General features: G+C 38.0%; 2 protein-coding genes and 1 non-coding gene across 3 annotated transcripts; 1 reads left to right on the forward strand and 2 right to left on the reverse strand.

Moving 5' to 3' along the window:
- The first annotated feature begins 33,367 nt into the window (after positions 1–33,367).
- LOC101289675 (60S ribosomal protein L19-like) lies at positions 33,368–33,985 on the forward strand. The gene is given in 2 exon segments (XM_049705564.1): positions 33,368–33,689; positions 33,691–33,985. Coding segments are annotated over 2 exon segments (561 nt in total). The 5' UTR covers positions 33,368–33,408; the 3' UTR covers positions 33,971–33,985.
- Positions 33,986–73,003: 39,018 nt separating this feature from the next.
- Positions 73,004–487,160, reverse strand: PLXDC2 (plexin domain containing 2). The gene is made up of 14 exons (XM_004285697.4): positions 486,221–487,160; positions 320,346–320,557; positions 289,430–289,576; positions 271,262–271,331; positions 218,984–219,106; positions 205,734–205,852; positions 191,063–191,162; positions 181,315–181,410; positions 181,029–181,110; positions 148,235–148,295; positions 139,944–140,091; positions 138,473–138,511; positions 115,576–115,736; positions 73,004–82,827 (listed from the first exon to the last, which is right to left on the reverse strand). The coding sequence occupies exons 1-14, from the start codon at positions 486,330–486,332 to the stop codon at positions 82,711–82,713; spliced, it is 1,587 nt and encodes a 528-aa protein (XP_004285745.1). The 5' UTR covers positions 486,333–487,160; the 3' UTR covers positions 73,004–82,710.
- Positions 406,571–406,643, reverse strand: TRNAG-UCC (transfer RNA glycine (anticodon UCC)). The gene has a single exon. It is a non-coding gene; the product is annotated as a tRNA-Gly (tRNA).
- Positions 487,161–487,587: the final 427 nt, after the last annotated feature.

The following is a 487,587-nucleotide window of genomic DNA, read 5'->3' on the forward strand; positions in this document are numbered from 1 at the left end:
GAGGATATGAGGGGGGTATAGCTTTACTCAGAAATGTATCCCACAGATCAGGAAGGCCTGGTTTATGGGCAAATGGAGAGGAAGGTGCCCAAAGCCACACGTGCTCCAGTGGTAACTTTGGTTCTGACCAAAGCTTGTGGCTCTCTCTGATCCATCTGGAAGGGTGTTTCTGCTTGCTTAAGACAACAGTGTTCAACCTTCCAACAACACCTCCCTACCTGGGCACTCCAGGGCATCTTGGAGAGCCTACAGATAAGGGCTAGATGGATGTGGAGTCCTCGGAAGCCCTGGCAAATTTTCTTCTTCAATTCGTCCTCCAGGGCTCTGCCCCTTCAACCAATATGAGTACCCTGGTTGGGGGGAATTTGCCTTGTGTGGATTAAGAATTGTTTAGAACGATCACATCTTCACAGCCTCCTTTCTCAGAGGAATTTTCCTTGGGAGCATTTATGTCTGATGAGCTCTGCTGTCAGCAGTACCACCAATAGTGCCCAAGGCACTTTGTTTCTCTATCCATGAAATGATGACATACAGCTCGATGTTCAACAGGAGACTCTCAGTTCTAACGTTCTTTGCTTTGAGACAATACACACGGGGGCTGGAAAAACGGCTCTTGGGAATGTCAAAATCGAGTGAGGCCTCACTGCTGGAGACAGGGGTGAAGACTCCACCACAAGATGCTCATCAAAGGCCAGGGACACATGTCCAGTGCTGGGGGCGGGGGTGGGTGTGTTGGGGGGGCTGTGTTGCCCTGGAAACCCTCAATTCTTTAGAAAAGACACTCATTTTCTGAGATTGTTAAAGACAATGGACTAAACAAGAATTTTGAGAAACCTTCAGTAATAGAGATGGGCAATTTCATTAACCCATTGAGCTGTAAGTTTATATGTCCCCAGAACCTAGGCCAAAAGAATCTCTGCTGGTTGTGGGTGCTATCAATATATATTCAGTTTCTTATCCATGAGGATGTATATTTGTACACTATGCTGAAACCATCACACATTTGTCCCTTTTTTGTTGTTAAATCAAACTAACATAATATACCTAAATTCTCATTAAAAACCTGTGAGCTAGGTGTTTTGTGGTGGTAAAATGGCCTTGAGGTCTCTCTTAAAAGTATGGCAGCAGATTTCTCAAAAGTTCTACGCTCATGTATTTGAAAATAAGTTACAGAATATAAATAAGAGAGTATGTGTGCATTTATGTGTATGTGATGAAATATTACGAAATTATTCACATGCAGGTTAGTCTTATCTAAATGTTCATTATCTAAGTTCTTGCCAGTTTGAAGTTATGTAGAGAAACAAAGGTCATCAGAATATTATTAACTAATGAGTTTAAACAATTATAAAATTAGGGACTTCCCTGATGGCGCAGTGGATAAGACTTCGTGCTCCCAATGCAGGGGACCCGGGTTCCATCTCTGGTCAGGGAACTGGATCCCACATGCATGCCGCAACTAAGAGTTCACATGCCACAACTAAGGAGCCCGTGTGCAGCAACTAAGGAGCCTACATTCCACAACTAAGGTGCCTGCGAGCCGCAACTAAGAAGCCCTGTAGCCACAACTAAGGAGCCCACCTGCCTCAACTAAGACCCCACACAACCAAATAAATAAATATTTTTTAAAAAATTATAAAATTAGCACTCACTCAGATTTTCCTCCATGCCTAACTCTTAAACACCTAATTATCCAATGCAAAATGAAATTGAAAATCTTGTTTAAAAGTATGGGAGTAATGAATTTGATGAAAAGAAATGTTGGTGAACTCTTCCAACTATAGGGCACATCGTTGACAAATGAGGATCTGGTACAATTTACCAATTAAACCGAGGGAGAGACTGAGGGAGAGAAAAAAATGCACAAAGATGAACACAGAATAGTTGTTTCAAAAGGGAATAATTTGATTATAGAAGGATTAGGGAAAACTAATGAAGCCTTCAAATATTTTTGCAAACATGACCCTCTGTTTAGTTATGCCACAGTTATTAGACATGAAGTGAAAGATCTTCCAAGTAATCATATAAATTTGTCCAAGAAAGAAAGAAAAAACAAAATTAGCACTACTTTTATTTTCAAGAATCTATACTCTCTAAGAACACAGTTCTAACAATATAGTTTTATTTGCAGCATAAAATTAATAATAACAACATATAAGATGAAGTAAATTTATTTTATAATTCTTGTCCTACTTTTAAAGATAAAGACTCAACTCAAACTGGAATTGAAGTACAGTTGATGTACAATATTATATGTTACAGGTGTACAGTATAGTGATTCACAATTTTTAAAGGCTATACTCCATTTATAGTTACTATAAAATATTGGCTGTATTCCCCGTGTTGTACAATATATCCTTGTATCTGATCATTTTATACAAACTGAATTTTAAAAATGTATTTATTATACAATTTTGTCCCCATCTAGGTACCAACTATTGTCATATAGTAAAAACCTCCTCTAATATAAAACCTCCTTTTCTTGTAGGAAAGTCATAAGAAACAAACAGCAACAAAACAGAAAGAGAACGACCACCCAGAGAACCTACTATTAACATGTTGGCCTAAAAACTTTCAAATATTTTCTTCCATCAAGAATGTACATAGAGGCATTCTTCCATGTCAGTGCTTTTCAGGTTTCTGTTTCACGTAAGCTATTTTGTTTCCCTCCACCTTTTCCCTGAAGAATATTTTCTTAGTTCTTCATATATAGGAATAACTCTATTTGTGCTAATTTTCTGATCTTCTCCAGAGAAAGCAACAGATCCTGGTGCTATAAAATTTATTCATCCAAACCTTGATTATGTCCCCTGTTATGAAATACAAGCAGAAGAGCCTGCTTTCCACCTCCCAGGGCAATGTTTCTCAAAAGTTTTTCATTATTGCCCTTATTTAGACATTTTCCCTAATTGCCCACTGATGGCTTTCAGTACTGTAGACACACTATACATCTGTTTATATACTATGGCCCGTGGGCGGGGTGGGTGGTCTATTAGTTTTCTGTTGCTGCTGTAACAAATGACCACAAATTTAGCAGCTTAAACACACAAACGTTTTATCATACATCTGAAGGAATAGAAGTGTGACTCACTGTGTTAAAATGATGAGGCTGCAGGGGCTGCATTCCTTTACGGAAACCAAGGGGAGAATCTGTTTCCAGCTTTTAAAGGCCACCCACATGCCTCTGCTGGGGTCCCCTTCCTCCACCTTCAAAGCTAATGTTGAACCTGTGACTTCTCTTCATTGTCTTATCTGCCTCTTCCACTCTTAAGGGCCCATGTGATTACAGGGGGCCCACCGAGATAATCCAACATAACCTCCCCATTTTGAAGTCAGCGAATTAGCAAACTTAATTCCATCTACTACTTTAATTCCCATTTGCCACAGAGCATAACATGTGCACAGTTTCCAGGGATTAGGGCATGGACTTCTTTGATGGGATGGGGCCAGGATTGGGGGAGGGTGTTGTTATTCCGCCTGCCACAGAAAGCCACCAACCGTCGTAATGCCTAATATTTTCTGGCCCCTTGAGAACCAATTTTCACCCCATTGGGGACAGTATCACCCCTGCTGTGAACACATGCTCTGGATACCAGCTCTCCCATCACCTCCTTCTCTCTTGTCTTTGGGCTTTCCAGCTGGGGGTCGATATCCTTCTAGACAAGAAATTCTTAGTATATTATAACAACTTTTCTAGATACACATGTGCATCTCAATGTACATTTTCCAAAATGAAATTAACAACACCCACATTTTTTTCAATCTAGAAAAACCCACCCTTGACCTAATACATCATTGCCCACAAGAAGAGCCTTTTAATTATCCAGTCAACCTACAAGGCACATAATGCTGTCAAATAAAGCTTTCTCTATGTCATCATTAGAAATAATAGAAATCAAAATTTAGATTGGGGGGAAAAAAGTGAAACATACTTAAAAGTTTTTTTCTAGATTGTTCAGTGTTTGTGTCTCTTAAATGTACTTTTGCTATAAATAAACTATCTCTGGGATTTCTTCTGAAATATGGAATATAGAAACTGCAGTTAAAAACATGCAGCCTCTAGGGAAATGATCCAGCATGTTTCTTTTCTTTACTGCAGGTATTGCTGTGGAAGCAGCAAGAAGGCTGGTATTTTAGGCCTGGAGGCTTTCCCCGCTGAAGTCTTTTTCTTTAAAAAAAAAAAAGCCTTGAGCCAAATCATCAGATTTCTGTTCTCTCTGTTACATCAATTAAGGGTACCCGAAAATCCAATTCAATTTAATTTTCTTGAAGTGGAAACCTAGGGGAAAACTCCTCTTTTTCAAAGGAAACCCACCTGAAAAACAGTCCTAGCTATCAAAAATGATCGCACTCTGGGCTTCAGGATGGCAGAACCAAAGTCACAGTAATGGTGTCTGGAAAGTGAGACAATTCCAAAGCACATTTATATCTACTTAGATAAGTGCGTGGGAAGGGAGGCACTGATTCTATGCATTAAAAATAAAATCACTTATGAGAGTCGGAGAGTTCTCTTCATAGAGATGAAGCGTCTCCATTTTCGTCTCAGCCATTTTAAAGTTAAAGTACCTGGTGATTCCACGCTACCCCTCCCTGCCCGCCTTTAAGATGATATTATGGAAAAGCCATGAGTCCATCAAGTAAGAATCCAATTCTTAATTAAATTGTGCAATAGGTCAAGTAGGTTTTCAATAAGCTTGGCCGGCCAACGCCCTTAAGCTCGACCTCATATCTATTTAATGAGGAGCCTTAGCTTGGCTGTACTGATGCTGTGGGTGCCGGGAAATTCCTTTTTCTAGTCTAAGTATACCCACAGACCACCCCAAAATTAAACCAGCTTTTCCTCATCTTCTGAAGGGTGATCTCTGCTTTCTGAACTAATAAGTAGCCAAAATGACCCATGAAACCCTTTTACTGGCTCAAATAGAAATAGTCCCCAAATCCAAAACATCAGACCACTTCTCGCCACCTCCGTCAGCAGCCCCGCCTCCTTGTCAAAGCTGCTGCTTCTCCAGACTCTCTCCGAAGACTCCCAGCTCCAATCCCAGCTCTCCCCACTCCTGCCCTTCACAGTGCTCCATGATCCAGAGGGATCTTTTTGAAGTGTAATTGTGTCACTCTTGTCAATTTCTCATCTCACTAGGGGTAAAATCCAAAATTATCACCTCCCCTACCGTGTTCCCCCTGGCCTGCCAGCCAACCTTCTCTCTGACCTCATCTCCAGCCACTCCTGGCTCCCTCCTCGTGTTCCAACCACACAGGTGCCCTCACTTTCTCTCAATCATAGCAGGTACAGCCCTGCCTCTGGGCCTTTGCACGGGCTGTTTCCTCTGCTTGGGATGTTCTTCCCCCAGATTTCTTTCTTTCTTTTTTTTTTAAGTTAATTTTTATTGGAGTATGGTTGCTTTACCCCCAGATTTCTGAATGGCTCATTCCTCCACTTCTCTCAGACCTCTGCCTACTGCTACTGTTTTGGAGAACCTTTCTCTGCTCACCTCATTTACAATAGTACGTCTCTATCCCTCTCTCCCTTGGTCCAGTTTTATTTTTCTTCCAGATTCTTGTCACCCTCTGATATGTAAGGATTTGTTCCTAAATCTTCATGCCTCCCCTCTCTATATATATAATATGAATCCCACGAGATTCGGGTTTTGCTTTGTTCACTGCTATATGTCATGTAACGGGACGTGTGCCTAATACATGTAGCTCAGTATATAATCTTTATTGGACAAACGTTTAATGAGCAACTCCTGTGTGGACAGTACAAGGATGGCTCAGCTATGAGGGAGCCACTACAAATAGCGATACTGCAAAGGAGTGAATGAATGGCATGTGGAGACGATGGGAGAATTCTGACTGAACCAGAAATCAGGTAACCTGTGTTCCAGCCCAGTTATGCAGCTTATTAGTTTTGGAACTTTATGTTCAAAACTCTTGTATGCTCCTGTAAAAATGGAATTGATAATGTTTGCCACATCAAATCACTGCAAATATTAAGTGAAATAATGTAGATGAAAGTACTTAGTGAGACATGGCATCATCTGGACTTGGACCCATGGTTTCTGACTTTAAATCTAATGCTATTTCAGCCCCTGCAGGTGCTTGGGAGAATCAGACAGCTAAGTCTGTTGAGAAATGGTTGAGTTCAGAGTACATTTGTACTCAAAATGGTGATCTCTGCTGTTGAGACTGGAAGCAGTTGGGTTCTCATCCTCTTAAAGTAGTTGCTGTTTTTCCTTTGCATTAATAGAAGAACAGATGTAAACCACTAATAGCATTTTACGCCCTAGCGAATGGCCCTCTGCAATCACGACTGTCATGACATATTTTTTTTTTAAGTAGGTATTTACTGGTTACCGATGAGGTATATTCCAGTGCATTTGTCATCCCAACCATTTCATGCTCTGCAACATGAAGCCTACTTCCCAAATCCTTTGGTATCTGCTCCTTCTGCTACCTTTTGCAGCACATAACCTAAGGTTTTCAAAGTTCATGTCTTTGATGTGAATTTAACAATTAGCATCTGAGGTACTTGTTGTTGCATAGTCTCTTTTTTAGTAGGAACTTCTTTTGGAAGATACAAATGCCAGTAAGTGTTGTTTCAAAATGTCTAGTTGTCTGATCGTGATTGGAAATGGAGGGTCCTGTGTTAGGTAGATATTTTCTTTTTTTAGTGGAAGTAATTTGACAGTCGTCTTAGAGAGCCCTTTACGTAAACTGAATTGTGTCATCTGAGAAAAGATGACACAAACATTTATTTTCTATCTTCATTCACACAGCTGAGCAATACCCTGTGTGTAAAGGCATGTACTGTGGGTTGAGATAATGATTTGTGCTAAGAATATATTTCTTACTTCATTGTTTCATGACATTGTCAATCAGGAAAGACTTACAGAATTTGCACTTTATATATATATATATATTCATACATATAACTTATCTTGATGAAAATTTAATTTTGAATTTTATTACATTCATATGGAAGTTATACAATTAGGGTTTTAAAGTTACTTTACTTCCTGAAATGTTCTCTGGCTTTTATGTTACATTATAGTAACAAATAATAGCTAGATTTGCATTTGAAAATGTACCAATTAAACTATCATGCTACAAATGGATTTTTCTGAGTAGATTGATATAAAATACATGGTGTCTAATTTTTATACGGGCTGTGAGAACTATCTAAACGTGTTACTATGAACAAATGGATATTTTCTTTTTTAAAAAAACAAGTAAAACGTAATAGGAAAAATCAAGAATGTCAGTTACACTTAATGGCCTCATAAAAGCAGAAGCTCTGCTTTGAGCTGTAAAAGCTACCAAAAAAGAAAAATGACTGTCTTTCTCAAAGAACAAACAGCTATTATTTATAATTTATTACTTCAATTAATCCTGTTAATTATAAATGCATAAAATAATGAATTGTTCCTTTCAACAACAATGGGAAGAGAGGTCATGTAAAATTATTTTAGAAATTTTCAAAGTACATAAATACTTGGAATAAAGAAAATACTACATGGCTCTAAAGTAATAAACTGCTCTCATTTTACATTTATGTCTTTGTGGTTATAAGAGGCCAAGGATTCCTACATTTTTTTCTCTCTTGCTCTTTTCTTTCAGAAGAGTCCAGTCATTTAAAAATTTGTCATACTTTCATCAAACATGAATATTAAACTCTCACAGATTGGTACTAAATATATATGCTTTGAGCAGTATTCTAATCTCAGTTGTCTGGGTCTGGCTTCCTACGCGGGCCTCTCACTGTTGTGGCCTCTCCCGTTGCGGAGCACAGGCTCCGGACGCGCAGGCTCAGCGGCCATGGCTCACGGGCCCAGCCGCTCCGCGGCATGTGGGATCTTCCCGGACCGGGGTACGAACCCGTGTCCCCTGCATCAGCAGGCAGACTCTCAACCACTGCGCTACCAGGGAAGCCCTCAATATGTACTTTTAATTTAAAATATTTTTGCTACCAAGAAGGAAAGAAATAGCTTGTTTTGCTTAAATTTTTAAGACTGGCTTTCCATATTAATCAAGGTAGATTAATCCATTAATCTATATTAATCCAGGTGGAGGTAGTTCATTACTTTAACTTATTAGCTTTATTACTTTCAATTTCATCCCATGACAGAACAGTCAAATAGAGCTATATTAGTTCAAGTCACTGAATTTGAATATTTATAAAGGGTTTCTCTTTGAGCACTTTCAATTAAACAAAATAGTTTGGGGAGTATGAGATCTGATTTTTGCTAATGGACAGGTAATTTAGGGTGCTTTAGATTCAAATTACATGCCTGCTACAATGTAGTTTAAATGTGTATCTTCTGAAGTAGTGTTTTACTTTTTAACTGCCTAGGGGAAAACTGAGAAATAAGGAAAGAAAATGGGGAAATATTGTTTGAAAAGACCCCACTTAAAGTAATCTGCTTGTTTTATCGTTCAGCTCAAATTTTGCATTCTGATGCAATATCCCAGAAACACTTGAGCTATATATTATAGCTCGAAGAACAGGCACAGCAATTCCAAAGCTCAGTAGAACCATCTTCCTGGTCATAAACTAGACTGGTTGGGATTTTTCACATTATAAATCACCTACCACACAAAATAAGTAGCCCATAAATTGGTAAGTAGGTTTTTAAAAAGTGCTTATGGGAAACTGAAAACTTTTGCAATGCTCAGAACAAGTAAGATGAGAATGACTTGGAGCCTACAATCTCCAGGTTACCACAGGGAGGGGATGAGGACTCCAGTGAAAGGAACATAACTTTTGTCTCCCTGTGTTTCCACAAAGTGCATTCTTTGGGCTCTCAAGTCACTCAACAACTTCCCTTACCTTGGCAGGAAAATCTGGGAGGTTCACCCAAAATTCTTCTGTTTCTTTATTACACCCTTGTGGTGGCTGATGTAGCCCCCTCTTGGTTTCCATGGCAGCGTCCATCCTGATGGCCAGACTGGGGGCTTTGAGTGGCTTGGACCCAGTGGTTATCATCACTCACAGGCTTACTGTGTGGTCACCAGTATTCGTCCCTGGTGTCGTTACTCCTTTCTTAGCCTATAGCTAACATGGCCTCCCTCTACTAGGCTCTTTCTTTTCCCTTTCAATGTTGCTGTAGTTCTTATTGTTTTATTGTTTTGCCAACTCTTCAGGTATGGCTTTTATTTATTTTACTCCCTGTCTTGAAGAAATCCATGCTAGATCTCATGGTCAGGGTCATAGGACACTTGAGATGCAGAATTGGCAGTTCCTTCCTGCTCATAATGAACTTGCACCCTAGGAGAGGCTCAAATGTTTAGCCCCTTCCATCCCCAGAATGAGTCATTTTCCCACCCCAGATTTTCAAAAGTTTTATTCTTGGGACTCAATAATTATTTCCCTTATTCTTTTGTTTCTCTGAAGAGGCTTACCGGGAACTCTATGAACAAAGAACTCCAGGAAGTCTAATAGTTGCATTTATGAAAGGGATAACCTTTTCAGAACTCTCATGAGCCATCTAGTAGAATTGCTACAATAATTGTTCTTTTAAAAGGACAGAACTCTCAGGTATATATAAAGAAATGGACTTAACAAGGTGAATGTTCTTAAGACATAAGAAAATGTCCTTTTGTTGGGGATGCTGTCGGCAATGAACTAGAAGTTAAACTTGGTTGCTTAGTTTCTTTTCCTGTAGCTTTAGGAAAATATGTAAATTTGTACACCTTCATGATTTTTTTTTCCTTTCCCTCGTTAATTTTGGGGTGGATGTCATGCTGATGGTGAAGATTCTGTCACATAGGAGCTCAGTTTTCCCTAAGAGGAATGAATTGGCTATTGGAATAAAAATTATCTTGAATAATTAGAATTTTAAGAACATTGATAACCATTAAATTATAATAGAACTAAACATGAAACTTCAGTGGTAATGTGGCCAGCCTGTTTAATCTCTATATAACAAATAAAATCATGACTATGGAGAATCAAGTTTTGTAGCCATTTTTACTCCTTTTAGAGGACAAGAGATCCCCCTTCCCCCAGTGCTGTCTCAGTCTGATCTCAGAAAAACACTTTAAATATACTTTATCCATAAACATGAACAAAGTAAAAGAAGGCTGAACGTACTCATCTTCATGTTCATGTCTTTTGCCTGTTTTCTGTTTCTTACTGATTTATAAGCATTCATATATTCTAGATCTGTGTTGTTTACTCTAGTGGTTACGTGCTGTTGAGCACTTGAAATGGGACTTGTCTAAACTGAGATGTTTTGTGTTAACATAAAAATTGAATTTGAAGCCAGTATTAAAAAAATGTAAGCTACCTTATTACCAAGTTTTATACTAATTACTTGTTGAAATGATTACATTTTTAATATATTAAATAAAACATATCATTAAGTAGTTTTTGTCTGTTGCTTTTGATGTTTTTGAACGTGACTATTCGAAAATTTAAAATTGCATATGTGGTTCACATTATATTTCTATTGGATACCACTGGTCTAGCCTTATACCAGTCTTTGGTAAGTAGCATATCTTTGTGTACGTGTATGTGTGGTTTTTCTTTCTCTTCTTGGTATGTGTTGATGAGGAGAAGACATGGCTCCGGTTGCAGAGTAGAGACTGTAGGGGGCCAAGGAGAGAAGTGAATGAATTCCAGAAAATTTGTGGGAAAACTGCTGATGGGTGAGATGTGGTGAACAGGGACATGGAATGGTCAAGGGTGACTTGGGTTTTTAGCTAAACAATGGTACCATTTACTGTGATGGGAAGACTAAAAGGGGAATACATTAAGTGGGGAAAACAAAGTGATTTTTGAGCTGTTAAGTTTGATGCAGCCACGTGGAGTTATAAATTGGGTAAGTAAATCTGGAATGCTCATAGTCTAAATTCCCCATGAGCAAGAGAATGAGGCTGTCTCTGATAGCTCTTTCGGTGTGTATGATAACCACAAAAATCTCCATGGCATATAACCAAAAGCATTCATTTCTCATGCATTTGTGGAACAGGTGGGATTCAGCTGATCTGGGTTGGACTGGGTTTCTCAGTGCAGGCTGGGCTCTGGTCTGGTCCAAATGAGTTTACTGTGGGGTTCAGGCTTAAGATGCAGCAGCTACAAAAGAACCTCTTCATATCACTATCATGATGCTCACGACAGAACGACATTCCCATGTGGACACACCCATTACCTTGTCAGCCTCAGCTGGAATTGGCATATAATCATATTTGCTCTTACTCCATTGTTCAAATAAAGTCAATGGCCAAACCCAATGTCAATGGGATTGGGCACTAAACTCTGCCCACTTTAGCCATTAATAGTGAAAAAGCATGTGGCAAAGTTTGTAGATATATAAGGCATCAGGGTTGGGGAGGGTGTGAGTAAAGAATTTTTTTTTAATTTTTTTTTTTTTTTGGCCACACCGCGGGGCTTGTGGGACCCTGGTTCCCCGACCAGGGATCGAACCCGGGCCCTATGCAGTGGAAGCGTGGAGTCCTAACCACTGGACCACAGGGGAATTCCTGTGAGTAAAGAATTTTGATCAATGATTCAATTTACCACCAAGATTATCATTTTCAGATCAAAATAAGGGCTCCAAAATGCTTTGTTTGAAAAAGATTCTCCAGAGTTAGTAGATCTTCCTGATAACTTTTGTAGTCTGACAGTGAAGCAGGGTGAGTCTAGATGTGAAGAAGAGTGATCTTGAGAATATAATAATAATTAATAGATACAGGTGGACAGATGAGCTGGCAGAATGTCTGATGCTTCCAGGTCTGTTCATTGCTGACCTCTGTGTGATCAGCCTGACTGAAGGGATAAGCAGAATGAGTCTTTGAGAAGCTACTTCACAAACTGGAAAAAAAAAACGGGAGGACTTGGTTTTGACCTTTCGAAAGTTCCTTAACTTTCTTGATCCCTATATCTCTTGTTTGTGAAGTGGAAATGAAAAATCTGACTTTTAGGGTTATTGTGTGTATTAAAATGAAATAACTATGTAAAACACCTAAATACTTGCTAGTACTGTCTTTTGTTCTTATCTCTGTGTCCTGCAGATAACTGTTTCTGCCAGTAACACTTCATTGTATTTATTTGTTTACATCTTTCTCCTCAGCCTTCCCGAACTACCACCTTTTGAGGATAAGATCACATTTGTAATTGTAATATCTAGTACAATACGTGGCACACAGTAGGCACTCAGCAAAATTTTCTTTGACACATTGAATGACTTCTTCATTTTTACGTTATAGGGACAAGGGAACCAAAGGCGTGTCATAATTTGTGGCTGCCAACCTTCTCTTGAATGACTCTATTATGAATTATTTTACCATGTGGTAAAAGGCCTTATAAAGTATCTGACACTTATTATGAGCTTAGTGAATCTTATCTTTCTTTCTTTTCTATCTGCAGATTTTTAGAAGGAACAAGAATGCATGAGCCCCGTCCCTTGGAACATCACAACACCATAACTTCTTTAATTAACACATATTTTAACCAACCTGAAAGTTCCCTTTTGTGAAGCTAATTCTACTACAGCTGATTCTACTAAAGCTAATTGTACTAAACAAATGCGGTAAGTGCTTTAGTATTATAATGGCCAGAGAAGCTTTATTGCTCTGGTGAATTCTCAGAAGGGTAGCTGAAATATGACTATATCAGATAGTTACATAAGAGTTGTTCCCCCAAGTTTTTCTATAGTGAATTTATCCTGGAAAAAAAATGTTCACTGTTTATCAAAATCATCATCCTAAGTAAACTCATCTAGGTAGTGTTCATTATATGACACAGATTTAATGTCCTCTAGGATGCTATATGCCCATCTTACTGATAAAGATAAATTCTTGTAATAAAAATCAGTATGAACATCACCAAAATTAAGGAATGTTGTGCTGCAAACTACACCATCAAGAACATGAACAGACAATCAACAGAAAAGGAGAAGATATTTGCAAGTCATGTATCTGATAAGGAACTTGCATTTTGAATATATAAAAAGTTATACAACTCAATAATTAAAAGGACAAATAACCCAGGTAAGAAAAGCAAAGGAGGGCTTCCCTGGTGGCGCAGTGGTTGAGAGTCCGCCTGCCGATGCAGGGGACGTGGGTTCGTGCCCCGGTCCGGGAAGATCCCACATGCCGTGGAGCGGCTGGGCCCGTGAGCCATGGCCGCTGAGCCTGCGCGTCCGGAGCCTGTGCTCAGCAACGGGAGAGGCCACAACAGTGAGAGGCCCGCGTACCACAAAAAAAAAAAGCAAAGTATCTGAACAGACATTGCTCCAAGATGAAAAAATGGTTAACAGACACATGGAAAGATATTCAATATCATTAGTCACTAAGAAAATGCAAATCAAAACCACGATAAGCTACCACTACACACAGACTAGTATGGCTATAATCAAAAAGACAGACAATAGCAAGTGTCGGTGAGGATGTGGAGAAATTGAAACTCTCGTACATGGCAGGTGAGGGTGTAAAAGGGTGAAGGATCTTTAGAAATCCAGTTTGGCCATTCTTCAAAATGTAAAGCATAGAGTTACCATTACGACCCAACAATCCCACTTTTAGGTATATATACCCAAGAGAAATGAAAACATATGTCCACACAAAAACCTGTAAATAAATATAGCAGTATTATTCATAATAACCAAAATAAATAATTAGATTAAAAATAACTCAAAATAATAATATTAAAATAATATTCAAAATAGTAATAATAATTCATAACAATTCAAAATAACCAAAATTGGAAACAACCCAAATGTCCATAAACTGATGAATGGATAAACAAAATATGGTACATGCATATAATAGAGTATTATTCAACAATGAAAAGAAATAAAGTGCTGATACATGCTATGATACAGATGAACTTTGAAGACAGTCTGTTAAGTGAAAGAAAACAGTCAAAAAAAAATACATGTATGAATCTGTTTGTATGAAATGTCCAAAATAGATAAATCAATAGAGACAGAGAGGAGATTAGTGGTTGCCTAGGGGAAGGGGATAAGAATGAGGAGTGCTTGCTAATAGATATAGGGTTTCTTTTGTGTGTGATGAAAATATTCTTTGGGGTGATGGGTGCACAACTCTAAATATACTGAAAAACACTGAATTATACACTTTAAATGCGTCAGTTGTATAATGTGTAAATTGCATCTCGGTAACGTTGAAACACCAAGTATTAGAATAAATGCACGCAAGGTTCGGTCGAGAAAACCTTTCTATGGAATTAGCTACAGAAAAGGTCAGGCTAGTCTTAAACTTTTATTCCATTAATAACAGAGCAATATTGCTTCCGTAGTGCATTGAGTGTCTATCCGGTTGTGCTCTAAGTTTTGGTAGACAGTGGTTAATAAAAGAAAGAAGGCATATGTGTTTATCAAACTTGCATTCTTGCAGTAGCAGGAGAAGCAACACAATGAAAAGCTGAAAATAAGAAATAATTTCAGATAGTTATAAATAACATGAAGAAAAGGAAAGAGGAACATTGAACATAGTAAGACTGGGAGTGGGGAAAGGAAGGATGGGGCTGTCCTCATTGACATTTGGGCTGAGACACAGATGCTCAGAAGTCCTGGGAAGACCTGGGGAATAGGGCTCCATGCAGAGGAAAGGGTCCCGTAAAGGCTCTGTGGTGAGGAAGACTCTGGCTGTGTGTCTGGAGCGGTGAGTGAGGGGCAGAAATAGGATAGGAGTTGGGGTTGCATAGGACATTACTGGAAGTTTGGATTTTATTTTCAGGGCAATGGGAAAACATCGAAGGATTTGAGGGAGAGGAGTGATATGAGAAACCTGTTACTTTTTTTGACCTGTCTACACCTAAAAGCAGCATCTGCTTCTAGATATGATTTAAATGATAATTTTCTGAACTTGATACTGAGTCTGAAACTCTAATGGGATGAAACTTTTGAGAGAGACGGTGAGTTTGCATGTGGGAAAAATGTAATTGTGACCAGAGGACAAAATACGATTGAAAAACATGGCAATGATATTTGGCAGCTCCTTCCCTTAAGAGGAGCTATTCCCCTTATGTGGTGGAAGTGACATTGTTTGAGTTCTGGGCACTAGACCTTAAGTGGCCTTAATCCAGTTGGAACACTGCCTTTATCTTGGATTATCTGGGTTGGCCCTTAATCTGATGACTGTGTCCTTATAAGAAACAGAAGAGGAGAGGACACAGATAAAAAGGAGAAGATGGTGTGAAAATAGAGGCAGAGATTGGAGTGATGCTGCCACAAGCCAAGGGATGTTTGGAGCCCCAGAAGCTGGAAGAGGCAAGGAAGGATTCTCCCCTCCACCCCAGACTCTTCACCCAGATCATTGCTCTACCAACACCTTGATTTTGGACTTCTGGATTCCAGAACCGTAAAAGAAAACAATTCTGTTATTTTTAAACCACAAAGTTTATGGTAATTTGTTATGGAAGCCCTATAAAACTAATATAGGCAGATATTTAAGAATATTGCAGGGTCATATGGTAAGTGATCATGTACCTGTAAAAAAAAAACCTCCTAAACTGTTTTCCAGAGTGACTGTACCATTTTAGATATCCCCACAGCGATGTAAGAGAGTTGCAGTTTCTCCACATCATTGTCAACACTTGGTATTGTCAGTCTTTTTTATTTTAGGCATTCTGTTGGTAAAGATGATGTTAGGAACTGAATGACTGAGTCCTTCCCGAATTCATGTTAAAATCTAATCTCCAATGTGATGGTATTTGGAGGTGGGGCCTTTGGGAGGTAATTAGATCATGACGGTGGAGCCCTCAGAACGGGATTATTGCCCTTATAAAAGAGACCAGAGAGTTTAATAGCTCTCCTTCTGCACTGTAATGAGCAGGTGGAGACGTTCACAGCAAATTGCATTGATTACTCAGTGAAACTATGACAGAATGTCTGTGTCCTATAGGCTCAGGAACATGGTGACATTTTATTTTGTCTATTGCATGGTAGAAAGAAAGCTTCTCAGATATGTGAAATCCAGGAAAAATGGTTGCTGTCACATACTCCACATACTCCAGTTTGCTGCCACTGCTGTCTTTTGAAGTACAAAGTATTTGTGTTTGGTCCCAAAGATGGAGGACAAATTTGATGCTACAGTTTTACTTGAGAGTCAATTTACACCATCCACAGTCTAACTTAGAAAAAAATCCATCTTAACAGACAGAAAAGACATCATCATAAATAATAATCAAGTAACAATCAAGCCTTTAAAAAGAGAGTATTTAATTGCCAAAAGCAAATACCACTCTAAATCATAGCGACAAATGCCCAAGGAACCCTCCAAAACCAAAACAGTAACTATAGTACTTCTTGGCTTTCAGGGCCAACCCAATTTTCCTCTTTGGCATTATACTCACTCACAGGGCGGGTATATTTGGCTGCTTAAATCCTGTGCCATTTGCCAATATCTATAAATAGCTGTTTATTATTGAGTCTTCAGACAATAACCTGCAATTCTACATCATTTCCCCTTTTCATTTACCAATATACCATGTAGTGGGAAAATAACTTTTTTAAAAATTTCACGAAGATGTCAGGAATCGTTACAACATGGAAGTATGATTCTGTTATTTTACTTTTGCAGCATGTAATACATTAAATATTAATGTATGATGATGATTCCCTGAGAAAATTTAATTAAATTAGGTTGGCCCATCTCCTAGACTGTTAATTACTATAATATCAACAAGAGTTGAATATGAATATTGCATATGTCAAAACAAATGAATTTTTGGGATACTGAGAATAGCCATGTAATTTTGAGGTCCTGATGGGATTTGGCTATGAAAGCAATGTGAGATTGAATCCCCCTGATATTTTTATCTTGGGTTTGCTGTTTCTGTTTCTACATTTAAAAATCATAGACCCATTGAAAAACATTTAAATTCTACTGGCAGTTTTACTTCACTTTTAGTGTCTTGTCCTATGATTTCTTCTAAAGGGTAGGCTTTTGCTTCTGTTTTTCTTTTTACTTTTTTGGTATTTTTATGTGACTTTTGTTTCAGGAATATCTCTTTAAAACAAATTTATACACTATATATTTTAGAGTAGTTTTAGGTTTGCAGAAAAATTTAGTAGAAGTTAGAGAATTGTGTAGAAATTAGAGGATACCCCTCCCTCCTGCTAGATTGTCTTCCAAACAGGCTGTACCATTTTGTATTCCCACCAGCAATGAATGTGCGTTCCTGTTGCTTAATGTTCTTACAAGTATTTGACATTGTCATTGTTTTGGATTTTGACCATTCTAATAGGTTTGTGGTGGTCTCTCAATGTTGTTTTAATTCACAGTGCCCTTATGAATATGATGTTCAGCATCTTTTCATATGCTTATTTCCATCTGTATATCTTCTTTAGTAAGGTTCTATTGTGGACTTGAGAGAGTTCTTTGTATATTATGGATACAAGCCCTTATTGGATATGTGTATTTCAAATATTTTCTCCAACTCTATGGCTTGTCTTCCCATTCTCTTAACAGTGTCTTTCCCAGGGTAGGAGTGTTTAATTCTAATGAAGTCCTACTTAATCAATTTTTTTGTTTGGTGCTGTATCTAAAAAGTCATCACTAAAGCCAAGACCACCTAGATTCTCCCATATGTTTTCTTCCAGTTTTATAGTTTTGCATTTTACATTTATGTCTATGATTCATTTTGAGTTAACTTTTGTGAAAGGTATAAAGTCTGTGTCTAGTTTTTTTTTGTTTTGTTTTCTTTTTTGCTTTTTTTTTTTGGCATGTGGATGCCCAGTTGTTCCAGCACCATTTGTTGAAAAGACTATTCTTTCTCCATTGAATTGCCTTTGTTCCATTGTGAAAGCTCAGTTGACTATATTTGTGTCAGTCTATTTCTGGGCTCTCTATCTGTTGCATTGATCTATTTGTCTATTCTTTTGTCAATTCTGCACTGCCTTGATTACTCTAGCTTTATAGTAAGTCTTGAAATTGGGTAGTGTCAGTCCTCTGATTTTGTTCCTCTTCTTAAGTATTGTGTTGGCTATTCTGTCTTTGGCCTTCCGTATAAACTGTAGAATCAGTTTGTTGCTTTCCACAAAGTAACTTGCTGGAATTTTGACTGGGTACTCTCTTTTTATTTTCTAGTCCCTGTGATTCAAATTTCTTCTTCTTTTCACTCCTATTATCTTGATAAGATTTTTTTTTCTCTTCCTTTTGTTACTCCATTGAAACAGGAAATTAGCATACACACCCTTTTCTAAGATATTTGCAACTCATTTTCAAAAGGGTTGAGCTTTTCCTAGTTCTACAAGTGAGTTTTGAAGGCTCCTTCTTACCTTGTTCAAGGAGAACATGAACTCTTTCCAGGCTTATTTTTTATTCCCTATCAATGATTCACTTATTCCAAACAGCTAAGAAATCTGTAAATTTGACAGGAGTCAAAAGTAGCTATTTATCGGGACTTCCCTTGTGGGCACTGGTTAAGAATCTGCCTGCCAATGCAGGGGACACGTGTTCGAGCCCTGGTCCGGGAAGATCCCACATGCTGTGGAGCAACTAAGCCCGTGTGCCACAACTACTGAGCCTGCGCTGTAGAGCCCGCGAGCCACAACTACTGAAGCCCCTGTGACACAACTACTGAGGCCCGTGCACCTAGAGCCTGTGCTCTGCAACAAGAGAAGCCACCGCAATGAGAAGCCCGCGCACCGTAACGAAGAGTAACCCCCGCTCGCCACAACTAGAGAAAGTCTGTGCACAGCAGTGAAGACCCAACACAGCCAAAAATAAATACAAAATTTTTAAAAAAGTAATTAAAAATAGTAGCTGCTTATCAATGTGAGAAAATATTGACACATTTTCTTTACCATGTTAGCTCATCAAGCCATTTCTGTTGACAACTCCACACACAGAGATTTCTTTTTGCCTATATTGTGCCTACATCCCTATACAAAACATGATCATGGGTTTCCATAAACATAGCTAAATGCCAAGTTTTGGTGTCCCGTCGGGCATAGCTGACACTGCAGGACACTTTTTCCAAAGAGTATCCTGCCTGCCTGGATGATCAGCTGCAGGTAGAGCTGTAGTCAGTGAAATACTCACCAGGAAAGTATTTTAAATTGGAAATACAGAGCCTACATTGAGCTTGATGTCAGGAACACAGTCACAACAGAGCGTGGAGCAGCGTTCACAGATCTTATCTACTGCATGTGCAATGGCAAAATCAAACATGACCTTTAAAAATAAAACTCAAGTCAGTATCTGTATAGGTTCTGTGCCTGTGTGTATGTGTGCACACGCATGTGCATTCACAGCCATGCAGGCACATGTGGGCAGTCTTTTTCAGCTCCCAGCTCCCAAGGACAGAGACCTTATTTTTCCTATTCACTATATATGAATAAATGAATGAATGAATGAACATCTCATATATGAATGGACAATTTCACAAATGAAGAATTCTATCCCTTTGCCATTTTAATACTAGTCATCAGGTACTTGTTGGGAAAATATTGGTCTTCTCTATCATTCTGTGAGTCTCTTGAGGGCAAGGGCTGGGTGGTCCCAATGTCTATGCCTACGGCTCCTGGTACTGTGCCAGGAACACAGCACTCATTAAATCCTTTCAAGAGTAATAAATAATTATTGTAAATCAACTATACTCCAATTAAAAAAGTAATAAATAATTAACTGGAGGGTGGCCTCAATGAGAAATTCATTTGTGTGTGACCACTTAAAACTTTTTAGAAGCTAAAAATTGAAAGAAAGGAGAACAGGAATAAAAATATGTTCCTAAAGTGTCACGCGCATGCTTCTGTAGGCGCCTGTCTTGCTTCACATACCCTCAGTGTAGATAAAATGTGGGGAAAGCTTCTCATTAAATTGTATCAATTTTATGATACTGAAATAAAAGAAGCAGAGGCAGAAAGATATTTGGGGTATAGAAGAGGCCGACGAAGGAATAAAGGAGAGGATATGAGTTAGACAAGCAAGGGGAATCAACAAGAAGTTGCCTTTATTAACTTAGGAATATTGAAATCGTGCCACGGTAAAGTCATTTTAATGTGGTTTCTTTAAAACAGATGTGATCCTGGAAGAGGACCAAAGAATAGGAAGCCCTCCAGAGGAGTCAGGAGTAGTTGCCCTGTTAACCTAAGCAACCCTACATCAGGTTAGAGATGGTTGCCAGGGTCAGCAGCCCTGAGGAGAAGAGCGGCCATAGTTGATAACGCCACCTGGTTGAAAAGAATAAAAAAAATATTTCAAGGTGATTGTTTAATGCAGAGTCCCCTGCAAATATTTCCCATGTCTTGCTGAATTTCACGGTTGAGCTTTGAAAACTTTTTAATGTTAGCAAAATCATTATCAAACAAATTCTCTTCTTCCCAGTAGCCACAGCATTAAGAATAATCCTAAATTTCCACTAAATGGAATCTTGGCATAGCAAAGGAAATCTTTTCCTGAGTTAAACCATCAGCCAAGGCCAAAACAACCAAAAATAAGTTCTGTGAACATTTGGAGAAACACATCTTAAAGTATGAAGCACAACATTGCCCATAACCTGTTACGTAATAGAGCTACCGCTTCAGTTTTTATGGTGGGAGGGACCCTTTTAAGGATGCATTGTGTTAAGGGCGTTTCCTTTGTACACTTGTTGCCAAATCTAAATAGAAAGAAGTATTTCCTTGGGTTATGAAACCCAAGGTGTTGTGTGTGTGCTTGTAATGAGTTAGTACTCTCTTCGGGATTATCTCCATCCTGTCTGTTACCATCTTTAATCTTTTCTTTCTATTATTGTCCAAATTATAACTTTTCTCTTATTATTCCTCTACCTGTTATACAATTAGCAGTATCATTACGTTCAGAGAGCAGATTCTCTAGCCATATTTATTTTAACTTTAAAATCTAGTTCTTAAGTTGTTGTGGAGAATGTTGGTATATATTTTCCATTACTTTAAAATCTCTGTACTACTGAATATTATTTGCCAGCATCACTCATTGAATCCATTCACCTATATTGATTGGTATGAACAAAACAAATACATCACGTTATTTGCCTTCCAAATTGATAAACCAATTCAATAAAATAAAAATAACTATGCTATTAAATGGTACAAATTAATGCTTTTCTACTTATAGAAGTACTTTATCCTAAATAAAATCAGATAGTTTAATATCTACATTTAATACATTGGTTTTCAAATTTGAATAGAGCCTATGAAATCAGTATAACATGTATTTAATTGCTTCCACTATTTTCACTTTGTCTGTTTATCAATTTCTGTCTTTCTGTAGTCTGTACACTAAGAATTTTGGAATTTTAATGTAAGAGAAATCATAACCATAAAATTTGGGGATTTGAGTATGAGAGAAGATTGGAGATTTCAATATTTAATCCACTTGAATCTCTGCAGAGATTGATGCCCACCTATGTTTCTTCAATCCTCCTTTATTTCCTACATGTTTTTCTACTTAAAATTTGTTATTTGATTAGAATTTCAACTAATATGTATTAATATCTTTTCATGAGTAATCTACAATTTACTTTAGTGTAGCAACTTGTTTAATTTATTAAATTATTTATGTTTTCAACCTACTTTGTTAATACATTCTATTATGTATTATGTTTTACATCATTATTTATGATTCTAAAGGGTTTGCCTGAATCCTTCCACAGCCTGTGGCAATGTCCCGAACCAGCTAGGCAGCATTTCACAAACCTTTCCAGCTAGAAACTTACCTGTGAACAACTGAAATACTTGAGATCAATTTTTGCAACAGTAGATATTTCATTTCAAAGTCCAGGCAGCTCAACACTCCACTGATAAAGTAATGAAACCCTTCATCTGTAGAAACCCAAGGTAAATCTTTTCACCTTTCCAAAGGTTCACTCTCGCTCCATTTGATAAGAAGTTTTTGAAAGTAGAAAACAACTTTCACTCTTTATACGCAAAGTTTCTTGAAAGAAAAAGTGATTTGTGTTAACTCAAAGGCACTTCTCTATATTTGGGTGACCTTATTTGGTTTATACATGGTCCTTAGAAAGTGTGGTCTGATTTTGTGAATTCAAGATAGGAAATCCATGCCGAAGGATCCAGGCAGACTTAGAATCAGTTCCTGAGTGAAAATGTGGCAATTTTCAGAACATAAAAATGTAGAATTTCAATGGCACTGTCAGAGTATCTTCAGAATACACCCAAGTGTTATCACTGATGGGTTAAATAATAATAATTGCTTAACTCCGCTATCCTAAGTATGATCTCAGACCACCAGCATCAGCCTGTTTGGGGAGCTTGTTAGAAATTCAGACCTTCAAGGCCCACACCAGACCCACTGAATCAGAATTTAATTTTGAGAAGCACTGGCTTAATCAACTTCCCAATTCAGAAGGTGAAAATTCAGGCCCATCAAATGGTGGGTTTTGTGTAGAGTTAAAAACAGGCAGTTAAAACAACTTAACGAAAGCCACAATTTGTTGGTGAAGTCAAGCCAGTTTACATAGTTAAATCATTTGTAGGAGAAAATAGGAAAGTTTAACTTTACATAAGGAGTGTTCTCAGGAGCAGGTGCAATTTAAGACACATGTTGGTCCCTCCACTGCCAGGCCATCCAGATGAAAAAGGAAAGAATCTCACAAGTCATACAGAGACACTCAATTCTAGACATCTGGTCCACCTTCCAGAAATTTGGTGATTTGACTTTAATAAATTTTCATCGAGATTTTTTTTCTTTTTTTTCATCAAGATTTTTGTCCTCCTATTACGCAGCCTAAACTCGGTCCCGAGCTCCCTTACAGAATTCTCCAGGTGACATAACATTTATGTATCGACTACTGTATTTCCGTGGGGAAAAAAAGGAGCTCTTTTCCTATGTCATTGTAGATTTCTTGAAGCTTCCAGCAATTGGCCAGTGAGCAGGCGGTGCTCCCACATGATCCGGGTGTTAAACTGTTGAATAATGGATCTTGAGGTGGTGCTCTCTGATACAGCACTTCAACTGAAGCAGATTTAGCATTTTTCACCAATGCATTATTTCCAGAAAAAGTACCTAGAGATATCTGCACCTAGAGAAGAGACACACTGATTTTACTTTTAAATTTTCTTACTAGAGGGAGAGCGAATTCTGATCCTAGTTTCATAATTGGAAGCACCTAGTGCCTCTGTTCCTAAGCAGATAAAGGGCAATAGTTTCTGAATTGAATTAAGTCAACCATTATTTTATCACTAAATGACTGGAGTCGTCTGTTTATCCTTCTAGCTCCAGCTGGAATATTTTAGGATTAGAGGTGACCCTGATAAAGTAAATAATTGTCCTCATTTTACTGATCTAATTTGTTTATTGTCCTGATAAAATCCTGGCTTATTTCCCCTGTTTTTTAGATGTAGTTATTGGAACTTTCATGAAACCAGGTGACTCCTGATCCAGATTATGTATGAGCTAGTATCTGTTTTGCCAAAGACAAAGACACATTAGCCTATTTTGACTGAGACCTCATCTCTTCAACTTGGATTTGCTTTAATTTTGAAAAAAAGAAGAGCTGAGAAAAGGCTAGATTTACAGCCCAACTCATTTCACGTGCAAGCAAAGTTGTGAAATATTAGATAAATATTATGACTGTAACAATAATACTTGAACAATAAATGTAAATTGTAAGATTCATTAATAGTTTTCCAGAAAAAAAAAACTCTTGAAAATATTACTTTCTTTTCTAGCAACTTTGAGTGTGCTGATGTCACATATATATTTATATTTTCAGAATCTGTGTGGTTTCAGATCTTCTCCCCATTGTTTCTCTAAAATGTGTAGATTTCTTGACCTCTTGGAGTGAATGAATAAGGAGAATGTCGTGTATTAGCTTTCTGCACAGTAGCTCAAAATCTACTGTCAGGCATGGAGCTAGGCTCTCGGGGTGAAAGTCCCTACCCTTTTAGAATATAGATTCTGCTTAATTTCTCATTAAAGCACACTCTGATCTCATCTCTAAAGCTTGTCTTAAATGTAAGAGTTTAAGAATCAAAACAGTAGGGTTTCCCTGGTGGCGCAGTGGTTGGGAGTCCGCCTGCCAATGCAGGGGACACGGGTTCGTGCCCCAGTCCGGGAGGATCCCACATGCCGCGGAGCAACTGGGTCCGTGAGCCATGGCCGCTGAGCCTGCGCGTCCAGAGCCTGTGCTCTGCAACGGGAGAGGCCACAACAGTGAGAGGCCCGCGTATCGAAAAAAAAAAAAAAAAATCAGGAGTAGATTATGTTATTGTTTATATCCTGCTCAGCAGAGATGTGTTTCTGGAAGATGGATATGTTTGACCACACAGTCATCTGCTATAAAGGTTAGGAAAATCCTACCATCTACTAATTGTCCTCTTACATTAGAACTTGTTAATTTTTGAGTTGACTTAAATCATTTTCTTTTCTCTTCACAGTTAGACTCTGTAACACTAGCTCACATTGCACTGTGAAGGGTTATAACCCTGATATTAACCTTAAACTTTCCTCCCTAAAGACTGAAGAGCTTTCCTTCTTGCTGTAATATCCCAGGATCTGATGAACTAGCTGATGTCCTCCCCTATCTTCACCTTTTGCAATTTTTAACATCAAAAATAGTCTCACTTAGTCTTTACCTTTCCAACTGCAATTCTAAACTTTTTCATTTGTCTTCCCTGACATCGCTCACCACAACTCTGATCATTTTACTTGTCATCTCTGGATCTTTTCCAGGTCAATTATATTCTACCCATTACAAATAGATCTATTAAATTTGTGTTTGTGAGCAGAAAAAAAAAGGGAGAGCTTGGCGTGTAACAAGCCCCATGGTTAATTTAGATCACTGACTATTATGCAGCATAAACTTTTAAAGTTTAGCATTTGTTGAGTATTCTGACACGTCTTAAACTCTTTTAGTTTAACGGTGCTTTTATATTATTTTATACTATTTCTATAATTAGGTAACTCAAACTTTACCACCTGGAAATACATTGGAAACCACTGACAGTGAAAATAACATTTACTAAAAGCTGAACAGCTGTTTCTGATCATTCTGTTAATTTTGATGTGTTTTTTCTGAGTTTTCAAATCCATTTTTTAAACATAATTTTAACCAAAATATTTTAATATTTCATACCACAGTATTGTTCATGTCTTGCATAAAATGTGAATCGAGGGGTTGCTTTTCCATAAAAAACACGTTTCTGGTGCTTTTAGTAGTGAGATTTGTATTATCTTATAAAGTTGATGTTTTCAATGAAATGGACCTTTTGAAACTGCGGGATTATATACATTCTATAATTTGATAATTTTGAACATCTAATTCCAGGACTAGGTATGACTGTTCCAAGACTATGATTAGGTTAGGAGATGTTTTCTGGCTTGTTCCTGAATAACCTTCCTATTATTGCCTTATGCCATTTTTTAAAATCATGTGGGTTCAATATAATAATTTTGGTGTGGGGAAAACATTTAGTCACTTCTTCTGGGTCACATTTGATGGAACATCGTTGATAAGTTAAAATCCATTTTTTTAGGATGGATTTGTATTATATTATTATTATTCAGTGCTCAGTTGGACCGTATTAGTCATTTTTTTCTTGTTATTGTTCATTAACGAAGCATGAATTCATCTGTGGCTTTCCTTCCTGGAAGAATTTATTGGCGTATGTAAACCCGGGGATTTCCTCATATATGGTCTCCACCACTTTATGTAAAATATGTTTAAAATAGGACTGATCTTAGATCTGATTCTCTAAGGAATTCCATTGTTTACATTTTTTTATACAAGTGTGACCCTTTATGCCACACACATTTTATTTTATTCTTTTTACTTCCTTTCCTGCTGGGTTGTGGATTTGGCAGAGTATGTCTTATTTTGTGTTTTCCATAGTTCCTAACTAAGCCTGTAATAAATATTCATCAAATTAAATGTCAGTTTTCTATAACAGTTGAACAGTTGGCTCCTATTTCTAATTCTATGGTGATTTCCTTAAAACCTAATAGCCTTGCTGTAAAACTTTCTCCAAGACAATTTGAAAGTTTAAACAGACCATATCCTCTGTGTCTGTTTTCCGACATAAATACGTATCACCTCCAAGAAGTCTATTTGATTAAATCAGACATGATTTATGCTTAAGGGAACCACATTACCTTTTTCCAAATAGATTATATTAAGAAAAATGTTCAGCGATCTTCCCTTTATTTTATATAGATGCAATTCATTCCAACCAATCTTCATCGGTGCTGGACACTGGAAGGCCCATCAGGGGATGCCTGTCTTTAGAGCATTTATACTTGAAAGATATTTGAAATGTGTGTGCTACTGATTCTTAAGTGCACCTGGGACACATAATCCCCATTGAAATGTCATTCAATTGACAAAAGTCAGTTGAATACAATAGCCAAAAAGTTGAAAGACCCCAAGTGTCCATCACCAGATGAATGGATAAACAAATGTGATAGATACATGCAATGAAATATTACTTAGCCATGAAAAGGAATGAAGTCTTGGCACATGCTACAATATGTATGAGTCAGAAGAACATTATGCTAAGTGAAATAAGCCATAAAGAAAGGGAAAAATATTGCATAATTCCATTTATATTAAATATCTAGAATAGTCAAATTCATAAATATAGAAAGTAGATTAGAGGTTACCAGAGGCTTGTGTGTACGGGGGCACCGATGGGGAGGTTTTGCTTGCTGGTTACAGAGTTTCCATTCAGGGTGATGAAAATGTTTTGGAAATAGATAATGATGATGTTTGTACAACACTGTGAATGTAATTAATGGCACTGAATTGTGCATTTATAAAGAGTCAAAATGGCAAATTATGTTACATATATCTTACTACAGTTTAACTAAATTAATAATTTAATATAGTAAAAACCATGATTGTACATTTTAAATGGGTGAGTTATATGGCATATGAGTTATCTCTCAATACAGCTGTTTTTCTTAAAAAAAAGTTAAAGATTGGAGGGTGGAAGCATGTAACCCTCTGGTGCCCTTGTTATCCTTTCCTTAAAATATGGAACTAATAATAATTACAAAATCACAAGTGTGTACCCTCACTATGAAATGCCTGGAGTCTGAGCTGATTCTGGGAAATGTATGGAAATCAATACACAGATGGCATTCTGTAATGCCCAGTCATAATTTATGCATTAAAAACTTTCAAAATAAGGCTTCTATTGGAAAGGTTTGTTAAATACAGTCTTTCTCTCTCTCAATTTTGGCATAGCTGGTCATATTTCCAGAATGTCTTTAGGTGCGTGAGATAGATGATTTCTTTTTTTTTTTTTTCCCCCTTTCATCTAGGAACTTTGCAAACTGCAAGAATTGCTTTGTAGTCTGAAGGGCCCCTGAGTCTGTGAGCTACATGGCGTTGCCAAGATTGCCAGCCTGCCAAATTCCCAGCTGCCAAAAGACTAGCCAGGGCTTCCTCATATAATGAAAGGACAAAAAAGGCCATGTGCCTGGCAGACTTGCCCAATTCCCTCAGCTTCATAGAAAAAAATAAATCTTGGAAGAAGTCCAAGAAAGAGCTACCATCTGGTCACACTCTTGGCTTTCTCAATATGGCTCCCAACACCTACCATCAAGTGTCAGGAGGGCTTCCTGTGTTGGATGAAGGTAGGCTGCAGAGAATATGCAAAAGTCTGATGGGAGCCTCATGAGGTAGGACTTGACAGACCGGTTTTGACCTGCAGTCTCATCATTGCTTCTGGCATATTCACTGAAGGGTCAACTTTTCAGCAATAAAAATTGGTGTAATTTAATAGCTGGCCCTGTAGTTGCTGACTATCTGTTAATTTCTTGAAGAATCCGTAACCTATCCAAGTACAAACCCACCCAACAACTACAACACTGCATCCCAGATGACTCGAAGGCAACACCTTTGGGAAAAGCTGCAGAACTGTTTTTACAGTCCTGACACTGCAGTTATTCTGGCGTACTTTCTGCACACTTAGATCTTCAGTTCTAGAAACCAAAGCCAGTGTTTCTTTCATGCAGAGTAGTTCATGCTACAAACGTTCCCTCCTTATAAGTAACCCATCCTTTACAGTAAATGATGGCATGGAACTTGTGTGTGTATTCTGTCATTACACTGGCCTTGGTGATCTTGGTTTAAACATTCATCATGTTTATCATTGGATTTTTGCCTTTAACATCTGAAGTTGGCAGTAATGAATAAGGTCAAAGTATTAAGCTATATTCATATTTCTGATTTTTTATGAAGATTAGAAGTCACTGATGGTGTATGCAAATTTTGAACCAGAAAGATCAGTATCACTTTTTGGGTCTCCACGAGAGAACTATTTTCATTATTGTCTTTTAGATTGACAAGCAAAGCCAGTACATTAATATTTTTCTTCTCCAATTAAAGACTCTAAGTTCTCCAGGCTGGCAAATCATCTCTATGCTGTTGTCCTCCAGCCAAACAGAGCTTCAAGATCACATGGTATGCACGCTGTTTCTCCTAGCTGGGCTGTGCTGCTGACTTCAAACAAAGTATCCAACCTTCCCCACCAACCCCCCGCCACCCCCATTCCCTGCTATTCTTCACATCTCTTCAAATTCTGGGCGTCCTCTAAGACACTTCCCTCTCTTTGCCTTCTCCATCTAATCCGGCATCAGGTCCTCATGGTCTTGTCCTCGTTTCTTCCTTCCCATCGAAGGGGTTCAGAATATGCCACACCAAAACGCTTTGGTATATTGATTATTTTGAGCCAAAGGCAATTGAGAAACGGCAGATGCAGGAAGGGCTCTCTGCCCTCCTCCTTTCTCCCTAAAAACAGGTCATAAGATTTCCCGTGAGAAATGGGCCCTCCGGTACCAGGAAGAGAAGAACTTTCTTATCACTAGAGATTGGGAGTCATCCCCAAACAAACCAACCTAAACAACCCTGATCTTCCATTAGTTTCCCTCATATATTTCCTGGTCAGTATCCCACAATCCACTGCCCAGCTCAAGCCTCTTTGTCTTGTCACTTTACAAATGTATTCTTTCTTTGTTTAAAATGTGTATAAGCTCTTAGTCCTACCTGCTTCTTCAGATCTTCATTGTCCTCATGAAGACTCAGTATGCACATAAAAATACAGCTGACCCTTGAACAACACAGGGGTTAGGGGTGCTGCCCTCCATACAGTTCCAAGTCCTCTGATAACTTACAGTCCACCTGAATTCCCTGGTGGGCCAGTGGTTAGGACTCCTTGCTCCCATTTCAGGGGGCATGGGTTCGATCCCTGGTCAGGGAACTAAGAGCCCACATGCCTCAGATTGTGCGGCTCAGCCAAAAAACAAAAAAAACAATGAACTAAAAACACCAAAAAACAAAAAAAACTTACAGTCCACCCTCCACATCAGCAGTTCCACATCTGCAGATCCAACCACTGGCAGGACCTGTAGTCATATCTACTATTGAAAAAACTCCCCAAGGAGCTTCAAGATGGTGGACGAGTAAGACGCGGATATCACCTTCCTCCCCACAAATATATCAGAAATACATCTACACGTGGAAAAGCTCCTACAGAACACCTACTGAATGCTGGCAGAAGACCTCCCAAAAGGCAAGAAACCCCCCACGTACCTGGGTAGGGAAAAGAAAAAAGAAAAAACAGAGACAAAAGGATAGGGACGGTACCTGCACCAGCAGGAGGGAGCTGTGAAGGAGGAAAGTTTCCACACACTAGGAAGCTCCTTCGCGGGCAGAGACTGCAGGTGGCGCGGGGTGGGGGGGGGGGGGGGAAGCTTCGGAGCTGCGGAGGAGAGAACAGCAACAGGGGTGTGGAGGGCAAAGCGGAGAGATTCCCGCACAGAGCATGGGTGCCGACCGGCACTCACCAGCCCGAGAGGCTTGTTTGCTCGCCCGCCGGGGCGGGCGGGGCTGCGAGCTGAGGCTCGGGCTTCGGAGCCATATGATCATCTCAATAGATGCAGAGAAAGCTTTTGACAAAATTCAGCACCCATTTATGATAAAAACCCTCCAGAAAGTAGGCATAGAGGGAACTTTCCTCAACATAATAAAGGCCATATATGACAAACCCACAGCCAACATCGTCCTCAGTGGTGAAAAACTGAATCCATTTCCACTAACATCAGGAACAAGACAGGGTTGCCCACTCTCACCAGTATTATTCAACATAGTTTTGGAAGTTTTAGCCACAGCAATCAGAGAAGAAAAGGAAGTAAAAGGAATCCAAATTGGAAAAGAAGAAGTAAAGCTGTCACTGTTTGTAGATGACATGATACTATACATAGAGAATCCTAAAGATGCTACCCGAAAACTACTAGAGCTAATCAATGAATTTGGTAAAGTTGCAGGATACAAGATTAATGCACAGAAATCTCTGGCATTCGTATATGCTACTGATGAAAAATCTGAAAGAGAAATTAAGGAAACACTCCCATTTACCATTGAAAAAAAAGAATAAAATACCTAGGAATAAACCTACCTAATGAGACAAAAGACCTGTATGCAAAAAATTATAAGACACTGATGAAAGAAATTAAAGATAATACAAATAGATGGAGAGATATACCATGTTCTTGGATTGGAAGAATCAACATTGTGAAAATGGCTCTACTACCCAAAGCAATCTATAGATTCAATGCAATCCCTATCAAACAACCACTGTCATTTTTCACAGAACTAGAACAAAAAATTTCACAATTTGTATGGAAACACAAAAGACCCCAAATAGCCAAATCAATCTTGAGATAGAAAAATGGAGCTGGAGGAATCAGGCTCCCAGACTTCAGACTATACTGCAAAGCTACAGTAATCAAGACAGTATGGTACTGGCACAAAAACAGAAATATAGATAAATGGAACAGGAGAGAAAGCCCAGAGATAAACCCACGCACATATGGTCATCTTGTCTTTGATAAAGGAGGCAAGAATATACAGTGGAGAAAAGACAGTCTCTTCAATAAGTGGTGCTGGGAAAACTGGACAACTACATGTAAAAGAATGAAATTAGAGCACTCCTTAACACCATGCACAAAAATAAACTCAAAATGGATTAAAGACGTAAATGTAGGGCCAGACACCATCAAACTCTTAGAGGAAAACATAGGCAGAACACTCTATGACATAAATCACAGGAAGATCCTTTTTGACCTACCTCCTAGAGAAATGGAAATAAAAACAAAAATAAACAAATGGGGCCTAATGAAAATTAAAGGCTTTTGCACAGCAAAGGAAACCATAAACAAGATGAAAAGACAACCCTCAGAATGGGAGAAAATATTTTCAAATGAAGCAACGGACAAGGATTAATCTCCAAAATTTACAAGCAGCTCATGCAGCTCAATATCTAAAACACAAACAACCCAGTCCAAAAATGGGCAGAACACCTAAATAGACATTTCTCCAAAGAAGATATACACATTGCCAACAGACACATGAAAGAATGCTCAACATCATTAATCATTAGAGAAATGCAAACAAAACTGCAATGAGGTATCACCTCACACCAGTCAGAATGTGCATCATGTGCATTCTACAAACAATAAATGCTGGAGAGGGTGTGGAGAAAAGGGAACCCTCTTGCACTGTTGGTGGGAATGTAAATTGATACAGCCAGTATGGAGAACAGTATGGAGGTTCCTTAAACAACTACAAATAGAACTACCATATGACCCAGCAATCCCACTACTGGGCATATACCCTGAGAAAACCATAATTCAAAAGGAGTCATGTACCAAAATGTTCATTGCAGCTCTATTTACAATAGCCTGGAGATGGAAACAACCTAAGTGTCCATCATCGGATGAATGGATAAAGAAGATGTGGCACATATATACAATGGAATATTACTCAGCCATAAAAAGGAATGAAGCTGGGTTATATGTACTGAGGTGGATGGACCTAGAGACTGTCATACACAGTGAAGTAAGTCAGAAAGAGAAAAACAAATACCATATGCTAACACATATATATGGAATCTAAAAAAAAAAGGTCATGAAGAACCTAGGGGCAAGATGGGAATAAAGATGCAGACCTACTAGAGAATGGACTTGAGGATATGGGGAGGGGGAAGGGTAAGCTGTGACAAAGTGAGAGAATGGCATGGACATATATACACTACCAAACATAAAATAAATAGCTAGTGGGAAGCAGCTGCATAGCACAGGGAGATCAGTTCAGTGCTTTGTGACCACCTAGAGGGGTGGGATAGGAAGGGTGGGAGGGAGGGAGATGCAAGAGGGAAGAGATATGGGGACATATGTATATGTATAGCTGATTCAATTTGTTATAAAGCAGAAACTAACACATCATTGTAAAGCAATTATACTCCAATAAAGATGTTTAAAAAGAGAGAAACAAATAAAGAAAAAAATCCTCATATAGTTGGAGCTGTGCAGTTCAGACCTGCTTTGTTTAAGGGTGGGCTGTATTAAATAACACCTGTAGGCTTTTTCCTGTTAATCTATCTTATGCCAGTTTAATTCTTAGTCCCAGCCACAGAACCTAAGAGGGCAGAAGGAAGCTTTTCCTCCCCTATGCAGTTACCGTTGTCCTTCTTAGGCCTTGTTCACAGTTACAAAAATGGACTCCTTCCCTTCTCATTTTTTACCTCTACCTATCATCATGTTAAACGTTAAATGTTCCCAAAGGGTTTGCTTTTGAATTACTACAGCTGGTTAAAAAAGAATTTTAAAAAGAGAATGAGAGAGAGAATAGGATATTACGTATCCTGTGGAATAAAATGAAAAGGTACAGATGTGTCCCTAGAGTCCATTAAGCATGACTCGCCATGGCCAAGGTGACTCCCTCTCCGTGGAGCTAAGTTGCTTCATCCCTTCACCGCTTTGTCATCCCGAGCCACAATCCTCGCTCCCCTAAATCCGTGTAAACCTCACTGAAATTATAGCTTTTTAAAAAAGCATTTGATTATTCCTTATTTTATCTTCGTATTGTTTGTATTTATATTCATCCATCCTGCCTACCTGACTAGATAATGAACTCCCTGGGGGGCTTCCAGAGCTTGGCATCCTCAGTGGCTACCGCGCTGCCCTGCATTTGTTCACGTTTATCCAAATTTATATTGGATCTGCATGCACTGGCTGTTACATTAGGCCTGAGGCTGGGGCTAGTGAACAAGGCATTCTCCACCGTCCTGGTAGTTACAGTTTATTAAAGAAGAAAAAAATAGGTCATTAAAGCTGCAGGATATAGATTAAAAGAAATTTGCAGTGCTCTGCATGTGCATATTACCAGGTGACCAAACGTAGGCAGGATAGTTTGGGAATGTTTTATGGGAAAGTGATACTTAAGCTGAGACCTCAAGGGTGAGCGGTAAGGGCTCAATAACTGATAATACCTCTTTAAAAACTAAACTACAGAACCAACTTTAAAGAGCAGATAAAAGGTCACAGGGGGATTTAGAGATTCAGCCAATTTATGGCAACTTCAACTTACATGAAGGACAATTAGTAAAAGAAATGGCATTTTAGTTGATTCCCAACTTATCTAAAATCTTCTTGCCTTTCACCACTGTGACTGCAGCCATGAGTATGCTCAGGCTTCAGAAGAGGCTTGCCTCCAGTGTCCTCCCCTGTGGCAAAAAGAAGGTCTGGTTGGACCCCAATGAGACTAAGGAAATCACCAATGCCAACTCCCGTCAGCAGATCCGGAAACTGATCAAAGATGGGCTCATCATCAGGAAGGTCCATTCCCAGGCTCGATGCCGGAAAAACACCTTGGGCCACAGGAAGGGCAGGCGTATGGACATAGGTAAGCAAAAGGGTACTGCCAGTGCTCTAATGCCCTAAAAGGTAACCTGGCTGCTGGCTGCTCAGAAGATACCGTGAATCTAAGAAGATTGACCGGCACAGGTATCACAGCCTATACCTGAAAGTGAAGGGCAACGTGTTCAAAAACAAGTGGATTCTCATGGAACATATCCACAAGCTGAAGCCAGACAAGGCTTGCGAGAAGCTTCTGGCAGACCAGGCTGAGGCCCGCGGGTCTAAGACCAAGGAAGCCCGCAAGGACCATGAAGACCGGCTCCAGGTCAAGGAGGAAGAAATCATCAAGACTCTGTCCAAGAAGGAAGAGACGAAGAAATAAAGTTCTCCCTCTCTTCTCTGTATATAGTGGCCTCGGCGACCACTCATTCAATAAAAATAAGCCTTTATCTGCCTTAAAAAAAAAAAATCTTCTCAAGAACAAAAGACAAATGGTCGGAGACCCCATGGCTAACCTCACAGTCGGGCAGTTGGAAGCAGGCTGGCCTGTGATGAAGACAACTAACCAGCTGATGGTTAAAAGAGAGAACAGGTGATTCTTGGAGTCATCTGCTTTAAAACCAGTACTTTTCACAATGTCCTTTGCTTTAGTAGTATTATATTCATGCCAAAGTGTTTGTGAATATTACGTGAATTAATCAACATAAAAGCTCTTTGAGAAATCAAGGTCTCCAGGGATAGAAGGTACTTTTACTTATCACCTTCCTTTGTGTGCTACAACAGAGGAGGCTTTTCTTTTACAGAGAATATTAAAGAACAATGATTAAGCATGTTCTTGGACACCATAAACGTATACAAATAAATGCCTACTGAAATTGTATGAAGGCTCATAAAGGTGTAAATAGGAAGAAAAGGCATTTGCAGAATCTTTCCCTATACGTGTGAGATACCCATCAGCATTGGTGGCAATGCTGTTCTCTTGGTGCTTATCAAAAGTGCATGGAAGATTGCAGGGTGAGCTTATGGGCAGACACTAATAGATGAAATGATGTGATCTCCTCAATCACCAGTTTGCCTCTTACAAAATTTCTGCAGTTAAAAATTTTGACTCAAGAAGGACACAAACTGAGTGACTGCTAGCAGGTCACTGAGCACCCTATCTGCACATTTATATACAGATAGATGTGGAAAGTAAGCTTTCCTAGGACTCAATGAAAAGCACATCAGAGAATGTTGTCATTGCCTCCTATTTTCTGAGCTGGTTATAAGACAGTGCTTATAAGGAACTTAAGAAAGGGAGAACCTTGTTTTCAAATGAGTTGGTATATGGAACTCTCATATAAAGACATAAAATTAAAGGTGATCTGATTGAAAGTGGCAATTAAAGCCAACAGCTCTGCTTGGCCAGTATCTGTGATGATGTCCCGACTCTTAGAATCCCCTCCCAGCAAACCAGAACCTTCCTGGGATGGCTAAACCCAGGTCAGTCTATATCTTTCTGGAAGCCAGGGGATGTTGTAAAGCCTTGGGCTGCATGTCCATGGTCTATGTGGGATAAACTGAGAGAGTGCAGAAGGAAGCATTGTCTCAGGGCACAAAATTGGAATAGTGGCTCCACCACAACTGTGCATCAAAAGGGGTCAAAGCTGATAGATAACAGGATTGCTTTTCATGGGAAGTGGACAGTGCTAAGTGGGGCACGTATACTCCCACTCAAACCAACAAGCAAGGTTTTTAAATCTGGAGCAAAATTGAATTATAATGTACTGAGATTTACAAGGGTATGTGTATGTCCATGTTCTCTTGTTAGACATCTGCAATAGCTTCATTTTGTATTTCAGCTTTTTATGTCATAGTATTCCCAGACATAGGATATGTGTTCAGAATTTAATATAAGGACATAAAAATGTATCAGAATTTAAAATTAGATTTCAGCAACATTTATCCAATGACTATGAAAAACTCAACATGGAAAAATAAAAGATAAAATTTTCATGTGTTAGGAATTTATTTTTAATGAGAAGCATTTTCTGTCTACTCAAATGAAGTAGTATAAATCAGCTGACCATAAATTATGAATGCCGATATTTGAAACATGCAAGTGTAAACTTAGGCCACTTGAGTAGGTGCTATCCTTTCATTATGCAAAATAAAACATAATCACAGCAGGGTATTGCAATGTGGGGAAAAAAATCACTAACAATCATTTTCGTCTCTGCCATTCTAATCAGTTTGGAAATAGGGAACCAAGTTGACAATATTTTATTCATTAGATTTTTCTGTCTATGGATGCCTCAGATGCTCATGACTCCCTCCCCGGAAATTAAAATTTTGGGGCAAAAAAGGAGAGTGTAGTCCTTTTCACTTACTGTGTTTTGTTTGTTTGTTTGTTTGTTTGTTTGTTTTGCGGTACGCGGGCCGCTCACCGTTGCGGCCTCTCCCGCTGCGGAGCACAGGCTCCGGACACGCAGGCTCAGCGGCCATGGCTCACGGGCCCAGCCGCTCCGCGGCATGTGGGATCTTCCCACACCGGGGCACGAACCCGTGTCCCCTGAATTGGCAGGAGGACTCTCAACCACTGTGCCACCAGGGAAGCCCTACAGGCATTTTTATATTTCAAAACCCAAGCCTCCCAGGAATCCTTACAGACCCATCCTGGTAACATTCGACACCTTCAGACATGGCTTAACTGCTCTCTGGAGGGCCTTCTGAATTTCAGGATCAGCTGCCCCTCTAGCCTTGTCTCCAGAGTAAACCTACACGGTATAGATCTGAACCTAACCCTTGGAGACTGACCTGGTACCCAGACCAGCCAAGCCACAGTCGAAAGCAGAGCTGCCCAGCCGAGCCCACCCTGGAGCCACAGAACCACAGCCGATCTGCAGATTTCAGAGCATGAGAATAACAGCATGTTGCTATAAGCCACTCTGTTTTTGGAGGGGTTGTTTTCCAGCCTTATTGTGGCAATAACTAGTCAATGGAGAACTTCAAAGCAGGTCTGAAGGAGAGAGCATCCAATTAAAAAGTACTTGGGTTCAAACATGTAGAAAATAGGTTGCAGTTAATCACTGAATAGGACTTCTGTCATCCCGATGGTGGTATTTAAAGCTAAAAAGGAATTCATCACAGGCATGTAACAGGACTTTGCTGCTCATAAAACACAGGCTCCAGATTTTCATAGAAAAGCCATAGATGAAGTAACTAATGAAATCCATACTTAGGATAAGATGCAAATCTGACTCATTATGCTAGTCAGAGTTTGTATATTTTGTCTCTTTTAGAGGGAGAGGTTAATCCCAAATCCTGGCAGGATTATTAACATCCTATGTTCTGCCTGGGTTATTATTCTTCCTGTTCAGTTGGTAGAAAACGTATGGCTTTCACTGCTACACAAAGACATTTTACTGGTGAAATGAGAAATCGCAGACTATGCGTTATGGACTAAAAGGAAAAGAAAAGACCAGAATCCTAGGTTGGTGCCCCATTTCTGCTGTTTCTAGGTTTGTGGCCTTGAACGAGGCACCCTATCCCTCTGCTCGTTGTGCTTTTATGTCTAGGAGAGAAATGATACCTTCGCCTACATCACAGTGCTGCTGTGAGAACCCACGTGATGATGTTATGAAGTTGCTGAGAGCCAGACATGTCACTATGTGAAACTGATGTTAGGAGAAATGCATCATAACGCTGAAGGGAACTGGCTTTGAAGTTATACAAACTTGGGTTCAGACTCCAGCTCTGCCATTTCCTAGATGTGTGATCTTGAGAAGTTTATGTACCACCCTGAGCTTCAGATTTTCCTGGAAAAGCAGGATTACATACAGCACCTGCTGTAGAGTTGTGAGTCCTCAACGAGATAAGGAATGTGAAACATTTAGCACAATGCTTAGCATAGAGTAGGGGCTTCCAGATATGGCAGATGGATTAACGACCAGGCATTGTTTTCTCAGCACTTGTTGACGCAGTGGCAGCAGATAGAGGCACTGAGCCTCTGCAGTCACACCGTCCTTTGTACCAGGGAGAAAGTCCAGAAGTTGGCACATTATTTTGGCTTTTGGTTGCAGAGTTACTGAGGATCCGTTCTCCTTTCCCTCACTTCTGCTACTGATGGTGGACGCTGCTTTTCCAGACTAGAGTTTGTATCTTCTCTCATGTCTCCTCCACTGGCTCATTCTAGGGTGGTAACATCTGGATTAGACTGAGTCCAGGAAGATCAGCCTTGCCTCTCCCCTGACGACGGTCCTGGATCTAACCCTTCATAATTCATCACCCTACAATTTGGTATCTTAGTCTGCCAAGACGTAGTGATGGTTGATTCTTGTTAAGGAAAACAAGTCACTAACTCTGTACCACGTTTTCAGGTTGTAAGATAAAGAAAAAAAATCATATTATTGATTGGTATATGAAAATAGAGAAAGCTCGTACTCCACAAATCCTGGCGGTCAGGGGACGTAGGTTTCCCTGTTCTCTGTCAATCAATATACATTTCCAGGAGGACTAGAGAATTTAAAAACTCACTTATAAATTCTAGCCACTCATTAAGCTAATGTGTTCACTTTATAAAGGAGCTGGCAACCTGTTAGATGTGAGGTAACCTTTAATTAGAACATTTAAAAATACTTAGTTTTATTTCCGTTAAACACCATTCCATTCCCACTGCAGAACATTTAGAAAAAGGAAGAAAAATTGGAAGAAGAATCGAAAGACACGCATAGTCCTCCCACCCACACGTGACCACTCTTTACATTTTGCTGTATTTTCTTCCAGTCGTCTTTGCTATGGACAGTTTTAACTAAATCATTTCCAAGTGAAATAGTTTCATGCTCTTCTGATCAAAGGCTGGATTTCAGTAAAGATAAGCCGGTGTCAAGAGCGAGGCCTCTTTCAGAGTCACAGTGGTTACTCAGCATCTTTGACTTTGGGCTTTTCCAAGCCCCCAAAATCTGGGCTGGCTTCCCAAGGCATTTAGAAAAGTTGCTGAAAGCATGATGCCAACAAACATTTGCTGTCTTAAAAATTTGTGTCCAAATCTCAGCTATTTAGCTGAAAAATTAGCAGACAAATTCCAGCAAATTGAATTGTGTAGCGTGATTCTCAGTTCTGCTAAAAGGAGGATAATACATCTCAATTGACAATAGCAGAGGTACCTTATTTGGATTTGTTTTTCTGAGTATCTCCCACTTGGGATTTACAAAATCTACACAAGCTCCGAAAAAGCTGCAATTTCCTGTCTATTAAGCCCCAAATGGAAAACTAACAAATACGATGAAAAACAGCAACGTAGTTGACAGACTAATATATATTAATCCCATCGCCATGGTTGAGAGATGGAAAATTATTATTGAATAAGACTCTTTCATCAAACCAAATATTTCCGAATGCTCCAAAGTACATATCTGGCATCACTTCTGCTTTACACATCTGCTTCTGTCTTTGAACTCTGATATTAATCTGAAGGTTGCATGCAGCTGCACTGTTCCAAGATAATTAGTTTTTTCCATTCTATATTGCAATTAATAGGGTAGACTTCAAAAACATTCAGAACTTGGATTTGCATAAACTCTGGGCAGCTAGAAGATTTTTCCAAAATTCAAATCAAGCTTGTGGAAAAACTTGTGCAGTTTCCCAGCACCTTCCTAGAATCTTTTACATTTCACCTCTCTCTGAATACTTTTAGCCATTTTCTCTGCATTTTTAGACTTAATTGCTGTCAGGACTTTACAATCCTTCTTAGGATATTTCAGAGACAGCCAACCTGAAGGAAGTGACACCTGCCCTGACAGGTATGACAGCAAAATTTTGGGTTGGCTTTTTATATTAAACATGGAGGATCTTATGTTGATGGCATTTTCTCCAGAGCTTCGGGAATTTGGAAATATCCATATAAAAGTGGCTTTATGGTTACCTCCCCACAAGAGATGAACCCTCACACCCCCAAGGACGTTGATGAAACAGTTCATGTCATGTATTATAATTTCCTTCCATAGCCTGCAACCATCCATAGAGAGGGTTCCAGGGCCTCTTAAAGGGCAAAGACTGTAGATGTTCTTGTTTTATGTTGGTGCTTTGTGTCCATTGAAAGAGAGGAGACCAGGGAGGAGGTGACGTGAAATCCTGACATCCCGAGTGGACAAGAGCTGGTCTGAGGATGAATAAGTTGTCCTAGGATGGAAGAATATTTTAAACAAATTGCAGGGTTCACTTCTAATAAGTGCAAGCCAGCTTGTACTTGTCCTGCAATACCAACCAGGTGGCCATCGTTTACAAAAATCACTTTCATGAAGTAGAAAGGAAATTTCTACTTGTCAATAGCATTCTTACATGATCTATACTTAGTGAGAAGATGTATCTTCTTAATATTCCCGGAAGACTGTCCTTCTCCTTAAAAACAAGTGGGTGGGCTTCCCTGGTGGCACAGTGGTTGAGAGTCCGCCTGCCGATGCAGGGGACATGGGTTCGTGCCCCGGTCCGGGAGGAAACCACGTGCCGCAACGCGGCTGGGCCCGTGAGCCATGGCCGCTGAGCTTACGCGTCCGGAGCCTGTGCTCCGCAACGGGAGAGGCCACGGCAGTGAGAGGCCCGCGTACCGCAAAAAAACCCAACCAAACAAACAAACAAAAAAAGTGAGTGAAATGGCAACGTGTATTGCCATTTCTGATGGCAATCTGATTCTTGTGTACAAGGACAGTTTGCAGACACGCTGTTGGTTTTATGCTCTTTTTCTCTTGGACCTCATATTGTTCCTATTACGAATATATTCTGCTCAGCCTCTAAGTGTCATGGCTGTCAAGTTTATTCGGTTTTTAAATTTTCTCCCCTTGGAAATTCACATTATTTAAATATTTTCTGACTTGCACAAAAGCAAATTTCAGAGTCTGGCTGAAACCCTGCTGGTAATTTTAACCTAGTAGGAGAGTATGTTGTTGTTTTTTGTTCTAGAATGTGGCCCATTCAGTGGAGCTGGAGGGATGCCTGATGAGGGAGAGCACACACATCCTTTGAGCACTCTTGCTTTCTTCACTTGTTCTCTTCTCCGGCTTCTGTAAACTCCACACTGGCCTGGTTTCCTTCCTGTCCTTCGGCGCAGTCTCCCTCTCCTATATCATGAACTGCCTCACCTGGAGTTTCTCGGTCGTTAGCATTGAGCCTTCTCCTCTTCTTGCTTCACACTCTCTTTGGGGGTAATACTGTTCATTTCCATAGCTCCCAGATTTATCCACCAAGCTCAGAGCTCTGTTTGGGGGTCCACAGTCATATCCAAGTGTCTGTTTGAAATTTTTTTTTAACTGAAGTATAGTCGATTTACAATATTGGGTTAGTTTCAGGTGTACAGCAAAGTGATTCAGTTATACATTACATATACATATATACCCGTATTCTTTAAAACATTTTTTTCATTATTGTTTATTACAAGACAGTGAATATAGTTCCCTGTGCTATACAGTAAATCCTTGTTGTTTATCTATTTTATACACAGTAGTGTGTATATGTCAATCCCAATCTCCCAATTTACCCCTCCATTCCTTCCCCTTTGGTAACCATAAGTTTGTTTTCTATGTCTGTGCATCTGCTTCTGTTTTGTAAATAAGTTCATTTTTTAGGTTCCACATATAATTGATATCATACAATATTTGTCTTTTTCTGTCTGCCTTCACTTATTATAATAATCTCTAGGTCCATCCATGTTGCTGCATCTATTTGAAATATTAACTTGTCTCTCTCAATTTCAGACGCTGAATTGAACTTTCATCTTCCAACCTGCTCCCCCTTCATCCTTCCCCATCTGTGATAGATTAAAAATGTCTCCCATTTATTTGACACCACTCCCATCGAGAGGTGGCAGCTATGGAAACCCCTTCAATCTGGGGAAGCTTGATCCGAGTGACGTTGCAAGGTTTCTGGGTCTGGACTTTAAGAGGCTGGCAGTTCCCATAGTCTATCTCTTGGTGTACTTGCAGTCTGTCTGGAACAGAATTTGTTACCAGGCAGGATGCAGCCGTAACCAAATATCAAAACATGTAGTATCCGTGCTGGGACCAGGGAGCAGGTGGAAGCTGGAAGTGCCTCGGGAGACAGTTGGGAGGACTTGAAGGACAGTGAGGAAAATGCTGGAGAAATGATGACCTGTATTACGTCGTAGGGAAAAGAAAAGAAACACTGTCACCTGCAGGATGTGGAAACTAGAACATGTATCTAATGAACTTGTGGATCCAGATAAGGAGATTTCCAGATAGAATGTCCAAAGATCCAGCTAGTTTCTCTTATCTACATATGATAACATAGGCAAAGAGAGAAAGGAGCTTTAAAAAGTGCTGTTAAATTTCAACCTGAGTTTAGGGGAACCATAAAGAAACCAGGACTTTTGTGTTCAAAAGTAAACTGTTCTCATCCCCATTCTCACCCAGGAAAAAATTCTCAAAGTAAGTGGCTTTTGAGCAAAGACCAAATCCAGGGCTCTACCAGGAAAACATGGCATCCTCTAGACAGAAGCTGGCTCCCTCAGAGACCAAGGTTAAGTCTTTAACCCCTATTTATCCTTATCGTCATTTCTGATCACACATTCCCATTAAACTTCCTCGTATTGTAAAGATTTTGTAGCCCAGGGGTCCCCAACCTGGGCCCCATTAGGAACTGGGCTTCACAGCAGAAGGTGAGCGGCAGGTGGGCGAGCGAAGCTTCATCTGTATTTACAGCCGCTCCCTGTCGCTCGCATTACTGCCTGAGCTCCACCTCCTGTCAGCATTATGGTGACTTGTATAATTATTTCATTATATATTACAATGTAATAATAATAGAAATAAAGTGCACAATAAATGTAATGCACTTGAATCATCCTGAAACCATCCCCCCGCCCCTCCCCCCCCAGTCAGTGGAAAAATTGTCTTCCACAGAACCGGTCCCTGGTGCCAAAAATGTTGGGGGCCACTGTCTTAGCCAATCTCTTAAGCTTTCTACTTTTGGATCTATCATGACTCCACTAGATTAATATTCCTAAAGTGCCACCTTGATTATTAATGCAAAACATTTCTGAGTGTCTACTATTTATGGTCTTTAAACTTGACCCCGAAAGGACAGTAGAGCAGGACAAATGTTCTGTATTTAAGGCACTCCCTGTGTAGTAAAAGAAACACATCAACAGTAATTAAATAATATATACTATAAATAGAGATAATAGTAAGTACTATGACATGTTTGAATCTATGCCAAGGGGTTCAAACACCTTTTGTTTAAACATTTCAATAAGCCTATGAAGTAAATATTATTGCCAGACTAAAATAAACATTGTTTTAATAGTAAATATATTATACTGACTAAGAAACTAAATCTCAAAGGGTTTTGGTAACATACGGAGTATGTGACAAAAACTAGACTGTGAACCTACTTTAATGAGAAAGTAGGCCCCTGCAACCATGATGCTTTCCATCTTCTCACTGATAAAGCGCTGCTCTGTCTTCAAGGAAGAGTCCTGGATTATAAAGTAGAAGTCTAAGGTTGAGCGGTAGGATTCCAAGCTCCTCCTTCAAATCACATGCTCCCGGGATATTGTTCCCATCGCTGAGTTTGGAATGATGGAGCACTTCCCAGACATTACTTAGCTCAAGTGTTTCAGGCACCATTTTCCTCCCTCGGAGCCCCTGTGTCTGTGTCCACACATTAGTGAGGAGAGGAAACCTTTCAGGCTAATGCACTGGGATTTGAGCATCTATCTTTGGAAACCTGGAATCCAAGCCACTCATCCATTTAAAGTAATTATGGAGTTGCTGACAGAGTAGATCATGAAAGTTCCTAACACAGGGAGAAAAAAAACGTAACTATGTGAGGTGATGGCTGTTAACTTATTGTGGTGATCTTTTTGCAATATCTACATATATCAAATCATTATGATGTATGGGTTAAAGTAACACGGTGTTTTAGCCAATTATATTGCAATAAAACTGGAAACAAAATGTACAAGAGAATACCACCAGTGTGGAAAATCATGACACATAGGATGTTAAGGCAGGGGGACCACAAAGATCACGAAGGTTACACTTTATAATCAAAGAAAATGTGGCAAAGAGAAGTGAGGTGACCCGCCCAAGGCAACACAACTAATAATTGATGGAACTAAGCTTTGAACTCATTGTATCTGGCAAATCTGTACTAGTTAGAAATTAAACTACAATTGACAAAAAGAAAAAAAAAATTAGAGTTCATGATGGAATTTAAAAGAAAGGGGACTTGACTTTTTGTTTGTTTGTTTGTTTTTTGGTTTTTTTTTTGCGGTATGCGGGCCTCTCACCGCTGTGGCCTCTCCTGCTGCGGAGCACAGGCTCCGGACGCGCAGGCCCAGCGGCCATGGCTCACAGGCCCAGCAGCTCTGCGCGCGGCATGTGGGATCCTCCCGGACCAGGGCACGAACCCGTGTCCCCTGCATCGGCAGGCGGACTCTCAGCCACTGCGCCACCAGGGAAGCCTCTTGACTTTTATTTCTGTTATGAGGTACACTCAAAATGTGAAAATTTCAAGACCCTACGATTCACTCACATAGGAAAGAACCTTTAGCACTGATAGTCAGAAGGGAAGGAAGGAGAATTTTATTATCACCAGATTAGCAGAGTTTAAAAATCTGTAATACTAAGTGAGAATCAGATTGTGAGGAACTGGGAATTCTTGAACAGCACTGGAGAGAATGCAACATTATAAACCACTGTCAAGAGCAAATTAGAAATACTGAGTGAAACTGAAGGTGTTTGTGGCCCTGGGACCCAACTGTTTCACTTTTGGTATAGACCACAGAGAAGCCCTCATCCAGGGCACAGTAGATCTTTATAATAGAGAAAAATTAGAAATAGCTACTAGCTTATCAAAGACAGGACTGTGGATGAATACATTGTTATCTATCATATAAAGAAATACTGTATAGCGGGTAAATGAACGAATTAAATTTACACATCTCACTTTAGATAAATCTTAAAAACTTAATATTTAACCAGAAAAAGCATGTTGAAATGTGATATTTATATGAAAAAATACTATATGTTTCAATCATTATTTGCATATATATATGAAAATTGTAAAAATAATTACTGTAATGATAAATGCAAATCCAGGATAATAGAAGGGAAGACAGAGAATGGGATTATAGTGGGATCTAGAGAGGGCTTTCAAATACCTCATAATATTTTATTGCTTAAAATAATCTGAGATAAATGTGGTAAAATTATCAAGAATTTATAAAATAAGGTGTCATGTATAAAAGCCTTCATTAAATCAGCCTCTCTATATACTTACCTATATATCTGAAGTATTTTAAATTTTTTAAAAGAGTTACAAAAGATATTAACTGTGATCTTATTTTGTTGCTACGAGTTGCAAAGATCTAGGAGACTGAGTTACAACTGGTTAATACAAGTGGGAAATCATATGAAAATTAGCTAGTTTATCTGATTTTCTTTTTAAATTAGTGACAAACCTTAGTGCAAACAACCTAGTTCTTATAGCTGAGTTTTGCTCTGATCAAAGTCTGATAATCATTTATAAATTCTTTAGGGGAAAAAATTCTGAATTAAGCAACTTAAAGCTCCTAAACCAGTCTGGATTACTGGGGGAGGAGTTGCATAATTATTCTTTATTAATCCTGACAGTATCCTGTCCCATCCAATCCTACTTAAGATGCAGAAATTACTTTTCTTTGGATAATTCAACAGATTCTTTTGATGAGTATCTTTTTGTACAGAAGGTAAGGGTACCTTGACCCTTTTTTAAAAAGTACCTAACCAGGAAAATGAAAAATTTTAAGAGCTGTGTGCCTTTTCACACAACTCCCACCTCCCAAATGAAATCCAAGAGATTTAGATAGTTTTCTCCTCTTCTAGATGAGAAAAGCTGGTCACCGTTTCCTATAAAATAATGGCAATTTTAAAAATTACACAAAGAGCAAATACGAGTTCTCCCCAAAGTTTCTACTTTACCTTCCTAGTTACTCTTTTTGATCTTTTAATTATCCCTGAGACTTGAGCCAACACGCACCAAATATATTATGCTCTCATGTTAGCTATAAACTTTAGTCATCATTTTTTCAAACAATATTCAACAATAAACTTGGTGTGTATGAGTTCTTTTCTTACAAAAATCTCTCTATAACAAACATCGTGTTTCCTTCAGTTCATGCAATAGCCTTCTCACTATCTCGTTTGGTATCTGATACCCAAATAAATTACTCTTACACCTTTCTAGAATTAAATATTATTTTTATTATTGTCTTTGTCTGGAGATCTAATTAGACCACACCTACCTAAGGCCCAATCACACAGGATTGTAAACTTTGTTCTTCCGGATTGACTACAAAGAAAACCACAGCCAACAGTCACCGAGCATCTACAATGCTGTGGCTATTGTGTTATCACATTATAAATCTCTCCTAACAAAAACTCTCTAAAGGAGTTATTATTCCAATTGTCAGATGAACAAGCTGGGGCTTGGAAGGTTAAACTTGCCTTTCCAGCCCTGATGGATATCCGAATTATGTGGAGAGCTTTGAAAAGACACCAGTTCCTGAGATGGAAATTTACAAGCAGGAGTCTTTTTTAGGCAGTGCACCTGGGAACAGTCCTCACAAGGGGGTGGAGGGGAAGCAGGATGGGACGGGGGAGAGTATGAACTGTGATGATGCCCCTGCAAAACGGGCCGCCACCGACCCCACAGAGTCCTCCAGCTGAAAGACTCTTCCAGGTTATCCCCAGAGGAGGCAAGGGGCGGGGCCTTTATGCGGGCGCACGGGCGATCTTTAGAAGCAGCTGCTCTAGGGAAGCCGGTCTCCTGCTGGTGTGGGCAATTCCCGGAGAGCACTCAGCTGTGAGCTGCCAGCCGCTACACTCACAGTAGATGGGGAAGGGAGTGCCTGGGTGCTGCAAGCACCACCTGGGTGGCACCCCACACTGTAGTATTTCTTTTTAATTCCATGGATGATTGCAAAATAGCTGAACCTCTACCTCATGACTTGCCTATCTGGCATTGCTGTCAATCAGGGACCCAGAGAACCACGCCTGCTTGTGTATTCAGAGGTAAGAGAACCGAAGTGAAATCCTGACCCCATGGTAGAATGACCTTACTTTTCCACAGTATGTTACAGGTTACGAAAAAGTCTTTCTTTTTCATTATTTCACTTGAGACTCAAAACGACCCTCTGGGTGGGGTCCAGTTTTACAGGCCTGCACATCAAGACTCAGGTCTGTGAGTGCCCAAATCACACGTGCAGAAGGTCCTTGGATTAACTCCACGGCCAATTCTCAGTTCATTTAGACCCAGATGCCTTGTGTGTTTCAGCCTCGTGTCCATAATGCCAGGGTGTTGATAAAACCTCAACTTCCCTTCACCTCTCATTTCTGACAACATTTAAAACTTTCCTACAAAGTACAAGCCCAGCATATCCAATGAGTTTAAATGTTGAAGAAAACACACAAAATGTGCATCACTGCATAAATATCTGCCTTATAAGTCACCCTTCGTAAGGGAGCCTATTAAATTATTCATGTTAGCAGAGGATAAACCTATTAGTCTTGACAGTCACTGCATCTTACTTACCCACATGTTGTACTGGAAACAGATGAAATGTCACAGATATGAATGAATATATCTAAGGAAACTTTTTATGCTTAGTATCTCAAGATACAGTGTGATAGACCAGTTTAAAGCAATACAGTATGTGACTGGAGAGAAAAAATAGCAAAAACACAAGAAATTCGGCTACTTTTATTTTCTTCTACCCATCCACATTTCTCCTAAAGTCTGAAGAATCTGCATTGAGTTAGCACTGTGAATGTTCAGGAAATGGTGTGGTTGTCATTGGGAGAACCACAGACAAACACCATGTTTAAGAGATTTTGTAGATAGATGTGGTTCATCTTAGGCCTTCATTCTGTAAAGACGGAAGAGAACTCTATCTGAATTCTCTATAGCACTGTGGCTATTTCTTTACCTTAGTAGCGGGAATAGTAGCCCAACAATAATTTCACAGGGGGAAATACTGAAACACAGCTCTGTTTCCTGAGTTAGGTTGCAGGGTATAGCTATTCTACAGCAGGATTTTGAGTAAAGAAAGTGGTTTTAATTCCAGCAATTCTGTGTTCCACAATGAGAAGTTCTCACTTTGGAAATTTGGGGGGGTTCAGAAATAAAATGTGTAGACTCTCATTGGAAGAGGTTGCTTGTTTCTGTGGGAAAGGCCATGATGGGTGAGACTGGTGTGGGAGTGGGGGGCCGCTTTCTACAGGAGGACACCGGTTCTTAGACAGGAAATAGAGTCTGGAGAGTTTCCAGTTGCCAACACCTGCAGCCCAGGTTTCACCTGGAGGCCAAAATGAGGGGTTCCAGCCTTTACTGGGGCTGCTGGGAGGAAGAGGGTATCGTAAGCCAAAACTCAGGAAAGGAGGGGTGGAGCTGAGGGCTCATGGAAGCGTCCTGTTGACCTTTTCAGAGGATGTCAGAAACTATAGACCAGGGATCCCCACTGTAAGAACCCAGTGAACTTTGAGTCCCAGTCGGCTGTCTGCTTCCCTGCAAAAATTAGAAAGAAAATCTTAAAACCGGAGCCCAGAGGAAAGAAGCGAGTGTGTGTGGGGACCGGGTTCTACTCCTCAGTAGGCTACAGAGTGGGGACAGACCGTACGAGGGGGAAAGAAAAGCACTATGGGTGGAAGAAAGTGTGTTCTCTGCCGGAGGACTGAGGACCTGAGGCCAAGAGCTTGGTGCTGCCGCAGAGCAGAAATGAAGTATCAGCCTGGGTCTGAGAAGGGCTCCTGGCACTGAGCTGCAGAAAACCCCACGTGTGGATCAATAACTCCCCAACCTCCGTCTCTACCTGTCTGCCTCCCCCCTTTCCCCTCACCTGCAGGTTCATGTCCCACATGCCTGCTAGACCTCTTCCCATTTATGACTCACCAGGATCTTCATCCATCTCCTCCCGACTTAAATAGTCCTGATAACAGCATCACAATTGCCCCTTCTCTTCCCACATTCAGCATCCTTACTGGTCTCTCTTCATTTCTTTTCACTTGGATTATGAAACAGCCTTTAGTATTAGTACTTTTCGGCTACACTCTTTTATGTAATTTCCTTCCTCGTAAAACAAGAGTGACTGTCTATCGTCAGCATAACAATTTGCACGTGCTTGAATGGCGATCTCAAACCCTTACCAGCCAGGTCTTTATCTCCACAAAGACCTTTGTCTCCGGGTCTTTATTCCAGCTGGGCAAGACCATACTCCTTCCTTAAAGGACAGCCTGTCTAATCCCCCTCAGTGCCTTTTCTTGTATTATTTCCTCTTTTCCAGAAAGTCATTCCATCTCTGCCTGTCCAAATGTAACCTCTCTCCAGGGCATCTCAAATATTTCATAAGCTAGGGAATCTCTTCTGAACCACTCCCAGCTGTAAACTTCCATGGAACCTAAACAATGAAACTGACAATTTACTAAGTCATAGCAGAACACTTACTTTCCGGTGGCAACGATATGTGGATCCACTGCTGAAGGCCATTGCTTTCCTTCCAAGACTCTGCTGCTGAGGAAGCTGGATGGGAAATCGTAAGGCTGTTTGCGCAGACAGGTGTGTGTGTGCTGATTGCTCTTTCTCCCAGGCTAGAGTGAAGCCTAATTAAATATTGCTCCCTTGCAAAAAAAGAATTTCTCTTGTGACCAGATGTCTTTTTCTCCTGGCTGTGTCTCTCTGCTATAAAAAGAAGCACGAGTCTAGTCCAAAGGACTGGAAGGGGCAAACATTACACCACGACGGTCACTTCATCCTTCTCCATTTCACATCACCTTTTTCTTTCTTCTCCCAGTTTCTTCAAAAAACACTTATGTACAAACAAATGGAAACAGATTTAAAAAGGTCCTGGTGTGGGGAGGTGGGGGGTGGGACTTGCCCATTAACACTATATGGGCCCCAGCTCAGCTGTTTAAAACAAACCAATAAACAAAACTAAGTTATGATATTAAGAAAGTCCATTATTTCCCCTTGCCGTTTAAACTGGCTATATTACCTTAATAAAAAGCACATAAGGGACTTCCCTGGTGGTGTAGTGGTTAAGAATCCGCCTGCCAGTGCAGGGGACATGGGTTTGAGCCCTCGTCCGGGAAAATCCCACATGCCATGGAGCAACTAAGCCCATGCGCCACAACCACTGAGCCTGCTCTCTAGAGCCCACGAGCCACAACTACTGAGCCCGCGTGCCACAACTACTGAGCCTGTGTGCCACAACTACTGAAGCCCGCACGCCTAGAGCCCATGCTCCGCAACAGGAGAAGCCACCGCAATGAGAAGCCCGCGCACCGCAATGAAGAGGAGTCCCTGCTTGCCGCAACTAGAGAAAGCCCACGCGCAGCAACGAAGACCCAATGCAGCCAAAAATAAATAAATAAATTTATTTGTAAAAAAGCACATAAAAATTTTTCTGGAATACATGTTAATTGGTCATGCTATTTTAAATATTTTGTTGGATTTATTCACTTGTATGTTCTATCAAAATTTTGCAACTATATTCCTAGCTGATGTTAATCTATGACATTTTTGTCCTTGTGTATTCCTTATATCGATGTTATTCTAGCCAGATATGAGTTGGTTAATTTCTCTTTGTATTAATTTTCTGAAATCGATTGTATAAGAGTAGCCACCTCTCACACAATGGGACATATCAGGTCATAAGTCAATTCCTATTATTATTATCATTATTAGTGTTTTAACCTTGCAGACATACCTCCAAGATTGTTCATGCCTCTTTTTCCAGTCTGGATTGGGTGCACCCTTAGCTTTCTGCACAGTTTTTTTTTTAAACTTTTCATGGGAATTCTTTTCCTTCTTTTCTGTATCTCCCTCTCTCTTCTCCCATGCTCCTCTGGCTCTCTCTCTTTCTCTCTCTCTCTCTCTCTTTTTTACTTCCTCATTTTGTTGCAACATCTCTTCCAAAAACTTGAAAAGGGAACCATAGGGAATCCACTGCTTGGAGAACTGGCATGTCTGAAAATGTCTAGTCCAACACTCACACTTGTTATTTGACTGGAAATAGAATTCTAGGTTGTAAATCATTCCTGATTCATTTGGAAGGTAGTTTTCCGTTCTCTTCTATCTTTGGGGGTGGCTGTTGAGAAATCTGACTCCATTCTAAGCCCTTTGGTATGTGACCCATCCCCCCACCCTCCTCCCCCCACCCTTATCCCTGCAAATCTCTGAAACATCAACATGCTAATTTTAACACATCTGTCAATTTGTTAGACAAAACGTAGTATCTCATTATTCATTGAAATCTTGGGGAAAGTTCCACGGAAAGGTCAGGAGTCACCTTCTGGATTCTTTTCTACATACTGAGGCAAGAAAGCCTGCAAACACTAAGAGTATTACCAAGTGGAGAAATCCGCCAGACGCAGGACACCAGTTAAATTAGACCCATTTGTCAAACAGATCGAATTCTGTTCACACTGACTCCATTTATCAAATGAGACAACTCTTCTTACTTCGATTTTGCTCCCCACTTTCACGTACTTCATGCCATAGAGGAAAGTGGATGGTTTGGGGCTGACATCAGGAAAAGAAAGTGTTTAGCAGGGATTTCTACTGCAACACACCAAAATATAAAATTTAAGCCAAATAATGGGATGGAAAATTGGAAACTATTGCTGGTAAAATTGATATAACTGTAAAGGAACATACATTGATATAACACGAAAGGAACAGGAACATATGTCCTAAGGGAATGATCTCATAAATTAAAACATGTTCTTAAAGTAAATTTAAATATTACGTTGAGGTGAAATTCATCATAGTGTGATTCGTTTTAGCAATTCTTCTTAAATAGGATAAAGGTGTCAGAACATGAAAAGAAATGGGTCCAGTACAGATTTTAAGCAGAAATCATTACAAATCACAATGCCCAAACCACAGAATCATCTACCCAGAAATACCTATGCTTGCGCCCCACCCATATGCATCCCCCTCCCCCCGGGGCTGTGTGTTCAGGGAGACTTCAGGCTTCCTTGCTCTCCAGGTTCTGGCTGGTTGTGTCTAAGAAGAAGCACTGGTGAGAGCAGATGGGGGATGAGAGAGGAGTTGCCTTCCTTATTCCTCACTGTGCCGCTTCCTGCCTGGATGTGGTGGCAGTTCTTCTACATTCAGCTGCCACTCACCCCGAGTTCCAGTAACATCGCTCCCTTCCCCCTTTCCCTGGCTCCTTCTGGCTGTGGGTGTTAATGGCTTCCTACCCTTCTTAGATCTCCACGTAGCCCTGTCCTTTTCACTTATCTAGTTCCCTTGTTAAACTCCACTCACCTAAAGCCTTTTGACTGCCTAACTCTTCCACCTGGGACTCTAACAACACAGCCTGCTCTCTGGCCTCCTCTGCCACTGTGTTCTGAGATGCACCCTCTACTCCAGGCATAAAGAACTTGTACAGGTACCCCAAAGCCTCCGAGCTTTAAGTATACCATTTCTTCTCATTTCTCTTCATATCCATCTTAAATGTGTCATTTCAAACCTCCTTCCAAGTCCACCTTTCTTGGAGACCTTTGCCTGACTCCTGAATGTGACTGAAAGCTTCTTCAGAGAAGGTATCCCGTCTCGGTCTTCTTTGACCTCCAGCCTTCAGAGTGTGTTGGCTCAGATAAATGATGGCGAGAGAATGGAGGCACTGGAGCCAACTGAAAGATGACTGCAGTAGGTTGAATGTAGGGGAAAAAAAGATCTTGGTGAAGACAAATCAAGAAAAGAAAGAGGACAAGAACCATAAGAGCTTAACAGGAATAATTTTGAGGATTTGGGTGTCGCCGTTGCCAGAAGGTAGGATGTGCAGAGAGGAAAATGGCTTAGGAGTAAGCGGGAGTTAAAAGCATCTTCCACGGATGCAGGGAGAGGGAAAGACTGAAGCCTGGGAGAGAGAGCGAGCTTGGATACAAATATGGGCATTTTTTTCTTTTAGTGGTTGAAGCCAATAGCCTGGCTGAGATTTCAGAGGGAAGTAGTCTGGTGTGAGTTGTGTGAGAACAAGGGATGTGGGAAAAACACCAAAGAGGCAAGACCAGTGAAAGAGAGAGAGACAAGCAGAGAGAAAGTACCATCTCTTGGGGTCACTGAGAGAAGGATGGAAGGACACCAGGAGGAGGAGGTTATGGGCAAAAGTCTCACGTATCAAGGAAGGGGAAAGAAAAGGTCAGCAGGATTAGTATTATGAATCCACCAGGTATCTTAGAGGTAGAAGTAAGACTTGGGGGTGGGGTGGGGGGGGAGTGAGGAAGGAAGTGGGGAGGGGGCATATGGCAGAGAAAGGGCACATCAGACGGAATTCTGAGGTGAAAATTCACCTCAAAAGGAAGTAACCTTTTGAAATGGGTAAAAAGATGGATGAGGAAAGTCTGCCTAGATTTCTTTGAATTACTTCCCAAAGCAGACACGGATTGTCATTTTCAATCTCTACGCCTTTAAATCTATGATTGCCTTACCATGGTTGTCCCTACTGTCCTTTGGTGGACAGATCCAGCTATCCACTGGCAGCGTATGCATTCCAGAGCACATATTTGTGGGACATTTAATTATTTTCACGAATAGCTCCAGCATGTTTAAACTTTGCTTTGTCACATCGTCCTAGCCACTCTGCAGAGAATGCTCTCAAGCCTGCCGTGTATCCAACTTTTGATCTCTTTAGTGGAGACACCTGCCTACTCCCTTCAGACACTCACGTGTCCCTTTCCAATTTTTAGTTACCTTTTTAGGGAATGGGCTTTAGCAAAATGCTTACGGCAAGACTCAGCATTTGATGGTCCATATAAGTTTAAGGTTTGGGAATTACATTTTTCCTCTTGGAAAACAGAAAAATACTCGCCAAAGAAAGCATTACTGACTGGAAGAGAAACAGTCATATTTCCTCCTTTCAAAAAAAAGAAAAAAAAAAGAAGAAGGGGAATGCTTACGTCTTCCTAAGAAAGCTGAAAGCCCAGTTAAGATCACTAGAATTTTCATTGCAATAGTTGTAAGCGCCCAAAATTACTTTACAGGACTGAGTGATCGTCTCTTAATTCCCTGCGGGAAAAGCTGGAAAGGTGAACAGAGATACGGATGTGGTGCTTCCCAAGAAAACAGAAAGTTTAGGGCAAGTTGATGAGATAGAGGATAAAATAAACCCTGCGGCAGACATATGTGAAAGACACAGCCCCAAAGGCGGCAGATGCTGCGCGGGTGTTACTTCCGTTAGACAAAGGAAAGAAAATGGATTCGAAAATAAAAAAGAAGCTGGGAGATAATAGTAATGGCTGAAACTGAAGCATTTGGCACCTTGCAAAAGGTGTGTAGAAAGAGTAAACCCAGCCTGGGAATATAAGAAAAGATCTTGAAGGTGTGTGGGTGTATGAATTTTTTTCTTTTTTCTCATCTTGGCTTTTAAAGATCTATTCTTAGTTGGGAGTGCAGAATCGTTTGTATTCTTGCTGTGGCGATAACAATCTACACTGCACCTCCGCTTCTGTGATCCAAAGGACACAAACCCTAGAAATTCTATTATCATAGTCCCTGATTTGGTGATAGAGATGAAATGAAGAGCACAACTTGTATTATTAATGCAGTGAGTAGATTCCTAAATCTTGGTAAACATCACATTACGTTTTTGAGCCCAGACACGCAAGTTTTAAAGTACAATATGTTGATATTTGGATGTAGGTCTATACATGATTATGGCTACTTTCTGTCCTTTCAAAACTTAACAAGGGTTGGGAAAGCTTGAAGCGGTGGATTCTTCATAGAATTTGAAAAACAGGAAGCTGGATTCTTGCTCCCTAGCAAGGCTGGCGCTAATGGAGAAACAAGAGTGACCTGGAGTTTTGTGAAAAAGTATTTTCCAACCTATCTTTATTTGATTTCTTCTTCAGTTTTTGAAAGTGTTTCCACCTGGCATTCTGTACTCTAATTTTCTGGCTCTGAATATATTTGAATTTGGTATGCTTTCCCTCCTAAATAGCAAAGAGCTCAACTCACAAAAGAGGAAAGATTTTTTTTTTTTTTTTTGAGGGATCTTATGCTGCATTTCTTTTCAGAGCCTGGATCTCTCAGACATCATCTCCTCTTGAACAGTAAAAGTCAGGCTCCTTGCTGCTAAGAAGTTTATAACTGTTTAAGGAGGGTTTATTAAGATGATCATATAAGATCCCTCATTTAATAAATTTCCCCAGGACTTTCAGAAATGATGATGGAAATTAATACTGGGTCACATTTGTCCAGTGTAAAATATACACATTAAGGTGTAATGCCACTTTCTTTCTACATAATACTTATCCACAAGCACTTTGGCCGAAGCTTCTAAGTAAACCCTTCCCACTAAGGCAGCATCCTCGATAAAGAGTGGACTGGCTTTTGGTGGTGGGCGTGAGTGGAGGTGACCTGCAGAGTCAATGGGTCCAGCTTCTGCCTTGAATTACGTGTCTCTGAGAGGCTATGTGGGAGGAGCTCAGAGGCTCCCTGTGCCCCTCAGGACTGCAGATCACGCCCCTTCATTTCAAGAAAAGTTTATTTCGACTCTGCCCGGGTCTTCCTGAGCCCCGTCAACTGCGGTAGAGATTACTGTTTTTGTGGCTCGTCCCTTTGGGGGAGACATCCTACCATCCGTCTCAATCCCCACGTGGTTGGGGAATTATTGATATCTGCCTGAGCCATAGAGATGTACAAGTGACTCATGCCTGGCTAACTGGAATAGCCCATCCTCCCAGCCACAGTGATTAGTTCAGCGATGGGCAAGGGTCCCAGTCAGAACCAGTGTGATGCAGTCTTTGGACAATGGCAGGGTCTGTTGAGAGAAAGAGGGGTTATCCTTTTCTATGTGCCGTGAATGTGTGGGAATGCAAGCCTAGAGTTGCTGGCAGCCACTTGGCCACCATGAGGGGGTACTCACTGAGCATGGCATAAACAGATGGGAATCCGGGAGCATAATAAGTGCTCATGGAAGAACTGGAACAATTTTCAGAATAAAGCACTAATGCTGGTATGCTGACACAGATTTACTAATCTGGGTCTTAGGTTTCATTCTCTCTTCCTCTGCTGCCACTACTGAGAGCTTACTTTCCTTTTCCATGCCTTATGGCTTCTGCTTACTCACGGCTTTTATTCCCTGTTTTCTCAAGCTAAGGTGTGTCTTGGTTTCTGTGCTACTCTACTGTCTGGGCCTGTTATGTGTTTCTCATATTCAATATAATCAAGTAAGGTGGTCTGATTAGGTTATTTACTAACTAGTACAGAGTGCTGTTACATAAAATTTGGGGAGGAAATACTTCTACCCTCTTAGGTTTTGTGCCTGGGCCTGAAAATTAAACTAACATAAGGCAAATTAACAGGAGAAAAGCATGTAAGTTTTATTTAATATTCTTACATGCACACAGGGGTCTTGATAAGGAAAATGAAGATGCAAAGAAGCGATTTAGGCCCTAAAGATTATACATCATTTTCAAAAACAACAATAAATTGTGGAGATGGGACAAGACAAAGGGACTTGTTCTGGGGCAGCAAATTGTGGGATAGTGACCAGGAAATATATGGGAGAAATGAATGGAAGATGAGGGTTGTTTTCATTGGTTTGTTTGTGCAGATCCATTTGGGTGTTCAGCTCACGATCTCCAGTGATAAGGATGTTTTTTCCTGGTGTCAGGAGGCCAGATGTTTCATGGGAAATCTTATGACCTGCTTTTAGATAGAAAGGAGGAGGGCAGAGAGCCTTTCCTGCATCTACAGTTTCTCAAGTGCCTTCCACTCAAAATAATCCACACGCAGAAGTGGCAATATTTTAGGATGGCATGTTTTGAACCCCTTCAATATTTTTTAAATAATCTATAGGTAGAATATATACTTTAAAAGTTTTTATTGAGCACCTGCTCTGTGCCAGGCATTGTTCCATGCGGTTAACCCACATTCACTCATTTTACTCTCACAAAACCCCAGCAGGTAAGAACTATCATTACCTTCATTGTATGGATGAAGAAACTGTAAAATTTAAAGAATTTGCCTGAGGTCACACAGCTAGTAAGCGGAAGAACAGTATTCAAACGATTCACTTTTCCTGTATTGACCTTTCCTCTCTAACGACCTAGGCCTACTAGGCCACATCACTTCACAGGTGTTGGTTTCCTTCCTGCCTGAGCTCCGAACAAGGCTTCCTTCTGTGTCAGGGGCCAGACTCCAGGCAGATCGCCCGGCCCAGGGTATTGTGGCAGCCAGGAGGTAGGAAAGGGCTTCTGTCCTCTGGGGGTGCTTCCTCAGTGAGAAAAATGTCACTTAAGTGATTGTTTTTTCAATGGGTTACTTGGTTAAACCATGACTTCCTCTTACAGGATTGGGGGCACACTGCAAGCTGCCTCTGTTTCCTTTTCCCTCCCCACCTCGGCCAGCGCTCTCATAGCCTTCTTTCCATTTTTATCACATCTGCTTTCCTCTTAGCACTTATCACCGTGTTCACTTATATTTATTTACCTGTGTGTTTATCCCTCTAACATTTATCTCCTCCATTTCCATAAGGAAGGAAAGTGTAATCTGTTCCATGCCTGCTGAATCATCAGCAGGCCTGGCTGTGGTGAGCCATCCATAGGGAAAGGGGAAATCCTCAGGGATGAAAACAGTGACTTAGGAAGATAAAGAAAACGACCTTTTAGAGTGCGGCATGAGCATGGCAGCAAAGCCAATCTGGAGCTTATCTTTGGTTAATATTGCATAAGATGGATGCTCTATAGATAAGGTGACCATAGGCCCCTGTTGGCTTGTGACAGTCCTGGTTTGTCCCTTGACCTGGCATCCTGTCTGGTTTAGCATCTGTTTGGGGTAATGTGATCACACCTAAAAGATCATCATGGGTGACCTGTCTCCCTTTCCCTGACTCCTTCTAGGTAACTTATACCTCCCTTTCAAGGAAAACATGCCCAGGGCTTGCTGGTAACATCACGTGTATTCAGACGCAGCCCCCGATCCCCCGATTCTCAATGGCAGGTGGTCGTGGGAGAAGCGCTCCGTGGTACCGCCCATGATGACCACTTGGTGCGCCGGCCAAATGTGCCACAGACCCTGCCATTTGCTTCAACAGGTACAAAGTAGCGGCTGCAATTAGGGGATCAGAGGGAAATAAGGGGAAATTATAGGTGGGAAAATTAGGTGGGTGTGAATATCTATAAGAAATAGTGCCTTTTTACATCCTTAAAATTATAAATTGTACGGACATCTTACCTAGAAACCTCATGCTTTCTATTTTTAATCTCATTTTCCCCTTATATTTTTTGTGAATATTTGTGGTTCTGAAAGTTTTGTTTGTAAATTATGCATCCAGATTCCAGGACTCCCCTATAGTTACTGAGACTCAATAGGCCTGGGGTGGAGCCCAGGAATCTGCATTTTCAACGGGCTTGCTCCAGGATTCTGACTCTAGCGGTCTACAGAACAACCTTGGGGAAAAGCCTGCGTGTCCCCAGAGGGCAGTACCTTTCCAGTGGTGAGGTGTGATGGAAGCAAGCATCCTGGGCCTGAGTGAGGATCCGGGCCCCCGGGGGAGAGGAAAGGTGTGAATTTAGGAAGGAGGGAAGCAGAACCAGCTGTTCAAACTCCTGCTATTTCTTGCCTTGGTTTGTACGTTTTTTGAACAGGATACTGATACCACGTGTCTGATGTGTGGCGTATTCGTAACTTTACTTATTACCAAGTGTCTCTAAAAAAACGACGATATATATGCCCAATAGCAAGCACACACAGTGACATTTCTTCCTGAAGTTCAGGTCGCGATGATTTGAGGGCCTGATCTAGTCAGCTGCTACCTGTGTTCCTGACCATCGGTGGACAATGGTGCTTTCTTCAAGCTGGCGTGGATTTCGCTAAACATTGAAGAGTAGAAGTGTGTTGGGTGTTTGATTTGTGTGTGTGGTCTCTACATGCAGGCACACATGCAATGGCTGTTGAAGAGAATAATACTGACTCAAAACCCCAGGAATGATACTGACAAATATTCTTTGCTTGACTAAATTTAAATCGAGCTCCATCACCTTTTCCTAGGGCCATGTGTGTGCGTCTTTGTAAAATCTCGTTTTAACGGGAACCATGCTAATTCAATTTAGTAAGAGTTTTCCAACCTTCTTTTCTTATCACCCATCAATAGCTAATTGATTTCTTCATCCTCCACCATCCCCCCAGGCCTGTCTTCAGCAAAGATACTGTCAGCTGGGTTTATCCAGAATACTCCTTACCTCTGGTGTTTCCTGTTAGTAATTCTCCACCCACTGACCCCCACTCCGCTCCTTGGCTGTAAATCCCCACTTACCCTTGCTGTATTTGGAGTCGAGCCTGGTTCTATAACGAGGTCTCTTTTCCCCTTTTGCAATCGTCCTGAAAAAAATCTGCTTTCACTGCTTTAACTTCTGTCCAGTTCTGTGTTTTCTTTAACGATACTGATATTTACCTAGAGATAATGGCCGAGATGGATATGTTTAATCTCAACAGGTTGGAAATAAAAAACTTGATTGTATTTAAATATGTAAATACGTATTATAGATTTTTCTTCTAGAAGGTACAATTTTCTCTGAGATCTGAGAGCATCCTGTTTTTTTTAAAAGTCAGTCCATCTGCTGAATCTGCCACACACAAAAGAAAATGTTCCCAGTTGGGTTGATTTTTCACTAGTTTCAAGCCATTGTATGTACTGAATTGGTTTTCAACAATAACAGCTACAAAAATCTACTTTGTTCTTTTCCAAAAAGCCTCGTTTAGAATCTTCCTTGAATGTGGTGGTGCCCAGATGGTGCAAAAGTAAAGCAAGACACATGGTCCCTGGAGCTGGGTGTCACTCAGTCTCTCCATGTGCTCGTTGTGTGTCCTGTCAGCGTGGCCGGCCACGTGGAAACAAGACAGGCATACATCACCAGTGTTTGAGACCTCTGCAACACACTTCTGTATGAACAGAAAAACAAAGCAAACCAACCAGTAGTATTTGTTAAATGTCATCATTTAAAAAGAACAACAAAGGCAGATTTCACTGAAACTCAAAGTTTTGGCAGTAGCAGTAAGATGCCCTCTACTAGAAAGAATAACATGGAAGTTAGGGTCCTGTCTCCTCCATTGACTGGGTGTGTGAAAATGTCAGTCTCTGAGGGGAAGAGATGAAGAATACAATGATATATTCTGCTTAATTGTCTAATGTTTCAGACTTTTGTCAATAATTGAGAATGAAAATAGCTCCTGTCTCTTTTTGTCCCAGATGGACAAGTTAAACCCCATGAAGGACAATTTTGGGGTCCCTGAGTCCCTTCCTGATGGAAGAAGGTGCAGTGAGGGGAGAAGTAATTTGCACACTGAAGATGCCTAAGAACTCCTGGGTATCAACATGGGCTCTGAATTCTTGGGTTCGTATTTCTGGCTCTACCAGTTTCTACCTGGGTGACTTTAGGCAAGAAACACAGAAACTTTGACCCACTAAACCTCAGTATCTATGAAAAGGGAGTGAACCATAATGTTTACTTCTTCGGGTTGTTGTTAGGCTCTAGAAACAGCGTCTAAACACAGGTGAATGCCTGGTATACACAGCACTCAGCACGTGCTAAATGTAATTATTATGATCCCCCTCAGTAAACACAAGATGAGAATCAACAGCATTACATGAGTTTCCTTAAGTAGGAACTCTTTTCCCTTGGCATATTCTAGAAGTGTCTCTTGATTTTGGAGGCTTTTAGAATTATGATCGAGATGCACACTGGTGATCCCTTTTAAATCTTTTCTTTTTAATCCTTTGTTAAGAAAGTGGATTCAATGAACTTCTCTCTACCGCAGATTTTCTAAGAAAATGTTTTGAAGCATGGTTTTCCCAGAGAAAGTTATTTTGGGAAAGGAAAAAAAAAGGAGTGGGGTGGAGTTAGGTGGGGCAGGGGTTTCCATGGTCAAAGTTTGGGAAACTCTAGGTTAAATTTTTTCCTGAAGAATCTTTCAAAGATCTTAATTATTTAATAAATATTATTTAGTGTTTATTATGTGTCAGACACTTTTGTAAGTGCTTTATGAATATTAACATATTAATCATATGAGGTAGAAGACCTCTTCATTTCACCTATAAGAAAACAGAGAAGTTAAGTACATAACCCAGGGTCTCACAGCTAAGGAAGAAAGAGCTGATACTGGTCCCTAGACTCTCCTTTGAACCTCTTGCACAAGCTAATAGGCAGTTTCAAGCTCCAAGGAGCCTGGCCCTTGGACTCTGTAATTCCCTGTACTTATTTGACTGCAGAACCCACTTTTTTGTAACAGATGGGAACAGAGCTATGGGACTAGTTTTCTCCATAATTCACGAATTCATTGATTTCAATGGGGAAGGAAATTTACATTTATTGAACAGCTGCTCTATGCCAGGTATAGTGCTGGGGTTTTTCTCCCAACAGTGCTAGGTAGTCAGTACACAAGCAAAGCTTTAACCTGAGAATGATGGACTGTCTTTGGATTTGATTAATAAAACCAATATGCTACGCTGTATAGCTAGGTAGCTCATCCTAGCTACTGGATTTTCCTATCTACCAGACACAACTATTTATGCTATCGGCCAGGATGAAATAAACTAGGTGTTGGGATCATAAACAACAATCTCAAATTAGATCACAAATCATTTCCAAGACAGCCAAGCCCACCGTTACGCTGAAGGTGTTTGCATTAACATACAGCCCGGGTTCCAACCGTCTCCAGATGGCATCCATCGGCCTACTCAGACCCACTCAATCACCTCAGGCCTCTTCCCTCCGAAACCCTCCCGCCACTTGACAAAGCAATGCTGATTGTTCTAGAAGCACCCCCTGTCTTTGTAAAAAGAACTTTTTAATTCGTTAGTTGGGAATTTTACTCTGAAGCATAAAATCACACTTTGGAAATAAACAGACTCTACTCACTACATTTTTCAGAAAGTTAAAGAAAAAGGCACATACAGTTTAAATGTAATCAAATATTCTTTTATGGTCACCTTGGCTACATGCTGTAAAATATGACGGCATCTCTGGACTACAGGGCTTGATTGATTTAAGATAACCTAAGCTGAACACAGAGGCAGAAAAATAGAATAATGATCAGTGCCTCCAGCCTTTGTTATTCCTCCAAACCTGGATGACAAAAAGCCAACATCCTTCTCTAAGCAAATAAATTAACTTTATAACTAATTTGTGTTTTTGGTTTCATTCAAATGTGGTTGTTAATGACAGTGCCCAAATGTATTTCCAACTATTCCTAAATACGTGAGCTAAATATATGTTTTCCTGTGCACTCTTTATTTATCTTTTTAAAACTAAAAATAATTCAGAGAGGTTTTTGCTTGTTTTATTTTTACGTAAGATGAAGTACGGTGCACTTTAAGTGTGATTGGATTGAACTGCAATTTTTTCTCCAACAGAGCCGGTGTTATCATATCAGCTTTTAAGGTATTCCTAAGAAAATGGTAACAAAACAAAACAAAACAAAACAAATAAATCAACAACAGCAACAAGAAACCCCAAAGATTAAAAAAGGAGAGAGAGAAAACTACAGTGTTCTAGAATGTTCACTTTCTTGGAAAATTTTTCCCTTTAAGAAATACTTGGGAATAGAATACTTATACATCAAGAATGAGTAGAGGCACATTTTCCATAAAACCGTATAACTCCAGGAAAACGTTTTTATAAGAAAAACATTAGCAATACAGAACTGTGAGGCTTTGATATTTGATACTAAATTTGGTATTTACACTTATTTAGTTAAAAGAGTCCCATTCCTCCCTTTCTTTGGAAACTCAGGGCCACAAACCACGTACATTTTTTCTGGCTGTACCTTAACAGGAGAGAGGTGAACATCTGACCAAGCTAATAATGTATGTACGTTTTATGAATTTATCTCTCTTTTTTCTTCCTGCTGTTTGCCTTTTTGCTTTCCCCTCATTCACCACATGGTCTGCTCTACACCTATTACCTCATGTCACAGATGTGGCAAAGCAGAAAACTATAGTTGAGAAGTAAGATGCTTCCCACTCCAACTCTTTTCTTGCAGAAGCCTAAGCACTTAGGGACAGACGTTTAGATGATTTCACACTGAGATAAAAAGGACAGCATTGCTGATTGTAGATAGCCAAAGAATATTGGCCAGAACACTAGGAAAACTTTCCACCAACCTAGAACGAGATGCCCTTGGCTGGGTGGTGGGTAAGGGTGGGAGATTCAGAGCTCACCAGAGTCAGGAAGACCAGGGTCAGTGGCTGCACGTCACATCCAGGACAGAGCCAACCATCCCCAAGCACATGTCTGGGTACTGTTAGCAGCCTGGCAAAGTCACTTAGACCTAAGTGTGTCAGGGAAAAAGGCCTTCACGAGGGACACCGGCAGTGCCCAGGGCTATGAGGACCATGGCCCACAGAGCTGCTCCCTCCTCCGGCCCCAGCCTCCTTTGGAGTAGCTCTCCCCTGTGGCCTCTGCTCAGGGGCCCTGCAAATGTCCTTCCTGTCCCAGCCAGGGGTGACGCCTCAACAGCAGACAGCAGCCCACCCAGTGAAAGCCAAGCAGTACATCCATTCATTCTTCCATTTTAATCAATTCAACAAAATATTTATTGAACACTTCCTGTTGCTGGGACCACTTGTAGGCACCGGGCAGAGAGAGAAATGAATCTCTTCCCTCACAGCTCTTCAGTTCTCTTGGGGAGACTAACAGTGAGACACAAAATAACGTAAAAACATGTCAGGTAGCTGTAGGGCCATGAAGGAAAACAGGGGCTAGGGATCAGAGAGAGAAGGGAGAAGGTTCTAAATATTCTGGAGAAATGGGTTAGGGAGGGGCTGGGAGGAAAGGCCATCTGAGCAGAGACCTGCCTGCAGGGAGAGACTGTTGAGGAGGAAAGCAGGAGGGGAAAGAGCGCTTGTTCCTGGAGATGGGACAGGGACTCTGCTGAAAGACTATGAGCCTGAGCCTGGGTGGGGCCGTGGGGATATGGGGAAGGGGAAGGGGAGGGAGGGGAAGGGAGGGGGAGGGGAGGAGAGGGGAGGGGAGGGAGAAGGGAGGGGAAAGGGAGGGAGGGGAGGGGGAGGGGAAGGAGAAGGGAGGGGGAGGGGAGGGGAAGGGAAGGAGAAGGGAGGGGGAGGGGAGGAGAGGGGAGGGGAGGGGAGGGGAGGGGAGGGGAGGGGAGGGGAGGGGCAGCGGCTGGATTGTGAAGAGAAGCCATCGGAGGGTGGGGAGCAAAGAGATGACACCGTCGGCGAGTGCAGACTGTGACTCTCCAGGACAAGCATGTCACAGGCAATGTTTAGGATACGCTTAAGTGACCAGGTCAGCCGCATAAAGCCAGGTCCCAGCCGGGTCGGGTTGAGTGCGCCAAGCCGGGTGCACTGTGCGAAGTCACGCAGCCTGCAGGACTTGGACCCATGTTGTCTGTGCTCCTGACCACTAAGTCACCTGCTCTACTGTGCTACCTGCTTCTATACTGATGCCACAGGCACTCAAATAAAATGGGACTTTGGTGATATTTCCCCATATAAATGGCTTTAGTAGTTTCCTGATTGTCAGGCATAAAAAAGAGTTTAGTCACCTTCTTACCCAGTTATTTTGGCCCTACTTTGTATATAGCTCCAATCCAGCCCCACTGAACTACCTGCTACTCTGCCCATTCTGGGGCTTTCATGATTCGACGTCGCTTTATATTCCGTTGTTCTCTGCTTGGGATGCTTTTTCCTTCTCTTTAACTCCCAGGACACAGGCAATGCCATCTTCTCTGCGAGGTTATCCCTCCTCACCTCTTTTTCAAACGCTGCTCTTATAGTTCTTGGTACACGCTCCTCCATTTACGGCCCTTAAGACAGTTGTATTTCACATCAGTGTGATACTCTCGCTTTCTCCTCGAGACAGTGAGGTTCTCTGGAATAGGAGCTATGGCAAGGGTTTTAATCTGTTCTTCCCAAGTGTCTCCTCCGACCATCCCAGGAGCTAGCAGAGTGCCAGGCGTGTAGTGGATGCACCATCAACTGCATTATTGAATATGTTAGGACGTAAATAAACCGATTTTATCACAAGGCGAGCTCAAAAAAGGGATGAAGCTCTTAAAGAGTCCATTTGAAAAATAGGGGTTACAGAGTAAAAGGAGGAAAGACTATGTTCATAAATTAACCCTGGTCTTCTTCTTCTTTTTTTTTTTTTTTGCAGTACGCGTGGGCCTCTCACTGTTGTGGCCTCTCCCGTTGCGGAGCACAGGCTCCGGACGCGCAGGCTCAGCGGCCATGGCTCACGGGCCCAGCCGCTCCGCGACCTGTGGGATCCTCCTGGACCGGGGCACGAACCCGTGTCCCCTGCATCGGCAGGCGGACTCTCAACCACTGCGCCACCAGGGAAGCCCCCCTGGTCTTCTTTGAAATAAATTTTCCAAAAATGTTTAACTCCTTCACCCTCTTATACCACGATTAATCAACTCAGCTACCAAAGGTGTAGAAAGGATGCGGCAGGGCTAGGGACGGCTTCTCAAGTCATCTTTATAAGTGAGTAGTTAGAATTAAGAAATTATAAGAAAATGACTTTTATATAAATGAGGAAACCAGTGCTTACTTCTTCATTTTGTTGTCATTTTCAGAATCTTTCTTTGGAAAAAACTCATGAACTCAAAGTTTGGCCTGGATTCGATAGTACAATAGGTAACTGAAGCTTTTCACATGAGAATAGGAACTTGTAGGACAGGCCATCAGATCTTCCTGTGTGTCTGTGGGGGGTGTGTGTGTGTGAGAGAGAGAGAGAGAGAGATCACTTCCCAAATAATATAATTAAATATAATATAATGTAATAAAATAATCAAATAAAATATGGAAAATCTATTAATTTTTGACTATACCATAATCAAATAAAATAGGGCATAGTCAATCAAAATATGGTATAGTCAATTAACTTAATAAAAATAAAATATGGTATAGTCAATTAACTTAATAAAAATAAAATATGGTATAGTCAATTAACTTAATAAAAATAAAATATGGTATAGTCAATTAACTTTTTGAGCCTCTGCTTTCTCCTAATGCCTACTTATTAGGATTAAAAAACAATGTATATGATTATTAGCACAGTGCCTTACACACAGTAGGTACCCAGTAAATGGTAATTACTAGTTTTACTGTTACTAAAAGAAAGGACATTATCTTATTTTCCTCAGTTAATGCAGTATCATGAGGGTTTTCACATGTCATTAAATATGCTTTTCAATCATCATTTTCCTGGGCTACATTATCCACTTTATTTGGGGCTCACAATTTTTGGGATAATTTTCCTTGTTCAAAATGTAATTTTTTTCCCCAGCTGTTTGCTAACATAAATAACCCTGCAGAGAACATCTGTGAATATAAAACTTTGTCTCAGTTTCTGCTTATTTCTTCAGGGTGGATTCCTAGAAGAGGAAAAGCTGGATTTAAGTACGTAGATGTTGTAAAGAAATTGCTCTTATATCACGTTCAATTGCTTTCCAGAAAGTTCAAGCCTGTTATTTTCCCAGTTAGGGTGTAAAATTGTACAACCACTTCACTGCTCTCTTGACAATATGAAGTGTCTGTTTTTAAACTACTTCCTAATCGTATAGTCAAAAAGGTGTCGTATTGTCATTTTAATATGCATATTTGATTGCTGGTGATTTTGGACATTTTGATATCTGTGCAACACTTTGTTCCTGGGGCACCACAGACGCCACTCCACTGCTTTTTCTTCTGCTGCACTGTTTCTTCCCAGTTTTCTTTGCTCTTTTTCCTCCTCAACTTCTTCGTGTTGGAATGTCCCAAGAGTCGTCCATTAGGTCACATTTTTTCTTTATCTACATTCACTTCTTGGATGATCTCATTGGTCCCATGGCCTTAAATTCCGTATTTATGTTAAACACTCTCAAATTTATATCTTCAGTCCAGACGTGTCTCTTGAACTTCAGACCCATAAATCCATTTTCTGTTCAACATCTTCACTTCAATGTCTAATAAAAATAAAATAAAGAGACATTTCAAACACAAGATGTTCTACGCTGAGCTTCTAATGTTTCCTTACTAACTTGTTCATTTTTCAGTCTTGCTTATCTTCTTGGATGGCAATTCCATTCCTGCAGACTCAGGTTCCAAACCTGGAATTGTTGGGGAAGGCTCTTTCTTTCACATCCCATACTGGACCCATTAGCAAGCCCTATTGCCTCTCCCTTCAAATACAGCCACATTCTGACCAATTCTCAACATTTCATTGCTTCACTGTAATATAGTTCTTTTCTCTTTTTAATGCTCTCATGACCCAGTTTTGAGTCCCTGGCTAATGGCTGGTCTGTTCCCTTCTCAAGCAGCTGATTACTCCATACCCCAACCACTCTCCTTACTGGGCTATTACACTTGGGATCACTATCCACCTGCCCTAATCACCCCATGGCCAGGTACCCAACAACTAGCAACAGCTCCTATGCTCTGAAGCCCCCCAGATTCTTCAAATTAGCTAATCCTCAGCGACCCCCGTGGAAACCTAGCTAACCCCACCCTGTGTGTCATTGTCCCCTACAGCTCCAGCTTGCTGTTTCCTTGTCCGCAGGTGCAAAGCCTGTGTGACCCTGCGTGGCAGCCTTCTCTCCTTCAGAGCTATAAGCAACCGAGTCCAGCCACTCATCACAGCATCCCTGCGTCACGTCCACCATCACAAAATAACTCATATAGAACATCCATAAGAATCCAAGCCACGTTGCCTCCCACCTGGAAGAGTGCATCTGCCTCCTGACTGCTCTTCTTGTTTCCACCCCGTCCCCGTCCCACCCAGAAGCCAGAGTAATCCTTCCCAGTTGATAGTCAGATCTCGTCACCAGACAGTTCAGGACTCTCCATTGGTTTCCATCTCACCCGGGATCACACCTGGCCTTGTTTTCTCTCTGACCTCCTTCAGTGACTCTACCTCTAATCTCTCTGCACCAGTCACTCTGACATTCTTGGTGTTCTTAAACCTGCCAGGGATGTTTCCTCTGTGTGGCCTTTGTACTTGCACTTCCCTTGGAAACTCTCAGATCGTTACTCCATGTTACCTTCCCTGATGGCCCGTTTAAAATTAGAAGTCCTCTTCTCCAAGATTCCTGAGTTCCTTCTCTGTTGTATTTCTCTACAGAGCATCTATTTTGTAACTTATTTTAATGGATATTATTTATTTTTTTTTAACATCTTTATTGGAGTATAATTGCTTTACAATGGTGTGTTATTATTTAGTTAACTTTTACTGTCTTTCTCACCCCATTAGAATATAAATACACAAGGGCAAGGGATTTCTGTTGTTTTGGTCAATGTTTTGCTTGAAAAGCAGCCCAGCGTGGTGACCAGCATCTCGGCCCCTGGGTGTGCGCCTGGTCTCTGCTTCTCACTTGCTGGGCAGCTGTGGACCAGTTGCTCAACTGCTGATTTCTTCCACTCCCTCTTCTGTGACATGGGGTCTTAGTCTGTTCAAGTTGCTGTGACAAAATACCACAGACTGGGTGGTTTTATAAACAACAGAGGTTTATTTATTATAGTCTGGAGGCTGGAAAGTTCAAGGTGAAGGCTCTAGCAGATTGGGTGTCTGGTGAAAACCCCTTCCTGGTTCAGAGACATCTCACTGTGACCTCACGTGGCGGGAGGGGTGAGAGCTTTCTGGAGTCTCTTTCATAAGGGCACTAATCCCACTCATGAGGGCTCCACCCTCCAACCTAATCCCTTCCAAAAGCCCCCACCTCTTAATACCATCCCACTGAGGATTAGGTTTCAACCTGCGAATTTTGGGGGGGGGATAAAAACATTCAGTCTATGGCACATGGAGATAGAAAGAGCAGCTGCTAAGAGGGGTAATAAGGGAATTCAATAATTTAATATCTGTCAAGTGTTTAGATCAGTGCCTGGCATAAGAAAAACAGTATATAAGTATTTGTGAAATAAATAACTCATTGAATTTCCAGCACATAAAACAGTAGTTGGCTTTGGAAGATGATCAGCAAACATTCATTGAATGAATCCTCAAAATAATATACACAGCAAATGAAAATCCAGTTCTTGAGTTGGGGGATCTGCTGATGCATGTGTTTTGTTTGCTGGACCCGGGTGAGCCTACTGTCACATTACAGAGACCTCTGCTTTGAGTTGCTTCCTGAGCAGTGGTGGTCTTTTTGTGGACAAACTGGATTAAAATAACACTCAGAAGGCTTACTTGATTTTTCTGTGAAATCATAAACAAATGAATAAAGTCAAAAAAGAGCAGGGATCTCTTTAAATTATATAACCAAATGTTGGTAACATATAGTGTTATTGTTGTGTTTAAATTTTTATTTAATTAAATTATTTAAAAAAATGTTAAAGTTAATTTTTCATCACTAAGGTTTAAAGCTCCCTCTTTTTCACTCTGATAACTCTGTCAGAATGGGGAGAGGCTAAGATCAGTGCAGACGGTAGAGAGAAAAATGAGACTTGCAGAGAGAATGAAATAAGAGTCTAAGGGAAGCAGCTTTCCTCCCGTGCAGTTTCCAGTTTGAGCTGCTTGTTTTCCAACCTGCTCTTGCAGTTAATTGCCCCTCTCTGCTTCTTTGCCTTAAATTTATCTTAAGGACTAAGAAAACATTTTTGTACCCAAATCAACGCATCTTTCATAGGCAACGTGGTAGCATCATTTTATTGGGCCTTATGAATATAACATAAAGCTAAATATTTTAGCTTATTTATTTGTCACAATAATCCGAGGAAGGAGGTACTATCTGAAGCGTCGTTTTATAGATGAAGAAATCTGGGCTTTGAGAGGTCAGCTGGGCAATGTTACAGAGTTCGTCCCCTTGATTGCTACGTGCGTAGGTATCAGATGGCCTGATAGCTCATTTTATGGGCAGAGAGAGAAAAATGAGCTCAGGAAACTGACATATGTAAACTTGAGAGCAGATGCCCATCCCCGAGCCCTTGATCGTAGGGCATCCTGGTCTGACATTTATCAGAAGGGCAAAAAGCAATCACCAGTGGACCTTCCTTCCTGTTTTAGCAGGAACTGATGTTTTCAATGTCTCTGCGCCTTGACTGCCAGGTCAGTTATCAGTTGTCGTTTTCTGTCAAGGAAATCAAAAAGACCGCGGCAATCTGTCTGAAGTCAATGAACTCCCACCCCGGTGCCTCAATAAAGCTTCATATCAGGGCATAAAGCAAAACAATAGAAAATCCACATGGCCCCCTCCTCCCAATCTTCCCACATGGCCCCCTCCTCCCCACGCACTTCCCATCTGCCATCCTTGCCCCTGGGGAGTCTCCTGTGATATTGATGCCCTCATTTTCACTTTTGTCTCTAACCACGTACTCCTTTCTTGTTTGCCTTACTACCATTTAGCCCACTGAGATCTGGTCTTCTTCAAACAACATACATTTCCTCAGTAAAATGACATCTAAGTAAATTCGAAACGACACCGTTTTACAAAAGGGATGCTTCATTTTTCGCAAGTCGCATATCTCTTTTTGGCCATGCGTTTTTTGCTTATTCAGGATCTCACTTCAAGGCATCCTGATGCAGAGTTAAAACATTCTAGAACAAAATAAGATGCAAGGTTCTATGGCATTTAGAATACTTTATGCGTCCCATCCTCCAGGCTTACAGCCAAACTGCAGCAGGAGAAATTTGCTTCACATTCTATCAAGGCTCATGCCACAGTGAATCCTTTTGGGAGGAAATCTAAATTGCAATTGTGCAAAGACGTCTGGGGAGAAAAATAGCCCAGTGTTACCCTGCAACCCCAAAATGTCTGTAAAGTTCACTGTAAAAAATGTCAGGAGACTATCTGGGAGAAGCTCAAAACCCTGAGTAAAGTTTATTGCAGCCAATGAGAGGAGTGCACATTTGAAAGGGGTCAATTAACATTTATCAGGAGGTGCTGGCATTTGTGAAGTGCATTTACTCTGGGAGGCCAAGTGCATTTCACTGTGTCTTTAAAATGATAACAACTCACAGAAAATAATAGGCCCTTCACTAGGTGGAGGCTGGGCTTCCTACATGGCCTCGAGTTGCGAACGTGATGGGACTCTCATTGATTTTCTCTCTTTGACACATTTTTGAAATTTCCAAAAACTATAAACCCCCTACATTTAGACTTGTATGTAGATGGGAGGCCTAAGGAGTATCACAAAACTGTTGTTGGTTTCTGTGCTTCTCCATTTGTGAGTACCAGTCACGAGGCCAGTTGGCTTCGTGAACCTGACCTCCAGTAGACCTCGAGAGTCATTCTATGCTCACTGTAATACATTAGCATGTTAAATGACTCACTCACCTGTGCCATGACAGTTGATGGTTGCTATGACAACAACCGGAAGAGCCCATTCTTTCTGCAAGTCTCATTTTCTCTCCATCATCTAAGTGGGTCTTATCCTCTCCTCATTCTGAGAGATTTACGACTCCTGAAATGGAGTGTTGCCTTGGTTCCCAGTCCCAGCTACACCCCTGTTCTTGGATAAGTCATGAATATTCATTCCTCCCTCTCTTTACTCATTTCCTTCCCTTTTACTGTGACCCTCTTATGCATATGGTGTCTCAGCCCTAGTCAGGTTGAGAAGTCCGTTTGTGAACTAAGTTCCAGCTTCTCCACTCTTTGGCCATTGAATAAAGCTTGTGCTGTTCCAGTCTCAGCATCAGTTTTGTTACCGGCTGTGCGAATCCAAGCAGAAAAAGGACCTCTGCGGCAGAGAAAAGGGGTCCAAGGGTCTCACCGCAGCTAGGACCTTGGCACGGGTCCAGACAACAAATTAGTTAACATTGGATTTTATTAGTAGAGGACTGACTAAATGGAGGCCACGATCTGAGAACTAAGGAGAAATAGTAGTCATGGAACAGTAGCCAGACATAAGTAGTTGTCTCCAGAATGGTGTCCAGCTATGTCTCCGCTGCAGTTCATCCATTGCTTCGCCTACTGGGTCATCTTTCTAAAGCGGGGTGGTTTCCATGGCACCGCTACTGCAAAATTTTCAAGTGCATCTACTGCTTTGAAGTCATACCCTGAAGGCCTGTGCATGTCATCAGGGGCTTTACTCTCCAGCCTTTCTCTCCTTTCTCCTCTACCCCGGCCGGTCCGTTTGCTCACAGCACCCAAACCTTGGGCTGCCTGTGTTGTCCCCTGCTGAAAGCCTACTCACCTGCCAAGATCCAAGTTCCATACAGAACTGACTCGCTCCTCCTCTGTAACTTCACTGTACTGTGTATTTCTATCCTTGGGCCTATCTACCTTGACCTGCCATTATTTGTTTAAACGTTTGTCTCCCCTACTATACTATAGGCTAATTGAAAACAAGGACTTTATCTTTTTTGTTTGTGGAGCCCTGGAGTCAAGCACACTGCATAGCACAGGATAGACATTCAATGAATGTTAGTTAAAATAAACTGAGGGGGAAAATATTCCTAACTCCATGTCAGAAGGCTCTGATTCTGAAAATAGTGGTTTGGAATAGAGGACCTGTGAGGAGAAGACCTGAATTTATAGGAGATAGATCTACAGCTAATTTAAAAGTTTTATGATTGCCATGAGGTTTTTTTCCTTAACATTTCCACTGCATTATTAAAGAAATGGTACACATTAAAAGCACTGGCCTTAATGTTTTTGTACTGTTAGGGAAAGTTGCATGATTTGCATTAATAACTTTTCCCTTTGGGCATCATAAAACAATTTGCACCATTTAAAATCGCAGTTCTGAATTTACTCCGCGATATCAGAGTTTAATCAGCACAGTCCAAAAGATCCATACAGAGGTAAGATTTTACAAAATCACTCTTGAATTGCACAGAGCAATTGCCCAACCAGCGCCACTGGCTGGGATTCCCGGCACCCTCTGGCACTTGTTTCCTGGTTCCGGGGTTCAGGCCTGTGGGTACTCGGAGCTGTTAAAAGGATAGCCTGAGAGTGGTGGATCAAGAAACAGGGAAAGAATATTTGGACTTCAAAGCATCTCAGTTCAGACATTCTACTTAAATTAGCTGAGAAAGACGTACAAGCCTTTCCAGTTTGGGAAAAGGGGATGGAATAAGAGAGACCCTTCAGCAACTCATTTGGAAAGTCACGGAGGTTCGCGAACCAGGACTAGTGACAGAGGCAGGAGCTGAACTGCAGCCCCTTGACTTATTCCGGCACGAGGATTTTCACTGGCAGCTCAGAGCCCACCTGTCTGGCCCAGAACGACACAACATTTGGGCTCTGTGGGCTGTGAGTGGAGACCAAGTCTCCACCTGGTTGCGGTGACATTCCAGGTGCTCCGTTTTCTATTGTTCACTCTAGTTGGTATCGGTCCCACATTTGGGCGCATTTAGAAACAAAAGGATTTTCTACCCTGTCATTAGCCTGTGGCTCTGGACACTGCAGGTAGATTTTCTTCCACAATAGGTAATACGTTTCAAAAGCTAATGTTGGAAAGAAAACAAAAATACATTGAAAGACACGGATAAACATGTTTAAGAAATTAAAACAAAATGATCATTTGTTGTTTTTAATATGTAGTCAAATATGACAGCAGTATTACGCAAATTGCTCCCTTCTCTCCCTTCTAAAAATCCCAAACGTGTTAACTCCAACCGAAAGTGAAAGAAAACATGATTTAATTCTGAAAATTGCAATCGACAGAGAGAACACACATAGCACTTGGTCACCACCAGCTTCCAGATCTTAAAAGATAAATTGTGTCACCATGGCAGTCGATACACTGGCTTTCTTACAAAATTATTACTAGGAAGAAAACCAAAACAAAACAAGATTCCCCACATACTGTAAGCAGAAGAAATGCAGAAAAACTTGGTTTAAGAAGCTGTGTGAGGAGAACGTTAATGAATTATTGCAAACATAATTATCCCCGGTAAAAGATAGATGGCAAATTAATAGACTGTAAGGAAATACATTCAAACTTGATAATTAATCTTACAGTGAAAATAATCAAGAAGCTTGCAGAAGTATGTAGCATCTGAATTACTGAACTTAAACAGAGGATTCCAGTAAAGGTCTTCTGCTATCAGACACCATCAGTGCAAATTCAGATACAATCGTTTTTACATTTGCAGGTTCAGGTATGTCAAGCATGAGGTCATCATGAAGTATGCGAACATTATTTTACCATGAAAAAATGTGGTCTCCGATGTCTCATTGACATGGCAAAGGAAATAGGAATGATGCCCGGAGGACTGGAGTAACTTCAAAATGCTCAGTTTTCCAAGTATTAAATGAAGTTTTGGAAAACCTCAGCAAAATTAACCTTCACCTGGCAGACATGTCCTTGATTTGAAGTCCAGGGCTGTGGAAAACAGAAACGAACTCGCAATGTGATGGGCTCACCCACCGTCTTTCCTTTTGTTTGGGGCTGACTGGGTGTAGAGGGTCGGATTTTCCCCCCAGTGTTCTCTTTCAGCAGCTCCACAGAGAGCTTTGTGATTCTGACAAAGGCTACAATCATATCCACTTCGAAATGCATTTACAAATATTCTCTGCGCTGGTCCAACTGGCGTGAAACACAGACAGCCCTCTGGGTGCCCGGCTTCTCCTCCTTTCACCCTTCAACGTTTCAAATGACTACAGGCAGAATTACCAGAAACAGTAGTAAATTCCTGGCACTGGAAGTTCCCATGATCCCAGCTGGCATGCGAAAAAAAAAAAAAAAAGGCTGTTTCTTTTTCCCCCTGAAAATAATGTACTTCCCAGGCACTGTCCAAATGCCTCAAATGAGGCAAATGAGAGATTTGTTTTGACCAACCAATGAAAAGACTTCCCCCTTCTCAGCTAGGGCCCTGAGATTTAGTTCTAATAAACACAAAGTGTTTGTGTCTAAAGAAACTTAATTCATTTCCCTAAAATGATTTTAACATTTTTCAGCAAGGGAAGCTCTGATTTCACTTGATGGTATTTTCAGAGTAGCCTGGTGGAAGACACTTCACATGAGTTTTTATTTCCCTGCTAAAACTATAACACTCGAGTATATTTTTGTTCAAACTAGCTTTAAAATGGTCGCTTAGGCATGACCACAAAGTCTAGACCATAGGATGGAGTCTGGGTCCCAAGATGGTTAAACTTCACAGAGATCCAGCTCTGGGTCTACAGAACACAGGACCCTTTCTTATCTTTTCCTCAGGAAAATTATTTATATTTTTTATTGTATTTTATTTCCTGTGTGCGGTTGGCTGTCTCATGGTCCCTGGTATAAGGGATTCAAAGAACGTGGTCATGCCTTGTAAGTCAGACGGGGATAAGCAAGAAGCCTCTTTTTGGTCATTACTTGCACCTAAGTAACCCAATTCCCTAGAGCAAAAGCCTTAATGATTTTCGGATTGGTGCCCTAGAAGAGGTACAGGTGGATGATGGCTGAGTTTTAGCTTAAATGAGGACACCTTTACCTTCTGGACGTCACATGTTTCTTAGCATAACTTACAGGATCTGTGCCCCAGTGTCTCAATGTCTGGCCGACTTAAATTTGAGGTGGTCTTCATTGAATATTTATTTGCACATTGCTCTGAAGAAGTTGAAAATTCTGCTTGATAGCATATTTTGATCTTTACTTTTCCCATGAATCATTCCCATCCACCCACTCCTATACCTCTTCCCACGTAACGAACGTCTAAAATTAGTTTCATGCTATGTATCTATTTGATAGGCACAAAAGGTTTACAGCTGCATGATTAGTAAGTGATATTTTGGTCATGAATATATATATATATATATATATTTGTAATGCTAGGGAAGAGACAGAATTTTTTTTTTTTAAAAAAATCAATACTCCAGTGGTAATGAGAGAAGTCACTGAGGTTTTTCTACTGGAATCAACATGAATATATATTTTTTTCTTTAGTCCATTAGGAGAGGCTTTTTTTATTAAAGTAATTCTCAAATGTTAATAGATCTTAGAAATTAGAAAAAGATGAGCACGAGCATATGATTTGCATTAATTTTTTCCAGCTTTTTATTCTGGATTTAAAGTAACATAGACTCTTTCAGTGTGGATAGTGATCTGGAAATTAACAAGAGTGAACACTGAAAAGCCAATGATGATGGGTTCCATAACTTTGTTATGGAGAATCGATTCAAGAATTCAGGCGATTTTACTTGAACAATTATCCTCTTACTGCTTTGCAATAATTATTGTGAGAGCAGTGGGAACTGGATGGTTTAAAAGGTATGTCAGACAGTAATTAGGCAGATACGTTGCAATTTAAGTTGAAATTGGAAGGTCAACTTAATCAAAGCCTTAAGTGTTACCGTAGTGTCTGGTATGACGGTGGTAGAGAAGGAATTCATATACACACTTGAGGATCTCCTCTGTTGGAGTTTTCTGATTTCTGTGATGGTCTTGGGAGAGGTCACGCTGGATGTGCTTGTCAATATTTTATAGCCTTGGACTTCCTAATCAAGGCTTTTAGTCGTGTGTGCATATTAGCAACTTGTAGCAAATAATTAAGAATGTTTCCGAAGTCTGTGTTGGTCTTTTAGCAAAGGAGTAGAGGGAGACCTGTATTCCAGTTAGGGGTTTGTTGTTATTTCTAAGATACTCTTAAGGGGTTGTGTTTTATAACTTCACCAAGTTTTCCAGTTGGTGCAGCACAGACACAAGTACAAACACAGGGTTATTTATAGGAAATTACAGGAATGCTGAAATAAGGCACATTAGATCAGCAGGAACTTTGGCTTGACATATTTAGACATTTGGACATTTCCAACTTTTGATTACTTGGGACAGTCAAATTTTTTTCCCAAAGAGGGGTAATAAAAAATCAATATCAGAGACAGAAAACTCAAGAAAAAAAAGAAATAGAAAGCTCATGCAGATATTCTGAAAATTAGATGGACCGAACGTCAACTTCTATACACATTTGCAAAGCAGGGTGACGAAGCACGGTCTGTAGACATGTGAAATAACCACAAGAAAACTCCTCCAAGTCTCTGAGACACTGAAGTTGTATGACACCAAGTCCCCAACTGAAGCAAAAGTCATTGCAGCAGCTATTTCAGGGTAAAGTAAAAACACCAAACAGCCTTACCTCTCGCTATGAGAAAGTAAATTCCTAAGTTCCAGAGATAACCAATCTTCTGATTTCTCAATACATTTGTAAAACTGAGAGATGGAGAAATAGATAAAGATGACGTCGGGTTGTGGTTAAACTAGTGACTTTTATAGTCTCTTCTAATACAAAGAGTTTCTGATGTCAAGTCTTATTATTAATAAAAAACCTATCTATAATGAAGATTACGTGACAAGAGAAAGAGAAACGTTTATTTTTTCCTCCTGATATATTTTATCCATTAGATAATTCAGTAGTTTTCCCAATCTCACCCCAGAGGACATTTGGCAATGTCTGGAGACATCTTTCGTTTTCGCAGCTGGGGTGTGTGTGTGTATGTGAGCTACTGGCATGTAGTCAACAGAAGCCCGTAGGCTGCCAAACGCCCTATGATGCAAGGGACCACTCCCACCAGCCCATCCCCCATCGAGAATTAGGGGGCCCAACGTGTCAACAGTGCTGAGGTTGAGAAAACCTGAGACAGTCTAATGAATGACAAACAACCACACACACCTAAAGTGCAAGTGTTTCTTTGATCTACTGGTGCTTCTGGAAGACCTTGAAACGATGATGCTGGTAATTCACAAAGCCACACAGAAACATTAGAGTAAGACAGTGAACTGTTCTAACACCTGATCAGGAAGGATTTAAGTGCCCTAGAAAGTCCTCCTGGGCCTGGGACAATTTTGGATGAGTAACTGTTCCTCTTATTAATGAAGTTAACACATCCTTTGAAACACAGCAAACAGCAGAGATGGGCAGTGATGTATCATATTTCAGAAACGTTCCTCAGGCCAATACTTGAGAGTTCCCTATCTAAGTAGAATAGAAATTGGAACTGGAAATTGGATAGAGTAATAGTGATCCCATCCATTTGCAGAGTTGTGTTGGAGGATTTCACCATATTACAATTATCAGTGGACATGCCTGAGCTCTTACTGTTTGTATTTATCACGAGATCTAGCACAGGAACTTGGTTCCCGTAGGTGCTCAACAAATATTTAAGTGAATTGGCTGGTTGAATGAACGAACAAATAAAGAAATGAATCAAAGTGCTCTGTAAAATGTAAAGTGCTCTACAAACACAAGGAAGTAGGAGTATCAAATACATCATGCCACAGACCTCATAGTATTTGCTCAAAAAAGCTTCTTAGGTTCAAATGAATGATGATAATGTAGTAAGAAAACCTGCTATGAAGATTATTAGTTTTCAGGTACGTCTGGGAAGAAATGAAACAAAGGCAGTACAATTTTATACGGCACAAGGTAGTATTGCTAAATTAGGTGGCCACAGGTAGGCGTGAAAGAAAGGGACATGCAAAACCGAATGAAGACTCTGAAATAGCCAGCACTTGAAATTACCGGCTGTTATAAAATGGTACCATTCCTAAGACACACACGTGATGGAGGAATATTGGTCCAATGTTCTCTATCAAAGACAGAACAGAGAGTCAGTATAGCAAGTGAAATTTGCTTTTAGGTAGAGTGTGCCGTCTACGCTGCTTGGCTGGCCTTAAATGCTGATGAAGGGCTGTAGGCAAAGGGAACTGGAACAAAAACAACCAGTCAGGAGTCTTAAGTTCAAGACCCAGTTCTGACGCTGGGAAAATTACTATATCTCCTGGGCCTCAATTTTTCTGATCTGTAAATGAAGAGGTCGGATGAGATGACCTCCAGTGATTCTGGCATATAGATGCTGATGCTAAAAGCTGGAGGCTGGGAAAGTGAAAACAAGAGCAATCTTTGGGAATTAATAAAACACATCATAATAAAATGTCTACAAAATGCTGGAAGAAATGCAAAGCAAAATAACATTTCATAGGAGGAAGAAGCCTCAACCATAGCACCTATTTTTCAGTTAGTCTTACTTAAATATTAATTTCTTATCATAGACGTGTCTTCAACCGAGGCATGGGTTCCAGCAAAACTTGTTCTTTGCCCTGGGCTATAGACACTAAGGGCATTACCAAATTTATACTCCCTCAGAATGAGGAAACAACATGAGAATTTTTTGCCAAAACTAATAAATCATACTAATCTGAGAATATATATTATCTACATATTAGCAACATTTAAATTTATTTTATTCCTTTCATATAGTGTGCATTTGCAAATTTTTACATTTAAAATTAAGTTCCACATATTTTTATATTTTAATGTGACAGCCCCTTACATTTGTGTGATAGGGATAAAACACATATTTGAAATTATTTGTTTGAGATACTTTCTTCTAGAGAAGCCTGCTGGTCAGCTCCTGAGCTTCCCTTTGTTGTGAAGAGAAAACTGGGAAATCAGAAGAAACTAGAGAGGCTCAGTGGCTCTGTACGATAGAGAGCTGAGCCAGAGGAAGGGTGCACACAGGGACTTTGTTGTGGGAGAGGAGGGATAGTTGAGGCTGATGTCATGCAGAGGAAATATTAAGAGAAAATATTAATACGGGAAAAAAAGAATTTAAGCAGTTCTGTGTGGTTTGAGCGGATTCTCCTTTGGCATTTTCTCAAGAACTGTATTGATTTGACTGTCTTTGAATGCTTTTAGGATTGATGGACTTTTTTCCCTTGGAATACAAAGCTGTGCTGGTACTGGACCAACAGATGTGCTTTACATGGCTTCTGTTGACATAAAGTTTTAAAAGTCTATACATTTAGTCAATCTACATAATAATAATCTTGCAAGGAAGACAGGACAAAAATATTTTTATTTTCCAAACTTGCAAATTGAGACTCATGGCGGTTAAAGTGATTTTCCCAAGATAACATAGTGGAGACTCAAAGCTGCGTCAGCTGGGATTCTTTTCATTACTCTACGCTGCCTCTCTGCGAGCAAAAACGCTTAGATAGGCCCAGGAACTATCAAATCTATTTCTTCTCCTCCTCCTTTTCTTCAAGGGGAGGGTGTTAAAAGGAAAGACCTCTACAGCAGTGTTAGTAGAATTTTGCTGCAATGACAGGAGTGTTCTGTGTTGTCCAATATGGTAGCCATGAACCACACGTAACTACTGGGTGCTTGAAATAGGGCTAGTGTGACTGAATTTTTATTTTTATTGAATTTTAATTAATTTAAAGCGCTACACTTGGCTAATGGGTATAATATTGGACAGCACATTCTAGAAGCTCCCTGTGAGAGAGATGAGCAACTGCCCTAGGTATCGCAAACTAAAATAATAATGGGGGATAAACTGTACTTTATTATTTATCTTTAGCTTTCTAGTTGTTAGTATATCTTGAAGTCCAAACCTGTCATAAACAAACCAACACTGTGGTCAAGTGTTGGCTTAAGATATTTTTCTTGACTTTTAGTATCTTTACCTATTCACTAAATGTTTTTACAAATAATTAAGATGAAATAACTAACTTCCTCTGTAGCACCATTTATCTATTTCTCCAGAACGTTGTATGTGTTCCTTTGCTATTCATAATTTGTAAAATTATTTTTATTCTCTCTCTACTATGTTCATAATATATTAAGTAATGTACAGATGCACCCTTTCTAATACATAATATATGTAAAGTCCAAAGCATCAGAGTCCATTCTGACTTTCCAGAAACTTCGTGTATGTCTGCTCTTCCTTTGCAGTAAATGGGCACGAAGAACAAACCAGAGATATAGAGTAGAATGAAAGTTTCATGAAAAAAAGGGATTCAGCCAGCCTTCCTCCTTACCACTAAAAGATTCATAAACAACAGAAACCTCTTACCACCTTTAACTTTGGGTTTGGTTGGGAAGTTTTTCCACACTTCAGCAGCCCTTTTTACCTCTGAAAAGTTTTCCCTATTACTGGGTGCTCTAGTTCATTGAACAATTTAGAGTTTTATGTTATTTTACAGAATTGTCGATGTTTTTGAATCGAAAATGGAAGACGAGCTTCGAAAGGAATAAAGATAACATTACTACTTCAAAGAATTGCAAAAGGAGTTGGATATATATATGCATGACTTATATAACTGTCAATCATCTCCTATTGGAAGCCACACCTAACACAAAAGCCAGTGAAAGAAGCATCATCTTATCCTAGAAGGAATCGTCTATGTGTTCCTTATGTCTTTGTAGAGTACCCGTTGCACCAGTTACATTGGCAAGTCATTTGGTTATTGCTAACTGACCAAACCTACTCCACAAGAAATAAGTTGGGTTATTTCCTATAAACTGAACGTAGCTATAGCAGAGAGATTGTCATCACAACCTTCAATCACCTTGCTTGTCAATTTTTTTGCAATTATTATCTAAGCAGGTTAGGAAAAAATTATCACCCTCATCAGGTACTTAAAAATGTAAAGCAAAATATACTTGATGGAAAATGGCATGAGTTTACATCAGACAATTGTGATGATAAAATATGATACTCTGTCAGTGGACTGATGTCATTCGATGTAGACATGTGTATAGATGCTAAGTTGGTAGTAAAGTGCTGCTTACGAGACATCTCTGCTTCTTGATACCTGAATCTGCAAATGTTGGACACGGTACCCTACAGAAACCAATAGCTTCTTGGCACAAGACATAAGTTTCATGGGTCGAGATGTTGATGAAATTGTACACACAGTACCTGAATTTAACCTTTAGGAGCTCAGTATATATATTAACCACTTTCCTCCTCCAGGGATGAATTTCCTGTCTTCATTCATGGGGAGGTTTCAAAATCTGGACTGTGATTATGAGGCAAATGACAGATCCATCTAAGGAGCTTTTTGCATCTGCTTTATTTCACCAGGGAGGGAAAGGGGTTGATATGAATGGGAGAGCAGATCAAATAGGCAGGAAAATGATGGGCACTGCAACTAATTGAACCACTTCTGCTAAGTGACATAAAAATATTCTAATATTAAGGATTATTTTACAACTCTATGGAAGTATGCAGTAATGCATCTCGCATTTGTTTTGTCTTGATGACAAAATGCACTGAGTCACAAGAGCCTGCCTTGTGTTAGTTATAAACAAAATATATTTATATATATATTTATGTAACTACTATGTGCTTTAAAGAAAATTACTGTATGATTCAGCAGGGTTCTTTCCTTCTTTTTATCGCCAGGGATGTGCTGCCTTGAATGGCTTCTTAGATTGGAATTGACAATGAAATGGGCCTTTCGGACTGAAACGGCAAAACGTAAAAAGCGGAAACAAAAACCCCATGTGTTTAGAATCCCTTAACGTTTTTGCCTCAAAAACGATTAAGGAACTCTTCGTATTGTTTCCTTCTGTTTCCTTCAGCCAAGAGCAACTGTGGCTTCATAGGACTTCACAGTGGGCGGTGGAGGCAATATTTCTTAAAACAAATCAGATGTTTAACTCTGAGGCAGGGGAACCAGAAGCCTCCTTTGCCTCTCCCTCCTTTCTCACACTTAGCTAAAAGGCTGCGATTCTGTCACTGCTCATAGAGTGGGCAACCAGAACAAGGAAGACGGAGGTGGAGTCAGAACCTCCAGGACAGGTAAAAGATTCATCCTGTAAAGTGATGAACTTGTTGGAACAGGTGGGTCTAGACCAGAAAAACAAAACCCTTTAGCCACATGTCTGGTGAAAAGACAGAAAAACCTCTTATTTTGTGTTTGGTTTTGCTCCTGCATCAGCTCCTTTTCTCAGCAAACTGAAATATTCATCATTGCTCTTTTGAGTGAATGGGTTCAGGCTGTGGAACACAGTTATCAGAGAAGAATATTTGAACCAAGGTGTAGATCCCTCGTGAACTAAAGCTTTATTATTTTTTGTCTTGATCCCTTTGCAACCCTGCACCTTAAGCCAACAGCATTGTAATCTTGTCATATTTCTGATAAGTCCACAGGAGATGTGCTGAGTGAACTATAGAGGTCATTCCACTAGGGAATTCTACGTTCAGTGGTAATAGGTATCCTCTATAAGTTTTAGGGTTTTTATTTTTTAACCCTTCCTGGGCTGGGCTTGTCCAGAAATCTCATCTCCTTCTGACTACAGCAGCTTAGGGCTTGTGTGTGTGTGTGTGTGTGTGTGTGTGTGTGTGTGTGTGTGTGTGTGTGTGTGTGTGTGTGTGTGTGTGTGTGTGTGTGTGTGTGTGTGTGTGTGTGTGTGTGTGTGTCTTAAAGGTATAGGCAAATTTTTAGTCTTAACACCTGTAAGCCAGCACTGGTGCTGTTCTGTCCTAGAAATTTTAGCACTGCTCTGATACAATAAAACCTTCTTTCTCTCCAACTGGTTCAACCTCAGCATAGGCAGGATGGCCAGAACCTCTTCGAAACTTCATCGCAGGCCATCTGCTTGGGCGTCTCTGAAACAGGAAATGTAAAATAGTGAACACCAGGGCGATGGTCATATCATAAGAAAAATATATTCGCCAAATATTTTAGATGAACTTCTGATTTAAATTTAGTAACATATTGAATGATCTCATTACTGCCATGGTTGGCATTATACATGCTCAAAGCACTCTCCATTATGGCAGTACCAGAGCCTCCCAGGTGACAGTCCCTTGGCCATACCTCCCCCCACAGGACTGAGAGCTTCTCAAAGGCATGGTTTATGCCTTATGCATATTTATGTCTAAAAGACTCCATAAGTGTCCAAATATAACTAAGCAAAAGTGAACGGTCATAAAAAACAAATCTTCTTAATGTATAGCCACTGACGCTTTCTCTTCTCTAGAAGTTAATAATGATATCACTTCATTTCACTTATTAATTCACTCAAAAACTTAAGGCCATAAAATTCTACACAGTTCTTAGAAGTGTGCTTCGAATTTGGTGCTAGACTTCCTAGCAAAAAGAACCTCCCTCCAAAACAAAACAAAAACTAATAGATCGATCACATTAATATTAAGCTAAGAATTCCCATAGATGACTTTTGTGTTTGAAAATTAACAGATGTCGTGCCCTGAAAACTGAATCCAACATCAGAGGGCACAATCTCAAACCTATGTAAATAGTTGCACATGTAGACACTGGTCCTAAAATACAGGTTATTTGTATTGACACTTCTCCCCAGCACTGGGTCCATCAAATAAACCTTCTGTGATTTACAAATAGAAGTGCTAAAATGAATTATTAAGTTCCAAGAGCAGAAGACACTAAAAGGCATTTCGCGGCCACAGTGACACTAGAAACTATTACTCCATTTATCAGAGTGCTTGCAGTTTTGGAGTAAATAAAACGATAAATATTAAAGGAAGTTTATTTCTATCTAAAGCATTTCAATGTGAAAAATGTTAAATATCAGTGTAGATATACAGGCATTTAGCAGCTTTCTAGATTTGCCAATTACATTCCACTGTCATGATTAATGGCTGTAACATCAGGCAGGAATGACTATTAGCTCTACCTTCTGGAAAGATACCAATCACGGTCATTGCATCCTGCCTACTAATAATATTATGTGCTGTCTATACAACATTATGTGGTCAGAATGCTTTATATTTATTAGCTGATTAAGTCCCATGATGCAAGTGAAACTGAATTATCTTTACTTTCCAAGAGAAGAAGGTAAACCTGAGAGGGCTAAAGGGCAAAATAGCGTGTCTGTTGGAACTAAAAATCATCATCAATGGAAATATACTAATCGTTTCTAGGGAGATGGACCCTGTAATTTATGGTCACTCCTGTTTGCGGGAAAATGCCAACAGGCTCACTCTTTAGAACCCCCACTCTGGTTTCAGTTACTTCACCACTGGGCTTCTTAGGGCACAGCTGCCCTGTCTTTCTCTGAGTGAAGCAGTACCACTAAGTCTGTTCTGAAGTCCCACCTTCCAAGGCCCACCTGGCCTGTGGGTCCGGCGGGCAAGTACAGCCCTGTGAAGCAGCACAAGTTTACAACTCAGCACATAAAGACGCTGTGCTACAGGTGACCATGAAAAAGGAGTGCGGATTACCATCAAGAAGACAACAGACAGCAGGTGCTAGCGAGGATGTGATGGAACGGGAGGGAATCCTTAGGCACTAGGTGGGAGTGTAGATTAGTCCAACCACTAGGGAAAACAAGAGGGAAGTCCCTCAAAAGGTTAAAAATAGATGATCCAGCAATTCCACTTCTGGTATATACCCAAAGGAAATGAAAACAGGAGTTTGAAGAGATAAATGCACTCCCATGTTTATTGCAGCATTATTCACAATAGCCAAGATATGGAAACAACCTGAATGTCCATCAGTGGATAAACGGATAAAGAAGAGGCGGTATATAGAGTGGGATATACACAGTGTGATATTATTCTGCCATGAGAAAGGAGGACATCCTGTCATCTGTGACAACATGGATGGACCTTGAGCACATTATGCTAAGCGAGACAAGTCAGAGAAAGACAAGTACTGTATGATATCACTTATGTGTGGAATCTAAAAAAGTCAAAGCTAAAAGAGTAACAAAAAGTAAAACAGTGGTTACCAGGCAATGGGGGGGTGGGGAGATAAGATTGATGGAATTTAAGGGTATATGCTTGTAATGGGTATTAAATAATATTGTACTGTAAGTATGTAATGCAATAAATGTCATTACAACAGCAACCATATTATGATATATAAATGTATCAAAGTAACATGCTGTATGCCTTAAATTTACACAACTTCAAATTTATCCAATAAAAAAATAAAAAGGAGCACCATTAATGAGAATGTTGATGATTGTGAAAGTTATATTAAGCTCTTAACCGTATTTCATGCAGTTAGTAGGTAATTTACATACACTATCTCATTTAATGTGTACAACTCAATCATTTACCTTTCGCACAAACCTAAAAAGCTAGCAAATGGCAGGTCCAAGATTTAAAATGAGATCTGTCTACGTCCAAAGTTAATTCTCCCCGCTGCAGAAATTAGTTCTTAAAATTCAGTAGTTCGTGTATAACCTATCTGAAATTTGTGAACATGGCTCTATTTTTATTTCAATCTTAAACTACAACATTACCAACAACTTCAGGATTCTGTTAATAAGTCAGAATGACTAAGTTAATAATTTTCTTAGGTGAAAAGACTGAAGGATTATTGATAATGTTTATCATGTTCTTTGTGGACTCATCACAGAGGTTCTCAAAATTGAAAGTACCAAAGTATTGGACAATGGAGCTTCCTCTGTTAACCCAGCACAGAACTTATTTTCTGAATTAACTGCATATCCTTAAAGAAAATTTCTTTTGATTTACCACTACTCATTGTAGAAAAAAAAATACCCCAACAAGATTTAAAATCACTAGAGATCCTACCACCCACACATAATTTGGTTCAACTATCAGTGTACATCACTTGTATGCATTTCTAGAAACATTAAATCATTGCAAATACTGTTTTATGGACTCCTTTATTTCCAATTAAGAGCACAAAAAAATTTATGAACTATCCCTCTACAAAGTAAGTGTCTGTAGAGCAAACTACTTATAACTCAATATGATTTATACAGTCAATTTGATTTTGAGATTTTTTTTCCAGATTTTTTGATAAAATAAATAATGTTACAGTGAATACTTTTGCCGCTAACCTGATGGGAATAAAATTATTGGGCCAAAGAGAATGCACAAATTATTTACTAAAAACGCCTGAAATGTCTAACATGGTGCTAGAAGCCATGTTGAAGGAAATGTGACCAAAGAAAGGTATGAAACGTGGTTTCCACACGGGAGATAAAAACCATTTCAGGGGAAAGGGATACATTGAGGTAAGACTTAATAAAGCCCTCAAATAAGCATTCTACAGATGAACAAGCTAGAATAGGTATAATCCAACTACAAAATTATTCAAGACTCCTATTTGTGCAAAACTGAAAATTTTATATTGACTCCTAGAGCTTTTGACCAGATGAAAATAGAGGGTATTTCCCATAATAATATGTTAAAATTTACAGTGAAATCTAATAGATGTCATGCAGCTGGGGTTTTAAACATTTGGTCCGATTTTACATTCTTTTACAATTCCTTGATATCTCAATTCTAGCCCTAAAAATACCAGAGTCATACATTTACCAAAATTCTGCTTCCTTTCTAGAATGCTTTCACATATCACAGATAAATTATATGATCTTAAATAAATCACTTGATCTCTCTGGGCCTTTGTTTCCTTATCTGTAAAATGATATCTGAGGATTTGTCCTCTAAAACTGTAGGATCCTTATGCTTGCTTCCCTGAGATAACGGACTTGAACACCGGAGAGAAAAATTATTTAAAAACTCCTCTGGGTCGTGGTTCTCCTGACCATTGTCCCTCCTGCCTTCCTGCACTAACTTTTAGGGTCCCTAAATTTAAAGGAAATCTATGTAAATTAGTCCTAACTGACGTCGTTTTCCTAGGTCAATCTGTAATTGTTCAGAGATTTCCTTATATAAATGAAAAAAGGGGGCAGTTCTGTGACTTCCACAGAATGACTGAATGTTTAGTTCTCATAGAACAATCTTTAAGGTTGGTGCTATAACATGAGACATCTATCCAATGGACAAAGAATGGGCATCATGTCTGGCTCTGCCATGAAGTATGACGGACTGGTCACAACCCAGCACTTAATACTTTTTTCTTGAGGCTGAGACATGTCCAAATCTGTGTTCTTTTTAGAATGGCTAATTCAAATGGTTACAGAAACTGATGGGGGGGGGGCACAGGGTCACGTGCTAACAGAGCAGGATCTATGCTGAAAATGGAAAAATTCGAACCAGACTGTAATGTTAATTCATTACAGAGATTCAGGGTGTCATGCCTTAAAACAGGACTGGGTGTAATGCGTGGGTATCTCTAATTTCATTTCTGAGAATTATTTATGCGATTAATCAAATTCAGAAGTAAATGTTCACACTGATATGTTGGCACTGGGGTGGGCCGTGAAAGCAGGTATTCTCCCTAATTACTCCTTCAGAACTATTAATTGAACAGCCATCCAGATCTGTCTCAATGGTCTGTGGCAAGATAATTAGCTGAAATATCCACAAGCAAACCTGCAGGGTACCCTCCGTTAGTAGTGTAAACAATACTGCAGCTGGAGACCTGTCTCCAATCTCGGAGAGCAAAGCGGATAGTGCTTTTTATGGGTTGGATGAACCCTTGAAAGGCAGTTACTAGGCGTGAGTGTGAAAGACAAGGGGTTAATTTTGAAATTCAAGGCCCAGCTAGAAGACACCTGTGGTGCCTGATGGCGTTTGACAAGCAGTTGTTCTGAAATTTCTAGTATTTCTTCAGTAAACAGTAGGAAGTGGAAAGAGGCTGGCATCCTGAGGCACAGACAGCATCTCGGTCCCGTCACTTCCCAGCACAAGACTCAGGCACAGTCGCATGTTTTGTTACTTAGCTTCCCCATTTGGAAAATGAAATGAACTGGATGATTGTTTTCTCAAGATTTTCTTTTCTTTTTTAATTAAAAAAAAAATTAAGCCATAGACCCTTTGTCCCAATGAAATTTTACCTGGAAGCCCAAACAGGATCACTCAGAGTATAGGTCTCTCTTCATTGTGATGGAGGAAACCCTGCTCACACGCTCCCTGAGCCCTCGGGGGGGCAGGGGGGGAGCTATGGATCCTATACCTTCTAGAGCATGTTTTTGGAAACTATAGAATGAAATCTGCATTTCTCACACTTGCATACAAATCACAAGGGATCTTGTTAAAATGCAGATTCTGATTCAGCAGGTCTGGGGAGAGGCCCGGGACTCTGTGTTTCTAACAAGGTCCCAGGTGATGCTGCTGCTACTGGTCAGTTGGAACTGCAAGGGAAATGCTTCTCTACAGCCTCTGCAATCAGGAGCATTCTTTAAAAGTGGGGGGAGGAAAAAATATTGAACTTTAACTTTCCTTGAGTCTCCAGTGGATCTTTGTGGAAACTGATGTGTTCATACAACTGGGTCAACCTTTCCATATTTAGCTTTGATCACTTTTGACTGTCCAGAGGAAGGGAATCTTTTCTCTTTTTCATACTTCTAAGTACAAATTATTCTCTAATCTCCTTATTTTGGGTTGAATATTATTTCAACACAGGTTACTTTCAGTTGTAAATCTGGGTTGCCAGATTTAGCCAGATTTAGCAAATAAATCTACAGGACAACAGTTAAATTTGAATGGTAGATAAACAATGAGTAATTTTTTAAAACTATACTTCCTGGGACATATTTATGCTAAAAAATTACTCGTTGTTTATTTGAAATTAAAATTTATTTAAGTGTCCTGTATTTGATTTGGCAAACCTATCCATAGGAAAACACAATATAATGGCTCTGGGCCCTGGCCAAACTTGCAATCTAATTAAAATAAATGACTCCTGTTTGTGGCCGTGTCTCTTTGCTTCATGAATTGTAGGTCACTTTTTTCTTAAAAAGAGTAACTCAAATGGATTTGTCTATCTTTTGGTGTGGCCAAGAATTCTAAGCAATAATTCTTGTGTGAAGCAAAGTCTGGGTGTTGTTTTTTTTTTTTTAATTTTTATTGGAGTGTAGTTGATTTACAGTGTTGTGTTAGTTTCAGGTGTACAGCAAAGTGAGTCATTTATACATATACATATATCCACTCTTTTTTGGATTCTTTTCCCATATCGGTCATTACAGAGTACTGAGTAGAGTTCCCTGTGCTATACAGTAGGTCCTTATAAGTTACCTATTTTATACATACTAGTGTTTATATGTCAATCCCAATCTTCCAATTTACCCCTTCCCCCTACCTTACACCCTGGTAACCATAGGTTTGTTTTCTACATCTGTAACTCTATTTCTGGGTGTTTTTTTTACACATTCTCTACTCATCCTATTTTGGTTGCTTTTCCTCATGTAGAAGTTGTTTTACTGTCCTGCAGTTGCCCCTTTTCCAACCTAAAATTATGACTTGCCAGTGGTCTGTTGCCTTCATTCTAGAACTGTGCTGTGGATAATCCTGAAGAATTAGTTAATACAACCATAGTTAATATATGCCCAAGATGAAAATTGTCCCAAAGCATGTGAAGAACAGCTATTTACTGGGAATAACAAAATCATCATATTACTCACATAATTTTCCAAACGCAAAAGTATTCTTAAAGGGGGAGGGACAGGTCGGGAGTTTGGGATTGACATGTACACACTGCTATATTGAAAATAGATAACCAACAAGGACCTACTGTATAGCACAGGGAACTCCGCTTGGTATTCTGTAATAACCTAAATAGGAAAAGAATTTGAAAAAGAATAGATACGTGTATAGATATAACTGAATTACTCTGTTGTACAGCTGAAACTAATACAACATGGTTAATCAACTATACTTCAATATAAAATAAAAATTAAAAAATAAAATGAAATTAAGTGATTTTCTATTGGCTCCTAAATTACGTACAAATTCTTTAATATGGGGAGAAAGATCTTTCAATCACACAGCTCAAACACTTAATGTCCATTTGTTTTTAATAGCCCAGTGGATTTCAGACATGACTAAAAATAACATTACTTGGGGAGATTAAAACAAAAGTATTGAAGTCAAAGCCCACCTTGGCCAACTGATTTAGAATCTCTCGCTGGGGGCCAGGCAGGTGAATTTTTTAAAAAAGTTCTTTGGGTCAGTCAGATGCACAGTGAGGGTTGAGAGCCACTTTCCATGTCTACATCCCATGCCTTCCTACTCCGAGCCTTGGCCTGTGGTTCTCCCCTAAACTGGAATGCCACTTAGTTCATCATTTTTACTTATACAAACACTATCCACTTCACATTATTTCTGAGAAAGATTTCTGGATTCCTACCTACAGATGAGAAGTTACTTTTCATTCTCCTGCGTTGTCTGAGACATTTCCTGATATTCTAGCTACATCTCTTGTCACATTTTAGCACACGTTGTGGTTGTTTATGTGGTTGCATACATGTACTATATGTATCTGTCCTTGGAGTCAAAGTCATATCTGTTCAACTCTGAAATAGCTGTGGCAGTGGTGTACTGAAGATATCTGACATCTGGAGTAGATCCTTTTTGTAACGTCTGCCTCCTCTGCAAGACAACATTATTTTCAGTCATAATCAGAAAAGGAAATGAATAATAATAATGGCCAGAAAAGAAGCAGACACTGAAAACCTTCCTGTTTTGAACTTCATAGACATAATCACACCAGCAAAAGACATTACAAATAAAAAACAAAACAAATATTACTGTACAAAAAGGGAAGATGCAAATGACAAGGTGTTTCTGAAAAAAAGGGGAAAAGACAGACGAGGGAATATTGCCGAATGAGTGAGGACCAGATTCAGAGAACGATTTGCACTTTGCAATAATAGAATTGAAGTAACCCAAGTTCTTTTTCTTTGTCTTTACAACCATAGTGCCATCGTTCTTTCTTTTGAATCTACTGTTTTAACACAGATGCGTGTAGTACTCTGTGGGTTGGAGACCCGTTGATCCTGAACACGTACAAGGAACTCCAGATGGAGTCATGATTCAAAAGAATTCATTTATTCTCTAAATGAATGCATGCAGCTGAGTCGGCTGTGAGGCGCCGAGCGTGTAGCTGGGAGTTCTCTGAATTAAGTTTCATGTAGAAGACAATATTCATCAAAGGAAAAGTAAGAAAACCGTGCTCAGTTGAAGTTTACATATATGCTATGTTAGTAAAGCTCAATAGTGACTGAATCAACTCTTCAGACCTTAGATCAGCAAAAGTTTTTAACACAATTTAGAATTTCAGGTACACAGTGATAATAAAAATCTCACCTTTTTTAGTCAGTTCTATTGCAATTATACCATTCTCTATAGACAATGCGCCCCCTCATGACCTGCACCTGGGGCAGATTGCCCTCAAAGCCCTACCCTGGGCTCCGCATTGATCTACCACGTCTAGCAAAGTGTGATGCACAAGGAGATTCACGAGTGTTCGTACAGACTTGCACAGATCTTCTACAGTTTATGCCCCGTGAGAGACTCAGCACACAGAGACTTTTTTCCTCTTTTGCCTTCAACCCATTATTGGGCATTTTGTTGCCCCAAATAAGAATGACTGGTTAATAGTGACTATTAGCGCATTCATGTGGATATAACTGCATTCAGTCAGCCAATAAAATTTCTATTTAAGCACCTATATGTAAAACACAACACTAAGCTTAAGGCATTTAAAGTATATTAAGGGAAAATAAGGTATTTGCATACAAAAGCTTGAATACACTTGAAGCTAAAAATGCAGACAAGGGATTTGATTACTCAGTATAAGGTCAAGTATGTGCTGAAAGTATTTAAAAGTAAATTTTATGAGTTTGGAGGAAAGAGGTCTTTTGGATTTGAGTCATCAGAGATGGTTTCATGAGAAGATTGAACATGAAGAGAGGACAGAATGAAACTCTCAGTGCAGACTGCCGGCTGCTTGCCACTGGTTTTTTGTGCTTTGTTTTTCCCCTCTACTTTATCCCCTCCAGCAACTTTAATAACTTCAACATTCTCTTCTTCAGGATTCCTCCTCAGTCGTTTTGAAAATATCCACTTTTATCTCTTCTATATTGCTCGTTCTATCTTATCTCAAAACAGCCACCTCCAAGGCCTGGCCATCTCACGGCACTGCACTACCTCTAATTCCTTTAAATTAAGTTCTCTCATCCTCATCTTAAATCCTCATCTCCTACATTTTCCTATTCCAGACCCTAAGCTGTCACAACTACTGCAGAAAAAAGTTACATATTCACGTTAACCCAGCCCCAAAGAATTGAGGCAGGAGATAGATGGGCCCCAGGCTGAGCAAATGGAGTTCGTCCCCTTTGGACAGAAACTCAATAATAGCAGGAAAATTGGAGAGGCTGAGCCCTGCCCAGATAAAAGACAAGAGACCACATATTTCTCATTCTGGAAGTCAAGGAGACCTTCCCAACTAGAAACCTCCTTGGAGGTCAAAAGGGGCGTAATGTCAATTTATCCATAGGCCTCTTTGCTGGAATCCATCTTGGCTAAGAGATGCACGTGCACACATGGGAGAATCCTGAGATATACCAAATACGGACTCAGAACCAGGCAAATCAAAGTGACGGGCCAAAGGAAACCTGGAAGAAATGCCCCATATAAGTGATTCAAACTACCACGAGAGCACGACTCTCTCTCTGAGTCTCCCCCATGTGTCTATCCAGATGTACTCTTTTCCTCCTAATAAACACTTTACTTGTTTCACTACTTTCCGTCCTTGTGGGAATTCTTTTCTGCAAAGTCAGAGGGCCAGGGCCTTGTCACTGACCACTAGTCTAGTGGCTAGGATTCGGTATCTCACCGCCGCGACCCGACCTCAATCACTGGCCAGGAACTGAAACCCTGCTTCAAGCAGCTGTGGGCCGAGGCCACCTGAGATCAGAATCCCACTCTTTCAATTGGGAACTCATTGATTCACTCTTCTCTTGTTAAATCCTCATGATACACCCAGACTCCATCCAATCCTAATTCGTGCTGTCCTCTCTCAATCTCATATTTCATCACCCATTTTTACTGAGAAGACGAAGCCATTAAGGTGCTAACCCTTTCCCCTCTCTCTTCACTAACGCCTTCATATCTACTCATCCTTTCTTCTTACCTGAAATAAAAAGATAGTCTTCCTCCTTGCATAGTTAATTGCATTTCCTACTCAATCCTGTCTCTACTTCATCCCTCCCTCCTTCCCAAGCACCTTAAAAAAAAAATCCGTTTTTTTCTTTACCTTATGCCTATACTCAACATCAGAAAACCAAAAAACCAAAAAACCACCTTTACTTGATGTTTTTTTGTAGCCTCATTACTAAATCTCTCTTGAATGTCTGACTGAATCCACTGCCTTCACATTACACCACCAATTTTACCCCCTTAAATCTGATGTCTGCTCCTTACCTTGAAACTGCGTCCTCACGGGTGACAAATAATCTCTTTGTCAAGTTAGTACCTTTTTTCTCTTCTAATTCTTTGGTGCCTCTAGAGCCCTTTATACTGCTGCCTACTCTTCATTTTTGATACCTTCCCTTGACGGTATATTTCCTTGCATCTTGGGTTTTTTTCTTTTGTTATGCCTTTCTTTGTTTTCTTTTACCTTTTACACTTGTCTCCTTCCCTGGTTTATGAATGCTATATTTTAACATGTCCTAAGGGAGCCAGGAGCTCTCTGATCTCTCTTCCCCGTAGCATTCTTTATTCTCTTGGGGTTCAATTCTCACTATTGTAACTTGCACATTTTCTCACTCGACTGCTTTATCTTAATCCATTCCTTATCTTCAGTTGCTTTTTTTTTTTTTTGTGGTATGCTGGCCTCTCACTGTCGCGGCCTCTCCCGTTGCGGAGCACAGGCTCCGGACGCGCAGGCTCAGCGGCCATGGCTCACGGGCCCAGCCGCTCCGCGGCATGTGGGATCCTCCCGGACCGGGGCACGAACCCGTGTCCCCTGCATCGGCAGGCGGACTCTCAACCGCTGCGCCACCAGGGAAGCCTTTCAGTTGCTTTTCTGAAGAGGCCCAATTGTGATTTGACCATCAGCTCAAACCAAACATGCTTAAAATCCACCCCCATCACTTTCTTTCCTAAACTAGCTTTGTCCTCTGATGTTTCTAATTCTGTGGCTAGAAAATTTAATTTCCCCGTGTCTCAGCTTTCGTACTTTGGAATTATCTTTCCTTCTTTCTCTTCACCCCACACATTCGATTCAAAGAATCAGGACACTCTCCCCACCTTTACCATAAATTAGCTATAGGAGTTTTGGAATCGCTTAATTTCTGGGACTCTCAGTTACTTTCTCTGTAAAACAGGCATATAACAAACGCCTACATTTACGGACCTCACTGAGAATCAAAGATAATTAATTGAAAGCACTTTCAGACACAGAGCTTTAAGCAAATGAAAATGGCTAAGTTCTATCTTCTGCCTTCACATGGCTCTTGAAGTAGCCCGATTCCATTCCTTCTATTAATACCCTAATTCAGCTCGCAGCTCTCATCTCACACATGAACTACCGAGACAGCCTTCTAGCTCTCCTCTGCAGGTCTTTTCTCTCTTCTCCAGCTGTCTCCAGCCCCCTTCCCCAACACCGTTTTCAACGTCTACTCCTTTATTACATCACTGATGCTCACTGCCCATAGAAGGAAGCCCAGATTTTGTAGTTAGTTCTTCAAAGCCTGTCACATGTAACCTCCATCCACGTTAAAGCTACTCCCAGTACTTTTCTGTAGCTACCAATATACAGTTGAATAAATCAATCCATCTTGCCCCTTCTTGAGTTAATGCTTTTGTAAAATCATAACATACCCCTCTTCCATGTGAATGGCGTCTCCCCTTCCTCTTTGCTTAGGCACAGCCTGGCACTCTTTTGAGACTCTGCTCAAATACTGCCTCTTTAATGAAATTCCCCCTGATTCATCTCCCTCTCTTTCCTAAGAATTTTGCAGTGCGTGCCTGAACTATTCAGCATGGAACACACCGTTGATGTTCCTTGTATTATTACTAAATTCCTATGTGGCTATTTGGTCTTTAAAGTTTTTATGTTCTATGATTCCACCTATATAATAAGCTGGCAAATACTATATACAGGGTGACCATATGACATTGTCCAAATTAGGACACTCTGAGAGCGAATGGGAGAACTAGTAACGACTTACATCAGACAACAGACATAAACTGGGTTGTATGTTTCCCCTAGTTGCAACTCTGCGATATTAAGAACATCTACCAGATTGCATTTCACAAATAGGAGTTTCAGTTTTGATCGCTTTTCCATGATATGAGCTGAGAAGATTCCAGGCTTCTTTGGTATTAACTTATAATATTATGTTGATAATGCATTTGGCAGTATCTTTTGATTTTTTGAACCACACTGCCATGAGTGGCTGTCGTCTACTAAAATAGAGTAACAATTTGCTATTAGGCAATTTACGCTGTGGAAAAGTAATTTGCAGTTGAGTGTGAAAACAGGCCAGGTCACTGGTGCCCAGTGACTTGGTTAAAAGACAAGATAATGCTGCCCTGCTCATAAAGTTCTCATAAAAGTCGAATGTGAGTTAGTGCTGATCTGGACAACGATAGGACTGGCTGTGGTCCCGAAGAGGCTGTTCTCATCAAGTAACTGGTATCTGGAGCATCACTGTGCTTCTCGGTGAGGTGAAAGAAAAGTGGCGAGTTAAGCTCTAAGCAGCCGTGACCTCAGGAATGGCAGATCATGAGTTATTTCCTGCCCTAAAGGGATTGCATGCTTTAATCTACATTCAATCACAAGATTAGGAAACAACCCAACTGAATGCTTTATGCCATCAAATCCAAGGCTGGACACTATTCATGGGACGATTTAGTGTAACGTTTATCAACCAAGCCAGGACAAAAATAGGTCTGGAATATTCGACTGGTGTTTCAGGACGTGTTTAATTTGTATATGTTTAAATAAAATTAAAAGGTTTAGAAACATTTTAAAAGGCAGATAGCAAACTTTTTGCCTATTTAAGGTACCATAGAAAAATAGATATGCATAATGGTATATCTCTTTTAAATTCGAGAAACTCGATCTATTTATTTTGGAATTCTGGATACACACTATCTCTTTTCAAGTCAATTGAGAAATTGAAATAAAAAACAATGATGATCCTACCCATAAAAAATTGAATCACTGTGTTGTACCACTGAAATTAATATAATGCTGTGTATCAACTATACTTCAATAAAAATATCAAAAGGGGAACAATATAGCATTAGTATGGCAGAAAAGTAAATGTTAAGGAATATCTGCTGTACGAGATCAATTGAAGGGATATTACAGATGCATTCATAACTGTTTTCATACAATGTTATAACTGACTAATATCAGTGTTTAATCGTTTCTTACTTAGAGCCTCCAATGATGTTCATTACTATCCTTTACAAAGATTCATGTAATTTCCACAAAAGCTTAGCTGAAAGTGCAAGACATCCTGTGATAAAGAAGTAATGATAACCATTGGAATGATACTATGTGAGCCAGGTTACAGTCCTGGAAGTAACTGCAACGTTCACAGCATTTTTAAAATGAAAGAAAAGAATAAAAAAATCAAGATGTCTGAGATAGACCAACTAGAACCTATAAAAATGACTCTTTTTATTGCACAATCAATGGTATTATATCCAGGGGTTGAGAAAATGGTTTGTGAACTATTTAGATCACTCTAAATCACTTTTTCCCTTCCTTTTTATCATTTGGGCAACTCACCAACATTCGCATAAGAAAGGAGGGTAGGTATGGGAAATAAATGAACCTCTCCAACAAATACAAGGGAGGAATGGGAAAAAGATGAATACCTCCAATAAATTTTGGTATTTATATAATTTTTGGCTAAGACTAATGACCATCTTTTTTAAAAATAGTGCTTTTAACCCTATGCTGATGAAGGCAGTTGGGAGTCAGCAAATTTGGTTTTAATTCCCGGTTGGATTACACGAGAGGTTAAGGAATTGACCAAAAGTCACAAAGTTAATAAATTAAAAGCTAGAATTTATGCAAGGTCTGTCCTCTTTGCACTGCACTCTTTCTACTGCATTTAACTGGTTCCTGCTTCTGTTACTGTCAAGCACTAAGGCCTCAGGCAAATCACTTCCCATCTCGTGGGAGGTTATCCACATTCTCATGTAGAAAATGAGAAACGACAAACACTGGTACTCTACTTACTGTGAGCCTACAACCTTCTGTTAGCCTTATATCTGATAAATATGTGCCAGTAATTTTTAAAAGGGCAATATTTTAAAATCAACATTAGTTGTATGCATTTAAAACACATGGTGAATGACTCAACTAAAATATACCAGTAAGATTTACATTAAAAATATCTTACTACATCATCTTAAAACATCAGTGCTGCAAATTCAAGAGTTATTTATATTTCCAAGTATACAAATGTTTATTCAGGGAAATGAAGTCTAATTTCTCTTTAGGTGAGATATGTAATGCAAAAGTTGTGAACCACTGCATTTGATTTTTTCCTTAACTTTCCTGCTGTCTTCAACTTTCTGTCATTTCATGATTCTGTTTATTGAAGTTCTACTCAGATTATTTTAGATGAGACTATTTATTCAGCAAATATTTATAAGTATTGTGCTTGTCCTGGGGATAAAAACAATGAATGAGACAGATGTGCTGTCCCCTGGAGCTACTATATGGTTATTAAAGTTCACTCAGAAGTAAACTAAAATAATACAATGAGGGAAGTCTTTCTGATTTTGTTTTAAAGACAGTCCCTTGAAAGAACCGATCAGTCAGTTCCACCTACTAACCAGAGTTAATAGAAAATAATTTCAAGTCTCATAACCTCTGGTTACTTATTTGTCCCACTGAAATATCATAAATCGTTTCATTAAAAAAATAGATATATACTCAGTTTTTCCAATTACACTAAATATATTCTGCTAAATAGATTTTACAGTTGGTAAATAAAAATTTAAGTTCAAAAATGTAATTGTTTAGTTTTTTAAAATATATTTTACTCTTCCTCTTCTGTACTCCTGTAATTTTTATAGACAATATATGTCTTGTATAACTTTATGTTATTATAGTTTTTTTCTCCAATAATTTCATTTCTTTTACATTTGGATTTGTCACTATCAATATATTTATTGCCTTGGTTTTCTTTTGACTTGAATTTGTTCAATATCGTCAGTGGTTTTTAGTCCATCTGGTTCCTTTTTTATATACTTCTCTTTCTAAACAAATTCTAGTGCAATTATGTTGTTTGTCAAAACATACCCAGCCCAATGATTTTCCCTGATATTTCATTATCTTAATGAATTTATTAAGTGGCTTTACATCCACTAGATGGTAACTATTTTCTCTTTTAATAATCCTTCTTTTAATTTTTTCAATGGCTTAATAAATTGAAGTTTATTTCTTGTTCACATAATAGTCCAAGACAAGTGTTCCTATAGGCAGGCAACTTCCTTCCATGCATGGATCAGGCTTTTTTCAACTTGGCTTCTCCAGTCTCTTGGACTGTGTATCCAGTTGATGGAAGAGGATGTAAGGTGTGTAAAAGACACATCCAATTCTGAAAGCCTTGACTTAAAAGTGGCACACATCACTTACTGTTAGTGATCAGTAGTCATATGGCCACATTCAGATGCAAGAGAACCTGGGAAATGTAATCTTAAGTTGCATAATTACTCACCAGTCACAAATCTCTACTATGGAACTGGGAACACAAATTATGCTGAACAGTTAGCCATTTGTGTTATTCAAATTTACCTCTTTTTAGTGGCTTATATGTGGCCCAGAGATTTACAAATATAAAACACTTAATACAGTATATGCCAGATCAAAAGCAATAATAAACGATATATTACTACTCGTAACATTATTATTTTAACACTCAGTGAATGGGAGATTAGAATGTGCATGTATAAATTATGCACATTATCATGAATATACATAATGTATAATTATTATATAAATTAAAACATGCATGTATAAATTAGCAGCTGCATTTGCTTTTTAAATTAAAGTATACTTGACATATAATATTAGTTGTTAAATTAGCAATTGCATTTAAAAATATAAATGGAGAAACATATAGAAAAAATATTGTGAACATTTTCTAAACAATTCCAAAATGTTCGTTGTCAGGTAGAGGAAGCTGAAACATGAGATACATATTCCAGCAATAGCCACCTTCAAATGTACAAAGGACAGTCATATGGGGAAAGTGTACAGAAGTTTCTGAGTGGTGCCAACTGAGTTCACAAGTTCTTGTTTGATATCTCTTTTGTCACTTTGTTTATCTGAAGCTCTTCTCTAACAGATTTCTCAGGAAAAGCTCATGAAAACAACATTGCCAGACTCTTGTATGTTAATAATAGTTTACTGTGCCCTTTATACTTGAAAATTAGTTTTGCTGGATATAAAACCTTAGCTTACATTTCCTTTCCTTTAATATTGTTACCCCATTTTCCTATGGCTTAAAAAATTGCTGTCAAAAAGTTGATGATTATCTAATTCATATTCCCTTAAAAGTCAGGTGTTCCATTTGTCTAAGTGCACAAAGGATTTTCTTTCTTTCTTTAAAAAAATCATCCTGTGATTTTAGTAAAATAAATTTTAATGTTAACCAATTGGTTTTGCTTTGGGTCAATAATCTCAGGTACACACTGTCTTCTTTCAATATTTAGATTTTTTATGTAAGTTGCAGGAACTTTGTAAAAAAAATCATAGTTTATATAATTTTTACATTTTGTGTTTATTTATTTATTGCTTTGGTTTTCCTCTTTAGGGATTCCTATTATCCACATGTTGGGTCTTTGTAAATCTTCAATATTTGTCATTATCTCTCAAATCTTTTTTATCTCCTTCTTTAGTTCTTTTCAATTTTAAACTTTTCTTTCTTTTAACCTTTTATTTCTCCTAGGTCACAAAAATTGTGTTTATTTGCTCTTCTCTTATTCTAGTTTTTTCCTCATTTCCAAAATGATTTTTTTCTTTTATTTCTTATTTTTTCTTTTATTTCTAATTCTTAAGGATGTTCACATTTTTTAGTTTATATAATGCCAATTTGAGTTGTTCTTTAGTGTTATACATCATTTTCTTAATGCTTTTTAGCTAGTTTTGAAATAGTACTTTAGAGTTTTCAGTAGATTTTTAAAGGCATGTCTTTCTGATATGCTTTCACTGACTGTAGAGATACATTGGGTTGGCCAAAAAGTTCACTGGGGTTTTTCCGAACATCTTATGGAAAAAACTGGACAAACTTTTTGGCCAATCCCATAATTCTGCTCTTTATTCTCTTTAAATTGTAGTATCTTTGCAGGGATTTCACCTCCATATTTTTCTTCTGCTTATTTTTATTCACATTTGGTTTCTCTGAACTTTCAGAAAGAGGACTGGCTGAAGTAACATCAATAGTTTCAGAGTTCTTCAATTGTATTAAAAACATATGATGGCTTGCTCTCTGATATTTCCTGACTCTGTTTCCCTGCATATCTTTAAAGGAACCTCCCCTGACCCCTGCTTTTAAAATTTCTGCTGTCTCTATCCTACTCAATTCTGAATCCACTCCCAGGGTTTTGTCCTAGCGTGGGCACTGTCATGGAAGATGGCCCTGGCAGGTCAATTCTGAGAATTCTTCAAACCGAACCACTCTAGCTCCTTCAGAAATTTCAGGGTGGTACTTGCCCTTCCCATTTCTTGCTGCTGTTCTCACATTAGCCTGCTGTATTTTCTAGTCAATGCCTATTGGCTGTTTTGTGGTTCTCCTGTTTTCATGCCTGTTGGACACCTTGTTGCTACCCTTTGCTTTCTTGTACACAGATATGGACAACATTCCGGTCTTGTGGATATCGGTGGCTTGTTATTATCTGCTGTATTTGAGGGTTCATATTTATACTTTGGACGTAAGCTGTCAGCTGGTTTTGTTGTAAATGGTGCCCACAAGGTTTTGACTTTTGTATCCAGTTGTTCTGTCTGTTTTTATCTGGATATTTTGGAAGCAAGACATTTATGCTGCTACCACCACTAGCAACTTCCTAGAAACTTCCATTAGTACTATCTTTTAATATTTAAAGGACTTTTTTTCTCATTTACTGTTAAATCACATCATTTATTACTATAAAGTCTTTCACAAAATTGATTTGAATGAAAATATCACTGAGAATGCTTTAGTCTTATACCTACTTTTCATTGACAAATAAATAAAACAGGCAATTGTCCTACTATGTGCTGAGGTAAATGAATGACTGAATATGTATATATATTCATATATATTAGGCTCATAAAGGCAGGAAGGCAAGGCAGATATTTATCTGTCTCTTTACTACTTGGAGGTCAATAAGAGATGACGATATATTTTCTTAAGTGGAGATTCATGGAGGGAAGATAACTAAGTAGCTGTGCTCTCCTCTTACCTCCTCCTGATCGAGATTGGGGACCTACACTCTGTTCTACGTCAGGGAAACAGATTTGCATCTGCCTGGAATGTGACTCAGCTGCATCATTTAGTGCACATGGGAGTTTCAATGTGAATGAAATCTGTGTTTTCTATAGTTAAGAGAAGGGTGAGAATAAAAAAGTACTTTGCCCATTAGCAGTGATTATAATATGAAGATGTTAATGATCACAGATTGAAATAAAATAGGAATGGGAAAAATGCCAACTTAAATTTCAGAAAAAATTTTTGAATGAGAATATTAAAAAATTTCCTAAGGCTTCTTTGCAGTGTGAGGGAAGGAAACAGAGTAGCAGAAGTGATTTTAAGTGGTTGGAGCTTACATGTTATACCAAAAGCTCTCAGAATAGTTGAAATCTCCCTTTAAGAGAAAGGGAGAAAAAGATGGAGATAGAAAGAAAACCACAAACGAGTTTATTTCTAAGTGCAAAGTGCCAAGTAAGCTTTGCTTCTCCTACCTATTTAAAGAAATCATACATACTTACTTGTCAACCTCACCTCTTCGTAAAACGTAAGAAATTCATTTGCTGAGAGAACCATGGGAGAAGGCAAAACAGCACTTTGTATCTCTGGCTCTATGTTACTTTATTCTATTTCAAGTAACCCTTACTGGGAAAGATTTATTTAAGGCACTTTGTACCGGTTGTTACTTTCCTGATAAATTCCTTTGTTTTTATGCAGACCTTTAACTAAAGACAAACTGGAGCCTTGCCTGTCCTGCAGCAACATGAACATGAAATCTACCAACTTCCTTAAAAGGTGAAGAGTTGGTGGGTCCCCTCCACCTCAGAGTATTACCTCACAACTAACTATATTCTCTGGATAGGAGAACTATAGTCTTCCTTGTAGTCTTGTTGTATGGGCATGAGTTTCACTTTTTCACTTTGGGTTAGGAAAAATTAAGGTGTCTTCAAAAACTGGGAGATTGTGTGAGCAAACACACAATCATGCTTTCTAGTTTACTTTGCCATTTTTGTATTTTTCTGAAACATATACGACTTTGTGGGTGGAGGGGGCACCAGAGTATTCAAGACTTACAGGGATAGAACAAACCTTAAATTCATTCGAGTGCATACACATATATAATGCTTAAATACAGTCTATGAAGTCCTGAATAAGGGGTCTTCTTGAATGCTTAAGGACCTCTGGTGATGAAAAGCTCATCACCCCAGAGCCTCTGAGTACCATCTCTGGGTACCTCTGATTATTAGAAAGTCTATATTTAGCTCATATTCGTATCTTCATAGCTTCTCCCCAGAGACCCTCATAACCATCCTTGAGATCCATCCAGAAGAAGTTAGACACCTTGTTCATGGGATAGCCTATCAACAGTGGTGGGAGCTACCATGCACCTCCTTCTAGACTTTTCTCAGCTAGAACTTCTCCTTTCATTCATATTCCAGGCATGAGTCAGAAGCCCGTAATAATCATTCTCCTCTAAACACATTTAAGGTTGGGTACGTTCCTCCACTGTAGGGGTACACTTATCACTTTTGGTGAGATGCCTTCCTACTCTTCATGAAACATATGATACATTTTAAAATTGACAGCCATATATTATAAATTACAAATTTTGAGATTGCTTTTCACTAAAATTCAATGTTTTTTATCCTCACACTACATCAAATTTTCTCCACATTAAGCTTGTACATATTCAAGATGCAAGCCCAATTACCAGATACTGAATCACAGATATTTCAAGGTCAATGGCAAGGAAAACTTGAAAAACTAAGATATGTGACATAAATTCAGATAGAAAACAAAAAGACCCTGATATACAATTAAAAGAAGATTATCCCTTACTACAATCCTAGAACTTTACATTGCACTGAGATTTAGAATAATTATCATAAATCTATTTTCTTTTTATAGAAAAAAAGTTTTCTCCTTTTAACAGAACAAATATCATTTCCCCTTTTAAAGTTTTTGCCAAGGATAACACTGGTCCCAGAGTCAGTGTTCACAAAAAAGTTTTTTTGAACAGATGAATGGTTTTCTCATTAAAATATAAATATTGTAATTAGCTGAAAGTAGAAACAGAACTAATAATTCTGACTCTATATTCCCTTACTATATGATGTAAGAAAAGTTGTTTTAATTTTGAATTGAAAATTATTTTGTTTATATTAAGAAAGTTTTCATGACAGCATCACCTCAAGAAAATAGAGCAAAATAATCTTAATCCACTTGCAAATTAAAAGTACTTTTGCCTAATCATTTCTAATGGAATTACAAAGAGTATGATTACTTCTATCATTTAAAATACATTTCTTTATATTTCTGTTCTCTAGATTCTGAATTTTGAATCTTCTAAACTCAAATTTTAAAATTTCAATTTTCTTACAATCACAAATAATTCTAGTATTTATTTATAAACCAAAGCATGTCATGATAATCAAATTATTTAGTTTAGTTGTTTTGTATTTCTGTCAGAAAAAATTATACTATGTGGAACTGGTGGAAAAATAATCTATAATTGAATAAATTTATTATTATTGCAATGCAATAATTATTGCTAAAATTAAAGTTTCTATTATCTGTCTCCACAAATAGACAGACTTGAGTATTTATTTTAACAAAAAAGTTACCAAAATCACAAGGAAGAAATTACTCAACAGTTGGTATTATAAGTAGAGCAATCTTCTTTTTAAAGAGACTACAGAAAGAAAAGACTGGAATATCTAAAACTTATATCATATACTTAAAATGACATAATTCAGGTTTACAGATGCCCAAGTGGACTGTAGCTCTGCGGGTTTTTATTTATTTATTCATTTGATTCTTCCATCTCTTAAGGGCTTCCCTGTGGAGATTTTATATACATGTATAAAATATACATATTATACACATATGAATATACATAAAACACACACATATAAATACGCATGATATAAATATAATAGGAATATATATATAATTTATTTCATGGCTTTATGCACTATGAAAAATAATAAGTTAAGGAATGGTAATTAAGAAGCAATTAGAGCAGAGAGCTCAGTGAAATATTAGTTTATTCACTATTTTTAATAATTCTCCCTGATGAAGGGAAGAAAATATTTTAGTTTTAGGAATTTAACTTAAAACGTGGTATGCAGAAGAGTAACTTAAAGACGATACCTATAAAAGAAATCTTATTTTGGTTACTGTGTAAATAAGGGAATCACCATAAACTTGAACTGATGTCTCAAAAACGTTCAATGATGCACATGAATAAGATTCTAGCATCTTAGAACAGATACACAAAGAGTGTCTTTAAAAATATGCAAACCATTTTCACCTTTTTTCCCCTATATATTGCTAGATTTCTGGAAATCTGCCATCTAATAAAACAGCTTCTTTAACGAGGGTGTCAAACCATTTCAGCTAGGTTTTGCCTAAACTTTCCTTCTTCATAGCAGTTCACCAAAAGTGAATGCCAGCTTTTGCCTCCTCTAAGAAATAGAAATAAATATTTTGTTTCAATGAATCATTTTTTCCTTGAGTTTTCTTTAAGACTGAAATAAGACTAAGGAATGCCTTAAGGGAAAACTCAGTTATGAAAAAAACCTGTGACTTCAAGATAAAAGGATCCTTTGGTCTCTGAAACGAATTCTCTGTCTATGGCGCAGGCCGCCAACGGGCCGTGTTTTCCTGCCTCCCAAGTGCTGCTCATTAGGCAGCTGCAAAGCCAGACGCCAGACTTTGAGCAAACACTTTTCCTCCCCAGCACCAGCCTCTGAGTCCTTGCCTGGCTCCTTTCCTCTGGCTTCTTTCCTGGCACCACTACTGACTGCCAGGAAAAGTTGAGGGCCACAGCTGCCCGTCTTCCTTTAATCATATTCTCCATGTGTCCTTGTTATTCCCAAATACTTCTTGGGGTGAGGAATCCCTTGAGTGACAAATTGCTCAGAAGTCTGTGGTTATGCCTCTGCTGTGGCAGCGCAGCCTACAGGCCAGGAAGAGTCCTGAGTTCGAGTACTGGCTCTGAAACCAGCTTTGACATGCCCCAGGAGAACTGGTTCACCATCCTGGGTTTTTGTCTCTACATTGGACTTGCCTCCAACAAAGGGGGAGAAAGGACACTTCCCACTTAGGTTCCAGGAATACAGGGCTCTGCTGGTTTGGATTTTTCTGGATTTTATAGTACCTAGGGCTGTGCAACGGGGTGCCAGGGATGCTCAAAGTTGCAGAAGAAAGAAGACTCATCTTTTGAAATGTTATCTTTGGTTGAAGGATGGGGGGCAGAATCATTTTTTTAAAAATTTACATTAAACAAATGTGTCTATATTATAGAGTATAATGCAAAATTCCCACAAGTTTTTAAGACAAAACATAAACCGCAAGGAGATGCAGGTAAGGTAGATACTGGAGGGAATTCATACACTTTATTTTGAAAAAGTTACAAAATCCCTGGGTTGCATGCATGCTGATGTTTCTTTTTGTTTCGACATCCTATGAGTTTGAGGATAAAAAATACTGGGAACTTCCACTAAAGGCAGATATTTTGGTCCCCTAGAAATAATAAGAATTTTAAGGCATGATATGAACAGTGACTGGTATTTAGACATTTTTTTTTTTTTTTCTTTTTTTGCAGTACGCGGGCCTCTCACCGCTGCGGCCTTTCCCGCCGCGGAACACAGACTCCGGACGCGCAGGCTCAGTGGCCATGGCTCACAGGCCCAGCCGCTCCGCGGCATGCGGGATCCTCCCAGACCAGGGCACGAACCCGCGTCCCACGCATCGGCAGGCAGACTCCCAACAACTGCGCCACCAGGGAAGCCCGTATTTAGACATTTACGTCCAGGTTTTACTGTGAAAACCATCGTGTGACTTCAAGTTCAAATTAGTATGCACAATTTAAGAATGGTGAGACTGTTTGTCCTTCAGGAAAATTAACTGTTTTGGAGAGCAGTCTTACTTACTTATGCATGTGTGTGTATTGTACATATCTACCCAGAACTGATTATTACCAAATTTGAAGTTCGGGAACAAAGATCATAAACTCTTATATCCTTCATTATCTGACTAATAATATCTTACTGCTCAAAAAAGGTTAACATTTTCTCTAAGCATTTTATGAGGACTGTCTCTTTTATAACTAAACATTCAACTTGAAATCCATACCTAGCTTAAAGTATATCTATCTTCTCTCTCTCCTCACTAGCATGGAAGCTGCATGACAGCAAGGATGGTTTCTTGTCCATTTTGTTTATCTCTGTGTCTTGGGTACCTGGCACATAATAGGGACTCAACAAATTCAAATAGATGAATGAATGAATGGTCAACATATCAGATAGCTTTGTCAGCCATCTCTCTCCTCAAGCATCTAACTTCTCCCTTGTGCTGAAAATCACCTGGTTTTCTACTTTTAAAAAATATGGAGAGAATCAGATTTTCTGTTTAACCCCCTCTTCTCTGCAAGGTTTTCTCTATAAACCAGCATTGTCCAGTAGAAATAGAGTGTGAGCCACCAACATAATTTTAGAAGTGTCTAGTAGCCACATTAAAAAGTGAAAGTAAGTGAAATTAATAATATATTTTATTTAAGCCATTATACCCAAGATATTTTCATTTCAACATGTAATTAATATAAAATTATTAATGTTATCATACATTCTATTTTTGTACTCAAACTTCAAAAACTGGTGTGTATTTTACATGCACCTTATTCCAGACTAGCCACGTTCCAAGTGCTCAACAGCAACACAGGGCTAGTGGCTGCCACACTGACAGCACAGCTCTGCCCCTGTCCTTTCTCCAATCCTCAGAGTAAAAATTATAACCTACTCAGAGACAAACTCCGTTACCATTGCATTGTCTTAGTGCTCTCCTGAAACATGAAGGACCTTGTTCCTATAATTCTCTACCATCTTTAAATGAGTCCTTTCTACTGATTTCTTTCTCTCTGAGGACGTTTTCAATAGTGCCCTACAGCATCAGCAGCAGGATAGGGTATTCTTAGTTTTTGCTTTTCTATTATCAAAAAAGCTAATATTTTACTCATAGAATCTATTTTGCCAAGGTATTGATCATCTTTATCATCACAGTTTTACCGTTTCTCTTCATTTTTATTAATATAGAACAGTCACATCTGCACATAAATGTCTAAATATCAGCCATTGTTTAGAATACTAAAGAAAATTAAGCACGGTGTTCATCATGAATTCTTTTATTAAGATTGTTAATTGAAATTATTTTGTTTATGGTCCACATAGAATCCTTTCATGGGATTGTTTTTTTCATATGGTTACCACTTTATACTATTACTTTCTTGGCCTTCAATTAGATTACATTTTCTGTATCTTATTTAAAAATCTTAAATAGTGATAGTATTCAACAGTGCAAACATTTATGTCTGTAGCCCATATTCATGCAATAAAAATTTATTATAAATCACAGAATCCATGCTTAGGAATGTTCAGCAAACATTAAATTTGATGTAGAACCAAAGGCATATTTAATTCTTCCAAAGAGATAGTAGTTTCATCAAAATCTATTAAAAATTAAGAAAAACATGCTTATTTGAATATTTGTTCTCTGCTATTTTATTTCAAGACAGTGAACCTGATTTTAAAAAAAGATTTTTAAGCATGTTATTCATCCATGTATAACGAGATGGGTTTTGGTCAAAATCAAGTGTCTTTTTGAAAATTACTGAGAGAAGCCAGACAGGTAAACACAAAATGAAATCCATATAGTAAAAAGTCAAAAGAAAGAAAATGCTCAGTTTAAGACCTGAAGAGGGTGATGGAGGAATACAGAAGATAAGTTTTTGAAAAATAGACCATTCTGCCAGATGAGTAAAGACTGACTGTCTCAGGAGAATGGAACTCTTGGCCCAGATCCTCTGTATGAAGACATGAGGTGTAAACAGTCAACTCAATTATTGTTTAATTATACAATATATGGAGTGACGGGTTTGCTTTATCATCAAGGCCTCCTGATTTTCATCTACTTTTCTCTTGATTTTAATCGTTTTATTGCCTTGAGTCACATTCACTTGGCATTCCATATAACAATGAATTTCTAGAATTTAATCCCCATTTTATCCTATTCTCTTTCTATAAACAAAAAGTTTAAAAGCTAAAGCCCAGGTAATGTATGAGGAAGAGGGTTTGTGTCCACAAAACATATAATAACTGGTGTATATTTTCTGCAAGAACAAAACAGATAATAGGTACTGTCATTATTATCTTCGCTAAAAAAAGACAATAGCAATGACAACTACATAAATTGGTGTACATCTTTGGGCAATGATTTTGGCAATATTTGTTAAGTGCTTTTAAACTATTTATTTCTTTCATTTGATTCTACTTTGGGGAATCTGTTCTAAGGACATAATGTATGCCCTTAGCTACACATCCTCCTACACTGCGACATACAGTGCATGAAGCAGGACCCTTTTACACACAGAGAGGCAGCATGGCCTAGAGGCTAAGTGTATGATCTCTGGAGAGCCTGGGCTGGATAGCCTTGCTCCACCACTGACTAAATGCATGATACTGAGCAAGCTGCTTAAATGCTGTGCCTCATCTTCCTCATCTATGGCATGGAGATAATTTTAGTACCTCATAGGGTCTTTGTGAGGATTAAATGAGGTAATAAGTGTAAATCACTTCTCCCAGTGAATTTAATAAATGTTCGCTGTTACCATTACTATGTTCATAATGGGGCCAATGATAACAGCAAAAAATGGTAAGAGCCCCAATGCTCCACAATACAAGACTGGCCGCATGAACTGCGGTCTACCCACTGGAGGGCCAAGTCATTAAAATTCATCACAGTGTGCACAGTGTCTAGCACAGCACAGAAACTAATTCCTACAAGTGTTTAATGCAGTCTGGATTTTGTGGTGAAATACACAAAGATACACACTGGGTCACATTTTAGTATCATGGAAATTGGGATGTGTCTTAAGGTCAAGGGCATGTCACAGTTTAATGGGGAGTGTGTGATGCATCTCACATTTGATTCAGCCTGTGGTAGGCAGAATAATGGCCTCCCAAAGATGTCCATGTCCTAATTGCAAAAACCTGTCAACCACCATATAGGTGAAAGACTTTGTAGATGTGATTAAATTAAGGACCATGACACGGGGAGATCCTGGATCACAATGGGCCTTATAAGAAGGAGGCAGGGGTCAGAATTAGTAGAAGATGTGATGATAGAAGCAGAGGTTGGAATGATGAGAAGAAGGGGCCAGGAGCCACGAAACGCATGCAGCCTCTAACAATTGAAAATGGCAACGAAATTATTCTTCCTGAAGCCTCCAGAAGGAACCAGTTCTGCCAACACCTTGACTTTAGCGCAAAGACACTGAGTTTGGATTTCTGACCTCTAGAACTGTAAGATAGTAAGTGTGTATTAGTTTAGGTTATCAGGTTTGTAGTAATTTGTTACAGAGCAATAGAAAACTAACATGTAGTCAAACTGCGTGAAATAAGGTTCTTTTTTACTTCAAGGCAATGTTAGCAACGTTAGGCCCTCAGTGCTTTCTGAATACCACTTGACAGCATAAGAGACAATCACTGTAAAGCTACTGAATGAATGTTGAATGGAATAGCATACAACCATCAGAATGATGTTTACAAAGAGTATATAATAAAAGAAAAAAATGTTATTTGAAAAATAAAGATGATCAGGAAACTTGCACAAGCCTCTTAGATAGCCTCATCCACCAGAGGGCAGAGAGCAGAAGCAAGAAGAACTACAATCCTGCAACCTGTCAAACAAAAACCACATTCACAGAAAGATAGACAAGATGAAAAGGCAGAGGGCTATGTACCAGATGAAGGAACAAGATAAAACCCCAGAAAAACAACTAAATGAAGTGGAGACAGGCAACCGTCCAGAAAAAGAATTCAGAATAATGATCGAGAAGATGATCCAGGACCTAGGAAAAAGAATGGAGGCAAAGGTCGAGTAGATGCAACAAATGTTTAACAAAGACCTAGAAGAATTAGAGAACAAACAACTAGAAGAATTAAAGAACAAACACAGATGAACAATACAATAACTGAAATGAAAAATACACTAGAAGGAATCAATAGCAGAATAACTGAGGCAGAAGAATGGATAAGTGACCTGGAAGACAGAATGGTGGAATTCACTGCCACGGAACAGAATAAAGAAAAAAGACTGAAAAGAAATGAAGACAGCCTAAGAGACCTCTGGGACAACATAAAATGCAACAACATTTGCATTATAGGGGTCCCAGAGGGAGAAGAGAGAGAGAAAGGACCCGAGAAAATATTTGAAGAGATTATAGTCGAAAAATTCCCTAACATGGGAAAGGAAATAGCCACCCAATTCCAAGAAGCACAGAGGGTCCCAGGCAGGATAAAACCATGGCAAAACACACTGAGACACATAGTAATCAAATTGACAAAAATTAAAGACAAAGAAAAATTATTGAAAGCAACAAGGGCAAAACGACAAATAACATACAAGGGAACTCCCATAAGGTTAACAGCTGATTTCTCAGAGGAAACTCTACAAGCCAGAAGGGAGTGGCATGATATATTTAAAGTGATGAAAGGGAAGAACCTACAACCAAGATTACTCTATCTGGCAAGGAACTCATTCAGATTCAATGGAGAAATCAAAAGCTTCACAGACAAGCAAAAGGTAAGAGAATTCAGCACCACCAAACCAGCTTTACAACATATGCTAAAGGAACTTCTCTAAGTGGGAAACACAAGAGAAGAAAAGGACCTACAAAAACAAACCCATAACAATTAAGAAAATGGTAATAGGAACATACATATCGATAATTACCTTAAACATGAATGGATTAAATGCTCCAACTTTTGGTCACAGGCTCGCTGAATAGATACAAAAACAAGACCCATATATATGCTGTCTACAAGAGACCCATTTCAGACCTAGGGACACATACAGACTGAAAGTGAGGGGATGGAAAAAGATATTCCATTTAAATGGAAATCAAAAGAAAGCTGGAGTAGCAGAACTCATATCAGAAAAATAGACTTTAAAATAAAGAATGCTACAAGAGACAAGGGACACTACATAATGATCAGGGGATCAATCCAAGAAGATATAACAATTATAAATATTTATGCACCCAACATAGGAGCACCTCTATACATACGGCAACTGCTAACAGCTATAAAAGAGGAGGAAATCAACAGTCCCCCAATAATAGTGGGGGACTTTAACACCTCACTTAGACCAATGGACAGATCATCCAAACAGAAAATTAATAAGGAAATACAAGCTTTAAATGACACAATAGACCAGATAGATTTAATTGATATTTATAGGACATTCCATCCAGAAACAGCAGATTACACTTTCTTCTCAAGTGCACATGGAACATTCTCCAGGATTGACCGCATCTTGGGTCACAAATCAAGCCTTGGTAAACTTAAGAAAACTGAAATCATATCAAGCATCTTTTCTGACCACAACTCTATGAGATTAGAAATCAATTACAGGGGAAAAAATGTAAAAAACACAAACACACGGAGGCTAAACAATACGTTACTAAATAACCAAGAGATCACTGAAGAAATCAAAGAGGAAATAGAAAGATACCTAGAGACAAATGACAATGAAAACACGACAATCCAAAACCTATGGGTGCAGCAAAAGCAGTTCTAAGAGGGAAGTTTATAGCAATACAAGCCTACCTCAAGAAACAAGAAAAGTCTCAAATAAACAATCTAACCATAACCCTAAAGGAACTGAGAAAGACGAACAAAACCCAAAGTTAGTAGAAGGAAAGAAATCATCAAGGTCAGACCAGAAACAAATGAAATAGCAACAAAGAAAACGACAGCAAAGATCAATAAAACTAAAAGCTGGTTCTTTGAGAACATAACCAAAATTGATAAACCATTGGCCAGACTCATCAAGAAAAAGATGGAGAGGACTCAAATCAATAAAATTAGAAATGAAAAAGGAGAAGGTACAACAGACACTGCAGAAATACAAAGCATCCTAAGAGACTACTACAAGCAACTCTGTGCCAATAAAATGGACAACCTGGAAGAAATGGACAATTTCTTAGAAAGGTATAACCTTCCAAGACTGAACCAGGAAGAAACAGAAAATATGAACAGACCAATCACAAGTAATGAAATTGAAACTGTGATTAAAAATCTTCCAACAAACAAAAGTCCAGGACCAGATGGCTTCACAGGTGAATTCTATCAAACATTTAGAGAAGAGTTAACACCCATCCTTCTCAAACTCTTCCAAAAAATTGCAGAGGAAGGAACACTCCCAAACTCATTCTATGAGGGCACCATCACCCTGATACCAAAACCAGACAAGATATTACAAAAAAAGAAAATTACAGACCAAAATCATTGATGAATATAGATGCAAAAATCCTCAACAAAATACTAGCAAACAGAATCCAACAGCACATTAAAAGGATCATATACCATGATCAAGTGGAATTTACCCCAGGGGCCTCTCACAACAGTGAGAGGCCCGTGTACCACAAAAAAAAAAAAAATTAGTTATTAGTGCATAAGGAGATTGAGTTTACCAATATCATCCAAGTTGATTTTCATGTTCTATATTATGCTGCTATCTACTTTTTTTTTTTTTTTTTGCAGTACGTGGGCCTCTCACTGTTGTGGTCTCTCCCGTTGCAGAGCACAGGCTCCGGACGTGCAGGCTCAGTGGCCATGGCTCACGGGCCTAGCCGCTCCGTGGCATGTGGGATCCTCCCGGACCGGGGCACGAACCCGTGTCCCCTGCCTCAGCAGGCGGACTCTCAACCACTGCGCCACCAGGGAAGCTCCAATAACTCTAATTTAATTAGTAATTCAAACGTTTGAATTCATAGGTCTGGCATGTCAGTCACTGTGCAGTCATCACGGATATGCGTTCAATTTTGAAAACATGGGTCCGCTTTAATAATAGTAAAATTATGATTATTATCTTCAAAAATCTTCTGCCAGGCAGCCACTGTGAGCTGCTTGAGGACAGCAGGGTGTCAAAGAGTTAGTGATTCAGGCAGAATTATTGGCAATTGACAGAGAATCTGGGAATCTGCAGAATGATTCTGCTTCACTTGAGTGTTGAAACACGAGAGCTCTTCCCAGAAGTGTGGCTCTTCGACCTTGGAGAAGCCATTCCACCACTCTGAACCTCAGTGTCTTCCTTCGTGTTATAAGGGTGTAGAATTAAATTATCTCTAAGATTAATGCCCTCCTGCTCCCGGCAGTACTTTCACTATTCTACAGTCTTACTTTGTAGTCATACAAGGATTGCTGTGAATCGGTGTGAACTAGGTCCTTTGCACTGTGCAATTGCACTAATACCATCACCATCAGATATTTCACAGTGTCAGAAAATAAACTTCATAGTGTATAAACAGGCTTAAACCTGTGAGGGTTACAGCAGCAGCCTGATGTCTGGTTAGTCACTGAAGCTTTACAGCTTGTCACTTGTCAGATCTTGGAGCAATGCATTCATGACCTCGGGAAAGTTTTCTGCTTTCTTGCATGAAAATTAAGCACATTAACAAAACTTAATAAGAGCTTTCCAACTAAATGCAATACCTGATAATTTCTCGATTATTATGACTTTAAATGAGAAAGACATTTTTGGAAGACTTCATGTGTGAAAATTTAGTGGAAGTTTTAAATGTCCTAGGATATTTATTATCTTTTTCTTTCCAGAAAATACTGATAGAATACCTCTTACTTGAAAGGCTTAAGTTATTTAATCCAAATCTCGAGGAATTTATAAGTCTGTAGGGTGGAATAAATCACATACATATTTAACTCTAATGCAAAACAGAAAGGTAAATGCCAGAGAAAGATAGAGATGTATTACTATGGATAGAATTTCAGAGGAAAGAGAGATTATGTCCAGCTGTCCTGGCAGAGAGATGGTCCGGGGAAGCTTACAGGGTACATGGTATTGAAGGCTACTTGGATACAGAATTCAAGAATTGAGATGGAAGGGGAGGACTTTTTTGGTGGAAGGAACAGAATGAGTAATGTCTTGGTGACATGGGGAATTTGGGGTGTGTATGGAGAAGAGAATAGAGTGAATTTGATGGTACTGAACTCCAGGTAAGAAGCTATGGGATAAAAATTGAAATGGTAGACAAGATACAAATAACCTTGAAGGAGAATTAAGGAGACTGCACTTTACTCCACAGACAGTTGAGAGCCGTAGAGGACTTCTAAGCAATTACTTAATTGATTTGCATTCACTTCCCCCTGTTATAGAGGTTAAAGGTAACTTTGTAGTTTAAAGGTCGTTATAATTTCTTACTCAACACGTGAACAAAGCTGCCCACTGTACATCACCCAGTGAACTGGAAAAGACCTAAAGTTTACAAGTTTGAAGCTCCGAGGGAGAAGATTTCCTTCATTGCTCTAGTATTTATGTTGTGTTGAAGGGCAGTGGCTCCATTAAGACGTTGGGGTGAAAGCTATGCACACACAAGGCCCAGGAAGCCCAGTTGTCTGGAGGATAGAAGGTGACTTGGTCACACTGACCTTATCCTGTGGCCCCCAGGCTTCCCAGTCTCTGGCCTTCTGGACATCAGGGCTTGGCTCTGGCCCTTTGTACACAGCCGCTGGTCCTCCTACCTCACTGCTCTTGGGCACTGGCACTAACTCTACTTTCTGTACATGAAAACACAACACTGATTCGGCACAGTGCTCTCTTTGTGTTTGAATGAGCGTGTGTGTATGCATGTGCATTTATACGTACATGTATAAATATACACACATCACACAAAACGGTGATGGCACATACCATAATCTTATGGTTGTAGCTGCTATTTTGTAGGGGAATATGTATTTTTCCTAAATAGTTTGTGAGCATTTTAAGAGCAGGGTCACCATATTGTATTGTGAATCTGGCCAATTCTCAATTACTGTTATAGCGATTAGTTGATTTAAGCGAAATCCTTTAGCCTCCAGCATACGCTTCATTTCCTTCTAGGATCGAAGAGCAGCTGCTTAACATACTTGGTACAGTAAGACAAAAAATATGGTTTCTAAGATAAAAAATATGGTTTCTATTTTCTTTTCGATCTGTAAAAGGCGAGATGGCTTATTTCTTTAAAAGCTCCTGAGGTAAGGCAACTGAGCTCATCACGTGAAAGCCATCTATCAACAGGTACGTGCACACGCATGCGTGCACGTGTGACATCAGCCAGCTCACAACTGCAAAGTGGAGGAATCATGTGCTAAATATTAAATGCAGGTGGTGTCAGCAGATGGCTGGAGTTCATCAGCTAGCATGGTTTTCATGTACTCTACTGGACACTCACCTCAATAAAGAAGATGCTGGCTGCCGACGTCGGATGGTGATACATATAGACTGTCACAAGGATGGCTGCGGCTATAATGAGGACGAGGATGAGAATTCCAACGATGAGGCCGGCGTGAAGGGTTCCCCCTTTCTTCTCGGCTGCACTGTCATCTGTAGAGGCTGGAAGAACAGCACAGCTGTCAGGACATTCACGTGTGCACGTGTAGGTCTGCGTTTTCATTGGAGGGAATATTTATATTCTTAATAAAGTACCAGTGAATTTTTTTTTCACTTTCTGTACAACTATCCTTTTCTTTTCCTTTCCATAACACCAGTTTTAGAAGTTAGATGCTCTTTATTTGGGCAAATGAAAAATCCATACTATTAATGATTAAAAACACATTTATAATTGTGTTTTAATTTATAGTTCATCTTTATTCTGTTAAATAAGGCAAAATTAATAGCCTTTATTCTAAAAGTTCTGTGGAAAATCTAAAACTAACTATATAATAAATTTAACTTTGATTTTTCTCATTAAACCACTGGCACTCTTACCTATGGAAAAATTGATTACGTTTTGAAATCTCCTCTCTCATTTTCTTTTGGAAAATTTAAATGGAGGCGTATCAGACATATTTTGGTGGGCTACACAGGCATTTTCAGAAAGTCTGTGCATGAGTTCAAAGGATAATTTTCAAAATCTGTTTTAAACTTAAATGCTCTATAAAAGTGTAACAGATGGATGCTAAATGACCCTCAAATAGTTTATCACTATCTAAAGGGAACACACAGCACATGAAAATATTCCACTATGCCACATGTCAGTATCATTTTCTCTAACTTTTACTGAGATGCTCTCCACTGTAATATCCATTTTCAGAGAGTTAGGAAAAAGGAGAAATTAAATTTCTAAAGTAATAATCAGTCAAGGCAAAGTCAATCAGCCAAATAAAACTAATCCCTAAAGTCTTCTCTTGTTCTAAAATTATGCAATATTTGATGTCTACTCAGGCATTTAGAGGAGACCTTCTTAAATTATGTGCAGCAGGTAACTGTATCTTAGTACATAATATGATTGGTATTTTTGAATCATTAGAAAATTCTTTAAGACTCATAGAAGTTCTAGAACAGTGATTCCTAATCCTTTCATTACCAATTTACATCTTTGTTATTTCCAACCTTTGCATCTATGTTTTAAACAGCTTTTTGGTCTATTAAACCTCATTTAATAAGCACTGATTTAATTCTTTTATTATAATTTTCATTAATAGAAAATAACAAACGTGACTGCCTATCAGAATGTGTGGTAAATACAAAATAACAGAATTTCAAATAGAGCAAAGAAATATGACCTCCCAATTCTTCTTATACATCCTTTAAAGTTTCGTTGCTATTTGTTTATTCTTTGCCTGAGACCCATAGTTGGTATTCAGTAATCCTTCTCCAAATCTAATAAAGCTCAAATTCCTAAAGGTTTCCCTTACATAACAGAAATTCATTAGTTAAAGAATGTAAAATTTAAAGAGTAATTCATTATGTAAAAGTTCATTTACAGAGAAGATTCTGGGAACATGGAAGAGTAGGAACTATCAGGAATCTGTCTTCCCACATAGAAAACAATTGCACTGGCAGAATCTGTCTGACAACTGTTTTGGAACTCTGGACTCTATGGAAGCCTTGCAACTTCTAGGGAGAAGGCTCAGACTGCAAGCTGTGGTTAATTTCAGTCAGTTTCAGCACTTAGTCCAGAAGTAGCTATGCATTCTCCGCCCATTAGTCATGTGGCAGTCAACTACACACCTGTTTCTGAAGCAGCCTGCAGGAACCGCAGTAGGCAAAATGTACCCTGTCCTGAAAACATTGGGAGTGTGTTCTGATCACTGATTGATTGGTGCTTCTCATCACTGAGGGGCAGACAAAGATGCAGCCATTGGTTTTGTACCTTCTGCCATTGTTGTAAGCCTTTCTGCCTGGATCTAAAGTAACATCCAAGTGATTTAAAGAACCAGTACCCTTTTCATCCCACCTCCCTTTGTTTTTCTCTTTTCCGACTTTTGGGAGCCAGATATGAAAGACTAGGATATTCAAAATCAAATGCACATGTGGGGAAAATTAGAACATGGCTGTATGTGGCCAGGGAAAAGCTCAGAAAAGACTCGAAAAGACCTTAAGATTACACCTCAGCACAGAGACAGCCTACAAAGCCAATAAACTAGTAAATAAATTAAATAAATATGATAACAAAAATCAGCAAACTCTGGGGAAGGGGGAGAATGTGATTTCCAGAGTCCCAACTTAATGAGATTCAAACGTCCAGTTTTGAAAAATATTTCACAAGGCATACAAAGAAACAGGAAAGTATGGCTCTTTCAAAGGAAAAAAAATTAATCAACAAAAACTGTCCATGTAAAACACCTGATGGACGATCTATTAGACAAGCACTTTAAAGCAACTGTCTTAAAGATGCTTGAAGAACTAAAGAAAGAGGTAGAAAAAGTCAAGAAAACAATGTATGAACAAAATGGAAATATCCATAAAGAGACAGAAAACCTAAAAAGAAACCAAAGAGAAATTCTGAAGCTGAAAAATATAATGACTGAAATTAAAAATTCAGTAGAGCATTCAAAGGCAGACTTGAGCAGGCAGAAAAGAGAATCAATGAACTTAAAAATAAGACAATGGAAATGCTCAAGTCTGAGGAACAGAAAGAAGAGAGATTGAAGAAAAGTGAACAGGGCCTAAAAGACCTGTGGGACACCATCAAATGGATCTGTATTTGCATCATGGAATTCCAAGAAGAAGAAGATAGAGAAAGGGACAGAGAATATTTGATAAATAATGGCTGAAAACTTCCCAGTTTGATGGGATCCAAACCTCCCAAATTTGATGTAAACATCCAAGAAGCTCAAGGAACTTCAGGTAAGATGAAATGAAGGAGACCAACATGGAGATAAATTATAATCAAACTTTTGAAAGACAAAGGCAAAGAGAGAATCTTGAAAGCTGCAAGAGAGAAGCAACTCATCACATACAAGGGATCCTCAATAAGAATATGAGCAGATTTCTCAACAGAAACTTTGGAAGACAGAAGGCAGTGGACTGATATAGTCAAAGTGCTGAAAAGTACCTGTCAACCAGGAATCCAAAATCTGGCAAAAGTTTCCTTCAAAAGTGAGGGAGAAATTAAGATATTCTCAGAGAAAAGCTGAGGGAGTCGGTTACCACCAGGCTTGTTCTGCAAGAAATGCTTAAGGGATTCCTGCAGGGTGAAAAAACGTGTAATCATCTCAATTGATACAGAAAAAGAATTTGACAAGATTCAGCAGCCTTCCGTGATGAAAACACTAAACATCTAGGAAAAGAAGGAGAACACCTTGACAAAATAAAAAACGAACATGAAAAACTTACAGCTATCATATTCAACTGTGAAAGCTAAAAGCTTTTCCTCTAAAATCAGGAATAAGACAAGGATGCCCACAGTTGCTACTTCTATTCAACACAGTATTGGCAATTCTAGCCAGAGCAATTAGGCAAGAAAAATAAATAAGAGGCATCCAAATTAGAAAGAAGTAAATTGATCTCTGCAGATGAAATGATTATTTATATATATAAATATATGTGTGTGTGTGTGTGTATATATATGTGTGTGTGTGTGTGTGTGTGTGTATATATATATATATATATATATATATATACACACCTAAATATTCCCTAAATATTCCCAAGACAAACTGTTGGAGCTGATAAATGAATTCATCAACGACATATGTAGCAGGATACAAAGTCAATGCACAAAAAGCAGTTGCATTTCTATACTGTAACACTGAACAATAAAAAAAGAAATTACAAAAACAATTCCATTTATAATAGCATCAAAAAGAATAAAATACTTAGGAATTAACTAAGGAGGTGAAAGACTTGTTCATAAAATGTTGCTGAAAGAAATTAAAGAAGACATAAATAAATGAAAACACATCTCATGTTCATGGATTAGAAGACTTAATATTGTTAAGATGTCAATACTACCCAAAGTTATCTACAGATTCAATATAATCTCTATAAAAATCCCAATGATGTTTTTGCAGAAACAGAAAAACCCTTCTCAAAATTCATATGGAATCTCAAGGGACCCTGAATAGCCAAGACAATCTTGAAAGAGAAGAACAAAGCCAAAGAACTCACATTTCCTGATTTTAATACTTACTACAAAGTTACAGTAATCAGAAGCGTATGTAATGGCATAAAGACAGACATATAGACCAACGGAATAGAATAGACAGCCCAGAAATAAACTGTAGCATAAATGGAAAATGATTTTTGACAATGATGCAAAGACCATTCAATAAGGAAAGGACAGTCTTTTCAACAAACAGTGCTGGGAAAACAGGATGTCCGCATGCAAAGAATGAAGTTGGACTCTTACCTAACACCATAAACAAAATTTAACTCAAAATGAATCAAACACATAAATGCAAGACATAAAACTATAAAACTCTTAACGAAGATATAGGGCAAAAGCTTCAGAACATTGGATTTGGCAGTGAGTTCCTGGCTATGACCTCAAAGGCATGGGCAACAAAAGAAAAAATAGACATTTTAGACTGCATGAAAATCAGAATACTTTGTGCATCAGAAAAATATCACCAGACTAAAAAGGTAGCCCACAGAATATCCAGAATATATAAAGAACTCCTAAAATTTAACAACAAAAAGCAAACAACCTGATTCAAAAATGGGCAAAGGACCTGAATAGACACTTATCCAAAGAAGATACACAAATGGCCATTAAACACATGAAAAGATATTCAACATCAGCGACCATTAGGGACATGTAAATCAAAACCACAATGAGATACCTCCTCACAGTTATTAGGATGGCTACGATCAACAAAATAGAAAATAACTAATGTTGGTGAGGTTGTGGAGAAACTGGAACCCTTGTGCGCTCTTGGTGGGAATGGAAAATAATGTGGTCACTATGGGAAACAGTAGGGTGCTCCTCAAACAATCAAAAACAGAATTACCATATGATCCAACAACTCCACTTTGTGGTATATACTCAAAAGAATTGAAAGCAGAATCTTGAAGAGACGTTTGTACATCTATCTTAGCAGCATTATTTACAATAGCTAAAACATGGAAGTAACCCAATGTCCATCAACAGATGAATGGGTAAGCAAAGTGTCACATAAACATACAATTGAATGTCATTTAGCCTTAAAAAGAAAGGAAGTTCTTACATATGTTACAACATGGATGAACTTTGTGCTAAGTGAAATAAGCCAGTCACAAAAAGACAAAAACCGTATGTTTCCACTTATGATTAGAGTAGTCAAAATTATAGAGACAGAAAGTAGAATGGTGGCTGCCAGGGACTGGGGGGAGGGAGGAGAGAATGAGGATTTTGGTTTAATGGGTACAGTTTCAGTTTTACAAGATGAAAAGAGCTATGGAGATGGACAGTGGTGATGGTTGCACAACATTATGAATGCATTTAATATCATTGAATTGTACACTTAAAAATGATTAAGGTGGTAAATTTTATGTTATGTGTATTTTATCGCAATAAAAATATAAACAATTCATTTACAATTTGCCAGGCATATTTGTATTGTTTTACAAGTATCAAATTAATGACCATAAGAGATAGGCATTATTATTATTCCCATTTCATAGATGAGAAGACTAAGGCATAACAAAATTAGGAAACGTGCCAAGGTTGTAAAGCTATTAAGATGGACTGGGACTCAAACACGAGCAGTCTGCCCTCAGGGTCTGCACTCTGAATCTGTGATCAATAATTTCTCAATTAACACTGAACTGTATGTACTGCTATTTCCTCTTATTTCTTGTGAGTTCTTCTGGTAAAGAAGTCTGAAAAGAACCTGGTAATTTCAGGTCAAGATAAATCAACTTCAATATGATTAAAGAATTAACATTGTGCCTGCAAAGGGACAGAGGCTGTGTGTCTTGTCACTTCTCTGGGACAAGGAGGGTGTCAATGTCTGACATCATATGTACTTAAACCCATGTTTGCTGGAGGGAAGGAGGGAGAGGGAAAAAAGGGAAATAAAAGAAACAGAAAAAGAAAGGCTGTTGAAAATGGGTTACAGATAGTGGAATAACTACTTCTCCAATAAAGATCAAATGAGGTTATAATAAATTACTTAATCCGTCTAGTCTTCGGCTAGTTTATCTCTACCACATGGTCAATAACAATAACCACTCCATAGGGTTGCTGTGAAAATCAAACATTTAATACATAGTAAGTACATAGGAGAGTACCTGGCATGTAATAAGTACTTAATTAATGTAGCTATTATGTTATTGTATTTTATATGAGGCAAATTATACTGTCAGATTCATGACACCATATAAACTATGTTTCTGCCCTGAACATTTGTTACTTTTAAGAGTTTGGCTTCATTCTTAAGTATGCTTGTATTACTGCACTTTGTGCTCTTGGCTATTTTCTCACTTTTAAAAGAGTGTGACAGATTACTTTCACGGGAAAATAGGATTAATTTAAAGGTTGCTTTGGGGAAAATGTGGCAAAAATATCTACTTGAGTCACGAAAGGAAGCCTTGAATGGTTCTTCAAATCTCATATATAATTCCATCCCTCTATCCCTCCTTCCCTTCATCTATCCATCCATCCATCCATTCATCCAAAAAGCATCTGGTTCTATTTCTGGGATTACAAGCAACATGCCAAAGTTCAGTCTCATTTTTTTTGTGTGTGTGAGGATGGGAAAGGAAAGGAAAAGACACTTATGACTTGACCTTGGGCTGTCACTTCCCAAGTGGGCCAGAGACCCAGAACCTGTTGAGGAGGCAGCAGGCAAGGGACAGTCCTTCTCAGGAAGGAAGAGGAGAGCCAGGGACATGTTTCATTCAATAAGAGTTCTCGTCAGTAAAACTATCTTTGACTTGCAGGACATAGGTTGCCAATCTTTAGAGTAAAAAATCGTAATTGCATTTATACCTTGAAATCTACTCATTCCTTTTATTTAGGCATAAATGCTTACTTTCATAATTATTACTTATTTATATTTCTAATAATGGCTACTTATGAAATCTCCCTTTACAAATTCTCCTTTACAGTACTGGTATAGATGTTAAGACACCCTTTCATATCTAATGAAACCTGTACAGAATGTAGTTCGTTACTAGCCAATTAGCATTTTATAACATTTCTGGATGATGATGATTTTAATAAAATAAACAATCTTCATGGATTTTCAAAATATTACTAACCAGTCGACAACATAAATATGTAGGAATCTATGAATGTGCACATGACTTTATGTGTCTTAATTAGAGAAAAACACTTAAGGAGAAATGTAGCAAATTCAATTCCAAGATATTACAGGCTTATCCTGGTGTCCCAAGCCAGTGTTATTTTTAAACGCTTCAGAATAACCATCTAAATGAAGTGGCAAAAATTACACACATATTTCTGGAGAACATATTTTTCTGTTCTCATATTATTTAGCCAAGTTTTCTGCATCTCTATTCTAGCTGGTCTCTCTATTAACAGGTATTATGATGGCATATTAAGGGACATTGAGTCTGGAGGTGAAGTGAACACCCCATTGATGTGCTCTGATATTAAATTCTTTCACTGTTTGGTTTCCAGTTTAATACCACTATTCAATTAAATGGTATAGGTTTTGCACACTTACGGGGACCTGCAAACAGATTGCAGAGAATCCTTTGTGTTAAAAATGATGAGCACCTCAAACGCAAAATTGAAATTTAAAATCTTTAAGCAAGTGCTAGCAATTTCCATATTTGAAGTTTAGTTCATTCACCTCAAGGGCAGACTGCTCAAATAAATTGATTTCGTTCCTTCAGAAAAGACAATAAACAAAGATGTCAACTTTGGCGACATTCATTCCTGGGGCTCGACTGATTGTTCCTGGAAACTGGCAGATAGAAGTGGGTCAAAGAAGACTCTGAACCTGTTTCAGGTACAAACTTCTGAAGCTTGTCAGAGTCCACAGGAGTTGGGGGAATATTCAGAGGTCAGAAGGAATCTAGTCTGAAAACCAAACTCTAATTCTATTCTTAGAAATATCTTATGCTCTTTCATTTATGTCCAAAAGTGAACAAAAGCCAAAGAATTATCCTCACACACGCACAGTATTGCTTAGAGGACAATTCAAATCTTTAGCTTTTTTACCTTTACGTTGTGTCTTCAAATAAGATGAATTAATGATAAAACACAATAAGACATCCTCAAATAGAGTCTCAAGGCCAAAAAAGGAAGTATATAAATATATTTGAAAAGCCTACCAAATCAAGATCTTTTTTCTACTATGTTGTAGACATACTTTAAAACATAAATGAAGCACAGAAAATCAATAGTATCAAAGATAATATACTCTCATCTGAGCCACTGAGTGACCTATCAGTTCTTATGAGTTCCTAACTTCTTAGTACATTATAAAACGCAGATCAATATTTAGACACAGACAGGACTGTTGAGAATTGTCAAAGCTATCAAAGCATTTGCTATCTTTGGGTGAGTTTTACCTACCATGATAGCAAAGATAACAGATTTTTAAAAGGTATTAAGCACACATTGAAAATATTCAGGACCTCATGTAAATGTGTTTAATTTTCTTCATTTCAAGAAAAGCATATGAATTATTGATAAGAGACAAAATGAAAGAAAGAATAAAGTAGAAGAAAGAAGATAGGAGGAAAGAAGGAAAAAAAATTGACCTTCTGTTTCGTCAAAGTGTAGCATTTAATTTTAAACCTCTACGTCTCCTTGCTTTTTCTATGACTGATTTGTTTTTCAGTATTTACATGCATGTAGCATTGATATTCTGTATTTAGAAGTACAATCCTTTAGTATGTTAGAGATTTTAATACATTGCTAAAATGGTCTGTACCCACTTTTAAATCTTGCTGATAATTAAAGTCCAGCAATAAAGTAAAACTAAAATAGAAATACTCCTTGTCTGAAATTTTATTCACTCTAAAGTGTTATTTCTAAATCTAACTCTTCTCTTGGCTTTAAAAAGAAACACTACAGCCCATAAATTCCACAATGTATTAATGTCTTTTGGGGGACCAAGAGGCTTTGGACAAAGTCTTACACAAATTTGTTCAAAATTCATAAATCTTATATGGTTGATGTCAAATGTTCTTTTTTAACACTTCAGAATGAAGTTAAACTATGAAATGCTTAAAATGTTACTGTTCCACTTTTGGATTAAAAACACATGACTTTCCCTGTGGAATATTATTGAACCCATTTATGAGCTAACGAATGTAACAGAAGAAAATCAAGTAAAAATAAAAATTTTAACTAAATTGACTTTTCCTTTGGAAGTTTCCCTTGCAACTGATCTCATTTTGTAGCTCATATAATAAGTCTCATAGCTCTTTTAACTTTCTATAGATATGATATAGACATGATCATGACCTTGGCTTCATTCAGAGTTTCCCCTGGCGTTTTATGTATTTTCTTCTTTTTCATAATTCTCTCAGTTCTTTCATTTTATAACCATGGTGTTCCTATTTTTTGGATGCTCACCAATCTGTCAATATTATTTGGGTATTAGAGGTCCTTGAAACTATTATGCAACCCATACCTAATCCACAATACGAATCACTGTGTCAATACATTCATAATTCACTTTATGACATCTCCATAGGAGGAATTTGGGTAAGTACTGTGAAAAGATATTAAAATGGGTGCACAAAACGCAGCTAAGTGCGTTATGTGTGGTGAGAACAATATCTGGCAGGGCAGCTGACCCAGCTTCTCTTCTGCAGCCTGTGCTACTCCAGGGCAGCTGTGACATTTCATTCAGGGAAACATATAAAACATTCTGGCTTAAAAGAGCTTAGGTTATGACAATCCTTTTTAAACAAGAATCTGTTACCTTTTATCTTAGAAAAATAAAGCTAAATAAAATTTCCGTGAAATCATATTAAAAGAAATGCTTGATTCCATCAAAATGAGGGATTTGGGATAGGAGTCGCCACCCAGCCTGCTTCCAGCCTTGTTCTGTGATTGGTGCTTTTGTGCATGAGTCTGTGTGAGCGTCTAGAAGAGGAGATTTACCATATTTATAGCTACTGTAATACCAAAAATAAATCCTTGTAATAATCCATGATAGTTTTTCATTTCTTATTTATGTGCTTTTTTGTAATAATCAACCTATGTCTCTAATATTTTCAGCAACCAAGATCTTTATAAGATCTAACTTGTAAAGTTTCCCTAACATCAGCTTTCTATATCAAGTTGTCTTGTTTCTTCATTTAAAACTTATTTTTTAATGATAAAATGTATCTCTACTTCTACAAAATAATCCACAGAAATCTTAGTACTTAAATTACCCATAAACATTAAACATATATTAAACACATATATTAAAAATATATTCACAGTTACTATGGAATACCAAAAAATGAGGTTGACAACGTACTTTCAAGATCTGGGGGTACAGAATAGAGGACTCTTCAGGCCATTTAATCCTGTCCATTAGAATGAAGTCAGTTACATTAAAAGAGGTCACTTCTATACAAACATATGAATATCACAATGAATGTTTGCTTCCCTATCAAATCCATCACTTTTTCTGAACATAGAGAAAGAACCTTTTCACCTTGCTCCCATCAGTGTGGAAAGCCGGATGTGTGTCCAAACCACTTAGCTAATATGAACCCTTACTATTGCCACTCCTTTTAATCATGGCTGTGCTACCAAGTCAATATGAGGCCTTCTTGACATTATTCATGGAAATGGGAATCCGTTCTCTCACTGAAGCTTAAGTGCATGCTGGATGAAAGCAAGGATGTCTCAGTGAATAGTTTTTCCAGTGGAAAGATCAAGTTCAATCTCCATGCACCTGCACTGTACACCCCTCTGTAGGAAAACAGGCCACCAAGGTCCTTATGAGTTTAACTGTCTCTTCCCAGAGCCCAGCGGCAGCTGGGACATGGCCATGCTACAAAGAACCTGCAGCCACTATCTGAAAAACAAAAGCCAAGCTGCTGTGATTCAGTAGGCTGTCTAAATAAAATCAACCTTTCTGTGATTATCTATAGGCAACTTCTTCTGAAAACTGCTGAATATTAAACCAATCTCAAGGTCTTTCACACCTGAGTTTATACTTAAAATTAACGAGAACCTTTGTGCTTCCTAAGAAAGCATGGATTAATTTAGTTGCTGGAGACAACAATTTGGCCCTTGTGGGGACCTCAGGATTGAAACTTAGTCCTTGATGCTCTTAACAACCACACAATCCTTTTGTTATTTGTTGTAGTTTGATGTATGGAATCTCCCAGGCAGGACTAGATGAATGTGCTATGTATCTCAAAAAGACAGAATCGGAATCTGGGAAAAAAACATGGGTTACCAGAACTAATAAAATGTGCATGTATAGCAAGAGTAGAAAGAAGACACTGAAACTTTGAGGACCAGTATTGCAGGGTATTTATAGTTTATTGCTTAGCATCAGTACTGCCACAACATGGCTCAGATAATGCCTCTAATGGGGACAGAGTCAGCTAGCCCGCTTGGGAGGAAGGATGCTGTAAAATTGTGTTTGCCACACCTGTCTGCCCCTTAGGTCCTGGAATGTCAAGTTTCCTGGCATCTAAAGTTCCACACTTTGAATGTGGGATAGAATATGGTTACTCCAGCAGGTGAGCACTCGTCTCAGCCTAATCTTTTCCATCAAATCAGTTTTGTAAAATGGTCCCACACCGTGGGTATGCAGCACTCCTATGACTCTTATAGTTGCAAGGGTTTGGGTCTCAAAGTGTTGGGGGATGGGATCAGAGGACCCATAAGGCTTATTCTCACTATGAACTGGCAATTGGCGCTGCTTGTGTTTGCTGAGATCTTGGACCGCTTTAACAGAGGGAGAATGGCAGGCAAATGGCTACATAATGTCCTTGCTTTCATTCAACATGCACTTAAGCTTCAGTGAGAGAAAGGATCCCATTGCTATGAATAATTTCAAGAACGTCTCATGCTGATCTGGTAGTAGAGCCATGATTAAGAGGAGTGCAGGTACTAAGGCTCCACACTAGCTACGTGGTTTGGACACGCATCTGTCTTTCTGCTTTGACAGGTACAGGGTGAAGAGGACTCTTCCTCCGGGTTCAGTGCCACATCTGGAGCAGCCCCTCCCAGGTTGTAGGACAGGATGGCAATGGGGAGCAGCATGTGCTCTCACAGCAGAGTGTTTGGTGGTAGAGCCCAGCTATATCCCTTACAGACATGTGATCCCAGACAGATTACTTAAATCCCGTGCTTCTGATATTTCATGCGTAAGATACTTCATGCGTAAAATGGGATTACAGTACTACTTTCTTCATAGGGTACTCTAAGGATTAATGAGAGAAACATGCAAAGCCCTTAGAAGAGTGCCTGGTGTATAGTAACAGCCCAATAATTGCTAGATAATTTTATCATTATTAGCAATTACATGGGAAGATTCTAAGAATAACTTAAAGCAAAGCATGAATCAAGTAATCAGAGCATTAAATTTTATGCTACTAATTAGAGAAGCTCGTTTGCTAAGGATAAGACTTTTTACTCTCTTTCATTAAGAATTTTAAGAAGCTTGGAAAAATTTCTTCACAAGAATTAAAAAAAACTATCTAGTTTATGAGAAGGGCATCAAAATTTCTCTTTTTTCTTTCTTTTTTTTTTTCACTAAGATAAAATTTGCATCCTTGAAATGCACAGCTCTTAAGTGTACAAATCGATAAATTTTGATAATTTTTATATACCAAAGTAATCATCATCTCCATGCCTTCAGAAAATTCCCTCTCCCCGCAACCACTGTGCTTCTTACTGTAGATTCATTTCATCTCCAAAATATATACACAGCTCATGCAGCACAATATTAAAGAAGCAAACAACCCAATCCAAAAATGGGCAGAAGACCTAAATAGACATTTCTCCAAAGAAGACATACAGACGGCCAAGAAGCACATGAAAAGCTGCTCAGTGCCACTAATTATTAGAGAAATGCAAATCAAGACCACAATGAGGTATCACCTCACACCAGTTAGAATGGGCATCATCAGAAAATCTACAAACAACAAATGCTGGAGAGGGTGTGGAGAAAAGGGAACCCTCTTGCACTGTTGGTGGGAATGTAAATTGATACAGCCACTATGGAGAACAGTATGGAGGTTCCTTAAAAAACTAAAAATAGAATTACCATACGATCCAGCAATCCCACTACTGGGCATATACCCAGAGAAAACCATAATTCAAAAAGACACATGCACCCCAATGTTCATTGTAGCACTATTTACAATAGTCAGGTCATGGAAGCAACCTAAATGCCCATCAACAGATGAATGGATAAAGAAGATGTGGCACATATATACAATGGAATATTACTCAGCCATAAAAAGGAACGAAATTTGGTCATTTATTGAGACGTGGATGGACCTAGAGACTGTCATACAGAGTGAAGTAAGTCACAAAGAGAAAAACGAATATCGTATACTAATGCATGTATGTGGAACCTAGAAAAATGGTACAGATGAACCGGTTTGCAGGGCAGAAGTTGAGACATAGATGTAGAGAACAAATGTATGGACACCAAGGGGGGAAAGTGGTGGGGGTTGCGGGTGGTGGTGTGATGGATTGGGCGACTGGGATTGACATGTATACACTGATGTGTATAAAATTGATGACTAATAAGAACCTGCTGTATAAAAAAATAAAATTAAAAAAAATGGTCTACATCAAAAAAAATTATAACTTCTTCCTGATGTATGACCTTTTTATCATTTGATATGTTCCTCTTTACCTCTGTTGCTACTCCTTCTCTTTAAGTCTACTTAGTCTGATATTTAGTAGCCACTCAACTTTTTCTATGGTTACGTTTGCAGGATATATATTTTTCTATTGTTTTACCTCAAAATCTTTTACCTTAAAATCATTTTACATCTCTTATAAACAGTATATAGTTGGATCTTGTTTTTAAAAAGTCAGTCTGATAATTGATGTTTTTAATTGGAGTGTTTATTCTCTTTATATTTAATATAATTATTGGTATGGCTGAATTTGGTCTGCCATTTTGCTATTTGTTTCCTTTGAATTCATCCATTACGTGGTCAATTTTTTCCTCCTCTCTTGCCTTCTTTAGGTTAAACAAATATTTCTTAGAATTCCATTTAAATTTAGCTCTACACTTAAAATTTTTTTCTTTAGTAGTTGCTGAGCATAATGTTAACACGTGTTAAAATCACTTATGGTTGAAATTTTATCCAGTAAGTTGTTAATTCATTACTGTAACTGAAATAATAACATTTGGTCACAGTAGCTTATAGTACTGTTATGAATTAGTGTTAAATAATTAGCGCCTGTCCTTGTTACCCAAGATACATTTTAAATCTTGCATGGTATTATTTGAACACTGCATAATAAAATTAAAGCAACAATTAGTCTTAATGGAACAGTAAGCCACTGAAAACCTAGCTGTTGAAAATACTAAACTAAATTTACCATCTAATGGATTAAAATACTGTCTTTAAAGCTTTATGCCTTTTAAAAAATAGCATATCTTTTCTCTCACAAAAAAATTTTTTTTTTGCTTGCTTAAACTGGTTCAGCTTACTACATGAGCCATAAGCATTGATTTATGCTCACATGAAAACACTTAGTGTTGATGTCATAAAACGCCAAGGATGGTCACCAAGGTCAGCAGGCTCCAAATACATACTGGCATGCCCTTTATACATTAATAGGAGGCTCCCTCTTCCATTCCCCTCAGAAATGTTTTATGAGTCCTTTCAACTCCTGGACACCGTACTCTGACCTCTCCCACTCACTCTTGCCCCATTGCTTTGTCTCCTATTATACTGAGAAACTAGCAAGCTCAGATGAACTCCCTCAACTTCTCCCTCTCACCTGGCTCATTTCATTAATGTGGACTGACCCGCCCCCACTTGCACATATATCAGTTCTTTCTCAGTCATCTCTCAACTCCTTATTTTCATGTCTTTTTTCTCCTCAACACCTCTAACATGTAAATATGCTCCTAAAATAAAACAACAGAAATCTCTACTTCCCTTCTCACCAAGCTTCTTTTAAGTAGCAGCGTGTCCTGTTTGACTTCAATTTCCTTATTTCCCATCGACTTCTCAGATTCTGTCTGGGGACTGTGCAGCTGTGGACTGTAGAACTGCCAGGTCAAGGTCAACAAATATCAACAAGCTACCTAATCTAATGGTCACTTTTCTGTTTTTTTTTTTTGAACTTGTCTTGTCTGTGGCATTGACATTGTTCTCTACTCCTTCCTTGAAATTTTCTTCTTCTTTGTTTTCTGTGATACCAAACTCTTCTGATTTTCCTGCTGTCTCTTTTACTCTGTTTTCAGTTTCCTTCACAAAATCTCAAATGCTGTGTTCCCTCCTTAGTCCTCTTCTCTTTTCACTTATATATTATTCTTTTGTAATCTCATTCACTCTGATAACTTCAACTATCATTTATATGCTGATGATGCCCAAACTTATATCGTTTGCTTATATTTCTCAAGTGAGTTTCAGATTTGCATAGAAAAATGCCTACTGGACATCTTCATTTGGATGTCCCACAGATACTGCAAAGTCAGTATGCTCAAATTAAATCCTTGCCTCTCCTAAAAACCCGTTCCTCTTCCTGTTTTCCCTCTTAACAGCACCATCATCCACCATATAATTAAACCCAAGTCCTGGGAGCCATTTCAGTCACTTTCCTATCACATAAATCACACATCCAATCAGATATTAGTTATGTAGCTTCTACTCATTAAATATATTTCTCCTGTCCATTCTCTCTCCTTTATTCCCATTATTAACCACTACTTTAGTTTAGCCTCTCACTGTTTCTTCTATGAATTACTAGTATTGTTTCTTAACTAGTTTTCTTGGTCTCAGTCTCACTCCTTTCCCATCTGTTCCCCACGATCCCTCAAGAATGACCTGCTAAACATGGAAAATTTTTCATGACACTCCTTTGTCTAAATGATGTCAATGGCTCCCAGCATCTTCAGGATAAAGTTTAAACTCCCTTGTCTAACATTAAACATTAAAGGCTATGAGCCCTGAAGCCCCTTTCAACCTCACCATCCATCACTACTTGTGTATATCTTTACCCTAACCAAATAAACTGTGGCAACTCTAGAGTTAGCTAAACAGATTTTGATGTTTCATGCTACTGAGCCTCTGTCTTTGCTGATCCCTCTGCTGAAATGTCATTCTTCTGTCCCTTTTCTATACACATCTTAACCACAGTTCAAAACTCGGATCAAGCATCATCTCTTCTGGGAAGCTTTCCCATAATTCCAGCTTTATTTAGGTGCCTTTTCTCTGCCCTCATGGTTTTTCCTTAATCTATCTTTGCACTTTCCACACTATACTTCATTATTGATTTACTACTCTATCTCGTCCCACTAGACTACCTGCTTCCTCAGAGCATGCACAGCCCTTGTTTATCTGTGTATCTCCATCTCCTACTAATGGGCATATCGCATATTAGTTTAAGAAATGTTTCTTGAATAAATCAGATCAAGTCAAGCCAAATCAACACGAAAGTTAATCTAATTTTCTAGTGACATACACGTTATTTTAGTAGCATAAGGCAATTAATCACGATCACTAGGCATTTCATACTAAAAAAAACTATAATAATAACCTTATATATGTTGACTACCCTAGGAAGGGTCACAAGAAATATTGGGTCACACAAAAACTGCTCCTGGGGTCCCTCATAAATCTCAGGTTCCAAATCTAATGGTATATGGAAATCTTTTTCCTCCAACAGGAGATCCCCAAGCCCAGGTTTCTGACAAGAAGAGAGCCGACAGAAAATTATATAGGAGATAAGCACAGAAAGAAAGGTAGGAACTGATCAATGAGAGGATGTAGTAAAACATTCTGCTGATGGCAAATGGAAAGTGTATTTAGAGCTGCTTCTTGGAAGCCATGTGTGTGTATTTCTTGAGAGCTTCTGCTGCATCATTTTGTTCTATCAGCAGCATAAACTCTACAAATCCTAATAAAGGAGAAAATGTATATTCCGATGTGATTTTTCTTTCGCTTTTCCTATCCTGGATAACAATTTTTTTAAAACAATTGGGTTGAACAATGAAATTAAAATTTTTGTGGCTCAAAAATGCCAAAAAAAATTAAGCAATTTCATATGGTTCAACAAAATAAAGAAAATGTAACTTTTACTAAAATAAATAAATTGGTAACTGCTAAAATGGACTAATTTTCACATACTATATAAAAATGAGCTATAACAAACGTAATGCTGCTGGGTCCCTTGCCTCTGCTGAGCAAGACACATTCTCGATGTGTAGACAGGGGTAATTTCTTGTTGCCACCAGTTAAAGTGTTGCTTTAGAGGAGTCATGAGGTAAAGGTAAGGAACAACGGGCGGATTCAGTGTAAGAAATGTCATTCTTATTTGGGGGAATTCTGGCAGAAAGAAATCAAGAATTCACGCAATTCTTGATACGCAGTGTGGTCTGTGAACTGGTGGTTTCTGCATTATCTGAGAATTTGTTAGAAATGCACTGCAAAGATTTGGGCTCCTCCCTGGAACTACTAAAGCAGAAAATGCATTTTAACAAGACTCTCTCTTCCTCCAGTGATTCCGATGCTTTTTAATATTTATGAAGAATTGCATCAGACCACTCGTTCTCAACTGAACTTTACGTGGGAATCACCTGAGGGTTTAAAAAGTATTGATGCCTGGGTCCCAGCTCCCTAGGCTGAGATTTAAGTGGTATGGAGAACAGTCTGAGCACTGGGGTTTTATGAGCCAGAATAATAAAATTAGATGAGGATAACTGGATGATTCCCATGTACATGTAAAGTTGAAAACCACTACTCCGGACAAAATTTTAGGAGAGAAATTCTTAATCCTAGGGAACATTCAAAATAATATTCTGAAATATAAGAAATTTTCACTATTATGGCACATATACACTTTATTACAGAGTTAGTGCTATCATGAAAAGTAGCCAGAGCAAAAGATAAAACCAAATGCCAAGATACTTTACAGTTTTAGAAACAGAAAGTGATAGATATTCAATAGTCTGTCAAAAGGTAATAACAGCTTCCCTTTGCTTACAAGACTGTGATCTATGGGAAAGAAGTAGATGAAAAAAAATAGCAAGGGAAGGTAGGGAAACAAGTGAAAGATATGTTACTTTAATGATTTATGTATTAAAGTCAAAAAATAATTTGACTGAATGATAAATGAAACACTAGACACTTGATCAGTTGCTACAGACTAGGTAAAAAAATACAACCTTAGAGGTAGTCTAGTGAATAAGTCAGAATAATGTTCTAACATTTTATCTTTGGATGAAAAGTCTTATATGTTCAGAAATAGAAATCTAAATACAACAGAATCAGAATTTAGGCCATTCTGTAGTTCATTCAAAGTATTTCTGTATTAGCTCTTTGAAATCAATCCCTTTGCAGATTTGTACCCCAGAATTAACTTAATCATGTTCTGCAAACTGCTTAACGTAGTTATTTCAGCATCCCTTCGATGAAAACCCCAACTTCCAACTCAAGCACGCAGCCTTTCAGAATCCAAGTTTAGTAGACTTCCTAGCAATAAGAAGAAATGACAAACACAGTGCCACCTGCATGACACAACAATTCTGTCTGGAGTGTCAATACTTTAAATATCATTAGCAATTAAGAACTTACATTCAAGTATATTTTTAAAAGAAACAATTTTATCAAAGGAAAGAACCTTCAGAGGAACCAAGAGAGAATGCAGTTTTTGGTACTCTGATACATCTCAGTCAACAAATTTTAAATAATAAAATCAATCACAGGATTTTAGAGCTTGAAATAATTTTAACATCTGCAGTGCAGCAGAATGGTACAACTCAATTTGCTAAATTGAGCTGAATCTGGTTGAAGATTTCATTTCTCAATTAAAAGACTTTGCCATTGATTCAACTTGCAAACCTTTTTCAGCCAGCCCTAAATATAATTTTATCCAGTTTGCATCTTGAAGACATTTACATTTCTATTTAGTTGGTGAGTGTCATTTGGAAGCAACTAATTAAATGCCAAAGAAGGCATTCAATAGCTGTACTGCTAAAATATATAGCTAGGTAATTCCTTAAAAATGCGACTCTTAAAAAAGCTTTTGCCAGAATTTGAAAACCCAAGGAAGGTGTAGTTTTAAGTGCTTGTAACAATTATCCACAGAAATACATATATTTAAAGAATACTTTCTAGGAACCCCTTAATGGAGAATTAAACCTGAATTTCTCGAGAAACATAGAAGGTTGAAAGAATTTAGTGTTTGATCATAAACACAGAGCAGCCCTGTAGTTTGCAGAACACATGCCAGTGCTTCAGACACGACTCAATGACACAGGAGAATGAATGCACTGTTTTTCAAAGAAAGGTTAAAATGGAAACTAATGCATAATTACACGGGAAGAGGAAATTTCATTTCCAAATACTTCTAAGTATAATCAGTTATAGTAGGTGTTAGTAAAACTCCTTACAGCGGCATCTCCCCTGTGAAGCTTCTAAGAGGCCTCAACTGCAAGGGAGCAGCCATGCTCTGAGGCCGCCAAGGACCTGGGATCCACATCCAGACTAAATAAATTCACGTCCCAGCTCTGCCACGTACCAGCCAGGTAAACTTACTTTTCTGTACCCTCGTTTCCTCAGCTATAAAATGGAAATACAAATAGGACCAATTACAGGGGTATTGTGTGAATTAAATGAGTTAATATACGTACAGCATTTGGAACTGTGCTTGGAACATAGGAAAGAGTGTCTTTCATCTTCTTTTCTCTTTTCTTCCCCCCTCCTCCCCCCCTCCTTCTCCTCCTTCATTTCTTCCTCCTACTTCCTCCTCCTCCTCTCCAGTCCTTCACATAAATAAGGGAGCAGAAATGATACTTAATTAGACATCTGTATTACTCGAAACTTAATATTATAAACATGAGAGTAGGAATATTTCAGTTGGAGATAAAATGCTATCTTTATATTAGTTCTGCTGAGTTTTTGTATTCAGCCATTTACCATGGTAAATCAATGCTATATCTTACTAAGGGGACCTGCACTCCTTAGGAATCATTCTCTTTTTTTAGATTTTTTCAGTTTCTTTTCTCCAAACTATTTACAGAGCCTAGAATTTTCACTCGACTCTGAAGGCTAATAAAACCTCTCCAATCAAATGACTAGCTTGAAATTTGCAGAAGCTCCACCTAGACCTAATCTAAATGTAGCAGGAAACACAATGCACAACTGAGATTTATCAAGAGTGATTTAGCAGACTGGAACTCAGTTTGCGTCCTGCGAATGAGAAACCCTGTCGTGTTTCTTTGGTGTCCAGCTGCACAGAAGTATTTTATGTTTTCATATCAAAGATGAAGGAAAATCTCCTGGAAAGTGAATATATAATCATGTCAGCTATGGATTCCACTAAGAAAATCAACTACTTTAACTCAAAGAAATATCCCAGGAAGACTCAGAGCCAAGGTAATCCAATATCTAAAGAAGATGATGTATGGAAAGGCAGAGTCTAGCTACACGATGACTGCTTTGAAAAATGTCACCCTCTTTTCTAGAAAATACAGACCTCTAAATTAAAATGGTTTTAAGAACAGCCAGTTAAATCGAGAAAGAAAATGTGCTGAATTTCTTTGCAATAACACATAGCAATTTATAAAAATGTCTTAGCTTGCATTGAAAAGAATTCTCAATAAATGTGAGAAAACATTTAAATTAGGCATCCTTTTTCATTATTACCTCAATCTTGCAAAAATGTTAAGCTGGAGGGGGGAGGAGGAGAACGATGCTGAATTCTGTTTTCAACAGAATTCGTTTTAATTAACGAACGCAGTTGGATTTAAATTGGCAATCCTTCCTACATCTCCATATTCCATAAAATAAAAAGCAATGACAGCAGGTTATCTTAATAAAGTTGCTGTAAAAAGTAATGTATGATATCCCTTAAGTACTCTTCGACAGGAACATTTGTCTTAACACTGGTCAGGTTGGTCTGCTCTAACTGCACTTTTAGGAAAAGTGCTTTATAAACAAACCTAGCTGTGAAAAGAGTTCCAATATATAGACATGTTTAAGTCTTATTGTGATAGTTTGGAATTCTGATGGGTACCTGATGCATATTAATGATCTAAACATCACCTGAAAATCCAACAGTCAACTTTTCTAGTATGACAGAAAAGAGGAAACGTCCTCCATTTCAATCTTGGAATTTACTTAACTTGATGTCTCAGCATCATAAGATAGTTTTAATGCATTGCGTTAAGAAAATCTTCAAAGTTTTATGATTCCTTGCTGCATTAAACAAAACTAGGGATTTTCCTTGAGATAGTTGGTAATATTCTAGAAAACTATTTTGCAAAATGTATTCCACAAAACATTAAGTCATTGAGATGCTATTTGTAAAAAGTTTTTATGACCAAATAGCAGAGAAATGCCAGGTACTAAATCTTTATTACCATCTTGAAATTTCTTTAGAATCTATGCTCTCTGAAAGCAGGGAATTTGTCTAAACCTTTTTCACTACCATAGCAGCAAGCATGTAACAATCCCTTGCAATTAGCAGGCACTAGGCAGGAATAAATGAATGAATTCACGAACGAACAGTAAAAGTTTTAAACAGTTTTCCAGAAAATAAATCTCTTTCATTTTCTTTCACCCAGAGTATCTCATACCTATTTGATCACATGAATCCTTTGTTCTTTCTGTTAGCATTATGGAATATTTTAGTCATATTAAAGAAAAAAAAAGAAAAGACAGCAGGAGAATAATATAACAAACACACATGTAACCACTACCCATGTTAAGAATTAAATGTAACAAATACAACAGAAGCCTCTGGGTACCCCTCCTCCATTTCATTCATCTCATACTATATACCCTCTCTCAAAATGAGGTAACCCCAACATGAGGACTTAGGTTCACTAACATCCTGCTCTGAGAAATTTTGAACTAGGGGATTGCTAAAGTCCCTTCAAACACCAAGATTTTATTTCTAGCGTGTATATGTGGCAAATGGTCACCTGTTAAGCTATCCACTTACTGCATTAATACAATAATGAATAAGAAATTAATGAAATAAAACACTTTGCTACAGAAGCAAGACAAGGACAAACGATGTAATAATGATATATATGAAGAGGCTAAGCAGCTTCTCTTTTAAGTGGACTGATCTAAAGATACAGATATACATATATAGTAACCTAAGAAAACACAGAAGTAATTGTTACTTGACCTAGACTAATTTAGGAACTATTCTCTACAGTTATAGAGAAAAACATCCCTAACAATGTATATATTGGATTCTGACTTAGGATTTCATCTGGGGCTGCAAAAGTGAAATTGTGTCTAGGTCAGTGTCACAGTGTACCCACGTTTACGTAAGAGATGCTGCTAAGAAGAGGAAACCCCCTTCCTGAGCTGAATAAACAATTACTAATAACACATCTCTTTTATGAAATCCAGCATTCTATGATAGAGCCGCACATATAAATATGAAGTAACATAATTTAATAGGAAAAGAACTATTTTTAAATTTTTAGTCAATGTCTTTCAAAGCCTTGATAGTCACCTGTGCAACTAATAAACCTAGGATGACAGCGACAAGGCACAGCAAGATGTGTGGATAAATTTTCACTTTATGATTGGTCATTGGTGTCTTGTAGTTTTACAGGCAAATACAAAGATTAGAATTTCATTCCACTATTGAAACAATTTGACTTTTCAAGCCAACCGCTGAATTCTTCCTATGTTACATACCAACAGGGAAAGAAATATAACCTTACTCTATATTTAGGAGTCCACAAGTCCCTTCCATATTTAAATAGATGAAATAGATTAGTATCTAAAAACTTTTATAAAAGAAAAAAATCAGTTCCTACCTCCATTATCTTTTAGATGTAGAGCTATCTTGGTATCATCTGGAAGAGAAAAGTCAAAGTTATAACAGAAAAAATTTTAAGGCGCACAAATCTTAAGACCAGTAATTGTCTACTAATGCCTTAACTATAACAGGAATAGCTTTTGCTATTTTACTGAGTAAATTTCTATGGCAGTGAGAGCAGGTCGCAGGTTACATGATGTAATACTAAACTTTCTTACTGAAATTGCAAGATGGAGACTTCAGTAAATTAGTATATGACTCTTAAGAGCTGTGAGAAAAGTACACTGTTGTAATTTTAACTTAAAATACATTTATTTTAATTTTCTAAAATGACTTATTGTAATTAGACTCTACAGTCTTTATTTTAAAAATCAAAATCAAGAAAATTCCAAGTTAATTGGAATAGTAAATATTTGTCTGTATTTACAAATTCAACTTCAAAAGTTAAATGCTTACTTATTGCTAACAAATATGACCAAAATCATATATGAAAAGATCTTGTCCTATGTGAACAAAATGTAGAATGTGCTTTTTTATATTTCAGTGGTATATTTCATTCTAAAGGATAGGACTCAAATTACAAAAATACTTTTCTCAGGCTATATAACAACCCACAATAAGATGGATTAAAATATAACATTGCTTTTAAAAGCAATAAAATATATTTAGCAGCTAGCTATCCTCCACCTCACTTTATCACTTTATTCCAGTTAACTTTTAATATCCAATTAAATTTCAATGAAAAGATTCAAGTTTAATTTAATATCTTATTTAAATGAAAGCAAGGTTTATGAAAGTAAACAAATAAGACCATGTTTTCCCCCTTAAAGCTTACTCTTGGCCAAGCGGTCTCACATATCTCCCTAGTGGTACCTTTCAGAATCGATGGTTAACAAATTTAGGCTAATATACCTTCTTCCCCCAATGAGTTGTGCTCATGCATTAATGTTCTTTAGTATTTTTGTCTTTCCTGGTAAAGGAAATATTTTTCAAGTACAATTTCTGTGTCATACACAGTGCCTCTCTACAGGTTATAGACCAGCATATTTTATTGACTGTATCCAGGCAAATATTAATAGAATTGCATATAAGTAGGATTACCTAGTGTTCAGAATCCAAAATCAATGGACATTTTCTGTGCATTTTGCCTTTCTATCCTATGACTAAAATGTTGATTGCCGTTATTACAAAGTTTAGCAATATGAAAGGAAGTCTTTATTTCTTTTCTAAGGAGGACTAGTAGCCAGGATCACTCTGAAAGACTACATCTCAATACAAGGCATCCATACATTAACAAGAACCCAGCACATATTTTTATTCCATAATAATTTTGTCTTTTCCCTTTTAGACATCCCTACGAAATCCAGTTTGCCAAAGAATAACTCTCTCCCTGGAGAGCTTCTCCAGTGCATGTCAACACAGTGAGTTTTCCCTCCTCCAGTAATAAAGCAACAGTATCTCCAGGGCACCTTCTGTGGGCAGGCTGGTGGGCAGCCGGGGTGTCGCTGCTCTTCTGGTGGTCGTCAGGACCCTGAATTGTGTGCTCGTGGCTCGTATGGTGGTGGTTTGGGTAGAACGTTCCACTGGCTCTGTGGTGTCACAGAGCTTCTCTTTTGACTGATAAGAGAAACAAAGGGGAAGACAATTTGAGTGATCATACATATGTTTTAAAATTATATCAAAGAAGTTGGGCTGTAAAGCACAAAAGCCTCTCAAATAAAGATGAGGAATGCATTATTTTTGTACAGGACTATAGTTATAGATTTTACTCACGTATAAAGTATATAAAATAGACAAGAGAAAACAATTGGATGTTAGAAAGCATTTCCATCTTTAGATATTTGGATTCCACCATTTCTGCTGTTAACCTTTCATATTACTGCTTATCTTCACCTAAATTTTCTATCAGTATATTTATAAAAGACATGATGGGAAACGTTCACACTAGAAGGAAAACACGTGCGTAAAGATAAGGTTTAAAACATGCTTAGGTGTGTGAAGAGAGAATGTGTTCCATTCGCATGAACTTGGTAATGCTGAATTTTAAAAATGTGGTAACTGCTCCATTCTACTTTATTGTTTGAAAAATAATCCACCACAGGATGAATGGATATTTAAAATTAAAATTTTGTTTTCCTTTAGGAAATATTCAAAACCACCCAAGCAAAGGATTGAACAGCACTCAGGTAATCACTTAGTCTATCTTCTCCTTAGCAGAGCTACATGAGGAAAAGGTGCATATTGTATTGTTCATTTATAGCCCACAAGAATAAATAATATGACATTTACCAGTAACAATCTCCAACATGCAAACTTTCATGGTTTAGAAGTTGGCGTTTCTCCCAACCTCTTTGTGCTTCAAAGGACTCCATCCCTCTGGTGGGCCTTGAGTAGAAGATAACTATTCTGTACATGGCTGGTACTTACCCACATTTGAAAATTATTATTGAATAAACACCTTTCTTAAACTTCTCTTGTCATTAGTGAAGTACAATTCGCCATACTGCTGGCTCAGGAAGAGCTCCAAAGATGGCTTCCTTGTCACTAAGTAAATATGATACAGCTTATTCCCTCCTTCAACATCCTAGTGGCCCATTCAATTCCCCAACTTTAGTTCCTGCATCTTCTCAGCTCAGTGATCTCATGATCTCTTGCTTGACTCCACTTTAGTTATCATCCCCATACCCTGGACCTTCCCTGTGGTTGGGAATGCTTTAGTTCTGAAATCATAAATTCAGTTATCCTATTTTCAGTCTATTCATGTAGCTGTTCACTCACATACTTCTTATCCTGTGATTATGTAGAAAGCCCAAGCACAATGATTTTCTCCCATTAGTCTCCTTTTTTCCATCACTTCAACCTCTCTTTTCAGTACCTTTAAGCATGTTGCCTTTTTCTTTTTTCCACAACACCTTCTTAGAAAATCTGCAGTACTGAATATAGTAAAAACTCTGCCTTTTCCATGCCTGAGCTGGAGAACAATCCTATAGCCTCCCACTGGAAGCTCCACAAACTTACTTCCTGCATGCCCAGCGGGGGCCTTCTGTGCTGCCTGGCAATACTGCCCTGCTGCGCTAATCTCCTCTCAAATTATCCTCAGTATCAATTTCAAACCCTCTCCACTCTACTTAGAATTGCCATCCCATAATGCCTCTACCAATTTTATCCTTGGGCTCACTTTTTATTTCTTTGATAAGAGTCATCAGCAAGAATTCTTTAAATTTATTTACAAATCACCATCCTTACTTGAACCTGAACTGACCTGTCCTTCCTCCTGTTAGGATGGATGGGGTCTATGGTATACAGCTGTTCTCTCAATCTCTACTCTGGCCCAGCTCAGCCCGCCTTCTCAGGTATTGTGAACCTGCTCATCTGACCCCCTCCTTGCTCTTCAATATTTCATCTCTAATTCCCTCCTGCCTTGTTATCGGCAGCACTTAAACATACTCAAGCATGTCCAATCTTATTTTAAAAACTCTGTCTTCATTCTTCTCCACATGCACCCAAACATCATCCTGCTTTTCCTTCCATTCAGTCAGAATTCCAGAAAGACTGATCAGCCTAGGGCTTCTCAGACTCCCACAAACTTGTTTTTACCCAATCCAACTTAATTGAAACTCTCATACCAATGTTTTTAAATATCTCCTTATCTACTAAGTCTTCCATGTACACTCTTGCTATCTCATTAGCATTAGGCACAGTCTGTCCACTTTCTAATCTTGGATTCTGTGACACACGCTCATCAGTTTTCTGATACCTGTCTAACAACTCCATCTCCATTTCTTTCTGTCCCTTAAGTGTTGGTGGTTCTTATGCATCTTTCCTGGCCTGTCTTTTCTCTATATGCACCGTCACTAGCAATCTCCTCCATACCTATGATTTCAATTAACATCTTTATGTGAATTATGCATAAATCTCTATCTTCAGTCTACATTCTTCTCTTGAATTTTAGGCCCAAATATTTATCTATTGGCTTACATGCATGTGGATATCACAGACATCTCAGGCTCAGTAAGTCTAAGATGGAACTTGTCACACATTATTCTCCTCCTGTGGTTCTATTCTCAAAAACATTATTATTAATCACTGTAATGTTTAAGCTAAAATCCCGAACTTGTTTTGCTTATGGCAGTAAAGGCAGACTACAGACCTTAAACGGTCCTCCTGTCACAATACAAGTGGATTCTGGATAAAACACGAATTTTAAAGCATTACTAGGATTTTCGGGAAGTAAAGAAAATCTCTGAGGGGGCCTTTCTTTTGCCTCTCCCACAAAACAGAATAAAGCAAAAGCTGTGTGCTATAAAGAAAGTAGGAGCAACATACATTAGGCAAAGTAAAAACACACGGTTTGCGCTGAGGGTAAAAATGTCAAAAATTAATTATGCCCTAAGGAGATCAAGCCTTCTACCAGCAGTAGATGAGGGAGATAAATCCAAACCTCTCCTCCCCATATTAGGGCAGGAACACGTGGAGTCCCCTAAAGCCCTCGGGTTCCCATCATCAAAACTTCTTTGGTGAAAGCATCACCTATTTACATGCTAGGGATTCCCATGGAATAAGATCAAACAAATGCACTTCTAATTAAAGGACCGAGAAACACAGAAAGAGAAAGAGCAGTCTGACAAAGAGCCAGCAAAAACAAAGAACAACGTAATTAGACTAGCAAAACCTTTTACATAGTAGGGGCATCAAATATGGAATATATAAAAATTATATATGAAATATTTAAAGAAATGAAAAATAAAATTTAAAAATGAAGTAGTATCACAGACTATAAAAATGACTTGGCGGGGCTTCCCTGGTGGCGCAGTGGTTGAGAGTCCGCCTGCCGATGCAGGGGACGCGGGTTCGTGCCCCGGTCCGGGAGGATCCCGCGTGCCGCGGAGCGGCTGGGCCCGTGAGCCATGGCCGCTGAGCCTGCGCGTCTGGAGCCTGTGCTCCACAACGGGAGGGGCCGCAGCAGTGAGAGGCCCGCAGATTTAATAAAGATTTAAATTTTAGAAATGAAAAATATATTTGTGGAATTACTACCTTAATGGACAGGTTCAACAGCAGATTAAACGAAAGGAAGAGAGAATTAATAAACTGGCAAATAGATCTGAAGGAATCCCCCAGGATACAGCATAGAGAAATAAGAAAATAGATGATATAAAGGAGAGGTTAAAAGATACAAGGAAATGATGAGAAGGTCCTATTCTCCAAAGAGCTCAGAAGGTAAAAATAAAGAGAATGAAGACAGTCTGACTGAATAGTATATTTATCACATGTCCGGAATTTTCACCATAATCTTCTTTGCTATAAATATCTTTGTCACATGCATTTTTGCTGAAAATATTTTTGCCACATAACTAATTGGCAATTTTGCCATAAAAGATAAAATACTTCGCTGATGGTTTGGTTTGATATACACAATACAAAAATCATGACAGATGGTGATGATCTGCCCCAAGAGTTGGTTTCTTCTTTTGAAACACACTACATGGGAGGAGAAAGAGGCCGAGGGCCTTGAAGGCACAGAAGTGAAACCATGTTTCCCACAGAACTCTGTAATGTCTGTCAATGGACATGTGACAAAATGCTAAGAACAAACAGTGCAGAGACTTTCACAACACAGTACAAAGCTCAGTTATAAACATGCATCCCAGTATTTGGAAATTAATACCTTTCTTAAAGAAGGAAGAAATTTTAGTGAAAATAACATTGGGATGCTGAACAAGGAGACAAATCAATAAACAACAAAAGAATGTAATATGATGAACAAAAGACTTGGAAGGCAAGTGCTTAGGTACAACCCACAGAATAAAGTCAGTTATTTGCACAGTATTGTCATGAGTCTACAAGCACGTTGAATGTATTCAGGTATTTTGTATTTTGCAATAAAGTCTTTTCAATTTTGTTATTCATTTTTCATGTTTCATTATGTCCTTTCTAACGTCTCTCTTTTATTTTTCGTTGTTTTATCTTTTACGGCAAAATTGTCTTATGGCCAATTACTTATGCAGCAAAAATGCTTGTGGCAAAGATGTTTATGGTAAAGAAGCTTATGGTGGAAATACCTAGAACCCATTTATCAAACTTCATACCCAAGCAGTAAGAAGGCACACATCCTTATTGAGCACATGTAGATCATTTGTACAAATTACTCATTCGCTATTCCATTAAAAGTTCCAACCAATTTTAAAGAATCAGTATCATATAGAACGTGAACTCTGACAATTCAATTAGGTAAGAAATCAATAATAAAAAGATGAAATTTAAAACGGAGAAAAGACAGTCTCTTCAATAAGTGGTGCTGGGAAAACTGGACAGCTACATGTAAAAGAATGAAATTAGAACACTCCCTAACACCTTACACAAAAATAAACTCCAAATGGATTAAAGACCTAAATGTAAGACCAGACACTATAAAACTCTTAGAGGAAAACATAGGAAAAACACTCTTTGACATAAACCACAGCAAGATCTTTTTTTTGACCCACCTCCTAGAGTAATGAAAATAAAAACAAAAATAAACAAATGGGACCTAATGAAACTTAAAAGCTTTTGCACAGCAAAGGAAACCATAAACAAGATGAAAAGACAACCCTCAAAATGGGAGAAAATATTTGCAAATGAAACAATGGACGAAGGATTAATCTCCAAAATATACAAAGAGCTCATGGAGCTCAATATCAAAAAAACAATCCAATTAAAAAATGGGCGGAAGACCTAAATAGACATTTCACCAAAGAAGACATATAGATGGCCAAGAGGCACATGAAAAGATGCTCAACATCACTGATTATTGGAGAAATGCAAATCAAAATCAGAATGGCCATTATCAAAAAATCTAGAAACAATAAATGCTGGTAAGGGTATGGTGAAAAGGGAACCCTCCTGCACTGTTGGTGGGAATGTAAATTGATGCAACCACTATGGAGAACAGTATGGAGGTTCCTTAAAAAACTAAAAATAGAACTACCATGTGACCCAGCCATCCCACTACTGGGCATATACCCTGAGAAAACCATAATTCAAAAAGAGTCATGTGCCACAATGTTCACTGCAGCACTATTTACAATCGCTAGGACATGGAAGCAACCTAAGTGTCCTTTGACAGATGAATGGATTAAAGAAGATGGGGCACATATATACAATGGAATATTACTCAGCTGTAAGAAACAAAATTGAGTTATTTGTAGTGAGGTGGATGGACCTAGAGTCTTTCATACAGACTGAAGTAAGTCAGAAAGAGAAAAACAAATACCGTTAACGCATATATATGGAATCTAAAAAAAAAAAAATGGTACTGATGAACCTAGTGGCAGGGCAAGAATAAAGATGTAGACATAGAGAATAGACTTAAGGACATGGGGTGGGAGGGGGAAGCTGGGACGAAGTGAGAGAGTGGCATGGACATATACACACTACCAAATGTAAAATAGATAGCTAGTGGGAAGCAGCAGCATAGCCCAGGGAAATCAGCTCGGTGAGGCTCAAGAGGGAGGGGATATGGAGATATATGTATGCATATGGCTGATTCACTTTGTTGTACAACAGAAACTAACACAGCATTGTGAAGCAATTATACTCCAATAAAGATCTATTAAAAAAATAATAAAATTTAAAAAATAAAGTAAAAAATAAAATTTCCATAATTCAGAAATGTGATATAATTCACAATCCAATGTAAATTCAGTAAGAATACTGACAAGATTGATTGACTGATTGATTGATTACAGATCTTGTAAGTTGAGTCTAAAATTTATATGAAGAACAAAAGCCCCGAAGTTGTCAAAACGCTTGTGAAGATGAAAAAGTAAAGAGGTTTGTTCTATAAACAACAATATTTCTTATGAAGCTATAGTAATTAAGACAGTGTAATATACAATGTATCCATTCTTCCAAAAAGTCATTTGGATCATGTCACCCCCTTAATTAAAACTCTCCAGATAGCTTTCTCTTGCCTTTAAGATAAGGCCCAAACTCCTTCAATGTTACATTTAGGGCCCTGTTTACCTCACCAGTCTCATCTCTCACCACTCTTCTTACCTTCAGTTACCCTTCAGAAGTCATGTTAAATATCATCTCCCCAAGCAAATGTTCCCTTGTCCTACTTAACGAGACCATGCACTCAGAGTTCTTTGCCTGAGTGGTTTTCTAAGTGCTGTCCTTTGTTAAGTGTCTGTCTCCCCTGCTACACACATTTCTCACACTTTTACATTAGCAGTGCTTAGAGCAGTACATAATAAATGCTCATATTAGGATTTGTGCTTATTGAATAAATTCGTCTCACAAGATCAGAAGGAAAATTTAACACTGGTTTTAGGCACAGAAAATGGACTGGACTTGGTGACCTTGTTTAGTTACCTGTAACAGAAGGATAGAATTGCTCACCATAAAGCAAGTAATGTTGACGATTTACTTACAGAATAAAAAGGAAACACTGAATATTATAGAATGTACTAGATTCTGAGCTCCTTAGGAAGAGAGGGTAATTTTTAAAAAAATTCTTTGTAATTTTAGTGCTTAGCACAGGCCATAGGACACGATTAAATTCCCCACAAATATCTTTAGAAGGCCTTAGAATATGACGGATTCTTCTCTATAGCTTATGTTTCATGGTGGGCCCACAGTAAAGCAAGAAAATGATGATGTCTGAATCACCCTCTTGATCTTTACACAGGTATTCAATTTCAACATTTTTAACTGAGGTAACTGTGATTACAAGAAAGAAACATCAACCTGAAAACACAACTATGACTCTATCAATATATTTTCTTTTTGAACTACTGTTGTTAAATAAGTGACATGAAATAGATAAATGAGTATTTATCACTGTAATTCCCCCCAAACGACTGTCAAAAAGTTGATTAAAGCTGCGTTGGCAATACTGTACTTAATGTTCAAGAATATCCTGAAAGACGTATTTTTCAAGATAGTTATGAGGCATCATAAATAAAAACTAAATTAAAAATAAAGGCTGTAGTAACTAGGATTGCCTAAGAGTTCCGAAAATAGCTCTTTGACATGGTTTGCTTTACTAAATGAGAAAAGTTATAATGGTTTTTATTCAAAATTCAAACCCTAAAACTTAACAAAGGGAGAAGAAACAAATACTTTTCTTTCTGAATTTTATAGGATATTTTTATGTGACTCTGCAATGACAGTGTAAATGCAATTCACTAAAAAATTGTAAATAGGTTAAAATCCATTCTGCAATTTTATTTACTTGCTTGAATCACTTCTTTGCATCATTGTCTCCATCATGTTTGCCTGGGACTTAACTGTTTCCATGTTAGACCATGTCTACCTTCTTCTATCATGCCAATTTGCTGCAATCAATCTTTCCCCCCATTCCAATGATTTTGTTATTCGAGCGAAAAAGATGAACAATGGCTTCCTAGATCTCAAAAAGCAGCAAATGTTTAAGAGAACTGCCCTTTGCTCACAGAGACTTAAGTCCTGGTTCTACTATTGCTGAGTCACACACCTAATTCCAGACACTCTCTCTCCACCCCCTTCCCCAACATCTCCCCTCACCCTTCCCTCTTCTCCTCTTGGTCCTATGGAGGCAATAACAGCCCTGACCTCATAGGATGGGTATAAGAATAAATTGAGATAATACATGTCGAGTTAAACCCAACATCTGGTACATATAAGGGCTCAGTAACTGATGGCCCTTTTTATTAAATTAGATACCATTTTCATTAAGTTGCAGCAACAATACATGACAGCTTGGTCCCAACAATCTTGTCATAATAAAGCACATGTGTACCTCTTCAGGGCATCCGCTGTCCACCCAGTCCTGCCGATGGCGATCAAATCCACTGGAACATCTTCAGAGAAGGCCACGTTGCAGATCAGAAAAGAAGGTATGGGGTGCAGAGTGGGGGTAGAAATTAAAAGAAAAAGATCGGTAAGTAGTTAATTCTAAAATCTGCACAACATAAACTTTCTTCTATAGAACTGTTAGCTGGAGCAGTGGAGAAGCATTTATGGAGTCTGCATAACGGACTACTCCTTAGGTAATCGTACTGTTATGGTTGCACGTGGCAATAAATCACGCCACTGAGGCTCACTGCACCGGGCAGAACACCTGGATGCCCACGCAAAGGTGAGACAGTAGCTATTCTATGAAGTTGGCTTTTCTTTTCCTCATACATATGTATTTTTCATCATCACAACGTGTGGATAAAATCTTTTGCAGGTATTTTTCAGATCTTTTTCTTTGTTTTAGTTAAATTTTAAAATTTAAGACCTGCAGTCACACAGACTCTTTCCCTATTGTGCAGTAAAAGCTTAGTAACTCAGCGGGTTTGGGGTGTTCAAACCCACACATTCCAAAGAAAGAACTGGCCCTTGCCCAGCTCCTGGGAGATCACTTCTAATCCCCTGGAATATCCTGCCTGATAAAAGTGCCTTTGTATATCTTGGGTCTTGGGCTATGTTAGATCATACTAACAATATGATTTATGGTGAATGTCTGTTTTTATTCGCCTGGAGCCCTGGGCCACGTTGCATCAGTTTGACCCCTGGGGGCACTGGAGATGAGAGATAAAGTTAGTCATGCAGAATTTCGTACCTACGTGATGGCCCTCAGTAAAAATCCTGGACGGTGATGAGCCTGGATAAGCTTCCTTGAGTGGCAACACTTGGTGTGTGTTTTCACAAATAGTTGCTGGGAGGATTATGGGCCAACTCCACTGTGGGAGGATGACCGGAAGCCGTGCCTGGTCACGGCTGGACTCTGCCCTACGTTCCTTCCCTTTGCTGACTTTATTCTGCATCCTTTTGCTGTAATAAATGGCAACCTTGAGCATACCAGCTTTGCTGAGTCCTGTGAGTCCTTGTAGTGAATCAGTGAAGTTGAGTGTGTTCCTGTGGGTCGCTACCAGCGCTACGATTAGGTCATGTCTAAAAGGTCAAATTCAGCAAGCGCTGGGTTGATGAGATTTTGCTCACTCCCACTCTCTTTCTTGACTCAAATCATTTTCTGCCCCGCTACCTATCCAGCTACAGTTCATTCACTTTTCAAGACCCAGAAATTACTACCCAGAGCCCATTCGGATAAAGCTTCATCATTGCTGTGATCATCTCTCACTTTACTATTTAACTTTTCTCGTTTATATAAAATATCATGGCTTTATGTCTTATTTACCAAACTTGATTGTGAACATTTTAAAGTTAGGGCCAGTGTTATATTTGATCATACCTAGTATATCTGACATATGATTTCTTTTTCATATTAGAAACTTTAAATATTTTTACCAGTTTATGAAAATTAAGGATTTGCACTGCCCCTGAATTTTAATATATTAATATATATACTTATATATAATATATATGAATAAATATCAATCTAAATAGATATTTATCTTTTTTTCAAAATAAATGGAGGCTTTTGGTCATAGTTTCTTATAGGCTGTTCAACTTTAGTCTTATTTTACTTAGAGTGCTACTTTACAACTTTTTTTTTCACTTGTTTTGCAATGAATCTACACGATGATTTTTTATAAGAATCCCTGCCAGAGATCAGGTACCATGGCATGAATGAGCACAATTTAATTCAAGTGGAATGTGAAAACAGCTCGACTGTCAACAAAAAAGACCATATTTATCATTCTGCCCGGACATGATCTGTTAGAGCTCAGCTATTTCATACCTACCATCTGTGTTGAACAAGCTCAAGTGTGGAATAAACATCAGTGTGTGATCTGGCATCCCGAGTTTGAGAGTCCCCAGTTGGTCAAGGCTATCTCTGGTTACCCAAAGAGATTCTGCCGTTTAGAGTCCAATTCCAGATGAATTAGACGGCTGTTGCCTCTTTTTTCTTTTTCTTCCCTTCAAGTTTACTTAAATACTGAAAAGTATACTGACATTCTCTTCTGCAAGATGGGAATATATCGATTTTCTACAAAGAATATATTTTGGGAGCCATCTGACAAGTTATTAAATGCAACAGATAATTTTTAAAATGCAGTTTGTCTTTACTTACTCCATTCTAGATGTATTCAAAGCCAGTGGGAAATGGCAACTTTTAGCTTATATTATAACAAGACAGTACCAAATCTTAAATTTATGAGTCAATTTTATCTTAAGTAATTAGTCCCTTAAATTATTACATTAATCCCAGAGAAAAGTACAGAAACACCGCAGTTTGCTTGAGTTATTAAATAATCTCTCAATTATAGTGTGTGAAATTAGGTTCTACTGAAAATATGTAATTCAATTAACTAATCCATTCATTTATTTATTCACACTGCAGCTTACTAACTGCTAGGGTGGGAAGGATCGAGAATGGCAAAACACAAATAAGGTTTGGTTTGAAAAATTCATATATTTTTGTACCTTATGGCGCCTTAAAAAATTAACACAACGGAACCCTGCCTTTTCAGCATTTTATTTTATAACCCAGTAGTTTAAATAACATCGAAAACCTATTATAAATGAAAGTGTGTGTGTGTGTGTGTGTGTGCGTGTGTTGTATAAATCATCAAGAAAAGCTACCTTTCTATTATTTCTGAATTCTAAATAAATAAAAAATCACTTTTGAGAACACCTTCCTCTCTCCACTGAGCTGCTGTGTCGCTTTTCTATAACATCACGACATTAACCATGTCATACTCCAGAATGTTGATTTCCAGTGTTCTCAGAGAGGCTCTCCTGACCTGGAATCACCTGGTGTTCCTGCTGAAATGCAAATTCCTGGATCTAACTGGATAAGATTCTCCCACAACTTGGGCCCAGTAATTTTCACTGTAAACAGGTGCCCCAGGTGATCCTCACCACACTGAAATGGGAAAACCACTGACTTCCTGTAAGCTATGGCAATACTGCAGGCCCCTTCACACTCCACCAGCCCATCTCCTGTGCCTTATTACACCTCCCTGAAAGTGTACTCTTCCAGTCTCTGCCTTTGAACACGCTATTACCTATGTCTGGGATACCTTCCTTGTCTCCAATTAGTAAACCCAATTCAACTCAAGACTTACCTCCTCCCAGCAGCATTTCCTTTTCCTCTCACCCAGAAGAGTTAGCACACCTTTTTCAATGCCTCTCAATACCAAGTGCTGGTGTTTGTTATTACTTGGTTGCTTTCAAGCTTCTTGTACTCACAAGACTTTGGAGGGAACATGGTTCAAATGAAGATTCTGGGCTCAAACTGCTTGAGTCACAGTTTTGGCTTGGGCACCAAATAGGCATGTGATCTTAGGCAAGTTATTTTTCCTATCTAAGCTGTTTTCCTCATCTACAAAACGAGGTAAGGGAGGTTAGGTAAGGATTAAAAGTAGACTGTTGTATAGTCAACATTGAGTAAATATCAGCTGTTTTTAATACCTAAGGAATGTCTTTGTAGAATGTATGTAGCAAGGTTGGCAACTGTTGAAAATGAGTAAGTAGGACTTCAACTGTATAGATAGGATTTAGAAAATGTTTAGGGATTAATGCTGTGTCCCATGTTAATGCGAAATGTGTTTTACACTTGAAGTCCCTTATCATCATATTTGGGAATTAGTATTACAGAATCTTGTGAGTGAAAATCTAAGTTGCTCTCAAATATGGAACACATCTTTATTCAATATTTATAAATAGAGGTTATGTGGTTTTGTAAATATTCCTTAAGAATTGATTTTGACAGTCTGAGCTCCTAACTACAATAGATTTCCAATGTTTTTATTTTCAAGTTATTCCCTTTTTCTCACTATTACCTAATTCCAAAACGAATCATTAGAGAGCTCTACTTCCAGTTAATTGTATTATTTTCCACTCAGTTTCAATGGGATGTTGATTTCAAAGCCCTCAGGAGCCATATTAAGTGAACCCCATTTAATAAGGCAGCCTAGAAAAGAATTCTCCTAGCTTGCAGCCTCTATCCAATCATGAGATTAAAGCGTAAATCTTGTCACATCTCTAACTTACCTGTTTTGTGGAAAGGGTTTTAGAAATAAAACTTATTTTGCAAAGGTAATATATACAGATGAAGAAAATAGAGTAAATGTTAAAATACATACACAAGCATTAAAAATGAAGTCCATGTCTTTCTACACAATTGAACATGTGTCATTTCACCAGTGAGATGAAACATCTACAAAAGAAAATTTAGGAGAAAAACTTCACAGAATCCCGAGACCCAGTTAGAATTAGTTTGGAGATCGGGGGTCAGCATGTTTTTTGTAAAGAACAAGGTAGTAAATACTTTAGACTTTGTAGGCTATATAGTTTCTGTCCTAACTGCTCACCTCTGCGGTTGTAGCTCAAAAGCAGCCACAGACAAATGCATAAAAAAATGGGTGTGGCTGCATTTCAATAAAACTTTATTTACAAAGCCAGGAAGTGGGTCCAATTTGGCCCACTTGCTGTAGTTTCCTGACCTGTTATCTAAAAATAAAGATCTTTAAAATTCTGAAGACTAGAATACCTCATCAAAGTGTCTGATGATTTAAATGGTCCATGCAGCCTTGGGTGTACTTATTGGCATGCTATCCTAATGGAGAAATCAATTGCATATTTAGTAAGTTTTCTTGCCATCGTCTGCAAAAGTGTGAAAAATGATCCTCCAGCATCAAAAAAATGGAAAATGCTTAAAAAATGAAGTATTTTAGAAGAGAAACAAGTATAAGGATAAACATCTGTGATTATAACTAACTAATAACATTTATCTTACCATGAGTCTGGAGCGTAAGATATGGCAAAATCAATTTGTTTTGAAATACTGAAAAAATTTCATTGGAAAGGTAGGTCATAAAATTTACAATGCTGATTACAATCATCATTATCAATAGAATATTAGAAAAAAATCATATCTCATTTCCCATATGGGGCATGCTTGTTCCTAATTGGCCTCAGGCATGAGACGGATGATTTTACTGCTAAAAACACTTCTCCTAAAATCAAGAAACTTGAGCTTAAAGTTTTTCAGAATTTTCATGCCTGAACCACTCAGTACAAAGAGCTCTGGGAATGACAGGTGAATTTAAGCACACAGTAATCTATTACAGAGACAGTACTATAGGACAAATTACGAAATTTCACATCATTATAATATGCAAGGGTATGCAGCATGTTTTCTTTTAATAAAAGCTCTTGATATTAGTTGTAGCTCAGAATCATAATCCAATGCCAACAAGAATAGTTATCTGCAGAACGCAGGAACTTTGCTTTGGAGATGAGTTTTGGATGGAAAACTGGGGTCAAATCATCTGATATCTGATATCCAGAACCTTGTCATTTTACAGCTGTGGCATCTTGCAGAGCTGCAGGTTTTATAAAATAAAGGCTTAATTTTTCTTTAGATTTCTAGAATCTAGAGTAGCCCTAACATGTCTTTAAAAGTATAACACCAGGGTCTTTTATCCTTCCAATTCTTTTATCTCATTAAAAAAATTCACATCTTATTTCTCTTTCCTTCCAAACTATTGGTTAAAAAGATATTTTTTTAACTTTTTGGTTTTTATTTCCCCTATCTTTCAATGAAAAATATTTTCAAAAAGGAAAAACATTTTTGTAATTGGCTTTCCATGCTGGAGTTCTTTCTTCCTCTGAGTGTCACCTCCTGATTACAAGTCTGTTTTCAGTTTTGGAGTGTGTAAGGTAGGAAAGAATTGATGCTGGGAATGAAGCTACCTTCTTTAGGCTTATCTGGAAGTAAGCTGATCTTTTCAAAAATCATTATGATTAAAAGGCATTACTGATATTGGCAAAATATCCTCATTTATGCACTGTTAATACTTCAAGGGAATGAAGGACATATAAAAGTAGACTTAGATATGCCATGAAATAGTGATGCATAAAAACAGTCAGTTATACACTGGACAATCCAGTAAACTCATTTTAGGGCCAAATAATTAGTAATGGGCTGGTGCTGTGAACTTTCAGCATGTTTTAATCAGGGAGATGCTGACTCTACCCAGATTATTAGATATCTGAGTACTTATTTTATACCTACATTAAAAAGTTTCTTAAAATACTACTTAGAAGGGGCAAGAGAATGAAGTATTCACCCATATGGAAACAGTTAAAAGCTATTTGATTCAAAAGACTTGGACTGACTTGTTGCAATACTAATCTCACAGTAAAATTCAATTGTTATCTTTGTTCTACCTAACTTTTACGTGCTGCTAGTGGATATTGAAATATGGCTCAGGGAATTTTAAATGATGCACGTTTGGCTGTGTATTGACTTAAATAATCCTTCATTACAGAGCATCATATAATCTCTGTATTTACAAGTTTAAGCCTGATGTTTGGACATTGTGGTTGTTATTTTTTAAAAACCAGCAGTAGATGAAATAGTTAAACCTGAATTCCTCAACGACTTCCAGCTTTGTGCTGATTCACCTGCATGAAGGGGATGTGACTGCATTAGCAATATGAAGTATGCAATTTCACAAATCTTCCAATTCTATCAAAAACCAGATTACTCCAATGTAGTTTCTCAAACTTTTTGAAATAAACCATATCAAGAAATATAGTTAACATCAAGTGTTTAGACATTTATATATCTGGTTATGTGTGTATGGTTGTGTGTTTGTGTATGCTGAAACTAAATATTTATTGTGATGTTTCTTTTTTTTCTCTAAACATACAAATAAAGCACAGAGATATTTGTATTCCATTCTATTTCATTAACAAAAATGCTGGTTGCAACCCACTGGGTAATTGATAGCATGACCCTCCTGAATTGCAACCCTCAGTTTGAATAATACTATCCTAATAGTTTAAAATTTTAATCATATTTATGCTTTAAATAGTATTGCCTGGTTTGTAAAACAATCATTTTAATAGAAAATTACAGAAAAGTATAAAAACAGAAATTAAAGTAGGTAATATCCCAACGCTAAGATACAGTTAGTTTTATTTTCCAACCAATCTTTATTTAACATATAATTATATATACTTATGTATTAATCAAATTGGAATCATAACATGTGATAACACTTTTCTACAGTTAATATGATAATCTGGGCATTTTTCCATGTCCATAAATATCCCTTGAGAGTTAATTTTTAATGACAGCATATACTTCATTATATGGCTTGATAAAAATTTTATTGCATGCTATATAGGAAAGTTGTTAAAAGAGTAAATTCTGTGAGCTATCATAAAAGAAAATTTTTTTCCTTTTTATCTTTCCTTTTTTTGTATCTATATGAGAAGATGGATGTTAGCTTAACCTACTGTGGTAAACATTTCACAATATATGTAAATCAAACTATCATGCTGGAAGCCTTAAAATTATTTGGTGATGTATGTCTTTTATTTCTCAATAAAACTGGAAAAAATTATTCAACTTTTATATGAGCACATGTATGTTATTTTAACCCTTATAAAAATACATACCACCATTCTTTTTGCAACTTGATGGATTAAAAGTGACAGTCATGCTTTAATTAGCATTTCTTTATTACAGGTGAGGTGAAATGTTAAACCATGTTTATTGACAATTTGTATGTCTGTCTATATCTATGAATGTATATTCATTTCTTTTACTCATTTTATTCAATTGGGCTATTCTTTTTTTATAGTGTGTCTATAAAATAAGGCATTAAATTTCTGTTAAATATCATCTGTCTGTAATTTGCCATTCAATTCAAAATGATTTTTTTTTTTTTGCCATACAGTGGTTTGTATCTTTACACTGTGAAGTTTTTCAACATTTTCTTCAAGATTCCTTTCTTTGCCTTTTGCTCAGAGAGGCCTCCGTTACATTGGCATTAAGTAAAATTTGCCATAATCTCTATATAGCATGATGCTATAACCAAATCTAGAGACAAATTTTATTCAGATTGATGGCTAAGAGTCCCAGGATCTCTTAGCCATCCTTGAATAAGAGATCTTTATCCATCGTTTGGAATTGCATGTTTAATCACATAATAAACTCATATGCTAAGGTCTATTTCTGAAATTGTATAATCTTCCATCGATGGCCTTGTTTCTTCTTGTACAATTCCTATAATGATTTCATTATTACAGTTTTATCTAATGATTTATCTAAACTTAGTTTAAGTCTGCCTTCATTGAACTTATTTTACAATTTTTTCTTGAGTTGTTTCACTCTTTATTCTTCCCTGTGATTTTTATAATTATAGTCTGATGTCCAAATAATAATGTTATTGATGGAATTGATGTGGAAATAATTGACATCTTAATATATTCTAGCTTCCCATCCATTAAAATGTTTATTCAGGTGCCTCATCAAACTTTCATTATTTCCTTTACATGGAACCTACACATCATTAAGTTTGTTAGTAACTATTTTATCTATTTTTGCTACTGTTAAGGAGCTTTAACCATTGCATTTTCTAAATGGTTATTTCTGACATGGAAAGCTATTGACTCTGTGTATTTTGTATCTGACTCCTTTACTTACAAATAATAACTTTGCTTCTCCTTTCCAATAGTCATGTCTCTTATTTGTTTCTTTTCTCCGTGTGTTAACCAGAGTTATAGAATTCTGGTACATAATAGTGGGAATCACACCCATGCCTTCTTCCTTATTTTAATGGGAATGTCTCTGGGGCATTAATGTTTAGTATATTTTTTCCACTGTTTGAAATAATATTTGTTATCATGTTAATATGCATATTTCAATTTCAGTCTGCTAACATTTTTACTTAGAAAAAAATGCTGGATTTTATTAAATATATTCCCATCTATCAAGATGACTAAATGATTTTCAATACCAGTGCTATAAATGGCATTAATAGATTTCTTTAAACCAAAACATGTTTGTATTCATGAAGTAAATTATTTGGCCATGTTTTAATTAGTTTGACTTTGTTAACTATAATGCAATATCTCTATGAATAATCTATAGCTAACATCCTACATAACGATGAAAGACTGTTTTTCTCCTAAAATTAGAAACAAGACAAAATGGCTACTCTCAGTACTTCTAATCAGCAGCGTACTGTACAGTTTGAAGAGGCAAAGTTAGAACCCAAGAAGGTGAAGCTTTGGCAAAATAATCAAATCATTAACAGCTTCCTGCCTCTCATCTTCCTTGTATGAATGTAAAGTAAAATAAGTCAACTCATAGCTTGATTAAGTGGCAAAAACAAGGCAGCCACAGCAGACTTTAGAAGAATTACTGAACTGCTGAGACTTATAACAACCCTCATTAGAGATACAAAGTAATATTTGTTATGATGTTGGAAAGCTGAAAAGCTAATGACTTCAATACTACAATGACAAAGTCAGCCAGAACCCAAGGGATACCTTAGGGTTTAATGTTCCGAGATAAGTGGGTAAACTTTTTGAGTAGGGTGGAAATCATAAGCTACTAAAAAGACAAAAATTGCAGGTATTCCGCTTTTTGAGACACTGGGATTCGTATGTATCACCAGACGAAACCAGACATCTCTGGTCATTGAGCCATCTGTCAATATAGTCAGCTTAAGAAATGATCTGCTCTGGGATTTCCAGAAGAGGGTAGCCGCTGGGGCTTAGGTGAAACTGAGACACAAACAACAACAAAGACTCAGCATTTTCCTTTGCTTCCTACCAACTCCTTTTCAAATTTCTAACATACTTAGTTTGCTTGCCTTCTGTTTTATTGAAGCCCCTTTTACCATTCCATCTGACTCACCTCTTCTGTGAGACTTAACCCAGGCTGTGCTCCCAGGGAAGGGTCCTCTCATGGAGGATTACCCTCCTCCCAAGTGCAACCTCCAATCAAGATTACAGTGCCCAGCTTGAGAACAGAACGTTTACTATATGTTAAAAGTTATACACTTAGAGATGAATGCAAAGTCTTCAGTTTACCAAAGGCTATTACCATTTAAAATCAAACTTGTTATCCCAACCGTATGAATAAGATATTCCTTCACTGACTGATCTTAAATATGGCTTTGGCAACTTGCCAGAATCTGGCTGCAAACACATTTTAACAGTTTGGCTTCTTATTTATGAAAGATTTCAACTCCTTTAGAAACACCATAATTCTTCAAAGAACATATGTGGTAATCTGAGGCTGAGGTATGGTAATTGAAGGCAGACTATGACAATTAAATAGATAGTTCATTTTGTTTCTTCAAATTATATACACATGAATAAGATGTTACATAGTTTTTATCTTAGAAAAAGGAAGATTATATTTATTGGTAATTATTCCTAACAGCAAAATTAATCATTTTTGTAGCTTTTAGAATATTTGTGTAAAGTGAGTATTCCATTTAAAAAACAATGGTCCTTTCCCACCTAAGTGTGCAACTTCTGGAGTCCTGTATTTGGGCAGCATTCTAGCACATTCTGAAGAATCTGGGAGCACAGCACATTGTGTCATATTAGAAAAGAGAACTCCCCTTGCCACACTCAACTCCCTTTCTGAATTTGGGCACCAAGAGCAATGGAGTCTCTAGACTTAAATGAATAATTAACTTGATTAATAATTTCAACATGCTATTGGGGCACTGCCAGGGAAAAACAAAACAAAACATCATCTCACTTACTATGGGTATAATGAGGAAAAGAAAAGGAAGGAAGTGGAGGTTATTGACGTCATTCGATCATGTCGTAGTTGACATGTGTTCAATAACTGTCAGTTATGTAATTCTCACCCGAATCTGGCAGTATTCCTTACACTTATTCCCATTTGACTACTGCAAAAAATTGAGGCTGCATTATTTAGTGGAAAGAGCATAAGCTTCAGAATTGCAAACATAAAATTAGGTTCAGGTCTTGACTCTGCCATTGATTGATGTGATCCACCTCCAAGTTATTACTGGAGATTACGGGGTGAGATCTATGGCGAGTTATTGTTGGAGATTCAGTTTCTGTAAATTGGAGATTGTAAAATCTACCTTCACTGGGTGAGGATTAAATGAGATAATATAGATGAAGTACCCTTCCAGTGTTTGACATAGTGAGTGCTCAATAAATATGTTATTTTATGCCTTCTTACCATCCATAGCACCTAGCACAGGTCGAAAAATACCTATTGGGAAAAAAACATATTGTAACCTAACCAGTTATTGGTATAACTGAAAATCTATAAAATATCCTTCAAGTACTGACCCAGCTTCTTTAGCCACAAAAATTAGGTGTATAAAAGAAAGAGGACAAATCTTTTCTTTTTGATGAATGAATTCTTCCAGAATCTAAAAATTCCTTGCCCAGCATTCAACTTTGCTATTTTGGTAGAACAGAAGTGAGAGTTGAGCCCTCAGGGAAAGAAAAAAAAAATTCTTCCTCATGGCTGTGAGCCATTGAAGCAAACACCCAGTTATAAATAAAACCCCTGGACATTTCCGGATTCTGATTTTTGACACCCTTTCTTAAAACTTCTTGATTTCAGACCAAATATTATACTTAAATGGCACTTTCAAATGCATAGAAGTGGACAGAAAGAGCAGTGACTTTTACTTTGCTGTTGGCTCCGGAAAAGGAACATAAAGTCTTGCAGGTTTAGGTGTGCCATGCCTCTGTAAAATGCTATCCTTCTGCCAGTAAATTTTTATTCCATGGTGCTCAGAGATTAATGGCTCCTGGTCTTTCAGAGCTGTCTGTCTTCCTCAGGAACATCAATGTTGCATGAATCAACTCACCTCTGTTCTGCCAAGATAGCAAAGTCGGGCTTGGGTAAGGAACCAGAAATCCCTTCGAGGAGATGATTATCTATCTCATCAAAGAAAGGTCTCTATCCCAATTTAATTTTTTTTTACTATAAAAAGTTTCAGAATTTTACTTGGAATGCTGAGATTTATAGAGAAACAGATAAGATGGTATTTCTAGTTTCTCAGAGAACCATAGGATGAACTTTTCTTTATCCTCGTTTACCATTTGGGAAAGTACTATAAGGGAATAAAAGTGACATCTGTCATCATCTCTCCAGGAACGGGAACCAGTAAACCGTCCCAGACAAATCAATCTCTCTCTCCCCCTCCTCTCTGCCTCTGCCACCATTCCTTAAGAGATAAAGTGTTTCTAATCACAGCGCATTTGGGTCCTCGCAAATGATCTGTAGAAAGAATGGGTGAAATAGGAAGATTAGTATTTTAAACTAGGAAAACCTGTATTAATCACGGATTTTTAAGCTCTGTCCGGAGTTCAGGGTTTAGTTTGGCAGAGGCCTTCAATGACTGCTGTAGCGAGTGAGGAGGAGATGGGAGGGCCTGGCTATGAACCCGCTATAAGATATAATTTTATCTGTTTTGTATTTGAAGTTTCTGCTTTTCAAAAATGTTTCTCCTGCTTAAGAAGAAAAAGTTTGAAAACCGTTTTATTAAATCATTTGTATACCTCATCCCATTAATTAATCTAGGCTTGTTATCATTATATTTTACAATGTAATTAAATCTTTTAGACAAGTACTATGAGCTCATTTAAAATATGGTAATATAACTTTGACAGGGCACTCCGAGAAGCAACTTTTTCTCTCTGTATGTCCCTAGAAGATGTAATTTAAGGCATTTTAATACCAGACAATAATACCTGAGTGAATCTTATAATGACCAGCAGAACACTGTCTTTTAAAAGATATTTGCTTAATGATTTCTGATAGTGCACTTCTATTTTCTTCAAGAGATATTATACTTGTGAGATAACTTTTCTAAGATCCAGGTTAAATTAGAGTATCTCTCATACATGTGTGGCAGTCCATATTTGTTTACATTAATCATTCAAACTTGAAAATAGTCATTGCTCCATTTCATCAATTTATTTGCTCAAGGAACATATTTCTCCATGCATATCTTCGGCTCACGGGAAACTCAGCTTTATCTTCTAAAGTCTTAAGAGTGATTATTCCAAGTAGAAGTAAATTGATTTCGGTGGAAACACTTCCAAGATTTCTAGACTTTGCTGTAATGTTACATAAGATGATTTCCTTATTATTTTAAAACTGCATATTTAAGTATTTTGAAATATATCCCATCTATCTACATTTGAGTTCAATTTGCCACTTGAAGTCTAGATTGTAATATCAATGCTTAAAAAAATAATAAGTATAATTTTGTAGTGGCTTTTAGTATACATAAAGCTTTGATTTCTTTTAAAATTTTTATTCTTTTTTCTTCATTATAAATCTTTGAACTCACCTGGAAGGGTCTGTTTCTAAGACTATACCAAGCCCAGGTCCTTATGTAGATTACCAACAATGTATTAGTAAATTCTTTCCACTTTAAGAAATGATACTGGGGCTTTCCTCGTGGCGCAGTCGTTGAGAGTCCGCCTGCCGATGCAGGGGACACGGGTTCATGCCCTGGTCTGGGAAGATCCCACATGCCGCGGAGCGGCTGGGCCCATAAGCCATAGTGGCTGAGCCTGCGCGTCCGGAGCCTGTGCTCCACAACGGGAGAGGCCACAACAGTGAGAGGCCCGCGTACCGCAAAAAAAAAAAAAAAAAAAAAGAAATGATTCTGGTCATAAAAGAGTGTTCTGCTTCCTTCCTTTATTCTATATCAGATTTGTCAGGCATATAAAATATCAAATTACTAAATGCTAATTCTATTAGAGTTTTATGCAGCTCATGTGTACAAATGTTCTATGTCCCATTAAAGGCAGCAAAAAGAAGGATTTTAAGAATTTGGGTGTGAAGCAATTTTCTGCTTCATAAAATACAGTTAGTGTCGCCTTATGTTTACAGAAGCATTCTTGGATGTGTAGATTTTTCTTCAGATTTGCTTTTAATGAAACTGACTTAGTATTCCAGAGCACCCCTTTAACCCAGATCGAAAAAAATATTTATAGCAAAAGCTATATAAGCATAAGGAGAATGGATATCTAGACCTGAATCTTCATGTTGATAGTTCAGAAGACCCATTAATTCAACATTCTCAAAATCTTCTTTATTATTCATTTTCAAACACTATTATATTCATTTGACCTGGTCCTTCATTTGCTGTTTGTCATTTCCTTAGGTGGTAACTATTAGAATCACCTCATTTATCCCAGTGTCACTGTTTACTTCATTAAACCCTTCAAAACCAGACAGTCAATATTTTCTTCCAAAATAATTTATTGTGAATACATATTTTACTTTTTCTTCTGATTAATCAACATATTTGTTATATGTTTTCCATTTGTCTGGCAAACTTTTCTTGTAAATGGCCAGATAGTAAATACTTCAGGCCTGTGGCTCTTGTGATCTCTGTCAGAGGAATTCCTTTATGGAGAATAATTGAACTTAACCTAGGAATTCTAGCTATGCCTTAGGTCCTGAACACACAAATGCAGTTAAAACTTAGACAATAGCAAGGATTTCCATAATGGTGTTAGGTAGGGTGACCATATAATTAACTTATAGGGCGAACCACTACACTTTTGAGAGAGAAAGAAATAGGGCATAGGGACCATAGGCCTAAAGCAGACCTGTGGTAAGAAAACTGGGCATATGGCATTTAGGGCATAATCCTTAATTATGCCCATAATGCCCTGATCCTTATACTTCACAGACATTTCTAGTTACAAATTCTGTGCTCAACTTCCGTAAGTCTTTCTAGTCAAGTTTTCTAGTATATTTATCTCCTACCATGTTCACTTTATTTTAGACAATCTAGGTTTATGCTTGCATACAAAAATTTAAGTCTCTGAGGTATTTTATGCCCCTTCCTCTGAAATATAACATAAAGGATTATTCTCTTTTGTCATAGACTGAGAATATAGGTCCATTTCAGCTCCATCTTCTGATATATGAGTAGAAAACACACACAGAAAGCAATACAGGACTAACTCTCCGATATGAAATAAACTCTTCTTTTTTTTTCTTGCGGTATGCGGGCCTCTCACTGTTGTGGCCTCTCCCGTTGCGGAGCACAGGCTCCGGACACGCAGGCTCAGCGGCCATGGCTCACGGGCCCAGCTGCTCCGCGGCATGTGGGATGTTCCCGGACCAGGGCACGAACCCGCATCTCAACCCGGGGCACGAACCTGGACTCTCAACCACTGCGCCACCAGGGAAGCCCCTGAACTAAACTCTTTATATGCCATTTTTGCTGCATGAAATCTTAACAGATAATGCACACGTCTTTTTTTCCCTTGAGAATTCTACCTATGTGCTATTTTTATTACTTTCTCCAATTCACAGTTTTTACTTTTTTCATGGGGACTCTAGCTTGCCAGTTATGCACTTTGCACGAATATAACCTCGATTATTATTAAACAAAACTTTATATGTATCTTTTAAAACAAATTATTCAGATAAGTTTTCAGTAGAGGTTAGTGTAAATATGCTAATAAACCCCCTAAAGTAGGCAAGGGGAGGGACATCTGCTTTGGATTGCTCATCCAGTGCGTGAACATTCTTAGCAAGACCACATGTGCTAAGAGTAGGCATAAAAGCCTAATAGAGAAATTCCAACCCTAGAATTTATTTTTCCCTTCATCTCTCCAACCACGTATCCTTCAAAAATTTTTATTTTATTTTTTTAACATCTTTATTGGAGAATAATTGCTTTACAATGGTGTGTTAGTTTCTGCTTTATAACAAAGTGAATCAGCTATATATACACATATATCCCCATATCCCCTCCCTCTTGTGTCGCCCTCCCACCCTCCCTATCCCACCCCTCTAGGTGGACACAAAGCACCGAGCTGATCACGCTGTGCTATGCGGCTGCTTCCCACTAGCTATCTATTTACATTTGTTAGTGTATATATGTCCATGCCACTCTCTCACTTCGTCCCAGCTTACCCTTCCCCCTCCCCATGTCCTCAAGTCCATTCTCTACATCTGAGTCTTTATTCCTGTCCTGCCCCTAGGTTCTTCAGAACCTTTTTTTTTTTTTTTTTTTTAGATTACAGATATATGTGTTAGCATATGGTATTTATTTTTCTCTTTCTGACTTACTTCACTCTGTATGACAGTCACTAGGTCCATCCGCCTCACTACAAATAACTCAGTTTCGTTTCTTTTTATGGCTGAGTAATATTCCATTGTATGTATGTGCCCCATCTTCTTTATCCATTCATCTGTTGATGGATATTTAGGTTGCTTCCATGTCCTGGCTGTTGTAAATAGAGCTGCAATGAACATTGCGGTACATGACTCTTTTTGAATTATGGTTTTCTCAGGGTATATGCCCAGGAGTGGATTGCTGGGTCGTATGGTAGTTCTATTTTTAGCTTTTTAAGGAACCTCCATACTATTCTCCATAGTGACTGTATCAATTTACATTCCCACCAACAGAGCAAGAAGGTACCCTTTTCTCCACACCCTCTCCAGCATCTATTGTTTGTAGATTTTTTGATGATGGCCATTCTGACCAGTGTGAGGCGATACCTCATTGTAGTTTTGATTTGCATTTCTCTAATGATTAATGATGTTGAGCATTCTTTCATGTGTGTGTTGGAAGTCTGTATATCTTCTTTGGAGAAATGTCTATTTAGGTCTTCTGCCCATTTTTGGATTGGGTTGTTTGTTTCTTGATATTGAGTTGCATGAGCTGCTTGTAAATTTTGGAGATTAATTCTTTGTCAGTTTCTTCGTTTGCAAAGATTTTCTCCCATTCTGAGCGTTGTCTTTTCATCTTGTTTATGGTTTCCTTTGCTGTGCAAAAGCTTTTAAGTTTCATTAGGTCCCATTTGTTTATTTTTTTTTTCCATTTCTCTAGGAGGTGGGTCAAAAAGGATCTTGCTGTGATTTATATCATGGAGTGTTCTGCCTATGTTTTTCTCTAAGAGTTTTATAGTGCATGGCCTTACATTTTGGTCTCTAATCCACTTGAGCTTATTTTTGTGTATGGTGTTAGGGAGTGTTCTAATTTCATTCTTTTACATGTAGTTGTCCAGTTCTCCCAGCAACACCTATTGAAGAGACTGTCTTTTCTCCATTGTATATTCTTGCCTCCTTTATCAAAGGTAAGATGACCATATGTGCGTGGGTTTATCTCTGGGCTTTCTATCCTGTTCCACTGATATATATTTCTGTTTTTGTGCCAGTATCATGCTGATTACTGTAGGTTTGTAGTAGAGTCTGAAGTCCAGGAGCCTGATTCCTCCAGCTCAATTTTTCTTTCTCAAGATTGCTTTGGCTATTCGGGATCTTTTTTCTTTCCATACAAATTGTGAAATTTTTTGTTCTAGCTCTGTGAAAAATGACAGTCGTACTTTGATAGGGATTGCACTGAATCTGTAGATTGCTTTGGGTAGTACAGACATTTTCATAATGTTGATTCTTCCTATCCAAGAACATGGTATATCTCTCCATCTGTTGTTATCATCTTTAATTTCTTTCATCACTGTCTTATAGTTTTCTGCATACATGTCTTTTGTCTCCTTAGGTAGGCTTATTCCTAGGTATTTTATTCTTTTTGTTGTAATGGTAAATGGGAGTGTTTCCTTAATATCTCTTTCCGATTTTTCATCATTGGTGTATGGGAATGCAAGAGATTTCTGTGCATTAATTTTGTATCCTGCAACTTTACCAGATTCATTGAATAGCTCTAGTAGTTTTCTGGTAGCATCTTTAGGATTCTCTATGTATAGTATCATGTCATGTGCAAACAGTGCCAGCTTTACTTCTGCTTTTCTGATTTGGATTCCTTTTATTTCTTTTTCTTCTCTGATTGCTGTGGCCAAAACTTCCAAAACTATGTTGAAAAATAGTGGTAAGAGTAGGCAACCTTGTTTTGTTCCTGATCTTAGTGGAAATGATTTCAATTCTTCACCATTGAGAACGATGTTGGCTGTGGGTTTGTCATACATGGCCTTTATTATGTTGAGGTAAGTTCCCTCTATGCCTACTTTCTGCAAGGTTTTTATCATAAATTGGTGTTGAATTTTGTCGAAAGCTTTTTCTGCATCTATTGAGATGATCATATGGCTTTTCTCCTTCAATTTGTTAGTATGGTTTATCACATTGATTGATTTGTGTATATTGAAGAATCCTTGCATTCCTGGGATAAGCCGCACTTGACCATGCTGTATGATCCTTTTAATGTGCTGTTGGATTCTGTTTGCTAGTATTTTGTTGAGGATTTTTGCATCTATGTTCATCAGTGATATTGGTCTGTAGTTTTGTTTCCAACAGAATTTCAATTGTATTGATTTGAGTCTTCTCCTTTTTTTTTCTTGGTGAGTCTGCTTAGTGGTTTATCAATTTTGTTTATCTTCTCAAAGAACCAGCTTTTAGTTTTATTGATCTTTGCTATCATTTCCTTCATTTCTTTTTCATTTATTTCTGATCTGATCTTTATGATTTCTTTCCTTCTGCTAACTTTGGGGTTTTTTTGTTCTTCTTTCTCTAACTGCTTTAGGTGTTTATTTGAGATGTTTCTTGTTTCTTGAGGTAGGATTGTATTGCTATAAACTTCCCTCTTAGAACTGCTTTTCCTGCATCCCATAGGTTTGGGGTCATCGTGTTTTCATTGTCATTTGTTTGTAGGTATTTTTTGATTTCCTCTTTGATTTCTTCAGTGATCTCTTGGTTATTTAGTAGTGTATTGTTTAGCCTCCATGTGTTTGTAGTTTTTACAGTTTTTTTCCTGTACATGATATCTAGTCTCAGAGAGTTGTGGTTGGAAAAGATACTTGATATGATTTCAATTTTCTTAAATTTACCAAGGCTTGATTTGTGACCCAGGATATGATGTATCCTGGAGAATGTTCCATGAGCACTTGAGAAGAAAGTGTAATCTGCTGTTTTTGGATGGAATGTCCTATAACTATCAATTAAGTCCATCTGGTCTATTGTGTCATTTAAAGCTTCTGTTTCCTTATTTATTTTTATTTTGGTTGATCTGTCCATTGGTGAAAATGGGGTGTTAAAGTCCCCTACTATTATTGTGTGACTGTTGATTTTTCCTTTTATGGATGTTAGCATTTGCCTTATGTATTGAGGTGCTCCTATGTTGGGTGCATAAACATTTACACTTGTTATATCTTCTTCTTGGGTTGATCCCTCGATCATTATGTAGTGTCCTTTTTTATCTCTTGTAATAGTCTTTATTTTAAAGTCTATTTTGTCTGATATGAGATTTGCTACTCCAGCTTTCTTTTGATTTCCATTTGCATGGAATATCTTTTTCCATCCCCTCACTTTCAGTCTGTATGTGTCCCTAGGTCTGAAGTGGGTCTCTTGTAGACAGCATATATATGGGTCTTATTTGTGTATCCATTCAGCCAGTCTATGTCTTTTGGTTGGGGCATTTAATCCATTTATATTTAAGGTAATTATCAATATGTATGTTCCTATTACAATTTTCCTAACCATTTTGGGTTTGTTATTGTAGGTCTTTTCCTTCTCTTGTGTTTCCTGCCTAGAGAAGTTCCTTTAGCATTTGTTGTAAAGGTGGTTTGGTGGTGCTGAATTCTCTTAGCTTTTGCTTGTCTGTAAAGGTTTTAATTTCTCTGTCGAATCTGAATGAGATCTTTGCTTGGTAAAGTAATTTTGGTTGTAGGTTTTTCCCTTTCATTACTTTAAATATGTCCTGTCACTCCCTTTTGGCTAGCAGAGTTTCTGCTGAAACATCAGCTGTTAACCTATGGGGATTCCCTTGTATGTAATTTTTTCCTTTTCCCTTGCTGCTTTTAATATTTTTTCTTTAATTTTTGATTGTTTAATTAATATGTGACTTCGTGTGTTTCTCCTTGGATTTATCCTATATGGGACACTCTGCACTTCCTGGACTCGATTATTTCTTTTTCCATGTTAGGGAAGTTTTCAACTATAATCTCTTCAAATATTTTCTCAGTCCCTTTCTTTTTCTCTTCTTCTTCTGGGACCCCTATAATTAAAATGTTGGCGCATTTAATGTTGTCCCAGAGGTTTCTGAGAGTATTCTCAATTCTTTTCATTCTTTTTCTTTATTCTGCTCTGTGGTAGTTATTTCCACTATTTTATCTTCCAGGTCACTTATCCGTTCTTCTGCCTCAGTTATTCTGCTATTGATTCCTTCTAGAGAATTTTTAATTTCATTTATTGTGTTGTTCTTCATTGTTTGTTTGCTCTTTAGTTCTTCTACATCCTTGTTAAACGTTTCTTGTATTTTCTCCATTCTATTTCCAAGATTTTGGATCATCTTTACTATCATTATTCTGAATTCTTTTTCAGGTAGACTGCCTATTTCCTTTTCATGTGTTTGGTCTGGTGGGTTTCTACCTTGCTCCTACATCTGTTGTGTATTTCTCTGTCTTCTCATTTTGCCTAACTTACTGTGTTTGGGGTCTCCTTTTCACAGGCTGCAGGTTCGTAGTTCCCATTGTTTTTGGTGTCTGCCCCCAGTGGGTGAGGTTGGTTGAAAGGGTTGTGTAGGCTTCCTGGTGGAGCAGACTGGTGCCTGTGTTCTGGTGGATGAGGCTGGATCTTGTCTTTCTGGTGGGCAGGACCACGTATTGTAGTGTGTTTGGGGGTGTCTGTGACATTATGATTTTAGGTCGCCTCTCTGCTAATGGGTGGGTTTTTGTTCCTGTCTTGCTAGTTGTTTGTCATAGGGTGTCCAGCACTGTAGCTTGCTGGTTGTTGAGTGGAGCTGGGTCTTAGCGTTGAGATGGAGATCTCTGGGAGAGCTTTCGCTATTTGATATTACATGGAGCTGGGAGGTCTCTGGTGGACCAATGTCCTGAACCTGGCTCTCCCACCTCAGAGCCTCAGGCCTGACACCTGGCCAGAGCACCAAGATCCTGTCAGACACATGGCTCAGAAGAAAAGGGAGAAAAAAAAAAAAGAAAGAGAAAAAATAAAGTAAAATAAAATAAAGTTATTAAAATAAAATTTTTTTAAAATTAGAAAGTAATAATAAAAAGAAAGAAAGAAGAGAGTAACAAAACCTAAAGACAAATCCACCAATGATAACAAGCGCTAAAAGCTATACCAAAAAAAAAAAAAGAAAAAAAAAATGGACAGACAGAACCGTAGGACAAATGGTAAAAGCAAAGCTCTACAGACAAAATCACACAAAGAAGCATACACATACACACTCACAAAAAGAGAAAAAGGGAAAAAATATATATATAAAAAGGAAGAGAGCAACCAAATCAATAAACAAATCTACCAACGATAATAAACTCTAAATACTAAACTAAGATAAACATAAAACCAGAAACAAATTAGATGCAGAAAGCAAACCCCAAGTCTACAGTTGCTCCCAAATTCCACAGTCTCAATTTTGGCATGATTCGTTGTCTGTTCAGGTATTCCACAGATGCAGGGTACATCAAGTTGATTGTGGAGATTTAATCTGCTGCTCCTGAGGTTGCTGGGAGAGATTTCCCTTTCTCTTCTTTGTTCGCACAGCTCCTGGGGTTCAGCTTTGGATTTGGCCCCGCCTCTGCATGTAGGTCGCCGGAGGGCGTCTGTTCTTCGCTCAGAGACGACGGGGTTAAAGGAGACGCTGATTCGGGGGCTCTGGCTCACTCAGGCCAGGGGGAGGGAGGGGTAGGATGCAGGGCGATCCTGTGTGACAGAGGCCAGCGGGACGTTGCACCAGCCTGAGGCGCACCGTGTGTTCTCTCGGGGAAGTTGTCCCTGGATCCCGGGAACCTGGCGGTGGCAGGCTGCACAGGCTCCCGGGAGGGGGTTGTGGATAGTGACCTGTGCTTGTACACAGGCCTCTTGGTGGCTGCAGCAGCAGCCTTAGTGTCTCATGCCCATCTCTGGGGTCCTTGCTGATAGCTGTGGCTCACACCCATCTCTGGAGCTCGTTTAGGCAGTGCTGTGAATCCCCTCTCCTCATGCACCCCAAAACAATGGTCTCTTGCCTCTTAGGCAGTTCCAGGCTTTTTCCCAGACTCCCTTCGGCTAGCTGTGGTGCACTCGCCCCCTTCAGGCTGTGTTCATGCCCCCCAATTTTTATTTTAAATCCTGGCTCCACTGTTTCCTAGTTTCGGGACCTTGGCTAAGCTCAACCTTTCTAATTCTCATTTACTTAATCTGTGAAACAGGGACCTTAACACTTACCTCTTAATGTGACTGCAAAGATTGAATGAGATAACAGAATTAAAAGACTTTAGTGGAAGTAAAGGCTTTCCTGTGATGCCTGGCACATGGTAAGTATAGAATAAAAGGTAGGTACTATAATTATGTTAAGCATCTCCAAAGGTGAGGCATGCTTACCCTTAAAACAACCCCCTTGTCCTTTCTTTCAGAGCGCATGCAATTTAGCAGCAGTAGCAGCAGCAGGAAATCTGGGCAAAGATAAAATAAACTTGTGTGCTAACAGAGTGCAGAGGAGAGAGAGATTAATTTTGATCAGAGCAAAGGTCAATGCAGAGGTCTTCTCTAGTGGTCGAAGACATTATTTTAGGAATATAAAATCTGTGTATTTTTAGGAGAGTCTATCATTAGAAATTAATGCAGACAAGATCATGATACATGGAGAGAACAGCTCCCCCTTGACTATGAATTGTCATTGAAGGGAAAATTCTAGAGCTGGGAGAAAGAAAAAGTGGCCCTCTAGGAAGGAGAAAAAAATAAGCATCACTAATCCGGAATCAACCAACCCATATTATAATGATCCAGAAAAGGAAAATTTGAATGCTAGTCTTTGTTCAACCAATAAATCATTTTTATCTTGAAATATCTTCTTCTTTGTTTTCCCTAATAAAGTATACTAGCTTGGTCAGATTGCCCTACAATCATATAAAAAGATACAACTCTAGAATAACACTATTTAGATGTTCTTTGAGCTAAAGAAACAACAGGATTGTTGCATGCATTGCTGAATTACTGCATTTCCTGAACTTTTCCATGAATGACAAAATTCCTACCATAAAATTTCCCTCAAAACTCTGGGTAGGACAAGATTGTATCTCTGACTCAAAACTTGCGAGAGAATAAATTCTTTAGCGTTTAGAACATTTCATAAAAATCTTTAGTAGTATGTTCATATCAAGACATATGAAACAATCATATTTCAGCTTTTCTCAGAGACAGATTTTAGCAGAAAGCAAAAAATCAGAACCTATCCCAATGACATTTTTATCATTTTGTTATGTAAGTGTTGAAAGAGCTGGCTTAAGTAGGAATATACTGAATTTTGAATGTTTTTCTATATCTTGACATTAGATTTTCAGCAAAACAAATAATTAAACCAAACTACTTTCATTAAATGTTTTCTTCTTACCACAATATCAGAATTTTCATTATAAGACTGTTAATCTGAGGTTCACCTCCTACTCAATATCATGTCAATTTCGTTTAAAGGGAAGCCAGCTGTGAACTTTGGTTTTTGCTTTTAAATTTTGATTTCCTTGTCTTTTAAGGATCATATTTTTTTCCATAATAATTTAGCACCTACTGTTTTTAAATTGAGAAATTCAATTTCATTCTTGGACAATTAAATTTTAATTATTTCCAGGGGAACTCATTAGTGCATTAGTACAAGCCGGCTAAGGGAATGGAATATGTAATTTAACACTAAAATGCTCCATTTTTGCTACTCCATATATGTTTGCTAGATTGCATTTGCTGAAGTTTAGTTTTCTAAATTACAACCAAGTAAAATGCAGCCACCAGAGTTGGTTAACACCTAAGCAAAATTTTAAAATCACCTGGATGATCTTGAAAAAGCAGCTATAAAGAGATGTAATGCTAAATAATTCTACAGCTCTTACCTCTAGTTTGCCAAATGGTGCTCAGATGGAATGCAAACACAGCATTCACTGACTGGAAAATCAAAGATGACTTTAAATATGCCTTGATATTTCAGGGGGGCCTTGGTTACCAGGAGACTTGGCTCAAGACCTACCTGTTGCTTTAGAGTTTGGAAAAAAGAAAGCTGGTTTCCATTCTGTATTCATAGCCGTCCGTAGAGACTGGCAGATGGCCAGTGGCAAAAAGGAGACAGAGACCAAAATGCAAAATAGATGACAGATAGATCGATAGATAGATATATAAAAATAACACAGTTCAGTACCTTTTTTTTTTTTTTCAAAAAAAGTAAAGAATTACATGCATTTTATATCCAAAAGGCTAATAAACCTAATGCCATCTCTTCAGGGGAAAGAAACGTAGCCCATACACTCAGCATTGATAATTTTCTGCTCCTGAAAGGTTCTTTAACTTTAGACTTTTCTGAAAGAGTATCCAAATTTTCCTAATACACTTTAACATATATTTCCTTTCTTTTAGGAATATATGTTTATTGATTGATTCAGTGTAGGTAATATGTACATATGGCGAAAATTCAAACTCTATAAAAGGGAATCTGATGAAATGATATTCTCTCTTTATGTCAATTTCCAATTCATGGCAGTTTCCCCAAAGGTGAAACTAGCTGCTACTAGTATCTTATATATCTTTTCAAAAGTATTCTCTATATTGGAATATACTTCAAAATGCTTTTATGTAATGGATAAAATAGCATCACACCTCATTATACTCTTATAATTAATTCACACACAAAAATTTGTACATTTGTTAAAGCTGGGCTTGGAATGCTCAGAAGGAAATAAAAATGGACTTTAATTCTGTATTCTTAAAAGTCAAATGTGTTTATGTTATATTTCAGGACAAGCTAATTAAGAGAAATACTAAGATTCTTTATCTAAATTTGAAGGGATTATAAAGGGCCTAGCACTAAAATAAGTTCTAAATTCAATTCACCACTTATAAGCATTGCACGTCAAAAACAATTATCTTGGCTGTATGATATTTCTAGAAGCACCTCAGCTCCTTTAGACCAGTGAATTTCTACTGTGGTAGGAGTATTTTAATAAAAATTCAGAAATCAAAGATTTTCCAACAAATTTAACTAGCTAACAATGTTCCAACATCATCTGATTTATTTATTTTATATGCTATACTTATCCAAAAATTTCTTGCTTTCTTTTATCATGATCTATTTCATTAACTCCTGATAGATTTTAACAACAAATATTTTTATCTTCAGAACTTTTTTTCTGTAGTATTTCTCTATTCCAAATTAAGAGTAAATGTTTCCACACAATTTTGGCCTAAGCACTGCAGGCTTACAGGACTTTCAGCCCACACGTTGCAAGAGCAGCATTTCCACTGTGCCCGCCTCAGATTACCCCAAGATCCCCTAAGGAGGTTTGTTAAAAAGTTAAATCCCTGGGCTCCACTCTGGACCTACTGAATATGGATCCCTTGGAGGGTTTCAGAGACATCTGCATTTTAACAAGCTTCAGTAGCAATTCTTCACTGTACTAATATGTGAGAACTACCGAACTTATGGCCACTCAGATGTAAAGAACATAAGAAGCAAATATATCTGGATGACGTATGGATTTCACATTTTAGCATATACAGTCAAAGAGCTTTATTGATTTGTCCAAGATTAGTCAGTTAATTGTTGGCCGTGCCACTAGGCATTCAGACATCCAGTCGAATCTACCTCAGACAACAAAACATGGCCCCCTCTTTAGTTTCAATTTTGTGGAATTTTGATTCCTTTTGAATAACTCAGGAATGCTTCTTCCATTCTGAGCCCCTCTTGAACCTTGGCTGGCTAGTACTCCCTGACACAGGAAGTCCAGGTGGCCACCAGTTTCAGATCTATGGGCAATTTACCAACTATTGCTGAGTGTATATAATTAAAGTCTAACGTCTCCTTGATGCCTTCAATCAGAAATAACAGCAATTGTCTTCTTCCTGTCTCTCATGACTAGGCGGAGTGGTAACAAAGCATTCCAATTAATTTTTCTTCAATTAAATAATTTTGTTGGATCTGATAGTTCAGCAAGGACGTATTTTCTACCAAAGACAAAAGTAGATTTTGTTAGTTATGAAGAGCTTCATATTTTGTATTTAAACCTGACATTCAATTTATATACTGAAAACAGTAACATTTTCAGCAATCAAAATATTAATAATCTGTAAATCTGATAAGCAGATGATTTCAACTTGAAAGTCCGCACGTTGGAACATAGAGCAATAAAAGTTTATTTAAAATTCTTAGAGCTTGGTGAGTTCTAAATGTCCATCTGAAATTAGGTGCATTTCCAAGCAGAACTTTATTTTACCCCAATCCACTGAAATAAGCCTAAGGTTATAATTATTTTTGGATCAGGGCTCCTAGATTCCTCAAATGGCTTCTATTTGATTATTAGGTCTGGACTCCACACCTTATCACCAAAGCTAACAAGTTTCCTTGTTAGCTATATGAAAGAATCATATAAATGTATAATTTACAAGTAGCTTCAAATGTGAATTTATTAGACCATATATGGCTTGTTACTCAACAATTGTAGGTTCCGGATCCTCTCCTTCAATCTTAAAATCTTGGACTAAATTAAGTCTTACTGTTAAATGAGACCAACTTTATATGGCTTTGTATGGCCTTCTCAGGATTTCAGTGGAGTTGCACCTTACTTCAGGGCTAGATATTGAGGTGGGTAAGTAGGTAAAAATCATACTCAGTCAAAATATGCTTGGAATTCCCTTAGTACAGCCCTCTCAGGAGCCTGATACTCTGTCCCTTAATAAAACCAGTTCTTCCTCCAATGTCAGAATGGACTGTGGGGTGTGGGGTTTTTGTTGATGAAGTTGTTGGCTTGCTTTCCAGACCATGTGATATGAAAAATACCCACTGTTTCTTTAAATACTAGAGTCACACTCAATGCTGCAAATGTTCCCATGTTAAGGGGTATAGAGGATCAAGACCAAAGGAGAAAGATATATTCCAGTCACTTGGGTGCTGTTTTTCAGAAGCATAAGATTACTGATTGGGGAAAGGTTGGATCAACTGCGCTACTTAAATTTGTTCTCTCCAACTCTCTTTTTTCTCCCAAACTTAGGTAGTTTAATTTCTGTAGGCTAAATGAGAATATAATAATATAAGCACATTCTCTTTTAAAAATTAGCTGTGTCTTGAGGATATGGGGAGGGGGAAGGGTAAGCTGGGACAAAGTGAGAGAGTGGCATGGACATATATACACTACCAAACATAAAATAGATAGCTAGTGGGAAGCAGCCGCATGGCACAGGGAGATCAGCTCGGTGCTTTGTGACCACCTAGAGGGGTGGGATAGGGAGGGTGGGAGGGAGGGAGACGCAAGAGGAAAGAGATATGGGAACATATGTATAACTGATTCACTTTGTTATAAAGCAGAAACTAACACACCATTGTAAAGCAATTATACTCCAATAAAGATGTTAAAAAAATTAGCTGTGCCTTTATATCCTTAATTAATTTAGGTTGATAATACATTTCATATTGTTAATGAATTATTAGCCAATATTTCTGACTTTATGTATTTTCAAAAATTTTGAAATATATTGCATGTGATACTTTCTTTCTATTTCTCTTCTTGCTACTGCAAAGAAATCCAATTCATTCAGTGGCCAATAACAGGCAGTGTCAGAGGATGCTCGGGGAGATGCAACAGAAATAACAGGTTAAAAAAAATAAGAGAGCAGTTGTTCAGAAACACCTCTCCCTCATCTCATATTTTTTAAGTAAATATGTTATAGTACTCTTCTGTAGATCCATGTCTTTACCATTAGTAGAGGTCTGCCTATTCTATTTATTCTTTTGATGGGTGGAATCATACAGTACATTTATTCCCAAATTTTTACCAGTACCAGTCTTATGACTTTGATTGGAACTAGGTAAATATATGGTGGAAAACTCTTTTCAAATGAGGCACCAAGAGACTGACTCCCCAGTGTTCAACGTGCTTAATGACAAATGTTGACATCATTTAACGTCAACATCAGGCATCAGCTTAATTCTTTCTATAGCCGTTTGGTTGACACTGACAAAGTCAATGGAGAGTAACAGCCAAAGTGAGCCATTAGAATTCTCAGGAAAGTGGAAATTTCTGGCCTCAATTATTGGATGGTTCAGTCCAAGCTGTCTGTGTTGGAGCCCTGTATTAGGTCAGGCGCTGTGTTGGGTGTTTACTAAAATGAGTAAGACTAAGACTGTGTTTCTACCCTTGAAATAATTTATGTTCTTTTATGTCCCCTTTGTTGATTCCTCCTTTTGTCTTCAACTCCATGTGGCAAAATTCAAATCATAAGAAAGAGTACGTAATGAATAGTAATACTCATTCTCCTGCCTGTCCCTGTTCACAATCGTTTCCCTAGAGACAAATATTGTTATCAGTCTCTTATGTATCTTTTCCGAGGTATTCTCTGTCTACAGAAACATACATGTATACAAATACTTTAAAATAATTGTATGTAATGGAAAACCAGCATCATACCTCATTATGCCATGCCATAGGCTGCTTCCTGGGATCTCTTCTATTTTCAATTTACACTTTCTCCACAGCTGATCTCATTCAGTCCACTGAATTTAAACACTATCTATATGATGATGACTCTCCAATCTGAACTTCTGGCCATAACCTTTTCCTGGAATATGTGGCTCATATATCCCCACCTATACAGCATTTCCACTTGGAAGTCTGATAGGCATCTCAAACTGAACTAGTCTCCAATGAAACTCTTTATTTCTTCCCACCCTAGTCTCTATTTCGTATGTCATCTTACCTATCTCAAAAGACAAATGCCAGCATCCACCAAATTGCCCAAACAAAAATTTAAGAAGTATCCTGGATTCATATAGTTCCCTTTTCCTTCACTTCGAATCCACTAAGTAATCTGTGTCGCGTTGAAATCCTCTTTGCTTTCACTTTGGTGTAGCTGGTTCCCGGTTGTTCAGATCTAAGTTTAACCGTCCCTTTTCCCAAGAAGCCTTTTCTGGCCACTCAGATCAGAGCAACTACTGGCTCTCCAAACTCAATAGATCATTCATCATCAACTGTCTTTTTTGTTTAATTATCAATTCATTTATTTTCCAGCTTAATATGCTAAACTCAGCTCCCTGAGAACTCTGGCTTTGATTAATGCCTGGTTATTGTTCTAACTACTTCCGTGTTTAGACTAGTGCTTGCTGTTCAGATAAATGTGGAAAGTATTCAATAAATTTTTAAGTAAATGAATGAGTGAATGAATGTTTTTATTTTCAATTAAAAAATAAACTTTTGGGGCTTCCCTGGTGGCGCAGTGGTTGAGAGTCCGCCTGCTGATGCAGGGGACACGGGTTCGTGCCCCAGTCCGGGAAGATCCCGCATGCCGCGGAGCGGCTGGGCCCGTGAGCCATGGCCGCTGAGCCTGCGCGTGTGGAGCCTGTGCTCCGCAACGGGAGAGGCCACAACAGTGAGAGGCCTGCGTACAGCAAAAAAAAAATAAAAATAAAAAATAAAAAAAACTTTTGGAGGGTGATGGCTGATGAAATCAAGGTCTCTTCAAAAAGACAAGGTTGTCTAGCATGAAACCAACAAGTAAACTCCTGTTATTCCTATCGATTTTGCTATATTTTCCCTTATAATGTTCGATTCATTTCTTTTGCCGTAGCACTCACCACTGCTAACTTTATTTCCTGCATATCTATTTGCTTAAACTCTATCTCCCCATACTAAACATGTAAGCTCTATGAGGGAAGTGATTTTCTCTCTTTCCTTCACCACTGAATTCACAATCCAGGATAGTAACTTGAACACAGAGATACTAAAAAAATTTTGTTGAATGACTGAAGATAAAAGGTGTGGTTGATTCAGGTCCTCTCAGCTTTCAGTGAAGAAACAAAAGCACTCTTACCTAGAAGTAATGACCACCTGTCCCAAGAAAACACTCTTGATCATGGATCTCATTACATGTTCCTATAACTCAAATTCCTTTAGACCTTGGATAAGCCATTACAAATATTGTGCCTTAGTTTTGGCTTGCTGAAAACTGAGAATTAAAGGAAATAAACAAACCAATTAAAATTATCTTATCTTTCTAGAGGAAGCCCAGCTTGAGAATTCAATAATCACCACCAACTGATTATCATTCAGGGATAAGAAAGCACAAAGGAGAAGGTAAGAAGGATGGAAGAAAACAATCTGAGAGGCAATTTTTGCACTGCTTAGGATAAGACGTCTCTTGTTTTATTGAATTTGTTGATAAAAGCTCTAAAGTCTGGGGAAATGCTTCTGGGCAGCAAAAGCAAAGTTTTGATGCTCATAGGCCTAAGGAGAAATTAATAAAATGCAGTGGGGAAATTAAGTTGAACAAAAGTGCAACGAGCCATAGTTAAACCAATTAATTAATCAGGTTTTGATATGTATATAACTGGGTTGCTGAAGAATTAAAAATAAATCCAAGATTTTAAACCAGTGTTTGGTATGCAACAAAACACCAAATGGTAACAGGCAGAAAATTCGAAGTTTTTCTTCATAGTGTTCTTTGATAAATTCTGTCCTCATTCATATGCATCACCACCTTTCTTTTTTCCATTAATCTTAAAAACAACTTATGCTTTCAGTAATATACAAAAGTCTTATGCTTTGCTTCATTCTCTTCTACATGCTTTTTACGCCAATTTCAAAACCATGCAATTTTCTTGCACCCACAATTATAGAAATATTTATTTTGTCCGTAGTTTGTCTACTGTTTCTCAGGAAGCAGTTAAGATTAAGTTGCTTAGCGCACCTGCAGCCTGGTGGGTGTGAGGCATCGAAAAGCCAGGCCAGGAAGCACACAGATCGAGTTTCAATTCCAAACTTATCACTTAAGAGCTCTGAAACCCTGCACAAATAACGGAAGCCTCAGTTTCCTCCTCTGTAAAAATGTTATGTGAATTAAATATTTTTGAAAATTCCTGGAACAATGTCTGGCAGAGAAAACTCTCAATAAAATGGGAGCATTGATGGTATAAAGCGTTTTGCACAACTTGTGGATGTGTTTCAATTGTCAGAATTGCTTGTCTGGAGTTTTAAACATATATTTCCACCAAAAAAAATTTTTTGAAAATAATGAAATGGTTAGTAGAAGGTAGGGTTCTAGACTAGTGTCCCAAACCTTCATTTATAATGACACTGTTTCAGTCGAGATTGTCTGAATAGTACTCTAGCTGGGGTAGCTAACTCGTCCTGGTTTTCCCTCAACTTTCCTGGTTTCAGCTCTGAAAGTCCCTCATCCTGGGAGATCCTTCATTCCCAGACAAGTCAAATCATGATTCCTTCCTTTGGAACCTAGCCATCAGTCATTCACTCGTTCATTTTTCTGCAGTATCAGGTACATTCTTAGGCTGTGGAGATGTAAGGACACTTCACCTTTAATAAACCCAGAGCCTAGCAGAGGAGACAGACAAGTGACAAATGTCCGTAAGCCTCGAGCTAAATGCTAATTATGGAGGTTGGCGCAGGATGCCGAGAACCACAGGGGCTGGGCGCCTCACACAGACTCATGGTTTAGGCAACGTTCTCAGAGGAGATGACCACTGAACTGGAACTTCAATCAGATACGTACCCCAGACCAGGACCTTTTACTTAATTCTTCTGGGTGTTTTTCATGTCTCAGATCAGTGTTACTAAAATATACCTATTAAAATGCCATCTCTTTAGATTCATTTTGGTCATTATCTAAACAGATTTTGACTAACTTCTGGTATGCTTGTAATTTGTGGCATGTCAGCAGTATTTGAATATAAATGACTACAAATCCTTAATTTTATAGCAGTTCTTCCCACTCTGGAGATATAGCCAAGTTAAAAATCTACTTTTAAGAATGGTGATCGCCTGCTTCCTTTTCCATTATTTGAAATTCGTTGCACAAAGGAAATTATTGGAACAACATGTTAAATTGAAAATAAAACAGCGGTTATAGTAAATAATATTGCTCTATCTGAAATACTGTAGTGGTTGTCCCAAAGTTAGCAAGTCACACATGTTTCCCATAGCTTGTTATCAAGGAATTGGCATTCTATTCTTTATACTTCAATAACTTTTAAAGTAGTCCTGAACATGTCCCTATCTTTACAGCAAAGGCTGCAGCAAGATGATAAGACACCGGCTTCTCTTACAACAGAAAGCTCTGCTGGAACGTGCACAAACTTGAAGACTCAGTTCTCCTGGAGGAAGAAGCAGATTTTTCAGACTCTGCAGGTGAGAGGGGACTTATTCCCGGACAGGCTGGAAGCTCCATGGTGGGCAGGGACCACATCTATATTAATCACTGCTGCTTTCCCAGCGCTCGGGACATAACTGCTACACAAAATGGTTGAGTAAATAAAACACATTTAAACGTCTTCACTCTGCATTTCCAACAAATGAGCATTCAGTCTCCGAAAAACTCTACGGACTGAAAAATCCTCTTTGCCATTCATGAAAATCAGCAAACCTCTTTGACACAACAAAGTGATTCAGCTTAAGTTTCAAAGTCAGTTATTTACAACCCAGGCCCAAACCGCACGTTCTATTTATATAGAGTCCTGTTGGTGTCACTGTATTCCTCAGCCTCAGACTACACCTCTAATCTTGGTTAGTAACCTTTGAGATATTTATAGGAATTTGCTAAGAATGTTAATGTGATTATGCATAAACCATCCTTGTTATTGTGAAGATATGTCATACCATGATTTCTGAAGAATACGGACCAACAGCGGCAATTTATAGATTCATCAGTCATAATCATCATCTATCTTAAGCCCCATAGCAATTATAAATATATGTCAGATAATTATCTTACGGACTACAAAGGTTCATGGTCACTTTGAGCAATCAAAGGAAAATACTACAATTCCCACGTCTGAGCATTTTTTGCATTTTGGTGTTTTGTTTAACACATGCACATTTGTTCATGTATATCCAGTCAACACACCTGACACATTCAAAATTCAATGGAAGAATAGAACAAGTCTTCATAAAGTTTAAAAATATTTTGCATTACTGTCTTTTACCTTTGAAGTTTACTACACCAACTGCAGTTGAAGCCAATCTGAGAGGATACACAGGGGCCGCAACCATTAAACTGGAGACATGCTAGGAAACAGAAGAGAATGGATGCATCAACACTAACTGGCAGCATGGAGGGAGAGAGAGAAAAAAAAGACTGCTCTGTCAAAATTAACATCACCCGCGCATCCCCATATACACGCAGGATCAAAAGACCCATGCGTAAAAAGATCAGATCATACACATTGCAAATCATTTTTCCCACCTAGCTATGTTTACATGTCAACTTACTAGGCAATGGGGTCATCTCCACAGCTGAAATATTGGTGATTTTTGACATTTGTAGTTCTACTCGGTGGTATTCATAAATTGTTCTTCTTCGAACATCTGTAAAAACAAAAAACAGCATGGAGAGTAGAAAAAAAATCCACTTTCAACATTTCTTCACTTATAAAACAACTGCATTTTAATAATGAATGTAGAATTATAAGCGTTTCACCTGATGGGGTTTTAAAATAAAAATTTAAAATAATCAAACCCTATAAAAAGGTTGATTATCAAAATCTGAAACTCTTGTACCCAGCAGCATTTTCATCAAGGAAGCTAAAAATGTTGATTAGGGTCTCAAATTTCTCACTTCATTAGCCGGGCTCAAACCCACTGTCATTCAGAGTATACTTAAGACATTTTCTTCATAGATTTATAAATTTTGAAAGATTTTGACATATGAAATCAAGAAGGTAAGATGACCCCACTTCTCTGAAGCTAAAACTAAAGTGAGTCCTTTAGGAATGGGTAGCAACTAAAAATTTTTCAGTCTAAGTAAAGCTGGTTTAGCTAGAATAAGAGTCTGATTCCTTTAAAGGTTTAGAATAAGTTTCTTTAATAAACTTGAAGACAGAAATTAAATCATTAAAAAATCAGTATTGCTATTTAATGTACAGTGTCATATCCAAGGAAGGTTAATAATTAGCACTTATATTGCATGCAGGAATTTATAATAATTCATCAGCAAATCCAGTGGTGTTCCTGAGGAATAGGTTAGATAGAGACTTTGACAAGAAATTTAATAAGTAAAAATCAGATAAATACAAGCAAATGTATTTTATGACAAAAAAAGATGTTGATGATATATACTTAAAATCTACTTTTGAAAAAAGACCTGAGCCTTATACTATATTAGCTTGCTTGAGTTAGGGAAATGGAAATGGAAAATTGATATTATCGGTATTTTACTTAGCTCTTGGAATGCTTATAACGACAGGAATGCATTTCCTGAATACTATTATATCTACCAGGAATTATTTGGGAAGCTATAAATTATTTTTAAAATATCATAGTATCCAACTTGGGGAAGTCATATGTCATGGTGGTTAATAATGCATGCATTTGAAAAGCCTGGTTCAAGTCCCAGGCTTGCTACTTGGTATCTGCATGAACTTTGGCTCTTTTGTTAGCCTTTCTATGCTTCGCTGTCCTCGCCTATAAAATAGAGATAATAGTACCTCTATCACAGATCTGTTTTGAGAATTAAAATGAGATAGTAAATGAAAGTTGCTTAGAATAATCCCTTTCACATTGTAAGTTCAATAAATGTCAGATATAATTTTTGTCTAACATCAATATGGCAACCATAGATCATACTGGTTATATGCTGCATGTACTGATCTAATTTCTATAGATCTAGGCCCTGAAATCAGGCTTCTAGGAATTTGTTTCCCCTCTTATATTAGGGAAAGTTAAATTTTGATTAAAGGAAATAGACCAACAATGATCTCCTCTAGGACATAAAACAGGAGTGTGGTGCCCAGAAGACAGCAAACTCTCTTTTAGTAACAGTGTTCAGGAAATGTAGATACCTACACATCCAGGAGGAAAGTCAAACATTTACTCACAACCTACACATATCTGTTTCTCTCCACTCATATTCTTTCACCTATTTCTGATTATTCACAATGAAATTCTACTGCAGAAGAGGAAGAGGGGGAGGGGTCCAAAATGAACTCTTTGGAGGCAAGGAATGCTTCTAGAACGCTAGGAATGCTTCACTGAATATATCTTCAGGTTTCTCAGATTGGGAAACACTGATTAAAAATGTTAATCCAATTCACATCTTTTTGGTATAAGCGAAAGATGCATATATAATTTTCAAAGTGCAAACTTTATCCAACATTAGAGAAATTTCAGGATATTTAGTAAGGTTTCTTGAGGTACATGAATAATGTCTTTTCTTTTTCCTTTTTCTTTTTTTAACTTCTAAGGCATTTGAAACGATTACTCAGTTTCTGCCTTTGTCTAAAGAGGACACGTGCTTTCCTATGCATTTTGCTAAACAATTTAGGTTTTGGAAATAAATAAATAATATAGACTTGCCATGAGATCACTGTGATGGGGGTTTCTGAGTCTTCTTCATACTAAAGTTTGCACAGTATCATATTAGTAGGTGCTTAAAATACCAGTTTTCTTTTAACTTCATACTACACTTTGAAAAGTTCAAACTATGGACATGACTGTGAAGCCTCTGGGAGTTTAATTATTGATCATGCAAATGGGGTAAAGGGAAGCAGTGACATTTTTGCCATGCTAGTCCTATCACCTGCTCAGATAACTCCAACTATTGGGAGGAGATGAATTTAATAAAACCAAAATTAATGAGAACGTGTTTTGTTTGATGACCTGCCAATTAATGACAGCTTCCAAATGGTCATTTCTGTTGTGTATCATACATCTCCCTGTCAAAAACAAGTAATTAGGAATGTATTTACTGGTAGCTCCTGCCAATACTAGAAGCTTTCATTTGATTCCAGAAATATATTTAGCCCATGTGTCTTCTTTAGAAAGTTAGCCAAAATAATGGTGAACCAAACATTCAGTACCTTAGCTGTGGTGATACAGCTTCAACTGTTTTATTACATCTTAACAAAACCAAGATCAACTATAACAACCATTAGGGGCTTTTAAAATTTTTTAAAAAATGAAATGAAATAAATCTCTGAGCAGCTAACACATAGAGAATAAAATTCAGTAATCAAAATCTTAAGGTGATATGATTCAAAGTGTAACTATTGAATTGCATGGTTTTAGACATTTTAAACAATATCAGCAGGAGGGACAGAGTGATTGTACGGAAACACCAGGAATCCTCTCCAATCAATATCCACTTTAGTTCAAATGAAAACAGTTTAATGAGTACCCTGTGGCACGATTAGCCATGATCCAGTTTACTTGTCTGTCTTGAAAATTAACATTCACACAGAGAATGTATGAGTAATTTCCTCAATTGTCTGATTCTTTATATAAATATTTTAATATTTTGTCTGGATTGTCAAGTAAATGATTAGCTAACATTTCCTTATTTATGTGTTGTCAATGCTTAATGACTGGTCCCAAATGATTATTTCTTATTTTCTTTACTAGTTCCCACTGAGCCCAGCACACAGCACCATTTACTGAGTACTCTTTAATGTAAATAGCATGTATTGCACAACTACAAGTTCATTCCCAGCATAAAGACTCAGGAAAAAAGAGACTCTTGAGAGAAAAAGTGCACTATTATAGAAGTTATAAGCTTCCCACACGAAAATGCAATGCATTACCAGAATTAGCTAGTTGGAGTTGTGAAATAAAGCATCTACAAATAGAAGATGCTTTTGCCTGAAACATTTAAAAATTCTTGGGACTTCCCTGGCGGTCCAGTTGTTAAGACTCTGCACTTCCACTGCAGGGGGCACAGGTTCGATCCCTGGTCAGGTAACTAAGATCCTGCGTGCCGTGTAGTGTGGCAAAAAAAAAAAAAAAAAAAAAAAAAATTCTCCCTGTAGTTCTATTAAAAAATAATATAATTCAGCATTGGAAAAGGCAACATAAAATTTAGGTGACCATGAGGTGCTAATCTGAACCTCTCATATTTTCCTCTCATTATTCTTTTGTGTTCATAGAAATTCTAAAAAAAATTCTCAAATATGTCAAAATTAATCAGTGATTTATAATATCCAGAAAATTCTTAAATTTTTGCTTCTTTTGAAAAATCAAGATCAAGCAAATAGGGTATGTTAGAAATGTATGCATTAAAGCAATAAAATACCACTTTGCATAATGCTATCTGTCTTGGAAGAGTTTTGTGAGAGGATACTTTATGGGGAAAATGTCATGATTTCTATTTCTTCTTCCTTTTGTTCAGCCTCGAGTGAGCTAGTGTGTACTTGACAACAGAAGCACCTAATGAAGCTGTGTGGTAAAGAGAAGCAATTTTATCTTCTGTAAAATGAATAAGTTTGAAGTGTTTTCCATTTTAGGGACACAAGGTAAGATGACACAATTTCCTGAAGGATTTGTAGAGCGATCCGTCCTTCAATGAATGAAAAGACCCTGATAACTTTGAAAATAACAGGTGAGGCTCAGTTCTTCTGAAAGAGCTTTAATTGGGGTGTATAAATTGTTAAGAAAAAAGAAGTCATGTTTTTCCAAGACTATTTGTTTCTTCCAGTTTGTCAACATGTTCTTTTATTTTAGTTGCTAAGTAATTCTAATGGATGTGTCCTACCACTGAATCCAAAATTACAATTTTTTTTATGGGCAAAATCAATTAAAGTGAAATGCTTAAATTTGAAAATGTATCACTGAATAATATCGAAAATTCTAAGGCCTTTCAGAAGGCAAAGAAGAAGTAAAAAGTAGGTTAATGTAAATATTATACTTGAAATTTAATGTTCTATTTAAACATGTGTATGTGGTCCACTGTCACCCTGTTCAGTATGGTGACCATTTAGTCATACATAACTCTTAAAATTAATTGAATCCAATTAAAAATTCAATACCCCAGTTTCACTAGCCACATTTTAAGTGCATAGTAGTCACATGTAGCTAGTAAGTCCGTATTGGACAATTCAGATTTAAAACATTTCATCAGCACAGAAAGTTCATTTGGACAGTACTGGTCTATACTACTATTTTTTTGAGAATTAACGCTTAAGACATTTTGCATAATAAAAGTGCATCTCTGTTTCTTAAAGTTATTTTTTTCTTTTCAGTCTGTGAACATAATTTTGATCAAGTTCTTTGAGAAACTGCTGACTGGTCTGTAAGCTCATAAAGAGACCGTGTATGGCAAACTATATACAATGTTCCTCAAAGAGTTCCCTAAATCTCTAAGTATTTTTAAAATATGTTTTCTCTCCAAATTAGTTGTCAGTTTTATTTTTGAAAATGCTAATGTTTCTTATTGAGCTGTGAATAATAATAACCAAAAAGCAAAGGCACACTGTAGCGTACACAATGTCAATAAATTTAAAACAGAAGATGCTGATGAGAAAGGGATTGGTGTTAAGAAAGAACCAGATGATGCATGCTGGTGAGAAGAAAAAAGTGGAGTATTCTAAGGGATTCAGAAATTGCCATTATCATAACTTGTAGTAGAACCATTTCAAGTTAGGTCAGCTGCTTTCCAGATTAGTTTCTAGTACAAGAATTCTGCGTGTGTGTGTTAAAGTAACTTTCACATTACTGAAATGACATAGACTTAAGTTTCCAAATAAACGGACCATGGAGGCATGAACGGATTTTCTGGGTTTCTTGCTGGAAATGATATGCTCATTAAGCTCAGAGGGTGGAGAAAAAGGTGAGGGATGATGGGGAAGGTCAGCACTGTGGAGATTAAGATCAAAATTCAAAACATTAAACGGGAGGAGACAGAAACAAACAAGTAGAACAGTACTAGAGAGCACTGTAGGTTTACCCAGGAAGGCCTCTGCACACTGCAGAAAAAAATATGGAGGGTCATGAGCTGAGGCTGAGAAAGAATTACTTGGCAGAGCTACTTAACCAGAAATTATGGCAATTCCACATGACCTATGAATATATGACAATGTTAGAACTTTCTGGTAATCAAAAGAATATTAGAGCGACAATGAAACATCACGTTCTGCTTATCAAATTTGCGAAGTTTAAAAAATGATAGTAGTGTCTGAGAGCATTTGGGGAAATGGGATATCTGATATGATGCTGGTGGGGGAGTAGATGGGTACAACCCTTACAGAAAGCAATCTGTCAAAATACATAAAAATTCATTAACATTCCATGGTTACATATTCATTTTTTATGGATTAGATATGAGTAAAAATTCAAAAGCAAGGATGTTTAGCACTGCTGTTTTACTGACAATTAATATGAAAAGCATGACAAACCAGTGCTGAAAACAGATTACACAAATTATGAAACAAAGGAATTTGTTGCAGCTATTAACGACCACGTTTACACAGGTATTTAGCAGTGTAAGAAAAACGTGTTGTATATATTATAAGAAAAACAGGTGGCAAAAATATGTATAGGATAATGCCAATTTTCTTACCCTGTGTGTGTGTTTGTGTGTGTATACACTATAAACAAAAGATTGGATGCAGAGATATGAAAACATTGATTGTTATCTCTCTGTATAGGTTTACAGGCAATTTAATTTCCTTCTTTGAGTTTTCTATTATTTTACCAATTCCTCTGAATTAATATGGACTATGCTTATAATAATTTTTACACTCGTATTTCTGTAATGAATAAACAAGGTCATTGTATGTAGACCTGTTTTTCACATCTGTACCTGTGGAGATTGAATTGGACGATCTCTATACTTTTTTTTTTGTTTCTAAAGTTCTACAAAATAGTTTATGAAAAACAGAAGGTGATGCAGAGATATATATACACATGGACAGACAGACACAACAATATGTTAAGAAACAAATGCTGTCATCGTCAGAAAGAATGAGTTTCAGAGAGTGTCAAGGTGTCCTTGAGTGGAAATCCCCTGTGGCCTCACTCTCATGGGCACTGGGCCTGGGTGTGGACACCTCAGTCAGCATCACTGTCTTTTTCAAGTAACAATGTAGATGCCGATGGATAAGCAATACAAGTAAATATAAATACAGTGTTACTTTGTGCCAGGTACCACATGCTATACACATATTGTATCTTAGGTACTAAGATGGTCATTTTGCATATAAAGAAAGTTATAGAAATTAAATAATATGTTCAAGGTCTCATGACCAGTATTCACATTACAATTTCCCTTATACATTCTGGACTTTTAACTAGTTTTTCTTTTTCTTTTTTTAATATAAGGGTTAATTTCACCATAGACATTTTTCATTTTTTTGAAGGAGCAAAGGAATCCCCTTGTAACTTCAGAACTATTTACTGATTTACTAACAATGCCGAAATTCCCTTTGATATTTTAAACTATCAGATCACCTAATCGTTTTTGAAAGGTAAAGGCTATTTTAATAAACTATGCCTGAAAGTTACATGGAAAACATTTGGAAGCCTTTAAAAACTGAAAAACAATTTTTTTGTTGTTGATGTTATGATGGCGGGGAGGAATCTTCGTAATAAACAAATTCACTTTGCCTTAAAGCTTTTTGAATGCTCTACCAAACCTTCACCAAATCTGATAAGAATGGTATACTATTGTGGTCCCACTGGGAAAAATTACTCTCAACGTTGTGGCTCACTTTCCCATGTTGTCATGGCTAGATTAAGCAAAGGATCTAGGTTCTATAACCCATGTAACCAAAATGATTTAAAGAACAGAAAATTGATCTTATGAGAACAAGGTCCTGTGTAATAATGCCCCTTGGAATACAGAAGAAAGCAAGCCGCCCATTACTTAGGATAATGATCAGTTTTTCCCTAAATTCACTCAGGAGAAGAAAAAGGGGTAACAGAGATGAAAGATTTAAATTCCCTATGAGGATGACTCCTAATAATGAAGGTTATTAAACAGGGGAACAGAATCTTGAAAAGGACTTAAATATTTATCTAAATTCTCATTGTACAAGTAAGTAACATACTGATCTCTAGGAATCATCTGATTTCTCAGGAAAAAATGATACTTGTATAACTTGTATTACGATATTCTTGGGTTAGCCTAATGTCTGAAGAAAACAAGTATGGTTTTTTGTTTTCCAGCTGAGAATACAATGCAGCCATGCAACCATATCTTTCCTATTATACAGAACCTCCTGTAACAGATACTGTTACACCTGATAAATGTGGGAACAGATTTTTAAGGAGATTAAAATTTTTCTCTTCCCCCAAAGATTTTTAAGTAGAACACATCAATTCCAGTGTTCTTGCTGAAATACAGTCTCATCTAATGGCAGGGATGAGTAGATTAGAAACTCAGGACTTCCGTTCCTTCCTGGCAAATTTTCTCAAGGTGACAGTGAGGTCAACAGGAAATGTAAATGTCACTCCAGCACATAGCCTGCCTGAGAGAAGCTTCTCCCTGAACTCAAAGCTTGAGTACTTTCTTTAGATTAATGCTGACTCCCAAACTTTAGACATAATCTGTTCTCAAAATTCATATTAATTTTGCCAATTTATTCAATGAAATTTATATTTGAGAAGGACATTTTCCCCTCTAAACATAATGGTCACCCTGTTACAATATAACAAGGGGTGCAAAATTGCATTTTGGGACTCTGAAGTCTGAGTACAATTTTATCATGTCTCGGTTCTGACACAACACTTGAATATTACAATACATTTGTAAAAAAATTATTTTGTACGTTGGTGGGTCTTTTTCTCTAAACAATAATATATCAGCACTTCAATGTGGGCCAAGATGCCTTCTGAGGAAGCTGCAAATAAAATTCTTTCTGGGATGAAAGAAGCCACAAATAAACTAAAACTAGCGATTCTTTTACTTGTGCAGTAATTGACTCAGGTCATGCTTGACTAACTCCTCTGAAAGGAAGAATGTGAGAACATTCCTCCTCACACAGAAGTCAACTTGGCCTCTCCCAGGGTTCAGCCTCTTGACTAAGAGTTCTGTCAGGATGTCTTTATGTTGCCTACACATAAGGATATATCTCTGCTTTGTTCACAGTACAGGTTTGTTTCTGGAAAATCTGCCTTGATTTAACAGGTGGCTGGAATATTACCTCCCGCAAATTCTCAGCTAATAAGGAGAAACAGCCACGGAAGATTCACGGTCTTCACCAAGCAGAACTGCCACATATGAATGTCATTCTAAACCGTAATTGAAAGATAACCCCTATAATGTTTCCAGCCAATCCTCTGCTCTGAAAAGTCTGATTTCCACGTCATTTACTTTCTATATTTGAGGTGACATAAACAGAATTAGTTCAAGTCAAGACCAAGCAGCATATGCATGTGATAAATTAAGTCTACCACTATAATGAAATAAAGAATTTTGCTCAAGAACTTTGAGCAAAAGGGAAAGGAATGATCTAATCTTGAGATGTATCATAACCTCTTGCTTTACATAAGTACATCTGGGACACAAACAGTCACCTTTGGTACTAACATACCCAAGCAACCCTCAGGGCTGTTCTTGAACTAGAAGGAGGTTTTAAAAAACAGAAGCTTTCAAAAGAGGGCTATTTACATGATCAGAACTACTACAAACAGCAGTTACCATTTGGATTTCTAATACGATGAACAGATGCCCAAAGTAACATTCATGTTTTTCTTCTACAAATGTAAACTAGATTAGATATAGGCAAAAATGATTTAAACAAAGAGAATAAAATATACTGTGTGGTAGGTATGGCTCCATCAAGATTTTTTTTAACCTCAGTTTATACTTTTTGAAAATCTTCCTTGAGGCTCTCAAACAGTTTTATACAAACATGTTAAACATGAAACGGTACAAGGCTGATCTTTTGCTGATAAATTTATTTAAATGAAATAAACAATCATACACCTATCAATCAAATGATCTGTCACTCTTTTATGTTCCTCTTCCTATTAATAAAAGAAATATATCTGCACAACCAAGCTAACTATTCCAAAGAATCCAAATTCTCTTAGCTTGGCTATTTAACTTCACTTCACCTAAATTATTAGTTCAACACTAACAGAGAGATAGCAAATGCCAAAAAGACTTACAAGCCAAACAATACAATTAACAAGCAGCAATTAGCTAAGTGATTCGATTGTTCAAAGAGTCACATCTGCCCTAGATCAATCTCCTTTAAATTTACCCCACAGCAGGCTCAGACTCTGCCATTACCCTTCTTCTACATACTGGGAATTTGTTGGATCCTGTGGACAACGACAAATGCATCTGACAGCCCCACTTTCACTGGGTGATTGGTCGAACTTATCTGTGTGACCAAGACAGGAATCTGGAAAAGAAAAAGCAGATTGCTGTGAGTTAGATTTGAATTTCATTTGGGGTAGGTGTGGGGAATGCGACCATCTTTTTTAATGGATAAAATTTGATTATGGAGATGAAGGAAGAGAGAGAGCAGGAAACATTAGAGAAGAAAAACATACAATATCTAAAAATAACATCTGTTTAGTGCTATTCGATGGGTTAAAGTGACAAGAGAGTTCCTGGTCCTACAGACAGGGCTACTTGATGATGAAAGTAACAGATTCTCAGAAAATCTAACTGATGCTGAATACTGAAAATTTCTCACACATACAAGCACACCATGAATGCACGTAGTGCGGACTATCATTACAGAGATAGAGATTCTTTTTGTACCATTTGTTTCCCCCAAAGACTCTATTATATATTCATTTTCATAGTTTTAAAAAATCCTTGTTTACAAGTGGCCTTATAGATATAAAACCTAGAGAAAGATAATACGTGCATTCCTAAACATATATAAATATATATGTGACAATATCATCGTTGATTAATATATAGCGATATTTGGCAATTGCTTCTTGATGGATGAACTTCACTATTCTGGTTAAAACTCATATGGAAAACTTATGAATTATTATGGGTCAGTTCAAGGTCATATTTCCTAAATTTAAACCTCAATAGAGCCCAAATCTGCATATTATAGACATTTATAATGTGTACAGTTTTAAAAAATTAGGACACACTGAGACTATATTAAACATGATACAACAGTTATAAATGAGACAAACTCTTGGAGCCGTTTTTTCTAGATTTAGAAAAGAATCATTGGAGATATGATTACTATCTTTACTACCAGTTTTATAGAAATGAAAATGGGGATGAAAACATCTTCAATACATAAAGGGACAAGAAACAATATGGAAGGATAAATGCACGAACAAGTCTTTTAAGTAGAATAAGCAGATTGTGGGCCATCTGTGGGTAATTCATTAAAGATCATATTAGATCAGACATGGTTGTATAAGCCATAATAAACAGCGTGGCAATAAAAAAGAAGGAAAATAGGGGACTTCCCTGGTGTTGCAGTGGTTAAGAATCTGCCTGCCAATGCAGGGGACACAGGTTCGATCCCTGGCCCAGGAAGATCCCACATGTGGCAGAGCAACTAAGCCCATGTGCCACAACTACTGAGCCTGCACTCTAGAGCCTGCAAGCCACAACTACTGAGCCCACGCGCCACAACTACTGAAGCCTGCGTGCCTACAGCCCATGCTCCGCAACAAGAGAAGCCACCGCAATGAGAAGCCCGTGCACCGCAACAAAGAGTAGTCCCCACTCTCCGCAACTAGAGAAAGCCTGGGTGCAGCAACAAAGACCCAATGCAGTCAAAAATAAATAAATAAAATAAGTAAATTTAAAAAAAAGAAGGAAAATAACTTGGAGAGAAGATGTAATAAGGACTGTACTGCTTATTTTTGCCCCTGACATCATGAAGTTGTAAAAAGTGTTATTTTGTTGAAACTAAGAGGAAATTTTAATGTTTCTGAAATTTGTGGAATTATCTCAAAATAGTAAATGGAAGATATTTTCCTTTTATGTACTAATCAGTCCTCTCTTGAACAATGTTGTAGTATTGCCAGTTTTATATCAGTGTGTCCAGTTCTTAACCACCATTAAGAAGTATTCTGATATTTGGACAACAGAAACAAACAAAATCAAACCAAGATTTTTGTCCCTAAAAGTTCATTTACTAAATGAAACTCTGATATAATTTATTTATGGTAATTGCTAAGCCATACTCAGTATCAATGTATGTAATCCCTTTTCTTAGGGTACATTATATTATTACCCAGTTTATACTCCATGTTGAAGAATGCTAATATAAGTGCAATTTATATTTCAGACAGACTTACAGTGAAAGAAGAAAAGGCAAAGGGATAGAAAGCCACAGAAAAAATTTCCAATTCAAGTTATTTTTGTATATCCTAATAAGATAAGCTCATAATTTTTAAACAGCATCATTAATAGATGCCTGCTTAGGAGTAAGTATGAAAGCTTTGCTACTGGATTTGTTACTTGCTTTCATTCTTACAACATCTATGACTGCAGTTTTCCTCTGCAAGGTATGAAATATTTTACCAGATAATTCTGTGGTAATTAATTGTACTTCTTCTTTCGCATACTCAAAGCAGAGCTTGAGTTTATATTGTTATCAACTGGAAAATTCTATTATATTGTTATGAATATTACATTATCATATGAGAGCTTGTTTTTCAGGTCACATGTCTTGGATCTGCAGACATCCTAGCTTCTCTTCTCTTCACATTATCTACCCCATCGCTTCTATCTCTCTTTATCTCTTCCCTTATCTAGCCATCTTTCATTTTTATTTTGTTTTCTCCATCTCTTTCTTTCTTTTCACTCCCTTCCTTTATATTTTATCTCGAAGTCAAACTCTCTCCTCCTGTGCATTTGATCTGTGGTACATTGACTGCACTAACGGCCTCAGTCCATGGCCTCTTTTTATCCATACTCTGCCGTCTCACTTGGTGGACCTCTGCCATTCTGCCTCTGCCTCAGTAATATGGCAAAAGAAGACAACAGCAAACTTGAAGCAGAAGAGAGGCTTGAAAAGGTGCTTGTACATTTCCACCTCCTTTCTGGGACTTCTGCCACTGCCATGAGAATATACCCTGCTGAAGATCTATGAGAGACACGTGGAGGAATGTTTTCTTTCTAGCAGAGGTCATCTTGAACAACTAGCCCCTAGCCAATCCACCAGCTAACAACTGACACATGAGTGAGCCCAGCTGAGATCAGCAGAGTCTTATACCTTGTGAGAAATAAGAAATAGAGTTGTTTAGGCCACTACATTTTGGGGTGATTTGTTACACAGCAATACTAACCAATGCATTCTCTACTAAAGCTCTAATAGCCAATACAAACTTCTCTGGGTGTCTCTATAGAAAATGAAGTAGCATTCTTCCTCCTAGGTTTCTGGGAATCAGATAAATATCTCTTTAGGTACAATTAAACTTGAAATATTGGAAAGGTCCATTAAAAAGATGCATTTTCTGCATCTTTTTTTTCACTCTTCTGTATCTTTTTATTTTCTAGTTTATTCTTTTCCCTGTGGATTCCAAAAATGAAGACCAAGGTGTATAATTTACCCAGATTTAGATTCATTTAACTTAAGGTAAATCCATGCAAAATCAAAATGGGTAACCTAACAATGTAGAGAGTTTTTTGTCCACTGAAAATAATCCTATCGTAAATTGGCCAACCCTCTAGGAAGACAGTAGATGACCTGTAAGGACTCTTTCAAACCTCAAATTCAACGATTTAATTCTACTGAATGATCTAGACTTTCCCAAGCTTCACCAAGTACATTGTTAATAATGATCCAAAAAAATTATAAGGGTGAATTCATTCATAATATTTATCATTTATAATATTTATTTATAATAATATTTATTTATAATAATATTCATTTATAATATTTATATTAGTTAAACATTTTCTCTGTATTATTGTAGGCACTGGAATTACAGGAGAAAACAAAAAAGCCCCTGCTCTCATAGAGCTTACATTCTAGAGAGTAGAGACTGACATGAAGACAAGTGAACATAAAAAATACAGTATGCCAGGAGGTGGTAAGTGCCAAGGAGGAAATGAAAACATGGGGAAGATACAGCGAGGGATGGGGGCCTCTTTAAGAGAAGGAGGCACAGAAGATTTCTGTGATGATGTGACTTTTCTGTAGTAGGAGAACCTGCCATACGGAGATTTGGGGAACAGCTCTGTAGAGAGACCAGTACATGCAAAGGCCTTGTTTGAATTGCTTTTGCTGTCTTTTAGGAAATAAAAGGTTATCACTGGAGCAGAGGGAGTAAATAAGAGTGCTGAAGGAGATGGGACGCAGTGACGACAGATCAGAGGGAGCATGTATTCCCTGCAAGCCACAGCAATGACTCTGGATTTTATTCCAAGTTGTATGGGGAAGGGTTAGACCGTCTTGAACAGAGGAAGGACATTCCCTTACATCTGAAAAAGATCACACTAACTGATGTGTAATCTGGACTGGAGGGGGAAAAGAGAGACAGAGAAACTAGTTAGAAGGGTATCACCATTTTGCAGATGAGAAATGGGTGGCTTGGAGTACACTACATAAGTGGTAAGTATAAGAGCTGGAGCGACAGGAAGATGATTCTGGACGAATATGCCATGGATTTAAGGAGAGTGAGAAAAAGAAGAGAGTCAACAGTGTCACCAAGACTTTTGGTCTTAATAGCAGGAAAAATGGAGTTGAGCTTTTCATCGGAGCCAGCATGCTGTTGCACACCTTCAGGGTTCATTTCCATTGCCGGCTATGAGGATGGTGTGTACTGAAGCATCCAGAGATGGAGGAGACTAGGGCAGGAAGCAGTGGAAAAGGATGATGGCAACACCACTGGCCTCAAATGCTTTTCTTCCAAATTTTATAGAGTTCATGAATAAAAGCATAGAATTTCTAAAACTCTGGTATTTTATCCTGATTAAATATTAACATGAAAATGTACAAGAAGCTTTTGATTCCCTACATTTTCCTAGAAGCCACCCAAACCTTTGATAAAATGATTACATATCAGGTTTAGAAAAAAAAACACTATGGCCAATTGAATTAAATGCTTAATTTGGTAAAAGATTAATGAGGTAAAGTCCAGGTTTTCTCTTAGATTTCTTTCAAGAACATGTCTGCCTCTCTCCACCTGATACTGTCCTATTTTTTCACTTTGCCTTCTTGGACTGTTATCTTTTTACCTCAAAACCTCAAAGGCGTGGGGCTGTTCAGCGTAAGGATGGTTCATCCACTCACACTTACTGCAGCCAAGTAATTGGGCTGTGTGAGCTCTCTGTGAGCCAGACTGCAGGTTCCCACGACAGTTTATAATGAGAGGCCGTTTGTTAGGCTGAATCAGGAGCACTGCTAAAACCACATTTAACATGAACTATTTTTTGACTAACATCAACAAAGCAATTGTGTGTATGTATATAAATAAACTATCTAGAATTAGAGCCAAAAGTGTGCAAGAAAGGATCTGTCATAGTGTCACAGTCCCCTAGTCTATAGAGGACTCTGTATTGGATAAGTACCCAAGTCAGAGAAGCAGGGACGAAGGATGATGCCCAAAGTACAAAAACTCTGCTTATGGAAGCTATCCTTTATCCTATCTACAAATTTATATTCATCCTTAAAATGTCTCCTAAGTTAGTTCCTGGGGATGTCAGGAAGCCAATCTGAAATAATACAAACTCTGAACTACACAAGCTTTAAAAAAAAATGTAGTTCATTATTTTCAAATGCCTATAATACTTGCCTTTTTATAATTAAAGCAAAGCTAAATCTTCACTCGGCCTCTGTATGATTTGTAATGAATCATAAATTTCTGAGAATGAGTTTTACAATTAGATTCATTCCACAGGATAGATATAGAAAAGGAGCATTAATGCCAGTTAAAATATGCTTCCATTTCAGCTTACATAAGCATTTATAAACTCTTTTCTTTAAGGTGTTTTAATTTTCCTTCCATTTCACAAGACACAGATAAGTTTGTTATTTAAGTAAGTATAATTTTTTTCTATAAATGATACAGTAAGCAAATGAAGTATAGCGACAGAAAAGAGTTGGAATAACTAGACAAAATTAACGTAGGAAATGATATTAGGAGTCAGTAAAGGTAGGGCAGAGCATGCTGGCCTTTGGAGGAAGATTCAAATACAAAAGTTGTTCTCTTTTCCGTGCTGCGGTATCATTCTCCAGCACACAAGGGCCTGACACAATACCGAAAACATGAACGTCTGTCTCTAAAACAGTTAAGGGGATAACAGCATGCTGCTTGAGTCGCAGGGAATAGAATTTTATTTTTCTCTCTGTTCTGCCCTGCAAACCTTGCCAAAACATTCACTCGTTTCCATTATGGCCCAGCTATCTATCTAATAGGCAGCGCAGCATCTCAGCAAGGGTTTGACTGCAGAGTATGTGCTCCCAAGTATGAATCATATGCCTATCAGACGCAACTGGAGAGGAATTAGTCTAAACTCATTTTTGTTAACTCGCGAATCAGCAATGTGATGTCTAATAGCTTAATATATATACAGTAAAAAACCCCCAAAGTTTAAAATTTTAACCATTCTTACCTTCACTTAACCCTTAAGTTCCTACCTTATCTCCCTTAAATGTCTGATCAGGCTTCTCCTTACTCAGTAGGGCGTCCAATTTTAAAAAGTCATGCTCAAAGCAATGCATAAAGCCCTGAGTATTAGTTGTCTGAAAACTACATTTGAATAGAAGGGCTTTCAGTTAAATTTGACATTATAAAAACATCTATTTGCTTTCCTGAATATCGTTAACATGTCGCACGATTATTTGAATCCCTTTCTAGCTTTTAGATTCTGAACTCTTTTCATATGCTAGGTATCGAGCAATGCACTTACTTGATGGCATGAAAGCAAAGGCGAGCCATACGTTAAAGATATAATCTAACATTCCTCTTACCCCCATCTCCACAATCGTACCCCATAGAAAATCTGGAAGGAAACAACAGCATGAAGTTGGTAAGTAAAAATAGCTCCCTCTTTTAATATAGGGACTGCCCAGTACTGAACTGACAAACTAGAGTGGGAGCATCATATAAAAGAATATAGTGAGGCAGGAGCCCCCTGAAGAAGCCTGTGCAACGTGGCTCAAGATAGTCAAAACCATAATGGGGACTTTATCTGGGACTATGGCTACAAAAGGGAACTTGCCTAAACACGGCTGGGAAAAGGAACGGGATTAGGAAACTGCACCCTGGGTTTGGGGAGACATGGGGAAAGTACGAGGCCTTTTGCCTTAGGGATAAATTAGCTCTTTGATCCTGGAATCCTCAGAGCAGGGACTGGATATGGTCTATACCGGCAGGAGCACATGTAGAACATGTAGAACAAACCTCTCCACGTCACCACAAAGCTTAAATGGAAGTGGGGCTTGGAAGGAGAAAACGTACCCAGGAAGATCAAATACCTTGTCCAAGGACAACATAACCCGCTAGGGGCAGGGCCAGCATTAGAACAAGATTTCTGTTTCTACAATTATTTCTTCTAGATTATTGATCTTGCTTCCTTGCTACTTTATTTACTTATTTTCACTCACAACATTATAAAGGGAGAACGGGTTCAATTTGTCATTTTCTTACACTATGGGAAATAAAAGAAAATTAAAATGTTGGGAGCTCTAATATGTGAGATAATAAAAAAGTGCAAATGCAAATGAATTAGATCCTAAATAAAGCCATGTAGATACAACTTTATACTTTATGTACTTAAAATACAGGGAAGTGCTAAGATATAAAATCATCTGTGTCTACATTTTTTTTGGAATTCTTTCTTTTTTTTAAATTTTATTGAAGTGTAGTTGATTCACAATGCCATGCTCATCCCGGCTGTACAGCAAAGTGATTCCGTTATACACACATATATTCTTTCTCACACTCCCCTCCATCCCAGCCTATCACAGGATATTGAATATAGCTCTCTGCGGCACACAGTAGGATCTTGTTGTTTATCCATTCTATACATAATAGTTTAGATCTGCTAATCCCAAACTCCCAATCTTTCCCTCCCCCACACACCCTCCCCCTTGGCAACCACAAGTCTGTTCTCTATGTCTGTGAGTCTGTTTCTGATTTGTTGATAAGTTCATTTGTGTCATATTTTAGATTCCACATGTAAGTGATATCATATGGTATTTGTCTTTCTCTGTCTGACTTACTTTACTTAGTATGATAATCTCTAGTTGCATCCATGTTGCTGCAAATGGCATTATTTCATTCTTTTTTATGGCTGAGTAGTCCCATTGTATACATGTACCACATCTTCTTTATCCATTCATCTGCTGATGGACATTTAGGTTGCTTTCATGTCTTGGCTATTGTAAATAGTGCTGCAATAAACATAAGGGTGCATATATCTTTTTGAATTATAGTTTTGTTTGGATATATGTCCAGGAGTGGGATTGCTGGAGCAAATGGCAACTCTATTTTTAGTTTTTTTTTTTTTTTTCCTTTGCGGTACGTGGGCCTCTCACTGCTGCGGCCTCTCCCATTGAGAAGCACAGGCTCCGGATGCGCAGGCTCAGCGGCCACGGCTCACGGGCCCAGCTGCTCTGCGGCACGCGGGATCCTCCCGGACTGGGGCACGAACCCACGTCCCCTGCATCGGCAGGCGGACCCCCAACCACTGTGCCACCAGGGAAGCCCCTATTTTTAGTTTTTTGAGGAACCTCCATATTGTTCTCCATAGTGGCTGCACCACATGAATTGTTTTTTTAATTCAACATTCCCCACACCTTCCTGGGTGGTGGTAATAGATGTTCCATGAAAAATGCATTCCCAGGTCAAAACAGTTTGATCAGCTCTGGGTTAAATGAAGTTAATTTACCTTTGTGGCTGTTCTTCTCAGAGCCTTTCATTGCTAATAGGCATTGGGAAAAGCACATTCTGGGAAACGCTCAATTTAGAAAACACACAATTTGAGAGACATTTACTTAATTTATTAAAGAGCCATTTTGCTTTGCTTTCCTCTGCAGAGACATGTTCTCAGTTATGGGATTCTTTCCTGAGAGTTTATAATTAGCATTTCATGTCATCTGGGTTTTCTCAATCTTATACATTTGTTAAATAAATTTTATTTAAATTTCATATATATATATATATATATATATAGTTTCTTGGATGCATATATATTATTTTAACACATGTTAAACATTCTCACATATACAGCAATAGCCATAAAGGCAAATCACTTCATATCTAAATGTCAATTGTTTCACTGTTCAGTTCTTTTTGGCTTTCTCTTACCCTCTTGAATTATTTTTTTCTATAAATTTTACAAGCTCAGCAAGTGTTCATCTTTTAATGCTTTCAGGATGATTACCATGAATGAAGGGTCATTACAGTTTAAACAAGAGAAATAGTCTTCAAATAAATTTTAAAAATGCATTTAGGGTGACAGTTAAACCTCCAACCAATTGGTAACCGTGATTTATTAACTATGCATTCTTCCACAGAAACAGTAAATGTTACACTAAAGAACATTAGGATTAAATACTTAAATGGTAGAAGTAATTAAAAAGTAATTTTACTTAATAAACAATAAAGTTCCTCCATACAGACCTCCTCTAAAATTTGCTGCTGAAGGAGACTGTAAGGTATTCAACCAAGAAAATGGATAAAGTGGGCTGACTCTCAGGTGAGATATGTATTCCCTATGAGTTCCCCTGTGGCCAAGTAGAAGGATTACGTGACTTTTTAATTGTATTGTCTCAAACTGATGACCACTCTGTACCTCCCATGAACTGGTGAAAAAAATTAATCAAATTTCCAATAGACACAAAATGAATCACATCCTTCCTGAGTCTGTATCTAAAGTAACAATAAATTCAAAATATAATAGGAGAAGAGAGATGAAACAAGTCAGAGGAAATGCAACTTCTAATATATGATAGTATCCTAGGATAGGCAGCATTAAGAAATATAAGAAATTTGATTTCAAGTCTCTAATGTGTCTGGAATCATATCTTTCTTGTGAACAGGTAGTTTCCTTGTTACATTATCAAGAGACCAAGAATTTCAGGTCTATACTGTAATAAAGCAAACAATCATCACTATTCAATGGTAACTTAAAATAATATAAAGAATCTGGTTTCTAGGATGACAGCTAGTTATTTTTATCAACAGAATAGGAAACGGGAATTTGATTTTTCCAAATTCCATTTATCTAAGAAAGGACATATGTTTTTACTATTATTTTTACCTATGCACAACTTTTCACTTTTTTAAAAAAATTAATAAAATAAGTGCTGTGGAAAGGCAAACCATTCTTACCTGTGCTCTCAAGTGGCTGAGTTACACTACAATAATGACTAACCAGGAAAGACTGTCAGGGATATCAAAGTGAATAAAGCAATACAGCCATTTCTTGAAAAGGAAGCTTGTAGGGAGGCACTAAGGTACAGTGGTTGGGCCTATGGGCTCTGGAGTCATATTCCCTTGGATGAATCTTTGTTTCATAATTTTGGGAAAGTTACTTAACCTCTCTGGGTGTTTTGGGTTCCTTCTCTGTAAATGATAAAAGTGACAACCTCTTAGTTTTTGTGAGAATAATATGAGACAAATTTTAAGCATGTCGGTCACTGCCTAGCATATATGAAGAGCTCAATAAATGTTAGATTTTACAAATTTGGAGGTTGCTTTTAAAAATGAATGGGGCTTCTGGTTATGGCAGACAAACTTGTATAAGGCCATCATTTCTACGACTGAGACCAAGCAGGAAAGATAAAAAACATATGAAAAGCATCTGTTGAAGGCATCAGGTGGCTGTCAAAGAACAAGGACCTGAAAAGCCAAGATTCCAAAGAAAGGAAATCACAGAGGTGAAACCAACACTGCTTTCCCTTCAAGGCATTTGACAGTTAATGAGCCAGATTTAGAGACAGAAAATTTGAACAGAACTTCAGGCAGTCTCATGGAGTTGTGGAAAACACAGAGTTCAGGACCACTAAGGCAAAAGGTCCATAGTAATTACCCAGGGTTATGTGGAGATTCCTGAAGGACTACATTCTAAGAGTTAGGGCTAACCAGAAATATACCAGTTTTTATAAGGGCCAATGCTCAACTGTGAATGAGCTTAGTCCTGCTCAGTAGTAAGTAATCTGTTCCCTCCTAACTGCCTAACAAAAAAAGTAAACCCTTCCTTGAAGAAGAAAATATCATCCACAACCTCAAAGCATCTCTTTACTATTTTGTAAACAATGCCCAACATTTGATCAAAAATTACCTAACATGCAAGGAGACATGACCAGTGAATGAAAATCTACAGAAAAAGAAACAAAGTAAAAAAGAGATGATAGAAACAGACCCATAGGAAATCTAGATATTAGAGTTAGCTATAAACTTTAAAAGAACTGTTATTAATATATTTAAGAATATAGATGACAAGATGGTTAATTTCATTAGGTGATTAAATCTATGCAAAAGAAACAAATGGATACCCTGAAATTGAAAAATGCATTAAAGTGAATGGTTGATGATTTGAGAGGAAACTTTTGAAAAAAACAATATGTTTTTTGTGTTTTGACTTCCATCCTAAGTAAACTGTATCTTTGAAATTAACTAAAATAAACAGCTGTGTAGCAATAAGGGCCTATAACTTAGAACATAATTTCAAATCTTTGGTTGAATAATAAAGAGCTATAATCTTGGGAGAGGTAACTTAATTATTTAAAGGAATCTGTGTCCCCACTACTTCTCTCACCAGTATGGTTAGGAGAACACTGTGACTTTGTGAAGGATCATTAAATTCTTTGAACAAATCTGTATTTACTCTTATTTCAAACAGCAGTAGTAACTGCCCTATCTCAATCTCATTAAGATTGTTATAAGTACAAATGTATTTTCTAATTTATTGATCATTATTTATCACAGTCTGCACTGTGAAAAATTATGCTGCTGGAGACATGACTACATACAGAACATGACAGAATTGGAGGTCATCTGAGTGGTTAGTATGGGCAGTTGGCACATTAAGAGTTACTAAGAGAGGGGCTTCCCTGGTGGTGCAGTGGTTGAGAGTCTGCCTGCCGATGCAGGGGACACGGGTTCGTGCCCCGGTCTGGGAAGATCTCACATGCTGCGGAGCGGCTGGGCCCATGAGCCATGGCTACTGAGCCTGCGCGTCCGGAGCCTGTGCTCCGCAACGGGAGAGGCCACAACAGTGAGAGGCCCGCATACCGCAAAAAAAAAAAAAAAAAAAAGAGTTACTAAGAGAAACATAATTAACTACTGGAATAAATCATTTGAGGGTAATAAAAGTGAAATTTGTGTCAAAAATTTATTCAATGAAATACTAATTTTCCTCCATGTTGAGTAAAATTATTAGTAGTTTCTGAATAAATCAGAATTTTTCTTCTCACTCATGTAAAATATAATAAAATAAAACAAAGCTGGCATTAATCAGTTAAAAGCAACTAATTAGAGTAAGAACTGCACTTACCTTCCAACCTATAACTTTGCTTCGGTATATTTAATCTGAATAGGAATACAAAATTATACTCCTTATATTCTTAGGGTCTTACAATTTCATTAGCTCTATAGCTTAATTAGGAATACTTCTCCTGACTTTATGGGACTGTAATTGTGTAATATATGGGAGTCATATAAAAAGATTACTAAACACCAAACATTAACAAATATTTATTGGAAAAACACAAATGAGAAATAGATTTGTGACTTGTTTTACATAATCTCCTTGGGAGAGAAAAAAATGTTGAGGTATTTTGGGGTCACCACATTAAGGTTTTTTGTTCTGGATTTGTCCTTAACTAGCTCTGTAAACTCAAGTATGTCATTTAACCTTTCTGATTGTCTGCTTAGCTATAAAATAAATAAAGATAAATAAAGATAAAATAAAGATAAATTGTGTATGATCTAACTCCATAATTAAGCCACACACATTTATTAAACACCTTTTATGTGCCAGTGCCTTTGTAAAAGGCTAAGAATATTAAGAATATAAGTTACTGTTGAAGAATTGAAAACTATAATGTATGTGAAAGCACTTTGTCAAGGATAATACATTATGTAATGATAATACATCAATTACATAATATTTATGTAATTGAAATTATAAATATTTTTCTAGAAAGGCCAGGAGCACCTAGCTCTCACCTCAAATGCATGGGGATCCTTATTGTGGCAAATTTTACAAATAGAAATTTGCCTCAGCAAGATAAAATACATGACAGTTATCAGGAAGCAAAGAGGTAGAATAGGAAATAAGTAACCGTTTTTTAACCAGGACAGAGAGGCAAATAATAAAGTAGTGATTTCTTTAGAACTCTAAATTCAGAAGGACTGATAGTCTGGAAATATTAAGAAAGTGTTAAAATTGCCTGTCAGCTTAATATTCTCATGACAAAACAGGAAAACCATAATGGAAAATTTCTCTTTGATTAAATAAAGAAAAGAAAAGGACATTTTAAAAATACCAACCTCACTACAAAGAGAATAGGAAAAATAAACTGTTACTCTGCAATGTGAGACACCCGTTGAGAACAGTATAAATAAAGATGACAATTTTGATAATAAAGACTAGCGAGAGAGACCACAATAAGAACACAAACCTCTGTTTTGACGAAGCCTGCAATTAGTGAGATTTTAGATTCTAGACTTACTGACTCTGCCTCTTTCCAGAAATTTTACCACTGTTGGTTAAAATGTTGAAAATAATATTCCATAACATCATTCTGCAGTCCCAGCAATACACTAGATTACAATGAAAACTAGAATGAGTCCCTTTGAGCAATACTGTCTCAGTTTCCAGGGAGTGTGATATAAGGATATGGTGGGCTATGATACCAAAACATAGCCCTGGATAAGGAAGCACCAAGCAGAACGGATCTTGCATTATATCTGTGTATACTATTGCCCCAAGTAAATGAGTAATTCCACACGGAAGAATTCTTCAAAAGAGTGGAAACATTTAACGTGGTTATGAGATTTCCAAAAGTTGGCCTATTGAGTTGAAATACAACCATCCCTCACTTTATAGAAAAGATAGATTTCAGAAGACATGACCAAAGCGAATGCTTTTTAAATTGTCAGCATCTTTTTAATAGCCAGGGATTCATTTCCCAAGGGAAAAATAACCCTTCAATTGAAAATAAGATGTTGAGTCTGTATTATAAATACCCATTAATCCATGGGTTAATAATGCCCATTATCAATTCACATTGTGACTACTGACTGCCTAAAACATCACATCTGATATATTATTCTTATATTCTTTATTTTCTTCCCCCAAAGTTTAGGTTGTCTAATAGACCTTAATTACACTGTCAATAGAGTTTTAAGCCAAACATGCTATTATTCTAATTTAGACGTTCTGTAAATTAAAGGCTACAATTTAGTCAATTTCCATTCCCTGTCAATTTGGTAAAATGAAACAAACTAAGTTTAAATTTCTTTATTCTGTCTGTCACTTTGATCTCTAATTAATCTTTCCTATCAGGTGGCAATAAACATTGGCCAAAGGGATTGTGGACTCAGCTGTCGTGGAATACTTTCAGTATTGGGTCATTGAGCCACACAAGACTTCATGTCTATTAACACTTTTGAAATTATAGACAAAAAATGTCAAAGAAGTTGACAAGGCAAAAACAAATAAATAGTATAAATATAAGTAATCAGATTTAGATGAAAATCCTTCCAAATTGGAAATATTTTTTCTTAGAGATATTTCATTATACTACCACAAGAATATAATTATTTAATAATTTTATGAAACTCATGGGTCAGAATGCCAAGGATATCAGAATGCAAAATAAAACAAAACCCAAAGAATTAACAAGTAGTGCTACTCGGTAGATTTTAAAAATTGTATTTTTTTCAATAAAGCAAAAGAAACCAAGAGGTGAGAAAATGATCTGAGGTTCATGACTGTAAAATGTCCTTTTCTTGACACTTGGAGGAAAAGATAGAGAGGTCAAGTCAATAGGGAAGGAGATTATCAGTACATTACTTACTTCCTTATATCCGAAGATGATGCGTCCATCCATGAGGAGGGTTGCTTGGAATGTGAAGCTTCCCAGGTTGTAATTATCCTGGAGATGTACGTGGTCCCACTGGACAACAAGCGCTGTGCCTATAAACCCCATTGGAACAAAAGAAATGCAGTGAGAAAAATGTATCAATCAATTCTGGTGGGAATCTTCACAAATCATGGATCTAACCTTCACATCTAGTAGCTGTGCTGCTTGAATTTTACATAGTTAACTGGATTTCTGTTACTGACATAGCATTTGGGATACTTTTAAAGCATTGAGTATTCTCTAAATATTTGGTAAAATCTAAGCTCATACTGAGGTGAATATTGAGCCCAGTATGGGGGAATTTTGCCTGAGGAAGTCCATTAATGTTAATGGGTACTGTCTGCTTAAATTTCCATAAGCCACTTTCAAAATGCAACCCAAGTGGCTTGAATGAACTTCAAATACATTTGACAAATGCTGAGAGAGAAAGGAACACATTCAGGGAAGCTAGAATCAGACTTGAAAATGTCTATTTCGTACTTAGAATTATACACTTCCATATGCTAAAGAAAGTTCTTTAACACTCATGGGAATTTTCCTCTTTAATTCACAATGTCTGCATTTCTTTGTTGTACTGCTTCTAAAAGGTTGCAAGGTAGCTTATAGGGCCTCAGGCTAACATTTCTGAAGCCCCTTTAAGTACACTGGGATGAATCTTCAGTGCTATATATCATATTCTGATGAGTCAACCTGCCAGTGTTTATTATAAAAGTATTAACATGAAACAGTAATTGAAACACAGTTTAATAGCCACCAATGAGAATTTATATTTTGTTTTGTTTTCATCAGTGTTTCTCTTTTAGGTTTTATTTATATTTATTTATTTATTTTACTGGGGTACATATAGTTGTTTTACAACATTGTGTTAGTTTCTACTGTACAGCAAAGTGGAGTTCCCTGTGCTATACAGCAGGTTCTCATTAGTTATCTATTTTATATGTATTAGTTAGTGTACATGTCAATCCCAATCTCCCAACTCATCCCACCACCCCTCTTTCCCCACCTTGGTGTCCATACGTTTGTTCTCTACATCTGTGTCTCTATTTCTGCCTTGCAAACAGGTTCATCTGTACCATTTTTCTAGATTCCACATATATGCGTTAATATACGATACTTGTTTTCTCTTTGTGACTTACTTCACTCTGTATGACAGTCTTTAGGTCTATCCACATCTCTATAAATGACCCAATTTTGTTCCTTTTTATGGCTGAGTAATATTCCATTGTATATATGCACCACATCTTCTTTATCCATTTGTCTGTCAATAGGCATTTAGGTTGCTTCCATGACCTGGCTATTGTAAATAGTGCTGCAATGAACATTGGGGGTGCATGTGTCTTTTTGAGTTATGGTTTTCTCTGGGTATGTGCCCAGTAGTGGGATTGCTGGGTCATATGGTAATTCTATTTTTAGTTCTTTAAGGAACCTCCATACTGTTCTCCATAGTGGCCGTATCAATTTATATTCACCAACAGTGCAAAAGGGTTCTCTTTTCTCCACACCCTCCCCAGCCATTTATTGTTTGTAGATTTTTTGATGATGGCCATTCTGACTGGTATGAGATGATACCTCATTGTAGTTTTGATTTGCATTTCTCTAATAATTAGTGATGTTGAGCATCTTTTCATGTGTTTGTTGGCCATCTGTATATCTTCTTTGGAGGAATGTCTATTCAGGTCTTCTGCCCATTTTTTGATTGGGTTGTTTGTTTTTTTAATATTGATCTGCATGAGCTATTTGTATATTTTGTAGATTTTTGTCTTTTGATTCGTTTGCAATTATTTCCTCCCATTCTGAGAGTTGTCTTTTCATCTTGTTTATGGTTTGCTTTGCTGTGCGGAAGCTTTTAAGTTTCATTAGGTCCCATTTGTTTATTTTTGTTTTTATTTCCTACTCTCGAAGGCAGGTCAAAAAAGATCTTGCTGTGATTTATGTCAAAGAGCATTCTTCCTATGTTTTCCTCTGAGAGTTTTATAGTTTCCGGTCTTACTTTTAGGTCTTTAATCCATTTTGAGTTTATTTTTGTGTATTGTGTTAGGGAGTGTTCTAATTTCATTAACTGACACTATTTATTCTTTTTTATTTTTTTAAGAAAACAAATGAGCAGCTAAGATGTTTGCTTAGCTCTAAGTATTGGATTTTCTAATCTTTTAAAAAGTCTTGTTGCCAAAAAATGACGTACAGAAATGAAACTCACAGAACTAAGAGAGCATAACTTATCTCCCAGGTCAGTAAGTATATGATTAAAAAGAAAAAAAATCAATATTGCATGACAGAGAGCTTTTGGGTTAGTGAAGATGTGCAGATGCTAGGAGAGTAGAGTGCCCAGGAGGGCATGTATGCTCCATACCCTTTCCCATGTAACTTGCCCTATACATTTCTTCTGTCTGATTTCCTGAGTTCATTCCTGTACCAGGTGATTGGAGTAGACCAGAACACTGTCATTACTGTGTTTTTGAGTATAACTTAATGCTGAGATCTTTTGACCAAGATGGCAGCATAGGAGGCTCCTGACTTCCCCTCTTCCCATGGATACACTGAATGTACAGCTACACAAGGAGCAATTTCCTTTGAGAGAAATCCAAGATTAGCTGAGTGACTGCTATACATGAGGCAACTGAGAAAATACCCATAATGAAAGTGCACACATCTAGGTGCTTACTGTGATCCTCTGGAGCCCAAAAGAGCCAGTGGGTACTTCCCCTCCCTTGTTCCTTTGGCTCAGTCCAAGGATAAAACCAAGTCACCAGCATCTCTCTGGAAGGAGCTTGCACACATGTCTGGCACCCAGCTTTTGTGGCTGCCACCTGAGGACAGGCCCCCAGGTCATCTTGCTCTGAGAGACAATGGGGTTTGCATTCATGAGTCCCACAGGACTGTAGCACACAAAGAAGCAATTGTTAACAGGCACACCTGTGAGCACTTGCGTCACTTGCATTGGCTATCCCCTCAAGGCTCAGTAGAGAGGGAGCAGACAAAATACCTGTCTCCCAGTTCATCCCTGGAGAGGATCTGACTGCATACTTTTCCAGTATGCTGCTGCCTGAGGGACTGCCAACAAATCTAGGTGCTGACTGCGATCTTCCCCTTTGGGAAACTGATGGCTCTTGGCACACCCAAAACTACTGGATGCCACTGAGAACAAAGATGGTGCCTTGAACAATCACAAAGGTTTGAAAGATAACCAGGAGCTTGAGCTAAACTGATTGATGAAGTTCATGTTGTACAGAAAACCACTCTGACAAGACTGGAAGAGGTAGCTATTTATCTGATGTACAAAAACTAACAGTGAGTAAAGAAAAATGAAGAAACAGGGGAATATGTTCCAAACAAAAAACAAGATAAATCTCTAAAAACTGATCTTAATGAAACAGAAGTAAGTGATTTACCCAAATGAGTTCAAAATAACAGTCATAAGTATGCTCACTGGACTTCCCTGGCAGGCCAGTGGTGAAGATTCTGTGTTTCCATTGCAGGGGCCACAGGTTTGATCCCTGGTTGGGGGACCAAGATCCCGTATGCCACACAGTGCAGCCAAAAAACAAACAAAAAAAAGATGCTCACTGAGGTCAGGAGAGCAATGCATGAACAAAGTGAGAATTTCAACGAAGAGACAGAAAATATAAAAAGTACTAAATAGAAATCATAGTACTGAAGAATACAATAACTGACTGGAAGTTTTAATAGAGGGGTTCAACAACAGACTGTATCAAGTAAAAGAAAAGATCAATGCACTTGAAAACGTATCAGCAGAACTGATCCAATTAGAGGAGCAGAGAGAGAACAAAAAGAATGAAAAAGAGTGAAGATAGCTTAAGGGACATATGGGACACCATCAAGTAGACCAATATTCACATTATAGGGATTTCAGAATGAGAAGAGAGAGAGAAAGGGGCAGAAGGATTATTCAGAGAGGACTTCCCAGGTGGTGCAGTGGTTAAGAATCTGTCTGCCAATGCAGGGGACACGGGTTCGAGCCCTGGTCTGGGAAGAACCCACATGCCTCAGAGCACCTAAGCCCATGCACCACAACTACTGAGGCTGTGTTCTAGAGCCTGCAAACCACAACTACTGAGCCCATGTGCCACAACTACTGAAGCCTGCATGCCTAGAGCCTGTGCTCTGCAACAAGAGAAGCCACCTCAGTGAGAAGCCCGCCCACCACAACGAAGAGTAGCCCCGCTCGCCGCAACTAGAGAAAGCTTGTGTGCGGCAATGAAGACCCAACGCAGCCAAAAATAAATTAAAAATAAAATGATTATTCAAAGAACTAATGGCTGAAAACTTCCTTAACCTGGGGAAAAAAACAGACATCCAGATCCAGAAAGCTCAAAAATACCAAAAAAAGATGAATCATAAGGGATTTACACTGAAACACATTAAAATCAAATTATCAGAAGTTAACAACAAGGAAAGAATCTTAAAAGCAAGAAGAGAAAAGCAATTTGTTATTTACAAGGGAAATTTTAAAGACTGTTAGTAGATTTTTCTGCAGAAACCTTGCAGGCAAGAGAGAGTGGGGTGAGGTATTCGAAGTGCTGAAAGAAAAAACCTGCTAACCAAGAGTACTTTATTAAGTAAAGTTGTTCTTCAGAAATAAAGGAGAGATAAAGAAATTTCCAGACAAACAAAAGCTGAAAAAGATCTTTACCACTAGACCAGACTTATAAGAAATGTTAAAGGGAGTTCTTCAAGCTAAAATGAAAGAATGCTAGTAAGTAACAAGAATTATATATATAAAAGAAAAACTCACTGGTAAAGGTAAATATATAGTTAATTCAGAATACTCATAATGGTGGTGGAAAAATCACTTATAACTCTAGTATAAAAGTTAAAAGACAAAAGTTTTAAAAATAACTATAACTACAATAGTTTGTTAGTGGATATGCAATATAAAAAGTTATAAATTGTGATATCAAAAACATAAAATATGGTGGAAGGTGTAAAAATGTAGAGCTTCTGTATGAGTTTGAAGTTAGTTGTTATCAGCTTAAAATTGATTGTATAAGATGTTTTACGCAAGCCTCATAGTAACCACAGATCAAATACTTACACACAGAAGATAAATACAATGAATTGAAGCGTATCACTACAGAAAATCAAATCACAAAGGAGAGTGAGAGAAAGAAAGGAATAAAGGAATTACAAAACAGCCAGAAAACAGCTACCAAAATGGCAATAGTAAACCATACCTATCAATAGTTACTTTAAATGTAGATGGACTAAATTCTCCAATCAAAAGACACAGACTGGGTTAAGAGTTTAAGAAAAAGACTTAACCATATGCTGCCCACAGACACTCACTTCAGTTTTAAGAACACACGTAGATTAAAAGTAAGGTATGGAAAAAGATTTTCCATGCAAATGGAAACCAAAAGAAAACAGAGGTAGGTATACTTATGCCAGAAAAGTAGACTTTTAAGCCAAAACTTGTAACAAGAGACAAAAGAAAGATCATTATTCAATAATAAAGAGGTCAATTCATCAAGAGGATATTAACAACTGTAAATGTTTATAAATATTTATGTATCCAATCATAATACCTAAATATATAAAGCAAATATTAACGGATCTAGAGGCAGAAAGAGACAGCAATACAATAAAAATAGGGAACTTCATATCTCACTTTCAACAATGGATTGATCATTCAGACAGAAAATCAATAAGGAAACATTGGACTTAAACTACATATTCGAGCAGGTGAACCTTACAGAAATACATAGAACATTTCATCAAACAGCAGCAGAATGCACATTTTACTGAAGTGCACATAAGACATTCTCCAGGATAGATAATTTTTTTAGGCCACAAGACAAGTCTTAACAATTTTAAGAGGCCTGAATTCATATCAGGCATCTTTTCTGACCAAAATGGTATAAAACTACAAATTAACAGCAGAAGGAAAACTGGAAAATTCACAAATACATGGAGATTAAAAAATATCCTCCTGAACAACCAATGGGACAAAGAAGAAATCAAAAGGGAAATCTAAAAATATCTTGAGATAAATGAAAATGGAAACAAAACATAAAACTTAAGGGATTCAGCAGAGGCACTTCTAAGAGGAAATTTATAGAGATAAATGCCTATATGAAGAAAAAAGAAAGATCTCAAAAAACAACCTCACTTTACACATCAAGGAACTAAAAAAGAAGAACAAACCAAGCCCAAAGTTAGCAGAAGAAGGAAATATCAAAGATCAGAATGGAAATAAAAGAAATGGAGACTAAAAAGATCCATTAGATAGATATCACTAGAATGATAGAAAAGATCATTGAAACTAAGAGCTTTCTTAAGATAAAAAATTTGACAAAACTTTGGCTAGACTAAGAAAAAAGAGAAAGTATAAATAAAATCAGAAATGAAAGAGGAGACACTACAACTGCTAACACAGAAAACAAAGGACCATAAGAAACTATTGTACTATGAACAATCATATGCCAACAAATTGGACAACCTAGGACATATGGATAAATTCCTAGAAACATACCACCAATCAAGATTGAATCACAAAGAAACAGAAAATCTGAACAGACCAAATACTAGTAAGGAAATAGAATCAGTAATTATAAAAGTTCTGACAAAGAAAAATCCAGGACCAGATGGCTTCACTGGGGAACCTTACCAAACAGTTAAAGAAGAATTAATACCAATTCTTATCAAAGTCTTCCAAAATAGAGAAGAGAGAACACTTCCAAACTCATTTTTCAAGGCCAGCATTACCCTGATACCAAAGCCAAATGAGGACACTACAAGAAAAGAAACTTACAGACCAATATAGCCAATGAACATAGATGCAAACATACTCAACAAAATCTTAGCAAATCATATTCAACAGTACATCAAAAAGATCATATACCACGATCAAGCTGGATTTATTCCTGAGATGCAAGGATGGTTCAACATGCACAAATCAATCAATGTGATATGCCACATTAACAAAATGAAGGATAAAAGTCATATGACGATCTCAATAGATGCAGAAAAAGCATCTGACAAAATTCAACATCCTCTCATGATAAAAACTCTTAAGTCAGATATAGATAGAATGCATCTCAACAAAATAGAGTCCATATATGACAAGCCCATAGCTAACATCATACTTAAGGCTAGCAAGATACTAAGCAGAAAGCTTTTCCTCCTCTAAGATCAGGAAAAAGACAAGGACACTCACTCTCACCATTTTTATTCAACATAATACTGGAAATCCTAGCCAGAGCAATTAGTCAAGAAAAAGAAATAAAAGGCATACAAACTGGAAAGGAAGAAGTAAAACTGTCACTATTTACAGATGCCTGTATTGTATATAGAAAACCCTAAAGACTCCAAAAAAAAACCTGTTAGAACTAATAAATAAATGAATTCAGTAAGGTTGCAGGATTCAAAATCAATATACAGAAATGTGTTGTGTTTCTATGTGCTAATAACAGACTATCAGAAAGGGAAATTAAGAAAACAATCCCATTTACAATTGCATCAAGAAAATACTTAGGAATAAATTTAACTAAAGGGGTGAAAGTCCTGTATACTGAAAACTGTAAGACAATGATGAAAGAAACTGAACAAGGCACAAATAAATGGAATGATATTTCATGTTCTTAGATTGGAAGAATTAATATTGTTAAAATTTTGATGCTACCCAAAACAATCTACAGATTCAATGCAATCCCTATCAAAATTCCAATAAATAGAATGAAAAAAATCCTAAAATTTGTATGGAACCACAAAAGACTCCAAATAGCCAAGCAATCTTGAGAAAGAAGAACAAAGCTGGAGGCATTATACTTTCTGATTTCAAAGTATATTACAAAGCTATAGTAATCAAAACAGTATGGCTTTGGGATTAAGGAAAAAAGACACATAGATCAATGGAACAGAGTACAGATCCCAGAAATAAATCCATGCTTATATGGTCAATTCATTTTTCAATAATGGAGCCAAGAATATACAATGCGGAAGAACTGTTTCTCAACAAACTGGATAACTGTGCTAGGAAAACTGGATAGCCACATGCAAAAGAATATACCATACACAAAAATCAACTCAAAATGGATTAAAGACTTGAATGTTATACCTGAAATGTAAAACTCCTAAAAGAAAACATAGACGGTAAGCTCCTTGACATAGGTCTTGGTAATCATATTTTGTATTTTGTATTTAACACCAAAAGCAAATGCAACAAAAGCGAAAATAAACAAGTTGGACTACATCAAACTAAAAATATTCTGCACAGCAAAAGAAAACATCAACAAAGTGAGAAGGCAGCCTATGGAATAGGAGAAAATATTTGCAAACCATGTATCTAATAAGGGATTCTATCCAAAATAAATACAGAACTCATACAACTCAATAGCAAGAAAACAAATAACCCAATTAAAATATGGGCAAAAGACCTAAACAGCCATTTTTCCAAATAAGACATATAAATGGCCAAGAGGTTCATGAAAATGTGCTCAGCATCACTAATCATCAGAGAAATACAAATCAAAAGCACAATGAGACATCACCTCACACCTGTTAAGATGTCTATTATCAAAAAGACAAGAGGTAACAAATCCTGGAAAGGATGTAGAGAAAACAGAACCCTTATAGTCTGTTGGTGGAAACGTAACTGGAACAGACACTGTGCAAAACAGTATGGAATTTCCTCAAGAAATTAAAAATAGAAAACTACCATATGATCCAGGAATCCCACTACTGGGTGTATATCAAAGGAAACAAAATGACTTCCTTAGAGAGATATCTATACTCTCCTGTTCATTGAAGCATTATTTAAAGTAGCCAAAGTATGAAAACAACTTAAGTGTTCATCTATGGATGAATGGATAAAGAATATGTGGTATATATACACAATGGAATATTATTCAGCCCCCAAAAGAATGAAATCCTGCCTTTGTGACAACATGGATGTATCTGGAGGGCATTAAGCTAAGTGAAATAAGCCAAATAGAGAAAGAGAAAAACTGCATGGTATCACATACATGTGAAATCTAAAAACAAAACAAAACAAAGAGAGTTGACCTCAAAGAAACAGATTTTAGAATGTCGGCTGCCAGGGACTAGGGTCTGGGGGAAATAGAGAGATGCCGACAAAAGGATACCAACTTTCATTTATACAATGAATAAGGTCTGAGGATCTAATGTATAACACGGTGACTACAGTTTCTAACACTGTACAATATAATTGAAATTTACTGAGAATAAAACTTAAGTGTTCCCACCCGAAAAGAAAAAAGGTACATATGTGAGGTGATGAAAATATTAATTAACTTGATGGTGGAAATTCTTTTGCAATGTATATATATATATCAAATTATCACGCTATACCCTTTAAATATAGACATCTATTTATTTCCTTGAGGTAAAACTTTAGAAGTAAAAATTTATTTTATTTTATTTTTTACTTTTACCTTGGTACTTTTAGTTATATGCAGCACCCAAGACATACCCCTGTTGTAAGTGAAAACCCCGGTCTCTTCCTTCCACGGGCATCTCTGTATCTATACAACCATTTTTCTAAAAACTGGAAAAGGCAAGAGGACAATAATAGCCAGGAAACTTCCCATAATCGTAGAAGTAAAAGGGTTTTCTGATCATGAAATTCCTCCTAACAACCACTTCTTTTCTTTCACATGTGTTCACAACTCTCAAGCTCTAGTCTCCTTCTTACTCACTAATTTCTAATAGACACTTTGACGGTGCAGAGGAAACACTGAAATGGAGGGCAGATGAGCTAGACTTGTGTCCTGCCTCTAATACTTTGTGTGTGACCTTGGACACAATTAACCTGCTTGAACCTGTTTCTTCTACAACATGGGAGGAATAATTCTTGCCTTCTAGGGATTTCTGCAATCAATCAAAAAATATATAGTTTCCTCAAATTCTTTGTGCACAAGAGAGGTCTACCTAAATTGAGTAATTAAATGTTTTTAATGCAAATTCTGGTGATGATATTTTCAATACATTGTTAGTAGCAGACTTTTAAAAATAACACTAATTGTGCAAATATGTTTTATATTATGTAGTAGCACAGCTCCCCCAGCATTTAATTTAAATGGTTCTACTAGTAAGATTAGTTGAGTGTAAATGTTATCATTAAATTTTAAAATTAATTATATGTCTCTATCTTGTTTTATTGAATAATCAATATATCAAATTTTACCTTTTATTACAAGTTGCTGAATCTAAAACTTTACGGTCTGCAGGTTAGTGAGAGTGGCTTTTAGAGATACGATCTTGTATTTCTCTAAGCAGCGCCTTACTCACATATTGCTTCCTAGGTAGTACCTAATATAGGAAGCAATTAGGTAAGTGAACCAAAAAGACACTTTCTTTGGTCATCAGCTATGATGTAGGAGAATAATCTGCCAAGAGCAATCCTTGGAATTCACCAAAGAGCTGGGTTAGTGTGGTGCATCTCTTGGCTTATGACTGACAATCCTACACTGTTTTTCTGATGATGGGCACAAAATCTAATGGTAAAGTTCTTCCTGGCAGAGCTGAAGTTGTAATTTAAGCTCATATAACAGACCACATGAGCTGCTGTACCATCCTATGTGCTTAATGGAACTGAGCAGTTGCAACTTAGTATCCTTAGGGTGATCAAGCTGTCTAATCAGTAATGGATGCCAATTTCTTAATCTCCAAAGTAAAAACAGGCAGGTAGGTTGATCTAGGGGCATTTAAGGTCACTACTAACTCCCCATTTTCTGATTCTGTGCTTGATTAGGCTTCTGATCACTGCAAGACTTACGCTTTCTATTTGCTATTTATGAGCCACCAAATTATTTTTCTAATAAAAGGTTTAGTTTTACAACTTCTCTAGTTTTTGTGCATTAATATTCTGTGACTTCTAGGCTGGCTATAATATTTGGAAGCATCGTCTGATTTTTAAAATCTAGTGCTTTAATGCTTACAGAAATATTATCTTAGAAGAAATGTTCTAAACTGCTGTCTCCTCTAGAGAAGTTTTTGCTGCCTAAAATGCTGAGTTTCCCATCCTTAAGCATTCCTTCAATGATCCTAACCAATCAAAGTTGGAAATATTTCAGTAAGTTGCTATGGTATAAAAGGACTTTGTGAAGATCCTTACAATACTGGAAGGTGCTTCAATCATTTAATAAAACACAGGCAATTACTAGCTTTTATTATTATATTGTAAGAATGCAATATTCCCATTGGTTATCACACAGAAGATATTTCAATAAAGTAAAGTACAGTAATTCTTGAGTATTCGTACTTTCACAACTCAGAATTAAAAATCATCTTACATACCTAATTTTTTTCATGTATTCATTCATTGAATAATTAATTATTGAGGACTGACTGTGTATTGAGTTCTTGTGCCAGGTATTGAAGAGAAAATAATTTCTTATAAATAGTCACAGTCCTAGTTTTTAAAGAATTTAGAATCCAGCTGAAGTGGCATACATTAATTTTTAAAAATCATTTAAATAAAAGTAAAATTTAAATATTGAGCTACCTAGGCACTGGGTGTGTGAGAGAGCATATGGGGAAAGAGACTTAATATGCTTTATGATTTTTTTTTTTTTTTGCGGTACGCGGGACTCTCACTGTTGTGGCCTCTCCCATTGCGGAGCCCAGGCTTGGGAGGCGCAGGCTCAGTGGCCATGGCTCACGGGCCCAGCCGCTCCGCGGCATGTGGGATCTTCCCTGACCGGGGCACGAACCCGCGTCCCCTGCATCGGCAGGCGGACTCTCAACCACTGTGCCACCAGGGAAGCCCCTGCTTTATGATTCTTATGCTAACAGTCTAAAAACTTGGTCATCAGAAGCTTGTGGCCATGAGTAAATGTTCCCAACATCACCTAGTAAGTGACAAAGCTTGGAAAATACTCAACTTTCTTATTTACTTAGGGTAGATTCATTCTGTCTAGTAGGTCACGGGATAAGCTTCAGATAAGTTGCTCACTGTAGCTCTGTCTAAAGTATACTTACAATCTACTTGTACATCTTTGGGCCTTAGTACCTCAGTTTTTTTAAGTGGGAGGACAGAGTATAACAGTTCTTAAAATAATAGAAGGAAATAATTATTATGGCTAACATTTAGAATTACTTCATATTGGATCACACTTTGGTGTTATTCAAATTGTTTGAAATGCATTTCTCAAAGTGTACATCTAAGTATGTTTAGTTTTCTTCCTCTTTTGCTATTTTGACCTGTAAAGTGGCTTTATCACACTGGTCAGATCTCTTTCAGCAAAATGATGTCATTTTCTGAAAGCCATGGTCACGAGTAAGTCTATGCTACCCCATAGTAATTTTCTTTCTTGCTCATTAAGGCGAGACAAGAGAAGAAATAACTCTGTTCAGGCCACATGCTTTCATTATTTTAAAAGATAAAATTGTCATTTGGGCAAATAAATACTATTTTTGTATTATAAAGAGAACAGAAATTTCTATCTTTAAGTTTCCAAAACAAACTCTTCTTTTCCTATAATTTCGTTTTCTACTAAAGTTACAGCTTTCAATAAGATGTAGACATGAAAATTCATTTATGTCTTTAGGACCTTACATTTCTTACTTAGATTTGAATGGTACTTAGTGACATATTCTAGGTCTTTTCTGACTATTTTATATGTCCCACAAAGAAATAGTAGGGATAGACTGTTGTCAGCTACTCTATTTAATATTTCAAAGTCAGGAAAACTTTTTTCTTAAGTGATTTTAATTACCCACAATCCTAGATTTTTAAAAGATGTGTTCATCTTATGGTACATATTATTCAAAAGTTTTGGAAATTTAATATCAATATATTATGCCACTTGCCTCTATCTGAAGATCAAAACTAACAAATTATCCTTTGTTTTTTTTAATACGAGGGACGTATTGCAACTAGCATAAAATAAATGTATTTGCTTTGTTCGAGGCGTCGTTTACAGCAACTCATATATTATAGTGCCCAATACATGTTAATAAACATTTGTTGAATGAAGAAATGAATGAATGAATAAACGAGTGACATTTAACCACATACTTTACTTCACATATTAACAGTATTAACAGCTGCAGTGTAACATTTGTCATCTCGGGGCATTTGTATCAAGCAGTTTAAAATTCCAGTCTACCCCCAAAAAACCCAAGGTTACTAAAATATTAATATGAATCTGATGATCAATGTTTATAAGTATACATTTAGTAAAAATAGGCTAACCAATACATACCATTATCAAAATATCTGACCGTTGAATTTCTGGATACACTGGGATCAAAATTTGCCATTAAAGGTGCTATGTACTGTGTGGCTGTTAGCATTCGATGTACAACTTCTCCAGTGTATATGAAACCTATAATTAGAAAAATAATACATATGTTAAGAAAAAGTCCAGAAAATTTTAATTAAAATATCGCAACTCATCTTCAGTCACATTTCAAAAATAAAATATCATGGTAGCTAAAAAAAAGCAACATAATTAATGTCTTAATGTCTGATCAGCAATAGTTGAGTCTGGATTAGGTGACAAATTCCCATATGATTTGGTAGCACCTTGCAGACTGGTAAATCAGAAATCTATAGTATGTACAACTTTAATTGCAGGAAAGTGACTATTACCTGGAAGAGATTATTAGGCTGAAGAGGCTAGTATAGTACTATAAGTAATTCAAACATTAAATTTGCCTTCAGTAATCCCTTGTTATCTTAAACGCTAGTCAAACAGGCAAGTCCAGCTTACAAATGAATGTATTTTCATGATGTTGAATTGCTTTTTTTTTTTTTTTAATTTATTTAGTTTTGGCTGTGTTGGGTCTTCGTTGCTGCACGCAGGCTTTCTCTAGTTGCAGCGAGTGGGGGCTACTCTTCCTTGCGGTGCGCGGGCTTCTCATTGCGGTGGCTTCTCTTGTTGCGGAGCACCGGCTCTAGGCTCGCGGGCTCAGTAGTTGTGATTTGCAGGCTCTAGAGCGCAGGCTCAGCAGTTGTGGTGCACGGGCTCAGTTGCTCCGCGGCATGTGGGATCTTCCCGGACCAGGACTCGAACCCGTATTCTCTGCATTGGCAGGCGGATTCTTAACCACTGCGCCACCAGGGAAGCCCTGAATTGCTTTTCTTAATCTCAGTTTAGGACATTTTAGAAATCACACATATGTATCTTTAATACTAAAATGAAGAAAATGTTTTGGACCATCTTTTCTAAGTTGAAAGGAGGCTAAACACTCATGCAAAAACTTCACATTTCTCAGATTGCTCAAGTAGCACTGTATCAAGGAGGTAGACTATATGTTTTCAGGTAAGATGGTAAGACATTGATAATGCATAAATGCCTCTCTATTTAGAGAGTTATCAATGCCAGCCTATTCTAGCTGTTGGATAAGGAGAGCGAATGTACTATGGAGAACTTCAGTCTTGAATTAACTTTCAATACCTCCCATGTTACAACCCTACCCACTTTCAATTATTCACATTGGGTTTATTTACTTTGCGGATTACCCATGACAAATTGTTAATCCTATACTGGCTTCTTGCCTCCAAGGTCTTTAGCTGCCTAAAAGGAGAGTCAGCTCAGGGAATACCAACCAATTTTTCATATTAATCTAGGAAGTGCACAATTAAGAACATAAAAAATGCACACATACACACATACATTATTACAAAATAAAATCCAAAGCAAGTTATTTGTGACAATGCAATTGTAATGTTTAGGCAATCGTAAGTTAACTACGTATCTGGGGTTACTATAGATCATTTTTCTATTTCCATTAGAACTAATTTAAAAAGTGGGACTTTTTTTAAAACCACAAAATTATGTAGAATTTAAACTTCTAAAAGTGTAAAACTTTTATCTCACTTCATGGTCTGAATAAAGCTTTCATTGGCATATCACAGCCTTTATTGTTTCAAATTCTCAACTGTAATTTCTAGGTGAGTTATTGGAGAATTAAATCTGTAGTCATTTACTTTGAAATCAGTTGCTGTCTTTCCAGCAATGTCGTCTTTCCTTTGAGTTCCTTTTTTTTTTTTTTTTTTTTTTTTTGCGGTATGCGGGCCTCTCACTGTTGTGGCCTCTCCCGTTGCGGAGCACAGGCTCCGGACGCGCAGGCTCAGTGGCCATGGTTCACGGGCCTAGCAGCTCAGCGGCATGTGGGATCTTCCCGGACCGGGGCACGAACCCGTGTCCCCTGCATCGGCAGGCGGACTCTCAACCACTGCGCCACCAGGGAAGCCCCCTTTGACTTTCTTTTTTATTTTTCATCAAAGGCATAATTGAATCATAGCTATTCACCTTTAAAAATGATACTTAAACTGGTAAAATCTTTAGCATGTTTTAATCATCCATTACTCTTTGTTTCTCATTTGCCAAAAAATATCTTTCAAAATAAATTCCCTATGTCTTGATCAGAACTTTGTACATTTGCAATTTCACGTAGCTCAAGTGTACTAAAAGATATGATAGGGTGGAAGAGTCATTGCTTTTATTTGATTTCCCTGTAATTTTCAGAGCCACGCTCTCAACGTTCAAAGTCCAACATCACATCCTTAAAATTATAAAGATGAAGAGTGACTATTTTTCAGGGTCTATGATTTACTTTTTTTCTCCTATCCTCACCAGCATGCTTTTATATTCACCATTAATTTCACCATTAAAATGGATACAAAAATTCTATAAATATGATCTTTTAAGGAAAAAATTGAATTATACTCTGAAAGTGTTCTTTCAGGGACAGTAGCTCTGGATAGTTTATTCCCTTACTTTAAATTCTCCATGTATTAATAAGAGAAACTGATTTATTTAAAGAATAAAGAGGGCAGTAGTTCAAGGCAGTAAGATAATTTTAAATCAATACAAAATTCATTCACCAAAACAACTCTGTAAGAAATGCGGCAGCAATTCCTAGAAAAACAGAATTGAAAAATGCAGAGCCATTAATGATTTCAGATACTTAATTATTACTATTAGTTTTAAAAATAAATAAGATTTATATTTATTTTTATAGATTTGGCAAAACATTATTTTCCATTCTATTGTATGTAACTCAGTCTTTCAGATCATGAGAATCATTATCTGCTGCTTCCTCTCATCAGGAAAAAGTTTTCTAGAACTACAATTTCCCAAATTTTAAAGGTGAAGTCTCAAATTATTCCCAAAGAACTAAGTAAAATGATGGAAGAATTTGCTAATGTGTAAAAGTTATAATTACAACTCTTGATTCTTCTATTATTATAACATTAATATAAATTATAAGTACTAGTCCTATGAGTATTATAGCTGCTACAACTACTACTAACAAGAAAGTCTGCCACTACTATTAATCTGCTACCACTATTACTACTACCACCACCAAGACTAATGTGAAAAACAATCCAAGGATACAAAAACTCCACTACTCCACAAAATGAGTTTAATTTTGCTAATTCAGAGAATACTTCTTGTTTACTTAGCTGCATGAAACCCAATTCCTTCATTATCTTAGGTTAGCTCTTAGTGACTATGAAGTAAAATGCTTGATTGTAGCGATGGGCTCTACTGAGTTCTCCTTACATTCCTAGGTTTTGAAAATATCATTTCAGCAGTGATTAATAACTGAGTAGAGAGAAACCTTACAGGCCTGCTGAGAGCAGGGAGGGAAGTGTAATCAGGTGTTGAATAAGAACCAGCTATGCAAAGTAAAGAGTCCTTTAATGGAATAAATCTTTTCCAAATCTTCAAAGGAATTCAGAGCTACCAATACCCCGTTTAGACATCTGTCTCTTTTCTTTAGTTGTCTTGGGCATGTCCAGTTGTACAGAAAAAATATTTCATTTTTCAATTTAGGCAACATATATTTACTGTTTTTTCAAACTTGGCTGTAGCCATTTGAAGAGCTAATCACAAAATGTCTTTTACTCACTATGTGCTTCTAATTTAAATAGCACTCATCTACCTAGTCATAAGATGTGTAGAAAAGTGGTTATTACCCAGGTAATTTGGAACCCAGAAAGATACCTCCACTTAAAAGATCCAAATTAGAGAAGCAAATGTATTTTGTTTTTGAATTTCAAGTGACAGCTACACACTGCATTTCTCTTGCCTTCATGTGTAAACCTAAAGTCAAGTCCTGAGCTCAGCTGAAATTGACAGCTTTGCTCTTGCAACTGAAGGATCTCCTTGGGCTGTTTCTGTAGATGGTCTCTAGTCACTTGAATAATCTAGTTTTAAATCTGTAAACCTCATCAAGTCATTTGAGGATTCTATCATTGTAAGTCCTGGCATGAATAACCCTTGCCCAATCATTATATATTTATTAACCACAATTATATATTTACTAACTACAAATATTATTGTGATCATTGTAAAATTAACCAATATCTATATACCACTTTACCAATTACATTATTTTCATATATTTTCTTCACTGTATACTTATAATAACTTTGAAAGGAATTATTATTATTTCTATTTATTAAGTATAGCATGTAATGAGGCTGGGTAATTTGCTTAAAGCCACATGGCTAGAATTGGTCTTCTGATTCCAAATTTTATGACCTCCTCACAACATACTTTAGAATTCATTATGTGTCCAGCACTAGATACTCTCCCTCACTGGATTTCATACTTAAACAAGGAGTTTGAGGAGGAAAAGACCTGCCCTCTCTGTGAAAGCTCCACTGCCTCTACCTTGGAGCAGAGCGGCAGTCACCTTAAGTCCTGCTACTTTTATTGTACTGCTCTTATTAACTGCAAATTGTACAAATAGAGTTAAAATAGATTCTTCCATCAAAATCCACCAAGTGACTCTCAAGTTGGTAGGTGAATGACATATGATTAGGGAATATATTTGACAGTGAAATCAAATTATTTCCTAGCTGTGTGACATAAGTTCCCGACCTCTCTGTGGCTCAGTTCCCTAATCTGTTAAATGGAGGAGTAATATCTACATCATTGGGTTGTTATGATGGCTGAATGAGTTAATACGTTAAAAACACTCAAAGATAATGTTTAAAACAAAAAATTTGCAGAAAGAAAATCAATTAAATTCTATTTTTCACCCCTTGAAGCCTTTTCTGCCTAATGCCTAATAGTTGATTAGACCTGCACTAGGATGTTTCTATAACATCAAAATTGTCCTTCAGACTCAAACGATATGATACGTGTTTTGTTGCATTATTCCAATTTCGGTTAAGGTGTACCATTGAACCTAACTACAAGACAACAGGTAATAAAACAGCCTTAATGTCCAAAGTTCTATACTTATGTAGATATATGTTTCCTTACATTCTGATGGAATAGCACCTTGTAAAAATATCAACCTCCTATTGGTTGCAAATGGTTGTTTCATTTAATTGAAAGTGTCACAGTTATGAAGGAAGCATGAAAAGGCTATAATTTCCTGTGAAACATTCTGTGAAACTTTAATGTGTAAAGCGCTACATAAAATATTCTACTTCATCATCTTTCAGTTGATATTTTTGACCCCAGAGGAAAGGTTGGATCTGATGGGTAAGCCTGTAGGGCAGTGAACACTTATATTTAAATGCTGCCTTTAGAATACAAATGACAATGGTGTATGCAACTGTTGCCACCTTTATGACATGTGTACCATGACCCCTACACATTAATCAAATAGATCTGAAATTTATGGTCTTTTATCCACGAAGATTTGGAGAACAGATTCCTCATACCGATCCTTCCGTAACCTTATATATGACCTGTCCCATCTCTATGCATGAAGAACTGAGTTGTTTAACTGGGTGTTGTTTGTGGTTATTGTTTTATCAGTTGCTCTGTGTTTGTGGTGGACAACTTGCTCGAAGCAAACAAATGCAGTTTGAGCATAATTCAACTTACATTTTGCACAAATGCCATTTTATGAATCACAGTACATTATCACGTGCTATAAACTAGCCCCTTTCAGACAAATACTTGTTTGTAATTCAGTTAGCCTTTTAAACAAAACCACATGTGGCAGCAACTGCTAATTTGAAAATTAAAAGTTGTGGCAAGTTATCTGGTAACTAACTGTTTGCCAACTGCAACTGTACAATGAATGACGGGTTTCATGTAACAGGCTTCCTCTGGACAAAATTGTTGCTAGTAGACCACATAGTTCACAGTGATGATATTGGTGTGTACATGCAACTTAGACAGTTAAAGAAAAAAACAGAAGCATTTCTGAAGTTCATATGAACTTGCTAACCACGGGCTCCTAGGAAGCAACCTATACTCTTGTCAATCACCAAATACCTTTCCTTTACAATTCCAACCAGGTGTCGAGGTGTCAATCATATTTTATACATTGAAAACTTATATATGTCAAAATATATCACATCTCATAGACTCCTTTATCCTATTGGCTTAAGGCCACAATGGGGACTACAAATCACAACAGGCACCCTCTGGGGGAAAAAAGCAACCAGTGACAACTTGGTTATTGGCTGCAAATTATGGTCATGAAATTACCAATATAAAATTTATGTTGATGATATAAAGTGCCTCTCTCCAACTCCAGAAGGAAAGGACAGGAGCCCGAATTATGTAGGTGAGGAAAGGAAGAGAGACAAAAATCCATAACTTCTTTCATTTTCATTTTTAACTATTAACAAAATTGTTGCCTGTAGTTCTTGCCTTCTCCATCTTATTTCTTATAAGATGCGACTTATTTCTTCTTTCTTCTCCATCTTATTCAAATAAATAATGTAACATGTTCTTAACTCATGTTAATTCTTAGTTGTTACGGTCAACAGTTCCCCTCTTCCTTCTGTTCTAAAGGCTTCTGATTATCTGGGATTTCCAGAGAGGGGTCCTTTCACGCTGCAGACAGTGAATGGCACCCCCCGGAGTTGGGTAGTGCATGACCTACATGCTTTTCATGGAGGCACTGCATTGCTCCTTTTTACCTGAAAATCAAGTCCATCCCCTCTGTCCAGATGGATCCGGGTACTATATTTTGAAAGCCTTACTCTTGCAAGGGGGAGAAGGGGAGGGTTGCTTTGAATGACTTATGGCCCTAGACTGAGGATTCAGGGATCCTGTTGTCAAATGCTGGACTTACATGTAGCAGCCAAATTATAGTTGGGAGTTAGCCCCTATACCTGAGGTCTGCTTGGTTTGGGGTATGCTGTCCTGTGTTTGCAAAGCCTTTATCTCAAATCCTACCTAGTACCTTGAACCTTGCTCCTTGTGTGCAGTTTTTCTAGAAGACAACCACTTTTATTTCCTGACCTACAAATATCGGCTCCCCTGGAATTTCTGCCCATTTACCGGAACCTAAATAAACCCTTCGGGAAACCACCTAGAACATCTCTAGGTTATCAGCTGGGCTTCCATCCAGGCTCTGTCCTGCTCTAGAGAAAGGAGCTCATGCCTTGCTTGGCTTTCATTCCATCTCCAGGGCTCCCCACTACCATGAGGAACAATGAAAACTGTCCCTTCCTTTTCCAAGGACTTAAAAACTCTCATTGAAATCCATTTTTAAATGTCTGGAAACAGTCCTGGAAGGAAGATGGCTAAATGTAATGAGAGGCCACCTTCAGGTAGCCTCTGCATCATCAGACCTTACTGTATTTATTGAATACTCTGTAGTACTGCATGTCCTACTTTATAAATCAGGTAAATTTAAAGTAAAAACATAGCGGGAGAAAACCTCATTTAGATTCTTGCCTAGAATTTCAGTCTATCTAGCCTCTAGTTTCCAAAACCAATTTTATTCTATATTTTTTAAAAGATGACTATACTTTTCCACCTTTATTCCTCCAGAAATGTTTTCATTTTCCATTATTGTTTACACATCCTAGGAGAGAGAGAAATCTCATCCCCAAGTTTTAGCAAAATCCATCCAAGTCATGAGGTGTCTTGAACGGACTGACAGTCCCCTCATTGTCCTGCCCTTTTCAGTTCAAGAGAAATACCATTCATCTAGACCGGAAAGGAGCTACCGGAAAGGAGGGCTTTGCTTCTCAAAGATGGCCATCTGCCTTGAACCACCAGTCCCAAACCGAACGCCTGTTCTTTCCTTTTTTCTCCAGCTTAACTGAAATATCCTAAATGTCTCAATGGGCTTGGGTTTTAACACCTTAGCCATGAGCTTATACATCCAATCTAGTGTCTTATATACTGTTGCAGATGGATATATAGATCATATGTAAACAGGTTGTGTGTAAGTATAGTGTGTATATATATATATATATATATTATATGTAATAAACATATTGTGTATGTATATACATATATACACATATATATGATTATATATGTGTGTGTATATATATATATATATATATGCATTTCTCTCCATGAAAAGGCAAAGTGTAATGGAAAGGCTCAGATTTGACTTTTTCATGTTTTACAAGCTGCACCATCCGATCTCACGTCATCACTTACTCTGAGTTGCAATTTCTTCTGTAAAATTAGGCTAAAATTAACTGCCTTTTAAACAACATTGCTGTGTGCATTAATTGGTGAAAAAGGACTCTACAAATGTAGCTGCAATTCCACCATTCAGCACATATATATCGAGCATCTGCATTGCTCTGACATCGTTTTAAAATCAGAGCTCTGTGGCGGCTCCCTCTGCAGTTGCACTGATTTCTCTCCTCTTGTGCTCTTGATTGCTGCAGTCCTGTGCTCAGGATCAAACTTCTGTGATATTTTCAATCTCCTTGAGACATGTGCCCTTTTTACACTCTCAGAGTTGTGATCCTAACTCTATTTTCTCATGTTTTAGTAGTTCGGTCCTTTAAGGAGATGAGTGCTCAGTGAGAGGGACAAAATTGCCATAACAGAAGAGCATTGGCCCAATTGTATATTCACATTACACACTTCGTGCTTTGTACTTTCAATGTGCCCTATAATTTGAACACCCAAAACACTAGATGCTGAAAGAAAAACTCTATTCAAGAAAAGAAAGGAATTTATAACATATTTGGCTTTGTTTTTATATACATATGTGTGTGTATTGTGTGTGTATACACCCATATATACACACATATGTATATGCACACATATATGTACATACATATATATATAGAGAGAGAGCATCTTAGAGTACATAGATTTTGTAAATCAATACAAAACAGATAATAGAGTATCTTAAAATTTGAAGCACAATAAAATCCAATCAGTTTACTTCTTTTGAAAGCATTTTAAGCATGATTTTACCCATTTTGCTGATCCCGTTGCACAAGCCCATCAATATCTTAGTTAACACCCACTGGATCGAGCTTTTAAAAAATGCATTTATTTTCACAGATATAATGTACTCTTACATAAAATTTATAACTCTATTTTAGGAAACACTGTAATTACTGAGAGCAGTAAGAGATTAAAAGAAGCCCTAAGACCTTTTCACATCTATAATAATTCCAATATTTCTCTCCCAACTCTTTCCCTCACACAAAATGAAAAAATAAACAACCAAAAGAAATCAGATTCATTTATTCAGGGTCATCTCTTCTAGCGTTGGCTAGGGGAGAGTTTATTAGGATATATATTCTTCCACCAGAGAGAGTTACTCTACAGAACTACTCGTATTCATTCGGGATATGGTCATTGAGGCAAAAAAGAGTAGAATTTGGTTAGAATTACCATTTATTTCACAAACTAGATCCTAATTCAAATGTTAGAGATTCTACTTCCTATAATCTTACTGTGAAAAAATTTGACGGAATATATTTATTTGGATCAAAATGCCGATAAAGCATTTTCCTTGACCTTGGGAGTCACTGCAAAAACTGCTTAGATTCTACAATTCTTAAGCATGTATTCAAGCATTCATACACATTCAACTATGGATATTTTGTGATGTTCAACCAATTTCTATTTGTTTTTCTTTTGTTTGTTTTGTTTTGTTTTTGTGGTACGCGGGCTTCTCACTGTTGTGGCCTCTCCCGTTGCGGAGCACAGGCTCTGGACGCGCAGGCTCAGCGGCCATGGCTCACGGGCCCAGCCGCTCTGTGGCATGTGGGATCTTCCCGGGCCGGGGCATGAACCCGTGTCCTCTGCATTGGCAGGCGGACTCTCAACCACTGCACCAGCAGGGAAGCCCTCTATTTGTTTTTATATGTGACTGTATTTTACCTCTTCTTACTTCATACATACCTCAGACAAATAGAATCTAAGCCATCAATCCCTAGATATCTGAAAATGTTACTTTTCTTGCTACTTTAATGAGACCTTATTTTTCTACTTCCTTCTCAACATTTTACTTCAATTATACTTAACATCTGACTATCCAACCAAAGGAAAGCAGTAGGAAATGTTACTGGCAAAAGTGGCTATTTACTTCTCATTTTACTCGACCTTTGACCAGAGTAATACTTACTGGAAACCGACAGAAATGGGTATGTAGCAAAAAAAAAAAAAAAGGCAAACAATAGAACCACAACTCTGGGACCACCCAGAGTGAATGAATAATGCTACACCAGGTCTTAGGTTAACTGGTATGAACAGTACAAAAGGACCTTCCATGTTTAGTGGCAACATTTTATTGCCTCCCAAGGAAAATGAAAGAGATTCTTGTATTTTTTTTCCAACACCTTTACATTCACGTCTGCCAAAAAGGCTGGGGGAGCAAAGCTATCATCTTCTTAGGTTGAAAGAGGCACTTCTCAAAGGGGACCACGGGAAGGCATGGAAGCTATTCTGTAATTGATAACCTGGTTCTCTAACATGTAGCTTTTGTGGAAGAGCAGCAAAAGCTCGTATCTCAAATGTGCTTTTGTGTAACTGATTCAGACTGATCAGAACTGAAGGGATGAATTTTCTTTTATTTCACTTTTATGTCTGCTAAGGCAGAGAATGAAAAGGTTCGCCATGCTGGGAAGAATTCTCTCCCTGGACATCTATCCACAGGTCCTGGTCAGTGTGTGAATGGAGCAGTCAAAGTGGCTGTAGGTGAATTTGGCCTCGATGACATAACCCAGCCATAATAGGGCACCTCGCATATGTGACCAAAGTTCAACAAAACCAGGGCAAGCCTATATTCAATCAGACACCAGTTTTAAAGTAATACCTCTTTAAATATATTAAAATTAAAATGAATGATGTTTTAACCTTTCTACAAATTTGGGATATGGGAGGCCTGGGGAGAAATAGGCAAAATTTATTAGAGTTCATTGTTCAGGCTTTAACATTGCCATTGTCAGAAACCCTACTCAGGTACATAATGACCGTCAGCTCTCTCCTTCCTATTTAAATCTTCTCTCAGGAAGCATCTGAATTATTATGATGAATTATATTATTATTATTGATGGATTATTATCTACTACAGTGTGAATGGCATATAATCTTTATCCCCTCTCAGGAGTATTTATATGTTATTTGAGGAAGATGACCCTCCTTAAGCTAAAAAAATGGTTCTCTCCTGTTGCTACCAACAAAGGGCTGAAATCACTCCAGTGAGCGTCTACTCACTGCTGATCTTGGGTAGTGGGTCAGCGCAGGTCCCCAACTAAACCTGTACCATCCTGCAAAAGGTGGAGGCTGAAATCGCATGAACGTGGGTCACCACTCTCCCTCAGGCGGCCACTGCCATCCTCTGTAGGCTCTGCAATGCTGGAGGTTTTTCAAGACTTGATACTACAACACGGTCTTACTGCAGGTGTCAGAGTGACATGGAGGCCCCTCTGGTTTATGGCTGCTACCCAGTGACTTTACAAAGAGTATACACAACCCCAATTTCATTAGATATGGCCATTTCAGAGAACCTTATATTTGAGGAGAGAGTGGTTAAAAAGAAATTGCATTGTGGATTTGTTTTATCGCTTGTTAGCAAAGCCTTTAAGGATGTTGGGTCAATGCACTCATCTCTGCATACGCGCTGCTTGGCTTGGCAGACTCTCTTGTATATAATAAATTGGTTTTCAAGAATGAGAACTGTTCAATCTCCGAACGCCACCACCCAACAAATAAAGCCCTCCATGCTTTGCACCTGACAAATAAAGCCCTCCATGCTTTGGTCACTGCCTGGCTCTCCGACTTTATCTCCCACCTCTCCTCCACACGCACCCTGGACTTCAGCTACTCACAGCTTTCTGTGGGCGCCATGGGTTCTATGCGCTTTCGCATGCTACTTTTTCTGCCTGAAATACGCTTTCTCCTTCTGTGCCCTGAAAAATCTTATTCATTTTTTAAGCTTCAATTTAAACGTCTCCTCTTGTGTGAAGACTTCTTTTATCCTCTCCAACTCCAGAAGATCTGATCACACCCTTCGTGTTCCAGCCCTATGCTCATCCTACTTCTACTATAGGTCTTATCACACTGAGTTACAATTGTTTATTTTCATATCCATCCCCTGGCCTCTCTCCTCCTTATCACCTGTTACAGACTCTAGAGGATGGGGGCCACGACTTGTTCACGTTTGTGTCTCAACACAATATGCAGTCATTCATGTCCGCATCCAGTCCGCAAGCAATGGTTGAGTGCTTGGTATGTTTGAGGGATTACACTAGGCACTGAGGTTACAGCAGGGAGAGGACATTCTCTGCACTGCGCAGAGAATGGTGTGTGTATGATGGGGTTGGAGAGCAACAGCCAGGGGTCAGTCTCTGGGAGGCCGTGCCAGCCGTGGCAAAGGTTTGGGGACCTTTTTTTCAAAGGCTACAGGAACACACTGAAAGGCTGAAGTGGAGACTTAACATGACCAGATCTGCTTTACTGGAAAATCATTCTGATAAACACCGCATTCAGGCGAGTGTTTATTTCCAGAGAAAGAGTGAAGAACACATGGCGAAGGGTACATAGCAAAACTCAACTATTTTACCCCCTTCAATCTGTATTGAGTACACACATGTTTTCTGTATTATTCATATTTTTTGTACAGCTGAAATATTTCAAAAAAAATTTAAAGTTCATTCAGGCAGAGTATAGACAATGAGTAAGGGGGAACCACACTTGAAATAGGGTGAACAGTTCACTATTTCAATAATCCATGGACAGAAGGAATGGGCTTAAACTAAGAGGGAGGTGGAGAGAAGCAGACACATCAGACTTCTTTCAGAAGTAGAATCAATGTCCAGATGGCTTATTGGATATAAGGTGAGAGCTGAGGAAGGAATCAGCTGGAAGATGATGGTGCCACTTACTAAGATGAGGAAACTGGGGGAGAAAAAGCGAAATCTGGGCTGAAAGGGTGGTTTCAGAATAAGTGTACAAATAGCTTAATCCAATTTCTGTCACTCATATGCCACCTTAGTATCACAACCAAAGGGGTTATACAGTGGTTTTCCGTCACTGAAGCTCCCCTGTTGAGTCAGTGGTCTTGGAATTAAACCCTTGTGCACCGAAGCAGAAAGTTTGGGGATCCGGTATAATCAGATTCCTTGGATGGATAAGTACCATTTCAAGGCCTACAAACGGGAGGGATTACCTGCTAATTTAACCATGAAAGTGGATTTGTGTGTCTGCCTCAGATAAGGTGAGGATGCATGACACACACAGATAAACTACTCTTCAGGGAACTGAAAAAATCACTTCAAGGGTCACTTCCTGCTCTTTGACTTGTCATCTTCTGTGGTCTAAAGGAAACCTTAAGTAGAGCCTAGTATATCTGACAAATGCATTTACTTTCTTGCTGACAACGTATTTGTCTGCAACATTAGTACTTCACAAGTATTATATGAAGAGATATAGCAAATATGTTTCATGATAAATATTTTCTTTCCAACTTTCATGCAGACCTCTCTTTGGAATAAACTAAGGCAGCATAAAATATTGACATAATGTTAAATAAATGCAAAGCAATAAAATCAGTGTACTTAAAAATCTATAAAACATAACTGTATAAATGTTATAAATATACTCGAACAGAAGTCTTGTTCTGAGGGTTCCCAACCTAATACAGATAGAGACAGACTAAACAAAGTAAAATGGTCAGTAAAGATTCCCACTGGATATTTCACCACTGAATCAGAGGGTAATGGAGAAAAAAACATGGAGCTGAAATGCAGGGGAGGAGTTCTTTTCTAGGAAAAAAGTAACAAAGACTATTCAACGAGGAGAAGGAGCTGCTTAAAAGCTAATGTCAGGTTAGGGTCAGACTGAATACTAAAAGGGAATTAGAACTTTTAAAAAATTTTCACACGTGAACAACTTAAGTTTACATCTCTTTGTTGTTCAGTAACTGAAAGACTCAGGGAGAGACTATCAAATAAAATTCAAGTGCTAATCAAAATGTTTCAAAGAGTGTTAGTGTACATTAGGACCTGTGAACTTTCTGGATATCAAATGTTTCTCAGAATATTTGCCCTCTGGGAAAAGTAACTTTATTATGAGAAAGGGTAACCCTGAGATTGACACTCTGAGATCTCATGCAAAGTTTACACAAAATATTTGGTTATTCACCCATCTTTTTTAATTGTGGTAAGAACACTTGACGTGAGATCTACCCTCTTAATTGCTGAAGTGCACAGTGCAGTGTTGTTAACTGTAAGCTCAATGCTGTACAGCAGATCTCTAGAACTCATCCATCTCGCATAAGTGAAACTTTATACCCATTGAACAGCAGCTTCTCATTTCCCCATAGCCTCTGGCAACCACCATTTTACTCACTGTTTCTGTGAGTGTGACTATTTTAAACACATTCTATAAGTGTGGAATCCTGCAGTGTTTGTCCTTTTGTGACTAACTTATCTCACCTAGCATAAAGTCCTCAAAGTTCATCCATGTGGCTGCATAAGGCAAGATCTCCCTCTTTGGTCAGGCTGACCAATATTCTATCATATGTATATATTTTCTTTATCCGCTCATCTGCTGATGGACATTTAGGTTGCTTCTACATCTTGGCTTTGTTAATAATGCTGCAATGAACATGGCAGTGCAAATATCTCTTCAAGATTCTACTTTCAATTCTTTTGGGTAAATAACCAGAGGTGAGATTGCTGGATCATATGGTAGTTCTGTTTTTAATATTTTGAGCCTCCATACTGTTCTTCATAGCAGCTGCACAATGTTACAGTCTCACCAGTTGTGTACAAGTGTTTCTGGCCAACGCTTGTTACCTTTTTTTTTTAAAGATACACTTAAAATTTTTTTTTATTATTACTTAAAAAAATTTTTTTTAAATTTATTTTTGGTTGCTTTGGGTCTTTATTGCCACACGTGGGCTTTCTTTAGTTGTAGCAAGCGGGGGCTACTCTTCCTTGCGGTGTGCTGGCTTCTCACTGCAGTGGCTTCTCCTGTTGCGGAGCACAGGCTCTAGGTGTACGGGCTTCAGTGGTTGTGGCTCGCGGGCTCTAGAAGGCAGGCTCAGTAGTTGTGGTGCACAGGCTTCGTTGCTCTGCAGCATGTGGCATCTTCCTGGACCAGGGATTGAACCCGTGTCCCCTGCACTGGCAGGAGGATTCTTAACCACTGCGCCATGAGGGAAGTCCCAACACTTGTTATCTCTATATTTTTTTATACAACAGCCATCCTAACAGGTGTGAAGTGATATCTCATTGTGATTTTGATTTGCATTTTCCTGATGATTAGCTCTGATGAGCATCCTTTCACCAGATGAAAACAAACGTTGGTCATTTGTATGTCTTCTTTGGAGAAATATCTATCAAAGCCTTTTCCCCATTTTTTTAACTGGGTTATTCATTATTTTGCTATTGAGTTGTAGGAATTCCTTATGTATTTTGGATATTAACCCCTTATCAGGTATATGGTTTGCAAATATTTTCTTCCATTCCATAGGTTGCCTTTTCATTTTAATGATGGCTTCCTTTGCTGTGCAGAGCTTTTTAGTTTGATGTAGTCCAATTTGTTTATTTTGCTTTGTACCTTTGCTCTTGGTGTCAAATCCAAGAAATCATTGCCCAGCTCAATGTCAAAAAGCTTTCTCCCTATGTGTTCTTCTAGGAGTTTTACAGGTTCAGGTCTTATGTTAAAGTCTTTAATTCATTTTGAATTGATTTTTGTGTATGATGTAAGATAAAGGTTCGATTTCATTCTTTGGCATGTGGATATTCACTTTTCCCAACACCATTTGTTGAAGAGTCAATTCTTTCCCCATTGTGTATTCTTGGCACCCTTGTTGAAGATCAGTCGACCGTATATTCATGGATTTATTTCTGGCCTTTCTGTTCCATTCCATTGGTATACAGTCTATCTTTATGCCAGTACCATACTGTTTTAATTACTGTGTTGTAATATATTTTGAAATTAGGAAGTGTAATACCGGGACTTCCCTAGTGGTCCAGTGGTTAAGACTCTGTCCTTCCAATGCATGGGTTCGATCCCTGGTTGGGGCACTAAGATCCCACATGCCATGCAGCTAAAAATAAATAAATAGTCTTAAAAAAAAAAAAAGGCTAGAAACCATCAAAACAAAACAAACAAAAAGAACCCCACTTTGAAAAGAAATACACCTTTAGGAAAAAAAAAGAAGTGTGGTACCTCCATCTTTGTGTTTTTTATCAAGATTATTTTGACTACTCAGAACCTTTTGTGATTTCGTATGAATTTTAAGATTTTTTTTCTATTTCTGTAAAAAATGCAATTAGCATTTTGGTAGAGACTGCATTGAATTTGTAGATTGCTTTGGGGAGTATAGACATTTAAAAAATATTGTCTTCCAATCCATGAACACATGATGTTTTCCCATTTATTTCAATCTTCTTCAATTTCTTTCATCAATGTTTTGTAGTTTTCAGTGTGCAAGTCTTTCATCTCTTTGATTAAATCCATTCCTATGTATTTTTTCTCTTTTGATGCTGTTGTAAATGGGATTCTTCCCTGATTTTCTTCTCAGATAGTTTGTTGTTAGTGTATAGAAACACAATTAATTTTTGCATAATGACTTTATATTCTGCAACATTACTCAACTCGTTTATTAGTTTTAACAGGTTTTTTCTGGTGTGTGAGGTCCTTAAGGTTTTCAAAGTATAAAATCATGTCATACTCAAACAGAGATAATTTTACTTCTTCCTTTCCAATTTGGACACCTTTTATTTCATTTTCTTCCCTAATTGCTCTTGCTAGGAAATATGGTGTATCACATTAACTGATTTTCATATGTTGAACCATCCTTCAATCCCATCCCATGGATAAATCCCACTTGGTAATGGCTTAATGATCCTTTCAATGTGTTGTTGAATTTGGCTTGCTTGTATTTTGTTGAGAATTTTTGCATTTATGTTTATCAGGGATAGTGGTCTGTAGTTTTCTTTTCTTGTAATGTCTTTGGCTTTGGTATCACAGTAATGCTGGCCTCATAAAATCAGCTTGGAAGTATTCCCTCTTCTATTTTTTTGGAAGAGATTGAGAAGGATTGGTGTTAATTCTTAAGTCTTTGGTACACTTCAGCCATTAAGCCATATGGTCATGGGCTTTCCTTGTCGGAAGTTTTTTGATTACTGATTCAATTTTCTTACGAATTACAGATGTGCTCAGATTTTCTACTTCTTAAGGATTCAGTCTTTCTAGGTTTTACGTTTCTAGGGGTTTATCCATTTCTTCTAGGTTATCCAATTTGTTGGTGGATAATTGTTCACAGTAATTTCTTGTGATCCTTTATATTTCTGTGATATAACTTGCAATGTCTCCTCTTTCATTTCTGATTTTATTTGAGTCATTTCTTTTTTCTTAGTTAGTCTAATGGTTTGTCATGTTTGCTAATCTTTTCAAAAACCATCTCTTAGGTTACTTGAGAACTTTCTTCTTTTTTAATGTAGGCATTTACGGCTATAAAATTCCCTCTTAGTACTTCTGCTGCATCACATAAATTTTGGTATATTGTGGTTTGGTTTTGATTTGTCTCAATATACCACCTAATTTCCTTTTGGTTTCTTGTTTGACCCATTGGTTGTTCAAGGGTGTGTTGTTTAATTTCCACATATTTGTGAATTTTCCAGTTTTCCTTTGCTATTAATCTTTAATTTCATACCATTGTGGTTGGAAAATATGCTTGATATGATTTCAATCTTTTAAAATATATTAAGACTTGTTTTGTGGCCTAATATATGATCTATCCTAGAGAATGTTCCATGTGCACTTGAGAAGAATGTGTACTCTGCTGCTGTTGGGTGGGATATTCTGTATGAAATGTTAGGTTCATTTGGCCTATAGTGTTATTTAAGTTTTCCTTATTGATTTCTGTCTGGAAGTTGTTTCCATTATTGAAAGTAAAATATTGTAGTCTCATACTGTTATTGTATTCCTATCTACTTCTCCCTTCAGTTTGCCAATGTTTGCTTTATATATTTAGGTGCTCTGATGTTGGGTGCACATATAACTGTTATAGCTTCCTGATGAATTAACTCTTTTATCATAATATAATGTATTTTGTCTTTTGTGACAGTTTTTGACTTAAAGTCTATTTTATCTGATATAAGTATAGCAACCCCTGTTCTCTTTTGGTTACCATTTGCATAGAATATGTTTTTTCATACCTTCACTCTGAGTCTGTATGTGTCCTTAAATCTAAAGTGACAGCAGATAGTTGGATATATATATATATATTTATCCATTCAGCTACTCTAAGTCTTTCAATTGAGGAGTTTAACCCATTTATATTTAAAGTAATTATTGATAAAGAAGGACTTACTATTGTCATTTTGTCACTTGTTTTCTGTCTTGTAGTAGCTCTTTTGTCCATCTTTTATTCTCTTGCTATTTTACTTTGTATTTCATTGGTAATTTAGTAATGGTACGCTTTGTTTCCTTCCTCTCTCTCTCATATACCTTCTACATGTATTATTTTTGTGGTTACCATGGGGCTTACATAAAACACCTTATAATTTTAACAGTCTACTTTAAGCTGAGAGCACCAATATTTGGTCATTCTTAACCAATTTAAAAATGGAGTAAATATCTCTTCCCTGCAATGAGTACAGCGTAATTTTTTATAACGTTTATTGGCAAAACAAACATTTCACTTTGACATTTTTGGTTTAGCTTTTGAACTAAACAAAACCAAATGTTAGTTTATAAGTATGTACATTTTGCTTGGAGAACATCTACAGTCCAAGTGAAGTATATTTTCTCTGAATCTCAAGACAATTGTTTTCAAAAATCTAACTCTGGATTAAAAGATTTACTTATATTGCAAATTATAAAACACCATAACCGTAGTTGCTGGTGTAGATTAAAAAACAATTCAGTTTTTCAAGTAATAGAGTAATGAATTTATTTTAAAATGGCGTGAAGAATTTACCATCAAGGTTAAAGTAAACAAGGTTATCTCAAAGTAATAGGAAATGATAGAAGGAATTTTAAGGCATTTTATTACTTATTTCATTGTGAGTAACTTAGGTTTACAAGTCTGTCACCCACACTAAACTGAATATCCCTGTATATCAGGGAATGCATTTATTATTGTAACCCCCTCTGCCTACTCCTCTGTGTAGTATATAATGTGTTCTCTATAAATGTTGGCTGATTTGTATTGTGAAACTAAGTAAAAGGGAGGGTAATAAAAATATACTTTAGTTTGGTAGAATTATACTCCCTGTTGAGGGAGTAATGGTAAACAAGAATCCCAGTGAGGAGCCAGAGGTGATTAGAATAATCCAGGTGTGAGGTGACCTAACTGTTGGCAGTGAGAATGGAAAGGAAGGATGGGTCAAACAGAGTCTATGAGGGGAAAAAAAGGAGTAGAGATGATCAAAAAGGAAAAAAAAAAAACGAAGTTAATTTTAAAATGTAAATCCTGCACAACTGGATGAAAAATGGAAAGATTGATGAAATAGGGAGCAAGGTTTAGGAGGGGAGATGATGAAGTTCTCAGGGGTTGGCCACCTGGAGGAGCAGAATGGAGGCAGGACAAGAGACTGAATATCACAGTGATGAGTAGGCAAAGGCAGACCAGAGGACAGGGATGCTGAAGCCACCCTTCATGATGGAGAAGAGTGAGCATGGAAAGAGCCGGAGGAGGCCAGAGAAAGAGGGAATAAGCTGGGAAAGAGCATCACAGAAATCCAAAGAGGTGATGATTTCAAAAGAGGGTGTGTCTACAATATAAACGCTACCAGTGAGACAGAGAGAAAATTTCTAATGAGAGCATTCCTTCTTACTACTTATGATAAAGATCACAGGAAAGAGAACAAATTTGTGGTGAAAGGTGATAATAAAACAGCTCTAAGTGGCATGGTCTGTCATTTAATGCCCTCCTTGAACCAGCACTAATTTATCGATCTAGTTTTCTCCCCAGGATAGGCAAGGTCAGGCCTTTACCCTTCATCCTTTTTTTAGTTCCTTTCTGCATGCTCTCATCTCTATTTCCGCTTTCCCAGTGAACTATCCCTGTCAAAATCGCACCTTCTTCTCCAGCTTTATCTTCTTCCTGAACCATTTCCATCCCTACCAGGCAGATGTCTTGCATTCCTTTGAACTTTCCTGTCACCTTTCAACTCTCCCATGATACGGAGAATATTTTTGTTGCTTATACATATTTTTTTGTTTCTTGTTTCTTTTGTTACTCATATTAATTTCCCTTTGAAGAAAGGAAAGCTCAGACTCAGCATTTACTACATCTCCTTGGATAGAAACCTGTGCTTTACGTATTTCATTTATTCCTGTATTTATCAATCTGAGGGCTGACTCAGGCCAGATGTTGTTTGGGGAGGCTGAATATAGCACTGCAAAGATAGAGAGGGTCTTACCCTCTGGGAGCTTACTTTCTATGCTTTGGGTTTACATTGACTAGTTAAATGTCTTTTCAATTCTAAAGATTTATTACTCTAAGAGTCATTTCCTAATTATGGTGGTATTCTTAAAATACATCTATTCTCCACTGAGATGATCTTATAATTCTCTTCCATCTGAAACAAAATATTAGAAAGACCATTTTAAAGTAGAAAATTGCTGATTACAATCATCATTAAAAAAGAGAAACCTTTAGACAAGAATATGTTCTTAGATAAAATAATCAAACTGATCTAATTCTTTAGAACTAAGCTTACAAACACTAGAGCAGAATGCCCTAGAAGAAGAAAGATTCTGCTATAATGAGTTTTTAATGTTTTCAGTGCATCACTGGAAACACAATTTAATATACCAAGTTAAGAGAGAAGCTGCTTTTCTACTCAAGGAGTAACAGTATCTAATATGCTCAAGTTGCCAATTTGTATGGAAACATTTAAAATCACTACATTACAGTAATACCCATTGGAGACAGCAACATGGTGTCATAAAAATAATGCATTATAAAAAATGACGACATATTATGTCATTGAGACAAAGCCCCAAACTCAATAGCTATTGCTAAATACATCCTGGAAACAGGGGGGTGAAAATATATTATAATATTAAGGTTAAATGGTATAAGCAGAAATTTGGGAAAATGTGATGTTCTATTTTGCAAAATCAAAGAAATGTAAATATAAAACCTCCCTGAGTTATGGGTCAGCATTTCAAATCATAATGGATGGGATTCCTTCTCATTTTTTAAAACTAGGCAATGCATTGTCCCACGATTAAAAAAATTCAAGTTTTTCTTTTTCTCCTTCAGAAAAATGATCAAGACATTTGTTGATCTCAGTTCTGATCTGATTTTTTCATCCTTTATTTTATACATAAACAAAGGAATTCTTCAATCCATATACCTTTCTCTTAATTGCATCACAACATTTTAAAAAAAGTAATTTTTATTTGTTTTTTAAAATCCATTTGTGATGTAAACTTTGCATCCTTCACAAACTTGCTATGCATTGAATAATTCTAAAAAACCAAAATGTGGTCTGGAGATCTACTGTACAACATAGGGCCTTATAGTTAAAAATACTGTATACTTCTAATTTTATTAGGAGGATAATCTCTTACCACAAAAGAAAAATCAATATAAAAATCAATCAATCAGGTGGGAAGAAACTTTGGGAGGTGATGCATTTATTCTATAGATTTGATTGTGGTGATGGTTTCATGGGTGAATATTTATCTCCAAACTGATCAAGTTGTATACATTAAATATTTACAGCCTTTTGTATGTCCATTGTACCTCAATAAGGTGATTTTAAAATAACAATATAAAATAAGAAATTTTCAAAAATTGGGGCAAGTCATATACTTGGCAAGTTCAAAAGGCAAAAAAATTGGAAGATTGGGGATGAATGGGAATTTGGAAAGATAGCAAATGACATAAACTCTATTAGAAAGAGGTGATGATGAGTTTCCTTCAGTTTAAATATTGATAATAGCCTCTATCCATCCTTTTCAAATACTGATGAACTGGCATCAGTCCTTTTTTGCTTCTATATGATTTTACCTGACCTACCATGCACAGAATTTCTTCCTAATTGCCACTACCATCTTTCATCTTTCCCTCATTAATATTGAATATTTATTCAATATCTACTGTGCACAGGGCATTGGAGAGAGGATGAGAGAAACTTAAGACTGCTATTATATCTGTTTTCTGTGCCTTGATTTTTTTCCCCTAATGCTTTATTAGTTCAGCTTAGGACATATTTCCTAAAAATTATAGGATGCCTTAGAGTTTTCAATCTAACGTACATTTCCAAGAGGGAATTTTGGTATGTGGTAATCTCTATACTTATTTGAGCAGGGATACAATGTTTTTTAAATTGCTGACTACTGCTAAGCCCTACAAACACAACTTGAGAGATACCATAGTAGAGTGAAAAGGGCAGAGCAGGAAGATCCAGGAAGAGTCACTGCTAATGTTGACCTGCTGACCTGCAGTACTGACTAATTTTCCATTCAGTAGTTACTGGTAACAAGACATAATCTGTCCATTTAGAGAAAGATCTACTAGAGCATCTTGTTTAACAATCAGCTTTTGTCCTAAAGAGATTCGTCTATTCCCTGAATTATGTCCTCCCTTTGATTATGATACAAGATTCTGAATTAAATTCCTTGAGCAAACAGATGAAGCAAATGGAAGATGAAGTTTTTCTTCAGGGAATTTCTAAATACGTATTGAAGATTTCTTTCAAAGTCTGAGTAAGATATATAGGGAAATAGGAATCCAGGAAGTCTGATAGAGAGAACTGCAAAGTATTTAACCTGTACCTGGAACTGTTACAAAATCTAGTACAAAGGTTAATCTAAAAGAATTATTAAAGATAACTTCCTTAGGAGTAATTTTCCAGATTAATTTGTAGAATTTTCCTTTTTCCTTCTTTTGTTCATATTGCTTTGTGAAATTTTCTTTTAGGTAAATATGTACCTCCTTACTTCTAAGAGGTACATATCTTGAAATAATTTTCATTCTGAGGATATGAATCCAAACAACAAAAGCCAAAATACCAAAAACTGAATAAACTCTCATGTTCAAAACACCCTAAACTGAATAAATCTTTTTCTGCATTGGCATCTATTCATCAGGAAGACTTTTGAAAGTCACCTTTGCATAATAACTCTCCCAGAACAGTTTTAGAACCTTGACTGTGACAGTGAAGTAAGGCCACTGCAAATCACCGTTCTGAGGACAATGTCTCATAAAGGTAGACTCTTATGATTCATTAAAACGAAAAAACAAACAAACAAACAGAAATTTACTTGTCACTTGTTAGAAGCTTATTTCTGCCTTCATGTTTGCCCAAGCTATTATTCCCTTCTTCAATCTTCCATCAATCCATATATCTTCCTTTCAGAAATCTCAAAATTCATCTCTTCCTGAAGATCACAGTTCATTATTCAACCTTTGAAAAGCATTTATGGAGGCACTAGGTATATAATGGGAAACAACAAAGACATGGTTTCTAGCCTAGTAAATCTTTTTATTGGGGAAAAATATTTAAATGAACAACCAGAAACATTAATATATACTAAGGAGTAGTGATAAATACTATGCTATGAAGAAAATATACAGTATGCAGTATATAGCTTATAGTACACAGTATATAGTGTATAGAATATAGTATGCATAACATAGTACAAAGCATATAGCATGTAGCACACAGCATACTCTATATGGAATTTACTATATAGTATTTAGCATAGTATATAGTGGACAGTTAGGTGAGTGCCCTGAATGACTAAGAGTTGAAGGGTGCTTAGGAATTAAACACAGGTTGGTGACGGAGAGTTCCAGACAGAGGAAACAGGTATGCACGGCCTTGAGATGCTAAGGAGCATGGTTTCTTTGAAGACTAAAAGGAGGTCAGCATCGCTGGGCCACCAACATGAAGGTAGGAGTAACTCCAAATAAAACTCCCAAGCTGTCTCTCCACCTCCATCCCACCACTGCCCAGTCCTTGCTCCACACAGAGTCCACCTCCACATGGTCAGCAAAGAGTTTGGTGAGGGGGCAGAGAGGAGCCATTTGTCTCGAAGAACCATCTTGAGGGACACCACTGAGCAAATTCGAGCACTGTGGCCGTAGGTAGGGATGCTGACACAGGAGAATAAGCCCTCTGTCTTTCCTGCTACCCACGGACACTAGAACATGTTAGGGAGTACCGCGGGGGAGGAGATGAGGAATGGAGGTAAGAAGGTGAGGGGACAGGGTTCTCTCGCACCCTCTCCTTGCCCACCCTCCTCATGGTCTGTTCTGCAGGTAGAGAGCTCATGGCCTCAATAAAAACTGAGATGCGTTTGGAAGGGTGCTGGGAGGAAGGGATGTATCTGGTTCAGGACAGGTTGGGGATTACATGGCCCGCAAGGAGAGAGCAGGCTCTGCCACAGAAGGCGAGAGAAAACCCACGTGTCAACAAAGAAGATCCGCATCTAAGACATTTGTGTACACTGATGCATTCAGACCAAGAAAGGCCTATCTGGGACCTAGTTGCTGGTAGTAAAGATTTGGTGATTTCATTAGGAAAACAATATATTCATACAGAAAGCAGTTAAAATAACGTAACAATATATATAAGAGAATACCATCACACACTGGAGATTATTAAGTCTTAGTGGAATTTTAACAAGGAGCTGGATTTGGTCCAGGAAAAATTCCTGTAGAAAATAAGAACCAAGGCAATATATAAAGGATAGGAAGACTGTTGGGGTTATTAAAAGTTATTTTTAATAGCTTTATAAAGCATCAAAAGTAATTCCATGTAAAAAGTTTGAAAACAAAAATTATATTGGGTTGGCCAAAAAGTTCGTTTGGGTTTTTCCGTAAGATGTTATGGAACAACCCAAACGAAATTTTTGGCCAACCCAATAAAAAGTAAAATAAAAATCAAATTTGACTCTACTACCCAGAGATAAATACGGTCGTTAACATTTTTAATTTTCTTACATTCTCTCTCCCTCAGCAATCTTCTCACATTTCCCTAGAAAATCCATTCTCTCAATATAAAAGTGACGATTTATGTATAGTTTGTTCTCTCCTCAAACCTCCCCCACACTCCAAGACCTCCTCACTTTCAGCTGATGATTTTATTTTTTATTTCACTGTGGAAACAGAAGCCACGGGAAGAACGGCCTCCAATCTAAGGCTGGCTCCTCCCTCTGGGTACCCTTCCCACGACCCTCTACTCTGAAGGACTCTGCTTCTCCAATTGTATCTCCTAAAAGATATGTCTTCCTAGTTTCCCCAAACACACACAGATAGACGCACACACACACACCTCCTTTGGCTTCACTTCACACAAAATAAAACAAAAACGTCCTTTGGCTCCACTTCTTTTCCAGCTAGGATCCTGTTTTTCAGCACTTCCGTACAGAATTCATTTACAGATTTGTTAAAAATGCAGTCTCCTGTCACCACATTCCATTCCCTCTCCAACTCTCTCCTGAACCCACACCTATCAGGTTTCTGTTCCCAGGACTCCTTCCAAGCTGTTCTTACCAAGGTGAGCAGGGAATCCCACACTGCCCATCCAATGCTCAGCAGGGCCACAGTAAGACCTTTGAGGGACCTTTGTTCATAAAAAGTATTAAAAATTATAATTTATGTGCATTGCTATAAAGACAAATATAATACAGGCTGGATTCATTGTTATTATGTTCATTTTTTATTTCTGATTTTCAAAGAAATTAAAATGAAAACATTCTGTGAGCTCCTACAAGTATGATGAGCCAGAGGCACCTGTAGCTAGTAGATAACCTGGCCTTGACCGTGACTTTTCAGCCCTCACCGTACTCAGATTCTCAGGAGCATTCCACATAGTTGATTATGTTCTTCCTGAAACCTATTTTCAAATGTCTTCAGTGACACTACACTCTTGGTTTTCTTCCTACCTTGCTGGTTGCTGTTTCTCAGTCTTTTGAAAGCATTCTCCCTCCTTCTTACCTTGTAGATACTGGTGTGCTCCAGGGCTGAGTCTAGGACCCTTCTCTGTTTACCTACACTCAATCCCTAGGTACTCTCAACTTGTCCTGTGTCTTTAGAAACTGATTACTCCTAAATTTAAAACTCCAATCCCCACTTCTCCCCTAAATAGTGGACTCAGAAATCTTAAAAGTTTTTTTGACATCTCCATTTGAATGTTTTCTAGGAATCTCCAACTTAGCAGGCTGAAAATGGACTCCCCCCCACCCTTCAATCCTGCTCTTCCCATGTTCTACACCATAATAAATAACACTGCCATTCATTCAGTTGTGCAAGCTAAAACCCTTAATGTCACCTTAGACTTTCTCTTTTTCTCATAACCCTTACCCAATTCATGAGCAAGTATTATCAGTAATACCTTCAAAATATATCCAGAAAACTTCCATTGATGGCAATGGAACAGGACAGATGCACAACCCATTTAATAAGCATAAAAGAGTGATTCGATTTATGGATTAAAGGAGAGTAGGAATAAGTAATGACTGTATCTTGGGATAAGGGCTGTGTTACAAAGAGAAATAGGAAAGTTAGGGAAGCGTGTTCAATTACTCTCAGAGATGTGATGATACTCATCCAAATGTACTGCACTTTAGGAAACACTGAGTTATCCAAATCAAGATAACAAACAGATGTAGGATGACGTTTAGGTGGAATAACAGTATAGGATGTAGAGTGCAGATCTGGGTGTTTGGAAGATGAAAAGCTTTTGAAATACGAAAGTAAAAGATGAGAAGCTGAGTCACAGTTTGGGGCATGCTATGTACACAAAATGGCAGAAGGAGCAGTCAATACAATGAGACAGACAAGGATCTCTTAGAAAGGTTGGTTAAAAAAGAAAAAGACTATATATCTGAATCACTTTGTGGTACACCTGAAACTAATACATTGTAAATCAACCATACTTCAACTAGAAAAAAACCCACCAAGATATTGTTACTTAATAGAATCCAAGGGGGGACAATATTTCATCAGGAACTGATGACCAGCAAAGCCTAACGCCACTAAAAGGTCAAGGAGAATGAAGGTCTGTCATCTGCCCTTAGATTTGTGAAGGTGCTGGGCATGACTTTAGTAGGTCGATTTTGTAATAAGCCTAGAAAGGCAGAGTATGAGCATTAAGAACTTTTCAATAAAGGTATCAATCAAAGACATTTTTAGTAGAAGAAAAGCATAGTAACTAAAGAAGAAAATGGAGTGAACCAAAAATTTTCACGATTTGCATGATATGAAGTGCATGAAAGCTGAAGAGAAGGAAGTGGAAACATCAAGAGGCCACGAAAGAAAGGACTGATGCTGAGTGTAGACTCCTCAAGGGTCTAAATCTAAAGAATAACATGATTGACGATGGTTGGCAAGAGTGTGTTTTATTTAGGCTTATAATTCAATTTCCCTTTCTTGACTTAGAATTCACACAAACCTTCACTGAACTGGAACGAGAGCCATCACGTTCACTATGCTTTGGAAGAGTGTGGATGAGTAGATCAATATCACCCCACCCTCTGAGATTGTTAAAAATACTATATTATCGCCACACACCATTTTCAGAAGTCACTGTGTCCCCAAACCAGATGCTATTAATTACTTTATCTGTAATCATACCTTTTCTTTGTGACTTATTTTCATCACTCTTCAGAGAAAAAATTTTGAAATAGATGAATTGTAGCCACTGGCCAATGAAAGCCTTGACATCTTCTTTTTTTTTTCCTTTAGTTCCTTGAATTTATTTATTTATTTATTTAAACATCTGTATTGGAGTATAACTGCTTTACAATGGTGTGTTAGTTTCTGCTTTATAACAAAGTGAATCAGCTGTACATATACATATATCCCCATATCTCCTCCCTCCCACCTTCCCTATCCCACCCCTCTAGGTGGTCACAAAGCACCAAGCTGATCTCCCTGTGCTATGCAGCTGCTTCCCACTAGCTATCTGTTTTACATTTGGTAGTGTATATATGTCCATGCCACTCTCTCACTTCATCCCAGCTTACCCTTCCTCCTCTCCGTGTCCTCAAGTCCATTCTCTATGTCTGCGTCTTTATTCCTGTCCTGCCCCTAGGGGCATCAGAATCATTTTTTTTTAGATTCCATATATATGCGTTAGCGTACGGCATTTGTTTTTCTCTTTCTGACTTACTTCACTCTGTATGACAGACTCTAGGTCCATCCACCTCACTACAAATAACTCAATTTCGTTTCTTTTTATAAGCCTTGACATCTTAGTGATAACAAGTTTAAACTGAATTACTAAACTAGCAAGTGAGGACAACAAAAGATAATATGGTGATCACCATGTAACTGCCAACACAACTCACAGTTTGTTGTTTAGACTTTTTTTCTTTTAACTCCTGTGGATATGATTTGGGCTGCTAATACATAACACACAATTTTTATATCAATTTAGATGAGTGCCCAGCAAAAACTGTGCTTTAGTGACGAATATTTTTGAGATGAACCGATTGAACCACAAATCAAAATGTAAAATGCACCAAATAATTGGTAAAATTATTTAACTGAGCAAAAGACTGCCCTCTCTTTCCTTTCTGTCACTTGTGTTGCTAAGTGGTTATCACTCACACTGTGGGCCAAGGAAATTTTACCTTAAATTACATACTAGGGGGAGGAGAGAAGAGCAACAGGAATGACATGACCTGAGGAACTGAATTACAGTCAACTCTCAATTACATCGAATGCCTTCTGAACTACACAGCGCGTCTGCACTTGGGTGATAACTCTGCCATGTTTATTGTACTTCCACGCTGCACCTTGGAGGAAGAAATTGTTTATATCACATCACCTCGATGTTATGGATTTTCTGTTTTGTTGCTATGGAAACCTACTATTTCTTTTCACTATCACCCCTCCACCCGTATCTATATGGAATTACAAATGGAAACACAAGGGGAATTACAAATTTATGAAAACATCATCACAAACTCCTACATTCAGACTAAGCATCTGGTAACTTGGTCTTAGTGAGAAGGAACAGTATTAGATTTTCTCTACATGAATCATTGCTTTATCCAGAAACCCTTCAACACTTTCCCTCACCACTTGTGGTTTTCCACAGTCGGGAATACTTCCATGGAGAGCCAGCATTTGCTAGAACGAGATTCTCTTACTCATTGTGCCCTTATGGTGTACTTATTTCCAGAGACAAGAAAGAAACAAAGTTTGTTTGTTTTCTGGAAGCTACTGGCTCAGTTTCCTCCTACAAATTTTGTGACGGAGAATAAGTTGTTAGATTCATATTTTCAATGGATTCATTTTCTGACTGTAAGAGGAAATATTTTGTTTTTGTTTTGCATCTATATTGCATATTGATTTTATATTTTAAGGCTTGTTATATCACAATTATACTGTTACCTTTTACATAAAAGCTATTTTACATAAAAGCTGTTTTGAGAATGTATTACTAAAAGAAAATAGTAAAACAAATTGTAAGATTCCTATCAAACATAATTAAGAGAATCTCCTTACCAATATAATCACTCCCTCAGTCAACCCTAACTAGATTTTATCCTCCCAGAACTTTCTGTCATATTTCTCAAGGGGGAGATGGAATACTGTGAAAACAAAAATAAAATTTTCTTATGGCTCAGAGGCCCTCACTCAAACAACTTAGCACTTTTTTTTTTCCATTTTGCTGTTCATGTTCATTTTATATTTTATTGCTAAACAAAGAAACACTAAACAACAACAACAGTGAAAAACAAATCTTGAAACATTCTTTTGAGGGTATGTGGGAAATAGACTGGAAAGGAAAGTACTAAAAATATTCAATTCTTAATTTTTAAATAGAAGTTCTATAAAGATTATTTAATTATGGTTTATCAAAATGATGGACCATCATGAAGATATTAGTTTTGCAAATTAGTATTTAATGACATGAGAAAATGGTCTTAACATAATTAGACTAAAAAGAACAATTTCTGAAACAGTATGTTCTGCAAGACCCCTTTTGTATGGCTGGAAGAATATACTACAAAAGGTTAACACTGATAATTCCTGGGTGCTGATAGTAATAGTGATTTCTTTTTCCTTTTTTCTGCCCTTCAGTATTTTCTAAATATTTTAGAGTGTATCAGTTAGGAATGCTTTTGGCTGCAGTAACTGAAAATCTGACTAACTGGTTTAAACAAATATTGGTTAATTTAACTTATTTTTTTATTTTACATTTTTAGATAGCAAGAAGTCTGGAATGGGAACCTGTTGGCATTATTTCAGCTGCTTCATAATGACCTTCTTTCAGTTCTCCCATCTTTAGCTTTGTTGCTTATTTTCCCCTTAAAGGCTTTTTGCCTCATGATGACAAATTTTACCTTAGTAACAGGGAATCATATCTGATTTCAAGGTAGAAAATGGGACCAGAAATAGTGTTAGTCATGCCTGTTCCATTTAGATTCTTTACTGAAGCCCCTTTCTGAAAACTAACACCCAGACTGATTTTATTTTATTTTTTACATCTCACTAGCCAGAACTGGATTACAGGGGCATCCACAGCTGCACAGCAGGTAGAGACAGACTGCCATGTGTGGTTTAGATTCATCATAAGTCAATGACAATATCTTACAAGAATACTGAACCTTGAACAAAATCAGGATTCTATTAGGAGGGAAGAAAGTGGGAACGTGTATTTAACAGTGTCTTAGGCTAAAAAATGCCACACCCCCCCCACCTCCAAAGAGATCCAAGCCCTGGAACATCTGAATGTTATCTAATTTGGCAAAAGAAGGTCTTTGCAGATCCTTGGGTATTAAGGATCATCCTGGGTTATCTGGATGGGCCCTAATGAAATCACATGTATCCTTAAAACAAGGAGGCACCAGGAGATTAGACACACGTGTGCATGCACACAGGGGAGAAGATGACGTGAGGATAGAGCGGAGAGAAATGAGAAGACATTGGTATTGAAGAGATTCAGACTGGAAGAGGCAAGTAACATATTCCCCTCTAGAGCCTACAGAGGGAGTGCAACCCTGCCAACAATGATTTCAGCCTAGTGATACTAGTGTTTAACTTCTGGCCTCCGGAACTGGGAGATAATACATTCCGGCTGTTTTAAGCCACCCGGTTTGTGGAGATTTGTTACAGCAGTCAAAGGAAACTAATACATATAAAAAACTGACATTTTATGTCTGCCACATAGACTATATATATGTAGAGAGACAGAGACAGAGAGACAGAGACCAAGTAATATAACATTACTTTCAAAATCTTGTATTTATTACTTTTAGAAGAATATTATTTTTAAAATAAAATAATTTGTAAAATAAAGAATTAATTCTTCCCATATTTCCATTTCAAAGATATAATATATTTTCATCAAGGTGCTGCCCCCAAATTTAAACAAAGCTTTATATGATCCAGGGGCATCTATAATCAATTCCACTGACGTCTACGGAAATTGCCTGGGCATTTTCAAAGCTGGAATTGGCTGCAAAGGCTAAATAACTGATACCCTGCTAGCTTTATTTTTGCATTTTTTTTCTATTCAATTATAGCCTTTAGTTTGGAAAAAGAAATCTGTGAGCAAAAACAAATAGATTCATGCTAAATCCAAAAGCTGTAATTGGGACAAGTTTTTAAGGAAGAAATTAAGGAAATGGGAAAAGAGCAGTGCTCTCAATTTTCCTACAGAAACAAGGTTAAAATAGCAATAGTATCTTTAATCTGCCATGGAAAATAAGTGAGGGATGACAGAATATTGGTATTCACTTCAAAGCCAGTTATTAAATTTTTCCTTTTTTCCCTCCAGAACTCAACACGACATGGGCTATTTTCAGACTATGATCTCTCTTTCATCAAAGTCAGCACTAGCTGTGAAGACCACCTGCTCCACGTAATTACCTTAAATACACTCTCAGAGTCTCCTGAGTCAAATGACCTATTTTTTGGTGAAATAAGATGTCTCTTAACTTTGGCTGTGTGAAGTATGCTCCCAACCCTAAATTACTTATTCACAGGAGACAAATGCTCCGGGATCAATTCAAAGCACTGATCTCTCTCAGTGGGCCCATCAGAACTATATTCCCAAAGCACAACAAGAAAGCAATGTGCAGATTACCAGCTAGAAATGACTATGTAGGCTGAAAACCAGACAAATGGAAAACCTGCAAAATTGGCCTTCTAAAAATCTTATTCAGATAAATCTAAAAAGGGAATTAATTTTGCTTTTATTCATGTAGGAAACAAACATTTAGATTCTGCCTTTAGGAGAGAGCATGCTGTTTGTTCAGTGCTTGTAATGATTTTATATTCATCAATGAACACTTTTTTCCTGACTCTTTTCCCCAACACTATACCAATACATTTGCATAGGTGGGGGAACACCTATATCAGTCTTGGGGGCCAGGCATGGCTTCTGTGAAGAAGTGCATCAGCTGAGACCCAAAGGCCTGGCAGGGATAATGCAGGTAAGGAATGTGGGAAGCAGGAGTGTGTGAAAAGGCCTGGACAAGGGGATCAGGTCACTGGAACCTGGAAGTATTTAGATACGGCTGAAACTCAGTGCAGAAGGGCTATTTGGATAAGCTAAAAAGTTGAAAACATGAACAGCCCGCAATTCATGGAATTCCTGCTGAAGCACAAAGGATGTGCCTCACCTGCCAAAGAGTATTTTGTTCTAGGGAGAAAAGTCTGGAGGGGCAGGAAGAGAAGAATAATAACCTAGGAGGGTACATGAGTTATCCAGGAGGGAGGGCAACAGGGAAGGCATGAAGACAGAAAGTATGTAGAAAAGTTGTTACATTAGAGAAAGATTAAAAAGTACAATTGTTGGGCTTCCCTGGTGGCGCAGTGGTTGGGAGTCCGCCTGCCGATGCAGGGAACACGGGCTCGAGCCCCGGTCCGGGAGGATCCCACGTGCCGCGGAAAGGCTGGGCCCGTGAGCCATGGCCGCTGAGCCTGCGCGTCCGGAGCCTGTGCTCCGCAACGGGAGAGGCCACAACAGTGAGAGGCCCGCGTACCGCATAAAAAAAAAAAAAAAGTACAATTGTTCAAGACGGTAACACGACAAGAACTGGTGAGAAGAGTGAAGTCAAGAACGACAGGAAGACTTCAGGGCTGGACAAGGCAGTGGGTGGGGTTCCCAACACTGGGGTAAGGGTACCCTGGCAGTGGGAGTGGGGAGTGGGATGTTGAATTCAGTGTTGCCTTTGGGACGGGGCCTCAACACAGAGCTGCTCCAAATGCTGGCGATATATATACATCAGAATCCCCAGAAAGTTCTGGGCTGGATATATCTGCACAGTGATGTTTTAAATCATGGGGGAGCTGGCAATGATCAAGTTCACAAGGCTATCTTCACCCTGAGTGTAACCCAGGTAGCAAAATAATTTATTACCTATTACCTCAGAATACTGTCTGAAGTTTTATTTATCAGACATTTGATTGGATATTCTAGGAAAAAAATCTTTAATATCAGAGATTATGCAAATGGATACCTTACTCATGATACTAATATTGTTTAAAAGTATACTTTTAGCTACTATTAACATGTGATAACATTTGCTTTTAGGATATAGGGGAATTATTTTCTGGGACTTTCCATAAAATAGGTAAGTAATGATAGTTTACACCAAAGTCATTTTGTTTTTAATGTGCAGCTGTATGCAGTGTTTATGGAGTACTCACATATATTATGCACAGGAAACATCTACAACTTCAGAGTTTCAGAACTTTCTCTGAAGCTTTTTAACTTTAAATAACTCTATGTAAGGCAACAACGGTAGCTTAAATACTACATTTATATAGCACGAAATAAGGGAGGCTGAACCAGTGAGCAGAATGTATATAGACAGCAAAGCAAAGTTAAATATAAGCATGTTATTGTCTCCAGGGCATGCAAGCAGAACTACATAGCCCATCTTCCTCCACATTTCCCTTCCACCTAATTCATTCATTCTGCTCCTGACCAGGGTTACTTCCTGCTTAGAGTTTATAGTTTCCTGACCCTCTGTTGCCATTTCAGATTTTGTTAATAAACCTAAGAACGATGTCAGTTTTGCCTTTTCCTTTATTTTCTGTGGAAAATAGTTCCTGTTACTTGATTTTGGTGGAAATCATGCTTGAACTTTAAAAAATAACTCAGTATCCCAGAATACATATGGGCATTTCCCCCTATTTACTGTTTAATTCTCCTGCCATCTTCCAAAAAAAAAAAAAAAATTGGGATATGAACCACCGTGGGCACCATGCACCCAACACTTAGGTCAGCCAGTGGTCAGGCTCAGCTTCATTTGTGGTGAGCCAACTTCTCTGACACTCAGCTGTGCCCAAGGCAATACCACTACACAGGATTTACCAGGGTGTGCAGGTCAGGGGAACTGTGAGATTTTCCTTCTTTGTTACCCTACTGCAAAATGGTTTTGAAAACACACACACACACAATGGATATAGACTCCAATGCCCATTTTCCTGTTTACCCAAACAAGATGGAGCCCATGTGACAATAAAGGTGGGACTATCACTAAATGCCTGAGTGCTATTTACCCTGTGTTGTATCAGTTCATTGTTATTCTCTCGTGGGCTCTCTTTCACTCTCAATTAACTACCACGTATAAGAGTTCTGTCAATGAACTATCACCCCTCTCAATCTGCTCTGCAGTCTTGTGTCTTGGCCCAACTTTAACCACATAATGGAAATGATAACCAAGACCCTGCTTTCCATCCATCTCTCACAATGGAAACAAAGAAACAACCATAGTAATCTCCTCCACAGAACCTTCAACCATCCCACCTTACTGGTTATTAAATTAATTAAGTTCAACCTTCTAATATCAAGGACTTTTACATAATGTCTCTAACCTATTCCTTGACCTTATCACTTAGCAAATATCTCCATGTCTCATGCACAAGTCACTGGACCACTCACCGCTCTCCACCTGTGCTGTAAACTGTTCATCTGTACGTCTTCTACTTCCTCTGCCTGCAACTCCCTTCCTCACCTTCTCAGCCTATCAAAATCCTACTCTTCTTCAAGACTCAAGTCAAATGCTACTTTCTCCATAAATCTATTCATGATGCATGAAGCAGAAATTAATTTGTTTTTATCTGGGCTTCCAAAGCCTTTGGTAATATCTCTACAATGTATGACATGCATATGAATGTGTGTGTGTGTGTGTGTGCGTGTATGTATGTAAATTTAACAGCAGGTCTTTGAATTTAACATTTCCTATTTTGACTGTTTGTGAGTGGTTCTAAATGACCATGACATGCATTATTTATGGTTTTACAGAAGCACTGATTGAATTACCCACTGTGGGGAGGACATACTGGAAGGAGTCTCCGAACTAGCTGTAAGCCCAGCTTGTGCCCCAGCAGCTCTGTTCACTAGAAAAGGTCAAATACAATTGTGGGGAAAACTATATGCTGTAGTAATATCCTTAAATCATGGAACAGATATATCCCTTAGTGAATATAAAAAGTTTCTAATCTTTATTCAGTGTTTAGCATTTGCCAAGGACTGTTCTATGCACTTTGCATGTATTGTAATCATTATTTCTCACAGCAATTTGTATGGTAGGGGCTACTGAAATACCCAATTTACAGATTAAAAAAAACTAAGCAAAAGAAGGCAAAAAATATTAATTGCAGATGCAGAGTTTGAACCAAGGCCATATGACTCTATAGCTTGCACCTTTAACCAACCCACTCTGCTATCTACCAGTGGTAAATATGAACGGTCTACTATAGGTATATAATTGTACACCTATACAGGTATACTGTATCTCTATCTCTCTTGGGCACCAAGATAAATGCCTTTTGGTTCATTTCATCAATAGTGCCCAGCATTGTTACTTGTAAATAGCTGACTCTAAAACTAACAATAGGTTCACTAAAATGTTGGACCTCAAAACTTCTTTCCAACACAGAAAAATATCTCATTCACTCATAATTCTTTCTTCTTAAATGCAAGGCTATAAATTCTCATTTGCCTTAGGGTTTTTCACTAAAAATTAATTTAATACATATTGGAAACATTTAGCTCCGTCATTGCAGCTATGTAAAGTAAGCATTGGCAAAGAAAGTGCAGCATTAGGAGAAATCCTTAATCTACACTTAGGGACCACTTGTCAGAAACATAGTTAAAGTAGATTTGAAACACCTCCAGGCCGCCTAGGTCCCTAGCGCTATAAAGTATTCAAATTTTCACTCTTTGACCGATTGCTGTTTAGACAATTCTGATTTTATGAAAAAAGAGAAAGGAATAATGAGTCTGTACTATGGGGATTTATATACTCCATTCCTTTCATTCTGTACAGGCTGACGTGCATTTCATTAGCATTTGCGTTAAAGCACAGGAAGGTTGTTGTGACCAAATGCCAGAACCAACATATCCTTGATTAAAACACTGGGAGGGTTTAAGGATATGTCAGAAGTAGTAGAGAAATCATTAATAAAAAGATTCTAATGAAATGAACACAGGATGTGGAAACTATAGTCCACCAACAGAAATGCTGCTTCCAGATGTAGGCTTGCTTATTTTTTTTTCTTTTAAAACAACCTCTAATATATTGCCCCTAGTTTTAAACTATCAAGTTCATCAGGGTAAGAAATTACTTTTTCATTGCTACCAAGTGGCTTTTCATCAGGGATAGCTTTTCATCAGGACTGCCAAAATGTCGAGGTCTAAATACTCAAACTGCATCTATTGGAGGAAGAAAAATCACGTAAGGTTAGAAGGTCCCAGTGGTTTTAAGATTGCTCATGATTTGACATATATAGCTGAACAAACAAATATCTCACTGGACATCATTGATATTTATTGGCTTGAAGCTACTCTGCGTGTAAGGCAAATGGAATGAAGGTGATGGACTGTGCTTAACTATATGAAAATGGACAACTTGGCAATTAAAAAAAAATTATTCAGTAAGCCAAACAATTTCATCCTAAGTGTTCAATGTTAATAAACTGTCTTTAATATTTCTCTGAGTAACAGGTAGATTCTCAGTATCTTCAAGCTGAACAGCACACAAACCTCTTCAAGCCAAAACCTAGGCATTGGGAGTGGAACTGACAAACCTGATATGCGGTTCTGGATACAACGCTGGGGTCCATGCTGGCCTGCGTGAGCCTAGAGGTGGCAAGTTTGACTCTCACAGGAAAGGCTGGGGCCATGTGCATTCGAACAAACAACCCAGAACAGATTGATATGTCGCAAAATCAAGACTGCAAAATGGCATTTTTTGGACATTTTTGTTTTGAATTCTGCCTTTTCAAAACTGGGAACTCGTGAAAACTTTTTAATTATGAATTTATTCTTTATCCTTGAGAATTTTAAAGTAATTTTTTAATACATCCTTTACCCTTCCATTTATGATACAAAAAGCTTTTGTATAAAAGACTTTAACCTTAGAAAAGGCATTGCTTTTAATGTAAGCTGAGCAGAAGTGGCACAGCATTTGTTCAGACTGGTGTTTACGTCACTTCTCTGAAGTTAAGTGCTCTGTTGTACCCGCAGGCTTGATTTTTCAAGAAGCTACTACAAATGTTGTTCACTTTGAGAATGGGTTACTTGGTATTTTGTTTTTTGGTTTTTTTACATCTTTATTGGAGTATAATTGCTTTACAGTGTTGTGTTAGTTTCTGCGGTATAACAAAGTGAATCAGCTATATGTATACATACATCCCCATATCCCCTCCCTCTTAAGCCTCCCTCCCACCCCCCCATCCCACCCCTCTAGGTGGTCACAAAGCACTGAGCTGATCTCCCTGTGCTATGCGACTGCTTCCCACTAGCTATCTATTTTACATTTGGTAGTGTCTATATGTCAATGCTACTCTCTCACTTTGTCCCAGCTTTCCCTTCCCCCTCCCTGTGTCCTCAAGTCCATTCTCTACGTCTGCGTCTTTATTCCCATCCTGCCCCTAGGTTCATCAGAACCATTTTTCTTTTAATTCCATATATATGTGTTAGCATACGGTATTTGTTTTTCTCTTTCTGACTTACTTCACTACGTATGACAGACTCTAGGTCTATCCACCTCACTACAAATAACTCAGTTTCATTTCTTTTTATGGCTGAGTAATATTCCACTGTATAAATGTGCCACATCTTCTTTATCCATTCATCTGTCGATGGACACTTAGGTTGCTTCCATGCCCTGGCTATTGTAAACAGAGCTGCAATGAATGGCACATGACTCTTTTTGAATTATGGTTTTCTCAGGGTATATGCCCAGTAGTGGGATTGCTGGGTCGAATGGTAGTTCTATTTTTAGTTTTTTAAGGAACCTCTATACTGTTCTCCATAGTGGCTGTATCAATTTACATTCCCACCAACAGTGCAAGAGGGTTACCTTTTCTCCACACCCTCTCCGGCATTTATTGTTTGTAGATTTTTTGATGATGGCCATTCTAACTGGAGTGAGGTGATACCTCATTGAGGTATTGATTTGCATTTCTCTAATAATTAGTGATGTTGAGCATCCTTTCATGTGTTTGTTGGCAATCTGTATATCTTCTTTGAAGAAATGTCCTATTTTTGGATTGGGTTTGTTTTTTTTATATTGAGCTACATGAACTGCCTGTATATTTTGGAGATTAGAGAATGGGTTATTTGACCGAGGTGGTTGTTACAGATACTGTCTTATTGAATCACCGAAGGGAAAAAATAAAATCCTTCTCTTCTATCCCCCTTTTGATTTCTCACCCTCATGGCACAGGACTATAATGTTAAGCTAAGAGGAGACTGTCAACTACGCTTTGTGTTGTGGAAATGCTGATATGAATATACAGAATGCCCTTATAACCTAAAGAAAACAGCATAACAAAGAAAGGGGCGGGAGGGGATAAATCATATTGTTGCTTAGAACACAGTTTTAGGGAAAAGTTAATGAAAGACATCAGTCACAAACTGTCTTTAAATACTGCCAGACAACAAAAAAGTGAAAATAACAAGTACACATCCCTAGTGAAAAACTCTGGAAGACAGACACAAAGCAGAGGTGACATTGAGCCTTGTAAGAAGAATCCTGTGCTGTGTAGTCTACATCTTGACCTGTCAAGCAAACTCTTACAAGAAAGTAATTAGATCTGCTATCTAGGGATGAGTAGCGACTTCTTTTCCTTTTATGGTTTATAGGCAGCTGTAGTTGAATTTATGCCTGAAAACTCTAATAGCTTTCTTTTATTTTTTTTTGCGGTACGCGGGCCTCTCACTGTTGTGGCCTCTCCCGTTGCGGAGCACAGGCTCCGGACGCACAGGCTCAGCGGCCATGGCTCACGGGCCCAGCCGCTCCGCGGCATGTGGGATCTTCCCGGACCTGGGCACGAACCCGTGTCTCCTGCATCGGCAGGCGGACTCTCAACCACTGTGCCACCAGGAAAGCCCTAATAGCTTTCTTGATGGTGTAAGCAGAAAGATTTTTATAAGTTCGTTTTTACTACGGTCTCCACTGATCAGATGTTATATAAAAGCGCTGTGTTTCTTAAAATGTGTTTTGTCCCATTAGCAAGCATAATAAACATGAGGATCACCTGGGGAATTATTGGAAATCAGATTCCTGGGTCCTGATGCCAGGAAGTCCAATTAAGAGGGTGGCAGTGTCTAGAGTTGGTTTGGAATGGAGTCTTTACTCCCATTATCCACATCAGCTTTCTGATATCTCCCCAAATAAAATAGTAATAATTAATTAAAAATACAAATCTTACATGCACTTTGAATATGAAACGTTAGAAAAATTTTCTATTAAAATGAAGCAGAATCTATGCAAAAAAGAGTGTGCACACTATGCAAACTCAGCTTAAAGACCATTTTTCTAGGTTCATCCCTCCCTTGCCCTCATCTTCTAACCAGGTTCCTGACCACTTGCCCCTCGAATGCAGAAATTCTAGAGCAGCTGCTATACACAAGTCTGGTGTGGGACCCAGATATCCACATTTTTAAAAAGCACTCCAGGTAAAACTGAGGCAGAACCTGTTATTCATTCTAACATTTTATCAGTTCCAAGGCAGCCACCTGCGAAGCATGAAGTGTTGAAAAACACAGTTGCAGTTTAGTCTATGAAAATAAGATTTTTTAAACTGAATTGAATAGCAGCTCCACCCCTACCTCCCCCACCTCCAGTAGGTGAGAGCCTAGTACTAATGGTGCCAAACCACAGGAGAAATGCCATAGGTTCAACCACTGCACTAACAACCTATCACCACTAGAGGAAAAAGAAATGCATGCTTGTGTCCTTGACCTGAGCGGTGTACCATCTATATGTGTATTGAAAGGCAAGTAGGGACTTCCCTGGTGGTCCAGTGGTTAAGACCCCACGCTTCCAATGCGGGGGGTACGGGTTCGATCCCTGATCAGGGAACTGAGATCCTGCATGCCGTGTGGCACAGCCAAAAAAAAAGAAAGAAAAGGCAAGTAATTTATATATTCTATATGTATATAGAACAGACAGGTTATTTATTACACAAGGAATACACTGAAATACAGAAGCCACCTGGACCATATTAAAAAGACACAGATTTCTCAATATAGATATTTGCACAGACAGAGAGCTAACGTAATGCCTCACCTCCACCACCACCTTCATGAGCGCCTCTGGTGGCTGGTCCCGAAATCCTTCATTCTATACATTCTCGACCACATACTCGACTGAGGTATCTGTGGGCTGCCCCATCAGGCCATTCTTTCCTTCTGTCCAACAGTATATCCACTGAGGGCAGCTCACAGCTGTCTGTTGTCCAATATACCTGTCCTTCTGGAGGAATCCTGTAGTCTGGAATTCTTCCCTTCTGGCCTGCACTAGTCCCTGGACCTTACGCCTTCACTGAGGAGCGATCTACCCACCTTCCACAGGGTGTCTTGGTTATTCTGAATGATTCTCTGCTGTGGCTTCAGGAAAGTATTACTGCCCTTCTCATTCTCCACCGTGCTGTGGCCAGCCCTGAAACCCAGCCAAGCTTCTGCTTCTCAGAGGCTGGCTCTGCTCCTTATAGCTTGGCCAAGGGACAGGTACTCAGAATCAGGACATTGCCAAGAACTTAAGTATCACTTTGGTCCAGAAAATCTATACTTCTGGAGTTTGACTCCTGCCTAGTTTAAAGCCCAAAGTCATTAAGTTCCTTGGACGTCTGTATTAGCAGACTCAGGCTCCCGTAACTGAATATCATAGGTGGGTGGTTTAAACAACAGAAATTTATTTTCTCACAGTTCTTGAGGCTGGAAAGTCCAAGATCAAGGTTCCGGCAAGGTTTGGTTTGTGTTGAGGACTCTTTTCCTGGCTTACAGACGTGGCCACCTTCTTGCTAAGTCCTCACATGGCCTTTCCTCTGAGTTCAAACAGGGTGAGAGTGAGCTCACTAGAGTCTCTTCTTATAAGGACACCAATCCTATTGAATCAGGGCCCCTCCCTTATGACCTCATTTAACCTTAATTACTTCCTTAGAGGCCTCATGTCCACATACACTCACACAGGGGGTTAGGGCTTCAACATATGAACTTGGGGAGAGACACAGCTATTCAGTTCACAGATAAAAACACTTACATTTTCCTATTTCTCCTTAGAAAATACTCAGGGATTTGTTCTTGGTTTCTAACTACCATATTGTTAAATAAATCGTTGCTAATAACATAAAAATATGTGTTGATTAATTAGATGGGGATATCTACCCTTCTTAATATGGCCGATACATTTAAACCAAGAATCACCCAAATCTTTTTTCTGACCTTCTCACAATGTCACATTCAGCAGTTTGATGTTAATTCAGGTTTATCCTCAGGAACTTTAGATATATTGATAAACCCTTCAATAAACAATTTAAATGAACACTCAATAAAAATGGCAATTTCACAAACAAATTTTACTACCTGAAACTCGAAATCATAAGAAATTTGGAAATAAAAAATAATTATGAAACAAGATTTATATTTTATACTCTTGAATTTTCACTTTTTGAAATAAGTATCTATTATAAAATTATACAAAATGAAAACAAACATATACACTTCAGGAATTTATTCCCTATCAATTCTTACCAATAAGAATGCTAAATACTAATAGTGTTTGAAAGGATAATACATTAACAAAGTAATAATTTGAAATGCAGAGATGACTGTCAAATTTATGTCTCCTTATTCCTGATCTCCAGCAAGCCATCAATTCTCCTCTTTAAGGGTAACAAATAGTGTGTTGTATATCTTTCCAGTGATTTCTCTATGCACTTGAAAGCATATGTATGTTTCTTTCAAATTATTTCAGTTAGTTTATGCATGTTTAAATATATCTGTCACATACATATACGTGTGCATGTTAATATTTATTAAATATAAATATAAACATGCACACGTATATGTATGTGACACTGTTCTGCACCTTTGCTTTTTTCACTAGATGCTTGGAGCTATTCATTCTGCTTAAGGGTACGTGGAATTCTACTCTGTGAGTGCATGATAATTTATTTTATCTGTCCACAACTTGAACACCCTTACTGACAGATATTCAGGTTGTTTTCAATCTTTAGCAATGGATAGTCTTATACATTAGTTCACACCCGTGTGAGTGTACCTACTGGGTACATTTTTAGAAGTAGAAATGACGGTTATATATTTTATATTTTAATAGATTATAACTAAGAGACTACATTTTTCTCCATACCCTAGAAAAATTATTGCTTTATAAAACTTGCTTTTTAAAAATCTTTATAAATCACAAGTAGAAATGATATCTCATTGTTGTTTTAATTTGCATTTCTCTTATTAGGAGTATGATTATACATTGTTCCATATATTTAGCAGCCACTTATGTTTCCTTTTTTATAAAAAATAAATTTTTTACTATAAATAGGTTTAGATTCAGAGAAAAGTTGCAAAGATAGTTGTTCCATATATTGCACACTTGGTTTCTCATACTATTAACACTTTACATTAGTATGTCATTAGTATGACCATATCTTGGTCAAAATTAATGAAATGATGTTGATACATAATTATTACCTGCATTATTAAGTAACCTTATTCAGATTTCCCTAAGTTTTACATAATGTCCTTTTTATACTCCAGGATCCCATCCAGGACTTCACATCATATTTAGTTATCATGTCTCCCGAGGCTCCTCTTGGCTGTGACAGTTTCTCAGACTTTTCTTGTTTGATGATCTTGACAGTTTCAAGGAGCATTGGCTGGGTATTTTGTAGTAAGGTGTGGTTTTCTCTGACTTCTTTTAAGAACTTCTCTTTGCCTTTTTTTTTTTGCAGTTTGAAACTGGTATGTCCAGTTGTGCTTTTTGCCTGGTTGGTGTTCTCTGAGCTTTCTGGTTTGGTGTCCGTCATTAATTTTGGAAAGTTCTTGGCCATTATTATTTCAAATATTTCTTCCGCTCTGTTCTTCTTTTCTCTCTGCTGATATTCCAATTATGTGTATGTTACATCTTTTATTATTATCCCATAGTTCTTGGGTGTTCTATTTTTGTTTCCATTCTTTCTTCTCTTTGTGTTTCAATTTTAGAAGTTTCTCAGCCTTTAGTGGGCCTGTGTCTTTGGGCTGTGACCTTCACAAATATTTCTCTAATGAATAGTTTATTTTCTCTCTGCCACCTACTAAGAACAGTAAACTCTGCTTACAAGAATGTACTGGCATAAAGTTCTGGGAAAAAGTTGCCTTTTGAAGGCATTTTGGAGGAAACTGATAAGTTATCTAAAGAGATTACCATTTAAAAAGAATAACAGGAGAAAAACAATTATTCAGAGCTGAGCTCAATGACTAAATTTCATAAATAGTATGGTAAATCTTTTGCTATGTATGTTTACCACAATTTTTAAAAATTAAAAGACGTTTCATTTTTATCACTTATACAGTTTTGGTTTATTTTTACTTATTTATTTATTTATTTGCAAAATCTAATTGTTCCAAATTCTTTTACTCTTTCTATTTTCCTGGAGTAATCTAAAAGTACTATTGATTTTCTCTAAAAGCTATTAACTAAAAGATGCTTGTTTTTTAAAGGAGCTGTGGAAATTGATAATAAAACAATTAAAAAGGTTTTTTTCCCCCCATTTTCTTTGCCTTCAGCAGAAACCTCTCATTTGAACAATAATTCCAGCAGATAAAATGAAAATCTCTCTGTAGCCTTCAGGCTAGTCAGATCAACAAGGTAATCTAAATCCACCATAATCCTATTAGAAACAGCCAACAAGGGACTTCCCTGGTGGCACAGCGGTTAAGAACCCACCTGCCAATGCAGGGTACACGGGTTCGAGCCCTGGTCTGGGAAGATCCCACATGCTGTGAAGCAACTAAGCCCGGGTGCCACAACTACTGAGCCTGCCCTCTAGAGCCGGTGAGCCACAGCTACTGAGCCCGTGAACCACAACTGCTGAAGCCCACACGCCTAGAGCCTGTGCTCCACAACAAGAGAAGCCACCGAAATGAGAAGCCCGAGCACTGCAGCGAAGCGTAGCCTCCGCTTGCCGCAGCTAGAGAAAGCCCGCGCACAGCAATGAAGACCCAACTCAGCCAAAAATAAATACATAAATAAATAAATTTATTTATAAAAATAAATAAATTTAAAAAAGAAATAGCCAACAAAATATTTATTTAGACCTATTCTTTTTAATAATATGTCTCAGCTCCAGAGCTGTATCAGTTGAAGTCAGAACACAATTTTGAGTTGCTTCCGTATTATACTTACTAGTTTTCTGTGGTGTATTAAAAAAAAAAAAAATAGGGAAAGATCCTGATAATAAAGGTTAGCATTGACATAACAGGTGCACATAAAGAAATCCGTCTCCTAATTCAAAGGCAAAACATCACATATAAATTTAACTAAACAAATATTTAATTTTTCCTTTAGGATTGGGTCTTCAATACATTTTCAAGTTGAATTATTAGCAATTAATCGGATCCTTAGTCTATGAAAGGCAACCTAGAGGCACCAGGGGAACGTTCATCCCCATCCCCATCATTTTACTCATAACTAACTTTATGCTTTGATGACTTGTCCTTAAAGTTCTTGTTCTACAAAGGGTAGAATAAGAAGCATAAAGATATGCATGACCTGCTGATTATAATAATGCCTGTTACCCAGTTATGACCCATAATATCACACTTAGAGAAACATTTCAAGATTCTTCTGCCATGTGTTAACAAAACTGCTAAACTTTGTAAGACTTTCAGATACAGTCACAGCATTGGGAGGCCTTTAGAGGAGATTCTGCAGTGTACTTAGAGATGACAGATATACCCATGCTGAGAAAGACGATATCCCAGGTCATCTAAACACTCTTATACCTCCCAGTCATGAATGGATGAGCCAGACTTTAAAAGGCGATAATGAAGAATTAAGTCCCTAAACACCCCCTGAGCTATGGATCATGCCATCAAAGGAAACAACGGACAAACTAACAAGCAAGCACAGCTTTACAGAAAATGTATTTTGAAAAGGAATAAAAGAGAAAAAAAATACATATAAAAAAGGAGAGTAATAATAATATATGCTGTTTTATAGCATTTTCTATGAAATAGGTATTAATAACACATATTACTTCGTTAACTCTTGACAAAAATCCTTATGAACTAGGAACTTTCATTATGCTATCTTACAGATTGGGAAACTGAGGTGGGAGAGATTAAGTAATTTACTGAAGATCACAATAGCTATGACTGGTGTTACTTATGAAGACCCACATTCTGATTCAAGAGTCTACTTATCTTAATCTAGATACCAGCCTGCTTCTCGAAGAAAATGAATTTCATTTGCTGGCTTCTGTAGGAATAGAACTCTTTTGAACTTATTCCTGAAATGTCCAGAGTCCAAAGTCAATCCTGCCTCACTTAGTATCTTTCTCCCCTTTCCAGGATTGGACAATGTTAGAACAGTTGCTGTACTTTGTTACTTTACTAGCGTCACCTAGACTCCTTTTGTTTTCAATTGGGTGATGTATTTGAGCATCTATGTAATACTATTATTTATCTGAATTACTGATGCAGTGACTAGGAAAGGAGGAAAGCTAAGTATTCGCGAATGTTTCAAACAAAGCCTGGATCCACAAAAGGCTAAACGGTGCTTTCCAGAGGAGTGATCGGTAGACTCCTCTGTGGTTGTGATGGTGATGGAAGGGGCTGAGCCTGGAGAATCTGCTTTTTACCCAGACTCTCATTTTGATGGATCAGCATTCCCCCAGTCCTGTCACTAATCATGACTTATCCAGTGTGTACCAATGATCCTCTCTTTTTTGTTTTTCTATAATTGTCCTCCTTTCTACCCACGTTTCTGCCTCTGCTATTTTTCATATTGACTCAAGTCTATCTCCTGGGTGACCCCTCTCTGGGTCTCCTGTCGCTCTAATCTCCAGCTACACTTCACCCCCAATCCCAAGGACCCAGTGCTGATGAAATATGACATGTCGCTACACAGGAGAAATAAAAGGGCTTGTGGAATACGCAATTCATAAAGCCACAGGGAAATGTAGTAATGCTGGTGAATCTGCTGAATCTACTGTGGGACACTAGACAGTTTGGGGGAGTAAATTATCAAGGAGGACAGGTGAGATGAACTTTCAGAAGGTATATCCAGAGAATCACTCAGACATAGCAAAGCAGACATCACATAACTTAACTTTCTCTCCAGGAATCTTTGAGACTTGAGTTTGTTACTTTAAATTAGTGAACCAAATTGGAATGGATTTACTTTTGTCCAGCATCTATTCCTTCAGTACTTCCCGTCATGTATCAGATCTCCAGATACATATAATAATATAATGATAATACAAAATAATTCCATTTACCTTTTCACTAGATTCAGAAGGTTAATGGAAGCAATCAAGTTCTGTTATATGAGGTTATATACTTGAAAGACGGTGAGGTTGGTATTTATAAATCAATCATCATGAGTAATAACTAACTCTCTTCTGCTGTTAAAAAGCCTTTTATAACTGTTATTAATCACGTACCTCTAAAAAGCATGAAATATTATTTGGGACCACAATTAAAATATTGCTATTTGAAAGCAAAAATAAAAATGAAGCTGGAAGATTTGGTAATATACTTCCTCAAAACCCAATCAAAATAATATGCAATATTTTTTTAACCTCTTTTATTGGCGACTTAAAGGGGCGGGGGGAAACAAGTGATTATTGACAAGATATAGGAAATTAGTCTAAATTTGAATTTAAGATACCATAGCTCAAAGAGCAACTTTTTTTTTCCCTTGAGAGGAGTACTAGTAGACTAGGAGGCATGGGAAGAAAGGAGACACAGTTGTTCCTCAGTCTCCAGGACACACCCGCTACCCCCATACCAAAATCCCTGGATGCTCAAGTCCCTTATATAACATGGTGTAGTATTTGCGCATAACCTACACATATCCTCCCACATACTTTAAATTAACTCTAGGTTGTATAATACTTAATACAATGTAAATGATATGTAAATAGTTGTGAATACAATGTAAATACTATGTATAGTTGCCAGCTCATAGCAAATTCAAGTTTTGCTTCTTGGAAGTTTCCAAAAATTTTTTTTTTCAAATATTTTTAATCCGCAGTTGGTTGAATCCCTGGACATGGTACCCACGGATATGGAGGGCCGACTGTATATATTTACTTTTGTATGTTTGACCTTTTTTAGTGCCATGTATTAATTTTTCAGATATTAAACATTGATTACTTAGTGAACATTTTACATTTTATTAGTTTTCATGGGGCAAACAGAATAAAATAGAACTAAAATTGACATCTTATAGAGTGCTGTATGTCAATTATATCAAACTGGAAAAAGAAAAGATGTGTGTGAAGTAGGCTTCTCAATAAAACTTTTCATATCCTGACAAAAAAATCTAAATCTCCAACTAGAAATTCACGTAGAAAGGAAAGGAGGAAATCCTTCACATAACCAAGGTTAAGTACTACCTGTTCATTATTATCCTTTTAATTCACGTCATCTTTGATTCCTAATCTCATGTGAAACTTGCTTAAAATTCCACACATGATTTTAATCTTGAATCAGCATCTGTCTACATACTTAAAATCTGAGGGCCAGAATTATCTGGATAATGTCAACTTTTCTCTCTCCCATTATAACAGGCATCATTTACCACCCTCTCCCACCTCCCATTTTCCTCTCATCTTAGTTATATGTAGTGCCCCTGATGGACTCATGAGAAAAGTATTATTACTAGTGATGGTTGCAAGAATTAAAAAATCAAATCCTCACACATAAATCTACTTTTTGAAGCTTTTAAAAGATCACTTAGCAGCCTAGAATTTAAAAAGAATCAAAGTATTCATATGGAAAGGTAATAAAAGGCAGTGTGATATGCAAACAACACAACTTAGTGGTACGTTTAATGGAAGTATCTGTACAAAATGCACGGAGGACTAGTTTTTTAATGCCTGGAATATTTGTATTCTGACGTATTTTTAAAATAGAAAGATGAAAGAATGCTTTCAGATTCTGCTGCCAGTGAACCAAAAAATAAGATGGTATTTCCAATTCATTGTGTACATTACTTGTATGGATGACTGAAGCTTTTGAAAATTAAAATGCTTAATAAGCAAAGATTCATTTTTGCAGTTTATAAATAAATGACCGGATATTTGATTTTTATTTACATTTTAACTAGAAACTTAATTTTACTCACAATGAAATATATATGTATATACATTATACATACACACACAATGATGGGTCACAGTAAATTATGCATATATCTGTATTTTTAAACTACTCTCTGTTTTGAAATGGTATTGATCCTAGCAATAACACAAGACATTGTCTAAGTTCATTTTAGTCAAAATTAGTGTCTATGTGGAGAGAGAGAGATTTTAAGGAGGCATGGGAAATGCAGAAGCGGTGAGGTAGGAATGAAGGGAATTGTGATTTAAAATAGGCGCTTTAACATTTCACTTTCTTTATCTTAAATCCAACGTAGAAACAGGTTCAAGAGGAATTTGCAGACACATTCAAAGAGAACTGACAGTCAATAGAATATCTCTGTTCATTTCAGTTTCATAGAAACCAATGTGTTCCTACTTAAAAATCCCAGTCCCTGGTCTATTTGCAATGGCCTTCAGTCAACTTTATTTAATCTGACTTCTGGTTTCCATTTTTCTTCCAAGCCTTTCATGGTTAATAACTTTTTCAAGATTTGTAAGATGATGAACATTTGTCAGGTAGGTTTATCTGCTTATAACACCTAGTTAATCAGAAGAGATCTGTTGAAAATCTATGATTCAGAAGTCCTCTTCCAAGCTGTTCTTAGCTTTACTCACCTGTGTCCTAATGAATCCTTTTGGCTGAAAACCTTTGCAAACACAATGATCAGACAACTCAAATGATGTGCCCTTCACTGGCTTCAGGCACTATACTCTATGTAGAAGTATTGAAAACCTTGCTTCTTTCTTTGACTGTAACTGCCTAACCTTACCCTGTCCTCCACTGCCAGATTAGGCCAGATCTGTTCTTTACTCAAAGAAACCCAATACTTACTGGATATCATCCAAGTGTCTAAAGTTCAAAGTATTTTACATCACTCTTCCCATCTCCCCTTCACTAGACTCTTACTCTGAGTCTCCATTCAAGATAAACAGATTTACTTGACAGACCTCCAAATATGTTCAGTATGGGCTCAGCACTGTCACTTATCTCAGCATCCCCTTGTCTAGAATGTCCCTTCCCTCTTCACCTCTTTTCAACCTGCTTCTTTGCCTGCTAAAATTCCACCGTCCTTTAAGGCCAACGTCAAGTGTTAGCTCTTTCACAAACCTGTTCTTGATTCACGCAATAAGAATGATCTCCTCTTGGAGCAACTTTCTGCTCCTCCAATACTCACAGTCAACCTTGTCTTATTGCTTAGTCATATACTCCTTCCTCTTAGATTCTAAGCTCCTGGAGGAACAACAGTTTATTCTTCTCTGTACAAACCAAAGTATCATGTACTGTGTCTTTCACACAGTAGGGGCTCAACCAATACTGATTGAATAAATAAACAATGGAAGTGTAGACAAGCTATTTATTTAGCTGAAAACTTTTACAGGAGATTCTGGTTCCATTTTGGAGAAACCCAGGTCAATGTCTAAATTATCTCAGTTGTGCTTCTCTAAACAGGGTATAGAGTTATATATGCAAGTGCCATACTAGCATTTCTTAAGCAAAAAATAAAAAAGGTTTCTTTACATTAGTGTCATAGAGATCATTCAAGACACCAGATTTTTCACTTACTTTGAGGATCTTTTCAAAGAAAAATGGTACTTTGAAGCAGTAAACATGATATAGCCGTCTGTTTGGGTTTTTTCCTACCAACTCAGCTAAGGGAAATCTTACTTCATATTGGCTGAATCACTGACAAGACTTTTAAACATAAAACGATTTGAGAAACAGAAAATGCAAAGCTGCCCATATTTTCACCACTGTGTGTACAGACTTTGAACAAATGTGATTAATAATTCACTTTTAAAAATTCAGTGGAACACCGGTAACCTAAGTGTCAGAAAACATGCCTAATATTCATGTTATAAGATAACCATGCTCATATCATACTTTAAAGATGTGAGCGGATGTGAGGTAATCCACAGCTTATAGGGGCAATCTTTCAATTTACCTTTCTTCTTTCCATTCAGTCTTTCAACACATTAATTAAAATGTCTATTAAATGCCTGGCACTATACTAGCACAAAAATACATGGTGAGCTCATAAAGACGTGGTCCTTGTGTAAATTTTACTTATATATAGTCCTTTTTTTACACAAAATGTAATAGTTTCTGAACTGAAGCCATTGTTTTTCCCTAAAACCAGCTCTTCTGCTTAGAGTTGTAAATTTTGCTAATAGCATCATTTCTCTCCTTTCGTTTGAAGCCTCAGAATCAGCAAGGCCCTCAATATTTGTCACACAAACTACTGCAATATTCTTCCTATTATGTGTACTAACTTCAGTTTTTTATACTTTAAAGCATTACAAAATATCTTGGTTCAGCTGCTTACATTTATTACTTATCTAATTATCTAATTAAGGACTCTCGAGGCAGTTATAAAATTGTCCCAAACTACTTTTCACATCTTAATAATTTTGTAAAGCTACACCCAGCTTCATTCAAACTCAATTATTTACTATCTCAAACATATTCCACCAATTTCCTCTTCTGTATAGTATTTATTCAAGATATTCTTCCCTGTGACCTACTCTTCCCTCCCTACATAATCACAGAAATTATAACTTCCTTCAAGAAATATCTTAAATAATAATTTCTCTATAAAGTCTTAAAGGATTCTCACAGATGTTTACAAATATCTACAAATAAGATGTTTTCAAAATACAAATATCATCATTTGTATTTTCTAAGGAACTCCCACATTCTGCTTCACTTTGTCTAATAGTCCACTAGGCTACACAATCCTAAGGCAGAGGTAGCTTTATTTACCAGTGTTCAGAGATGGTACTCAGAACTTTTATTTGCTTATTGGTATTTCTGATTACAAATCTTCTTCTGAATCCTACATATCTTCTAAGTCTTATGCTGAAATATGTTAATAGCGACCAACATGGTTCCCATACCAAGCAGAAGACCAATAATAAAACCCAGTGAAGGAAAGGGACTCTGATCTGTGGTGCTTTAGGCTTGGGCCATCCACAGACTTTTCATCACATCTATGGATTTCTTTTAACTTGCTTCTTTACTTACTCTTCCATTTTTATGTTTTTCTCTCATTCTTCTACTTTCTCTATCACTCCATGTTAGGCAAGCAGCGATATTCTCCGGCATTTTGCTTATTTCTGCTAGTAGCAATCAAAGATTAAATTTTTCTCACTCCTGGGATATACTATAAAAAATGATAATTGCCTTTCTAGGCTATTGCTAATCTCTAAACTAGCCTCCAAAGTTTGTGGAGAAAAAAAAAATGGAGAGAATTCAAACTGAATTTCAGTGTTTATTTTTTAAACTCAAATGAGTTGTCAGTCAACTTAGGTGGCATTAAAGGGGGGAAAAAAACAATCAAATAACTAAAGTTAATATGTGGTTTTGAATGTGAATGTATATATTGATATATAAATAAATTTATATCGATCAACTATATAAATTAAAAGAAAATGAAAATACTTCCATAGCTTTCTTAAGCACCTTTTCTTTCTAAGCTCTTGTTCGCTTTCATGAAGTGAAAGCATGGAAATCATTTTCCATATTATCAAAAATGAAATAAAACTTGGAAAGAAAGCAGAGATGAATCTAAGCTGAAAATTATTATAACTACATTTTTTTCTGCAGAAGAGTTTTCCCAATAGCTATATTCTTTCTTAGGTTTTATTTATACCCATGACTTTGTGATATAAGACAATGGTTTTCCCAATAAATGCCCCTTTTGAAATATGGAGTAAATTAAAAATAGTAACTGTAGTGAAACTGTAGATAATTTAGAGCGAATGGGTAGAAAACCACTTACCCCCAGTTGCCACAGTGATTTCACGTAGGAAATGGCCATAAAATGGAAAATCGAAGGACAGATTCACTCTCTGCAAGGAACAACAACCAGAAAAGAAAATCAATAATGTGCATAATAGTAAATGTAAAATGAAGAGCCTTCTACCTAAAAAAAATGATGCTCTACTTCGCACCATTATTATTGTAGTTGACTATTAGAACCTGAATCTTGGATGGAAAGAAAGATTTTTTCCCCTGGTAATTAAATGTTTAAAGTATGTGAAAAGAATAAAGTTTTGCTCTTGTGGTCTGTTGATCTGTTCTTCAGTTACAAAGGGAATCTAGAAGTTTCAACTCTGAATCAAGCTATTCTCTTTAACATCACCACTGCCTCTCAGTTGTCCACTACAAAGTAGGTCAGCCATCACGATAATCTTAGGGTTCTTTTTAGTTTGATTAATCTTCTCCAAAATAGTAGAGCATGTTATCTGTCAAGTTTCACTGAATTTAAAAAAATATATATTTATTTTACAAAATTATATATTCAACTTATCTTCTGTACATCCCAGAACAAAAGGCAATTTTACGGAACAAGATATTTTGCACCTACAGATCTAGACCTGCAGATATTTTTATTTTTAAGATACGATAAACTCCCCAGATTCAGTATACAGATGACCCCTAAACAACAAGGGTTTGAACTGCGTTGGCCAGTTCCACTTATGAGGCATTTTTTTTCCGATAAATATAGTATCTGTGTTTTCATTTTACAGATCTTTAAATTATCAAAGTGTTGAGAAAACTTTGATTAGAGATCACAATATATGAAATCAAAAGAACTAGGGTTTGAGTCCTGATTCTATCCAGCCCTTGGGTGAGTCATTTGTCAATTTCCTTATTTTTGAGGCAGAGATACCAGTGTGTGGATTTTCAAATGCGCGGGGACTGGCAGCCCTAACCCCCAGTGTTGTTCAAGGGTCAACCGTTTTATGTCCACTTTTAAAAGCACAGAATCAAAGAATAAAAAATTCTGGTTACTAGAAAGCTACTTTTACTTTGTAGAGAGGAAAACTGGAGAGACTTAGGAAGAAAGTTCATAAATTTTGCCCCTCTTTTTTCTAAAAAGGGATCTGAAGCTTTGGATATATATATTTATAATATATCTTTATATATCTCTTTATATAGATAGATAGTAAGATAAAAACAACACACAACAAAGCAAAACAAAGAAAAAGAAACCCTAGATTTTGTGTATGTTTGAAATGATATGAACCAGATATATTATTATTAGGCAAGAAACAAGAAAAACAGGGAGCTATAACAAAGGTGGTTAGCTGAAATAAAAGGATCCATAGGGAAATTAATTGGCTGATTTAGAGCCTAATAGCATGTACAAACTACCTATAGTAAAAGGTTATTATGTTAAAATTCAACAGTTTCTATATCATATCTCTCCCAATATACAAATTTAAAAAAAAGAGAATTATATATAGCTAGATTAAATTTAGCTCTTTCCAATTGTACAAATGATTGCTTTTTTATATCCATCAGAGATTTCTAATGACTTATTTGGCATGATATTAATCATTCAAAATTTACAGTGACTTTCCATTAGGTTTTTTTTCTTTCCTTTTTAATGAAAGCTGCATCTTCAGAAAGGGTTTATCTTCATTTTTATTTTATGCTGACTAATGGGAACAACAAAATCTATTTTCACTGCACTAACTGAAATGAGTGGTTACTAATAACCCTAACATAAAAGCTTCAGTGGCAAAATCATTATCGCAAAGAAAAGGTCAGACATAATTTTATAAAGGCACTTGCTGTAGTACACTGTTCTCCATCATTCTAATTTATTTCCACGCTCATGTGCAAATCGGTAAAATTTACAGCCCTTTGGCATTCTCACTTCCAGAATAAGAGTTTGGTTTAAACATCTATCACTAACATATCAAAGATGAACCAGAGGAATATGACAATTTTTCAGCCACAACAAATGTTTAAATATTTTAGAATAAAATTGAGATAAACAAATATATAAGTTAAAGACTGTTTTTGAGAAGTAAATAAGTTCTCAAGGAAAAATTGCTGATATATTATCCTGAAGCACAACATCAATGATTGAAATGTTTCCCTGTTTAAATGACCAGATACCTTAGTTATCACCATGGCCTGCTTCACACTAATAATGGCAATGACAATTTAGAAAGGTGTTACCTTCTCAATAGTTGTGAAATCTACCCATTTCTCTCCAGGTACTACTGACACCCTTCTCCAAGTATAGATCACTTTTTTTTTTTTTTTTTTTTGCGGTACGCGGGCCTCTCACCGCCGCGGCCTCTCCCGTTGCGGAGCACAGGCTCCGGACGCACAGGCTCAGCGTCCATGGCTCACGGGCCCAGCCGCTCGGCAGCACGTGGGATCCTCCCAGACCGGGGCACGAACCCGAGTACCCTGCATCAGCAGGCGGACCCCCAACCACTGCGCCAGCAGGGAAGCCTAGTATAGATCACTTTTAGCGTAATAACTTGCTTACAGGTGTCTTGGCTCCATTTTCCCTGGAATTCATTCTCCATACTATCTAGCATATCACTCCCCCACTTCAAATCATTCAATCTAGAATCCCATTGACCCTGGAATCATGCCAAAATAGTGAAAACGAGTTCTAAGACCCACCACTAACTGGTCTCTCCTACCTTAAGATTCTCCCTTCGTATTTTCTGTTCAGGCCAGCCTTCTAGAATAACTTTTAGTTCCTTGAAACTGCCACCCTTAACCCTGGGCTCTGGTACTTCAACATGATGTCTCTTCTGACTGAAATGGTCTCTCAACCTTGGCTGGTCATGGCGCCCACGTTCTTTGGCTTAGTTTGGTTGGTACTCCAAACCTGACATAAGGACTTGGAGCAGATAATTTGTTTGGAAGGTGATCCTAGGAAGCATTTGCTAAAGGAGGTGGGAAAAGTGAGACAAGGAAAAGAGAAAAACTAGTAACAGCTATTGGTTGTGTTACCACTATAGCCAGGTCTCCCCTTGGAGACCTTCTGAGAAAGAGTGGGGGGAAAATATGCCTCAGAATCATCTCATTGGAGGTTAGGAGGCTGGGCTACTTATCCATCAACGCCTATCTCCTGTCGATCAAAGGTGCTCCTGTGGGCAGATGAATCCCCCCTTCCCCAGGATTACCCTTGCTTACCCTCAGGCAGAGAGAAGAGCCACAGCACTTGATCTGAGGAGTTGCTAGTATATTAGAAGCTGCCTCCCACAGCTTCAAGTGAACTCAGGGAGGCAGAAGGGATATGGGGCAAAGCATCAAGAGGCACCGCGAAGTGTCACATCCTCAGAGTCCTACCGTGACTTCTTAGCCCAAGTTAGGCTTCCTACTGTATCTCACCTAGCATTCTCTCTATATACATGCACACGTGAAACAACCGCATGGGGTTCAGATTTTAACTGCTTCAAAGTGAAACTCGGCATCAGGGTGGTTAAGAATGGCCCAAGTGGGAAACCAAAATTTAAACCCAGATTTGAAAGACAACAAAGACAATGCTCTTAATTACTGAGCTATTGAAAATAAAGTGATAAGACGTGTCACACTTAAAGGCAAATTTTTGAAAATTATCATCCCTCCTTAAAACACATACAAACACAGACACACACACACACACACACTCAAACACACACACACACACACACACAAACTACTGAAACATAAACAAAAATCATTAAGCACTAGAATTTCATGAAGGGCTTTAAGCTAATTTATTATATATTCAGTATAATTACCCTCTGGGTAATTGGATCATTATTTTATCTCAGTATGGTATATAAAACAGGCATGGGCGGGGAGCTAAAGGAAAGTTTTATTTGTTCATTCATTCATTCATGCAGTCAGAAATCATTTATTCAACACCTTATATGTACCAGGCACTTAATCAGGGTCTGAGCATCATACAGTAAGTCCCACCCAGTTTCTTCCTTCAAGGAGTTCAGAAGATGGTGCAGGAGAGCAACATGGAAGGATAAACAAGTAGGACCAGGCAGGGTCAGAGTAAGGACCCAGAGAGAACACCTAACCCAGAGGAGATGGCATTGAAACTCTTTAAAAGGAATCACCAGAAGCTAGTCAGATGAGACCTGAAGGCATGGGAGTGGAAGGGATTGTGAAAATATATGTAGAAGGTAAAACTGGAAGGATCGTGATTAATTGTATATAAAAGCTGGGAGCGGGGAAGAGCTGTCTAGAATGTAGGACAGGTTTCTAGCTGGGTGACTGGTGGACCATAATCCACCAACTGAATTGATGAATACGGGAAGAAGAGCTATTTTGGTTAGGTGTGAGAAGGCTTGCTGTGTCACTAATTAATTACATATCCTTTAACTATATAATTAAAAAAAAACCCCAAATTGTAAATGCCACAGAGGACCCTTCTGAAATCAGAAGGGTAAACAGAAAAAGAAACGTAATTTTGAAATTTAGTTGACTTAATTGATGTACATGACAGAAATGAATGTTTTCCTATCTTGGATCTCATCCCATAAGAAATATCTAATGTAAAAGGAAGAAGCATTTCGGAAAACTGTCATGTGAAGACACAATAAATTAATTAACAGGGCGAAATATAAAATGAAAACTCAGAAGTGAAATTTTAACAAGCATGTGTGGCATAAATAAAATCAATTGAATTTGCTAATTCCTTACACTCTGCAGAAAGGAGGGGTATCATAATTTTGAGACAAGCATAGGAAGTATCACAGGGGGGAGAAGAAATTTATGAAGCATGCTTTGAAAAGTTTGCAGAAGCATATAGATAGGTTCTAGGTGGTGTGTTGCAAATTTATGGCAGGTACAGCCATGTATGACTGTGACTTTTAAAACCACATCATGCTCCCTCACAGCATGCCCCGCGGAATCACTGCTGGGAACAGACTATCAGAGGCAATTAGGGCCATACTCGGAGATCTCTAAGTGCGTCCCCACCTCTTACTGCCTCTTTTACATATTTTTCTTATGCCTATCGCCATCCGGCTTCTGACTAATTATTATGATCTCTGCTCATTCTTTCTTAATAACACAAGAATTATAAACCTATGTAAACACTATTCCAGGTTTACTTGTTTGCCTATTTCTCAGTGGTATTACAAAGATAAATTAATTAGTCAATGCTTGTAAGACCTTGAAGACAGAAACTATTAGGTTAAGAATCTGGAGTGGGCACATTTATAATCCTAAAAGCCATTTAAAAGGTCATTAATAAAAACTGCCTTTTGTTTTAAGACAGCTTCTTATTTACAGTAATAAGGTTATACTTTTCTGGTTCCCCCAGCCTTGATTTCATCTTTATAAAGTATAGTCTTGATGAAAGCAGCTTGTGGGAAAAATATTAGTAGTAACTACTCTTTTAGGAACTGCTGATCTCTTGAGTTCATGACAGCAAAGGGTCCAGAGAATATGGGCAGTATCCATTTATTTAAGAATAAATTCATGGATTAATCATTAATTTCTATACATATATTTTAACATTCTATTTTTAATCATTCAAATCATTTCATGTTTGCAGGGCACATGTTTGTATCTTGAAGCTGTCACATAGGTGGGATGATGATGGTGATGATGATGATTGACAAAGTGAGATTTGTGTTATTTTTTCCAAAGACAATTTCAAAAGTTAGACGGAGTCAGTTTGTTTATTTAGGTCAAATATTAACTTTGAGAGGAAATGAAAATTTTAAGAAAAGATACTTTTTGTTTTATTTACATAGATATTTCTAGTGATACTGGCTTTCATCGAAATACCTGAATAAATTATCTTATTTCCAGTAATATTTATATCCCTAATAAATAAAAATGATTGAATAATCCTTATTAGATAACTTTTTATATATAACTATGAATAAATTTAATTTCTTAATTGGGATGTGACATATTCTTCCATAATGCACAAAACATTCTTGAACCTGAATAAGGTCCACATAAAATTCATTCACCTATAAATGCTTAGAACAGATTATTGCAGTCCTTTGTTAACCACAGACACAAATTTTAAAATCTTCTTTTAGTGGAAATAGATGGAACTTTATTTTTAAATTTTCAAAGATTCTTTTCTAATTTTTGAATGATCTAGCATGGTTTTAGAGTCAGACAGACTTGAAATTACATCCCAGCTTTGGTACTTTGTAGCTGTGTGATTTCGTAAATCATTTAACCTCTTTAAGGCACAGTTTGCTCATCTGTAGTCAATACATTTCTTCAAAGGGTTATTTTAAGGATCAAACGACCAAATGACACCTGGACCTTCATAAGCACTGAGTCAATATTATATTATGTACCTGAAGGCGTCTAGCATAGCAGTAGTTCCTTAAAACTCATTTCCTAAATAAAAATAGCTCCCTGTTTGACTCCTAATAAGTAGATGGAAATGATTTGACATATGTTGTTTCTAATATCAATGCAGGCATATTCCTTTTCTAATAGAATCATATGACAATTAGACATTATGTTCCTCAGCAACGTTATGATGTTTTCAGTTCTGTTATATTGAAATAATCATAACTACTGTATTTACTGGTGTTAGGAGAATGAAATTAGCATTTAATATATCAGACATTATGCTAAGTATTTTGCCTGCATTTAGCAAGTATGAATGCTAAAATTAGGTAAAAGTATGACAAGAAACAGGATGTTGATATGCACAAAGTATCTTCCCAAAAGATACTAGATAATTACCAAAGGAAAAATAGTAAGTTTACAGTGAAGAAACAAAATCTGGCAGACATCACCTTAAGCAGGTGATCAAAGTTAACATCACCAGTCATACTGACATCACGTACCTCCTGGTGTGATGCATGATGAAGGACAAAATATCATTCCCCTAGTATTCTTGCCAAAAATAGATACCTGTGTTTAATCATGAAGAAGCAGTAGACAAACCCCAAATCAGGATCACTGTACAAAATAGCTGGCAAAGACTCTTCAAAATGTCAAGTTCATGAAAGATAAAGAAAGATGGAGAACCTGTCATAGGCTGGAGGAGACGAGACTAGATTTGACAAATAAATGCAATGTAGGTCCTGGATTGGATTCTGGATAGGAAAAAAGATGGTTTGGGGACAATTCACAAAATGTGAATAAGGCCTGTAGATTCATTAAGAGTATCACACCAACATTAATTTCTTGGTATTGATAATTGTACCATGAGTATGTAAAGTGTTAATATTTGGGGAAGCACGGTGAAAGCTATATGGGAACGCTTTCAATAATTTTTCCAAGTTTATTTATGAGCCTGAAAGTATTCCAAAACAAAACTCTAGAAGGACAAGTAATAAGTTCAAACCACCAGTAGTAGCAGAGCCAGGATTTCAATCCAATATGCGTGACTCCAAAACTCCTGAGTCTTGACCACGATATCATTCTATCTCCCTTCTTTTACACTAGGTGATCCTTTTCCTACCTACTAACAGACTTTCTATAGCTGTGTTTTTCTACCTGATACTCTTAACATTGTCAGTGACTCATAGCTTTGTTCTCAGTAGACATAACTTAATTTTCTTTAAAATTTAATAACAAGGAAAATAGCTAGAAAGCTCCCAGGTGCCTGAGGCAAAAGCCACACACGCACAAATCTGAGGAAGGTACAGAGCAGTCTTCTCAGATGAAATGCACCGAATCACAGGGACTCGTGCCATGCTGGGTGGAGCTGTAGTGAGCTGCACACCACTGAGGTCTGATGGCAACGCGGTGGGTCCCTTCTCACCAGGTAATGGGTACAGCCTGAACTACTCTTTTTTGCACATTTGAGGATCAGATGCTTCCATTTCTTATCCTCCAAGGATAGATCTAAGGGCCTATTCTCTAAACTTACAGAACATCGATTTATTTATTTTTTTACAATGGTCAATGGTAATGGCCTTTCACTGGTTTATTCACCTATTTAACAAATATATTCACTTATAAAAGTAACATAAACCGACAGATAGTAGAATGATAGAAATATGAGTATATATATGTATATGTATGTAGATATAGATAGAAAGATTTAAATCAGTAAGTTTCCACAACAAGCAACTACTAAAGAGAGAAAATGTACTATGCAGAGGCATTTCCATGTGGTTGAAAGAAGTGCAAGCTTCTTTTGTATACCCTAAAGTAAGATCCTGCTTCTAGGCCATAAAAGAGCTGAGTATATTCCAGAAATAAAATAACTGCAGGGCAGGATGACTTGAAACAGTTTCACTACGTCGGATTTTTACAAAATGCAATTTTAAACAAACTCTCACCCTCCCGGGAGGAGTGAACAGGACATGGGTCTTTAATCCAGTGACTGAAAACACCGGAAACCTAATTAAAATATCAAAATGTCCATGGAAAGGGACTAATCAATATGCAAATATACAGGGAAGGGAGTGGCTCCTTTTAGAAATAAAGCCCATCAACTGAATTGATTTTCTGAGTTAGAAATTCTAACAGCTTCAGCACTTTTTTCATAACAGAGCTGAGAACTTAATTAACCCCGCCTATGGAATGACACTCTGCGTGGGACTACAGGTAAATTAGAAAACAAAATGTAAACATTTTGCAGTTACCGGATGCTTGCTCATATGAACTTGAGATGAAGTGAATTATCATCATATCTTTTGAGTTCTCCCATTGCATGGTTCCCAGAAACACTTGGCTTATAGTAGCTTGCCTATACTTGCATGTTTTGAGAATCATTCAAATTAATGTGACTATTTACCATTCAGGCGGAGTGCAGAACATAAGTCTGTTCAGGGGCACAGAAAGTAAAACAGGATTTTATAAAGAAGCCCTGGGAGGGCAGGTAGGGAAAGGGGAGAACCAGACGTCACTTCTGAATTTTTCATGCTGCTCTAGGAACAAGGCAGTGATTCTACCAGGCTTCTCAAACCTGAGTGTGCAGGGCAATCACTTAGGGTTCTTGTTTAAAATAGATTGATTCAGTAGATGTTGGGGGGAAGGGAGCTAAAATTCTGCATTTCTAACAAGCTCCCAGAGCTACTGAGACTGCCCCAGGAATCCCACTTGGAGTGGTCAAAGCTTTATGTCATATAAATGGTCTTTGAAACTCTAAAACAGTGCTGTAAGGAAGCTTTGACAAGCGTGAAATGGGTTAAAAGGATAAATAGACCTGATTCAGGATAACATCATCTCACTTCATCTGTTAGCACTCAACTGACCTGAAATTTTCCATTTAAGGAAGTAAAGGATAGAGGTACCTCCTAGCCCAGCACCTTTAAAGCAATGATTTGCAAAACCTCTTTGCAGCCCCCGTACACCTGAGGGCAATGACACTGGTTACTTCCTTGACCAGGGACTTGGACAGGGCAGGAAAAGTATTCCTATGAGTTCATCCTTGACAGTTTGAAAATGTCCTCCCTTGCCTATGTTGATTATAATCTGTCCTCCCTTCTTTCCTGTCACTGGAAAATGACTGTTTTAAAGTTAAAATGCTCACATGACGATGGTTAGTATCGATCTTAACAGACATCAATAGAGCTGTAGTAGCCAGGGTTTCAACATTGTACAAATGTTAAATCATTCCATTCTAGTAACAACCTTAGAAAGTAGGTACCATTGTCATTCCCATTTTGCAGCTGAGGAAAGTGATTAACAGACAGTAAATAACAGATTTCAAGTCACCCAGCTTATAGTTGGCAAAAGTGGGGACTCACATCCAGGCAGCCTGTTTCTAAGTCCACATGCTTAAACGCTATATCAAGGTGCCCCTCAACTGACATTGAAACAGCAGGTAAAACACTGACCAGCTGAAATTGGTTTTGCTCCCTTCAATCAGGTTGTTGATTAATCAAACCTGGAGTTATTTTACAGAGGCAGCAGTGCTCACGTGCAAGACAGGAACCCAGGCCTCCAGGCTGACCCTGGAACTTAGACTCTTCAGTCTACAGAACTCAAAGAATAGAAATGCTTCCACTGGTGCCCTTTACGAAGTGAGAAGTCCTTCAATAAGGAAAATCCAGCTCCCAGCAGCACAAGTAACTTGAGACTAGTCAATCAGCTTCCAAGTTTGAAATTCCCCTAACCCCTTAAATTTCACCCCAGACTTGGATCTGAGACAGATTTAAGCCCTGCCTGCCTCCCAGCCATTCAACCTGCAATAAAGCTGTTTCCTTTCTCAAACAAAGGTGTCACAGTATTGGCTTCTATGCACATCAGGCAGGGAGTCCTTGCTTGGTAACAATGTGTTAAGATTTGGAATTCAGTGCTGGCAGAGCTCCTGGGAAGGATGATTAAATCATTCAAAACTTGACTACAGGTTGAAATCAAAATTTAGGCCAGGTCCAATTTTAACTCTTCAACCTCCTCTGCTAACAGCTCCCCTTTTATTATTTTTTTTAACTTTTTACTTGGAAATAATTTCAAATTAAAGTTACAAGAATAATCCAAAGAGCCCCCTGCATCATTCATGCAGATTCACCAGCGTTTAACATTCTGCCACAGTTGGCAATTTCTGGATTTTTCAAAAGCTAAGTAAATTGATGCCTCTGAACACAGCTTCCAAGAGCTGCTCCTTTATCCAGCCTACCCATATCTACAGTTTGCTCTGCAGGGATCAGGGCTCAGGTGCCTAAACTCAGCCTATTTATCAGGAGCAAAACTTACTTCGCATTTCTTCTCAGAGAGTGGCTGCATAACAAGAAATTCCTGGCAATGTATCATTAATTGAGAGTGGCTAAAAGTGTTCTACTTCTGGTCCCACTGGAGTGGAACAGAGCACCTTCAGTGAAAAAAGGATGAGACACCTACTTTCTGGGGCTGCACAGAAGTGCTGATGGGAAGGCAATTTATAAACAAACCATGTGAGACCTTGACTATTTTGCCTAGAGTAATCATCCACCACCTAAGTCACAGGCTGTAATTTAGTAAGAAGAAACAGACAAAAAAAAAGATATTGAAAATAGGTATAAAATATATTTTTAAAAGATACTAAAATGCTAGCTTGTTCAGGAAATCTCAATTCCAAAATGTCTTAAGTCTTTCATCTTCTACAATTTAAGATTTTTCACAAGAATTATACCTACTTGCTTTTAGTTATATTTACTCTTAAGGAACATTATAGTCCATCTATATTTTGCTAATTTTTCTGTGCTACGAAGCATTTTCCTTGCAAAAGAGTCCTGTGAAAGCTTTATCATTTAATAACTTCAGGATGAGAATATGTTTTACACTCATGTTATCTAAAATTAACCCTTGTTAAGTCTTCATGGGGTCCTAGAGAGATCTCGGAAAGGATGATTAAAAACAGGTCTGAGGCTTCCCTGGTGGCGCAGTGGTTGAGAGTCCGCCTGCCGATGCAGGGGACACGGGTTCATGCCCCGGTCCGGGAAGATCCCACATGCCGCGGAGCGGCTGGGCCCGTGAGCCATGGCTGCTGAGCCTGCGTGTCTGGAGCCTGTGCTCCGCAATGGGAGAGGCCACAACAGTGAGAGGCCCGTGTACCGCAAAAACAAACAAACAAACAAAAAACAGGTCTGAGAAGAGAATCTAGGATGAAAGACAGGAGTAAATGGATTTATTCATTCCACCTGAGATATGGCTGCCTGGCTTCAGGGTCCCTTTTTAGCAGCTGTTACAATTATAAAAGATTAATGTGAAACCTTCCAAGAGGGTTTCACAGAAACCTTAAGTATTCATCTCACTTGTGACTTTAAAATGATGAGTAGAGGACTTCCCTGGTGGTGCAGTGGTTAAGAATCCGCCTGCCAATGCAGGGGACACGGGTTCGATATCTGGTCCAGGAAGATCCCACATGTCGCAGGGCAACTAAGCCCGTGCACCACAACTACTGAAGCCCCTGCGCTTAGAGCCCGTGCTCTGCAACAACAGAAGCCACGGCAATGAGAAGCCCGTGCGTACGGCAACGAAGAATAGCTGCTCGCCGCAACTAGGGAAAGCCTGTGCACAGCAACGAAGACCCAATGCAGCCAAAAAAAAAAACCGAGTAGATATTTATCTATCTAGGACTTTTTTACAGCCATCATTGGTAACAGAGAATGTATGATTACTTCCTATGACTCTAACTTTATATAAAGAATGGTGCCTGTCCCCTACTAAAGATACAATATTGGAGAAATGAGATTAAATTGAACTGAAATATGATGAATTCAAGTATGATTTTTAAAAAGAAGGTATGTTCTTGCTTTGGAAAACTAAGGTTTGTAATCTGCATAAAAATTGAACACTGTACTTCACAAGGCCACTATCTTGCAGAATTTCCAAAGTCCCTTCCATGTCTAAAATATTAGATGGGAATGTTCAACCTGTGTCATTAACGCCATCGGTGGAAGAGGGACTACATCCTTACTTGTCCACTTGGAGGGAAGTGGACCAGCTTACATGCCTGGCATGCAGAGGAGCTCGGTTACTCAGAGCTCATATTGATTTTATGGAATGGAACAAAAGAAGGCCTTTCTTTTCCATAAAAGGCCCTCAAATAATACTTTGTTCACGACAGATATTCTCAAAGTTGATAAATGATTTCAGTATGATAATAATAGTAAAATGAATTAATTAAACCAAAATTAAGGTAGGCACATGCAGACACAACTCATCCCAGTCTGTTATTAAACTAGAGGGAAATCCTGTATATGAAGACAAGTGAGGCCAGGTTGATGAACTGTGTATGTCTTACTTGAAATGAAACAACTCACAAGACAGAATGCAACAAGTTTATTCAACCAGTCAAAAATAAAAATAAATAAAAGCAACGTATTGTTAGACACTGCAAACAGGACTAAGGCAAAAATATGTGGTCTGAATAATAGCCTAATAGAGATAGCAAATTAAATTGCCTTTTGAGTTAATCGTTTAGAAAAATAATCACTTATCAACAGGTTTTCTGATGCGCGGAAAAAATGAAATGGTGCAATATGAGAAAACAGTTGACTAAAGTCACCACAGGCATCCAGATATAGCTCTCCCAACACCAACATTATGGAAATGTAAGAGCAATGGAAATGCTAGTCAAAATGATGCTATTTTCCTTGGAAAAAAGAAAATACCTCCAGAAAGCCTAATTTTTGTTTAATGAAGTTTTCTGTATCTATTTGAGTAGTCTGAGGATCCCCACAGACAACAGTCCAATTTTTAAATTTTAAAACAGTCCACCATCAAAAACTATACCAGTTTCATCAAAAACCTTACCTGCTCTATGACGGAGACATAGGAGAGCAGCACTTCATTTTGCTAGTGTTTCTTATACAAAGAATCAATCTTCTTACTAACATATAGAAAGATAATTTAAAAAAAATTTTTTTTTAAAGTCAGGGTATGTTTATGTCTGGCAAAAAGCAGACTGGCAATTTCTTGGCAGAAAATTATATAGAGATATTATATAGATATATAGATATATATCTGTAGAAAGAGACTCTTAGAGATTACTTAGGAATTAACTTACTTGGGGGTTACTATTTTTTATTAGGACTCTCAAAAAACAATGCCTTACTACCTCATTGTTATTTTCAGCATCCTTTCATATCTCATTTTTATTCTTTTTCTTTATTTAAAATTTATTTATTTTTGGCTGCTTTGGGTCTTCATTGCTGTGTGCGGGCTTTCTCTATCTGCGGTGAGCGGGGGCTACTCTTTTTTTTTTTAATGTATGTATTTATTTATTTTTGGCTGTGTTGGTTCTTCGTTGCTGCACGCGGGCTTTCTCTGGTTGTGGCGAGCGGGGGCTACTCTTCGTTGTGGTGTGTGGCCCTCTCACTGCGGTGGCTTCTCTTGTTGTGGGCTCTAGGCGCACAGGCTTCAATAGTTGTGGCACGTGGGCTCAGTAGTTGTGGCTCGCGGGCTCTAGAGCACAGGCTCAGTAGTTGTGGCGCACGGGCTTAGTTGCTCCGCGGCATGTGGGATCTTCCCGGACCAGGGCTCGAACCCATGTCCCCTGCATTGGCAGGTGGATTCTTAACCACTGCGCCACCAGGGAAGCCCGAGGGCTACTCTTCGTTGTGCTGCGTGGGCTTCTCATTGAGGTGGCTTCTCTTGCTGTGGAGCACGGGCTCTAGGCGTGTGGGCTTCAGTAGTTGTGGTGCATGGGCTCAGTAGTTGTGCACAGGCTTAGCTGCTCCGCAGCATGTGGGATCTTCCCAGACCAGGGCTCAAACCCGTGTCCCTGCATTGGCAGGCGGACCAGGGAAGCCCCATTTTTATTCTTGAAGTAGCACTGGAAGGTTGTCAAGGCAGGCATTTTTCCCTTCATTTCAGGTTATAAAATTGAGGTCCAAGAGGCCAGAATCTGAGAAAATGAATTTTGGAGCCAAGGTCTCACAACTTCTATAACCCCAGACTCCTACTGGGACAGAGATACTTCTCCAGAAGTTGTGAATAAGAATTTCATAAACTGTGGTTTCAAAAGATAAAATAATTCTAATTTGTCTGGTTGTTGAATCAAACTGTGTGTCCAGCAATAAACTAAAATATATGGATCTAACAGTACATAAGAAAATCTCAAAATTGTGGCATTTGAAGGTCCTCATAGAAGGAAAAATAAGTCTGGACTGGTTCCTAGGTTTGTAGTTAGAAACTTCTAGATCTGCAACCTGATAACTGAGGACTTTGAAGAAGGAACAAAAAAACCCAAATAAGTACCAGTATTTGAATGTAAGGGGCTTGGCTCTTTGCTTGTCATATGATAGGGAATCATACAAAATTTTCACTTTTCTTTATGAAGACATGCTCCTTCCTTTGATGTGTCCAACTGTAAAACTAGGTTTTAACATCTGTTTTTACTGCAAATATGATTTAAGAAATGTTATTTAAACTAAAAAGAACAATGGAAAGATTTAAACAAAAAGGACAACGGGGAGATCTGAAGGAACATGTAATCAAATTACCATATACATGTGTGTGTGTGTGTGTGTGTGTGTGTGTGTGTATAATATAAATACTAATCATTTTACTTTACATTATAAAAGGAAAGAGAACTCAGTGTGTTTCGGCATGTGAAAAATGTGAATTAAATGACTAAGTTTTGCTCTGCTCTCACAGTATTATTATTGTGGATGGGAGAAAAGGGAAAACTCTTACTCTATTTCCACATTCCTCCTTTTCTAGAAAATTAATCTAAGATTCCAAAATACTGTTTGGACCACATTTACAAATGAAGGTGGTGAAGGGGAAAATATTTCTTTAAAAAATTATGTTTCCAGGTCAGACACTCCCATATCTTCCTCTGACCCATTCAGCTGGGAAAGGGGAGGGAAACTATATCTTCAGGAAATCCAATCTTCAGCTTTCTCACTTCCTTTCCTGTTTGCCCAGGTCTGGGTTAGTTAACCGACTGCCCCCTGAGTCTTATCCTAGGCTATATCTTTCTATTCTCTTTTTTGTCTAATTTGTTGACAGAAAGGATGCCCTTGGGTATGCAAATTACATCAGTTGGTGGTAAGATTTAAGAACCCCCCCCTCTTCCCTTCGGGCTTAAAGTTAAATCCTGTGTCCAGCCAAACTACCAGAGAGCTTTGCATCAAGGATTTTGATGATTATGATTTCAGGGAACCTAATCAGTGAAGTGAATCATTGTTTCCCGTTTGCCATTATCCCTTGGGGTTAAGCCTCTCAGTAGTTATCACAGGGGGGAGGGTAGCTGTGGCTGGGTGCCTATGCTGTGTGTGTGGAGAGGGCCAGGAGGAAGAGGGTGTATGTGGGCATCGTTGAGCCCCTGGCCATAACAATACCTTAACACTACAATTCTGTCATCACCTCTAAAACCTGGTTCTACTCCAAGGGTGGCATAATAGAAATGGAGCCAAGAGAACAAGGCAGGATTGGAAAGATGGGGAGGCCAATGGAAGAAATATTAAAAAATGGATCACTCTCGACAATTTGGAAATCTTCAAACTAATATTCAACAATCATACTTATGAAAGAATGTACAAAATTTTTATAAAATATTCTACTAAGTAAATTTATAAGTTCCAAGGTATAAAACTCCTTAAATGAAGGAGTCCAAGTGGCAAATTTTTCCAAAAATAAGTAACTAAGTAATATTATCAATTCTATTGTTGTAAATGGAAATTGTGTACCTGTGAGCGCTTGTGTGTGTGTGTGTATGTATGTTCTGTTGGTGGTGATAGAGAAAGTGGGTACAGGACCAATTTCTAACACTAAGAAATACTTGACAATGGCTTAGATTCTCATGGAAAACCAGTGCAGAGTAGCTAAATAAAGGTTTCTATCAGTGATATATATTTAAAAATCAATGCATGGAGCACCAGATAAGTTACAAGCTCAAGCTCAAGTCTTTCCATTTGTTTTAAGCCAAACTTTGGTGTTGAAAGCAACAAACAATGTCACTCTCAGAATCCCAATTATAAAAAAATGGATCTTTATATCATCATAATATTTCTTGAGACTATCAGAGAGCTGTTACAAGGCAGCCAAGCAAACCCTTTTCCAAAGAGAAACCAACCTTCTTTGAGGAAAGGCAGGACACATGAACTGCCTCCCCTTTGGGAGAGCACAAGAGCAAGTGTAAGAAGAAATCAGCTAATATTTTAACTGATGAACTTCTTTCTCTGCTTACAGATATCACCCACAGTGGCCGACACCAGAACTGGGCCACTTCATGGAATCTCAATGGGGATACGCGAACGTTCAAACTCTTACAAAGTATATTTTACACTATTAGGGACTGCAATATAGTGGGAAAATTGTCAAATGCAATACATTCCTGAAAAAACATGGTCCTAATCTAATCTTTCTCATTTTCTCTTCTTTTGAAGATCTGTTCTAAGCCAGACAGTGAATCATTTCTGAATCTGTCGTCTTCTCTGAGACTGCTTGAATATGGAAAAGAAAAGGGATGATGGAATTCATCAAGGGGAGGTGGCTGCTTCATTTGCTTCTCAGCCTCAATGAATCATCATGGTGAATTATAATTCATTTCCATTTTAATTGTTAGAAGTCAATCTCCTGACACAGGAACATCTACATATATACAATGAAGGCTATTGGCCAAAATTTTTGATATTTTACATTTATCAAATCAATGCCTCTTTAAATCAGATTGGCCATTACTCTATTAGTTCTATCTTTGTATCAATAGTGGCAATAGCCCTTGAAATGTTCAAGTTATTTTGTTTTCTCTTTATGTCATGATAAACTGAACAAGACATGGCTTCACTGATAGTAAGATCACCACTATAATCCACGGCAACAAAACCAAATAACTTTTAAAATGTTAAATCAGGCATCATCTTGATAAAGTGATTATCAAAGAACATTCTGTGAACCAAGTGTGATAACTTTTACACATGCATTTTGAATGGGGAATTGACTGCCAAGGTTAACACCTGAGTCACAGAACTTACTAGCAGGAGACGCTTAGGCTGATTTTTCCAAGATTAAGTTCTCTTATCTTCAATACCTAGGTGGTTATAATATTTAAATCATAGAATTGTTGTGAAGATTGAAAAAGCTAATCCATGAAAGCATTCAACCTGACACACAGAACACGGTATCAGTGACCATGTAAGCTAAGTGAGGTTTGTATTCATATCTCCTGTCATCCCCACTATATATAGATTCAGAAACTGTGCCTCAGAATAGTTAATTGTTTGTTTAAGGAACCACCACTGGTAAATGATTTAAGCTCAGACTTAAAATATGTTTGCAGTCTTCTAGATTTAATTATTTTCTTTATATTAAATTTCTTCACATAATTATTTTCTTTTATATGAAATTTCTTCACATAAATCCATAATTTGGTCTACATGTGTTACTGAATTGTGAATGTTTCTGGTTAAATCTTTTTCAGACCAAGGGTAATAAACTCATGTAAAATGGAAGATAGCAAATTAATGTAATTTTTAAAAAATGTTCTCTAAATGCATGGATTACATGCATGTTCTCTAATTAAATGAAAACTGAAAGTCATCCAAGGTAAACCACAACTTTAAATTGAATATGCAACTCATCATACTTACTGGAGAAATTAATGGTTAATTAATTAATTAATGGTTAAATTAATGGTGGCTTCTCAAAGTAATTCTTTATCATTTTCTATAACATCTTACATGAATTATTAATCTAAACTGCAATTGCAGAACTAATATACTTGAAAAGTGATCACAACAATGTTAATATGTCAATTAAAGCAAATTTTTTTTTTTACAGAGGAAGAAAAAGAAACTCAAAATGTCAAAGCACTTACTGCAGCTTGTCGATGAGTATTGGACAGTATTCCATGAATCTTCACTTTGTCCTTTTCCATTTGGTCTATGTTCACCCACAAATCCCGGCTGGCAGAATCAGATGGACCATATATCCGAGATATATAGTAATTATGATCTGTGTCCTCCTATAATAATAAAGAATAATGCACATCAAGGACACGGACAGTACAGATGGACCTTGAGGGTATTGTGCTAAGTGAAATAAGTCAGAGAAAGGTAAATACCGAGTGACACCCCTTACATGTGGAATCTAAAAAAGCCAAACTCATGGAAACAGATTAGAATGGTGGTGACCAGGGGCTGGAAGGGGGTGAAATGGGGAGATGTTGGTCAAAAGGTATACACTTCCAGTTATAAGACGATTAAGTTCTGGGGAATCTTATAGATCTTAAATGTTCTCACCACAAAAATGAAATGATAATAATGTGACGTGATGGAGATGTTAACTGATGCTATGGTGGCTAGCTTTTACAGTATATAAGTGTATCAAATCAACGTGTTGTACTCCTTAAACTTACACAATGTTACATATCAATTATATCTCAATAAAGGGAGGGAAAAAAGAGAAGCATTAATTTTTTTCAGTGACTACTCAGTATTAGCAAAATTTGTCTAAAGCATTCTAATTTCTATTTTAGAAGGTAAAAAAGTATATTTTACTTTTGACTATGGTTTCTTGAAATTTCTCCATTTTATCAGTTTATTTTGCTTTTTCCCTAGAGTTGTGTAAATATTCTTTTTTTACCCTAAAAATGAGAGTGTGTCAGAACTGTGCCAAGCAAAGATAGAGGTAATCATACGTGGTTCTTGTTATAAGCTTTGTGTTGACACTGACTGCCATTTAAAATAATACCTCTAAGATGAATCTACTTGTAGCATTTTTTTTCTTTTTCAGGTGAATTCAGAGTGCAACATTTAATGGATGTTTTTTCACATCAGTTACATTTTTGTAATACCTTTATTGTCCTAGGATCAAAAAATGTTTTTTCTTCCTTCTCACCCCCTTTTTACGAGAAGTATTTAAATCATTATATATCAAACTTATATAATTTAGAGTTACACAGAGTTTCATTAAAAAGAAGAAAAAAGCCCTCAAAAGTAAAAAAAGAACAAAGGTGTTCCTAAAATTCATAAAAGAACAAACAAACAAAAATGATTCCATTGAAATTAGAAGTGTTAGTATTCTTCAAAATAGCCAAATGAGTTAAATAACCTCTAAGGAAAGTGAATTAGATTTTAAAAATATAAAAGTAATAAGCCTCTTTAAAATAAACTGTTATATTGACAAAACTTAAAGGCAAATGAACAATCTGTGTACAATAGTCTTTTCTAAAACAGTAATGTTAGGGCTCTCTCTGATTGCTGCTGCCCAAACAAAAAATGTCACTTTTGGAACTAGTATTTTCTGAAAGCCTCAACTGTAATTACTATTGAGTGACAACAAATTCAAACGTCTCCTTTTAAACTAGGGTTATATTAGGCGTTGCTTTCATTTAACGGTCCTAGAAATTGAGATAATACATCTTTCTCCCATAATTTGGGTTGTTAAATTCTACTTTTATTTAAATTCTCATTATTGATATCAACATGGTACCTGTCACAAAACCTTTATTTTTCAGGTTTCTCACTCAATGAAGAGATTTAAATGTTTTAAAAAGCAATTTTGCTGAGGAACACCTAGAAAAATCACATGATTCTTGACTAATTTGAATCACAATTAGTTTTTTTTGTTGTTTGTTTTATTATGAAATGTAAATGTGCTTATCAGTTTGAGAAGTCACTAAACAGAATGCATTTAAAAATATTCAGGTATATGTAAGATTAATGTTTAGTGAATAGAGGGCCTATGATTTGAATAATAAATTTTTGGATGGAATTTCATCTAATGCATTTATTACTTAAGTGCTAATTAAATAAAATATAACTATTCTTGAAATCCAGTCAAAATAAGAATACCATGTACCTTTTCACAAGTCATCATATATATATATATATATATATATACACATACCCATAAGACTACATGAAGGAAAGGAATATTCTAAGCAATATTCTAAATAGATTTTGCTTCATGACTAAAAGAAAAAATATGACCCCAAATGTACATCTTGAGAAAAGATGTTGATTAAATGTTAACAGTAAATTTTTAAAAAAATAAAAATCCTATATCTCCAATTAAACTCTAGGTATCATGTACAAGTATACCCACGATGAAAGATAAGAAAGTTCTGCAGAGAAAAAAGAAAAAAGGAGATACAAAAAAAGGAGTAGGAATAAGATTCTATGAAACTCAAGAGAGCTTCTATCCTAATGATTTTCCAGCCCTCCCTTCCAGAACATGACGACACTGATTGCTTGGGTTCTAGGAGAGTAACAAGCATTGTGGTTGTGCCTTCAACTCCTTCTCATTGTCTGGTGCTTCTCCACTGGAAGCTTTCAGTGGTAAGTACCCTCCTTGACACTGGGCACAAGCCATTCTACAGGTGTCACTCCACTGGCAACAATGGTTGGTGGGCATGATGAGCACATAACCTAAGAAGGACCAAATAGTGAGACATCTTGGAGATTAGGTAGAGAGGAGATAATTTCCCTGATTCTGATTGCTGAGATGTGTAAATATGAGACTTGGAACTACTGCCACCATTTTCTACCAAGAGGGAATCCTGCCTGAAGATAAAGCAAACATAGATAAGGACAGAACCATAAGCAATGCAAAGAAAAAGCCAGATCCCTGACCAAGTATATCTAAGTGCACCAACTCCTGGGCTTGTTCAACCACTTAGATGAACCATTAAATCTCTTCTATTGTTAAAACACCTTGAGTTGAGTTATTATCAACCAAAAGAACCCTAACTGACAAACAAGTTTCCTTAACTTTCACGAAAAGAGACTTCAGCAATGTTGAATAAGACAATCTTATCTGCAGATTTATAGATCTAGATAACAAACATCTCCCATTCGCATCTGGTAGTCTAGCAAATCACACAGAAGGAATGAAAACTTGTATTTAACCTGCCAGAAATCATCAAGTCTAAATAACAAACAACAACAATTCATTTGATTTTTCAGTGAATGGTACAAAAGGGTGGTTTTGAAGAAAATATTCAATGAGTTTAAATTAAAAATTTAATCTTTTCCCCTATTGCTAGTATTTTATAAAGAGTTCAGCAACACTGAGGTCAGAGATGTAATCTTTAGATGAATTATGTAATAGATTTTATGATGCTGCCAAATTCTTATACGATTGCCAGATAGATATTTTCTTTAATATCACAAACTTTCAGTATAGAGCTCAGTATAATAGTTGCAATCAACATATCTAAAATGACTTTGGTATTTCCCTTAACCCCTAAATCCCTGTAATTAATCAAGACACAGTCTTGAAGTTAACATAAAGAATAAGAGTGTTGTTATGCTAAACAATGGATTTGCTGCAAAAATATACATTTTTTATCAGTAATCAGTAATTACAATTATTGATATGGCTATGTGAACATACACCTTCATTTTCACTTAAATCAGAGCTTCTCAAAACAACATAAAATCTTTGAAAATACTGACAGTTAAAGCTTTTTGACTTCTTAGTGTTTGACTTCTATAGCCCAAGCTTGCCAAGTTGTCATGGCAACTTTTATTCAAAGAGGAAGACAATTTATTGTTTACCTAGGAATTTAAAGACAAAAGTTGTTAAATTCCTGGGAGAGGTGTTTGGCTCAGTTATTCAGGAAAGCCATAAAATAGATGTCTCAAAAATATGACATCTTAGCACTACTAAATTATTCAAACCATATCTTGTCCTTTATAGGAGTAATGGTTCTTAAAGCTTTGCCAAAAGCCACTTCAGGCATAAAGATTTTCCTATTCTGCTCAGAAGCAAACTCTTCTTTCTTTTTTTTTTCTTGCAAACTATTTATAACATCATAAAAAATAAAACAAAACACTGTGATATGCCTACTTGCCAATTCATTTAGGAAACCAACTGTTACTGAAAGTAGATGGCACAATAGGTAGCTATAAATCCCATAAATCCATGCTTTTCAAACATGTCTGGAAATGTACAGCTGTAAACAGAGGACATACACCAAAAACACAGAGAAAAAGTCTTTGTAACTGTAGCCTAACCATTCTGCAACAATCAGTTTACACAATTTCTAACCCAAAGGTTGTCTTCTCTTCTATCATGGGTGTTAAGTTGATTTTATGTTGAATAATTCTTATGGATGCCTCACATTGCCTATGTAGTAATAGCATTTGAACTCTAAATTCATTTCATTAAGAATTTTTTTTTAAAAATCAAGAATATATTGTATGAACATCACTGTGCTAGTCATTTGAAATATATGGATATATAAAACATAGTCAAAGTTCTCAGGTAAAGTTATTCAGCATTTAATCAATCAGTCACCTTTCAAAGATAGTTTTATAATAAATAAAGAAATATTATAATTTGAATGGTTCTTGCCAGGTATTAATATATGTAATATAATGTAATGTAACCAAATATGTTACATTCTTATATAAATGATTTCACAAGGGCCATACAGTACAATTAAAGGTAAAGCTATTTAAAAATATTACTTGTATATATAGAACTACTCAAAAACAAAGAGTTAAAAAATAGTGATCTAAAAAAATCATGTTGATATAAGAAACCAAAGGACATGATCAAATAACAAAAGGAGAAAAAGTGAGCTGGCAATACTTTTCTCAACTGCATTAGAAGGAGGTGACCTACAGGGAATGTGGAAGATAGGTCATATGAGTGTCTCTGTTAATAAAAAGCCAATGAGAGTATTTAGCTTTCTTTCACTGGGTTACCGAAAAATGAAATTCGACCAACATATTTAAGCACATTTGAAAAGCATATGAACAGAATATAAAGGATTATTAAATTAGTCCCACACAATTTCAGCACGATAGGAGCAATTACATATTATCTTCAAATAGCCTTCAATATACATCAGCAAGTACTACAGCAATACCCTCTTCAGACACTCAGAACAATTACATGGGATACAATTAAATTTACTGTTATGGTGTCAGAAGAATTAAAATCAATTCCTCTATCTCCTATTGATTATATCAGATTACTGCACCAATTCTCATTATGCATATCTTTTACGTATCTTCAGTTTCTCACAGATGCCTCTGCTATTTCTTTAAGGATTTTTACCTACTTGATCTATTTGCAGCATGGTCTATCCCCCTAGCAATATCTTGTCCATGACTCTTTGGTAGGTATTATTTATTTTTTTATTTTATTTTTTTTTGCGGTACACGGGCCTCTCACTGCTGTGGCCTCTCCTGTTGCGGAGCACAGGCTCCGGACACGCAGGCTCAGCAGCCATGGCTCACGGGCCTAGCCGCTCCGCGGCATGTGGGATCTTCCCAGACTGGGGAACGAACCTGTGTCCCCTGCATCGGCAGGCAGACTCTCAACCACTGCGCCGCCAGGGAAGCCCGGTATTATTTATTTTATCAGTTCTTCACAAGAATTTAGTTAAGTGACACCCAAGAATGTAGGATTAACTGGTGTGTGTGTGTGAGTGTGTGGGTGAATTTATCATGAGGTCAGATTACTATGTGACATATAAAATATGGGATTCCAGCAATATTTCCATCATAAAACAGTTTTCATTTTCCCAGTAACTGTTTCTCTTAGATGAGATCATCTCTCATGCTATGCAGAGAGAGGTAAATTGTATGGCCAAGGAAGCATAACACATTTATGATCTTTCAAAATAATGACAAAATCAAAGGTCTATAATTCAATTAAGTGATTGCCTACATCTCCAGGCATTTTGGAATGTGTTGGTATGTGTTTGTGTTGATTCATTTATTAAATGACACAAATAGTATTTTCTACCTGGATATATTTTATCCAGTATACTTTAATTTGCTCCTGGTAGAAACTTTTAACCTTTTCAAGAATAAACCTGCGAGAGTATTTCCAGTTTTACAGTGGTGAAAAAGCACAGGCCAGAGAGAGAATCTGGGCAGTGTTGAGTGAATTAACATCTCAATTTATCTTTTACAAATACAAGCAAGTGATGGCCAATCATACAGTGGTTGCTAAAGAGGTGTGCTGCCAACTTACAAGGGATCTCTGAAGGCTCCAAAAACCTAGGGAAAAAATGCATGCATGAAAAAAGTTTAAAAATATCTATGAAATTTCTATTAAAAAGCTCAAAATTAGCATTACAATAACATAGCTCAAAGGATATTTGGGTTGAAGTACAGCTTCTGCCTCTAAATAGTCACTGTAAATTTTGGACTTTAGATAAGGAATTCAACTAGGTGTCTCTTAAAATTCCTTTCAGCTAAGGTTCTGAGATTCTAAAGCCACAGGCGAATGGGAAGAAACTGCTAGGGGTGAGTGAGTCAGAAGACTTTGCATTATTTAAGTGATACCCACCAAAAAAAATATAAGTGTGCAGTTTGAAGAACCAACACAGGTAGCTAGTTTTAGTAACTGTATAGCATAGTACCATTTCAATAGGTACTTAATCATCCTTGTTGGTAAGTTGTAGATTGGCCCCAAGACTAGAGGCAAATTAACACACTTGTTGCAGGGAGTGTACGAATCCCTGGGAACACTATGCATTATCTGTGCAAACTAAAAAAAATCACAGGTCTTGTATTTGTGTGCATTATTTTTCAAATGCATGATATATTGTGATGCATAAAATGTGTGATCATTTTACAGTTACTGAATTTCTCTATAATTCTTGGTGTATTTTTCCAATCAACTAGAAAGAAACAACAATGGTATGAGGGACCACAAAACATTCTGATAATCAGAAAAGACAATCATAATTTATATGGACATTTCTATTTTAGATGTAGCATTCATGATGGGGCAGGAACTTGGACACTATAAACATACTGTCTTAGTCTGTTCAGGCTGCCATAACAAAAGACCAGAGACTGAGTGGCTTAAAAAACAAAAATTTATTTCTCACAGTTTTGGAATCTGGGAAGCCTAAGATCAAGGTTCTGGTAGATTTGGTTTTTGTGAAAGCTCTCTTCCTGGCTTGTAGATGGTTGCCTTCTCACTATGTCCTCAAAGGGCCAAGAGAAAGTTCTTTAGTGTCTTCCCATCCTCTTACAAGGATACCAATCCCATAGGGCCCCACCCTTACAACCTCATTAAATCTTAATTACCTCCTAAAGGCCCCATCTCCAAATATAACCACATGGGGGTTAGGGCTTCAACATATGGATTTAGGGAAGACAGAATTCAGTCCATAGCACATACAGATAGTTCCTTTATTAAGTTTGGATTTGTAAGAAGCCCTAGATTTATTGCCTTTGAAAATACATGTCATTCTCTAGTGCTAATCAAAATTGCCATTCAAGCTTTCTAATATAGGAGGGCTTTTTGAAAATCCATACAGTTCTCTATCTTGGCCTATCTCTTAGAAAAAAAATTGAGATATTTATAATTTTACAAGAATTATGAAAAATTTTACTCTGGAGCAACTTCTAAAAATTATAACTCAGTTGACAATTTTCGCACAACCAACATTTGTGGAAAAGTTGGGTAATTTCCCTCTATGAACTGGTCAATCTCATTTCAAAGGTAACTGTTACTGTTCCCACAAACACCGGGCTTGACACAGCCACCCCTTCCATTTCGTCCTCCCCGTCACATGCCACACCAGCCCTACTAGCTCTCCTGGTTTCCCACAAGTACGCTATGTGCCGACACCATACTGTTCACCTGCTCTTTTATGCACCTGGAATGATCCTCCCCTATTCTGTCATGCTTTATTTCTTAGCCTGCTTTAATTTCCTTTGTAACTTTTATCATTGGACTTTAAAAAAAATTATTGCCTCCCCCTGCTCCCCGTTTAAAATATCTCTCCCTCTATTGGGTTCACTGCTGTATTCTAGATAGTAAACATTGGTACATGATAGATACTCAATATACAGATTTGTAAGTTTTAGACCTTCTTTATATTTTTCAAGCTATTTATTACTTCGGCTTTATTACCTCCTAGAAAAGATGTTACAGTGGTAGATTCTTCTTAACAGCAAGGAAGAAGTAAAAACTCACACACAAAGCAATCCAATTTATTTATAAATATATTTTATTCACTATTCAGTTTATTATTCTTGAAATTTCCATGCCCTATTACAAAACCCCTCATGCCACCTCTATCAGTGGTTATTGCTGGGTAACAAACAACTCCCAAACTTGGTGGCCTGAAACAACCATTCATTTGTTTAGGACCGGGTGCAGCTGGGCATTGCTTCTGTCCTACACGGTGTCAGTTGGGATCACTGATGGTTTGTGGCCACTTCTCATGTCGGCTGGGGACTGGCTGGTTCCACATGGACTTGGCCACATGTTTAGGTTCTCTCTCTCATTGTGACATCTCATTCCCAAGGAGACCAGATTGGGCTTATTCCCAAGCTGATAGAATCCAAGCAAGTAAGAGCGGAAGCCGCAAGTGTCTGGAGGCATTGCTTAGAAGGTGTTTAATTTGACTTCCATCTCATCATTTGATCAGAACAAGTTACCAAGCATGTCCTGGGTTCAAGAGGTGAGAAGATAGATCCTACCTCTTCATGGGATAAGCTGTAGGGGCCATTTTTAACCCGTCATGCCATGCAAATTTTCTATGCCTGAGTGGTTGAGCTGTTTTGCTAAGTATAAATAAACAGTTACTTTGACCCCTCTAGGAGATACTGTATCATTTCCACTTCAGTTGAGAGACCATTTTGACAATACCTGTGGGTAGATTCAATTAAAAAAAAAAATCTGTAGTTGCTTTCATTTAGCATAGTACTAGTACTATGTAAATGTAAAAGTACAGAGGTACTTTTAACAATGTAAATCTTCCTATTGTTTTCTAAATAAGAATTTTAAAAGCCCATTTCAAATGATAAATTCTTCCAGGACCACATATTAGAAGAAGGAAAATCTTGTTGCCAACTCGCTTAACTTTAGGTAGCTGATGTACAGGTCAAACAAGGGCAGAACAAAGGGAGAGAGGCTGCAATAGTTTCATGAGCCATTAAAAATAAAGAAGCAAAAAGAAAAGCACAATCTGTTGAAGTTTTGTTTTAAAGTTACCAATTCTAGAGTCAAACAAATATTTTCATAATATGGTTTTGCTGACTTTGAAGAAAGATTCCCTCTCAGATCTATAAAGCTGGTATTTATATCTTGCAATAAAATTACAAGATAGCTTAGGAGAGATTTTATTTCAGTGCAGTCTGAGAAGCATGCTTTCCTTTTTTTGCTTCTGTCCTACAAAATCACACAAGGGAAAATCAATGTTATGAGCTTCTCACTTTCCTAAGAACTAGCTGGAAAGTGTAAGAAAAATGCCTGGAGGTCAAATTTTCAAGTGAACGTAGTCTAATGTAGGAAGATGCTATAAAACAGCCTATTTATTTACAACCATTTCTTTCAGATATCACTCATACAAGCTAACAAGTATTTATGATGCACTGATTATGTATGTGGAGGTCTTCAGCTGATGGCTGTGAAGGGTAAAAGATGTTTATGATATAGTCCTTGCTCTCCAGAAACCTGCAACAGAGTGACATAGTGCAGGTACTCAAATCTCTCTGCTCCAGACCAGCATAAGATAAAGGCTGTACCAATGGCAGCTTCAGTTTCATAAGCCTCCTCAGGAGGAAAAAATCTCATTCAGTTTTAGTGATAAAATATAGGGCTCATAGAAGTCATGATATTTAATCTGGGCCTTGAGGAATGAATTGAGAGGGCGATTTTGCTCAGAGGGACTGGTCTGAACCCAGGGGAATGAGCAGAAAAATACTAATAAGATTACAGAAAATAACTAGAACAACAGACACATATAGGGGAGTAATGTGAAGTGAGTGCACTTAGATATGTAGAATTTTGATTGCACAAACCTTTGAACATCAATCTGGAAAGTCTGAATTTGATTCTGTGTAAAATGAGAGCCTTGGAAGTAATGGATTAAGTGTAGACTTAGACGGAACAATCTAGAAAATAGGATGGACTGGAGAAGGGAGTGATTAGAATCATACATTGGTTTGGAAGCTATCATAAGAATAAAGAGTAAAAGAATAAAAATTAATTAACTAATTATTTTTTAAAAAAGAATAAAAGAATCAAGAACAAAATCCTAACAGCTTAACCAGGTTACTAAGAGGGAAAACAAAAGGGAAGATGCTGTTGTGAGAAAGACTGAAGAATCCAAAAGACTTGCCACTATTTAAGAGGGAGAAGAACACTCAAAAATGAGCCTGCAGCATTTAATCAGGATAACTGGACAGCCTAGATGGTTGAAAGTAGCTATGCCAGTTAACATTTTAAAGTGGAACTTAGCATATCTACATAAATGCTAACAAACAAATACAGGAAAATAAATATCACTGGTTTCCAGATACAGTGCATACCAATGGTCACAGAACAAGGCCTTAGGAGTAACCAGATGTTAATTGAGAAGCCCTCCCATATTCAAGTAACACCTGTATTTCTATCTTTCTCTCACTGAGTACTCGAATAAGCGCTCAATGGAGGACAATGCCATGAGCTAATGAATGCCCTTGAACTGTAGCAGTGGTTCCCAAACTTGTCTGCACATTAGAATCAATTGGAGATCTTTTATAAATTTCACAGCCCAGATCATACTCCAGACCAGTTAAATCAGGATCCGGGCTGGGTGCAGTGTGATCCCAACATGCAGACACATCTGGGAAACATCACCTATTAGCTGAAATTTCCAATTTGTAACTGAACATGTTCTATATCTATATGATCATACCAAAACCAAGGCTTTAGAAATATATAAAAAAATTCAACTTATCCTTAGAGAGTTTACCAAAATTTAAGAATTTCACTTTTTCAAATGTTGAGCTTAGTATTTTCCAAAGCACACACAGTAAGGTTTACATTCCAGAGAACTGTAGGAATAATAAATAGCCTTTCATCTGTTTTGGAAATGATGATCCTTAAAGTTCCAGTGTTGACGATCTCAATAAAGAAGGCTGAGTCCAGATTTCTATTCCTTAATGGATATGCGATCTGGAGAATTTTTGAATGTTTCATAGGTTGCATCTGTACATGTCCCAAATAGTATAAATTTGGAATCCTCATATCATGGTTTTGGATGCACTCATTTGACATACAATTTTATGTGTCATCGTCCCCCTCCCCCTGCCCCCCCCCCCACCTGGTATACTAGCTTTGAAACAAGTATCAAGATAAAGCAGCTTCAAAAATGCAATGAATGTGCTGCATCAATCACTTTGAGATATCAACACAGTTTTAAAGATCATTAGTCAGTCTGCAAGCATAATCATCAGGCTTTGCATAAACACGCAGTGCAGATAACGAAGCACTGGTAAACTGAACGTGACTATACCAAACACAATACTATACCAAACACAATACTAATTGTAAGTAGCACTTACAGCACTTAAAGAGATTAGATTTAGCTATGGAAGTTTAACATTATGCATTTTTAATCATTATACCTGATCCACACAAAAAACACAAATTGAGCCATTTTCCTGAAATGACACCACTTTACTTAATTTTTTCTTTTCTTTGACAAGATTAGACACGTGACTGAAGTGACCAGTTCTCTCTTGTCTTTGGCATTTGAGGGCCTTGGGTGGACACTCACAGAGAAGCAGCCTTCTTCTGTTCCTAGGTGTTTGCCTCCAATATCAACCAGCTGCCTTTTTAGATTAAATATCTTTCCCTTTGATATTAGGACATTAAAAACATTTATTCAGGAGACTTTTGTTTTAAAAAGTATATAGTAAACAAAACTGACACAATTCCTGCATTTATGTTGTTTACAGTCTAGTGGGAGAGACAGGCATTAAGTGATTGTATTAATAACAAACGCTAGGGCCACTTGATTTACTTTTGTATCTCAAATGAAAAGTTCAAAAGAAACCAGGACAGGAACTCTTACTTGAATGTTCTTACATTATAAGTCTACATATATCAGATACTTCTATAAGTAGAGAATTTCCATATGCTCATGGATTTCCTCTGCCTGGGCTTAGATATCCAAGTAGTTCTCTTCACTGATCTACACTGTGCATAAACGTTGCTTAGAAATAATCACCAGTTAATATTTTGAATTCAGTTAATTTGTAGATAAAATTCAGAACAGAATATTGCTTAATGGTTAAAACATTAAAAAACAACCTGGGTTAAAAAAATGAAGAGAGCTTATGTCAAAGTTATCTTTGGGTTTTACTCTGGATGGAACATGATTATTCCAGAGACTAAGGAGACAGTGGAGAAAGGGACTGGGAAAAAAATTCTTAGGTTCACTCAGAGAGCAAAGAATGTAATAAACATTCCAATGAATCAGACTAGTGAGAACAGGTGTGAATAAACAACACATCAGTGTTCTGTTACAACTAGTAAAAAATCCAAAGTTCAATCCAGGTCTTTGCATTAGGCTTTGTTGACTTGATGACTTATAAGTAAGCAGTCTACTATGTAGGGCATAGTTCCCCAAATCCAATACAAATTTGGTCCCCTGATGTAGTGGAGACTTTATATAACTCATGATGGCCTAGAGGTTTTTGTTGCAAAAAATGCCAACAATGGTTTGCAAAACATATAGAGGAATAACAGGCATATTTTTTAAAGCCGAGGAAGAAAAACCAACAGATTGCCTTGAAAACAGAAAGTGATTGGTTCCCCCAGAATATTTTATTAAGCAATAAAATCATTAGCTGGTTAATCTTTTAAATAGAGGAGTTTTGGAAAGTGGCTACCTAAAAATAATCTGTTTGCATACTTTTCAAAGCATTTATGATAGAGACAAAAATGTTAGATCCACAGTAAGGAATTCATAATACAGTGGTTCTCAAAGAATAAAATGTGAAAAAGACAAAGATAACTTGATGAATTTTTAAAAAGATACATTTGGTTATTCACCTATCGTTTACTCTAATATCATGTTCTATTTCTTGTTAATGCTTTCTTTTTCTGAAAAGATAGGGTTTGTAGATAATGCATATTTTTAAGTGCCATTAATTTGCAAAGGAATGAAAACATTGAGTCTTTTTTTTTCCATTTTGGTTTTATGATATCTGACTTCCAGAGGCCACTGCCACAGTGCTTTTTCCCTTCCTCTTCGGAGGTAGATTAGAACATCTTTAAAGACTCGAAAATATTGGTCGTAAAACTGCTGAGCTAAAGCCTAGAGTATTTCTCATACTCTGACAAAGTATAAGGTACTCACAAGGACTCTAGGAAAGCTGCATGGTTTCCATCTTCAAAGCCGAACTCCCTCCCACTTCCCCTGGAAGCGACAATAATGAATCTAGCAAGAGTATTTGCATGTGCTTTACATTTGTTTCTTGGTACAGGGCTCTAAAGAACCCCTAAGGTCACTCTGCTGCTTATGAGTGGCTGAAGGGCTATTGTGCAGGCACAGAGAGCCCGCAGTGACCTCCTCAGAGCAGGGATGTGGGTGGCAGAGTTTATTTACATATTATTGATCTTCTAATCCTTTTTCCAGGAAGCAGCCTCTGAGGGTCCTCTGGGGATCAAGCTGTTCCTAGTACAAATAATACCCAGGAAGTGCATTGGGCCCCAGAGAAATGCAAACTCCCTTAAAGGGCTTTCAGAGATCTCCGGGCTTGGACTGGAGCCTCAGGCTCCAGGTTCTTCCTAGGCCAGTCTCTCCCTGACCAATTTATAAATACATTTATAAAGTCTAAAAAAGTTTATACTATTTTCCCAATAGTAAGTTGAGGGACAGTTGCTACTCTGCTACATAACAGCTTTAGGACAAATTCCTGCTGAGTACAACTGTGAGTTCAGCATTTTAATAACAAGTGAAATAAAATGTGGCTAGAGGAGAAAGATCTAAATGGTTGAGGTCTTGTAGGTCAAGTCATGTGAGAAATGAATGGGGAAGAGTCCACTGGATGACAAAGAGGAACTGGATTGACTTTGCCCAAAGGTCAGAAGGACGATTCATCTGTGAATGTTCTGGGGATGAAACATTCAGGCAAGGATGAGAAAACAGTTTAATAAATTAAGATGTCAAAAACAAAATTTTCTCTCTTAAAAAAGGATAAATTCCCATTAGAAGACTTTGAGCAAAGGCTGTTGGGGATGTTATGGATAAGTTTCATGTATTTGGATAAGAAATGCATTTTATAATATCTCAGATTATTTTGACTATCTTTAACCATATTTCAACTATATTTAGTTTAGCTATATTTAAAACTACCTCCTGAGGTAACTGGTGACTAGATAAACAATTTGCTATTTGGGTAAGAAATAACCTGAGATCAATCTGAATTTTCCAGAAAAGACCTAGATTATTTTTTTGTCTTCTTCACCAACTTTCCCTTCTACACTCTGTCTCTGGCATGTACTCATTCATTTGGGTCAGAGCTCTTAGGTCACTATTTACCTTATATGACGTCTCATTCTAAACAAGGCTACCTGGTATACAAGAAGAAAAGTATCATTAATTGATGTTTAATTGTCTCATCAGACATTAATGATTACTGAAGGATGTATGCAATTGTGAGTGATTCTAACCACATGCACAAAATCTGAAGAATATAGCTATACAATTCAGTTTCCAAGACACTATGGCCAAAGCTTTTAGACCATTAAGGAAATATTGTTTACAAATAATAGACCATGAACATGAATATAAAAAAGAGGTTAAGGAATTTCTCCAGCACCACAAACAGGGAGTCCATACGGATAAAGACAGAGAAAGTGTACACTCTGGTAAACTGAAGTGGCTACTTTTCCTGAAGTGATGAGCTATCATGGGTTCACTAAGAAATATGCTATGAGGAAATGGGTGGAAAGAACATACAATATGAGACTTCTATTGCGGGGATCCACGCAGCCAGTCACATGATGGAGGAAGAAGAGGATTCTCATCAAGAAAAGAGTAGCTAAGTTCGGATTGGAAGGTTAGGTGTTCAAGTGTTGGAAACTTCATAAGGACCCTTTTTAGAAAATGTCACTTAGTAAATTGTCTCTCCACACCTCCCAGGTATCTTAGTCCACACAGGCTGCCGTGATGAAATACCATAGACTGAATGGCTTAAACAGAAATTTATTTCTCAGAGTTCTGGAGCCTGGAAGTCTGAGATTAGGGTGCCAGTCTGGGCATATACTGGTTAGAACCCTCTTCCTGACTTGCAAACAGCGGCCTTCTCACTGTGTTCTCACACCACCTTGCCTTTCCTCAATGTGTACACGTGGAGAAAGAGCTCTGTCCCTCTTGCTCTTCTCATAAGACCACCAATTTTATCAGATTAGGACCCCACCCTTATGAATTCATTTAACCTTAATTACCTCCTAACAGCCCTATCTTCAAATACAGTCAGACTGGGGATTAGGGCTTCAACATACGACTTGGGGGAGGGGGTACAATTCAGTTCATAGCACCAGGTATCAGTTACCAGGGATCAAGAGAAAGAGCTGCAGCATGGTGGTGCATGGGGAAGGGTTGGCTGGCATCAGGAGCCAGAAACAGGGGATGCGAGTCCTTATCCTGACTCTGCCAATAATGTAAGCTGAACCCAGCTACTTCATCATACCTCTAAAGTGTTTTGTGTAATATACCACTTATACCTGTTGCAACTGCTACAAAACTGAAAAGAAATGCAAAGTCTCACACTAAAAGTCCCCCCTCCCCCAGTTATTTGATTTTCTTTCTCTTTTTCCTTCAAATCTATCTGCAAATTAGAAATGCTATGGTTATTTTATACATATGCAATGCTACTGAATGATCATACAGTTCAATCCATTTGTTATTTATTTAATTTTTTAGCAAGCTAGTTATAGATATAGACCAGAGCACACTTCTGTCTTATTAACAGTTGAATGTATTGCCAATGTTTCAAATCATTTTGACTTTCTAAATTCATCTCATTGGTAAGTCTAAAATGTTCCAGTCTTCCAGGAAAAACAAAAGAAGATGATTACTTGAAGAAATGTCATTGCTTAAATTACAATATTTATATGTAATTAATTGAATATATAAAAGTTTTTCTCATTATGACTAAATACTTTTGAAAACTTGGAATATTGAATCAATCATAACCAAAGAGTATATTTCCCATGACTCCAATTTCATACACTGTAATATTTCAGAAGAACAGAAAATAATCTTAGAAACATTCTTCAAAATAACTAGTGAAGGTGAGAACTTTAAAAGCATGTTTCACTTCTTGTTTTCAATATCATGTTTACAAGGGATGCAATAGGAAAGTAGTCCACCAGGACTGTACTTACATAAAATAAGTACAGAAGAAAAGTAGGACAGAAGAGAATATCTCCAAGAATCAGATTATATTTGACTGAATTCAACTCAACACATAGTATGCTTCCTCTGGGGTAGACATGAAGGCAATAGTGAGGTGCCCCTCAGAGCTTGGAAATAAGATGGCCCTTTGGAAGATGACCTAGTAAGTTTATATTAATTAAGAATTTAATTAGTTGTTTTGTATATAGGAGCAATAGCATCTGGTGGCCAGGTGGCCATTAGATACACGAACCTATGGACATTTTATTTTACCATCACTGTGTTGGTCCACATGTGATTAAGGAAAAAAAAAGAAAAGAATGAACAAACAACTTTTAAGTGTTTGGATTTCTCTTGAGAAACTAGGAGATGTGGCATCATATGCCCAAATTCCCACATGGCCCCACTCTGCTGCAGCTGGGGAGCAGGTGCCATGGTCACCATGCCCCATCATTCCCCTATATCTAGGAAGAAATTCCCTTGCAGTAAATCATGCCTCATGTGATGATATTTTTTTTTTTAAACTTTTTTGGACTATTGCCACCATGACCCCAAGGGCTCAAATTTACGAACCAAATGTAAATCCAATGATTGTCTTTAAATATGGGACTGAAGAGTTTCAGGTCACTCAGAACCCAATCGAGGCAACTGTAGTAAAATGTCAAGCCAACAAATTTGGACTGCGCTAGTAATTTAGAAAGGGGAAACCTAATGTTTCTTGATGGAATTCGGTTTGGAGAAAGCCTATGTAAAGCGAAAGGGAGTAATCCATCCAAAAGAGTGGTTAACACAGCCATTTTTAAAAACGGAATTCAATTACTTCATGCTAGAAGTAGGCAGGTACAGAATCCATCAAGAAAATGGGGAGAGAGATCCCAGCTTGATCACATCACAGGGGAACTTGGAAATAGGTCTCTCCTGATTCCCGAATAATAATCCCAGGAGGTTAACGCATGGATTACTCTATTAAAGGAAGCCTGGAGCCATGGACGATTCATTAAGGAGTAAGTGGGTGCACAACGCTGGAAGGGTCCAGTGTTTTGATAAGCCTTACCCCCCCGCCTCTTTGCTACCAAATGCCCAATGGCCCCTGCTCATCTAGAAGCACTGTAATGCCTGCTGTCACCTGAGAAAGCCCAATTAGCACCCAAGGCAGGTGGCTTAAGATTCACAGCAGTGGTTTCAGGTTTTCTATCATCACTGGAAGGGACAGAACTCAGTAAGGTGCTTCTTTGTTCTCTGTCTCTTTGCCTCTGTCTCCAGGCATGTGTGCTCTTGCGGCATTTCAATTTATGGTTGCCTGAGAGGGGAAGCAGAAAGAAAGGCAGCGAAGTGGATAAAAACAGCCCCAGCAGAAGCAAAGTGACTGAAGCAAGAGCAGCAGCGGCAGCAGCTTACTAAAGCCAAGGGGATACTTTTCCTGCAGGTGCACGCTTGCCTTTGCAAAGTGTGGTGGCTTCACTGCTCTGCGCCAGAAGGCTACAAAGAGTCACGCTGCTGACACCACCGTTGTTGCCGCCAGCGCTGCTGCCGCCTCTTACTACTATTTTTGTTTTTTTTGGCAGTACGCGGGCCTCTCACTGTTGTGGCCTCTCCCGTCGCGGAGCACAGGCTCCGGACGCGCAGGCTCAGCGGCTATGGCTCACGGGCCCAGCCGCTAAGCGGCATGTGGGATCTTCCCGGACCGGGGCACGAACCCACGTCCCCTGCATCGGCAGGCGGACTCTCAACCACTGCGCCACCAGGGAAGCCCCTTACTACTATTTTGTATGTGACAGTTTCAAATATAACTCTTCAAAAATACAGTTTAGAGGGGGTAGGGGTGCAAATTTGCGCAGGAGCATGAACTTCCATCAGCACAAGTAGAGCGGGGACTCCAGTGGAAACAAGCCCGGTTTCAAGATAGGCACTGAAGACGCATCACTGTTCCTGCACCCGGGGAAAACGGTTTCTACACCATGACCATGGGACACTTTCTCGGTAACCACCTTACCTTCCCTCATCCTTCATCTCTTCTTTTGCAGCAGAAAATGGTATTCAGGTCATTTGAGTGTGAAGACAAATTTACTGCCGTACAAAGAATCCCAGTGGACAAGCTATAATCACATACCCGACGTCACTACTCATTTGAATGTGGAAACAGCCAACAAAAACATCAGGCTTTTGTTGGTAATCTAGTTCTAGTCCTTGCCACATTCCATTTTACTTACAGTCCTAGCCACAAGTGAATCTTGGTTTTCTTGGTCAAAAAGGAAGTCAAGTCTCCCTATGCTTCCTGGGTTTCACATCTAACCCTCAGTTAAATACTATTCTCCCTGCATCCAAAAAATTTTACTTCAAATCAATGAATGCTTTATGAACATCAACAAAAGATCCAGCACTGTTTCATCCCTCATGGAGGCTGTAATCTGAGTTAGATTTCCCTAGATTGGGTCTTTTGAAATAGTCTGGTCATTTCTTGGCAATATGGTTTGGAGTGATATCCATGGAGTTTCACTTGCCAAACCCTGCTTTAAATAGAGAGGCCCTTTCACTCATTCTAGAAGAGAATCTACCATATATTTCTCGCGTGGCCTTGTAGGAATGGAGACACAGGATAATGATTTCAGGCTACACAAGTTGTTAGTGGTAACACGAGCTTCTAGTCAAGAGAAATACTTGGTGGAGAGAAACGGCAAATTTGCCTGTAAGGGAGGAGAGGGGCCACCGAGATTGAAACAGAGCCAGGTGAACAAGGGTTTTGTGTGCACGTGCTGAAAAGGGCACAGTTACAGAAGAGAGAATTGGGGAATCTCATTTGAGCTGCCCCATAATCTCGGGTCCACGGTCACATCTCCTTTCCAGTTTTCATAATGTCTGATCCTGTTTTTTTTCTTTTGGCAGCGCCGAGCAGCTTGCAGGATCTTAGTTCCCCGACCAGGGATCAAACCCGTGCCCCCTGCAGTGGAAGCAAGAAATCCTAACCAATCGACCACCAGGCAATTCCCTCGATCCTCATTATTTCAAAAAGTCCATTATGCTTTGATTGCCTTCATTGTGTCTCATCCTTACCTTCCAGAACAATAATCTAAAGAACATATTTAACGCTTAAGGCATTCACTGAAGCAAGAGAGCCTTGGCCAGTCCTCCAGGTAGCTGTTTAAATTTTACTGCCTCCATGAAAAAAAAAATACTGGTTTTTGCTCAGAGAAATAAGTGCCTAAGTGTAAGGTAAAAGGGGCTATCCAGCCACCGTTTATTTTCCCCCACTGAGGTGATTTTTATTTACAGTGATTAGGAATAACGTACACACATGTATGTGCACACACACACACACACACACAAAACATACACACACAAACATACATTTACAAATCACTAAAATTTCTATTTACAGGCTTTGAAAAATATCTATAGTTTATAGCAACCTTGCCTACACATAAAGATTTTTAAAACCACCACCTACAATGCCAAGTTCTTTGGTTTTTAATTTTGCAACTGCAGCCCAAAGGAAGACAATGATACATTGGTATGGAGGCTACTGGGCAGATGGCAGATCACTGGTGGAAAGCACTGCTAGAAAAAAAAGGGACAAAGTGAGAAAATTAATGTTTGTCCCAGATTCTGCTTCTGTTCTGTCAACCCGCTCCTCGCTTTGTTTCAGGGACTGTTTCAAAGTTGGAAATCATTTTCTCTTACCAGATTCTTTATTACCAACACTTAAAAAGTCAATAGACAATCAGGAGGAACAGTCTCACAGTCATTTACCCCTTACTCTAATTTGCATTCACAAGTGATCACCAGCTGGAAAAAAAAAATTCCCTTTGAAGATGTTTAAACATTTTTCCTAAGGAGATAAAAACATAGAGTTTTTTTACTTTTGTCCTTTTATGCAAATGATTTAAATGCAGAAAATGTCAACCATTCTCCTTTTAATAATAAAGTAAGAAATACACCTTTACAAAGCAAAATTTAAAAAAAAATCCTGAAGTGGCAGTTATGATTGTTCAGTGACTAAACTGCCTGAACAAAGCATGTCATACACATTTGAAATATGCTCAGACCATAGCAAACCTATTCGATGAGGCAAAATAACATTTTAACCGTCATGGCAAAAGTGATTTGATTTCTATTTAAGTTCTTTGTGGACCAGTAAGTAATTGAACTGCAGCTGCTTTCTTTCTAAAGTCTTCTGCCTAAATAGAGCCACGTTGGATGGGCTGTTGGCAGGGGCAAAGAAGGGGGGCTTTTGAATGTACTGATTATTTTATTTCCTTAGGTTTACGGTGGAAAATATTACTTTCCACAGAGTTTTTAAGGGACAGTGAAAATACAAAGATTTGTCTAAAATTTTTGTTTACTTTTAGAAGATAATTTTTTATCACTAGGTCCAATTAGTAACATGAGAAAAATTTCTAATGAATACTTATTATTTTGGCCTGGCACATTTCTGTATTTATTCATAAAGTTGTTTTCTTACAGTTTGAATTGCACCCTTCCCATCTGAATATGACATGCTTCTGTTCTGGTAAAGATTAATCCCATTCACTTTAAAAATAATAAAGAGATATCTGATTCCTCAATGGACAGAGAAAGATGACAAGTCATTCTTTGTTCAGTTGGTATTTAAGAAAGAGAAAACTGATTGTTTATACTTGATTTTTAAGATAACAGATCATTCTACAACACAATTTACAACGAACAAATTAACTGTTTTGAGTTTCTTGGAAAGGGTTGTTAGTGTCCCCTGTAAACATTTTCGAAAATGAAATTTTAAATCACCTTCTGCTCTATTGACAGAACAAGGAAAGATTTGCATTCAAATATGAACACTGTGCAAAGCACTATAACCTAAGAAAATTGGACAATATTATAACCTAAACTGTCCTTAGAGAAAAAAATCTGACAATCATAAATCATGACATTCATCTTTGAAAATTATAAAAATTTCCAGAATAGAATTCATGAAACCTTAAAAAGTTAGGCAGTATTATATTTAAGTGGAAAATCCTATCACAAGATGAAATATTTTTAGTTTTGGAAGTATTTACCTAAAAGACTTCTTTAATAAAAGGTGCTGTGACTAAATGAAATGTTTAACTTCAACAGTAAGAAATTTGCTTTGCAAGTTTTCGTTTCAAATTCCTTTGGTGACAAGTTGGATCAGCGCTGTGAATGCAAAATAATATAGATAGATAGATGATTGATAGAGATATTGTCTAAAAGGTGAATGTTAGTGTTTTCCACAGCTTTGCTTTTTAAGCTAAAGACTGTGTAAATATATGAAGTTTACAAAAAGAGCTAGAAATCACTTGTTAAATAGAAATAGTTTCAGCAGTATTTAATCCATTCATTCAATTCAGTGCCATGGATGCCACACTATTATTTCAATTTAATAGCTCAGGCTTGAAATACCATACAGAAAATGGCTCAAAACAACTGTTCCCAAGGGCTGCAAAGTTCAATTCTTCTCTTGTTTCTAGACAGATTCAGACATCTATGCATCGCTGGGACATGAACAGAAAGGTTTTCTTTCAGGGATACACAAAAAGAAAATTAAGGAGTCTCTGGTTCATTCCGAATGTTAGCCACCTCTCCTCAAAAGGACCTTTGGCTATTTGATACCTCCCTTAATAGAGTACAGGGTGGCACATTAGCAAATTTATCACAAATGTAAAAGCAAAGAATATGAATATGCATAGACATGCTTTGTTATAAAGAGACCTTATCTACCTTAAAACTGCTTCAGAAATATAAGATGAGATAAAAGTCCCCTGAACACTTAGCAAAATATATTATACATCATTGCTTAAGAATAAAAATATACTTTTTTCATACTGTAAGTTTAAATCATCAGGAATTTTTAAACACCTCCTATATATGTAATGGCCCACCTATGTGTAGACCTAATAATGTTTCCATAGAAGTCACAGTATTTGGCAAAGACACATGAGACATCTTTGACAAAGGTCCATAGAAACTTCTGGGTGCCACACAAAATTACAGATAATCATTGTTTATCAGAGTCCTAGTCTTTATTTTTCCAAAACACTGGTACTAAGTTGTAGAGTGCGCATTAATTTGTTAGATAAAATAAACGGCAAAGACTTGGTGTGATTCAGTGTACTCAGTTGGTGTTAGTATTCCTAAAATTAAGTAAGTTCACATCATAGGGGCTGGCAGATTCATTATGCGACAAATCTTCACGGGAATAAGGAGTGGCCCCGATACTTCTCCAGAGGTAGTAATAAAAATCATATTATTGGCATGACTGTACCAACTCAGACTTATTTAGTCTTTGAGCTACAATCACTTTATTATTCTGTTTCTGATTCTGAAAATATCACATAAAAGACTAGTCCTTGGGCTTCCCTGGTGGTGCAGTGGTTGAGAGTCCGCCTGCCGATGCAGGGGTCCCGGTCCGGGAAGATCCCACATGCTGCGGAGCGGCTGGGCCCGTGAGCCATGGCCGCTGAGCCTGCGCGTCTGGAGCCTGTGCTCCGCAACGGGAGAGGCCACAACAGTGAGAGACCCGCGTACCGCAAAAAAAAAAAAAAAAAAAAAAAAGACTAGTCCTTAAGGCATAATCCATTAGTATAGAAAGGGATTGTCCAGTGAATGACCCCCAAAACTATCTCTCTGTTGCCCAGAAGCTAGATAGCTGAGAAGATAAGCTATGCACCTAGAAAGGAGAAGATGAGACTGAGCTCAACATCCATGGAACCTGGCACCCCCAACCCAAGTGCTGGCCCTTCCTAAACTGCCGGCAGGTCAGCCTGGGCTGCTCGGTGCTTGACCTTGGGTATGTATTTCCCCTGTGCAATGCTCCTCTCAGACTTGTCCAATAAAGAGGAGAAGCAAACAGGACACAGCCCTGCCTGGACCACTGTCCACTGGGGGACACATCCATGAGCTGCCAGGAGAACAGAGGACTCGAGCACCTGCTGGCTTTTTTGCCCCTGAGTTCCAGCCCATCCTTCACCCTGAGCCCTTTCCTCAACGTGCAAAGACTGGACACATTCTGGACTAGCAAACAATTAGCCTGATTCTTCAGCAGGATTTAAAACAATCAATTAGATAAAGATCTAGGCCTATTACACTAAACAGTACTATAATTTTGATACTGAAAATAATAATTTTCATGAAAGTGTATTTTAAATGTCCTGTTGGAAGTTAGCCTGGGGAAAGAAGAAAAATAAGATTGCAAGATGACAAAGTAGAGATTCTACTGGTTAACCTGGAGTTCCTTACATTAGAAGTTCCTTATCACTGCCCTAATTAATGCAAAGAAAGGCAGAGGACATGACGCAGTCCTCATGAATGGCTAGGAAATTGAGGTAGGAAAAACTCAATGCTAGATTCTTATAATTAATCTCAGGGTCTTGGTGAGGGGAGGACCTCTCTTGGTATATGGAGAATGCAAGAATATTACACTATATGATATTTCATATGATATTTCTCTTCGTATATGGAGAATGCAAGAATATTATTCTAAAATATAATTCTTGTTCTAAAAATAAATTATATGACTAACACACTTAATAATTTTACAACCTGTATTTATCATTCCGAAGACTATTTCCATGCTCTTACCATAAGTAAATTCAATTAACTAACAGTGAAGCATCATAGAGATAATTCAGTTATTCTTTATGGAACTCTTTGAAGTACAGTTATGGATCTTTTTTCATTTTTGTTCCAATAAAGAGCTGACATGTCAAGCTAAGAATAATCTATAATTGAGCAAGATATATGATACTCTATTTTAATCCTCATTATCTTTTTAGAGGGTGAGCAATAATTGCAGATAATTTCTGCCTGATTTACTATTTTCAATGGATTTTCTTCTTTGAAAACTAAAAGCCATCATCAATATTCTAAAAGCAAATGAATGGGATTAAATCATAAGTTTGAAACTGTGTTTTTCCAGTTTCCAAAACAAAAGAAGTTGAAACAGATTTTGCTGTCAGTTCACATACAACCTTTGGTAATACAGAGTTGAAGAGATGAGGCCAATTCCCAATCCATGTGAGACGGGTGCTTGTCAAGGTTGTAGCAGGCCACACTGCCAGGGAAGGAAATGACCAGCATCTGCAACTGACCCTCAGAATCAAGCAAGCACCAGAAGTTTGGGTAAAACTTCAGTCATCGTGGTTAATGTAAGTTATCGATTAGAAATCTAAATATTCCTGAAATTCATATGCTCATCAATAGCATTTCTCTAACTACTGTCTCATTTTAGCTTATGATAATTCTCATCTAAATTTATTTCATCTTTCCACCCCTTCGATTTGGGCTTTCAGATCCACTCCTCACTCATTTTTGGGGCACCAATATAATCTTGCCTTTCTCTATTTAAAATATTCAGTAGCTTCCAAGTTCCTTCCTGATAAATCCCAAACACCTTAGCATAGCATTAGGAACTGAACATTTGTGTCTCTCCAAAATTCACACGTTGATACCTAACCCCCCAATGTGATGGTACTAGGAGGTGGGACCTTTAGAAAGTGATTAGGTTATGAGGGTAGAGCCTTCATCAGCGGGGTTAGTGTCCTTACAAATGAGATCCCTAGAGAGCCTTCTAGCTCCTTTAGACATGGGAGGACACAGCAGAAAGACAGCCCCCTACGAACCAGAAAGTGGCGTCTCATCAGACACCAAATCTGCCAGCTCTTTGACTTTGGACTCCCAGCCTACAGAACTGTGAGAAAGAAATTTGTTGTTTAAGCCACCCAGTCTATGGTATTTTTGTTATAGTAGCCTGAACGGACTAAGACACATAGCATAAGGGAGTTTAAAAATCTTCCCCCGCTTACCAGTGCAAAACTCTCTGGCTAGAAATATCTTGATACCTGGCTACCTTCTAACTCTCTCTCCATGACATGGTTCAGATGACACCTTGTCTCTCTTCATTAATCCTGGCTCTCTACAGAATAAGGGTCTTCCTCTGGGTGCTGATTAACTTATGCAGTATTTCTGCTCCTTTTTAATCACATGCTCTCACCATGCTTTTCTTCTCATCTTTTGTGGAAGGCAATCTGACACTTACATGCGTTTAGGAAATTTCAATTCATTCGAGTCAAATAAGTGTTTCCTCAGGATTATCTGAGTCTTCCCTTTGCACAGCTTTCTGCTTCTGCAACCACAGACGGATGCCCCTGAAAGTTTAAGATTCCCCTGAGATGGAAATGCTTCATTAAAAAAATCGACACCAGCTTTTACATTCATAAAAAATATAGTAAAAGAACTGTTCAGTATCAGGTGGTACTTTTCTTTCTTTTGAAAAATGTCACAAATCTGCATGATCACATGCTTCTCATCTGTAAGTACTGTCTTCCATGAGTTCACTGAGCAGAACAGTGGCCTGAAGAAAGAATCAGCACAGCAGTATTCTGCAGATTTTCATTATTTCTGTGAAATGGGATGATGTGTCTTATTACTACCCTACATTTATGTTCAGTACTGTTATTGTCAGATCTCTGAAACTGAGGAAGCATATCTATGCTTGAGACACATGAGCAGTAGGATTTCATTATCTAAGAATATTCTGATGTATTCTCTGTACTGCAAACATACCATGGAGATTATGCCCACATGGGACATTATGAAATTTGCCTTTGCTTTGTAAAATATCTCAAAGTAACAGCATTCTCTTTTAGATGAAGGATTTTCCAGTGACTTCTTTCCTGTCAAATAGAATACCTAGTTATGAACTGCAATAAAATATTAGAACACACACAATAACCTGTGTGCAGCAATTGGCAATTGACAGCTTTTTAAAGAAATATATTATAGAATTTGTGACAATATGATACAGATACAACTGGCAGTGTGCCACAGCAGATGATCAAAAAAAGAGTTTTTACATGTGCATTTAAGTGGAAACACAGTGGATCTGTAGCTTTTAGCTACTTCTATTGCACATATTTGCTAACCATTTTCCACTGTACTTTCCTCAGATATGAACTTTAATGCGATCATAGGTGATACAATTGTTAGATATGCCTGCAATTTTTATTTGGTACAAGAATGAGAAATCCACAAGATATGTTGTTGGTAGGCACTGCAATTTAATCTAAGATTTTTCAGAAATCTATATCCTCAAAACTAAGAGCTAAATCTGCTCTGTGCTCTAACTCCTTGCAATGCGAAGTGTCGCCTGTAGTTTAGCCACATCTGCATCACCGGAGAGGTGCTGGTCTAGCTCACAATGTCTCAGTCAGTTTGGATCATGGAGCTACACTTATATGATCCATAAACCTTATTTTTAATCTTCCCTTCTTCAAGTTATCCAGGTACTTTGGAATCGAAGCCAAAAAAATAAAAATCACACTTGACAATCCTTTTCAGAAACATTTTCATTCTCCCAAGAGAGGGAATATGAAGTTCCAAACGCTGCATGTGAAAAAGTAGGAAAAAACCACACATTTGGTTCCATGTGTTAGAAAGGACTGATTTCTGTAAAGTGAAGAACTGTAAGTTACCAACAGCATTACACAGGAATAAGCTGAGGAAACTGAGCTTTATGAAGACCAGTAATTCTCACCAAACACTGCTCAGTCCCTCTCCATCCCATAAGGCGCCCTTGATGCTGCAAGAGCTCCACCCCAGAAAACGGAAGGGCAGCCAGCAGCGAGGTGGAGATCCACGTGCTGCTCGTCCATGCACGTGTCCCTGCGGTCACGGAATTCACTGAAGGCTGCTCAAGCACGGCCAAGTCATGCATGGACTTCAATCTAACCTGAAAGTCCCTGAAGCCCTTATATTCCCAAAGTAATTACAAAAAGCATGCTAGTGACTGCTTTTAATACCTACTAATCAGGGGGAAGTACTCTTCTTCTTTTTTTTTTTTTTGCGGTACGTGGGCCTCTCACTGTTGTGGCCTCTCCCGTTGCGGAGCACAGGCTCCGGACGCGCAGGCTCAGCGGCCATGGCTCACGGGCCCAACCGCTCCGCGGCATGTGGGATCTTCCCCGACCGGGGCACGAACCCGCGTCCCCTGCATCGGCAGGCGGACTCTCAACCACTGCGCCACCAGGGAACTTGCCCAAGTGGTTATACACCCACATGAACAGAGGAGGTACAAGAATAAAGGTCTCATGTAAAATAAAATGCAGATCGACAGTGGCGCTTGCCAAATGTTGAGTCCCCACTTATTCATCAGGAAATACGAACTGTTTCAAAACATCTTTATATCTTCATGAAAAGAATATGAAAAAAGAAAACAATGACAACAGCAATGAAACTTCAATTGGAAGATTCTTTAACTGGGATACTAAGTTTTACGATCCCTCCATTATCTGTTCTTGTGCAGAGCCAGAAAAAATACTGTCAAGTACCAAGTTAAGAAAATAACAGCTTTTGTTTATTTCAGAGTGAATTTGTGCCAAAATAGTAAATATGCTATTGTCTTTTGTTTTTGTCTTTGTTCAGTGAAAGTGGGATACAAAGTCTAGACAATGGCAGAAGTTGGGGAGAACATGCACAGGAATGCCATTCTGGGTGGCTTAAGTCTCACTGGGATACAAATTATTTTAACAGTCACTGCTACAATCAGGGCTCTCAGGCCAAATAATTCTGATTCCTGACATCGACTCTGGAAGCTTCTAAAAGGCAAAAGCATACACAGTCATTCATGCTCATTGCTTATATTAAGCAACATAAATCAAAATGCTATTCCTAAAACATAAGAAAGATCTTGTCACGATGCCCAGCACAGAGCAATCACTCTATAACCATTTGCTTCCTTTCTTTCTTATTTCCATTTAACTCAATCGGGAAAAAGTATTTTCCCCAAAAGAGACGCAACAGTTTTCAAAAATACTATTTCAAGGGCCAGGATAAGTAAACTTTACAGAGAAGTTTCTGATGTAGGCTTTTGCTTCCAGAACTAGTGGTGGTGCCGAGGGGTGACTTATGGGACTTTAGATCCCCAATAATCTCCATCAATCCCCAGCACCCCATAAAAATAAACTCAAAATAAAAGCAGTCCTCTAGTTATGAAATCTAGCTTCAAGACGAGTCCCCTTTCAGCCAGACTGAAACCCTGAAGTTACTCTATCGATATTCAGGTGCTACAGTTATCCAAAAGCATTACATAATCAAACAGCCATTTATTTTTCCTTCTATTAGAGGAAGCAGAGCCAAGTAGTAAGGCTAAATCTTGAGAGCTGGGCAGTCCTGGGTTTGACTGCCAGCCCTTTACTCATTAATGAGAGACCTTAGGAAAAATACTCAACCTAAAACTGAAAGTACCCTCATGTTAATCACTGAGATTAGCCAGTGAAACTGGGGATGCATATCTCAGCAGGCTGATGTAGGGACCAGATAAGATGATGACCGTACAGTACCTGGCAGGTCTTAGCACCAAGTGAGTGCTCAGTGAATAGCTCCCTGCATCATCCTTCCTCCTTTTTACTGATTCAAAATCTCTGACATTACATGGTCTCCCTCTATTAAGGAAAAAAAAGAGAAAAACTGGCTGAATAACAGAATCATGGCTATACTAACAACTAGAATTGTACTGATACTTTGGGGAGTGTTAATATATCCCTGAGTAAAAGGATTTTCTATTTTACCAATGATTAGAAAAATTCAGCATCCTGCACGGAGATCACAGAGTTCTGGGAGTCTGTGTTCTCTCCCTTTAATCTCAATAGGTTACTAGTTCTGGGCAAAGAGGAAACATCTCTGCTTCTGTTCAGCTCTCCTTTCTTTATGCTGCACCCTGGCTCAAGGGCAGCCCAGGGAGGAATTGTGTTGCCTACCCTGAGTTGTTACCACGACATTGTTGCCAAAATAGCAGGTACTCTGCAGGAGTCAGAAGAGCCTCTTACAGATATTATATGAGTTCTGCTCCTGGCACATCATCCTCTGTTGTCTGTTAAGGGCCTGACGGGGGCAGTCAGGGGCCACCAGAGTCACAAACTAACTAAGGCGATGGAGAGGGGTTTTGAAAATCTTCGGGCTCTCACATAAAGAGAATCCCAATGGCCTGTGCTTCATTTCTGAAGATTCCTCTCACCATGAGGGAACAAAATGATGCTTTGATACCATCTGCAGAACTGTGTCATATCTGTTTCATGAAGTTGAGTTCTTTTCCTAAATAATGAGTATTTCAGGGCAGTAAAAAGAATGCTGCCTGGTTCTTTAAAATAGAAACCTGTTACCTGGGACATAGTAGGAACTAAACCTTCAGATTGAGAGAATATACAAACGGACAATGTCCAGACCATGGATAACAACAGAACTCTGACCCCAACCTCTAGAGCAACCAGTCCAGGGAGCCAAAACGCAATCCTGGCAGCCATCGGCCCAGAAGGGGCAGGACTTGATTAAAAACTGATGGTTTCTCTATTTTTTGTCCCTATGCCCAACTCTGGACCAACCACAGAAAGCCATGTATGTTCCCCAATCACGAGATGCTCAGCTTCTGATTAGCCTACCTCCAGCTTCTCCGTGCCAACAACCTCTAATCAGAGCACACCTGCAGCCTTCTCTTTTTTTAACGGAAAAACTTTCCCACTCCCCTGCCTGCTTTTGAGTCTCTGCCAAAGGCAAGTGATAGAGGCTCACTCCCTGGCTACAACAAACTGAATAAATAGCTTCTGTTCTCATTTGAATGGTTTTTGCTTAGTTCCATAAGATTCACTTGTTTGTGTCTGTTATATCTAGTATACTAACAAGATCATATTTTAGGATTTGCAATGCTAAGGACTATGGGAACTTAAGCAATGCAATACCACCCTTGAGGCCTCTGGGCAACCCCAAAATCTGCCTAGAATGTGCCTTCAGCAGCCTTCCCTACTTGCCAAACCCACCTCCAACCGTCCTTCTCTTTCCAATTTGTGGCCCCAATTATCACAAAGAATTATGTACAGTAATAGAGTGACCAACCATCAGTTTGCCCAAAACTGCCCCCTTTTAGGCACTGAAAGTTCTACATTCCAGGAAACCCCTCAGTCCCAGGTAAACTGGGACAGTTGGTCACCATGCAAGACTCCTCATAATGCCATGCTGTTCTGAGACTCAGCCTCTGCAGATGTAATTCGTTCTGCCAGCAATCTTCTCTTTTACCATCGACAAATTATCAACCTGGTGAGCTCCTCTCAATCTGCCGAGCGCGAGCCTAAGTGCCCACTCCTAGGCCTCTTTGACAACAGCCCATCCCCTAATCCCAAGCAGATGATCATCCCCTCCTCTACGCCACACTGGCCTGTGTATACTTTTGCGCATATCACGTGGCATAGGGATGAGCTGGTTACGGCGTTTACACTTTCTGACCCTGTTACACAATCATCTCCTTGCAGGCAGGAGAGGGACTGTATTTCCCTTTGTGTCTCCTCACTGACGTCATCACAGCAAGCCCATGTTTGCCTGTTTCCTGAGTAAGTGCATTTGTGGGTGATTAAATGGCTTAGCTATTATTTATTTTATTTATTTAACATAATTATAATTACTCATTGAATTCCTGAATATTAACAAATTAATTATTTATTAATGAATTAAATTGATCCTCTACAAAAAAGTCCGTAAGTTCCAGATCGAGCCGAAGGGACAGCTTATAAATATTGATACATATGTGGAAGTTGGGTGCCTTGTAAGAAACAGACTTATTAATCCATTTCAATTACCCAGATCATTGACCTACCTCAATCTGGGTGGTGTTGTCCTGCCCGTCGTCCAGGAGCAGGTCCGTGAAGCCTCTGCGCTCTGGGGAGTCTTGGCCCAGGCTGGCTCGGTTTGAGTCTACCACCTTGAGAGAATCCAAGTGCCTTTTCCACCGGTGGCTGAATGCATGGGAATCCACCTCCACCTCCTCTTCTGTTTGTGGGAAGGCCTGAGCAACCTGATAGTGCCAATCTGTTTGAAAAAAAAAAAAATAACGATTTACCACCTGTTATGCATCATTTGCATGCTTTCTAATAGAGAAGAAAAATATTCTGCTAGTCAAAAGAAGAGGAAACTAACTCATAACAGTGAAATCTGTTTAACTGTAATATTTTTGAGTTGGTATGAGTATCTCCGAGTAGAATGCAATTTTAGGACACACCATGATAAGTCGTGACAATGGTTAATGTGCACATCCAGCAGAGTCCCTAAAACAGTTGTGCAGCCCTAAAGTAATGCACTTTTATTCCCTTCCTTGCCCGTCCTTCACACACACCCTTCATAAGCATTCTCTAGTTGTTCTGAGAAAACAAACTACAATCCAAACAAAGGAATGAAACTAAATGATTCCCAGCACATTTGAAAATACAAATCAGACATGAATAACTTGTGAGTTTATATTATTTCATGTGAGTTATGCTGGGCAGCAGAGAGAAAACAGAGCATTTGAATGGGTTAAATAATACATGGAATGACCTTTGTGCAAACGTGCTAACCTGCCTTGTAGCTCACAAGTCAGACTTGGTTCACTGCCAAACTCATTTAATAAGCCACGTCCTCGGGAGGCCTCACAAACGCTCTTGCTCATTTGAGCTGTTCTCACCTTGGAATCTTGTCAGGGTGGTAAAGGATGACAGTGATAGGCACTTAGAGAAATGGATGGGAAGGCAAGGAGATCAAATCACAAAGGTATTTTAAAGCCATCTGCAGGGACTGGCCTTGCTGACCCAGCTCATTCTGCTACTACAGGAGGGAAAATTAGATCTAATCATTACTCCTAGTCCTTCATTTCAGTGGGTCAGCAGGGGAAGGTGTTCCACAAGTATGGGAAATTCAGTGTCTGACCAAGAACAGTTCTCCTCTAGGCAACTATTACCAAAAGATACGAATTGACAGGCTTTATAACTGGCAGGATATGGGTTCAAAAAGCGCTAAGAGAGCAGTGATTTAATTACAGCTGTGAGGTTCCCATCAATACAAGAACGTTCCAAGAAACAAAAATGTATTTAATGAAGCTTATAATACCATTAAATCAGTTACTTAGAACTCTAATAACCAAGTTAAGGCTTCCACTACTAATCACATGCAAATGGTCTAAAATATCTCCCTTTGAACTCAGAAAGATGCTAATCATTCTTCTAGAGGGGCTATTCTTTGATTTCACTGTGAATTTAAATGATCTGCCACTGCCTAAAGCCTTATTGGATACAGTCTAGAGTGATGCACTACCACAGTGTTGGCAATCTAGACTTTTCCATGGGCTTGTAGAATATTAGAGCTTAAAAGAGTCATGGAGATGGAAATGGCCAAAAATTCCACAGAAAGGAACCCTAGAGCCAGAAAATGTAGCACTGTGCTCAATTCACAGAATAGCTAGTTGCAGGCTAGGAAGAAACCCAGGTACATAGAGGGTTTATCATGGTCCCCTCCCACCTTCCACACAGTAAATGTTCAATATGTATGTCTAACGAGTATTTTACAGAAAATGTTTCTTTTCTGTTTGTTTGTTATAAATTTATTTATTTTTGGCTGCACTGGGTCTTCGTTGCGGTGCGCGGGCTTCTCATTGCAATGGCTTCTCTTGTTGCGGAACACGGGCTCTAGGCATGCAGGCTTCAGTAGTTGTGGCATGCGAGCTCAACAGTTGTGGCTCTGGGGTGCAGGCTCAGTAGTTGTGGTGCACGGGCTTAGTTGCTCTGCAGCATGTGGGATCTTCCCAGACCAGTGCTCAAAAACCCGTGTCCCTTGCACTGGCTGGCAGATTCTTAACCACTGCACCACCAGGGAAGGCCCGAAAATTTTTCTTTTTTAAGGTGTTGTCCCCACTGGACATTGAATAATGCTCAATAAATGTTTGTTGACTGACCAAATGAATGAATAAATTGTAGACAGTCTCTCTGGAGCAAAAATGATAGGACCAGGCACAATTAAGTACGGAAGAAATACTGTACAAGGATTCAGGAGACCTGGGGTAGAATTCTTTTGTTAGGTTTGCTGAACAGGGGATATTGCATGATTTACAAAACTCTCTGTGCTTTAGTTACCCTATATTTCAAATGGAAATGAAAATATCTTACCTGCAAAAGCAGACAGCTTTTCCTGAGTATGTGCCAGGTTCTAAGACTTATGATTCTAGGCAAAGCTACATAAAGCAATTTTATTTGCTTTATTTAGATATCCTGCCTCATTACCAAAAATATATGAGGCAGCTTACAACAGAAGTACACAATAAAGTTTTATAACAACCAGATAAGGCCTCGTAGCACAACACTCAGATTAAACTTTAGAGCTGTGCATTCACCTTGCACTAGGGGTGGTGGCTATCTGAATACAAACAGTCATGTAGGAACAACTGAAAATCTATAGGATCCTTACTAGAATGTCAGTGCAGATAAGAAAGATAGCAAATATCATGTAGTCAATGGATTAAACAGTCCTAGATATAAAAATATTATTTTAAAAAAATCACAGAAAGGGAAAGTCTCCAGCCAGAGGTTTCTCAGTTCTTTATAATGTAAATCAGAAAAAAAAAAACACCAAAATCTCCAAAGAAGTAGTCCTTATTAAAATCTTCAACTGTTGGTTTCTTTAAAATAGATGTTATCATTGGATATTAATTGCCTGATATTAATTTTACCATTATCCTTTTAGATTTTTATAACAGAGGACAAAACATAGTACTTTTCATGATGCCTGTTAGGCCAGTAACATAACACTAGCCCCTGTGGCCCTGGCACAGAGCACAGAGTAGACGAAGCAACTAACACTGGAGGAGCTGTCTGCAGAGGAAGTCTAGTTCTCGTCTTTGATTGCTCTTTCTCATTTTCTCCCTGCCTTCTTACCCTAAGAAGGAGCTTCAAAACTTAGGGAGGATAAAGTCCATATTCCCCGCTGCTAAACTAATTAAACAAGGAGGCCATCAGACTGAGGTGGCTCTAAAACCTTAGCAGCCTACGTAAGTAAACCCAAACCTGAGCCTGCAGCTGCCTCAAGGTTAAGAAATCAAAACCTAAGAACAGGGCTTTCCTGGTGGCGCAACGGTTGAGAGTCCGCCTACTGGTGCAGGGGACGCGGGTTTGTGCCCCGGTCCAGGAGGATCCCACATGTTGCGGAGCGGCTGGGCCCGTGAGCCATGGCCGCTGAGCCTGCGCGTCCGGAGGCTGTGCTCCACAACGGGAGAGGCCACAACAGTGAGAGGCCCGCGTACCGAAAAAAAAACAAACAAAAAAAACCTAAGAACAACCAGTCACAAACTTACACCTAGACTTTTCTGAATCAGGCAAACACTTAAGCTACAGCCAATCAAATAATTTCCTTGTTTTCTTCTGCCTTTTCTCCATAAAATCTCTCCCCTCGTTGGGGTTCTTGGAGTGTTCCTAACCACTTCTGGTTTGTGCTGCCCCACTGAAATTGATTTCCAGTCAGGTAAACTCTTAAAATGTTGAATATGCCTTAGTTTATCTTTTAACACCACTTAAGTTGAAATTTGGGAAGTCTGATTAGTGTGTCAAACTCTTGTTTTTGTGATGAACATTCCAACTCATTTTTAGCTAGATTATTGGGGAAGGTGAATTTAACAGACAGGTAGGCCTCCCATATAAAACAAGCGTAAATGCTTCCTCTAGCATTTACAAGGGTAAGTCCCCAGACAGCTGCGGGTTTTGGTGTTTGTTTTTCACTTTCTGGCAGTGTTTTATGATTTTTTTTTGCTTGCTTTCCTGTTGTATTAATTGCTATTACAGCCATTGATTAGTTTGTCTCCCTGATGGACATGCTTGCTCCTTCTAGAATTTACTACAGTAAACTTTGTAAACTGATTACTCAATCACTTGCTGGCTCTGACTGTAAAGAGTAATAAACAAAATCTAAGGAAGGAACTGAGGGTTTTCCAATGTGAACATTTGTGAGCTTTAGTGCCTAGCCTCTGTGAATTTTCTTTGGGTTGCTATTTTATACCTAATTCTTTTTCTCCTGTTAGGTTATGAATAAGCAAGACAACCCAATCGTGCATAGAGGAAACATTCCTATTTGCTCATAATTCAGTAGTACATGGTTCATCAAGACTAAAGTATGAAATTGGCTTCGATTTTTAACCCATTTCAGAATGATTTTTAGAGAAGATAAAACAAGTCAAAAATGGATGTTTCCAGAAATAAAGACTGAGAAAAACCGGCAAAACCACAGCCTTGTTATCTACATTGTAAATTACTCCTATGCACTTCATGGGCTTTCTAACTCACAAAAACATTTCAAATTATCCTTTAAATCACCACCAAAACAAATCATTCAGAAGAAAGGTGAAGGGATATATGTAATATAATTTTTCCCTTCCCAGCTGTAGTGAAAACAAAAGCAGTAGGAGGGATCTTTGAATAGTCTGGTTGCACAGACTGTCTGCTTTCTGTCCACTGTGTGTTAATTAAACCACTGATGGAAAACCGTCAAAGAGAATTTTCGCTAACATGTTTTGCTATAGTTGTTAATCACATAGCTCATGGAAACATTAAATATATCTAAGGACTTCCATTTGGATATAAGGAGAGAAAGCAAAAAGACATATTTTTGTATATTTAATATATAAATTGACCTTAACACATCCTTGAGATACTTTATTTGATAAAAACAGCAGATAAAGTATTACTGAAGAAGGTATTTCATTACATTTCAAATAGACCATCATTATGAAACCCAATAATGTCTAGTTAATCTGAGAGTAAAATAAGAAACTCACGTACATCTTCATATTATTCTTTGCAAACCTTGCAAGTCTCTTTTGTGCTATCATCTACTATAAAATAAAATCATTTAAAATAAAAACAAAAGGGAAGAAAGCTGTTCTGGGTTGGATGTGTTTATATTTGTGTCTTATCCTAATGATTTTATTTAAATACCTTACATTTAGCTAATAGTTCAATGCATCTTTAACTGTATTTCTTGAGTCTTGCATACAAGCCGTACATACAATATATATCGAATGACCAAGGCGTAACCACATAAATTGACATGCATCTTGTGCAATGAGGATCCATCATGACTGCACCTTTTGACATGACTTTGGTCTGCACTTCACAAATGAACCAAATCATTCTTGTGGATCCTCTGCAAAAACGTTAAGATTTTTTACTGCAAACAGATTTACTGGCTAGATTCATCTGACAATAGATAAAATTATTCGGCTAAGGTAGACTGCCATATGGCTTCACATCTCAGTTTATTACGGAAATGAAGAGGAAATTCCATACAAATGGTTATATTCTTGGTTCTGTCCAATAATGAACTGTCTATGTAGTGGACTTGGAGGTTTTGACTGATAGCATTACAGAGTAAGATAGCTACAGAAGAGAAAGCAGACAGAATGTTTTGTCGAGAGACATTAAAGGGTTTGAGTGGGACCTGGACATCATTTTCTTGTTAAGCTTCCCACATGATTCTTTGTGTCCCCCTGGTTGAAGACCACTGCCCCGTGCTCTAGCCCTACCACAGGTCATGTCTTCACCATCTCTTGCCTCCTACCTGGTGTTACTTTCTTCAAACTCTACCTTCTCCAACCTTTTCTCCATCTGCTATCAGAGATACCTTTTAGATTGATTCACTTCTCTTTTCTGATTAAAACCTCTAAGGCTCCTTACCACCCAACAAAACTATAAAACACCTCATGCTCTTGTTCTAACCACTCTTCCCTGTCTCTGCCTCCCCCATCATGCTCTATGCTCCCACCACACAGGATTTCTCAATCATCTCTTTACCTGCAGTGAATACCTTTGCATGGCGGAAAGCCCTTCCTCACTCCAGGGCTTTGGGAAATCTCACAACTCCTTCAAGATCCAGTTCAAATAGTGTCTCGGTAAACGGAGCCTCACTTGACTCCTCCAGGTGGGGCTAATTGAGTTTTCTTCTGTAATCCAATAACCCTTTTCACCTGACTCTTTAAACCCTCTTCCAACAATCCCCACTTCAGTGTGAGATTGTGCAGAAAAGAGTTAACACAGCGGGCCTGAGACTGCTATCCTTAGAAAATCTTGTTTGCAAGGTTGGCCCTGGCTGGTGCCTGGGAACTAAGATTTGGGGAGGGTTCCCACCATCCCCTAACAGATAAGAGTGGCTCACTGTGGCTATACTGCCTGGGCAAACACTACTGTTTATGCTGACAACCAGCCTTCCTTTTGGGAGTCTGGAATTTTGGTTCACGGTAGATAGAAGGTGGTTATGTGAGCAGTTCCCAATAAAAACCTTGGGCACTGAGTTTCTAATGAACTTCCCTGGTTGACAGTATTTCACATGTGTTGTCACAACTGGCTGCTGGTGGAAGTAAATGCTTCCTCTGTGCTCCCACTGGAGAGTGCTCTTAGAAACCTGCCCTGCTTTTCCCAGATGTTAAAAATGCCCCAAGTGCCTTTTCCTTTTATGAATTTTGCTTTGTATCCTTTCGCTGTAACAAATCACAGCTGGGTCTTATGATTCCTCCTATCATATGACCAAACCTGAGGGTGGCCTTGGAGACTCCTGACACAGAGATGTTTCAGAACAGGACTTCTATCTTATTTATATTTTTTGTCCCATCAGTACAAACATGGATATTGAAATATAATAAATATCCAAAGTTTTCTGAAAAGCAAATGAATGAATGAGTAAACAAATGACTGGCCAGGTTGCTGCTCATCTGAGACAGCATCTTAAAGGATTATGTATGCGATCTGCTGTCCAGCTTCTTAAGATTTTAACCATGTTTCTTGCTCAGTCAAGATAAAAGGATGGAAGAAGGCAAAAACTATGGGAAAACAAATCTATAACAGCTTCTCCTTATCGGATATGAGTTTGACTCAACAAGAGCTCACTGGCCAGTTGGGTGATGTTCAGCAACACTCGTGGTTGCAGTTCTTTCCGGTTCATGAACTCAGTAAGAAACAGAACACATGTCTTTGAAGAATGTGGGCATGGCCAGTGAGATTGAAAAGCTATGAAGTAGTTGAAAACAAGGACATTTTAAGTGAAAAGTGGAAAACAAGTGGAGGGCTACTCTAGAAGTTTGAAGCATAAGAGTCTAGGCTCTGAGGCGCAGAGCAGGAGAATCATAAAGGCCTAAGGCCGAGATGTAAGTGGCCTGCATACCCCTTACTCTCCGCCCTTCCCCTTCTCTGACTTCTGAGTCATTGCAGGGTTCTTGGTCACTGTACAGTGTTTTTCTGGTGAAGAACATTAGCCAGTTCAAGAAAAAGTACACAGGAAATGAAAGGGAATGGGAAAATGTAACCAAACACTCAACCCAAAATATGCACAAAACCAGTTACACGTTAAAATTGTAACAGTTTTCTAATCTTACTATTAAATAAAATAATAAGAAGACATTTTAATTTTATATATAAAATGGTTAATTATCCTATGGAAAACATGATTAGCCTTATGAGCAAATGTTAATATTTAAGACAATTTTAAGGTATTGTTGCATATTTACTAAAATATTAAAAATAAAGAGAAAGAATAAAACTGTGTTAACAGTTACAAAGCAGAAGTGTTCTATGCATTGCGTCTAATAATGGGTTAATAACAGTAATATTACTAATAATAACTAACCTTCATTTAGGGTTGGTAGAATGTCAGGCACTGTTCTAAACATTTGCAAACATTAATGTATTTGGCATGTATCAATACTATTATTAACCCCATTTTACATATGAGGAAATTGATGTATATGATATGGTAAGTGATACACTAGGAAGGTAACCAGAGCTTGATCCATAGGCTTGGTTTTGACTATCATCTAATCTACCTATGATTAATCTTTAAGGGATCAAATTAGCAATGCATCAGAAAGCCTAATGATACGACACAAAGAAACAATCTAAAAGAAAAATAAGTAAGACAGAATGTGCTATTTAAAACGGTAAAGATATGTAAATAATCCAGCATGTGAAAACAAATAAGGAATAAAATACCCCATCAAGTTGACTGCCAATGCGAGGAAACAAACACAGCCAATGTTAAAACATAGCAGAAAATAATAGCACATTAATATTGATTATATTTTTTAATTATATCTTGAAATGTTGGGAAGTACTTTAAAATAAATAATCTTGTTAATTGGGCATTTTCTATTAACTGCCTAGTAGAAATTTAAAAGAAAAACTGAATTCCTTCAAGTAGACTCAAGCATTTGTTTTACCATGACGACAATCTCCTGTTTTATAATAAAAGATGATTGTCAGAGAACTCAGGCCATCCACTTATTTTTCAGATAAATCTGTCAGATTTGGAGAATAAACTTATTTCCAGGTTAGCCATAGTCTACAAATAATCTACAAACAGTGAAAATAGCATTTAATTAAATCTGAGAGTCTTTTAATAAGGTTCTTAGGATTTTCTGCAGAAAACATAGCATCATGAACCCAGAAAGCACATGGAATTTTTAGGTATGTGGCCTCCTGCCGTGTGTGAAATAAGAGGATGCAGCTTTACATAGCTTTTATAGTCCCTCCCAGCTTATAAAAGTCTACCATCTACTTGCCAGCTAAATATCTTGTTAACATATCTTAGGCTATTTGGGATCATGTATTAAGTATTCTACATTTGTTTTCAGATTTACTATTTAATTTGTGAAAATCCATGCATCATGAACTTTAGAGTCTCCATAGCTCAATAAAAAAGTGAAACTATTTGGTAAAATACCTTAACATTTCTCTTTATCATTAGCCATCCTCAACTACCCTTGTTTCCTGTATTCAGAATGGCTGATTTTAAAATAAGGGCTCTGCACTAAAAGCTAAGTCCAGTGCATGAAAAGTGTGACTCTGACAGCCAAGGGAAATGGAAAATTCTGTAAACAAGGACCAGTCATGGCCAACAGCCTCTAAGGAAAATTTAGTCTTCTGAGCCAGAACAGGCCAGATGGAATCATCTTTGACATGGTGCCCCGTGTCAAAGATGATGTCCAAATGCCTAGGGCCCAAATCACTGAGGGCCTTCTATTAGATTACGGCTGCCAGATGTCTGATAGACTCAATCTCACTGTATATTGTCATCAGACCATATTCAGTTTGTGGGGTCAGATCCATAATGGCCCAATGTTGAGCCCAGGCTGACTTAGCCAATGACCACAGATGACAGACAACACATGTATTTCTATCAGATTATGTTGTATAACTTTTATCTGATTTAAATCATACCATTATCAAAACAGCCTCAAATTTCTACAGGTTAAATGCCCTCCAGAGATTTGTGTGGAATTGGATAAGCAGCCAGTAACACCTGTAATTTCCTCATCACAAAATTATCTCTACCATTTAATGTTTTAGAAGGTTATGGTCCTAAGGCTATAGCTGCGTAGCCTCAGGCAATTCAGTCAACTACTCTGGGCCTGTTTCTTTATGAGAAGATGACTTTAGTTAGTAGAAGACACATCACATTCTTAGAATCAAAACCAGAAGTATTTTTCTGAAATGTGATTCTGAAGTACAATCTAAACAAATTATCAGATTAACTGCATCCACACTCCTTACTCCCCCCCCCAAAATAATGAGCAATGCCTTTCACATAATCCAACAACTAAGGGATAAACACCTGGTTTGACAAGGTCTCTAGATCTGGCCTCAGCCCTATGGGCTGATCTGTTCCCATTATGACTAAACAGATAATATGAGCTGTTAACTGTTGAATATCATTCCTGGTTAAAGGTGAAAAATACAGCCACAAACTCTGTATTTTGGGGCTTCCTGCTGTTGCCAGGGTTGATAATGCAGGCTTAACAAAATATAGGCTTAAGATGCTCAACTTTGAGCACCACACAAACACAAAGGAAAGCCATTAAAGAATGTTAAGCAGAAAATTAAAACAATCCTATTTCAGTTTTATATACATTTAAAAGGCCAGCAGGAAAAGTGTCAATAGCAATTAATACTATGTATATCTATTCAATTTTTTGATCTATAAAATGGCAATTGTATATAGTTTATCTTAATATATGCAAGTACATATCCTACATAATAAATTTTTTAAAAGATTAGTCCTCAAATTTAAAAAATGAGCAAATGCCATAAACAGATAATTCATAGCAAAGAAAATATAAATACTAATAAATGTATTAAAATATTTAACATTTTAAGAAGTCAGAGAAATACAATAAATTACAATTCTTTCATATACTACATTCACAAAGATTTATTGTAAAATTGTACTTGTCGATATTTGATAGACTAATTTCTTGAAGCTATTATTAGAGAGTATTGTACTCTCTAATATTGGTAGGGAGATTCCAATTTTAATCAAAATTTCATATGTGCATATTTTCAATCAGTAGTAAAAGTCTTCTAGGATTTGATACTGTGGAAATATTCTTAGATGTGCAAAAAGATTTATGAATAAGTATAAAAAACTGTATATAATTTGAATTGGGTAAAAGGAAAAACATACATATACACAAAATTTAAGAAGAGAAAGAAATACATTATAGTATTACTAGTGGTTTTCTCTGTCATGCAAGTTGGAAGCAACCAGTTTTATTCGGTTTGTTCTTTTGACATATCTTTATTTTACACATTTTCTACAATGGGTTACTTCTATAGCAAAGGAAAAAAGCCCCAAGTCTCTACTGTTTGAAAGTCAAGTTCAAACAGTCTGACTTGGTGAAGCCTTTCATCATCACCAATAGATAATTTTCCTAGGCAGAGTTATTTCAATGGGAACTCATAAAACTTTAATCAAACCCATTGCTGTGTTCTTCTCATTATAGTGTAATTATTGATTAAATGCCATTCCTTCACAAACTACCATGAACTTAGCCAGGGGAGGTGTCATGTCTTTATTCATCTTTGTGCTCCTTTTTGTTATTATAATAAATGTTCACTAAAACTGCCCAGGCTGTACAGTCTGTTTCCTTAAGCTTCGTCATGATATAGTTGGGGTGGTGACATGGCGTTTTCCATCATGGCTGCTCTTGCTTAAGACAATCTCATTTTTCGGCTTAAAATTCTTAGCCTTATATACTTAGATATGTTGGGTTATTTCTTGAGAAAATTAGTAGCAGCCCTACCAATTTCTGTGCAATTTCCTATATTTTTTATCACCCTTTTCATCAAGTAAAAGATCTGTGTTACAACATTCTAACTTCGAAGTCCTTTAAAATGTTCACAGAGATTAATACAGCAAAACAAAGTGATTTTCCCCCAAGTTATTCTACTTCTTACATTTGATTCATACATTTAATGCAATATGTCTTCACACGATCTTAGAACCACAAAGCAATGGGCAAAACTACTCAGCTTTGATATCTCCAAATAACTTTACAAAAAAAAGCTCTATGAAAAAAATCACAGGAAAGATGTTTCTGAATATCAAAGGTATTATGAAGCAAGGATTCATAAATAATATATTAGTTACAGCAAAAAGCATATAATTCTTTAAACAAAACTGACACGTTGTTATTTACATTTAAATAAGAAATACTTTATATACAAAGATGTGCTCACTTCATTAAGAAGCTCTTGAGTATTTACTAGCTGACAACCTGCATGATTCATTTACTTGCACAGTTCCCCTTAAGACTAACTCAAGATAGTATTAGGGGTGAAATACCTTGACACAGAAAAAAATATTTCTCTAAATAAAATCATTTGATTTTGAGTTAAAAAAAAAAGAAACCATGTTCCAAATAGTTTCTTTCATAAGAATGGGAAACTTTAAGTCAAAAATTGGGAAAACGGGGTTTCCCTGGTGGCGCAGTGGTTGAGAGTCCGCCTGCCGATGCAGGGGACCCGGGTTCGTGCCCCAGTCCCGGAAGATCCCACATGCTGCGGAGCGGCTGGGCCCGTGAGCCATGGCCGCTGAGCCTGCGCGTCCTAATATCGGTAGGGAGAGGCCACAACAGTGAGAGGCCCGCGTACCGCAAAAAACAAAAAACAAAAAACAAAAAACAAAAAAAAATTGGGAAAATGATGAGAAATAGAAAGTGGAATATCAGTGTAAATTTAGTTAAGAAATTTTGGTGTCTTTACAAACTGTATTGTATTTTTAATAATATATTTTACTCCACTGAATTTACAATATTTTTTTCACTTTTTTGGAAAAGAGAAATACTTAAATTTGTATATCAACCACCATTCAAATAGCAGTTTTAAAATAAAAGTTCCCAAGAATTTCTAAAATGTTATGAATATCTGAATTCTGTAGTTAATTTCTTAAATAACAGTCCCTAATTAAACTGCCTGATTGCATACATTTATGCTGATTACACAATTTAACTAACATTGTAAATAAACCACAATCAACAAAATTACATTAAAAAAGAAATTAGGACAGTAAAAACTGTACTAAAGTTAGATTTTAATTTCTGTGATGTATTCCTGAAATATACAAAATAACAGGTAAGGATTAAGCCACCAAAGTGAGATGGAAATCCAAAGTATCCTTTCAACCTGTATAGATTAGTAGAACTATGAAACTTTTAGAATCCAATTGCTTCATTCTTCATTTATCCTTGAATTACCTTTTCATAAATTTTTTTTGTCAAAAAAACAAATTCCAGATAAATTGAAAAAGTCTCTGCTTTAAGTACTTATTACAATATACATTTATCAAAAACCTCCCTTCTATGAGTGTGCCTACATGGCCCGGAAAAATATCTGAATTTCATAAAATAATTAAAAATCCAGGACTTTCATTACTGGGCAACTGCAGCTTGCCAGGTTATTGCCAAAACTTATATTTTACACATTTACTAATGCTCTGGACAATACTAAGACAGGAATTATTTCCATTATTTTACAAATAAGCAATATCTGAGGAACATGGACTTAAGATGCTCCAGTTCAAAAAGTCTATACATGATGGACTTTACACATTTCCTTATAGTAAGCGTCTCTCTGTTTTATCAAAAAAATCATTATCAATATAAAAGAGTGAATAACGTAAAGGGCTTTAAACATTTTTAATTTAAGTACAGTTGACCCTTGAACAAGGTGGGGTCTAAAATCTGAGTATGACTTGGAACCTTCCTTATCCACGGTTTCTCTGCAGCCACACTTCCCCCTCTGCAGATACAACCAGCCTCAGATAGAGCAGTACGGTAGCATTTACTATCGAAAACAATCCACATGTAAGCGGACCCACGCAATTCAAACTCACGTTATTCAAATGTCAGTTGTATTATGTTTCTTCTAATATGAAAACTTTGAAAATTAAATCGTTAAAAAGAAAATAGGGGGAAAATGTAAGTATCCATTATTCTGTCCTAGGTGCAGGGGGCAGAGTTATCACCTTAGTGAATATCCTTTCTAGATATTTCTTTGAATGTCTGCACATGTCTGCATACAAAAAAGTAGTTGTGTGTGTGTGTATGTATGTGTATAATTCGTTTATTTCAGCACTACACAATAAATATCTTTCCATGTAATTGACTGTATACTGCATTTAATAAACAAATAGTATATATCATAAACTAATTAATCATCAATTGTTGAACTTTTAAGTTCATTCTAGAGGCTAATTTTTTGTGAGCAGCCTCAATTCTTTTTCAGGAACAATTTATGAAAGAGGAATCTCTACTCTGTTGCACTCAAACTGCATCAGTCTACAAAATAACCAGCAGAACATGAAGATGGGTAGCCCATATTTTCATCAATTACTTAATGGTGTCTTTCAAAAATTTTTTTCACCTATTTGTTCAATGAAAAACGGACTCTCACTAGTTTAATTTACATTTTTGATTCCTAGTGAGTCAACATTTTTTTATGCTAGTCCCATTTCTTGTTTCTTATTTTGATTATCCTATTCAAACCCCTTTTGTGGAATAGGTAACTCATTTTTTAAATTTAAAGGATTGTTTGGCTTAATAAAAACTCTATTTATAAACAATTTTCAGAAAATCATTTATTATATAAATCTGCTGAAAACAATCTATTGAGTCAACACGTATTTCCCTAATAGATGAGAGTATTATGTTGTTTAGTTGCCTTTGCACAGTTATAACATAAGGAAAGATGCAAGGATTATGTTTGCAGATAAAACTCAACAAACATAGTTCTCTACTTCTTTATTTTCAGCATATACGACTACTGGGGAACATATTTCCTAAAAGTGGGGAGAATGCTTCTGCCCCTTCAGAAGACCCCTGTTCAAATATTTTATTGATTATCTCTCCAGCTGCTATGAAAAAACAGCTACCTCTGTCTGACTGTGACACTTCTGGAGAAACTGTCTTACATACAAAAAGAAGTACAGTTGACTTTTGAACAACACAGGTTTGAGCTGCATGGGTCTACTTATACATGCTAAATTCTTACAACAGTACTACAGGATCCAATGTCGTTGGTTGAATCTACAGATACAGAACTGCACATACCAAGGGGCTTCTGTAAAGTTACATGCGGATTGACTGGAGGGGGGTAGGGGGGTGGGGGGATGCCCCTAACCCCTTGAGTTATTCAAGAGTCAACTGTTGACAGGCAAAGTCCTTATTGAAGTGCAAGTCAAATATTTTCTTTGATCCATATCATCACCTGTATTAGCCTATGGGATAAAATAATAGCATACTACCTTTTGCATGGTAAGTTTAAAAACATACTTTATGAACATTCATTTTTTTTAAAATCCAAATTCCGTTAAGCATCTCCTAGGCATTTTTTTGTTGTTTAATCATTCATACCCAGAGTAAACTATAGTAAACTAGTTTTATATTGCCAATATGGCATTAATGTAAATATGGCATTAATATGGCATTAATAAGCTAAAACTAATTTGAAAATTTGCCAATACAAACATTTTAGAACTTATCTAAGGGGCTAAAATGTTGGCTCAGAAAACAACAAAATTGAAAACAATACAACATTTGAATTTAGCACTGAACAGCAAGAATATTAACATATTTAATCCTTGCCAAATAATACAATTTGGAGATGATGTCATATACTACATATTTCCTTTTCTATATCTCTGTGGTATGAGTTAAAGTATTCTAGTCCTAAAATTCACTATGAGGTAAATATTCATTTTTGATAGTTCAGACATAACTCTTAAATATTACCTTCAGTCAATTCTTATGTATTGTAGGTAACAGTAGTATGAGGATCATTTGATTTTGAGGAGAAAGTTTAGATATGATTTCTATAATTTTTAAATGGTTAAGAAAAATATGTATAGATGATAGCACAAATGATAAAGCAAACTAGACACAATGTTAAAACTTTGAATCTGGTGAAACACATGCAAGAGTTATCTGTATTATTCTTGCATTTTTTCTTAAATTCCAATTTATTTCCAAATAAAAAAGCACCCCCCTACTCAAACAGATACTTTTACACCAATGTTCATAGCAGTATTACTCATACTACCCAAAAGGCAGAAACAATGCAAGTGTTTATCAACAGATAAGTGGATAAACAAAATGTGGGGTGGGTGTGCATATATATGTATATACACAAATATATATAAAATAAAATATTATTCAGCCATAAAAAGAATGTAAATCTGATTATAATACAACTTGGATGAAGCTTGAAAAGTGTGCTAACTGAAATAAGCCAGACACAAAAGAACAAATATTGTGTAATTCCACTTATCTGAAGTACCTAGAGTAGTCAAAACATTAGAGACAGAAAGTAGAGTAGAGGTTACCAGATACTGGAAAGACAGAATAATGAGAAGTTATTGTTTAATAAGTACAGTTTGGGATGAAGAAAATGTCCTGGTGATTGACAGTGGTGATGACAGCAAAACATGGTGAATGTAGTTAATACCACTGAACTGCATAATTAAAAAATTGTTAAAATGGTAAATTTTATGTTATGTATATTGTAACACATAAAAAATGATCCCCCCGAATAGGTCCATTGCTTAGATTTGCTCCTTTTTCTGTATTCCTATTATTTATAGATTATTATATTTGTACTTCAAGGGACTATATTTTATATGTCTTTATACTTTAACTCCATAGAATAGGGTCTGGTACATATAAACAATTATTTAATATTTGATGAATGAATGAACAGAATTCATGAAAAAATAGTAGGAAGTCATTGGTTATAACCCAGGGAGGGTCCAAATTCTTATATATTATTGAATGTCCTCATCTTTTCTAGAAGCTATGCATATCAGGTATTTTCCAGTTCTGTATTTCCCTAGGTATCAGACGTTCAAAGCCTTTCAAAATCAATGAATCTTCAAAATCCCAACAAATGAAGAGCAGTCTCATACGACAGATAACCCAAAAGCAGGTACATACATGGTGAATCCGGCTCCAAATCAAGGACAGAACACTAAACTTATTCATCATTTAAAAAGGCCACAAGGAAACACAACACTGTAAATCAGCTGTACTCCAATAAATTAAAAAAAAAAGGCCACAAGGAGAAAAAGTGTCATTATTTGGTGAAAAGAGCCTAAAGTTTAAACAAGATAGAGTAGGGGAAAAGTAATAGGATGTAAAATGGAAGTTATAATGCCGAATTCTTCTATTTTGTTAACAAAAAATAAAAATAAAAAACAAATAGCATCGAGGCTTCCGGGAAGATGGTGGAAGAGTAAGACGCGGAGATCACCTTCCTCCCCACAGATACACCAGAAATACATCTACACGTGGAACAACTCCTACAGAACACCTACTGAACGCTGGCAGAAGACCTCAGACCTCCCAAAAGGCAAGAAAGTCCCCACGTACCTGGGTAGGGCAAAAGAAAAAAGAAAAAACAGAGACAAAAGAATAGGGACGGTACCTGCACCAGCGGGAGGGAGCCGTGAAGGTAGAACGGTTTCCACACACTAGGAAGCCCCTTCGCGGGCGGAGACTGCGGGTGGCGGAGGGGGAAGCTTCGGAGCCGCGGAGGAGAGCGCAGCCACAGGGGTGCGGAGGGCAAGGCAGGGAGATTCCCGCACAGGGGATCAGGGCCGACCGGCACTCACCAGCCCGAGAGGCTTGTCTGCTCACTCGCCGGGGCGGGCGGGGCTGCGAGCTGAGGCTCGGGCTTCGGTGGGAGCGCCGGGAGAGGACTGGGCTTGGCGGCGGGAACACAGCCTGCAGGGGGTTAGTGCACCACGGCTGGCCGGGAGGGAGTCTGGGAAAAAGTCGGGACCTGCCGAAGAGGCAGGAGACTTTTTCTTCCCTCTTTGTTTCCTGGTGCGCGAGGAGAGGGGATTAAGAGCGCTGCTTGAAGGAGCTCCAGAGACGGGCGCGAGCCGCGGCTAAAAGTGCGGACCCCAGAGACGGGTAGGAGACGCTAAGGCTGCTGCTGCCGCCACCAAGAAGCCTGTGTGCGAGCACAGGTCACTATCCACACCCCCCTTCCGGGGAGCCTGTGCAGCCCACCACTGCCAGGGTCCCGGGATCCAGGGGCAACTCACCCGGGAGAACGCACAGCGCGCCTCAGGCTGCTGCAACGTCACGCCGGCCGCTGCCGCCGAAGGCCCGCCCCGCCTCCGTGCCCCTCCCTCCCCCTGGCCTGAGTGAGCCAGAGCCCCCGAATCAGCGGCTCCTTTAACCCCGTCCTGTCTGAGCGAAGAACAGACGCCCTCCGGCGACCTACGAGCAGAGGCGGGGCCAAATCCAAAGCTGAGCCCCTGGGAGCTGTGAGAACAAAGAAGAGAAAGGGAAATCTCTCCCAGCAGCCTCAGAAGCAGAGGATTAAAGCTCCACAATCAACTTGATGTACCCTCCATCTGTGGAATACATGAATAGACAACGAATCATCCCAAATTGAGGAGTCTGAGCCGTGTGGATGAAAGGCTCTTGGGGCTGCAGGCAGGAGTCAGTGCTGTGCCTCTGAGGTGGGAGAGCCAACTTCAGGACACTGGTCCACAAGAGACCTCCCAGCTCCACATTATATCAAACAGTGAAAATCTCCCAGAGATCTCCATCTCAACACCAGCACCCAGCTTCACTCAACGACCAGCAAGCTACAGTGCTGGACATCCTATGCCAAACAACTAGCAAGGCAGGAACACAACCCCACCCATTAGCAGAGAGGCTGCCTAAAATCATAATAAGTCCATAGACACCCCAAAACACACCACCAGACGTGGACCCACCCACCAGAAAGACAAGATCCAGCCTCATCCACCAGAACACAGGCATTCCACCAGGAAGCCTACACAACCCACTGAACCAACCTTAGCCACTAGGGACAGACACCAAAAACAACGGGAACTACAAACCTGCAGCCTGCAAAGAGGAGACCCCAAACACAGTAAGATAAGCAAAATGAGAAGACAAAAAAACACACAGCAGATGAAGGAGCAAGATAAAAACCCACCAGACCTACAAATGAAGAGTAAATAGGCAGTCTACCTGAAAAAGAATTCAGAATAATGACAGTAAAGATGATCCAAAATCTTGGAAATAAAATGGACAAGATGCAAGAAACATTTAACAAGGACCTAGAAGAACTAAAGATGAAACAAACAACGATGAGCAACACAATAAATGAAATTTAAAATACTCTAGATGGGATCAATAGCAGAATAACTGAGGCAGAAGAACGGCTAAGTGACCTGGAAGATAAAATAGTGGAAATAACTACTGCAGAGCAGAATAAAGAAAAAAGAATGAAAAGAACTGAGGACAGTCTCAGAGACCTCTGGGACAACATTAAACGCACCAACATTCGAATTATAGGGGTCCCGGAAGAAGAAGAGAAAAAGAAAGGGACTGAGAAAATATTTGAAGAGATTATAGTTGAAAACTTCCCTAATATGGGAAAGGAAATGGTTAATCAAGTCCAGGAAGCACAGAGAGTCCCATACAGGATAAATCCAAGGAGAAATACACCAAGACACATATTAATCAAACTGTCAAATATTAAATACAAAGAAAACATATTAAAAGCAGCAAGGGAAAAACAACAAATAACACACAAGGGAATCCCCATAAGGTTAACAGCTGATCTTTCAGCAGAAACTCTGCAAGCCAGAAGGGACTGGCAGGACATATTTAAAGTGATGAAGGAGAAAAACCTGCAACCAAGATTACTCTACCCAGCAAGGATCTCATTCAGATTTGATGGAGAAATTAAAACCTTTACAGACAAGCAAAAGCTGAGAGAGTTCAGCACCACCAAACCAGCTCTGCAACAACTGCTAAAGGAACTTCTCTAGGCAAGAAACACAAGAGAAGGAAAAGACCTACAATAACGAACCCAAAACAATTAAGAAAATGGGAATAGGTACATAGATATCGATAATTACCTTAAATGTAAATGGACTAAATGCTCCCACCAAAAGACACAGATTGGCTGAATGGGTACAAAAACAAGACCCATATACTTGCTGTCTACAAGAGACCCACTTCAGACCTAGAGCCACATACAGACTGAAAGTAAGGGGATGGAAAAAGATATTTCACGCAAATGGAAACCAAAAGAAAGCTGGAGTAGCAATACTCGTATCAGACAAAATAGACTTTAAAATAAGAACTATTAGAAGAGACAAAGGACACTACATAATGATCAAGGGATCAATCCAAGAAGAAAATATAGCAATTGTAAATATTTATGCACCCAACATAGGAGCACCTCAATACATAAGGCAAATACTAACAGCCATAAATGGGGAAATCGACAGTAACACATTCATAGTAGGGGACTTTAACACCCCTCTTTCGCCAATGGACAGATCATCTAAAATGAAAATAAATAAGGAAACACAAGCTGTAAATGATACATTAAACAAGATGGACTTAATTGATATTTATAGGACATTCCATCCAAAAACAACAGAATACACATTTTTCTCAAGTGCTCATGGAACATTCTCCAGGATAGATCATTATCTTGGGTCACAAATCAAGCCTTGGTAAATTTAAGAAAATTGAAATTGTATCAAGTATCTTTTCTGACCACAACGCTATGAGACTAGATATCAATTACAGGAAAAGATCTGTAAAAAATACAAACACATGGAGGCTAAACAATACACTGCTTAATAACGAAGTGATCACTGAAGAAATCAAAGAGGAAATTAAAAAATACCTAGAAACAAATGACAATGGAGACATGACGACCCAAAATCTATGGGATGCAGCAAAAGCAGTTCTAAGAGGGAAGTTTATGGCAATACAATCCTACCTTAAGAAACAGGAAACATCTCGAATAAACAACCTAACCTTGCACCTAAGGCAATTAGAGAAAGAAGAACAAAAAAACCCCAAAGTTAGCAGGAGGAAAGAAATCATAAAAATCAGATCAGAAATAAATGAAAAAGAAATGAAGGAAACGATAGCAAAGATCAATAAAACTAAAAGCTGGTTCTTTGAGAAGGTAAACAAAATTGATAAACCATTAGCCAGACTCATCAAGAAAAAAAGGGAGAAGATTCAAATCAATAGAATTAGAAATGAAAAAGGAGAAGTAACAACTGACACTGCAGAAATACAAAAGATCGTGAGAGATTACTACAAGCAACTCTATGCCAATAAAATGGACAACCTGGAAGAAATGGACAAATTCTTAGAAAAGCACAACCTTCCAAGACTGAACCAGGAAGAAGTAGAAAATATGAACAGACCAATCACAAGCACTGAAATTGAAACTGTGATTAAAAATCTTCCAACAAACAAAAGTCCAGGACCAGATGGCTTCACAGGCAAATTCTATCAAACATTTAGAGAAGAGCTAACACCTATCCTTCTCAAACTCTTCCAAAATATAGCAGAGGGAGGAACACTCCCAAACTCATTCTACAAGGCCACCATCACTGATACCAAAACCAGACAAGGATGTCACAAAGAAAGAAAACTACAGGCCAATATCACTGATGAACATAGATGCAAAAATCCTCAACAAAATACTAGCAAACAGAATCCAACAGCACATTAAAAGAGGTTTTAATTATAGGTATTTAGAAGAATGGTGGTAAAGATGGGTAAAAATAATTTCGGGAGTTGGTTAGGGTGGAGAGAATTCCATTGGAATTAAGCAGCTGGTCTGCCATGTGGTTATTCTATGAAGGTGTGACCTGCTGTGGTTTGCCCTGTGTGTGGACCTGGGTCCTCTTTCTATGCTCTCCAGACAAACGGAATGAACTTCAGTTGTCCTTTTACGCCATATTGAAACCTGGGTGACGGTTCTACTCCATTTATAGTTTAATTAATTAAACTTAAGAATGGCAGTACTTGAAAAAAGAACACTGGGAAAGAGAGATATCAATAAATTAAATGTATATATGTATATTTTCACCCCTAACCAATTCACACCTCAAAAATTGGTGATAACTGGCCATGAGCACTTCCAATGTTCATAAGCAGAGATCACGATTAGAACTGAACTCCAGTCCCACTCAAACATAAGCCTCCTGCATCTCTCGTAGAATAAATTAACACAAATTAACATGTTTTTATTCTACACAGATAATTTTCTTTCACATTTCCCCAGAGGAAAATGCAAAATGCTCTGAGGCAAACTTTTCAATGTATTGCTTATAAAGAATGGCATGTGTAAAAAGAGAAGAAAACAGGGCAGCTTGTTCTCACTGTAACTTTACGCAGTGTCTCACATCTCACAACACAGCGCTCTAGTGAAGTGTTTTAACCTGCCTTTTGTTATGAATTACTTGGCTGGGTAACAGACAAGCAGTCTGGGATCATTTTTTTAAAGCCATCAATATCCTTCAATGCTATTTAAGTGCCAAGAGAATGCTTTCTTCCTTTCTTCGTTATCCATCAAATACTTCATGAAGTTTAATTAAAATTAAGTCAAAAATATTCTGTGTGTTTGTATAAACCTTAAATTTGTTAACCTGTTATTGGATTTTCAAAAATACCTGGTTAGAAAACTGATTTAAATTTCTATTTATATGTAAATGTCTGTTTCTAAGCTTAGATTCAGGTCTGCTCTGAGAATGCTAATCTTAACTCTATCGTATTTAAACTCATGGTGGGTACAATTAGAAAGACCTCATGGCAGTCCACAATACATTTACCAATATCAGACATTTGAAACATTTCAAAGCACTCTGCAAAATGCTTATCTCGGTTCCTGTTTAAGAAAAGAAATGCTTTCTTCTCAACTCTTTGTAGATTCATTCATTCGCATAAATCAGATCATGTTACTTGCCAGCTTCAAACTTTCCAAAGGCTGCCCAGCAGTATGCAGAAGAAGCAGCCAGAGCTGTGGCACAGGCAGGAAGGGGTCTTCTACTGGAGAAGTTGAAGGAGGACCACTGTGTCTGAAGTAGAAGGAGCCTGGGCAGGGGGCTTAAGAGTAGGCTGGGGAGGAGAGGAGGCACCAGATCCCCCAGGGCCCTTGCAGAGCATGAGGAAGTTGGGTTTCACTCTGAGACAGTTGGAAAGTCAGTGGAAGGGTTTAACCAGGAAAGGGTGTGATCTGACACGTGTTTTCAGAAGATCACCTCCACTATTATTTTCAGAATGGTAGGAGTGTAAGATGTTTTCATCACTTTAGGCTCTACTGATAACAGTAAAAAAGAAAATGCTTCTATTCCAAAGATGTTCAGCTATCATATAGAAAGACTAACATGTTCACTCAATAAGGGATTGACCAATTCCCATGAGTTGTTGGTTAGCATAAAGAGTGGACCGTGGAAAGTAAAATAAGTAATTAAACTGACAGGTGACTAACAATTTAAATGTCAAGGATCATTAATTCTCCATTTCAAGTATTTAATAGACACATGAAATATCTGACTGTGAATTTTCTACATGTAACATCATCAGCAAGTGAGGATAGGAAAAAACTAGTCTTCACCATAATCCATTATAATGATATCCATCATAGTAGAATATTCATAGTAGAATATTCATTTAAATTCCATGTATCAAGGTGTGGCATGGAGGAGTAAAAGAACATGTCTGCCCCTGTCTTTCTTCATTTAATATCCCAATAGGTAGAGAGGAAAGCAATTTTGGCTTAAAATAAAAGCAAAGGCAATATGGGGGGTGGGGAACACCTCAAAATTTAGGGTGGCTTATCATTCACAAGCAGAGACTGTGTCCAAAGTCCACATTTCTACCAAAAGTCTAACCAAAGATCATTTTAAATGTATTTATTGCCCAAACAACTTAGGAATGCAGATGATAATGAAGTTGTTTTCCTGGACAGATAAGAAACCTTTACAGTTCTAGTAGATGCTCAATAAATTTTTGTGGGAAGAATGAGTAAACAACATAATCTCAAAAAAAAAAAAAAGGCAGAAGTACAATTTCATTCTACAAGAGTAAATATGAAAGGGGAAATTAAGAGTAGCTGTTATAAAATCAACAGGCCTACAGGTTAAACTTTAATAAATTACTACATTTTTCCTAAAACTAACAATAAAAACCCACTCAAACTAGTTTATCAAACTGTAGAATGCATCAGAATCACAGGGTTCCTGAAGATTCCTAAAGTCCACTCCCTCTACAAAGGCCACACGGGATTCTTTGGCAGGTAGATTAGAGAACTATACTTGCCATAGTAAAACACTGAAGAATTATATTTTCTCTATGTCTCTGGAATTAAAGGTCATATGTTTACACTTTTGAGGCAACTTCCAAAGTTATGGAATATGGAGGAATATGAAGGAAAACATAAAATAGTCTGTGGATATTGGTTCTGACTTTATTGACATGGAAAAAACTTTTTCCAATATTTAGAACCTTATTTAACTCCTTATCTGCCTACACCACTTTGAAAAGTGCTTTCTAAACTATTATCTACTTTGTTTTTCACAATAGCCCTTGAATTATGAAAGGCACTATCATGGAATTGAAGAAAACTGTTTCTTTCCTCTCTTTTTGTTTTTCACAAGGTAAATGGTATGTCTTCTTTCCCGGTTTAGCTAGATTCATTTAGAAAAAAGGATGGAATTAAGCAATTACCCACTGATTGCTATTAAAGCTACTACTGATACTTGTATCAAGTGATTCACTCAGTGAAGAGTCAAGATTTAGAATTTTCTTATTGCTCATTAAGTTGGGGTTACCTAAAGAGATATGCTGCTTAGAAGAGGACTTATATCTACTAAATGTGATATGAATAATTTTAGATTTAAAAAATATACTAAAGCACATACAAATGAAATTTAAAAAGCATGTGCTCGTATGAACTTTTATGATAATATATTTAAATTTTAGCAGAGTTACTGCTCACAGAGATAAATTGACTTTGCAGATCTGCTGCTCTTTGTTCAATAATGTTATTGATCATAATAATATTCTATAATGATTCACTGTCCCCTCAGTTATACAAATGATGTCCATGTAGAATGAAGGTTACATTATTTCCTTACAATCCTCTGTTTTGCATCCAGTACCACTAACAAAGAAGCTGCTTTTTATGTTTTTTTTTTTAATGCAAAACCTTCCAACTAGATGCTGAATAGGCATCTCAAAAAACAAAAAACAAAAAAAACCCCAAGATGTCCTTCAGTAGGTGAATAGATAAATTAATGGTGGTACATCCAGACGATAAAATATTATTCAGCACTAAAAATAAATGAGATATCAAGCCCTGAAAAGACATGGGAAAAACTTAAGTGAATATTATAAAGTAAAAGAAGCCAATATGAAAAGGCTGCATACTGTGATTTCAACTATTTGACATTCTGGAAAAGGCAAAACTATGGAGACAGTAAAAAGATCAGTGGTTACCAGGGGTTAGGGATAAGGAGAGATGAATGGGTAGAGCACAGGGGATTTTTAGGACAAAGAAACTACTTTGTTTGATGTTATAATGAGGGATACATGTCTTTATACATTTGTCCCAAACCATAGAATGTACAACATTAAGAGTGGATCTGAATGTAAACTACATACTTTGGATGATAATGATGTGTCAACGTAGGTTCATAGATTGTAAAAATTATGTGGCTGTGGTGAGAGATGTTGATAGTGGGGTAGGTTGTGCATGTGTGGGAGCACAGAATAAATGGGAATCTTTGTGCTTTCTGCCCAGTTTTGCTGTGAACCTAAAAATGCTCTAAAAAATAGTCGATTTAAAAAAATCTCTTGCTGTTGCCCATAAAAATTCAGCCAGTGACCATGTTTTCCATTTTTAAATGATTTAACTGTATTACCAATCTTTTATAAAAACATACAGATTAACTTTGCTCTCCTAACAAGGAATCAAAGAAATAAAATCAGGTGTTATTTTTGCTTGTATTACTGGATTGTGTTGCAAAGAGCTGCTGTCCCATAGCTGAAATAAGCCATGAGTCTTATGATATTCAAGAAGAAAAATGATTGTGAAGGTCATGACTGAACCAGGATACTGAAATATTAGGCTTGTAAAGGGCTAACAGAATGGAGGGATGATTCTGACTGAATCCATAGCAAATCAGCCGCAAGAGACCAACCAGGAACTCCAGGATTAAAACTAGTCATGTGAAGTGTTGTTATTTCTTCCTAAAGGAAAAAGATTCTAAAATACTATCTTAGGTGACTCCCTGATTTTAAGAACATTTCACAAAAATCCAGTTTTAGAAAAATGAATGCATATACTCTGTTGGGGGAAAAGTCCTTGTTATTTGTATCAAAAAGTCAAATTGAAGCATAATCTGCAGAGACAGAAGTCAGTTGAGAAGACTATGTATTTTGGACTAATGATAACACTGCCTGTGATTTCTGTTTTACTCTTTGTCAAAGGACTGCAGGGGCTTTTCCATGTATTATCCCATCTAACTGACCCAGCTCAAAGAGAAGGAGGGTCATTAATTTATGGATGGTTAATTATTATAGGAGGGCTTTATAAACAATCAAGGCTTGGGTTTCATCTCCAGAAAGGCCTGAAGAGCTACTTTGCTCTCATTCTGCAGTGGGCCCTTAGGATCAATGTCATGCTAATTTGAAACAATTCATTACTTTATTGGTTATGTAACTTCAAGTTTTTGTGTTTAGATGGACAGATACTATGTACAATGAGTTAGCTGTAAGCAGGTAAAAAGACCCATGCTGAATTAGCCACTGTGAGAAATGAAACTGACACCCACCAGTTTGCCTTTCAGTTATTCTTTGATGCCCACATCAACCCATTAGCTTGTGCAAAGATGCTTCCAGGTTCTGAGTAGTAAGCTTACTAAAAGAGGAGAGTCCCAGATCTCTCCTTCTGCTAGAACTCTCCACTACATCAGATTTAGAATAATTTCACCTATTAAGTCATCTCCAACTGAATGAGACTCAAGTCTCAATTGCACCTGAAATTACATAAACTTCCAAAAGGAAAAAGCATGTACAGCGACTAATATAACAGGACTCATGCATCTCCTCCCTTTGTGCCTCAGTTTCTTCATCTGTAAAAACCCAAGCCAATTACTGTGAAACAGAGATTAGAAAAAGCAAACACTAAACTGTTCAAAATGCATTGCTTCTTAAATAAACTAAAAAAGCTTAAAATTAAATTAAAAACCCCCCAAACATATAGTACTATTGATTTGATTAAAGGCCAATCATATGTCTCAATAATTGAGCCAAACACAGTTGAGAATCAGTGTTGGCACAGTTTTCTTTCTTATATTTCATATAATGTTCACTGCTACCAAAATCATTCAGTGCCCATCCTCCGTATTAAAATCAAGAAAATAAGGGGGAAGGTGAGATGGATAAAGGAGGCCAATTGTATGGTGATGAATGGAAACTTAATTTTTGGTGGCGAACACACTGCAGTGTATACAGAAGTAGAAATATGTTATACACATGAAACTTACATAATGTTATAAAGCAATGTTACTTCAATTTTTAAAAATCAAGAAAATAAAACTGATTTAGTGTTTTCTTTGAAAGAATGTAAGCCTTAATAAATTAATCAAGACCAACTAAAAATGATAAATACAATAAATTTTATAAAACCAGATGTTATAGACTGAATGTTTGTGTCCCTCCAAAATTCACATGTTGAAGCCCTAATCCTGAGTATGGCTGTATTTGCAGATTGGGCCTCTGAGGAAGTAATTAAGGTTAAATGAGGTCATAAGAGTGAGCCCTGATCTAACAGGATTAGGGTCATTATAAGAAGAGACATTGGAAGAAAGAGCTCTTCCTCAGAAACTGAATTTGTCAGCAACTTGGATTTCTAGCCTCAAGAACTGTGAGAAAAAAAATTTTCTGTTGTTTAAACCTCTCAGTGTATAGTACTTTGTTTTAGCAGCCTGAGCAGGGTAAGACACTAGACTTTACTGTGTGTTTGGTATTTAAGTAGTTTTTGTGAAGGACATACAAGAGTATAAGGCTCCTTCCCAAATACAACTTGACAAAATATGTCAATACACTACAATCTTCAGCTACATATACCCAGTACAAAGATCCATTCATTTAAGCAATAAATAGATATAAAAGAAAACATAATCATTTTGTTATTTAAAAATGCAAAGACGTTATCAAATTGACATTCATTCTCATCTCTTCTACATCTTGTATGTTCACAGTTTAGCAAAAAATAATTGAAATAAGAAGCCTGAGGCACTACAAAATCATCAAAGAGAATTTTAATAACACATAAGATACTTTGATATTACTTCAAACACACCCAGCATATATGACATTTACTAACAAAAGGAGCCATTTTTTAAAGAGATTTTTAATGATAAAGATTCGATTGGAAATAGAAGCAAGTACCAAGTTCTTGGATCAATCTGGATTGTCTAGGCTTAGCCGTTTCTCCACTGTGAATATGTCAGAGGCACAGTTTATTTTAGGAGGTGGTTTAGAGGCAGCTCCCATTGTTACATGCACAGGAACTTAACTAGCCCCTTGCTGTAAGGCAAACTGGATCAGTGGAACCTTCAGAGAATCTAAAGCAGGGAAGGAAAAACCTCATAGTAACTCAAGGGATTATTGAAGAACTTGCTTAAAAAGTATCAACAGGGCTTCCCTTGTGGCGCAGTGGTTGAGAGTCCGCCTGCTGATGCAGGGGACATGGGTTCATGCCCCCGTCCGGGAAGATCCCACATGCCGCGGAGTGGCTGGGCCCATGAGCCATGGCCGCTGAGCCTGAGCATCCGGAGCCTGTGCTCCGCAACAGGAGAGGCCACAACAGTGAGAGGCCTGCGTACCGCAAAAAACAAAACAAAACAAAAAACAAAAAAAGTATCAATAAAAAAGTAGTTTATCCAAGTTGGCTCAGATTATTTTGAAACTATTTATTGAGTATGTGTTAAATACTGAAGGAGGCTCAGGAGACACAAAGTTGGTCTTGGTCCTGTACAGAGGCACCATGAAATTGATTTTACCACCCACCTTCCTGTTCCAATGGGAGCAGTACTTAAAGTGCTATGCAAAAACAAAAACAAAATGAAAGAAAACAACAACAACAAAAAACCAAACAAAACAAAAACAAAAAACCCAAACAAACCAGTGTTCTGCAGCATAAAGTTCAGGAAGGTTTGGTGAAACCAAGTTCAAGTTATTTTAAGGCTGAATGACTCATAGTCATTACTCTGTTAAAGTGAACCAAGAATCTCCAAACTGGAGGCTTGGCAACTTGGAGAACTTTTGTCAAGAAGCATTTCATGTGGTTCCTGTTCCACCTGCATACACACATTCACACTTACACACACATACATGAGAAAATGTTAGTAAGTAAAGATAGTCACTATCACCAAGTTCTTACTCAGCCATTTCCATAGATATAAGAAACAATAATTGTGAGAACTTATCTTGTAACCAGTACTTTGCAGAGTGGTCAGTAACCTGCCATTGTGATAATGCATTTGCCTTCTAGGCCTCCAATTTGCAATATTACTCACCAAGTGGCAGGTCCAGTGATAATTAAAATTTTTAAAGTGCTTGGTCTTACATGGAATTATGATTGGTTGATAGCACTTTATTTATAATCTTGTTCAAATGCCAAGTAATTACTGAAGAATGAAACTAGAAATAAAACACACATAATGTTGTTGTGGTTCTGAAACTCTACACCCCTAGACTTAACACTGAATTCTGATGGTGCTAATTTACTTTAACCTCAGAACTAGGTTGCAATTAAAACTTGAACAACAGAATTTCCTTTTATGGACATGAAGTTGTTTTTCAAAAAAAAGGATATGTAGAAAACTTCTATGCAAATAAATCCTTTTTAACACAGGACTGTTTGTTGCTCATATAAAGTAACCGTAAATGGTAGAACTCAGATTTTTTGAACACTTGGTAAAGACAAATTATAAAGAAGCAAGTAAGTGTATAAATAAATAAGATATATTTATTCTATAAAGATAATAGAGAAATTGAAACATAAAATTTGAGAGTCAGAGGAATTTAAAAATTAATTAGTGTACTTTGGTTAAAAGTGGTGAACTACCTCTACATATTTGCTTCTGTTCTTACTTTAAAACCTACTAAAATCAGACTGTAGGAATCTTTAAAAACTAAAACCCATAAAACAAATAAAATGGAAGAGAAAGAGAGAACCACAAAATTTTTGCTGTCAGAAAAATAGAAGGCTGATTTGCTCTGAATTTGGATCTATCAACTACATCAGGAAGCAGGGGCATATGTGGGGCAGAAAACTGGGGAGGATTAAGATGAAGCTAGACCATTAGATGATCTGCTCACCTTAGCAAAAAGCTGGAGGCTTATTATCTAGAAAGGGTAAAATAGAAGTGACACCAGGTACTAGGGACTAAATGTTTATGTTCCCCCAGGGTTCATATGCTAAAGCCCTAATTTCTACCATGATATTATTTGGAGGTAGGGCCTTTGGGATGTAATTAGGGCTAGATTGGAACATGAGGGTGGGGCCTTTATAAATGAGATTACTGCCCTTATAAAGAGAGAAAGAGACACCAGATTTCTCTTTCCCCCATGAGAGGAAACAGCAAGAAGGTGGCCATCTGCAAACCAGGACGTGAGATCTCATCAGATGCTGAGTCTGTTGGCATCTTGATCTTGGACTTTCCAGCCTCCAAAATTGTGAGAAATAAATGTTTGTTATTTAAGCCACCCAGTCTATGGCATTTTGTTATGGCAGCCCAAACAGACTAGGACATCAAGCAATGATGAAAGCAGGAACACTGCCCTGTAATCAGGAGATTACTTAAAAGGTTATCATCTAAATGTGGAAATGCCTGCCCTCTGCCCCATCCTTCACTGGCCTCCTAGGATGCTGATGTCTGCTTGAGGAACTCCAGGTAAATGAAGAGTTTGCTTTCCATGGGATCTTAATAAAAAGTAGATTCTGATCAGAAGCTTTGGAGTGGCAGTTAGAGGTTCTACATCTGACAAGCTTACAAGTGTTGTGAATGCTATTGGTCATGGTAGCAAGTCCTAGAATCTGACCAGCATAAAAGACTGATAGAGACTAATATTGGGATTTCTCAACAAAAAGGCCCAGCCAGATCAACCCAGAGTGAATGCCAGTTAGCTTTTATCCCATTCTATACTTATGAGCAAACAGCCAAGGACTTCCGGACATCTGAGGAATGTCTCTAACATAAAAGAGTGAGACCAAACAGATAAAGACAATTTGAAGGGAAGAGATACTCTGCAATGAGATAAACACTATCATAACTATTCTCAGAAATATCAGAGACTATATTTCTTTCATGAAATAACATGATTTTATTTTAACAAAAAAAGGGAAAAAACTCTTAGAAATTAAATCTTTGATATTAGGAATATCAAAGGAATATTAGAGATAAAAGGAGGCTTAGAAGAGAACTTTGAGAGAAAAAATGGAGCAAAATTTTAAAAAATAGATGGAAAAATAAGAAGCAGCAAAATGGAAAAAGAGAGAGAATATTATTCTAGAAGGCCTCACCCTAACCCTAACCCAAATCTCAATAATAGGAACTCCAGAAAGAAAAACAAAAAACAAAACAGATAAAATGAAGAAGAGAAAAACATTAATCTGCAAAGGAAATTTCCCGGAATTGATGAGTTTCCAGACTGATAGAAACCACTAGGTTTCCTGCAATGGAAGTGAATATACAGACACCTGGCACATCATCATGAAATTTCTGTGGATATGAGAACCAAAATATGTTGAGAGAGAGAGAGAGAGAGAGAGAGAAAACAGATCACAGACCAAAAGGTGAAAATGACTTAAGACTTCTCAACAGTGTCACAGGAAACTAGAAGACAAAACAAAACAAAACAAACAAACAAAACCTTTGAAATTGTGAAGGAAAATGAATTCCAACTTAAAAATTCTATATGCAGTCAATTTTGCATGAAAGTAGAACACTTAAGATAGGCAATGTCTCAAAAATCTCTCTCTCAAGCATTCTTTTTCAGGAAACTACTGGGAGGTATCCTGTACTAAAATCAGACATTAAATCAAAGAAAAATAAGACAAAGACCTTATGAAACTAGAGCTCCAACTCAAAAGAGAGATGAAGGGACTCCTAATGCATGACATATCTCAGCTCCAAAAAGTGCTTTCACAGTCCTAGTAATGTTAATATTGAGAAGTTGGAAGGATGGTGTGCGATAGGGGACTGGGGTTGATATAAAGAGCTAAAATCTCATCTTGTATAGTGTCTTATGAGATAGTAAAATTGGAATACCAAAGCTAGCACTATAAGTATATTATTTAGATATGTGTCAATAAATATCAAGAGGAACAGTTAAAAAGAAGTGAAAACAGCTGCCTCTGTAAAGTGGGAAATGACAGAGCTGTGTATGTGGCTGATGATGGTTATTCAACTCTTTAAACTCTGTGTCCACACGACTTTCTACGCAAATGGAAAGAATAACAATGAATTAATCTAACACACTCATTGTAATCATGAAGAACCTGAGAGACTCAGAATTATGACCTTTTTCCTGGTCCCTCAATAAGTTGCCTTTCAGACCAGAGCATTTCATTGTTTCATTATTTAAACTGGCCTAACTATGTTATTAAACATAATCACAGTCATAAAAGTTTAGTAATTGTTCACTCATTCATTTCACAAAAATCTATTGAGTGCTAACTAGTTCTCTGGGGTAAAACAGGGAGCAAAACTAGACCCAGTCTCTGTCCCCATGGAGTTTACAAGTTGCTAAGAGACATTTATATGACATTTACTGCTAACTAGAAGACCATAAGATTTGGAAATTAAGTCTCCTAATCGTGTACTCATCTGTTTCTTTCCTACATTCCTTGTGAAAGTTTTTCTGCCCACATCCAGTCTAACTCTTGACTTCATTTACTGACACAGTAAGCACTAAGAAATTTATTTTTCCTTTCTTTCTCAGTGCCAAGAAGGGTCCAGCCACCATCAGCATTTGAAGTATGGCCTTTAAACGACTTCATGTTTCCATGTTAATGTTGCTTCATCGCCAACATTTCAGCCCACAGACTGGCTGACAGCCCTACCAGAGCCACAAAAACCACCAGCTGGTTGGGGAACTAACAATTTACATCTCGTGGTGCAATGAAGATTCAGTAATAAGTAGATTTTGTTGAGGATTGTGGAACTACATGAGAAATTGGCCACTTACCTACTTCCTGATGGAAATGTGACATAAGAAATTCTCTTAAAGGAACAGTATCATCATCTAGATAGACATTTGAACCATTCTCCAACTTCAAAAATAACTTCAAAAGGCACACCGTTGATGTACTCTATCAATCTTGCTTTCCTCCTAGTTAGGCTCTCAAAAATTAACATATTTTAAAAATATTAACTATTCTAATGTTTAAAATATTATACATAGAAGTTGTGCATCTTACTTTTTACAAGTTAATTACAGTAACTATGATGATTCTTTAGTTTCACTTGTAAAACTCCCTTGAAAACATGAAATGTTCTAATTCCAGTTATTTATTCTTTATCCAAAATGAAGACTTCTTCGGTCTGTTTTTGGAAGTTTTTCACACCCCTTCATTCATTCTTACTTACTATTCCGCATGTCAGATGGAGGCAGGTGGTGCTCTCCCAGGGAGCCCAGTTCCCATAATGATGGGTATTCAACCAAAGAGTGCTTATTAATGGCTGTTCTTGGGACTTTCTGGCTGATGGGCCACCATTTCCTACCCACTTCCTCTCAGACTGGTAATTTATCATCAGAGGGAAAACTCCATTATTATAACTTTATACTGTACCAGCAAAACCGGTGTTTCTCTAAAGGTAAACCAGAATCCTATGCTTTTGACTCCATAGGCTCCACAAAAGCAACTCTGTCATATATTTCTACTTGCTAATTTTAGGCTCTAAGCAGAAATCAGAAATTTCTAATTAAAAATTGAGAGGCCAAAATATCCTGAAGCAATATTTTTTTTTGCCTACTGAATCCCTTTCCGATAATGAGAACATTAAGTTTGCATTGGCAGTATGGTAATAATGGCCTGAATTCCCACTAGAAAGGGTCATACATATTCTCAAATCCTAGAGGATGTTAGACAACTGAAATATCTACAACAATTGCAAATGACAAAACTTTCACAAAAAATGTAGAAATTGACTGGCTACAGCTTATTAAGAATTATATAGCTAAAATTCAAAATTAAGGACTCTAAGTTTGATTTAAATTTTTACCCATGAATTGATAGAGTTGCCCCCATCATAGGAGAGTTAATGAAATCTTATGGTTTCTCCTTTAGCAAAAATACAAATTTCTCTAACATTTTCAGTATTTTTCTTAATTCTGACTATCCATTCCAGGTAGACAGGGAGTAGGATATTTTAAATGTATTTTTCTCACCGGTGCAAAAAATGTACCTAGAGGACATTAATGAGCTCAAAATCCTCCAACTGATCAATTAAATGCCACTTCCTTTTAATTTCAACTTTAATGCCATAGCTCAGGCTTGTTATATTTCTTCTGTATCCTAATAGCTTAACCGTGCCCCTGTATCCATTCTCTCCTCATTCCAGTCTCCCTTGCTCACTGTTGCTAGATACATCTAGATAGGCTCAGACAACCAGTTCAAAAACTTCTACTGGCTCTTACTTGTCCACAGGATAAAGGCTGGACCTATTAATCTGCTTAAAAAAAAAAATGCCCACTCCAAATGATGTCCCACCCCACTCTACAAACCTTCTGGCTAAAATAAACTGCTCCTCCGCTGCCAAATAATCCTTAGACATTCCTACCTCTATGCCTAGCTCGTGCCATGTCCTGTTCTTAGAATGCCTCCCCCCATCCGCACTGTTAAGCCACAGATCATGGTGCCCTGCTTGATTTCACATGCCCAAGACCTTTCTCCACCTTGTCATGGCAATTAACATATGCTGACATATCACAGGTAATCCCATCTTTTCTCTCTATGATCCTAGTATCCGGCAGTGCTGCATTAAAAGGGTTTAATAAATGTTTGCTGAGAGATGAATAAATGAGAAAAACACATGCCAAGCAGAAGTCTAGGACAACACACAGTTACCTAATAAACCATTAAATGTAGAAAAGCCCAAATGCGTTCTTCTGCCCAGGCACTGTTCATTTTCCTTAATCCTAGAATTTTGAGCACAGCAATCTTTACCCTTGCACACAACCGCTTTGCAGGCTGCCAACTCACTAGGCTACGCAACTTGCCTCTCTTACCTCAGAATACAGCCCCCTCTTCTCAGGCCTTTTATTTACTCCTTAGCTTTGATTTAGGGCATAGCAACCTTGACTGTCAAAGTTGAAACATTAACTAGCCTATAGTACTTTTCCACGTATTTATGATAACAGGGAACTGAGATTGTGTGATGGACCCTAATATACAGGGTTTGCGTTCGGTTTTAGCCAATGATTTTCACTTTTTTTTTTTTTTTTTTTGTGGTACGTGGGCCTCTCACTGTTGTGGCCTCTCCCATTGTGGAGCACAGGCTCCGGACGCGCAGGCTCAGCGGCCATGGCTCACGGGCCCAGCCGCTCCGTGGCACGTGGGATCCTCCCGGACCGGGGCACGAACCCGTGTCCCCTGCATCGGCAGGCGGACTCTCAACCACTGCGCCACCAGGGAAGCCCAATTTTCACCTCTTAAAACAATTCATTGATCATGTAATGATTAGCATATTAAAATACTGGTTTATTCACTCCTTTCACTCTCTAACAGCTTCTTGAAAAACAGAAATAATTAAAAGGTAAACAGCAGAATGCAAAAAGAAACAATAAATCGGCATTATTTAGCAACCTCAAAATCTACAAAATAATCACAAATTGGCTATGCTATAAATTAACCATATATATATTTTTTGAATTTTATTTTATTTCACTTTTTTTATACAGCAGGTTCTTATTAGTTATCTACTTTATGCATATTAGTGTAGACATGTCAATCCCAATCTCCCAATTCATCCCACCACCACCACCCCCCCACCCCCGCTTTCCCCCCTTGGTGTCCATACGTTTGTTCTCTACATCTGTGTCTCTATTTCTGCCTTGCAAACAGGTTCATCTATACCATCATTCTAGATTCCACATATACGTGTTAATATACGATATTTGTTTTTCTCTTTCTGACTTACTTCACTCTGTATGACAGACTCTAGGTCCATCCACATCTCTACAAATGACCCAATTGCGTTCCTTTTTATGGCTGAGTAATATTCCATTGTATATATGTACCACATCTTCTTTATCTATTCGTCTGTCGATGGGCATTTAAGTTGCTTCCATGACCTGGCTATTGTAAATAGTGCTGCAATGAACACTGGGGTGCATGTGTCTTTTTGAGTTAACCATATATATTTTAAAATCATATGTAAACTCAAAAATCTTACCAAGGCAGAGAGAAAGGAGCAGTGCAGAACTTGAAGACACTGGTAACAGCTGCATAATTTAATCCCAACACATCCAAGGGATTTTACACTTTTTAGGTCCAAGCCAACTTCTGACAAATTCTTCTGTGACGTTGGAATGACGCTCAGGGACAGCCTCCCATGTTAGAACATGTTTAGTCTAGACTCCTTGGGACTTTTTCAGGACTACTCAGGGACATACCAGGCTTGTCCTCTGTCACTTTTTCACCACCCTAGTTTTTGGAGGTGCCTGCATGTTGCATCTTATTCCCCAAAAATCCCTTCCTAAATCACGGTGGTATTCCTGGGGGCTACAAAGCCATACCAGAGGATTTGAGTATCTCACAGACAACAGAATCTAAAATATGTCTTATGTTTGTACAATGTCACCATTTGAAAAATGCAATAACTGTCCTCTATATAAAAAGAATAAGCCAAGGTAATGTCTTCATAGGATGTAGAGGAGGTTACTACATGTGCTTCACAGTCAGCAACTGCTATGAAATCTGAGGGATTATGTGAGGTAATCCAACAGAGCTTTCACTGTAAACAGAAGGCTTAAGTTCACATTACAGTTATACACAACACAAAGGCGTTCACTGTCTATGGCTTGATTCTATCTCTCTCATATGAACAGTCTTGAAAATGTCCCTGTAGTCTGCCAAGCAGCTTATCATTCCCAAATTTTAACAGGAACCAGGCCTCTGATTAGTTACATAGTTGATGCATAAAAGGTATGAGGATTGTCATCAGCAAAAAGTTGTTCCCAAGAAATAAGTCAACCGTTCATTACCTGAATAAACCGATAAAATACAAGGCAAGGGCTTGATGAAAGCCAATAATGCAAAATGCTTTCTTCATTTTAGATGATAAATCAAGTCCTACTAAGAAACAATGCAACCTGTGAAAATAAAATTTCTCCTATGATGGGGGAGATGCTGGGGGACACAGGCTAATGCACAGCTGTAGGAATAAGATTTAAACTTCACCAAGTCGATTGACTACTTCTTCACTTAGACTACAAATTTAGCCACTTTGTGAAGGAGACTTCTGCCTTATAGTTCTCCATATACTATGGAGAAAACAGAAAATGTACAGGGAAATAGACTTCTGTCTGAATCATGTGCAGTATATTGTCCTTTGACTTCAAATGGTATTTATTTTTTCAAAAGAAGAGTATTTTAAATCATTACGTTGTTTTCCCTTATATATATTTGTATCCTATTTTATAGCCAGTCTCAATTGTTATAAGTACAGTACCTTACTGCTTCAACAAAGCAAATGCTTTTCTGATGAGTTACCCAGAGTATGATGAGAAGAAAAATTATCTTACCATATTAACGGAAATACTGGCAAATGGCATAAAAGAATCTACAGAAATGTTCCCATGACATGCTTAAAGGACTCTAAGCTACTCATTTTTCTCCAAACTGAATAGCCTGGACTTTCCACTAAATTCTCACTCTCCACCACATTTTCCAAAGAAGCTTTGAAGTACAAGACACAAAACTTGGAAAGTACCGATTTTGGACAATGTTAGCAGTTTAATTCTTCATCTGTCCCTTATCTATCAATTCCCCTATGAATAAACTTTAATTCACTTCCATATCCATTGGGCAAGGGCAAGAGGGCGGTGGAATATAACATCAGAAAGGCTAGTAACATACTTTTAAAATGAGCATATTCAGTTCAAACCTCAGTTTGGTTTTTGTGGGATTTAATTTCCACTGAACAGAAACCAAGTACAGATGTATTTGATTTCTCCTTAAGGGTTGGTTATGGATGAATGGAAGAACCAGAGAAAATGCAACAGAGAAACACTGGAGCAGAGTAGACAGATAAGTGCATCTTGCCTTCCATTGTGTGTTTATGATCCTCTTGCGTTACAGAAATTAAATGTCTGGGATATTGTAACTTAGGCTAACAAAGTAGAAGAGAACCAAACACTTGTCAACCGTGATCAGCTATATATATATATGGTACATCACAATTCTAATTAAATAAAGCTGTGAGGTCCTTAAGCTATTAAAAATGTCATCAGCAATTAAGCTAATTTGTGTCTGACCAGGGCTTTTACAGTAACTGATTACTTACAGATGCCAAGTGCCCCAGGGAACTTTTGCCACCTGTTTTCAATTTTTGGATTGGCAGCATCGCCCTGACAAAACTTACTGGTCTAACAGTGGGTCGTGCCATCTGTTGCAATGCTAGTGATGCTTAATCAATAGTTTTTACAGGATCCCATCTACATTACTGAAGGACGTTTTATTTTAGCTTTCCCCCTATATTCTGCCACTATTGATAATATCTGAAAATAAAATGCCCGAAATGAACTGCATTATTGAAATGTTACAACCTAACATAGTTGTTGAATAAATTCTGAGTGACATTTTTACCCAAACCAAATATAGAATTTTAGAAGCAGAGGAGATATGAGGTCATTGTACTTAATCTCTCACATAACGCAGGAAATTCCTTCCACCGTAAACCTGAAAGATTGATTTCACCTTCCCTTTGAACATGCTTACTATCTCCCAAAGCAGTCCATTTCTACTTTAAAGACCTGGCAATCTTACAAGACCCTTCCTTACATTGAGTGGAGACCTGTTTACTTATAACTGCAACTTGCTGATTGTTCTTCTGCCCACTGGAATGATGTAACTGAAGCCTCAACCGCTATCTATATGACAGCCTTTCAAATATGTGAAATTGCTATCTTTCTCCTCAAGTCTTTTCTAGGCTAAATATTCCAAGTTCTTTCAGCCAATTCACATAATACTTGTGCCTTTTTCTTCATAATGTTATTGTTATAAATCAAACCCATTCCATCAATGCCAGTGTAAAACCTTCCTCTAAAAATGCACACAATACTAAATAACAATCTTAACTGGGATACAGTCTGATTTTTCTGGAAACGAACCTGTCAATATAGCCCACTAGTACATTCACTTTTGATGCATCAGGCTCCAATTTTTTACCATTGTTTGGGGTTTTTTCCACTTTAAAACCAGAAAGCAGGGCTTCCCTGGTGGCGCAGTGGTTGAGAGTCCACCTGCCGATGCGGGGGACGCGGGTTCGTGCCCCGGCCCGGGAAGATTCCACATGCCGCGGAGCGGCTAGGCCCGTGAGCCATGGCCGCTGAGCCTGCGCGTCCGGAGCCTGTGCTCCGCAACGGGAGAGGCCACAACAGTGGAGAAGCCCGCGTACCGCAAAAACAAAAACAAAAACAAAAACAGAAAGCAAGCAAGGTCTTCCTTTTCTTTGAGCTGTAGCATCAAAAATGTACCACCTAACGACTCAAAATTAGTTCAAGATTCCAGGCACAAATGAGTAAGGTGTTATCTGCAATGATTTTCAGTGCACTGAAATGTCACTCATTTGTATCTGGAATCTTGAACTAATTGTAAGCAGTTAAGTATGGTTTTAACATATTTTATTCCTTCTTAACATGTTTTTTTAAATTATTATTATTTTTGTTATAGATGCTTTATCTTATTCTACCTTTTCTAGTTTAAATATAGTATTTCTTAACAGTAAGGAATGAAGCAGGAGATAAATTAAGTGGTTTTCCTAGGTCTAAGCCCAAATAATGAAATAATACAGTGTTTTGAGTCTGTTTTGTTCATTTACTTCTTTGTTTTTTCAAACTCCAATATTTTTCTGAGTTCATCCACACATAATTCAGTTAAAATCCTTTCTTTTCACTTGTCTTTGATATCTTCTGGTACATATCTTTTGAAAATCTAGCCCAATATGGGCTTCTTCATCAACTCATCATATAGGTTCCCTATGTTGCTGACTAGTTTTTGCTTGACAAGCTCATTTATGATTTTGTTACATCAACAAAACTTAAGAATAAGCAATTAAGAGGAAAACGTCATGCTCTAAACATTGTACTAAAAAAGTTTTTGCTTTTTAGAGGTAAGGAATATGACGGTGTCATGATGGTCACATTTTACACAAGGTTGGGTGTTCCAAGTGCATATAAAATTTGCACCATAAAACAAGTCTTGCCATGAGGTTGCCATCTGTTAGCACTGATGAAGACAGGCTGGATTTATGTCTGGATGGGCCATTCAGAGCTCCAAAATGTGGCTGTGGATACAGCGACCCCAGCATCAGCTGCCACAGTTGCACTGCTAGGTCCTCAGAGCCATTTCCCCCCAGTATTTATCCTGCCTCCACATTCCAGGCCGGCCTACATTGGAAAAAATGTCCATAGTGATTGTTCTCTTCTCAAGGAGGCCTCACTAATTATGGGCTTCAGCACAGTTGGGAAAGTCTCGGTGGCTGGACTTGAGTGCTGAAGTTTTGCTCTTGTTCAGTCATATTAAAAAAGACAAAGGGAAGGGAAGGGGAGGGAAAGGACAGTTGACTGGTGATAGAATGCAAAACTGTATGCTATGTTCACGAGACAAGAGAATGCAATAAAATAAGCTCATGTTTCTCCTATTTGGGTGTAAATGTAACACATACACATCAAACAGAATAAGTCTGATATTTTCTTCTGTTTGTCTACCCAAAAAGATAAAAATGTATATGCTAAATAATTACTGACATTTCACTTCTAGATTTACAGTGGCACCATTTAAAAAGGTAACCCGAATTATAATATTATCTATTTCAATATCAATATCATACAGCTATACAGACCTATCTATCAGTATACATACAGAGAGAGAGATAGTCATATAGCTCTGGTTCAATGTTTGTGGTGTTTTTTAGTACCTGCAGTTCTACAATTATATATTTCTCTGATTTGTAATCATGTCATCACATTTGTAATCACAAATGTGATTGTAATAGCCCATCCCACTTTTCCCTAATTCAGGAGAGTTGTTGAAGGTTTACTTGTCCCATTTAACTGATAGCTAAAAGAAGCATTTTCTAGAATTGAGAATGGGATCCTTTTAGTAAGAAGGACATTGTAAATCCATTTGAGGACTACTGGGATATAATTAAGTAGGAACTTCATTCTAAAACTAGGACACGCAAGCCTAGGGTTAATAATAGCCATTCTGGGGCATGCTGAAGAATTTGAAGTTAATCATCCTCATACATGAGATTCATACATTTAGACACTGTTATTTAATCATGTAACAAAAAAGGGGGGGGGAAATAGATGTTTTGCAGAGAAATCTACTGTACTCTTGAGGATCTGTGGAGTCCAAGCACGCTGTCATAGGCTTCCTCACTGTCTCTGCTTCACCTAAGCCAGGGGATTTACTGGTGCCATAGATATAGCTTTATTATTCCAGACACAGATGTCATGTTCTCTTAGCCATGTGATACACAGGACTTGTGGGAATTGATTGTCCTAAGGAATCCCAGGTGATTCTAAGGAGTAAGGTGATAGAAAGGTCATTTCAATATGCCTGACTACATGAGACCAAAGGCACATATTTCCATTTTCAATGAAAGTATCAAAACAAAGTTGGCCAATAGTCCATGCCAATTTCCCAGAAGTATCTGAGAGACTTTCTGATTGCGGTAGAACACCTTCTCAAAAGAGCTTACAGTCTGTCTCGAAACTCTGCCGCATTAATCACAGCTAAGTCAGGTCATTTTAATGTACAGTGGCAGGGAAATTTTTAAGAAGTTAAAGAAGCTAATGGATCATCTAGTTTAATAGCGCCCTCAAGCAAAATGATGCTCATTGTTTTTGAATAAATGCAAATTATTTAATGTTGCTCTGAAGTGCGCTGCTGTAGAAACTGGCCAAATTTCCAAATATTTCATTATACAATATTCAAAATCCCATATATTAAAGATTGTCTTTGAACTGGAGATTTGCATGCAAGAGGTCTGTTGTAGCATGCTATCAGCTTGTTAAGGGAAGTAGGATTAAGCAGAGGGAAAAATTCAATTGTAATGCAGTTACAACAGAGGCCTGGGCTGACCCCAGGAGGAGCTCTGGACTAAAACGGCCCTTCAGAGTTGCCCTCTATGGAGGCATAGAACCCATACAAGCACCCACTGTTAACCAAGCACTTTGCTAAGGTTTGGCGATAATGAAAAAAAAATGGTGCCTGCCGTCAAGGATCTCAGGGTCTAGTGGGACAGAGAGACAAGCAGGTAAATAATGGTGTAAGTTACTGTGCTGGGGGAAGTGCCTAGCACACAACCCACAGCTCAGAGGCATTACTACAAAGATATTGCTAGGAGGCTGCATGTTTATTTCTTTTCCCTTTAGTGATGTTTCAACTGCTTTTACTGTATTGCTCCTTTTGAGTTTCTGAGTTATTTCTACAGGGATGAAAGACGGAACGCCTTCTAATACATTACGTTGAAGTAGGAAGCTAGTAGGTTGGAAAAAGTCCACCCTGAATCTTCTTTTTGCTCACATAAAGGACTGATATTGAAAACCTGAGGGTCCTCTTCCTTCCTATTGCTATGCTCACTCACCTGAAAACAAACAAACAAACAAACAATAAAGCTGTAAAGCTTCTCATGGTGTGAAGCCAGCTTCCAGGAGTCAACGGTGCACATCTCTTGCCAACTCCATTTTCAGTGATGTCTGGTTGGTAGCTTAAAATTGGTCATGGTGGGTGTATCTATACCAACGCAATTGGCAAATCAGGCCTATTTTCTTTCCTCAAAGAGCCGGTTGTTAAACATTCACTGGCACACCGCTGCTTATAACTAATGATATTATTTTGGCAATGAAGTTTTCCTAGTTGCCATATTCCCAATAAGGAATTAACAATTTTTGCATTTACAGGCATCTATTTATAGATGTTTGCAGAAGGTGAAAAATTACTGCTTTCTTCCCAAAGAACCAGAGATCAAACTCATTTTCTGACTACAGACATGACCTAAAACCTAAAGAAGGTTGGCTCTAATCAGTGATAATCAAAAGGGCTCTTCAGATATTTCCCATCATGCCCCCTGAAATCTGTATCCTTGAGTACATCAAATGTCAGATGAAAATAACAGTAATGAAAAGTGATCATACCCTTGCAGGATGCAACGGAGTGTGTCACTTCTGATTTCAGGTGAAAAGAGTATGCTTTGGAATATCTGCCCTCTATAGTTTATTTCTGAAATACTGTAAGCCTGCTGTATAAAGTGAGTTCCTAAGACAGAGTACAGAAGAACCAGAACAAAGGAGTCTCCCAGAGGAAGTGAGGGGAGGGCTCTGAGCCATAATCCATTAAACAACCAGGAGAGAGAAATTGAAAACGATCCATAGGTAAAGATGGCTGCAGACGCTTCAGTGCAAACGACACAGACAAAATGGATCCCCTAAAATATGAATTTCATAGAATCAAATGCTTACTAACAGTTCATCAGCATCAATCAGATAAATTAGATGCTATATAGCTCTTAAATATTTAAATCTGTGGTTCTTAATCTATAGCATGTGCGCCTTTTGTTCACCAAAACATATTTTTGGATGTTATCAAAAACTGCCGAATTTGGTGAGCTCTTTAAAAGGAAGATATACTATAAAAAACATACTTTAAAATTTAAAGGTGTTTTATTTTCATTTCACAGTGACATTGGGCGCACAAAAGCGTAACACGCTTTTCCAAGTTGACTGGAACTGTGACTCTTCTGCTATAGCATTATTCACTGAGGTACAGGAACGCTTGATTAATAGTCACACCTGTCATCACTCACATTTAAGCAGTGTCTGACCTTTATTTAGAGCAGTGGGTCTTGCAGTGTGATCCCAGATGAGCAGCGTCACCTGGACACCAGTTAGATATGCAAATTTTGGGCCTCAGCCTAGACCTACTGAATCAAACTATAACTGACAACACTGTACTGTATAATTGAAATTTGCTAAGAGAGTAGAACTTAAATGTTATTACCAAAAAAAAGAGAAAAAACAGGTAAACATGAGAGGTGATGGATGTGTTAATTAACTTGACAGAAGGAATCCTTTCACAAAGTACATGTATATCAAGTACCACGACGTAAACTTTAAATACCTTATTCTATTCGTCAATTATACCTCAGTAAAGCTGGAAAAATAAATAAATTATTTTTTAAAAAAGAAAAGGAAATAGGGTGGAGTCCAGTGATCTGTGGTTTGAAAAGCCCTGCAGATGATTCTGATCTCAATAAAATTTGAGAGCCACTGGTTTAGATGTAAAAGATAAACCAGGGTAAATTCTAATTCACACAAAAATGGACTGACAGGCAGCACGTGTGAGGGCACAGATTACGTGTACCCTGGTTACTCCTGTATCATTATTATCTTCCACAGTGTCTGCCCGTGGTCAGGGTCAGTAAATACTTCCTGAAAGAACAGCCTTCCTTTTCTCTTTATCAGTTAAAGAAACGACGCTAACTGAATACGTCAAAAGTCCTCAAGCTTCGTTGCCTTTAGTGAAATTCAGTTTGGGTTCCTACCTCAAAATTCATTTTGATCACATTTTATCATATTACTATTGTAGATAGACTCCTGTTTCAAACAAATGATCCAGAATCTATTCCTCTTCACTGTCGGCTCTCCAGGGAAAAATGGTCAGGCATGAAAACACCCAAGTGCTCTAAATCCAATACAATTTGACTGGCAATGCTCATTCTTTTATTTCTTGAAATAAGTCTTTCCAATACAAAAATGTTTACTAAATTTCAGTGTTATGGCAGGGAAAAAAACCCTGATTTTATTTCTTTCCATATTTAAACATACAAATAAGTATCTAGTCAACAAAAGTCACCTCATTTCCACTCTTAAAAAAATGTGTTCAGTATCAATTGCTTTGGAGAAAGGTACAGGAGAGGTTACAATTAGAGCAAGTTCTCTGTTCAGGTATACACAGCAATCGCCACAGTAGAAAATGGATCCTTTAAGGTTGTAGGAAATTGCTTCTCAGCAAGGGCATGATACAAAAGACAAAGTATCATCATTCTGAGGGGCTTTCTAGCATGGTAAAGGCATCGCTGCAAAGCAATCCAGCTTCAGTTCAGAAATCAAGGCAGATTCTGATGAGGCCAACCAAATTGACTCCTTTTACAGGTCACTGAAATGCTTCCCCGAGCAAACATTCCTCCACGACCTCTTTCTGTTTAATGTGCCACCCAAACATCTCGACACATCAACGCCATTTGACTCATTTAGATGATACCCGCATTAACAGAGTTGGCTTTGATAACCCTCCGTAACTTGATGGAAGTTAACCTGGCTCATCCCATGACACGACTGCTGATCATATCATAAGACAAGGATCCCTGCTGAACTTTCTTTCGTGCTTCTGGTCTTAGTGCAATTTTTGTCACTTCTAGTATATGAGATTTTGCTAATATTTCTTCTCTCACAAGGTTTCTTTAATGTTGCACATGCATCAGAAACTTAATGGAAGCTAAGAACAAGGGGTTTTCAAGTTACACATATTTAAATGTGCTTAGAGCTCCATTCCAGTCCATTTGTGACCTAACATTGAACATCAACGCATCACTATCCTATTTGGTTAGATTTCTATGATCTCTGTTGATGCATTCAGTGAAAATCAATGGCTTGTATTCAGATCTTGAAAATAATTAGTCTGCACATATACATTGCTGCTATTGAGTTATATCCACATCCATGACTCCAACAAAGTAATCATTCTACTTGAGGTTCTTCATCAGTGTGCAAGCAAGTGTAGAGGTACTATCCATAAACCCTGCAGAATATTGTCGAAAAAACAAATATTGTCATCGTCCCAATAACGTCCATTGCTAACAACAGCAAAGTGAATTCAAACACAATGCCATGCTGTACAGTCATAATCAGCAGCTTCCAGAGCTGCCTGGTAATACAGATGTACAATTTAAGATGAGATATCACAGCTCAAGGCAAGTAACTCACTGCTGCTCTGCTTTCTAAGGCACTGAAATAACTGGCACACTTAAACCTTCATAGATTTTATATTCTTTAGTCTCCAGGGTCAGTGAGCTATGTGCATTGATGATTTGTACTCCAACTGACTACGCATAGTGGTAGTTGAGGTGTAATAAGTTGTTCATGGCCTCTGCAAACAGACCTTGTGGGGCTGTCATAGTTCATTATAAATTTTTTACTGTAATGTGTTGGGGAAAAAAACGTGTAGTCTGGCACCACAATTCCTTGGTTGAAGGGCGGAAGGGAACTGTCTTTGCTTGGAAAAATTTCTCAACAAGATTTTGACGGTATGAGTGCAAGTTCATAGGAATTGGATACCATTCAATTTCAGAGTATCAGCAGAGGAGTGTTCTACCTTCATGGAGAAGAGAAGAATAGAAAAGACCAGAGGAGAGAATAGGGAGGAAAGGAAAGAGGAGCTAGCAAGGACATGAGGCTCCACCCTCACAAATACTATGAAGTTGGAGTGCCCAAAAGACACTGTAAAAACAGAGATAAACTCTGTTCCATTTTGCCGGCTTTTGTTGCTACTGTATAAATCCCTCCTCCAAATTCCCCTTCTATAACGAATAGTAGGAAAATCAATATGTTTTGTGTAAGTGGTCTTTGTGGGGACTCAAAGATGGTGCTGATTTTCACATCTATGCCACACAGCACAGTACAGAGAAAATACGCAAGAAGTAGAAGTCTAAAAGCTAGAGACACAGAAAATGTCCTAGAAATTTTCAGAAATCCTGGCAATAGCTATATTCCTAGATCTTCAAGACATGCAGGTCCCTAAGGTTCTATTTGATTTACTGGATATCTTACATTCTAAAGAAATCCGGCATCCCTAAGGAGAGGATGTTAAAAGAGATACATAGATCCCAGGTTTCGAATGAATGATTTAAGTAAAGACCTTTGTGATTCACTCTACAGTGTAGTATATTCAGATATGAATATTTCCAAATTTAATTTAAGTACCAAGGGTACAAACTTCTTCAAGTTTTGTAAATTAAGATACGAATTCTCAATTTCAATATTTAATGAAAACCTGGACAAGGTCCTTGCTAAGAAAGGAACCATATAAACTCATGACTATAAAGATATCCCTCTAATGCCAGTTGCTTTCCTCTCAGTGGTGAATTGTTCTTTAGTAGCTTATTATCAAAAGGTAAATTTGAATAAGACTTCCATTCAGTTATTTCTAGTAATGAGATCTTTGATTTCATTTTCCTTTTTTTTATTAGAAATGTGTTTCTCAGCAACACGAAGATTATCATTCCACGTCTCCGTATTACCCCGTTTTTAAAAACCATTCAATCATTTTGTAAGATAAAAAGGGTCCATTGGATGGAGAGTTGAATGGCTTTTATGGAAGAGATGGTAATCCTTAAATTGCGTGACATCTTAGGACTAATTTCTTCATTTGTAAAATAAGCATTCAACGGGACGACAGCAAAGGTCCAAATTTAGGTTCATTTCTTCCCTCTCTTCAGATATCAAAAAGAAGAGTAACTACTTTGCTTTCCATTTCCACTTCATTCAGAAGCCTGTGTACAACAGGCCACAGAAATGGGTTCAGTGGTGTGCACAGCAGCTGCTCAGGACTCAAAATTTCCTCTGTTGACCACAAGATGACATGCCTTGACAATCCGGCAAACTACTCTCCACTTACTTCCCTGGGAACAAGGTCTAGGCCGGTTTGGGAGCTTAACTTGAAAAAAACAACAATAACAAAAAAAACTTACATGATGCTTATCTAGTCTAGAATTAAACACAATTTTTTGAGATGATCTATTCTCTCCTCGTACCTCATTAAGAAACAAACACACAAACACCTCCCTTTCTCCAAATTAATTCTGAACAACAAGAACAACAAAGGCGGCTGTGGAATGGATTTCAAGTATTGGGCTCCACTACAGCCTTGGAGAAGATGTACTAAATCCTAAATGCCCTGGCCAATTATATTTCATAGGCAATTCCAATTAATTTTAGAAAGACAGAACTGGTTACAGAGATACTTGGTTTTATCATACACTTTACTGAACAGCCAAAGATGTTGGTTTTTCAGTTCTAGCGTATGTGTTTAGATGTCATGGGACACTATAGTTAATAGGTTATAATGATTTATTTCAGGTCTGTAGGTTTTATCAATTATTGAATCAAGCACAAAGAGAGTGACCAAGAACTTCACCTTCGTTCAGAGAGGGGTCAAACATTCACTCTCCACGTCAGCATAAGTATAAACAAAGCCATGAAATTAGTCATTTGTGTCTGTCTTAGATAGTAATTGTACAACAGGAACCTTATCGCTATAAAATCAAGCTTGATTAAACTCTGAGATGATAAATAGATGATTAACTTCAACTGGTCTTCTCTATGTGAAATAGCAGCAATGTACACGGAAACAATAATTTTCATTTAAGAACATGTGTTAATCCAAGAAGATGTTAGATCTAATGTAAAACAAGTTAGGCCTCTAGTGAAGAGCTGAGCTCACAAGAATATGCAGATCTAAGTCAGAAAAGCTCAATGGAACAGTCTAAGTATATGATCACCAGGAAATCACAATCAGCAAAGAGTATGCATATCTGCTAGCCTTTTTAGTATCACCTAATATACAAAATAGGTACCAATATTACATGCAACTCAAACTCTAAAAAATAAACCTCATTGTCCCAATAACTTCCATTGCAAAAATTAGATTTGTATTGCTAGGGAATATGAAAACAGAATATAAATTGGTACAACTTTTTTGAAGACAGTTTGGCAACACATATTAATATCTGTATACCCTTGTTCCACCAAGGTCATATGTAGAATTTTTATTAAAGAGCCCATCAGATCAGTGCACAAAGATGAGTGCACAAGTAACTTCATCAGTGTCATTTAAATCAAAAATTGGGAAACAATCTACATGTCCATCATTAGGGGTCTGGTTACATATATTATGATGCAATAAGTTCACGTAACACTATGCTGCCATAAAAGTGATAATTCCGTGTTAACATGGAAAGAAGATATTTCCAGCATATTATTGAATCAAAACTTATGCAATTGATGCATTTTTTTGTAAAATTATATACATATAATCTAAATGTATATAAGAATGAAAAGCTGTTGGAAATTTGTGTATGAAAATATTAAAAGTGGCTACCTCTGCATATCAAATACACAAGTCTTTTTATTTGTATGTGTTAAACTTGCTATATTTCACGTTCTTACAATGAGCTTTTACCATGTCTATAGTCAACAAAAAACTGTAAAGAGATCAATATACCTTGTAAAATGTGACATACATCAGTAGAATACTCTATCTGCTCTAAAATTAATTTCCACACCCTCCTACTTTGAAGACTGGAATTAGAACTAAATTGGTATGAGTTTGCTTGCAAACTCCTTAAGCCCCCGTTTTCAAATAAGCATATATATCTTTGTCACGATCTGTAAAGTTTCCAAATTGTTCATTTTCATAAATTGAGTTCCTTATAATGAAACAAGAGACATTTATGATGACATTTAACAAATTGTACACTGTCCAAAGAGTAGGTATCTAAAATTACTCTCTAATTAAAGAGAGGTTCCCAGTAGCACCTCTTAATTGCTAATATTTCTTAAGTTTTCACTATCTGCACTATAAAATAGGGGTAATTGTGTAAACTTATAACAAAAATATGAGTTCTAATGAAATCATATGTCACTCTAGATATCCTCAAAATGTGCTACGGGAGACAGAGTCTTGCCGTTACCCTGAAGTGTCGTCACCTGTAGCATGCACGCACTTGAAGAGGTGCTTTCGTTAAATATCCTATTATAACTCTTTTTTACCATATTCATGATTGTAGAGTCCCTGGATTTTGAGTAATTTTCAAATGTACACTTTTCCTTAGTGTTTACTCTGAGTTCTGTTATCAAAATATTCTCAGAATAAAATTCTGGGTTTGAAAGGCAACCCAGGAGACTTACATACTCCATTTATCTTCCAAACAAGTGTGATGGAGAGAAGGGAGAATGTAATCTTTTACCCTTTCACAGCAATGTGACTCGGCCTTACTAGAGAGGGGGCATTTCCACAGCGGAAAAGAGTTCATTACTGATAAGAGAAGACAGAAAAGTCAAGAAGAAAACTGCTGAAGGATACTTAAAATTAAAGAATATATTCACACTAGGAAGGCTTAGTGGCATAGAAAGTAGGGCAAGCAGGAGCCATGCAGAATACATTTTTGTTTTGATTGGTTTTATTTTTGAGAATTTATGGAAGATACATCAAGTCCTTTAAGAGAGAAGGGACCTAGGAACTGCTGATTGGCTAATTTAACTTAATCACCTGAAAACATAGTTTAGCAAACTATCAATCAATTTTACAGGCAAATAGGATCAGTGAGTTCTATCAAGAATAGTCAGAAAGTCATCCTTCTGCATGTGGGGCAAGGCACACCCACATCTGCTTTAGGAGAAGTGTCCTGAAGGAGTGTACAGGACAGGCATGGAGAGCAGGTATCCCTGAAGTGACCTAGCCCTTAAGCAGACCAAAAGGCATCCTGAGAATTTTCTGACTGCGTAAGTTATGACAGAAACATGTTTTTCAAACTTGTATCTGTTTTTCAACATAAACAGTTTACAACTTTATGTCTATTTGTTCACTATGAGAGCAATCTGTATTAAATAGCATAATAAGTTAGAGAAATCAATAAGTAAATTACTTGAGGATCCCCAGGTAATAGTTTTCTAGTCATTCTAAATTCATTTATTTAAATTAAATATAAAATAAATTCAAGTAAATGAAGTTATACTGTGGAAATTGAAATGAAAGCTTATACTATATTTTCGTTCTCTCTAATGAAGTCCTACATAGACCGAAGAGAATACATATGGATCAGCAAAAATCAAATGTCAGCTGTAGATAATAAATTATTCCATTCTACGAAATGCAAATCATGTGAAACACCTGAATGGATATAGGATGCTAGATGCTCGCTCCTGGGTTTTTCCTTCACATGGCATGTATAATTACTTTAGCTGCCTATTGCTAAAGATTGGCTTAGAGGAAATTTTCATTCAAAATGTTAGTAAGAATATAATATAGGATAAATGTGTACCAAATTTTAACCCCAGGAAATAGTGTGAAATGGGCTGATAGAGAATATCAGTCAATATGCAAGGCTTGGTCTACTTTTTAATAACTAACTTCCAAGAAGTTGCTTTAAAAGATAAGCCCATATATTTTGCTTAACTAAGTCAATTGTGCTTTTTTCTACATCATTATTCTCATAATCTCTGCCTGTTCCAATGCCTACCTAGCCTGTCTATTTTTCATCAGATTCAGCTGGATGTATATCACTTGCTATAAATTACTAAACTTCTAACGACTCCAGTCAAGCTTTTAACATGATTTAAATGCACACTTCCATCACCCCTCTCACGCTTCCCGAAGACTCTTTGAAATCAAAGACAATCACCAAGGCTTGGAAGAACATCATTTCATCAATGAGACAAAATATTCACTGTCATATTTAAAAGAAAAGAAATAGGCCACTTTCTTTTCATTCTATATCAAGGATGATTTATAATAAAAATTTTTTAAATCATTCCTAGAGATCATTGAGAGCATGATGATTATAAACCCCTTTAAGAAAAATAATTTTAGTGTTCAAGAAAGATACAGATTGATGGCTCTGAAATTGAACTCTGAAATACCTTTCCCCTTCCAACCTTTCCATTTTAAACCAAATCCAGAAGAATCCATTTTAATGCTAACACTTTTTAGAACTGCTCTAAGTTTGAACTTTCTTCCAAATTGTAAATAAGATTGGTATTTTTGATAGACCTATTCCTCTGTTTTATTGTTCAAACCAAAAAATAGAAGTGACCCTTGATTTCTCCTGCTGCCTCATCCTGCATTTCTCTATACATCCTTTACCCTTCACTATACAGGGTGCATGCACTCTCACACTCACACATGCACAGGCACACTCACAAGCACACACATTGAATGTTTCAGTAAGTTCTATTGGTTCTACCCTCAGACAGAACCTCAAATGCCTCTACTCTTCTCCCTCCCCACTCCACAGCCCTTGCCCAAATCACCATCATCTGGGCCTGAGCTTCCACAAGCAGCTCAATGATCACTCTATTCTCACTGCTATCTCCCTAAAATTCCCTTTCTACACAGCGGTCTAAATATTCAAAACTGTAAATCTGATCCTGTTATTATTTCATTTCCTTGACATTTTTCAGTGGCTTCCCATTGGCCTCCAAGCTCTTGAATAAGCTGAACACTGGCTCTGATATCAACTAAGACCAGTCTCGTCCTCCTTCTATAAGCTCCAGTGATGTTTCTGTTCAGGGTGCGGAAGCCTCTTCCTGCCTTAGACCTGTCTGTGCAGTTGCTTCTGGTCTGGGATCCTCTTCTCCTAGCTCTAGCTGGATCTTTCACATTGTCAGGTTTCGGCTCTACTGTTCTTCCCTAGAGGAACCTTCCCAGACCACCATATTGAATGGCAATCTCCCCGATGACAGCTCTGACACTTAACCCTTGTCGATTTCCTTCAGAGAATTTTAACTATTTGATAATATCTGGTTTACTTCTCTGCTTGTTTACCTCTATCTCCTACTAGAACACAAGCCTAATAAAGCAGAAACCTTGACTGTCTATTCCACTGCTGGATATTAAATGCCTAGTATTATGTGCCTGACATATAGTAGATGCTCAATAAATATGTGTTGAATCAGTTAAATGAATAATGCATAAATATTGCATTTGACATATCAGTTTCTTATGCATAATTCCTATTAAAATCACCTACTCTTTTCCCAAATACTATAGGAAATTCACACTGCAAAATTAACTAGTAGTATAAATAAGGTCTAAAAATGATGACTATAACATCTGGAATTCTCGATTCTAAAAAATGTACAGAAACTACAGAATGCTGAGTTACACATGTACAATCAAGTAAAAATAGATAAGATTAAAAACAAACAAACAAAATGTCCTTTGGCCCACTACTATCAGGCCAGACAAGAACAAGTTAACCTGTTTAAAATATGTCCCTATGTCTCAGTCTTGTTCTGGAAAACTTGAAGAAAGTGACAACTAGCCAATTTCTCTATAGAATTTACTGACAGCTCAATATGTTTCCAAGACTGATGCTTTTCTAACAGGTACACACCCATGCAGGTCCTTTCAACTCAAACAACTGTAAAAAAATGACATAAATTCAACATTTCCCTGTGTATTCTCTGAATCAAACATGGAGGCAATGCTCTGGTTAAGTCTGGAATTGTCTGTAGGTCTTGACTGCTAATGGGAACTTCCTGCATTTCAACTCCTATTAGTTTCATACAGCAAAAGACTTTAATTTTAGCTGAATAACTTTTGGTTTGGTTTTGAGAGCCTGTGGGAGAACCCACACTGTAGTCAATAAAAGTTGAATGAATTGAGGTGGTTGACTATCATTACTTCTGTGAGGGTCATAAAAAATCAGTGTTATTTCCTGAGAAATTAGCAGCCAGTCAGCTGGTGGAAAGGCTGACTTAATAAATAACTCACTTTAGGGCCCAAACAATAGCTGCTGTTAAGTACCCACGCAGGCCAAGAGAGACCTTCCGGACACTCAAGTTTTCAGATATGTCCATTTGTAACTTGGAAGTTCTTCTATTTGAATCAGAATCTGATATTAAAGAGAATATCAAACAAACTAGTCTACAATGCCCGGCAGAAATGTGACTATGAGGAAGAGGTTACTCGAAGTCATAAGAGCAACCTAGAGTATGATTTTTGTCAAGGACAGAAAAGAAATATGATTTTTTCAAATATCAAAAAACACATTATTGACTAGAATTAAAAATCACATGTATTTTAAAATAAGATATGAATCTTCAGAGAAAACTCTAGCTTATTAGTCGGACCTTATATTCAGATTTCTTAAGTGTGTCAGCTCAACTTCCTTAATTATATTCAATTTCCTCTTTCATTGGGGTATTTTAATGGAGAAAAAAATCCAAGGAAGTAAAATTCAGTACTGACTCCAAAGTTATCTGAATCGGATAAACCTGTAAGAATTCGTTTTTGTTTCTTTTCAATTTCAGTTTAACAATAGTGGAGAGTAGAAGGAACATAAATTATTACCACTCATCTCTCATACAGAATAAAATCAGCCAAGTTCATTAATTTCCAAATTTGCAGAAAACAAATATTAAGTAAATACTAAATTGTGACCTCTGAAGCATTTGTTTGCAGGGTAAAGTATCATGAATTAGCAAATTCAGTAGACGAACATCTTAAATCCATAAGAAGTTATCATTGTAAGTTGTGTTAAGTTTCTGAGAAATCATGAGAGAGCTTATTTTAAAAGGGCAGAAATATGCAGGTAAAGACTCTTATTTTGCTGTAAAGACTGAAAGTCTTGTTAAAGAATCATTCTCTCAATAAGTATTTATGGAGCTTTTAATATAAGCCGAGCACTAATACTTTGCTCTGAAAGGGATTTTTCAAAGGAACTAGTTACAGAATTATGAGTTTTGCTTTTAATGAATCCAGGTGACTCTGAACATGAATTAGTCTACAACGCAGGTCAAGACTGTTTAGCTAAAAACTACCAAACCAAGGTTCAAGTTCACATACTCAGTATATATTCAGTACACGCTCATATATATTCAGTACTGAAGCAACCATTTTATAGTGTGGATATAGTAAAATCTTTTACAAACCACTGGCGTGTGGTGTTCCAATAGAGACTTTACTGTCAGCATGCCATGACAACTATGTCTCAGGTTTGTGCGATGTTTTCAATTATTTTCAAAAGTATTTATTCATTAGCTTTAGGAGAGACACCATTCCGTTTTCCAGATTCATAATGAAAATGTCAGAATGGTGTTACACCCAATTTTCCAGTTTTGGGGTATCTGAATAAGTGAAGACCGAATACACAAAAATGAGTTCCTAAGTTCAGATCGAGGTTGTTTATGGGGAGGCACAGGATTGTAGTTTTCTGAGTATAAGAGATTAAGTTCAAGCTATTACTAATATCCAGACAAAAGGCTTTAGAAATCTGGCCTTTGCCGTCTAACCATTTTTCAGTTCAACTCAGCGTTTTTTCTTATCTTTAAGCTTAAATTCGAAACTATAGCAGTAAGCCTCCCAAGTGGTCTCTCAGTTTTAAACTTTGCCTCTCATTAATCTATTCTCAATACACCACCAGAAGGATCTATGAAGCAAATAAACAAACAAAAATAAAACGGTCATTATGTCACTCCTCTGCTCAAAATCCTCCAAAGCCTCCAGGCTCACCAAGTAGAAGCCTCACTATAAAAGCGCTTACTTGGGGACCCCGCGAGATCTGATGCCAGCCTCCCCGCATCACTATCCCTGCTGCTGTCTCCCTCATCCACCTGCTCCAGCCACGGTTCCTGGCTTCTTGCTTTTGCTCCTTGGAGTTCGTTGAACCGGCTGGGCCCACTTCACTCCCTGGAGCTTTTATATGTGCCATTTCCTCTCTGGAATGAACCTCCCCACATCATCTGAGCTTTTTTCCTCGGGTCTTCAAAAGTCACTTTCCCTAGCCATTTTATCTAAAATTTCCACCCTCTACCCCGAGTACAAATTTCTCTCCCCTACTTTACTTGTTCCCCAACTCAACATATCACTCCCTGACATACTATTTGTCTTGTTTATTATGTCTCTTATTCGTCTAATTTATTATCTTACAAGGTAAACTGAATGAGGGTGAGAATTTTTGCCTGTTTTTTTTTTTTTTTCTTTTTTTCTTTTTCTGTGGTACGCGGCCCTCTCACTGTTGTGGCCTCTCCCATTGCGGCAGGCTCAGCGGCCATGGCTCACGCGCCCAGCCGCTCCGCGGCATGTGGGATCTTCCCGGACCGGGGCACGAAACCATGTTCCCTGCATTGGAAGGCGGACTCTCAACCACAGCGCCACCAGGGAAGCCCTGCCTGTTTTGATCACTGTTCTTCCCCACTGCCTAACATATAGGAGGCATTCAACAAATATTTCATAGAAAGGAAGGAAAGAAGTAATGAAGGGAGGGAGAAAATGCCACCTTAAAGAGAGTTTCTCCCTCAATAACTCAATTTGGTTCCCAAAAGTTGGGCTATAATAATGGGTCTGCCTATTGAACATGGTTAATATTATCAATATGTCTTCTATGACTCAGTTTTAAAAATATATATTATTAGGTTATGACCAACGGGACATATATATACACACATACATAAATACATACGTTAACTACCCTTTCATTTAACAAGTGTTATATAACTGTAGAAAGTAAAATGTATTATTAAGTTTCTATTTAGTAGTCTAACGTGTATGTAGACCCACTGATAGAAAAGTCTCCATTATCAAATTAAATTGTAATTTTCTATTAGGCACACAAAAATCAGTACATATTGAGAAATGAATATTCTTTTTACATCCTAATATGAGCACCACTCCTATTATTTTAGCCTCCTAACAGTACTCTGAAATGTCAATCTCATTCACCACATTTCAACTGAGGTTAAAGGTGCATCTCTGATTTACCCCCTACTGTTCCTATTAATTGTTTTAGTTTTTCGCTGCATCTAACCTCATGTACTCCCAGAAGATATTCAGATACCTGTGCTCTGACAAGCACTGGAAAAATGATCACGTCAGAATAGCTGTTAATTCTTTCATTTCTGCATATCAAAATTTCTTCCCACTTAACTATTAAAGGTCAAATTTTCAACTAGCCTTCAAACACGCAAAGAATTAGTGTTTTGACATGTAGAGTGCTCCTGCACAAATTCAGACTCCTCGCGAATGAATAAAGGAGCATATATTCTGTACATTAAATAGCTTTACAATGTAAATATGTAATGTATGTGTTATAATTTGCTTACTAAATAATACAACACTTTATTCCTTAAAAATATAAAAGATATACAAAGCAGAGTTTCTGAAATAGTAATAAGTATCATTTTTAAAGCAGATTCTTTTATTATTAACAGCTTTACACAAGAAAAGAGAAGTCTTTACACAAGAAGGCGGAACATGGCTCAAAGCCACAACAGTCCCCAGTGACAAAGCTGGAACCCACATTAAGCTCTCTTTTCCTCCAGAACTCAGAGAATTAATTGAACTACCACACAATGACAGAGTTTTCTGATCCCAACCACAATTTTCCATTGAAACTATCAAAGCATAATTTATAGAGAAAACCTCCAGCCATAAATGGAGAAGTGATCTAGGAACCATTGGCCACAGTGTTTGAAGTAGAATAGAATATCAAAATCATTCTTAATTGAGGGCAATGCATTCTCTCTATTACTCCTGAGACAGAGAAAATCATTCTGCAATGTCATTCTCTACTTGTTTGCGTTAAGACCCTTGTTTATTTTCTCCATTTTCCCTTCATTAGAATGTGAGATCGGGTGTCAGCAGAGGGCTGGGGTAATAAGAAAGAGAACACATCTCTATCAATTTTTATCCTTACTCTAGGCTCTGATAAAAATATGATGAGTATTTGAACCCTACAAAGGATACCTTTGGGTGCTAATTTTATGACAAAATGTATTAAAAATGATCACTTGTGAACTTAAAAACTCATTTCACAGGAAGTCCTTGAAGAAACTTATTTAACCATTTCATCCTTTAATATTTTAAAGGATGTCACGGGGACATGATCTCATTTAGTTATTAAAATGGGTAACATAGCCTCCAACATAAAATATCTTATTGGACCCTTAATTTTATAAGACTTATGTCAATAGTTAAGTTCACTGATTACACAAAGATTTAGGGACATATTTAATAAGTAGTGTACTTTTCTAGATCCTTATGGGTGGGAGATTTAAATGTGAACAAAACTTGCCCATACTTTTAAGGCATTTTTAATATTAATAGTGATAATAAAGTAAATACAACACTTGACTACAGCAAAACTTGTAACTTGATAAAAAGCAAAACACTAGAGTTGCACCAAGAAAAAAAAGAGACATAAATTACCCTGATGGGATCACAGAAAATTTTCAGGGAGGAGAGAACATTAGTGCAGGATTCAATAGGATAGGTCCATTTTTTCCAAGAAGAATTATGGGCATAACATTAGCAAAGTATGGTAACAGTAAAGCACAAGATGTTCTTTGGAGAAAGCAGTTATCTATCACTGAAGCTTCAATGAGTAGGGGAAGAAAGCCAACGTGTAGAAAACTCCATGAAACTTGCCCAAGGACACAGAGCTCATGTTAGGGTCAGGATTCAAGCCTGGTAGTCTGGGTTCCGACTCTGTTTTCATAACTACTGCATTCTACAACACTGTATTAGTTTCGTTTTGCTGTTGCAACCAATTAGCATAAATTTAGGAGCTGAAACAGCACAAATTTATTCTCATACAGTTGTGGAGGTTAGAAATTCAAAGTGGTCCCACTGGGCTGAAAATGAAGATTTCCCCAGGGCTGCATTCCTTCTGGAGGCTCTTGGGGATAATTTGTTTCTCTGTCCTTCCCAGCATCTGGAGGTCACGTCACTTTCATTCCTTGCCTCATGACCCGCATCTTCAAAGCCAGTAGTCTAACTAGCATCGTCAAATCTCTCTTGACTCTCAGTCTCCTGCCTCCCTCACTTATAAGAATCCTCGAGATTACACTGGGCGCATCCTATTAATCCAGGATAATCTTCCCATCTCAAAGCGGCTGATTAGCAAACTTAATTCCTTCTGCAAACTTACTTACTTCTCCTTAGCCATATGCCATCACATAGTCACAGGTTCTGGGGCAGAGGATGTGGACATCTTGGGAGAGGCATTATTTTGCCTACCGCAAACAGGATATTAAATTTGGTTAGAGCAAAGGGATAGAGTGGAAGCTGAAGCTGGAAAGGAAGGTTATGGAGCTCACGGAATACTAACAAATCTAGGGTTTTGGGTAAGCAATCAGGTGCTCCTCCACTTCTCCTCCTACGTCATTAGAGCCACATTTTAGAAGTTAACTCACTCAGGCAGTGGTGTGTAGAATTAACTAAAGGACAAGATGATTGGAGGCAGGGGATTCAGCTGAGCTGCCTTGAGAAAATTCTCTAACATACCATGACCAATTTATGATGATCTTGAGAATCTTTTCAACATTGAAAACATCCTGCCTAAGCCATTCTCATCCTTAATCAATGGGTGGGGTAAATTTGAGCGGCACACAGTATTAGGTCCAATATCAATGACTGTTCTCTTATGTGGTCTTGTCCAAAACTGTAACAAGGGATTTTGGAAGCTGGTGTGAAGATACATTTCCAGTCCTCTGGAATTCTTTTTCAACTCAACAGCGTATAGCATAATATAAATCTTTCACATCTGATTGGAGTGAATTGTAGGGTCGGTCACACCAACTGAAAGTAGTTTGTTGGGGTTAGACATGGGCTTTTTTCACTCAGCAAGACTCAGTTCATTCACCAATAACAAGAGGCAACTGAATTTACTCGAAGCATCTGAGTGTACTTAGGAAGCACAGGCAAGATAACACAGAAAGACCGTGGAGTCCCTTGCAGGTCAGATGAACCTGAAGACAATTCAAGTCACATCCAAACTGCTCACAGCCAAGGATGTCACTAGTACCACAAGGCTAAAAGCTATCCCCCAGTTCCATCAGGGCTGCATAGGGAAGAATAAGAGACCAAGGCCAAGATAACTGAATCCAGGCCAGCATGGCCTTGGCAAGGCTGATGGCCGGTGACTGTTGCCAACATGGCAACATGGCATGACTGTTGCCACTTCCAAACAAACAGAAGGTTTACAGGATGGGGATAATGCCTAATCACCAGCACGGCCTCAGGACTTCGCTCTGCTACAAACACAGCAAGATTTTTAAAATAGTTTCATCAAATTCTCTTGTTGGCCACATGGACACTGGCAGAAAGACAGCCTCCTCAATAATGAACCTCTCAGTACAGTTAGCAGGCTGGCAGAGGAAACCTTAAAAGGACAAACAAGACCACAAGTATTCCTGTATTTGAATAGCAATATTAATATAAAGTTCACTACGACGTGTGACAATCCGAATGTTTGTTTCCATGAAAAATTACCAAACACAGAAGTTAACAAGTAAAGAAATACATATTTCAAATATAAAATATGTGGCATATCCATGCGAATTAATATATATTCTAAAGGTTTTCATATCAGAAGTTGGAGGAAAAAAACAGATTCTTATTCTGGACCTTATTTCCATCTCTTTAAAATACATGAGCCAATGAGCTGCGACGGCTTCTCAATGGAACTACAGCATCATTTTTCTATTTCTCTAGAGAATATTTATTATTATCAGGCTATAAGAAAATCCCTCTAAATCAATTTTAACTGGAAAAAAGAGAAATGCTACACCTCCTAGAAAGCATATCAGACTGATTTTCCAGGTTTATGAGTATGTTAGAGATATTTATCTTATAATTGTCATCTAAAATCCTTCAAATCATTATCAAATTTACCGTGTAGCTACTCTTGCATAACACCTGCCGGAAAGTTGAAAATAGCCCACAGCTTTTTTAGAGGAAAGTGGCAAGAGTTAATAGCCAGCCATTTTAATGGTGCAAAGGCTGCATTCTATCAAATGTGGCCAATGATCTTTCTAATGAGCAATGCACAACACAAGTCTATCTCCTCCATAAAGAAACACATATCACCTTTATTACTACCTGCTCCTCCAAGTAAACAAGTCCCTGGAATACCTCATTTTCTTAGGATGGGTTGATTGGATTTAATAGGTCTAAAAGGACAAGACAATACTCTTCCTATTTTAAGAATTTCTTCGGATGGCTGGTACTGTACAGGGAGAGAGGAAGATATTCAGCAAAGAATAGAAAGAAAGCCCAGTGGCACAGGGAGCTTTGTTTGGTCTAATATTTCACAAAGTACAGCAATTTTTTGCTTCAATAGATCTTGACCAGCAAAGCTAGGCCAATAGCACATGGCAATGCTTACGTGCTCAACTACTCTATGAAATAGATCTTGTTCGATGGCTGCTGCGTTAAAATACTTTCACTTTGGCAGAGAGCAAAAGTGAGGTCTCTGTTGTCTGTCTTGTTTCTGAAAGAAAGGCGGCAAAGACAGATAACTCTTCTAGTATTAGAAGCTGAGAATATTTTCTAAGACCTAAACAGACTGTACAGCACAATAGAAAAATGCTTAAATTCAACAGCAATTAGCATAAAGATATACACTTACATCAAAAAATATCCTATTGCTACAAAACACCTGTAAGCAAGGAAAAATGTCCCATTAAATAAACAAGCAGCCAAGCAGTGTTAAATGTGGATTATTCAGTGGCTAAATATAGAATTGTGGGGGAACTGTGTTCTCTGGCTGCTGCTTCCTCCTCTTCCTGAAAGTTCTCAAGCTATACTCTGATTTTTAGCAATTGTACTATCAAATACATAGAGATGGAAAGGAAGCCAAATTCAAAACCATTATAGCATCCGTAAGTAAGAGCATGAAAAAAAGAGGCTTTTTAAAGGTGGAGAGATAATTAATGGCTAAAATACTGATTTTGAACACACTGGAGACGTCATTATTCATAGTAAGCATCTCCTTGTTATTACAAATAAGCACTGGTTGCCTTGACATTCCCCCTATAAATATTTTAATTATTATTTATTCAACTGAAAATGAAACTATATAATATCCTTTGAACTGGATCTGAAAAAAAAAAAGATTAGACTTTACAGTATTTTTGGAGAACCCAGTTAGGTTTAATGAAAAATGTTTTGAGTCATGTAAAGTAGTACATAAAAACTTACAAAATTTGCCTAACATACGGGAAATCTATGAAATCTTCTAATGCAACCTCCGTAAGAGAGTAGTACTCAGAATTATTAGGGAAAGCAACTACAAAATATCAGACAGGCGAAAATCTTGCTTTCTAAGGCACAGCAGAAGGTGTTGTATAATGCTACTCGGCATACCACATGATATTCAACAGCCTTTACCATCTGGACAATCTTTTCTTCTCAGTAGCATTTCTTTTCAATAGCTTTTCCAATATTTCAGTTTAAGTCCATTTATTCTTTCTCTGGCCTTTGGAAAAGATAGAGAACGGTTGCAAAATTACTACCATCTTTACAAAATAGCAACTGTGGCTAGTTATTAAATCTTCCCTTTAGTTCAAGATAAATAACACCAGGGCCTTTTGTTTTTTGTGCCCAACTCTTCAATCACTGTGGAAACTCTACTCTAAAACCAAAGTTCTTAATTTTCCAAATTTCAAAGGCTAGAAACAAACACAATCCCAAAAAAGGCGTGATTGAAGAACAAGTGTACCACATCTCATGAAAGATAAAAATATATATTTGGTTGAAAGGAAATAAGAAGACCTGTGTGAAGCAAGTACATGGCACATAATGGGAACTCAGTAAATGTGAGTGGAATCCAAAGGATGGAGTGGAGGGGGTGGGAGGGACAATGAAAAACAAAAGAGAATCCAAGGAAGATGAACCCTGGCTGCCCATGTGCGTTTCCGTGAGCGAAATATAAAGCTCTTTGCAATTTTCCTGGTCACAAAAGGCATTCTTCTTTCTCCCCTAAAGATGCTTAAAAGGATAAGCATGGGTTAGGCATCATTTCATCTCAGGTAAGACTTCCATTTGACCTGGCTTTAGGGAAGATTTTCAAAAGATAAAAAAGGAATTTCTAATAAAGATTCAGTAGTGTGCTACGATGTAACCCGCTACAGCTTGTTCTCTGGAATGACTAGAACCCAGAACTGGGAAGCCAGTCAGGCCCCAGCAAAATTCTCTACCTATAATTTTCTTGCTGTCCACGGACAGCTTCCTCTGCTCCCAGAGCTATAAGATGCCACCAGTTGGCACCAGCATTCACTGGGACAGCCCAATAATATGACATTAACTTTCTGTCACAGTTCCCAGTTCCAGGGGGAGTGACTCTGACAGGCCCACCTACGTTCAGGGGCCCACATGTGGTCTCTGCAGTAGCTAGGGCAGGCCCACCCCCTACAAACTGGCCCATCGGTGCCCACTGCTACAGTTCAGGGGCAGATACTGGGGTTGATCATCACAGCACACACGTAGCACCTGGTAGTGACACATTATCTCTACAAAGGGAGAATACAGAGCAGACACGTGTAGTGCTCTTTTATAAATCCAATTACTTTGAAACATATTCTCTGGGCAGTGTCTCTGAAAGCTCCCATATCTAGGAATCAGGAGCATTTATTCTTGAAATAAAATAAAACCGGGGCATAAGGAATTCTATTAGGGATCAAGAGCCCTGTTCTACCACTGCAGAGCTTTGTCAGTTTGATCAAATCCTATTTGATTTCTGCTTTTATTAGTTTATTTACCTGTAAAATTAGAGCATTGAATTTCTTGCTCTGAAATTCTTTAGGTCTAGAAGTAAATGATTCTAGCACTCTGTTTCATAGTGTGATACCAGATCCTGAATCCACAAAATAATTTTTAAAGTGTTAAACCACCCCGTGTCCCAGATAGATCTCAGGTTAGAAATATTCAACATTTATAATTTGAGAATTTGAAAAGTTATTAACAACTGCTCTTTGAGAGAATTCCTTTCCATAGAGTATTTAATCATACTGCCTCATAAATTTTTGTTAAATCTCAAAAGTACCAAAATGTCTCAAATTCTTTTATTAAGCTTTAAGGTAGTTGGGGTGTATTTTTTTATTTCTTATTCAAGGAGGCAATAATGATTTTTTCCCATATTTCAAAGAACTCAAGGTACTTCATAAATCTTGATTAAAGATATTATTATCCTATCTCTGCAGATGATGAAACACAGCGAAGTTAATCAGAGAATCAAAAAAAGCCAAGCAATCCTGAGAACCAATTTAATTTCTCTACTCTTAAAAAAGGCAATTACTGGGGAGAGAACAGGGGATGAAGGAGGAGACCCAACCAATACAGGCGCTCTTTCCTTTTACCACACGTTTAAATTATACAAAACGTCAACCACGTCAGTATAATTCTCTCCTTGCTTTGACGTCCCCAAGTCCAAATAAGCATCTTTCAGATTTTAGAAGTTATAGTTGGAAAAATAAAATTCCCTTCTCATAGCTCAAAAACATCCACATTTTCTGCCACATTTTTCACATTTTGCCCAACAGAATGTTTTAGTAGAATCTATAAATATTACATCTTTTTCAGCTACTGTATTGTTTTCTCCTTCTCACACATCATCATGTAACATTTTTCTAAAGAAAAAAAAAGGAGAGCAGAAAAATTTAGCCCCTTTAAACCTAACTTTTTATGAGCTTTCACAATTATAAAATCTCACATGCAAGTAGGAAATGGAAGTTTAACAGTGTCACTAGCTGCAATACATTTTCTTGTCATCTTAGAAAAACCATGTCCTATATGCTAATTTGATGAAATTTAACTATCATCGAGAAACGCTGACCCGGGGTTGACCTTTATTGACAGACATAACTCCCTGAGGTTTCTTGTTTTAAAATAATACTTTCTCTAGATGATCCTTCCCTTCTGGACATAATCTATCCCTTCAACTCTAACCTGTATCCCAGGCCTACTGCCAATGTTGCTTTATACTGTTAAAGTTCTATTGCATCTCAGCTGAGAAATGGCTGTTTCATCTCAATAATTTATAAAGTTTCCAACACAGATATCCCAGAGGGGACAGCCAAATGTGTGAATTGCTTAATTTGCATTATTCAACAAATTTGCACCTCTTTATCATGTATTATCTTTAGTTCATTTCAACCTTCTCAGCCACTAGAGCAGGAAACCTTGCAATCTTTTTTTGATTCTATTCTTTGATTCCAGGAGTATCTCTTCTTTGCCACTTATACACAACTGACTCTGAAGTTCAGAAAAGTCTGTCTCGGTTATATTTTTCATATCCATTCTCTCCTGTCTCCCACTTGTGATGGCTAATTATATGTGTCAGCGTGATTGGGCTAAGGGATGCCCAGATAGCTGGTAAAACATTATTTTGGGGTGTGCCTGTCAGTGCCATTCTGGAAGAGATTAAGGATTTGAATCACTAGACTGAGTAAAGAAAGAAGATCTGCCCTCACCAATGTGGGTAAGCATCATCCAATCCGTGGAGGGTCCAAATAGAACAAAAAGGTGAAGGAAAGGTGAATTTCCTCTCCCTCTCTCTTTCCACCTTCTTCCTTCAGACCTTGGAGCTCCTGATTTCTTGAGCATTCAGACTCAGACTAAATTATACCACTGGATTTCCCGGTTCTCCAGCTTACAAAGGGCAGGTCATAGGACCTCTAAGCCTCTACAACCTTGGGAGCCAATTCTTATATATATATAAAATCTTGTTGCCACTGCCCTAGTTAGAAACATCATTACTTCCTGGAAGTACATCATTACTTACAATACCGGACTATTGCAACAGACTTCTCACAGGATGTCTGGATTTTGTTTTTTCCTACTCCAACTTATTCTGCAAACAACTGCCAGGTGAATCTTCCCATGACCCGACTCTGTTACAAAACTTTCCTGAGAATCAACCTTCGGTGACGTCTGGTTGCCTACCCAGCATAGGCCCATCTCTGAAGTTGTATTTCAAGGTCATCCACAACTTGATCTCACTATCTTTCCAAATTTATCTTCCTGTAGTACCAGGTAACTGAAACTCTTGCTTGTGAGAGATCAGACTCCTGCCCTAAGAAGAATTTCATAGTTTTGCCTGAATTAGAGCCTCAAGCTTCCCCATCCTGCTACTGGCATATGGCAACATAAGATAAGCAACATTTGCTACACATGCATTGCAATGTTGCAAATCAGGAAGGCTGGTAATGCCACCACACAAACAGAGATTTTGAGTTTTTATAACCACTGAGAAGTCAAATGTAAAAGGCATTCAGAGCTGAAGGAAACGTGTTAGCTACTGCTTACACTGTGCCGAAAGCCACAATTACAACTGGTGTCCCACAAAGCCAATGCCACACCACATAAGTGGGTTAAACACTCTCCCAAAGGTGTTCTGCAGATGGAACAGTTACCAAGGACTAGTCACTGCCTCTTTCTCAGATGTCAATTTGACCAGGAGCCCTTATTCATCCAGAGAGAAATCCTATTTAGATGAGCCTGCCCAGGGATGGCAGGTCCGCCTATGGGATGTGACAATAAACCCGCATTATTATCTTCTTGGGTTTCCCTGTTTTCCTGACGTATATTCCAGTACTCTATTGGTATCCCAGCAGAGTTATGGTGAGACGATATTAAGAAGCCTCTGTCTTCATGAAACTCACAACTCAATAGGAGAGACATATACAAACAACTGATTGTAACATAATGTGATATGTGTTATAACAAATGTGAAGCTCAAATAACCGTGGGGACATAGATAAGGGAACAATTCATTCTTCTGAGGGTGAGGTAGGAGGCAGGGGTTAGAAAAGAGTGGAGAGTGAGGAGGTATCATGGAAACCGGCCCTTACGGATTAGGTGGAATTGACATGGGGAGATGCATCAGCAATGACCAGAGGCCCTGGCATAGTGTGAGAACAGGACGGAGCAGGCAGAAGGTCTGGAGAGGATAATGAAGATGTGGGACTGGGACAATACATGACTTGGTAGAAGGGATGATGCTTAATTTCTGGATACTGGGAACCATTAACTTGCCCCACAAACAGATTTATGTCACACTCTGGAAAAGACAAACCTAATGACAGTTGTGAAGGATGGACTAAAGGTGCAGAGGACCAGAGACGTTAGGCCAATTCTAGGTATAAAAAGTTGAGTCAGGTGTAAGTCTCAATGTAACTGGAGAGTGGGGAGCAAATGCCAGAGACATTTCCAATGTCAATAAGAACATCAAAGATCCAAAATTAGAAGATAAAAAGTGCTAAAATGAACTTTCAGTATCTGCTAATATCTGGAAATATTCTAGAATATGATCACTGTGTTGGAATGGAACAGGTAATAGCCACCCTGCTAAGCATGTTATATACATTATCTCTGGACGTTTCCACATTCCCATTACAGATGAAGAAACAGAGGCTAGGAGACATCAAGTGAATTGTCCCTGAGACCCAATTCTGTCCCATTCCAAAGCAAATGGGGAGTGAGGGAAGGTATGGTTTGTAGCATTTGCCAATTTCCATGGTGTAAAGATTCCACTGAAGTCACTGATTGCTGAGTTGGGAAGAGATGTGCATAACTGGTCCTCAAGGAGCCGGTGTGAGCCAGCCCCAGTGAACTACTGCACTGATGTGACAAACATATTGGCAGGCATTATATAAAGCAGAGGCTGGCAAAGTGCAACCACAGGCCAAATCCAGTCAACCTCTGTTTTTGTAAATAAAACTTTATTGGAACACGGCCACGCCCAAATGTTTATGGACTGCCTGTGGCTACTTTCACATTGCAATGGTAGAGTTGCATAGTTGCAATGGAGACTTGATGACCTCCAAAGCCTAAAATATTTATTAACTGGACTATTACAGAAAATATTTGCCAACCCCTGATATAAGTGTAAAGCAGGCAAAACCCATTTATGCTATTAGAAGTCAGAATAGGGGAGACCTCAAGAGAGGTGAGCTGAAGGAGAGTGATCAGAAAAGAGGACGCAGGACTTCTGGGGTACCGGGAATGTTCTATTTTTTCATCAGGGTGCTGCTTACACAGTAAGAAGATATCATGCTTACAATTAGAATATGTGTATTTTTTATACGCAGATTATACTTTAATACATAAAAATGTTTTTTAAAAAAAGAGCAAGATGTTCTGAGAGCAGATTGTAAAATTCTGTTCATCAGTGATTTACACTTTTCCTTTTTTTATATCAGAATAGAATTAAGATATATTTGTCTGTTTGATTTACAACAAATCCTGATGAATTCTATATGTATCCATAATAGCAGTAACAACATCTATCTACTGGGTGTTATTCTTGCCAAAACTTTCCTTCTGATGGTTTGTATTAACCCTGTCCCATCTCTACTGCCCTTGGCAGAGTTTTCTTCGTTCTGTCTCCACTGTTCTAAAATGTGCTTTTTTTTTTTTTTTTTTTTTTTAGTGGGGGTACACGGGCCTCTCACTGCTGTGGCCTCCCCCTTTGTGGAGCACAGGCTCCGGACGTGCAGGCTCAGCGGCCATGGCTCACGGGCCCAGCCGCTCTGCGGCATAAAATGTGCTTTCAGAATGTGAATTCCTTTGAATGGCATTGACATTAAAAGGCTGTTTACGGGCTCAGCGCACATCCTTGGGGAGTGACTCTTCACTGCTGTGATTATCATGAACAGGACTCAGGAAAGTGGGAGGCAGGTCAATCATATCAATTTTAACATTCTGTCAGGTGACTGGCCTAAGACAAAGACACGCCTGGCTGCTGCCCATCATCTGTAGCAACAGCCCCGATGTGTGCGCTGGGGCCAGAGGAGCAGCCAGTGCCAAGCCTGGGCTTCCCGAACACGTGCACCTCCTCTGCCCGACGCTTAGGTTCTGTATTTCCCTCTGAGATGAAATGAGAGGAGTCATAACTCACGCTGCCTTGGGTTCTTCCACCTGCCAGGTGCCAGCTTGGCCATTTTCCAGACTGGAGAGGATATTCCTCCAGCTCCAGGCCCACACCACCTGTCAGCTGTCAGGGCAGAGTGCACTCTGGCTTTAGCAGCTGGCCAGCCTGGTACCTGATGCTGATGTGCAGGAGGACGGGGTGCCTGTGAAGCCTGTGTGGAAGCCCTGCGGATTGTCAAAGGGCCTTAGGTTCCCACTGTCAGCATCTACCACCCGTGAACGCCAAGGCCAGCCCAAACCACAAAGAAGTGTGTGTTGGGGCTTCCCTGGTGGCGCAGTGGTTGAGAGTCCGCTTGCCGATGCAGGGGACACGGGTTCGTGCCCCGGTCCAGGAGGATCCCACATGCCGCGGAGCGGCTGGTCCCGTGAGCCATGGCCGCTGAGCCTGCGCGTCCGGAGCCTGTGCTCCGCAACGGGAGAGGCCACAACAGTGAGAGGCCCGCATACCGTAAAAAAAAAAAAAAAAAAAAAAAGAAGTGTGTGTTGAAGATGAGAAGAGGCTAAAAGCCCTCAGAGTGATTTGTTTAGCATAATCATGATTTAAAAAATTTTTCTACTTAAATCTTCAGTGGGAGCCAATTTCCTCTTTCTGGAAAAGGAGCAGCCCTGGGGCATTAGTGAGGCCAGCACTGATGCTGAAATACTCTCGGCTTTAAGAGTCAACATACCTCTGTATTGTGGCAGCCTGGACGGGAGGGGAGTTTCGGGGAGAATGGATACATGTATATGTATGGCTGAGTCACTTTGCTGTGGGCCTGAAACTATCACAACATTGTTAATCAGCTATACTCCAATATAAAATTAAAAGTTTAAAAAAATATATAAAGTCTACTTTGTCTGATATGAAGAAAAAAAGCGTCAACATACCTCCTCAGATATATGAGAGATGATTTCTTTGGATATTTTTTTTAAAAAAGAAACCATTGAAAGGTCTGCTTCACTTTAGTAAGTGAATCACAAAAGGAGTAGAATATCATTTAGATCTGTACGAAGATCCCCAAATTATGTATGGTTAGGTGGCTCTTATGTCAACTCTGAGAGCCCCTGGAAAAACAGTGTAGAAAGCAACCAATTACACACTGCTTCGGACAGAAAACACTGCTAAATCAGTACACCACATTTTTCTTTTGTGCCTACCATACCAGACATGGAAAGAGAAGAAGAAATTGTGCTTCTTTTGCCAGCAACACATCCTAGCAAATTATAACTGAACTTGAGTGCAAGATTGAAACAGAGTCAGGTCATGAGTATGAATTAGGTATATCTTTGCTTTCCATTAAGGTGACCGATGCCATTATCATAATAGGAAAGCTCACAGCGTGAGCACCTACCATCAACCAAGTGTATAGCAACTATATGCAGAAGGTACCAAGTCCCTTTTGCTGAAGAAGAACTTGGCCTTGACATGGGTTCAATCACTTGGCTAAGATCCCACAGATATCCAGTAGCCTAGCCAGAAGTCTGATCAGGCCTAGCTGACAAAGGCGCATGTTCATTACCACTCTTGTTTGGTTTACACTGATTTTCTTCCTCTAGTCTGCTGCCAAAATATTACCTAGCAAAATATTATCTATTGATGTGGCAGTAAGCGTATCCTAGATAAAAGGACAAAGGTGAAAGGTAACTGAACGTGCCAAAACCTCTCCAAATCACTTTCGACTTGACCCAAGGTCATGGACTCGATTCTGCGTATCTCACATGTGATGGAATATCTAAGCGGAGCACAGTGAGTTCAGGAGAATGTCTGGTTTGGAAAGGATGGTACTCAAACATGCTCAGAAGGAAGGCGCTTTTTATTCCCATAACATTCTGACTTTGGGCTTCACAACTAAAACCTCCAGTGTGAGATAGGAGAGCAATCTGTCAAAAGATTACAATTTATTTAAAAGTCATTTCATGTGGAAAGCTATCTTTTGTACTCCTTCAATTGACTACACATGTGGTTGGTGTCTCACTCTGCACAAGAAAACATAATCCTAAAGCAGAAAATCAAAAATAAAAGGAAATCAGAAAATGCCATGTAGTGTGCCAAACGAATAAAAATAAATGAAAGAAGTTGAAAAGTCTTTGAAAGTGCATGTGTATTTTAATATCTGTTGAAAGAGATTTGGAAGCTTGTCTGAAGAGCCTCTCTGATAACTCCAGTTGGCTGATTGCATGATCTTGGCATAGAAAGGAACGCTAGAAGGTAAGACAATATCAAGAACAGGGAAGATGCATATTGTACCGAGAGAAAAGAAAATAGAGGGATTGGGAAGAAAAACAAGAGGAGAGAAAATAAGCAGAAAAATTAGACCTTTGGAAAAACCAAGAAAATAAGTAAATCAGGAGTAAGAATAATACCAGCAATTAAGCTGGTATCTGTTACGTTGTCAAATTTGTAATTAAATTGCAAAAACTACATTCCATGACACAATGAAGCAGGAAGGAATGTTGACCAGAGACCCACTGGGACAGGTAGGTTACTTGAACAGCATGTGATGCACGGTATCAAAAATCTATTTGTACAGACATGCAAGTCCTTCAGGCAGGAAGTTTTTATTAGATTTCATTATTTAATTTAAATACACACACGTACCCAAACTTCCCAGATTAGAAGGTATTTCCTGTTTCAAAACTAAACACAGTCACATTCCCCAAATTTGCTGTCCTTGAAGATCCCATCATTTTATTTATACGAGTGTGTGGGTTTTCAAGGTTCAGTCACAGGTATGGGGAACTTGCAGGAAAACCTGAAAGGACCCTGTATGGCAGGAAAAGAGAGTCAGAGGTATTATAGACAGTGGACCTTCTCCTGCCACCAAACCGTCTGACCCTCCTGTGAGGCCTGCAGCAACGAAATCGCTAAGGGAGCTGGTGAAGTTCAATTTGGACCCTGCAGAGGGCAACGGCCTGAAGATATAGCTGTACCCCACTTTCAATCCACATGTGTAGGAGGCCAAACCTAGGTGGTCCTGATAGTTAACTGACATCAAAGAGTTCCTTCTCCTTTCAAAAAAGATTTGCTGTAGGGTTCCTTTAATGAAAAACCCCACCAGAACAAACATTTAAAATACATTTTTAAATGATTTATGTGCACCTTTTAAATAATACATTCACTGTGAATTGCCCACCAATGTGCACCTGTAAAACGGCTGTTTGGCTGAAGCTTGAGGACAGTAGTTAAAACCAGCTTGGCTCACAGCCTGGTGCCTTAGGCAAATCAGGGGCTGCTCACCACGTTCAGAGATGAGAGCAGGAGGGAGGCAGGCAGCGGCGGATGCTGGAGAGGACAGGAATGTGCCAGCTGGCGCATCCTCATGGCTTCTGAAGAGCGCGAGTTCAACTCACAGGGGGAATGGGATCACTAAGACCCCTTTTCCTACACTGAGTCAACACAAACAAGGTCATCTGACGACCAGGCAAGGTTTCCTTCCCCCGAGTTCTTGACCCCCGAGTTCTGGCTGCTTCCTATCCCATCTTTCGACACCTGGACCGCCTGTTCTTTTTCTTTGTAAAATCTGTCTTCGCTTGTTGAGCAATCTTCCCAAACGTAGCTGACACATTTTACAGAATCAGTGTACGCCTCTGCTTATCATGGAACGGCTATTTTTCTTTCAGTCTTACTATGTATTTGGAACAAGTCCAGTGTGCTTGAAATTTTAAAAATCTGAGTATAAATACCAGCCTCATTGCATTTCATTGATAAGAGTCAACATATCCTCTAAGTCAGCAAATAGTCCTCTTGACAACCATGAATTATGCTAAGATCACAGAGTTAAAACCTTCTTTGTGGTTTGCAGAGAGCTCAAGTGGAAAAAAACATCCCAGCTGTTTTTTTTCTTTTAAAAAAAAGAAAGTTTCTTTCCTTCTTTAAACTGGTAAATGTTTGCTCCTAAAGTTCCATTTCCAACTGAGATATATCACCCCCATTTTAAAAATTGATTTCAGTCAGCTTCTTAATGAAATAATCTCCCAAGATGGAATTTTAGAATTTGGGCCTAGAAAGAATACCTCCTATTTAAATGGTTTTAGGGAATTTGGGGAACTTAAAATGTACCCAAAAAACCCACAAAGAAAAAAAATGTGCTGGGAATGAAATCCTAGGGGGAAAAAGTAAAAGGAAGAAATGAGAATGGAAATGAGAACGTGGAACGTGCTCTTTCAAGAACATGAACTGATGTTTGAAGGACCCATTCCCCAGGACACTGGAGAAACTTTCCTTCTGGAATCTCTCGGCAGAACCACCACCCAAGAAAACTCAGCGCTACAGCAATTTCCGAATAACAATTGCTGGAACAGTCCTAGCTACAAAGCAACTAAATATGACTATCCCAGAGAATGAAATGCATCTGGAGAACACTAACACCAAGTTGCAAAGGAAACTATTCTCTCTTCCCTTTTCTCAGGACATGTAACCAACTGGCAGTTTCAGTGGCTATATTTCAGAGTGCCTGGATGAAAAAGCAGATTTGTCTTTTTTTTTTTCCTTCCTGACCCATAGCTTTGTGCTCGCCATTGCTTATACTCTGATTCTGCCCCGAGAGAAGAAAAGCTGATCTCAAGTCTATATTTGTGTACAAATAGCTTCAAAGTCAGAAGGAAACAGACTTAGGGAAACTTTAGAACATGACTTTTAAAAGATTACTGTTTAAAAATGTATCAGTCAGTTGTTTAAAGGCGAGAACAAATTTCCACAAAGAAAGATAGATTCCCTTGACAGTCTAGTTAACCTTTCATGTTGCTGAAAAAGAACCATATAATTCTATGTACAAAAGGCATTTCTAGAACCACTTCAGGCTTAGGCTAACTCTCCCAAGATAGAAATCTGAGAGCGGGATATACATCAAGGGCTCAAGCCCCGAGTTTTCTGGTAGAAAACTGACACCCTCTTGAGAATGGGTCCATTATTAAAGGATAAAAAGCCTTTATCTCCCTTCTGGATCACTCTACGATGGAAGAGAGGACAAGGGTCCTCTCTACAGTAAAACCCACCAAGCCTAGACTGTTCTCCCGTCTCCCTGTCACAGCAAGCTCAGCTGAACTAAGCCCCACCCTAGGGTGCCCTGCAGCTCTGACACACTTCACCATCAGATGGAGTCCCAGGTGTCTCCACACAGTCAGAGGGATGTGAGTGTTCTTTATTTTCTTCTGCTCACTTACCTGTTTTTCTAAATTTTGTAATAAACATGGATTGTTTGCATTAAAAAAGTTACTTCTGTAAAAGCCTTAATTACATTGAGGTACTCATTCACTTCCGGCTATCTAAAGCTAAAATCTTATAAAATGGTATACAGGGCTTCCCTGGTGGCGCAGTGGTTGAGAGTCCACCTGCCGATGCAGGGGACGCGGGTTCATGCCCCGGTCCGGGAAGATCCCACATGCCGCGGAGTGGCTGGGCCCGTGAGCCATGGCCGCTGAGCCTGCGCGTCCGGAGCCTGTGCTCCACAGCGGGAGAGGCCACAACGGTGAGAAGCCCACGTACGCAAAAAAAAAAAAAAAAGGTATACAATGCCCATCATAAGCTTGTCCCTACATCCTCCCCCCAGACTTCAAGTCCTTCACCACCTATCATGAACTTAAGATTTAGTGCCATTGAATTTATTATTATTCTAGGAAGATATTACACCTTTTCATGACTCCCTGCTATTGTAAATTTGTCTCTTTACCTGAATTGCCCTTTATTCTGCCTCCATCAGAAAAATACAATCTCTAGAACTACCATATGACCCAGCAATCCCACTACTGGGCATATACCCTGAGAAAACCGTAATTCAAAAAGAGTCATGTACCAAAATGTTCATTGCAGCTCTATTTACAATAGCCCAGAGATGGAAACAACCTAAGTGCCCATCATCGGATGAATGGATAAAGAAGATGTGGCACATATATACAATGGAATATTACTCAGCCATAAAAAGAAACGAAATTGAGCTATTTGTAATGAGGTGGATAGATCTAGAGTTTGTCATACAGAGTGAAGTAAGTCAGAAAGAGAAAGACAAATACCATATGCTAACACATATATATGGAATTTAAGAAAAAAAAGAAAACGTCATGAAGAACCTAGGGGTAAGACAGGAATAAAGACACAGACCTACTAGAGAATGGACTTGAGGATATGGGGAGGGGGAAGGGTAAGTGGTGACAAAGTGAGAGAGTGGCATGAACATATATATATACACTACCAAATGTAAAACAGATAGCTAGTGGGAAGCAGCCACATAGCACAGGGATATCAGCTCGGTGCTTTGTGACCGCCTGGAGGGGTGGGATAGGGAGGGTGGGAGGGAGGGAGACACAAGAGGGAAGAGATATGGGAACATATATATATATATAACTGATTTACTTTGTTGTAAAGCGGAAACTAACACACTATTGTAAAGCAATTATACCCCAATAAAGATGTAAAAAAAAAAAAGAAAGAAAAATACAATGTCATCCTTTGAAAGCCAAGTCAAATATCAACTTCCTCTGGGAAGCCCTCCCTAGCTATTCTAGGTGGTGTCATCCCCGCCTGCCCATAGTGTGTCCAAGGCATGTGGTTCATAACCTATCATGTTTCACTGCGCCTTAGTGCCTTGTGTACTAGTTTCTCAAGGTGAGGTTTATCTTTTCTTAAATCTTTTTTATTCTCAGAATTCTAGCAGAGCACCTGGAATGTGTTAAACACTCAAACTAAATTGGATGAATGAATGAAAGAGTAGATCTTGTCAGGAACATCAGTTTTATGGTAAGTTGGAGGGCAGTCGAATAAGGTCAGAGAGGGGAAATGTACCTGGGACTCAGGCAGTAGAAATCAGGATGAAGAAAGAGATGGAAAGAGCTGGGACAACAATTGTTTTTCTTGCTTTTATTTGCTTCCGTGGGATTGGTATAAAGTCACAGATGCATAATCTATGGAGACTAATGTGTGAGTAACTGGCAATTTTGCTTCTCTAAATTCACTTCCGGTACAAGCCTGCCAGGTAGAACTGTATTCTGTGTCACCTCCTTTATGCTCCAAAATTTCTATATTTACTCCTATGTGTCCTTTATTGAAAAATAAGGGAAAATAACCAACTCTGCCTGACATCGTGGTTCACTTGTTCTGCTTAATGCACCCATGCGCATGCACTAAACATCCATACGTGGGAACTCTCCTGATTTCAGCGGATAGGTATAATGAGCGTACTGCTTAGCTGATAAACTCTGGCACAAAATAGTCACCCAAAAACCTCGCAGGCTGCATGTTTTCTCATTGGCAAATCCAACTCAATGAATGTCATTCCTCACCTGCGTTCCGTCCTACAGAGTCCTGAAAGCCTGTTTTGGAGTGGGCAGATCCTGAACAGAAAAATCGACTCATCAGTCTGTGATTTCAACTACTGCCCCATCGCAATCTCTCACTCCAAGAGGGGAAAAGTCTGTGCAAAGTGCAGCTTAGTTAAGTAGAATATAATTTGGCATAAAACTCCATGATTAAATACCCAGATATTGTCCTTATTTTCAAGGAGGCTGATGCAGATGTCGTTTGCTTAAAAACAACAGCAACAACAAAACAGACCAACACTTCTACATGCTCTTCTGGTCACTGAATACACTGAAATGAATAATCACTCCTAGCAACTTCCTTACTGTTTTGCAAGTCTGTTATTATACCTCTCAGACCGTCCACACACAAGGCCCGTTCCAAACAGAATTGCCTGAGCGCTACCATGTACCACCAGTGGGCAGAGGCTACTTAGCTCTCCTTGCCTTCATCTTCCTCAGGATTCCAGCTGAGCTGCAATAAGTTTGACAGACTTTCCTGTGGGACCTGGGTGACCTTCTCTGGCGCTTTGATGTTAAATACAGCTCACTGGTGTCACAGCTGGAAGTTAAGTGAGTTAACTGTACTGTCTGGAGCAGGCCCCCAAATTTATATTCTCTGCAGTTGCAGTGTGCAGACCTTTAACTTTGCCCTGATTTTGCATCCATTTTCTGTCAACCTCCCCAAAAGCATATAGAGGTAATCGATAAGAAACACAACTTCGCTGTCATATGGAACAAGCCATTATGGTATCCCTATGGATGGTAATAAAATGGGCCCTAGGAGACTACTACATCTGCCGTCTGGAAAGTAGAGTAGGTTTTACTAGTGCTAACTCTTCACCTGAATTGCAAGAGAACTCGCAGGCACCAACATCTATGCTCTAAATGCAGGAATTGAACCGTCAAGAAGTTGAATGTCTTTACCGAAATCTGTTCCTTGGTAGAGAAAAAGTAACGTGGACACAAGTGTTCAGTCATCTTTTCAGAGCTCCTCCAAATGACTTACACAGATCCCTGAGGGTTAAATACAGGTCTGGGGATTAAAAGCCTTGTTTCAAAAAGTTTTATTCAGAACCATATAATTCTTTCACTACTCAGAGAAATCCTTTTCTACTTCTGTTTCAATGTTTTCACCTATGAATACATAAGGATATCATGGGCCAATGTTATATAACCTTGCTAAGGAATCAGGGGCCTCCACTCATCAGGACTGTCAACATAATTGCTAGCCTGTATATGAAATTTGAGGGAAATGGATAAATTATGTACTAATAACTAACAATGGGGGGAATCAGTTGAAGATTATCAACCTTATTTTATACAAAAATAGAGCAGCATTCACATCTCAGATTTTGCTAGAATAAAAAGTCAATCAACCTTTTCAAGTGGAAGCAAAGATAAGGCTTGTTCAGTTCTCTTCCCCCCACCCCCATCTTCTATTGACTGTCATGAAGTTTTTAAAAGTTATCTTTACTTGCCTCAGTGTAACACTTGGGTAAAATATTTTTTTCTGCCTACTTTGAATAAAAAGTATTCAGTTTAATAAGTATGTACAACAATACCAAGCCCTCAGAAGAACATGATACAGCACAAAGAAAGATTATATAAATCCTTGGATTGAGTTTTTACTCTGGTGGAACTCTTCCATAAACTCTTCTATTGTGTTGAATATAAACGTATTTATATTTTGTTAAAATGATTTGGATAGCCATTGTTATAATTAGGCAAGACTTTTCTGACAGTATATCTAATACTAAGAGAAATTTCAACTGTTATGTGATATTTGGGGTGGATAGTCAGTGAAATAAATCTGTTCACAAATACATGAAACCTCATTCTTTCTAAATAAAGCTAAAACTCAACAACATATTTTCTGCTTAATGCTGGCAGTTGCAACTTCCTGGCTTAAAGAAATAGAGCACCAAACAGTTTATAAAATGACTCAAAAGATTTCTCAAATATCATGAGCATCCTTGGCCAAATAGCATTTGGATGAGTTAATAAACAACAACAACAACAAAAACTAGTATGTATATATAATGATCAGATTTCCTTTGAAATCCCAAAAGTCTCAAAATTAAGAGGTTAAGAGAGCTTTGTAGTTAAGAGGCTCATGGGGTTTGAACAACAGCTCACTCATTTTTTCAGCCCTCAAAAATGTTTGGTACCACATCTGTTAATAAGGAAACAGTTCGATGAGTCAGTGTCTGAGCTTTCATTGCCTTGAAGGCACTCCAAAGTGGGAATTTCTGGCACTTTAGACCAATTTTAGGAGCTTTAAAAACATGTTGCAGGGCTTCCCTGGTGGCTCAGTGGTTGAAAGTCCGCCTGCCTATGCAGGGGACATGGGTTCGTGCCCCGGTCCGGGAAGATCCCACATGCCGCGGAGCGGCTGGGCCCGTGAGCCATGGCCGCTGAGCCTGCGCGTCCGGAGCCTGTGCTCCGCAACGGGAGAGGCCACAACAGTGAGAGGCCCGCGTACCGCAAGAACAAACAAACATGTTGCAGTTTTAGAATCACTGAGCTATGTTTTGCCATTCAAATCACTGAGTCTCGGATATGCTCTCTAAAGTGTCAATGGTTTATTCCCTCTTCCTAAGTAAGGCTCATCTCAGCCAATTAAGCCATAAAGGAGAAGCAGTAGGACCAATCCAAAGTAAGTACTCAAGTCAACCTGAATAATGACTAGTAGAAGAAAGACTTCCTACCAGCAACAGGTCTTTCCTACTGATCCCCAGGACAAGGGTTTTTAAAAAACATCAAGTAAACAGCATTGGTATGTGTCTAATTACCCTCCACTCCAACCCACACATGTAATCCTACACTCAAGGAACAGCCCCATAAAGGATAAGTTATGATAAGCTTTTAACCACACTGGCAAACTGTCCCTCAATTCACAGTGGGTAAGCAGAGGCACAAGTGGCTCCACGGCCACTGTTGGCCTGGAGAGTGCCTTCATGTACGTTAGAATTGAATGTCCCTGCATTTGGCACTTAGGCACAGTTCTCCAACTGGCCCCAGAATGCAAGCTGCAGTCCAGCCCCTCACCTACCTTGGCCAACGCCTCTGTACAGAGCACAGACCTCCCAGTGGTTATACAGCAGCCCTGTCTAGCCCCAGTGACCCCATTCAGCTAGAGCCAGAGCCTTAAAGAAGAGAGGAAATTAACAAGCATAATTGACTTCAGTGAGGAAAAAATGAAGCTACAATTGACATGCTATGCTTTGTTTTTGTCCAGTTGCATATGATGCATGGCTTAAGTCAATTAACCATCTCAGAATCACGTCTTCTTGGAATCCTCTCCAAATCCCTGGGTCAGTGTCATGGCCACCCAGAGGGAGGAAGGGTCTCAGTATTTAGTTATGAGGAGAATGGTCAACAGAGGTGAAACTGCCCCTCTGAAATATCTACAAAAGAGTAGTACTCTGTGCTTGATTGTCTGTCTCTTACTGATATAGTGTGAAATTATTTCATCAATTTTAGCTCATAATAATTAAGATGATTTTGTAAAAGGCTACATCACAAATTATGTTTTTTAAATTATGAAACTGAAAAGTTCTGTTTTTTTAAAAAAAATCATACAAACTGAAGTGGAGTAAAATGCTCACTTAAACAGAATAAAAATGATGAATAGACTACAGCCAGTCATTTTGAACAATTAAGTATCACAATGATGGGTACCAGAAAAGACGTCAGAGGTCAGGAGACAAAACTCAAATGTCTAGGGATTTAACAAGTACCATTAACAAGTGTAGATTGCCATGTGTAATGAAACCTAGATACAGGCACCATGATGAACAACTATGGGTGTTGGGTCTCAATGTTGGGAATCAGCAAGGGGCGGAGAGAACAGGAGATATTTGTTCTCCTTGTTGTGGACTGAATGTTTGTGTCCCCCAAAATTCATATGTCGAAATCCTAATCCCAACATGATGGTATTTGGAAATGGGGCCTTTGGGAGGTAATTAAGTCATGAGGGTGAAGCCTTCATGAATGGGATTAGTGCCCCTACAAGAAGAGGCCAGAGAGCTAGTTAGCTCTCTTTCTGTAAAGTGGGGACACAAGAAGACAGTCCTCTGTGAACGAGTGAGCAGGGCCTCAGCAGACACTAAATCTGCCGGCACCTTAAACTTGAACTTCCCAACCTCCAAACTGTGGGAAATAAATGTTCGCTGTTTAAGCCAATAATTTACGGTATATTTGTTACAGCAGCTCAAATGGACTCAGACAGCCTCTAAAAGTGGTAAAGTGGTAGCAGCCATCAGCTCCAGTCATGTACTGCTATGGGGGAATGTTATTGTTATAAAATTATTTGGGTGTGTGTCCAGGGTGGATAATAGTGGCAATTCATTTTCTTTTAATCCACTGGTCCTGAATCAACTTTCTGGAACTATGCAATACAATGTATCTCTGGTTTTTAAAACAAAGCCTTACAAATACTGGAAGGTAGTTTAGGATGTCTTTGCCTTATCTTTCTTCTGCATTAGACTAAATATTGTTGCTTTTTACAATCATGGACCTCACCACCGTAGTTGCCCATGTGCAGTATGTTAAATGTCAGTATTAAAATATGGTGTCTAGAATGGAGTACCAGATAGAGTTTAAAAACACAATAACAAAAGTGCAGGTTTAAGTAACAAATGGCACAAAAGAAAGGTAAAATAAACTAGGTCTTAGGGGTCAAAATCACCACTATCAGCTACAGGTATATTTCAAAAGAAAATGTGTAAAACCAACCATCTCCACGAGAAATAATCATGGATACAATAGACATTGCTTCCTTTTTCTGAATTCTTTTCACTTCTGGTTTTTTAATTGGGTAGATTAAGTATCAGCTCAATTTGTTAATTGCTTTCCTTAAAACAATTAACTATTAATTATAGTCCCTGTTATTAGCTGTCTCCAAATCTTCCAAGCTGCAGATGTTTTTTACAGCAGGCGCCCAATGAGATTGGCAGTTTAGAATATTCTCTGCCAGCAAGCTGCATTCCTTTCAGCAAGTGCCTACCTGCAAAAGACTGTCCTTTTTAAAATAAGGTTTTTGTGCAAAGGAAAATGAGCACCACACTGCAAATGCACACGTAATAGCAATTAAAGCTGAAGGGTCTAATATACCAATTTTTATTTTCACTTTTTGGGGGTAAGAATCCTACATAGTGCATTGACTGAAAAGCCATTTTCAAACAACACACTATTAGGAATAAGCAGAAGTCTCTTACAGAGAGTGAGACCCTCTTCCATTGGCATTTCTCCATAATTTATAGCCACAGTGGAATACAGTAAATACCCCATATTTACAAATGCACTAAGTTTATTTTATGTTTATGTGATTGACACTGCACTTCACACGGTGTGCACTAATACATCAGATGTGTTCAGTAACTGTACAGATTGTTTCCTGTGAGAAGGACTCTTACACAGTAATGCATAGTTATACTTGAGTTCATGGTGTTCTGTATGTCCTGCAACTCCATTTGTACCCCATACATGATGCAATAACTTCTTAATGATTTAGAAACACTTAGCAGTCTGTTACCTGCCACTGAAAAGGAAGTCATCCTTACACATGCCCTTTAAGAAAGCTGTATTTGCTGTTTGAGGTAAGAAGAGAATATAAGGATGAATTTACTCTGTACTCACCCTGCAGGAGTGTCAATGCTAGAGTACAGAAAAGCAATGACTGCGTTAATTTATTACTTTTCTCTAATATGCGCTTTACCCCAATTTTCAAACTTCCCAATCCCTACCCAGGCCAAGGCAAGCCTGTACTTTTTGTTGTTTTCAAACATGTATTAAGTTCAAACTTTGTTTAATTAAAAAATAGCTGCATCAATTTGCTCAGCTTGTGTTTAATGTACTTGATGTTAGAAAATACCAGCATATGCTCATGGTCTTCTAGGCCCATCTCTGTTTCTCATCATTTTCATGGACTTCCTTTTACAGATTTTCCTACTACAGAAACTGTGGGGACGCTGAACTGTACTTACTCACGTGCTTCTCATTACCTAGGCTTATTGGAAGCTCCATCTCTCCCGCAAAGCTTTTTTTCAACTAGTGCAACCCAAGGTAATTACATTCTATTCTAAGAGACAAGGGTGGGACTTCCCGGTTCTGCCAGCAACCAGCTGTATGTCTTAAAGCAAAGCTTTTTTGATCTCTCACAGCCTAATCTCCTCTCTTGTAAAATGAAGGACTAGATGAAAGTGGCATTACCTAGTATAGCAATCTAAACTCAGGGTTTGACCTGCTTAACATTTCTGGCAAGAAGATGGTATTTATGTAGTTACAATACACAAATTAACCAATGGCTGAAATGGAATGTAAGAACTCAATTCATAGACTGAAATCCAAAAAGGCTGACTCCAGTGATGGGGCACCTGCAGAGAAAGGGAGGAAAAATTTCACTAGTTCATTCAAGCCCAAGGAGAAATATGGTGTGCCCAACTTTGCATCATTCACCAGGAGGGTATGTGCTGTGAACTTTGCAAATCAGGTTCACTGCTTTAATCTGAGGGGAAAACTATGTGTGTTTTCTTTGTTACCCAGTTCTCCAGTTTATGAGCTATTCAGAGGAAGCTGAAGCAGAATATAGGCATTTAATTTATTTTATTGTAATGCATTCAGATGAGTAGGTTTTAAATACCCATTAAGAAGTTTACACAGCTGTTGACACAGATCAGGGACTTTGGAGAATTAAAGGTCTCTAATAAGAGACCCAAACTGTCTGAATCCCTTTCTTACAGATGTGAGAAAGCACAAGCAGCCTGAGCTTAAAAGGACAGTTATTGAAATTCAGATTGAACATGTGCATTTAACAACTAGAAACTGCATTCACTTCTCATTGCTAAAAGGATTGGGGCTTAACTGAGTCAGACATATTAAAGAACTGCAAAACCATCTGGGAGGATTTATGTCCAAAAGTCAAAGGAGAGTCATAGAATTGGATGAGTATGAAGCATGATTTAAGTTTCTGTAATGTTTTTGATGATTAACTTCAGGGTGAATCTAAACTATCATGTAAAGACACTTTAGTTTATAAGAAGGCCTGGCAGAACTTAGACTGCAACCCACCAAGGACATAAAAGATCCTTCGTTATGCTACAGTAGTGTACGAACCCCAGTTCCACGCTGCTTCTGTTGCCATATTCAGAGCAATGCTCAGGTTCTGTGAAAGTGCCCTTGCTCAAATGCCATGGCTGGAACAAAAGCAGGAGTGAGAATTAAGTCAAGCCCTGACTGAACAAACTCCACAATTTTTTAAGAAGAGAGTTGAGACAATTTAAATACCAACCTTCCAACTTAAATGCTGAAAATCAGTCGAGTCACTCCTGCAAGTGAGCCTTTTATAAAGAAGAAATGTCTTCAAACTCTTTTGGCAATACATTTATTATTGCCAAATATCACCGTTTTTCAATGGCTTTATTTAACCACTGCTGCTAGAAAATTTCCCTGTGTTCTGCTCTTGAGTTTTACTGCTGCAGAATCAGGAATATACTCAGATCAAATCATTCTTTCAACTATAAAAAATCATAACTATGACTGTAACTTCTATGTTGGAACATGAAATGTATGCCAGGTACTTCATATATTTATTTCTAACACACTGATATTTGAGGGGAAGTTTGAGTTCATGGCAGCGCTACCACTATGTAGCTCTGTGAGACTTGTCTCTGAGCCTCAATTTCCAAGTCTGTTAAATGGAAATAAGAATAATTGTCACTTCATAGAGCAGTACCAGGTTTAAAATACTGAAAAGCTTAGCACAGTGCCTGTAAATAATTGTCAGCTGTTACTGTTGTAAGATTTACCTGAGTGTTTTCCCAGCTTCAGTTTCTCACCCATCCATACGTATTTTAAGAAAACAAAGGAAAACTTTCTTCCACATAATTTCTCCATCAGCATTTTATCTACTTTGATACAGCTCACGACATTCTTACCCACAGAGCATTTACAAGTCAGATGCAGTCTGTACTATGCATGGTGTGAAAGAGGTAAACACTTAAGGAACAGCTGGCTGTTAGACCCTAGACTCTGAGACAGAGAAAAGGGGAAAGTGAGCTCTCTGTTCCTATGCATGTTTTCTGATGTTAGTGGGGGGACTTCAGTTCTGGAAGTATGGAGCAAGCACACCTCCCTCTTTTCACACCTAAAACCCTGGTTAAAATAAATAAAACCAGCAGCAGAAAACTCTAAAAGGTAGAGACAAGAAGGCAGACTTTCTGGGGCTCTTTCTATGCAAAGCATGACTCATTGACCTTTCTTAAAAGAACTGATGAAAGTTATTCCAGTAGAGAGGGAATGACAACAGAAGAAAACCTGGAACATCAGAGCAAAGAGAGGTCAACGGAATAGGTAAGTATATGGGTAAATAAAATATACTACTCATCTTCCCCTGAGTTTTAAAAATTCTGTTAGATGTTTGAAAGCAAAATTATAATATTTTTCCAATGTGGTTCTCAACATAAAGAAGACAAGTTAAACACTTAACATACTATCAATAATTTCATTAAGTATGAGTGTTCTAAATATGTCAATTAAAGGACAGAGATTGGCAGAGTGGATTTAAAAAATGCCCCAACTATATGGTGTCTATAAGAAACTCATTTCTAATATAATGATATAGGTAGGATGAAAGTAAAGATGCACCATGAAAATACCAATCAAAAGAAAGGTATAATATCACATAAAGTAGATTTCAGACCAAAGAAAGTTACTGGGGATGGAAAGGAACATTACATAATGATAAAAGTGTCAATGCACCAAGAAGAATAGAAGAGTGTATGATTTCAAGCAAAAGGATATGGGGATGGACCTTGACTACTACACTTAATATTGGTGACCTTGGGCTTTAGTTTTCTGTAAGTTTCTCTAAGATTCAGTGTTCCCATCTCAAAAAATATGGTAATAACAATGCCTGTGTCCTGGGTTGTTCAAAGGTATAAATGAGGTCATTACATAAAAGTACCAAGCTATTGTTTGTATTTGTTTTCCCCTCCACTACCCTATTAATGCTTTGGCCTGAAAGCTGAAAAACAAGAAATCTTCAAAGTAACCTTGACTTTTCAACTTTTGACATATCATTTCTTTCTCATAAACGGTCATGAGTTTTATTTGCAGAGCACAGTGTTTTGCTGTAAGGAAAAAAATGTGCTGGTATATTGATAAAGATCTTGGAAATATAGATTCCAATTAATTTTAGGAACCATTATGTAATGATGGGTGAATCCATGGAAGATCTGTTGACACAGAATATAATAATTACATATGGTAATGCAGGGAACCCAGATCCTTACATATTTTCACCTGCATCTTCTTTTCGGACTTAAAATAAGAAGGAAAGGTAAAGATTAAGAGAAATAAATTAGATCATGCAATTATTAGTTAATATTCCACAAAACAAGAATTGCAAAAAAGAACAAAAAATTGTTATTCAAGTAATCCCATTTAATGTTTCCTTCCTCCCTCCCTCCCTCCTTCCTTCTTCCCTCCCTCTCTTTCTTTCTTTCTTTCTTTCCTTCCTTTCTCTCTCTCTCTCTCTCTCTCTCTCTCTCTCTCTTTCTATTTTTCTTTTAAGTTTCTATGTGTACTTTACATCTTCCTATCTGGTGGGGAATGGAGGCTTTTTTCCTTTTAAGCATAATCCTCATCACTGTGTGAGCGTGAGTAGATATATGGGATTTAACTACTCTAACTCATGTGATTCCAGTAGAATTAAAATAAGCTTCAGAAGAAATTAACTTTTCTATTTTCAGACTTAATAGTCTAGGCCAGAATTTAACATCCCAAAAGACACTAGAAAAGAGTAAAAAGAAGATGAAAAAGAAAAAAAAAAACAAATGTATTCCCCCACAAAAGGTATACTACAGCTTGCTATTGATAGATGACAGCACAGTACCCCAAATAGTAGGTACTATTATTTTCATCCATCATAATTGATTAAAAGAATAGAACAAAGAAAAGTGATTTACAAATTTATACTAATTAAATTTTAGCTTAATTTTAGGAAATGACTTAGCTACCAAATGGGTTACTAAATGAATAATTGAAAATAAATGAATCAAAATATAAAATTTCAAATAACCTAATATTAAGCTTGAAATTATACTTTATTAATAGAAAAAAACTGATGTTCACAGGCTTTTTATGGGACTTTAACTTGTTGTACGTTGTTGCATTCAAAAACATTTAGATACTCTGAAAACTTGGGAGATCTCGGACAACAGAGCTTATTAAACGTCAAGTTCTCTCAGGTCAAAGCTGAAGAAAACAGTCTTTAAAGCTGCATTTTAGATAATTAAACCGCCTTAGGAAACAGTTCCAGATTAAAATAGCTCTGGTTCCTGGTTCTCTCGACTATACACAGTTAGAAGAGCTAGTAATTTTTAAAATATAATTAGAGCACTGGATGTTTATCAGAAGGAAAACTCACTGTGTAGCTAGACATCAAGCTAACTAGTTCATGCATTTATTTTTTCATATTTAACCACTGTCATGTCTCTATTTCCATGTTCTTAGACTTTATATACCACTAACTTCTAAAAGAATTTGTGGCAGTTTAAAAATGGTGTTAAATGTTAAATATGTTTGTTTTAAAAATAAATAGAATATAGACCTTTAAGAGGAGCAAGGAAAATAATTGTTACCAATATCTGTTTTATCAAGATGTTACTAATATCTTTGCTCCTGTTGACCATGGCCACTGAATTTAACTCTGAAAAAAAAAGTTATGATATTAAAGTAAACTGTATCATAAGGTGATTATGGCAATAATTAGCATTTTACTTACATGCATCAGAGATGTTTCTTTTTTTTAATTTTTAAAATTTTTGGCCATGCTGTGCGGCATGTAGGACCTTAGTTCCCTGACCAAGGATCGAACCTGGGCCCCCTGCAGTGGAAGCACAGAGTCCTAACCACTGGACTACCAGGGAATTCCCAACATCAGAGACGTTTGATAAATAGTTTTTATATTCACCTCCCAAAGTCCCATTCTCTTCATGGTATAGCAAAATTCCAGCTAAGGTTAGACAACTTACTAGAAAGTTCAAAAGAAAAAATTCAGATTGATTTCTGCCCGTTTGAGTAATCTGACTTCAAGATGAGTTTGTAAAAGTCTACATTTATAGACAAAGAATAAAATAAGTGTTTGTTTGTTTGTTTTTAAATCTCAACTGGTTTATGGAAGGACAGGCAAAACGAAGAAAAAGCATTCTGCATCTCAGCTCTACTGCCTCTGTACACTCACACTGAAATCCTTGCAGAATGCCAAGCAAGGGAAATGTTTCAGGGCCATTCATCCAAAGTCTTGAGATGCTGTGATTGAAAGTAACATGTGGAATCAGTTTGAGAAAAATATAAGTCAGAGAAAAATGACATGAGTAATAAACTAAGATAGAGTGGAGATTATTAAAAAATGGAAATAGCTTCAGGGAAATATTTTGAGATGCAGCAGACAAATTTCAAAGCTGGAGAAACAGAATTTGCTTACACAGAACATACATCTGAACTATTATGTATCTATCTATTCACTACCTGTATTTGCATGAAATTGCTTTAAATACTGATCTGTAACCCCAAATAGAGTGTAATATACCTCACTGATAAAACACCTTTGTTCTTTAATGAACTGAAAATAGAAAAAGATCATATGTTTCTAGGTGTGGTAGGAAAAGCTCTGAACTAGAGGCAAGAGAACAGGATTCTACCTTAGCCACATGGACCATCCTGGCTTCAATGGGGATGTCATTTAACTTCTCTATGTCTCTGATCTTCTAACTATAAGGTGAAAGGAGATGACTTCAAAGATCCCCCATCTTCAAACTGTGAATACATAAATCTAACACTTCCCAATGCTTTGGGTATTTAACAAAGGTTTTACTGAGGCTAACATGATACTTTTTGCTATCACGAGGAAATTGACTCAAATATAGGATAAGATATTTGGGAAATTTTCTAGGGCAAAACAATAACCTTAGAGAATTTGAATGAGACAGGTAAAAAGGTCTTATTTTAAATTATGCCAGAGCAAATTTTAGAAAAATGTTTAGAGTTAAAAAGAGGCATCGTGTATTTGAAGTTAAATAAGAATGGTGTTGAGAATGTATATCTTAAAATGCATAGAAGTGAAATAGGTGTAGAAAGGTAATCTTTAAAGCTTTATTGCATTCGGCGGACACAACTTCAATTTTTACTACTATTCAGAATGATCAAAAATCTCACTGGTTACAGAGGTCCTGATTATAGAAGCTCTTCTAACACTTTGGAAACATCCTTTGCTTGGTGCTTAGGAAGATTTAAATGCATTAAAAGATTTAATGCATTTAAGAAATGCATTATAGTAAGATTCTGATGAGTAAAAGGGATCAGTTATAAGGAATAATAAGTATTGAAGTTCAGGACCAAGATGGCAAGCATTTGTGTTCCATCAGAGGTGCACATAACCCCAATGTGAAGAATGCTGATTCAGAGTAACTACTAACTACCTGGAGATATATCTTACATATATTATCTCATTTATTCCTCACAAAAGTCTTTTAAGACTACCTCAGGATATTGACCATAGTTTTTCCTACATTTCCAGGGAAGGGGGTGTTCAAGAGAGAGGACACTGAAAGCTCTGTTCCTACAGTGAGGAAGATAGTCTTACCCTTCTTTGTTGAGCATTGCTATTATTATTATTATTATTTTTTGCGGTACGCGGGCCTCTCACTGTTGTGGCCTCTCCCGTTGCAGAGCACAGGCTCCGGATGCGCAGGCTCAGCGGCCATGGCTTACGGGCCCAGCCGCTCCGCGGCATGTGGGATCCTCCCGGACCGGGGCACGAACCCGCGTCCCCTGCATCGGCAGGTGGACTCTCAACCACTGCGCCACCAAGGAAGCCCTTGAGCATTGCTATTATTAAGATCAGCTAATTTAATTTGTCTTAGTTTTGATCATTAAGCAATTTTTTTATTATAATTTTACCACCATATAAAGTTCCCTTCAAGGAAGGAATACACTAACAAAGCAACCTTTCTGACAGTTCCTATGGTGTGTGTAATGTAACTATTAGCATTCTGTTTTGTAGGTCAACCTCTCAAGAATTTGCACGGTGTGAGTAACTGCACAATAACCCAGATTCTATGGATAAGAACTGAAGCTCTGGGCTGGACCTATGAATAAGGTACTAGCCTCAGCAAGGCTAACAATCCCTGAATCAAAATCTCAGAAATGTTGGTAACTATCGTGTGGCAGAATTTTACACACACACACAAACACACACACACAAGATCATGAAGCTAATTTCATTTCTTTGTTTAGATTTGTTTTTATCTAGCCTAAACTAGTCTTTACTCCTGGTTCATAGAAAAAATAAAGTGAATCCTGGAGTCTTACCACCTCAGCATTATAGAATCCAAACTCAAGTTAGCAAGAAGAAAAAGATGAATAAAGCTTGTAGAAGCCGGCATACATTTACCAAAGTCACAAATCAAAGCTGACAGCAGCCTGGCAAGAGATGAGAGGAATGATCAGATGACCAGGGAGAAGAGAATATGACCGACAAATTTATTTGCTCTGATTTACTCGCTCTCAATTATTTGATTATTCATTCATTCTTTCATTCATTTATGTATTCAGTTACTCATTTATTTATTTATATTTTTTTAAATTAATTTATTTATTGAAGTATAGTTGATTTACAATGTTGTGTTACTTTCAGGCGTACAGCAAAGTGACTCAGCTTTATATATATTCATGCACATATATCTATTCTTTTTCAGATTCTTTTCCCATATAGGTTATTACAGAATATTGGGTTCAGTTCCCTGTGCTATACAGTAGGTCCTTGTTGTTTATCTATTTACATATAGTAGTGCGTATATGTTAATCCCAAGTTCCTAATTTATCCCTCTCCCCATCCCCGAATTTACTTTTAAATGGTTCCAAATTGTCAATGCCTTTGAGCACGTGGCAAAATCAAATGTATATTCTCCCTAGAGGAAAACACCTGCATCCTAGACCACAAGGGATCCCACATATAATTTTTCAAATGGTGAGCAGCACACAGTCAAACATAATCAAGCACACAAGCAAGGCACCATGAGCAAGAACATTTTAAAACAACAGAACAAACAGACAGCATAAAAAGACTTTCACAGATTTCTGATGTCTGAATTATGAGACCCAGGCTATAAAACAATTATGCCTACTATATTGTTGTTGTTGTTTTAATAGCTGGGGTAGAGGTATTAAAAAAAAAATTCCTGGAGAAAGCTCACTTCTTTTTTTTGAATTTATTTATTTTATTTATTTATTTTTGCCTATGTTGGGTCTTTGTTGCTGCGCACAGGCTTTCTCTAGTTGTGGTGAGCGGAGACTACTCTTTGTTGTGGTATGTGGGCTTTTCATTGCGGTGGCTTCTCTTGTTGCGGAGCACGGGCTCTAGGCATGCGGGCTTCAGTAGTTGTGGCTCACTGGCTCAGTAGCTGTGGCTCACAGGCTTCAGTAGCTGTGGCTTGCAGGCTCTAAAGCGCAGGCTCAGTACTTGTGGCGCATGGGCTTAGTTGCTCCACGGCATGTGGGATCTTCCCGGATCAGGGCTCGAACCCGTGTCCCCTGCATTGGCAGGCGGATTCTTAACCACTGTGCCACCAGGGAAGCCCGAGAAAGTTCACTTCTGATTGGAGAAAAAAAAAAAAAAGGAACAGGAAACTATAAAAAGGCACCTGGTTTCAGGACTTAATGAACCTCAGGTTCTTGATGTCTCATCAAAGAAAGAATTCAGTGAGAGACAAAGTGATAGGTAAGAAGTGGATTTATTTAGAGAGAAACACACTCCACAAACAGAGTGTGGGCCATCTCAGAAGGTGAGAAAGGCCCAGTTACTCATTTATTAATAAACACTTATGGGGTCAAGCAGTATTCAATATACTAGAGATATCAAGAAGAATAAATCATGATCCCTACTTCGGGAAGCTTGCTCTCGAATGGCTGAGAGAATAGACAGGTATAAGTCATTACAAAAATGATGATGATGATGACAGATCCTTCTGTCAGACTGACTGTAAGCTAGGTGCTATTCTAAGAGTTCCTGAAACTCAGATGTTCTAAGTGCTATGAAATGTGATTTATATTCTATGTACTTCTGGAGGACTCATTAGGATGTCATATTATGGTGCCATTTAGTTAGGACCCTGGAATTCTCTCCCTTTTTTTAATTGAATTATAGTTGATTTACAATATTGTGTTAGTTTCAGGTATACAGCAAAGTGATTGGGTTATACATATATACATGTATATCTATATTATTATTATTCGATTCTTTTCCATTATAGGTTATTACAAGACACTGAAATAGTTCCCTGTGCTATACAGCAAATATTTGTTGCTTATCTACTTTAAATATATATGGTAGTGTGTATCTGTTAATCCCACACTCCTAATTTATCCCTCCCCCTGACCCTGGAATTCTAATCCCATCTTTTAAAGGAAATATTTTGTGAAGGAATATTTGTAAAATATGTGTCTGTGTGCCTGCTAACCAGCCACACACACTCACAGGGCCCGAGGGGTACAGAGTGATGTTGCAATCTTTGTAGTCATCATTGTGGAATGGCAACATCTTTGACAACAGAGAACCCCTTGACAACAGATAACCTCAGGGACAAGGGCATGAAAGAATTAGTAAACTGTACGTTTATGTGTATATTTTCCTGCAGCTTCAGTAGATTTGTACTTGTAACCTTCTTTCAGGTTACAAGTACACCCACCCACCAACACCCACCAACACCCACCAACACCCATCTCCATCCATCTCTTTTAGAGATACATTTCAATGTACATTTTCAATAATATTTTTGCTTTTTATGTTTAATAACTATTTATCATAATATATAATATACTTATGACATTTTGATCAATCAGGCAAGTCTAAAATTATAATGATAATTCAATACAGAGAAATAATTCAATATATTGAGAATATATTGAGAATTATGGTCACAGAAAACTGTTTTAAACGTTGTATTGCAAAAATTAAAATAAATTGATCAGTAAAAGGTTTTCAAGAATAAAACACACTATGTTGGGAAAACTTCTGTGGGGGAATTACAATAGAAATATGGTTTTAAGGGTAAAAAGAACAATATAAAATTCTGACTTTTAAGATCTCACTTTTTAAAAAGTAAATAATGGTGAATTACAGATTGTTATGGTGTTTTCTTTCTCACAGTGGATTCATTTTTATAGCCAGAAATTACTTCTTTAGCAATGGTAGCAATTGAAACTTATCATGAAATATTTTATGTCTCAAGTTTAAAGTGACAGAAGATATAAGTAAGTTTCCAAATTCTTGTAAGGAATATACAAGAAAAAACTTTGAAGAGCATTGGGGTAAACTGATCGCCCATTTTCCACTGAAAATGTCAGTGTCTCAGCGTAATCCTAATCTTTCACTTCCGGAAAGCTAATATAGTTAGGTGTGCTACTATGGTCTAGTGCTTTAACATTCCATGACCTCACTAATTTTATTTATATGTTATTCCCTAGGTGTGGTTATTTTGCTGTTGTTTTGCAGATCACCTACGTCATCCATTTTCAGGTTGCCATTTCATAATTTTATTCCCAGAACACCATCCCTCTCCACATTCCATTGCTATCCTGTTGATTCTCCACGGGGAGACGGTGAAGACATCATAAACAAGGAAATGTCTTGAAGAAAACAACGGAATGGTCGAAGATGGGCTCTGGGTAATAGGACACAGATGGATAAAACTTCCATTATTTTTTAAGTATTCACTGGAACTAGAATGGAAATGGAAATGGTAATGTGGAGTTACCACCATTTAGCACCAGAACTTCAGGCTCCCAGCTCCCACGGAAAGAAAATTCTAGTTCTTGGAAATCAAAAGCAAATTTAATAAACACATTTCCATGGGAAAAAAGGTTCACAGGCTACAGTAAACTTTTGCTAGTGGTTATGTTGCCATCTCTTTGAGGTTGAACCAACTTTGATTATTCATGAGTTGAATGCATGCTCCCTTAATGGTGGGAGGGGGGCACAGGAAAGGAAAGAAAATATGTGAATCCTCTAATAGGGGACAGACAGGCTACCACACATGACTGTGCACTTTGTGCACTGCCAAGTATACCTGGCTAAGAAGCTCAAGTAAGGGATTCAAATCCAACTCATGCACTTGCCGTCCAACTACGATCTCCACGGCTGTGATGTCCGAGAGGGAGTATCTTTTTCTTATTCATACAAAGGTGCAAATAGACTAATAGTAGCCTGTTTTTATCTGGCTCTGATTTCTCACCTTTCATCTAATCTTCAGAAAACCATATTGGCTCTACCTTCAAAACAGATCCAGAATCTGATCAAGTTTCACAAGCTTCAATGGTACCCGTTGGGTCCAAGTCACCATATCTCCTGCCTGGATTGTCGCGATAGCCTCTTAACTCAGGCCCCCAGCTGCCACCTTATCCCCACTGTAGTTTATTCTCAGCACAGCAGCCAGAATGATCTTACTAAAGTGTGAGCCAGATCATGTTGCTTCTCTGCTCAAAACACTCCAGTGGTCCCACTCTATGCAGAACAAATGCCCAAGTCCTTACAGTGTCCACCAGGCGTATGTGATTTCCCCCTTTTCCCTAGATCTCTGACTTCATCTCTCGACTGTTCCATTCACTGATTCTGCTCCAGACACACAGGTCTCTGTATTATTCCCTTAAGACGCCATGCATGCCCCTGCCTCAAGACATTTGCATATACTATTCTGTCTGCCTAGAACTGAGACATCTCCATGGCTCATTCTCTAGTTTCCTAATAGTTTGGGCCCAAATGTCATTTTGTGTGTGAAACCTTCTCTGCTGCTTTAAAACAGCAGCAACACTCACACACCTTTTGTGTTAAGCACACCTTTTATTTTCTGCATTTTTGATGCTTTGACCTCTGGAGCCCTGCTAAACCTGGAGGGACTGCCCCTCTCAGGGTTAGCCATTCCTAGAAGTAGGAAACCACTGCCTGTGAGTATAGCTTTCATATGCAGACTAACCAATCCAGAGCTCACACTGTCAACCACTTCCTCTGTAGAGCTCTCACACTCAGGGACTCTAGCCACTTGCCTTAATCACCCCAGGGCCACATACCAGACACCCAGGGACTGTCCCAACACCTATGGCCTGTGGAACTCATTTGAGCTAGACAGTTCTAAGCCTGTTACCCTGCCTTGCCCATTCTTTTCCCTGGAAACCACAATGAAGGCTCTTGCTCAAGCCTTCCCTTGGCCCTTTGTTTAATAATATAACAAACTATGTTTTCAATAATTGACTCTTAATCTGTTGGCCTCACTATATCTATATGAGTAATAATAAAATCTACATTTAAAACACACACACACACACACACACACACTTTAGTCCCTTTCCCTGCTTTATTTTGCTCCATATATGTTAAAATGGCTATCATCAAAAAGACAAGAGATAACAAGTGTTGGCAAGGATGTAGAGAAAAGGGAACCCTGTGCATTTTTGGTGGGAATGTATGTATATTAGTGCAGCCACTATGGAATATGGTATGGAGGTTCCTTAAAATCTTAAAAGCAGAACTACCATGTGATCCAGCAATTCCACTTCTGGGTATATATATGAAGGAAATGATAACAGAATATTGAAGAGATATCTGCATTCCCATGTTTATTGCAGCACCAAGATATGGAAACAATCTAAATGTCCATCAGTAGATGAATGGATAAAGAAGATGTGGTATGTGTATATATGTATGTATGTGTGTATATATATATATATATATACACACACACACACACACACACACACACACAACGGAATACTATTCAGCCATCAGAAAAAAGGAAATCCCGCCATTTGTGACAACATGAATGGAGCTTGAGGGCAATACACTAAGTGAAATGAGTCAGAGAAAGACAAATGTTGTATATTATATACCTGTGGAATCTAAAAAAGCCAGACTCAGAGAAAAGGTAAAATGATGGTTACCAGGCGCTGAGGGTGGGTGAAATGGAGAGATATTGGTCAAGAGAGATAAACTTCCAATTATAAAATGGGTAAGTTCTATAGGTCTAATGTACAGCATGGTGACTATAATTAATAAATCTGTATTATATACTTGAAAGTTACAAAGAGAGTAGATCATAAATGTTCTCACCACAAAAAAAAAGAAATGGCAATTATGTGATTTGATGGAGGTGTTCACTAACACTATGGTGGTATCATTTCATAATATATAAGCACATCAAATCAACACACTGCACAATAACATTGTCAATTATATCCCAATAAAGCAAAAGGAGAAAAATAAAAGACCGGCCAATATTCCTGACAGTAGGATGTTCCTATGCCACACGGTACCAGCTGGAGTGGAGATTTGAGAGGGTCTAATTTCCTAAGAGTTTGTCTATAGATTTCAAAGATGTTACCTCAAATCTAGGATTCTTACTTACCTAATTTTTAAAATCTTTTTCCTAATGGCATATGTCCTTGGCTTACTCTGAACCACTCTAACATAGGAAGCTCTGAAGTGCCCATTATCTCCAAAACTATAGGGATGTTGTAGAGGATTTTATCTGAAGACATGGTGCTTAACGTTTTTTTTTTCTTATCTAAGAAAAGTTTTTGTTTCTTTTAAAGAAATGGCATGCATTTTCCTAGGGGACAACTGTGAATCACATTAACTGCTTGTTTCCCTTTTGGTTTTAGTCATCAGGAAGGTCAGAACCAAAATTTCGACTAAATGATTGTTAAGAAATATGTAGCTTATATATATTATTATCATTCCAAAGTACCACTTCCAACATACACCTCTTAGTCCTAACTTGACCTTTTGTTCCGCATATTTTCTCTAATTCTCATTTGCATCTACTGTATTTCAACCTCGTTGCTTTTCAAGCCCTTCATTCACTGATACAGATATTTAAATTAAGTAGGCAATGAAATCACATTTGTTATGGGCTTTGGAAACAATCAGTAGGACAGAGAAAAACAATTTTATTGTGGCCAAATTCAAATCCCCAGGAAGTGTGACATATTTCCTAATTTATGTCTATATCTTTTTTTTCCCATCATGATGTATCTACAAGATTTTGAATAAAATCATGCTCTAACCATCTAAGATAATATGACAAAAAGTTGAATAATCAGAAGTTCTTGGTCCAAGAAATACAAAGATTTGAAATTAAAATAAAATCAGAACAGGTGAGCCAGAGATTTTAATAAAAATTCTGTAAGTTTATTAAGCTATTTTATATCATGAATGCAGGTTTTAAAGAAATCTAAAATACTCCACACACGTTGTGTTCTTACAGAACTAACTCAGGATCCTACCACCTTCTCACCTTTGGCAACTATGTGACGTTTAATTTTGGTAGATTTTTAAAAATTTGACTTCTTTCCCCAATAATAAGAGTTTAGGGATACCTTCAGACCAAATCTATTTATCTAGCTACACCTACTAGCACAGCATTGCTCCTTTCTATACTTTTGATTGTGGTGACCTGGGCTTACAAGGTTCTTTTCGAAGCTGCTTGATATGGTTCATGAGTGTTTATTCTCATATTAATAGGTGCAATCAAAATTCCTGCAATAATTTTGTAGAAATGATGTTTTAATTAAGCAGCAGTTGGTACTTTAAAGGCCAGATGTTTAACTGCCAGCTCGCCACCAGCTCCAGCAGCAGATGGAGGGCAAGCAGGTGGTTTGATCTATATAAAGTATCTGCTTGGAAAGGAAAGTGGACATCATGCTTACTTATTCTTACCCCTTAAGTATTTAATGTATCAATGAAGTATGCAAATCTTCCACAAGGTAATGCAAAAAAACATGAGAAACAACTTTAAGAGCAAACTGCAGAGAAACACCTGGTATGAGAGGTCTCGGAGGAGACTGGGGATGATTCTCTGTGATGAAAAGGAAAAGCAAATGCGAGAGGGAAGGTCAGTAGGAGGAGACAGCAAGAGAAAAATCCAAGTTCCCTTCCTCCTTGCAAAGTCTAAGTGAATTCTGCATGTGGTTAATGGGTTATCTTTTGAGTTTTCTTGGTTTTGTAGCACCAGACAAGATGCTAAGAGGGTAAAACTCCTGAGGGCAATGACTTTGTATACAGAACCTAGCCTAGTGGCTATAGTACAGTTGCTAAGTATATACTTATTTATCTCAATCATTCATGCTTTAACACGCTTAATGAATACCTGCTGTGTGCAGGGAACTGTTCTAGGTTAAATGGCAAACAGCAAATACTTGGGGTTTGATAATTGCGGTGATCTGACTGTGGGACAGCCCTGGGCCTAGACTGATAAGGAAACTTCCTCATCTTCTGTTGTTCCAGGCAAGAGTCAGGACTACAGAGGCAAAGAAAAGAGGGGATGTAGGTTTGCAGGCTATGGTTACTAATCCCTAAATTAAAGTCAGTTTCTCTTGTTGCTGTTAAACTTGACTTTTGTTGTTGCTGTTAATTTGCTACTGGTTGTGCATGCCAGACTAATCTAAAGTCAGTTTTAGTTGATGTTTTTAATTAAAGCTAAATTTTGTTGTTGCTATTAATTTTCTACCAGTTGTGCTTGCAAGATTATAAATTAAGATTAAGACCTGTTTCAATAGTTCCAGATATGATACAGCGGTAAAACTCTGAAGTGAGCAAGAGAAGTGGTGACATAGACATAGCCAGAACTAAAGGTGATAATTTCTATATCTAAGCTCTTTGATGTCAAGTTTGAACTGTCTTCCCTACTCTTAGTATTTATTGAGTGCATGATTCAAGGCTAAGCCTCAAGTCATCTGAAATATGAAAGTAATGTTACTTATTTTTATATCTAAAAAAAGAATCATAAATAGAACTTCAGGGTATGGTAGTAAAGATATCTTCTTCTTGGATTGATCCCTAGATCATTATGTAGTGTCCTTCTTTGGCAGTAAAGATAAAATATTTTTTTAATGAGTTGATGTTACAGGAGGAGGGTATTCTTCAGTTTCGCTGACTACAGAAGAGGAAATGCACGGTAGTTGACAGCATAATTTCTGATTTTGCAAGAACAAAGCTCTCAGCTAGCCATTCTACTTGAAAATCATATCATGACATTATATATTATTTAATAATGAATTACCTGTTGCATATGTATTATTATATATGAAGATTTATCATATATAATCATACATGTTCCAATTAGGGAGACCTAACATCTATTCCTAGCTCTGCTACTAACTAGCTGTGTGACTTAACCAATCATTTAATTTCTCAAGGTAACGGTGCTTTCACCTGCTAAACTGATAATGGGCTGGATGACTGCTAAAAAATCTCCCACTATGCCTATTCTTAAAAAATAAACATGTTAAAATTTTTTAAATACAATAAGAAGCATAGATTATATTTTCTGTTCCCTAAAGCACTTTCCACATTTTCTCTTGATAATACTAAAGAAGAGAGTCATGGAAGAGATGTGACAAAAAGAAATAGTATTCCCATATCATTCTGGAGTATAGAGGATCTCTAAACAAGACAAGTCTTGTACTCATCTGCAGAGGAGGTCTACCATTGTCCTCCTGCGGATGACCATGATTCCCCAGGCTTATGACCTCCTCTAGTTGCTAAGAAAAGTAATCCAATGAAGAGGATCTACAAGGAGATATGAACAAATGGATACCCTCCTCACCTCACTTTGCCCTCTAAGGCACATATGAACTGCAGAAACTGGAAAGCGGTTAATTCAAATGACCCATAGGAGGCTGTTACACTATGCTATGGAAAACTTAGGGGAACAAATTAACTTCTTAGGATTGTGATAGAAAATGCAAAGGACCAACCCTTGGGTTTCCCAGGGATTCCTAGGATTTTAAACTGCAGGGACACCTTGGAAATTTCTTTTCTCATTAAGATCTACCTTTATCTTCCTCCAGAAGATTTCTCACAGTCCCAGTTCCCACTGCACCTCCGGCCTCTGTAGCTGTGCCCAGGCTAGTTTTTCCTTCTAAAGATTGGGCTTTGACTCCCTCTGGGATCTTGGGACCAGTGTGTTTCTTTGACTTTATCCCACTTTGAGGAATGGAACCCCTTCAGGTCCAACCCCTGGGCACCGGAGTGCGTTCACTGTTAGCATGATTGACTCCCCAGCCATTCAAGTCATTTACTAAATCCTATTCATGAATATTAAGGTTTCCTCTTCAAAGTTCACTTATGAGGCTTCAAGAAAGGAAACATTTCTGAGAAAGGCTGTGTTACTAGTTGATCAGCCCCCAGCTGCCATCTGCTCTTGTGACATGCTGATGGAATGGTAAAAAGACCTCAGAGGATTGTTTTATTAATCACAAAATTTCACTTACTTGGGTTTTGTCTCTAAGATGATTTTCAACTGTTTATTATATACACTTCTAAAGCACTGCCCTTATTTCAGAAGGATTGCTTCTTTGAAAAGGAAGCCATTATTATGTTGGACATAGACACATCTTTTGGCACAGAACTTCCACCGGGTTTAAAACAAGCCTTAGAATATTCAGATGGATTTTACGGCCATTGAATAAAGCAATACTTCCCTCAATTTATTTATATTATATGACTTTCTCAAGGCATTTGGGACTTGGAGGATTAGCAGTCATTATGTAAAAATTAAGTAGCTCACAAATCACTTTATTATAAGCTCTCAGCTATCTCAACTGATGAAGTAACAGAATATGGTACTTTTTTTCCTCCAAATGTTACTTAATGCTTCCTGCAACAAACATGACAAATGTTAGACACTTCTGACGTATGTTCAGCCTTGGAAATATGCAGTAGGGCTTAATATTCAGAATAACAATAAACTTTTATACGGATACATATGCAATTTTCATCAAACACCAAACTCCTAGCAAAGCAGGTGTCTGTCATAGCCATAACCATTGTAATAACCAAATCAATTCCCCACACCTAGGAGTCCCCTGATAGCCCGTATAAACTGGTTAGTAAAATATGATTATGTATGTCAGCCACACCGATGAAAGTTGGAGCCAGCCCCTGAGGATGTAAGTTAAAATAAACCCAGATCCTAAATAGCTACAGAATTGACCTGCCTTGGATGAACCTACTCCTTGTGATGGCAATGGTGAATCATTATAGTGGCAAAGGGCATTGCAACTAAGGCATAGTCAGGAAGAAAGTCTCCTCCTGCTGTCTGGCTTGGGCCTTAGTTTGTTCTGTACACCAAGGGTTTTATTTGGAGATAAACAAATCCATACTGAGACTTATTGCTGTATCGGCACACCAGAGAACATCAAAACTTATTGCTGCATGAAGTGACCATCAAATGTGGAGGCAGGTTGGGGGAGAGAGTGGAAGGAATTTCAAAGTATAAGAAGTCAATCTTTATTTATAGAAGCTATCTTTTCCTTTAAATAAAATTCTGACCAAAGGATTGAGCTTTTAGGACCAAAGATGAAGTAACAGGACTAGTCTGAGTTACAAAATCTTAGCAATTGACATTCCTGTATATGACTGATTATGTACATACTATCCAGCGATTCTGACTGCAGTCACAGTTGTAAGTTTACGTGTGAAATTTTCATGAGTAGAATTACTTCAACAAGCACCTTTGGTGTACAATGTCACGTGCAAGCCTTGTCTTTATCTACCTTGGAGGGCAGTGTACACAGTGGGGCAGGAGCAAGCCTTGGGAACCAGACTGTCTGGGTTTGAATCCCAGCTCAACTCCTTACTGGTTAAGATACCTTGAACAAGTTTAAATCATTTAACCTCAGAGTACCCCAGAGCTACATCTGTAACTCAGGAACAATAATAGAACATACCTCTTTAAGTGGTTGTGAGAATTAACTAAGAATCTTTGGACAGTGGCTGGCACATAAAAGAAATATTTAAGTATTAGCTATTATTATTGTTTAATAAATATTTATCAAGTACCTACTAAGTATCAGGTGCATATGACTCTTTTTTTTTTTTTTTTGCGGTACCCGGGCCTCTCACTCTTGTGGCCTCTCCCATTGCGGAGCACAGGCTCCGGACGCGCAGGCTCAGCGGCCATGGCTCACGGGCCCAGACGCTCCGCCGCATGTGGGATCTTCCCAGACCGGGGCACGAACCCGTGTCCCCTGCATCGGCAGGTGGACTCTCAACCACTGCGCCACCAAGGAAGCCCCATATGACTCTTATATAGTAAATATTAATGTAGCTTGAAATTTCTTTGCACTGAAGTATTAACATTCTGTATTTCTAAAATTCCTTGTTTTCCTCTAAAACAAGGAAGTATCTCTTTGCATGAGTTTTTTCCCCATAAACAAGCAAATTGGTTAAAAGAGGACAATCTAACAAGAGAATAAAGCTATGATACCTTTTGTTTTAGTAAGGATCTCTTAACTTATCCTGTGAAAATGAAAATCCACATTTTTTTGAAATCAAGGAAGCAATTTCCCATGTAATATCATTTGGTGTTTACTCTGTTCAGATTTTGAAAGTAAAACCAATTCTTTGGGTTACTGGACTTGAATTTTACTTCAAAAATGAGTTATAACTAAATGGAATAGCTAAATAGAATTAGTCTAGAAGTGAAAGAGAGATTTCCTTAATCACACCTAGCTTTAAAATCACCCCAGAGGTGACCAACCTCCAAAGGCAGCAGGTCTAAAATTAGGCCTAATTTCTATGTAGGGAAGATACAGGGAGCTTTTAAGCAGGAAGAAGAGGTGGGGACCCTGTGGTTTTCATTTAACAAAGCCTGCAGTAGGCACTTGAGGAGTAGGGAGCAGAGCTCAGAAAATACAATTTCCCACCTTAGACTCTGTGGCTATGCTGTTCAAAAGCCTATAAGGCAATTTAACAGGCATGAACAGTAATTACAGGAGATTGTGGAAGGGAAACAGGAGAAATTAGAAAGAGGGGATGAGAACTGCAGGAAGAAGGGGATGAAGAACCAGGTGCGAGTATACTTTAAGTCAGGACAAGAGAAACTGAGAAAGCTGAGAAATAACAAACTTTGATCCAGAGCGAGTGACCCACAAACCACCATAATATTGCATTTCTGTATTACCACAAAGGGAAGAGAAATACTAACTACCCAATATTTTTTATAAAGGAGAATAGGGCATATTGTGTTATCTTCTCAGTGCTTTAGCTGTGTAGTTATATTTTCTGGTGGCTTGGAGACGGAGAAACATTTGAGAGAGAAACCATTGAAGGTGTAGAGAATGGCAGGGCAGAAGAAGGCATGGCAGAATAGTGAGAAAGAAGTAAGGGCAATGGTTGAACCTACAGCTGCCAAAGAAATAGTGGGAAAGTCAGAAAGAAAGGAATCCTAAAGTAAAGCAGCAAGGGGGGTGGGGGGAATTGAACGGCCCAGAGCAGAATATTTCCAGAGGCTACATGTCTTTTAGACTTCTACACACAGGGCATATATATGTTGGCGATTATCAGCATAAATGAGAGATACACTCATATTCGTTATGTATATATACATATACATCTATCTGTTTCACAGGTACAAGAACATTAAACTTTATTAAGTAAACATATGCTATATGCTTATGCATAATGGAGTTTTAAAAGTGGGACTCATCCATCCTTGATTTAAAAAACAGTGCTCCATCATGACTATAAAGTTTAAAGGCATTAGATGAAGCTCAGAGTTACCCCAAAATTTGGAATAAGAGACTCCCTGTAAGCTGTCAATCTGTCACAGAGTGAGCATTAGTAATTGTAGGAGGAATGAATGAATGAATGAATGCACTAAGGAATGAATGACAGAGGACCCTGAAATGTGGAGATGGAATGGCTATTGGCTCTGTTAGGATTCCAGCTCTACCACTTGCTTTTCTGGGACTACTCTAGCTTCAATTGCTTCATCTGTAAAATCTAGGTGAATATAAAGACCTACAACCCATAGTTTTGGAGAATTCAATGAGAAAATGGAGCTAAAGACTTAGCCCAGTGCCTATACATAGCACTTTTCATTATATGGGTTACCTGCTGACACTATGATGGAGCCCATCTCAGAGCACAAGGTATAAGATCTGTCTTGGTCTATGGTTTTCCAGCCTAGAGATGTCTAAAATTAAGGTTGAGAAATGTGTTAGGTCTTGAAATTGCAAAATTACAAGCTTTTAGTGACATTAATATATATTTGCAGTTGGTACCTCAGCAAGACATTGGAAGGGCCACAGATAAAGGATAAAAAAGGAACCCAGAAAAGTAACTCAGTTCACAACTCTGGCACAATTGTAGTCACTTAGTAAATTCCCTTTTCAAGAGTGCCTGAGTCATTAAATGAGGATACATTTTGAGGGCACTGGGACACCATTTAATTGCAGGTTTCAGCAAGTTATTAAATGAGGCCCTAGTGGTTTGAAAACAATTAACGCATCATTTAATGAATTGAACACCAGTATATTTGGAGGAGCCCAAGTGGCTTGAATGAGTTAATGCATGACCCTAAGTGTACAATTAATAACAGGAGTGTCATGGGCATTAAGAGAAATAAAGGTAAGTGGCAATGAAAAGAATCAAAAGAGCCTGTCACCATATAAATTTAAAGAGCATACCAAAAAAAGAGGGGGTCTACCATTTCCAAAAAATTTCAAATGGTTCTCAAGCATTTTATAAATAAGTCCTAACATAGAAGAATAATGAACACTAGCACTGAACCATCTTCTGAGAAAGCAATGAGTCAAAGTTCAGGCTTTATCATATTATCATAAAAATATTTCCCAGAGGTAGATGGTAGTTTTTCAACTAACTTCTGCAGAATGTAAGATCAAACCATGGGCTAAACTCAAAAAAGAAAGATTTATATCAAATTACTCCAAAGTATTTCATTAACACTCATAAGAGCCAAAATTCCTTTGGAGATAGCTCCAAAGAATGCCATTTGGCACCATGAAAACCACCACTCTTGTTCTACGTACTCAGGTGGTATAGGATCTTGCCTGATTTGTAGCAGCTGTCCCTCTTTAATGGTATTTTTAGTAATTGAGCTTTTCATTGATTTTACTACCCCTCCCCATCTACCCAGCTATGGCCAGACCTACCCAAAACCCCCGTTGTCTGACACACTTCTCAGAGGCCCGTCGACTGGCCATCTGCATCAATGCAGAATGGTCTGTTCCAATACTGTCTGTGTCTCTGTTCCATCTGCCTGATGTGATGTGTCCCTCACCTGTACTGCACTTCCCTGATGGGGACTGTTTGCCTGTGACCCACTGCGATACTCTAGTTATAATACTGTCACCCAGCCTGCTCTTCTCCTAGTCTCCTCAGGCTACCTCTCCCTCTCTTAGATATCAATCTAATAATAGGTCTAATTCACCCCAGTCCACTGCACTCTGCTGTAGGTAATCCACTCCCGTTCATTTTTTAAATCATTATTTTGAAGGCTGCCCAACAGTTTGCTGGAGATCAATAAACAAAATTGATCAATAAACAAAATAAATAAATAAATAAATAAAAAGGACTTGTCCTGAAAAATAAAATCTGTAAGTTATGTCAAATCCTACATACAGGTGAATGATTTCCCAATAATTTTAATACTCCCAGAGTTCTCAGGGAGTAAAATTCGTTATCACCCTTGGTCAGATAAATATTTACTAAACAATACTTGCTTATCATTCTCTTGGCAAAGCTGACAACTCAGTCTGCTAGTTTATGTTTTAAATCTCAAGTAAAATAAAAGTATGAGGGGAAAGCTCTTTCAATGGCAAATGCTTTAATTATAGCAAATCCATTAATACTTTCCCACAGGTGGGCACCAAAGCACCTTGCACTGGCAGAAGCAGAATAATATGTATTATTCTCCCCAGGACTGCACCTCAAAGTGCAATTAAACAATTACACATGACAGAACGTGGGCTGTGCAGAAGTCATTCAAAATCTTGTTTTCTTCCCTTTTTTGGTTGGCTCAGCACTAATGTCATTTTCAATGACTTAACATCCTGCTGATGTTGTCTATGTAATTATAAAAAGCTGTCCAACCTATTTCAAGCAATAATCTATTTTAGTTTTACTTTTGTGTCAAATAACCTAAGTCTTAACATTTTAACATCTAAGACAGGGGCAAATACTGTCTTTGATACCATTGCTATTTTTTTTTTGAGTGGTCTGTATTACTTCATTCTCCATTGGTTAACAAGGAACATATTCATGTTTTACATGTAAAGTGTATACCTGTAAGCACACATGTGCGTGCACATACACACACACACACACACACTTTTTATTTAGCCTCCTCACTCTTGAGCGAAACTCTTGCTCAGATAAATCCAAGTTTTGATCACTAGCTTCTCTGATGAGAAGAGTATCACTGACTGTCAGTGATCCAGACTATAATGAACACATTATCTGTAACCACCAGAGAGATAATTAAAAGGTGAAAAAATATACATATAATAGCTAGTTCTCTTCAAAGCAGTGTGTTCTGTGGACCCACAGGTGTTCCTGAGACCTTTTCAGGGGACCAGGAGGTCAAAACTATTTTCATAATACTGCTGAGACATTACAGTTGACCCTTGAACATGAAGGTGAGAGGTGATGACCCCCACTCAGTTGAAAATCCTCATATAACTTTCGACTCCTCAGAAACTTAACTAGGATTAGCCTACTGTTGACGGGAAGCCTTATTGATAACACAAATAACCAATTAACACATATATTTTATCTTATATATACATATATTTTATGCATTTACGACATACCTAATTTTTCCAATATTTCCAGGTTGCATGATTAATATGTGAGTTTTTTCAAATTGTCAAAAATCTCCAGGGGCTTCCCTGGTGGCGCAGTGGTTAAGAGTCTGCCTGCTGATGCAGGGGACATGGGTTCGTGCCCCGGTCCGGGAGGATCCCACGTGCCGCAGAGCAGCTGGGGCTGTGAGCCATGGCCGCTGGGCCTGCGCGTCCGGAGGCTGTGCTCCGCAACGGGAGAGGCCACAGCAGTGAGAGGCCCGGGTACTGCAAAACAAAAAACAAACAAACAAAAAAAAAACTCCAAATTTTTTCCAATATATTTATTTTTTAAAATCCGCATATAAGTGGACCTGTGCAGTTCAAATCTGTGTTGTTCAAGGGTCGAAAGGAATTGTCTTTTTCACTCTCATTCTACCATAAGTCTAAGGTGGAATTTTCTAGGGGTTATATGATGTGTAATAGCATATGAGACTGAATGCTAAAGCAGATGGACGAATCTAGCCATCTTCTGTTAAGCTGAATTGGAGAAATTTACAAAAATGGAAAATATATTGCCACTCTTCTTACTAAGTGTTTTGTTTTCAGGAATATAGTATTTTTTTCATTAAAATGGCATTTATGTAAACATGGAGTGAGTTTGTTATTTTAAAATGAATTATTAGGTAAATATTTTTAATTCACTTTTAATTTCTAATGTAAATATAGAGACATATAACTCACAATAAACAAATTACTAGCAATTTTTAAAAGTTTCAAGGGATCCTGAGATAGAATCAAACATTTGAGCATCACTGATCTAAATAAAGATGAGCTTCTTTAGCGCTGACATGTTTGAGGGGGAGAAGCTGGATGACTGAGACACATAGAATTTGAGGCCAGATGATTGAACTGAATTTTAATTTTCACTTTCCTCTCTTGATCCCTGTGATTGCTTTCAAGTCTGAAAAAAAATTTTTTTTAAAAGAAAGAAAGAAATTGCAGGAAAAGAGAGGCCAAAATATTGATCCTAGAGAGTACTATTTAAAGTATTGCAATATTCCAGGAAAAAAAAAATAGAGGGCGTAAGTGAGTTCTCAGCATTCTTTTCTTCCTCTTCATGGTAAATGACCAGCCCTTTGAGGTAAACTGTTATACACCATGTAGGACATAGAATAAGTTACACAGAAGTAAAACAGGCAGAACGTGATAATTTTCAGTTTTAAGTGTCATGCTATGGATTTTAAATCTGAACAAAATACATCTGTTCATTGAAAAGAAGATCAAGTTTTGATGACATCTATCACCACCAGCCAGGCTTTCTCATAACTGCTAAACACCTTCCATTCTTTTCATCATTCCTTATAAGCCAAGCATTTTAACTTTCAACTGCTTTTTTTTTCCTTAATAAATTTTAGTTCCCTTGAAGCGTAAGATGAACAGAGAAACCAGGACTCAAGCACAGGCAACCAATATAAAATGGGGCTCTCATCTTATTTGTTCTTAATTTTGTGATTCTTTTAATGCTAGTCAAGGGGTCTCAGTTTGCCTTGTCAGAGTGTTGGCTAATACTGAACTTACATTAAGCAAATGTTTTTATTTTTAACGTATGTTACTGTTTATCCACATCTCATCCATTCGATCACAGTTTTATCTTTGAATCCAAGGGCAGAATTTAATATTTGGTTTTACAAGCCTTTCACACTATTATATCTGATTCACTGACTTAGCTCTACCACACGGCTTCACGACATCTATTTACGGAAGCAGGACAGCAGGAAAAGAACTGCCTGACTTTGGAGTCAGACAGAACTGAGTTTTAGTCCTGGATCTGCCAGTTGACTATCTGAGTTCTCCAAAGCCTGCCTAACCTCTTCCTCCATCTTTCCATTATTAGCCTAAACTTTTTGTTGACCTCCTAATATTGATCTTCTGGGTTTCTTGTTCTCTTTAATTAAAGAATGCAAATTCTCTGATCCCTTAGTCTTTATTGTTATATTCAGGGGAACATCCCTACTGTAGAATAATGAACTGATGTTTAATGTGTGTGTGAAGTTGTAGCAAAAATAAATGTAAATGAAATTTTTAAGATCTTGTGATGAAAAGCAAGCAACTCTGAATTTGTATTACCCCAAATTTTATTATAAACATTCAAATTGCTTCAGTACCAGCCAGAGTTCCACAATGAAGAATCCATCAAAAGAAAAGTCTGCTAGTCACTTAAGCAGGCACTTAGAAACTACTCAATATCAACTTTAATGAAAACATGTTGAATTTTAATATGTGAACTTGAACTGGAACCAGCAGTCAAAGCCTTGCCAAAATAAATGTCTACCAGCATAAGATAATTATTTGAAGAAGTAACTGGAACATTAAGTTAAGCTGGGGAGTTTTTCAGCCTAACCAGAAAGACAACATTGATAATTTGTAGAATGTAAATATTTAAATATAGGCTCTGTATAATAATAACATGTATCAAATATACGAAATATAATGATGCAATAACTTAAAACTGCTAAGTGCAATGCCTTCTGCAACACCACGCTAGTGAAGTTATCTACACTATTGGCAGTTTCAATAATTGAGAAATTTATAAATAATTTCATTTAGCCCTTTAATCAACTACTGTAGTTCTTTAACCTTTTTCATTTACCAATACTGTAATGGATCTTTAAGGTTTTTGTTGTCACATCCACCTTATCAAGCAACTGAGAGCAGCTTTGTAAGACTTTGTATATGGGATGTTAAAACAAGTTGTGGAAAAGTAGAAAAACTCTGTTAGAAACTCAGTCATCTGCCACCATATAGTTGATATCAATCAGTAAATATAGTAGCTATTTCACAAAATTGTAAAGTTGCCTCACAGTTACTAATTCAATCAAACTATTTTTGTAATTAGTCTAAGCTGTCGGCATTAAAAGGCTCACAATGTAAAGGAGACATTGGGGGAGAAAGTGAAAGACTCCATTCTTAAAAGAAATTTACATCTTATACCTAAAGTTCAGAGGCAGGAGAAATGGGAGGTATCTAAGATACTGGAAAAAACCCCTAATTTATTCGAAGACTTAAGCAGGTTCAAAGCTCATTTGAGCACAACTTCATTTTAAATTACTCTTGTGTAAACATAATATTTGGAATCTTTTATTATAAAAATTCAAATGAGATAATTGATATGAAAATGTTTAGAAAACTCCTAAGAACTATTGATATAAATATATGAGGTTATTTAAAAAATTAGTTTGCTGACTTCTATAGTATTTTAAATGGTACTTAAAGAAGCAGAAATTGAGAGAAAAAAAAAAGAACATTCCAGGGGTAACAACAGCTTGAAACAAGGGAGAAGCATTAAAGTACAAATATAGTATGAGTTGCCTGGGGCATAAGGTCTACACAGAGAATGAGAGTCAAAACAGAAGAGGTTGAAAGAAGATAGACAATTCATAAAAAGCTTTGGATGCTTTATTTCATAGAGAATCCAAAATAGCCCTCTGCCTAACACACTGCATGTGACATTACTAATATTAATAATGTGTTTTTAAGAGTAAATATAATCAAGAGTACTTTTCTCACTGATATCAAATAGAAAAGAATAAAAAAAAACAGTATTCAAGTTGGCCGTGTAATAGATACCACAGAATACCAAAAAATAATTCGTTAACATACTTCAAAAAGTGATCACCCAAGCTTTAAAGAACTGAGTATCACATTGTGCTTTTAATGTTTTTAAACCGTGCCTACACATTTTATCCTTAAGCATGGTCTAAAGTACTATCTCATGTTGTGGTTTCTTAAGCAGAATGATTCTGCTATTCCAGAATAATTTCAGTCCACATGAATCAAAGCAACTGAAAATTTGTTTCAAAACTCCCTATAAGATTTTTATTTTTCAACTGCACAACTGAAGGACATAAAAAGCCCCTACATTAAGGGTTTCTAAATATTCATTATGGTCAAGTTTACTAAATCAACTTACTGGCAATGAAAATCAGAGGTAGGTCAGCCACAATCTTGCATTATCTACTTGTCACCTGTATTACCCACAGTAAGTTCCAAACTGGTGACCCACTTTCACTTCCTTCATACTTCAACCCATCTTAGAGAACACAGCTAAATTAATCCTTCTAAATGCACTTTTACTGCATGTGTCTAATCTTATGCCTTCAGTGGATTCTCACTGCCTACTGAACTAATTATAATCTCCTCAGCTGGAAATGCAAGGCCTTCTACAATATGGCCGTGGAGCAGCTCATGGCCTCAGAGTCCCTCATCCCACCCCTATGTCTACACTACAGTCCACAATCCTAAACTAACACTTATTTGTCAAATACACATCACAATTTCCCAGAACTATACCTTTGATAATGTTTTCCCTTCCCACAAAATAGGCACTGCATGCTGACTGCACTTAACAGCATTAGCACTTTTTCTTTTCTTTTCTTTTTTTTTGTGGTACGCGGGCCTCTCACTGTTGTGGCCTCTCCCGTTGCAGAGCACAGGTTCCGGATGCACAGGCTCAGCGGCCATGGCTCACAGGCCCAGCCGCTCCATGGCATGTGGGATCTTCCCGGACCGGGGCACGAACCCGTGTACCCTGCATCGGCAGGCGGACTCTCAACCACTGCGCCACCAGGGAAGCCCAGCACTTTTTTTTTACACTTCTACTGATTCCATGTGCCATCTCTTCCTGGGAGAAAGATATCCTTCCAGGGTGATCCTTCACTTGGCTTCTCAACCATGAAGATGCTGTAATTTCTCTGACCAGATGTGGTGGCTTCAACCTTTGTATTTCTAGAGTACACTTCAGCTTCTAAAGTGTTTGCTTACTTACTCTGTGTCCAATTCTATTTGTTCCACCTTTTATCCTTCTATCCTTTATCCTCTCCCTCACCTGCATCCGTAGACCAATGTGACCGCTCTGCCCTAAATATCTTTTGGAAGGTAGATAAGGCATAAGTAATTCAATAAACCCATAATTTGGTTATATTCTCTTTAAGGCAAAAGAGCATGCTTTGCTCAAAATAGAGTAAGTCCTTTGGTGCTTGTAAATAACATGGTGTCTAAACTACTTTCATTGCAGCCGCGTTTTTTTCTTCCAAGTACCTAACAGACTTAACCTACACAATACTAAAATAGCTGAATGGAAAAAGAAAGTTTCAAATGGTAACATGTTTTGTATATAAATCACTAAACATCTATATTTCTTAAAATGCAAGCACCTGGCAAAATGTCCCAGCATATAATGGGCATTTAAAATTTAATAATTAGAATAATTTGATATATGTATATTCACACATAGAGATACAAAATTCATGGATTGCCTGAATTCATACAAAATGACATCTAAATATTCTAGATAAATAAGAAATTGCCTATTAATCAGCAAACCTCTGCTGAATGCATTCTATAAGCCCGGCACTATGATACCTACACAATATTTTATAGGTCATCAATGCTAATGACAGCCTAAAAATTTCAAGTATAATCATGCCTATACTTTGCATTTTATTCTTAATGGTGTTCTGAAAAGTTGTAACTCTCAGAATTCTAATTAGCTGTCGTCTTATTGCTTTAATCCCCTAAATGAAGGGATCTTACATTTTTTCATTACAGGCGCCTAAGAAATTTGGATCCCCAGATTTTGCAATGATTCAGTGGCTAATACTACTGGCAGAGATAAGAATAGCTCCCTGACTTTAAAGACCAGTCAGCAGGCCTAAGGCAGTGGCATCAATAAAAACTAAGGAAGTTTAGAATTAGACAATACGATAAAAAGGAAACATCCTCTACATGTGTTGGGAAGAAGCCCTCTGTTTAGTCTCCCCATGCTGTGACTGAAGTTTGCTGTCAATTCTGAGAGAAAATCAAAACGCCTATTGAGAGCCATTTCAAAATAGCATGAGACCCAGAAAAAGCCAGAGTTCATTTTATAGTCCTCTCTAATGTGTGGAAGATGACAGGGTGATTTGAAACTGAAAAACATTAGCAGAAAAAAGACAAAATAATTTGCTTTGGCAATAAAAACAAATTGAGCTGTGAGAAGTATGCAGTGCAATTAATAAATCAGAAAGACTTTCAACCATTTTAGCTTCAATTAACTATTGGGGGTAAGGACAGCTCACTGACGGATTAAATTATCCAAATGTCAATGAGCACGTTAAAGGAGTTTGCCTAGAATTGAGCACTATAGTTATCCAAAGATTTTCTTTGGGAATTCTATCATTCCCAGAAAAAGTATTCTACTTAAACTCGACTCAAGCCGGCATTTATTGATGCAATGTGCAATTTGCAAAGTGTTTTAAATGTTTATGCCCTTTTCAAAAATATATATATTTATTTTAAAATCTAAGAGGTGGGAAAGAGTATTTATTTACTTATTTATTTATTATTTATTTATTTATGGCTGTGTTGGGTCTTCGTTGCTGCACGCGGGCTTTCTCTAGTTGCGGTGAGCGGGGGCTACTCTTTGTTGCAGTGCGCGGGCTTCTCATTGCGGTGGCTTCTCTTGTTGCAGAGCACAGGCTCTGGGCACGCGGGCTTCAGAAATTGTGGCCCGTGGGCTCCAGAGCGCAGGCTCAATAGTTGTGGCCCACGGGCTTAGCTGCTCCGCGTCATGTGGGATCTTCCCGAACCAGGGCTCGAACCCATGTGCCCTGCATTGGTAGGCGGATTCTTAACCACTGTGCCACCAGGGAAGCCCGGAAAGAGCATTTATAAAGTTAAATATTATAAATGTATATTTTAAAAAATTCTTTAAGATGTAAATAAAAATTCAAAAACATTTTTAAAGTGGGGAAATAATATAATTCCAGTCTTCTGTTTTGATGTGAGATAGGACCATGAATGATAAAATTTCAGGAGTCTGATGTAAACTATAAGTGATGCTTAGGTGATATTTTCCAAATATTTACATTTACATATCTTGTAGTCAATATTTTGTAAGAAATGCATTTATAACTTATTAAGCAGTAATTCTAACTTACTTTTAACCCTTTGCCAAATTCTTTCTTGCTCGACCCCACTCTAAATATCTTCACTACCCATATTCTCCAATGCACCGTGCCAAAAAGGCAAGGTTGATTTAGGTAGTATCTGCTACAGCAATGTTACCTGAGGCTGCTTTAAGCTCCTCCCACCCCAAGGTATTTGCTGGCATTATGTTAAGTGGCATACATTCTTCCACTGATGCTAACCCAAGGAAGAGAAAGGAAAACATGCTAATGCTTTATAGAATATATTTTAACCACTGTAATAGAGGTAGGCAACAGTTATGGGTCAGAGAGTGGCTTTGCTCCAAAAAGTCATGCAGTCACCCAGCTCCCTTCGACTTTATTGCTCTGCTATGGCCTTGTCCTTGAATTCCTAGTTGAAGCTGGGTCACCAGATCTCCATTCCAGCCCCCATGGAGAGGAAGCAATATTCTAGGCAATGATGCAGGCACTGCAAACATCATTTCTATGATTGGCAAAAACCTACTCACATGGTCATACCTGGATGCATAGGTGGGTAAGAAAAATATCATTACTAGTTAGCTAGTCATATGCCCAACTCAAAATTGTTTTACTCTGGAAGAAATAGAGAATGAATTTCATGGGCAAAAAGCAAATTATAGAGTTGGATTTGAATACAATGTAATAGAAATAATGGTAACCCAGGAAAGCTTGATACACTCCCAGTTCTGATACTACTATCTGCATGCATTGCAGAAGTCATTTAATCTCTGTCTCTCTCTCTTCCTTATTTTAGTCATACAAATTAAAGAGTTTTTTTGTTGTTTTTTTTTTTGCGGTACGCGGGCCTCTCACTGTTGTGGCCTCTCCCGTGGCGGAGCACAGGCTCCGGACGCGCAGGCCCAGCGGCCATGGCTCACGGGCCCAGCCGCTCCACGGCATATGGGATCTTCCCTGACCGGGGCACGAACCCGTGTCCCCTGCATTGGCAGGCGGACTCTCAACCACTGCGCCACCAGGGAAGCCCAACTTAAAGAGTTTTAATCACAATGTTGCTAATGTCGTTTTATCTCCGCAGAATTCAATCTTCTTATATTCAGTAGGACTCAAACAACTTTTGAGGTCATCTTCACATCCTTGACTGAATTTGCATTTTAAAGAAAATCACCTGTTTTCTAGATTTCTCTCAATTTGACAACCTATGGCTAATACTAATTTAATTATCAAAAGATGAAATATGTTTTGTATGAGATTTTTTAAGCACCTGTAATGTAATACCACTGATGAAAAATCCGAATTTCACAACTGTAACCTAGCCAAAAGCTAATAATATTTAACCTGACAACAGCGAACAGTTGTTAGAGGCAGAAATGCTTCTATCTGCCAAGAGACGTCGTGATCAAGAATCTGAGAAACACTGTGAAATTAAACGGAAAAAAACCCCTGATATATGTGGTTCCTATAACTAGACACACTCAGGAGTGATTCTGTCATAACTATTCAGATTTACTGATGCTTTGGTTCCTCTTCAAGAATTGTTTTTAAAAATCTTTTCCTTTTAGAGAGGAAACTAGACCCCACAGCACAACGTTGGTTGAGACACTAGACATCACAGTTTTGTATACATTTCGCCACAGTCAAGCTGGGGAAGATATCTAGTTTCTATGAAGATTTTCAAATCTTGATGCACAAGTTTTTCTTATTGGTTTCAAAATATCTTCTAAAGTTAGCAAAACTCATTTTGCCACAAATGGAAAAGATCTCTTACTCTGTAATCCTAAATCCCTCCCTCCTAACCTATGTTATTTTCCCTTCTGGTTCCTTTTCCACTCTCCCAGAACCATAGTGCAAATAAGACTTGAAAATAAGAAGTGGAGAAGGATCAACTATGGACCAGCGCTTGGACTCATAATCCCCACCGCTGATTATCATCTAACTTTGTGGAGTTCATCGGAAGAAAAACTCCAAGTAAATGCTAAGATTTTGTTGTTGTTGTCAAAATCAAAGGTTACCTAAAATTTCAGGAGTAAATTTGAATTGAGTGCTTCTGCATATATCAAGAAAATCAACATGCTGAGCTTTTCCCTCTTAATTAAAATGCTCCGTATTTCATATGACATCGAACGGGAGAGAGACGACAAAAATCGCCCACTTCTCTGATTCTCAGACAAACTCGAATTTTATTTTATCTTGAAGGAAATTATACAGTTAAAGGAAACAGAAATTTTGCTGTTGATTTCTTAGAAAAGTTGAACTCATTACATTAACTTATATTTCCATCTCCACTGTAAGACACAAATTCACAGCAAGAACTCTAAATCCTGTTTACACACTCAGCTGAGCATTCTGGGAAGAGACTGAACAGAGATTAATTTGTGCACACATGCACTCTCTCTCACACACACACACACACACTCACACTATAGAGTATCTTTATTTATATTGCACTTATTCTTCATTTCCTTGACAAATTTTGGATGTTTTACTGCCCCTATGACTATTAATTACCAATGTTGTTAGCTGGCTTAAACTTAACTTGTTTTTTAAATTTACCAATTAAAATATTTCTAAAAACTAACATTATCCCTTTTTAGTTTCTCAGCTTATTCTTTCTTAAAACACACACACACACACACACACACACACACACACACATTATTCTTTTACCTCCATGATATTAAGTTCAACTTTTGGTTATTTATTCTTCATGACACAATTAATGAGTGAAACTGAACAAGAGCCATTGACTACACTCAGCATTCTTTCCTATTTATTTTCCACCACTGCTACATCCCCTAAAGTTAACTGAAAAACAAACATGGCAATTCTCTGCCTTTTACACCCCTTTCCTTGTTAAATCCCACAGAAGCACATGGCTGAGCGTATAATATGAGGCACCTGGGAAGCGCTTTGGCTTTATGATATAATTTTTGGACCTTCAATCTGAAATGTTTCATTAGAACAATATGATTGACTCAAGAGGGTGATACTGTTAGAAGGTGTCAGAGAAGTCATTTAGAATAATCACCTACCCCTTGGAGAGATTCCCTCCCCAACATTTCTGACAATTACTCTCCTAGATCGCATGAAGTTTAAATTCCTCAGCCTGGCTCAAGAACCTCCAAGAACAGTGCGGATGAACAAGCCCAGCCTCACCTCTGACAAATCCCCTAACCTCAGTCGCCCTGGAGCCGGCCTTCCCCACTCCCCAGGACAAGCACTCCGCTTCTCTGGCCATGCAATCCCTTTGCCTGAAACATGTTTTGCCTCCATCTGTGCCTGCTAACAACATCACATCCGCCCCTCCTTGCCCAGTTCAAGTGGTATTTCCTTCATGGGGCCTTTGCCTCGTCTTGCCCCAGCTCCCAAACAGCAAACCCCCTTTCTGCACCTGGCTCCCTGCGTGCCTCAGCAGTGCACACCTGTCCTCTAGCACGGAGCATGCTGCACCCTGTGTTTTGAGTGTTTTGATATGTGTCTGTCTTATCCCTCTTAGATGTACAGCTCTCTGAGGGCAGGGAGTCCACTGCCTGCCATTTCTACATGCTACAAAATCTTTTGTATCTAACAGGCTCAAGAGTCAACAACCGAGGTTGTGGAAACAAGTAGGGCAGGAAAGAGAGAGTGTTGATGATGTTTCCCTGTTGAAATTTCTGAAATTTCAGAAAAAGTAAGTTGCCTCCCTCGATACTAACCAGTAAGAGGAGATCCAAAGTTCAAAGAAATTTCTTCTGTGTTTGCCTAATGTAAATTGTTTCTAAACAGAAGAAAAGACTTTATCTTCAATACTCCCCATGCTTTCCACTTCATGCCATTTTTCTGCCACTGTCCCAGAAAATGCCACTATTCTTCAGACCCATTGGTAGGACCACTCTTTTCACTGATTTCACTGGCTGCAGTAAGCAGAGATAACCACCTGCAATCATAAGTGTGTTGAACTCTGCAAACCAGCTGTTTATTGGGTCAAGCTTATCTTCAGTAAGAAAAGTTGTACACATGTGTCCTACCACTTGCTCTCTCCTTCACTGCCTTATCCTTGGCTACCAACATGCAGGTCTGAAATTTCAAGAATATGGATACCTGGTTCCATGATTTAAAAAAGAAAAACCCTCACAGATCTTTTATCATATATCCTCATAAGAACTAAAAATTGGTTCCAAGAATGGACTCTCAAAACTTTTCCTCACTCCAGACCATTTAAGGCAGTAAAAATACCACATGGTCCCCACACACCCACCTGTAATACCAAAAAATGAAACGGAATTCCTTGTAATGTTCAATGATAGAGCAAAGTTTAAACATTGTTTATGAATTTTTTTAAATAAACTTTTTTGATCAATTCCAGGATCATTGCAAGTATTGAAAAACATTGGATTAAAGAAGTGATTCTCCACTAGTGGGAAGCAGTGTTAGACCCACATTACCCCTAAGTTTAGAAAGATTTTCTACAAAAGAGAAAACAAACAAGCATACAACTCTGCTAGATGTATAATACAATAAGCATAGAATCAGCAACTTTCCACAGAGCAAAGCTTTACTGTTCCCAACACTTCTCTGGCTCACGCCATCCTAATCACTGCAGCAACGAACCCTGGGAACTCCATGGGCAAACATTAGCACTGAACTACGGTGCACTTTGGCACACATGATAACACTGCACGAACACCCTTGTTTTGAACCAGTAACGACCCTTTTGCTATATTAGGAGGTTTTCTGTCAAAACAATTCTTTGGTGTCATGTAAACAGCCAAAGTGTTCTGTGAGGAGTTTGTGCAATCATTTGAATCAGCATAAAGATCAGACATGTGGAAAGGGGGAGTTAACAAAACAGTCCCAGGCTCTTTCCCGTATACTGATGACCTTCAAGTAGACCCAGAGAAACTTTGAAAGCATTTCTCAGGGTACAAGAAAATGAAGTTTTCTACATTTGGGTTGACTTAGCCCAGAAAAAAATCTATGTCCCATGACCACACAGCCTCATGGCTGGAGAACACCCTGGAGGGAGATCATGGACATTTACCCAACCTCAGCTACCCCCACCTTGTTCGTAAGTCTCTGCCCTGCAGCCCCTCACTCCACCCTATTTCCCAACTCAACAGCTGCTGCCCCCTCCCTCTGGAGCATTCCAATGCTCCAAACCACATCTGTCTAGGTGTGGCTGAGACGCTTCTCTACTTAGTTGAGCTAAGCCAATGTCGAAATTTTTTAGAGAACTTTACTAGGCATTTAAGGGCAAAACTACAAAAACACAGAAATAAGTACAGGGTGTTCTTATGTCAAAAGAACTAAAGACTGATACCTCTCTGCTGGGCTGATTCTCTTTAGGAAGCCACGAGTTCCCTGTCCCGATTTCATTCCTGCCACGTTTAGATGTCCCTCTGGCCTATTCCATCCTCGAATAGGGCTGTCACCACTGTCCAGTTAGTGATGTTTTGTGACCACCCCAACCCTGCTCTCAGTATTCTGTTGATATCTGGGAGCTCAGCATTAAAGGATTGAACTTTACCTCAGGGGCAAAGTTGCTTGGCCATATTCTGCAATTTTTCCTCTACTTCATCTGAGCTGCCTTCACAGATGCCGTTGTTCACTTTCTGGACTATTTCATGGCTTATGGTCCCAGAAATTCCTGATCTTCTCAAAAGAAACCACCAGCTCCTTCTAAAGAAAAATAACCCGCCCATTATTCTAAATGAGCGTTTCAGCCTAATTATCCCTGAAAAGGTACTTTTCATTCGTTCAACAAATATTTATTAAATGCCTAATATGTACCGGGCATGCATCTAAGCCCTACAGATACAGGAGTGAATAAAACAGACCTGCCGTCTCTCTCATTTGAAATCCCTCGCTGTGAGAAAGCATGAAGTCGGACCCCAATGGTGATTCGTAGCCAGGCTGCCTGGGTGCAAATACCAGTTCTCAGCTTGGGCAACTCACACTAAGCCTCAGTTTGTTCATCTACACAAAGGAGACAATAATAGACCCGACCTCACAGGGCTACTGTGTATATTACATGAGATGGTGCATAAAAAGCATTTAACGCAGACTCTAGTACACAGTAAGCAGTCAATAAATTATACAGGACAGATTTTCCCTCCTCATCTGAGCCTAACACTAAACCAGTTTGACAGAAGTAGAAGCTGAAACAGGAGTAGGAGTAGCAGTAACGTAGCTAATCTTCACTGAGTACTTATTAACGCCAGGAAATGACCTAAGTATTTTACATACAGTACTTTAGTTAATTTATCACCTTCACTCATAGTTAGAGGTAAATAACAGATGCCATGTTTTCCACTTTCAGTTTTACTGAAATGCTCTAGTAGTTTCAACTTTTTCCTTATGAAGTGCATTTCTTCTCCTTCCTATCTTTTCTTAATTCTAGTGATTTTCCGTAGCATCTCATTAATGTAAATAATTTCCTAACAGGCATTTGGAATAAGACCCCAGATTTGTTTCATTTGCCACATTTGTGCAAAAACTTGTCAAGCAATCCTTACTCTCTTAATGAGCCTCCTGGCTTTTCTCTCATCATTCCTCTGGTGGTAATGTCTCACCAGAAATCACCTTTACTTTAAAATCATGTGCATTTCACTTACCTTTGATCACTTGATGTTTCAAGAGATGCCCAAAACTTTTATAAAACAATACTAAATGGCATACTCACTACGGCTTACTAAATGTTTTGATGATCACTGCATTTTTGCATATTCCTCCACCATGAATTTTAAAATATATTTTCACTTGTTTTCTGAACAAGAATATAGACATGTTTCTAGCATAATCAGGATGTTCAGAAATAGAATGCATTGTTATTATATTAAATGAAGTAAAAATTAAACATTATAGATAATTAAATACAAATAATCAAACACTACTATACAATAAAAGTAATAAAATATTAATTAAACATTTAAACTTAATATTAAACATTAAAAAGTAATAATAACTAACTATATTATTTACTCTCATTTAATCCTCTCAAGAATTCTGTGATATAATAATTAATATTTTACACAAATGAGAAAAATGTTTAGAGAAAGAAGGTTTAGAGAAATTAAATTAACTTTCACAATTACTAAAGGTAGAAAGGGGCATAACCAAACCTTGAGCCTTGAGTTCTCTGACTCAAAATGCCTGTATGAATTTATTCTAATCTATTTGTAATAATCTATAGGATAAGGTAGAAGATGCTAGCATTTATATAACTAAAAATTATCAAAGGGTATAATCAACTGTTGACAGGAAAAAAATCGGAAGAAACAAAAATATCTTAATGTTTTAACCTAAGATTTGCAGCTTCTCATTAAAACTTTGGAATTAACCACAAATATGCTTCACCCTGGTGGTTCTAAACAATCGCTATGCTTTGAAATAATATTTGAAGAATAGTGCAAAGGTAAAAAAAAATGTAGGCTGATAAAATAAATAAAAATACTACAAAACTTATTTTTAGGATAACAAAGGTGTTTCAGTAAGTAAAAGGGATTCTTTTTCAAAAATCAACAGATTTTTTTCTATTAACTGAACAATTGTTTAACTAAATAAGAATAAAAAATGATGGTTGCATGTTTCCTTTTAATAGTGCTATCTAGCAAACTTTATAGTCAGAAAATGGATAGACTACATTAAATTCAGATCCTGCACGGTGTGTTTAAAACACTGGTTTTTATTTTTGAGAATGTGTCAAAAGTTTTGAAAAAAATTTGAGGAAATCCTCAGTACTGTAATCTCCTTTATTCTTATGCACATGAATACAATTTGAATAAGATTTTCCAATCTATGTATAAAAACAACAATTATACTTGAACAGATTCTAAAACCCTGAATAACAGTTTTAATTTCTAAATGTTGCAAACTTACAGATGATAAGTTTAAAGCTAGCTGAGACCTTCTATTAGTTTTTAATGCTGTTTATAGATTTCATGAGAATTCTGTTTACTAATATTGGCAACAATCAACCAAATTTCATATGGTCACTCCTTTTGGGTTTTCAAAGATAGATTTATAGATACTAACTATATTCTTTTTCCTTGGATTTTCTTAGATGGAACTAGGGAATTACCTCCACCCTGGTCATTATTCCCACATTTTAGAATACCCAGAGACCACATATGATTATCTTCCTACCCAGTTTATCCAGGAAATTTCACCTCAATTTCCTCTTTTTGACGCGCAGGCTCAGTGGCCATGGCTCACGGGCCCAGCCGCTCTGCGGCATGTGGGATCCTCCCGGACCGGGGCACGAACCCGTGTCCCCTGCATTGGCAGGCGGACTCTCAACCACTGCGCCACCAGGGAAGCCCATCCTTTTATTTTAATCACCTAAGAGCCAAGAAAACTACAAAGCTCAGCAAGATGCTTTTTACAGTGAGTCCATTCCAATAATCCTTTTTCTCACTGGCAGTAAAGTATAAACAAGGATGAAGGTGTGATTCGTGGAGCTGACAGGAGAGTGTAAGCGTCTTTGGTATGGTTGAAATAACAATAACCAGCAGGGCAGTAATACACCCTGGATGCCTGCTAGGAAATGGAGGGAGGAGGGTGTAAGGGCATCAATGTGTAGGTATTCATCATGTGTCCGGCAGCTGGAAGTTAAAGCTGTGCATTTCCTGAGAGATGGCTTAAAAAAGACATGTTAAGCAACTGTGAAAACCCACCTTATCCTTACTACTGCCACAACGGTTTGTTCTTTCTAAATGTTCCATTTTTTTTTTAAGTTTCAGTTCTTTATAGAGCTTCCTGAGATGACCAAGGCTGAAACAGAAAGTAACAATCTTCAGTTCCAGCTTCCATGGGGATATTCAGGTACTTGGAGGTATTTTAGAGGTTTTTTCCCTCCTTATTGTATTTTGGGATGATAAACGGTAGGGAAGTAGCAAAGTAAATGATAATGATGTAAGAAAGTCTTAAAAACACAAAGCCAAAGAGGATATCTTTTGCTCCATTCATTCCAATAATGAGAAGGCAGGACCTTTAGAGCATATAGAAGCTTTTTTCTAAACTTGCAAAGTGAAGCACAGCTCGATTCTACCTCTGGGAAAATACATTTCATAAGAATGAAAAAGAGCTAAGTTTTTCCACCAGTCTTCTGAATTCTTATGCTCAGAAGAAAGCAAAAGAATTTAACCCGGAGTGTAAACAAGGTCCCTATGGTGCAGAGTGTACCCAGGAGAGAATCCTCCCATTGCACAGATTTAACTTTGACCACAGGTAAAGAGCCCTTGAGGTTTCCAGAGCTGTTCCAACTTTCAGAGGAACAATGGCTCCCATAACTAGATCGACTTCCCTCCCCCTTTTTAATCAACATTGCATCTATGTGGAATACAACACTGACAGACTATCTAAAAACAAATCCTTTGCTGGTAAAACACCTAAAGAAAAATCAGTCCCACCTCTCTATTCCTTCTTCTACAATCTCCTCCAGCCACGCTGAACTGTGGCCTTTTTTCCAAGCGTCATCCTCTCTGTCTCCATAGGGCATTGATTAAACTGACCCTCACTGCCAGGAATACCTGTCCTCCTGTCTTCCCCAACTCTCACTTACCCTTCTGAACTCAGGAGTGGTGTCACCGTCTCCAGGAAGTCCCTCTTGACTCACCCTTCAAACCTACACTAGGTGTCTCTCATATGTGACTACAGACCAAATGTGAATTCCTTCCTGAGTTCTTTTCCTACTCTCCTGAGAATATGTTTACATATTTATCTAATCTACTTCTCTGTACTCTTTGAAGGATTTGTATCCTATTCATCACTGCACCTTCATTGCCTAGCACCATGCATATAATAGTTGCCAGTGAATAATCACTGCAAGTATAAATTAGTTAATTCTCATCCAAAGTCCATTTTCCCATTTTTCTAAATATCAACATCTCATCAGCACTTTCACTATTATGTTTAGCATTAGCAGAAAGGCACATTACTTTGATAAAAAGCACTCCTTAAAATTATCCTAGTTTTGGATTTTCAAATTATTTATACTTTAGATAGTTTCAGAAAGAATACAAGGCTTAAGAAAAAAAGGGCATTTGGCCTATATTTTATAAGAGTGTTAAAGCAAAAATATAACTTTGCCTTTTGGGAGAAACGTTATTGGTCTGGCCTACCAAATTTAGTTGTAATATAATTTCCCGCTAAAATATAAGGCAAAGAAAACGAGGACATCTAATTCTGAGCACAAGCCACATTACGAGTCAAGAGGATGTTAAACACAAAGCCATATGACAGAATTTATAATTATTACTAAAGAATAATATATCAAATCAATTAAACATATAAAATATCCATAAATAATAAAACTTTACAGTAAATTGTAGCAACTGAAATATATGTGGGGATATTTACTTCAAATGCTCTTAAAGAAGATACATTTAAATCAGTAAGCAAAATCCAATCAAAATCAGGATACTCAGAAGATTCTGTAAGTGCTATTTTCAGATTTTACCTAAGATTGTGTGTCAGATAGGTGCCTATTTCAGCCCTAAAAACAAAAATATGATTAATTAGCATGAAAGCATACCTTCTCATATTCAAATTTAAAAAATCTTCCCTGATTTATCACAAATGGCATTTTGCTTCTATTCATTCGTTTTGGTCGCTCTCTTAAGAAAATAATGTGTTGTATCATTTGTGTGTGAATAATTAATTTGAATTGGTCAGAACTCCAACATATATTTCATGAATTATCATATTTAAATCACATATCTAGCAGGCCCAATATTCTCTTCCTCTGATATTTAAATAACATTTTGAAAAGTATGTTTGGTTTATACCTTCTACAAAAAAACACCAGTTTTTGCTTTCTCTCTTAGCTAATATATAGCCAATTATCTCAAACCAAAATAAAATATGGTTACTTGTTTTTAATATAAAACCTATAGAAACCCTTGGACTCTATTCTCTTAAAAATATTGAAATAGCAATCCTTTGCAGAGAGACATAACAGCAATATGTAAAACAATGATATTGAATTAAACCAAGTGATATATTTCTTGTTCCCTTCAGGTACTGAATCATTAACTCATTCATCCTTTGAAGAAAAACATGAAAACAATAATTCCATTCTTGGAGCCATCTGTACAAAATAGCATACAAACAAGGAATTGCTGCAGGACAAATCCAGGGCTTTTGGGTGGGGCAGTGATGCTCATCTGTACCCTAGGATGTCCTGCCTGATATGCTGCTCCTCACAGCAGCCCAGCTGTCAGTTCATACGTGGCAAATGTAAAATGCTACATGCAGGGTACCAGCCCTGCAAACACCTCTATAATGCAATGTCAGCAGGCAGCTCTTTCAGAACAATTCCCAAAACTAAAATATTGTTTTGAACTGGGATCTGCACAGATGTCTTCGTCAGCACAACTTCTGCAAGAACATCTACCCAAGATCCAAGATTCCCCTAAACAAAACTGCAGGGAAGAAAGGGCCCAAAACATAACAGCATAACATTCACATCCTTAGCATCTCATAGGCCGTTAAAAATTGAAATACGACATGAAGACTCAAATATTACAGAGGTGACTTCATTTTTAGATTGTAAAGATCAAAATCACCTCCTCTTATCCTCTAAAAACACAAGTGGAAAAAAAAAAAAAAGGCTTCCATTTGTTACTTTGCTCATGTTACTTAAAAAGAAAACTAGAAAAGAGTTCGTGCAAAACAGGAACCACTCCAGTGGATTACAGGAAGCTCTTCACAACCTACTTCTGCTGTTCCTCAAAGAAGATTTAAATAGAGTTGGGGTGCCAGACAGCTCACATCTCTCACTTCTAGATTCTGAAGGAATAAGAGATCAGGGCCCCAGGGACTAATGGCAATTAAAAGAAAACGGATGCAGTAAGTCTAAGAAGCTTGGCTAACTCTTGGCAGGGTGTAAATAGATCTTACACAGTTTGCTTCTATTTTCCCTGATTGGAAAGTTCAGTGTTTAAAAAAAAAAAAGAAAAATGAGTTGCTGTAGGGTAGGTGTTGTGTACTGTAGGTATTATAAATGCCTTTAATAGCAATACATAAAGCAAGTAAACTTTCTCATTCATGACTAATGAGCCAATTCAAATCCTTAAACTTGAAGAAGACCCAAATAAAGAGAAAAGAACCCTTTGTTCTCCCTTCCCATGATTCTATTTCTATCTCTATTGCAACTCTTTAGTTAACCACTGAATTTCCATTGTCTGGAAAACAGTAAACGTTTAATAAATAATATGACTCAGCTAATATTGGCTGCATAAAATCTTTGCTCTGGATTGAATGGTGTTACTTACATAATCTCATATTTTACCCAAAAGCACTACATCTGAGCTGGACACTCCACAGATACTATATATTACTACACTTTATAATTATATATAAATATCTAAATCTAATCTATTTATACACATTATGTATTTATATATAATTACTATTTAAAATACTAGATAAATACCATGTAAGTACTAGGCAAAAGAGTATCCCAAGCTTTGTAGAGAAGACAAATAATTAAAGCTATTTAATCAAAACTAGTTGAATTGTAACACTTTTGTTTAAATGTCCTTAAGTCAGACTATGCTATGCATTAATTATTACAGTCATTATTAATATCTTGCCACTATAAGTTCTACGAAGAAATACACATTTGGAACATCTTTAATACCATTTCCCATATTTAGACCTGAGTATCTTTAAATGTCATCATTTCATATACTGAGAGTCTCCAACTTATAATGTTTCAACTTATGATTCTTTGACTTTATGATGGTGCAAAAGCAATATGCATTTAGTATAAACTGTACTTCTAATTTTGAAGTTTTATCTTTTCCTGGGCTAGCGATATACTGCATGATACCCTCTCATCATGCTGGGCAGAAGTTGTGAGCTGCAGCCCCCAGTGAGTCACGTGATCAGAAAGGTGGACAACTGATACACTTACAACCATTCTGGACCCAAACAACCATTTTGCTTTTTTCACCTTCAGTAGCATTCAATAAATTAGATGAGATATTCAACACTTTAGTATAAAATAGGCTCTGAGATGATTTTGCCCAACTATAGGCTAATGTAGGTGTTCTGAGCACGTTTAAGGTAGTTTAGGCTAAGCTATGATGGTCAGTGGGTTAGATGTATTAAATGCACTTTCGATTCAATGATATTTTCAACTTACGATGGGACATAGCCCCATTGTAAGTCAAGGAAGATCTGTATCTCCTATATTTAGAGTTGAAGACTCTAGCATTTCCCTAGAAGTTTTACATGAACATCACTTACTAATCAATATGAGTAATCCACAAATGAAACCTTCTCTGTCTGAAAGAACAGACTCTTGATATAGCTTCCAGGTAAGGAAGAAAGCTTCTTTGCCACCAAGGGCATAGTCCAATAGAGACACTAGCGTGAAGCCAATTACTGTAGAATTCAGAACAGTTATAAAAGATGTGCTCCAACTCTAACTGAGGTGGAGCTGGGGGTCAGGAGAGCTGTAGGAAAGGTCAAAATTTGGAGATTTGAACTGAGGCTTAAAAGATGAGTAAGAAATTGGAAAGCTAAAAAGAGGGGCAGAAGGGCACCACAGACTAAACGAACAGGGAATGCATATGAGAGAGGACAGTACATTAAGTAAATGCAGGTAATTAAGGGGAAGCTGAAAACAGAGTGGCATGAAATGAGGCTAAAAAGGTTACTTGAATGCTGTGCTAATTAAGGGGTTCAGACAATCTCTTAGTGACTAGGGAGACATTAGTGTTTTAAGTAAGGAGGTGGCAAAGTGAGATTTTGCTTTTGAAAAGACCAATCAGGCAAGAAGAGGAAGGAAGCAAGAAGACATTGACGGAAAGAAGCAGAGCTGGTAAAGGGCTACTGCAAAAACAAGTGGTCCAGAAAAGAAATACTAAGGTAGTACGCTTCGGGGGTAACGTAGGGGCCAGAAAGAATTGGAAAAATTTAAGAAATACATAGATGGTAAAATTATCAGACTTTGACAATCGTGTGGTCACAGGAGGGAGGCAAAGGAGATTAGATAATACTGACTCTCAGATTTACTCCGGCAACGAAGAGTGTGTACATAATGATGCCTTTAACCGATACCAGAAACACTGAAGGAAATGGGCTTAGTTTCAAGTACATTCATTACTCAGTTGTCACACATATGGAGGGATCTAGTAAACAGTGTGTTCAGCAAATACGTGCTGAGCATCTGGTCTGTCCCACACACTGTTAGGCACTGGGCCTAGTAGGTATTGATGGTGAACGAAACACGCATGCTCCCTACCCTCAGGGAAGGAGAGTTTCTCACAGTGGAAGGAGAGGTCTTGACTAGAGAGGAAGGTGTCCTCAGAAAATGATGAAACACCACTTTTGATCAGTTCTCTGTTGGTTTGTTTCTCGAGTACAGGCGATTCTCAAACAATTTTCAAAAAGAGTCAGAACACCACATACTTGGATACCCATTTAATCTCGAGTTCAGAGCGCATTCATTCACTTTTCTCACTCATTGCACAACCTCTATTTATTTTCTTTTCTGTGTCAGACAGTCTGCCAGATGCTCTTACTGCCAGAGAATCTTGGTGGCACGGCAAGCGCAGAGCACTGGTGACCAGATTTGGCCTGCTCTTAATTCATTTTGCCAAGTTTCTAAATGTCACTGGATTTCCTTCACCAGTAAACAAGCGTAAGTGTTTAGATCACTGACTGCAAACTGCACTGCAAAGCCCAACCTCTTCACAGAGGCCAGACCACCTTGGAGGAAAGGGAGAAAAGGAAGAAGTGCTGAGTGGGTAGGGTGATCACCCCAACTTGCATCTGTGTGACACATCTCACCTCAGAGTAAGATTTCCTTTTTAAAAAAGGTTTCTGAATCTAAGTTAAAAACCCATTGAGTTGGAAGATTTCTAAGATTTCTCAAAATTCTAAAATGTTATCCTTGCATTTTCCCCATAGACTTTAACAAATGGTAATAGGCCCCTGGATCAACCCACTACAACTTGTTTCACCCATAGTATGTCTGAAATATAATACTAATGGTATGGCCTGAAATATGCGCCTTGGGAATAAGAAAAGTTTTAGCAAGGAAAGGAAGAGAAAGATTTGAAGCATTTTATGCTAATTCCTGGGCACCCTTGCCTTTTCTCCTGCATCCTTTAGACTTCTATTTACCCATCTCTCTTCCCTCCAGTGGCTTCTATTGCCATTGTGATGCCTTTTGTTCCCTCTTCTCCCAGTGGACCACTCTACAACCCAAAGTATACTCTATCCCCCAAACTATTCACTTTCCTTCTTTCCAAACTCTCCCCTGTACCCTCCACCCTCAATTTAAGCTCACGTTTCTTCAGTGAAGCTAATTCTAATTAGATGTTGACAAGAGGGACACCTAAATTAAGTCACTCCCATTAACCTGAGAGCCCCCGATCTTATCAAAAATGCTTATATTTTTACAGGGTCCTGGTTGCTAATCCAAATGAATGACTGATTTGATGGAATGTAACTGCAGTCCTAAAGTTAAAATGAGAGTGGTTTCAAAAAATCATCCTTTCACGTATTAAACAAGTATTTACTGAGAATCTGTTTTTGCTTGACCATGCATCAAGTATTGTGGATTTCACTTTGGAAAAGGAAGTACATGGTCCACCCTCAGGAGCCTATAGTTCAGTGGGAGACAGCAGATGAACTGCACGGTACAGGTTGCTGGCAGATGACGTACCACAGGAGGAGTGGCAAAGGAAGACAACTTAGGGGACCAAAGCCACCACTAGGGAGATTTCTGCTTGAAAATTTGCCCTCAGAAATCAGCAGCTCGAAACTGTTCTTGTTGTTCCTATCTCCCATCTTTCTCCACCTCTGCATCGATTCCTCCAAGAGGCCAGCTGGCTGGTTGACCGTGTGTCTGCATGTTGCTCCCAAAGCAATAGTAATAAGGGCAAACAGAAGGAGGGGAAGTAATATTTTATAATTTTGAGGCCACGTTTAAGTAAGTCAAAGAACAGACAAGTCCAATGAGGAAATGCCCTTCAACAGCTGACACCTCCCCAACAAATATATTTAAAATATTTTAAACTCTGAATTCTGGAGGAAAAATAGGCCATTTAAAATATTCTAATAATAACCCATTGGCCATGGGTTCATTGATTCATTACAAATTGGGTAAACACTACTTTTGTACATCTATTTCTGTGGGTATTGTTTGGCCTACATATTCTTTAGAACTTATGCTTGCCCAACCCTTGAAAGGAATGGAGAAGAGGCATATATTTAAAGTACAAAAAAAAAAATTTAAAAAAATTTAAAAAAGGGGGCTTCCCTGGTGGTGCAGTGGTTGAGAGTCCGCCTGCCAGTGCAGGGGACGCAGGTTCAGGCCCTGGTCCGGGAGGACCCCATATGCCACGGAGCAACTAGGCCCATGCGCCACAACTACTGAGCCCCCGTGCCACAGCTACAGAAGCCCGCGCGCCTAGAGCCCGTGCTCCGCAACAAGAGAAGCCACTGCAATGAGAATCCCGCGCACCACAAGGAAGAGTAGCCCCTGCTCGCCACAACTAGAGAAAAGCCTGTGTGCAGCAACGAAGACCCAATGCAGCCAAAAATAAATTAAAAAATAAAAATAAATAAAAATAAAGTACAACATCTCTGATGTCTTTGTAGATTTCCTGTGTGAAGGCTGAATTGTGATACAACATGTCTCCCGCCGTGTATAAAAACTTTACAAATTAGAAAAACAATGGTCTGAAAGGAAACTTTCAGACAGTTGCCACTAGAGAAGATTATTCCCTATTAAACACTAAAGGAAATGATAACTGCCCCTTTGTATCATTTCCAGATATCTTCTAAAGTGTTGAGAAGAATATTTAAGTAAGTGAATGATTCTTAGCCAAAATAAGGACACAAAAATGAGTGATTAATTCCTATTTTAAGTTCTAATTAGGAGCATGAATTATCTGATTCCTTAAATTGATTGGAACTTTTACTATTAATACAGGCTTTAAAAAGTGGGTAGGTTATGATACTAAAGTTGAGAGACAGATTTAGTTCTAGCCAATCTCTGTTTTCTCCTGTAACTGAAATACATGAATTGTATAATTTTAATTACACTGTGGAAAATTGAAATAAAATGATTCCCTCTTCTGGTAAGGGTCTGAGTGGCTCTGTAACTTGCTAGTTGGTAGGACTCTGGGCAAGTAACTTAATGTTTGAATTCTTTAGTTCCCTCAACTGTAAATTAGGTAATTTATAGCTTGTTGTGAGAGTTTAATGAAATAATCCATGTAAAATGCATGCCTTAGTGTGTGGCATATAGTAAATGCTTAATAAATTATGTTTTAAAAAATGTTAGCCACAGTAGAAATTCAATTTGCACAGTCCCAGTTATTTTGTATATCTACTTTCCCTGATAATTTTCAATGAGGAATTGATTTCAGTAATCATTGTTTTCTTTACCTTCATCACTGTGATGGTGTAATATATCTTGAAGGATGCTATTAAACAACATATTTAAGAATAATGGTGAAATAAGAAGTAGGGGAAAAAAAATTTAAAAATTTCAAAACTGTCAGAATTTCAGTACACACTGTTTGTTTTTTTTTTTTTGCAGTACGCGGGCCTCTCACTGTTGTGGTCTCTCCCGTTGCAGAGCACAGGCTCCGGACACAAAGGCTCAGCGGCCATGGCTCACGGGCCCAGCCGCTCCGCGGCATGTGGGATCTTCCCGGCCCGGGGCATGAACCCGTGTCCCCTGCATCGGCAGGCGGACTCTCAACCACTGCGCCACCAGGGAAGCCCTGCACACGCTGTTTTTATTTCCCTTTTTCATGTGTGCCTGGAAACAGTTCATGTTGGATGGGAGGCAAGCAGACAAAGAGTGAAATGCCAGAACAGAGAGACAAGGATGTAAAGAGATGAAATGACCATTAAAATCACGCAAAGCTCCAGTTCTCACTGAGCTTTCAGTGACTGACCAATGGTTCTTGAACTCCATGTGAATGTTTTGGACAAAGTTTTCAATGCCCAGCTCTGGTTCCAAGTTTATCACAGATCACCAGATTGGCAGACAATGATGTTTGTCAAACCTCGTTTCACTATGAGGAAATGTTGATACGTGGTGTGTGTGTGTGTGTGTGTGTGTGTGTGTGTGTGTGTCTGTAAAAGCTTCAATTATTAGGTGTCTTTAATAAAAACCATATTATTTTTAGTATAATTTTCTCATGCTAAAGTCTAAAGACCCCAAAGTAAGATTCTGGTTAAAAGAGTTAAAAAAGATGTCTTTCTGCTAAAAAAAAAGAAAAAAAAATCAGCCAAAGCATGTGTAACACTTGTGAAAAATATATAGTTCACAAAAATACAAGACTGTGCTACTAGTAGCAAATATAGTAAGTTGACAAAATACCTTCAAATGATAAAACCTGATACGTCCAACTTCTAAGCCGCACACAATATTAATAGTAGCAACATTTCTGAGTGCTTGGTTTATTACAGGCACTAAACCAAGCCCATTCCATTAACTCACTTAATACTGTGCATTTTGCAAAAGAGGAAACTATGGCTTAGAAAGTTCAAGTAAATTTCTTAAAGTTACATAGCTGTATGAGGCAGAACCAGGATTCAGATCAAGGTCTGCTTGATTCCATAAATATAAATATCTAAGGAGAATGAGTAAAGGATATTCATTTCAGACTTCCCTGGTGGCGCAGTGGTTAAGAATCTGCCTGCCAATGCAGGCGACACAGGTTTGAGCCCTGGACTGGGAAGATCCCACATGCCAAGGAGCAACTAAGCCCGTGCACCACAACTACTGAGGCTGCGCTCTACAGCCCACAAGCCACAACTACTGAGCCCGTGTGCCACAAATACTGAAGCCTGTGAACTCTAGGTCCCGTGTTCCACAACAACAGAAGCCACCACAATGAGAAGCCCATGCACTGGGCTTCCCTGGTGGAGCAGTGGTTAAAAGTCTGCCTGCCAATGCAGGGGACACAGGTTCCAGCCCTGGTCCAGAAGGATCCCACGTGCCACAGAGCAGCTAAGCCCATGCGCCACAACTATTGAGCCTGTGCTCTAGAGCCAGTGAGCCACAACTACTGAGTCTGCGTGCCACAACTACTGAAGCCCACGCACCTAGAGCCCATGCTCCGCAATGGGAGAGGCCACCGCAGCGAGAAGCCTGAGCACTGCAAGGAAGAGTAGTCCCCGCTCGCCGCAACTAGAGAAAGCCCGCGTGCAGCAACAAAGACCTAACACAGCCCAAAATAAATAAGTAAATAAACTAATTAATTAAAAAAAAAGAAGCCCGCACACTGCAATGAACAGAAGCCCCCACTTGCCACAACTAGAGAAAGCCCACGCATAGCAACAAAGACCTAACACAGCCCCAAAAAAGGTAAAAATAAAAATAAAATAAAATATAAAATAAAAATTTAAAAATTCTTAAAAAAAAGAGGGACTTCCCTGGTGGTGCAGTGGTTAAGAATCCGCCTGCCAATGCAGGGGACACAGGTTCGAGCCCTGGTCTGCGAAGATCCCACAGGTCGCTGAGCAACTAAGCCCGTGCGCCACAACTACTGAGCCCGCGTGCCACAACTACTGAAGCCCACACGCCTAGAGCCAGTGCTCCGCAACAAGAGAAGCCACCACAATGAGAAGCCTGCGCTCCGCAACAAAGAGTAGACCCTGCTCGCCACAACTAGAGAAAGCCCACGCGCAGCAACGAAGACCCAACGCAGCCAAAAATAAATAAATAAATATATTTAAAAAAAAAAAAAAGAATATTTGTTCCAAGAACTTCAAAGGCCAATAGTTGATAATAATTTGAAATGACACCAGACTTTTCATGGGCCTGATGAGTCTGTTATATTAGTTACCTCAGACAGGGTAAAAATGGTATTTGAGTTTTAATTACTTGTGTATTTGTATATTCCTCTCAGAAACATCATTTTTACTACTACAGATGGAAAATTATATTCAACAAATATTTACTATATGAACCAGGCACAATTTAAAGCTTATTGGATACATTCACAAATAAAACCAAGATCCCTGCTTTTATGGAGTTTACATTTTAGTTCCATTATAATCTATTTATAGTAATAACAAAAGTGATTCTATAAACTGTAGGAAATTTCTTCAAATTGTGATATATAAAAATATTTTAAATGAATGCTAGACTAATTATAGCTAATGCCCCCAAGGCCTCAATTTATGTCTCATGGGTAGTATTTGAATTATATGTATGTTTGTAACATAATACGGTTTTTTTCCCCAGTGGAAAGCTATTATAAATGGTGATTAGGCTCACAGATGTATGCTTATGCCATCAACTACCAGAACTATAGAGACTTAAAGAATCTAGTCCAAATTCTTGGTCTCAAACAGTGGTCATAAAAATGCACAACAGAGGAGAAGGAAGAAAAGTTCAAAGTTTAACCTCTCTTCACTGTGTAGGTGGCTAAGCATAAATTTTTACACAGGTGAAATTTGTCCCTGCTACTCTCCAGAAGCTCCCCCTGGAGCTTCTGGGGCCCCTCTAGCCCTGGGCATGGACTGAACCCAAAGGCACTGGAGTTTTCAGAAGGCCCGACTAAGCTAGAGTTCCCAGCCAGTGTCCAATGGACAGGAACTGAGATTTTTACTTCAATTGCTTAAGAAAATATTAAATTAACCCTATAATAAAAAACTAGGTCCTTTGCCTACATCAACATTTCTCCCAAGACATTCTGGATGGATAATTATTTGGGGCGGTGGGAGTGGTCCTGCGTATGCCAGGATGTTTAGAGCATCCCTGGCCTCTACCCACTAGATGCCAGTAGCACCCTCTCAAGTGGTGACAATACAAAATGTCTTTAGACATTGCCATAGGTCCCCTGGGAGGCAAAATCACCCTGGGTTGACAGCCACTCATTTATATTAAAAACAACATATCTAAGCCTTTTGGCCATTGTATTTTAGGCCAGTTTGTTGTGGAAAGACAAATGGGTATTTCCTTTTAAGATGCTATCATTTTAGTCAGTGATATACAGGCTGTACAGAACACAGTTTACGCGATGTCCCAGATCTGCTCAGCCCACTTGCCTCCCAAGTCTCAGCTACTTGCCTTGATTCAGGCCAGAGCTTCCTCAGGGATTCTTGCCAGTCCGCTGGTGTAAAGCACCAGCTGTTGCTGGAGTGGCCTTGATTTCTATCGTCCCGGATGGACTCGGCCTCCAAGGGATCTAGGGCCAGGCTTCCTTGTGGATCCCACTGCACCCACCATAGCTGGAGCAACAACATCTCCAGTGTGTACGTCTGACCCAACCAGACCCAAGGAGATGCTGGCTCCTGCAGAGACTTCCAGGAGGGACGAAATGCAGAAGAGTCAAAGCCCTTTAGGGTAAATTTTGATCAAAGAGAAACAAAAGATGGGAGAAGCCAGGAAACAAATTGATCCAGATAAAAATCTGTTCCAAGATGTTATAGTTTCAGACAACCTCTCAGGCACAACTTGTGGGACCAGGCATCCAGCTATGTTTTCTTGTGAAATTGCGGTCATTTCAACTACACTTTTTATTGGCCTGTCTGCTTTCATTCCTCACCTTCCTTTGCCTCCACACTTGCTTTCCAGGGATTGCACATCCCTCAAAAAAGCAGTAACAACATATTGCCTCAAGCTCGCATTAGACAGAAGCTAAAAAGAAATAGGGAAGAGAGAAAGGAATAGAAGGAGAAACAGAAGGAGGTAAAGTTGTTACAACAAAGTAGTAAAATCTAATTACACAATGTCCACATTCTCTGCAGTTCTTATTAATTAAACAGTATAGGTATAACCAGTATTGCTTCTAATGAACATGACAAATAACCTAAGAACAAAAGTTCTTCAAGTTCAGATAACAAAGGGCTCTGCACTGGATACCTTGTCCAATCCTTTAGACTCTAAATTGTAGCTTTTATTATGTCTTTTCTGTATCTGTAGCCTTTATGGAGCACTTGAAAGCACACACACGTCACAGAGTAGTTAAATAAATGGCTTTCTTGAATTGTGTCCAAGATGCAAATTACTCTGATTAGTCCACATCTGTAAAATTAATAAAAAGTGTTTTCACTCTCAGCCTGGTGACGATTACATTGTTTGCTTTATTGTGCCAGCCTAAGAACATGATTGAGTTAGAAACTAGCACAATATGAGATAAAAAAATATTCTTAATGATCAGATTCTTTTGCTTAGTAATCGACTCGTGGTAATTTACTCACCTCAGAGGGCCTTGCGATATGTATCATTCTATAGACTAAACAAAATAATAAACTCCCTCAAAAAACCACAAATTTTCATTATCTGGAGGGTACACATATTGTCCAATTTACTGAATATGTGTTTTGAGGTCTGGATTCTCCATCACTTGCATATTGTAATTTCTATAGTCCAGGACCATTAGATGGACTATGAAATGTAACAGTATCACCATGGCTGAAAAACTTTTGTTTCTTGAATCCACTTGTATTTCTTATTTTTCAATGATTCATCCTCTTTTTCACTGGCTCTACACTAGACCTTCTTAAAGTTTAATGTATGAAAGAACCACGTGGGAATACTTTTACAGTGCAGATTCTGGTTTAGTAGGTCTGGGGAGATTTCAAATTTCTAAAAACCTCTCAAGTGAGCCTGATGCTGTCGATTCATGGACCACACTTGGAGTAACAAGAATCCAGATTAACCTTTTATAGCCTGATTCAATCCTTCCTCTTGTACCTAAATTTAAATATCAGGTTATTTTGTCACTAAAATCACCCCTAGTGTATTGCTACTGTACTCACCATCTGCTATTTCACCCATGTCTGACTAACTTAGCTTCTCCAAGAATAAGAGAAAAAAGCTAAATGAAAACATGCTTTTTCTCTTGGTTACAGGTACCACCGAAGACTGCTTCTCACACTCATGAGTGATAACTGAGGAAAGGGACAATTGGGGCACCAAGACATGTTAGGAGGGTTGGGTGGCAGGAAGTGGGACCTCTTTAAGAAGTACAAATTGTAAGTGTGACGACTTCTAAAAAAAACCTGAAAATTCCAAGAATTAGAAACACTTTAATTCAGGTTGGCTGAGCAACGTCTGTGTTGAGCTGTTATTACAGGAAAGGCCTTAGGCTGTGATGTTACATGATCCTTAATGGATGACAAGGAAGCAAGAGAAAACCAGTCCTTTGTTTGGAATATGACCATCCCTGGCAAGGATAATCGCTCTCCACTGATGTCCCAAAACACAGCACTGTAAAAATACCACTTTTTATAACCTTTATCAGCATCATAAAATATTTTGTTTATATTCTATCTTTGTCCACTTATTATGAAATCCTTTATTTTTAAAAACTTGCAAAAGCAAGAAATAGGTCTTATTATTCTTTGAGTCTTCTGGGGTTACATACCTGAATGCTTCGTATATTGTAAGCACTCATCAAATGTTTGTTAAACCAAATGGAATGATATAGAGGGTCTGCTATCCCCGAACAAGATATCCCTCCTCTAGCTCCAACAGAAAGCACTGTGAGCTTCAGGGCAGCGTCCACTTTTCATTTAGCTCTAGGGTCTAGGCTTGTCATTCAGTCGAGAATTCTGAGTTAAGCCATAATCTGCTTTTTTTATCAGCTATTAGAAAATTTATTAAAATTCATGTCTTTCCTAAAGTGGGTATATAGGATATTTTATTTAAAATCCATATTTTGGTGGCCCTTATAAAGAATTTAACAGATAGTAATTCAAACGCAGATTATTTGCTTTTGAATCTCTCAGGATGGGGTGTGTAGCTAGGGGTCTTGTAGGAACTGATTAGACAGGTCTTTCATGATTAAACATCCATGAGACATTAATCTTTTAAGCAAATTTGCTTTGTACTTTGCCATTTAATTATAATACCCCATAAAAGAGTAGAGGTTCAAAGGTTTTAGGACATAGCATCTATAAACAACTCAGCTGACTTCTCACTGAAAATTTTAAAGTAGGGAGATTTTACTAAAGGATAAAATTAGTGTTACGTACTGAAAATTACATATTCAATTTTGCCTTATTCCAATAGTGTGTGTGCATCTGAGAAACCTGTCAGCTAGGCAGGTGCAGTTTTCTTCTAGGTAAGACAGGGATATTTCTAATTTAACCACACAGAGCAAGAAAACTGACAAGGAAAGCAGTTATTGCCCATGAAGCTACGCAGTGAGGTTAGCACTAAGCACATCCTCCTTCCTGCTCTGTTTAGAAGTTGAAAAAAAATAATTGATGAAAGCTGCTGAAGTGGGGTGGCAATTACTGATACTACCTTAGGTTATGAAATTACACTAACATAATTTAGGGAGAGAGTGTAACTTAGAGAACTATGTTTGATACTCCCAAAGACTGCTCTGCCTGGCCTGTCCCCAGTGCCCATTCCACAGGCAAAGCAGTCCTCCCCTTAAGGAAGAAATCTACAAAACCATCTTCTCCTGTACTTTCTCCTACTATTAGGTACATATTTCACTTCAGATTTCTTAAACTTCACAGTAATCTATCCCATCCATTGGAATAGGTTAACACATATAACATGTAACATATTATATCAGACTTCATTTTGTAGAATTAGGTTTTCATTAAAAACCCTTTATGACTCTGTGTTTGTGTGTACGAGAGAGAGAGAACTTGTTTGTATACATGTAAGCTAATTTATAATATAAATCAATAAGTTTACCACATGGGAAAGAAAAATGCATTGGGATTATTTTATTGTGTTTTTATTTGTTTCTTTCCTTTAAGATAAACATGTTTCTTTTGTAAAAAAAAGACTATTTTTTTCATTTAAAATACTATACATATGTGTACATGGGTTGAAAAACATAAATTCCACAAATCACTATATTTAAACAAAAATGCATGGACATCTAAGAATCATAAAGAAATGAGAAACTGCATAAATATATGTGATGAGATATTAATAAGGCATTAGTAGGAATTCCTTCTTCATATGATAAAAACCTTAATTACCACTTAAAGTTTAAAACTTTTGTACCATTACTTAAGACTATAACAATGAAGTGAAACTGTCTTTTCTGAAAGCTTCTGTTCATGGGATGGAAAGTGACTTCATTAAAAAATCTGCCATCCTCTCATTCAAAACCCTTTGAGGCAAACAATCATTTCAGTAAATTTAAGTGCAGCCAAAAAGAACAGCCTGTGGGTGCAATGGTGAAAGGAAGGACTACAGCAATACTAGTGGGTACTTCATGGAAACATTTGAAATTCTTCTTAATCTGCACTGAAGATGTTTGGAAATTCAAGTTAAAATTCTACCTTTGGTAATTTTACCAAGCACTTCTAACTCATTTCAGCTATTTCCCTCCAATGTGTCATTCAGGTGGGCTCCCCCTTTACCCAACCTAAAACTGTGTTCAAGGACAAGTAAGAGATTTTATAAACATCCTTGTTATTCAACAAGCCTTGCTAGAAGCCTACCAGGTACAGAAGCCTACTGGGAAATAGAGAGAAGTCACCAGTAAAAGAGGTAGTTCCTCTCTTGGAAGAATTTGCAATTCATTAGTGGATTTCAAGTAGGAGGCATGCGAACAGTGCAAACCCACCAACCTGCAGGAACGGGAGACCACAAAAACTGAAAGCAAATGCCCAAACAAATGATTCACACCACAGAGAAAATCTGGGATCGCTTCCAGGAGTTAGGTACGTCTTGAGTCTGATTTTAACAGCAGCCACGGAACTGGATTAAGGGAGGAGGAAAGCAATATTTTCTAGGTGAAACAGTATGCGCAGAGGAAGTCAGCGAAGACACATCAATTTCCAACATAAAATGGGATCCCACTGGGTCTGCGACAATTTTATTCTAACCCAAGTGTTCAACTGCTTTGCATTCAATAAATATATCAGAGATATAGTTCTGTCGGTTAGGTACATAGATTTAGGTGTTAAACAGTCTGGATCCCAGCCCCTGCTATTCACTAACTGTGTAACCTCGGGAAAGTTTCTCTCCATAAGCATCCACTACTTCATCATTAACATGAAGCTAATTATAGACTCTATGTTTACAGGGTTGTTCTGAGAACATGATAATACATGTAAAGGACTTGGCAAGTCTATGATACAATTTAGAGTACACAGTATGTTAGCTATGGTTAGTGCTGGGCTGAAACAAACTGAGTTTGGGACTCTTAGGAAATGAGAGTGGGGTTCCTAAAGGAAAGATCGGTTTAGGCAGTGATTCTCACAATTCAGTGTATATCAGAATCTCCTGGAGGGCTTGTTAAACCACAGTTTGCTGGGCTCCACCCTAGAGTTTCTGATCCAAGAGACCTGGGTGGAAAACTGAGACTCTGCACTTCCAGCAAGTTCTCAGGTGATGGTGATACTCCCCACTTTGAGAACCACTGAGTTAAGACAATGTATACCAGGCAGGCATTTTTCACCTGAGAAAACGACTTGTATGGGTGATTCTCCACATGTGTTCTACAGATCTGCATAAAGACCAAAGCGGTACTTCTGCATTCCTGGGATGTGTGGTCCGTATGTTTATAAGGGTTACTTAGAATATATTTTTGCCACATACGAAAATCTGCTATTTGAAATAATCTGAACTCTACCCTTGGGCCAAAGAGAAAGCACGTATATTCAAATATTTGGTACAAGAAGCTATAAAACATTTTATTATTTTCAGTAAGGGCTTGAACTAGAATGGAACAAAATGACCAATAAATTCTTTTTGTGGGGAGGCTTGTCACACTTTTCAAATGGCCACCAGATACCAAGTCAGTGCTGTACCTGAGGGTGTTGCCTCAGAGAATTTTCTCTCCTCTTCCCTCTTCCCCACATAGTGTATTTTGACATTGGTTCCCTGAAGACTAACTGATTTTAGACCGTCTGAAAAAGTTTGGGGAGATAAAGGAAGCCTGCCCTTCAGGGCTTATTATGGACCCAACCGAAAACCTCAATTATATTTATGTGGACAAAAACTGTTCCCAGTAAGGTTTACTCCTATAAAGAGAACTATTATATATGAAGAAAAGATGAATAGAGTGTTTCATATCCCTAGCACTGTCCTCCAAAAGCTAAAAGACTCGAGCAGAAGCTGATTCAGTAACACTTAACTTTCTTTTTGCCCTTGCTCTAGGTTCAACCACTTCACAAAGCCTCCATTTCCCCTTTGCCCTCTCATCTTCTATTGAGTCACAAGAAAATAAAGAAGAAAGATAATTAATGCTTTTTCCTTTCCATTTCTCCTCCTCCTGCCCTAAAAATAGCTTTCCTGCCACTACCCAGATCCAAATTACTCACCTTCGGCACAAGCACCAGGTTTATACTTACTTGTTAGGGCGGTTGCCATGACTACACTGGAGGTACCCAGCAAGAAGCGAGGGGTCTGACTCATAAAATCTAGTGCAGCTTGGTAAATTTGGGGCGTGGTCAGAATCTTTTGGAAATAAGAGAATTGACTTGAAGGAATTAAATAAATGGGCTTCGTAGATGGAGTCCTATCGATTTGGCCACTCCCAACCTCATGTTACTTACTGAGGAGAACTGTTTACTGTCAGTTCTCCTGAGGGCTTGGCTCTCTGATTGACAAGCAGAAAGGTGTGGCAAAAAATAAATCCTACGCATTTATTACAGTTTGTTAGACACCTGTGAGAGCCTTGTGCTATGGCATCCCTGGTGAGAGAGTCGGAACTGGTGCAAGGGCCTTCTTATATAGACAGGGAACGTGAAAAACAGAGGGGTTAAGGAACTTGCTCCCCACGCTGAGAGTGCAAGGCTCACCAAGGGAAGCATGTCTAGGACCAGTCACCTTGCTAAGAAAGAACTTGCATTATGTCCCAGTAAGTACCTATCACACATAAGAGATAAATAACCAGAAGAAACCAAAGCGAGACATTTCCTGGCATACTTAGATTCTGAAAATATGGAAAGAAAACACATCTAAGCTTATATTCCTAATTCCAATGTCCGGAACTCTGAATTTTGGAGATAATAAATGACATTGTACATGACCTTAAAACAGCATAGAAAATCCCACATTTCTATAAACTTTGTGAGTGTTGGTAGTTAGTAGTTGGTCATTTGACTGAGTTAGTCAAAGCCAGGCATGCATAGACTTCAGCGAGCACCCATGAAAATAGTTTAATTCCCCTTTCCTCTCTCACCTTCTAAGGCAAGATGTTAGTAATTTTGTTAGTTAGTAATTTTGACTGAAAGTCTCTATCCACAGCTGTAGAAAACATTGGTTCAAGAATAAATTTACAAAATAAGCTATGATGTTAATCCTGTTTCACCAAGAATCAGATGTATTCCTAAATTGTGCTTTTGCTCTTCACAATCATGTAAAATACTCTAGAAGAGAGAAACTGAGGCAATTTATGTTGGGACCTCTGTCTTCTGTGTATACAAATCTGTTGTCTTTCTGCCTTATCTGTTCTTTATTTACTTTTTCCCCTATGTTTCCCTCTTCTTGGTTTTCTAACTTTTTCTCTCCTAGAAACTATCTTAGTAAGAAGTCCTTAGCAGTACCCATGGATGGAGTTCTCATGGAGACATTCTGGACATAACAGCAGTTGACTCTTTGAAATTCAGAAGAAATTTTGCAAATATAGAAAATGAGGATAAAGTATTGAATAACTATCAATTTAAAACATTAGTTTTAATTTGTGAAACATAAAAAAAATATTTAAATGCAACTTTCATCCTCTAAAATGCAGCAGCCCCCCATATTTACCACACGAACGTTTCATTTTCAAACAATATTCATAAATAAGTTAATTGTGCTATTATGATTTAAAACAACATTGGTGGGAAATCAAAACCCTCAAACCATGGCAGAAATAATACATAATAATACATAATAATAATACATAACATTAAAAGTTCAGTGAGTTTTACAGAAAAACAGTGTCATAAGTAAAAAGCATTACTAAGAAGGAGCACATACCATACAGAATAAAAACTTTTTTTAAGTCAAGCTACTTGGGAAAATTCTCTCTCTAATAACAACTCAATATACTTATACCTCAGCTCTGCACTGCTTTGGAAAAATTACTTCTTCAGATTTATTTACATTGTATCAGGTAATGTAAACATGATAGAGGATGGAAAGACTTTATGCAACAAAGAAGAAAGGGCACTACTTATGGTATACATTATTAAGAATGCACGGGCTTCCCTGGTGGCGCAGTGGTTGAGAGTCCGCCTGCCGATGCAGGGGACACGGGTTCATGCCCCCGTCCGGGAGGATCCCGCATGCCGCGGAGCGGCTGGGCCCATGAGCCATGGCCGCGGAGCCTGTGCTCCGCAACGGGAGAGGCCACAGCAGTGAGAGGCCCGCGTACCGCAAAAAAAAAAAAAAAAAAAAAAAAAAAAAAAAAAAGCACAACTTTGAAAAGATATCCATTAAAAGCCTATTTGAGGGCTTCGCTGGTGGCGCAGTGGTTGAGAATCTGCCTGCCAATGCAGGGGAGACAGGTTCGAGCCCTGGTCTGGGAAGATCCCACATGCCACGGAGCAACTGGGCCCATGAGCCACAATTACTGAGCCTGCATGTCTGGAGCCTGTGCTCCGCAACAAGAGAGGCCACGATAGTGAGAGGCCTGCGCACCGCAATGAAGAGTGGCCCCCGCTTGCTGCAACTAGAGACGGCCCTCACACAGAAACGAAGACCCAACACAGCCATAAATAAATAAAATTTTTTTTAAAAAAAGCCTGTTTGAAAGTTTCAATCTATGGCCTTCTTTTAAATTTGTAACATATTAAGCTACCTTCAAATTCACCTTGCTCAACCTAGAGAAGAGCTTCTAACAACTTGGGTTTTGAAGGTCATCTCTAAGCTCTAGATTTCAGTACACTTGAAGTCAGCCTGCATGTTATTTATTAAAGATATTATGCTGTGATGTACACAGGTGGAAAAATGAGGCAGTTAAATGGTCAAAGTTCAAGTAGGTAGAACAAAAGAGAAATCGAGAGAGCAAGGATATTGGGGGCTGCAACTGTCAGGAAACTTTTATGAAGGAGCAGGGGTGGGATATGGGTGAATTTAGCTGCACTCTGAAAAATAATCCCAGCGTTTAAACCTGCTGCTATATGCCTGTGGTTATTTTAGAGGCTTCAAACTAAAGCATCATAAGATGCCTTAAATCCCATCTTCTTTCAGTAAGACATAAATTACACTTAGAGAGTACCAAATTTTCAAAATAACTTTGTGGAGTCCTACCCCAAATCTGAAATTTCAAAGTAAATGTAGCATCTGAAGATATCTGTAAATATTATCATTTATCCTCCCTGAAAATTTTCAATGTCCTACCGCAAGTGGTCTCCAATGTGGAGCACGGCAGACCACCCGTTAGGGTGTCTTGTTCCTTTTCATTTCTATCTTGTTTCTCTTTTATAATGTACACACTAACAGTACAGGCAAATAAGATATAAATAAGCAATGTGGAATACAAACCACTAGCATTTGTTGAGAGTTTACTATGTGCCAGGCCCTCTGCTAATCACTTTATGTGAATTGATTCATTTAATCCTCAAAGGCATCCTATGAGGTAGGGGTTGTTATTATTCCCATTTTATAAATGAGAAAAGTAAGGCACACAGGTCTAACTGTCTGAGTCTACAGTTAGTAAGTGGTGGAGCCAGAATAGATGGATAGATACATAAGGATTTTTTTAAAAAAAAAAACGAAAAACAGAAAGAAACACAAATTCTAATATTGGTCATTTTGGACCACTGACTAATGGGCAAGGTTCTTCCTCTGTGTACTGCTGTGTATTTTCTAAAATATCTATAGTAGGGATTGCTTTTATAACTTGGAAGAAATAAGGAAAAGCACAAAATATTAAAATACTGTAATTTAGTGAGAAAAGGTAAAAAAACAAAAAGAGACAATACTGAGAAACAAGGTAGAACCTTACGTAAGCTAGAAAATAAAGAATGAGCATGACATATTCTGTCATAATGCACACAAAAACTGTAATCTTGGTCAAATAAATACAAACAAACCATTAAAAAAAAAAAACAACAAAAAACCCCACCATCTGTGAAAGTATGCTTTGGAAAATAATTAAATTACTTTGAAAAAGATCTGATATTTAGAGAAGGATTCGATAGCTGATGTTATTATTTGGTACATCTAATCAAAAATGGTTTAATGCACATTTTCTTTTAAATTGTGAGGGGAAAGGGAAAGAGATCAGTGCCTATTCTATGCAGCTGAGGAAAATTATTTGCTTTGTAAGAATTCCAGGCAGGTTTCTACAATTAAACTGGTGGCAGTAATCATGTTGTTATTAGTGTAATTGCTTTCTGACATCTGTTTCCCTGTCATAATCAGTTCTTTGATAATAGCGATGACATGGATGGTATATATCTAATAAGTAATGCTCAGTGCTTCACCAAAATAAAAATGAAATTGTATACCAATTATATGTGCTCCTCACAAAATTCTCTTCAGCCATATGATATTATATATGTGATATATGGTATATTATGAGGATAGGGCAACTCTTTCTCAAAGTAATTTATTTTCAATAATTTTATGATGCCATATAAATGATAAGGTCCTTTATGAAAGAGCAAGGAATAAAATGTATATATTGTTGCTCAAGGCATAATGAAGTGCAATTTGTCAATAAATTGTGTTTATCTTTATTATCAAAGTTAACTATTCAGGGAACTCGGTCTTGGACCTGTGAACTTGCTAAGTTATAGTGTTAAATTTAGCTTAATAACTATATAATAGAAAGAATATTCTAGGTCTGATCCTGCCTCTATGACTAGCGTTGGGACCTCTGAAAGTCATCTCAACTTCCTGCGTTTGTTTTCAGTTATTTCTCTCTAACAGGAATCATTTTGAAAAAACTCTACGGCCTGATCTACTCAAACCCTATGAAATTTTAGACTTTTTGAAGATCTGAATGACTGTTTTTAAGCAAATGGAAGCAGACTGGTTCAAGCTGTTATCATAAAATACTAATACATACTTAACCTTAACTTGTGACAAAAAAGTAAATGGATATATGTCCAAAGTCTACATTCGGAAGAGCACACTAATTTACGTGAATATCTGTAACATCTACCATTTGTGGCAACTTTCTATCCCCCAGACTGGGTTCTAAGAATGTTCCATACTTTAAATTTTAATCTTCACAAATATCTTGAGGTGAGCACTATCACTGCAATTTTACAGATGAGAAAAGCAAGGAACTGAGGGTGAAGCAATGTTACCAAAATCACAGGATTAGTAAATTATGGGACTGGGAATTAAATGCAGGCCAGATCTTTCAGGCCCCTGTGAGCTGAGTCTAGACTTTTCTACTTTGTTTCTAAGTTGAAGGTAGCAGATCTTAAGCACTGGTTATGAGGAGATTTAGCTTAAATTTACAACATCAGGAGTCATCAGAATTCACTAGTGATCTCCACAATCCAGTTTGCATTTGTCACCACTTTTCTAATCAACGAACAGATTGTAAAAATCAGCAATTACATCATATTAACTTATCCTAGGATCCCAATTACAAAATGACCGTGAATATAAATTCCAATTAAGTATAATTCAAATGGAGCTATTTGAACAAGCTGTGATTGTATACATCTTAACACTGGAAATCCAAAACAGAACAATGATAACAAAATTTTGTCACCAGCGTTAAATGCAGCATGTAGATAGCTGAATTATGTAGTTAATGGTTAAAAAAAAAAAACCTCCTAGAGTAATTGAAGGCTTTTGTATTTTCTAGAGTCATCTGCATTTTGCTCTCCATTCTGGATATGAAGAATCACTGAAGGAAACGAGTAAATTTACAGTGTAAAAAATGCACATAAAAGATAAATACGTTTTTACCAATTTTTAAAAATACTAAGCCAAAGACAATCAGTATCCTTAGTGAATAATAATCTTAATTGATGTCATAAGTAAACCTCTTTATTGGAAAAGGCTTACTTGGAACAAAAAATATCTACGCTCCTGAGTAAAAGGTTATAAAGTAAATGGTATAAGCTATTGGTTTTATAATACTAATATAGTAAAAATTAGATAAAGTTCACCTAAGGATATATGAAATCAAGAAAATTATAATTTCTCGACTATGATCAAGAACACAAATTTATACAAATAATTGGAACAGGTTAGAGAGAAAGTTCACTAATAACTGTCCGTGGCACAGCAGAAAGAAGACCAAGTTTGAACTTTGGAATCATAGTTTCATTACCTATTCTCACTATCTGTGTCATCTTAGACAAGTCTCTTCATCTCCTGGACCTTCTATTCCCTTACTGGGAAGAAGTTCATAGCAGCATTATTTACAATAGCTAAAACATGGAAGTAGCCCAAATGTCCATCAATGGGTGAATGGATATGCAAAATCGGAATTTCATATGATAGAATATTATTCAGCATTAAAAAGGAAGGGAATTCTGACACGTGCTACAGTACAAATGAGCCTTGAGGAAGTCATGCAAAGTGAAATAAGCCTGTCACAAAAGATAAAGACAAATCTGTATAATTCCACTTATATGAAGTACTCAGGATAGTCAGAACCATAGAGACGGAAAGTAGAATGGTGGTCTGGGGGTGGAAAATCAGTAGTTAATGTTTAATGGGTACAGAGTTTCAGTTTAACAAGATGAAAGGAATTACGGAGATGGATGGTGGTGATCACATTATAAATGTATTTAATACCCCTGGACTGTACACTTAAAATGGTTAAGATGGTAAATTTTATGTCATGTGTATTTTACCACAATTTTAAAATTTAGGGGAAAATATCGATGTGGGTGTGACGATTAAATGAAATATTATATGGTAAAATTCTTCTTAGGGTTAAAGTGCCACGTAAGTGTGTAGTGGCCCTTTGGTTTGCCTACCCAAACCATCCTCTCTTCTCCTTCCCGAAATGGAGCTGCCCCTAATCCCAGTCTGGCTCCATCTGCATTGCAAGAAGAGAGATCGTTCCTAAAATGAAAAGTGGTTGAGAACCCGCAGTGTGCCAAGCCCTGAGCTAAGGATCCAGCAACAAACAGTGGACCAGGTCCCTGCCATCTAATGGCAACAGAGAGAACATTATGTGGAAAAGATAAAGAAACAAATGTTTTAATGGAGGAAAAATAAAAAGGTAATTTCAGAGAGTGGCCACTGTCTGCTGGGTGGTCTGCAAGACCACTATTAAAAGATGACATGTGAACTGAGACCTGAGTAACAAAAAGGAAACAGGAGGACCTGCATGGGAAGCATATCCTGCATGAGAGGAAGTGAATAATAAACACTGTGGTTTGTGATGAGATCAAACAGGTAGGCGGGGCGGGGCTTGGGATGTGTTGCTCACACAGGGCCTTGTGGGCCATGGGAAAGAGACTGGATTGTACACTTACTTCAATGGAAAGTCATTGGAAGGCTTTAAACAAGGGAGCGCTGTGATTTCATTCATATTATACAAAGGTAAAGTTTAACGGAACCCGGCCTCCTGGCCACGGTGCCATGGCCCTGAGGTGGTCGAGGAAGTCCTTTGACAGGACTTTTAAACTCCAGACTGGGAATATATCAGGCTAAGCCCTTCCGGAGTGGTCCACAGTGGCTGAGGCCTGAAGATGCGACTCACTGTGTGTCCTGCCATGTGGACCAGGCAAGCAGAGGAAGTCTGACTAGAAAGGCAGAGACAAGCTAGATTTCATTTGCTGATAAGAGTCCTAACTTTATTAAATTAGATGCTATTATTGTTGTTATTATTATTGTAGTTGTGGGTTATATCAAAAGCTAGTAGTCTTTAAAAAAAAGCTAGTGGTCTGCATACATTATTCGTTTAAATCTTCCAATAACCCTTTGGTGCATTATTGAAAGAAACTAAGAAGAACAATGAAGCTGGTGCTCAATTGACAGCCCAAGAAATGGTGGGGCTGAGTTGAGATCCATATCTGACTCCCTCATCCTGGCTACCAATCAGCACCACTCATGGGTTCCACTTGTGACCCAGACCCAGCACGTGGTGGGAGGGGACACCTCTGCCCACTACAGGAGTGCCCACAGGCAGAACAGGAGAAAGAACCAGCAGCGGGCAAACCAAAGTCAGCTCTGCAGTTCACTCTTTCCAAACTGCTATTGTTGAAAACGGAAGAATATAGAGTCCCTTAACCTCCAGGGTTAGGGAAAAGTAAATCAGTTCACAAGTACTGACTCGGCTGGATGCCTGCGTCCCTCCTTGCAAAATGGTGAGCAAACGCCAGAGAAACAAGACTTAGGCAGCAATTATTAAGTGAAATGTACAACTGATCAGCAGATTAACAGGTGCGCCCAATACATATGCAGGAACTCAGAAAAACGGCAAGGGACTGTGACAAGACCTCACAGAGGACCCTCTGGTAGTGATGGAAGCTGCGAGTTGAGTTGTTTTATATCAGTCTAATATTTCAATCTTTGCTCTATAGGATTAAATAATTGACTTAAGGTCATTTGAGCTTACACTTCTCAAAACTGTTTCAAAACCTCCATTAAGTTAAGGAGGCTAACAAGCTGATTTGTCTTTTTTATTTGGATTTAAATATACTTGATTACAAATTTAAAATGCTGTATTTATTATTACGTGTTAGAAAACACTACAGAGCCAAAGTTAACAAAAAATACGTAAAATATCAAAAATTTGTGTTTTAATTATTTTATAGATTAACAAAGCATTACATCACCTATTCTAGACACGCAAGTGGGCATTTAGAGCCTGGAAGTTTTACTAAGAAAAAGTGACATAAATTCACTGAATTATAACTATTTTTTTCTTCTTGTTTTACCAAAATACAAGTGATAGAAAGACTAAATGGTTTTATGCTGATGACTTTTTACTAATATCTTGTCAGGTTAAACATTAAAGAGTTTTAAGTGAACAAGAAATTTTAAAAAAAACAAAAAGGAGAGACATGTGTTTCTGATTTACAGGAAAGCATATGACAAAGCCACTTATATCGACGAACAATGATAAATGACCTAACAAGTTCAGTTACAAGCTGAAGGATCACTGTAGATGGAGGTACATTTATAATCACATGAGCATTTCTGCATGTCTTATGAAACAAATTCACTAATTTTGCATTTTGTTGTTTTGGTCTACTAAGTAACTACCTTATGGTATATCCACAAATACCATTAAATTATCAGAACCCAACCTAAGCCATGTCATTTTTCATCTTTCACTTTCTTCCCCATTCACTCATTTCCCCTGTCCCTTCCCCCCACACACATACACACACTGAAGGCATGGAGCAATGTTCCAATTACTAAGAGAAACAAATTTATAATCTTTCCTGAAAGATAACCTACAGCTAAGAAGGTTTTATTGGTTTTAACTTTATTCCTGTTTTTAATTTCAAACTTGCATAAGGCCCATAGTTTATTTATTTATTTTTTTAACTTCAAGCTGGTCAGGAATGTCTTGCCGGGTATCATGTTACAGATGATAACAATCAGTCCTTTTAAAGTCTTCTAACAATTTTATAAAACAACTGTTGATAAAACTCTAACCTGCCTTGAAGGCAATATTGGGAGAAAATAAATACCTCTTTATGAGTTCACCATTTCTTAGTGAGAAGAGAGCTCCAAAGATTTTATGAAAAAATATTTTGATCTTATTTCCTTGAGTGCTTAAATACAAATAAAGTTTAGAAAACTCATAGTTCACAATTATTTACTGAGTACCTACTATGTGCCAGGCACTTTTTTAATCACCATAAATATTCATCTCGAAAGCAGCCATAAAAATGAACTACAGCAAGGAAAAACAACTCTCTTTCCTTAGTTTATTATTTTAATTCCTGGTCTACCTATTGGTAAAGAACAATGAAGTCATTACTCCCTTTTCCTTCAGGGTGTGATGTTGGCTTAAAATCAAAAGTGCATGAAAACTAAACAAGTTATTTTAAATGTCCTTTTTTCTAACATAATTTACCTCGTTATCATGTTACAAACATTTTGTAGCCCAGGCTAAACTGATAAAATAAATGAAACATTCATTTTTCCTCCTGCTACTTCTTAAGATAAAATTCTCTTTCCAACAAACTTTATTTCAGAGGTTTCATGGATTTGATGACTTCAGGTTACATAAATGTGAAATCATTCAAGCCTTAATTAAATTTTTATTAGATGCCACAGCAATTTTCTTACATGTGATATAATAAAGGATTCCATGAGTCAAGCTACATTTTGGGAGAGCTGTGATCATCTTCCCAGAGACAACACTTGTAACATAGTTTACTATATTTATAGCACAGTTACATTCTCAATCTGCCTAGCTCTCTACTGGCTGCTTCTCCACACCTATAAGCAGGTTCAAATCTCACATTCTGGCAAAACCCTCTCTTGCCACTAGGTTCCCCTATGGCTGCTTCCTCTCCATCAATTCTTTCCCAGACATGCTTTTTTTTAAAGACTGCAGTTTCATCCACTCTACCTTCTCACATTTTCATCACTTATCTTATGAAATCTGGCAAAAGCAAGCCCTCATTCATCCACCCCAGCTAAATTTTTAGTCTTACTAAATTCCCAGATGCCCCTCCTTGCCAATTCTAATGACCTGCTTTTCCTCCAGCAGATCAGCCTCCCTCTCCAGGTACCTTCTCCTCATTCTCCCTCCTGGGCGCCTTCCTCCAGACACCCTTCCGAAACCACCTCTCTAGGATTCTGACCTTGACCCTCTGCTCTTCGTCTTTTCATGCTCCTTGGCTGGTTTCCACAATCACTTATATAATGATTCAACATCTCAATCTCGTCCAAGACCACCACCTGGCAGAGCTGGTATCTCCCCTGGGATGCCCCATAACCATCTCAATACTCCATAAGCCTAAAGCTGAACTCATCTTTCCATCCCCCAAAGCACCTGGGGAATTTGGGCATTATCTTAGACTTTCTCCTGTTGCTGGAAGCCTTCACCACTTCTCATCCTTATTAATCCAGTAGTTTCTAAATCTGGTCTGTCTCCAGGTCTGTTCCTTCCTATCTGCTCTCCACACCGATACTAGAGAGACCTTCCTAAGAGGCCCATCTGAGTTTGTCACTCAGCTGACAAAAGTCTGTCACTGGCCAGCTGTAACCTTTAGGAAAGAGTTCAACACCCTTGTATGGTTGAGGAGACCTTTCTTGGTCTTTCAACGGTCTCTCCCCACAGGCCAGGGCAGTTCCCAGAGACCATGCTGTTTCCTGCCTCCAGGCTATTCTCTCTGTTTGGAATGTATTTCTATCTTCTCCAGTCTCCTAAATCTCACTCTCACTTCAAAGCAAGACTGAAACAGCTCCTCCAGGAAGCCTTCCCTGACCCTTTAATCTAAATCCTATAGTCCTTTTTTTTCTCATCCATAGCGCATTTCTCCTCTCCCCCTCGGGCCTCCCTCTTTCTCTCACCCCACGTTTTCTGAGCATTACCTCTTTACCTTCCTATTTTGAATAATGCACTGTAACCCCTACATGGCAAGGACTATATTTTTTATCTCTTTACAGCACAATGCTTGGCACATAGAATACATCTAACAAATGTTTGCTAAATGAATAAATAATTCTGCGAACTAAACTTCATCAACACCAACTTCATGGCATATTAATTTCAATGTAATGCATAACATAAGACACATTCATGGTGTTGTTTGAGAGTGATGGAACAACTCCTTGTTCCTATTAATCATAGTATAATTAAGCCAGTTTCTTCCAGTTTATAGGCTAATCCAACTGTGTAATCTGGGTATCTTGAAAAACTGTATTCACTTTTGATTATATGAGCGAACACTGTAACAGCAGACATGTATTAAAATGGTACCCTAAGCACTATGCCCTACACACGCACAGAGACATCGTATATTGGTTTGGTCCTCAGAGCCCACCCACCTCTCTTTAGCAATTCTCTCTCAGGCCCCCTTTGGCATTCCTGTATCTCTGCCTCTGTAACCCCTACACCTTCACATACACACACAGACACACACACACACACACACACACACACACAGGCATGCACATGCCCACACACACTCTTAATGACTTCTTGCTGTTGTTGGTCTAACCAGGGGCCTGCCTGTCTGGTCTGTTTGAACCTGGACACTGTCTCTTTACCACCTCTGTTCCACAAGGTTTCAAACAGAAAGACCGTCGGTGACCATTGCTCCTCCTTTTAATACTGATAGTTTCCAAGACACATGACCTCAACCCAAAACATGACTCTCTGAAGTCAACGGCCACTGACACACTAGTGTAGGCGACAGTAGTATAGGAACAAGGAGTTGTTCCACGGCTCTCAAATAGCACCATGAGTGTGTCCACTTCTTCCGCCCATGCATGTAGGGCTGTCCTGACAAAAACACCAAAGGCCTCCATGTAGTTCTGTGGAAAAATGCTAAATAGAACTGCTCAGGGAACTCTGAATATTTAAAGGGTTTTATTCATTTCTTATTTTGACATTTCTTATCTTCCATTCACTGATGAAATCTTAGGATAGCTGTCAGGCTCTTACACATATATTGCTTACCTTTTCAGATAAATTCACTAAGACACACGTAGCATTTTGGGTCTCTTCATAAATAGAACGTCGCAATCCAAAAAAGTTAACTGGTCACTCACCCAAGGGAGTTGTGTGATCTTATACAGCAGTTTATTTATCCCTAGAAGCAAGTATGTTAATAAGGTCAAGGAATTATTTTCTTGCTTCAAAGTAGATGACACAGTAGAATTTTATTTCGGGTCCTCGGCCCAGGCCGAGAAAAGAAAACTGTTTCTGGGAGCTTCATCTCACTTTACACAACATGAGTTTGGTAAAAATAAATCCTTTGGGTGTTCTTTTAATGTACGTTTTATTGGAATGATGTTATTCAAATCCAAAGCCTCCCCTAGGCTACGGCTGAGCGAAAGGGAGGACTGAGAAAAAGAGCAGTGCTTTGTATTCCAGGACCTAGCCCTGCAGGTCGAAGCCCGTTCGAGGGGCCTCTACATGCCATCTGAGGCTCACGTGGCCATCAAAAGTGCTAACTGGCCTTAATTCTTCCTACACCTGCAACAGTACCACTGTGTGTGATTATTACTGTACCAAAGATGACATGGTTTTATCTCAGGCAGTTGGAAACACGGGTACCTCGGTAGTTAGTATCTTAAATTAGTGCTGAAAGCCTCCTCAGTCTGCTCACCATTCTGCGGAGAACTCCTTCCCTGGCTCTGCCCTACTTTTTTCCCCTTGTTTACAGTCTTCCCTCAACCTACTGCTTCCACACTTCCTTATATTTCTGTGGCAACCCCACCAAACCTGCAGAGAACAGAAATTTGTCACTGCAGATAAGTAATTCTGCTCCCTTATTACAGATGAAGAAATGGAGGCTCCAGGAGTTAATATTTTCGTACAAGGCCACTCAACTGGTGAACGGTGAGCCAAGGTTTGGACCCAAGCCACGGCTGTCTGGCATCAGAAGCTTCCTTTAACAACCGTAAGGCAATCAAATGCTGTCTCCCTGAGAGAGCCTTCCCCCAAGCCCACCCCTGCCAGACCCTTGCCGTAGTTCTCCTACTAGCCTCCTGCTATGTCCATGTCCGTGTTTCCCTGTAGATCACATCACTTAAGAATAGAAACCATTTTTTACTTTTATCTAAAACAGTGAATTATGAAATTAAACTGATTGGACAAAAATATCTTCCAACTAAAATTATCCCATTGGAGGAACAGCTGAACTAATATGAAAACTACTAGGCGAACAGAACTTTATAAAAGGATTTCAATCATATCATGGAAATGTCATATATTTTAAGCATGCATCACACATAAATGTGTAACATATGGCAGTCCCCAACTTACAGGTAAGAATGTGAGATAGAATGGCTAGGTTTCCAATTAACCTACACAAGCCTATTTCACTTCTAATAAAGACATCGGTTTATTCCTCCATTCACTTTTTTAAAAATTGATTACTTATTGAATAAGTGAATAGATAGAGGAATGAGCCAATGAATTTTAAAATTAGAAGTAAAACAGACTTTGCGGGCCTTTATTCAATAAGTAAGTCAACCAAGTTTAAATTGAGAAGCTACTATATGCTTGGTGTTATGCTGAAATATAATCTTACCATTCTTGTTTTCTTTTTAAATTTTTAATGATCTGGAAAATCCCAATAAAAAAGTATTAAGTAAATAAAATGGGACTTTCCTGGTGGCACAGTGGTTAAGAATCTTCCTGCCAATGCAGGGGACGCGGGTTCTTCCGGGAAGATCCCACATGCTGTGGAGCAACTAAGCCTGCACGCCACAACTAGTGAGCCTGCACTCTAGAGCCCGCGAGCCACAACTACTGAGCCCGCGTGCCACAACTACTGAAGCCCACGTTCCTAGAGACTGTGCTCTGCAACAAGAGAAGCCATCACAACGAAAAGCCCGCGCACCGCAACGAAGAGTAGCCCCTGCTTGTTTCAACTAGAGAAAGCCCGCATGCAGCAACGAAGACCCAACGCAGCCATAAATAAATAAATTTTTTAAAAAATAAAAATAAAATGAATAATTGGCCATGGATCAACTATTTTCTGCTTAACACTTTTTTGCCTCTTAATCCTGGGTACAGATTAATGGGCTGACAAAAGCTATGACATGTTAAGGTTTTCTCCTTTCTACTTCCTGGAATGTATATCTAGATCCATAAGGAAAATAAAATAATAGGAACTGCAGGGAAAATAAAAGGAAGACACCAAATTAAACATGAAGAAAGAGTAGAAAAATAAGACCCAGGTAAGAGAATTTAATTTGTAAAATGAGAAAGGGACGAAAAATTACTTAAGAAAACCAACAGGGAAAAATCGATTGCAGTCGCAACTTCTGACTCATCTGATAAATCTCACCTAATGTCCAAGCACTGAATTATTTCAACGGTCACTGAAAGGACACCTCCCAAATGAACTTACTCAAAAATTTCATTTAACAAATACTTATCGAGTACCTTCTGTATTCCAAACACTCTGAAAGGTGCTAAGAAAACAAAAAAGTACAACAAACTGGGTTCCTGCACTCACAGAGTTTACAATCTAGTAGGAGAAATAGTCCTCAATCAAATAATTATTCACATAAAAATATAATTGAAAACTGTGACAATATAATTGAAAACAAGACTCTTTCAGTGGCGAGTAATACATCTCAACTAAAAACAGTAATTTTCTGCTTTATGCTATCAGAAAGTCTAAGACTATCTGTAGATGGCTTTAAATGTATATCTTCCCAACGCAGCAACCCCCAGAATAATTTTTTTAAAAAGACCCTCTCTCTTCTAGAATGTGTAGATAACATTTAGGCAAGAATTAATTGGCCTGAGGTCCAAGATGAAAGGTTATTATGAGTATCCACCTTTGGGACACATGCTGAACTGTCTGGAGAAGCATGACATTATGATAAAAGGCCCAGGTGAACAACATAGAGTCAGACAGATGACATTCCTAAATGATGGTGAGGTGCTGTTTCTAAAAGACTGAACATTCCCAAATAATGAGAAGGTACTGTTACCAGAAGAAGCGGGTAAGAGATACTGAGCAGATGACACTATCAGATGTTCACTCCATAAAATTAATGTGGAATATAGGAAGAGCTTGGGAGAGTGTTTCTAGAGAAGCAATAAATAAAAAGGCAAGGTGAGAAAAATGTGCTTGGAGAGTAACAAATACAAGTCGTTGAGTATATGAAAAATTCTGACTAAAACTTCAGCAAGTAGGTCATGTTCAAGACCTCAGAAAGACTTAACTCACATCAATGGGTTAACTCACATTCTGGGTACAGATTAATGACCTGACAAAAGCTATGATGTATGCAGTATTAAGAGACATTTAAGACTCTTTCGCTGAAAAAATGTTTCAAAGGCCGCCCAGTGGTTTGTATCTGGAACTCTTGTAAGTATCTAATTTCAGGGAACATTTCCCAGTTTGCATCTTTAGCTTTGAAATACCTGGAAAGCTGTTCATGCAAATTTCATAGTTCAGTCTCTAATTTCTATTTCATTCATTGTTTATCCATACATCTTTTTTGTAACTATGGAATTCTCTCCAAGGAAACAAATGAATGTATTTTAATACTTTACCAGACAATTCAAGTTTTTGGATTATAAATCATTAAAGTATCCCTTTCTCTGTCCTTCCCAGCTTACTGTGTGACTTGATCATTCTTAAACCACCATTTGTAAATGAATTCTCAGTTCTCCACAAACGCATGTGACAAATTCCCTTACTCTGAAGTCACTCAGTCTCTGGTTTCTCTACACATTTTAATCATGGGCATTTAAATCTCAGGCATCATGTTAAAGAAATTATGACTGAGAAATTCTGCCCAAAGAAATATGTAGAAATAAGGTACAAACAAAACTCTTTGCCTGAGTGATAAATCTGAACAAACGTAGTACCATCATACCAAGTGGAACACTGACCAGATTCCTCCATTCTACGAATTTTCAAAGAGGGCTCCCTGTATTTGGAGCTAGTGATGCAGTGGTGATCAGTCCCATACAGCCTATTGTCCTGGGCAGCTCACAGTCCAGTGCAGGCAGGGCTGTTACACCACTGACGGTAAGTGACAGGATGAAGAGGTGTAGAGTGCACTTTGGCAAGGTACTCATCTCAGACGTGGACCTGGCAGAGAAACACTGAGAAATGATTCAATAATGCTGAAAATCAAGATGAAGCTGAGACCTGAAGGACAAATAGCCAAGAAGAGGAGGAAAGGGTGCTCCAAGAGGAGGGAATGGCGTGTGCAGTTTCTTGGGGAAAGAGAGTATGGGAAACTTGGGAGAGTATAATGGAGGAAGTGATGCATTTGAACCTGGACAGGTAAGCCAGGACCAGGTTACTGAGGGCTTTGACCTCTAGGGCGAGACCCTTAGGAAGACAGGAAGGTATTTTCAGCAGAGGAGTGACACAGATCTTCATTTCAGAAAGATCTTTCAGGCCATGGAATGAAGAAGGGATTCCAGCAGGACTATGTTGGAGGGAAGGTGGGAAGCTGTTGAAATGAACTAGGCTAGAAATGATGGTGCCTGCCAGAGCGAGGATAAGGGAACTGGGGATACAGAAAGGCAGTCTCAAGTCAGACATCAGGTCTTGGTTTCAGAAAAATCAGCTTCTTATTGGCTGTGCCTATTTTACAAACGGCTCTTCTAAAAACAGCTTGACAAAACTGAGATTGCACAAATCTGGCTTCCTGCGGAAAGCTGTTTTGCAATGTCCAGACAATGAGACTATCATCTGCAAATGACTTTGAATCATGCTTGTTTTTAAAAATATCTGAAATGAACACAGATGTTAAAAAAGATAACGAAGGTTAAATAACAAAGAAATGAAACAGCCTGCCTGGCTTGTCCATTTACTCCTGATTAAAAACTATCCAAATCAGTATGCATGAGTTCAGAACAATGGCCACTTATAAACTGTGCTGAGACAGAGATGAAGTTAGGAATTTCAAATCAAGCAAATTATAAACCTTTAATTTATAAATGCCTACAGTCTAAATAAAATCATAAATCTATTACCTTTAAATGGTAGCAATTTGTAAAGTGTACTCTCGTTCAATGTAGATCGGCCATGGAATTGATATTAATTAGCTAAAGAGCAAACACGAAGGAGAATCCTAAATCCAGAGGATTTCACCATTCTCATCAGAGCTGATTCTTATGAAGCAGCAAATTTAAAGTCTTGCTTTATACTGCTATGCTGGTCCAGAGATAGGTTACTAGAATGACCCTGTAAAACTGTCATTTCCATGTTTATTTACCTAGCAACCACCTGTCATTTGTGGTAGTTTCTAAGAAGTTAGGAATTAACATTCTTTTCCTTAGTTGAGTTGTTCATTTTAATTAACCTATCGTTTTCCCCTCGTATTGCCTAAGAAACAATTAGATGTATGGTTAGTATCATGATGTGATCAGGAAAACAGCACTAGCACTCAACATCATTTCAATGAAAAAAGGTCACTTGCCAAAAAACCGCTATTAACAATTTGTTATGAAGCGCAGTGGTACTTGTTCTGGCTTTTAGCTGTTGTAGAAAAGAAATTACATCATCTCCAAGTTGTTTAAAAATTGAAATCTTTACCAAATGACCCTGAGATATAATGTGATTTCAATCAAAAGTTCAACAGAGTTTTTAGCGAAACCTGAAAAGTTTATCCTAAAATAGATACGGAAAAGCAAAGAGCCTTGTAGAACAGCCAAGACACTTCTGAAGATCAAGAAGAAGGAGGACAGCTTTGTCCCACCAGACATAAAGACTTGTTATAAGCTAAAGTAATTAAGACTGTGATATCTGCACAGGGATAATTATCAGGGTCCCACACGCCTTTATCTTTGAAGTACTTTATCTCGGAAGATCTACCAGGGCTTATCCCAGGTTTTATATTTTAAAGCAGAACGTTCACAGCCCCAATAACCCATGAATTCTACCTCTAAATAGAAGTCCCACATATGAACATGAAGAGATGCATGCAAGGATATTTACAGCACCAATGTTCAAAACGGCACTGACAGGCGAGGGAAATGAAGAGGTACAAACTTCCAGTTAACAAAATGAATGGGTCACAGGGATGAAATGTACAGTTTGGGGAATATAGTCAATAATAATGTAACATCTTTGTATGGTGACAAAGGTGGTTAAAAGGTACAAATTCCAGTTGTAAGATAAATAAGTAGTAGGGATGTAATATACAACATGAGAAACGTAATTAACATTACTGTGCATTATATGTGAAAGTTCTTAAGAGAGTAAATCATGAGTTCTCATCACAAGGAAAAAGTTTTTTCCTTTGTCTTTTATTTTGTATCTGTATGAGATGATGGATGTTCTCCAAACTTACCGTGGTCATCATTTCATGATGTATGGAAGTCAACTCATTATGCTATACACCTTAAACTTACACTGTGTTGTATATCAATTATATCTCAATAAAATGGGAGTAAAAATAACATGCCACTATTCCATTAAAAAAAAAGTACTGATTTTTTTGTTGATGGAATATTGGATAAACCAATTGTGGAAAAATAACTGGAAGACTGGATAAATCAATTGTGGGATAAATCGACTGGGAAAATTAAGAGCAACACAGTTACATGTAATACATGTGTACAAAATAATAAGTGACAATTTAGCCTCAATCAAAATTGTTTCACAACATATTTATAAATATTTTGCAAGTCTTGCCATATTTACAAATATTACTATAATATTCTGATACAGGAAATATTTTTACACATACTTCATATCAAACTAAAAGCTTTCATAAAATCCATTTAATTTGAATAAAAGAATTAAGCATTTAGAAAACTATGCAAAATTTTAAAATTCAAATTATAAAACAGATAAGATATATTATGCAAGATATACAATATCCTATGATGTTATATCAGCATATGAAAATAAAACATTGAGCAACATCTTTATAATACAGCAAGAACACTTTCAAACTAAAATGTGAAATGGCATTTTTTTTTAACCTTACAAGTCAACTTTATTTTTATGGGGCATTCAGAGCCTTCAAATAGGTGTTAAAATATTCTTTAAACTTTTGCCGTGTGACAAAAACTCAAATGACCCTCTCTATTCCCTCTCCAAACAAACAAGAACCAAAGAACAAAAATGCAAATACACAGCAATATGCCTTTTAGTTCAATTCTTGTTTCTTCGAATACAGAAAATTGTAAATAATTGAAACTAAAATAGATTCAAAATATGTAGATTACCAATTAGTGACATAAAGTTAGGACAAGTTGATTGTCTACTAAAAGGACTAAATTACCAAAAAAAAAAAAAAAGTAATTATAGGTGTATATTCCCAGGAAATATAAATACTAAAAAGTCACAATTAAAATAGCTAGTATCAGTCAACTACACTTCACTTAATATAAATAAATAGCTAATATCAGATGATATAATTCTTGAAAGAAGTATGCATATGTAGTCACTAGAGCTAATTTTAAACATAAAACTATAGCCTAGCAAAATAATTGAGAGGTTTTTTTAATCAAAAGTTCAGAACAGGATTCATTTAAATATCAGGAACCCATGTGCACTTAAAATATGAGTTAGTATAGCAAAAATTACTTCATATATACTTTTTCATGAATATTTTGCAATGCAGATTACACTGATGTAATTTCTTCATAGATCCTTTTTCAATGTATTGAAGGAAATGGATAACAAAAGGAGAAGGGGAGGGGGCAACCAAAAGAAGTCAGATACTGCTATGCCGGCAGTAAGGTCAATGGGCTCTTTTAAACAAACAAACAAAAATATACCAATTGAATAATCAGGTTCATGGGGTCAGTGGTAGCTGCAGTCTAAGTTGTATCTTGGAGAGAATTATGCAAATATGTATGTTAATGTATACAGACTTAGCATGAGCTATACCCTAAATGCACCTACAGGACTACTTTACATCTTGAAAATCATTATTACTTATGAATTCCACATTGCAAAATGATAAATTCTGCCTGTCTTACTTCCCTTTTAGGGTTTAGGGAAATAAATATTTTATTGGGTCCAAATTACAGTTTCAGAGAGAAAAAGTTGGGAGCTACTGCTACAAACAGATACATATAAACACAGAGGATATTATTACTATCTAAAAAACATCATTGCATGTTGAATGCTCCATACTCCAACTGGACCAAAGAACACATTATCCTCATCTAAATAAACCAGGGTGTACCTACCAAGCAGCAAGCTGAGAGAGAATTTATCAGTTTTATGTAGACTTCTCCTACCACTGAACACTCCAATATGTAGAAAATGTAGAAAACTGAATATGTAGAAAATGTAGAATATGTAGAAAATTGGCTTTTAAATATTCTGATTCTTATGCAGTTTATCTGCAGGGCAAATTCTCATTAGTCTCTCTATATAGTCTCATAGCCTCAATCAGCTAAGCAGGATGAGACCTTGAGTAATATGTATTCTAGGGAAATTTTCCAGTTAATGAGTGAAAAATAATAGGTGGAGGAAGAGAGGGGAACTAAGTCATAAGATTCCAGAAAAGTAAAATGAAGTCATTCTGCATCCCTGCCTCTATGACCCTCTCTTGACAAAATCACTGGCCACTTTCTACTATAACGCCTGAGGCAGGAACAGTGAGGACAGCTGATTTTAATTTGGAAGGGAAAGGAGAGTTACTATTGCTTAGATGTGTTTGGCTGGCCTCTGGAGGAAGGGATTACAAGTCTGTATTTCAAGGAAGGTCACACCGTTTCTGACCCCATGTTCAGATCTACGGTTTTTAACAGGCTCCTGACAAGACCTCTAATTTTATTTAAATACTCATATCTGTACCATCAATCCATATCTTACCACCTTTTTAATTAAAGAAGGCAAGATAAAAACAAGCCAAAGAAAAAATATGCAATGGGTTCAAAGTCTGGTTACAATACAATGTAGAATACTTTATATTCTATTCTCTCCTCAGATATTATTCTGTTCATTTGGCCAGGCAATATATGACACAATAAACTGTGGGAGGAACTGTCTTAGTAAAAGCATTACTACTTAGTCTTGTCATTCTGCAGCAACTTCCTCAGTTGAACAGAATCATTGTCTGGAGGATAGTGAGGGAAGACATCCTGTGTGAACCTCAGTGAAGAAGAAAGACTTCTCAGAGTGGAATACTGGGAAGAGATAAAGCTCTGCAAAATATAAATATGTGCTCAGAATGAAGGCAAAGGACTGGAGTTAGTCAGATTCAAAGAAAGCAGAAAAGCAACTTTGTAATATACAACCTTAGGTATTATGGTGACTGCTTTTTATTTACTTATTTCCCATCTCTACAACAAATACAAGATTTTAAGGGAGAAAAGCTGGACAAAGCTAAATGAGAGTAGGAGAGATAAGATGAAGACCCAGGTAAACCAGTACAAAAAATGCAGGCCAGAAGGTTTATATACTTGTTGGATGTGGGCTTTCAAAAAACCACATTTTTTAAAAGCAATGTTTCTGGTCACTATTTATAATGTCCAGAAGATGCAAACAAACCAGTGCAGAAGAAGACCAGCTATATCTGTTATTAAGACACAAGATCTTTCTCTCTGTGTCTGTCTGTCTCTCTCTGTTACTTGGGGAGCAGATACTGTGCAATGCATTGCACCATACCACCTCCCCCAATAACAGCCACCATAACAAGTTTTAGGAGACTATATTTTTAAAGCCACCTTCAGTGCAGGTTAATGGCATGCGGCCTAAGCACAATTCAGTTCAAAAGTAATTTCACAAAGAACTAAGTAGTGTTCGTCTCCACTGAAAATAGAGCACCACCACTATATATACATATTATGTACACATACACACATATACATATATATACACACACTGTACTTTAAGGTATTAGATTAAGTACTTCTGGTTTCTGAAAATACAGTCAGAAGCCAGAAGTATAGCAGAATGGCGGAATGAACTTTTTGAAAGTTCTATCTATTAACAGAAGGTTTAAGGTAAATATCACCCAGCAGAACCATTATGACAGGCCTCTGGATCCTATTCTCTCATTTCAAACTATTGTTCTCTGAAGCCCACTGTATTTTCATTGCCATCTTACTTATGGAAGAAAGTCATAAATAGAGCAAGAAGTATGAAAGTCTCCCAAGGTGACAGTCTAGTCAACAGTCCAGCTTGCACTGTAATTCCAGTCGGTTCAGTCAGTGCGACAACTATTTATTGCATGCCTGTGTGGTAGATGCCACAGGGGATTCACAAGTGAATGACAGCAGAGCCTGATATGTTCTAAAAGAATATATGAAAAAGAGATGCCGAAATGAGAAGGAAACAAACTCCTACGATACCAAGCAGAGTCCAACCAGTGCCTTAAAAAAGGCCTAGAGTTCTCGGAGGGTTCTGAGACACCTCATCCTTTTGTGAACCGTGTCACTGGAGATAAGTTTGTAAGAAAAAGTAGAAGGTGGATGGGTGGAGATGGGTTAGGGAAGGAAGGGCAGGAGGCGTGGCATGGAGGTGGTAGCGCCTGGTACACACTCTGGGAACATCAAGAAGCCTCATTTGGCAAGACTGTTAAAAACACGCGGGGGAGGGGGAGGTGGGAAGGCAGTCTGAGGCCTCTCGGTAATGGCCATGGTGAAGAGACTGTACTGAATGTAGTGGGGAACCAACTCGAGGCTTTGGATCTCATGGTCACAGTTGACCAATTCATTCATCTTCATAAATATACTGTTTCTACAAGAGGAGATACCTTTTAGGAAGCAAAAAACTGAAACCAAAACTATTGAAAAGAATCCACAGTATCTACCTCTCTGCATGAAAGTATGTGATTCTTGCAGAGGTGAAATCTGTGGGGAGGAAATTAGTATTTTCCATTCCTAAGTTTTACTCAGGCACATTCTCCTTGATAAGAACCTGCTTCCAAAGATCAAACTTAAGAAAGGCACCAATTGTCCTAACTGTAATAATCCCAAATCTCTCTGCAAACAACCATGAATTTCAAACCTTATTTATGAATTAAGTGTTCCAGATCACAGTTATGTCTCATTCCAAACTTACCCAACCTCAGGCTTCAACTTCTATCTATCCTCTAAAGGAAAGAGACTCTCACATTTTATATTTCAAAAATTTCTGTATGCAGTCAAGAGTCATTGATTTTTTAAAACCTGTGATTTTCTAATAATCTGACCCACGTCCGTTGTATAGAGATATTTGCTTGAATTAACCCTCTGTCTTAATCTTTTGCTCCAGGTATGTCTGCATATAGTTAGAAATTTTGTACTAGTGACAGTATGTCTCAACAGAGATACTCTTATAGCAAACTCCACAGATTAGTAATATTTCAAACTAAGTTTTTTAACTCTAATGAAAGCAGAAAATAATAGGAAAATATCCAACTAGAAAAACAACTAAATGTAAACGATCTGTTAAAAATAAACTACTTGTTTCTAGAACACGGCAATATTAGAAAGTTTGAAAAGTGAAAATTCCTTGGGGTCCTAAACTATTATTGCTCTCTCTATAGTGGTAATGAACTTCCTTGTTGCATTAAATCACATTTAAGAGCATATAACTACATATTTTAGGCCTTTTTTCCTGATTTAAATTTTAGAATTCTACAAGATATGACTGCATCTTTCTCCTTTGACATTGTTACTAAACCGTTTTTCAATCAGTTCAGGATATAAAGATGAATGTATAACAATATGGAAATGATTTGAGATTTATAAAATTTAACATTATTCTAAGCTTATTTTTCTCTAAACATTGGTTGAGGTATACTATTTAGTGTGGGCAAATACTTTTCAGATATACATAGAATACATTCAATCCTAAAAGAAAATTCACTATATAATGAACTTTTAATCACAAGAGAGATAATTTTAAAGTATATTCTTGAAAATTCCACAACGTGTTAATAATTGCCAACAGTGATGCGAAAGAGAGTACTTGGGGTTTTCCACTGTACTTATCACACCACACGAATGTATTCAAGGTGTAAGTCTACATGTAGGGAGTACTATATAAATATTAAATGAATAAATATTTAATTTCAACGAAAATGGGAAATATAATAAACTCTCATTGTTTTAAATTGCCACTCATTTACGAATGTTAAGTTGAAATATCAAAAAATACTGCACATAGGAAAGAAAATTTTGAGGATCACTCATCTCAGGTTTGGGAGAGAATGGGAAGGAAATTAGTGGTTTCTCTGCCCTCTGGTGGCAACAAAGTCAACTGCAGCATTTCTAAAGGAATGCATAAAAAATGTCCTTTATGAAATCAGACTCCCCTGCCCCCAACCCCCGCCAAAATGTCTGTAAAAAAATCCTGATTGCTACATGCCGAATTCCAAGACTGTCGGACTTTTAAAAAATTTCCTGTATTGAACTTTTTAGCTAGACTATTTTACAAAGGAAACTATATTTTTTCTTCCATTTCATTGCTGTATTTTAGGTATTACAGTAGCCTAACCATTTAATTCCAAGATTATTTAATAAAATTAATGCAGACTGATAACCAGGAAAGAAGTTACTTCATTTTGTAATAAATCTCAAAAAATTTGCTGAGAAGTATAAAACTATTCCTTTTTTACTCAATCCTGTAAAGATGTGGGCTTCTAGAGTAGTTTTCCACCAGAAGTACTGGTTTATAATACCTGCAGCTCTATGTTGAACAATTTACGTAATTCATATTCCCCAGATCAAAGGCTTTTAACTATCTGTTCAATTTTAGAGTGGAGTAAATTTTATCCTCAATTTGAGAACTCAGAATAGTAAACTTATTGTATGTATTGTTCTTTTCTCAGTAACATATTATTAATGGAAAAAGTTCAGGAAAAAAATAAACATTTGCTGACCTTTTATTTTTTTACTGTAAATGCATTATTTACTCCCAGTGCCGAAGAGGTTTTCAAATAAACAACTTGGGATGCATTTTTGGCACACGCACCTCTCTAACCTCCTTTGGAAAGAAGTAAATTGCTTTCTTTAAGCATTTATTTATTTCATGAAGATGCCCATGAAAACTACTGTTGCACTTCTTAAAATAAATGTGCAGCTTCCCAGACGAGTAAAAGTCTTTTTGTTTACCAATGAAATGTAGCAGAGAAATACACAGAAGGTATGATCTATTGATATAAATAATACCTAGTCAAGAACAACCTATGTCCATCTACGCAGAACCCATTATATGTGATAAAGACAAATCAACATCCAGGAAACTTGCGTTTTATTCACAGCTTTAAAAGTGTTGTCATCTTGTTGCCCTCCCCCCGTCCCCCAACACACACACACCCTCCAATCATAAATTGAGGAAGAGTGAGAATCTGTGTTTTCTCCATAAGAATTTACACCAGGGGCAGACACAGTGTTTCGGCTGTCTCAGCTCGGTAACATTTCATTCAAGGACTCCCCTTCAAGATTCACCTCACCTGGAATCCCCAGGTGCTCTCCCTAGCCTTCCATCTGCGACTGGCAGGTTTGACATTTGCGGACGCCAGTAGATTTCCTGAGGAACCACTTACCGTTTCCCCTCCTCAGGATTAAAACAGAACAAAACAAAACCTTGATTAGCCTCATCAGCAAGGTTTTATTTCCTTTTTCTTTTCCCTGTAAGTGTCTTTGCTCATTCACCTCCTCTCGAAGTCTATCCATTTCTTCCCAGGGGGCAGAAATGGGGAGCAGGCGCCCGGTTCACAGTGGGCAGGGTGCGGAAGGCAGCTGGACCTCCGGCTCAGCAGCGCCTCGCCAGGAGGAGCCGGCGCGCCCAGGGCGGCGTCGCCGGCTCCGCGCTCGCCCCGCGGGGCGCGGCTCCGGAGGGACGCGCACCTGGCTGGAGCAGCCACCCCTGGGAACGTGCGGGGCCGGGGCTCCGCGTGGGGGCAATATCAGGCCACTCGGAGGTGGCCCTGCACGTTCAGGCCTGTCTGCGAAGCCGGCCGGCGGAGGACAATGGAGCCAGTGGTTGGTCTCCAGAGGGGCGCCCGCCCCACCTCTGCCACCTCCTTCCTTCCTCTGCGTTCCGCCGCACCCACCCCGCCCCACTTCCAGCGCCCGCTCAGCCCCAGACAGCAAGAGGGAGCAGAGGTGGGGATCGCCTGGGGGGAGGAAGGTGCGGCCCCAGGGAATTTTCTTCAGCAGAGGGGAGCTCTGCAATCCCCGGCTGCCACCACGTCCACCCCCTACCGCCCCCTTCGCGCACTCCCTTAGCAGCAGAGAAGGAGGAGGGGCCGGGGAGGACACAGCCCAGGCTGCCAGCTCCTGGGCGAGGTATCCGCGTAAGGTTTGCTCTAACCCCAGAGCCCTCTCTGGGCGCGTCCGGGGAGTCAGTACCACTCCCTGCCAGCCGCTCAGGTGAAGCAAGCGGTAAATCCTTAAGATAACCCCCAGTCCCTACCACCCTACTCATCCAGCCAACATTCTTCTGCCCATTTGAGAAGCCCAAGTTTAGTCGAAATGCAATTGCAATAACTTTGCCAAGGGCATAGGTGGGGAGGGAGTGGGTTAACAACGGGGTGCCAGAGAGGTCTTCAGCTGGGCACAGAAGCAAGAAGCGAAAGTGGATCTTACCATTGACTTGGTTTCCAGGCTTCCCTTCAGCGAACTGAAACCGGTCCATTAAAAAGTGGCAAAGTAACACAACTCCTGCAGCAGCCAGGTCGGCCCTCGGGAACCTCGCCATGCCGCTGCCGCGACCTCCCTCCCCTTCCCCGCCAGTACTTCTCCGGCACCCTGTGCCCCGGGGCTCCCGCTGGGAATGGGGACAACGGGGCCGAACGCTGAGGACTGGTCTCGGCGGGATGCAGAGGCCTTTGTAAATTTCTCTGGGACTTCACACCCGGGAGCCGGGAAGAGGAAGAAGGGAGAGCGAGGGGAGCGCAGTCCTCTCCGGACCTCCAGGTCTCTCTTCACAACTTGCCACGACACTCGCAGCCCTCACCCCAGACACACAACAATTGCGGAGACGAAAGGCCACTTGAGCTGGGGCTGGCAAACTCTCCCTTCCGCACAAGCAGCGCCACCCCGGTGCCCGTAGACGGTGACTTCCGAGCCCCCGCGATGCGCTCCACTGGGTTCAAAACAGATCTAATTCCTCAGCCAGCGCGGGTGCCTGTCCAAATCCAAGAGGGCTGTCGGCTCGGAAGGAACTTTCCCCAGTCCTAGGGTGGCCCCCGCGGAAGGTTTGGGTTTGCGGGAAGGGGGTTACTGTGGGATGGCGAAACCCCTCCGACAAGTTTTTCTTCTTTTCTTCGCCCCGACGCTGGGCGCGCGTCCCTGCTCGCAGCCGGAGGGATGAGCAGCCCCAGAGCTGAGCCCCGGGAAGGCTCGGGCTGCAGCAGTCCGAGGTCCGAAGGCAGGAAAAATGTATTGGGGAAAAAAAGAGAGAGAGAGAGGAAGAAGAAAGAAATGGGGAGGGAAAAGTCAGGCTGAAACCTATCGGGAGAGGGTTCCTCCTGGCTAAGGAGGAGGTGGCCCCAAGCCCCGCCGAGCCCCGGAGTTTGGTGGCGGAGGAGGCGCCGCCGCCGCCGCGCTCCCCCGCACTCCAGCTCCACACTTTGGGGAGGGAAGGCAGCTCGCAATTTGCCAGATCTGCCGTTGCATTCCCCCCCCCCGCTTCCCTCCCCCTTTCTCCTCCAGGCGTCTCCCACCTTCCTCCCCGAAACCGGCAGCTAGCACCGACCTGTCCAATGGCTGCACTTTCCTCGGGGCTGGCAGAGGAGTCGCCGAGAGATTAAACCCGGGGAGCAAGGCAAGGGGGAGTGAGAGGGCAACTCCGGCCCGGCGTGCCCCCCGGCAGCCGGCGGCCTGGCGCGCCGGGAGAGAAGGCGAGAAAGCCAAGCTAGGAGGGGAGCGCCGGACGGCACCTCTGCGCTGCCCGGGCGCCATGCCCGCACCCGGCTCGCACCCCTGGCGGTCGGGCCAGCGGTACCCGCACC

The sequence above is a fragment of the Orcinus orca genome, chromosome 2 (genome assembly GCF_937001465.1).
Source record: "Orcinus orca chromosome 2, mOrcOrc1.1, whole genome shotgun sequence".
NCBI lineage: Eukaryota > Metazoa > Chordata > Mammalia > Artiodactyla > Delphinidae > Orcinus > Orcinus orca.

Excerpts from the sequence above, each read along its gene's own strand:
- PLXDC2 (XM_004285697.4), bottom strand. The coding sequence starts at position 486,332 with ATGGCGAGGTTCCCGAGGGCCGACCTGGCTGCTGCAGGAGTTGTGTTA. Across the intron at positions 320,558-486,220 it reads GCCTGGAAACCAAGTCAATG|ATTGGCACTATCAGGTTGCT; the intron begins GTAAGATCCACT and ends TTTTTCAAACAG. Across the intron at positions 181,411-191,062 it reads CAGGATCCAACAAATTCCCA|ATGTTCGAAGAAGAACAATT; the intron begins GTATGTAGAAGA and ends TTGTTTTTACAG.